Source organism: Vipera berus (assembly GCF_964194415.1).
Source record: "Vipera berus genome assembly, chromosome: 2".
NCBI classification, from domain to species: Eukaryota; Metazoa; Chordata; class Lepidosauria; order Squamata; family Viperidae; genus Vipera; species Vipera berus.
Window position 1 is genome coordinate 112,462,303 of NC_138203.1, and position 576,716 is coordinate 113,039,018.

Genomic DNA, 576,716 nt, shown 5'->3' on the forward strand with positions numbered 1-576,716 from the left:
TATGGGAAGGTTTCTGGATTTAAGGTTAATGTACAAAAAACAAAAATTTTGGCCAAAAATATGACAACATCGCAAAAGGCCCTTTTAGAAGGATTAACTGGATTTGAGATTGTTAAAAGGGTTAAATATTTGGGGGTGATTTTGTCGCCCTCTAATACAAAGCTATATAAAAATAATTATGAAAAATTATGGGGGAAAATTCAAAAAGAATTGGAGAGTTGGAAAAAATTGTAATTGTCTTTGTTGGGACGGATTGCAGCAGTAAAAATGAATGTCCTGCCTAAATTTTTATTTTTATTTCAAATGATACCGATTCTTAAGAAAGATTCCAATCTGGAGGAATGGCAGCGAGGTATCAATAAATTTGTGTGGGCAGGGAAAAAACCACGAGTTAAACTTAAGATTATGCAGGATACTCGTGAGAGAGGTGGCCTTAAATTGCCTAATTTTAAATTATATTATGAAGCTGCTGCATTAGTAGGAATAAGTGACTGGATTAATTTGACGCAAGGGAGGTTATTAAATCTTGAGGGCCACGACTTGTTGTTTGGCTGGCATGCATATTTGTTGTATGATAAGAAGGTAGACAACGTGTTTAGGGTGCATATTTTAAGACAGGCATTGCTGAGAGTTTGGAAGAAGTACAGACATAAGTTAAGTTGCAAGATACCATTGTGGGCAATTCCAAAACACGCAATAGAAAATATACATGCTGGCTTTAAACATGATTTGACTACGTATAAGGAGATCCTCAGTTTGGAGAGAAATGTTTGGTGTTTGAAATCATATAGCCTCTTGCGAGAAGAGAAAGTTGTTCAAAATTGGTTTCAATATACTCAGTTACGGGCCAGGTGGAAAGAAGACCAGAAAAATGGATTTACAATGACTGATGAAAATTTGATAAAGCAAATCAGGAATCAGGGACCAGCACATATCAAACGGATATATCTTGCATTGATAGAGATTGACTCAGAAACAGAGCTTGTTAAGGATTGTATGATAAAATGGGCCCAAAATATCCAGGAAGTTATCACAATGGACACGTGGGAAAAGATTTGGGTGAGGAACGTAAAATTTACACAAGCTCAAAATTTAAGAGAGAATTTTTACAAAATGTTTTATAGATGGCATTTAGATCCCAAAAAGCTTGCAAGTATGTATCCGAATTATCAGCCTAAATGTTGGAGGTGCGGTGATGAAGATGCAACATATTTTCACATATGGTGGACTTGTAAAAAGGTTAAGGCTTTTTGGATAAAAGTCTGGTGGAATATGCAGAAGATTTTTAAACAGAGGATAAAGTTTTGTCCGCAATTTTTTTTGTTGGGAATAATTACAGATGCCACAGTTGTGGACACCAAGTTGATGTTGAATTTAATTACGGCGGCAAGACTTTTGATAGGCCAATACTGGAAGAAAGAGGAACTGCCGACCATAGAGGAGTGGACTTTAAAGGTTTCCGACCTGGCAGAGATGGCGAAGATTTCGGCCTATTTGAAAGATCATTCGCAAGAACGCTATATTATGGAATGGAGAAAATGGATTGATTTTATCCAGAACAAGTATAGGGTTAAGAGGTTTTATGTAGCATTTGAATAAGTCTTCCTTCGTGTTTTTTTCTCTTTATTATCTTAGGTTTTTTTTATACATATTCAATATTATTATTATTTGTTTTATCTTATATAAGCTAGAGAGTGATGGATTTTAGAGTTTATAATTGTTAGTATATGATTGTTTATGATTGCTTTTTATATATATACCTTGTATTTAGCTCTGGGAAGTCGGGGGGGGGGGGAGGGGGGGAGGGGGGGAGGTAGGGAGGGGGGAGGAGGGAGGGGGAAGGGGGGATTCTTAAAGGACAACTGTATCTTAAAACTTTTCAATAAAAAAAAAGAATTATTAAAAGTTACAAATGAAAGGGGAATGATAATCAGTAAAGCACATTCTGTTTATGAGTTTTAGTGGAAGGGCATAGGGGAAGAAAAATTTAAATTTTTATGAGCATACAAAAGAAGGAAGGTTCCTGCCTCAGGTCACAAAGCCTTCTAAATCAGTCTAGCTTTTTAAACAATGATGGTGTGTAAAACTTTAATTTTCCTTTTAGGGATTTATACTGCCAACTATTATTACTAGACAACTCATGACACCTTGGGTCACCCTTTCAAAGATATTTTCTTACTAGATTTCTCTTTCTTTTTATTAAAGAGTTTTACAAAAACAAAATTTTACAATATATCCCCAAATCCCTCCCACCCCAAACCCACCCACTTTCCCCCCCCACCACATTTTCTTACTAGATTTCTCAATGTACTCAATAATGACAGAGTTTCTAATGTATTTCAAAAGTTCTTTAAAATTCAGGGCTATATTCAAAAGATGTATCTTGTCTTGAAAGTCAAACATCAGGAGTTGACCACAAAAAATGTTTCATGATATATTATGCCATAAATGCTTTATGATAATTTCAGGTCATAAATATTTTATAGGATTTGCCAAATTTCGTCTCCACAGGACTCATTTCAGCCAGTTAAAAAGTTACAGCCAGTTAAAAGTTACAAACATTTTATTAATGTATTGATTATCCAACTTATTATCTGCCTCTTATCTACCACCAACTGGAAGGCAGCGTGTTATCACCCAGAATATGGAAGTGTTTTGTACCTTCACCATCAGCTATCCATCTCTCTCCACACCAATCAATGAGATCTACTGTTACCCTAAACTTCTCAGAAAAGCCCATTAAGAAAGACAGGCCAATTATAATAGCAACATCAATCCCAAACTTGGGGCAAAACATGGCTCAAAAACAGTAATTCTGAGAGGGATCTTGGAGTGCTAGTGGACAATCACTTAAATATGAGCCAGCAGTATGTGGAAGTGTCTAAAAAAGCTAATGCGATCCTTGGTTGCATAAACAGGCATAGAATCAAAATTGTGTGAAGTGTTAGCATCGTTTTATAAAACCTTAATAAGACCACAGCTGGAATACTGCATCCAGTTTTAGTCACCGCATTACAAAAAAGATATTTAGACTTTGGAAATAGTGTTGAGAAGAGCCATTAAGATGATTTAAGGGCCTAGAAACTAAAACGTATGAAGAACAGTTGAAGGAATTGGGTATGGCTATTCTAGAGAAAAGGACTAGGGGTGACATGATAGCTGTATTTGAGGGGCTGCCACAAAGAAGAGGGGATCAATTTATTTTTCAAAGCTCCAGAAGGCATGACAAGAAAAAAATAGATAGAAACTAATGAAGGAGAACAATTAACCAGTGGAACAACTTGCCTTCAGAAGTTCGGAAGTTGTGTGTGCTTCATCACTAGAGGTTTTTAAAGAAGAGACTGGACAGCCATTTGTCTGAAATGGCATAGGGCAGGGGTGTCAAACTCAATTTCATTGAGGGCCGCATCAGCATTGCGGTTGCCCTCAGGGGGCCGGGTGGCTGTGGCCTGGGTGGGTGTGGCCTACTGGGTAGGCATGGCTAAAGTGCGTATGGCCTACTGGGTGGGCATGGCCAGCTCTACATCGTTCGCATCAAGGGTGCTTATGGGGGCCTGGGCAGGAGTGGGACAGATCTGAGGGTCTCTGGCAGGAGGAGGGTCTCTGGGCCAAGGCCAAGGCAGTGGGGGCCGTTCCCTCACTGTTTCCAGGATGGCTTCGCGGGCCACATAAAACCACTTCACGGGCCGGATCTGGCCCCCGGTCCTTGTGTTTGACATGTCTGGCATAGGGTCTCCTGCTTGAGCAGGCAGCTGGACTAGAATATCTCCAAGGTCCCTTCCAGTTCTATTGTGATTCTAACATTTTGAGTGGAATTAACAAACATACCATTTTATGGGGTACTCTAGACTAATTCAGTCAGTAATCTGGTCAACTGCTTTGTTTTGCAAAAGGTTGAAGAATAAGGGATTGGCTACTCTAACTAACTGATTCTAATCAAAAATCAAGAACTGGACTAAGATGTAAAAGCAGTGGGGACCTGAGGAGAAACCACACCACAATCAGATATATCCAGTTGATTTCAGGACATCTAGGGTAACAGGCTTAGAGCAGGGCTTTTCAACCAGTGGTACGGGTACCACCTGTGGTACATTGGCACCTGGCAGGTGGTACGTGACCATCCTAGAAAAGTGGTAGCAGGGGAGGGGAATGAGCTGAACCGGTGGCAGCACCGCACAAGCCTGAGCGAGAGACGGCTGGAGCTGCAGGGCTGTCAGGGCTCAGTGGAAGCGCCAGGATCGGCTGTGGCTTGGGGGGCACTTTTTTCAGTCCCATTGTAACTTTGAACAGTCACTAAGCGAACTGTTGTAAGTTGAGGACTACCTGTACTTCATCACTTTTTCCCCTTTTTTTTGGTCATCAAGTTTTTGACACCTTGCTAGGGGACTGGTGGTACTCAGATGTTGTCATATCCTAAAAGTGGTACAATGGGTGAAAAGGTTGAAAAGCCCAGGCTTAGAGAACTACTGGGCAGGATTCCATGAAAGTCAAAAGGAATGCCAGAGAACAGGGAACCATATAGCACACATGAAGTTTTTAAAAACTTCACTAATAACATATTAAGGAAATCAATTAGTATTATATGCAGAACAAATAAACCCCCAAATCTACTTCTCAGTCATTTTCAAAATATGCACAGCTTTAATAGGAACAGAACTGCGTTATAAGAAATAAAAACTCTTTTTCTAATTCATTTGTCTAAGTTTAATAGTAAAATTATGTCTGTAAAAAAAGGAAGTTTATCCAGACATAGTCAATAATCTTCTTTCTCCAGCTATTGTCCAAGGAACTCCCAACAGATTTCACGACGTTTTTGCCCCAAAACCGAGTCTGGAAAAGACAGACTCGGTTTTTCCAGACTACTATTTAAAAGGAAACAAAACATTAATTTTAAAATATAATGGTTCTTATAAGTAGTAAACAAGCAATAAACAGGTTTTACTGAAAGAAATATCTGGCATGGTAGCAAGGTCCTTTACAATAGAATTTGCATGCATTGCACCCATGTAAAATGGAGCAGGTCCTTGATCATTCCAATTGTGCCTACTAGGTTGATGCAGTTGACCTCACCCATCTCCTCCACAAACACCTTTGGACAATAATAAAAAAGGGGACAGGTTTCTACTCTCCAACTGACTTCAGAAGTAGACCCCCCAGTTTCCCACCAGTCAAGATTAAGCTTTCAGAGACATTTTGAAGCCAAAATTGACATTCTCAACCAATAAAACACCCATCATCATGAGTAGCACTGTCTGCTATCATGAAGTCATCAAATTCCCGCTCAACTAGTGGAGTCCTGTCAAGACCAGGGGGAAGAATACTGTTTCAAATGCACCATGCATATTTCATCAAAGGAGGACACTGCACCCTTTTCATCCTTATTAAGGTACGAAATTGGCACATCCGGTATCATTTAGATGCCTCTATTACATTAACTGATGTATTTAGGAAAACAGGACAGAAGCTAGCATTTGGAGGAGAGACCATCAAAAAATCCCAAGTTCTAGGCTGGATTGGGAAATAAACAGTCCTGGAAGAAGGTAATGGCAAATACATCTACTGCTGATAAAACCACATGGCTATCCCTATACATTTAGCAGGAGTCAATGTCCATTTCATGCTGTAGGTACAGGTAGTTCTCAACTTACAACCATTCATTCAGTGACCAAAGTTACAACTGCACTAAAAAAAGTGATTTCTGGCCCTTTTTCACACTTACGACTATTGCAATATCGCATGGTCATGTGATCAAATTTGGATACTTGGCAATTGGTTCATATTTATGATGGCTGCAGTGTCCCAGGGTCATGTGATCCCCTTTTACAACTTCTTGACAAACCAAATCAACAGGGAAGCCAGATTCACTTAACAACTGTGGCGAGAAAGGTTGTAAAATGAGGCAAAGTCACTTAACAGATGTCTCACTTAGCAACATAAATTTTGGTTCAATTATGCTTGTAAGTTGAGGACTAACTATATTTTTAAGCCTCAGGAACTAAGCACAGTTTCGACTCCTCCCCAAGATGGCTGCCGAACAGTAAGAGGCTTGATCTGTTGATCATGCTGCCAAAGCTGGTTCTCTGGCAGTGCTGTTCCCTGGATTTGTATGGGAGCACTTAGGAATGACTTTGTCGGGAAGACAGACTATGGAGACTGGATTTATTATATTTAATTAGATACCAATTGATAAAGGGATGGCATTAAGAAAAAATGTGGATATCTGATCAAGGACAAATTACTCTTAACTCTTGGGATGATTTGGGATAGATAAGATGCCATGTTAAATTTTCTATGAGTTGATAAGAATAAGTTTATTAATAAAGGGTTTTGAAACTTTAGTCTTGTCTTTTTATTATGATTGTTCTTCCCTTTAAGTATTTTGTCATTAATATAGCATTTAGAAGACAGGACAATAATTGGCAAATAGATTTACCAGTTTAAAATTTTGGGAGGGGGGCTCTTTTGCAAGGGATGGGAACCAATATTTTAGTAATGTATTTGATCACTATTCAACTAGAGGGGACAATATGTGTATAAGCATTGGTTTTCTGTTCATTTCAATGCACTTTTTTCATGTCTTGATAGTTTTGTGGGTTTTTTTAAAAAAAAATTGGAGTTTTATATTTAACTATATTTATAACTTTATAACTATATATTTTCTTTTGAATAAAAAAATAGAAAATTTTAAAAAAGGAACTAAACACAGGCCCCATTTTTTCAATCTTGTACTGTTTTTTTATTTGTGCCAAATATTTCACGTTTTTGATACTGAGATATATTATAGCCCAAAACTCATGATTAAAAACAAAATACCAAATTTTAAATCTTCAGAGGAATGCTACATGAGGCAAAAAAATGCTCTCTTAGTTTATTGTGATGCTGTTAATTATGATTTATCCCAGTTGCTCTATCATTTATTAAAATTTTACTGTGTGTCTGCACATTACATATGTGTCATACGATGTAAGTAGTCTCTCAATTAGATATCCTAGAATAGTACAAACACGCACTTGTGACATCCTGGTCAAAACGTGTCAAAATTCAGCAGTACTAGCCACAACTTTAAAAGAGAATGCTATATGGAGCTCTAGGGCATCTAAGGTGAGTAAATTATTCTTCCTTTATCTTACCAAAAACATCACTTTCATTTGAGATAGGCAACTATGTATATATGATAAATATTTTTTAAAGTGTCAAAGTCTGTTGCAAGATTTTTTTAAAAAAAAGTTAGAGATAATTCAAAAACAATCTCCTGTTCATATTCTAGTTGTAAACCTAAACACATAATAATTTGAACATTGAAAATTACCCTTTAGCAAGTTGAAATAATGGATCCTCCAATTTTCTACTGTATCTCCTGTTATACTCATCTCCAATTACTGCAAGCTGGTGACCAACATGGATTATAGATCTAAAAAAATGAATATATATAAAGGTCAAATGCCCAAGAACCAACTTGAACAAATGTATGACAACGGTAGGATATTTCCTGCTGAGAAGATCCAAGGGTCAGTCTGCAGAGCTGTCAAGTTGCAGTGATGTAATTTTAAATTGTATTACAACCATCAACTAAAGATCTAATATAACAAAGGAACTTATATGATTTAATAACACTCAACCATCTTTATGTAGTACAGTATATATACAAAATTCCAGTGGCCATAGAATTTCTCATTGTGACTAGGGAAATTATTTAAAAATGATTGTAGTAGACAACATTTATAATCAGATCCTAAAAATAAATCCCATACTCGATAAATTCACTAACACTTTATCTACAAGGTTATTGCTTCCACAATACTGGAATTTGTAAGACATCATCCTCCAAGATGGCAGAAGGGAGAGCATTGATGAGACTTAATATAGATTTACTGAGAAGTGGAGAAAGTAAGAAAATATGCATATTTTGCAGGTTCAAGCCTCCGAGGTCAGGGAAATTTGATAATATGGGTTGGCTCCTATTGAAACTGTGTCTTCGATGTGTCATTTAATTCCTTATCCAAACCCAAATTATTGAAAACCCGAGGGAGTACTTTATTACTACTGTTATGTGCACTTCATTTATCATGGGTTCCATCATCTAGATTACCATTTATCCTTCCTAATTAGGGAAATAAACAGTGTTGAATTTCTTCCATATAAATTGAATTAATTTTCAAATCCAGGCGCCTTCCTTGTGGCTTCCTGCTAGATTCTGTCCTGTTTCAGGGTGTAAGGAGTAAGAAGAAAGTAAAAAAAACCCCAACACCGCTAGGTCCACTAATGGGAGCAGATGGCAAGAAGGAGATGAGAAGCAGTGAGAAAACAGAACTGCTTAATTTCTTCATCTTTTTTACGCAAAAGGAAGAAAAAGCTCAACCTATCAGAAACAGCACCGAGGGAGATAGAACAGGTTTACAAGTCAATATATGCAAGGAATTAGTAAGAGAATATCCTACTAATGAGTACAAATCACTACTCCAGTGAGTACAAATCACTGGACCAAGTAATCCCAGGGTTCTGAAAGAGCTGGTAGACCTCATCTTGGAGCGACTGAAGGCAGTGGTGGGATTCAGCCGGTTCGCACCACTTTGGCAGAACCAGTAGCTAATTTTTTGTTGCCCAGGCCCAGAATGGACTTCTGGAAGCGGCATCCACACAGAGAACCGGTTGTTCACATATTTGAATCCCACCACTGACTGTCATCTTTCAAAGCTCTTACAGCACAAGGAATTACCAGAGGTCTAGAAAAGAGCTGCTAAGGTTTCAATCTGAAAAAAGAGGGGGGGGGAATGGATCCAGGAAATTATACACCAATCAGCTTGGCATCAACACCTGGGAAAATCCTAGAAAAGGATTTGAGAATACGGAGGATTTGTGAGCACCTAAAAATGAACAAGTTGATTACTAGAAGCCAGAATGGGTTTGTTAAAAACAGATCATGCCAGACATACCTTATTACCATTTTTGATAAAGTGACTAAATTAATGGATCAGTGAAAAGCTGTGTATATAGTTTACTTTGACTTCAGTACGGCATTTGACAAAGTAGACCACAACCTATTTCTCGATAAGATAGAACAATGTGAGATAGACAGTACCACCACCAGTTGGATTCACAACTGGCTGACCAACCGTACCCAGGGTGTAGTCCTCGACGGAACTACATCTACATGGAGGGAAGCATGCAGTGATACCACAAGGTTTTATCTTGGGCCCGGCATTTTTCAATATTTTCATAAATGATCTAGTTGAGGGGATAGAAGGGGAACTCATCAAATTTGCAGATGACACCAAGCTGGGTGGAAGATAGACTCAAGATTCAGAAGAGCCTTGAAAAATTGGAACAGTGGGCCCTATCCAACAAGGTGCAGGGCAGTGATGAGAAAAGTATTTTTGCATTTTCCATTTACCTAGGAAAAACCATACGCATTGGTATAAAATAGGTGGATCCTGGCTTAACCGTAATGATCTACTGTATGTCCTAGTGAACCACCACTTAAGTATGCGCCAGAAAAGTGCTGCAGCTGCCAAGAAGCCAATGCACTCCTAGACTGCATCAACGGAAGTATATCATCAAGATCGTAAGAAGGAATAATACCCCTTTATACTGCCCTAGAGAGGCCACTGCATCCAGTTATTTTCATTGTGGTACAAAAATGACGTTGAGACCCTGAAAAGTGTGCAGACAAAAGCAACAAAGAGAACCACCCCCCAGAGTCACCGTGTCCACCTAGAATCATCTTGTAGAGGAGATGGACAGCATAAAAATGTAATGAATTAAATTAAGGATCTGGAGGCTAAATCGTATGATAAATGGTTGAGGGAGCTAGGTATGTCTGGCCTATCGAAGATGATTAGGGAGGACACCATAACTGTCTTTCAGTGCTTGGGAGGCTGTCACAAAGAAAAGGGTTGACGTATTCTGCAGAACGCCAGAGGACAGGACAAGAAATAATGTGGGGAAGCTTGTTAAAGAGGGAGCCAACCTAGAAGTACGGAGATATTTTCTGAGAGAACAATTAATCAGTGGAATAGCCCACCTCATGGAGTTGTGGATGCTCCATCACTGGAGATTTTCAAATAAGCAACTTTTTTACTGGGATGGTGTTAGGCTCCTGCCTTAAGCAGGGGGTTGAACTAGAAGACTTCTGAGGTCCCCTCCAGCTCTATGATTCCATGATCTATGTTCACACAGGAATAGTGAGCAGCAAACAGCTGTTTCTGTGCTGTGGCTGCCCAAGAAAATAAATTCCTGCTACTCACACTGCTGCTATCAACCAGCTGACATCGGCACCTAGAAACTACTAGGACGTTTCCGCTTTGAACTGTTTTGTCCAGTGTCTAGGATGCCTCGCCAAAATCCAGGTCTAACCTTCCAAAACTGTGACGCCAGTCACCCAAACTATGCAATACCTGATATTCATTTCCACTTGATCGGCGAAGTCTGTTACGAATACAGAGCTTTGGGGCGGCTCCTCTTCCAGAACTGCATTCATGTCTTCAAAGGTGGGGAGAAAAATGTGTCTGGAGATCTGTCCTGTCTGAGCCATAGTTACGTTACGTCCACCTGAAGAAAATACAAGAAAATCAAAGTAGGCATGCTCATTTGGGTTAAAGTTTTCTATATGTAGCTGAAGGACCTGCAAAACGGGTCTCCCAGAAATCAGAGTTAACTCTCTGTAGTAGGATTGGTTTATTCTCAAGGGCTGGTTTATTTTCATTGCTTAGCTACAGAACTGAATTATACAAAAGAGATAATAAGTTGTTCTCAGTGGGTAATATTTACTGGCTAGGGAATTGCAAGCCAGGGTTGGGGAGAGGCAGAAAGGAGAGAGATTTTTTTTTTAATTTTAAAGATATTTTTAAAAGATTTTTTTATTTTTAAAATTTCTTTAAAAGACATTTTTTATATTTTTTTAAAAAGATAAGTTTTTGGGGTTCTTTAAAAAGATACTATTTAGATTATTTTAAAAAAGTGTTTTTAAAGTTTTTAAAGGATGTTTTAAAGGTTTTTTTAAAAGCTAGTTTTATACTGTTTTTAAAAGATGTTTTAGATTGCTTTAAAAGATGTTTTTAGAATTTTCTAAAAGCCATTTTTAGATATTTTTTTAAAAGATATTCTTAGAATTTTTTTAAAAAAAGGTTTTTTTTAACTTTCAGTGTGCTTTCTATATTTGTTTCTTGTGTTTTTATATTTTTAAAAACATTTTGTATCCCACCTGCCTTATGCTGGCCTTTGACCATAAGAAAAGTTGATTGAACAGTTGAGGCGAGAGAAAGGATTAGATTAGGCAAGACAAAGACATTTGGGTATGGCCTATTGCAAAAGAATTAGAAACTCGCCCTGAAGTCTTCAAGCAAGGTTTCCAGAAATTTTCAACCTAATATTCTCTTACAACAGAGTTACTCGCTACTGTATTGATTGATTCTTGTCCCTGGGCTGCATTCTCTAAAATAGTTCTAATCAAACTTGGCAGCTTTAAGAGATATGGAATTCCCCAGCCATGCACTCTAGGAGTTGAACTCCAGAACTCTAAAACTTGCCATGTTTGAGAAACACCCGGTCTGGCTGGCATGATTGCACAGCACCTCCCCACCGCCAGCTGCCCTGGGAAGCTTCTTCTCCTTCTCCTTCTGCTTGGCAGGAAGCTGACACAACAGGACTACATCCAGTGGGAAGGCAAAGGCTCACCTGGCTGCTGGGGCATGCAGCTAATTGTCCCATGCTGCAAATTGGCCAGGGGTAAGTGTCCCTCACCATATAAGCCAGGATGAGGAAGCAAGGGAGAAATGATGTGGGTCAGCTGTGATGGGAGGGGCTGGGGTGAAGTGGACCCCTGGGGTGAAGTGGACCCCTGCAAGGGCATCTGCACGGTGTGGTTACAAAAAGTCAAGATGCCAGCTATGACAGTGGGATCAAGACTCCACCTGCATTTGCATACGCAATGCACATAAAAATCAGACGTTTTGGCACCTGATGAGCCAGGTGCCATAATAAATAAAATAAATAAATAAATAAACAATCCCAAAATGGAGTCTCTGCCTTTCCCCTTTCACTGGCATTAACCTCAGCAGAAGAACTGTCTCTGTATTAATCTATTTAACTGTACGAAAATCTCTTATTTGGGGGAAAAAAAGTTCTTTCCTCTGCTTTTAGGTGATGCAAGCACACACCTGTCGCAGCAGAGAGAAAAAGCGTTTCCTTCTTTGCTGGAGGAAAAGAGGAAATGCCCTTTTTAAGATGGCACCTGTCAACCGCTCCCCGAGGCACTTTGGTTTGCAAAGCGATAGCACGAAAACAGGTCTTCCATTTTTGAAAAGGGTCAACTTTCCTTAACCAAAAGTTTTTTTCCTCTCAAAGGAATAGGGTCAAAGTCGATGCTGCAAATCCCTTAGGTCAGGGGTAGGCAACCTCGGCTCTTTTATGACTCGTGGACTTCAACTCCCAGAATTCTTGAGCCAGCTATGCTGGCTCAGGAATTCTGGGAGTTGAAGTCCACGAGTCATAAAAGAGCCGAGGTTGCCGACCCCTGCCCTAACCCAAGGGTGTCAAACTCAATTTCATTGAGGGCCGCATCAGCATTGCAGTTGCCCTCAGGGGGCCGGGTGGGTATGGCCAGGGTGGGCGTGGCCTACTGGGTAGGCGTGGCTAGCTCTACATCGTTCACATCAAGGGTGCCTATGGGGGCCTGCGCAGGAGTGGGATGGATCTGAGGGTCTCTGGCAGGAGGAGGGTCTCTGGGCCAGGGCCAGGGCCAAGGCAGTGGGGGCCGTTCCCTCACTGTTTCCAGGATGGCTTTGCAGGCCGCATGAAACCACTTTGCGGGCCGGATCCGGCCCCGGGCCTTGTGTTTGACATGTCTGCTATAAACCATTTAGAGAAGGCTGTAAAACACTATGAAGCAGTATATAAGTCTAAGTGCTATTGCTTTTGCTATTAAATAACTGCCTATATTCCCATTAGAGTTCAGAGATACCTTCACATTAATAGTCTGCCAAAGCCACAAAATGATTTGGAAAAAAGCCGCCTTTTCTCTACCCAAGAAGGTATAAATGTAAGAACGTTAACAAAAAAAACATTATCAGAAATCTGTATGGATTTAAAACATTTTGTCAGGGAAAAACCTAAAAGTAGATGAACTGAATCAGGGGATTAATGGTTTATTCCTATGTATAAATATCTCAACAAATGTAGGTAATTGTGCTTAGAAATATTAGAGGGGCATCTGATTCCCCATATTGGCTGTTGCTGGGCAGAAAACAATTAGGAAATTAAATATCAATTATTTTGGGAGTCTTTTGAATGTTTTTTGAAGGCTGACATAGCGTATACTGAACATGCTTCTGGACTTGGATAGTTTTTGCTGGAGCAGTAAAATATTAGATTAAGGGCTCAAAAAAAAGGCAAGGCAGCCATTTAACTTGAAAGCAACCTTTTATGAAATCAATCTTTCAACTAGAAAAGCAATCCAAATTTTTCTTTAAAGCCCAACAAAGCAACTCATTTTAAAAGACCTTTTATAAAACCCCTTGCTGGAGAAAATTAAATACTACTAGTAGAGTCCCAGCTACAGGCTTTATTGCTAAAAACAGCTATCTCCCTGCAAAGTTTCTAAGTAAGAGCTGAATTATCTATCACCTGCCCCTTTCCTTAAAATTGCTTCTAGATTGCCCCAATAAGGAAATACAAGCAGGCCAACTATAATAAATTCCTTTAATTGCTTCAAACTGTATTTTAAGATGTTGCATTTCTTCTCTTCCAGGCTATCATTGCCTAACTTAGAAACCTTAAAGAGGACTTTTGTGTTCAAATAAACCCAGATAACAAAGATTTAAGATCAGTTTTGAAATACTATTTTTACTGTTTTATGTACTGTGTAATTTTAATAGAAGAGGTTAATGTTGCGTATAGAAAAGCCTAGACTTCAAGACTTCCAACACCCAGATTTTTTAAAAAAACCTACAAAATACCAGCGCTAGCCCAACTTAAATGTTAAAAAGGTTTCCTATGTAACTATTTGAAAAAGCCTCATCTTCTCTATCGACCAGGCAAATCAAGAATGATCTCAAAATGGAAGGGTAGCAAACTTAGTGTGGGGGGTAAAAACATGGAACTAGGAGTGCATTTTGGCAAAATGAACCTAAAATGGCAATAGGAACTTGGGCCAGAAAATTAGCAAACTTAATTACTGTTTTTAGAAACATTGAAAGGCCTTTGAACAATAGCAAGGCAGCCATTTCCTAACTTGAAGGCAACTCAGAAGATGCACCCCAAATCCGTTCCAATAGTTAACAAAAGCAGCCAATTTCTCATCTTTTGTGTTTTGCAGAACTATTATTGGTCTAGTCCCAACGGATCCGGCCCGCAGGCCTTGTGTTTGACACGTCTGCCCTAAGCCTAACCCTAACCCCTAACCCCTAACCCCTTAACCGTAACATGCACAGGCTGTTACCGTTGACTTGCTCTAACTGTCACTAAGTGAAACATGTCACTAAGTGAAACACATGTGTTGGTTACCATTGAGTTGGTCTTTCCATCTCTGAGTGAGCTACACGTGCACTGGCTGTTACCGTTGACTTGGTCTAACTGTCACTAAGTGAAACATGTCACTAAGTGAAACACATGTGTTGGTTGTTACCATTGAGTTGGTCTTGCCATCTCTGAGTGAGCTACACGTGCACTGGCTGTTACCGTTGACTTGGTCTAACCGTCACTAAGTGAAACACGTCACTAAGTGAAGCATGTGTTGCCTATTACTATTCAGTTGGTCTTGCCGACTCTAAGTGACCTAGACGTGCACTGGCTATTACCATTGACTTGGTCTAACTGTCACTAAGTGAAACATGTCACTAACTGAAACACATGTGTTGGCTGTTACCATTGAGTTGGTCTTGCCATCTCTGAGTGACCTACACCTGCACTGGCTGTTATCATTGACTTGGTCTAACTGTCACTAAGTGAAACACGTCACTAAGTGAAGCATGTGTTGCCTATTACTATTCAGTTGGTCTTGCCGCCTCTAAGTGACCTAGACGTGCACTGGGTATTACCATTGACTTGGCCTGTCACTAAGTGAAACACGTCACTAAGTGAATCACATGTGTTGGCTGTTACCACTGAGTTGGTCTTCCATCTCTGAGTGACCTACACGTGCACTGGCTGTTTGTTACCCTTGACTTGGTCTAACCGTCACTAAGTGAAACACATCACTAAGTGAAACACATGTGTTGTCGGTTACCATGGAGTTGGTCTTGCCATCTCTGAGTGACCTACATGTGCACTGGCTGTTACCGGCCTGTCTGCCGCTAAATGAAACACATCACTAAGTGAAACACATGTGTTGGCTGTTACCATTGAGTTGGTCTTTCCATCTCTCAGTGACCTACACATGCACTGGCTCTTACCATGGTCCCTAACCCTAACCCCTAACGCTCTCCCTACCCCTAACCCTAACCCTAAACTCTAACTCTACACCTAAACCCTAAACTTAACCCAGACCCTAACCCTAACCGTAAACCCTAACCTTAAACCCAAAAGGTAAAGGTAAAGGTAAAGGTTCCCCCGCACATGCGTGCTAGTCGTTTCCGACTCTAGGGGCCGGTGCTCATCTCCGTTTCATAGCCGAAGAGCCAGCGTTTGTCCGAGGACGTCTCCGTGGTCATGTGGCCGGCATGACTAGACGCCAAAGGCGCACGGAACGCTGTTACCTTCCCACCGGAGTGGTCCCTATTTTTCTACTTGCATTTTTACGTGCTTTCGAACTGCTAGGTGGGCAGAAGCTGGGACGAGTAACAGGCGCTCACTCTGTTACGCGGCACTCGGGATTCGACCCGCCAAACTGCCGACCTTCTGATCGACAAGCTCAGCGTCCTAACCCACTGAGCCACCGCGTCCCTGACTTAAACCCAAAACCTAACCTTAAATGTTAACCTTAACTGGCTGTTACCATTGACTTAGTCTAACCATCACTAAGTGAAACACATCACTAAGTGAAGCATGTTTTGCCTATTACCATTCACTTGGTTTTGCCGCCTCTAACTGACCTACACGTTCACTGGCTGTTACCATTGACTTGGCCTGTCCGCCACTAAGTGAAACACGTCACTAAGTGAAACACCTGTGTTGGCTGTTACCATTGAGTTGGTCTTCCATCTCTGAGTGACCTACAAGTGCACTGGCTGTTACGGTTGACTTGGCCTGACGGGCACTAAGTGTAACACGTCACTAAGTGAAACATGTGTTGCCTATTACTATTCAGTTGGTCTTGCTGCTTCAAAGTCACCTACACATGCACTGGCTGTTACCGTTGACTTGGTCTGACTATCACTAAGTGAAACATGTCACTAAGTGAAACACATCTGTTGGTTGTTACCATTGAGTTGGTCTTGCCATCTCTGAGTGAGCTACACGTGCACTGGCTACCGTTGACTTGGGCTAACCGTCACTAAGTGAAACACGTCACTAAGTGAAGCATGTGTTGCCTATTACTATTCAGTTGGTCTTGCCGACTCTAAGTGACCTAGACGTGCACTGGCTATTACCGTTGACTTGGCCTGACTGACACTAAGTGAAACACATCACTAAGGGAATCACATGTGTTGGCTGTTACCACTGAGTTGGTCTTCCATCTCTGAGTGACCTACACGTGCACTGGCTGTTACCCTTGACTTTGTCTAACCGTCACTAAGTGAAACACATCACTAAGTGAAACACATGTGTTGTCGGTTACCAAGGAGTTGGTCTTGCCATCTCTGAGTGACCTACAGGTGCACTGGCTGTTACCGGCCTGAAACTGTTCTGCCCCCATCCCCCAGTTTCTATTTGAACATTCCAGCCCGGACCAATATTTTCCAAAGCGGCAGTTTCAGTAAAAAAAAAAAAAAGAAAACAGAAAATTGGTTTAGTGGGTTGCATGCAAAACTTGTAATGGTTGAGTGAGCTGCATGAAAAAAAAAGGAAAGATAGCCCGAATTTTGCTCTGACTTTCTGGAAAAGCTTCTCAAGTCAAAGCGATTGTCTGCTGGATTTTGCTGAGAGGGCAACTGCTCTACACAAGTACATTCTCCCCTTTGAAGGAGAAACTGCAGTTTGCAATGCAAAATCTCCAATATAAATACAAAAGAGGATGGCATTGGAAGGGAATAAATTTCAGCTGATGAAACAACCCAGCCTACAACCCACCACTGTATGCTTTTCATTGTATGCAGATTGTATAGTATGCAAATTGTATTTATTGTCTGCAAAGTACCCTGTAAACCGCCCTGAGTCCTTTGGGAAAGGGCGGTATATAAATTTAATAAAAAATAAAATAAAATAAAATAAATGGTTGCACTTGATCGCAGTTCCTTTAAATAAATCCTGTGACATATAATAACAAAATTGCTATGTTCAAATAATAATAATTGGGCTATAAAGTAAGTTGTGGAAATCTGTCTACCCCATGCATTGGTAATACTGCATGCTCATTTGGCCAAAGTCCTTGCATTTTGTCAACTTAGGTCAAAAAAGTCAAAATGGCAGCTAGGTCATTACAAGTAAAATTTTGACTTTTCTTATGTTCATTATAAAAAGACACATTTGACACCCCTGAGTTAAGGATGGGGGAACCCAACCCCCTATACTTTGTTCCAGAAGATTTTTCTTTACAATTCAGATTAAATTTAAAAATTTAATTATTTTTAAATTCTGCTTTTGACATAACCTTGTCATCTGCTTTCTACTTTATTCAGTAGTGGTGTCCAAATACTCCAGGTGGCTCATAACATAAGAAAAAAAAATAAAAATGCATCAATTGAAAAGAAAATCAGCATACAGATGAAAAGACTGAAATTCATATTATATTACAGCCTTAATTTTTATAAAATGATGTTGGCATTTGACACTGGAAAAATTGTCTAAAGTATAAAGGTATTTCACATTTATGCTGGAAATGTGAATAAGGGGACTTTTTAATTACTCTTGGTGGATAGGTAAAAAAGCTGAAAAAATTGGATTCAAATACATACATTAATTCAGAAGATTTTAAGTTTTAACTGTAGCAAGATATGTTTTTTTGGGACCGATTGATAAAAAGTTGGCTAAAAATCACGGAAGTTTGTTTCTCTATCTCTGGGGTGTCAAACTCAATTTCATTGAGGGCCGCATCAGCATTGCAATTGCCCTCAGGGGGCCCGGTGAGTGTGGTCTGGGTGGGCGTGGCTAAAGTGGGTATGGCCTACTGGGTGGGCGTGGCCAGCTCTACATCCTTCGCATCAAGGGTGCCTATGGGGGCCTGGGCAGGAATGGGACAGATCTGAGGGTCTCTGGCAGAAGGAGGGTCTCTGGGCCAGGGCCAAGACAGAGAGGGCCGTTCCCTCACTGTTTCCAGGATGGCTTCGCGGGCCACATGAAACCACTTTGCGGGCCTTATGTTTGACACGTCTGCTCTAACCCTAACCCTAACCCCTAAACCGTAACTTTAACCCTAACCCTAACCCTAGCCCTACCCCTAGCCCAAGCCCTAACCCCAAACCCTAACCCTAACCCTAACCCAAACCCCTAACCCCAAACCCCAAACCCTAACCCTAACCCCTAATCCTAACAAATGCAAGATATAACATGGGCTATCTCCGCAAGGAGACCTCAGATCAGCAAAACTCATGGTTTTTTGGCCTTCGGGGAGGCGGGGGAACATGAATATGTGTTTGTTTTTCGAATTTGAGCTCTATCTGCAATGGGCACTTTTCATGCGATAAGCAGTTTTTCCTAACAAATGCAAGATATAACATGGGCTATCTCCACAAGGAGACATCAGATCTGCAAAACTCATGGTTTTTTGGTGTTCGGGGAGGCGGTGGAACATGAATATGTGTTTGTTTTTCGAATTTGAGCTCTATCTGCAATGGGCAGTTTTCATGCTATAAGCAGTTTTTTCAAACAAATGCAAGCTATAAGCAATTTTTCCTAACAAATGCAAGATATAACATGGGCTATCTCCGCAAGGAGACATCAGATCTGCAAAACTCATGGTTTTTTGGTGTTCGGTGAGCCGGGGGAACATGAATATGTGTTTGTTTTTCGAATTTGAGCTCTATCTGCAATGGGCACTTTTCATGCTATTAGCAGTTTTTCCTAACAAATGCAAGATATAACATGGGCTATCTCCGCAAGGAGACGTCAGATCTGCAAAACGCATGTTTTTTTGGGCTTCGGTGAGCCGGGGGAACATGAATATGTGTTTGTTTTTCGAATTTGAGCTCTATCTGCAATGGGCACATTTCATGCTATTAGCAGTTTTTCCTAACAAATGCAAGATATAACATGGGCTATCTCCGCAAGGAGACATCAGATCTGCAAAACTCATGGTTTTTTGGTCTTCGGGGAGTCGGGGGAACATGAATATGTGTTTGTTTTTCGAATTTGAGCTCTATCTGCAATGGGCACTTTTGATGCTATAAGCAGTTTTTCCTAACAAATGCAAGATATAACATGGGCTATCTCCGCAAGGAGACATCAGATCTGCAAAACTCATAGGTTTTGGGCTTTGGGGAGGCGGGGGAACATGAATATGTGTTTGTTTTTCGAATTTGAGCTCTATCTGCGATGGGCACTTTTCATGCTATAAGCATTTTCCTAACAAATGCAAGATATAACATGGGCTATCTCCGCAAGGAGACATCAGATTTGCAAAACTCATGGTTTTTGGTCTTCGGGGAGGCGGGGGAACATGAATATGTGTTTGTTTTTCGAATTTGAGCTCTATCTGTGATGGGCACTTTTCATGCTATAAGCATTTTCCTAACAAATGCAAGATATAACATGGGCTGTCTCCGCAAGGAGACATCAGATCTGCAAAACTCATGGTTTTTTGGTCTTCAGGGAGGCGGGGGAACATGAATATGTGCTTGTTTTTCAAATTTGAGCTCTATCTGCAATGGGCACTTTTCATGCTATTAGCAGTTTTTCCTAACAAATGCAAGATATAAGCAATTTTTCCTAACAAATGCAAGATATAACATGGGCTATCTCCGCAAGGGGACATCAGATCTGCAAAACGCATGGTTTTTTGGGCTTCGGTGAGCCGGGGGGAACATGAATGTTTGTTTTTCGAATTTGAGCTCTATCTGCAATGGGCACTTTTCATGCTATTAGCAATTTTTCCAAACAAATGCAAGATATAACATGGGCTATCTCCGCAAGGAGACATAAGATCTGCAAAACTCATGGTTTTTTGGGCTTCGGTGAGCCGGGGGAACATGAATATGTGTTTGTTTTTCGAATTTGAGCTCTATCTGCAATGGGCACATTTCATGCTATTAGCAGTTTTTCCTAACAAATGCAAGATATAACATGGGCTATCTCCACAAGGAGACATCAGATCTGCAAAACTCATGGTTTTTTGGTCTTCGGGGAGGCGGGGGAACATGAATATGTGTTTGTTTTTCGAATTTGAGCTCTATCTGCAATGGGCACTTTTGATGCTATAAGCAGTTTTTCCTAACAAATGCAAGATATAACATGGGCTATCTCCGCAAGGAGACATCAGATCTGCAAAACTCATAGGTTTTGGGCTTTGGGGAGGCGGGGGAACATGAATATGTGTTTGTTTTTCGAATTTGAGCTCTATCTGCGATGGGCACTTTTCATGCTATAAGCATTTTCCTAACAAATGCAAGATATAACATGGGCTATCTCCGCAAGGAGACATCAGATTTGCAAAACTCATGGTTTTTGGTCTTCGGGGAGGCGGGGGAACATGAATATGTGTTTGTTTTTCGAATTTGAGCTCTATCTGTGATGGGCACTTTTCATGCTATAAGCATTTTCCTAACAAATGCAAGATATAACATGGGCTATCTCCGCAAGGAGACATCAGATCTGCAAAACTCATGGTTTTTTGGTCTTCAGGGAGGCGGGGGAACATGAATATGTGCTTGTTTTTCAAATTTGAGCTCTATCTGCAATGGGCACTTTTCATGCTATTAGCAGTTTTTCCTAACAAATGCAAGATATAAGCAATTTTTCCTAACAAATGCAAGATATAACATGGGCTATCTCCGCAAGGGGACATCAGATCTGCAAAACGCATGGTTTTTTGGGCTTCGGTGAGCCGGGGGGAACATGAATGTTTGTTTTTCGAATTTGAGCTCTATCTGCAATGGGCACTTTTCATGCTATTAGCAATTTTTCCAAACAAATGCAAGATATAACATGGGCTATCTCCGCAAGGAGACATAAGATCTGCAAAACTCATGGTTTTTTGGTCTTTGGGGAGGTGGGGGAACATGAATATGTCTTTGTTTTTCGAATTTGAGCTCTATCTGCAATGGGCACTTTTGATACTATAAGCAGTTTTTCCTAACAAATGCAAGATATAACATGGGCTATCTCCGCAAGGAGACATCAGATCTGCAAAACTCATGGTTTTTTGGTCTTCGGGGAGGCGGGGGAACATGAATATGTGTTTGTTTTTCGAATTTGAGCTCTATCTGCAATGGGCACTTTTGATGCTATAAGCAGTTTTTCCTAACAAATGCAAGATATAACATGGGCTATCTCCGCAAGGAGACATCAGATCTGCAAAACTCATAGGTTTTGGGCTTTGGGGAGGCGGGGGAACATGAATATGTGTTTGTTTTTCGAATTTGAGCTCTATCTGCGATGGGCACTTTTCATGCTATAAGCATTTTCCTAACAAATGCAAGATATAACATGGGCTATCTCCGCAAGGAGACATCAGATTTGCAAAACTCATGGTTTTTGGTCTTCGGGGAGGCGGGGGAACATGAATATGTGTTTGTTTTTCGAATTTGAGCTCTATCTGTGATGGGCACTTTTCATGCTATAAGCATTTTCCTAACAAATGCAAGATATAACATGGGCTATCTCCGCAAGGAGACATCAGATCTGCAAAACTCATGGTTTTTTGGTCTTCAGGGAGGCGGGGGAACATGAATATGTGCTTGTTTTTCAAATTTGAGCTCTATCTGCAATGGGCACTTTTCATGCTATTAGCAGTTTTTCCTAACAAATGCAAGATATAAGCAATTTTTCCTAACAAATGCAAGATATAACATGGGCTATCTCCGCAAGGGGACATCAGATCTGCAAAACGCATGGTTTTTTGGGCTTCGGTGAGCCGGGGGGAACATGAATGTTTGTTTTTCGAATTTGAGCTCTATCTGCAATGGGCACTTTTCATGCTATTAGCAATTTTTCCAAACAAATGCAAGATATAACATGGGCTATCTCCGCAAGGAGACATAAGATCTGCAAAACTCATGGTTTTTTGGTCTTTGGGGAGGTGGGGGAACATGAATATGTCTTTGTTTTTCGAATTTGAGCTCTATCTGCAATGGGCACTTTTGATACTATAAGCAGTTTTTCCTAACAAATGCAAGATATAACATGGGCTATCTCTGCAAGGAGACATCAGATCTGCAAAAGCCATGGTTTTTTGGTCTTCGGTGAGCTGGGGGAACATGAATACGTGTTTGTTTTTTGAATTTGAGCTCTATCTGCAATGGGCACTTTTCATGCTATAAGCAGTTTTTCCTAACAAATGCAAGATATAACATGGGCTATCTCTGCAAGGAGACATCAGATCTGCAAAACTCATGGTTTTTTGGTGTTCGGTGAGCCAGGGGAACATGAATATGTGTTTGTTTTTCAAATTTGAGCTCTATCTACAATGGGCAGTTTTCATGCACTTTTCATGTTCGGGGAGGCGGTGGAACATGAATATGTGTTTGTTTTTCGAATTTGAGCTCTAGCTGCATTGGGCACTTTTCATGCTATAAGCAGTTTTTCCTAACAAATGCAAGATATAACATGGGCTATCTCCGCAAGGAGACATCAGATCTGCAAAACTCATGGTTTTTGGGTGTTCGGTGAGCCAGGGGAACATGAATATGTGTTTGTTTTTCAAATTTGAGCTCTATCTGCAGTGGGTACTTTTCACGCTATAAGCAGTTTTTCCTAACAAATGCAAGATATAAAATGGGCTATCTCTGCAAGGAGACATCAGATCTGCAAAAGCCATGGTTTTCTGGTCTTCGGTGAGCTGGGGGAACAGGAATACGTGTTTGTTTTTTGAATTTGAGCTCTATCTTCAATGGGCACTTTTCATGCTATAAGCAGTTTTTCCTAACAAATGCAAGATATAACATGGGCTATCTCTGCAAGGAGACATCAGATCTGCAAATGCCATGGTTTTTTGGTCTTCGGGGAGGCGGGGGAACATGAATATGTGTTTGTTTTTTGAATTTGAGCTCTATCTGCAATGGGCACTTTTCATGCTATAAGCAGTTTTTCCTAACAAATGCAAGATATAACATGGGCTATCTCCGCCAGGAGACATCAGATCTGCAAAACTCATGGTTTTTTGGTCTTCGGTGAGTCGGGGGAACATGAATACGTGTTTGTTTTTCGAATTTGGGCTCTATCTGCAATGGGCACTTTTCATGCTATAAGCAGTTTTTCCTAACAAATGCAAGATATAACATGGGCTATCTCTTCAAGGAGACATCAGATCTGCAAAACGCATGGTTTTTTGGTCTTTGGTGAGCCAGGGGAACATGAATACGGGTTTGTTTTTCGAATTTGAGCTCTATCTGTAATGGGCACTTTTCATGCTATAAGCAGTTTTTCCTAACAAATGCAAGATATAACATGGGCTATCTCCGCAAGGAGACATCAGATCTGCAAAACTCATGGTTTTTTGGTGTTCGGGAACATGAATATGTGTTCGTTTTTCAAATTTGAGCTCTATCTACAATGGGCACTTTTCATGCTATAAGCAGTTTTTCCTAACAAATGCAAGATATAACATGGGCTATCTCTGCAAGGAGACATCAGATCTGCAAAAGCCATGGTTTTTTGGTCTTCGGTGAGCTGGGGGAACATGAATACGTGTTTGTTTTTCGAATTTGAGCTCTATCTGCAATGGGCACTTTTGATGCTATAAGCAGTTTTTCCTAACAAATGCAAGATATAACATGGGCTATCTCCGCAAGGAGACATCAGATCTGCAAAACTCATAGGTTTTGGGCTTTGGGGAGGCGGGGGAACATGAATATGTGTTTGTTTTTCGAATTTGAGCTCTATCTGCGATGGGCACTTTTCATGCTATAAGCATTTTCCTAACAAATGCAAGATATAACATGGGCTATCTCCGCAAGGAGACATCAGATTTGCAAAACTCATGGTTTTTGGTCTTCGGGGAGGCGGGGGAACATGAATATGTGTTTGTTTTTCGAATTTGAGCTCTATCTGTGATGGGCACTTTTCATGCTATAAGCATTTTCCTAACAAATGCAAGATATAACATGGGCTATCTCCGCAAGGAGACATCAGATCTGCAAAACTCATGGTTTTCTGGTCTTCAGGGAGGCGGGGGAACATGAATATGTGCTTGTTTTTCAAATTTGAGCTCTATCTGCAATGGGCACTTTTCATGCTATTAGCAGTTTTTCCTAACAAATGCAAGATATAAGCAATTTTTCCTAACAAATGCAAGATATAACATGGGCTATCTCCGCAAGGGGACATCAGATCTGCAAAACGCATGGTTTTTTGGGCTTCGGTGAGCCGGGGGGAACATGAATGTTTGTTTTTCGAATTTGAGCTCTATCTGCAATGGGCACTTTTCATGCTATTAGCAATTTTTCCAAACAAATGCAAGATATAACATGGGCTATCTCCGCAAGGAGACATAAGATCTGCAAAACTCATGGTTTTTTGGTCTTTGGGGAGGTGGGGGAACATGAATATGTCTTTGTTTTTCGAATTTGAGCTCTATCTGCAATGGGCACTTTTGATACTATAAGCAGTTTTTCCTAACAAATGCAAGATATAACATGGGCTATCTCCGCAAGGAGACATCAGATCTGCAAAACTCATGGTTTTTTGGTCTTCGGGGAGGCGGGGGAACATGAATATGTGTTTGTTTTTCGAATTTGAGCTCTATCTGCAATGGGCACTTTTGATGCTATAAGCAGTTTTTCCTAACAAATGCAAGATATAACATGGGCTATCTCCGCAAGGAGACATCAGATCTGCAAAACTCATAGGTTTTGGGCTTTGGGGAGGCGGGGGAACATGAATATGTGTTTGTTTTTCGAATTTGAGCTCTATCTGCGATGGGCACTTTTCATGCTATAAGCATTTTCCTAACAAATGCAAGATATAACATGGGCTATCTCCGCAAGGAGACATCAGATTTGCAAAACTCATGGTTTTTGGTCTTCGGGGAGGCGGGGGAACATGAATATGTGTTTGTTTTTCGAATTTGAGCTCTATCTGTGATGGGCACTTTTCATGCTATAAGCATTTTCCTAACAAATGCAAGATATAACATGGGCTATATCCGCAAGGAGACATCAGATCTGCAAAACTCATGGTTTTTTGGTCTTCAGGGAGGCGGGGGAACATGAATATGTGCTTGTTTTTCAAATTTGAGCTCTATCTGCAATGGGCACTTTTCATGCTATTAGCAGTTTTTCCTAACAAATGCAAGATATAAGCAATTTTTCCTAACAAATGCAAGATATAACATGGGCTATCTCCGCAAGGGGACATCAGATCTGCAAAACGCATGGTTTTTTGGGCTTCGGTGAGCCGGGGGGAACATGAATGTTTGTTTTTCGAATTTGAGCTCTATCTGCAATGGGCACTTTTCATGCTATTAGCAATTTTTCCAAACAAATCCAAGATATAACATGGGCTATCTCCGCAAGGAGACATAAGATCTGCAAAACTCATGGTTTTTTGGTCTTTGGGGAGGTGGGGGAACATGAATATGTCTTTGTTTTTCGAATTTGAGCTCTATCTGCAATGGGCACTTTTGATACTATAAGCAGTTTTTCCTAACAAATGCAAGATATAACATGGGCTATCTCTGCAAGGAGACATCAGATCTTCAAAAGCCATGGTTTTTTGGTCTTCGGTGAGCTGGGGGAATATGAATACGTGTTTGTTTTTTGAATTTGAGCTCTATCTGCAATGGGCACTTTTCATGCTATAAGCAGTTTTTCCTAACAAATGCAAGATATAACATGGGCTATCTCTGCAAGGAGACATCAGATCTGCAAAACTCATGGTTTTTTGGTGTTCGGTGAGCCAGGGGAACATGAATATGTGTTTGTTTTTCAAATTTGAGCTCTATCTACAATGGGCAGTTTTCATGCACTTTTCATGTTCGGGGAGGCGGTGGAACATGAATATGTGTTTGTTTTTCGAATTTGAGCTCTAGCTGCATTGGGCACTTTTCATGCTATAAGCAGTTTTTCCTAACAAATGCAAGATATAACATGGGCTATCTCCGCAAGGAGACATCAGATCTGCAAAACTCATGGTTTTTGGGTGTTCGGTGAGCCAGGGGAACATGAATATGTGTTTGTTTTTCAAATTTGAGCTCTATCTGCAGTGGGTACTTTTCACGCTATAAGCAGTTTTTCCTAACAAATGCAAGATATAAAATGGGCTATCTCTGCAAGGAGACATCAGATCTGCAAAAGCCATGGTTTTTTGGTCTTCGGTGAGCTGGGGGAACAGGAATACGTGTTTGTTTTTTGAATTTGAGCTCTATCTTCAATGGGCACTTTTCATGCTATAAGCAGTTTTTCCTAACAAATGCAAGATATAACATGGGCTATCTCCGCCAGGAGACATCAGATCTGCAAAACTCATGGTTTTTTGGTCTTCGGTGAGTCGGGGGAACATGAATACGTGTTTGTTTTTCGAATTTGGGCTCTATCTGCAATGGGCACTTTTCATGCTATAAGCAGTTTTTCCTAACAAATGCAAGATATAACATGGGCTATCTCTTCAAGGAGACATCAGATCTGCAAAACGCATGGTTTTTTGGTCTTTGGTGAGCCAGGGGAACATGAATACGGGTTTGTTTTTCGAATTTGAGCTCTATCTGTAATGGGCACTTTTCATGCTATAAGCAGTTTTTCCTAACAAATGCAAGATATAACATGGGCTATCTCCGCAAGGAGACATCAGATCTGCAAAACTCATGGTTTTTTGGTGTTCGGGAACATGAATATGTGTTCGTTTTTCAAATTTGAGCTCTATCTACAATGGGCACTTTTCATGCTATAAGCAGTTTTTCCTAACAAATGCAAGATATAACATGGGCTATCTCTGCAAGGAGACATCAGATCTGCAAAAGCCATGGTTTTTTGGTCTTCGGTGAGCTGGGGGAACATGAATACGTGTTTGTTTTTCGAATTTGAGCTCTATCTGCAGTGGGCACTTTTCATGCTATAAGGAGTTTTTCCTAACAAATGCAAGATATAACATGGGCTATCTCCGCAAGGAGACATCAGATCTGCAAAACTCATGGTTTTTTTTGTCTTCGGTGAGCCGGGGGAACATGAATATGTGTTTGTTTTTCAAATTTGAGCTCTATCTGCAATGGGCACTTTTCATGCTATAAGCAGTTTTTCCTAACAAATGCAAGATATAACAAGGGCTATCTCTGCAAGGAGACATCAGATCTGCAAAAGTGATCGTTTTTTGGTCTTTGGTGAGCCGAAGGAACATGAATACGTGTTTGTTTTTCGAATTTGAGCTCTATCTGCAATGGGCACCTTTCATGCTATGAGCAGTTTTTCCTAACAAATGCAAGATATAACATGGGCTATCTCCGCAAGGAGACATCAGAGCTGCAAAACTCATGGTTTTTTGGTCTTCCGTGAGCCGGGGGAACATGAATATGTGTTTGTTTTTCGAATTTGAGCTCTATCTGCAATGGGCACCTTTCATGCTATGAGCAGTTTTTCCTAACAAATGCAAGATATAACATGGGCTATCTCTGCAAGGAGACATCAGATCTGCAAATGCCATGGTTTTTTGGTCTTCGGGGAGGCGGGGGAACATGAATATGTGTTTGTTTTTTGAATTTGAGCTCTATCTGCAATGGGCACTTTTCATGCTATAAGCAGTTTTTCCTAACAAATGCAAGATATAACATGGGCTATCTCCGCCAGGAGACATCAGATCTGCAAAACTCATGGTTTTTTGGTCTTCGGTGAGTCGGGGGAACATGAATACGTGTTTGTTTTTCGAATTTGGGCTCTATCTGCAATGGGCACTTTTCATGCTATAAGCAGTTTTTCCTAACAAATGCAAGATATAACATGGGCTATCTCTTCAAGGAGACATCAGATCTGCAAAACGCATGGTTTTTTGGTCTTTGGTGAGCCAGGGGAACATGAATACGGGTTTGTTTTTCGAATTTGAGCTCTATCTGTAATGGGCACTTTTCATGCTATAAGCAGTTTTTCCTAACAAATGCAAGATATAACATGGGCTATCTCCGCAAGGAGACATCAGATCTGCAAAACTCATGGTTTTTTGGTGTTCGGGAACATGAATATGTGTTCGTTTTTCAAATTTGAGCTCTATCTACAATGGGCACTTTTCATGCTATAAGCAGTTTTTCCTAACAAATGCAAGATATAACATGGGCTATCTCTGCAAGGAGACATCAGATCTGCAAAAGCCATGGTTTTTTGGTCTTCGGTGAGCTGGGGGAACATGAATACGTGTTTGTTTTTCGAATTTGAGCTCTATCTGCAATGGGCACTTTTGATGCTATAAGCAGTTTTTCCTAACAAATGCAAGATATAACATGGGCTATCTCCGCAAGGAGACATCAGATCTGCAAAACTCATAGGTTTTGGGCTTTGGGGAGGCGGGGGAACATGAATATGTGTTTGTTTTTCGAATTTGAGCTCTATCTGCGATGGGCACTTTTCATGCTATAAGCATTTTCCTAACAAATGCAAGATATAACATGGGCTATCTCCGCAAGGAGACATCAGATTTGCAAAACTCATGGTTTTTGGTCTTCGGGGAGGCGGGGGAACATGAATATGTGTTTGTTTTTCGAATTTGAGCTCTATCTGTGATGGGCACTTTTCATGCTATAAGCATTTTCCTAACAAATGCAAGATATAACATGGGCTATCTCCGCAAGGAGACATCAGATCTGCAAAACTCATGGTTTTTTGGTCTTCAGGGAGGCGGGGGAACATGAATATGTGCTTGTTTTTCAAATTTGAGCTCTATCTGCAATGGGCACTTTTCATGCTATTAGCAGTTTTTCCTAACAAATGCAAGATATAAGCAATTTTTCCTAACAAATGCAAGATATAACATGGGCTATCTCCGCAAGGGGACATCAGATCTGCAAAACGCATGGTTTTTTGGGCTTCGGTGAGCCGGGGGGAACATGAATGTTTGTTTTTCGAATTTGAGCTCTATCTGCAATGGGCACTTTTCATGCTATTAGCAATTTTTCCAAACAAATGCAAGATATAACATGGGCTATCTCCGCAAGGAGACATAAGATCTGCAAAACTCATGGTTTTTTGGTCTTTGGGGAGGTGGGGGAACATGAATATGTCTTTGTTTTTCGAATTTGAGCTCTATCTGCAATGGGCACTTTTGATACTATAAGCAGTTTTTCCTAACAAATGCAAGATATAACATGGGCTATCTCCGCAAGGAGACATCAGATCTGCAAAACTCATGGTTTTTTGGTCTTCGGGGAGGCGGGGGAACATGAATATGTGTTTGTTTTTCGAATTTGAGCTCTATCTGCAATGGGCACTTTTGATGCTATAAGCAGTTTTTCCTAACAAATGCAAGATATAACATGGGCTATCTCCGCAAGGAGACATCAGATCTGCAAAACTCATAGGTTTTGGGCTTTGGGGAGGCGGGGGAACATGAATATGTGTTTGTTTTTCGAATTTGAGCTCTATCTGCGATGGGCACTTTTCATGCTATAAGCATTTTCCTAACAAATGCAAGATATAACATGGGCTATCTCCGCAAGGAGACATCAGATTTGCAAAACTCATGGTTTTTGGTCTTCGGGGAGGCGGGGGAACATGAATATGTGTTTGTTTTTCGAATTTGAGCTCTATCTGTGATGGGCACTTTTCATGCTATAAGCATTTTCCTAACAAATGCAAGATATAACATGGGCTATATCCGCAAGGAGACATCAGATCTGCAAAACTCATGGTTTTTTGGTCTTCAGGGAGGCGGGGGAACATGAATATGTGCTTGTTTTTCAAATTTGAGCTCTATCTGCAATGGGCACTTTTCATGCTATTAGCAGTTTTTCCTAACAAATGCAAGATATAAGCAATTTTTCCTAACAAATGCAAGATATAACATGGGCTATCTCCGCAAGGGGACATCAGATCTGCAAAACGCATGGTTTTTTGGGCTTCGGTGAGCCGGGGGGAACATGAATGTTTGTTTTTCGAATTTGAGCTCTATCTGCAATGGGCACTTTTCATGCTATTAGCAATTTTTCCAAACAAATGCAAGATATAACATGGGCTATCTCCGCAAGGAGACATAAGATCTGCAAAACTCATGGTTTTTTGGTCTTTGGGGAGGTGGGGGAACATGAATATGTCTTTGTTTTTCGAATTTGAGCTCTATCTGCAATGGGCACTTTTGATACTATAAGCAGTTTTTCCTAACAAATGCAAGATATAACATGGGCTATCTCTGCAAGGAGACATCAGATCTTCAAAAGCCATGGTTTTTTGGTCTTCGGTGAGCTGGGGGAATATGAATACGTGTTTGTTTTTTGAATTTGAGCTCTATCTGCAATGGGCACTTTTCATGCTATAAGCAGTTTTTCCTAACAAATGCAAGATATAACATGGGCTATCTCTGCAAGGAGACATCAGATCTGCAAAACTCATGGTTTTTTGGTGTTCGGTGAGCCAGGGGAACATGAATATGTGTTTGTTTTTCAAATTTGAGCTCTATCTACAATGGGCAGTTTTCATGCACTTTTCATGTTCGGGGAGGCGGTGGAACATGAATATGTGTTTGTTTTTCGAATTTGAGCTCTAGCTGCATTGGGCACTTTTCATGCTATAAGCAGTTTTTCCTAACAAATGCAAGATATAACATGGGCTATCTCCGCAAGGAGACATCAGATCTGCAAAACTCATGGTTTTTGGGTGTTCGGTGAGCCAGGGGAACATGAATATGTGTTTGTTTTTCAAATTTGAGCTCTATCTGCAGTGGGTACTTTTCACGCTATAAGCAGTTTTTCCTAACAAATGCAAGATATAAAATGGGCTATCTCTGCAAGGAGACATCAGATCTGCAAAAGCCATGGTTTTTTGGTCTTCGGTGAGCTGGGGGAACAGGAATACGTGTTTGTTTTTTGAATTTGAGCTCTATCTTCAATGGGCACTTTTCATGCTATAAGCAGTTTTTCCTAACAAATGCAAGATATAACATGGGCTATCTCCGCCAGGAGACATCAGATCTGCAAAACTCATGGTTTTTTGGTCTTCGGTGAGTCGGGGGAACATGAATACGTGTTTGTTTTTCGAATTTGGGCTCTATCTGCAATGGGCACTTTTCATGCTATAAGCAGTTTTTCCTAACAAATGCAAGATATAACATGGGCTATCTCTTCAAGGAGACATCAGATCTGCAAAACGCATGGTTTTTTGGTCTTTGGTGAGCCAGGGGAACATGAATACGGGTTTGTTTTTCGAATTTGAGCTCTATCTGTAATGGGCACTTTTCATGCTATAAGCAGTTTTTCCTAACAAATGCAAGATATAACATGGGCTATCTCCGCAAGGAGACATCAGATCTGCAAAACTCATGGTTTTTTGGTGTTCGGGAACATGAATATGTGTTCGTTTTTCAAATTTGAGCTCTATCTACAATGGGCACTTTTCATGCTATAAGCAGTTTTTCCTAACAAATGCAAGATATAACATGGGCTATCTCTGCAAGGAGACATCAGATCTGCAAAAGCCATGGTTTTTTGGTCTTCGGTGAGCTGGGGGAACATGAATACGTGTTTGTTTTTCGAATTTGAGCTCTATCTGCAGTGGGCACTTTTCATGCTATAAGGAGTTTTTCCTAACAAATGCAAGATATAACATGGGCTATCTCCGCAAGGAGACATCAGATCTGCAAAACTCATGGTTTTTTTTGTCTTCGGTGAGCCGGGGGAACATGAATATGTGTTTGTTTTTCAAATTTGAGCTCTATCTGCAATGGGCACTTTTCATGCTATAAGCAGTTTTTCCTAACAAATGCAAGATATAACAAGGGCTATCTCTGCAAGGAGACATCAGATCTGCAAAAGTGATCGTTTTTTGGTCTTTGGTGAGCCGAAGGAACATGAATACGTGTTTGTTTTTCGAATTTGAGCTCTATCTGCAATGGGCACCTTTCATGCTATGAGCAGTTTTTCCTAACAAATGCAAGATATAACATGGGCTATCTCCGCAAGGAGACATCAGAGCTGCAAAACTCATGGTTTTTTGGTCTTCCGTGAGCCGGGGGAACATGAATATGTGTTTGTTTTTCGAATTTGAGCTCTATCTGCAATGGGCACCTTTCATGCTATGAGCAGTTTTTCCTAACAAATGCAAGATATAACATGGGCTATCTCTGCAAGGAGACATCAGATCTGCAAAACTCATGGTTTTTTGGTGTTCGCTTAGCTGGGGGAACATGAATATGGGTTTGTTTTTCGAATTTGAGCTCTATCTGCAATTGGCACTTTACATGCTATAAGCAATTTTTGAGAGGGCCATCGCGCTGTAGAATTCCACTGAAAAGTCCCTCAGTGCAAACCAGACACATCACCCTCCAGGAGATCAGGGAACTCCCTAGCCAAACCAAAAGAATGCGCCATAGGGTGATAGAGGCTGTAGAGTCCCCAAACCCTGCCAAGCGAGGGGAGGAAAGTCTGGCCTACACCGCATGGGCAGTGGGCAGTGTTGTGATTCAGGGTCAGCCTGTGGGTTCGGCAGTTGGGTCGGATGACTCAGATGAGGGGGAGGAGGGGGGTGTTGAAGAACTTGCTGATGATGGCTTTGAGGCTCCGCAGAGCCCCCAGCCAGGCCCCTCCTATCTGGTGGAGACCCAGACCCAGCTGTGTGAGCCTGACAGTGTGGATGAAGATGACCCACAGCTGGCCCTGTTCAAGGACGCCTGACGCAGGAGGCAGTCAGGTAGGAGCAAGCAGAGGAAGGCTGTGGGACTTCTCGGAAGGAGGCAAAGAGAGGCCACGCCCTGAACTCTTTATAAAGGGAATGTTTGGGGGAGGGCTGGTTTGCTGAAAGCAACCGCTCCGATAGAGTTTCAAAGCTCCGGTATCTTGTTTCATGTTTTGTTTGTTTTTGTAATAAATTTGGCAGACGTATTCCAGCCTTTTGCCGTCTGTAAAGGGGTTGCCTTTTCTGCAAGGCCGGTAGCAGGCTGGTACAGAACAGGCAGCTTGGATCAGAGCTCGGATGGTGAACTCCTGTTAAGTGGATCCATTCCACCCATCCTGAGTGACTATATTAGCCTTCTTCATGCCCGAAGCTGTCAAAGTGAAGGTCTTAATAGATTCTGCCTGCACTCGCTGCCTCATTAGCCCAATGCTAGTAGAGAACTTGGGCATTCCAGTGAGGAGACTAAAATTACCAATCTCATTTAGCCAGTTCGATGGGTCCACAGCAGGCGGAGTGGTGCCAGCTACCCTAGCCACTTTACCAGTCCACCTGTCCCTGGGGAACCATGAGGAAGATATAACGTTTGTAGTGACTGCAGGTATAGACTGCCCAATGATCCTTGGGCTGGAATGATTAAAGAAATGGAACCCCTGGGTAAATTGAAGGATGGAAGAACTCACTTTTGCCGAGGGGGATTGTGCAAACTTAAAACCCCACAGGCCCACACCAACCCTAAAAGCAGAGAAAGCATCAGTGGGAGAAGAGAAGGCATTACCAGAAATACCAGAAGAATACCGGGACCTTGCTGAAGTTTTCAGTGAGGAACAGGCAGATGAGCTCCCTCCTCAAGAACCCGTACACTGTGCTATAGAAATCAAACCCGGGGCAAAACTCCCAAAGCCCAGACTGTACTCCATGAACCCTAAAGAGACAGAGGAGATGGAAAGATTCATAAATAAAAACCTAGAAAGGGGATTTATTGAACATGCCAAACCTAAAGTGGCCGCCCCGGTCCTCTTTAGGGAGAAGAAGGATGGCACTTTGTGTTTGTGCGTGAATTACTGTGCCCTGAATGCAATTAGTGAAAGTAACCTGTATCCCCTACCCCTCATGAAGCACATGTTATCCCGCCTATCGAAAGGAAGGATTTTTACCAAGCTAAACCTAAGACAAGCATACTACCACATTAGGGTCAAGGAAGAGGATGAATGGAAGATCGCATTTAATTGTCCAATTCAAAGTTTTGCTATTTGGACTACAAGGGTCCCCCGCAGTATGTATGCAACTAACCAATGAAGTGTTAAGGGAGCACCTATTTAAGGGGGTTCTGGTTTATTTAGATGACATCCTTATCTTCACCGAGTCCAAAGAGGAGCATATTAACCTAGTCAGAGTGGTTTTTTAAAAAATTGCAGGCTGCCCACCTATATGCCAAGTTATCAAAATGCGAATTCTACCAGGAAAGAATAGACTACCTTGGGTATCACATATCCCCACAGGATATTGAAATGGAACCCAAGAAAGTCAGGGCAGTATTAGAATGGGCAACACCCCACACAAGGAAGCAATTACAAAGTTTCCTGGGTTTCGCAAACTTCTACTACCAGTTCATCCCTTCATTTGCCCAAATAGCCCTGCCCTCACTAACTTGTTAAAAATGAGGGGGGCCAGTGAAACCCAGCCAGCCACTGAAATGGACAATGGAATGCCAAGTAACATTTGAGAGGCTAAAGAGATTTTTTTCTGCCAAACCCGTACTGAGGCACCCGGACCCGGATAAACCTTTCATAATACAAGCAGTCACAAGCGATGTGGCAGTGGGAGCTGTATTATTACAGGAAAATGATGATGGGGCACTGCAACCATGTGCATATACGTCCAGGAAACTCACTGAGACAGAACAACGCTGGGCTGTATGGGAAAAGGAGGCTTACGCTGTGAGGTGGTCATTACTTATATGGTGTCATTTCCTTGAAGGAAATAAAATCCCCTTCCAGGTCTGGACGGACCACAAAAACGTGGAAGCACTAAAAACACCCAGAAAACTTGCTCCTAAGCAAGCCCGCTGGTCTCAGCACTTTCACCAATTCCATTTCATGCTTAAACACTTGCCGGGGGGGAAAGAATTTCCTGGCAGATGCACTGCCTCGCATGCCCCAGTACAACAGCACACAAGCCACCAACTAAACCACTCATGCCCAAACCACAACTGGCAGTGCCCATAACCACCAGGGCCCAAGCTAAAATAAAGCAGCAGCTGGGTAGCCAGACTGGAATCGAATTACGAAAGACTTTGGAAACAGATGAATGATTCCAGAAAAATAGACATGTGTGCACGATCAAAGATGGGCTGCCCTGGGTGGGGGAGAAGTTATATATACCAGTCACCCAGAGGGTCAATTTCATGTAGCTGTGCCATGATACAAAATCAGCAGGGCATTTTGGATTTGTAAAAACTTCACATTTAATTAAAAGGCAATTTTGATGGCCATCCATGAAAAACGACATAAAAAGCTATGTGGCTAGCTGCCCAACTTGCACAGCTGTTAAGAGGTTGCAAGGGAAGTTGCCTGGAATGTTACAACCAGTTGTGAACCCCTCAGCCTCCTGGAAAGAAATATCCATGGATTTTATAGTAGAATTACCAGAAAGCAACTGGAACACTGTCACCTGGGGAGTTACGGACTTGTTTTCCAAACAAATGCACTTTATCCCTTGCCAAAAGATTCCCACCGCAAAAACCTTAGTGAAACTATTCATGCAGCACATCTACAGACTGCATGGGGCACCCTGATAGGGGAGTGCCGTTCATGTCAAAATTCTGGAAGGAATTTTTATCCCTCTTAGGAACCACTCAGGGACTGTCATCTAGTCATCATCCTCAATGTAACGGCCAATCAGAATGTTCTAACTCAATACTTGAGCAGTACTTAAGATGTTCTATTAATTTCCAGCAAAGAAATTGGATGGACCTAATCCCTTTCACAGACGTTGCTTACAATAATGCAATCCACTCCAGCACAGCTACACTCCTTTTCAAATAGCCACTGGTCAAATTTTCAACCCTACGCCAGAACTAATCCCAAATGAACTGGAATTCCCATCACTGAAAGAATGGACTGCACAATTACAAAACACCTGGCCAATCATTAGGAAAGCCTTAGACGAAGCTAGACAAGCATACAAAGCACAAGCAGACAAAAAGAGCCAAACCCATACCATTCAGTGTAGGAGAAATGGTATATCTATCTACAAAATACCTAAAGTCCCTACAGCCCTGTAAAAAACTTGGACCAAAATATATAGGACCTTTTCCAATTAAAAGAATCATAAACCCTGTAACAGTAGAATTAGAACTACTCAAAAATCTTAGGCAAATACATCCAATTTTTCACTGCATTTTGCTGAAAAGAGAACAGTCACCCTTACGTCCAAAAATCCCCACCACCACCTCCAATCATGGTTGAAGGAGAACAACACTTCGAGGTAAAAGAAATCCTAGATTCTATGAAGTATCATGGAGCAACTCAATACCTAGTAGCATGGAAACACCTTCCCTCCTCAGAAAATGAGTGGGTCCATAAACATCACGTCAGAGCACTGAAACTGCTAAACATGTTTCATACAGAATATCCCAACAAACCAGGCTAATCTCTATATATTTTTTCTTCCCCTACAGGTGGATCTCTCCTATTTTTAAGGGGGGCAGGATATCAGAATGCATTTATATTTCATTTCTAAGTATCTCATCTGATCTAAAACCAAATCTCACCTTCCCCTGGATTCTGCCATACTCCCAAGAGGCATGCGGGTTTTATTGCTTTCACTTCCTCTATTAATTACAATGTAACCTTTTGTTTATTCGCCTTCTGTCTGTTATCCATTACAGTGTAACAAATTGCTTTCTATACTCTGCATCTCTCTGAACCTCTTCTCCCTTACTGAACAACTAAGAAAAGTGGGGGGAGATACAAACCTCCGGGATCTGGTTTATTCTTCCAAAGGAGGTGTGACAAGCTGTGGAATGATTGTGCTGCAAACGGAACTGGATTGATGTTATCTTCCCTTTCCCACGATGGTTACCACCTGGGGATGGGCCAGTCTGAACCGCCCGGATGAACTGTGGGGTGGGGTTTGCTTAGGGACATTTTTAAAATGTCGATCTGTAAGGGAATCCCTCAGATCCTATTATGCCTGCTATCTCCTATTCTGAGTAAAAAAAAATCCTGCTTGGAAGAAACTGTCTCCAAGAGTTCTGCTTTCTTAAGATATGGGCTTGAAGTAGGTCCTGACAATTCCATTGCAGCTTATGAAAATCTGGTCATTTCCCCCCCTAAGGCTAAACCTTCCACCACCTCCAGAGCCATTAGTGGTTGAGGGGGAGTAATGTTTTGAGGTCCAAGAGATTTTAGATTCATACAAGCATAAGAGGAACCTCCAATATTTATTGGCATGGAAAGATTTCCCAAAGGCTCAGAATGAGTGGATGGAACACCACATTAGGGCTCCTAGACTTTTAGGGCATTTTAGGGCTCCTAGACTTTTAGGGCATTTTCACAATCAATACTGAATAAACCTAAATGATGTTTCCCCTGCTTTATCTTTTTCTCTCCATTTATTTTGTTATGTTCTGCAGGTCTAACATCATCATTACTGCTAACATCATCATTACTGCTAACATCATCATTACTACTGCTAAGCTTGTAAGCCGCCCTGAGTCTTCGGAGAAGGGCGGGATATAAATGGAATAAAAATAAATAAATAAATCATTCAGGGGGCAGTATGTCAGGTCCACCCACCATCATGTCCTGCCATTCTGTTGAAGTGGGGGAGGAAGGCTTGCTGGCATTTTTCACATACTTTTGCTGTAACTGCTTGAGAATTAGAGAGGAGTCTCTCCATCTTCTCAGTGAGTTCCAATCTGGTTCCAAGGCTGTCATGCCCCTAGTGACCTGTTATCTACCCAGCACCTCAGCTCAAAACAATCTTGCGGCATCACATTGGCTGCTGGTGAACTGGTCAAGGGGGTTGGGGTTGGGAAAATGAAAGAATTGCTTTGTGCTTTGCACAGGACCTTCAGATTCCATCTGACTTTTCTGCAACCATTTTCTCTCAGTAAAAGTTCTTATGATTCAACTCAGAGCCTTGGTGGAGCAGTGGGCTAATTCCTCCTTAAGTAACACCAGCTGCCTGCAATTAGTGCAGGTTCGCATCCCACCAGGCTCAAGGTTGACTCAGCCTTCCATCCTTCCAAGGTAGGTAAAATGAGGACCCAGATTGTTGGGGGCAATTAAGCTGACTTTGTAATAATGCCGCTTGGGGGGGGGAAAGCCCTAATAAGCAGGCATATACATAGAATGAAGGCTATTGCTAAGCACATTGGTTTGTGCTTGAATTGTAAGCCGCCCTGAGTCTTCGGAGAAGGGCGGGATATAAATGGGATTAAAATAAATAAATAAATAAATGGAGTCAAGAGTTTTGCTTTCCTGAGGGACACGTTGGGGCAGGTCCTTACAGCTCCATTTTCTGTAAAGCACCAAAGACATTTAGATAAGACACTGGTTCTTATGGAGTCCATATAGCTGCTTGTGTGCAAAGCACACTCACAGCCAGCTTGAAAACAATTTCAGTAAGGACTTTGCGCAACATACCCCCAGCATTTCTGAGGAGAAAGGAAGGAAGCAGGAGGCAATTCTAGCTGAGAATTCTGCTTTTGGTGTCTGATGACAGCAATAACCCTCTTCAGGCTTCAATTGTTCCATTTAAATTCCTTGCTGGTCTTAACAATGATACCTATGTATCTCAGTGGTGTTCACAAATGCCAGCCCCATATTTCCCACTCCACCCCATGGAAGAAGAAAACTGGAATGTTGATCAAAGACAAGGAGCATAGATGTAGCTAGTGATTGTATTGGAAAAACCCTAAAAAGAAAAATCAGGGGCGGGCATGCTGCTACATATGTATTCATCTCTCTTATTTTTACCTCCATTTCTATATTTTCCTTTGTCAATAAATAAAGCTTTTACAACAGCCCCAGGTCAATGATGCAAAGTTAAACTTCTAATTTTAGAATAGAATAGAGCTGGAAGGAACCTTGGAGGTCTTCTAGTCCTGCCCCTCCTCAAGCAGGAGAAACTATACTATCTCAGACAAGTGACTGTCCAGTCTCTTCTTAAAAACCTCCATTGATGAAGCACCCACTATTTCTGAAGGCAGCTGTTCCACTGGTTAATTGTTAGGAACTTTCTCCTTAATTCTGGGTTGCTTCTCTCTTTGATCAGTTTCCAACCATTGTTTCTTGTCCTGCCCTCTGGTGCTTTGGAGAATAATTTGACCCTCTCTTCTTTGTGCCAGCCTCTGGAATACTGCTATCATGTCACCCCTATTTTTCTTTAGACTAGCCAAACTCAAGTCCTGCAGCCATTCTTCATATGTTTTAATCTCCAGGCCTTGGATCATCTTAGTTGCTCTTCTCTGAACTTTTTCGAAGGTCTCTGTCAGAATCCATTTATATTTCATTTCTAACTCCCTCTCTTTGCAAACCCAAATCTCACCCACCCCCCCCTTACTGGATTCTGCCATTCCCAAGGAGGAAAGAGAAGATAGGGGAGTTTATTGCCCCATCTCTTTCCCTTAGATGTAACTTTTTGTTTATTCAGCCTGCCTGTTGGCCATCGCAAAAAGACCGATGAAAGGAACCCTCTCCCTCTGAACTTCTAACAACTAAGAAAGGGGGTGGGGAGAATTCTGGCTCTTGCCAATGAAAGGAATCCTTTCCCTCTCCGATTTACGAGCAAACAAGAAATGTGGTGGTGGGAATTCTGGCTTGTATCTCCGGATGGAATGTGAAGGGGAGGAAGTAATTGTGTTGCAAATGTTCTGATGGTTCTCCCTTTACCATGAGGGGTTTGACACCTGAGACTTGACTGATCCAGGACTGACCAAATGGACTGAGGGGTGGGGTTTTGCTCAGGGACACTTTAAAATTATTGATCTGTGAGACTGTTTTCAGATCCTGTCAGATCCTTTAGATCCGTCATCTATGTCTTAGTAAAAGTTCCTGCTTGGACAATCTTGTCTCCAAGAGTTTTTCTATCCTAAGATGTGGATTGGAGTGGGGTCTGACAGTCTCAACATCTTTTTTGTAGTATGGTGACCAAAACTGTGGTCTCACTAGGGTTTTATAAAGTGGTACTAATACTTCATGTGATCTTGATTGTGTGCCTGTTTAGGCAATCCAGAATTGCATTAGCTTTTTTGGCTGCTGCTGCACATTGCTGGCTCATAGTTAAGTCATCATCCACTAGGACTCCAAGGCCGCTCTCACAGTTACTGTTTTTGAGCCACGTTTCACCTAATCTGTACTTATATCTTTGATTTTTCCTGCCTAAATGTAAAACTTTGCTTTTCTCCACATTAAAACTCATTTTGTTGGATAGGGCTCATTATTCCAGTTTGCCAAGATCTTTTTTAATCCTCTCTTCTGGAGTGTTGGCTATTCCTGTCAGTTTAGTGTCATCTGCAAATTTGATGAGTTCCCCTTCTATTCCCTCATCTAAGTCATTGAAGATATTGAAGAATTTTGGGCCTAAGATGGAGCCTTGTGGGACCCCACTGCTTACTTCTCTCCATGTGGAGGTAGTACCATTGAGGACTACTCGTTGAGTACAGTTTTTCAGCCAGCTACAAATTCATCTGCTGGTGATGTTGTCTATTCCACCTTTTTCTAGCTTACTAAGCAGTACATTGTGGTCTACTTTGTCAAATGCCTTACTGAAATCTAAGTATACTATGTCCACAGTGTTTTGCTAATTTGGTCACTTTATCAAAGAATGAAATAAGATTGGACTGGCATGATCTCTTTTTAACAAACCCGTGTCAGCTACCAGTTATAACTTTGTTTGCTGCTAGTTGTTTGCAGATCCTTTTTTCCATTATCTTTTCCAGGATCTTCCCAGGTATTGATGTTACACTGATTGGTTTGTAGTTTCCTGGGTCTGTTTTTTCCCCCTTTCTTGAAGATGGGAACCACATCAGCCCTTTTCCAATCCTCAGTTACTTCCCTGGTGCTCCAGGATTTTTGAAAGATATGATGTAATGGTTCTGAGATAACATCTGCCAGCTTCTTCAGAACTCTGGGATGTAATCTGTTGGGTCCTGGTGATTTACAATTGTCAAGGTCAAATAGGTGTTCTCTTACCATTTTCTTGCTTATTTTAATTTTTGTTTCTAGTTTGTCTTTTGCAGTAGTTTTTTTGGTATGTTGTGCTATACCGTAGTTTCCAGCGTATAAGATGACTTTTTAACCCATGAAAATCTTCTCAAAAGTCAGGGATCATCTTATACGCCGGGTGCTAAAACTTTAGGGACAGGGCTGGCTGGAAAACCTGGAGCGGATCTTCCATTTAGTCTGTGCAGGGAAAGCGGGACCAATTGGAGTAGAAGCTGCAGTCTGTGATTTTTTACAGGTTGGGGTCTGGGCGTCTTTCCTTCTAAAGTTGAAGAGCAGCTGTAGGCAGGTGGGGAATGCAAGAGCAACTTGAAAGGCAGGTGTAGCCAGAGCAGCTGCTTAGCTCTAAGGACACATTTGACTCAGGAACTGGGCAGGCTGGCTGGAAAACCTGGAGCGGATCTCCCATTTGGTCTTTTTTTTTTAAAATCCCATTTATATCCCGCCCTTCTCTGAAGACTCAGGGCGGCTTACAATTTAAAGCACAAATCAATGTGCTTAGCAATAGCCTTCATTCTATGTATATGCCTGCTTATTAGAGCTTTCACCCCCACACCCCCACAAGCAGCATTATTACAAAGTCAGCTTATTGCTCCCAACAATCTGAGTCCTCGGAAGGATGGAAGGCTGACTCAACCTTGAGCCTGGTGGGATGAGAACCTGCACTAATTGCAGGCAGCTGGTGTTACTTAAGGCTCTGCGCAGGGAAAGCTTTAGAGTGAATTAGGAAAAGTGAAAAAGTGAATTAGGAAAATAGGAAACGGTTGCTGGAATTGGGTATGTGTAGTTTAACGAAGAGAAGGGTGAGGGGTGACATGATAGCAGTGATCCAATATCTCAGGGGCTGCCACAAAGAAGAGGGAGCCAAGCTATTCTCCAAAGCACCTGAAAGCAGGACAAGAAGCAATGGATGGAAACTAGTCAAGGAGAGAAGCAACCTAGAACTAAGGAGAAACTTCCTGACAGTTAGAACAATTAACCAGTGGAACAACGTGCCTCCAGAAGTGGTGAATGCTCCAACACTGGAAGTTTTTAAGAAGAGACTGGACAGCCATTTGTCTGTAATGGTATAGGGTTTCCTGCCTTAGCAGGACTAGATGACCTCCAAGGTCCCTTCCAACTTATTATTATTATTATTATTATTATTATTATTATTATTATTATTATTAAAGTTTAATCCACTTGCACTGTTTTATGTTTACATGTTTGATGACAAACAGCCTTATGTTTATAAGTGACAGTTTTCCTACTAAGTACCTGCATGTCATAAGCATTTGAATTAAAATTACCATATTAAAATCAAATCTGATGTTTTTTAATTTTTATTTGGTGTGCGTTGGAAGAGGGGTAGTCTTATACGGCGAGTATAGCCCAAACCCTATAATTTAACAGGAAATGTAGGGGGTCGTCTTATACGCCCAGTCATCTTATACGCCGGAAAATATGGTAATTTCTTTTTGTGTGAAGACTGATGCAAAGAATGAGTTAAGCAGTATTTTAAAAAGTATGCACTGAGGTTCTTTTTTAAACAAACCATTTAGCCAAGACAAATTAATATTAGAAAATTTAATGAGCAGTTTAAAATATCAGCAAGAACTATAAAAGAGATACACCAAAGAACTTCTAGACATCTTCAATTTAAACTCCAATCACTGTAATAAGACCATTGTGATAGATTAGCAGACAAGGAACTCAATTTTTCTCTACAACTCCTTGGAAAGAAAGAAGTCTTCAAGTTTTATCACTACCCAAGTAATTGTTCTGGAAAGCAAGACTAAGTCAGTCATGAAAGGGCAACCAAACCCAAGGAAAGTCTAGGATCCAGAGTGTTTCTTGATGTCTCTTACTCCAGATTAATTCCAACTGAGGCCAGAGCCTCCACAGCCCATTGGGGATAGCTGCTGGAGTTCCCATACATAGTCTTCATGAAATTCTGAATAAATTGTGGAAACTTTTGTTCAGTTATACTCTTGCGGATCGAATGCATCAGGTTCATCTGGAGGGAAAAAAAGAATAGACACTAGACAAAAGGAAATATATTGGTAGTGGGAAGAATAAACAATTATAAACTAAACTAGCTAACCAATTGGTAAGTTAGAGACTGTGTAGAACAGACATGTCAAACTTGCGAGTCACGTGATGTCGCGCAACGTATCAGAGCTTTTTCTCCATTGCCAGCAATGGGGTGGGTGTGGTTTCCTGGTGATGCATCCAGCCCGTGGGCCGGCAGTTTGACATCCCTGGTGTAGAGCATTGATAAAGGCCTCCAAAAATCATCTGCTTTATATGGGCAGCCCTTATTTCCTAATCTGAGGTCTCTATCCTTCAAATCTTCAATAACATCTAAAGAAAACTCTTTCTCTGTTATTACTGGCTACTCATGCTGGGTTATCCAGTGCTATGCTCAAATAGGAAGTCAGCATGTACAAGACAAAAAACTTTGAGAACTCCTGACAATCTCTCTGAAGGAGAAGAATGCAAACAGAAGGCATATTCTAAGATGTGTGAACTTCTAGCCATTGACACCAAGAATCACTGATCTAGAAGGAATACTCAAGAAGTACCCCAACAGCACATTTTCTCTAACAGGAAAAATCCTGACATGTCTACTGTCTACTGATCTGACCTATATCTCTAGAGAGCCAATATGGTCTAGTGGTTAATTACCAGACTAGAAACCAGGAGACTGTGAGTTCTATCCCTGCCTTATGTATGAAAGCCAGCTGGGTGACCTTGGGCTAGTCATCCTCTCTCAGTCCAATCCACCCCACAGAATTGCTGTTGTGGGGAAAACAGGAAGATGGAGTATTAGTTATATTCACCGCCTAGATTTATTTATAAAAATAATAAAGGGCAAATATAAATAAATAAATCATCTGCCTTAGTGTGAAAATACAAACTGAAGAACTGTTCCATGTCAAATGAAATACAGAGTAATTGCTTCCTGCTTTATCCTACACTATGCATTTGTTGTCATGAAAGGGAATATAGGGAGTAATGGTTTCCATCTCCTCTTACAGAAAGATAAGGATGACAGAGAACCCTTTTTTGCAAGTTTTTTTTTAAATTTTAATTCCATTTATATCCCGCCCTTCTCCGAAGACTCAGGGCGGCTTACAAGCTTAGCAGTAGCCTTCATTCTATGTATATGCCTGCTTATTAGGGCTTTCACACACACCCCAAGCGGCATTATTACAAAGTCAGCTTAATTGCCCCCAACAATCTGGGTCCTCATTTTACCTACCTCGGAAGGATGGAAGGCTGAGTCAACCTTGAGCCTGGTGGGACTCAAACCTGCACTAATTGCAGGTAGCTGGTGTTACTTAAGGAGGCATTAGCCCACTGCTCCACCAAGGCAAGTACTGGATCCAGCCTCCAAACAGATCCAGTTCTACATAGCTGCTGGGGGAACATCACATCATCTATCATAATTATATAAATTATGTAATTATATAAACAAAACTCCTGATTTATGTGGCAGAATCCTATGTGATCCTATAAGGCAGGCACCTCATCTCAAGGATTTATACACTATCAGCATGCACATACTAGCTGATAGATATGATTTATTTAGATCAGAGTTTGCATGTTGTATGAATCTAGCTATTGTTGTTTGTACACTTTGACTTATACCTTGGTGAGTTGTATAAATCCAGCCATCTAGGGTTAACACAGTTAAGCAAATTCCAGCTTACTATGATGTGTAAGCCTAATTACAACATATACATAATAAATTATGTAAACTGATAAACTTTTGTATAATATACTATACAGTCCCTTTCATTATAAGCAATGATCTGCAAAGGATAGAAAAGAATAAACAAAACAAAGGATTAGATAAGGAAAAAAGAAAACACAGCTGAACTGAACTTCCTAATTTTAGTTAAGAATATTTGGGTTATGATCGCGTAGGCAGATATCATGGAACTTTAGACTAGAGTTTAAAAAGTGAGCAAGAGAAAAAAGCTTTCTGCCCACTTTGATAAATTTATGGTACAAGGTAGAAAAGCCAACTTAGCATTTAGACTTACAGTATATGCTTTATAGCACTAAATGGTTTACAGAATCAGCATATTGCTCCCAACAAACTCGGTCCTCATTTTACTAACCTTGGAAGGATGGAAAGCTGAGACAACCTTGAACTGGTCAGGATTGAACTACTGGCAGCGGGCAGAGTCAGCCTGTAATTACAGCATTCTAACCACAGCACTGCCACAGTTCACCTATTGCACCTATTTTCTTATTCCTAATTCACAGCCCATATGTTGCAGGTCCCTCCTATGAAGTGTATTAGCTTTACTGCTGCCCATTTAGCAGAAGTTTTATGGCCTTAAACAGACTGACCTGGTACGCAATATTATGGATGGTAATGTGATGCTTGGCAGCTGAATCAATAGGATAGAGAGCATTCAAGAAAGCTCGACTATATCTGTTAAGACACAAATAAACAAGGATATCCTCTTGTAACCCTAGGTTTATGGAAGAATTTTGATACATCAAGAGCTAGAGAATAAGGGGAAAATGTTTTTGTTCCTTTACAAGATAAAATACAGAAAATTAGACCTAATATCAGCTGAGTGAAGTTATATCAGACAATTCAGACATCAGTACTTTTACAAGATGGAGAAACCAGATGCACTTCTCTGGCCATTAATTAAAAGAGGAAAAATACAAAGATTGTTGTGTAGCATGGAGAAATCAAAGAAAATTTATGATTTAGCTGGAACTGTCAAACTGAAGACAATTCTAAATTAAACATTTTATTGTATTTTTATCCCACTTAGTATCATTTCACCACATTTTATCCTCACAATACTGGATGAGATGAATTGGTCTGAGAAAGCGCATGTACCCGGTAAAGATTATATACTGAGTAAATGAGGGTTTATGATTAAATGAGGATCTGAATTTATTTTTTCCCTGGATAAGAGCTTTTTTTTGCCATTTCTATTTTTTTAAAAAAATCTATTTCAACCCAAGCACACAAACCTCTGGCAGGTAGGGCAAGCACAGTTTTCATCAATGGGCTGGAAATCCTTGGCATATTGCTTGTTCTTCAGCTGTAGGGAGCCCCAAGGGACCAAAGCTGAACCAAAGCGCTGGAAATAGAAAGAGGCCTGTATATTTCAGAGATACCACTGAAAACAACACAGATTTCCTAGGGGGTGGGTATTTTAAATCCCTTCAGAATCCCCTCCTCATTTTACAGTCATTCAATGCCAATCTGTTTCTTTGCATCAACTGGTGAAACTGCATTCAACTTGCCACTCCATTTCCTTCCAGGTTGATGCATATACTTACTGCTGTCCTTGTGGGGTAGACACAGTCAAACATGTCACAGCCCAGGGCTACACACACTACCAGATCAGTAGCATAACTTTGAACAGAACAGAGATGGGAAACATGCATCAGTGAGCAACTGCAAAAGATGGCTATCCTTATCCCATTTAATAATACGGTTTGTTTGTTCCTACCCAACTCCCATAAGGTAGCGAGGCTTGTTCCTTGGGAGACATTTTGTGCTGAGGGCTACTATCCTCCAGAAGTGATCTTTGGCCTCACCACCACTCAGACCTCCAATAGCAAAGCCTGGCACATCTCGTTTAGTCATCTCTAGCAGGTGGGAGGGGAAGAAAAAGAGACAGATGAAGGAAACTAAAGTATTTAAAGATTATCTATATATTGTTGTAAGTTTTATGAATTATTTTGACAAATAAATGGCCAGGAGATCATCCCAATTCGGTCATCCCAATTCCCTTTTAGTCTGTTCTAAAGTATTGGCAGTTTAAATAAGCTGGAATTGCACAATTTCAAATTAAAAGTGACCTTACCTTCCAGACATTTGTTTCGAAGGATAGGATCCAGCCCACCCTGAACAATAGCAAATAAATTCTGCTGGTTAGGTTTGCTGTGTGCTGCAATACATCTGTCCAACCAGCGAATAGACCTGCAATAAACATTTTATTAATTGCATTTGTTATTTCATTCTAATTATAGAACTTATATCCAATCAAATTTGCAACTGAGTGCTTTATAGCAGTATACTTAAATAGATTTTATTTAACTCTTTGATCTGAATGCTGTTGCTATAGCTGAAATTTCACACTCAATACATTTTGGAAGTATTGAGATTCCAAAAGCTGGCACAATTTATTTACCCAATAACTAGAATGCTGTGCTTTAATATCTTTTTTGTGGACTAATGCCAGGTTGTTTTATAAATAGTGTCTTTTGATGTTAAAATCGAAATATAATTTTAATTGTAAATATTTAGCATCTTAGAAAATATTCTGAACGGATGGTTAAGATTGCTTTGCTATTGGAGATGCAATTCAAAAGATTCTGTACTTATCCTACTGCTGCCACCATTGAAATTCTGAAATTCATAAAGTTATTTGCATGGATTAAAATGATTTCTCCTTCACAATAAGCAGTATATTCTTCTCCCAGCAAGTAAAGTCAAGTCTTCCTTATAGCCAGTTTAACTCTTGGTGGGTAAGAACATGTTTGTAACATATGTTTTGGGCTGTAATATGAAAATGGTTCCAAGATTTTCTGGACATCTCCTTGTCTATCTTTATGACAAAGTTAGCTACTCGTACTTGCTTCCATATTTGGAATTAAAGTGTCAGGAATTTTGGACACTTTGCAGATATACCGTAAATTGGTAAAATGTATTATTTGCAAACATATGAATTAGTTCTTTTGCAACCATAACTGGAGGAAGAAGGAAGAAAGATTTGACTATTATGGTTAAATTTCCTCAAATAGTTCTATTTTATCAATTTCCAGATTTTTTAACTTTCTCCAAATAATGTGAAATTCAAGTCTAAGAGCTTCCTGAAACTAAATGCTTCTTTTATATTCTTCAGCTTCAGTCCCACCCTACATCTAGCCCAGGATAAAATGATAAAATTGAATGTATTAGTCTATCTTTGCATGTATCTACAAGTTCTGCTGGACAAATTCCTCTAAACTTCTCTTAAGCAATTATTCTGCTGGGTTCAGGGCTGATTGGAAAATGATATCCAATATCTCTGGAGGGCACCAATATGGATAAAGCCGATGAAGTAATCTTTTGTAGCCATCTGTCAGAATCCATTTATATTTCATTTCTAACTCCCTATCTGTGCAAACCTAAATCTCACCACCCCCCTTATTGGATTCTGCCATTCCAAGGAGGAAAGAGAAGACAGGGGTGCTAATTGCCCCTCTCTATCCCTTAGATGTAATGTTTGTTTATTCAGCCTGCCTGTTGGCAATCACAAAAGACTGAACAACAAAGAAAGGGGGTGGAGAGGGAATTCTGGTTTGCATCTCCAAATGGAATGTGAAAGGGAGGAAGTAATAATGTTGCAAATGTACTGGTGATTCTCCTTTTTCCCCACGAGTTGACACCTGAGACTCGACTGATCCAGGACTGACCAAATGGACTGAGGGGTGGGGTTATTACTCAGGGACACTTTAAAGTATCGATCTGTGAAACAGCTTCAGATCTATATCCTGTCTACATTATCCACTGTCAACCATGTTTTAGTAAAAGTTCCTGTTTGGACAATCATGTCTCCAAGAGTTCTTCTTTCCTAAGATGTGGATTGGGATGGGTTCTGACACCATCCTTTATTCGCTTTTGATATAATCTTACTCAGTCAAAGAGGGTACCAGGAATGCGACAATAGTGTATATTGGCATATCTGTCTTGGCATATCTTTCTTGTTTTCAAGTTGGAATTTGGGACATTTTATTCAGCAAGGGTTCAGAAAGTTTCAAGACAACACTGCATAATTGTTTAAATTGTTAAGTTTCCAAGATTTTAGCAATCTCAAAAGACTTAATGCCAAGCAAGGTCTTCAGGCAATCTTATTTAGAAACATCTAACCTGAAATGGAAAGAGGTCTCTAGTGTTGATCCAGAAGCTTTTTCCAGTGCTTTTATCTGAGAGGTGCTAAGACTGGAGCTGCTTTATTAAATGCATATTCTCCATAAATATACAATGGAAGAGATAGTCTTCAAATTATGACCATTGGTTCAGCGATTATTCCAAGTTACAATGGGGCCAAAAGAGGGGGATGGATGGATGGATGATGGATTGATAGACAGACAGACAGACAGATAGATAGATAACCTTTATTGTCATTTTTTACTGTGGGCACAATGGCACACATTAAAAATGAAATTTAGTTGCTTGCTCGCAAAGTGTACACATACATAACACACATTTAAACATACTATATACAACGTATGTATAGACCTTCACCCTTATATATAAATAACACATAAATATTAATCACTGTCCATCTTGAATACATAATGGAAGGAGGATGCTTTAGAGTTAACAGTTTTGTATGGAACAAAATTGTGACTGAATCTGGATGTTTTGCTTCGGATACCATGAAGCCTCCTCCCAGAAGGTAACAAAGAAAACAGGTCAGGAAGAGGATGTGTAGTGTCCCACAGAAGCTTGCAGATCCTGCTCAAACAACGCTTATATGCTATGCCCTAGATGGAAGGGAGGGAACTGCCAATAATCTTTTTAGCCATCCACACCAATCTCTGCACCGCCTTCCTGTCTGAAGCAGTGATGCTTCCAAAACAGACTGTGATGCTGTATGATAGGATGCTTTTGATCATCCCTCTGTAGAAAGTGGTAAGGACAGGGAAAGGAAGATGTGCTTTCCTCATGCGACGCAGAAAATGCAGGTGCTGCTGTGCCCGCTTTACCAATGTCTCGCTGTTGAGCAACCAAGCCAGCCTACATGTTAACCGCACACCCAGGAATTTGATGCTGGTAACCATCTCCACAGGTGAATCATTAATGCACAGAGGAATGTGGCTGTGCCTGCCTTTTCTGAAATTGACAATGATCTCTTTGGTTTTTCCACTGTTTAAAACTATGTTGTTTTCCTTACACCAGTTCACCAAACACTCAACCTCCTTGCGGTAAGCACCCTCATTGCCATCTTGAATAAAACCTACCATTGTATCATCCACAAGCTTCATAATATGGTTGGTGGGAAACCTAGCACAACAGTCATAGTTCAACAGGGTGAACAGCAGCTGACTTAGGATGCAGCCCTGAAAACCTGTTCTCAAGAAAATGGTGTTAGAAATATTGTTCCAGCTCGCACATACTGGGGCCTGTTAGTAAGAAAATCAAGAATTCAGTGGCACAAAGGAGTGTTTAAGCCTAAAGGGTCCAGTACAGTATGTCTACTAGATGCTTTATGACCAGTCTTCAAAGTGATGTCCATTACAGCACGCCTATGGGATGTGTTTACCATTCCAGTATTGGCAACTGGCTTGTAATCACAATGTTTGCACTTTCCCAGTTGCTTGACCACCATCTGTGACCTTCCCTGCCAGTCAATGAGGAAGCTGGCAGGAGGTTGCAAGTTGATTCTGTTCCCACTGCTTTTTCTCTTGAGAAGCCCATGGATAGCATGGGGAATCTCGTATTCCATAGTTCCCGCTTGCACTCTGTAGCACCCACTGGTCCATACTCTGCAGTGGTGACCCATGGCTCCCACCCACTATATTCCACCCAGATGCTGCATTCCATAGTACTCCATAGTACTGCTTGTACATACTCCATGTTGGCCGCCTGCCCATCTGCAACTCTCATCCATCAGCCTGCTTGCCTCTTTCTATGTTACAATTACAGGTGAAACTCAAAAAATTAGAATATCGTGCAAAAGTTCATTTATTTCAGTAATGCAACTTAAAAGGGGAAACTAATATATGAGATAGACTCATTACATGCAAAGCAAGGTAGTTCAAGCCGTGATTTGTCATAATTGTCATGATTATGGCGTACAGCTCATGAAAACCCCAAATCCACAATCTCAGAAAATTAGAATATTGTGTAAAGGTGCAATATTCTAGGCTCAAAGTGTCCCACTCTAATCAGCTAATTAAGCGATAACACCTGCAAAGGGTTCCTGAGCCTTTAAATGGTCTCTGTCTGGTTCAGTAGGAATCACAATCATGGGGAAGACTGCTGACCTGACAGTTGTGCAGAAAACCATCACTTACACCCTCCATAAGGAGGGAAAGCCTCAAAAGGTAATTGCAAAAGAAGTTGGATGTTCCCAAAGTGCTGTATCAAAGCACATTAATAGAAAGTTATGTGGAAGGGAAAAGTGTGGAAGAAAAAGGTGCACAAGAAGCAGGGATGACCGCAGCCTGGAGAGGATTGTCAGGAAAAGGCCATTCAAAAGTGTTGGGGACTTTCACAAGGAGTGGACTGAGGCTGGAGTCAGTGCATCAAGAGCCACCACACACAAACGGATCCTGGACGTGGGCTTCAAATGTCGTATTCCTCTTGTCAAGCTGCTCCTGAACAACAAACAACTTCAGAAGCGTCTTACCTGGGCTAAAGAAAAACAGACCTGGTCTGTTGCTCAGTGGTTCAAAGTCCTCTTTTCTGATGAGAGCAACTTTTGCATCTCATTTGGAAACCAAGGACCCTGAGTCTGGAGCTAGAATGGAGAGGCACACACTGCAAGATGCTTGAAGTCCAGTGTGAAGTTTCCACAGTCTGTGTTGATTTGGGGAGCCATGTCATCTGCTGGTGTTGGTCCGCTGTGCTTCATTAAGTCCAGGGTCAACGCAGCCATCTACCAGGAGATTTTGGAGCACTTCATGCTTCCTTCCACAGACGAGCTTTATGGGGATGCTGACTTCATTTTCCAGCAGGACGTGGCACCTGCCCACACTGCTAAAAGCACCAAAACCTGGTTCAATGACCGTGGGATTACTGTGCTTGAGTGGCCAGCAAACTTGCCTGACCTGAACCCCATAGAGAATCTATGGGGCATTGCCAAGAGAAAGATGAGAGACATGAGACCGAACAATGCAGAAGAGCTGAAGGCTGCTATTGAAGCATCCTGGTCTTCCATAATACCTCAGCAGTGCCACAGGCTGATAGCTTCCATGCCACGCCGCATTGAGGCAGTAATTGCTGCAAAAGGGGCCCAAACCAAATACTGAGTACATATGCATGCTTATACTTTTCAGAGGTCCGATATTGTTCTATGTACAATATCCTTGTTTTATTGATTGCATGTGTTGTTGTTGTTAGCTGCGAAGTCGTGTCTGACCCATCGCGACCCTATGGACAATGTTCCTCCAGGCCTTCCTGTCCTCTACCATCTTCTGGAGTCCATTTAAGCTCACGCCTACTGCTTCAGTGACTCCATCCAGCCACCTCATTCTCTGTCCTCCCCTTCTTCTATTGCCCTCAATCTTTCCCAGCATTAGGCTCTTCTCCAGTGAGTCCTTCCTTCTCATTAGGTGGCCAAAGTATTTGAGTTTTAGCTTCAGGATCTGGCCTTCTAAAGAGCAGTCAGGGTTGATCTCCTCTAGGACTGACCGGTTTGATCGCTTTGCAGTATTACATGATTGCATGTAATATTCTAATTTTCTGAGATTGTGAATTTGGGGTTTTCATGAGCTGTATGCCATAATCATCACAATTATGACAAATCATGGCATGAACTATCTTGCTTGTAATGAGTCTATCTCAATATATTAGTTTCCCCTTTTAAGTTGCATTACTGAAATAAATGAACTTTTGCACGATATTCTAATTTTTCGAGTTTCACCTGTACGTGACCTCTGGAACTGCTTGCCTACCGAAATCCGGATGGCCCCCGACCTCCGCACCTTCCGGCGCGACTTAAAAACTTACCTGTTCCAGCAGTCCGGCCTGGCCTGATAGCTCTTGGGGTCTCAGTTGTTTTTACTATTGTTGTTTACTATTGTTCAACTATATACCTACCTTACTCTGTACACCGCCCCGAGTCCCTCGGGAGAAGGGCGGTATATAAAAACAAACAAACAAATAAATAAATAAAAATAAATATGGCCTTTGCTTAATGACAGCAATTGGGACTACCATGATTGCTGTCGCTAAACAGTGTGATCATATGACATCACTCTTTATAACATAACCTAGCAATGGAAATTCTGGTCTCAGTTGTTGTTGTAACCTGGGGACTTCCTGTAGGGCAATCTTACAGGCCCTGCGAGTCAAATCAATAGAACATGCATAATCTATCTTTCTCACAGGGGAGAGCCTCTTGTTTTTCACTGATTTTAGTAGTAAGATTTTAGTGATACTGAGATGAAAGAAAAATGGAAGTCTTTATCTCCCATCTCCTCATAGCCTCATTTAAGATTTTGGGTTACACTGCAAATGGGAATGGAACAAAGCTATGTTGCTGGGAAAAGAGGAAATGTGCTGGACCAGTATATATTCAGCTGCTCCATTTTATATGTAGTTTAGGAAATAAGAACTGTATTAGTGTATTCAGCATTTACAGCCTACGGTTGAAGCTCTTAACATGGACAGGCAGTTCCTTAGGAGTTCCAGACCGGCTTACAACTTATGGTCCTAAGAAGAAAAAAATTGGCTGACCTTGTGTCCAAGTGAAGGCTAGGGGCAATAACAGGCTTGCATTTGCTCACGAAGAACAGCACACCCCCCAGGGGCTGATCTGCAAATAACAGGCTTGCCTCCAAACAGCGGTCGGAGGGTGAACTTCATTGAAATACCCACTCATGCAAGCAGCACCCCAGTGGCTGCTCTGCAAATAAAAGGCTTGTCCCCAGGCATGTGTAGAGTGCCCCCAAGAGGTAAAAGAGTGAACTTCCCTGAAGTCTCTAATCACGCAGAAGGTGTTCACTGGTGGTCAAAGAGCAAAGTTACCAAATTAGTTAAAAATAGGAAGTTTTCTGAAACTGTCCTAGCCATGAGGGAGTGTCTTATTGATTCAGAAGATCTGCTTCAAGCAATCAACCATGGAGAACTGTCTCAACCAACCCACCTTGATTTGTACACAGAAGCTGACGTCCAAGCTTCGGTGAGGCCAAATACATCCCAGAAACCCTATGACCTGAGGCAACAAAGAAAGCCTACAGAAGTCATGTGGTTGAACCTGATGGAGAAATGGGATGGGTTTTATAAGTGCCACAAAAGAAACTGGGAGAAATTACAGGAACTCTGCCAAGCGCCTAAAGAGAAGCTTTCCCCTGAATGCATTCTTTCAGCGAAGGAGTTTTGCTTCAAATGGAAAGACTACTGGCGCTGTCTTGAAAAGGTCCAGTCACAGCTAAGGGATTCAATACTCGAAAAGAAAATGCAATGTCTCAAGCTGCTAAAAAAGGAACGCGAGCGTTTCTTAGAAAGTAAAAATGCCTCCCTGAGGGGGAGCTACACATGAAAGACATACTGTGTGAGAAGGCCAAGTACAATGTGTCCCAGCATTCGCATACATCAGCCCAGCGGGCACATGAATCTTCTTCTCACTCATCCAAAGTAGCTTCACACTAAAGTCCCAAGTCGCCATGGCCCAAGGCACACAGCAGCATGTCAAAGCAAGCTTATGTCTCAGACACCTCCCGTCACTCTAAAACATCTTCTCATCATAGCCATTCGTCCAGAGTCTCGAGGGCAGAGAGCCTGGCCACTCAAGCTATGCAAGCACAAGTCGACACTGCGGAAGCTGCAGCAGTTTTACCTATGGCAAAGGAAGAGCTGCTGCTAAAGGTAGAATTCGCCGAAATAGCTCTAAGTCAGGCAAGAGCCCAGCAGCTGCATATGGAAGGAAAGGCCAAACCTGAGGCCAAAGCAGCTCTACAGTTGGCAAAAGCAGGACATCTGGGAAAGGAAGTGGTCAAGGCAGCTCTACATGCAGCTAGACAAAAGGAAGAAATGGCCATAGCTCAGGCCCGGATGGAGTTTCTACACAGCAAATGGGAGGCTGTAGAGGCAAAGGCCCAGGCCAAACTTGAGTTTTCACAGCTCGAACGGGAGGCAGCGGAAACAGCTGACAAAGCAGTAGCTTTACAGAAAAAGCCTGAAGACGCTACCTTCAAGCCCAATTCTAGAAAGCCAGAAGGTGGAAACCAGCATAGCCACACGCAGGGCTACGTTGCCGACCAAGACGTGATTCATCAGGAGCAGGCAGGAGTGCCGCGGTCATCCACAAGTCCCCCAAAGACCAAGTGGACAGGAAGGAGAATCTCCACGACCAGAGGTGCCAATTAGCCAGAGAACCGACAGAGCACCATCAGGATCACAAGACCTTCCCTCTGGAGCTACACAACCGGCTCCAATGAACCAAGCCACAGACAGCAAGGTGGTGCTGTTCTGCATCTTCAACCAAAGCAGACACTTCTACGTCTATGCAAACAATAGAGTAGAAAAGATTAAAAAATCTCCAAGCCCTGAGCAGTGGCAACATGTGCCAACGGATTAGAATCCTATGGACCAAGCTAAGTGGTTCATTTTTACATCACAGTTGGCAGACTCAGTATGGCTAAAGGGTCCTGAGTTATCGGCTCATCCAAACAGCCTGATGTCATCGAGACCAGAACACTATGCGCTTCCAGATCCAGGTCAAGACGCCAACGTTCAACCTCAGGCACTGGACAAGGAAACAGAGAAACCGCCCACTGGCTGTTTCCTAGAACCAGCTCACCTTAAACGCTCCTACAAATGGAGACCCTGCACATTTGGCATAGCAGTAATTGTTTTGTTCACTTGTCTTAGCATTCCAGGAGCTAACTTTGTAGGGGCCTGCAAGGAATTGCAGATTGATGAAGGCATTCGTCCCGATTCAGATGCTGGCAAGTACCTAAAGGCCCAAAATTGTGTTTGGACATTCAATCCTCCCCATGCATCTCACATGGGAGGAGTGTGGGAATGCATGAATGGCGTAGCTCACAAAATCCTGGACTCTGTGTTGACAAAGATACTCAGGCTGACGCATGAGGTTCTTGCTACCCTCATGGCAGAAGTTGCAGCTATCATCAACGCTCGACCTTTGGTTCCAGTTTCTTCGGATCCCAAAAACCCAACTATCCTTACTCCAGCCACCTTGATGACCCAGAAAACAGGCGACTGGCCAGCACCATTGGGAAACTTTGTCCCCAAAGACATGTACAAACGGCAATGGAGACAAGTTCAACTACTGGCCAACACTTTCTGGAAGTGCTGGAAGCAAGAATACTACCCTTCAAGATTGCCGCAAGTGGAAGACCAAAGAGCCTAACCTTCAAGAAGAAGGCCTTGTCTTGCTGAAAGACAAGGATTCCCCTCGGAACTATTGGACCATGGGACTTGTGTACCAGATCCTACCCAGCCCTAATGGACTAGTTCGCCAAGTCAAAGTCCAGATCGTGAAGCCAGAAGAGTCGGGCCGCAACTCGCAGACTCTTGTTAAACGGCTTTACACCAGACCAATCACCGAGCTGGTCCTGTTGCTGAAGAAGACCGAACTTGAAGACTGAACCTTCAACTATGCATATTGTGTCTACCTCATGATTGCATTGTTTGATGTAACTCTTTGCTTATCTCAGTTACAGTTATGCATGTTTTGTATTTACCTTAAAGTTATGCATGTTTTGATACCATGTTTTTTATTCTAGTTAATAGTCAGTTAACAGTCAAAGTTGCATGCTTGATGTTATGTTTTTTGCTTATTCTAGTTAGTTATAGTGGAAATTTATATTTCAAAGCGGGGAGTGTGCTGGACATATATATATTCAGCTGCTCCATTTTATATCTAGTTTAGGAATTAAGAACTCTGTTACTGTATTCATCATTTACAGGGCTAATACAGCACCCTAGCAGCATTGTATATAAGAACATGTAGCATTTACAGGGTTAAATGTTATTTCCTCAAGAGATGTCTTATGGGAATTGTAGTCTAGCTGTATAGTGAATACCATGCTTTCTAGTTAAGTGGGTGGAGCTTTCATAGTTTATGGCAGGACTTCCTGCCTTTGTATTATCTCTCTGAATGAACCCTGGCATGTGGCTGGGATATCAAACTCCATTATCAACATGTAACTTTGCACAGGATGGAAAGTTCATCATATTTTTACCGAATGAGATGGGTCCAAATTACAACCTTGCATTCCGGATGGACCTTTGCTGTAACCGTGAGTTATTGACATTGGATGCATGTGAAATGAAGTAGTTTATTTATTCCCATTTCATTTGAATTTATTCTGGCTGTTTCAAGTGGGATTAGCAATCACATCTCTACTTGAGATGGAACACGAAACAAAGACTTTTTCCTAACTTTGAATAGCAACTTTACACTTACCATTTATTTCTTCATAATCAGTTGGAAAAGAAAAACCTCTTGGTCATATATAGGTCATATAAAATGCCACACATGATCCATGGGCTGCCATCTATGCTATTATAAAGGATCTAAACATGTACAGTAGGTATGTCCTTTTGCAATTGTCCTATAGCACAATGACATGTAGGTCAATTCAGCCTTTCTGAACTGGGGTCCCACAAGAGGTTGGTAGGGGTTCTGCATGATTGAAAAAAAGCACACACAAATTTTTGAACTTTGAGCATTGCACAATTTTGGAAAGTTATGTTTTATTATTATTATTTATTAAATTTATATGCCACCCATTTTGCTGTCAAAAGTAACTGGGTTGCAACTTAGCTGCCAACTTACTGCTTTGCTGTTGTTGTAAATGTAAAACATGGACTGTGTGGGTTAAAAATGAATGAAGTTTTTATATTTTTTGTAATTTTTATGAAGTGGTTCTCTAAGACTATTACATTGCTAATGGGAATGGAAACAAGCTATCTTACTGGGAAAAGAGGAAACAATGACTTTCTCCTAATTTTCAATGGCAATTTTGCACTTGCTATTTATTTCTTTCTTCAGATATTTTATCCTTTCCAACACAACAGAATGTTGGAAATAAATTACAAAACAGGGCTCAATCAGGATAGCTCTCCAAAACTTGACCAAACCTGTATCAAATTTGGTGTCAGTAAAAGAAAGTTTGAATTTGAAAATGAGTCGAATCCAATTTTCCAGAAAAAAATCCCCCAATACCCCAGTAGAAGAGCCCCTTGGCAAGAGCTGCTGACTGCTCCATTCTAAGCTCCTCTGGTGATCTGACTGAATGTATGCAGCTGCCCTGTACTTTTCCATACACAGAGATATGTACAAGAGGAGCTCAAAGAGATAGCAAAAACTCACATACAAATGCAACATGCAACATTTCATTTCACAGAACAAAATACAGGTGCTTCTTATGGCTTGAAAGAATTCCTGAAGCCATGCACTGCATGATTTTCCTAACTTGTTTGATTCCACAGTAATCCAAACATTGTCTCCCAATATTTTGCAACTGATGACTTTTTTCTGAAGCACAATCTTAAAAACAAAATGGAGGGGACTGTATTATTAAATGACGTAAATATAATTTTATTGGCTAGCAGCACTCAGTTTCAAAACTTCCTGGTAATAAACAAAGTTTAAATCAAAAAGCCAAATGTACAAGTCACACCGAAGCCAAGATTTGGAGAAGGTGAATGGAGCTCAGCTGAATGTAATCAAAGAGTTAACGGACACAGCTCAAACCTTAACATGGCATCCTCCACACGGGGTCCACTGAGAGTGCTGCTGATCACATCATCTAATTGCATTATAATGTCAGAGCCTAGGGGGAAAAATAAAAAGTTAGCTAAGATCAATCAATATCGAAATGGAGGATGAAATTGCCTGGATAAATTTTAACAATATTTAACTTATATTCTGTACTCTGTTCTATGAGGCACACATAGGGCCTACAATGAGAAAACCATTAAACAAATATAAGCCAATAAAATAGAAGAAAAAATCTTGTTTTTTTAAAGAACCATTTGAGCCTATGTTCATTTGAAAGTGATTTGAGTGCGGCAAGTTTCCAGGGCTGTGAGTGTGTGAGTGAGTGACCATAAGCGAACCTAAGCACACTTGTGTAACACCTGCAATAAACTATAAAAAATATAAAACTGTCTTACAGTATAACGAAGTATCATCAAATGACATCATAACAGTAAATCCAAGGTAGAAAAATCAGTATTTCAAAAGAGAATTGTTGTGTATTAATATGTTATGTTTAATGGTTGTGTATCACATGTAAATAGTTATGAGGTAAAAACCCTACGGCAGCTTTTGACAGCTGTCAAAAGCTGCCGGTAGCCACTGCGCAAGCGCAACCGCTTGACAGCTCTCAGCTGTCAGAGTCGCAGGAAACTGCGCAGACGCGACGCAGCTTGACAGCTCAGGGCTGTCAAAGCACACCACCGCCGATTGGTCCGCGCTGACAGCGGGAAACCGGCACAGCTCTGATTGGTCGCCAGTCGGCCAGATGGGGTATAAATAGAGGCGTTGTGAGTCTGTTCCTTGCCCGGTTCCTGACAATAAAGGTTTACGTTTAGCCAGCTGTCTCGCGTAATTCTTCGGTGGACGAAGCACTGGCGACGAGGGTGGGATTTACTGCTTCGCATAGCTGAAGTCACTAGCCGAGGGGAAAAGAATTTTTTTTTCCACGGCTCTGAGCTAGTCACAGCTGAAGTCACTGGCGGGAAGTACAACTTCCTCAACGCCCGCGAAGCAGTACCCACAACCGGGACAGTATGGCCAACCTCGGCCACATCCGCAAGTTCAACATTCGCCATCCCGAGTGCTGGGAGTCGCATTGGGGCCAGGTGGAAGGGTTCCTGCTGGTCAACAAGATCACAGACGACCGGGCCAAGGCAGCGGCGCTCCTTTGCCTCAGTGGACCAGCCGTGTATGACGTGGCCGTAGGACTTTTCAGCCCAGAACCCATCGCCTCCATACCGTATGCAGAACTCACGGAAGGACTTAGTAAGCATTTCATGCCGACCAAATCAGAACTATTCTGGCGCGTAAACTTCGTGCGGTGCTGTCAACTTCCCGATGAATCAGCCATTGATTTCATAGCGAGAGTCAGGCATGCCGCACGCCGATGCCGGTTCCCGGATCTGGAGGACCGGATCTGCGACCAGGTAGTCATTGGGCTGAAGGACGAGCGCCTACAGAAGAAGCTGATCGCTAAGCCCACCTTGACATTGGCCAAGGTCTCCATGGAAGTCGTGGCTTATGAAGACAGCCACAGCGAGAAACCCGGACCACTAGAAAACGGACCATACGGGTCCGTACACCAGGAGGACATCACCCCCAGTGACTTCGGAGAAAATGACGTCTCCACCAATATAGACGCCGTCCAACGGAGGTTTGAAAAACTCCAGACCCACCATGACAACCGCGGGGCCCCTCCAAACAGCAAAAATACCAATCAGCAAGGCATCCGAGCCAAGTGTGCCAGCTGCGGAGGAAACCACCCAAGAGCTTCCTGCCGTTTCCGCAGTGCCAAATGCCACGGCTGTGGCAAAAACCGGACACCTCAGAGCCGTATGCCGTAGCCAGAACCGGGAGAACCTGCACGAATTGGAGGTGACATCCGCAGGTACGATTCCGACCACGACCAACGGGAAAAAGCCCCCTAGGTCCCTAGTACTAGCAGTAAGTAGGAATAAGGGGGCGGGAAAGGTCCATCTAGTGTTAAGACCAAAAGTTAAAATCAATGTCCTGCTACACGGGGTTCCCTGTGAAATGGAAGTTGATTCGGGATCCTCGGTCTCCCTCATTTCGTGGAAGACCTATAAAGACATTTGCAGCCGCAGCAGGCAGCAAATTTCCCTACAACCCACCAGCTTACACCTTGCCGACTTCCAAAAAACCCCGATCATGCTTAGGGGAAAAGCCAAGATTCCGGTGGAATTTAGGCGGTTCAGGGGACTCCTAACGATTCTAGTAACGCAGGGAAACCGAACCAGTCTGCTAGGTCTTGACTGGTTCGAAGCATTAGGAATCGCTCTAACAGGAATTAACACAACTCAGACCATAAGCCTCGAAGCCGTCTGCCATCAGTTCGCAGACGTTTTCGATGGCTCGTTAGGAAAATATACAGGCCCCCCAGTATCACTAAAACTAAACCCTGAAATTTTACCGATAAGAATAAAAGCTAGGAGAGTTCCGTTCGCACTCAAAAACAAAATTGAGAACGAACTGGATCGACTCGTTAATCTAGGAGTTTTAGAACCGGTCGAGGGGGGCGAATGGGAAACACCAATTGTAACCCCAATTAAACCTAACGGCCAAATAAGAATTTGCACTGACTATAAGGCCACCCTAAACCGAGCGTTGAATTCGCACACTTACCCAGTCCCAGCAGTGAAAGACGTCCTCGCCGCCATCAGGTCTGGCGACATCTTTGCGAAATTGGACTTGGCGCAGGCGTATTTGCAACTACCTGTCACCCAGGAAACTGCAAATGCACAGACCTGTTGTGACTCAGGGCCAGCCGGTGGGTCCGGCAGCCGGCTCAGATGTATCGGATGACTCAGATGAGGGGGAGGAGGGAGACGAACTGGCTGATGATGGCTTGGAGGCTTGGCAGAGCTCCCAGCCGGGGCCCTCTTCTCAGCTGCGTGAGCCCGATAGTGCGGAGGATGATGACCCACAGCTGGCCCTGTTCAAGGACGCCCGACGCAGGAGGCAGTCGAGCAGGACTAAGCAGAAAAAGGCTGCGGGTCTCCTCGGGAGGAGGCACAGGGAGACCACGCCCTGAACTCTAAATAAAAGGAGTGTTTGGGGAGGGGCTGGTTGCTGAAAGCAACCCTTCCGCTTGAGGATTCAAGTTCCTGTGCTTTTGGTTTCTTGTTCTGTTGTTTTGCTTGTGAATTAAACTTGGCAGACGCTTTGCAGCCTCAGACGCTCTCCAGTCTCTACTGCTTGAACAGGGGTTTGCCTTATTACAAGGCCGGTAGTTGGCTGGTTCAGAACAAGACCATCGTCACGCACCGTGGGGCTTTCAAAGTAAATCGCTTACAATTCGGCATATCTGCAGCCCCGGGAATTTTCCAGGAAATTATGGAAAAAACCCTTAAGGGAATTCCCGGGGTCTGCCCTTACTTTGACGATGTACTTATAGCAGGCGAGTCAGAAGGGGATTTGGCAAACAAATTGCAGGAAGTTCTAAGCAGGTTCAGAGCAGCCGGGCTAAAATTAAAAAGAGATAAATGCTCTATAGGGGTACCATCGACAGAGTTTTTGGGATACAAAATTGACTCTTGGGGAATTCACCCCACTGACTCAAAAATCAAAGCCATCAAAACTGCACCCACTCCTAAAAACAAACAGGAGTTACAAGCCTTTCTGGGACTACTAAATTTTTATCATGCATTCTTGCCCCACAAGGCAACCATCGCTGAACCCCTGCACAGACTACTCGACAAGGGTACCCCATGGTCCTGGTCTCCTCAGCATGACACCAGTTTCCAGCTCCTTAAGAATCTACTCACCAGTAATTCTACCGTAACGCTTTACAAAGATGAAATGCCCCTATGTTTAGCATGCGATGCTTCTCCTTACGGAATCGGGGCAGTTCTAAGTCACTTAACGCAGACTGGAACCCAAAAGCCAATAGCATTTTACTCCAGAACACTTTCCAAACCAGAGCGCAATTACGTTCAAATTGACAAGGAGGCTTTAGCGATAGTTGCCGGCGTGAAAAAATTTCACGACTACCTCTACGGTCGGCAATTCACTATCTTCACAGACCACAAACCACTACTGGGAATTTTCACATGGGATAAGCAGACGCCCCAAATTCTATCCCCCTGAATTCTTAGATGGTCTACCTTTTTATCTGCTTATTCGTTCAAATTAATCCACAAGCCTGGGAAGGAAATGGGGCATGCTGACGGATTAAGTAGACTTCCCCTACCTATAATAGACCCCGACCCCGCTCCAGCTGGCAACATCCTAGCAATTTTAGAATTACCAGAATGCCCCCTATCAGCTAAAGACATCGCTGCTGCAGAATACTAAACTGGATTGCCTCTGGATGGCAATCTAAATCCCCCGGTCCTGAGTTCCAAGCATATTTCTCTAGGAGAATGGAACTTTCATCCCATCTGGGGTGCATACTGTGGGGGAATAGGGTCGTAATCCCCGAAAAACATAGACCCAAGGTTTTGAACACATTACACGATGGGCATCCGGGGACAGTGAAAATGAAGGCGTTGGCAAGAAGCTACGTTTGGTGGCCGGGCATAGATAAAGAAATCGAGACACATGTAGCCGGCTGCTACCCCTGCCAGGTTGTCAGGCCCGCACAACCACAAGCCCCCGTCCACAAATGGGAGACAACCAAAAATCCCTGGTCCCGGGTGCACTTAGACTTTGCGGGACCCTTTCAAGGACAGGTATTTTTAATAGTAGTTGACAGCTACTCCAGGTGGCTGGAGGTTGTGCCAGTCAGTAGCATGACTACGACTGCCACAGTACAGGTACTAAGGGGGCTTTTTGCCACACACGGACTGCCCGATGTCTTGGTCTCCGATAACGGCACCCAATTTACTTCCCGTGAATTCCAGACTTTCACCACAGAGAACTCTATTAGACACATCACGATGGCTCCGTTCCACCCTTCGTCGAATGGCTTGGATGAGGTGATGGTAAAGTCCACCAAAGATGCACTACGAAAAATCATCATGGGAAACTGACACCGCAGGTTAGCGCAATTCTTACTGGCACAACACACCACCCCTTGCACGACCACCGGAAGGTCGCCAGCGGAACTGCGTTGGGGGAGATGACTTATGACTAGACTTGACAGATTACATCCGGATAGGACAACGGCAGAACCAGACCAACACATTCATCATAGAACCCTGGCTAACGGTCAAACCGTCTGGGCAAGAAACTACGGGGGAGGGAACAAATGGATTCAGGGGGTTGTAATTGAACAAACGGGACCCTTATCATACATAATAGATGCCGGAAATAACTGCCACCTACGACGACACATTGATCAATTGCGACAATGCAGCCCTCAAAACTGGGGGGAAAGGGGTAGCAGGGAAAATTCAATGCGTTGCACCACTCCATGAACAAACACCCCCCCACCAAACGCTTCTAATGAAGGGGCCCTCGAAGCTCATGGTCCAGGCCTGAATCAAGAAGTATCGCGTCCAGAATTGGGGGAAAGGGAGCCTACAACAGCAACGCCCCTCCGTCGTTCAAAGAGAACCAGGAAACCCCCGGCCTACTTAAAAGACTACGAATGGGGCACACAACTAAAAAACAACCAGAAGGACTACCCCACCAGTTCGGGGAAGGGGTAAGGGGTGTTGTGTATTAATATGTTATGTTTAATGGTTGTGTATCACATGTAAATAGTTATGAGGTAAAAACCCTACAGCAGCTTTTGACAGCTGTCAAAAGCTGCCGGTAGCCACTGCGCAAGCGCAACCGCTTGACAGCTCTCAGCTGTCGGAGTCGCAGGAAACTGCGCAGGCGCGACGCAGCTTGACAGCTCAGGGCTGTCAAAGCACACCACCGCCGATTGGTCCGCGCTGACAGCGGGAAACCGGCACAGCTCTGATTGGTCGCCAGTCAGCCAGATGGGGTATAAATAGAGGCGTTGTGAGTCTGTTCCTCGCCTGGTTCCTGACAATAAAGGTTTACGTTTAGCCAGCTGTCTCGCGTAATTCTTCGGTGGACGAAGCAAGAATTAAAATAAACAATGAAATACGTGACAACAAATAAAAACCTGGCAACATGACTGCTGTGAGGGAAAACCTAAGAAATAAAAGACATTTAAAGATTTTTTTAAAAAAGCATAATAAAAAAAGGTAGAATGCATATAAAGCAGTGATGGCAAACCTTTTAGTGCCCAAAACCCGCCCTGCCCCCCGCCACGCCTGCTGCAGGGCCACCTACTGCCTCCACGGCCTGCAGGCAGCCCTGAAGCGCCATGGCAGCCATGCCCTCTGGCCATGCCCTGCAGCATCATCTGCGCGCGACGGGGCACGAGGGCAGAGTCTTGTCCCTGCTGCCCGGCTGCCATGTCCTTGGGTGCGCTGCTCCACGCAGGCCATGCCCTGAAATGACTCTCCTTGGGGGCGGGGGGCTGCTGGGGAGGAGGGGGTCACAGGGGGAGGCAAGGCTAGGGCAATGGCACATGTGCCCACATTGACAGCTCTGCGTGCCACTTCTGGCACACGTGCCATAGGTTTGCCACCACTGATATAGAGGGTGAGAAAATTCCAGTGTGTTGGCTCTCAGCCCTAGCTGATTCTGAGGGCGCATTCTCTATAACAGCACAAAGAGAAGGCTGTTCTATACAGAATGTAGTTTTCAGTGCCCTCAAGCAGGAGGGGCTTGAGCCATTGGAAGGAATTGATAGGTAACAAATAAAACACCCGAATGACAGGACCAGAAGCCAAACAGCTTAGCTAAAAGCAGGTGCTCTGTGCTCCCAATGGGACACTCCAGAAAGAACATTTTAAAATCATAATTTTACTACCTCTTTCTTTATTCCCACAGAGACCCATTGCAACAGTCTAATTGGGAGGCTAGCAATGCATGGCCAATGGTAACCAGATCATCTCCTATGAAAAAGGAGTACAATGGATAAATCATTCCCTAACAGGAAAACAAGAAATGGGGACTAAATATGCAAATAGAGTCAAGTGGAGTGTTTATGAGCTACTGAACTATTTTCTGCATTTCTATTTTCTTAAAAAGATCTTAATCAGGTACGTCTGACATGATGGACAATCATGGAAGTAGGGAACTATCACTACCATTATAAAACAAAAGGAAGCATTACTGTTTTTTAAAAAATTGAGTTTATTATTTAAAACATTGGACACTGTGAACAGACTGACATACCTTCTTGTCTTACATTGTTTTGGAATATATATATATATATATATATATATATATATATATATATATATATATATATATATATATATATATATATATATATATATATATATATATATATATATATATATATATATATATATATATATATATATATATATATATATATGAAATGCATATCAGTCTCCCTTAATTCTTTGTTAGCAATTTAAAATTTACACAAATATGAGCTGTCACCAGTGTGACTACTGCCTGTCGATGGCCTTCAGGATAGGCTGACACAGGAAATAAAGATTTGTCCCATGTTTGGGGCCTAGCAAGGTAATCTAAAAACAGTTAACAAGCATTTGTCATATATCTCCCCTTGCTTCTCAGCTAACAAAGCGAGAGAGATCCTGTGGCTTAGAGGTGAAAACAACTGCCTAATGTGTAATCAGCCCAGGTTCGAATCTCAGAAGGGTATGGCTGACTGATGAAAACTAATAAGTTTGAAATGCATATCAGTCTCCCTTAATTCTTTGTTAGCAATTTAAAATTTACACACACACACACACACATGTGTGTGTATGTGTATGTGTATGTGTATGTGTATGTGTATGTGTATGTATATGTATATGTATATGTATATGTATATGTATATGTATATGTATGTATATATATATATATATAAAATGCTTGTTAACTATTTAGATTACCTTGCTAGGCCCCAAACATGGGACAAATCTTTATTTCCTGTTTCAGCCTATCCTGAAGGCCATCGAACAGGTAGTAGTCACACCGGTGACAGCTCATATATTTGTGTAAATTGCTAACAAAGAATTAAGGGAGACTGATATGCATTTCAAACTTATTAGTTTTCATCAGTCAGCCATACCCTTAGCAATTTACACAAATATATGAGCTGTCACCGGTGTGACTACTGCCTGTTCGATGGCCTTCAGGATAGGCTGAAACAGGAAATAAAGATTTGTCCTATGTTTGGGGCCTAGCAAGGTAATCTAAATAGTTAACAAGTATTTCACACACACACACACACACACACACACACACACACACACACACACACACACATATATATAAAATACACATAGAATACACATCAGTTATATATAATACCATATTTAAAACAATCAACCAATCCATAAACTCAAATGGAGACCTTCCTTTTGTTCCCACCAAAAGTAAAACTTATTCCAGATTTTATAGTAGCCTGATTGATCTTTATTCTTAATTTCCAGGGTTAGTTTGTCCATTTCTGCGCACTCCCAAATTTTTTTTATCACCTCACTTTCTACCGGAATTTCACTCCTTTTCCAATTCTGGGAGAACGACATTCTTGCTGCCGTAATGATATGAATCATCAAATAAACCTCTTCTTTGGAGTGTTTCTCTTTTATTATGCCCAATAAGAAAAATTCTGGACTAAATTCAACTTTCCGTCCTAGCATTTCTTTTAACCAAGTCCAAATCATTTTCCAATATCTTTGCGTCTTCTGGGCATCTAAGAATAATAATGCCATCTGTTGTCCGCTGTGTAGTTCATAATATTCTAACGTGTCCAGTATTACCCTAATATTATGTTTAGTTTGCCTTTTAGCAAGGAAACCATTCTGGTCTGCATGTATAAAATCATTCAGGAACCTTTTAAGTCGCTCAGCTATGATTGTTGTGAATATCTTATAGTCAGAATTGAGTAGAGATATAGGTCTATAATTTTGAATTGATGTATAATCAGCATTATCTTTCGGGATGAGGACTATATTTGCCTCAGACCATGATTTAGGAATTCTTGCTTCTTCCAAGACCGCATTGAACACCTCCAATAATGGTTGTGCTAAAATATTTTGTTGTTCCTTGTACATTTCTATCGGGAGGCCATTTTGTTTATTAATAGCCGTTATCACCTCATCCTAATTTCGTCATTCAACATGTTTCTAATTTCCTCTGTAACTTTGGGTAGTTTGGCTTTTTGGAAACAATCCTCCACTTTCCCCACACTTTCCTGACTATCATCTTTATGTAACTGTTCATAGAATTCCTGAGCTATAGTTTTTTTCTCCTCTTCTTGATAGTGTATTCTCCCTTTATCATCACATAATTTACTAATCCAACTTTTCTCTTTTTGTTTTTTCAATTTATATGCGAGCCATCGGCTCGGTTTGTTTGCATTTTCAAAGAAATTCTGTTTTATGCCTCTCATCTGTTGTGCTAGTTTCTCTTTATCTAAAATATTAAGTTTATGTTTAATTGAATCCATTAATTGTTTGACATTCTTTTTTTGCGGTTCCTGTTGGAGTATTGTTTCTAAACTTTTATATTCCCCTTCTAACCTTTTCTGTTGTTGTTTTTTCTCTTTATTCTTATTATGCCATTGCTACCCCTCTCATAATCGCCTTGGCTGTATCCCAATTATTTTGTACAGAGGTGTCTTCAGCTTTATTTTCCTTACAAAAGAAATCTAATTCTCTCTCCATCCTTAACCTAAAGTCGTCTTCTTTTAATATTGATCTTTGTAAAGTCCATCTAGGTATTTTTGGGGGGCCTTTCCAACTAAATTTCATAGGGTTATGGTCTGCCCAAGTGCTTGACTCAATACACACCTCTTCAACCTCAGAGCTGATTTCTTTTGACATCCACACCATGTCAATTCTGGACCACGAACTATGTCGATTAGAATAATATGTATACTGTCTTGCCTTGCAATTTATTTCCCTCCACATATCCTGGATGTTTAAATCTTTAGCCAATTTGAAAAAACATCCCAGTAATGTTCTTCTTTTCCTTTTCCTGGTCATATTACCCTTATAGTCCAAATTGTTGTCTAAAATGGCATTAAAATCTCCTAATAGACAGATCTCATCATTGTCTATGCTACATATGTAATGTTTTAAAAAACTGTTCTTGATTTCGATTCAGGGCATACATTTCTACAATCATCACCTAAAAGGAAGCATTACTTTAATGTCATATTATTATACAAAACAGAATAGTTACCAAGAGCATTCTGTATTTCAATGGATTTTTCTGGTGTCAGCAGAATCTGCTTGCCATCATAAGGAGAAGAGAAATGTACTCCCTCCTCTGTCACCTTGGAGAACTCCACCAGAGATACCATCTGAAAACCACCGCTATCCTGCAGAAAAGACACTTTGAAAGGAACTGAGAAGTAAGGAAACCAGTAGTGGTAGTCATGTAATGGTAACAAGTATCCCTTCATGCATGAGCTGTGTTCACTACCAGCCTATAAGGTGCCTCACATATATGATCTGCTTAAACTGCCCTTGGTAAGAAAACATTCACAGCTGAATTGATCATGATGGTGACAGGGGAAGAAAATGGACAGGAACTAGTGGCCCAGTAAACCATGTTGTTTATATCACTGATCATATTTCAGAGACAATATAGCTGCCATGCTGACCTAGTACGAAGGGATTTTTAAAAAAATTGTGTTAAACCTGAGGTGCCTGCAGCAAATGGAACAAGGATGGGAACCCTGTCTTGCAATGACATTAATATTCAAGCTTCCGGTAGCGCTGCCGCGCCGAATGGTGGCGTTTTGAAGCCGCCCGATCCTGGGAAGCGTCAAAGCGCTCGGAGGCAGCGAAAATCAGCTGTCCCGCGGCGCTGGAGCCTCTCCCTCGGGAGAAGAGGGAGAGGCGAGCCTGCCTGGGTAGAGGTAGAGCTCCCCTGTGATTCTCCAAGTAGTTCAGATGGGAAATACCTATTGGAATTGTGGTAAATTATGCAGGGACCAGATACAGATTGGATATAATTTTAAAAGCAAAAGATTTCTATACTAAGGTCCTGAAAGCAGGCTTACCACTGTCTCCTTGAATCAAAAGAACAGAAGCAAGACAAGAAGATAAACAATTGAGTGAAGGGGCAATGTCATTGCCTCTTGAGGAGATGCGGCAGACGGAGGCTACGGAGCAGAGTTTGGCATTAAAGGAAGACCCAAAAGAACAGAGGATGACAAGAGCTGCATATAAGCGTATGGAAAAAAAGCAAAAACAAAAGCCTGCAACTGGTCCAGCTACGCAAGATGCGGCTGTCTCAGAGCCTGTGGGAGGAGCACGTCCGAAGAGAGCAACAGCTGATCTTCAGGCCATGTTCCAAAGGCTCATGGTCACCAGAGATGGTGAAGTTCCTGACATGGAATGTTAATGGCTTAAATTCACCACAGAAAAGAAAGAATATTTTTTTATCTGAAACAACATAAAAATGACATTGTTTGCTTACAAGAGACACATATTGCATTAAAAGACCAAAAGTATCTGATTAATTCCCGATTGGGAACACATTTTGCATCCTTTGCTCCGGACAAGAAGGCTGGAGTGGTTATTTATTTAAGAAAAGACTTTTCGGCAAGATTGATTGAATCGGATAAACAAGGGAGATATGTTAGTATTGAATTAATACTACAAGGAAAGAAAGTTCTTCTTATTGGATTATATGCTCCAAATCAACAACAGCAAAAATTCTTTAAATTTTTACATCAGAGACTAATTGAACTGTATTATAAATCTATTATTATGATGGGGGACTGGAATGGAGTTTTGGTGCCATCTGAAGACAAGAAGGGATCCTCTAAAAACTTTTTAAATTCGAAATTGCCTAAAGCTTTTTTTGATTTGAAGGAAGATCTGGAATTAAGAGATGTATGGCAGGAAAGGAATATGAGAGACAGAGATTTTACTTTTTTTTCGGACAGACATAAATCTTTCTCCAGGATTGACTTTATTTTGATTACTACTGATCTTTCTTCTTTGGTTAAGAACGTTAAGATTTTACCTAGGACAATGTCTGACCATAGTCCTGTTTGGTTGGAGTTCTTTGCTGAAGATGCTAGTAGAAGATCCTGGAGGCTGAATGAGAATTTATTTACAAATGATTTGTTCTTGCAGAAATGTAGAGAACATATGAAAGAATTTTTTGTTACAAATATGCATAAAGGTACCTCGATGGAAATGGTTTGGGATGCTAGTAAAGCCTACATGAGAGGGGTTTTGATTTATATGAATAATGCTTATAGGCGTAAGCAAATGCAAAAACGTTTAGATATTGAGGAAGAGATTAAAACTAAGGAGAAAAAGTTTATTTTGAATCCATTGGATAATAATTTAAGGATCTCAATACATTTATTGAAAGAACAATTTAATATGCTACTGGCTGATCAAGTAGCAACTAATTTGCGCTATGCCAAACACAATACTTTTTGTAACGCTAATAAGCCTGGTAGATGGTTGGCTTATCAATTAAGGAAAAAACAGAAATCACGTACTATAGATAAAATAGAATATAAAGGAAAAGAAGTCTACCAACAAAATTTGATTAAGAGGAGTTTTTTTAGATTTTTACTCGAAATTATATTCTAAAGAAAATATACAAGCTTTAGATATAGACAAGTATTTACAGGGAGCTCATTTTCCAAGACTTTCAAAAGAACAACAACTTGAGATGAATTGCCCAATTACATCAGAAGAAATTTCTTTAGCTATTAAACAGTTGAAATTGGGCAAGGCTCCGGGAACAGATGGTTTAACAGCAATTTACTATAAAAAGTTGTTGCCTGAAATGATTGAACCCTTAAAGATTTTGTTTAATGAAATTCAGACTGGAGGTGCAGTTCCTCCATCATGGAGGACAGCTTTTGTATCGTTGATTCCAAAGGAGGATCAAGACCTTACTCAACCTAAAAATTATAGACCTATATCGCTTTTAAATACAGATTATAAGATTTTTGCTAAAGTATTGGCTAATAGATTAATGCAAGTTTTGAAACAAATTATTCATAGTGATCAATCGGGATTTATATCTGGGAGGTATATGAAATATAACGTAAGACAAATTGTAAACTTGCTTGAATACTTGGATAAGAACAACCAAGTCTCCGCAGCATTGATATTTTTGGATGCAGAGAAAGCCTTTGACCAATTGAATTGGCAATTTTTATTGAGAGTTGTTGAGGAGATGAATTTTGGAGAAGGCTTTCTACATGCTATTAAAGTTATATATCAACAACAAACTGCACAAATTATAGTTAATGGGGGACTAACAGAGGCCTTTAAAATTGAAAAAGGTACAAGACAGGGATGCCCCCTATCACCATTATTGTTTGTTTTAACATTAGAGATTTTATTAATTAAAATTCGAGAGTCCTCTATGATAAAGGGAATTAAAATAAAACAGAATGATTATAGATTGAGAGCTTTTGCTGATGACTTGGTTGTGACAGTATCCCAACCGTTACAGTCGGTTATAGATTTGATGGAAATTATAACTCAGTATGGTAAGGTTTCTGGGTTCAAGGTGAATAGAAATAAGACTAAGATATTATCTAAGAACTTATCTATGAGTGAAAGGGATATGTTATCTAAATTAACAGGTTTTGAAATAGTGAAAAAGGTTAAATATTTAGGAGTATATATTGCAGCCTCAAATGTAAAATTGTATAAGAATAATTATGAAACACTATGGTTGAAGGTACAAAGGGACTTAAATAATTGGAAAAAACTACAATTATCATTGCTGGGAAGAATTGCAGTTGTTAAAATGAAAGTTCTACCAAAGTTTCTCTTTTTGTTTCAAATGATACCTATATTGAAAAAGGATGCCAACCTTGATCAATGGCAGAAGGGTATTAATAAATTTATTTGGGCGGGGGAAAAACCAAGAGTTAAATTTAAGATTTTACAAGATGCCAGGAAAAGAGGGGGACTCAAGGCGCCGAATTTGAAATTGTATTATGATGCGGTTGTCTTGACGTGGGTTAGTGATTGGCTTAATTTAACTAATAAGAGAATACTTCATCTTGAGGGATGGGATTTGGTATATGGATGGCATGCATATTTGCTTTACGATAAGAAGGTGGACAGGGCTTTTAAATCCCACATTCTTAGAAGTGCTTTATTGCGTGTCTGGAAAAAGTATTATTATAAGTTAAATTATAAAATACCGATTTGGGGAATTCCTGGACACGCGATAGAGGGCGTATCTATGGGAGTGAGTATGGATATGGTTTCTTATAAGGAACTACTTAGATTGCAAGGGAATGATTGGCAACCTAAATCATTAGAGGAGTTAAGACAAGAAAACATAAGTTACTCTTGGTTTCAATATAACCAATTGAAAGCTAGGTGGAAGTCAGATCAAAAGGTTGGCATCACAATTACAGATCAAAATTTAGTAAAACAAATTAGAGATTTAAATTGTGCACATATAAAGAGGATATATAATGCTTTAATTGAATTGGATTCGGAAACGGAATTGGTTAAAGACTGTATGATAAAGTGGGCACAAAATATTCAGGAACCAATCTCGTTGGACACCTGGGAGATAATTTGGGTCAGAAATGTTAAATTTACTCAGGCTCAAAACTTAAGAGAAAATTTTTATAAAATGTTTTATAGATGGCATCTGGATCCCAAGAAGTTGTCCAACATGTATCCTAATTTACAGTCTAAATGTTGGAGATGTGGTAGTTTAGAAGCTACCTATTTTCACATGTGGTGGACTTGTAGAAATATAAAAGCTTTTTGGATCAAAATTTGGTGGAACATTCAAAAGATTTTTAAGAGAAAGATAAAGTTTTCTCCACAATTATTTTTATTGGGTATTGTTGTAGATTGTGATGTTAAAGAAACTAATTTGATGTTGAATATGATAACAGCAGCACGGTTACTGGTGGGACAATATTGGAAGAAGGATAGTTTGCCTACTATAGAAGAATGGGTGTTTAAAGTTTTGAATCTTGCAGAAATGTCTAAGATTTCTGCTTATTTGAAAGATCATTCACAGGAACGATATATTTCAGTTTGGAGGAGATGGATAAATTATATTCAGAACAAATATGGGACTAAAAAGTTCCATTTAGCTTATGAGTAGATTTTAGTGGGATATTGTTATTGGTACTTTGTTTGTAGTTATGTTAAAGGGGAGTTAAAGCACATTATGAATTTGGTTAATTGTATATTATGCATAATTTTTATTTAGAATATGATTATTGTAACTATAATCCTGTATTTAGCTCTGGGAAGTGGGGGGGAAAAGTGGGCGGGTTTGGGGTGGGGGGGATTTGGGGATATATTGTAAAACTTTGTTTTTGTAAAACTTTTTAATAATAATAAAAAATATTCAAGCTCTTCCATCATGATGCCACTGCAGAGTGGGACTTGTGTAGTGACATTACTGCACATACTCAGACACCACAAAAACACACCTAGTTCCTTGTCTGCCAGCAAAAAAATAAGGTAACCAGCCCAACTCATGACAGGAAAGTGCATGATTTATCTTTGGCAGTACAGTCAAAGAGGGCTCTGAGAGCCAAAAAAATAAAAAAAGAAGTCAGAAGTTATATGCAGAATGCCCTGACGTCTTCCATAAGAAGAGCCAGTTTGGTTGCAGTGGTTAAGGTTCTGGCTGAGAGACTGGAGACCGTAAGTTCCAATCCCACTTTAGGAATGAAAGCCGGCTGGATGACTTTAGGCCAGTCACTTTCTCTCAGCCCTACCCACCTTATAGGTTTGCTGTTGTGGGCAAAGTAGGAGGCAGGAATATAGGGAAGAAGGAGGGGGAGAGGGAAGGGGAAGAGGAGGAGGGGGAGGTAGTAGTCATGATTTACAAGCTGCATTGACACATTGTACCAAATCAAAATCAAGCAAATTACACTATGGTTTAGTACAATATGTTAAACCAGATTCTGGTATGGATTTTGTATACCAGTAAGATAAAAATGACTGGGTTCATGCATTTTGCTGACCCAGGGTATGTTTTATCAATATTTATATATAAGTTACAAATAGCTGGATTTGTAATTGCATTAAATAATAAGTTGTGGTTTATTTACCTTAATGGCTGGGTTAGGGCAAAAATCCTCTCATATTACAGTGTTACGTAGTATTATGCAGACAACTAAACATTATGCAGACAGCTAAATAGCATCTCACAATAATCCTTTAACTTTCCAAACAAGTTAAAAACATTACAAAGAATCAGTAACGTCTTGAATGTTGTCAGTACATTGAAGGAACATATATAGGTAACCCTTGACTTAATGACCATTCATTTAGAGACCATTTGAAGTTACAATGGCAGTGAAAAAAGTGACATGACCAGTTTCACATTTACAACCACTGCAGCATCCCCATAGTCATGTGATCAAATTTGGGCACTTGACAACTGGCACGCGATCACCATTTGTAACTGTCTCAGCCAGCCTGCAACAAGCAAAGTCAATGGGAGAACTAGATTCATTTAATGACAAGATTCACTTCACAATGGCAGTGATTTGCTTAACAACAGTGGCAAAATGGTCATAAAATGGGATAAAACTCACAACTGCCTTGGTTAGCAACAAAATTTTTTGGCTTAATTGTGGCTGTAAGTTGAGGACTACCTTTAACCCCATATTTCTAATGTATCTTTATGGCTTTAAAAGAATTATAGTAGAAATCTTCAACAAAAGCTGGCAAAGGGCAGAATAGCTGGCAGAACAGTTCAAGTGCAAAACTCAAAACAGTCCATTCCAAATGAATATTAAGTGAAGGCATTACTGGCAATTTCTCTGAGAAGATTCAAACTTACGTTTCATCATCACATCATCAATCAGAAGGTTTGTGCAAAGATTGATGGCACAATGGAAGACACCACTGCAGGTCAATGGTGAGAGATTGGGAGAGGTGAATATCAAAAGAGGTATATTTCAAGGAAATTCACTATCACACTACTGTTTGTCATTGCACTGATTCCTCTGTCAACAATACTGTATAACTCAGACCATGGCTATCAAAGATGAAAAACATCTGCCAGACTATCCTAGCCTCCTTTATATAGACAATCTGAAGCTGTATGGAAAAAAACACCATCTGAAATAGAAACGCTGCTCAATACTGTCCATATATACAGCAAGATAATGCAATGGAGTTTGAACTGGAGAAATGCACCAAGCTCATTATCAAATGGGGAAAAATAGTGAAAACTGAAGGAATCAAGATGCCCTATGGAAATAATATCAAGAATAAAGACCAGGCATGGGAAGACATTATATTAAAAAACTAAGAGCAACAAAGATGATTAGGGTCCTGGAAGAACGGTTGCAGGAATTGGGCATGTTTGTCTGGGTGAAAAGAAGGATTAGGAGTGACATGATAGCAATGTTCCAATATTTGCGGGGCTGTCACAAAGAAGAGGAGGTTAACCTATTTTCCAAAGCACCAGAAGACAAGACAAGAAACAATGGATGGAAACTAATCAAGGAGAAAAGCAACTTAGAACTAAGGAGAAATTTCCTAACCATGAGAATAATTAACCAGTGGAAGTGCTTGCCTTCCAAAGTTGTGGGTGCTCCATCACTGAAGGTTTTTAAGAAGAGACTGGCATCCACTTATCTGGAATGATATAGGGTCTCCTGCTTGAACACAGGGTTGGACTAGGATACCTACAAGGTCCCTCCCAACACTATTAGTTTCCTAATATCACAAATCTACAAGAAGATGATCACTATAAATACCTAGGCATCTTCAAAACTGACAGCATCAAGCACAATGAAGTCAAGAAAAAGGTTAGAAATACATATATCAAGTGAGTGAATATTTAAAAGCCAAACTCAGAGGAAGAAATACCACCAAGGCAATCAACACCAGAGCAATTCCGGTGATTAGATACACAGCTGGATATATAAACAGAACTAAAGGCCCTGGATAGGAAGACCAGAAAAAATAATGACAATGAATCATGCCTTTCATCCTTGCAGGGATGACTCTACCTACCAAGACAAATGGTTGGAGGTAGAATGCTGCAAATACATCAGAGGGTTGAAGAAGAAAAAATGTCTTTGGAAGAATATCTGAAAGACAGTGAAGACAATGCATCGTAACTATTATACCAGGAAGAAATGCTGAGTGCTAGAGCGACCAAATTGGCTTACAAGAAAGATCAAATGAAGAAGAGAAAGTAGGCATGAGAAGACAAATGATACATGGCCATTACATTAAGAAAATAGCAGGGAAAGCAGATAACAACAAGACCTAGCAATAGCTAAGAGTAGGAAAGTTGAAGAGAGAGACTAAGGGGCTAATTATGGCTACAAAAGACCAAGTCATAAGGACAAATACACACAAAACCAGAATTGAGAAGACGGTAACAGATAGCAAAGAAGCTGAAGAAACAATAGACCACCAGGTAAACTGCTGCAAGAAGACTGCCCAGATTGACTACAAGCAATGTCATGACAAAGTAGCAACAATAGTGCATTGGAAGATCTGCAAGAAAACTAGTGGGATCATAAAAAAGAGAAAATCATAGAAAATGAAGAAGCTAAATTGCTAGGGACTGGAAAAGACAACAAAATACAAAGACCTGCAAAGAGAAATAGAATGACTGTGGCAAAAGCAAGCTAAGGTAGTTCCAAAAATAATAGGCACCTTGGATGCAACTCCAAAACAGCTGAGCACCACTTGGCAAATTCACCATCAGTCAATTGTAAATGGCAACTTTACTCAGAACAGCTTACATCCTGTGATGATATCTGTAACACCATCAAACATTCACATCTGCCTATTCCAGGTCCTTGGAAAGGATTCAATAGGTGAATCCAATCTAGATGTTGGATTTCTAGTTAAAATTGATTACAGGAGTCAGGATTCTTGGCTGAGTAACCAGAGTCAACAGCTGCCAAACTACTGGAAGAAAAGCAATGGCAAGGATTATTGTTAGTTGTACCAACAGGGTTTGGAAATGGATCACAATGATAAATATTGTGGCATTCGTTAAGTTTTCTTCAAGCAGTGCATTTTGCCTATTTTCTTTTCTGAACATGATGTAGCGCACCATTCATTTTACTGAGTATGAAGGGTAAATCTCTCTCCATCACCACCTCTCACATTTACTTATTCAGATTTCTCTGTTCAGATATGTAACTATTGGCTGAGGCTGAACTTCTGTACTTCTGAACTTTCTGGCGTATAAGACGACTTTTTAACCCATGAAAATCTTCTCAAAAGTCAGGGGTGCTGAAACTTTAGGGACAGGGCTGGCTGGAAAACCTGGAGCGGATCTCCCATTTGGTCTGCGCAGGGAAAGCGGGACCAATTGGAGAAGAAGCTGCAGTCTGTGATTTTTAACGGGCTGGGGTCTGGGCGTCTTTCCTTCTAAAGTTGAAGAGAAGCTGCAGTCTATCCCAACTTGAAAGGCAGGTGGGAAATGCAGCAGCCAGAGCAGCTGCTTAGCTCTAAGGTCACATTTGACTCAGGAACTGGGCGGGCGGGCTGGAAAACCTGGAGCAGATCTCCAATTTGGTCTGCGCAGGGAAAGCTTTAGAGTGAATTAGGAAAAGTTTAATCCATTGCACTTTTATATTTACATGTTTGATGACAAACAGCCTTATGTTTCTAAGTGACAGTTTTCCTACTAAGTACCTGCATGTCATAAGCATTTGAATTAAAATTACCATATTAAAATCAAATCTGATGTTTTTTAATTTTTATTTGGTGTGCGTTGGAAGACGGGTAGTCTTATACGGCGAGTATAGCCCAAACCCTATAATTTAACAGGAAATGTAGGGGGTCGTCTTATACGCTGGAAAATACGGTACACTGGTTAAGGCAACAAGTTAGAAAGCCAGACTCTCAGTTCTAGTTCTGCCTTAGCCTTGAAAGCCAGCTGGGTGTCCTTGTGCCAGTCACTTTCTCAGTCCAACCCACTTCAGAATTGTTGTGGGGAAAGTAGGAGGAAGGTGTATTGTGTATGTTTACTGCCTTGAGTTGTTTGTAAAAATAATAAAGGCAGGATGCAAATAAATAAATAAATTCCACTGAAAGCAATGAGACTTGTTTTTAAGGAAAAATGCTTTTAAGGATCAGGGTGTATGCCCAAGATCTCCGTTTATAAAACACAATACATATTTATTTGTCAAGCACTTGATGAATGCATAAGCTTTTTATGTGATTATTGTATATGATGAACAAAATTTTGCCAGTCTTGTTTTCCTGGGTTTTTTATTGGATGCCAAGTTTACTAACCCCTTCATGGATTACTGCCTTGTTGTGGCGAAGGGGCTTGCGTAATTCAATGAAGCTATGAGCTATGCCGTGCAGGGCCACCCAAGACGGACAGGTCATAGTAGAGAGTTCTGACAAAACGTGATCCACTGGAGATGGCAACCCACTCCAGTATCTTTGCCATGAAAACCCTATGGACAGTACCAAAAGGCAAAATGATATGACGCTGGAAGATGAGCCCCTCAGGTCAGAAGGCGTCCAGTATGCTACTGGGGAAGAGCAGAGGGCTAGTACTAGTAGCGCCAGAAAGAATGAAGCGACTGGGCCAAAGCCGAAAGGACGCTCAGCTGTGGTTATGTCTGGTGGTGAAAGGAAAGTCCGATGCTGTAAAGATTTTTTCTCCATAGGAACCTGGAATGTAAGATCCATGAATCAAGGAAAGCTGGACGTGGTCAAGCAAAAGATGACAAGACTGAACATCGACATCTTAGGTATCAGCGAACTAAAATGGACAGGAATGGGTGAATTTAATTCAGATGACCATCAGGTATACTACTGCGGGCAAGAATCCTTCAGAAGAAATGGAGTAGCCTTCATAGTCAACAAAAGAGTAGGAAAAGCAATACTGGGATACAATCCTCAAAATGACAGAATGATCTCAGTTCGAATCCAAGGCAAACCATTCAATATCACAGTAGTCCAAGTCTATGCCCCAACCACCGGTGCTGAAGAGGATGAAATTGAGCGGTTCTATGAAGCCCTACAGCACCTTATAGAACTAACACCCAAAAATGATGTCCTTATCATCATGCGCGATTGAAATGCTAAAGTAGGAAGCCAAAAGATAACCGGAATAACAGGCAAGTTTGGCCTTGGAGTACAAAATGAAGCAGGGCACAGGCTGATAGAATTTTGTCAAGAAAATACGATGGTCATAGCAAACACTCTTTTCCAACAATCCAAGAGACGGCTCTACACATGGACATCACCAGACGGTCAACACAGAAATCAGATTGACTATATGCTCTGCAGCCAAAGATGGAGAAGCTCTATACAGTCAGTAAAAACAAGACCAGGAGCTGACTGTGGCTCAGACCATGAGCTTCTCCTTGCAAAGTTTAGGCTTAAACTGAAGAAAGTAGGGGAAAGCGCTAGGCCAGTCAGGTATGAATTAAATCATATCCCTGTTGAATATACAGTAGAGGTGACAAATAGATTTAAGGAATTAGATCTGATAGACAGGGTGCCTGAAGAACTATGGACAGGGGTTCGCAACATTGTACAAGAGGTAGCAACCAAAACCATCCCAAAGAAAAAGAAATGCAAGAAAGCAAAATGGCTGTCTGAGGAAGCTTTGCAAATAGCTGAGGAAAGGAGGGAAGCGAAAGGCAAGGGAGAAAAAGAAAGATACGCCCAATTGAATGCAGAATTCCAGAGAATAGCTAGAAGAGATAAGAATGCCTTCTTAAATGAACAGTGCAAAGAAATAGAAGAAAACAATAGAATAGGGAGGACCAGAGATCTTTTCAAGAAAATTGGAGAGATGAAGGGAACGTTCAATGCAAAAATGGGCATGATAAAGGACCAAAATGGCAGGGACCTAACAGAGGCAGAAGAGATTAAGAAGAGATGGCAAAATTACACAGAAGAACTATACAAGAATGAGCTTAACGTCCCTGATAATCACAATGAGGTGGTCACTGACCTCGAGCCAGACATCCTAGAATGTGAAGTGAAGTGGGCCTTAGAAAAGCTGAGCAACAACAAAGCTAGTGGAGGTGACAGTATTCCAGCTGAGCTATTCAAAATCTTAAAAGACGATGAAGTAAAAGTGCTACACTCAATTTGCCAGCAAATTTGGAAAACTCAACAGTGGCCACAGGATTGGAAAAGATCAGTTTACATTCCAATTCCAAAGAAAGGCAGTGCCAAAGAATGTTCAAACTATCGCACCATTGCACTCATTTCTCATGCTAGTAAAGTTATGCTTAAAATCCTACAAGCTAGACTCCAGCAGTATGTGGATCGAGAACTACCAGAAGTACAGGCAGGATTTCGAAGAGGCAGAGGAACTAGAGATCAAATTGCCAACATACGCTGGATCATGGAGAAAGCTAGAGAGTTCCAGAAAAACATCTACTTCTGCTTCATTGACTATGCTAAAGCCTTTGATTGTGTGGATCATAACAAACTGTGGCAAGTCCTTAAAGTGATGGGTGTACCAGACCATCTTATTTGTCTCTTGAGAAACCTATATGTGGGCCAAGAAGCAACAGTGAGAACTGGACACAGAACCACTGATTGGTTCAAAATTGGGAAAGGAGTCCGGCAAGGCTGTATACTGTCGCCTTGCCTATTTAACTTATATGCAGAGCACATCATGAGAAAGGCAGGGCTAGATGAATCAAAAGTTGGAATTAAGATTGCCGGAAGAAATATCAACAACCTAAGATATGCAGATGATACCACTCTAATGGCAGAAAGTGAAGAGGAACTGAAGAGTCTCTTGTTGCGAGTGAAGAAGGAGAGTGCAAAAGTTGGGTTGAAACTTAACATTAAGAAAACCAAGATCATGGCATCCGGCCCTCTCAATTCCTGGCAAATAGATGGGGAAAAAATGGAGGTAGTGACAGATTTTATTTTCCTGGGCTCCAAGATCACTGCAGATGGGGACTGTAGCCAAGAAATTAAAAGACACTTGCTCCTCAGGAGGAAAGCCATGGCAAATCTAGACAGCGCACTAAAAAGCAGAGACATCACCCTGTCAACAAAAGTGCATATAGTCAAGGCTATGGTCTTCCCAGTTGCAATGTATGGCAGTGAAAGCTGGACCATAAAAAAGGCTGAGCGCCAAAGAATTGAGGCCTTTGAACTCTGGTGCTGGAGAAGACTCCTACGAGTCCCTTGGACTGCAAGGCGATCAAACCGGTCAGTCCTAGAGGAGATCAACCCTGACTGCTCTTTAGAAGGCCAGATCCTGAAGCTAAAACTCAAATACTTTGGCCACCTAATGAGAAGGAAGGACTCACTGGAGAAGAGCCTAATGCTGGGAAAGGTTGAGGGCAATAGAAGAAGGGGACGACAGAGAATGAGGTGGCTGAAGCAGTAGGTGTGAACTTAAATGGACTCCAGAAAATGGTAGAGGACAGGAAAACCTGGAGGAACGTTGTCCATAGGGTCGCGATGGGTCAGACACGACTTCGCAACTAACAACAACAAAGTTTACTAAAAATCGTCTCACCACTTGGAAAGGCAATAGAACTATCTGCTTTATCAATCATTTCCATAGTTGAACAATACAATTCCACATGCAGGTGGATCATCTATGTGCTTACCATCTCTCACACCCTGCTTTTACTTCCTTACCTGCGATATAGGCCACTGTTTCCTATTTTTTGTAACTATAACAAAGCTCAATTATAGTAAAAGGGTTGATTTTCCAGGTACAGACAACCTCTTCAGTCAAATTCATACTCACCGTGAGTAGGTTTCTTGGCCAGTTCATAAAGCTATGGAGTCCATTGGCTTTTTTGATAAGCTCTAGTCCCTGGAACAGCATGAAAGATCATCATGAGTGCCCATCACATTACTAATGCCAAGATCCTTAGCATGTTGCATTAACCCATTGTGAATTATGGTTTAATATGTTGGGCTTTATCAATAAATCAGAGCTAAACTATACTACATGCAAAGCTGAGCTATATTTTGCCAATCTTGGCAAAATCACACTAAACTAATTCCAAAATAGATGCATTATGTGTTCAAGTAATTTTATGCAAATCCAAAAGGATAAGGGAATAAACACAAATCTCTGGTTATTTGTGCCACTATAACATCACTGTGTATGCGTTAGAGGCCAAACACAAGACAGGCTACATGGGATAAATGATACAGTAGTTATCAAGCTAAACTACAAACCAAGAAATTTCTGGTTCTATTTGTTACCTTTGCTATATGCTTATTATGAATCCTGGGTAGGTAATTCTCAAACACTCATAATCAGTTGCAATACAGTGATTCTACTTTAGAGAAGTGATACAGCATAAGATTCTTATGAAGTGTTTGAAACTACAATATACAAATTATTTCTTTGAGTTATAATCCATCCTTGTATCTGTTATTGGAAACAAGTCATAATCATATGCTGATGTACAAACAGGCAAATTAACAATCAAATCTAAAACAACATTTAAGAACAGAAATCTGATGAAGAGATAGGGATCTTGCTGGTAAGCTGTTGTAAGAAATGTGGCAGAACTTGGGAATGGAGTTAAATGGAGTTAAAAGAGGAATCAGCTTGTGACCTAAGTCCAATCCCCCCCCCAATTCCATGGATCCTTAACTAACTCCAAGCAGGTACTGTTAGTTGAGAAGATTTCTATGCATAGGTTGTTCGGCAATAAATAAATCCTTTTATTTATTAGATTTGTGTGCAGCCCATCTTGTCTAGAGGCAATACTTAATTGGAAATGCGGACCTGGTCTTTAGCGCCTGACAACTATATGGACTAGATATTTCAGTAACTAGTGATGTTTTTGCTCAATCTTTTAGGCATAAACACCATATAAACCAAATCCAAGTGTGAAAAAAGTAGCAACTATAGGAATTGACACTTTTTCTATCTTGTTTTAATTTATTAAATAGTTCTATCACTGCATTTCATCAACTTCATAGTATAGTGACAGTGAAAAGAGAATGACTCTCTATTCATATAATATACTTATCCCATGATTAACTTTGACAAAAGCAATCAAATATTGCGAGTTCTTGAATTAGCCATAAACCTGCTGCAATTGGTGAATTCATACAACAAACAGCTCCAAAACAGCCAGAATTTGTGGTTCCACTTTATTCTGTAAATACAGCAACTGAAGCTAATTTATGGTTCAGTGTATTGCAAAAATACACTGATAGTAACAATCATATAACTCAGCATTAATTTCAGATTGAAGCTCAGATTAAGACGAAAATAAACATGATGTATTCAAAGAATATATTAAGCCATGGTTTTAATAACCATGATTTTAATAAAATATAATTGAATGGTTCCATAAAATGTAAAACACATAAATAAGTAAAGTACAGCATGATTTGATAGTGCATGTTACAAAAAATCCAGCCACAGCTAACATTAATTTTCCATATCAAAGAAAATTGATTTGAGGACTGGTTTGAGTTGTCTTCTCTAGAACAAATACTGTAGATGTCCTGGGCACTGACACACATTATACTGTTAAGGTTATACAGGACATATATTTAAACTTTCTCGTACTAGGTTCCTGTAATGTTGTCCAAGACAACTACACTAAAACTCGTTTTCTCCCTAAGACTGCCTGGTACAACTCTATGCGGAAGGCTCGACTCACAGGTCGCATGCCCAGATGGTAGGTGTTGCCTAAGCATAGGCGGCATCCCAGCGCATCTAGCTGCAGGGCGGTGAGCCCTTTCATGGTTCCCTGCGTGCCGACGGGCATGAAGACCGGGCAGTCAACGAGACCATGAGGCAGTCGCAACTCACAAGCACGAGCCCTAGTCTGCCCGCATTCGGCCACCACGCGCAGGGACAACGAAGCGGAAGTTGCCGCCATAGCAATGATGAGGTCTGCAGCCAGATCTCACATGACGCCACTGCCGTAGGCGGGGTTCCGGTCGCCCAAAACCTGAAAAGACGCTTCTGTCCTGCGATAGGAATAAAAGATATTCCGCCCTCTTTTCGTTGCCCTTTGGCTCAAAACGTCATTGGTCGCGTTTAAGCTACGACTATAGAACTATCAAAAGATAGAGAGACAACTTTGTTGACTATGATGCCTTCACCAAGTAAGCACTCGAAACGGCTTACATTGCAACTAAGAAGAGCCCAATGCGCCGCTATGCGCTATAACTTTGGCAGTTCTACAGGAACTCAGTCCTATTGGTTGGTTGGACTGACTGACAGTTTGGCGAGGGGGCCAGTTTCTCCGAGATCCTTTGCTAGGTTTAGGTTTAGTTGTTTTTCCTCTGAAAACTTCACATCTTGGCTGCTTTGTCAGTTACTATATATAGGCTAACAATAGATGGAAATGCAAATAATTGCAACTTATTTAATCATACGCAATTAGACAAGCCAAGGCTTTTTGAGATTTATGAAGTATGTCTGAATGAAGAGGTTATAGGTGTAGTGTATGCTGCTAATACCAGCACAGCAGGGGGTTGGACAGCTCCAGGCTATAACTGCTTAGGCGGGAAAGCCTGAATAGAGTGAGTCATTGACAGCCCCAGGCATGGTTAGCTCTGGCGGGAAGCCAGGGTTTAAACCTATTGGTCACCTGCACTGGCGGGAAGCCCAGGTTCAAATCTACTGGTTACCATTCACCTGGGCAGGTATAAGAAACGCCAGGTAAACCCCTTTGCCCCAGCTTCATTCTGGATCCAAATAAAGAAGTACTACCCAGCTCAAGTGTCCGTCTCTCTGTGCGACCACGCGACATTGCACTGGTGACGAAGGTGGGATCCTGCACCGGACAATGCTAGCCGTGGACGGAATCCAATCGGCAGCCCCGGATCAAGACGCAGGACGACCAAGACGGCGGAATGGCACAACTGGGTCAGTATCCCCTTTTCAATAGCGGCCGCCCAGAGGAGTGGGAAGCGTTCGTGGGGCAGCTTTAGTGCTACCTACGAGCGAACGGGGTGAAGGAAGACCGGCAGAGAGCGGCGGTGCTACTTTGCAGCTGTGGCACGGAAACATACCAGCTGGTGGTCGGTCTCTGCGCTCCCGATGACATCCACTCCGTCGGATTCAACGAGTTGCTGGCGAAGCTGACCGAACACTTCAAGCCCGAGACGTCCGAGATCACCTGGCGGTACCGGTTCGAGAAGCGGGACCAGTGGCCAGGTGAGTCTGCCAAACAATACATGGCAGCCCTGAGGCAGGCAGCTCGCCTCTGCAACTTTGAAAACTTAGAAATCCGACTGCGGGATCGGATCGTCTGTGGGTTGAGGGACAGGAAGCTGCGCCAGAAAATTTTTGCCAAACAGAAACTGACCCTGAGGGATGTCCAAGAAGAATTTCTAGCCTGGGACGCGGCTGAGGAGTCTGAAGCGAGGGAAGGCGGATCCATCCACCAGCTGAGAGGGTGCAGCGACGCAGACGGGGCAGAGCTGGAAGTGGACGCCATCAACCGACCACAGAGACCCTTTAAGCCCAACCGGGACAACGTGAGGGAGCCGAGACCAGCCACGGCGGACGAGAGAGCCCAGGAGTGCAGATGCGGAGCGAACGGCCCCCGGTCTACCCAGCTCCACGGCCACAGCGCGAATCGGCCCCGGTCTACCCAGCATTGCGGTTGCGGTCCCCGGTCTACCCAGAACAGCGGCTGCGGACAACCCCGGTCTACCCAGTGCTCCGGCTGCGGCACGAACAGCTCCCGGTCTACCCGTTGTGCGAGCTGCGGAGGACAGCACCCCCAGTCTACCTGCCGTTTCAAGTCGGTGAAGTGTTGGTCCTGCAGAAAAACAGGGCACATCGCGGCGGTCTGCAGGAGCAAGCAGCGGGACAGCCTGTACGAGGTGGAAGCCGAATTCCAGTGCGCTACAGGTACCGGGAAGTGGTTGCCGGGACTGACTGTTAGCCACACGGCGGGACGGCCGGGCGTTTTCCTAACAGGGGCTCCTGCGGCACTAACCCCAAAAATAAAACTGAGGGTGAGGCTGCAAGGGGTCCCCTGCATGATGGAGTTGGACTCAGGGTCAGCTGTGTCCATCATCTCCGCCAGAACATTTAAGGAAATTTGCAAGCAGAGCAGCCAGCGGGTTCCCTTGAGGCCATCCAGACTGACCCTCTCCGATTTCAAAAATTCACCGATTAAAGTCCGAGGGGAGGCGTCGGTGAGGGTTCAGTACAAGGGCTTCGAGGGCAAATTAAGTGTACTGGTCGTCGAGGGCCAGCAGACCAGCCTTGTGGGGTTAGGGTGGTTCAACGCGCTGGGCATTGGAATCACAGGGATTCACCAGACGCAGAGCCGTTTTTCCCTCGAAGCTATCTGCAAGGAATTTGCGGACGTGTTCGATGGGCAGTTGGGAAGGTACACGGGTTCCCCAATCTCATTTAGGTTAGACCCCCAGGTGCAACCCATAAGGATGAAGGCGAGGCGAGTTCCGTTCGCACTAAAGCAGAAGATAGAGCGGGAACTGGATAAGCTGGTAACACCAGTTAACACCAGTTAACACCAGTTAACACCAGTTGATGGAGTGGAATGGGAAACTCCCATCGTAACGCCGCTCAAGGCAAATGGAGAAATTCGTATCTGCGCTGATTATAAGGGGACCATTAACCGAGCTTTAAGTGCCCATTCCTATCCGGTCCCTGCGGTCAGCAGCATACTAGCGTCCCTACAAGGCGGGTCGGTGTTTGCTAAATTGGACCTTGCTCAAGCTTATCAGCAACTGCCGGTAGACCCAGGGGCTGCTAGAGCGCAAACGATCATCACTCACAAGGGAGCATTGCGGGTAGACCGGTTGCAGTTCGGGGTCAGCGTAGCGCCTGGAATTTTTCAGGAGGTGATGGAAAAGACGCTCAAGGAAATACCAGGGGTCTGTCCGTATTTTGACGACATCCTGATCGCAGCTAGCTCCATGGACGTACTGGCAGCCCATTTGAAGGCAGTCCTTGAAAGGTTCAGGGGGGCAGGGTTGAAGCTCAAAAGGGAGAAATGCAAGATTGGGGTAACTGAGACAGAATTCCTGGGTTTCAGGATAGATGCTCAAGGCATCCACCCATCTGCATCCAAGGTTAGGGCAATCAAAGAAGCCCCTGCTCCCAAAAACAAGCCTGAATTGCAAGCATTCTTGGGGCTCCTCAACGTCTACCACGCATTCCTGCCACACAAAGCCACAATTGCAGAACCCCTACACAGGCTGCTTGACAAGCAAGCATCCTGGGACTGGACTGACAAACATGCCAAAGCGTTCCAAACACTAAAGAACATGTTAGCAAGCAATGCCACAGTCACCCATTTCAGGGAGGACCAGCCAATCTGTCTTGCGTGCAATGCATCCCCTTATGGGATTGGAGCAGTGCTCAGCCATCTAAGGGAGGATGGAACGCAGGCTCCCATTGCCTACTACTCCAGGACCCTGTCAGCTGCAGAGCGGAATTATGCCCAGATAGACAAAGAGGCACTGGCAGTGGTTGCTGGAGTAAAAAAAAATCATGACTACCTTTATGGTAGAGAATTTCTAATTTACACAGACCATAAACCACTATTAGGATTATTCACAACAGAGAAGCAAACTCCACAGATCTTGTCACCTAGGATGTTACGGTGGTCAATATTTCTCTCTGCATATTCTTGCAAACTGGTACACAGGCCAGGGAAGGAGATGGGGCACGCTGACGGCCTCAGCAGGCTTCCCCTGAGGGACAGTGAGCCAGACCCAGCACCGGCTGCTCAAATACTGGCAATTCAGGAACTGCCAGAATGCCCCCTCAACGCAAGGGACATAGCCACAGAGACCCCCAAGGACAAGGTTCTGAGCAGGGTACAATCTTGGGTGAGCAGTGGGTGGCAAGACAAATCGCCAGGGCAAGAGTTCACTGCTTACTTTTCCAGAAGGCATGAATTGTCCACACACAAAGGATGCCTCTTCTGGGGAAATAGAGTCATAATTCCCACGAGGCTCAGGGAAAAAGTTCTCCAATCATTACACGAAGGACATCCAGGGATAGTAAGAATGAAGGCCCTGGCAAGGAGCTACCTGTGGTGGCCAGGTTTGGACAAGGAGATAGAAGCACAGGTAGCGGGGTGTTACACATGCCAGAGGACACGGCCAGAACAACCACATGCACCAGTCCACAAGTGGAAGGAAACACACTCACCCTGGTCCAGGGTGCATATAGACTATGCTGGCCCCTTTCAAGGTCACACATTTCTGGTAGCTGTAGACAGTCATTCCAAATGGCTAGAGGTGGTGCCTGTAAGCAATATGACCTCAGCAGGAACCATTCAAGCATTGAGGGGGATGTTTGCCACACATGGGTTGCCTGATGTAATCGTGTCAGATAATGGAACACAATTTACTTCCTCGGATTTCCAGGTGTTCCTGAGGACCTTGGGGATTAGACACGCCACCTCGGCTCCCTTCCACCCTGCCAGTAACGGATTGGCAGAACGATTCGTGAGGACAACAAAAGATGCTCTCAAGCGCATAGTGCAGGGAAATTGGAAGCAAAGACTAGCCACATTCCTCCTTCACCAACATGCAACACCTTGCACTGCCACAGGCAAAAGTCCAGCGGAACTCAGATGGGGGAGACGCCTCATAACAACATTAGACAGGCTCCATCCAGACAGGGTAGCCGCAGACACTGGGACCCCCAACATCAAAATACGTTTCAACTCATCTGGGCTAGGAACTACAGCACGAGTCATCCATGGGTGCCAGGGGAAATATTAGAACAAACAGGACCCCTGTCCTACAGAGTAAGGGTGGAGGGGGGACTCCTTTGGAAGAGGCACCTGGACCAGCTGAGGAAAAGGGCTCCTGAAAGGGTGGTAGAGGACACACTGGGGGCTGAGGAGGAAGAGCCAACACAAGAGTCAACACAAACACATTCACCTAGGAGGGTGGCTGGAGGGGCCCAGTGGCAACCCCTGCCCAGGCAGGAGACTGACAGAGAAACCAGGCAGTCACCAGAACTCAGCAAATCACACACACAGACACACAACAACCTTCCACAACAGGAGCAACAAGAAGGAGAACATAGTCATATCACCACACCACCTGGAGAACTAGTACCAAGAAGGTCAAGTAGGCCACACAAGGCGCCAAGCTACCTCGCAGACTATGTGCGTTCGTAGGGGGGTGGCAGAACAATCAAGTTGTATCAGTTGTAACCATGTGTATGTAAATATGTATAGTGTAAATAAGTGTATATAGTATGGAGATGGTATGACAGAGGAAAATCCTCACTATGGGGGAAGGGGTGTAGTGTATGCTGCTAAGCATACACAGGAAATACCAACACAGCAGGGGGCTGGACAGCTCCAGGCTATAACTGCTTAGGCGGGAAAGCCTGAATAGAGTGAGTCATTGACAGCCCCAGGCATGGTCAGCTCTGGCGGGAAGCCAGGGTTTAAACCTATTGGCCACCTGCACTGGCGGGAAGCCCAGGTTCAAATCTATTGGTCACCATTCACCTGGGCAGGTATAAGAAACGCCAGGTAAACCCCTTTGCCCCAGCTTCATTCCGGATCCAAATAAAGAAGTACTACCCAGCTCAAGTGTCCGTCTCTCTGTGCGACCACGCGACATTGCAATAGGTAAGGCAACCCTAGCTTTCTGAGACAAAATAAATTTTCTGAAGGACTTGGGAAGAGAAAGTAGCGAACTGTAGTATCAAACTTGAAAGGAAAGTCAATGAACTGAAATGTGTAACATGTCAGGTCCTAAAGAACTATATTTTATATGTGTACCCATTTGTGTCCTGCCATTCTGTTGGGAGGGGGAGCTCTTGGGCATGCTTTGCACTGCCTTTCCCCCAGTGGATGAAATATCTCTCCCTTATCTAAGACAGGGCTTTTTATCCTTTTCACCAATTGTACCACTTTTAGGACAAGGCAATGTCTGAGTACCACCAGTCGCCCAACCAGGTATCAAAAACTTGACAACCCCCCCCAAAGGAAAAAATGATAAAGTACAGGTAGTCCTCGACTTACAACAATTCACTTAGTGACTGAAGTTACGACGGCCCTGAAAAAAGTGACTTATGACCCTTTTTTCACACTTATGACTGTTGCAGCATCCCCAGGGTCATGTGATTTACATTTGGATGCTTGGCAACTGATTCATACTTATGATGGTCACAGGGTCATGTGATCACTTGCTGGGGGGAAAGAACTTCCTGGCAGATGCACTGTCTCACATGCCCCAATATAACAGCACGTGAGCCACCATTTCTAAACCACTCATGCCCGAACCACAATTGGCAGCACCAGTAACCACCAGGGCCAAAGCTAAGGTAAAGCCACAGCTTTATAGCCAAACCTGAATCGAATTCCGGAAAACCTTAGAAACAGATGAATGGTTCCAGAAGAATAAACACATGCACAATCAAAGACGAACTGCCATGGGTGGGGGAGAAGTTATATATATCAACCACGCAGATAGTCACTTTCATGCAGCTGTGCCATGATACAAAATCAGAAGCGCATTTGCAATTTGTAAAAACACCACATTTAATCAAAAGACAATTTTGGTGGCCATCCATAAAAAGGACATAGATATGTGGCCAACTGCCCAACTTGCGCAACTGCTAAGAGGTTGCAAGGGAAATTGCTCGGACTGCTACAACCAGTGGCGAATCCCTCGGCCCATGGAAAGAAATATCCATGGATTTTATAGTGGAGTTACCAGAAAGCAATGGAAACACTGTCATCTGGGTGGTTATGGACCTGTTACGGACCTTGCCAAAAAATCCCCACTGCAAAAGCCTTAGTGAAACTATTCGTGCAGTACATCTACAGACCGCATGGGGCACCCCAACGCATCATATCAGATAGGTGAGTTCAGTTCACACCAGAGTTTTGGAAAGAATTTTTATCGCTCTTAGGAACCACCCAGGGACTGTCATCTAGTCATCATCCTCAGACTAATGGATCGACTGAACGTTTGAACTCAGTACTTGAACAATATTTAAGGTGCTTTATGAATTAATTGGACGGACCGACTTCCTTTAGCAGAAGTTGCCTACAACAACACAGACCATTTCAGCATAGGTTACACTCCCTTTCAAGTAGCCACCAGCCAAAGTTTCAACCCTCTGCCAGAGTTATCCCCAAACGAACTGGCAATCCCATCACTGAAAGAATAGATATCCCAATTACAAAACACCTGGTCAGTGGTTAGGAAAGCCTTAGACGAAACTAGACAGGCACACAAAACACAAGCGGATAAAAAAAGATTCAAACCTAAACCATTCACTGTAGGATAAATGGTATATTTGTCTACAAAATACCTAAAATCCCTACAGCCATGTAAAAAACTTGGTCCAAAATATATAGGACCTTTCCCAATTAAAAGAATCATAAACCCAGTAACTCGGTAATTAGAATTACCAAAGAACCTCAGACAAATACACCCAATCTTTCACTGCAGCTTACTGAAACGAGAACAACAGTACAATTTCAGTAAGCTACAATGGAACACCGGGTGAATTTTCCCCAAAAGTCTGGGAAATTAACTGTTGAGAAAATCTTAACCAGCAAAAATACTTTGAACTTTATGGGAGAAACAAATCTAAATAAGGACTGTAACAGGATATAAGATGAGGGAACCAGAATGATTAGATAGAAAAGAAGTATTATATTGATGTGATCATTATTTCTAGGAATATTGGGAAAAAATCATATATGTAACTGTTATTTATCAAAATAATAAGAACCCAGATTGTTGGGGGCAATAAGCTGACTTTGTAAAAATGCCGCTTGGGGGGGGGGCGAAAGCCCTAATAAGCAGGCATATACATAGAACTGTATTATTTCAAGGTTTGCAAAGAAGACATTTTGGGGAAAAGGGGAAATCAACTAAATATACTATATGGATTATGGATTATAGAAACCAATTGTTAATGATTTTTCTTTACAAATGTAAACCCAGCAAACACACTGTTTACCAACTATTAAGTGATTTATGTTTTTAAAAAATCAATAAAATATATGGGAGAAAAAGAAACTTCCCTGAGAAAGGGGAAGCTCTGGAAACTAATCCTTTCGTTTACCTGGATGGCTGGATGCTCTCGGGAGAGCTTCTCGAAGAAGTAATTAGATGGGTACCTGGCTGGGGGCGGGGCAACAAAGAAGCAAGTTCATAAATATTGTCTATTTAAGATAGACAATAAAAGCTGCCACTGTATCTTAGAACACTAGATTTTTGCATATTTGCCTTTTGCTTTAAAAGAGACTCCTCTTGGCTGAAGCTTGTTTTCTCCTTTTTGTTGAAAAATCATTTCTGAAACTCTGCAACTTTAAAATGGCAAGGAAGAGAAGAGTTGCTATAATCAAGCCAGAGTAAGGAAGTGAGAAAGTACTTTGGAAATTACTTCAGAAACAGCTAGATTTAAATCTTTTGGAGGTTTTTACTATTTCTTTCACTAAGCTGACTCTGTTGAACTTTCCTGGTTTTAGAACAGAAATTGTTTAAAGAACTAAGATGATCAAAGGCCTGGAGACTAAAACATATGAAGGACGGCTACCGGACTTGGGTTTGGCTAGTCTAGAGAAAAGAAGAAATAGGAGAGACATGATAGCAGTATTCCAGTATTTGAGGGGCTGCCACAAGGCAGAGTGGGCCGGGTTGTTCACCAAAGCATCAAAGGGAAGGACAAAAAACAATGGTAGGAAACTGATCAAAGAGAGAATCAACCTGGAATTAAGGAGAAACGTCTTGACAGTGAGGACAATCAACCAGTGGAACAGCTTACCCCCAGAAATCATGGGCACTCCATCACTGGAGATTTTTAAGAAGAGACTAGACATTCACCTGTCTGAGACAGTATAGGTTCTCCTGCTGGACTAGAACAGGCCTTTTCAACCACCCATTGTACCTGTCATGGTTCTGATTAATGAGACAGATCAAAGAACACTGCATGATTGTTTATTCTAAAAAAGTGATTCAAAGCCAAACAGTTAAAGCAAAAGGCTGCCTCTTATATTGTCAGTGCAAAAACATGTCAATGTTTGCAGCATTGACAGTACCACTTTTAGGATATGGCAACATCCGAGTACCACCAGTCACCTAGCAAGGTGTCAAAAACTTGATGACCAAGAAAAAAAAAGGAAAAAAGTGATGAAGTATAGGTAGTCCTTGAATTACAACAGTTCACTTAGTGACTGTTCAAAGTTACAATGCCACTGAAAAAAGTGCTCCCCAAGCCACAGCCGAGCAAGACATCTGCCTGTCTGCCTGGCAGTGCTCTTCCTCCTGTCTGAGGTTTTCATTGTTGTGAGCATTTCTGTTGAGGATTGGCAGTGGGGGTGGGGTGGGGGATGTTTGGTTTTTATTCCCCCCATCTGCTGGGTGGTTCCAGCAGGTTTTGGTCACTTCACATGACCCTGGGACACTGTGACTGTCATAAATATGACTCAGTTGCTAAGCATCTGAATGTAAATCATAAGATCCTGGAGAGGCTGCAACATTCCAGCTGATTGGTGCTTCCAGCTGGAGCCTGGTGCTGACCCTGGTGCTTCCACTGAGCTCTGACAGCCCCAAAGAAGCGCTGATCCTGGCGCTTCCGCTGAGCCCTGACAGCCCTGCAGCTCCACCCATCTCTCGCTCAGGCTTGTTCAGTGTTACCACTGGTTGAGTTCATTCCCCTCCCCCGCTACCACTTTTTTAGGATGGTTGCATACCACCTGCCAGGTGCCAATGTAGCACAGGTGGTACCCATACCACTAGTTGAAAAGCCCTGGACTAGAAGACTCCAAGGTGCTTTCCAGCTCTATTCTATTCTATTCTATTCTATTCTATTCTATTCTATTCTATTCTATTCTATTCTATTCTATTCTATTCTATTCTATTCTATTCTATTCTATTCTATTCTATTCTATTCTATTCTATTCTATTCTATTCTATTCTACATCAAATTTGGGGATGACACTCCAGAAGATAGCTCAAGATCCAGAAGGATCGTGAACACTGGGCCCTATCCAACAAAATGAAATTGAATGGTGGGAAAAGTAAGATTGTACACTTAGACAAAGCAAAAACAAATGCACAGGTATAGATTAGGTGATTCCTGCCTCGACAGAAGTAACTGTGAGAGGGGATCTAAGAGCCCTAGTGAACAACTACGTAAACATGAGCTGGCAGTGTGCTGCAACCACCAAAAAGCCAACACAATCCTGGGCTGTATTAACAGACCGAGAGAATTATATATAAAAATGATGTTGAGACTCTAGAAAGAGTTCAGAAAAGTATAACAAAGATGTTTAGGGGACTGGAGGCTAGTTGCAGGAATTGGGTATCTCTAGTCTAAGAAAAAAGGACTAGGGGTCACATGTCAAATGCCTGGTCAACCCTGCCCTGGTCAAGAATGGGTATGACACTCAAACAGCTTAAAGTGCCCATAGCTTTCTGCCAGCTGGATGGCTCAGTGGCAAGAAGGTGGGTGTTGTGTATGTAGGATACTTGACTGGCACAGCCAACCTAACATCACTGACATCACACAGGTGATGTGATAGCTAAACCTGTCTGGCAGGAAATATACGACACCGGGTTGGGTGTTACCTGACAGGCGGGAAAATAGAGCAATCGGGTTGGTCAGCTGGTGGGCATCAGTAGTATATAAGGGGTTGACGAGGGTAGGACTGGGCTTCCATTATGTAATCAATAAAAGGAACAGTTCATGTACCCTGTCTCTTCCTTGTGTTCCATGCGGCGTGTCACTGCACGTTTTTTTTATGTTCGTCAGAAAAGTTCATTTCTAACTGTACATTTCCCCTGCTCTCTGCACCTGTTGTGATAACTTATCTGGTAACCATAGTGAATCCCATATGACTAGCTATGTTATGGTTTCAGTCTGTTTATTGCGCATGTCTAGAGAAAGTTCTGAGTGTTTATCTGTATTGCTTTATTCACTTTGCTGTTACTGTCTGTTACGTTAGAATGTAGCCAGCTAGCTCTGTATAATATATATTTAGTTTTTATATTTTTGTAAGTAAAAGGTATTTAGTAAGATTATGCGTCGTGTTTTTCTTGCCTTCCTGCATGCACATCATGCATTCTCTGAAGCACGGTCCGTCGCCCTCTACAAAGGTGTTTTTTACCTTGACATTTTGGTATCGAGGATGGTTTGGTTTATGTTTTTGGAGATGCATGTTTCTGCGGCTGTTATCAGTTAGTTAGTGCTAGTGAGGCAGCGGTGATTAACTGCTGAAACATGTCAGGAAGGAAGCCACGGCTGAAACGGGAGGCCAGGAGTCTTACTGTGGGCCAGCTCCCTTCAACTTTAAGAACTCCGATAGCTTCAGCCACATGCCTTGGAGAAGACGCACCTGCTCCTGTCGACGATGCAAGGTCAGTCACTCCTTTTTCTACTTTTCCAAGCTCCCTGGCAGCTGTTTTTGGAAATGTTCCCACTCCAGGGGCTCAAGATGAATTTCAAAGGCTTGGAGCGAAACTTAAAGTCCAGCCGAAGAAAATTCCTTCTGCTCCTTCAAGCCCCAAGCAAACTATGCGAGATAGGGCTATGCAAGGCTACTGTAAACAAATTGGGGTTTTTTGAAAGGCGTTTGCAACAGGCAAAGGAATATGTGTCAATGGTTCAGCAATATGAGAGGAATTATAAGCATGAACCGGCCATATTGCCACACCCACAAGGAGAAGCCATATTGCCTCCTTCTTCCCCAAAGCCAAAGTCACGCCCATCATTGAGTGTCATGCAAGACGATTGGGAACCGGAGGCTCCTATGTCACATGATTATGGGCTGTCCCAAAGGACATACAGAGCCACAATGATGCCTGAAGCAAATGTTATAGCACCATCTACTGGTGAAGCTGCATTAAGACATGAATTGGAGCTCTCACTCTCGCAATTGTCTATGGAGGAGTCTTTGCTCAGAGATACAAGATTTCTGCCGTTATCTGAGGCTCCAGTCCCTGATGGTGCTAGGATTCCTGTTACTATTGCTTCTCCTGTTAATATTGCTTCTATGCAAGCCCCTCTACCTGGCAGAACACAGCCATATTTAACCCACATGCAATTGCCACCGGGTTCTTATATGCGAAGGCCAGTGTCATCTGCAGATTATGCTAATGCACCAGCCCCAGCGCCAGCGCCTCCTGCTGGCCAGGGTGGAATAGCAGCTCAAAGACAGTCACAGCCAGCACCAAGACTACCGGCAGCTTCAATGCAACTGCCGCATGTCCAGGCACGGACGCCACTGGTGCCCCCTGCAGGTTATGGTCGGATTGCACAACCTGCACAGCCAGTACCTCAATTGCATATTCCTCATCAAACATCTTCCATTGTACCACTGGCTGGTGATTCAAAATTAAAGAAGTCAGGACAGAATTACAGGGCATGGGTCAGTGAGGTTGGACTTTTGCTACGCAGAGAAGGTACTCACATGATGGTGTTTAATCCTCCTGCCCAGCCATGGACTCCTGACATATGGGACTTGGATAATAGAGCATGCACAACATTATTGATGTCAATGGACACTGAATTGCAGCTCACGTTTTCACAAGATGCAACTGCCCAACAAATTTGGACTCAGTTAGAGACATGTTATCGGCCTACATCAATTGAGTCTACATGTTTGCTTTTGTCTGAGTTCCATGGTTCCAGATTAAAACCTGGTGAACATATTGGAGCACATTTGACTAAAATGAAAGGTATTAGAAAAGAACTGGGTGAAAAAGGCTATCCTATTGATGATTTTCAAATGATCAGCATTATCATCAATTCTTTGAATCATGAGTGGAAAGATGCTATTTCCAAGATCAATCAAGTGCCTATTGCTCAACGCACAGTGGATCATGTATGCAGAATCTTAGCCGAAGAAGAGGCACTTATGCAAGCTGCACCACATTTAAGGGAACCACCTGCATCAAGAGCTTCAGCGAGGCGTGCCTTCCGTGGAAGGACCTACGTTCCAAGAATGCCAAGATGCTACATCTGCAATCGTGTGGGACATGCCACCCGGGATTGTCCCCAACGAGTTCCAGCGCCCGTCACATACCAGCCCAGAGGAACAGATTCCAGAGGAGGCAGAGGTAGAGGTGGACGACAAAGTCGTGGTCGTGGTTCCAGGCGTGATTCACAAGCTCCACTTGTCACATTGGTTGTGACCAACGATCCACAGCCTCAACCAGAGTACGACAGACGACTTCTTTGGACTTTGGACAGTGGAGCAGCATTACATGTTACCTACAGAAAAGAGCTTTACACTGAGATGCACGAGCCTGAACCTGAACTTCGTGAACTTTACTCTTTTTCCAATCATCCTGTTCAGGTCATGGGAAAAGGAACTGTCTACATTGAAGAGCTTGATGCTCTCATTCCAAATGTTTACTACGTTCCGTCTGCCAGTAGTAATTTGCTTAGTCAGAGTCATTTGTCTAGGTTTTCTCATTTTCAGGTCCACCATCTTGAAAAAGCAAGTTATATAGTCAAAGACGGAGATATTGTTGCTGAAACCATGTTGATTGGTGGTGTTTATTACTTAAGACCAAAGCCTAAGCAGCAAGAGCAGGCAAGTATACACGTTCCAAAGAGCACAGGCCCAGAGAGAGACGTCCCAGAGAGAGATCCTGTTGCTACTCCAAAGGTTCCTAATAATGATAAAAATACAAAAAAGACACAGGTTGCTCACAGCAAGTCTGGGATTCCTAACAAAAATGCTAATGTTGAGAATTCACTAACAGGTAAACCTTTGCATTCCAGGTGTATCCATAAGTGGCACAGAAGATTGGGTCATGCCAGTTTCCGTGTTCTGAAGAAGATGCCAGAGTTCGCAAGAGGTTTGGATCTAAAGGGGTGTAAGGTGTTTTTGGACTGTGCTGTCTGCAAGAAAGCCAAATCCAAGGCAGCAGCAATTCCAAAACGCGCTACACGCCTGTCAACACGCATTTTTGATTTGGTACACACTGACATAGTTGGTCCTTTTGCACCAACACTTGGTGGTAAAAGATATTTCTTGACAATCGTTGATAATTATTCTAGATATGGATATGTATATCCTATGAAAGAAAAATCTGAGACCTTTCAGATCTTTAAAGACTTTGCTAGTCTTGTCTATACCCAATTCGAGGTCAACATTGCCAGAATCCAGAGTGATCGTGGTGCTGAATTCATGTCTCAGCGTTTCCAGGACTGGATGCGTGAGAATGGGATAGTACAGCAGACATCTGCTCCTTATACGCCAGCTGAAAATGGGGTGGCAGAACGCAGAAATGGGGTTTTGCAAACCATGATGCGTTGCCTTCTTGAAGATGCTAACCTCAGTCTTCCATACTGGGGTGAAGCTATCAAATATGCTAACCATATCATCAACCGTACTTGGAGTAGTGTGATAAATCAGACCCCTTATTTCATGTTGTATGGACACAAGCCTGATCTCTCACATCTCCATATTTTTGGTTCATATGCTATGGTGAATATTCCTTTAGCCCAAAGAAAGAAAGGGGGTCCTGCAGCAAAAAGGATGAGATTTATGGGCATTGATGATAATTCAAAATGGAGCAAATACATTGACTCTCATCATGTTATTGTGGTTTCACAATCTGCTACTTTTGAGGAAGATGCTGACTGGTCCAGGATTCATTCTAACGATCCTGGAGTTTATTTTCCTAGAGACGATGTTGCTGATGCCACGCAACCTGATGATCAAGATTCACAGGAGAATGTTCCTTCCACGAGTTCTTCTCAACCTACTGTTCCGTCTTCGCAAGCCGCTGATGTTGCTGCTGGCGACAATGATGAAGACGAGGACGACACGGAAGAAGAATGGACGGTTGGCCCGAGACGTTCCAAGAGGACCACAAAGGGAATCCCTCCAAAACGGTATTCGTGGCAAGTAACAAAAACACCTGTACCTTTGATTTGTAATGTTACACTTCCACCTGAGAAGTTCACACAGATCAAACATCTTCCTGAATCAGAACAAGATAAATGGTTTGAGGCAATGCAGGCTGAAATGGACAGTCTAAAGAAACTTCAAGTGTTTACGCCTGCAAGCCCTCCAGCAAACAAGAAAGTTATTGGTACTCGATGGGTCTACAGGATCAAAAAGAAGCCGAATGGTGAGTCGTTGTACAAGGCCAGACTCGTAGCCCAGGGTTTCGCTCAATGTTATCCTGAGGACTATACAAATACATACTCACCCACAGTGCGGACTGAAAGTGTGAAAATTGCATTAGCCACTGCAACTATCCTTGGCCTAGAAGTTTTCCAGTTCGACGTTGAAATGGCTTATCTTCACGCTGATCTTGATGAAGACATCTACGTCAAAGGTCCTCCAGGTTTCAGACAGCAAGAAGGGGATACCTGGTTTCTACACAAAAGTCTTTATGGTCTGAAACAGTCTGGTTTAATGTGGTACTTATGTCTTTCTGACAAACTAAATTCAATGGGCTTTATTAAGTCCGAAACAGATGAATGCGTGTTTACTAAAAGATCCGGTAATAGGTATGAGATAATTCTTGTTTATGTCGATGATATTGTTTATATTGGTCCAAATAAGCAGATGAGTGAGGTTTTTGCTAAAGCTTTACAAAAGTTTTTCACGTTGAAGTGTTTAGGGTGTATTAACACTTATTTAGGTGTTCAAATTGCCAAAACTCAGAAGGGGTTTAGTCTCACACAAGAAGAGAAGATTGAACAACTGTTACATCACTGTAACATGGAGGACGCTAAGCCTGTGAGTATACCCATGCAAACTGATTTTCACATTTTGGCACATGAACCAAGTCCTGAGTTCGAAGATCAAACACTATATCGCTCAGTCATTGGGTCGCTGCTGTATATTAGTAGTTGGACTAGACCCGACATTGCACTTAGTGTTAATCTTTTATCACGACACGTAGGCAAGGCAAAACAGTTTCATTGGACATGTGTTAAAAAGTTATTGAGGTATCTAAAACACACCAAAGACATGAAGTTGTTGTTGGAACCCACACATACTGACTATGCAGAGTTATGTTGTTTTGCAGATTCAGATTGGGCGAGTGATAAGAAGTCACGGAAAAGTACATCAGGTTACATGATGTTCTTAAATGGATGTCCTGTTTACTGGCATGTGCGTAAACAGAATTTTGTTTCTTGTTCCTCTACAGAAGCTGAGTATGCTTGTGTGTCTGATGCATGCAATTCTTTAACCTGGTTTGATGCTTTAATCACAGATATCTGGACACATCCGATTCGACCGATCACAGTAATGGAAGATAATGAATCTGTGGTTTATATTTCTGAAACACGTTTTACAGGTTCAAGGTCCAGACACATTGACATCCGATATCAAAACATAAGGCAACTGGTGAAACAAGGTTTTGTGACATTACAGTATGTGCCTACACGTGATCAAATTGCTGACATGCTGAACAAACCACTTCCTACAGCCCAGCATGAGTATCTGCGTGAGAAGATGTGCCTTACTTGAGTCTTCACTTTGCTGACGAAAGAAGGGGAATGTCACTGCACGTTTTTTTTTATGTTCGTCAGAAAAGTTCATTTCTAACTGTACATTTCCCCTGCTCTCTGCACCTGTTGTGATAACTTATCTGGTAACCATAGTGAATCCCATATGACTAGCTATGTTATGGTTTCAGTCTGTTTATTGCGCATGTCTAGAGAAAGTTCTGAGTGTTTATCTGTATTGCTTTATTCACTTTGCTGTTACTGTCTGTTACGTTAGAATGTAGCCAGCTAGCTCTGTATAATATATATTTAGTTTTTATATTTTTGTAAGTAAAAGGTATTTAGTAAGATTATGCGTCGTGTTTTTCTTGCCTTCCTGCATGCACATCATGCATTCTCTGAAGCACGGTCCGTCGCCCTCTACAAAGGTGTTTTTTACCTTGACACGGCGGCTACTACATAACAGTGGTGGTGGCAACATTTGTTACCAAACCAAGGATGGGCACACACATGGAGATCCTGAGCTTCATCATAGCCCCTGGAATGGAAAGGCCCCTTGTGTTAGGATGTCTTGGAGCCTCACTGTGAAATGGAGGAGGGGACTGTTAAAAATCCAGCTTGATGGCTGTGAAGGGGGAGGGGGAACGGGCTGTCAAAAATCTGCCCCAAAGCTGCAGCTGGATAAAACAAAAAGAGAGGTGGGAGTAGCTGCCAAAGGTCGCTCCCAGGATAACCCTTGGATCCCCAAGTACTGGGACTTACGGGATGTCTTCAGTGAGGTCAGACATGCTCCCACCCCACTGGCCAACTGACAGTGCCATAGAAATCCTACTGGGGACCAAACTACCCAAACCTAAGTTGTATTCCATGACCCCTAAGGAATTGGAGGAATTGCAGACTTTTATGGACAGAAATCTGAAGTGTGGATTCATCCAACCTGCCAGACTGAGGGTGGCTGCCCCAGTACTGTTTAGAATGGAATGGAATGGAATAGAATAGAATATGGAAGGGACCTTGGAGTCCAGCCCCCTGCTCAAGCAGGAGAACCTATACCATCTGAGAAAAGTGACTGTCTAGTCTCTTCTTAAAAATCTCCAATGATGGAATGCCCACAATTTCTGGAGGCAAGCTGTTGTACTGGTTAATTGTCCTCACTGTCAGGAAGTTTCTCCTTAATTCTAGGTTACTTCTCTCTTTGATCAGTTTCCAACCATTATTTCTCATCCTTCCCTCTGGTGCCTTGGGGAATACTGTGACCCCCTCTTCTTTGTGGCAGCCCCTCAAATACTGGAATACTGCTATCACATCTCCCTATTTCTTTTTTTTCCTTTAGACTAGCCAAACCCAAATCCCGCAGCCTTCATATGTTTTAGTCTCCAGGCCTCTGATCATCTTAGTTGCTCTTCTCTGAATTTTTTCCCAAACTCTCAACATCTTTTTGTGATATGGTGACCAAAATTGGCTACAGTGTTCCAGGTGTGGTCTTACTAGGGTTTTATAAAGTGGTACTAATACTTTGCGTGATCTTGATTCTATGCCTCTGTTTATACAGTATAACCCAGGATTGTTCAAGTTTGTCAAAATCTTTTTGGATCATGAGTTTGTTTTCTGGGGTGTTGGCTACTCCTGCCAGTTTGGTGTCATCTGCAAATTTAATGAGTTCCCCTTCAATTCCCTCATCTAAGTCATTGATGAAGATGTTGAAGTATACTGGGCCTAAGATGGAACCTTTTGGTGCCCCACTGCTTACTTCTCTCCATGTGGATGTAGCGCCATTGAGGACTAATCGTTGAGTATGGTTTGTCAGCCAGATACAGATCCATCTGGTGGTGATGTTGTGTATTCCATCTTTTTCTAACTTACCAACGAGTAGGTTGTGGTCTACTTTATCAAATGCCTTACTGAAATCTAAGTATACTATATCCACAGTATTTCACTGGCCTACTAGTTTAGTCACTTTATCAAAGAATGAGAGAAGATTGATCTGGCATGATCTGTTTTTAACAAACCTGTGCTGGCTGCTAGTTATAACTTTGTTTGCTTCTAGTTGTTTGCAGACCTGATTTTTGATTACTTTTTCTAGGATCTTCCCAAGTATTGATGTTAAACTGATTGGTCTGTAGTTTCCTGGGTCCATTTTTTCCCTTTCTTGAAGATGGGAACCACATCAGCCCTTTTCCAAACCACAGGTACTTCCCGGTGCTCCAGGATTTATGAAAGATGTGGTGCAATGGTTCTGAGATGACATCTGCTATCTCCTTCAGAACTCTGGGATGTAATCTCTCGGGTCCCAGTGTCTATCTGTCTATCCATCAAGGTTGGATAGGTGTTCTCTTACTATTTTCTTGCTTATTTCAATTTTTGTTTCTAGTTTGCAAACCTTTACCCGCAGTTCGCCCCCTTGTTTGTCCAGATAGTCCTCCCCATCACCAACTTCTGGAGGCAAGCCGTTGCACTGAGCGTTCTGATTGTCAGGAAATTTCTCCTTAATTGGAGAAATGGATCTATCTCTCTTTGTTAAGCTTCCATCCGATGCTTCTTGTCTTGCCTACTGGAAAAAAAGTTAACCCCCTCCTCTTTTTGACAGCCACTGAAATTACATTACCCCTAATCTTTCTTTTTGGTAGATTACATATACCCAGTTCCTACAACCGTTCATCGTACAATTTAACCTCCAGTCCCCTAATCATATTTGTTGTCCCTCCCTGCACTCTTTCTAGGATCAAACGGCAATAATTTGTAATATAAGGAGCAATAGAATATAAAGCATTACAAATCGTTTCAGCTAAATACTCTGAAAAGTAAACTGAACTGAAATGATTGGCCATTTCCCTCATGTGATAGAAATATTGTCCAATAAAGAGCGAAAGTAACTAGAAGGGCGGCGTGCTCCCTTGTTTCAATGATTCGTTGTTTTAAAGAGATGGACAGGTCGCTTACCAAATTAAAAAAAACAAACAGAAAGAGGCGAAAGGACAAAGGCAGGGTTATACTATTCCCTGTGCTCTTAAAGCTACTATTGGCCGAGAGTCTGTCGAATGACACGGAATTTGTCCTATTAAAATGCTGACTGGAAACAGATATAATAGACAAATGTCATCCTATCATTATGGGATCCTGCTAAATTCTCCTTCACTATTGGCTTTGTACGGGAAATGACAGCTTTTATTAGCAATAGTAATGGTGATTGACAGATTTAGGGCGGGCCGAAAAGCAAACGGGCGTCGCTGAGACCGGATGAGAAGAATCCAAAGGGGAAGTTTGTGGGTTATTGCCTGGGGTTGTGAAAGGAAGCGGAGGAGTGTGGGGGGATTTATCCCCCCCAGGTCGTTGTTATGGGCAACCGAGGAATGGAGGAGTTGATTCCGCTGGTGAACAAGCTACAAGATGCTTTCAGTTCTATTGGACAAAGCTGCCACCTCGACCTGCCACAAATCGCTGTGGTGGGTGGTCAGAGCGCGGGGAAGAGCTCGGTCCTCGAGAACTTCGTCGGCCGGTAAGTCGAGCTGTCGTTCTAACGAAGGGAAGGCGGACAGGGGAGGGGGCAATATGCCGAGGGAGTCTTTTGATCCGGCCGGCTTATAATAGCCGACGGAGTTTGCGGAAATGCCTTCTGAGAACGTCAAGCACATCTCATGCGATGGTTTCGGAAATAGCCACCATTAGAGCGGTGGCCTTGGTGTAACCGCTCTCTGTGAATAGCTTCCTTAGCCAAAACATATCTTATTACATGAACGTTCCGGTTACGCTAGTTGCGTTAGCTGAGCAAGAAGCGGACAGAGATCCCAGAAGTAGCGGTCTCGAACAGATATTTGTTTCTGTGTGGGTTGTCAGGTGTGACTTGTGAATGGTGAAACGGGGTAATGCTTTCTGGCGTCCTTCTTTCCCAGCCTCATTGACAGGTTACGGGGAGGCAGCTGTCAGAGGTGTCCCCGCAGTCTGTCTTTTGGGGTAAATGGTAGGATGGTGTTCAAAGAGATAACCTTTAATTGTCATTTTTTCCTGTGGGTGCAATGACACACATCAAAAATGAAATTTAGTTGCCCACTCTCAAACTGAACACATACATGTCACACAGGGCATTTTTTGTCATAGAACGCTCAGAACGGAGTTCCGCCACCTTTTTTGGATGGAACCTTGTAGGGTAGGCAAGGTGGGTTGTATGACGTGTGAGTTCCGGCACCTTTTTCTTTTACAAAAAAAGCACTGATGACACACACCTAAACATACCATATACAACATACATACTATATACAACATATGTATAAACAAGGGGTAGGCAACCTTGGCTTTTTTATGACTCCTGGACCTGAAGTCCAGAATTGTGGGAGTTGAAGTCCACAAGTTATAAAAGAGCCAAGGTTGCCTATCCCTGGTATAGACCTACACCCCTACATATACATAGCATATGAATATTAAACACTGTCTATCTTGAACGTATAATGGAAGGAGAAAGCTTGAGAGTTCATATTTATACTGTATGGAACGAAACTGGCTGAATCTGGATGTTCTGCTTCGGATACCACAGAGCCTTTTCTTGCTCCTTCCATCCTTACCTTGTTCAGAAAATGCTACTTCACCATTTCTTGGAAATTTTGGCCTGGTTCTCATGTTATATGTTCATCGGTAATTGTGCAGCTGATTGTATGAATAATTTATGAAAATTGAAATTATGAAAATTTCATGTAGATGTTTTAAAGTTTCTCTTGCAAAATATCTCCTGGTGTATTAACATTCTTTATGGTCCCACTTTTTTTTAGTACTTTGCGGCTTACAGAAACCCTCTAGTGACTAATTTATGAATTATTTCTATTACTTCCTAAACAGAAGACCCTTCAAGAAAGTTGCATATGTAGAGAAGGCATTAGTTCCTTTTTATATGCAGATGGTGCATCCATCTTACAATAACGATTTAAAAATCTTATTAACCTGTACTTGTGTACAAATAGTCCTCTACTTAGGACAGTTGAAGTTCTGATGGACCTGGTTTCAGTTCCAATGGCTGTCCCCCCCCCCCCGGCTTTTGTGGGATTGCATTTTGGGTGTTTGGTAGCCAATCACATTTTGCAGCATCCCATGGTCATATGACCATGAGTCAAGAAATTTTTAGCTGAAAACTGGCATTCACTTCTGGATTCCTGCAAAAAATGCTCATTGGGTACAATTGGTTTGCTTAACTACCATGGCATTTCTTAATTACTACAAAAAGGTCGATAAATGGATGTGGTCATGTGATGACCCCCTTAATCAACTTGAATTATGACCATAATTTAGCTTAATAATTTAGCCTTGGTGGAGCAGTGGGCTAATGCCTCCTTAAGTAACACCAGCTGCCTGCAATTAGTGCAGGTTCGCATCCCACCAGGCTCAAGGTTGACTCAGCCTTCTATCCTTCTGAGGTAGGTAAAATGAGGACCCAGATTGTTGGGGGCAATAAGCTGACTTTGTAATAATGCCGCTTGGCGGGGGCCGAAAGCTCTAATAAGCAGGCATATACATAGAATGAAGGCTATTGCTAAGCACATTGGTTTGTGCTTAAATTGTAAGCCGCCCTGAGTCTTCGGAGAAGGGCGGGATATAAATGGGATTAAAATAAAAATAAATAAAAAATAATACCTATAGCAGGGGACCCTAACCCATGGTCCATGGACTAGCACCAGGCCGTTACATGTCAGATCTGGGTCATGCAAACAAGCAAAACCCCATCTGCGGGATTCAGGCAGCATGTGAAATTACACAGGAAAACCTCTCTGCACAGAACTGGTCCCTGTTGCCCAAAAGGTTGGGGGATGCTGACCTATAGTATTTTTTCTCCAAAGTTAGCCATAGTTGTCATTACAAACTACTGATCCCTGTTGTGCTAGAATAATGGCCCTGTCACAGCCTGTATCATAATTCTATTTAAAAGATGCTTATGTGCAGGGTAGAATTACTGCATTTTTTTTCTTTGCAGGATCAGAGAAATGTATTTTTAAAAATACAATTTTATGTATTTTCTGTACATAAATGGTATTTTCTGTAGATTTTTATCCCACCTTTATTACTTTATATTTTGTGTATGTGGAGTACTATCCTGTCTCTCATATACTGACAGAATCTTGACCAATTAACTTCATTGTTAACTTCATGTAACATTAAACAAATTAAAGCAAATGTATTAGTAAAACAATTATTTCTGTTAAAGACATTTGTGGGTGGGGCAAAATGGCAGCCACAAGAGAAATAGCTTCATTTTTTTTTATTGAAAAGTTTTATCATACATTTTATCTTTGACAGTCCCCCCTACCCCTCCCCTATCCCTCCCTCCTTACCCCTCCCCCCCTCCCCACCCCCCACCCCCCGACTTCCCAGAGCTAAGTACAAGGTATAAAAAAACAAAGAAAGAATCATAAACAACCATATGCTAACAACCATAGACTCTAAAATCTATCACTCTCTAGCTCACATAGGATAACTACAAACACTATTAATATAGAATATATAAAAAAAAACAGAAAAAAAAGAAAGGAAGACTTATTCAAATACTACATGAAACTTCTTAGTCCCATATTTGTTCTGGATATACTCAATCCATTTCTCTTAACAGTTTAATAGCCTCCTTAGACTTCACAACCTCTAAATTCAAAATCAAAGCCTTTTCTTTTTCCTTTATTTCATTCTCCAATTCTTCCCTCCTAGCTTCCACAGCACATCTATGTTTATTGCTCATATATATCAACACCCCTCTCAAATAGGCCTTGCTAGCATCCCAAACCATATCCATAGAGGTGCCCTTATTCATATAAATTTAAAAAAAAAAAACCTTCATCCGCTGTTTACATTCTTCCACATTTCTCTGGTTTCTAAACAAATTCTCATTTACGCGCCACGAGCGCCTATCTCTATTCTCCTTATAAATCTCTAGCCAAACTGGGCTATGATCAGAAATAGTTCTTGCACATATCTTCACCTTCTTAATCCTTTAAAAAAGTCATTAGTCAACAAAATAAAATCGATCCTGAAAAAAGATTGATGTCTGTCAGAAAAAAAAAGTATAATCCTTTTCATGCGAATGTCTTTCACGCCAAATATCTCGCAGTTCCAAGTCATCCTCCATTTCAAAATAGGATTTAGACAGTCTAGCATGACTTGGGCCGCGCTTAAAAGCTCCAGCCTTGTCCATCTGTACATCCAAAACACCATTCCAATCCCCCATAAAAATAAAAATTTTATAATCCAACTAGGTAAACTTTGTATGAAATAAACTAAAAAAGTCAACTTGTTGTTGATTAGGAGCATATAATCCAACTAAAAGCATCTTTTGCTTAAATAGGACTATCTGTTTTAGGCCGTGCTCCTCCCACTACTTGGCTGTAAATACATTTTAGAAATTCCATAGACTTCTGCTGATCTTATTCTTTTATTTTTTTTTGATCGTTTTAAAGCAGCACGCGTCTCCCTCTGCTCTCTAGAATCATAGATTTTGCTTCATTTTGCTGTCCTAGACAGATCTGTGCAGTGCTGCAGAAGCTACTGAATGATGCAGAAAGTTTCTGCAGCATTGTGCAGACTTCTTTAAGGCAGCAAAATGAAGCAGGGCTCTGCTGTCGGTGGCAAACCTGTATGTGACCACCATTTTGTCCACCCGTTTGTGGGTGGGGACAAAATGGCAGCTGCCTTATAAATGGCCAGATAAACTGTTTCATTTTGCTGCCTTAGAGATGTCTCCATAGTGCTGCAGGAGCTCACTGTTCAGAGCTTATTAAGGCAGCAAAATGAAGCAGTCTGTCCCTGGGCTGTGTGGCGGCAACCTGAATGCAGCTTGCATTTTGTGGGCAGGAGAAAATGGCCATTTTCGAAACTGTGCCATGTAGTCGTGCAAAAAAGGAACTCATTCCAGCACTCTGGAAGACCTCGGAGCTCTTCAAAAAATAAATGAGAAGGTTGTTTGGCCTATAGGAATCAGGTCTAAGTCTTAGAAGACCAATGGAAGTGGGAAAAGGCCTTTTGGGACCCAAGGGGTGGGAAGCATGAAGCGTTTAGGGCAGGGCTTTTCAACCTTTTCACCCATTGTACCACTTTTAGGATATGGCAACATCTGAGTACCACCAGTCACCTAGCTCCAGCCATCTCTTGCTTAGGCTTGTGCGGTGCTGCCACCAGTTCAGCTCATTCCCCTCCCCCACTACTACTTTTCTAGGATGGTCACGTGCCACCTGCCAGGTGCCAATGTACCACTGGTTGAAAAGCCCTGATTTAGGGGATGAAGGCTTGGAAGGGCCATGACAGGCAGGCCTGAGCCTGTACTGGGCCTTCAATGGCCTCACTCACCCAGGAGGCATCCCATGCTCCACTTAACAACCCACAAATTCATCTTGTATTTCATTGGGGAGAGCACAGATGGAAAGGGAGAGGTCATTAATGACTGCTGCAACAGATGACCATAATGGGCAGGATCCATTACAGTCATATCTTGACCACCTGTATTCTGTATAATTTGGTGCCCCAAAGTAGCAAAATTCTAGGTTCAGAGAAGATACAGTGATTTCTACTCATCTTGACATTATACTTCTGAAAATGCAGCCTATAACTGCATTTGTTTTTTTTATAGTTGTATCACATTGTTGGCTCTTGTTCAATTTGTGACCTGCTCAAACATACATAGAATCATAGGGTTGGAAGTGACCTCGAAGGTCTTCGTCCAACCCCTTGCTCAAGGCAGGAATTTTATATCATCTCAGTCAAATGGTTATCCAGTCTATTGTATTTTTGAAAACGTTGACTGATGGAGTATCTACAACCCTAGAAGGCAAGCTATTCCATTGATTGATTGCGCTCACTGTCAGAAAATTTCTCCTTACTTCTAGGTTGTACTTCTCTTGGACAAATTTTCACACATTACTTCTTGCCCTTTTCTCTGGTGCCCTAGAGAATATGTCAATAAGTCAAGTCTTCTTTGTGACAATACCTCAAATGCTGAAAGACAGCATTTCTTTTCTGCATTCTTTTCTGCATTCTTTCTAGAATCTCAACACCTTTTTGTATCATGGTGAGCAAAACTGGACAGTATTCGAAATGTAGTCTTACCAAGGCAGTATAAAGTGGTACTGACATTTCTTGTGACTGTGATACTATCACTCTGTTGATGCAGCCTAGGAGTGCATTGGCTTTTTGGCAGTTGTAGAACACTGCTGGATTATACTTAAGTGGTGGTCCAGTAGGATTCAGTTATTACTGTTGAGCCAGGTACCACTATATTATACCTATGTCAATGCTGCTAACATCAGATGTTCTTGCTTTGACAACATGTGGAGAGGCAGCTTTGCTTCTTTAAAACTTGTGTGTTACTTTTAGAGTTAGAATTAGTTGATGCTGGGGGGAGGATATCTCTCAAGGCTGTTTTGAAATAAGATAAGAATTTGGCGGGTTGTTAAACAGGAGGGAAAGCTTACATTCAAACTAATTGAAGAATATGATTTATGATGGTTAATTAGAGGGAGGAACTGTACTTTGATACTGTGTGCTTAGGGGAGGGGAATCCAGATTTTGGCTTGACTATGTACATGCTGAAGCTATTCTCTTTTGATTAAAGACTCCTTAAGATAAAGAATGCTTCAAGGTTCTTTGAAGAATTGCGTCTCTCGGAACCATGACATTAAGCCGAAATCCAAAAACTTCAAACTATCTAGGAGTCCTGAACCCCAGCAGTTTTCCCTAAATATGGGGGAAACTGGCAAAGATTAAGGGAAGATTTCATCATGGGGAGAGACAGTGAGCAAGCCAGGGAGGAAGGAGCTTTTTCAAGCCTCCCAGCTGGGGAGACCCACCAAGATGTCGGTCACTGAAGATTCGGGTGAGTCAATGGAAAGATTTGAAAAGCTAGAGATGAGAAGCAGAAATCAACTCCTGCTGAGAGAAGCCTCCAGCCCCAAAGAGAGCGGGAACCCAGTCTGAGGCCTCTGCAGCAATGGGGAGCTTGGCAGCCCCTCCAGCTTGCCACAGCTAATAGAGGCCTTGCAACAGCTTGGGGTGGTGCAGAAGCCAGGAGATCAGCAGCTGGTGGGAGGGCGACCACAGCAAGGAGATTGGTCACCGCCCCCGAATGTACAGCAACCACTGATGGGCCCACAAATGAGGGGAGATCCAGCAGCAATCCCCACCCATCCAACAACCATTGAGGGGCCTACAGTAGCAGAGGGCTGCTAACCAGCAGGAAGTTCATTAACAGCCCCCACCCAGGCAGCTGTCTTTGGGAGATTCCTGGCAACCCAGGAGATTGCAACTGCAGATATTGCAACCACAGCAGGGGGCATGGCCACAGCCCCTGAACGTGCAACCCCTGGGCATGCAGCAGCAGTCAGGATGGGACCAGCAGCAACTGGGGATGCAACAGTCACAGTGGGGAGCCCAGCAGCCAGTGATTGATCCACCTTTCAGAGCAACCTTTGATGGGGACCCAGAGAAGCTGATTTTTTTTCTCAACCAAGTGCGCTCTCATTTTAACCGCAGTGCCTACTTCTACCCAGACCCGGCCGCTATGGTTGACGTGATTGCGTCTAGTCTAGAGGGGGAGGCATCTGAATGGCTAAATAATTTATACAATGAGCAAGACCCTGAATTGGAGGACCCCCACCTCCTCCTCCTAGGACTGAGATAAAGATTTGAGGAACCATCCATTGCCCTTAAAGCAGAAGAACAAATCAGTAATATAAAGCAAGCCAGCTGACCTGCCTTGGAGTATGTACGAGAGTTTTGCAAGATAACCGGTCGGATAGAGAGGTGGCCTGTGTAGTCCATAGTCCATCATTTCAGGGAAGGGTTGGACGACCATGTCAATAATGCAAACATTGACATGTTTTTGCATTGACAATATAAGAGAAAGCCTGTTATTTTAATTGCTTCATTTGGGAGGGAGGAATCACCCGGAAGTTGTGATAAGATTGCAAAAAGCCGCGTACAGAATGGGAAGTGAACCCTCATATGGAAAACTAATTGGATAATGTGATTTATGACGTGTAGATAAGGGCGGGGATTGTGTGTGTGTTATGATGGGTTTGGGGGAGGAGATTTCAGATTCTGGCATCCCTGCATGAGTGCCGATGTTTCATCTCATTACTAAGACTTTTTAGATAAATAACATGCCTGCAATCTGTTTGATTTGTCTTATTCATCAGAACCATGACATCATGCCAGAATCTTCCCAGGTATTGAAGCCAGGCTGATAGGTCTATAGTTTCCTGGATCCATTTTTTTCATTTTCTGAAGATGGGAACTATAACAACTCTTTTCCAGTCCTCTGGTAGTTCTCCAGTGCTCCAGAATCTTTGAGAGATATAATTCCGTGGTTCCGAGATCACAACTGCCAGTTCCTTCAGAACCTTGGGGTGTAGTCCATCTGGTCCTGGTGATTTTTTTAAAAAAATCCTATTTATATCCCGCCCTTCTCCGAAGACTAAGGGCAGCTTACAATCTTAAGAAGCACAAATCAATGTGCTTAGCAATAGCCTTCATTCTATGTATATGCCTGCTTATTAGGGCTTTCGCCCCCCCCCAAGCGGCATTTTTACAAAGTCAGCTTATTGCCCCCAACAATCTGGGCCCCCATTTTACCTACCTCGGAAGGATGGAAGGCTGAGTCAACCTTGAGCCTGGTGGGACGCGAACATGCACTAATTGCAGGCAGCTGGTGTTACTTAAGGAGGCATTAGCCCTCTGCTCCACCAAGGCTCTTAAGATTTGAACTCATCTAGTGTGGACAGGTGCTCACTTACCATTTTCTTGAGTATTTTAACTTGTGTTTTTAATCTGTTTTTTACGGTACTGTTTTTGATAGGTTGGACTATTTTTTCCCTTTGTGTAAAGAGATGCAAAAAAACAAGTAGTTCTGTTTTCTCCCTATTTAGAAGGGAGCAAGGTGCCTTTTGAAGTATGGACAGATCACAAAAATTTAGAGGCACTAAAAATGCCCCGCAAATTGTCCCCAAAGCAAGTGCGATGGGCATAGTACTTTAACCGTTTTAACTTTACTTTAAAGTACGTACCGGGAGGAAAAAACTTCCTAGCTGATGTGCTATCCCGACTGCCACAGTTCAAAAGTGAACGCGAAGAGGTCTACGAGGCAATTATCCCCAGTTCACAACCTGCAGCACAACTCACACCTTGCAGAACCTCTAATCCTGATGACCCAGGAGTGAAGAAGATAAACAAGAGCTCCTTACTGATCAATGGTTCAAAAATAATCAAACCTCCCTAATATGCAGGGATGGTTTGGCATACATGGGGGAAAAATTGTATCCACCTGAAACCCTTCGTCTCAATGCTCTCAGACACAGCCATGATGTAAAACAGACTGGACACTTTGGATATTTAAAAACTCTACACCTCATCCGCCTGCAATTTTGGTGGCTGGGGCTAAAATGAGATGTGGAAAACTATGTCAAGAGTTTTACCGTATGTGCCACCATGAAAAGAATTCCAGGAAAAACCCCTGGGCTACTGCAGTTAGTAGCAGACCCTTCCCAACCATGGGAAGAAATAGCTATGGACTTTATTGTAGACCTTTCAGAGTAGCCACAGGAAAAGAGCTCAGCCCAATGCCTGACTATTCTCAGTTGCCCTCTGTTTCCCAGACACTTGATCAATGGGGGAGGGGGTGGGAAGAGGTTTGGAGAAACATGAAAACGGCGTTAAAAAAGACTTCTGAGACTTATAAAAAAACAAGCTGATAAAAAGAGGGCTCCTAAAAGAATATTCCAAGTGGGGGAGAAGGTTTATCTGTCAACTAAATATTTACGTCTCAAATTACCCAGCAAGAAATTGGGACCGAAATTCTTGGGGCCTTTCCCTATTATGAAAATCATCAACCCAGTCACAGTAAAATTGAAACTCCCCAGACTTTTGGGGAGAATAAACCTGGTGTTCCATTGTAGCTTACTGAAATCTTTTCGAGCCTACACTTTAAGAAAGCACCTGGGTCCCTCATAGTAGCAGGTCAGACCCTTTATGAAGTGAAACGTATTCTTGACTCTAGAATCTTTGAAAATTGCAGTACCTAGTACAATCGAAGGGATACCCATTGTCTGGAGCCATTTGGGTGAAATCTAGCGATGTGAAATCTAACAGACTTATCAAAAAGTGTTATGAGAAACACCCCAACATACCAAAAGCCAGCTCCTAACTTGTGTTTTTTTACATTACAGGATCTGTTCTTTTGTAAGGGGGGGCCGGATGTCAGTGCTGCAAACATTGACATGTTTTTGCACTGACAATATAAGAGACAGCCTGTTATTTTAATTGCTTCATTTGGGAGGGAGGAATCACCCAGAAGTTGTGATAAGATTGCAAAAAATTTTATTTTGTATTTTCATGTTCTTTTTTAGTTTTTAATGTTATGAGCCACCCTGAGTCCTTAGGGAGAAGGGCGGAATATAAATATAATCAATCAATCAATCAAAAAGCCGCATACAGAATGGAAAGTGAACCCTCATATGGAAAACTAATTCCTCAACCAAGTATGCTCTCATTTGAATAGCTGGGCCCATCTCTACCTGGACCCAGGTACTATGGTCAATGTGATTGCGTCCAGCCTAGAGGGAGAAGCATCTGAATGGTTGAACAATTTATATAACGAGCAGGCCCCTGATTTGGAGGACTCCCACCTTTTCCTCCTGGGGCTGAGGGAAAGATTTGAGGACCCATCGATTGCCATCAAAGCAGAAGAACAAATCCACAAGATAAAATAATTTGGCCGGCCTGCCCTGGAGTACGTGCGGGAGTTTCGAAAGATGGCCGGTTGCATAGAGAGATGGCCTGAGCAATCCATAATTCATCATTTCAGGGAAGGGTTGGACAACCACTTTTCTCAGGCCTGCGTATACAGAGCTGTACCTGACCAGCTGCAAGAATGGTACTGGTCAGCAGTAAGATTAGATGTTCATCTCACCTGCTATAAGAAGCCTCTCCCACCTGAAGTCGAGCCGAGGCCACAGCAACCTGAATGGCAATCACCCCCATGAAAACCTCCAACTACTGTGATGGCTGAAAGACCCAGCCACCTGCAGGCCCATAAATTAAGTGTTTCTGGTGTGGACAGCAGGGACATCGAGCAGCTAATTGCCCAGTCCCCTAATCGCAGAATAGACCAGGACCAGCAGCGAGAAAGAAACCTGCACAGCTGGTAATGAGAGAGAAATCCAACTGGATGACGCAGGCACCTGTTGCCCAAGTCACATCCCCCATATGGGAGGACACCTGGACTTAGGCTGGATCCACCCCCGTTCTACCCTCTTTCGAAAGCGACAACGGAGAGAACAACCCGATGGTGAGCCGACACATCCCACCTTTCTCACTACCTGCCAAGCTCATAATCCCTAAGTTGGATAAGCAGGTAGATTTAAAGGTGCTAGTTGATCTTGGATGCTCCCGATGCATCATTAGCTTGCCATTTGCCATGAAACTGGGCATACAAGGAAAACTGCTCTCCAAACCTATGAGGTTTGAGCAAGCCAATGGCTCCCTGATGGGAGGGACTTTAGTCACGCAATTAACGGAGCCCCTACACCTAGAAATTGGTGATCACTGGGAATTTATTCGCTTCCTGGTGGCTCAAAAAATGACTGAGGCTGTGATCCTAAGATTAGCCTGGTTGAACAAATGGAAGCCATTTATCTGGTGGGAGAAAGGAATGAGAACTGTTAGACTACCTATAGGGCCTAAACCTCCCACTTATTCAACAGATATTACAGGGGATTTTAGCCCACCCAATGAGCGAGCGCACATGGCTACCTCACGGCCACCAGGCGAGCTGCTCATCTCCAGTGATTACTGGGACCTAGCGGAGGCACTTCGTGAGAAAGAATGCAATACCTTGCCTCCTCACTGGCCCAATGATTGTTCCATTGAACTGTTGTCGGGGGCCAAACATCCACGACCAAGAATGTACGCTATGTCCCCCGTTGAAATGGAGGATATGCAACGATATGTGTATACAAACCTAGTGGGGCGGAGCCAAGATGGTGGAGAGGCAGCAAAGGCTGTAAAGAGCTCCTCCAAAAGTAAAAGTTTTATTTTATTTTACTTTATTTTTATTTTAACTTTTTAACCTCTTTTAATATTGTATTTTAACCTACCCCTTTTAAACTTTTTAAACCCATTTTTAACCCATTTTAACCTTTTAAACCATAGTTTTAAACTTATTTTTAAACCTGTTTTAACAAAACTGAATGGGGAAAAGAAGGAAGAGACAGCACTCTGCAGCAGAAAGTATATCCAAGCCTTTGAAGCAGCAGAAAATGGAGGATTATATTGCAAACAGACAGTCTGCTCCAGTAAGTAACTCATTCTCAGGCACCTTATCAGATAAATTTAATTTATGTGACTCATTGGAATGGGACTTACAACCCGAACTGGAGAGCAGACAGCGTGTGGAGTTGTCCTCCTCCCTCTCGGAGAATGGCTCCCCTCCTTGGAATTGGGCAACAGCCTTTTTTACACAGGAGGGAGATGTAGCAAATTTGAAGGGGGAAAATGTGACAGACTTCCTCTCTAGACAATGTTTGCTTACAGCTCAATATATGATCTCTTGTCAATTGTCATAAATAAGGTCGACTGCCTGAAAGAATCTTTTGCAAAGTTTGTTAGGAGCCACCCAAATACTGTAGAAGGACTTGGGAGGATAACCATGGACAGACATGGGATGGCTAACTCAGAAAATGAAAGTAGAGAAGGACCTTGTTCTCCTCCCAAAAATTTGAACACCTACAGAGAAAACACTCAATCAGGCAAAGGTCTAAGAGATGACCAATATAAATACAGTCTGCAAACTAACCAGGTTACTTTGCAAATTTATGACAAGAGAGTAAATAGAGGGCGTTGGAGCAATAGAAAAGCTATTAGGCTGTCCCTGAGCCAGCTGCTCCGCTGTGAATTCACTCTGATAGATCTACTACATGCAGAGTGGCTGCCAGCAAGAACACAATGTATGAGAATTTTCCTATCGTTCAAGCAGCCCACAATTCCCTCCATGCTCTTCAGAATGAAACACTTTCTGAGCATCTTCTCAATATTTCCAATAAGGGTCTTTTGTTCAGAAAAAGTGTGCCCACTCCTGAAACAGCGTCACCAAGAGGGAACTGTCGCTTTAAATCTAGGCTGCAACAGCCCTCACACTACTAAGCCTGAGGCTGCTGCAACTGAACTGACCCTGAGAAAGCAAAGAAGCAATATACGAACTGTGTTACCCACAGCCGCAGGAACTGCTGAGGATGTGCCAGAGGAAATGTTGATTGACCTATTCAGTGCATTGCCAGAACCTGAGCAAGTTAACATCATTCAAAGATTGATTGGATGACCTAAAAGATGCATTGACAACAACTCAATCTACAGCAAAGCCTCTATTTAATTTGGCTCCACTAACCACGCAACCTTGTGACAAGATATTTAATCAACAGTCTGCCTTTACCTCAACAGTAAAAAAAGGTGCTGTCACACAGGCTGAGAGTGGGGTAACTGCACTGACTGACCCAGCCTCTGAGAAACAACTGAAAGACAAAGGCCTTCATCACACAGTGCCCCCTAAGATGACAAACACTAAAGATATAATCCAGCTTCCATTCTCATTTGATTTAGAAGTTCCCACAACATCTTTCCACAAGATGAACCCTCAGCCATGCCCCTCCAAAAATGGACATAAATCTACATTTATAGACTTAAGCCAGAGTACCTGCCCATTGGAAAAAAAATCATTCTTGGAGCAAGAGCAGAGGCACATTGGCAACCGAGATATAGAGGAGCAACAACAAGTTCTGCAACCCATGAGGAGAAATATCGAACCTCACAACAACTGTGTTTATATGGGAAGCTTAGATGATATTGACCCAGCTCCAATGTCAAGTTGACATCTGGCATTTCTACCATCTAGCCAATCAACTAAGTCAGACCACCTTGCCTCTGAGAACCCCATACAGTTGATGACCTGGAACATAGCTGGCTGGAAAAGGATGGTTGATAGTGGACTAATGAGCTTTCTTTCTAGATTTGACGTACCGTATATACTTGAGTATAAGCCGAATTTTTCAGCCCACTTTTTGGGCTGAAAAATTCCACTTCGGCTTATACTCCAGTCAACAAAAAAACTTACCGAGGACTTGTGCGCGGCCGAGGCTTTGGTGCTTCCGGGATCGCGCGCACCTCTCCCAAGCCACCGCCATCCGGAGACCTGCCGAAGTTTGGGGAGGTTTGGGGAGGTGCGCGCGCACCTCCCCAAACCTCCCCAAACGTCGGCAGGTCTCCGGACCTCCGCGCCTTGCCTGCCTGCTTCTTTCCGCAGCGGAAAGAAGCAGGCAGGCAGGGCGCGGAGGAACGGAGACCTGCCGACGTTTGGGGAGGTTTGGGCGCCTCCCCAAACCTCGGCAGGTCTCCGTTCCTCCGCGCAGACCTGCCGACGTTTGGGGAGGTTTGGGCGCCTCCCCAAACCTCCCCAAACCTCGGCAGGTCTCCGTTCCTCCTGCCGACCTTTGGGGAGGTTTGGGCGCCTCCCCAAACCTCCCCAAACCTCGGCAGGTCTCCGTTCCTCCTGCCGACCTTTGGGGAGGTTTGGGCGCCTCCCCAAACCTCCCCAAACGTCGGCAGGTCTCCGTTCCTCCTGCCGACGTTTGGGGAGGTTTGGGCGCCTCCCCAAACCTCGGCAGGTCTCCGTTCCTCCGCGCAGACCTGCCGACGTTTGGGGAGGTTTGGGCGCCTCCCCAAACCTCCCCAAACCTCGGCAGGTCTCCGTTCCTGTTTGGGGAGGTTTGGGCGCCTCCCCAAACCTCCCCAAACCTCAGCAGGTCTCCGTTCCTCCGCGCAGACCTGCCGACGTTTGGGGAGGTTTGGGCGCCTCCCCAAACCTCCCCAAACCTCGGCAGGTCTCCGTTCCTGTTTGGGGAGGTTTGGGCGCCTCCCCAAACCTCCCCAAACCTCGGCAGGTCTCCGTTCCTCCGCGCAGACCTGCCGACGTTTGGGGAGGTTTGGGCGCCTCCCCAAACCTCCCCAAACCTCGGCAGGTGTCCGTTCCTGTTTGGGGAGGTTTGGGCGCCTCCCCAAACCTCCCCAAACCTCGGCAGGTCTCCGTTCCTCCGCGCAGACCTGCCGACGTTTGGGGAGGTTTGGGCGCCTCCCCAAACCTCCCCAAACCTCGGCAGGTCTCCGTTCCTGTTTGGGGAGGTTTGGGCGCCTCCCCAAACCTCCCCAAACCTCGGCAGGTCTCCGTTCCTCCGCGCAGACCTGCCGACGTTTGGGGAGGTTTGGGCGCCTCCCCAAACCTCCCCAAACCTCGGCAGGTCTCCGTTCCTGTTTGGGGAGGTTTGGGCGCCTCCCCAAACCTCCCCAAACCTCGGCAGGTCTCCGTTCCTCCGCGCAGACCTGCCGACGTTTGGGGAGGTTTGGGCGCCTCCCCAAACCTCCCCAAACCTCGGCAGGTCTCCGTTCCTGTTTGGGGAGGTTTGGGCGCCTCCCCAAACCTCCCCAAACCTCGGCAGGTCTCCGTTCCTCCGCGCAGACCTGCCGACGTTTGGGGAGGTTTGGGCGCCTCCCAAAACCTCCCCAAACCTCGGCAGGTCTCCGTTCTTCCTGCCGACCTTTGGGGAGGTTTGGGCGCCTCCCCAAACCTCCCCAAACCTCGGCAGGTCTCCGTTCCTCCTGCCGACCTTTGGGGAGGTTTGGGCGCCTCCCCAAACGTCGGCAGGTCTGCGCGGAGGAACGGAGACCTGCCGAGGTTTGGGGAGGCGCCCAAACCTCCCCAAACGTCGGCAGGTCTGTGCGGAGGAACGGAGACCTGCCGAGGTTTGGGGAGGTTTGGGGAGGCGCCCAAACCTCCCCAAACAGGAACGGAGACCTGCCGAGGTTTGGGGAGGTTTGGGGAGGCGCCCAAACCTCCCCAAACGTTGGCAGGTCTGCGCGGAGGAACGGAGACCTGCCGAGGTTTGGGGAGGTTTGGGGAGGCGCCCAAACCTCCCCAAACGTTGGCAGGTCTGCGCGGAGGAACGGAGACCTGCCGAGGTTTGGGGAGGTTTGGGGAGGCGCCCAAACCTCCCCAAAGGTCGGCAGGAGGAACGGAGACCTGCCGAGGTTTGGGGAGGCGCCCAAACCTCCCCAAAGGTCGGCAGGTCTGCGCGGAGGAACGGAGACCTGCCGAGGTTTGGGGAGGCGCCCAAACCTCCCCAAAGGTCGGCAGGAGGAACGGAGACCTGCCGAGGTTTGGGGAGGTTTGGGGAGGCGCCCAAACCTCCCCAAAGGTCGGCAGGAGGAACGGAGACCTGCCGAGGTTTGGGGAGGTTTGGGGAGGCGCCCAAACCTCCCCAAAGGTCGGCAGGAGGAACGGAGACCTGCCGAGGTTTGGGGAGGCGCCCAAACCTCCCCAAAGGTCGGCAGGTCTGCGCGGAGGAATGGAGACCTGCAGAGGTTTGGGGAGGCGCCCAAACCTCCCCAAACGTCGGCAGGAGGAACGGAGACCTGCCGAGGTTTGGGGAGGCGCCCAAACCTCCCCAAAGGTCGGCAGGTCTGCGCGGAGGAACGGAGACCTGCCGAGGTTTGGGGAGGCGCCCAAACCTCCCCAAAGGTCGGCAGGAGGAACGGAGACCTGCCGAGGTTTGGGGAGGTTTGGGGAGGCGCCCAAACCTCCCCAAAGGTCGGCAGGAGGAACGGAGACCTGCCGAGGTTTGGGGAGGTTTGGGGAGGCGCCCAAACCTCCCCAAAGGTCGGCAGGAGGAACGGAGACCTGCAGAGGTTTGGGGAGGCGCCCAAACCTCCCCAAAGGTCGGCAGGTCTGCGCGGAGGAACGGAGACCTGCAGAGGTTTGGGGAGGCGCCCAAACCTCCCCAAAGGTCGGCAGGAGGAACGGAGACCTGCCGAGGTTTGGGGAGGTTTGGGGAGGCGCCCAAACCTCCCCAAAGGTCGGCAGGAGGAACGGAGACCTGCCGAGGTTTGGGAAGGCGCCCAAACCTCCCCAAAGGTCGGCAGGAGGAACGGAGACCTGCCGAGGTTTGGGGAGGCGCCCAAACCTCCCCAAAGGTCGGCAGGAGGAACGGAGACCTGCCGACGTTTGGGGAGGTTTGGGGAGGTGCGCGCGATCCTGGAAGCACCGAAGCCTCGGCCGCGCGCAAGTCCTCGGTAAGCTCCGGGCGGTCACTTGCTTCGCGTCTCCTGAGGGAAGGGGGGGCGACTGGAGCGGGCGTGTTTCCTCGCCTGCTGGGCGCCGCGATTTGCCCGGGGAACGCGCGGGCCCCGAATGGCAGCGTGGAGCGAGGAAGCGGACAGCCAGGGCTTCCCCGAGAGCCGCGGCCACACAGGGTATTCCTGTGTATTCAGGCTTGCAAAATGGCGGATCGAGCCTCTGCTGGTGGCAGAGGCTTGCAGAACGGCGGATCGGCTTATACTCGAGTCAATAACTTTTTCCAGTTTTGGGGGGTGAAATTGGGGGTCTCGGCTTATACTCGAGTCGGCTTATACTCAAGTATATACGGTAATAGCCTTTCAAGAAACCTGGCTAACCAAAGTGGATGAACCAGTACAATTGCCAGGCTTTCAGGGATGGGCCTCCCCAGCCCTAAAAACAAAGAACAAAGGGAGACCCTCTGGTGGGCTATGCATTCTTATAAAGGAAGAGTTGCAATGGCAGGGAGAGAAATTATATAACAAAGATAAGTATCCGTACTTTCTAGCTGTCAAATTTGAATATGACCAGTTTGAGTTAATATTGGTAAATGTGTACATTCCTCCAAGCACATCCCAGCACTATAATCTGGAATATTGGATGGGAAGGGAATCCCAGGGGAGTTCTTTGATAACCATCCTCAGTGGCTCTCGAGAGACTATAAAAGTAATGCCGCTGGCCTGCTCCTAGTCTCCTTAATTTTTAAGGGTAATCTCCAAATTTTGGGAGGTAAGGACAAGAATTATACATACCCTTATACATACCACTCAGCCAATTCAAGTAGTGTACTGGATCTCTTTTGTGTGTCTAGAGATAAGGCTGACCTCTTCTCAGAGGTCACAGTACACCTTAGCGACAATAGCGACCATCAGCCTGTAAGTGTGACATTGCGAGGCCGCTCAGATTTAAGACCATATAACATGGCTGACAGATGGCTCACCAAAAAGGTAGAGGTGACCCAAAATAAAAGGTTAATTTGGGCCAAAGTTGATACTAAGGCAATATTAGAATGCCTTAAAACAGAGAATGGTACTAAGTGGGCTAGAACAATACAGTCATCTACTACTGACTGGATGTCAGCCTTCAATGCATTCTCCAATCTGTGTAACATACTGAAGAAACACCTAACAGCTAAACCTACTACAAAAAGAGCCCAAGTGGGTAGACCTCGCTGGTTTGATCCTGATTGCCAGCGACAGAAAAAGAAATTGAAGGCAGCCATGAGGCTTGCCCAGAGGAATCCTACTGCCCATATACAAGCTAAGATGCTGCACACAAGAAGGGAATATAAAAAAACTATAACATTAAAGAAAAAACGTTTTGCCATTTCAATCTGGTCAGAACTTGAGTTGGCTGCCAGAAGTCATAATTCAGTATTATTTTGGCACTCAGTAGCAGGTATTCTGAAGGAACGGAGATTTGCATTTGACATACCAATCTCTGCTGCGGACTGGGAGAATTATTATCAGTGCTTGTTTGCCCCCACCGAACCGGTAAAGAAATTATTTTTAAACAGTGATTTGGTAAATCCTAGAACTCTCCCCCCTTGGCCACCAGTCTCAGAAAAGGAGATACAGTCCATCATTAAAAGCTTAAAGAGCAATAAAGCCCCAGGCGAGGATTTTTTACCAGCAGAATTATTTAAGAAATTTCCCAACTGGTGGGGCCCTGTATTAGCAGGTCTTTTTACACACATAAATAACACCTGCCATATACCAGACGGGTGGAAGATGGCAATAGTTGTCCCTATATATAAAAAAGGGAATAAAAAGGATCCTAGTAATTACAGGCCCATCAGCCTGATTGACATTGTAGCCAAAATATATGCTAGGTACCTTTTGAACAGAATTGAAATCTGGGTAGAGGAAAACAACATCCGCACAGAAGAACAAGCAGGTTTTAGACAGAACAGATCTACTATTGATAACTGCTTTGTTTTGAACCATCTAATTGCCAAATATGCCTATAAGAGGAGACCCCTGTTTGCTGCTTTTATAGACCTTACAGCAGCATTTGATATGGTAAATAGAGACGTACTATGGAGTAAATTGACATCTCTTAAAATAGAACCCAGACTTCTGGCTTTGATTAAAGCCCTTTACACAAGTACCTGTTTGAGGGTGCGGTATGGGGTTAATGGGGCCCTGACTAACAGGATTCACACAAATAAAGGGATAAGGCAAGGGTGTATCCTGGCCCCATTATTATTTAATTTATACATCAATGATTTGCCAGGGTTAATGAAGGATACGATGGTACACATGCCGATGATCCTAAATACTTACTGTAACAGCTTGCTTTATGCTGATGATATGATTCTATTATTATACTCACAAGTAGGATTACGTAGGCTATTAAGAAGATTCAGCTCTTATTGCCAGGTTAACTCCCTAATTATTAGCAAATCCAAATCGAAAATAATGGTGTTTGGAAGAAACCATCAGAGACATAAGTGGCAATTAGACGGTGAACCAATTGAACAGGTTAATACCTTTGTATATTTGGGAGTAACTTTTTCCAAGACTGGATCTTGGGCCTGCCATCATCAACGAAGTACATTTAGAGCAAAAGCCCGTTTGAATTTATTGCTCAAACTAAAGAACCATAGTTACCCAGGGTCCCTAGCTCCACTACTCAAAGTTTATAAGGCTAAGGTTACGACAATGCTCTTGTATGGAGCAGAAATTTGGGGTCTTTATTCAACCACAGCTTTAGAACGAACACAGTCCCAGCATCTGAGATGCATTTTGGGTGTAGATCCAAGAACATCTGCTGCAGCAGTTAGAGCTGAATTGGGAATTCATACAATTCAGGCATTATCTAAAATTAGAGCTTATAACTACTGGTGCAAAGTTAATGAAATGGAGACTGATAGACTCCCCAAATTATGCCTACTAGAGCAAATAAAACTGCAATCACAAATCTCCTGGATCACCAAACTAACAAATTTTGTAAGAAGCTGTGGCCTTCCTGTTTTTTGCGTAACAGGAGAACAATCTAAAAAAAGAGTTGCCCAAAGAATTAAGGATATAGAAGCACAAACTGATATAGCTATCCTTAGTAAGGTGGGTAACTTGAAATGGCTGAGTAAATACAAATGTACTTTTCAAGTGGACAGTTATTTGAAGTTACAACTCCCAAAACATCTTAGGGAGATATTTACGAGAGCGAGATTCGAACAGCTTGATACAATGGTCAGATATGGGAGATTTCATGCTATACCGTACAACGAGTGTCTCTGCATTTGCGGAGCGGCAGAGGTAGAGGACCTGGCTCACATCCTATTTGACTGTTGTTTGTATAAGAGGGTGAGAGACAGGTATCTTGGTCTATATACCAAACGAATGACCCATTGGGATCCCCATATCAAAATAACTTACCTTATGTCCGGCCAGAACTTGAAAATAACATCCAACGTAGCACAGTATTTGAACAAAATGATCCAGTTAAGATCTGCATATGTGGGACTGATTGGGGTAGATTGTAAGGGCGACTCTGAAATATAATGTTTCCATATTTTATCTATATCTTAAATTTGCATTTTATTACTATTTTAACTTAAATTGTATTTTAATTCCATTTTAAATTGTATTTTATCAAATTCCATTTCGGATTGCTTTTATCTAGTTTTGGTGACGGTTTGTTGCTGGAACTTTGTACTTTGATATGGCCCAAGGGCTAATCAATAAAGTTGTTGTTGTTGTGGCTATTTGAATAAAAAGTATATTGTAATTTTTGTGGATTTATTTCCCTCCAAATATCTTGAATTCCAATTTCCTCCGCCATATCAAAAAATGTCTTAGGTAGTCTTCCTCTACCATTTTTCCTTGTTTTGTTACTTTTATAATCAATTTTTCCATCTTTTATCGCATTAAAATCTAGTAAACAAATATTTTGATACTCCATTTCTATTATTTTTCTATGTAGATTTTTATAGAACTTTTCTTGATTGTCATTTGGTGCATAAATTGCCACTAATAATATTTGCTTTTGATGCAGATAAATTTCTACCATTAATATTCTTCCTTCTTCATCTGAATATATCATTTTTGAATTTATTGTCTCTTTAATATATAGAGCTACTCCTCTTTTTTTCTGTTGTGCTGACACATAGTAAAGTTTTCCAATCTTTGAGTATTCCAATAGTTTATAATGTTGTGCTTTTATACCAGAAGAGCCTTGGTGGAGCAGTGGGCTAATGCCTCCTTAAGTAACACCAGCTGCCTGCAATTAGTGCAGGTTCAAGTCCCACCAGGCTCAAGGTTGACTCAGCCTTCCATCCTTCCGAGGTAGGTAAAATGAGGACCCAGATTGTTGGGGGCAATAACCTGACTTTGTAAAAATGCCGCTGGGGGGGGGCACGAAAGCCCTAATAAGCAGGCATATACATAGAATGAAGGCTAAGCACATTGGTTTGTGCTTAAATTGTAAGCCGCCCTGAGTCTTCGGAGAAGGGTGGGATATAAATGGGATTAAAATAAAAATAAAAATATGTGTTTCTTGCAAACAAATTATATCCAAATTCAGTTTCCATAGTTTCCTAAAAATCTTGTTTCTTTTAATTGGGGAGTTCAATCCATTTATGTTTACTGAAAAGATTCCACTTTCTTTATCCATTTCTATTTACTTATATTTCAGTCTAACTGATCTAGTAGTTCTTTGTTCTCTAGCGGGTCTCTCATCCTCCCTCTTTTGGAGACCCTCCTCTTTCTATTCTTTTGTTTGTGCAGTAGCTCCTTGAGTCTTCTCTTCTGTTTGTTTCTGCTCTTTATTTTCCCCTTGATCTCTTTTTATTCCTTCATCCAAAATTGACCTATTCTTCTCTTCAAAGTCTTCTGCTTTCCAAATTGAATCAAGTCTATATCTTGTGTTGTTCCAGTTTATTAAGATGCCTTCTGGCATCAGCCATCTGAAGTTTATGCCATTAGCCATCAATTTCGTAGTCAAGAAATGATACTGTCTTCGTGAATCTTTAACTCTCTTAGGTATCTGTTTTAAGACCACAATTTCTTTATCTTTATATTGTATTGGTTCATCTCTTACTTTCCGCAGTATTTCATCTCTTGTTGTCTTCCTTGCAAACCGTACATGTACTTCTCTTGGAAACCTATTTCTTCTTGCATAGCTTGAATTGAAGCGGAATATCCCATCTAATTCAAATTGAATTTCTCCTCTATCCACTTTCATAGCCTCCTCCAAAATGTCAATAATCACCTCTTCTATGTTTTCCTCTTTATCTTCAGGAATGTTTTGAAATCTTAAATAGTGTTCCGCATTTGCCATCTCTAAAATCTTAGTTTCGTTATCTAATTTTTCATTTTCTCGCAGTAACATTTCTATCTATTTGTCATTATCATCTGTTTTTTCTTCAATCTTATGTATCTTCTGTTGGTTTTTATTATCATTTGATTTTGAATTTCCAATTTTCCCTTTATATCCAAAAATTCTTCATTTAACTTCTCCAATGTTGCTTGTGTACTCTTATGATTCTGTTGTGACTCTAAATGGTTCCTTTCGAAAGTCTCTTGATTCTTTAACATAAGATCCTGAAGAAATTTTAATGAAGTCTGTGTTTCATCTTGTGGTCTTTTCCCTTTGCAGCATAGCTTCGATAAATCCCTGTGTTGTAGGACTAGATTGTCCTACTGATGGTGCAGAAGAAGTTTTTTTTCATAAGTCTAGTAATGTTCGATGAAGTCATTTTGAGGTTTACACTCCATAGCCAAAACAACGTCTGTTTAAGTTTAGTCAAATTCAATAGAAGTAACTTTTAAGTTTCCATCTCATAACAAAACAGCTGCAGCTGTTCTTTTCAAGGTTAAACTTTCAATCAACAGAGCATGTTGTAAAAATTTCGTTCTCTTTTTTTCACCTCTAGATGTCCTCCTTGGCTTATTTATCAATGTCCAGTATTTTTAACAAAGAATCTCTTCCCCCGTGTAATTACTCGCCACTCATAAATCTTCTGGGGGTTCTTTACATTCCAGCTCTTTCCAATCAGGGGCTCAACATTTATAGTCCTCTAAGAGAAGAAAAGTAAACATCTTGCTCACTCAGCTTCAACACGCAGTTGAAATTCCGCTGTTTTTTAAAAATCCTTTGCTCCCTGCTGGAGACATCTATGGCCAAAGATATAAAACAGCCTTTCTGTTAGTTTCATTTTCCAGAGGGTCCTACAGTTCGCTCTGATCGGGTGCCCACTGATCGGAGCTCCTGAAGTATCCCTCCCTCCTTCATCGCCCCTCCAGGGCAACTTTCCGACCTTTTAAGGGTCGCTAGACTAAGAAAAACCAAGCTGGAAAGCCGAACACTGACTTTCACAACTTGTCCCAATGACAACCAAACAGGAAGTCCAAGAAATTGGGACCAAAATTCTTGGGGCCTTTCCCCATTGTGAGAATCATCAACCCTGTCATGGTAGAATTGAAACTCCCCAGACTTTAGGGAAAAATTCACCCGGTGTTCCATTGTAGCTTACTGAAACTTTTTCGAGCCTCCACTTTAAGACCTCCCCCTAAAAAATCACCTGATCCCCTCATAGTAGCGGGTCAGACCCATTATGAAGTGAAACGTATTCTTGACTCTAGAATCTTTCAAAATTGCAGTACCTAGTACAATGGAAGGGATACCCATTGTCTGAAGCCATTTGGGTGAAATCTAGCGATGTGAAAGCTGACAGACTTATCAAAAAGTTTTATGAGAAACACCCCAACAAACCAAAAGCCAGTTCCTAACTTGTTTTCTGTTTACATTGCAGGATCTGTTTTTTTTTGTAAGTGGGGTCGGATGTCAATCCTGCAAACATTGACATGTTTTTGCACTGACAATATAAGAGACAGCCTGTTACTTTAACTGCTTTGCTTTGAATCCCTGGGGGGTGGGTGGGGGTGGTGAAATGTCAACCGGATGTTTTGAGAAGATAAAGCCCATGCACAGAAAGCGTAGAAATAAATCACGGAGGTTACATTTCTTATTCCCTCCCTTCTTCTAGTTGACAGTTTCAGGCAGACATGTCAAACTCGCGACGTCATGTGACATCGCATGACATATCGGAGCTTTTTTCCCATTACCGGCAATGGGGTGGGCGCGGTTTTGTCGTGATGCATCTGGCCTGCAGGCTGGCAGTTTGACACCCCTGTTTTAGGGAGAGAAAGTTCAGACAGATATAATGCAGGAAAGCAAAATGTTACATTGTAGCGGATAGAGGAAACAGGCAATAAACAAAAGGAAAATGTTACATTGTAGCAGATAGAAGAAGCAGAGGCAAAAAACCCGTGGGTTCATTCCACCCTCCCCCTTGGGAGTATGGCAGAACCCATGGAAAGGTGAGATTTAATTTTGGGTCAGAGGGGATAGATAGAAATGAAATAGGAATGGGTTCTGACAGCTGTGGAAAATAATATATATCCTATTTTCTCTTATTAATCTTTATAGATATTATCATTTATATTATCAAAATTCACTGTTCTCTTTCAGATTTTTTAACCTTAAAGGAAAAAAAACTTTTTTAAACGTCCATTTTAAACTTCTAAACTTTTCTAAAATATTTGGAAAATCAATAAATTATAATGCATCTTTTTAAAACTTCCTCTTTACATTGATATTTTCAAATACGCTTTAATAATTTTACAAGCTGTAGGAATTACTTAAGCACTATAAATATTAAAATACATTTTCAAACCTACTTCACATTAAAATTTTCAATAACATGTATGAGACTGGTAAAAATCATTCTATTTCCAATTAACTTATTAAGTCACTCATAACGTGAAATAGTCTAAAGATTTGCCTTACAACTTGATTTTACAAGCCTGATTTTATAAGCCTGTACAACGTAATCATCTAAGCTTCCATTCTCTTTCTATAGTTAGGGAAACAATAACATTGTACAATTTCCTGAATTAAAAAAAGTACTTTATAAAAGGAAAAAAACTGTTAATAAATAAAAGCAGTTTCCCTTGTTTCCCTACTTCATTTCTTTGAACTACTCAATATTATCTTTATTATGATCAGAGACCAGCATTTTTCTGTAATCTTGGAAAATGTGCAAACTTTATAATTAATGAGCCATCAGTCTATGTACACTAAGATTTGAGAAATGGAAACTTTTCTGGACACTTGCAGAAAGTATATCTGCAAGTATATCATTGTTGTTGTTAGCTGCGAAGTCATGTCCGACCCATTGCGACCCTATGGACAACGTTCCTCCAGGCCTTCCTGTCCTCTACCATCTTCTGGAGTCCGTTTAAGCTCACGCCTACTGCTTCAGTGACTCCATTGACAGGGTGATGTCTCTTTCTTGTTCATAGTATCTGTTTTAAGCTATCATAGTAATATATTGTCAATATATTTTGCAGAGATTTCTTGCCCCGTGGATCTGGAATTGTTACCCGACGACCTCTCATTCTTCAGCTTATCTTTTCTAAAACAGGTGAGTGATCCCTTCATTTATGCTTAAAAAATAATCCAAATTCTTTTGTGAACAATGTTACAGTATATTCATGTATCGTTTCTTCTTGGATTTAGACAATTTTACATATTCAATGATACCTTAAAAGTCAGTAAGCATGATGAAGTATTTACTATGGTTAAATTGTGATAATACATTATAATGGTTACATGAGCTCTCAAAAATTTCCCTTAGATTTGTATTTGAGTTTCACAAAAGATATCGGTTCTCTTTCAGAATATGCAGAATTTTTGCACTGCAAATCTAAGAAGTTTACAGATTTTGATGAAGTCCGACAGGAGATTGAAACTGAGACTGATAGGGTGACAGGAACAAATAAAGGCATTTCTCCTATCCCTATTAACCTGAGGGTATATTCACCACATGGTAAGTGTTGTGGGTTTTTGTAAAAATTGGATATTATATCTTCTCAATAACTAGGAAAGAAGGAAATTTGTTGCAATCATAAGTCAGGTCTCCACATGACCAGACTCAAATTTATGACCATTTTTATGACAGTTATCAAGAAAATTGTAGTTGTTAAGCAAATCACATAGTCGTTAAATGAATCACATCATAAGTTAAACCCAGCTTATCTATTGGGTAGTTTTTGCCTTTTTGTTTTAAAAAGCAAAAAATGTTGCAAAATGTGATCACATGATTGCAGGATGCTGCAACTAGTTGTAAATATAAGCCAGTTGGCAAGTGCCTGAAATGTGATCAAATGAATACGGAATCTAGTGCAACAGTCGTAATTTCAAGAAGAAGTCTTAAGTAACTTTTTTCATCATTATAACTTTGAACAATCATTAAGCGATTGTTTGTAATTTGAGGACAGTAGTAAAATTGTCCTATTTCTTGAAGTGATGATATTGAAAGAATGAAGAAAGATCAACCAGAAAAAAGTCAAGAGATAAGTCAGACCCCAAACGTTGAAAATATCTTTCAATCTTATCTTTTTAAGGAAAAGAAGACTTTCAGAATCTTTTTTTATCTAATTAGCTGTCTGATAGGAATATACATTTATCTTTACATATGCTATATGTATGCTGTCATACATCTACATCTACACAACACACATACACACACACACTTGAGAGTAGGGATGCACAAAATATTTTAGTGAAATGTTTTGAGTATCGCATTCACAAAATACTTCATTTTGAATTGTATATTTGGCTATCCCATGCATTTGGAAATGTTTTGAATGGTGATTTTTGGATGTGCAGATTAAAACAATTGAATATGGGGAATTATGGTATAATTTTAATGAGGAAGGAGAGAAAATAGATTTGTAACTGCAGTAAGGAAGATTAGAAGTGCTTTTTTATAATGTTATTAACAGCAAACGTCTATGTTGTGATTCAGTGTCAGCCTGTGCTCCCAGCAGCTGAGGCAGTGAGAAGCCACGCCTTGGGACTGATAATAAAATGGGAAGGTGTGGGAGGGGCTGGTTGCTGAAGGCAACCTTTTGGAGACATTCTAAGGGAATCCTGGTCCGTTCTTGATTTTGTTGTTGTTGTTGTTAGCTGCGAAGTCGTGTCTGACCCATCGCAACCCTATGGACAACATTCCTCCAGGCCTTCCTGTCTTCTACCACCTTCTGGAGTCCATTTAAGCTCACGCCTACTGCTTCAGTGACTCCATCCAGCCACCTCATTCTCTGTCGTCCCCTTCTTCTATTGCCCTCGATCTTTCCCAGCATTAGGCTCTTCTCCAGTGAGTCCTTCCTTCTCATTAGGTGGCCAAAGTATTTGAGTTTTAGCTTCAGGATCTGGCCTTCTAAAGAGCAGTCAGGATTGATCTCCTCTAGGACTGACCGGTTTGATCGCCTTGTAGTCCAAGGGACTCGCAGGAGTCTTCTCCAGCACCATAGTTCAAAGGCCTCAATTCTTTGGCGCTCAGCCTTTCTTATGGTCCAACTTTCACTGCCATACATTGCAACTGGGAAGACCATAGCCTTGACTATACGCACTTTTGTTGACAGGGTGATGTCTCTGCTTTTTAGTGTGCTGTCTAGATTTGCCATGGCTTTCCTCCCCAGGAGCAAGCGTCTTTTAATTTCTTGGCTACAGTCCCCATCTGCAGTGATCTTGGAGCCCAGGAAAACAAAATCTGTCACTACCTCCATTTCTTCCCCATCTATTTGCCAAGAATTGAGAGGGCCAGATGCCATGATCTTGGTTTTCTTAATGTTAAGTTTCAACCCAAGTTTTGCACTCTCCTTCTTCACCCGCAACAAGAGTCTCTTTAGTTCTTCTTCACTTTCTGCCATTAGAGTGGTATCATCTGCGTATCTTAGGTTGTTGATATTTCTTCCGGCAATCTTAATTCCAACTTTTGATTCATCTAGCCCTGCCTTTCTCATGATGTGCTCTGCATATAAGTTAAATAGGCAGGGCGACAGTATACAGCCTTGCCGGACTCCTTTCCCAATTTTGAACCAATCAGTGGTTCCGTGTCCAGTTCTCACTGTTGCTTCTTGACCCGCATATAGGTTTCTCAAGAGACAAATAAGATGGTCTGGTACTCCCATCTCTTTAAGAACTTGCCACAGTTTGTTATGATCCATACAATCAAAGGCTTTAGCATAGTCAATGAAGCAGAAGTAGATGTTTTTCTGGAACTCCCTAGCTTTCTCCATGATCCAGCGTATGTTGGCAATTTGATCTCTAGTTCCTCTGCCTCTTCGAAATCCTGCCTGTACTTCTGGTAGTTCTCGATCCACATACTGCTGAAGTCTAGCTTGTAGGATTTTAAGCATGACTTTACTAGCATGAGAAATGAGTGCAATGGTGCGATAGTTTGAACATTCTTTGGCACTGCCTTTCTTTGGAATTGGAATGTAAACTGATCTTTTCCAATCCTGTGGCCACTGTTGAGTTTTCCAAATTTGCTGGCAAATTGAGTGTAGCACTTTTACTGCACTGTCTTTTAAGATTTTGAATAGCTCAGCTGGAATACTGTCACCTCCACTAGCTTTGTTGTTGCTCAGCTTTTCTAAGGCCCACTTTACTTCACATTCTAGGATGTCTGGCTCAAGGTCAGTGACCACCTCATTGTGATTATCTGGGACGTTAAGCTCATTCTTGTATAGTTCTTCTGTGTAATTTTGCCACCTCTTCTTAATCTCTTCTGCCTCTGTTAGGTCCCTGCCATTTTGGTCCTTTATCATGCCCATTTTTGCATTAAACGTTCCCTTCATCTCTCCAATTTTCTTGAAAAGATCTCTGGTCCTCCCTATTCTATTGTTTTCTTCTATTTCTTTGCACTGTTCATTTAAGAAGGCATTCTTATCTCTTCTAGCTATTCTCTGGAATTCTGCATTCAATTGGGCATATCTATGTTTTTCTCCCTTGCCTTTCGCTTCCCTCCTTTCCTCAGCTATTTGCAAAGCTTCCTCAGACAGCCATTTTGCTTTCTTGCATTTCTTTTTCTTTGGGATGGTTTTGGTTGCTACCTGTTGTACAATGTTGCGAACCTCTGTCCATAGTTCTTCAGGCACTCTGTCTATCAGATCTAATTCCTTAAATCTATTTGTCACCTCTACTGTATATTCAACAGGGATATGATTTAATTCATACCTGAGTGGCCTAGTGCTTTTCCCTACTTTCTTCAGTTTAAGCCTAAACTTTGCAAGGAGAAGCTCATGGTCTGAGCCACAGTCAGCTCCTGGTCTTGTTTTTACCGACTGTATAGAGCTTCTCCATCTTTGGCTGCAGAGCATATAGTCAATCTGATTTCTGTGTTGACCGTCTGGTGATGTCCATGTGTAGAGCCGTCTCTTGGGTTGTTGGAAAAGAGTGTTTGCTATGACCATCGTATTCTCTTGACAAAATTCTATCAGCCTGTGCCCTGCTTCATTTTGTACTCCAAGGCCAAACTTGCCTGTTATTCCAGTTATCTTTTGGCTTCCTACTTTAGCATTCCAATCCCCCATGATGATAAGGACATCATTTTTTGGTGTTAGTTCTATAAGGTGCTGTAGGGCTTCATAGAACCGGTCAATTTCATCCTCTTCAGCACTGGTGGTTGGGGCATAGACTTGGACTACTGTGATATTGAATGGTTTGCCTTGGATTCGAACTGAGATCATTCTGTCATTTTGAGGATTGTATCCCAGTATTGCTTTTCCTACTCTTTTATTGACTATGAAGGCTACTCCATTTCTTCTGAGGGATTCTTGCCCGCAGTAGTATACCTGATGGTCATCTGAATTAAATTCACCCATTCCTGTCCATTTTAGTTCGCTGATACCTAAGATGTCGATGTTCAGTCTTGTCATCTCTTGTTTGACCACGTCCAGCTTTCCTTGATTCATGGATCTTACATTCCAGGTTCCTATGGAGAAAAAATCTTTACAGCATCGGACTTTCCTTTCACCACCAGACATATCCACAGCTGAGCGTCCTTTCGGCTTTGGCCCAGTCGCTTCATTCTTTCTGGCGCTACTAGTACTAGCCCTCTGCTCTTCCCCAGTAGCATATTGGACGCCTTCCGACCTGAGGGGCTCATCTTCCAGCGTCATATCGTTTTGCCTTTTGGTACTGTCCATACTTCTGTTTAACCCTTGTTTGTTGACTTGTTTGATATTTTGATTCATTTATTGAAGGAAATATTCTGTTGCTTTTTTGTTTGAACTGTAAATAAATTTGGGTTGGGTTTTTCCACCCTATTGACTGTAATAAGGAAAAGGGAGTTGTCCCTGACACACAAACAGGGCCAGTCGTAGGCTGGAACAGAACAGTCTATATAGTTACCTTCAGAAAATACTGAAAGGAATAATATGTCAGAATCTATTTATATTTCATTTCTAACTTCTTTCTGTGCAAACCCAAATCTCACCCCCCCCTTGGATTCTGCCATTCCCAAGGAGGAAATGGAATAAACATGGGAGTTTATTGCATCCATTTCCTTCCCTTAGAAGTAACTTTTTGTTTATCTAGCCTGCCTGTTACCCATCACAATAAGATCGATGAGAGGCATACTCCCTCTCATCTTACGAGCAACTAAGGAAGGGGGGGGATTCTGTTTTTTTTCTCTTGATGGAATGTGAAGGAGAGGGATTGATTGCACTACGAATGGACTGATGTTTCTCCCTTTCCCACAAGGGGCTTGCTACCTCGAGCTTGGCTGATCCAGAACTGACTAAATGAACTGAGGGGTGGAGTTTTTTTTTTAATTCCATTTATATCCTGCCCTTCTCTGAAGACTCAGGGCGGCTTACAAACTTAGCAGTAGCCTTCATTCTATGTATATGCCTGCTTATTAGGGCTTTCACACACACCCCAAGCGGCATTATTACAAAGTCACCTTAATTGCCCCCAACAATCTGGGTCCTCATTTTACCTACCTCGGAAGGATCGAAGGCTGAGTCAACCTTGAGTTTGTTGGGGACACTTTAAAAATATCAATCTGTGAAGGGATTCTTCAGGTCCTGTCTATTATACCCTCTATCATCTATGTCTTAGTAAAAGTTCCTGCTTGGATAATCTTGTCTCCAAGAATCTTTCTTTTTTTTATTGAAAAGTTTTACAATACATTTTATCTTTAACAATCCCTCTCCCCCTCCCCCCACCCAACCCTTCCTAACCCTCCCTAACCCTCCCCCCTTCCCCCCTCCCCCCTCCCCGACTTCCCAGAGCTAAATACAAGGTATAAAAGTAGAAACAATCATAAACAACCATATGTTAACAACAATAAACTATTAAGTCTATTGCACTCTAGCTCATATGAAATGACTACAAGCAATACTAATATCACATAAAAAAAAACTTATACAAATGCTAAATAAAACTTTTTGGTCCCATATTTGTTCTGGATATAATCAATCCACTTTTTCCACTCCATAATATAACGTTGTTGCGAATGGTCTTTCAAATAAGCCGAAATCTTTGCCATTTCCGCCAGGTCAGAAACTTGTAGAGTCCATTCTTCTATAGTCGGCAGTTCCTCCTTCTTCCAATATTGACCTACTAAAAGTCTTGCTGCCGTAATTAGGTTCAAAATCAACTTGGTGTCCACAACAGTAGTATCTGTAATTATGCCCAGTAAGAACAATTGCGGACAAAACTTTATCCTTTGCTTAAAAATCTTCTGCATATTCCACCAGATTTTAATCCAAAAAGCTTTAACCTTTTTACAGGTCCACCATATATGAAAATACGTTGCATCTTCGCTACCACATCTCCAACATTTAGGTTGATAGTTCGGATACATACTTGCAAGCTTTTTAGGATCTAAATGCCACCTATAAAACATTTTGTAAAAGTTCTCTCTTAAATTTTGAGCTTGTGTAAATTTTACATTCCTCACCCAAATCTTTTCCCAAGTGTCCATTGTGATAACTTCTTGAATATTCTCAGCCCACTTTATCATACAATCTTTAACAAGTTCTGTTTCTGAGTCAATTTCTATCAATGCAAGATATATCCGTTTGATATGTGCTGGACCCTGATTTCTAATTTGCTTTACCAAATTTTCATCAGTCATTGAGAAACCGATTTTCTGGTCTTCTTTCCACCTGGCCCGTAATTGACCATATTGAAACCAAGTTTGAACAATCTTCTCATCTCGTAAAAAATTATACGGCTTCAAACACCATACGTTCCTCTCCAAACTTAAGATCTCCTTGTATGTAGTCACATCATGTTTGAAGCCAACATTTATGTTTTTGATTGCATGTTTCGGAATTGCCCATAAAGGTATCTTGTAGTTTAGCTTATGTGTATACTTTTTCCAAACTCTCACCAATGCCTGTCTTAAAATATGCACTTTAAACACATTATCTACCTTCTTATCATACAATAAATATGCATGCCAGCCAAATAACAAGTCGTGGCCCTCAAGATTTAATAATCTCCCTTGTGTTAGATTAATCCAATCACTTATCGCTGACAACGCAGCAGCTTCATAATATAATTTAAAGTTGGGCATTTTAAGACCACCTCTCTCACGCGTATCCTGCATGATCTTAAATTTAACTGGTGGCCTTTTCCCTGCCCATACAAATTTATTGATACCCTTTTGCCATTCCTCCAAATTTGAGTCTTTTTTAAGAATAGGTATCATTTGAAATAAAAATAGAAATTTAGGTAAAACATTCATTTTCACTGCTGCAATTTTTCCCAATAGAGACAACTGCAATTTTTCCCAGCTCTCCAATTCTTTTTGAATTTTTCCCCATAACTTTTCATAATTATTTTTATATAACTTTGCATTTGAGGGTGACAAATACACCCCCAAATATTTAACCCTTTTAACAATCTCAAATCCAGTTAACCCTTCTAGAAGGGCTTTTTGCGATACTGTCATATTTTTGGCTAATATTTTAGTTTTCTGTATATTGACCTTAAATCCAGAAACCTTCCCATATTGCATTATTATCTCCATCAGGTCCACAACAGAATTTTTTGGCTGAGTCACCGTAACAACCAGATCGTCTGCAAACGCCCTCAGTCTATAATCCTGATCTCTAATTTGAATTCCCTTAATTTTTTCCGAATTTCGTATTTTAATCAATAATTTATTTATTTATTTATTTATTTATTTATTAGTTTTTATAAACCGCCCTTCTCCCGAGGGACTCGGGGCGGTGTACAGAGGAAGGAATGTATACAGATTGAACAATAAAAATAATAAGAAACACTAATGAAAACAAACTGGGACCCCAATTAACGCTATCATGCCAGGCCGGACTGCTGGAACAGGAAAGTTTTTAAGTCGCGACGGAAGGTACGGAGGTCAGGGGCCATCCGGATTTCGGTTGGTAAGCTGTTCCAGAGGGCTGGCGCACCCACTGAGAATGCCCTCCCCCTGGGGGCCACCAGCCGACATTCCTTGAGCGGTGGCACCCTGAGGAGGCCCTCTCTGTGGGAGCGCACAGGACGGTGGGGTGCTGACATTGGCAGAAGGTGCTCCCGTAGGTAGTCCGGACCCAAGCCATGTAGGGCTTTGTATGTCATTGTTAGCACCTTGAACTTCGCACGGAAGGCAACCGGAAGCCAGTGCAGCGCACGGAGGAGAGGTGTGATATGGGAGTATCGGGAGGCTCCCAAGAGTGTCCGTGCCGCCGCACTTTGCACCAGTTGAAGCTTCCGAGTGGATCTCAAGGGCAGCCCCATGTAGAGAGCGTTACAATAGTCTAGGCGAGAGGTCACAAGGGCATGGGTGACTGTACGTAAGGAATCCAGGTCCAGATAAGGCCGTAGTTGGCGAACTAGTCGAACCCGGGAGAAGGCCCCCTTGGTCACAGCTCCTATGTGGTCTTCCAGGGAGAGCTGCGAGTCTAGGAGGACACCCAGGTTGCGGGCCCTATCAACAGGGGGAAGTAACTTGTCCCCAATGTTAAGCAGTGGGACGTTCTGAATATCCTGACTTGCCGGTATGTACAGCCATTCAGTCTTGTCCGGGTTCAGTTGAAGCCTGTTTCTCCCCATCCATTCCCGGACCGCTTTCAGGCAGCGGGACATCACGTCTAGGGCATCACTGATATTGTTTGGAGTTGAGATAAAAAGCTGGGTGTCATCAGCATACTGATGGTACCCTACTCCAAAACTGCGAATGATCTCACCCAGCGGTTTCATGTAGATGTTGAACAGGAGAGGCGAGAGGACCGACCCCTGAGGGACTCCGCAAGCGAGAGGCCTCGGGGTCGACCTCTGTCCCCCTGTCAGCACCGACTGCGAGCGACCCTGGAGAAAGGAGGAGAACCAACGCAGAACCGTGCCTCCCACTCCCAGTCCCCTGAGGCGTCGCAGCAAGATACCATGGTCGATGGTATCGAAAGCCGCCGAGAGGTCTAATAAGACTAGGACAGAGGAATGGCCCCTGTCCCGGGCTCTCCAGAGATCATTCATCAGAGCGACCAATGCCGTCTCCGTGCTGTAGCCCGGCCTGAAACCCGATTGGTACGGGTCCAGATAAACCGCTTCATCCAGGATCTGAGGAAGTTGGTGCGCCACCACGCTCTCAACAACCTTCGCAAGGAAGCGAAGATTGGAGACTGGACGAAAGTTATTCAAAGAGGATGGGTCCAAGGTGGGCTTCTTGAGGAGAGGTCTCACCACCGCCTCCTTCAAGGCGGTGGGGAAGTGACCCTCACTCAGAGAAGCAGAGATGACCGCTAGGAACCAGCCTCGTGTCCCCTCTCGAGCTGCATAGGCCAGCCAGGAAGGGCACGGGTCCAGTAAGCATGTGGAGGAGCTCAACCTTCTCATAATCCTGTCCACTTCCTTAGGAGTTACAGGATCAAATTCTTCCCAGATGACGTCGACAAGACTGTCCATGTCTTGTTCTTCCATCTCAGCCCAGTTGGAGTCCAGGCCAGTTCGAATCCGAGCAATTTTATCCAGCAGATATTGACCAAATTCCTCGGCTCGACCCTGCAAGGGTTCCTCCCTCACCTCTTGGTTTAATAGGGAGCGAGTCACCCTGAACAAGGCAGCCGGGCGGTTATCTGCGGACGCGATGAGGGTGGAAAAGTAGTTTGATTTTGCCACCCTTATCGCAGCGAGATAAGACCTGGTGAGGATTCTTAGTCGCAATCGGTCGGATTCGGATCGACTGGATCTCCAACGGCTCTCTAGGCCCCGTCTCCGACGCTTCATCTCCCGGAGCTCCTCGGTGAACCATGGGGCTCGCTGGGATCTGCGCCGGGTCAGAGGCCGCAAGGGTACAACTCGGTCCAGAGCCTCCGTGGCTGCCTTTTCCCAGGCTTCCACTAAGGCATCCGCCGAGCTGTGAGCAGGGGGTGCATGCGTGTCCCTAAGCGCTGCCTGGAACTTATCAGGGTCCATTAGGCGCCTAGGGCGGTACCATCTGACTGGCACCGTGCACCCACGGTGGGGGGTGGCAAGGGGGAAGTCTAGCCGCAGGAGGTAGTGATCGGTCCATGACAGGGGCGTAACAGTTGTGGCACCCCCACCGATATCATCACGCCACCGTCCAGACAAGAACACCAAGTCTGGGTTGTGGCCTCTCTCATGAGTCGGCCCAGAAATTATATGCAACAGGTCCATGGCCGCCATGGAAGCCATGAACTCCCGAGCCAGTTCGGACGATCCTCCCAGGGACGGTAGATTAAAGTCGCCCAAGACCATGAGTCTTGGGAATTCAACCACCAACCCTGAGAGGACATCGAGTAGCTCGGGTAGGGCCGCCGCTGCACGATTAGGTGGTAGGTACGCCAGCAGCAGGCCCAACTGCGCCCCTGGGCCGTATCTCAGTAGGAGAGACTCACACCCGACCATCTGAGGGACGGTGGTCTCTCGCGGGCTAAGGGATTCCCTGATGATAACTGCCACTCCCCCGCCCCTCCCATGAGCCCGGGGCTGGTGCAGTACCTGGAAACCTGGCGGGCAGAGGTCAACCAGAGGAACACCCCCCTCTGGGCCCAGCCAGGTTTCCGTGATGCAGGCCAGGTCCGCATGCTCACTCTCCACTAGGTCACGAATGAGGTGAGCTTTGTTAGCTACGGACCTTGCATTCAGGTAGACCAGCCTTAGCATGTGAGGGTGCGCACCTTTGCTCCCGGGTCCTCCGGGGGAGAACAGAGGGTCGGAGCGTCTCACCGCTTGTACAGAGCGGAGATGACACTCCCGGTGACGATACGGCCCTCTGTCTGTGCACCTTCTGCCATTCCCCACCATCCTAGGGATGGGACGTTTGTCAGTACGCCACTGGGTGTTATCGGCGACTGGTCCTCGTTGTACGCCGTCGCGAACGGCCGTGGGCCTGGCATGCGTTATGGTGGCTGGAAGGCGTGCCTTTCCCGCGCAACCATAGTCTTCTCCCTCCCCCCTCCCTAACCCCACAAAAAACTTAACTAAGAACCTAATCAGGGGCCTCTTGTTGGGCTTATGCTGGTGGCCCCTGACCCTGCCCGGCCATCTCTCAGAGGCCCAGTGATTGGGCCCGTCATCAAGATTGGATGTGATGCAGGCGGGTCGCACCCAGGAGAGTGGGGAACCCCTGAGGGCGTGCAGTACTGTGCTAGAGTATTGAACGAGCATAGTCACAGGTGGTTCCGGGAAGGCTGTCCCCTGGATGGTGAAATTTGCAGGAGGGTCGAGTCGGGTAGGTGCGTTTCTGGATCGTCGCCCTGCCACTGCCACTTGGCCGGGCGAACCCCCAGAAGCAGGCCACTCCGCATCCTCTCACGATGGGTTGTGTCTCTGCTTCCGGAGGTGGTCCAGAACGTACTCTGGGTGAAGCATACCCCATAGAGCTCTCACCTCTATGGGGTTGCAGGTGTAAGGCCCAGTCACTCTGCCACCGTGGCTAGCACCCAGGCCCGTTATGTCCTGTAGGGAGAGAATGGGCAAGGATGGTTGAGAGTGGGCAGAGGCAGGATGGAGGGATCCATTAATTGGCGTCAGCTCTGGTGGTTCAGCCGACCAAACAGTTCCCTCCCTGATCCTCTGGGCGTCGTTCCCGGCCGCAGCTCCATGGCCCCTATTGGTTGGGGACCGTCCGGAGCATGGCCTCCCAGAGGTATGGAGTCCCTGGTGTCATGTCCCTGTTGTTGCCGTCTCCGGTCAAGGTGTCTCGAGGAGGTGGCTCGGGGTGTAGGCCGCAGATGCCTCGCCGCCGCCGCTACCGCCGCTGTCTGAGGCCCCTGGGCAAAAACGGTCTAAGGCCCAGAGAGGCTGTCGCCGCCGTCTTCGCCTTCGTTGCCGCCGCTTCCGTCGCACAGGGCATAGTCGTTGGCACCCATTCGGGGCGGCTGGGAACGGCTCAGAGTGCAGGCCGGAGACGCTACGCCGTGTCCATTTTTGCCGGCGTCGCGGGATCCTGGTGAGGGTGGTCGGCCGGGGCCTGGAGAAGCTTTCGCTGCTGCCGTGGCCCACGTCGCCGTCGATGCCGCCACCACCCTGGAGCCGGTCAGGGGCAGAGCAGAGCCTCCGGCCCTTCCTGGATGGCTGCGAGGGCTGTCGTGGTCCAGGGCTGTCGTGGTCCAGGAGCGGGCCTCTCGCCGCCGACGCCGCCGAAGATGCCGCCGCCTCCGCCACCCAGCTGGTCCAGCTGGTCCGCGGCGTCTCCGTCGATAGTCCGGAGATGCCGCCGTCCCCGAGAGCCGGTCAGGGGGCCGGGGCAGAGCAGAGCCTCCGGCCCCTCCAGGATGGCTGCGATGGCTGTCTTGGTCCAGGGGCGGGTCTCTCACCTCCGGCGCCACCGAAGAAGCCTCCGCCTCCGCCACCCAGCTGGGCCAGCTGGTCCGCGGCGTCTCCGCTGATAGCCCGGAGACGCCGCCGTCACCCGGGAGCCGGTCAGGGGGCCGGGGCAGAGCAGAGCCTCCGGCCCCTCCTGGATGGCTGCGATGGCTGTCGTGGTCCAGGGGCGGGTCTCTCACCTCCGGCGCCACCGAAGAAGCCTCCGCCTCCGCCACCCAGCTGGGCCAGCTGGTCCGCGGCGTCTCCGCTGATAGCCCGGAGACGCCGCCGTCACCCGGGAGCCGGTCAGGGGGCCGGGGCAGAGCAGAGCCTCCAGCCCCTCCTGGATGGCCAGGGGCGGGCCTGGAGACGCCCCGCCGCCACCGCCACCGCCGTTGCCAGGCTCCCTGGATCAACGACCAGCCTGGGGGCTTGAAAGTCATCGCCGCAGCCGCTGCCATTCTTGCCGCCGGGGCCTCCGCCGCACAGCTGATCCGCGGAGGCGCCGCCCTTGCCCGGCAGTTTGACAAGCAGTAGAGGCAGGGCGGAGGTGCTGGCCCCGTTTATAACGGTTGCCAACGGCCCAGGCGGCGGGGCGGGAATGTCCCGGCACCCCTGCAGCTGTTTTGGGAGGCAGCGGGCGGCATAATTGCCCAGCTCATCTGCCCGAAATTCTGGCCCCACCCCAGGGGTCCATTGACATCCCTGGGGGGCTCCTGGGGGGACGCCTTACTGTTGGGGGCTACGGAGCTCTCCCCAGCGCGTCCGCCATCTTTGGAGCCGGCATAATATCTCCAATGTTAAGATAAATAATAAAGGTGACAACGGACACCCTTGTCTTGTGCCCTTTTCAATATTACATACTTCAGTCAAACTATTATTTACTATTATTCGGGCTGTTTGTTTTTGATATAATGCCCTAATTGGTTGTAAGAATTTATCCCCAAAATTCATTTTATCTAAAACTTTCATCAAAAATTGCCAATCCAATTGATCAAAGGCTTTTTCGGCGTCTAAAAAGATCAGCGCCGCAGGGATCTGGTTGTTCCTTTCCAAAAATTCCAACAAGTCTACTATATGCCTCACATTATTTTTCATTTGTCTACCACTGATAAACCCAGTTTGGTCCCCATGAATTATCTGTTACAGAACCCTCATCAATCTGTTAGCTAAAACCTTAGCAAATATCTTGTAGTCCGTATTCAAAAGTGATATTGGTCTATAATTTCTTACTTGAGTGACGTCCTGATCTTCCTTCGGAATCAAAGAAATAAAGGCAGTTCTCCAAGACGGAGGCACCCTTCCTCCCCATTGAATTGTCTGAAACAATTCCCTTAGTGGCTTTATCATCTCCAATTGTAAGTTTTTGTAGTACACCGCAGTCAGTCCATCCGTACCTGGCGCTTTATCCATCTTCAATTGTTTAATTGCTAAAAGGATTTCTTCTTCTGTTTTGATTAATCTCTTCATTTTGTTCTTGTGTAAGAACTGGGATGTTAGCATCCCTCAAATATACATCAATATCTGCTTCATTAATCTTATCTTTAGCATATAATTTAGAGTAAAAGTCCAAAAAGGCTTCCTTGATAAGATCCTGTTGATACACAACCTTACCCTTATGTTCTATTTTATCTATGTTAGAAGCCCTTTGCTTCTTCCTTAACCTGTAAGCTAACCATCTGCCTGGTTTATTGGCATTGCAAAAAGTATTGTGCCTAGCAAACCGTAAATTAGTTGCCACCTGATCAGCCATCAACTTATCAAATTGTCCTCTTAACAGATTAATAACCTCTTTGATCTTCACATCCGACGGATTCCGAATTAGGGCCTTTTCTTTTTCTCTAATTTCATTCTCCAATTCCTTCCTCCTAAATTCCAAGTTACGTCTGTATTTGTTATTCATATATATTAACACCCCTCTCATATAAGCTTTACTAGCATCCCAGACCATATCCATAGAAGTGCCCTTATTCATGTTAATTTCAAAAAAGTCCATCTGTTTTTTACATTCTTCCACATTTCTCTGATTTCTAAACAAGTTCTCATTTAAGCGCCAAGAGCGCCTATCTCTATTATTCTTGTCAATCTCTAACCAAACTGGACTATGGTCAGACATAGTTCTTGGACAAATCTTTATCTTTTTAATCCTGGAAAAAAAATCATTAGTCAATAATATAAAATCAATCCTGGAAAAAGATTGATGTCTATCAGAAAAAAAAAGTATAATCCTTTTCTTGTAGATGTATTTCTCTCCAAATGTCTCGCAACTCCAAATCATCCTTCATTTCAAAAAAAGATTTAGGCAATCTAGCGTGGCTCGGGATATGCCTAAAAGAGCCACCCTTGTCCAATTGTACGTCTAAGACTCCGTTACAATCTCCCATAAAAATAAAAGATTTATAATCCACAGTAATCTTACTGTGTAATAAACTATAAAAGTCAGCTTGTTGTTGATTAGGAGCGTACAGTCCAACCAAAAGCGTTTTTTTGCCTTCTAACAGCAAATCTATTATAACAAATCTTCCTTGTTTATCTGCTTCTATTAGCTCCGCTGTCACAGTATTCTTGACATAAATAACCACTCCATTTTTCTTATTCATTGCTGAAGCACTAAATTGTGTACCCAATCTAGAGTTCAATAGGTACTTTTGGTCCATAACCCTAATATGTGTTTCTTGCAAGCAAATAACATCAGTCTTAAATTGTTTTAAGTATTGAAAAACTTTCTTTCTCTTCTGTGGTGAGTTTAAGCCATTGACATTCCAAGTTAGAAACTTAGTCGCCATCCTTAGCGGCCTGAAGCTTCTGGAACACGTCTGTCAGGAGTCCCTTAACTTCCTTAGGCCGCACCCCTCCCACAGCTTCACTATAGGTACGCTTTGGAGGTTCCATAACTTTCTGCTGGTCTTGCTCTTGCTCTTGTCTCGCTCGTCTCAAAGCAGCACGCGTCATCCTCTGCTCTCTGGCATCTTCCGATGAAGCTGTAATTTGATCCCCTCCAGTAGCTTTCTCATCTGTCTGTGTTCCTTCAGCATCTTGAGGCTTTCCCTCGCCATTTTTCTTTGCAGATTCCAAAGGTGGTAAAGAGGTTGCTTTTAAAACATTGTTATAAAAATCACGTGCCTGGATCACAGTGACCAAACGGTGTCTTATGCCTTCATGCATCACCACCATGCCCACTGGTATCTCCCATCTAAACTTGATGTCGCGTTTCTTAAGTTCCTGTGCCAGAAAAGCAAAATCTTTCCTTCTCCTTAAGAATCTTTCTTAAGATGTGGATTGGAGTGGGTTCTGACATTAGACAGGATCTGCATTAAGAGTCAGTCTGGAAGGAAGAAACTTACTGGGGGACTTTGCAAAAAATACAGTGTCTAACAACAAGGAGGGAAGCCCCATGGAAAGGGAACTTTCCCCCCGACCGAAATCCCACCAACTATCGGAAGCTGAAGCATCATATTCCTCTGGGGAAGAGGTGGTGGAGATGTGCGACCTCAAACCGCGGTGGTCGATGGGCATTGGAAGGAAAAGCGAGTGGAAAAAGGCATCCAGGAAAGTGAGCCTGAGGCGGGGCAGCCCCCAACCTGAATGGAAGCAAGAGATGGAGAGCTCCCTGCACGTCAGCGAAGAGGACGGGAATTATGCACCACATGCAGAGTTATGCACAAGCTATTGACCTGATGAAAAAAAACTTGGCTCACTAAGGAAGGGGAAACCTGAGTCCCGCAGTCGCACCAGCGCCTGGAGCTGCAGCTGGAGAGACAGTGGGGGGGATCTGGAACCTGTAGCACCAGGGGCGTCTGGTGAACCCGAGCTAGCACCTCAGCAGCACCCACCCCTCACTGAACTGCAGAGGGGGATCAGCATGGGGGGGCAATACCGCCAGTGGCGTAGGCGCCAATCCATTCAAAGACTCCCACCTCTGGAAGCAAAACTCAAGGGGGAGCTGCCATGCTTGGGGTTTTTCCTAACTCAAGTCCTCAGTTATATGGAATATGGACGGGACATCCCCAGTGACAAAGCCCGCATCCACACTGTGCAATCTGCCCTGGACGGACTGGCTGCAGACTGGGTGGTGAACCTGCATTACTACAACTCCCCAGAACTCAATGACTTCAACTGCTTCATGTCATCCTTGAGGAGGTGATTTGTGGACCCTTTGGCTAATCATAAGGACCGGGAGAGAATCAAAACGGTGAGGCAGGGCAGTCGGCTGGGCCATTGCCAATAAGCTGAACTGGCCGGAAGATATCCTCCTTAGCCATTTCAAAGATGGACTAAACTATGACTTGTATGATGCTTGCCTGCCTCGAGGAGACCCACACCACCTCGATGACTGGTATGTCCTGGCAGAGGAGGTGGAGATAGACCTACTGAAGAGGCACCGCCGAGGGAAACCATGGGCCCGCCTGCCACCTGAGCAAACACGCGAGCCAGTGAAACCACCGGCTATGACTAAGAAATCATCGGGCTGTTTCAAATGCGGGAGAGAGGGCCACACACAAACACATACGCTGCAGAATGCTGCTCAAAAGCCCCTCAGCGCAAATTAGACCCATCACCGGCCAGGAGATCAGGGAAGTCCCCAGCCAAACTAAAAGAACCTGCCATAAGGGGGATAGAGACTGTAGAATCCCCAACCCCTGCCAAGGACTGGGAGGTGACTCCGGCCTACACCTCGGAGGACAGCTTGGAGGGCAAAACCCTGGTAAGTGGATCCATTCCACCCATCCTTAAGACAGTGACTATATTAGCTTCCTCCATGGCCGAAGCTGTCAAAGTAAAAGCCCTAATAGACACTGGCTGCACCCGCTACCTCATTAGCCCGACGCTGGTGGGGAATTTGGGCATTCCAGTGAGGAGACTAAAGCAACCAATCTCCTTTGGACAGTTAGATGGGGGTGCCTGCTACTCTAGCCACCTTACCAGTTCACCTGTCTCTGGGGACCCATGAGGCAAACATAACATTTGTAGTGACCCCAATGATTTTAGGGCTGGAATGGTTAAAGAAATGGAACCCCTGGGTAAATTGGAGAAGTCAACTTCCTGGAGGGGGAGAATATGAACTTAAAACCCTAAAGGACCACCCGACCCGAGGAGAGGAGACAGCATCAGTGGGGGAAGACAAGGGGTTACCACAAATACCAGAAGAATACCAGGACCTTGCTGAAGTTTTCAGTGAGGGACAGGCGGATGAGCTCCCCCCTCACTGACCCACAGACTGTGCTATAGAATTCAAACCCGGGGCAAAACTCCCAAAGCCTAAGCTGTTATCCATGAGCCCTAAAGAGATGGCGGAGATGGAAAGATTCATAAATAAAAACCTAAAAAGGGGATTTATTGAGCCTGACAAACCCAAAGTGGCCGCTCCGGTCCTGTTCAGGGAGAAGAAGGATGACATGATGCACTTATGCGTAGGTTACTGGGCCCTAAACACAATTAGTGAAAGTAATCTCTATCCCCTAACCCTAATGAAAGATATGCTATCCCACCTATCGAAAGGAAGGTTTTTTTTTACCAAACTAGACCTAAGAGAAGTATACTACCGCATTAGGATGAAGGAAGGGGAAGAATGGAAGACCGCATTCAATTGTCCAATGGGTTGCTACCAGTTCAGAGTTCTGCCTTTCGGATTGCAAGGCCCCCCCACAGTTTTTATGCAATTAATTAATGAAGTGCTAAGAGAGCACCTATATAAGGGCATCCTGATTTACCTAGATGACATCCTTATCTTCACTGAGACCAAAGAGGAGCATATTAATTTAGTCAGAGCAGTTCTGAAAAAACTGTGGGCCACCCACCTATATGCAAAATTATTGAAATGTGAATTCCACCAGGAAAGAATAGACCAGGGCTTTTCAACCAGTGGTACGGGTACCACCTGTGGTACATTGGCACCTAGCAGGTGGTACACGACCATCCTAGAAAAGTGGTAGTGGGGGAGGGGAGTGAGCTGAACCGGTGGCAGCACCGCACAAGCCTGAGCGAGAGACGGATGGAGCTGCGGAAGCACCACGATCAGCACCAGGCTCCAGCTGGAGCTCAGCACTGATCCTGGCATTTCTGCTGAGACCAGAAGAAGCACCGATCAGCTGGAATGTTGCAGCATCTCCAGGGTCTTGTGATTTACATTCAGATGCTTGGCAACTGATTCATATTTATGACGGTCACAATGTCCCAGGGTCATGTGAAGTGACCAAAACCTGCTGCAACCACCCAGCAGATGGGGGAAATAAAAACCAAACACCCACCCCCACTTTCAATCTTCAAGAGAAAGGCTCACAACAATGAAAACCTCAGACAGAAGGAAGAGCGCCGCCAGGTGGGCAGGCAGGTGTCTTGCTCAGCTGTGCCTTGGGGGGCACTTTTTTCAATGCCATTGTAACTTCAAACAGTCACTAAGTGAATTGTTGTAAGTCGAGGACTACCTGCACTTTATCATTTTTTCTTTTTTGTGTGTGTGTGTCAGGTTTTTGACACCTTGCTGGGCTACTGGTGGTAATCAGATGTTGCCATATCCTAAAAGTGGTACAATCAGTGAAAAGGTTGAAAAGCCCTGGAATAGATTACCTGGGGTATCGCATATTCCCACAGGGCATCAAAACGGACCCCAAGAAAGTCAGGGCAGTATTAGAATGGGCACCACCCCGTACAAGGAAGCAATTGCAAAGTTTCCTGGGATTTACAAACTTCTACCGCCAATTCATCCCTTTGTTTGCCCAAATAGCCCTGCCCCTCACAAACTTGTTGAAAACGAGGGAGGTGGGCAGTGAAACCCAGCCAGTCCCTGAAGTGGACAATGGAATGTCAAGCGGCATTTGAGAGGCTAAAGCAGGAGTTGGCAACCTGTTCAGTTCCCCCCTCCCAAGGTACAAACAGACAGATAAGCAGGCACGATTCACAAGGGTTAGGTCTTTATGCTGTAGTAATTGCTTTCCGATAAAGCCTTGGCAGCAAGATACCCACAGTCAGCCAAAAATAAGCTTGTTACCTCAAGCGTCCGCTGAAATGAGATAACTGCCAAACAATTAATCCAAGTAACAATCCAAAAACAGAGGTGAATAAGTGTTGTCAAGAATCCAGACCAGAGTTTCAAAGACGTGACCAGAAGTTGTTAGAATTATTGTTCGTCACAAAGTTCTGAGAGCAGCCACACCCCCAGAGAGGGAAGCCCTGCCAGTTCCTCCCCATCATTGTCAGAGTCCTCTTCCTTGAGTAGGACAGGCTCGTGGGTCGGGGCCACAACACTATCCCCCACCGCAGGGCCCTTCCCCCGTGGCTGACGGTCAGGATGCGGTCGAGATGGGCATTGTTCGTGGAAAACCCGCACGAGGTCAGGAGCATGGACTGCGGAAGCGTCTATCCAGGAGAAGTCCTCAGGTCCGTACCCCTTCCACTCGACCAGATATTGGAAGCGCCCCTTTAGCCAGCGGGAGTCCCGGATACTGGCCACCTCGTATTCTGCTGAGCCGTCCTTGTCAAGTGTAGTCGGTGGGGCAGGAGCCGTCGGGCGTCAAAGGGAACACGAGGGGGCTTCGGGGACCATCCGGGATCGGTGAAAGATCCGCATGGAGCGTGGCAGAGTCAACCGGTAGGCCACAGGGTTGATGACCGCTTCGATCGGGAACAGGCCGATGTATTGATGGTCCAGTTTCTTTACCAGTCGGTGGGTGGGGAGATGCTTCGTGGATAACCACACTCGATCTCTGACCGCCAGCGGTGGCATTGCCCGTCGGGAGCAGTCAGCGAACCGTTTATAGTCCTCCTTGTCGCCGTACCAATCAATTGTCGCCGTACCAATTGTTGGACTGCCTGCAACTCCGAAAGGAAGTCCTGGGTCTCGGGAACCGGAGAATCTGAGGGAGCCAGAGGGAAGAGCCACGGATGGTACCCCACATTGGCATAGAATGGGGTTGTCTGGGTGGAGGTGTGTTGGGAGTTGTTGAAGGCAAACTCCGCTAGGGAGAGGTAATTGGCCCAGTTATCCTGCTGCTGGTTCATGAAACAGCGCAGGTAGTGCTCCAGGATGCTGATTACCTTCTCTGTACTCCCGTCGGTCTCTGTATGGTGTGCCGACGACAAACACACCTGCACCTCCAACGCGGCCATCAGGCTTTTCCAAAATTGTGCCGTAAATTGCATGCCGCGATCTGACACTACCCAATTCGTGCAATTCGGGCAATTCGTGGAGACGGAAGACATGCTGTAGGAACAACCGGGCAGTCGTACGGGCCGTTGGCAGCCCCCGGCATGGAATAAAGTGCACCATTTTGGTTAACATATCAGCTACCACTAGGACGGTGGTAAACCCTGAGGTCTGTTAAGAAGTCCATGGAGATTGCTCCCCATGGTCTCTCTCGTGTCGGTAGGGGTTGGAGGAGGCCGGGAGGTGTGCCCGTGGCGGCCTTTGTTGGCACGGCACACAGGACATCACATACGCATGTATTTCGTGCTGTACCCGAGGCCACCAAAAGGTCTGCGTCACTAAATTGAGGGTCTTGAAAAACCCAAAGTGCCCCGCCGCAGGGTTATCATGACACTGTGTCATCATGAAGGTTCGGAGCGGCCCCGTGGGTACATATAGTCGCCCCCGATATTTCAGCAAACCCTCCTCCAAAGTCCATGAGGACGCGGAACCAACCTCGGCCTTCCTCTGTTGCGGCCAGTCGTCCAGGCGCTGTGCCTCACGCACCTGAGCCCGCAAGTCCACCGGCTCATGGACTGTGGCCAAGGATTCCATGGGCAGCACTGTCCCCAGGGGCAGTGGGTCCTTGGTGCGGAGGTACTCTGGCTTGCAGGACAGGGCATCTGCCCTCTGGTTGTTACCGCTGGAGATGTAGGTCACACAAAAGTTGAACCGGGTGAAAAACAAAGACCATCGGATCTGCCGCTGGTTCAACTTCCTGGCCGCCTTCAGGTGTTCTAGGTTCCGATGGTCCGTCCGGACCTCCACCTGGTGTCGGGCCCCCTCAAGATGATGCCGCCAAGCCTCGATAGCCTTGATAGCCAGCAACTCTTTTTCCCAGATGGTATAGTTGCGCTCAGAAGGATTGAGATTCCGCGAATAGTAAGTGCAGGGAAAAAGAGTGCCGCCATCCACCGGGGCCTGCAATAACACCACCCCAAGAGCCATGTTGGACGCGTTCATCTCCACGACAAAAGGATGGTCCGGATCGGGGTGCCTCAGGATGGGTTCCATGATGAAGGCCTTCTTGAGGGCCTCGAACGCCTGCTGCTGCGGGGGACCCCACCGGAACGGGACCTGCTTCTTAAGGAGCTGGGTTAACGGAACTGTCAGTGTAGCGAAACCCGGGATGAAGGTCCGGTAATAGTTGGCGAACCCCAGAAGGTGCTGGATATCCTTCACCCAACGAGGGGGTTCCCAACTACACAAGGCCTCTACCTTGCATGGATCCATGGCGATGCCTTCGGGAGATATGATGTGGCCTAGGAACTCTATGGAAGTCTGGAAGAAGAGGCATTTCTCCAGCTTCGTATAGAGGTGATGCTCCTGAAGGCACTGAAAGACGAGGCGGACGTGCTGCAGATGGTTTTCCCTGGACCGGGAGTATATCAGAATGTCGTCCAGGTAGACCACCACGAACCTGTCCAACATGTCCCAAAAAACATCGTTCATCAGGTGTTGGAAGACTGCGGGGGCGTTGGTCAGCCCGAATGGCATAACAGTGTATTCGAAATGACCGTATCAGGTGCCAAACGCCGTCTTCCATTCATCCCCCTTACGCATCCGTACTAGATTGTAGGCCACTCAGAGATCGAGCTTGGTGAAGATGGTTGCCTCACGCAGCCTCTCCATCAGCTCCGGGATGAGCGGCAGGAGGTACTGATTCCTTACCGCGATGGCGTTCAGTCGGCGGTAGTCGCAGCACAAGCATAGATCCCCCGTCTTCTTCTTGACGAAGAAGACTGGGGCCGAGAGAGGGGACCACGAAGGCCGAATGAACCCCCTGGCCAGGTTCTTGTCCAAAAAGTCCCGCAAAACAGCCAACTCAGGCTCTGACATGCGGTACAGACATCCCACTGGCAGTGGCGCGTTGGGCAGAAGGTCCACGGGGCAATCGTAGGGCTGGTGGGGCAAACGGTCCGCCTCCTTCTCGCTGAACACATCCGCGAAGTCCACCAGGTCAGGAGGCAAGGAGATGGCAGGGGCGGAGACTTTCTGGCTGGCACAGGTGTGGCAGACGTGGTCTACGCACTGCAGGCTCGGAAAAGAGATGGCGTTCCACGACCACACTGCCTGAGGATCATGGGTTCGAAGCCAAGCCATACCCAGGACCAAAGGGAAATGGAGGTCCGCTGTGATATAAAACTGAATCGCCTCCTCATGTGCCCCAATGGCTAGGCACAAAGGCTGGGTGGCAGATTTAATGGGGCCCGATACAAGCTCCCGCCCATCAATGGTCTCTACCCTCAACGGAGGGTCCACTGGAATCAAGGGAACACCAAAATGGGCTGCAAAGGCCTGGTCCATAAAATTGGTCGTGGCCCCCGAATTCACCAGCACATGCACCTGGATCCCCCCCCCGGTCGGTCAGACAAAAAGACCCAAGTGTCCAAAATCAGATGTTGAGGGGGTCCAGAGTCCACGTCTGCTGTTCCTGGCAGGGGTGTGATACGTGCCTTGTCTAGGGTTTCCCCTATACTGGGCCTGTCTCGTTTCCCAACTGGTCAGTCCGAGCCCGAGACCCAGGGCCAGATTTTGGCACCCCACCCCGCTTCCTAGGACAGGAGGCGGCGAAATATCCAGGCTCCACAATATAAACACAACCCCCCTTGACATCTCCGAGTCCTTTCCTGGACTGTCAGGTGAGGTCTGGCCGCTCCCAGCTCCATTGGCTCCTCTGCAATTGCCACGAAACGTGGGGTGACCCTGGACGCTGTTGGTGCAGGATGCGGATGTACAGGTGCAGACGGCGGCATGGGCAGCTCCTGGACGGTCCAATGGGTCTTTCAATGTTGGAGGCGAGCATCAATGCGAAGGCATTGGACCACCAGGGCGTCGAGGGTCAGGGAAGCCTCTACACAGACCAGTTCGTCCTGAAGCTCGTCTGAAAGCCCATCTTGGAAGGCATCCAGTAACGCCGCGTCATTCCAAGCTGAGTCTTGGGACAACAGCCGGAAGTCGGCGATATAGTCCTGCAGGGGGCGTCTTCCTTGCCGGACGTCTTTGATACATCTGGCTGCAGTCTGGGTGCGGATGGGGTCCTCATACATGAGCCTCATGTGTTGCCAGAAGCCCTGGTAATCGGTTAACAAGGGGCTGTTCTGGGTTAACAACGCTGTGGCCCATCGAGCGGCAGAGCCAGAAAGAAGGCTAATCACAAACCCCACCCTAGCCTCGTTATCAGAGAAATCCTCCGGCCTTATGGCCATAAACAATTGACACTGTCCCATGAAGGTCAGGAACATCTCAGGCTGTCCAGAAAACATATCCAGCACCGCTACCGGGCATTTCCGATGGGGAGGGGGAGCTGCAGGAGCATTCAGCAAGGCGAGTTGTGCAGTCAATTGTACCACTTGCTGTTGCAGGAGGTGGTTGTCATCCTGCAGCTGCTGCTACAGCTGCTGCTGCTGTTGTTGGTCCTTCTTGATTAAAAGACGGTCTGGTTGTTGTGTGGGGTGATGAACAAGTTGTTCTGTTCCCCCCTCCCAAGGTACAAACAGACAGACAAGCAGGCACGATTCACAAGGGTTAAGTCTTTATGCTGTAGTAATTGCTTTCTGATAAAGCCTTGGCAGCAAGATACCCACAGTCAGCCAAAAATAAGCTCGTTGCCTCAAGCATCTGCTGAAATGAGATAACTGCCAAACAATTAATCCAAGTAACAATCCAAAAACAGTGAATAAGCGTTCTCAAGAATCCAGACCAGTTTCAAAGACGTGACCAGAAGTTGATAGAATTATTGTTCGTCACAAAGTTCTGAGAGCAGCCACACCCCCTTTTATACCTTGTGGGGTGTGGCTCAGTGACTCAGCTAATCCCTGGCCCTCCTACTCTTCCTACGCTGCTGCAAACGCTTGGCCCTGCGTCTTTCTCGGGGGTCTAGCCATGATTCATCTTCGCTAGCCTGTATCTGCTCGGGCTCCGTCCCAGCCTGGCTAATTACAGGCTGCTCCTGTCGGCCTTCAGATGGAGACTGAGACCTTGCCAAAGAGGAGGGCCCTGGAGAGGGAGCCCTTGCCAGAAGGGAGGGCCCCAGAGAGGGAGGCCCTGCCAGTTCCTCCACATCATCCTCAGAGTCCTCTTCCTCGGGTAGGACAGGCTCAGGGGTCGGGGCCACATCACAACCTGAAACAGCGAAACAGCCACTCGGAACCGGTTCCATCTCAAAACAAAAACCAACCCTGGGAGCCGCAAAATGTGCGCCCGCATGTGCAGAACAGGCTTGATTGAAGAGTGGAGCCTAAGGCAAGACATGCACCAGCCTTGCCCCCGTCCACCTCTGGTATGGACGGCTCTGCCGTCCTGGCTTTTCCTCCCCTCAGAAAAGACTGCTCTCCCCCCACCCTGTGCTCTCCCTGTCTGGGAATTTCTTCTTTCCACCTTTTGGCATGAAGGTTCCAAGGGAGTGGAGGAGGAAGCCGATGGGGAGAAGGAGCTGCTGCGGCAAATCTTCCAAGGCTTTGTGAAAGAGGGAGGCGGTGGTGGGATTAAAATAAAATGGGCGGGGGGAGGTTGAGGAAACCCAGCAGAAGCCTACAACAGAGGGCGAGCAAGAAAGGCAAGATCGGGGAGAGGAAGAAAGCTTTCAGGGCTTGCCCAGCAGGCAGCTGCTCTCCGCTCTCAGAAATCGCCATGGCAGGAGTGAAAAGAAGCTGGAGAATGCCTCTGCCCAGTCTACCAAGCAAATAAAAGTTGAATGCAGTGGCTGGCAGGCAGGGACTGCGAGGAGCAGCCATGATTGGAGGTACAGAAGTCAACACTGCCAAAGAGGAGGAAGGAAAGGAAAAGTGGGGGTCTTTAAATAGCCACACCCACTTTTCCCCCCTTTTATCCTATTTTTTGCAATGACTGGTTGCAGATATCCACATGTGTATGCTTGTCAGGTTTGGAAGCCTCCGTTTAAGTCTGTTCGTGTGCATAGACATAGGCTGACTCCTTCTCATTTCCTGCCTTTGCTGCCTCTCTTGTGTTTGTGTGTGTGAGAGAAAGAGACACCAAATCCATTGGTTTACCAGCGAACCACTGCCGCCTCCTCCTTGTCTCCTGCCCTTCCTGCCTCTCCTGTGGAGACGCGTTTGCGTCTATCTGTGTCCATCTCTGCCACTCAAAGCCATCCTGCAATGGTTTCAATTGGCCACAATCAGCCCCTTCATTGCCAAGCATCCCTATAGAAGTCAATGGAGGTCCACAGCGCCTCGAAAGGCCAGCCGCAGCACCTCCAAGTCTGCTGGTTTTACCGGCGAGCCACTGCCTCCTGCAGCTCCTCACCGCCTTCTTTCACTCTGAACCGCGACCCATGAGGATTCCTCTCCCCACAGCTGCCATGCCAGTTCATCCCTTGCCCGTTGGTGCCATGAGCTGTGAGCCGCGGGGATACCTCGCCATGGCAGCGTCGCTGGCCCGCTTCCGCTGGCTCCTCTGTGCTTTGGCTGTGCTGCTGATGTTAGAACCGCGCTGAGCCGCTCGTTGACTCTGGCAGCATCCCGTAGCTGCCCTGGCATCGGCTGATGGGTCGCGGTCCTCACGGTCCACTCATTGGGCCTCCCGGCTTCCTGGCAACACATCCCGCAGGGGAGGTCTGCTAGGGAGGCAGTGGTCCGGCGTTGTTCCCCCCCATGTGTGTGTGTGTTGCGCGGGGAATGGCTGGTAGAGGCAGCGGCAGTCCGGTGTTTGTGTGTTGAGCCCCGTCAACCCAACACACAGGAGGGGGGAGACCGCTGGACCACTGCCTCCCTAGCAACTGTTCCCCATGGGTTTACACACACACACACATACACAGGAGGGGGGGAAACAATGCCGGACTGCCGCTGCCTCTACCAGCCGTTCCCCGTGGGTCCCCCCCACACACACAGGAGGTGGGCGGAAACAACGCCAGACTGCCACTGCCTCTTATCTGCCGTTCCCCATGGGTCCGACACAAACACACATACGCACGAGGTGGGGAAACAACGCCAGACTGCCACTGCCTCTACCAGCCATTTCCCGCGGGTCCGACACACGCACACACACAGGAGGGGAGAAACAATGTCAGAGTGCCGCCGCTTGTACCAGCCGTTCCCGTGGGTCTGACACACGCACACACACGCACACACACACACACACACACACAGGAGGGGGGGAAACAATGCCAGACTGCCACCGCCTCTACCAGCCATTCCCATGGGTCTGACACACACGAGGGGGAGAAACAACTCTGGACTGTTGCTGCCTCTACCAGATGCTCCCCACAGGTCTGACACACACACACGCATGAGGAGGGGAAACAATGCTGGACTGCCACTGCCTCTACCAACTGTTCCCCGCGGGTCTGACACACGCACGAGCGGGGGAAACAACGCCAGACTGCCGCTGCCTCTACCAGCCGTTCCCCGCGGGTCCCACACACACACAGGAGGGGGAGAAACAACACCGGACTGCCGCCACCTCTACCAGCCATTCCCCACGGGTCTGACACACACGCACAAGGGGGGGAAACAACGCCAGACCGTGGCCTCTCTAGCAGACCTCCCCTGTGGGATGTGCTGCCAGGAAGCCAGGCGGCCTGATGAGCAGACCGTGCGGACTGCAGCCCATCGGCCGAGGCCGGGCCAGCTCGGGGATGCAGCCAGAGTCAACGAGCGGCTCGGCACAGTTCTGACTGGAGCACAGAGGAGCCAGCGGAGGTGAGCCAGGGGTGAGGCATCCTTGCGGATCACAGCTCGCGGCACCAACAGAGCAAGGGATGAACCGGTGTGGCAGCTGTGGGGAGAGAATCATCGCGGGCCACGCTTCAGAGTGGAAGAAGGTGCGGAGCTGCAGGAGGCGGTGGCTCTCTGGTAAAACCAACAGACTTGGAGGCGCCATGGCTGGCCTTTCAAGGCGCCACGGACCTCCATTGACTTCCATGGAGATGCTTGGCAATGAAGGGGCTGATTGTGGCCGATTGAAACCGCTGCAGGATGGCTTTGAGTGGCAGAGAGAGACACAGATAGACGCAAACGCATCTCCACAGGATAGGCAGCAAGGGCAGGAGATGAGGAGGAGGTGGCGGTGACTCGCTGGTAAATCAACAGACTTGGTCACTCTCTCTCTCTCTCTCTCTCTCTCTCTCTCTCACACACACACACACACACACACACACACACAAACACAAACAGAGAAAGAGAGAGAAGGGGGAAAAGAGGAGGGGGGTCTGGCAGTGCCCGAGACTCCATATGCTGCTCAGAAACACCACCACCACCCATGCCCCATCTGACCGACCCACTCACCATTCCAGCAGTCCTCCCATCTCTTCCTTCGCTGCCCCCACTTGCAGTCTGAAGAAGAAAGGAGGTTTGTGGGCAGTCCCACAAACCAAAGAACTTCAATCAATTCAAACTTCACATTTTTTTCTGTGAGAAGTTTGAATTGATTGGTTGAACTCTTTTAGTCCCACTTTTTTTTTCTGGACTGCACATGGTGGCGGCGGAGGACTGGGAGCCGCAGGAGACAGCTGAAAGAGCTGTATGCGGCTCCGCAGCCACGGGTTGCCGACCTGTGACCTAGTCTTAATAAAAGTTCCTGCTTGGAAGAAATTGTTTCTAAGAGTTCTGCTTTCTTAAGATGTGGGTTGAAGTGGGTCCTGACAGCTAACTTTATTTTTTATTTTTTAATTTCCTTCTCTCTTTCATTTAAATAAGCTTGCTCTTGGCATTAATAGTCCTCCCTCCCCCAAATGTGGAAAGGTTTTGGAAAAATCTCTTAAATTTCAAACTCTATTTTAAGACAAAACAGCATTTCTCAGGTGGTCTTAGTCTTTGCTGATTTCCTTTTCAGTGCTGAATCTGACTCTGATTGATCTTCCGGGTATCACTAAAGTGCCAGTGGGTGACCAGCCCCAGGACATAGAATACCAGATCAAAGATATGATTTTGCAGTTCATTAGCAGAGAGAGCAGCTTGATTCTTGCTGTGACTCCAGCCAATATGGATTTGGCCAACTCTGATGCGCTCAAACTGGCTAAAGAAGTTGACCCACAAGGTAAATTATGGTTTTGTATTTACTTGGATGTAGTGCATATATACGTTCTTCATCACAGACTAATGTGAGATTCCAAAATAGCAAATTATGATGATTTTTCCAGGTAGAATGTACCAAAATGCTGTTTTATAGTTGCAATAGCTATTGATAAGACCTCAGTGACTTAAAAGAAATCTTCTGGTATTATTATTTATTTAAATTTATTGGCTGGCCAACCCCAGGAGACTCTGGGCAGCGAACAAAACTAGAGAAAATATAAAAACAGGGACAAATATTAAATTAAACACAGAGCTCAACAAAATCAACAAAACAAAATAATAGCCACTGAACAAATAGTAAGCATTAATCCCAGATCTGGGTCAAAGCCAGTTTTTCAAACTTTAGGAGAGGGGATGCCATCTTTGGGGGAAATGCTGTTTCAGAGGGTGAGGGTCACAACATAGAATGCACACTTCCTAGGCCCAACAATATAGCAATGTTTAATTGAGGGGACCTGGAACATATGCAATCTGCTGGAACGTACAGGCCGGCAGATACAGTTGGAGACTATTTCAGATACATAGGGCCTATGCCATATAGGGCTTTATAGGTAATATCCACCACCTTGAGTTGCACTTGAAGCTAATTGGCAGCTAATGCAGCTTGCATAGGAGTGGGGACACAGGAGTATGCCAAGAGGTGCCCTTTACTGATAGGAAGGGGAGCAGAGAAGAAGTGGAAGAAATAATAAAATTAAAGCATCCTTTACCTCAGGGGTTCCCAACCAGGGGTGCGAGATGATATTCCAGGGGGTGCGAAAACTTGGGTCTTCAAAATTATAGTATATGCATAATTTATTTTATTTTTTATTTATTTTAATCCCATTTATATCCCGCTCTTCTCCGAAGACTCAGGGCGGCTTACAATTTAAGCACAAACCAATGTGCTTAGCAATAGCCTTCATTCTATGTATATGCCTGCTTATTAGGGCTTTGCCCCCCCCAAGCGGCATTATTACAAAGTCAGCTTATTGCCCCCAACAATCTGGGTCCTCATTTTACCTACCTCGGAAGGATGGAAGGCTGAGTCAACCTTGAGCCTGGTGGGATGCGAACCTGCAATAATTGCAGGCAGCTGGTGTTACTTAAGGAGGCATTAGCCCACTGCTCCACCAAGGCTCCTAATTTATTTATTGCCATTATTTTTGTAAAGGGTGCAAGAATATTTCAGAAGCGTTCTAGGAGTGTGGGGTATAGAAAAGGTTGGGAACCGCTGCTTTACCTCAAAATGCAAATAAGAACAAACTTGAGTAAATTTCTATTGTTTAGAGTAGTAACTTTTTAATTCTATGCTGCTGGCCAAGCTATTAATACATTCCAGAAGCTCTGTTTAAAAAATGGAACATGAGACAGAAATGCAAAATCTAAACAAGCCAGCTCAACTAAGTATGTTGTTGTAATATATTTCAGCTAATTTTTTATTACTTGCTTATGGTTCATTGCAGTTAGCCAGATATTTTTTTTATTGAAAAGTTTTAAAGTACATTTTATCTTTAACAATCCCCCCTCCCCCCACCCCTACCTATCCCTCCCTACCCCTCCCCCCATTCCCCCCTCCCCCCCCGACTTCCCAGAGCTAAGTACAAGGTATAAAAACAAAGGACAATCATAAACATCCATATGCTAACAACAATAAACTCTTAAATCTATCGCTCTCTAGCTCATATAAGATAACTACAAGCAATATTAATATTACATATAAAAGGAAAGAAAAAAGAAAAAAGAAAGGAAGACTTATTCAAATGCTAAATGAAACTTTTTAGTCCCGTATTTGTTCTGGATATAATCAATCCATTTTTTCCACTCCATAATATAACGTTCTTGCGAATAATCTTTCAAATAAGCCGAGATCTTTGCCATTTCTGCCAGGTCAGAAACCTTTAAGGTCCATTCCTCTATAGTTGGCAGTTCCTCCTTTTTCCAATATTGGCCTATTAAGAGTCTTGCTGCTGTAATTAAGTTCAACATCAACTTAGTGTCCACAACAGTTGCATCTGTAATTATGCCCAACAAAAACAATTGTGGACAAAACTTTATCCTTTGCTTGAAGATCTTCTGCATATTCCACCAAATTTTTATCCAAAAAGCCTTAACCTTTTTGCAGGTCCACCATATATGAAAATATGTTGCATCGACCTCCGGTGGCAGCGCAGCGCCGGAGACAGCCGTTTCGGGCTGCCCGCTGCTCAGCTGTGTTGTTTTCACCCGAAACAGCGCCGATCAGCTGTTCGGGTGAATTTGAAGCCCCCTCCCCGGGAGAACAGGAGGGGGAGAGGCCCCAGGTAAGGGTTGAGTTCTCCGGGGCCGCCTGAGCTTAAAGCTTGGGCGGCTGAAGGATTGAACTCCCTCGTAGCCTGGGTTGCTCCCAGCTGTTCAGCGTCTCTGCTCCGGAATTCTTGGAGCAGAGCCAGGTGTTTGCGACCACCCCTGCCAGAAGGAAAGACCCTGGAATAAAAGGAGCAGGCAGAGCGGTACAGGAGGATAAGGTGAAGAGGACTTTTATTTTTACTCTCTAGCTTAATGGACTTTTTAAACTTAAAGTGAAAGTGCGCAATAAGTAAAAGTGAAAAGATGGCGGCTAAACCTCCCTCAAAAACTCTTCGGAGTGCTGGAACTTCCCCAGTGCAACAGACATCGTTGCAAGCCTTGCTTCCTCCTGCTGCATTGACATCGAAGGATTTACAAGATGCTCTTGAAAAACATGCCCAGCTAATTTTAGAAACACTGGGTGATAAATTGGCAAAGGTGGAGGAGAAACTGGAGAAACTGGAGGAGAGGATATAAGAGAGGATGGAAGAGAAATTCAGTGCGATGAGGGTAGACATTTTGTCTACAGTGGAAAGTGTGGCTGAATGTGTGCAAGGTTTGGATGCAAAAGTGGAAGATTTGACTCAAAAGAATGCTATATTAGAAGTAAAGGTATTGGAGAATGAAGATTTAAGAGATAAAATGGACAGAGAATTGAGTCTTGTTCAGTTTCATCAGATGCAGTATGCTGTTAGAATCAGAGGCTTAAAAGAAAATATTAAAGAAGACCTAAAGCAGCTGATTTCTGAAGCTCTGGAAGCAGTATTGGGTCAGCCAGCATCTGAAATAAAGGCAAGCATGGATAAAGTTTTTCGTGTAAATTCATGGATTGCTAGACAGAGAAAGCTACCTAGAGATGTGGTGGTTTATTTTGCAAAGAGAGAAACTAGAGATGAAGTTATTCAAGCCGCCTATGATACCAAAGTAGTGGTTGCTGACCAAGAAGTTTTGGTTTTAAAGGAAATTCCTCCAAAGATTTTAAGGAGAAGAAAGGACTTTGCATTTCTTGTGCAGGAACTTAAGCAACGTGATATAAGGTTCAGATGGGAGATCCCAGTTGGATTGGTGGCGATGCATGAAGGTAAAAGATACCGTCTGGTTACTGTGACACAGGCGCGTGATTTCTACAATAATGTTTTAAAAGCAACCCCACTATCACTTCTGGAAGCGGCAAAGGGATCTGGAGAAGGAAAACTTCAAGAGGCCGAAGATGGACAGACAGAGGAGAATGGTGCTGGAGGGGATCAAACTATAACTTCGTTGGCTGATGTTGGAGAGCTGAGGGTGACGCGTGCTGCTTTAAAAAGAGCAAAACAAATAAAAGAACAAGACCAGCAGAAGTTTATGGAATTTTCAAAGCGTACTTACAGCGAGGCAGTGGGAGGAGCACGGCCCAAAGGCGACAGAGGGGCTATTAAAGATGTGCTCCAACAGCTTTGGGATGACAAGCATGGCGACTAAATTTCTAACCTGGAACGTTAATGGACTAAACTCGCCTCAGAAGAGAAAGAAAGTTTTTCAATATTTAAAACAATTTAAGATTGATGTTATATGTTTGCAAGAAACGCATATTAGGGTTATGGACCAAAAGTATTTATCAAACTCAAGGTTGGGCACGCAATTTGTTGCTTCCGCGTTGAACAAGAAAAATGGAGTGGTTGTCTACGTTAAAAGTACCCTAACAGCGGAACTAATTGAAGCAGATAAGCAAGGAAGATATGTTATGATAGATTTGCTGTTAGAAGGTAAAAAAACGCTTCTAGTTGGATTGTATGCTCCTAATCAACAACAAGCTGACTTTTTTAGCTTACTTCATACAAAGCTTACTCAGTTGGATTACAAATCATTTATTTTTATGGGGGACTGGAATGGTGTTTTGGATGTACAGTTGGATAAGGCTGGTTTTTTTAAGCGTGTTCCGTGTCATGCCAGATTGCCTAAATCTTTTTTTGAAATGAAGGATGATTTGGAATTGCGAGACATTTGGCGTGACACACACCCGCATGAAAAGGATTATACCTTTTTTTCTGATAGACATCAATCTTTTTCCAGGATTGACTTTATTTTGTTGACTAACGATTTTTTTTCTAGGATTAAGAAGGTAAAGATCTGTGCAAGAGCTATTTCTGACCATAGTCCAGTATGGTTAGAGATCAATAAGGACAATAGAGATAGGTGCTCGTGGCGCGTAAATGAGAACTTGTTTAGAAATCAGAAAAATGTGGAAGAGTGTAAACAGCGGATGAAGGACTTTTTTGAAATTAATATGAATAAGGATACTTCTATGGACATGGTTTGGGATGCTAGCAAGGCCTATATGAGAGGGGTGTTGATATATATGAATAATAAACACAGACGTACTTTGGAAGCCAGAAGGAAAGAATTGGAGAATGAAATTAAGGAAAAAGAGAATGCCTTGATTCTGAATCCATTGGATGTGAAGACTAAGGAGGTTATTAAGCTATTAAGAGGACAATTTGATAAACTAATGGCTGACCAGGTGGCAACCAATTTGCGGTTTGCCAGGCATAATACTTTTTGCAATGCTAATAAGCCAGGTAGATGGCTAGCTTATAGACTAAGGAAAAAGCAGAGGGCTTCTAATATAAACAAAATTGAGCATAAGGGAAAGGTAGTGTTTCAACAGGATCTTATTAAGGAAGCCTTTGTGGATTTTTATTCTAAATTATATGCTAAGGAGAAGATTAATGAAAAAGACATTGATGTATATTTGGAGAATGCTAGCATTCCGGTTCTTACGCAAGTACAAAAAGAGGAGATTAATCAATTGATCACAGAAGAAGAAATACTTACAGCAATTAAGGAGTTGAAGGTGGATAAAGCGCCAGGTACAGATGGTCTGACTGCGGCCTACTACAAAAATTTACAATTAGAGTTGATAAAACCGTTAAAGGAATTGTTCCAGATAATCCAGAGAGGGGGAAAGGTGCCTCCGTCTTGGAGAACTGCTTTTATTTCCTTGATTCCGAAGGAAGACCAAGATGTTACTCAAGTAAAAAACTACAGACCGATATCACTATTAAATACAGATTACAAGATATTTGCTAAGGTGTTGGCTAATAGATTGATGAGGGTTCTGCAACAGGTGATTCATGGGGATCAAATTGGGTTTATTAGTGGTAGGCAAATGAAAAATAACGTGAGGCATATAGTTGATGTGTTGGAATTTTTGGAAAGGAACAACCAGATCCCTGCGGCGCTAATTTTTTTAGATGCTGAAAAAGCCTTTGATCAATTGAATTGGCAATTTTTGATGAAAGTTTTAGATAAAATGAATTTTGGGGATAAATTTCTGCAACCAATTAGGGCACTATATCAAAAACAAACAGCCCGAATAATAGTTAATAATAGCTTGTCAGAAGCATGTAATATTGAAAAGGGTACAAGGCAAGGATGCCCGTTATCGCCTTTGTTATTTGTGTTAACATTGGAGATATTACTGGTAAAAATACGGAACTCGGAAAGAATTAAGGGTATACAAATTAGAGATCAGGATTATAGATTGAGAGCGTTCGCAGACGATCTGGTTGTTACAGTGACCCAGCCGGAGAGCTCTGTTGTGGACCTGATGGAGATAATAATGCAATATGGGAAGGTTTCTGGATTTAAAGTTAACATACAAAAAACTAAAATTTTGGCTAAAAACATGACAGCATCGCAAAAGGCCCTTTTAGAAGGGTTAACTGGATTTGAGATTGTTAAAACGGTCAAATATTTGGGGGTGCTTCTGTCGCCCTCTAATACAAAATTATATAAAAATAACTATGAAAAATTATGGGGAAAAATCCAAAAAGAAATGGAGAGTTGGGAAAAACTGCAATTGTCTTTGTTGGGGCGAATCGCAGCAGTGAAAATGAATGTCCTGCCTAAATTTTTATTTTTATTTCAAATGATACCGGTTCTTAAGAAAGATTCTAATCTGGAGGAATGGCAGAGAGGTATCAATAAATTTGTTTGGGCAGGGAAAAGGCCACGAGTTAAACTTAAGATTATGCAGGATACTCGTGAAAGAGGTGGTCTTAAAATGCCTAATCTTAAATTATATTATGAAGCTGCTGCGTTAGCAGGTATAAGTGATTGGATTAATTTGACACAAGAGAGATTATTAAATCTTGAGGGCCATGATTTGCTGTTTGGCTGGCATGCATATTTGTTGTATGATAAGAAGGTAGATAATGTGTTTAGAGTGCATATTTTAAGACAGGCATTGCTGAGAGTTTGGAAGAAGTATAGACATAAGTTAGACTGTAAGATACCATTGTGGGCAATTCCAAAACACGCAATAGAAAATATAAATGTTGGTTTTAAACATGATGTGACTACGTATAAAGAGATTTTAAGCTTGGAAAGAAATGTCTGGTGTCTGAAACCATATAGCCTCTTGCGAGATGAGAAGATTGTTCAAACTTGGTTTCATTATATTCAGCTACGGGCCAGGTGGAAAGAAGACCAGAAAATTGGTTTTACAATGACTGATGAAAATCTGATAAAGCAAATTAGAAATCAGGGACCAGCACATATTAAACGGATATATCTTGCATTGATAGAGATTGACTCAGAAACAGAACTTGTTAAGGACTGTATGATAAAATGGGCCCAAAATATCCAAGAAGTTATTACAATGGACACGTGGGAAAAGATTTGGGTGAGGAACGTAAAATTTACACAAGCTCAAAATTTAAGAGAGAACTTTTATAAAATGTTTTATAGATGGCATCTAGATCCTAAAAAGCTTGCAAGTATGTATCCGAATTGTCAGCCAAAATGCTGGAGGTGTGGTGATGAAGATGCAACATATTTTCACATATGGTGGACTTGCAAAAAGGTTAAGGCCTTTTGGATAAAAATTTGGTGGAATATGCAGAAGATTTTCAAGCAAAGGATAAAGTTTTGTCCGCAACTTTTTTTGTTGGGAATAATTATAGATGCTACGGTTGTGGACACTAAGTTGATGTTGAATTTAATTACGGCAGCAAGACTCTTAATAGGTCAGTATTGGAAGAAAGAGGAACTGCCGACCATAGAAGAATGGACTTTAAAGGTTTCTGACCTGGCAGAGATGGCAAAGATTTCGGCTTATTTGAAAGATCACTCGCAAGAACGTTATATTATGGAATGGAGAAAATGGATTGAGTATATCCAGAACAAATATAGGACTAAAAAGTTTCATGTAGCATTTGAATAAGTCTTCCTTTTTTTTCTTTTTTCCCCTTTTTTTCTCTCTATATATTTAATATTAATAGTGTTTGTATTATCCTATATGAGCCAGAGAGTGATAGATTTTAGAGTTTATGGTTGTTAGCATATGGATGTTTATGATTGTCTTTTTTTGTTTTTATACCTTGTACTTAGCTCTGGGAAGTCGGGGGGGAGGGGGAGAGGGGTAGGGAGGGAGGGAGAGGGGAGGGGGAGGGGGGACTGTTAAAGATAAAATGTATGTTAAAACTTTTCAATAAAAAAAAAAGAAAATATGTTGCATCTTCGCCACCACACCTCCAACATTTTGGCTGATAGTTCGGATACATACTTGCAAGCTTTTTAGGATCTAAATGCCATCTATAAAACATTTTATAAAAGTTCTCTCTTAGGTTTTGAGCTTGTGTAAATTTTACGTTCCTCACCCAGATCTTTTCCCACGTGTCCATTGTAATAACGTCTTGGATATTCTGGGCCCATTTTATCATACAATCTTTAACAAGTTCTGTTTCTGAGTCAATTTCTATCAATGCAAGATATATCCGTTTGATATGTGCTGGACCCTGGTTTCTAATTTGCTTTATCAAATTTTCATCGGTCATTGAAAAGCCAATTTTCTGATCTTCTTTCCACCTGGCCCGTAATTGAGTATATTGAAACCAAGTTTGAACAATCTTCTCATCTCGCAAGAGGTTATACGGCTTTAAACACCAGACGTTTCCTTCCAAGCTTAAAATCTCCTTATACGTAGTCACATCATGTTTATAGCCAACATTTATGTTTTCTATTGCGTGTTTTGGAATTGCCCACAACGGCATCTTGAAATCTAGCTTATGTCTGTACTTCTTCCAAACTCTCAACAATGCCTGTCTTAAAATATGCACTTTAAACACATTATCTACCTTCTTATCATACAACAAATATGCATGCCAGCCAAATAACAAGTCATGGCCCTCAAGATTTAATAATCTCTCTTGTGTCAAATTAATCCAATCACTTATTCCTGATAACGCAGCAGCTTCATAATATAGTTTAAGATTAGGCATTTTAAGACCACCTCTTTCATGAGTATCCTGCATAATCTTAAGTTTAACTCGTGGCCTTTTCCCTGCCCAGACAAATTTATTGATACCCCGTTGCCATTCTTCCAAATTAGAATCTTTTTTAAGAACCGGTATCATTTGAAATAAAAATAGAAATTTAGGCAGGACATTCATTTTCACTGCTGCAATTCTTCCCAGCAAAGACAATTGCAATTTTTCCCAACTCTCCATTTCTTTTTGAATTTTTCCCCATAACTTTTCATAATTATTTTTATATAACTTTGTATTAGAGGGTGACAAAAACACCCCCAAATATTTGACCCTTTTAACAATCTCAAATCCAGTTAATCCTTCTAAAAGGGCCTTTTGCGATACTGTCATATTTTTGGCCAGAATTTTAGTTTTTTGTGCATTAACTTTAAATCCAGAAACCTTCCCATATTGCATTATTATCTCCATCAGGTCCACAACAGAGTTTTCTGGCTGGGTCACCGTAACAACCAGATCATCTGCGAACGCTCTCAGTCTATAATCCTGATCTCTAATTTGTATACCCTTAATTCTTTCCGAATTCCGTATTTTTACCAATAATATCTCCAATATTAAAACAAATAATAAAGGTGATAACGGACACCCTTGTCTTGTGCCCTTCTCAATATTACATACTTCAGTCAAACTATTGTTAACTATTATTCGGGCAGTTTGTTTTTGATATAATGCCCTAATTGGTTGCAAAAATTTATCCCCAAAATTCATTTTATCTAAAACTTTCATCAAAAATTGCCAATTCAATTGATCAAAAGCTTTTTCAGCATCTAAAAAAATTAGCGCCGCAGGGATCTGGTTGTTCCTTTCCAAAAACTCCATCACATCAACTATATGCCTCACATTATTTTTCATTTGCCTGCCACTAATAAACCCAGTTTGATCCCCATGAATCACCTGTTGCAGAACCCTCATCAATCTGTTAGCTAACACCTTGGCAAATATCTTATAATCTGTATTTAAAAGTGATATCGGTCTATAGTTTTTTACTTGAGTAGCATCTTGATCTTCCTTCGGAATCAAAGAAATAAAAGCAGTTCTCCAAGACGGAGGCACCTTTCCCCCTCTCTGGATTGTCTGGAACAGTTCCTTTAACGGCTTTATCAACTCCAGTTGTAGATTTTTGTAGTAAGCCGCAGTCAAACCATCCATGCCTGGTGCTTTGTCCACCTTCAATTCCTTAATTGCTATAAGAATTTCTTCTTCTGTTATCAATTGATTAATCTCCTCCCTTTGTGCTTGCGTAAGAACCGGGATGCTAGCATTCTCCAAATATACATCAATGTCTTTTTCATTAATCTTCTCCTTAGCATATAATTTAGAATAAAAATCCACAAAAGCTTCCTTAATAAGATCCTGTTGAAACACAACCTTTCCCTTATGTTCAATTTTATCTATATTAGAAGCCCTTTGCTTTTTCCTTAGTCTGTAAGCTAGCCATCTACCTGGCTTGTTAGCATTGCAAAAAGTATTATGCCTAGCAAACCGTAAATTGGTTGCCACTTGATCAGCCATCAATTTATCAAATTGTCCTCTTAATAGCTTAATAACCTCCTTAGTCTTCACATCCAATGGGTTCAAGATTAGGGCCTTTTCTTTTTCCCTAATTTCATTCTCCAGTTCTTTCCTTCTGACTTCCAAAGTACGTCTGCATTTATTATTCATATATATCAACACCCCTCTCATGTAGGCCTTGCTAGCATCCCAAACCATGTCCATAGAAGTATCCTTATTCATATTAATTTCAAAGAAATCCTTCATCTGCTGTTTACATTCTTCTACATTTTTCTGATTTCTAAACAAATTCTCATTTACGCGCCACGAGCGCCTATCCCTATTGTCCTTATTGATCTCTAACCAAACTGGGCTATGGTCAGAAATAGTTCTTGCACAGATCTTTACCTTCTTAATCCTAGAAAAAAAGTCATTAGTCAACAAAATAAAATCAATCCTGGAAAAAGATTGATGTCTGTCAGAAAAAAAAGTATAATCCTTTTCGTGTGGATGTGTGTCACGCCAGATATCTCGCAGTTCCAAATCGTCCTTTAGGCAATCTAGCATGACTCGGAACACGCTTAAAAGAACCAGCCTTGTCCATCTGTACGTCTAAAACACCATTCCAGTCCCCCATAAAAATAAACGATTTATAATCCAATTGTGTAACCTTTGTGTGAAGTAAACTAAAAAAATCAGCTTGTTGTTGATTAGGAGCATACAATCCAACTAGAAGCGTTTTTTTACCTTCTAACAGCAAATCTATCATAACATATCTTCCTTGCTTATCTGCTTCAATTAGTTCCGCTGTTAGGGTACTTTTAACGTAGACAACCACTCCATTTTTCTTGTTCAACGCGGAAGCAACAAATTGCGTGCCCAACCTTGAGTTTGATAAATACTTTTGGTCCATAACCCTAATATGCGTTTCTTGCAAACATATAACATCAATCTTAAATTGTTTTAAATATTGAAAAACTTTCTTTCTCTTCTGTGGTGAGTTTAATCCATTGATATTCCAGGTTAGAAATTTAGTCGCCATGCTTGGCGCCCCGAAGCTTTTGGAGCACATCTTCAATGGCCCCTGCAACTTCCTTGGGCCGCGCTCCTCCCACAGCTTCACTGTAAGTACGCTTTGAAAGTTCCATAAACGTCTGCTGGTCTTGCTCTTGTACTTGTCTTGCTCGTCTTAAAGCGGCACGCGTCAACCTCTGCTCTCCAGCAGCAGCCGATGAAGCTGTAGTTTGATCCCCTCCAGCACCGTCCTCCTCTGTCTGTCCCCCTTCAGCATCTTGAAATTTTCCCTCTCCAGATCCCTTTGCAGCTTCCAAGAGTGATAGAGGGGTTGCTTTTAAAACATTGCTGTAGAAATCACGCGCCTGAGTCACGGTAACCAGACGATATCTTTTACCTTCGTGCATCACCACCAATCCGACTGGAATCTCCCATCTAAACTTGATATCACGTTGCTTAAGTTCCTGTGCAAGAAATGCAAAATCTTTCCTTCTCCTTAAAATCTTTGGAGGAATCTCTTTTAGAACCAGGACTTCTTGCTCAGCAACCACAACTTTAGTATCATAAGCAGCTTGAATAACTTCATCTCTAGTAGCTCTCTTTGTAAAATAGACCACCACATCTCTAGGTAGCTTCCTCTGCCTTGCAATCCATGAATTTACACGAAAGATTTTATCCATACTTCCCTCTATTTCAGATGCTGGCTGGCCCAATAGTGCTTCCAAAGCCTCAGAAATCAGCTGCTTTAAGTCTTCTTTAGGATTCTCTTTTAAGCCCCTGATTCTAATAGCATACTGCATCTGATGATACTGGACAAGGCTCAATTCTCCGTCCATTTTGTCCCTTAAATTTTCATTCTCCAGTACCTTTACTTCTAATATAGAGTTCTTTTGACTAAGATCCTCCACTTTTTCATCCAAATGTTGCACACATTCAGCCACGCTTTCAATTGTAGACAAAATGTCTACCCTCATTGCACTAAACTTCTCTTCCATCTGCTCCTCCATTACACTAAACTTCTCTTCCATCCTCTCCTCCAATTTCTCCAGTTTCTCCTCCAGCTTTGCCATCTTATCATCCATCATTTCTGACATTACCTTGGATTGCTTTGCAAAGGCATCTTGTAAATCCTTAAGCGTCAATGCCACAGGAGGAAGCAAATCTTGCAACGATGTCTGTTGCACCGGGGAAGTTTCCGCACTCCGAAGAACTTTAAAGGAAGATTTAGCCGCCATCTTTCCCCACTTTCACTTATTGCGTACTTTCACTTTAAAGCTATAAAGTCCATTGAGCTAGGGAGTAAAAATAAAAATCCACTTCACCTTGACCTCCTGTACCGCTCTGCCTGCTCCTTATTACTCAAAAGTCTTTCCTTCTGGCAGGGGTGGTCGCTAACGCCTGGCTCTGCTCCAAAAATCCTGGAGCAGAGACGCTGAGCAGCTCGGAGCAACCCAGGCTTCGGGGGGGCTCAATCCTTCAGCCGCCTGAACTCTCAGCTCAGGCGGCCCCGGAGAGCTCAACCCCTACCTGGGGCCTCACCCCCTCCTCTTCTCCCGAGGAGGGGGCTTCAAATCCACCTAAACAGCTGATCGGCGCTGTTTTCGGTGGATAAACACAGCTGCGAAGCGGACAGCCCGAAAGCAGCTGTCTTCGGCGCCGCACCGCCACCGGAAGTCAGCCAGATATTTATATTGGATTTGGCATAGGACTTGAGATAGGCAGATGTTGATGTTTGATGGTATTAGAGGCATCATCACTGTTCTGAATACAGCTGCCTTTTGCAATTGACTGATGGTAAATTTGTCATACATACTATATTATATAAAGATTATTGTAAGAGCCAAGATGGTACAGTGGTTAGAATGAAGTATTGGAGGCTGACTCTGCGCACTCCAAGAGTTCAATTCTGACTGGCTCCAGGTTGACTCAGTCTTCCATCCTTCCGAGGTGGGTAAAATGAGGATCCAGATTGTTTGGGGGGGGGCAATATGCTGACTCTATAAACCACTTAGAGAGGGCTGTAAAGCACTATGAAGCAGTATATGTCTAACTGCTATTGCTATTATTATTTTGCAAAGAAAAATTATCTTGAGAAAATTATTTTAGAAGTTGCTAAATTGGTTACAATTTGATTACAATTCTTTTTTCTTTCCCAGGCCTAAGAACAATTGGAGTAATAACCAAGCTAGACCTGATGGATGAAGGCACTGATGCCAGAGATATCTTGGAGAATAAATTATTGCCTCTGCGGAGAGGTAGCAAGCCATTCAGAATTATAGCTGATGGATATTTCTTTCAGTGAATCCTGCCTTGGGTTGTTAGTTAAATTCATAGGCAAAACAAGGAAGGAATACTGAAAAAAGTGGAATAGCTTGACTACTTTCAGTTAGTTTGCAGGCCTGAATTATGGGACTGAAACAGTATTGATTGCATTTGTGGATAAGCTCAGGTGGGAGTGGGATGGGGATGGTGCATTCATCCATGCTCTTCTTGATCTCTTGGCATCTTTCAATATTGTTGATCAAGACATACAGTATTTCTGGACTGGGGAATAGGAGTGGAAGGCATAGTTCTGCATTGATTCTCTTTCCTCTAGGGCTAGTTCCAGTCAGTGTTGATTTGGGATGGGAAGAACCTAGCTCAATCCCTTCTCGGTGGAATTCCTCAGGGATTTTCATTTCCAACTGCCCCACCCCTCAATCCAATTTTAATCAAGCCCACCGTGCTTGATTAGATACATTTTACTAGTTATTCTGAGATAAATGCTATCCAGCATCTTAAGTAATTTAAACCGTAATTTCACACACCATTAATATATCAGACACTCACTAATTTACAGTATTGCTTTTTTCCCTTTCTGACCCTCTTTCATGGAATAAAAGGAGAGATAAGACTTGAGCTTCCTTCTGAGATGCTTTTAAGTCTTTGGTGGTACAGTTGTAGCTGTTCTTTGGAGCATCATTTGTCTTGAAATTGTCATTCTACCTCTTTATCATCTGTAATTCCTAACCCACTGAAATTTGAAAAGCTATTACAGGCAGCAGCATCTTTTTATACTGGACACATTTTGGCCTTAGGAAGCATCTGATACCATAGGTTACTTGCAATTATCTTTTTTCCTCTGGAAATAAGCATTTAAAGCTGGCGCCATGTATACTTGTTTAGAATAGTTATTTAGAAGCTTAGAAATAGTTCAGCAGAAAGTGCTTTAATATAGGTCATATGAATACTTGACATGTAAAAGAAATGCACGTCAGATTACTCTTGGGCATTTCAGCAAAAATTGCTAAATAGGCTTGGACATCAAGATTATGATTTCATATTAATCCCTTGGATAGCCATTAACCTGACAGGCTTTATCTGGTAATAGATAATTAGTACAGGACTAGGTGATTACTTATTTCACAAACTAAGATTATGATTATCCATTTAATCCAATTGAGAATCATTGTTCTGCATCTAGAATAAAATGCAAAATAAGCACATTCTTGTGGTCTTATATTCAGGTACTCCATTCTAGTTTTCTGTATAATTCTGGATTCCTTTTTCCTATGTTAAAAATGAATTTCTAGACTTCAGTGATAGAAGTATATTCCCTCTGTTACCAGTATAAACATATGTTTACCTGACTTTGTGAAGTTGCTGCACTGTCTCATTCTACCTTTTTCAAAATTTCTTCTTGGCCCTGCACAAATTAAGACAGAACTTAAGATATGGAGTTGTCCCTTTATAGGCTACATTGGAGTTGTGAACCGGAGCCAGAAGGATATTGATGGTAAAAAGGATATCAGAGCAGCATTGGCAGCTGAGCGCAAGTTCTTCCTTTCCCATCCTGCTTACAGACACATGGCTGATCGCATGGGAACTCCCCATTTGCAGAAGGTCTTGAACCAGGTAAGCTGTTCCTACAGCAGTTTATTCATTTTTCTTGGCTCATTCTTATTTTTTACCTTCAGCTGAACATCACTGTGAGTTTCTTTTATGCTTTCTAATGGTGTGTATTATTGGAGAAGGTGTCTCTCTCATTTAAACCTACATGTGAGTTTTTCTCTCTGTCTTAACATCCATAATTCAATCAGGTATGCTTCAGTTTAGAGCTAATTTAGATATTGCAAAGAAACAAGGATATCTTGGTTTATAGTTAATTTAGATCTCTATACCAGGCATAAACAAACCTGCAGGACTATTAATACTGGATGAATATGAATACATTTCTATTGAATGTGAGCAAACCTTGTTGAAGCCTTAGATGTTCTATAGGTGACATTACATAAGATAGAAGGATTCTGCTCTTTTTTAAATTACAATAATGAGAACAAAGTATGTTGGGGAGAGAATGGAGTGTAAAGAGTCTTGAGTACTATAAGTACCTTCTAATTATTATCATTTTCCAACTTTTAGAGCAGGTTGTCTATCAGATAAGTACTCTTCCTTGAGAGCAAAATAGACTGGCAAGTACTTAAAGGAAATAGTGCATGATTCAGCCTCACTGGCTTCAAAGGGAGGATGGCTTATTTTAGTAGTAAGAAACATTATGTAATAATATTAATATAAACTTATTGGTACTTCATATCTTCTCTTCAGCAATTGACAAATCATATCCGGGATACCCTACCATCCCTGCGTAGCAAACTGCAGAGTCAGCTGCTGTCACTTGAAAAGGAGGTGGAGGAATATAAGAATTTTCGTCCTGATGATCCTACAAGGAAAACCAAAGCCTTACTACAGTAGGTCAACTCTATACTAAACTCTGGTTCTCATTTACAGAAAACAGAATAACAGAGTTGGAAGTGACCTTGGAGGTCTTCTACTCCAACCCCTGCTCAAGCAGGAGAATCTATACCATTTCAGACAATTGGCTGTTCAATCTCTTCTTAAAAACCTCCAGTGATGGAGCATCCACAACTTCTGAAGGCAAGCCATTCCACTGATTGACTGTTCTAGCTGTCAGGAAATTTCTCCTTATTTCTAGGTTGGATTCTCCTTGATTAGTTTCAATCTGTTGCTTTTTGTCCTGTCCTCAGGTGCTCTGGAAAATAGGTTGATCCCGTCTTCTTTGTGGCAGCCCCTTAGATATTGGAAAACTATTAACATGTGACCCATAATCCTTTTTTCTGAGACTAGATATACCCAATTCCTGCAATTGTTCTTCATGTTTTAGCCTCCAGTCTCCTAATCATCTTTGTTGTTCTTCTCTGAACTCTTTCTAGAGTCTCAACATCATTTTTATATCATGGCAACCAAACTGGATGCAATATTCCAAGTGTGGACTTGCCAAGGCATTATAAAGTGGTATAACACTTCACATACCGTAATTCTCTTCCTCTGTTAATACAGTCTAGGACTGTGTTGGCTTTTTGGTGGTTGCAGCACATGCTGGCTCATGTTTACATAGTTGTCCACTAGGGCTCTTAGATCCCCTTTCACAGTTATTGCTATTGAACCAGGAATCACCTGGTCTATACCTGTGCATTTGTTTTTGTTTTGTCTAGGTGTACAATCTTACTTTTCCCACCATTCAAATTCATTTTCTTGGATAGGGCCCATTGTTCAAGATCCTTCTGCATCTTGAGCTATCTTCTGCAGTGTCATCCCCAAATTTGATGAATAGAATAGAATAGAGCTGGAAGGGAACTTGAAGGTCTTCTAGTCCAGCCCCCTGCTCAAGCAGGAGAACCTATACTGTCTCAGACAAGTGAATGTCTAGTCTCTTCTTAAAAATCTCCAGTGATGGAGTGCCCATGATTTCTGGGGGTAAGCTGTTTCATTGGTTGATTGTCCTCACTGTCAGGAAATTTCTCCTTAATTCCAGATTGCTTCTTTCAGTGATCAGTTTCCCACCATTGTTTCTCGTCCTTCCATCTGGTGCTTTGGTGAACAACCTGGCCCTCTCTGCCTTGTGGCAGCCCCTGAGATACTGAAACAGCACTATCATGTCTCCCCTATTTCTTCTTTTCTTTAGACTAGCCAAACCCAAGTCCCTTAGCCGTTCTTTGTATGTTTTAGTCTCCAGGCCTTTGCTCTTAGTTGCTCTTCTCTGAATTTTTTCCAAACTCTCAACATCTTTTTTGTGATATTGTGATCAAAATTGGCTGTAGTATTCCAGGTGTGGTCTTACTAGGGTTTTATTCCTCTTCTATCTTCTCATCTAAATCATTTATGAATTAGACATTGAAGAGTACTGAGCCTTCTCTTATCAATTGTTGTCTGGTTAAATATAATAAATCCATTCTCCAAAGTTGATCTATCTTCCCAAAAGAGTCCAGATGAAATTGTTTTCCAGTTAAATATAATAATTCAATGCCCCAATCTCCTTTAACCTTTAACCTTCTTAGGGGAAACCAATTTATCACTTATCCACTCAGTCAGTTTTCTGCTGTTGTAAAACTACTTTACCCCCAACTTAGCAATGAAAGATAAGGGACCTCTTCAGAGACAGGGAATAAAAAACATTAAAGTAATATTCCTCAGAGTGAGAAAACAGAAACTGAGAGGCTATTTTTGAATATTTCAATCCAAGATTTAAAAAAAAAACTAATCTCCAAAGTTTTTGCAAGTTAATAAAATGCAAAATCCCTGTAGTAAAGTCCAATATAAATGTAAATCAAGTGTCAGGAATTTCGCTACGCTGTGACTTCCTTATGGAGAAGCAAGAATTATTCAAATCAGCCAAATAGATCAAAGGAAAAAGACAAAAAAAAAATCCAGATAAAATCCAGCAAGGGATTAAAATAAACTGGCATTCAACCAGCCAGTCAACTTTTAGAGATAAAAAGCAAAATAAAACATAACCTTCAAAAAGTATAGTGAAAATCCAAGCTTGCTTACAAGAACAATCTGCCTAGAGTCTGCCTAGAGTAGGCAGATTGTTCTTGTAAGCAAACTTGGATTTTCACTATAAGATGGATAGATGATTGGTGACTTTCTGGCTGCTCCCATGGGGGAGTGCAGTCTTTAAGTTTCTCTTCCTGTATGGGTCCACGGTTGTCCAAACGTCAGCTTGGATCATTCCTAAGTGGTTTTCATTCTGATCCAGGGAGCAGTGCTGCCAAAGAACTAGCTTTGGCAGAAAAAAATCTTCCGCTCAGCATGGATCTTGGGGTTGGAGCCCTCAATAGCAATAATAATAGCACTTAGACTTATATACCACTTCATAGTACTTCACTGCCCCCTCTAAGTTGTTTACAGAGTCAGCATATTGCCCCCAATAATCTGGGTCCTCATTTTACTGACCTTGTAAGGATGGAAGGCTGAGTCAACCTTGAGCTGGTGAGAATCAAACTGCTGGCAGATGGCCAAATTAGCATGCAATACTGGATTCTAACCTAGGGACACGGTGGCTCAGTGGGTTAGGATGCTGAGGTTGATCAGAAGGTCGGCAGTTTGGTGGGTCGAATCCCGAGTGCCGCGTAACAGAGTGAGCGCCTGTTACTCGTCCCAGCTTCTGCCAACCTAGCAGATTGAAAGCACGTAAAAATGCAAGTAAAAAAATAGGGACCACTATGGTGGGAAGGTAACAGTGTTCCATGCGCCTCTGGCGTCTAGTCATGCCAGCCACATGATCACAGAGACATCCTCGGAAAAGCACTGGCTCTTCGGCTTTGAAACGGAGATGAGCACCGACCCCTAGAGTTGGAAATGACTAGCACGCATGTGCAGGGGAACCTTTACCTTTACCTTTTTTACTGGATTCTAGCCATTGTACCATCATTGCTCCAAGATGGTATTAAGAAACAAACATGGATATTTGATCAAGGAAGAATGAGTTTTAAGAGTTGGGAAGATTTGGGAGGGATAAGAAATCATAGTACAACTAAGATGATCAAAGGCCTGGAGACTAAAACATACAAAGAAGGGGAGACATGATAGCAGTATTCCAATATCTGAGTGGCTGCCACAAGGAAGAGGGGGTCATGTTGTTCACCTTAGCACCAGAGGAAGGACAAGCTGACTTTGTAATAATGCTGCTTGGGGGGGGGGGCGAAAGCCCTAATAAGCAGGCATATACATAGAATGAAGGCTATTGCTAAGCACATTGATTTGTGCTTAGATTGTAAGCCGCCCTGAGTCTTCGGAGAAGGGCGGGATATAAATGGGATTAAAAAAAAAAAGAAACAATGGTTGGAAACTGATCAAAGAAAGAAGCAACCTGGAATTAAGGAGAAACTTCCTGACAGTGAGGACAAATCAACCAGTGGAACAGCTTGCCTCCAGAAATAGTGAGCACTCCATCAATGGAGATTTTTAAGAGGAAACTAGACAATCCCCTGTCTGAGATGGTATAGGTTCTCCTGCTGAACTAGATTCTTTTTTTTTTGTTCTACCTACTATTTTTTCAGTACCGTATTTTCCGGTGTATAAGACGACTGGGCGTATAAGACGACCCCCTACATTTCCTGTTAAATTATAGGGTTTGGGCTATACTTGCCGTATAAGACTACCCCTCTTCCAACGCACACCAAATAAAAATTAAAAAACATCAGATATGATTTTAATATGGTAATTTTAATTCAAATGCTTATGACATGCAGGTACTTAGTAGGAAAACTGTCACTTATAAACATAAGGCTGTTTGTCATCAAACATGTAAACATAAAACAGTGCAAGTGGATTAAACTTTTCCTAATTCACTCTAAAGCTTTCCCTGCGCAGAGCCTTAAGTAACACTAGCTGCCTGCAATTAGTGCAGGTTCTCATCCCACCAGGCTCAAGGTTGACTCAGCCTTCCATCCTTCCGAGGTAGGTAAAATGAGGACCCAGATTGTTGGGGGCAATAACCTGACTTTGTAATAATGCTGCTTGGGGGGGGGGGCGAAAGCCCTAATAAGCAGGCATATACATAGAATGAAGGCTATTGCTAAGCACATTGATTTGTGCTTTAAATTGTAAGCCGCCCTGAGTCTTCGGAGAAGGGCGGGATATAAATGGGATTAAAAAAAAAGACCAAATGGGAGATCTGCTCCAGGTTTTCCAGCCAGCCTGCCCAGTTCCTGAGTCAAATGTGTCCTTAGAGCTAAGCAGCTGCTCTGGCTGCTGCATTCCCCACCTGCGTTTCAAGTTGGGATAGACTACAGCTGCTCTTCAACTTTAGAAGGAAAGACGCCCAGACCCCAGCCTGTAAAAAATCACAGACTGCAGCTTCTTCTCCAATTGGTCCCGCTTTCCCTGCGCAGACCTAATGGGAGATCCGCTCCAGGTTTTCCAGCCAGCCCTGTCCCTAAAGTTTCAGCACCCGGCGTATAAGACGACCCCTGACTTTTGAGAAGATTTTCATGGGTTAAAAAGTCGTCTTATACGCCGGAAAATATGGTAATATAGTGGATAGATGACAGGTTAATAATTTGCAAACAGAATTAGAATAAAATCTCTTTGGTTCTGTTTTGCAAGGAGTGGGAAACTAATAATATAATATATTTATAAGTATTCAACAGGATGATAATATGTAAATATGTATTTCGGTTTTTTAATGTACCTTGTTCATTCTCTTTCATTTTGAATTGTTTCTGTTGATTTTTTTTGGAGTTTTGTATTTTAACCTTTTTTTTAAGAAAAAATAAAATGACAAAAAAGGAGCAATAGGACTGTGAAGCACTCCACTGCATACTTCCCTCTATGTAGATTTAGTTCCACTTAGGACCATGATGTCAGTGCTGCTAACATTGGATGTTATTGCTTTGACAACAGATGGAAATGCAGTCATTTTCTCTTTTGCTTTTAGAGCTAGTTGATGCTGGGAGGGGGGATGTATCAGCACCACATAGTTAAAGCCAAAAATTGAATTCCCCTCCTCCTCTGGGCACAAAGTAGCAAAGCACAATTCCCTCCTCCAATAAACAGTCATAAATCACATTCCCCAATTAGCTTGAAACGCAGGCTTTCTCCATAGCTCTCCAGCCTGCCAAATTGTTATCAACTCTGGGCTCAGTAACCTTGGATTCCCATGGCTGAGTTATTGTTGTTATGACTAACTGGACTCTCATCCACATCCCCCCTCTTTCTCTAAAAGCGAAAGAGAAAAATGACTGCATTTCCATCTGTTGTCAAAGCAATAACATCCAATGTTAGCAGCATTGAAGTCTTGGCTCCCTTACAAGGACAAATCCTGTAATGAAAACAAAAGCACAGGTTAGGGGTTGCCTCTTGGTTTGTTAGGGTGTTTCTTATAGTATCTATTAATGAGTCTGTCAGCTTTTACATCACCAGATTTTACCCAGGTGGTCTCAAACAACGGATATCCCTTCCATTGCACTAAATACTGCTGTCATGGTTCCGATTAAAGAGATACATCAAAGAGCACTGCATGATTATTTATTCTAAAAAAGTCTATAATAAGCAGAATGGAGCATTGACACTCATGGATGGATGCCAGAATCTGAATTCACCTCCACTTAACACATCATATCCTACAGAATCACCCTCCCTTAATTATACGTCATGAATCACATTCACCAATTAGTTTAACACACGAAGTTTCACTTCCCTTGAAACACGCTATTTCTTATCTTCTTAAAACATCCGGGTTGAATCCCTCCCGCGCTTTACTGATTCAAAGCCTAACAGTTAAAGCAAAAGGCTGCCTCTTATATTGTCAGTGGAAAAACATGTCAATGTTTGCAGCTTTGACATTTGGCCCCCCTTACAAAAAGGACAGATCCTGTAATGTAAGTAGAACACAAATTAGGAGCTGGCTTTTGATTTGTTGGGGTGTTTCTCATAAAACTTTTTGATAAGTCTGCTAAGCTTGTAAGCTACTGCTAAGCTTGTAAGCCGCCCTGAGTCTTCGGAGAAGGGCGGGATATAAATGGAATTAAAATAAATAAAATAAATAAATAAATAAGTCTGTTAGCTTGCACATCGCTAGATTTCACCCAAATGGCTTCAGACAATGGGTATCCCTTCCATTGTACTAGGTACTGCAATTTTCTCTTAAAGATTCTAGAGTCAAGAATACGTTTCACTTCATAATGGGTCTGACCCGCTACTACGAGGGGTCCAGGTGCTTTCTTAGGGGGAGGTCTTAAAGTGGAGGCCCGAAAAGGTTTCAGTAAGCTACAGTGGAAAATCGGGTGAATTTTTCCCAAAGGTCTGGGGAGCTTCAATTCTACTGTGACCGGGTTGATGATTCTCACAATGGGGAAAGGCCCCAAGAATTTCGGTCCTAATTTCTTGCTGGGTAATTTGAGGTGTAAATATTTAATTTACAGATAAACCTTTTTCCCAACTTGGAATGTTCTTTGGGGAGCCCTCTTTTTATCAGCCTGTTTTTTTATAAGAAGTCTTTTTGAATGCCGTTTTCATGTTTCTCCAAACCTCTTCCCACCCCCTCACCCATTGATCAAGTGTCTGGGAAGTGGAGGGCACCTGAGGGTAGTCAGGCATCGGGCTGAGCTCTTTTCCTGTGGCTACTCTGAAAGGCGTGTAGCCAGTGCTGCTGTGAACAGAATTATTGTAGGCCACCTCGGCGAAAGGGAGGAGGTCAGTCCTGTTTGTCTGTTGGTAGGAAACATAGCGTCTGAGGTATTGCTCCACCATTTTGTTAGCGGATTCTGCAGCCCCATTGGTAGCTGGGTGAAAAGCCTTGAGATGATCCAATTAATTTAAGGAAATTCCTCCAAAATTTCACTGTGAACTGCACTCCTCTATCTAAAATTATTCGCTTAGGGGCTCAATGCAGTCGGTAGATATGTTTCAGGAACAATTTAGTCAGTCATTGTTCAGATGGGAGTCCTTTGCAGGCGATAAAATGAGCCTGCTTCAAAAACAGATCTACCACAGTCCAGATGACAGTATTTCCTCTACTTTTGGGTAGGTGTATAATAATCATAGGGACGCGGTGGCTCAGTGGGTTAGGACGCTGAGCTTGTCGATCAGAAGGTCGGCAGTTTGGCGGGTCGAATCCCGAGTGCCGCGTAACAGAGTGAGCGCCTGTTACTCGTCCCAGCTTCTGCCAACCTAGCAGTTCGAAAGCACGTAAAAATGCAAGTAGAAAAATAGGGACCACTGCAGTGGGAAGGTAACAGCGTTCCGTGCGCCTTTGGCATCTAGTCATGCTGGCCACATGACCACGGAGATGTCCTCGGACAAGCGCTGGCTCTTCGGCTTTGAAACGGAGATGAGCACCGGCCCCTAGAGTCGGAAACGACTAGCACGCATGTGCGGGGGAACCTTTACCTTTACCTTTATAATAATCATAGCTATTTCTTCCCATGGTTGAGAAGGGCCTTCCACTGACGGCCTTAACCCAGGGGTTTTCCCTGGAATTCTTTTCATGGTGGCACATACGGTACAACTCCTGACATAGTTTTCTACATCTCGTTTTAGCCCTGGCCACCAAAATTGCCGGCAGATGAGGTGTATTTAAATATTCAAAGTGTCCAGCCTGTTTTGCATCATGGCTGTGTTTGAGAGCATTGACACGGAGGGCTTCAGGTAGATACAATTTTCCCCCCTTGTATGCCAAACCATCCCTGCATGTTAGGGAGGTTTGATTATCTTTGAACCATTGATCGGTAAGGAGCTCTCGTTTTATCTTCTTCACACCTGGGTCATCAGGATTTGGGGTTCTGCGAGGTGTGAGTTGTGCCGCAGGTTGTGAACTGGGGATAATTGCCTCGTAGACCTCTTTGCGTTTGCTTTGTACTGTGGCAATCGGGATAATGCATCAGCTAGGAAGTTTTTTCTTCTTAGTATATACTTTAGAGTAAAATTAAAACAGTTAAAATACTGTGCCCATCGCACTTGCTTGGGGACAATTTGCGGGGAGTTTTCATTGGCTCTAAAGTTTTGTGATCTGTCCATACTTCAAAAGGCACCTTGCTCCCTTCTAATTAGAGTCGCCAGTTTAATTGCGAAGGCCTCCTTCTCCCAGACTGTCCATCTCCTCTCGCTTTCAGTGAATTTCTTAGAGGTGTAGGCACAACGTTGCAGGACCCCACTTTTATTCTTTTGCAGTAACACAGATCCGACTGCCACGTTGCTGGCATCTGCTTGAATTACAAAGGACTCCCCTGGGCAGGGGTGTTTTAGAACCGGTTCAGCCGCAAATAGTCTTTTTAAATTCTCAAAAGCTTTCTGACAACTCATAGTCCATGCTAGTGGTTGTCCAGGCTGTGGTGTTCCCCCTCCCTTGCCTGTTTTGAGTAGTTCTGTAAGGGGTAAAGCAATCTCAGCAAAAGAGGGAATGAATTGACGGTAGAAGTTGGCAAACCCTAGGAATCTCTGGAGCTGTTTGTGAGTCTTTGGGGGCTGCCATTCAATTATAGTTTTCAGTTTGGCTGGGTGTATTTCGATGCCCTCATCGGAAATATTAGCCAAGATAATCTAATCTGGTTTGGTGAAATTCACATTTCGACAATTTGACATAAAGTTTGGCATTCAGTAGTTTCTTTAACACTTCTCTGACCAGTCTTATGTGGTCAGTCATATTCATATTGTATATCAGAATGTCATCACTAGAACCCCTTTGTACAAATGATCATGTAGGACCTCATTAATCAACTGCATAAATACGGCTGGGGTCCCCTGTAGTCCAAATGGCATGACTTTGAATTGGTAGCTTCCCAAGGGGCAGTTGAAGGCCGTTTTCCACTCATCCCCTCCTTTGAAGACTCCAAAAATGACAAGGAAAAAAAGTTAAAACAGAAGAGTGTCTCACGATGGTTTTCTTCCCCACTTCCTTCTAGCTGCAGTTTAAATATGTAAAGACCACAAAAGAAAAAACTTGGCCTTCCCTCATTTTAATTCAGAAGACAGGAATGGGAGGCTTGAGGGAGGTTGTTTGTTTCAAAGGAAGGGAATGAGAGGGGCTTGGGGAGCGCAGCAGGCAAACGGCAATCGTGCAAGACCTCTGGCTATGCAGGAGGGCGTTGGAGGCATATTCTCTTTAAAAAAGGAAAACAAGGCAATGGTGCTTGAGTGGTATGTGTGTGTTTGGGAGCTGAACTAGCAAAATGCCCATCCAGTGCCCAGCAGCTGCTGCCAAGGTGGCTCCATCTCCTTCCTTTGGGGAGAAATGCCCTAGGGACAAGTGTGTGTGTGGGGGGAGACTCCTGAGCCCTGCAGCTCTTCCCGAGGGAGAGAGATGGAGAGTGGGGGAGGGGCTGTGTTGGGATCAGGGCTCCTCGTGCCTTCCGCTGCCCCGCCTGCACTCTTCTGCATGATATCTGAACTCTCTCGGGTTAAACTATGTCCTTTCATTACAAAAAATGGTATGTTTGTGTGTGATTGTATTTTTATTGGTCAGCAACCAAAATAAAGTTCTATTAGTTTTCAGTATCATAGAAGGTTGATAGTGACTTAAAAAATTAGACTTTCATGTTAAAATTAAGATAAATTTGCCAATAACTGGAGATACTTTTAAAAAAATCTTTCTGACAATAACTTACGTTTTTATAGAAAGGTGCCAACAGAAGTTGATTCAATACCTAAAAGCATCTCTGAACATTTTTAATTGCTTGGTGAGAATTCCATGATTTACCACATCTTTAAAAAATGGTCATTACCTCATTTATCTTTCTGCAGAATGGTCCAACAGTTTGCAGTTGATTTTGAGAAGAGAATTGAGGGGTCAGGAGACCAAGTGGATACACTAGAACTCTCAGGTGGAGCCCGAATAAATCGCATTTTTCATGAGAGATTCCCCTTTGAATTAGTTAAGGTAAAGTGCTAAAAACTTTTCTCCTTAGAAAAATATATATCTGATTTTTAAATATGTTTTTCACCAATATTGAATCTATGGATTTCATGCTGTATGGTTTCAGAAAACTTGATAACAACTCCATTTCAATGTTTTTCTGTGCATAGAAAGAATAAATTTTTATTTTTCTTGGAAATATTTTGGAAACATCCTGGCAGTAAAAATGTAAACAAAATATGTACATTTGTCTTTCTGTTAAAGTCTGAATATGATGCAGAGGCATTTGTCTATATTAAGTACATGAGTGGAAAGTATATATTCATAGAAATACCTTATGTGTTAGGAAATTCAGATCCATTTAGCCAATCTGTTATACTGTATATCTAATACTTACAGAGAGTTCTTTTTATAATGTTTTTAAGTGGTAGTATAAAGGGGAATTCTTAGATATGTCTAATTTTGGCTGATTAATTAAGAATTTTCAGTTTTCACATGTCTATATTACTAGAATTTGAAGTCTAGTTTACAACAATTTAAAGCAATAAAAATATAGAAATACATTTAAAAACAGTACAGAAGATTAAAATCAAAAAAAGCCATCCTTTGAGCCACCAGACTGTTTGGCTTTCAAAGGTCCTTTGGAATAATGTTGCTTCAGCTGTTGTTTTGTCCTAAGCCTAGACCTCTCTGAATAAGGTTTGGCATAGGTTAGATATGTTCAGAGAAATATATCTAACTAGGATTAGGACTTTCTGTTTAACTGAATATCCTTCCAGTAGGCTACCTTTAAACATAATGCTTTCTCTGCTACATAATCAAGATTTTTTACACCTAAATTCCTCTGGGGATCCACATAACTTTACTATATGCATCTCCAAGGGAACTTAGGTGTAAAAAACGACTATAGGGATTGTCATGCTCCCCTTAGAAAAAAGATAGGTCCATCTGTAGAGCAAATAAAATGTAAATGTTAGCTTGGTTTGTTCGGATATTCTGTATGAAAACTCTTAAGCAACCTTGGTGCTTTAATGTGGTGCTTATTGACCCACTCATTTTCTGAAGAGGGGAGGTGTTTCCAAGCCACTAGATACTGAATTGTTCCATGGTGTTTCCTGGAATCTAGGATTTCCTTCACCTCAAAATGTTGTTCTCCTTCCACCATGATGGGAGGTGGTGGTGGTGGGGTTTTTGTTCACAGGGGTGACTGTTCTCTCTTTAGTAGACTGCAGTGAAAAACTGGGTGTATTTGTCTAAGATTTTGGGGTAGTCCTAATTCAACTGTTACTGGGTTTATGATTCTTTTAATTGGAAAAGGACCAATATATTTTGGTCTGAGTTTTTTACAGGGTTGTAGTGAATTAAGGTATTTTGTGGATAAATATACCATCTCTCCCACCCTGAATGGTATGGGATCTACTCTTTTTTTGTCAGCCTGTGTCTTGTATGCCTGTCTAGCTTCATCTAAAGCTTTCCTAACGATTGGCCAGATGTTTTGCAATTGAGCAATCCACTCCTTCATTTCGGGAATTACTGGCTCGGTTGGGGTTAGTTCTGGCATGGGTTGAAACTTTGACCGGTAGCTATTTGAAAAGGAGTGTACCCTGTGCTGGAGTGGACTGCATTATTATATGCCACTTCTGCAAAAGGTAGTAGGTCCGTCCAGTTTGTTTGCTGGAAATTAATAAAGCATCTTAAATATTGCTCAAGCACTGAGTTAGCCTTTTCACATTGACCGTTCGACTAAGGGTGATGACTAGATGTCAGTACTTGGGTGGTTCCTAAAAGGGATAAAAATTCTTTCCAAAATGCCGACGTAAATTGCACCCCTCTATCAGATATGATGCGTTGTGGTGCCCCGTGCAATCTGTAAATATGCTGTACGAAAAGTTTTGCTAATGCTTTTGCAGTCGGGATTTTTTGGCAAGGTATGAAATGTACTTGCTTAGAGAACAGATCTGTGACAGTCCAGACTATGGTGTTTCCGTTGCTTTCTGGTAGTTCCACGATAAAATCCATGGCTATTACTTTCCATGGGGCTGAGGGATTCGCCACCGTTTGTAACAGTCCTGGCGATTTCCCTTGCAGCCTCTTGCCCATCGCACAAATCTGACAGCTGCCCACATAGCTTTCTATGTCCTTTTTCATAGATGGGCACCAAAATTGCCTTTTAAGTGTAAGGTTTTTACAAACCCAAAATGCCCTGCTGATTTTGTATCATGGCACAGTTGCATGAAATTGATCCTTTGGTTGGCAGGTATGTATAACTTCTCACCCACCCAGGGTAGTCCATCTTTAATTGTGCACACATGTCTATTTTTCTGGAACCATTCATCACTTTCCAAAGACTTCCGGAATTCTATTCCAGTTTGGCTATCCACCTTCGGCTTCATTTTTATTTGAGCCCTGGGGGTGACTGGTGCTGCCAGTTGTTCAGGCACAAGTGGTTTAGAGTCAGTGGTCCGTGTGCTGTTATATTGGGGCATGCGAGATAATGCATCTGCCAGGAAATTATTCCCCCCCCAGTAAGTGTTTGAGAGTGAAATTGAATCGGTGAAAATGTTGGGACCAGTGGGCTTGTTTAGGAGTGAGTTTCCTGGGTGTTTTTAATGCTTCCAAGTTTTTGTCGTCTCTTCAGACCTGGAAGGGGATTTTATTTCCTTCTAGGAACTGGCGCCATGTAATTAATGCCCATCTTATAGAATAAGCCTCCTTTTCCCATATGGGCCAACGCTGTTCTGTTTCTGTGAGTTTTCTGGATGTATGTGCACATGGTTGCAACGCCCCCTCATCATTTTCCTGTAATAATATGGCTCCCACCACTACATCGCTAGCATCTGCCTGTATTAGAAAAGGTTTATTGGGATCTGGATGTCTCAGGACAGGTTCAGCAGAAAAAAGTCTCTTTAGCCTTTCAAATGCTGCTTGACATTCCATGGTCCACTTCAGAGGCTGGCTGGGTTTCACGGGGGACCCCCACTTTGTTTTCAATAAGTTTGTGAGGGGCATGGCTATTTGGCCAAATGAAGGGATGAATTGGCAGTAGAAATTTGCAGATCCCAGGAAGCTTTGAAAATTGCTTCCATGTGCGGGGGTGTGTGTGCCCATTCTAATACTGCCCTGACTTTTTCAGGGTCCATTTCGATGCCCTCGGGATATGCGATATCCCAGATAATCTATTCTTTCCTGGTGAAACTCACACTTTGATAATTTAGCGTATAGGTGGGCAGCCTGCAACTTTTTCAGGACTGCTCTGACTAGGTTGATATGTTCCTTTTTGGTCTCAGTGAATATCAGGATATCATCTAGGTAAACCAGGACCCCCTTATATAGGTGCTCTCTTAGCACGTCATTAATTGCATAAAGACTGCGGGGGGCCCTTGCAGTCCAAATGGCAGTACTTTGAACTGGTAGCAACCCAATAGGCAGTTGAATGCAGTCTTCCATTCATCTCCTTCCTTAATCCTAATGCGGTAATATGCTTCCCTCAGGTCTAGTTTAGTAAAAATCCTTCCTTTCGATAGGTGGGATAGCATATCCTTCATTAGGGGTAGTGGGTACAGATTGCATTCACTAATTGTGTTCAAATTTCTGTAATCTATACAACAGCGGAAAGAGCCGTCCTTCTTCTCCCTGAGCAGGACCGGGGCGGCCACTTTGGGTTTGGTAGGCTCAATAAATCCTCTTTCTAAGTTTTTCTTTATGAATCTTTCCATCTCTGCCATTTCCTTTGGGCTCATGGCATACATCCTGGGCTTTGGGAGTTTTGCTCCAGGTTTGAATTCTATAGCACAGTCTGTGGGGCGGTGGGGGGAAAGCTCATTTGCCCGTTCCTCACTGAAAACTTCAGCAAGGTCCCTGTATTCCTCCGGTATCTCTGGTAACCCCTTCTCTTCCCCCACCAATGCTGACTCCTCTCTTTGGGTTGAGGGGGTGCTTTTGGGTTTTCAATTTCTAAGTTCCCCCTCTGGGAAGTTGAGTTCTGCTGTCCTCCAATTTATCCCGGGGTTCCATTTCTTCAGCCATTCCAGTCCTAAAATCATTGGGCATTCCATGCCTGGGGTCACTACAAACGTTATGTCTTCCTCATGAGACCCCAGGGATAGGTGAATTGGTAAAGTGGCTAGGGTAGCTGGTCCCCCCTCCTGCTATTGACCCATCTAATTGGCTAAAAGAGATTGGTTGTTTTAGTCTTCTCACTGGGATGCTGAGTCTCCCCACCACCGTTGGGCTGACAAGGCAGCAGGTGCAACCAGAGTTTATTAGGCCTTTTATTTTGATGGCTTCGGGCATAGAGGAAGCTAATATAGTCACTGTCTTAAGAATGGGTGGAATGGATCCACTTACCAATGGTTCTCCCTCTGAGCTGTCTTCTGAGGTATCCACCGCCCCTGCGGTGTAGGCCGGAATCCAATCCCAGTTCTTTGCAGGGGTTGTGGACTCTACAGCCTCTGTCCCCTTCATGTAAGATTCTTTTGGGATGCCTTGGGGCTTCCCTAGTTTCTTGGGGGGTGATGCCTCTGATTTATGCTGGGGGGGGTTGATTTTTTAGCTGTGGACGGTGGGTTTTCCTTCTTACGTATTTGTTTGGTTGGCGGCGGGCCCCATGGTTTCCCCCGATGGTGCCTCTTCAGTAGGTCTATTTCTACTTCCTCTGCCAGGACATACCAGTCGTCAAGATGGTGTGGGTCTCCTCGAGGCAGGCAAGCATCATACAGGTCGTAGTTTAGCCCGTCTTTGAAATGGCTAAGGAGGATATCTTCTGGCCAGTTCAGCTTGCTGGCTTGGAATTCTTGGGTATATTCAACCACCGCCCATCTGCCCTGCCTCACCGTTTTGATTCTGTCCCGGGCCTTACGATCAGCCAAAGGATCCTCGAACCGCTGCCTCAAGGAAGACATGAATCGGTTGAAATTGTTGAGTTCTGGGGCTTTGGAGTCACATTTCACCACCCAGTCTGCAGCCGGTCTGTCCAGGGCGGATTGCACAATACGGATGCGGGCTTTGTCACTGGGGATGTCCCATCCGTACTCTTCCATATAGCTGAGGACTTGGGTTAGGAAAACCCCCAAGCGTGGTGGCTTCCCCTTGAATTTTGTTTCCAGAGGTGGAAGTCTTTGACTGGACCGTTGTCTGCATCATGGGCAGTATTGCCCCTCATCCTGGACCCCGTCTGTGGTTCTGGGGGGGTACTACTGAGGCAGCAAACCCTGTTCCAGCGGACAGCCCCGGTGTTGCAGGTACAGGATCCCCTCCGTTGTCTCTCCAGTTGCGGCCCCAGGTGCTGCTGCGGCTGCAGTACTCAGCTTTCTCCTCTCTTAGTGAGCTAAGCGTTGTCTTCATCAGGTCAATAGCTTTTTCTAGCCCCCGCACTTCTTCAGTGACGTGCAGCGAGCTCTCCATCTCTTGCTTCCATCCCGGTTGGTGGCCGCCCCGCCTCAGAGTCACTTTTCTCAATGCCTTTTCCCACTCACTTTTCCTTCCAATGCCCATCGACCACCGCGGTTTGCGGTCGTGCGTCTCCGCCGCCTCTTCCCCGGAGGAATCTGATGCTTCGGCTTCCCCCCGTTGGTGGGGTTTTGGTTGAGGGGAAAACTCCCTTTCCATGGGGCTTTCCTCCTCCCTTGCTTCGTCGTTAGACATTGTCGTTAGTCCCCTGGTAAGGGTTTTCCTGCCAGGTTGACTCTTACTGCAGATCCTGTCTAATGTCAGGACCCACCCCAATCCACATCCCAGGAAAGAACGAACTCTTGAAACAGAAATTGTCCTAAAGGAGCTTTTACTGAAACATGATTGGTAATGGGAATACTAGACAGGATCTGAACTGTGTTACAGTTTGGTGCTTTTTTAAAGAGTCCCCGGGTCGAACCCCCTCCCTCCAAGCCATCTGGTTTGTCCTGGGTCAATTTAAATTCAGGTGTCAAATCCTTCCATGGGAAAGAGGGAACTCTCATTTCTTCACGACAAATTGCTCCCTTCCTTTAGAGATTCTAATTGGAGATACAAACCAGATCTCTTCCCCCCCCTTCCTTTGTTGTTCTCAGTTCAAAGGTTCTTCCCCTGGTCTTTGAAGACAGCTTCCCGGCAGGCTGAATACACATCCTCTCTTCTCCTCCTTGGAGAAATGGCAGAATCCAGGGGGAGGGATAAGATTTTAAAAACATACAGATAGAGTTTTATGAATGGGATATAAATGTATTCTGACAGCAATCTAATTTCAGGATGCCCTATATCCACTGTTGAAAAGGAACCTTGGTAAATGGTAAATCCAGTATCTTAAGGCTTGTCCGATGTTTCCAGACTTTCATACGCAAAGGCTCATTTATGCTAGTTAGGTCAGTGATGGCAAACCTTTTAGAAACCGAGTGCCCAAACTGCAACCCAAAACCCACTTATGTATCGTCGGGTGCCAGGTGGGCATGGCCCATTGGATGGGTGTGGCTGCGGTGGTAATGGCAGAGTGGGTGGGACTAAAAAGTTCAATCAATCAATTCCAACTTTGTGAATCTTTTTTTTCCTGCGAGTAGTTGAAATTGATTGATTAAACCTTTTCTTTTTTTTTGCACATGGTGACGAAGGCCTAAAGTGAAAAGGTTTTATAGGGCTGGGGCGATGGCGCACGTGCCCACAGAGAGGGCTCTGTGTGCCACCTGTGGCACATGTGCTATAGGTTCGCCATCATGGAGTTAGGTGATTCCAAAGGGCAAGGCACCCTATTAGCTAGTTATACTTAATAACTATATAGCTGAGAGTGATACTATGAAGCGCTGAATAGGCCAGGATAATATTCCCCTGGATAACATATGGATTAAAGTAGTTTTTTAGACTGTCTCACTCAGTTTATAATTTCACTGTTTACCCTTTATTTAACCCTCTCACTATGGAAAAGTGAGAGTTTGCTGAACATTTTTCATCACACTCCTTGGAAATATTAAGGACATAGGAAATGTTATGAATTAAGGCAAATATATGTGTCCCAGGATAATGTTGCAGAATCCACCGTAACCAAAGTTTTTGTCTTCCGAGTTTTTGGACTGATGCTGAGTCCATACTCAGGGAACTTCTCTGTGTGCTCTGGGCTGTTCTATGGCCACACAATGGCCACCACATAAAACACCACACAGAGAACAGTTCAAAGCATACAGAGAAGTTCCCTGAGGATGGACTCCAACATGAGTTTGAAAACTTAGAAAACAAAACCTCTGGTCCTGGTGACCAACCCAGATTGGATCCTGCAGTAAGAAATGTTATATAAATGTTTGTATAAATACATATGCCTGATGTATATTCACTGTAGTAACTCAAGGAAGTTGAGAAAAATATTGTAGACTTTTGTATAAAATTATATTTTCTAAGGCAAAACTTACTTTCTCAATTATTGAAAAGCCTGAGATCTATCCATCTTAGGAAAAAAGTGTTTAGATTAAAAAACATGGGAAACCATATTTATATCTCTAACATTTTCTATATCTGAATTTAGAAAACAAACTGTCTTAGTGATCCTAAAAGGTAGTCTTGCAATATCTAGCAATAGGATATTGAACATGTTGAAATTATCTGGGAGGAAAGAGTAAATATGTGGAAGATACCTTTTTATAGTAGAGAGTTTTCTATATATATTTATTTCAAGTGTAATTTAAAATTTAAAAATATATTATTAAGAATCTTCCTGTATCATCTTTTATTAAATGAAATGCATGGTCATCACTTGCTATTGTTGTTCAGTTGGTAACTCATGTCTGACTCTTCACAAAACCATGGATGACAGCCCCTCCCTCCCATCAGATTCGGGCTGGCTTGGACTCCGACTGGGCAGTATCTGACGAGGGGGAAACGATGGGTTTGGCCGATAATATCTGGGAGGAGGAGGAGACAGGGGTTATTCCTCTGTCCTGGTCCTTTTAGATCTCTCAGCGGCTTTTGATACCATCGACCATGGTATCTTGCTGCGACGTCTTGCGGGGTTGGGAGTGGGAGGCACCATTTTACGGTGGTTCTCCTCCTACCTCTCGGGCCGCTCGCAGACGGTGTTGACAGGAGGGCAGAGGTCAACCCCTAGGCCCCTTAATTGTGGGGTGCCTCAGGGGTCGGTGCTCTCGCCCCTCCTGTTCAACATCTATATGAAGCCGCTGGGTGAGATCATCCGTGGTTTTGGGGTGAGGTATCATCAATATGCCGATGATACCCAGCTCTTTATCTCCACCCCGAACCAAGCCAGTGATTCCCTCGACGTGATGTCCCGTTGCCTGGAAGTGGTACGGATTTGGATGGGGAAGAACAGGCTCCAGCTCAACCCGGCCAAGACTGAGTGGCTTTACGTACCGGCATCTCGACTCGTCCAAGAGGTTCCATCTTTGGTTATGGGAGGAGAGGTGTTGCCTCCCGTTGATAGGGCGCGCAATTTAGGCGTCCTCCTGGACTCACGACTCAGTTTTGAAGATCATATTGGAGTCGTGGCCAGGGGGGCATTTGCCCAGGTTCGCCTGGTGCGCCAGTTGTGCCCCTATCTGGACTGAGATGCCCTACATACGGTCACTCATGCACTCGTTACCTCTCAGATAGATTACTGCAATGCTCTCTACATGGGGCTGCCCTTGAAGACCACCCGGAGGCTTCAGCTGGTGCAGAATGCAGCCGCGCGGGTAGTGATGGGAGCATCCCGATACTCCCATATTACACCCCTCCTGCGTGAGCTGCATTGGCTACCAGTTGTCTTCCGGGCGAGATTTAAGGTGCTGGTACTTACCTTTAAAGCCCTACATGGCTTAGGCCCGGGATACTTGCAGGACCGTCTGCTACCGGGGACGACTTCCCATCGCCCAGTGCGCTCACACAGAGAGGGCCTCCTCAGGGTGCCGTCGGCCAGACAATGTCGGCTGGCGACCCCCAGGGGGAGGGCCTTCTCTGTGGGAGCACCAGCCCTTTGGAACCAGCTTCCCCTTGAGCTTCGGATGGCCCCGGACCTCCGGTCCTTTCGCCGCGACCTCAAAACTTTTCTCTTCCATCAGGCTGACCTGGATTGATGATGGGTTTTTAAATATGTTTTAATTTTTATCTGTAGTTAATTTATTTTGGGGCTATTTAATTCGTTTTTTAATTTTTGTATTGTTGTTTTTTATTGTTGTAAGCCGCCCTGAGTCCTTTGGGAGATAGGGCGGCATATAAGTCCCAAAAATAAAATAAATAAATAAATAAAATCCTCCATTGTCTCCTGGAGTCTGCCTAAACCTATGTTTCAATGAAAACTATTTAAACATCTCATTCTCTGCTCTCCCCTTTTCCTGTTGCCTTCAATCTTTCCCAACATCAAAGTCTTTTCCAGTGAGTCCTCTCTTCTAATTAGGTGGCTAAAGTATTTGAGCTGTAATTAGTTTTACCCCCTTATCTTGAGCCTGTCAATGGCTTTTAGAAAGTTTTCTTTGAAGGTAAACAAGCTTAATTTAAAGTGAAAACTTTTAGCAATTGCCAGCCTTTCAGGCTAGGTTGCAACATTGTGACAAGTGACATGCCTGAGGCAGCTTAAAGAAAAAAACAAAAACACAGAGTTTATGTGTTCTTTATTTTGTGAGTCTTTCTTGCTTTGCGTACAAGGAAGGGATGGGGGGGGTGCATTCTTACTACACTGTGGAAGGAGAGCTAAGAAGGGCCGTCCAGCTAGCTCAGGGGTCTACAAACTTAACAACTTTAAGACCTGTGAACCATGATGGCTGAGGAGTTCTGGGAGTTGAAGTCCACAAGTCTTAAAAGTGCCAGGTTTGAAGACCCCTGAGCTAGCTGGTAGTGGTGCATATTAATAAACATGGATAAATTCATCATACATTTGTCAGTGCAAAGGGAAAGTGATTCAGCAAAGGAACAGCCACCAAAGAAATTAAAACTGGCACAATTTCTTTACTTTTTTCTACAGTTTGTAATATTTTATTAGATTATACAATAAAATACAAAAATACAAAAGCAAGTAGGAGGACACTGTGGGGAGGAAAAAGGGGGAGAAGTGAGGGGGAGAAGGGGAAAAAAACAGAGTTCCTCTGTTGAACCTCAACTTTTTACTTTTCCATAATATTATAAACTAGCCATTTCTATAACATCAGTTGAATTTAATCATAAAACCCAAAATCCTACCCCCTTTTTTCAGTCATCAAGTTTTTGAAACCTTGCTAAACACTGGTGGTACTCAAATATTGTCATGTCCTAAAAATGGTACAATCTGTGAAAAGGTTGAAAAGCCCTGGCCTAGGTAGTCAATCTTTTCTTTATGGAATTCACATTTTGAAAATTTGGCATAGAGTCGGGCTGCTTGGAGCTTAGTCAGTATCACCCTGACTAATTTGACATGCTCCTCTTTCGTTTCAGTATAAATTAGGATGTCATCCAAATACACCAAAGCCCTCTTGTACAAGTGCTCCTGGAGAACCTTATTTATCAGCTGCATGAAAATGGTGGGCACCCCTTGCAGCCCAAATGGAAGCACTTTAAACTGGAAGCATCCTAGAGGGCAGTTAAATGCAGTCTTCCATTCATCCCCCTCCTTTATCCTAACTTGGTATTATGCCTCCCGCAAGTCCAGTTTAGAGAAAATCTTCCTCTTCAAGAGGTGAGCTACCATGTCTTTCATGAATGGCAAGGGGTAGATATTGTTTACGCACACTGCGTTCAGAGATCTATAATCTATGCAGAGGCGCAGAGACCAATCTTTCTTTTCGCAGAACAGCACCAAGGTAGCTATTCTTGGCCTCGCTGGCTGAATGAAACCCTGCGCCAAATTTTTCTCTATAAATTTCTGCAGCTCCTCTAACTCCTGAGGGGTCATCGAGTAGAGTTTGGGTTTTGGCAGTTTAGCCCCTGGAATAATCTCAATGGCACAGTCTGTGGGGCAGTGAGGTGGCAACTTGTCTGACTGTTCTTTGCTGAACCCTTCAGCTAGGTGCTGGTATTCCCTGGGCACACCTTCCAATCCGATTGGTGACAGTCGCCGCTACCTTGGATTTTCTCTTTACTCTGACCCTGTGGTTCCAATCAGCGGTGGCTGCGGCATTTCTTTTTTTTTTATTAAAGAGTTTTACAAAAACAAAATTTTACAATATATCCCCAAATCCCTCCCACCCCAAACCCACCCACTTCCCCCCCCAATTCCCAGAGCTAAATACAGGATTATAGTTACAATAATCATATTCTAAATAAAAATTTATGCATAATATACAATTAACCAAATTCATAATGTGCTTTAACTCCCCTTTAACATAACTACAAACAACGTACCAATAACAATATCCCACTAAAATCTACTCATAAGCTAAATGGAACTTTTTAGTCCCATATTTGTTCTGAATATAATTTATCCATCTCCTCCAAACTGAAATATATCTTTCCTGTGAATGATCTTTCAAATAAGCAGAAATCTTAGACATTTCTGCAAGATTCGAAACTTTGGAAACATTTCCAATTGTTGCAGCGGCCCCAACGGCTGTGACGCTCTCACCTGTTGCTGCCTGGCCAACAGATCGCGCAGCTGTTGCATTACATCATGTTGAACTGTCAGGGAAGGGAGAGAAAGTTTTAATCTTTTAATTATCTGTTTCCCACCATATTCTCAGAGCTAGCTTTCCTTCTATTGTACCAGTTTGCTAATGTCTAATAAAGTTTACATTAGAGATCGCAATGTCTCTGGTGTTTTGCTTCATTGGGTTTCTCAGCCAGAACATGACAATCTGACTTGAGGTCAGGGATCACATCATTGTGGTTATCAGGGATGTTAAGATTTTTCTTGTATAGTTTTTCTGTGTATTCTTGCCATCTCTTCTTAATCTCTTCTTCTTTTGGTAGGTCCCTACCTTTTTGTCCTTTATTGGTATTAATAGAGTGTTCTTTTGACAAAATTCTGTTAGCCTTTGCCCTGCTTCATTTTGTACTCCAAGGTCAAATTTGTCTGTTATTTCTGTCACTTTTTGACTTCCTACCTTAGTGTTCCATTTCTCCTATGATGAAATAGACATTTTTTTATGTTAATTCTCAAAAGTGTTATGGGTCTTCATAGAACTCGTCAACTTCAGCCCTTTCAGGATCAGTTGTTGGACATAGACTTGGATTACAGTGAAGTCAAATGGTTTGCCTTGGATTCAAACCAAGATCATTCTGTTGTTTTTTGAGATTGTACCCCAGTACTGCTTTTTCTACTCTTTATTGACTATGAGGGCTACTGAATTTCTTCTAAGATATTCTTCCCACAGTAGTAGATATAATGGTCATCTGAATTAAATTCATTCATTCCCATCCACTTTAGTTCACTGATTCCCATAGTGTTGCTGTTCAACCTTGCCATTTCATGTTTGGCCAAATCCATCTTACCTTGATTCATAAATCTTACATTTGAGGTTCCTATGCAGTATTGTTCTTCAGCATCAGACTTTCCTTTCACCACCAGATATATCCACAGCTAAGTGTCCTTTCAGCTTTGGACTAGCCTTCATCCTTTCTGGACCTACTTATAATTGTCCTCCATTCTTTGCTAGTAGCATATGGGATACCTTTAGACCTGACAGGCTCGTCTTCCATTGTAGTATCTTTTAGAATTTTGATACTGTCCATGGCAAGAATTTTTTGGCAAAAATACTGGAGTGGGTTACTATTTCCTTTTCCCTTGAGCCACTTTTTGCCTGAACTCTCCACTATTACCTGTCCCTGTTGGGTGGCCCTGCTCAACATAACTGCTAGCTTCATTGAGATATGTAAGCCCCTTTGCCATGACAAAGCAGTGATCCATGAAGAGGTATAGTCACTTGGAATTATAATATATTTAAAGTCTAATGTGTTGAACTAGAACACTTTTTTAAAAAAACAAAGTCGTAATACTTGAGTGTGCTGTAGTATAAACTTAGCATAGAGTAAATGATAGAGAAAATAACAGCTTGCATGTTAAAAAAACTGCTTTCTCTGCTATTACATATTCCATTTCTGGTAAGATCTTTGGGTTACATGTTCCTAGTTGACCTTGGCAAATGTAATCAAGATTGGACTGAGTATGTAGAGGAGAAACCATTTGGAAATTCTGTAGATTAAATTAAAATTTTTTCACAAGATGGCATAAGTAACTATGGTTAATCTTTGGCAGAAGACACAATGTAGGAAATGACCAGGCTGAGCCTGAGAAAGAGGTCAAACGTGTCATCAGCCTAAAGTCCCTTCACATCCACAAGAGATCTAAGTCCAGCTCACATTGAATTTCATTGACTTTTATCTACCGCCTATTTGCTTTGACAATTGCTAGTTCAGATTCTTGTAGAAAGCATAAGCATGCAATAAATCTTTATATTCATTTGAACTGCCTGGACTTCCTGATTTTTCCATGTTTGACACACAGGCAAATTGATATGGAGAGCTGCTTCCTTAGGGGGTTTGTTAGTTAACCACTTAGTGCTTTAGAGGTAAGTATAAACATTTCTTGTTTCCAAGTAAGGCATGCATTTATTTTTTAAGATCAAAGTGAGGAAATACAGAAACATAGTGTGAAAAAATACTTTATGTCAGATCTGCCATCACGCTGGTTTAGCCCTGCTTCGCTTTGATAGCAACCTGCCATAATGTATTGGGGGGTAGAATAGAGGGATACAGGGAGGGGATGACAGGAACCAGAAGTGCCAACCAGAGACAATGGTTGAACAATCCAAGGACACAGGCTTCGGAATGGAATGCAAACATCCACCGAAGAGGCACCAAACATTAGAACTGTTACCAAAACAACTAATTTGAACTTTATTGGACAAGATGACCAAGGAGAGGGCCTGGGAGAAGGGAAGAGTATTGGCTTTATGTGGGACTCTTCAGATCTGGCTTTGCTTATGTTGTAACCAAGTGCCTTTAGTAAAAGTATATCTTCACTGAAAAATGGAGTTGAAGGTTTTTCTTTCCTAAACACCCAGCTGGGACAGACCTGACATTAAGCCAAATCTGCAAAAACAATCCACCCAGAGACTTGCATCTACCATGTATGGAATGTCTCTCCATGAGAGTGAGTAAGAGGAGATGGAGACCTGGAAGGAAGCTACTTTGAAGCCCAGGAGCAGTGGAGGTTACCCCGAACTGGGGAGAGAAGCATAGAACCTGGAGATTTGACCAAAGCCCTGGTGGTCCATAGGGATTGGAAAGATGGAAGAGTGGGAAGAGAAGCCCTCTGGGGTAACCTTTGCCCAGGGAAGTTGAAGCTGCCACAAAGAGTGCATGGCAATGGGAAGTGAGCCAGACCTACAAGCAGGCAATTGACTTCCTAAGAAGTGCCAAGAGTGGCAAGCACCACTGCCAGCCCAACCCACTAATGAAACAATGTAACCAGCCCCGTCACCAGCCCTTGCCCTGCTAGCCCTGGCACAACTGTCAGGATTAGCCCAGCTGGCCTGGCCAACACCTCCTTCTCTCCATGAAGAAGAGACCTCTGACCACCGGGACTGAGAGTGAAATTCAACATCAACCCAAAACAACTGGCATTCTTCCTCGCCCAAGTGTGCAACTACATGCAAAAGTATGGGGCTAACATGCTGAATGACCCAGCCAGGGTATGATGTGTTACCATAGCCCTAGAGGGAGAGGTTGCTGAATGAATGGTAGCCCTCCATGATCATGATGCAGTGGAGCTATGCAACTTTGGCTGATTCATGGCTGCTCTGAGGAAGTGGTTTGAAGACCGTCTCGCTGATTGAAAGGCCAGAACAAAAATCAAAACTATCAAACAGGTGAGGCGATCCATTGCTCCCTTTATCCAAGAATTCCAGACCCTGGCCTATAGGTTAACAGACTGGCCCCTGGACATGCTGATCAAGAGTTTCCAAGACGGCCTGAACAAAGTCTTCTGTACCTGCCTATTCCGAGGCATACCACAAACCCTTCAAGGGTGGTATGTTCTGGTTGATGAAGTGGAGACCTGGCCAAATACCATAGGCACACCAGCCAAGAACAGCAATGATTCTTCATCATGGAAAAGAAGGAAGCCCTGAGGCCAGGGAAGCAAGACCATAGCCCACATTGCCACTCCCAGAAGTGCTTTTGATGCGGCAAGGAAGGCCATTAAGCTGCCGACTTCTTACCATAGCATTCTACCAGTTGGATGGCTCAGTGGCGGGAGGACACAACCTTTCTCACAGAACCAGTGGAAATGAAAAAAGGGCCCCATGAAGAGACTCTCAGTTTCATTGTAATGCCAGGCATGGATACATCCATGGTACTAGGTTTAGTATGGCTACTAAAATGGAATCCCTCTGTAAACTAGAGGAAGTGTATATTTAAGATCCAGTGAAAGCAGGTCAAGGGAGGGCTAACAGAGAAATTGCCATCTCACCCCCATGCGCTGCCCATTAAGAAAGTGAAAGGAGAAAATGCTGCGGCAGTATGCAAGCAAGAAAAGGTGGTCTCTCTGATCCCCAAGAAGTATCAGGATTTGCAGGACGTTTTCAGCAAGCGAGATTCAAACATGCTTCCCTACCCATCACTTCATGAACTGTTCAAGAAAAATATTGCAGGGAGCTAAATTACCCAAGCTGAAACTATATTTTATGATCCCAACGGAACTGGACGAACTCTGGTCATTCATAGATAAAAATCTAGCCTGGGGTTTCCTTCGATCAGCAAAGTCACGTATGGCCGCACTGTAAGAATACATTTATATTTCATTTTTAACTATCTTTTCTGTGCAAACCAGAATCTCACCCCCTTGGATTCTGCCATTCCCAAGGAGGAGAGGGAACAAGCATGGGTTTTTATTGCTTTCACTTCCTTCCTCAAATGTAACCTTTTGTTTATTCCGCCTGCCTGCTATTCATCACAATAAGATCAATTACTTTCTCACTAGGCATTTTCCCTCTCATGGGCAACTAAGAAAGGGCATGGAATGAAACCCACTGAAATCTGGTTTGTTTCTCCGGATGGAATGTGAGGGGGTGGAAATGATTCTGCTACCAATGGACTGATGTTTCTCCTCTTCCCACGAGGGGCTTACCACCTGGAACTTGGCTGATCCGGAACTGACAAAATGAACTGTGGGGTGGGGCTTGCTTGGGAACATTTAAAAATACCGATCTGTGAAGGGATTTCTTAGATCCTGTCTATTATACCCAGTATCTTCTATTTCTTAGTAAAAGTTCCTTCTTGGACAATCTTGTCTTCAAGAGTCCTTCTTTCTTAAGATATAGATTGAAGTGGGTTCTGACAATAGAAAAGGCGATCTCTCTGATCCCCAAGAAGTATCGGGATTTGCAGGAAGTTTTCAGCAAGTGAGATTCAAACATGCTTCCCTACCCGTCACTTCATGAACTGTTCAAGAAAAATAATTGCTGGGGGCTTCCGGTTTGCACGCGTGACGCTTTCGGACGTGCATAGAGAGCTCCCTCACTGCCATCTGATCCTTCTTCATTGGAGGACCCTGAAAAGGGTTGAAAGTCGCCCTGGAGGGGTGACCACCTCAAGGACACCCTCCTGTGATCGTGGAAGTGCGGCAGCCTTCCACTTGAATCCGGAGCAGATCCTTTTGGCCTGAAGAAGAAGAGACCGGCCATCAACATGGCCGATCATTAAGCCGCTCCCTGCCGAAAGCCAAAAGCACCATCTAGCACAACAAAGCAATCTGGAGGACCTGGGTAAGACCTTTTCTTTCTTATCCCCCTAACTGCCTGCCTGTGGAACGTTTCTGAAAATTTTCTCCCCACTTTTTTTGAGAAAACGGCTTCTGTATACTTGGGGGATCAACATTTTAAGCCTTAAAGCATTGAAGGGAAAAAAAACCCAGATGATTAAACAAAGAAACTAAATAATCTCATTCCTACTTATTAAAAAGCTCCTATTTTTGTGGGGATCTACTACCCTATTTTCTGTTTAAGATGTGAACTAAGGAAAAAAGAATGGACTAATTATACAAAAGCTTTATATTACTTTGGAGGGAAAAAAAGAACTTTACAACTTATTCTATATGCTACTGATGACATTCTGTGGCTAAACTTGGAATTCTAAGTAATCCTTTTGCTTATTTTGAGAGCTGAGAGCTGTCCTTGATATTATCTTTAAAGACAAGTGTGGGAACACCTGATACTGAAAACAACTTTTAGAAACATTGGAGGTGGAAGATTACTGACTCTTATTAAAATAGCCTCCATGGAAGACTTAGCTGTAAACACTAACGAAATGGATGACTATATCCCACCACTTAACTACAAATTGATATTGGACACAATCTTGGCTATAACTGAACAAATTAATACATGACAACTCAAAGCCACCAAACCAAACTTTGACCTTAAATGATGAACTGACAACCCAAAAACAAATAGAAGTGGAAATTAATACTAAAATAGGAGACTTCAAAGAACAACAATCACAGCCTACAGAGAACTTCAAATGCCAGGTCCGTGGTTAACAAAGCTCCCCTTGTTAGGGATTTAGTTGAGGGTGAGCATGCGGACCTGGCTTGCATCACGGAGACTTGGTTGGGCCCGGAGGGTGGGGTCCCTTTGATTGACCTCTGCCCACCAGGTTTCTGGGTGCTACACCGACCACGAGCTCAAGGTAGGGGTGGGGGTGTGGCGGTAGCTATCAGGGAGACCTTATGTCCGCGGGAGACCACCGTTCCTCAGATAGTCGGGTGTGAGTCTCTCTTCTTGAGATTTGGTCCGGGGGGCGCAGTTGGGCTTGCTGCTGGTGTACTTTTCGCCTAGTCGCGCAGCGGCAGCCCTGCCCGAGCTGCTTGATATCCTCTCGGGGTTGGTGATTGAGTTCCCCAAACTTATAGTTTTGGGTGACTTCAATCTACCATCCCTGGGAGGTTCATCTGAGCTAGCTCGGGAGTTCATGGCTTCCATGATGGCCATGGACCTGATGCAAGTAATTTCTGAACCAACTCATGAGGGAGGCCACACCCTTGACCTGGTTTTTTATCTGGACGGTGGTTTGATGATCTTGGTGGGGGCTCTCCATTTATTATGCCCCTGTCATGGACCGATCATCACCTCCTGCGGCTGGTCTTCCGTTTTGCCACCCCCCGCCGTGGGGGTACGGAGCCAATTAGATGGTACCGCCCCAGACGCTTAATGGATCCTGATAGATTCCAGGCGGCGCTGGGGTCCCCACCTGCCTCCGTTGCTCACAAATCAGCAGATGCCCTAGTGGAAGCCTGGGAAAGGACGGCCACTGAGGCACTTGACCGAGTTGTACCCTTGCGGCCCCTGACCCGGTGCAGATCCCAACGAGCTCCATGGTTCTCCTCGGAGCTCCGGGAGATGAAGCGTCGGAAACGGGGCCTAGAGAGCTGTTGGAGGTCCAGCCGATCCGAATCCGACCGGTTACGACTAAGAACCTTTATTAGGTCTTATCTCGCAGCGATGAGGACGGCGAGGTGTAATTACTTCTCTGCCCTCATCGCGTCCGCAGAAAATCGCCCGGCCGCCCTGTTCAGGGTGACCCGCTCCCTCCTTAATCAGGAGGTGAGGGAGGATCCCTTGCAGGGTCGTGCCGAGGAGTTTGGACAACATCTGCTGGATAAAATCGCTCGGATTCGGACCGGTCTGGACTCCAACTGGGCAGAGTCTGATGAGCAGGACACAGGCGGTCTTGTCGATGTTATTTGGGAGGAGTTTGATTCTGTAACCCCTGAGGAAGTGGACAGGATTATGGGAAGGCTGAGCTCCACCACATGTTTATTGGACCCGTGCCCTTCTTGGCTGGTTTATGCAGCCCAGGAGAGGACACGAGGCTGGTTCCAGGCAGTTATATCTGCTTCCTTGAGTGAGGGTAATTTCCCCGCCGTCTTGAAGGAGGCGGTGGTGAGACCTCTCCTCAAGAAGCCTGCTCTGGACCCAGCTGTTTTGAACAACTTTCGTCCGGTCTCCAACCTTCGCTTTCTTGCGAAGGTTGTTGAGAGTGTGGTGGCGCATCAGCTTCCCCTGGTCCTGGATGAAGCGGATTATCTAGACCCGGGTACAGCACGGAGACGGCATTGGTCGCTCTGGTGAATGATCTCTGGAGGGCTCGGGACAGAGGATATTCCTCTGTCCTTGTCCTATTAGACCTCTCGGCGGCTTTCAATACCATTGACCATGGTATCCTGCTGCGGCGTCTCAGGGGATTGGGAGTGGGAGGCACAGTTCTTCAGTGGTTCTCCTCCTATCTCCTGGGACGCTCGCAGTCGGTGTTGGCAGGAGGGCAGAGGTCGACCCCTAGGACCCTCGCTTGTGGAGTTCCTCAGGGGTCGGTCCTCTCGCCTCTCCTGTTCAATATCTATATGAAACCGCTGGGTGAGATCATTCATGGTTTTGGAGTTGGGTATCATCAATATGCCGATGATACCCAACTTTTTATTTCAACCCCAAACCACCCCAGTGATGCCCTCGATGTGATGTCCCGTTGCCTGGAGGCGGTGCGGGCCTGGATGGGGAGGAACAGACTTCAACTCAACCCCAACAAGACTGAGTGGCTGTGCATTCCGGCATCCCGGGACATTCAAAATATTCCATCTCTTCTTATGGGGGGTGAGTCTTTACCCCCCGTGGATAGGGCTCACAACTTGGGAGTCCTCCTAGATTCACGACTCACTTTGGAAGATCATATAGTGGCCATGACTAGGGGGGCTTTCGCCCAGGTTCGCCTGGTGCGCCAGTTGCGGCCCTATCTGGACCGGGATGCCCTGTGTACGGTCACTCATGCGCTCGTGACCTCTCGCCTGGACTACTGCAATGCTCTCTACATGGGGCGTCCCTTGAAGACCACTCGGAGGCTCCAACTGGTACAGAATGCAGCCGCGAGAGTTGTCTTGGGAGTTTCCCGGTACTCCCATGTTACACCTTTGCTCCGCGAGCTGCATTGGTTACCAGTTGTCTTCCGGGTGAGGTTCAAGGTTTTGGTTATGATCTTCAAGTCCTTACATGGCATGGGTCCGGGATACCTCGAGGACCACCTGCTGCCGGCGTCAACTCCCCTCCACTCTGTGCGTGCCCACAGAGAGGGTCTCTTCAGGGTGCCTCCGGTCAGGGAATGTCGACTAGTGGCCCCCAGGGGGAGGGCCTTCTCTGTGGGTGCTCCGGCACTATGGAACCAACTGCCGGTTGAGCTCCGGACGGCATCGGACCTCCGCTCCTTCCGCCACGGGCTGAAGACCCACTTCTTTGAACTAGCTGGTCTGGCCTGATGGGGAGGGTTCTTTTTTAACGGGTTTTTTATTATTTTATTGTCATTGTATTTTAATTGGGCATTGGTTTAATTTCTTTTTAATTTTTGTACTGTTATTTATTTATATATGCCCTGTTAACCGCCCTGAGTCCTTCGGGAGAAGGGCGGTATAGAAATTGAATAAACCTTAAACCTTAAACCTTAAAGTCCAAACTCCGACTTTAACTACAAAACTTACAATTCAAAAAACAACAATACCCAAAGAAAGCAACATTAAGAGCGAAGATATCAAAGGCCTCCAAATACAGTATGTTGAGGATTCAGCTAATCAAATGATAACATTAGCTACTACTTACTACCTAACCCAGATGGAAATGGAACAAGAAAAAGATCAGACTGAATTAATGACAATCATATCACATCAAACATAAAAACTGAGCTATTAAAGCAATACCTCAATGATTATAAAGGGGACACTAGCTTGGCAAAACTGTCATTTGAATGGTCTCCGTGGATTCAAATAAGAGGTGGAGGAAGAAAGGGAGACACATTGGAGAACTTAAAGGCATTAAGATGGAAGCCTGATTGTCACAAAAAGAAGGCGAGAGTTAGATTTAAAGATTTAGACTTGTCTCTTTTTTGGGATTTGTAAAGACAGAACTTAAAAAATTTCTTTTGATGGACTAAGGGGAATCTTAAAAAAAATAAACTGATTTCATATTTAGGTTTTAGATTTTAAAAAGAAAACAAAATTAAGCTTTTAGAATAAAACTTTGAATTATACTATAGAATTTAGAATCTTATACTATAAGATAAAAAGGGACGCGGTAGCTCAGTGGGCTAGGACACTGAGCTTGTCGATCAGAAGATAGGCAGTTTGGCAGGTCGAATCCCGAGTGCCGCATAACAGAGTGAGCACCTGTTACTCGTCGCAGCTTCTGCCAACCTAGCAGTTCGAAAGCACGTAAAAATGCAAGTAGAAAAGTAGGGACCACTACAGTGGGAAGGTAACAGCATTCCGTGCACCTTTGGTGTCTAGTCATGCCGGCCACATGACCACAGAGACGTCCTTGGACAAGCGCTGGCTCTTCAGCTTTGAAACGGAGATGAGCACCGGCCCCTAGAGTTGGAAACGACTAGCACGCATGTGCGGGGGAACCTTTACCTTTACCTTAATATAAGATAATATTTTATTAATTGTTGAATGGTTAAGACAAAAAATGTTTTCTAATAATTGGTGATTTGTTAAGATGAAAACTAGATTTTACTGCTAAATCACAAGAATGATTTGTAATGAACAATGTAAGTTTTGTAGACAAGAGAATTTTTCTTTACTGAAATAGGGAATTTTAAGCTCTTTTCTGCATATTATAGGCTACCTTAGAGTATTTTTTTTTTAATTTTAATTCCATTTATATCCCGCCCTTCTCCGAAGACTCAGGGTGGCTTACAAGCTTAACAGTAGCCTTCATTCTATGTATATGCCTGCTTATTAGGGCTTTCATACACCCCCCAAGTGGCATTATTACAAAGTCAGCTTAATTGCCCCCAACAATCTGGGTCCTCATTTTACCTACCTCGGAAGGATGGAAGGCTGAGTCAACCTTGAGCCTGGTGGGATGCGAACCTGCACTAATTGCAGGCAGCTGGTGTTACTTAAGGAGGCATTAGCCCACTGCTCCACCAAGGCTCATTTATTGCAATTAGGTAAAACTTAAAAACAGGATTTTGATATGTATTAGTCTAACTATATTGAAAACTTTGTTAATTGACTAGCTCATAACTAGAAATGTATTAACTTGATTACTTTGTGTGAAAATTAAGGGAATCAGAGAGGGAATTTTTATTGTAACCTGAACTATCTACAAACAACTTGTTATTTGTTACTTTTGACTACCCAACCACCATATTGCTTCAGAAATACATGTATATACCCCTACACTTAACCTTTCCTCTACCCTTTTCCAAATCCCCATTTCCCTACCTTCCTTTTTAACCCTATAAAACTAATAAAAAAATTCAAAAAAAAGAAAAAGAAAAATATTGCTATATTCTATGATCCCAAGGGAACTGGATGAACTCTGGTCATTCATAGATAAAAATCTAGCCTGGGGTTTCCTTCAATAAGCAAAGTCACGTATGGCCGCACCTATACTGTTTTAAAAGAAAAAGGATGAGTCCCTCCATCTATGTGTAGATTACCACAGGCCAAATGCAATTTTCATTGAGAATGTCTACCCTTTGCCACTGATAGACATGATAGCCTACCTGGAAGGAAGATTTTCACCAAATTAGACCTGAGGGAAGCCTATTACCAAGTGCATATTAAAGAGGGAGATGAGTGGGAAGTACCTTTAATTGCCCTTTGGGGTGCTTTCAGTTTTGATTGCTGCCCTTTGGGCTACAGGAGGCACCTGCAGTCTTCATGCTATCAATTAATAAAGTCCTGCATGATCATTTATGTAAAGGGGTCTTAGTTTACTTGATTTACACTGAAACTATGAATGAACATGTGAAGTTGGTCAGAGCAGTGCTGAAGAAGCTCTGCAATGCCAACTCTCAAAGTGTGAATTCCACAAAGACAAGATTGACTATTTGGGGTACCACATTTCACACAAGGGGGTGGAAATGGATATCCTGAAAATCTACGAGTACTCAAATGGGGGACCCTGGGCACCCAAAAACAGCTTCAAAGCTTCTTTGGGTTTACCAATTTCTACTGGAAATTCATCCTATCCTTTGCCCAAATAGTGCTTCTTGTCACTAACATCCTAAAGACCAAAGGAGAGGGAAAGACTAAGCCAAGCCCTCAAATGGACAATGGAATGCTAGGCAGCTTTTAAGAGATTTAAGTGCTTATTTGCAGCTAAGCCTTTGCTCAAACACCCAGGACCTGAATGCCCTGTTTATCATCCAAGCTGATGCTAGTGATACGGCGATCTAGGCTGGCCCTCCTTCAAAAAAACCCAAGGGATTTTACAGCCTTATGCCTACACATCTAAAAAAAACTAGCTGAGGCTGAGCACAGATGGACGGTCTGGGAAAAAGAGGTTTATGCCATGCAGTGTGGGAACTTCTCATGTGGAGACACTTCCTGGAGGGCAGTAAAGCCACTTAATTGAAGTGTGGACAAACCATAAGAATTTAAAACCTTTAAAGACACTCAGGAAATGATTCCCAAGGCAAATGCAGTGGGCTCAATACTTCAGCCAATTCAGTTTCATGCTGCACTACCTTCCTGAGGGAAAGGGTTTTTTTGACTGATACCCTCTCCCGACTGCCTCAATATAATATAGATGAAACTCAAAAAATTAGAATATCGTGCAAAAGTTCATTTATTTCAGTAATGCAACTTAAAAGGGGAAACTAATATATGAGATAGACTCATTACATGCAAAGCAAGGTAGTTCAAGCCGTGATTTGTCATAATTGTCATGATTATGGTGTACAGCTCATGAAAACCCCAAATCCACAATCTCAGAAAATTAGAATATTGTGAAAAGGTGCAACATTCTAGGCTCAAAGTGGCCCACTCTAATCAGCTAATTAAGCCATAACACCTGCAAAGGGTTCCTGAGCCTTTAAATGGTCTCTCAGTCTGGTTCAGTAGGAATCACAATCATGGGGAAGACTGCTGACCTGACAGTTGTGCAGAAAACCATCATTGACACCCTCCATAAGGAGGGAAAGCCTCAAAAGGTAATTGCAAAAGAAGTTGGATGTTCCCAAAGTGCTGTATCAAAGCACATTAATAGAAAGTTATGTGGAAGGGAAAAGTGTGGAAGAAAACGGTGCACAAGCAGCAGGGATGACTGCAGCCTGGAGAGGATTGTCAGGAAAAGGCCATTCAAAAGTGTTGGGGACTTTCACAAGGAGTGGACTGAGGCTGGAGTCAGTGCATCAAGAGCCACCACACACAGACGGATCCTGGACATGGGCTTCAAATGTCGTATTCCTCTTGTCAAGCTGCTCCTGAACAACAAATAATGTCAGAAGCATCTTACCTGGGCTAAAGGAAAACAGACCTGGTCTGTTGCTCAGTGGTCCAAAGTCCTCTTTTCTGATGAGAGCAACTTTTGCATCTCATTTGGAAACCAAGGACCCAGAGTCTGGAGGAAGAATGGAGAGGCACACACTGCAAGATGCTTGAAGTCCAGTGTGAAGTTTCCACAGTCTGTGTTGATTTGGGGAGCCATGTCATCTGCTGGTGTTGGTCCACTGTGCTTCATTAAGTCCAGGGTCAACGCAGCCATCTACCAGGAGATTTTGGAGCCCTTCATGCTTCCTTCCGCAGATGAGCTTTATGGGGATGCTGACTTCATTTTCCAGCAGGACGTGGCACCTGCCCACACTGCTAAAAGCACCAAAACCTGGTTCAATGACCGTGGGATTACTGTGCTTGAGTGGCCAGCAAACTCGCCTGACCTGAGCCCCATAGAGAATCTATGGGGCATTGCCAAGAGAAAGATGAGAGACATGAGACCGAACAATGCAGAAGAGCTGAAGGCCACTATTGAAGCATCCTGGTCTTCCATAACATCTCAGCAGTGCCACAGGCTGATAGCTTCCATGCCACGCCGCATTGAGGCAGTAATTGCTGCAAAAGGGGCCCAAACCAAGTACTGAGTACATATGCATGCTTATACTTTTCAGAGGTCCGATATTGTTCTATGTACACTCCTTGTTTTATTGATTGCATGTAATATTCTAATTTTCTGAGATTGTGGATTTGGGGTTTTCATGAGCTGTACGCCATAATCATCACAATTATGACAAGTCACGGCTTGAACTATCTTGCTTTGCATGTAATGAGTCTATCTCATATATTAGTTTCCCCTTTTAAGTTGCATTACTGAAATAAATGAACTTTTGCACGATATTCTAATTTTTCAAGTTTCACCTGTAGCTCAAAGAAGGAAATCATAAGCTGGGTTTTCCCTTCCAATCAGCTGGCCACCCCTGCAATCACCAGAACTCGGAAAAAACCACACCACAGAGAGCTGACAACCTACTAGTAGAATTAAAAGAGTCCTTAATCAAAAATAAGTGGTTTAAAACCCACCAAATGGACTGCACTATCGGGGCCAAGTTTTATGTGCCTGAGAGTTAGCATGCCCTGAAAAACTGCAGGACATTTTGAATTTGTGAAAACCCTGCACTTAGTGAAATTCTGGTGGCCCTCCTTAAAGAAAGACATTGAACACTATGTCATCAGCTGCCCCATTTGCTTATCAGGGAAAGGCTGACTAAAGAAAACCCCTGGCCTCCTGCAACCAGTGGCCAATCTTACAGCACCTTGGAAGGAAATCTCCATTGACTTTACAGTTGAACTACCGGAGAATACAGGAAACACAGTCATTTGGGTTGTCACTGACCTCTTCTCTAAACAAGTGCACTTTGTAACATGCCCCAAAATCTCATTGGCATGGGCAGTAGTCAAACTCTTCGTGCAACACATCTTTAGACTCCATGGCATCCTTGAATGGATCTTCTTAGTCCAATTCACGTCTCAATTCCGGCAGAAGTTCTTGAAAATATTAGACACCACATGAGGGCTCAGCACCTTGCATCATCCCCAGACAAATGGAGGTTGTGAATGTATAAATAGCATCCTAGAACCGCCCATGCCGATAGGGCTCTGTAGCCAGTTTGCCCTTATGCAGGACAGGCAGCATGCTGTGGCTGCTGACGGACACTGTCGGTCCCCATGCACGCGCTAGCCTCTGTGTGCAGGGGCACACTATCTGTATTTTGGCACTAAGAAATTCCACTAACCTGCTCAGAAAGGAAAATTTGTATTATTATTTTTTAGAACTAGAGCAGAAAGGGAGAAAACAGAGAAGTTGCTGAACTGAGAACAAGTTGGATTGAATTAATTTATTGGAGTTAATTATTAATATTAATTAAAGCTTTCAACTGTATGCTGAAGATTTTATCTATGGATCCAGATAAATTCCCAAGTTTGGTTTTGAAGAACAGATGCATAATATGCTTCCTAATATTTGGGCTTCCTAACACTTGGGCTGTCCAAGTTTCAAATCTGGAGGCTAATTATTAATAGGCAGCATCATTGTTGCTATGACTTGAACGTTGACCAAAGAGTAGGGCATATAGATGCCCTTCACTTGTACTGTGAAATTTAGTGGCCCTCCTCCCACTAGATGGAAACAGAATTTATCCCTGCGATTGGATGAGAGGAGGTCCCTGTTTCTGTATGCTCTCTTTCCACTGGTGATGATGTATTAAGGTGAATACCTTGCTCTTGCTATTATGTCCTCAGATGTTGTATCTTGACATAGGTTTACACTATAAAATGATTGTCAATCATGACTTCACATAAATGCAGACTTTTTGGAAAAAGTCTGCAAATGGAAGAAAAAGAGAAGTATTTTATATATCACCATTTTTCTTTTAGATGGAATTTGATGAGAAAGATTTGCGACGTGAAATCAGCTATGCAATCAAAAATATCCATGGTATAAGGCAAGTATTCAGACTGGACTGAATGTACATGGCATAAAATGTATATAATGATACTTATCTGGGGCATCCAAAGCAGCTGATAGTTTGGGAAGCCCTTGGTACTGAAAATGTTTCCTATTATCTTGAAATCAAAAAGAAAAATGTTGATGAGAATGTTGCACTGAAACATTATTTATTTTTATCCCACTTTTATTATTTTTATAAATATTTCAAAGCAGTGAACAACATTGTTAGGTTGAAAGAGAGTGACTGGCCCAAAGTTATCCCCCTGCCTAAGAAAGGGGACCTTTTTTCCCTTCTGCTTGGCCACTGGCCTGGTGCCTTAAATCACTAGAGCAAACTGATTATTATGATTATCATATTGGCATGACTGGAGATTCACACATCTAAACTACAACAACTTCCTGTTACTGAAAGAATTTCAGCTAGAGGGGAGGATGAAAAAAGCTCTTAGAAAATCAGATTGTAAATCTACTGAGAAGTTTTTGATTTCTGCTATAACAGGAGGGTAAGGGGAATGGCACAGCACTTATATGATGATTCCCTCCCATCTAGCAATTCTTTATTTTGTTTATACTGCAAATGAAGATGTAGTTGACAGAAATATATGTTGAATTTGAGATTATATTGGTTTGTATTTATAGATTGCTAAACTATAGGTTAGGTGACTCTTGCTTTTATACAAGAAAGGTAAGTTACTATTTCCTATTATTCCTAGCTGCTTTGGTGGGGAGCAGCAAGCAAAATCCATTGCTTCCAGAACAGTTATTTTTTTCTGACCCAGCAAAAATACCCATTGTGATCTATTTTGTAGTTAACTGTTTTTCACACTTCCACATTCTAATTCTCTAATAACTAGTTAGTACAGGGAATTTTTATAAAAAGGCATTTCCTTTTTATATTCAAAGATATTATAAAAGCATTATAAAGAAGCATATTACAAATTCAGTTTGCAAAATATCTTTCAATAACAAATATGAGTGTTCATATCTCTTTCTATAATCTTCATTTTCTGAAGTCCTTGTTCCATCCCTATATTATTTAACTAACATTACTAGCAGAAGGAAGGGCTTGTTGCAACAGAAAAACTGTCTGTTATGGGAGGGAATTGTGTTCTGGAATGTTGCCCATATTTAAATATCTTTTTCCCCTCCTCCCCCCTTTTTTTTCTCTGCTGTGTTTATGCTCTTTTGTCCTCCCTGTGCTGATATAGGACGGGACTGTTCACACCAGATTTGGCATTTGAAGCCATTGTGAAAAAGCAGGTGGTGAAGCTGAAAGAGCCTTGTTTGAAGTGTGTCGACTTGGTTATTCAGGAATTAATCAATACAGTTAGGCAGTGTACCAGTAAGGTATTGAACTAGCTATTGAGCTCTTACTTGACTGGGTTGGGAAAAACCTAAAACTGTACTATTCTATTTTTCCCAACTTGCCAAATACAACCTCCAAGAATTGCTGCAAACTTCTTCTAAAATCTTGATTGGCTAAAGTTGAGATTGTCCTGTTTCCTGTATTTTTATAAAATGCTTAAATACAGCATTATGTGGTCCAGACAACAATCTTGGTATCACATTTCAGTTAGCCCTAGATCTCTCCTATTTTCATCCTTTCATATCGAACAGAAGCATTTGTGGGCTGTCTGGAGGTTGTTCAAACTAGCGAGCAGATTTGTTCTTGGATCCTGGCTTTCTATTAAGTGCATGGCTTCTTGATCTGCCATTTCAACCACTCTTTGAATTTTTTTCATAGCAACAGAGCCAGTAAAGCTAAAGTTATTTTAGCAATTTAATCTTAACCACATTGTTTGAAGTAATGCTCTCTGTATTCTAAAAGTCTCTCTCAAATAGGAATTCCATCATTTCAGTATAATTGGCTTGGCCATGTATTTAAAACCTGATTTCTCAGGAAACTGACTTCTCTCTGATTATATTTTTGGACTTAAAAGTAGGCTGTCCAAACCAAGATTTAAGGATCTCATTGTCTTTATATCTTCTTGATATTTTTATAATTAGCAAAGTACTGAAGAACACTCTATGAAGAGCAGTTTACATTGCTTAGCTTTTGCAGTGCTATATGTGATAGATTAAATCTGTTTCTGACTAAGGATTGAGCTTCTGTTGATACACTGTGAAGAAGCCAACACTTGCTGTCCAAGGTCCTTCAAGTCCCACTTATTCAAATGCAACAGAATCTCCTGTTGGTCTGTCTGCCCATCCATCTGTCCATCAAATTTATTTGATGCCCATCTGGTATCGAAACACCTATGGGCAGCTTACAGCATTAAAACATTAAAATCCTAACATAAATATTTCTAAAACAAAAACTTGAAAATTACAATAAAATTAAAATTATAGTTAAAAGATGGGGAAGGAAGGAGTAGAATGCATGGAGGTGGGATTGCCTCTTAATTCATTAACCACCTCCAGAGTAATGTTCCTCCATCAGCACCCCAAGACATCTGGCAGAGTCAGGTTTTCAAGCTCTTGCGGAAGGTCGAAAGGGTGGGAGCCTATCTCATCTCGGGGGATAAGATGTTCCAAAGGGCAGGAACCATGGCAGAGAAGGTCCTTTTCCTGGATCCCACTAGCTGGAATTCCTAGACTAATGGGACCTGCAGCATGCCTCCTCTGCCAGTCCAGGTGGGGCAGGCCAGTTCCAGGGAGTGAGATGGTTCCTCAAGTAAGCTGGACCTATGCCATGCAAGACTTTTATAATAGTAGTTGTCCAGCTGGTTTCTACCATAGAATTCATTACAGAAGTCTTTCCCCAAAAGTATTGTATAGGACAGGGGAGCCAGCATGGCTCTGCTTGGAATCCTCTCCCTTCCCCCCAGCATGGCTGGTTCAGGAATTCTGGGAGTTGAAGTCCACGAGTCATAAAAGAGCCAAGGTTGCCTACCCCTGGTATAGGACATTTTAATGTGAGTATGGAAATAACTGATTATTAATCTGAAAACAGGTACAATCAACCAGTGGAACAGCTTATCCCCAGAAATCGTGAGTGCTCCATCGCTGGAGACTTTTAAGAAGAGACTAGACAATCACCTGCCTGAGATGGTGTAGGTTCTCCTGCTTGAGCAGAGGGCTGGACTAGAAGACCTCCAGGGTCCCTTCCAGCTCTATTCTATTCAATCTACTCAAGATGACAGAGAAAGAGATTATAAGAATGCTAAAATAGGACTACATGTAATTGTTACTGCAAAGAGGGATTGGTTACTAGTTCTATTTTTTGGTAGTGGCATTTCTTTCCAGCTAAATGGTCAAGAAAGCATTGTTTGACTTTTTCTGGGCAAACTGTGGGCATTGAAATGCAGTTGAAGTGCTGATTTCTGAAGAGGTCTTTTCTTTACTTATACAGCCATCATGTATGTAAGGGCCTATATACTGTCCTGGAATTTTTCTTAGTTCAAACTATTTGCTCTGCACATAGAAAACTTACATGTTACACAGAAATATTTTCATTGACATGGCTGGAGAATACATGGAAAAGCAGTAAGTTACATGAGTCTTGTGTCTTCTGATTTAATCAGACCAACTAATTCAGTTTCATGCTCCAGTGATGGTGCTAATTGTCTATTCTAGAAGTAGAAAGTCAATAATTCTATTTATTAAAAGTGTCAATCATCACCAATGTCCTTTTTTCCCCACACTGTGCCCTAGTTGCCTGCTAAGTAAAAAGGCTTTCAGACAGTGGCAGCCAACCAAAGTCAAACCTTAAGTATGAGGTGCTATTACTCTGTGCAAAGCACAGTGCTTGAAGGAAGTTTAAGTCTAGTTTTTTGAGACAAAAAGCTGGTACTAGCACAGCTCTTCAACAAAGCAACACTTAAAAGTATGCTTCTGACATAATCAGAAACTATGAAGCTTTTCTGCTCTTTTCTATGTTTATATTTGTGCTTGTAACCCATGTGCCATAAGTTGGCCAATTATGCTCTAGACCAACAGGCTAGCTGTAGGCACAGCCATAACTTTCCCTGTCACTATACTAAAACAGTTTTCATGAGTTTTGAGAATAGCAAGTAAGAGATGGACTTCCATGCTTTTACTGAAGACCTACTGTGACATGGAATACTTTACAAGGATGAGCCAGTTGGATTACAGTCCATTTGCTGCAGGATTTGAATCCTGTCTGAGGCTCCTGAGGAGCATAATTCTTGAATGATCTTGGAAGGGAATTGCTCATTTTGACAATTCAAGAAGGATCTTCTTAAGGAAGTGCTGCTGCTTTTTCATTTTGCACACTACTAACCTTTTCAATCTCTTTTTCCCTCTCTGTCATTTTTCCTCTATTCTTCGGAATCTCTCCTTTGTGTTCATGCTTTCTGCATGGTGCAGGACGGGGCTCTTCACACCTGATATGGCTTTTGAAACAATAGTGAAAAAACAGATTATAAAGCTCAAAGAGCCCAGTTTGAAGTGTGTTGATCTGGTGGTCTCAGAGCTGGCCATGGTCATTAAAAAGTGTTCAGAGAAGGTAATGGGTCTATACTCTTTTCCCCCCACTTTTCTGCTATCTCCCTAACTCTTGATAATGCTTCAGGAGTATGGCTTCATATGGTTACTATCTAAGTGAAAACCTTAATGCATTCAAATAAGAAGCAATGGACACTACGCAAAGTTCCATTCTTCTAGTTAATTATTGGCTTAGTTCTCTTGAATCATTTGGGTCAGTTACTCATTCCTTTCCTGTGGTTTCTTACACATGGATCAGCTATACAGTTGAGCACTATAGTAATGCTGTGTCTTGGATCATAGCAACTATAGTTGTATTTGATTTGAAATGGAACTAAAGGAACACTTTACATGACTTCCTGTGAAGTATTTTCTCTATATTAAACATGTATGTCATGAAAGATGCTTTGGAATGTATACAATATTTAATGAACAATTCTCTCTAAGGAAAAAAAAAGAACAATCAACTCTTATTTTCCCTGTGATATTAAGAAGCCAGTCTTCTGTGTGCTCCTTTCTTCTACTAAATCCCAGAAGGATCGTGGGCTATTTCCCAGAAGATCATTGGAGGAGTATTAGAGAAGTATTATTAATAAATTAAAATGGATCTGTTCTAAATTGGTAAAAATAAATATCCCTTACTTGGTAAATCAATCCTTCCCCAGTGATGAAAGAAGGGAAGCAGCCCAACCCAGACCTTCCTTTTTCCTTGCATTTCTGTGTAAATAATGCTTAAAGCTGCAGAGATGTGATGTCTTATCCTATTGTCCTTAGCTTGGTTCCTATCCCAGGCTGCGAGAAGAGACAGAGAGAATTGTTACTACATACATCAGAGAACGTGAAGGAAAAACTAAAGACCAGGTAAACAATCTGCTTCCTTGTCTTCTAGATAACTTTTTGAACTGGCCAAGAATAGAAGGATCAGAATTGAAAAAAATAGTTCTTAAAAAATGAGCCCTTCCTTGCTTTTTTAATATTTGTAGTGAGCTGAAATTACTTTTAGGTTAGTAATTTCGTCTCAGCAACTTTAATGTGTGGACCAACTCTTCAGCATGCTGAACAATTGTGAAATACTGAACTAGGATTACAGCATAGGATTTATAGTACTTTTATTTGAGGGCAGTGCAGATATGTTTTGAAGCCATAACTTAAAAACAATTAGCTGGACTAGACCAGCTCTCTGCATTTTTCCCTGTAATCCTTTTGAGGAGCTGCAGTAGTCGAGAAAAATGCAAACTTGGATTAGGGTCTTTTTAAAATAAAGCAATTTTTAGGAAACTAGTATAAGGTTAGTAGGGTACTCCAAAGGTGCTTTATCAAAAGATAAGATAATCTTTATTGTCATTTTTTTTACTGTGGGCACAATGGCGCACATCAAAAATGAAATTTAGTTGCCTACTCTCAAAGTGAGACACATACATGACACACCTAAAACATACTACATACAACATATGTATAGACCCACACCCCTACATATACATAACAATAAAATATTAAATATTATATAACTTGAATATATAACGGAAGGAGGAAACCTAAGAGTTCACAAGGTTGTATGGAATGAAACTATGGTTGAATCTGGATGTTCTGCTATGGATACCACGAAGCCTCCTCCCAGAAGGTAACAAATGCAGAATGAAAGACTAGATGGGTTAGTTTTTAAATTAGGTTGCTGTACAACTGAGAAACTCTTGTCATTCTTTTTTCAGATTCTCCTGTTGATTGACATTGAGCTGTCCTATATCAACACAAACCATGAAGACTTCATTGGATTTGCCAAGTGAGTGTTTGCTATCTAATAGGGGCGGTGGGGTGGCGGTGGTGATTCGGGAGACTTTTGATACCATCGACCATGGTATCCTACTGTGGCGTCTCAGGGGGTTGGGAGTGGGAGGCACTGTTTTACGGTGGTTCTCCTCCTATCTCCTGGGCCGCTCGCAGTCGGTGTTGACAGGAGGGCAGAGATTTACCCCGAGGCCTCTCGTTTGTGGAGTTCCTCAGGGGTCGGTTCTCTCGCCCTTCCTGTTCAACATCTATATGAAGCCGCTGGGCGAGATCATTTGTGGTTTTGGGGTGGGGTATCATCAGTACGCTGATGATACCCAACTTTTTTCCTCCACCCTGAACCAACCCAGTGATGCCCTCACTGTGATGTCCCATTGCCTGGAGGCGGTCCGGGTTTGGATGGGGAGAAACAGGCTTCGTCTCAATCCTGCCAAGACTGAGTGGCTGTGCATACCGGCATCTCGGGTTGACCAAGTTATTCCATCGTTAACAATGGGGGGTGAGGTGTTACCCCCCCGTTGATAGGGCTCGCAACTTGGGTGTCCTCCTGGATTCACGGCTCAGTTTTGATGATCATATAGGAGCTGTGACCAGGGGGGCTTTTGCCCAGGTTCGCCTGGTGCGCCAGTTGCGACCCTATCTGGACCGAGATGCCCTACGCACAGTCACTCATGCGCTCGTGACCTCCCGTTTAGACTACTGCAACGCTCTCTACATGGGGCTGCCCTTGAGGACCACTCAGAGGCTTCAACTGGTGCAAAATGCAGCCGCGCGAGTTGTGATGGGAGTTTCCCGTTACTCCCATGTAACACCTCTGCTCCGCGAGCTGCATTGGCTTCCAGTTGCCCTCCGGGTGAGATTCAAGGTGCTGGTGATGACCTATAAAGCCCTATATGGCTTGGGTCTAGGATATTTGAGGGAACACCTGCTGCCGGCATCAAGCTCCCTTCGTCCTGTGCGCTCCCACAGGGAGGGTCTTCTCAGGGTGCCGCCGGTCAAAGAATGCTGGCGGATGACACCCAGGGGGAGGGCCTTCTCTGTGGGGGCGCCTGCCCTCTGGAACCAGCTGCCTGCGGAGCTTAGGACCGCCCCCGACCTTCGATCATTCCGCCGAGACCTGAAGACCTGGCTCTTTGAGCTTTCCGGCTCAGGCTGAGTTTTAATTGGGGTTTTAACTGGGGTTTTGCAGGGACTTAGTTTAATCTTTTTTAAATTGGTCTTAATTTTTGTATTAATGTTTTTAAAATTATACCCTGTAAACCGCCCTGAGTCCTTCGGGAAAGGGCGGTATATAAATTCAATAAAATAAAATAAAATAAATAAAAATAAATAATAAAGATCTAGAAAACTATGTATGCTACATAGTGTCTCTGTTCTTCACTAAAGATCACAGACATCATCTACCTAAATATCTGTTTTTCAGCTAGATCAAGTAGAAACTAAGAATGCTTGATTTTATGTTGTAAAGAAGCTTTGATATAAAAACTTAGTTCAAGTAAAATTGATAAAATAGTTTTATTACACTTTGGTTTGGATTCTATTCTCTTCAGAAATTTCAGAGCAATACACTCTTTTGAAAAAGAAATCCAATAAAAATAGGAGTAAAAGTATTACAGTTCTTTATTTTTAAGGAATTTATTCAGATCTTAACCTTATTTATTTATTATTTAACTAGACTTACAAGCTAAGCCAATCATTGCTGACTCTGATTGGCTTAAAATGCCTATCATTTGTAAACATGCTTAAAGCAATAAATATAACCAAAATAGCAGCAACTGAAAAGACTGACTTCCATGGTCCTTATTGATAAATTTCCTTGTGAGAAATTATCCAAGGGGCTATTCTATTTTCCTTTGTCTTATTGAGCAGGCAGATACCTTTGGGAACAGTTATTCACAAACATACTTAGACCATCAACCATTAAGGACATGAAAGGTGACAACCAGCATCTTACACTGCATCTCACCAGTAACCAATACAGCTCTCACCCACTTTTACATGGATGAATCAAGGAATGCCCATAATTACGTAAGATGCTGAACTTGGGACCAGCTTTCAAGTGGTCTTCAAAGGCAGTTCCATGTAAAGTGCATTGCAGTAGCTAAGTGAGAAGTGACCAAGGAATACAAGAAGCCTTCCTGCCCATATGTGCTGTTTCCTCTTCAAGTTATGATCCACTTCAGTGTGACTAACACTGTGAGAGAACAGGGTCTCAACCAGAACCAGAGATGGAATATGTTTGGAATTGGGAGACCTGAACCTGAACCTATTCTTTTCTATCCAGATTCTAATAATGGTATCCAGACACCATAATTAGAGCCTCAAGAACATGCTGATGCTGTATCTATAATTGACTTCCCACATTGGCTTCATGTAGATATTAAATACATGTGGAGAAAGTGTCCACAAGAACCCCAGAGGAAAGGGCCATAGGACTCAGTCTCTTCCCTGCTTCTACTATCTAGAACAGCCCCATTCCCCAATTTCCAAACATTTCAAAAAATATGTGTCCTATTATCAAAAGTAGCCAAAATACAAGTTTAATACAACTTTAAAAACATTAGCAATGTAGACATGTAATAATTTAGAATGTGTATCTATACTTTGAATGAATAGATTGTGAGGATGTGCATGAACAGCATTAAGAACATCCTTAATTAAGCACTTGAGTAATGTTGAGATGGGAGAAAAAGAATTGTTTACATGTATGTAATCACCATGCTATCCTCAAGAAGCAAAACAAAGCAAACCACAACTTCAGAGGGGTGATCACAGTGAAATGGATATTAAAGTAAGGTGCTAGGGAATAGAACAGTGTTATGCTGTTTGCTGCTACTGCTTCTCTTCTTTGAATTAAGTGACAGTGTAATGTTATTTGCTTTGAATAGTGAGATAGGCAGCATATAAATTTAATGAATGAATAAATAAAATAAAGAAGTAACTATTACTCTTGAATTTATAATTCCAAGGTTCACTGTGAGTGTATGTGAAAGGGAAGCATCTTCCTCTCTATGGTTAAAAGTATTGCTGGCTTGAAAGTGCAAGGTAGATTACAATCTAATAATATAGCTAGTCCTTACAATTGAGACTAACAATTTGATTCTTAAGCTAAGTGGTTGCTAAGCTACCGTAAGTGGTCGCTAACTGAAACTGTGACTGTGTTTATGGTCTTACTTTACTTTTGTTTTACAGACCTCTGAAGGTTGTAAATGCGAGATTTGTTTGCAAAGTTAGTATTTCATAACTGTCCTAGCTACAAATAGTTGCTTCATGAATCAGTCACTAAATGAGAACTAACTGTACCTTATAATTTGAAAAAGATTCTAATTCTATTACTCTGGTTCTGATTAAAACTTGTAGCTTTTTAAAAAATGACTTATCATTTCTGATGGTCAGGTTTTTAGAAAAATTATGCAGGGGGGAATCACTGATATTACAGGTAGTCTCTGACTTACAACCATTCATTTAGTAATCCTTTGAAGTTACATTGAAAAAGTGATTTATAACCATTTCTCACACTTACAACCATTGCAGCATCCCCATACTCACATGATCAAAATTCAGATGCGTAGCAATTGCTTTATATTTATGTCAATTGTAATGTCCCAGAGTCACATGATTACCTTGTGCAACCTTCAGACAAGCAAAGTCAGTGGAGAAGCTAGATGCACTTAATAACCATGTTACTAACTTAACAACTGCAATGATTCACTTAACAACTGTGATAAGAAATGTAGTAAAATGTGGCAAAACTCACAAGAACTGTCTCACTGAGCAACAGAAATATTGGACTCTATTGTGTTTGTACATTGAAGACTACCTGTAATTTGTTCAAAAAGATTAAATGGGAATAAAGTGAGAGTACCTGGTGGACTTGGAATACTGAGTCCATGTCTAGACACCGTGATACAAAAAAGATGTTGAGACTTTAGAAAGAGTACCGGGAAGACCAACAAAGATGATTAGGGATCTGGAAGCTAAAGCATACAATGAGCGATTGCAGGAACAGGGTATGTCTACTGCAATGAAGTGAAGGACTACGAGTGACAAGATAGCAGCCTTCCAATATTTGAAGGGTTGTCACAGAAAAGAGGGGGTAGACCTATTCTCCAAAGTACCTGATTGCTATCGTGTTATCCTGGTCCTTCTTTTCATTAGGGTAGATATACCCAATTCCTACAACCATTCTTCATATGTTTTAGCCTCCAGTTCCCTAATAATCTTTGTTGCTCTGCACTCTTTCTAGAGTCTCGGCATATTTTTTGTATCATGGTGACCAATACTGGAATACTGGACACAGTATTCCAAGTGTGATCTTACTAAGGCAGTATAAACTGTTGTTGTTGTGACCGTGATACTATCCCCCTGTTGATGCAGCCTAGGACTACATTGGCTTTTTGACATATGCAACACACTGCTGATTCATATTTAAGTGATTGTCCATGAGGACTTCTAGATCCCTCTCACAGTTACTGTTGTTGAGCCATTTATTTTATACCTGTGCAATTGCTTTTTTCTTGCCTAAGTGTACATTTCTTACCATTGAATTGCATTTTGTTGGATAGGTCCAGTGTTCAAGTCTGTCAACATCCTTCTGTACCTGTGTTTTAAAGTATTAGCTAGCCCAGTCAGCTTGGTGTTGTCTACAAATTTTAATAAATTCCCTTTCTATCTCCTCATCCAAATAATTTTAGAATTATAATTTTAGAAGTTGGAGAGTCCTGGGCCTAAGACATAACTCTTTGCATGCTTCCCTCCATGTAGATGTAGTTCCATTGAGGACTATACATTGAGTACAATTTATCAGCCATTTACGAATCCATCTAGAGGTGATGCTGCCTGTCCCACATTTTTCTCTCTTAACAAGAAGCTGTGGTTTACTGTGTCAAATGCCTCATTAATGTATCTATAGCAAGTTTAGGTTCTTTAACAAAATCTACTTTCACTTCTTTGCAAACTTGTAAAATATGATACCAAGCAATCTTTTGGCACAGGAGTCTGAAAGTTTTTTAATAAAAGGAAAAGCTTGCTACTTTTTAAATCAATGTTTACTATAAAATAAATACCTGAATCCTTTTGATTTGTTTTTTTATACCGTGATATGACCTTTATAATATGGCTTACGCATACGGCAAAAAAAATATTTCTCATCAATGTATCAAATGACCTGAGAGTGAGTTTATTTACATCAGTGGCTCCCAACCTTTTCTATATCCCATACCCCTAGAACACTTCTGATATATTCTCGCACCCCTTACAAAAGTTCGAAATAACGGCAACAAATTATGCATATACACTATAATTTTGAAAACCCAAGTTTTTGTACCCCCTGGAATATTGTCTCACACCCCCGGTTGGGAACCCCTGCTTTACAGCATGCGTGCATTCATATGTCTCTTCTTTCCCATTTAATACAGAGTTCTTTCTTTTCTTTAATCTGTCTTGGATTTTGTTTTGTTTTGTTTTTTTGAATTGTCTTACTTTTGCTTCTGGATTCCTTTGAAACTGTCCAAAATTCCCCAGCTGTTACACTGAACAGCACATGATGGCTGGGTGCGTATCTGCCTGTGAGAGTTTTTCTCTATTGTAGCAAGAATCCAAGTTGTCTAATCCTTTGGAACACTTGTTGAAAGTATCTTGCATTTAGACTTGCACTGGAATGAAGATTGGAATTGAACAGTAGAAATTATTTCTTATAAATCTTCACTCCAAAAGCAAATACTACACATCATGTCTAACAATACAAAGATCATTTCCTTGAAGGACTTGTTTGTGCTGCAGATTAGAAAAGATAAAAATAATCAAGGATTTCTTCTGATGAGTTGGAGCAATTCTTTCTGTTGCTTGCATTTTTATGTTTCAGTGCAGATGAGAGAACGTTTCTTCTGCCAAAGCTGAGAGTGACACAAAACTAGCTTTCATTTCGCGAATTTTGTTTCTTAATGGCTGCTTGACTATGTCACTCTCTTAATATTTTATTTACCATTTATCTCTCATTTACTGAGACTTCTGGTATTATGAACAAAAAATCATGTTTAAATTTAAATGCAAATTGAGCTTGCTTATACAAGGCAATTGTGTGACACACATCCATGATCACTAGTTGAAGGCTAGGGTTAAAACTCTGTGCAGCATAAAAGAAGGAAATGCTTCTACTGTTTGACATACATGTGGTCCTCAACTTAAAACAGTTCATTTAGAGACAGTTTGAAGTTACAACAGCACTGAAAAAAGTGACTTCTGACCATTTTTCACACTTATGACGATTGCAGTATCCCCATATTCACATGATCAAAATTCAGTAGCTTGACAACTGACTCATGACAATTTCAGTGCCCCAGGTCATGGGATTACCTTTTGCAATCTTCTGACCAACAAAGTCAGATTCACTTAACAACCGTGTTACTAACTATACAATTGCAGTGATTCACTGAACAATTGTCGCAAGAAAGGTAATAAAATGGTGCAAAACTCACTTAACAGGTGTCTCACTTAACATAAATTTTTGGCTCAATTGGGATTGTAAGTCGAGGACTACCTGTATTATACTACTTCTTAATAGGGCACTTAGTAATTTGAAATGACATCCACCCAAGAAAATGGTGTTTCTACCTCTGAAAGTTGGAGATCACTATTTAGAATTAGTATTGTAAATTGTTTTCTTAATTTAAAGTTCTGTGGAATATCAAAAGTTAGTGGCTTTGGTTGTATATCACACTGATCTGTGGTTTTTTTAGGCATGTTTTATTAAATGGAACACAATTATTTATGACAGTTCGTCTTCTCTGGAAATTATGCATTCATTTACAACCATTTCAATAGGCTGAGAATTGAAGATCTCCATTTATTTCAGAGCAGCCAGTTATGAATGCATGGGCCTTGAATTTATCTGCAACTATGTGGACAAAATAATTCAGCATGTTATTTGAAAACTTCTTTTATTAATTTATTTGGTATTTGAAACTTTAACATATGATGTTCTTTTGGAGAGTTTAAGTTAGAGCAGGGATTCTCACACTATGAGTCAGGACTCCCACAAAAAGGATGAGAGTGATCACAGTTTGTTTTTAAAAGTCAGATAAGACATGCAGACTAAGTGAGAGCAGTGCCAAAACTGGTTCTGGGCTTGGTTCCCAGTTCTATCGGTGCAATTAGTCAATTTTGTGGTATCTCAGAGTTTGAAAACTTCTGCAGATATAAACAGATTAAAGTCAGAATGGGACAATTGGCCACAGCTGCCTGGCCCCTCCCACTTCACCCCAGCCTCCACATGACAGCTGACCCAATGGGGTCATCCCTTCCCCACCAATTCTTCCCCCTTCACTCTTTCCCCACTGCCTCACCCTGTGGGACAATTTGTCCCTGCCAATTTGCCATGTGGGACAATTAGCCGCACATCCTGGCAGCCAATCCACATGCTGAGGGGTGGACCTCTGCCTTCCCATTGGACATGACGCACAGGGAAGGCACCAGGTGCTGTTTTTTTTAAAGGCTGTATGCTGGGAGGCGGTGGACATGCCTTGGCATGCCTTCCCGGAGGTGTGTGCCCTGCCACACACACCCCGAAGGAGGGTGCTGGGCTCCACCCCATCTGACCATGCCCACTGCTGGGAGAACTGGGCCGCTCCTCCCTGCCTGGCACACCTTACCAGGGGTGTCACAGCTCCCTGCCACCCTCAGAAGGGAGAGCACTGGGCTCCACCCCACCTCACCAGGCCCACTTCTCGTCCACCACTCCACTGCCAGGTTTGGGTGCGTGGGATGCTGCTGAGCTGGTGGCTACAAGACAGGGTGGCTGCCGCTGCTGCTGACCACACTGGCACTCAGACCGCTCTCCGTCATCCAGATACAACACACACTTGCAAAAACAACACTTCATAACCAACTTCCCACCCACACCCAATCTCCCTCACAAAATGCTCTAGCCACCATGCCCCTCACTACATACACCTTGCTGTTCCCCAAGCACATAACACTACTTTCTGCAGCTGCACCTCCCTATTCCTCTTGCCTTGCCTGAATATTCAGCCTTTGTGCATGCCCCTTACCTGTCCTGCTCCCTTGCACCTGGGGTTAGCCAGAGCAAGCAACATCAACAGGCAGCATCACCAACACACCACTTCCACTGACCTTGAAGTCATTGCCCTGCTCTGACAGAAATCTTGGCCATTCTTTGGAGAACAGCCATAGGAGACAGCCTTCACTTCTCACCTGCTGAGAACACACCATGCTCTGTTACCAGTCAGCTGCCCCTCCCTCCACATTTTCCCAACTGCCCATACGCCTGGTAGTGGGAATGTAGATTAGCCTGCAATACTGCATTCTAACCACTGCATCACCATATCATCTGGTGAGATCAAGCTGGTGCACCTTTTCCATAGTAGCTCCACCATTGTGAAAGAGGTTCACATTGTCTGTTTGTCCAGCCATCCCTCAAATTTGTATAACTTACCACATAGTGACTTTGGGCAGTGTACATAGTAATCAAGTAAAAACCATTAAAACAATCCGTTTAAAATAAAAACTAATAAAAATGGCAGTAAAGCATATAGAGAATGAATCCATTAACTCATATGCCATTAACAGGTTGCACTTTACCATGGGATCCCCAAGCTAATTGACAAAGTCTTGTTTTAAAGGCCTTCCAGAAAACCAATAGAGCTGGGGCCAACCTCACTTCAAGATGAGTGATGTTCCACAGAGTGGTGCTGACTGCAGAAAAGGCTTTCTTCCTAGGTCCTGCTGAACAACACTGCCTATCTGCCAGAGCCTACAACATGCCTTGCCTGGCAGACCTCAAATATCCCAGTCCCATGTCATATAAAGATTATAACCAATATTTGATTTGGACCTGGAAGCAAACTGGAAACTAATGCAACTTGCACAGCAGAGGTATAATGTGTGCAATTTGGAGCACACATAACTGCCTTTTGCTGCTGCGCCTTGCACCAACTGAAGCTTCTGTATACTCTTCAAGATCAGCTCGATGTAGAGCACATTACAGTAGTCCATTTAGGAGGTGACTACAGTGTGAAGTAGCATTATCTTCTTTCTTGTGATCAGAGCTAGACTTTTGCAAAACAGCTAATTTAATAATGTTATTGTTGACAAATATTGGAATTAAGATTGAGATTATACTTAAAGAAACAGCTGGATTACCAACTAAAAACATTTTAAAATGTGCCTCTACTTTGCTTTTTCACATTGGTATGCTTAAGGCAATACTTTTGTAATACAGAATACAATACTACAAAATAATGTAAAACCAAAATAAACAAGTTTAAAGAAACCTAAAATCACCATCCAGTGTACTAGGCTTGCTGTACTTACCTCTTTGTCATCCAGACATGGATTTTATGTTTATCCACTGCAAAGTAAGGGATCCAATATGATTCAGCTTGGAACTAGACTAAGCATCTCTTCTTTCCTAAAGCCATTTTTACCTGCTTCTGCAGCAAGCAAGGAGTTACAGGCTTCAACTTATTTTTCCCCCTTTTCCCTTTCCCTAATTTAGATTTGAGATGGAATGTTTCACAGCTTCTCTGACTTAATAGTATTCTAGTACTGACAGACTGTGGTATGACTTATTATTGGTGACCTTCAAGTACTGGCACTTTCTTTCTTGCATGTTTGTTATCTTCCCTTGACTTGAACAGGAATAACTGTCTTGTTGGTTTAGAGCATTGCTAACATATAAGCTATCTTTGGCAGGTGGGGAATGACATGCAATATACATGTTTAGTAAAAAAAACATTTCTTTCTCTTTGTTCCTTTCAGTGCACAACAAAGGAGCACCCAAGCAAATAAGAAAAGAGCAATCCCAAACCAGGTACTGATTCATGTTAGGTACTGACTCATGTCTCCTTTCAGCAGATTGTAACTACACAGTGCAGGCTGTTGAGCACATTAATATATGTAGTTGTAGAAAATTGAATAGGCTTGTGAGCATAGTGCTGCATAATGTAAGAGATAATACTCTTTCCTTATATCATCTGAAAATGACATGGAAGCAGTTCCAATTACAAAATGTACAGTATCTCCAGCAAGGTTTTTTTTGCTATATGTGTTGATTTAAACTGAAGCTGTTTCTGCAAAGTGCATTTCCAGTTTCTTTGAGAAAACCATCAGGAAACAGTGCTAGGTATAAAGAAAAAAATAGAGAAAATAAATAATACAACCATAATATTCCTTTGAGAATTTGTCAGTCTTGAGATACTTGCATTTTTGATAGCCAGGAATTAGGCACAAAATTAGCAATTTAACTTCTTGCATAATGGTTAGTTGATATACAATATAGAGGACCAATATGTATTGATTCTTGTTTGGAAAGAGTGTAATGAAACATTAACACTGTACAATTATAATTAATAGCATGTAACTTTTTTCTTTTACTTTTTTTCTACTTTTCCTTTATTTTCCTACCATTTTTATGCTTCTGCTTCCCCTTTCCCCTCCTACTCAATTTATTTGATTTTTTTCACTGTTTTGTACCCTCATTCTGCTTTTCCTTATTTTGACTGCACAACTAATTTTGCCAACCTCTAAAGGGTGAGATACTGGTAAGTACCTGTATAATATGCTAGCGACTGATACTTAAAACTTGGTGATGGAGATTTTCTTTCATAACAAAAATCCCAAAATAGGCCATCTTGCTGCCACAAACATTGTGCACTTAATTGTACAGAAAAGCAAGTCTCTCCAAAAAGTGTTCCAGGAGATCCAGACATGGGAACTACAGTATATCTTTAAGCCTAGCTCCTAGTACTAAATTTGTGTTGTTATCAATTTGGCAATGAATGTCGCTCTTCATAGGGTATACTAGTTTTCTCTGAAATTGTATAAGTCCCTTCCAACTGTTCTCCTCTCCTCTCCTCTCCTCTCCTCTCCTCTCCTCTCCTCTCCTCTCCTCTCCTCTCCTCTCCTCTCCTCTCCCCTACCCTACCCTACCCTACCCTACCCTGTAGAAAAGTGTGCTTATGAGAAAATCCTTCTTTCTGCATGTTTTTGATCTTTATCTTCTTCTGGTGAGTGCTGTCGGTATGATGGAATGTCAACACATATGCTGTCCACCTCACCAATGCTTTACCAAATAAGGCTTCAAGTCTCAGTTCCTAAGTGTCCCTAATTTTTAATTTAAGATGGGAACAAGAAAAAGTAGTTTAGGGTGGAAGCTAAGTGTGCTGATAAATCTTGATTGGTACTTGCAATGTTAGATGGAATTTCTCTTATGACATTCCTAGTTGCAGCTTAAATTTACCTTTTTGAAAATATCTCAGAATCTTTGTTGTAATTAGAATATAATACATTATTAAGTTGTTGTTTGAAGTCTTAACTTCAGGCAAACACAGGGAATTGCTTAAGGAACAGTGCAAATGGATGAAGAAAATAACAAGTACAGTAACTGAGTGCTATTGCATTCTAAGGCTTAAACTGATGAACTCAGTTGATAGGATCATTTAGCTGATCTTTGGGAAATGCTTTGCATAAGGCCTTTTTGTAAAAGGAGATCTGATTCCCTCAATCTTCTAGTCACAAGGCACTTGAACATTCTCTACACATGTTTGCCTATCATCCTCTGCTCACTTACCATCTGAAGAAACAGGTTCAAATAGTCTAGGTGGGTGTCCTGATCAGACATATTGTTTCTATATCTCCCCTGCTTCTGGAATAATGTCATTTCATATTTAATGAATGTATATGGTTTTCTTACAATGATGATGGGCTCACAAGCATGTGGCAAATGCTGTCCAGAAATGGAGTCCCCCTTTAGATGTAAATTTAGCTGTGAAAATTTAATTGGTTAGCTTAGATATTTCATGAGATATGATGAAGTTTTTGAACTCTTTTGAATTGTCAATATTTCTGTATAAATATGACCTAAAATATGATCTGTTCTTCAACAGGTTCTAAAACTAAATAAAGAGAACCTTATTAAATAAATGAGTCAAAAACAGTAAGAGAATAGAATAACAGAGATGGAAGAGACCTTGGAGGTCTTCTAGTCCAACTCGCTGTTCAAGCAGGAAACCTTATATCATTTCAGATAAATGGCTATCCAGTCTCTTTAAAAGCCTCCAGTGATGGAGTACCTGCAACTTCTGAAGGCAAGCCATTCACTGGCTTAGTATTATCACTGTCAGGAAATACTGTCTACTTGGATTTCAGTAGACAAACTAGACAACATTTGACAACAAGCATGAGGGAATTCCACACTGGAAGTGGCTACTGGATTAATGGGAGACTCTAGCTCCCCCCAACTTGCTCTCTAGCCTCCACTCATCCATCTTTTTGGTTATCATATTGATGTAGTCACATGGTGTTCTTTTTCATTGTTTATTTTATTGTTTTATTATTTTATTTCTGTTTTGTTTACATTTTTTCATTTCTTTTTATTGTTGTAAGCTACAGTACGTAGGTAGCCCCATGGTGAGATAGGTGGCAAATAAATTTAGCAAAACTGGACCTTGAGGTACCCCAGTGCATGCTTCCTTCCATGTAAATGTTGTTCCATTGAGGACTATCCACTGAGTGCAGTTGGTCAGCAAACTGTGAATCCATCTAGTGGTAGTACTGTCTATCCCACATTGTCTTAGGCCCACTACTCTTCATAAATGAACTAGATGAGTGGATAGAATGGTAACTCATCAAATTTGCAGATGACACCAAGCTGGGTGAACAACCAACACTTTAGAAGATAGGCTCAAGATCCTGAAGGATCTTGACAGGCTTGAATACTGAGCCCTAACCAACAAAATGCAATTCAATGGTGAGAAAACTAAGGTTTTACATTTAGGCAAGAAAAAGCAAATGCACAGGTGGCTCAACAAAGGTAGCTGTGAGAGGGACAAGCACTTAAATATGAGCCAGCAGTGTGCTGCACCTGCAAAAAAAAGCCAGTGCAGTCCTAGGGTGTGTGAACGGGGATATTATCATGGTGACGTGAATTGTTAGTACCACTTTTGGTAAAATTACACTTTAAATACTGTGTCCAATTTTGATCACTTCAATACAAAAAATATATTGAAACCCTGGAAAGTGTACAGAGAAGAGCAGCAAAGATGATAAAGAAGGCTAAATAATATAAAAAGTGGTCGAGAGAGCTACATATGTCTAGCCTTTCAAAGAGAAGGATTAGAGCAGGGGTGTCAAACTGCTGGCCCACAGGCTGGACACGTCACAAGGAAACCGTGCCCACCCCATTGCCGGCATTGGGAAAAAAGTTCAGATACGTCACGCGACATCATGTTACGTTGCAAGTTTGACAAGTCTGGATTAGAGGGAACATGATAACTGTCTTCCAATACTTGATGGGCTGTCACAAAGAAGAAGGGGTTGTCTTATTCTATAGGGAGCACGGAGTGCAGGACAAGAAGTAATGGGTGAAAACTTGTCCAAGAGATACAACCTAGAAAGATTTTTTTTCTGACAATGAGAGTGATCAATCCATAGAATAGCTTGCCTCCTGAAGCTGTGGGTGCTCCATCAGTGGAGGTTTCCAAAAATAGACTGTACCCCCATTTCACTGGGATGGTATAAGACTCTTGCCTTGAGTAGGGGATTGGACTAAAAGACTGAGGTCTCTTCCAGCCCCATGATTCTATAATTCTAGGATTTATTATTTACGCAAATAATGATTGTCGCAGTTGCGACTACTGCCTGTGGACGGCCTGAGTTTGGGCTGATACAGGCAAGCAAAGATTTGGCCTGTATTTGGGCCGGCAAGGAGTTCAAAAATACTCAAGACATATCTCCCCTGCCTCTTCCCTCCCCGATGCAGCTGACAAAGTGAGAAAGAGCCTGTGGCCTAGAGGTTAGAACAACTGCCTGATGTGCAATCAGCCCAGGTTCCAATCTCAGAAAGGGTGTGGCTGACTGATAAGAACAAATAAGTTTGAAATGGCTATATCAGTCTCCCTTTAATTCTTTGTTAGCATTCCAAAAAAATTACGCAATTCTAGGATTCTATATATTTACATGCAGCAAATGTATGTAAATCTTTGTCTTCAATAACTCTTGTGCGTCTCTTGGGCAACAATGTGCAACTAAAAATTTCCAGTAATTGTTAATCAGTCCCACATGTTAGCTCAGAGCAATTTTAGCCCATTCCTCCTTACAAGAAAGCTTCAATTCAAAGATATTGGTAGGCTTCCTTGCATGAACTGCCCACTTCAGATCCTTCCACAAAATTTCTATAGGAAATAGGTCAGGACTTTGACTTGGCCATTCCAAATGACTAAAGCTTTTTTCTGCTTTAGTCATAGAACTTGTATGCATTTGGGCTATGCTGCATGATCTACTTCAAGGTTCAATTCACAGTTACCCTGACATTTACTTGCAGAATTTGCAGGTAAAATTCACAATGTGTAGTTCCACCAATGCTGAAGCAGCACAAAAGCAGACCAGAGGCCCAAACCATGATACTGAAACCACCATGTTTCACAAATGGGATAAGGTTCTTATTTTGGAACATTTTGACAAACAATACTTTTCATTCAAGCCCAAAAGTTATCTATTGGTTTCATTTAGTCACAGAACATTCTTCCAATAACCTGGTTTATCCATGTAGTCTTTTGCAAACTATAGGTAGGGAGCATTCTTTCTGAGAGTAGTGGTTTTTTCCTTGCAACCCTGCCATATACACCATGTGTCATATTCCAGCTGAATAAGCCCAAGCAAGCATGATGAACTCCAATGTTAACTTTATTAGGCAAAAAACAATCTGGCAAGTTTGAAGTAAAGCTAAAGCTATGGCGGGAAACAGATTTAAAAGAATAAAACTCCCCCTCCCCTCTCTGACAGTTCAGGTCACATTGTCCAAAATATCTTCTGGCAATTGTTATGAGAAGGAACTTTAGTTCGCCAAACAACTCTCCAGCTCTCACATTGGTAAGGAGCACCTGTGGATTCAAACTTTCCCCTTCTTCCTGCACTGTTGGCAAGCTAAGAACATGCAATGGTCCTAAAGACAGCAGGCTTTGGAGCTTGACAGTATGGTTGTTCAGTGTTCTCCCAACAGAGGTCTCTTGAACACTGGCATTCTCTGATACAAAAGAGTCCTTTAGTTACTTAAAAGTAACCTGGGCTTCTTTAAGGCCTTCAAAAGTATAAATGCTTTGCTCTTGTGATCTTCATTGGTCAGTCACTCCCGGGGAGGGTAACAATGGATGTTAAATTGCATACAATGTGCCTGACAGTAGACTGGTGGAGTCAAAACTCTTTGGCAATAGTTTTAGAACATTTTCCAGCCTGGTGAGCTGGAAACAACTTTTATAGAGATCCACTGAAATCTTTTCTGTTACATGATATATTCTCACATACCTACAGTATATGGTGAAAATCAGATAATATCCAGAATTCTGTTCTTTAAATAAGGCAGGATTTCCCACACTCACACCTGATTATTATTCCATTGATTGAAACATCTGACTCTAATTTCCCCTTCCCGTGACCTGATAAATCATCTTGAATGCATATAAAAGGGGGGGGGGAGAATGACATTGTTATACGGTATACTACAGACCAACCAACCAAACAGAAGAAATAGATGAACCTTGTCTCCCAAAAGGTAGAGAGGGGAACCAGAGGGTCAGCCATACTGGACTTAATTCTCACTAGCAGAGATGAAATGTTGACCAGATTTCAATAAACTTAGAACTTGAGAAGTATTCCATGGATGAGAATTCTCAAGGGGAAAACAACCCCAAGAAGCTTGGGAAACTTTGAAAAGTGCAATTATAAAAGCCCGGTCTAGCACAATTCCAATGAGGAAGAAAAATAAGAGATGTCAAAAGAAACAAGCATGGCTGCACAAATAACTCTTGATAAATTGAAAGACAGAAAGGACAAATATAAAAAGTGGAAAGAGGGCACATAACTAAGGCAGAATATCAGCAAATAGCTTGAATCTGCAAAGATGAAGTCATGAAAGCTAAGTCCCAAAATGAACTGAGGCTTGCTACAAAAGTAAAAAAATAACAAAAGCTTCTTTCAACATGTAAAAAACGAGAAAAGTCAGGGAAGTGATTGGTCCATTAACAGGAGAAAAAGGCAAGAAGGTGAGAAGCAGCAGGTTGAAAGCAGAACTACTTAACTCATTTTTTTGCATCTGTCTTTACACAAAAGTAAAAAACAGACCAACCTATCAAAAAATGCTATATCATACAAATTAGGAATTCAAGTCAAAATAAGCCGAAAAAGAAATGGTAAGAGAACATCTATCCAATCTAGATGAGTTCAAATCACTATGATCAGATGAATTATATCCCAAAGTTCTGAAGGGATTGACAGATGAGCTGTCAGAACCACTGAACCATACTTTTCAAAACTCCTGGAGCGTCGGCGAACTACCAGAGGACTGGAAAAGGGCTGTTGTAGTTCCCATCTACAAAAAAGGAAAAAAGTGGATCCAGGAAACTACAGATCTATCAGCCTAACATCAATACCTGGAAAGATTCTGGAAAAGATAAGCAATAAATCTGCAAACACCTAGAGGCAAAGTCATAAGCAGAAGCCAACTTAGATTTGTCAAAAACAGATCATGCCAGATAAATCTTATTTCATTCCTTGATAAAGAGACAAAATTAGTGGACCAGCGAAATGCTGTGGATATAATTTACTTGGACATTAGTAAAGCATTTGATAAAGTTGACCACAACCTACTACTTGATAAGATAGAAAAATGAGAGTTAGACAGCATTACGACCAGATGGATTTGTAAGGACCTGCCTCAACTAGATCTCAACCAGAGTAGCAGTCTGGCTTCTTGGCTGGAGCTTTGCTGCGGCATTCTGCAGCACGATGGCCTTCCTTGACATACCTGAAGCAAGTGATTGACTGTGGCTGGCTCATAGAAGGTTTACCTGCTTCTCCCCTTTTCATGGATTGGATTTGCTTCCCGGGTTTCCTGGAACGGTACTGGTTCCAGGTCTGGTTGATCTCCACTTCTTTGGCTAAGATGCACCAGTCATATAAGTGTGCAGATGGTATGCGGGCTATGCAGGTATTGCACAGGTAGTCATTTAGCCCATCCTGGAAAGAGCTTACCAGGATGTCTTCAGGCTAGTTGAGGCAGCAGGCTAAGTTGCAGAATTCCTCTGTGTATTCAGCCACCATTTTTATCTGATCCCAAGCTTTCCAGTCTGCTAGGTGGTCTTCAAACCAGTGCCTCAATGCTGTCATGAACCAGTTAAAATTTCAGAGCTCGGGGGCATCGCAGTTGTGTAAGGTTAGGGTGATGACTCTGATTTTTGCAACGCCATTAGGCAGGGTTGTCCCATACACTTGCATGTTTGTGAGAATGTGAGCCAGGAAGAACCCAGCTGTTGGGATCTCCGTCAAACTTCATCCCCAGAAGAATCAGTTTTGGCTCTTCTGAGGAAGTTCTTTCTCTGGGTGCTTGTGGGGGTCCTGGCTCTCCATGGAACTGCTCGCCGCTGCGCTGCTGGAGTATCAGACACCGTCTCCGTTGAGCCCATTCCCCCACACACACTGTCTTGGTAGTCACAGTTTCTCCTCCTCTACTGTTGACTTCCTCAGTCAGTTTTTCCTCTTTTTCTGGGCACCCCAGGGATTTAGCCTTTAGGTCCTCGAAAGCTTCCACCATGTATTGCATGGTTTCTTTAGGATTCCCTCCGTTGGGTATGACTGTTTGTCCATTTCTTCGTCATCAGAAAGCAGCTCCATCTTTTTCTTCCGAGCCTTCTTTCTGCCTCCCCGGGTGAAAGTTACCCTTTGGGTTTTTCCTTCACAGTCTTTCTTTCCAACACTGAACAACCATCTCGGCTTCGTGGAATCTTCCAGGGCAGCCACTTCTTCCAATCACCCAGAGGTGCCTTCCTCGGGGCAGGTCTGGGCAGCTGACTCACTCCAATCCTCAGTTCCAGCTTCTCCCATTTTGCTGCCATGCGAAGACATATTGTGCGCGGCCCCCCATGGTAGGGCAGATGTCTCTCCGGGTTGGGTACTACTTGCAGACCTTGCTTTATGTAAGGACCTGCCTCAACTAGATCTCCTAAGAAAGCAGAACTCCTGAAATATACATTGTTTTAAAAGGAAGTTTTATTGAGAGCTAGTGATAGCAGGAAGACAAAGCAAGGTCTGAAGGATTAGCACGTGAAACCTTACATCAAAAAGCCTATTCAGGTCTCCTCCCCCCAGTGTCCAACCCTCCGTTTGAAATTCAGTCAATCCATAGGTACTAGGTTGTTTTGAGAACCTAGTGATTTAGTGTCGGTCTCAAGGTCTCTCTTGGTTTCATTTCCAAACAGTTCCAGGTTCCAGTCTCAGGCTCCATCATCTGGAGATAAGATAGATGTTTTCATGCCACATTCCTTTCACACAGAGGGAGAAGAAAGCAGAGCAAAGAAAATACATCCCCCAACCAACAAGCCCCCCTCCCAACAGACCCTGAAAATGAATACATAGGCATAGCAATAGACAGTAGGCAAATCTATTTGAGGGATCCTGACAAACTGGCTGACTAACCGCACCCAACATATGGTTCTTAGTGGAACTGCATCTACATGGAGGGAAGTATGCAGTAAAGTACCCCAAGGATCTGTCTTAAGCCTAGTACTCTTCAATATCTTCATCAATAACTTAGATGAGGGGAACTAATCAAATTTGCAGACAACACCAAACTGGCAGGAATAGCCAATACTCCAGAAGATACGCTCAAGATACAGAAGGATCTTGACAGACTTGAACATTGGGCCCTACCTAACAAATGAAATTCGATGTAGAGAAAAGTAAGATTTTACATTAGGCTAGAAAAACCAAATACCCAAGTATAGAGTAGGTGGTAACAGGCTCAACTGTGAGAGGGAACTTGGAATCCTAGTGAACGATCACTTGAATATGAGCCAGCAGCTGCCAAAAAAACCAATGCAGTCCTAGGCTGCATTAATAGAGGAATAGAATGAACGGTTGCAGGAATTAGCTATGTCTCCAGCGACATGATAGCAGTGTTCTAATATCTAAGGGGCTGCCACAAAGAACAAGGAGTCAACTTATTGTCCAGAGCACCTGAAGAAAGGATAAGAAGCAATGGAGGGAAACTAAGGAGAGAACCAATTTAGAACTAAGGAGAAATTTCCTGACAGAATAATTAATCAATGGGAAGATTTGCTTCCAGAAGTTATGGGTGCTCCAACACTGAAGGTTTTTAAGAAAAGATTGGACAACCATTTGTCTGAAATGGTATAGGGTTTCCTGCTCGAGTAGAGGGTTGGACTGATAGACCTCCAATATCCCTTCCAACTCTGTTATTCTGTTAATCCTAAAGGGTCACATACATTTATTTGCTATGGTCCCTATTTTTCTACTTGCATTTTTACATGCTTTCGAACTGCTAGGTTGGCAGAAGCTGGGACGAGTAACAGGCACTCGGGATTCGACCCGCCAAACTGCCGACCTTCTGATCGACAAGCTCAGCGTCCTAACCCACTGAGCCACTTGGATCATTTTCCTCAACAAATAAATTAACAAGCATACTGTTTTGATTCTCTTGTTTAATTGGGTCCACTTTAATTAGTTTTTGGACTGGTGCAAATAATGCATTTTAGATCATATTTATGCAAAAATATTGACAATTCAAAATGATTCACAGACTTTAAAGCATCACTGTATTTGGCACGGTAGCTAATTTTTTACCTAAAAGCTTCAATTCTGATGTGTAACATTTTCTGCATAACATTTTGGGTGGTATTGTTTCCTCTCATCTCTGAGAGAAAGGTATGTATGCACTATTATATTCTTTTCCCTTGTCTGGTGAGACCAATGTTTCTCTGTGCTTTTTCTTTAAGTGCACTAGTTCAAAGAAATTTGGCTGAGTGGACTTGGCTTTGATTAGGCAATCTGTTATTGTGCTTTCAATTAAAAGACACTGAAGAAACTATAGATGCTGGATTCAGAGCTAAAAATCAAGTGGGTTTATTTGGTGGCTTCATAAGAAAATGGAAATGCCAGAAACTTTGAGGGAATATCCTTTTAATACTAGGGACAGAGCACTTCACCTATCTAGTTTTGTTTTGTAATAGTTGCTCTTGCAGAGATAATTGATACTTCATGAGGTAACACAATCTTGGAATATACATATGGTTAATTAATCCATTTTGAATGCTTATGCATTCATTCGGCTCAGATTTATGGTATGGGAGATCTGTTCTTCAAAGTGCTATTTTACTCCCCTTTTCCCAGTTTTACAATTAGATTTGGTGGAAAAGAATCTAATCTAGTATAAAGTATATAAGAAGTTTGCCTTTGGCCAGTTTTCTCTGGAGGTTTAGGCAGGCTGTCAGGTAGTCTAATCATTGTATTATACTTGAAGAAACTGAGAGTTCTGACACTTCCATTTTCCTGATATTCTACAGGTAATTGTGCAAATCATAGAACAGTAATTTTTAAATACAGTATGAAGTCTTAGGAGTGTGCTGCAAGAAATTGGAGGTGTGTCTGAATCCACATCAATAGAGGATTGCCTATTGAATGTGTATGAAATTGTTTTGGGCTGCCAATTAAGCAGGAAGTCCAGTCAAAATTACTCATACCTGAAAGTAGGTTTTTTCTGAGGATGAATAATTTCTACTCTTGTATGCGCATTTCTCTTTTCATGGTATTTAAACATATGTCCAATTTTAATTTTTCAAAAAAGTTTATCAGAACTTTGGAAAACAACTCCAATTCCAATGCAATTCCTACTCTTCCTGGATGTGAGAATGTGGATTATGCTGCAGTAAGAGGAAGGTGGAAATCTGACTGGATGGGCTGTTTTATATTACATAATGGGCTGGCTTCTTGAATATCAGAAGAAGTATGAACCTATGAAAAATCCTTCTATATCTCTTTCTCTAGCTTCTTTCAAGTCTGGTTGTAGTATTGATGGTGAGAAAGGGTCAGGAGGCTTTTCTTGACCTTTCTACCCATTTTTTCGGATATTTGTACCCCTTCTGTTTTCTGGATCTGTAAATATGGTAGCTTTTGTGCTTAATAAATAAAGGCAAATTTTGTGATTAAGAGAAATGTCCCTTTTTCCTCCCCCAGACTGACAGCAGAAATAGTTTTCTTGAAATTTGTCATCTTGGGCTGTTCTCACTAATTTGCTGCCCAAAGATCTGCATCTGTTTCTTCTTCCACACAAGCATTTCTCTCCTTCATTATCTTCAGTCTGTTTTTCTGGCTACATTCTTTTAAACTGCAATTAGATTTTGAAATATAAATGATTCCTGTTTCCGATTCTCTTTTAAATTTAAAAAGCAACAATTAAACAGACATGCTTTCTGTTCAGTGTCTTGAATTCCCAGCACTTTTTCATTGCTTTGTTGAGCAAATTGAATTAAAGCTGAGTTTGCAACAGCCCATGCCCTCCAGTGCACCATCCTTGCATATGAGCATTTGTACAGTTGTGTAAATTACTTGGAAGTTTATGTTGGCAGTAATCTGAGCAGCTCTGGGAAGATGAAGATTCAATACAGTCCGGGCCTAACTCTTGATCCCTTTCCATGGTTACTCAGAATTCTTGCCTATAACATTTGTAATTGTTGTAACCTAACACATTCATCTATACTCTATAGCCATTAGGTTTGGCATGATTGTACTTAAACATGTGAACAAATTCCTCAGTACAGATTGCTCCTTTCCAACTCATTACTAATCTGTGTGGTTGTGCTAATTTGGTAGAAGAAATATCTGCATTTAAGCTAAGTTGTATTAAACTTTGTCTTTCTTTTTTCTTTTTCTATTCTAAAATTACTGGCAACAATAAGAATGGTCAGCATAAATTTGGATATCTGAAGTTGGGCCCAGCTTTGTCTTACATAATTTAGTCAAAAGGCTATTGTGATTTTGTTTGTTTGGGTAGAGGGAGAGTTGATTAGGACTCATTTTCTTAACAGTAATCAGAAGGTAGAACGATGAGAGGGGTTTTTTTATAGGAAGGCATGAAAACTAAGCTTTTGAGGGTTTTGAGAAGTTGTAGACTTTAATGAAGCTGACTAAAATTGCATGTTTTCAAGATTATTGGCTGTTATAGCTGCCTGCTAGCCACTGCAAAAAGTTAGCTTTTGACCATTTTGCAGTTCAGTTAGATTCTCTTGCCTAGTTGGTTGTAAGAAACTGTATTCTGTTTAATTATTCATAAGCTCGGGTGGGGAGTGGGTACCGTATCTTCTGGCGTATAAGACGACTTTTTAACCCATGAAAATCTTCTCAAAAGTCAGGGGTCGTCTTATATGCCAGGTGCTGAAATTTTAGGGACAGGGCTGGCTGGAAAACCTGGAGCGGATCTCCCATTAGGTCTGCGCAGGGAAAGCGGGACCAATTGAAGAAGAAGCTACAGTCTGTGATTTTTTGTAGGCTGGGGTCTGGGCGTCTTTCCTTCTAAAGTTGAAGAGCAGCTGCAGTCTATCCCAACTTGAAAGGTAGGTGGGGAATGCAGCAGCCAGAGCAGCTGCTTAGCTCTAAGGATACATTTGACTCAGGAACTGGGTGGGCTGGCTGGAAAACCTGGAGCAGATCTCCCATTTGGTCTGCACAGGGAAAGCTTTAAAGTGAATTAGGAAAAGTTTAATCCACTTGCACTGTTTTATGTTTACATGTTTGATGACAAACAGCCTTACGTTTATAAGTGACAGTTTTCCTACTAAGTACCTGCATGTCATAAGCATTTGAATTAAAATTACCATATTAAAATCATATCTGATGTTTTTTAATTTTTATTTGGTGTGCGTTGGAAGAGGGGTAGTCTTATACGGCAAGTATAGCCCAAACCCTATAATTTAACAGGAAATGTAGGGGGTCGTCTTATACACCCAGTCGTCTTATACGCCGGAAAATACGGTAATTCTTATTATTTATTAGGAGCTTTATTTTTTAAAAACCCTGGAATTGTTGTGATTCAGGGTCAGCCTGTGGGTTCGGCAGTTGGGTCGGATGACTCGGATGACTCAGATGAGGGGTAGGAGGGGGGTGTTGAAGAAGAACTTGCTGATGATGGCTTGGAGGCTCCACAGAGCCCTCAGCCAGGCCCCTCTTACTTGGTGGAGACCCAGCTGCGTGAGCTCGACAGTGTGGATGAAGATGACCCACAGCTGGCCCTGTTCAAGGACGCCCGACGCAGGAGGCAGTCAAGTAGGAGCAAGCAGAGAAAGGCTGTGGGACTTCTCGGAAGGAGGCAAAGAGAGGCCACACCCTGAACTCTTATAAAGGGAGTGTTTGGGGGAGGGCTGGTTTGCTGAAAGCAACCGCTCCGATAGAGGATCAAAGCTCCGGTATCTTGTTTCATATTTTGTTTGTTTGTGTAATAAATTTGGCAGACGTTTTCCAGCCTCTGCCGTTTGTACAGGGGTTGCCTTTCTGCAAGGCCGGTAGCAGGCTGGTACAGAACAGGAATAAGCATTATTGTACGTTGATTGGCTCGTTCGTTAGAACTGCTTAGCAGCATTTTTTTTTAAAAAAGAAACATATAATGGTTAACTTCAAAAGAGGATATTATATTCTTACAGCATACAGAATAATACAGTTGGAGATCTCCTTAAGTTTCCATTCACTTCTTGTCTTGTCCTCAGGTGCTTTGGAGGATAGGCTGGCCTCCCCTTATCTGTGTAAGGTAAAGGTAAAGGTTCCCCTGCACATGCATGCTAGTCGTTTCCAACTCTAGGGGCCAGTGCTCATCTCCGTTTCAAAGCCGAAGAGCCAGCGCTTGTCCAAGGACATCTCCATGGTCATGTGGCCGGCATGACTAGACGCCAAAGGTGCACAGAATGCTGTTACCTTCCCACCCTAGTGCTCCCTATTTTTTTACTTGCATTTTTACGTGCTTTCGAACTGCTAGGTTGGCAGAAGCTGCGACGAGTAACAGGCGCTCACTCTGTTACGCAGCACTCGGGATTCGACCTGCCAAACTGCCAACCTTCTGATCGACAAGCTCAGCGTCCTAACCCACTGAGCCACCGTGTCCCTTCCTTATCTGTGACAGCCCCTCAAATATTGGAAGACTGCTATCATGTTGCCCCTAGTCTTTTGCCTCGTTAGACTAGACATATGCAGTTCCTGCAATGTTTAGCCTCTGTTCCCTAATCATCTTTGTCATTCTTCTCTGCACTCTTTCTAGAATCTCAACATCTTTTTGTATCATAGTGACCAAAACATGGACATAGTATTCATAGTGTGGTCTTACCAAGGCAAGATAAAGTGGTACTGACACTTCTTGTGACCATGATACTGTTCCTCTGGTGATGCAGCCTAGGACTGCATTGGCTTTTTTGACAGCTGCAGTATACTGTTGGCTCATATTTAAGTAGTATTCATATTTAGATCCCTCTCATAGTTGTTGCTACGGAGACATCTATTTTATACCCATGCATTTGTTTTTTCTTGCCTAAATGTAAAATCTTGCTTTTCTACCACTGAACTGCATTTTGTTGGATAGGGCCCAGAGTTCAAGTCTGTCAAGATCTTTCTGAATCTTAGTGTTGGGTATTCCCCCCCAGCTTGTATCATCTGCAGATTTGATTAGTGCCCTTCTATCCATTAGCCTAGAACTCTAGATCATTTATGAAGATGTTGAAGAGAACTGGGCCCAAAACCAGACATTGAGGTCTGCTTGCTTCCCTCCATCCATCTGGATGTAGTTTCAGTGAGGACTACCCACTGAGGGCATTTGGTCAGCCATCTATGAATCCATCTAGTGGAGATGATGCTCTCTGTTCCATATTTTTCTATCTTATCAAGAAGTAGACTGTGATCTACTTTATCAAATGCCTTACTGAAGTCCACGTATACTATGTCCACAGCATTTCACTGGTCCACTAATTTAGTCAATATGTTTGTCTGGCATGATCTATTTTTGACAAACCCATATTGGCTACCAGTAATAGCTTTGCCTGCTTTTGGTATTTGCAGATCTGTTGCTTTATCATCTTTTCCAGGATCTTCCCAGGTATTGATGTCAGGCTGATTGGAATGGAGTTTTCTGGATTAATTTTCCCCCTTTTTTGAAGATGGGAACCACATCAGCCCTTTTCTAGTCCTCTGGTAGTTCCCTGGTCCTGCAAGATCTTTGAATGATATCTTGCAGTGATTCTGAGATCATGTCTGCTAGCTCATTCAGAACTCTGGGATGTAATCCATCTGATCCTGCTCATTTGAATTCATTTAGAATGGATAGGTGTCTTACCATTTTCTTGCCTATTTTGACATATTCCTAATTTGTCTTTTATGATACCACTTTTGATAGGCTAGATTTTTTTTGCTTTTGTGAGAGACAGATGCAAAGAATGAATTAAGCAGTTCTGCTTTCTCCTTGCTGCCATCCTTGACATCTTTTCCCATTAGTGATTTTTTATTGTTTTTTTCACATTTTGAAACTTAAAAATTATTTTTGACATTTATCGTAACTCTTAATTCATTCTGAGCCTTAAGTTTCCCGACTTCTTTGCAGTTCAAATATGCTGGAATTCTGCCTTAGTTATGTGTCTGTCAGAATCCATTTATATCACATTTCATAATTGTATAGGTAGAACAACGTGCTATTTCTGAGGATGGTTACTAAAGCGATTTTCAAACAACAGGGGATGTCTTAACTAGGGAAGGGAGGGGGACAGACAGGTCTGGATTGTATCTTCATTTACAACTGAAAAGGAAAGCAATAACCATAAAACCAAGGAGAGTTCCCTTTCCCATGGAAGGCCCTAACACCTAGCAACTGACGACAGCCTGACCAAATGGATGAGGGGAGGGGCTGAAATGGGAATGGTTTATATAGGATTGAAATGTAACTTTTGTCAGATTCCGTCTTGTATTCCCACAATCGATTCCATCCTAGTAAACATTTTCCTTTTGGACTAAACTTGCATCCAAGAGTTCTTATTTCCTAAGATGTGGATTGAGGTGGGTCCTGACAGTAGACGGAATCTGCTTTAAGAGTCAACCTGGAAGGGAAAGCCTTACCGGGGGACTTTGCAACAAATACAATGTCTGGCGACGAAGCAAGAGAGGAGGGAAGCCCCATGGAGGGGGAGTCTTCCCCCCAAATGGAATCCCAGAGACAATGGGAAGCTGAAGCAGCATATTCCCCCGGGGAAGAAGCGGTGAAGCAGTACGACCGAAAACCCCGGTGGTCGATGGGCGTTGGAAGGAAAAGTGAGTGGGAAAAGGCTTCGGGAGAAATGACCCTGAGGCGTAGTAACCACCAACCGGAATGGAGGCAAGAGATGGAGAGTTCCCTGCACGCCAGCGAGGAGGAGCGGATCCTGGAAAAGGCCATTGATCTGATGAAAGCAACCCTGAGTTCACTGAGGGAGGAGAGAGCTGAAAATCGCAACCGAGGCAGCGCCTGGGGACGCAACTGGAAAGGTAACGGAGGGGATCCAACACCTGAAACCCCGGGGCCATCCAATGGAACAGGAATTGCTGCCTCAGCAGTACCCACCCCCCCCAGAACCACAGATGGGGACCAGGATGAGGAGCGATACCGGCCACGGCGCAGACAACGCTCCAGCCAAAGACTCCCGCCCCTGGAAGTCAAATTCAAGGGGGAGCCATCACGACTGGGATTTTTCCTAACCCAAGTCCTCAGCTACATGGAAGAGTACGGACAGGACATCCCCAGTGACAAAACACGCATCCGAATTGTGCAATCTGCCCTGGACGGGACGGCTGCAGACTGGGTGGTGAACTTGCATGACTCCAACGCCCCAGAACTCAACGACTTCAACCGATTCATGTCATCTTTGAGGCAACGGTTCGAGGATCCTTTGGCTGACCGTAAGGCCCGGGAGAGAATCAAAACGGTGAGGCAGGGCAGGCGAGCAGTGGCTGATTATACCCAAGAATTCTGAGCCATTGCCAGCAAGCTGAACTGGCCAGAAGACATCCTCCTTAGCCACTTCAAAGACGGTCTGAACTACGACCTGTATGATGCTTGCCTGCCTCGAGGAGACCCACCCCACCTCGATGACTGGTACATCCTGGCGGAGGAAGTGGAAATAGACCTACTGAAGAGACACCGCAGAGGAAAACCATGGGGCCGCCTGCCACCCGAGCAAACACGCGAGGGGGAAAAACCACCAGCCACAGCCAAAAAATCAACAAGTTGCTTCAACTGCGGGAGAGAGGGCCACCGTGCTGCAGAATGTCGTTCAAAAGCCCCCCCACGAAAACCAGAGGCATCATCCTCCAAGAAGCCGGGGAAGCCCCAAGGCAACACAAAAGAATCTTCCATGAAGGGGACAGAGGCTGTAGAGTCCACAATTCCTGCCAGGAACTGGGACTGGACTCCGGCCTGCACCGCAGGGACGGTGGACAACTCGGAAGACAGCTCAGAGGGAGAACCATTGGTAAGTGGACCCCTTCCACCCATACTTAAGACAGTGACTATATTAGCTTCCGCTATGCCTGAAGCAGCCAAAATAAAAGCTCTGATAGACTCTGGGTGCATCCGCTGCCTTATCAGCCCAACGCTGGTGGAGAGATTGAGCATCCCAGTGAGGAGGCTAAAACAACCAATCTCTTTTAGTCAATTAGATGGGACAATAGCAGGGGGAGGACCAGCCACCCTAGCCACTTTACCAATCCACCTATCACTGGGGCCCCATGAGGAGGACATAACGTTTATAGTGGCCCCAGGCATGGAATGCCCAATGATCCTAGGACTGGAATGGCTGAAGAAATGGAACCCCGGGATAAACTGGAGGACAGCAGAACTCAATTTCCCAAAGGGGGGGCAGAAGAACTTAGACTCCAAAAGCACCCCCCCAACCCAGAGGGAGGAGACAGCAGCAGTGGGGAAAGAGAAGGGATTACCAGAGATACCGGAGGAATACAGGGACCTGGCTGAGGTTTTCAGTGAGGAAAGAGCAGATGAGCTTCCCCCCCACCGCCCCACAGACTGCACCATAGAATTCAAACCTGGGGCAAAACTCCCCAAACCCAGGATGTATGCCATGAGCCCAAGGGAAATGGCAGAAATGGAGAGATTCATAAAGAAAAACTTAGAAAGAGGATTTATTGAGCCTGCCAAACCCAAAGTGGCCGCCCCGGTTCTGTTCAGGGAGAAGAAGGATGGGTCCTTTCGTTTGGTTGTGGACTATAGAAATTTGAACACAATTAGTGAATGTAATCTGTACCCCCTTCCCCTAATGAAGGATATGTTATCCCACCTATCGAAAGGAAAGATTTTTACCAAACTAGACCTGAGGGAAGCATACTACCGTATTAGGATTAAGGAAGGAGACGAATGGAAGACTGCATTCAACTGCCCAATGGGGTGCTATCAATTCAAAGTATTGCCATTCGGACTGCAAGGGGCCCCCGCAGTCTTTATGCAATTAATTAATGACGTGCTGAGAGAGCACCTATATAAGGGGGTCCTGGTTTACCTCGATGACATCCTTATCTTCACAGAAACCAAAGAGGAACATATCAAACTAGTCAGAGCAGTCCTGAAGAAGTTGCGAGCTACCCACTTATATGCTAAATTATCGAAGTGTGAATTCCATCAGGAAAAAATCGACTACCTGGGATATCGCATATCTCCAGAGGGCATCGAAATGGACCCTGAGAAGGTCAGGGCAGTACTAGAGTGGGCACCCCCCCGCACACGGAAGCAATTGCAAAGTTTCCTGGGGTTTGCAAACTTCTACCGCCAATTCATCCCCGCATTTGGCCAAATAGCCATGCCCCTCACAAATTTGTTGAAAACGAAGGGGGGGTCACCCGTGAAACCCAGCCAGCCTCTGAAATGGTCAATGGAATGTCAAGCAGCATTTGAGAGGCTAAAGAGACTTTTTCTGCTGAACCTGTCCTAAAACACCCAGATCCCGACAAACCTTTTGTAATACAGGCAGATGCGAGTGATGTAGCGGTAGGAGCCGTACTATTACAAGAAAATGATGGGGGGACATTGCAACCATGCGCATACACATCCAGAAAACTCACAGAAACAGAACAACGCTGGCCAATATGGGAAAAAGAGGCATTCTCGTTGAGGTGGGCATTACTAACATGGCGCCAATTTTTAGAAGGAAATAAAATACCTTTCCAGGTCTGGATAGACCACAAAAATTTGGAAGCACTAAAAACGCCCAGGAAGCTCACTCCTAAGCAAGCCCGCTGGTCCCAACATTTTCACCGATTCAATTTCACTCTCAAACACTTACCGGGGGAAAAGAACTTCCTGGCAGATGCATTATCCCGCATGCCCCAATATAACAGCACAAGAGTTACTGACTTTAAACCACTTGTACCGGAACAACAACTGGCAGCACCAGTCACCACCAGGGCACAAGAAAAAATGAAGCCGAAGGTAGATAGCCAAACTGGAATAGAATTCAGGAAATCTTTGGAAAGTGATGAATGGTTCCAGAAAAATAAACATGTGTGCACAATTAAAGATGGACTGCCGTGGGTGGGGGAGAAGCTATATATACCTGCCACACAGAGAATCAATTTCATGCAACTGTGCCATGATACAAAATCAGCAGGACACTTTGGCTTTGTAAAAACCTTACACTTAACTAAAAGGCAATTTTGGTGGCCATCTATGAAAAAGGACATAGAAAGCTATGTGGGTAGCTGTCAAATTTGCGCGATGGCCAAAAGACTGCAAGGGAAACCGCCAGGTCTGTTACAACCGGTGGCAAACCCCTCAGCCCCATGGAAAGAAATAGCCATGGATTTTATCGTAGAACTGCCAGAAAGTAATGGAAACACCGTAGTCTGGACTGTCACAGATCTGTTCTCTAAGCAAGTACATTTCATACCTTGCCAAAAAAATCCCGACTGCAAAAGCATTAGCAAAACTTTTTGTACAGCATATTTACAGATTGCACGGGGTACCACAACACATCATATCTGACAGAGGGGTGCAATTTACGTCGGCATTTTGGAAAGAATTTTTATCCCTCTTAGGAACCACCCAAGGACTGTCATCTAGTCACCATCCTCAGACAGACGGAGCTTCTGAAAGACTTAATAATATACTTGAACAATATCTGAGATGCTATATTAATTTTCAGCAGTCCGACTGGACGGACCTACTGCCTTTTGCAGAAGTAGCATATAATAATGCAGTCCACTCAAGCACAGGTTACACTCCTTTTCAAGTAGCTACAGGCCAGAGTTTCAACCCAATACCAGAACTAACCCCAAAAGAACCGGTTATCCCTGATCTGAAGGAATGGATTGCTCAATTACAAAATACATGGCCAATCGTTAGGAAAGCGTTGGAAGATGCCAGAAAAGCATACAAGACACAGGCAGACAAAAAAAGAACCGATCCCACACCATTTAGGGTAGGAGAGATGGTATATTTATCCACAAAATACCTGAAATCACTCCAACCCTGTAAAAAACTAGGACCAAAATATATTGGACCCTTTCCAATTAAAAGAATCATAAACCCAGTAACAGTTGAATTAGAACTACCCAAAAATCTTAGACGAATACACCCAACCTTCCACTGCAGTCTATTAAAGAGAGAACAACAATCACCACTACGAGAAAAAATCCCACCACCACCACCACCCATCATGGTGGAAGGAGAACAACATTTTGAAGTGAAAGAAATCTTAGACTCCAGAAAACACCATGGAACGATACAATATTTAGTGGCATGGAAACACCTCCCCTCCTCAGAAAATGAGTGGGTTAACAAACTCCATGTTAAAGCACCTAAGTTGCTTAAGAGGTTTCATACAGAATATCCAAACAAACCAGGCTAACATTTATATGTTTTCTTTCCCCACAGATGGACTCATCTTTTTTCTGAAAGGAGAGCCGAATGTCAGAATCCATTTATATCACATTTCATAATTGTATAGGTAGAACAACGTGCTATTTCTGAGGATTCTGCCATCTCTCCGAGGGGGGGGAGAGGATGGTTACTAAAGCGATTTTCAAACAACAGGGGATGTCTTAACTGGGGAAGGGAGGGGGACAGACAGGTCTGGATTGTATCTTCATTTACAACTGAAAAGGAAAGCAATAACCATAAAACCAAGGAGAGTTCCCTTTCCCATGGAAGGCCCTAACACCTAGCAACTGACGACAGCCTGACCAAATGGATGAGGGGAGGGGCTGAAATGGGAATGGTTTATATAGGATTGAAATGTAACTTTTGTCAGATTCCGTCTTGTATTCCCACAATCGATTCCATCCTAGTAAACATTTTCCTTTTGCATCCAACAGTTCTTATTTCCTAAGATGTGGATTGAGGTGGGTCCTGACAGTGTCCTTCTTTCCCTTTTTTATATTTGTCCTTTTGTTTTTCAGTTTATCAGAATTCTTTGCACAACCATGCTGATTTCTCCTGAGATCTCTTTTTTTCTTTTTTAGTGGTAATGTGCTAGACTGAGCTTTTATAATCTCATTTTTCAGAGTTTCTCAAACTTGAGTGATTTTCCTAGTCTTCTACTGCCCTGTCATTGTAATGGATATAAAATCCTTCTGAAATAGGAGATTTTCTAAGCAGATTATAGGGTGGAAACTTGAATATTACTTTCAGTTTATGCATTGTATCTAGATTTTGAAATTTTATGTTCAAATTCCTGTTTAAATGTGGTGTTCAGGAATCAAATTCTGGCCTAAAACAATACTATAGGATAGTTGCTGTTCTTGCAACTGCTTTTCATAGCATCTTAATTAAGGAACAACAATTAAACAGTTTAACAACAGTTTAACAACAGTTAAAGACATACAGTATTATCCTTAGAACATGTTTGTCTATGTAGTTGGTAAATTGCTGTTATGTATTATAGGGAAGACTGGTAGGTAACTGTCCTACTAGTGTTCACTTTTTCTTTAAAGATAAGCTTCTGAGGCACCTCCAAACATAATTAAATTAAAATAATTTCATCTTGAGTAAAAGTACAGATAAATAAAAATACAATTAATATGAAGAGTGATTTCCTGCCTGATTTAAAAAGCAAGAACTCAGAATACAATGTCTGGTTGGTTTCTGAAACAGAAGATTATCTATCCTTCAGAGTTGTAACTTGTTCTTGAGAGACCCGTCTGTATAATTGGTGTAGCAAGAGAGTTGCTTCCTTAGCTAAGATAAATTTACCTTACTAGTTACTAGTGCCAAATTAGCATACGTACATGGTAAATATTTATTGGAAATCCTTGATGGGAAGAATGTATTGAAATTCTGGAATCAGTGGACTATAAACAGGAATGATCAATGCATATTCTGTGTTCTGAGTTGTGGCTGCTGACTATGGCTACTTTGTATATTATAAATATCTTTTTTTGAAGAGGCAATTTCAAGATAAAGCATTGTTGCCAATATATTCTGGCTACTGTTTCATTTTTTCAGAGATTTTGTATAAAGCTATGTGATAGCTGATCTCAGCTATAATCTTACATTCTCTTGCCTCTGTTTCATGCTGTGAAGTTCCACTGCCGATGTTTTGTCTACTGCTTATTTGTTGTTCTTGAGAGAATTGTCTATAAGATTAGACAGAATTGTTTCCTTATCCAAGTCAAAACTGTCTTGCCAGTTACTAGTACCAAAACAGTCCAAGTCACATACTGAATATTTATTAGAAGACTTTGAAGAAAGTTTCCCGAAGTTTTGGAATCATGGATTGTAAGAGGAAACCAGCTCCTGCTCACTGTTTATTCATTGCAAAATACATACTCATTAGTGATTTTTAGGCTGCAAACTGGATACATACATACTCCAACTAGGTTATTCTGTATCTTGTACATGAGCTGATCTTTTTGGATTGCCTATTGCAGAGCTATGGTCATGTCATATATCAAAGTCTACTTCACAGACCTAGCATTTCCTGTAGTTGACAGCAGTATTAAAATTTCTCTAGATTCAGTTTTTCGTAAATTCAAATGTTTGCTTCCAATTTAGTCTTACAGGATTATTTTACTTTCTCATTAAAAATTGGCTTTAAGTTTTACTGTCACAAATCAAGCTGCTGTGGACTAACAGTTCAAAGAAAGATTAAAGACTGGTATCATCAGTGGACTTCCATTATTTGCCAAGGCCATGGTGCTGTAAGCTGAGGTGCTTTAGTCTTTTCTGTTTGTGTCCTGCTGCACTAGGCTAGAATTTTAAAACATTGTATCAAATCTTTCCAAGCAACTCCCTTCTTCTTTTGTTCTTGAAGTTGGCCTGTAATCTGTTCTTTTCCTCCCTTCTCAACTCCCACTTCTTGATTTCCTCCAGGTCATCCGGCGAGGCTGGCTGACCATCAACAATATTAGCATCATGAAAGGGGGCTCCAAGGAATATTGGTTCATCTTAACAGCAGAGAGTTTGTCTTGGTACAAGGACGAAGAGGTATGTAATATATATCTGCCTCATGTCATGGGATTTTTTTTCAATTGTTATCCTATTCCAGCAGTGTTCTGTTCTATTCTTCAATTAAAAGAAAGCCAATTTGATTTTATATAAAACTTAGCTGAATTTATGCATTTTGTATTGCACAGTTATATAGTATGTGTTCAAATTTTCAGCTGATAAACATTTTGGAATGGATGCTAGTGTGATACAGGAATTAGATAGTTAGACTATAAGTTCACTAGATGTCTGGGCCATAATCTCAGTCAACTCATATGGCTACTTTGAAAATACCTTTGGAAGAGATGATAATATATTAAACTTGTATAGCAAAGGGAAGGTATGTTTATATCTAGTTAATATTAATAGAAGTAGCACACTCTGTGAATTATGTCTGTTTGTGTCACACCTGCCCCAATTTAGGTCTCTAGGAAAGAAAGACCTTCAACTCCATTTGGTTGAAGTGATAGGTTAAGTAATTGCAGTGAAAGCTTGAACTTAGTATTCCTGTGCAAAGGTTACACTTCTTTCCCATTCAGTGGCCCTCCCCACTTGACCAGTTCATCTGTGTCCAATAGCATGCCATTTTGATGCTTTGGGAACTGCTTTGATGCTTGGTGCCTCGCATTGCCATTTCGCATTCTTCTCCCAGGCCAGGTGTCCTTGGCAGCTTGGCTTATTCTGGTTTGGCACTGGTGAAGATGTTTTGTGCCATTATGAATTCAGTTTTGGAAGATCTCACTTTAAAAGTAACTACAGGTAGTCCTTGACTTACAATGGTTCATTAAGTAACCGTTCAAAGTTACAACAGCACTGAAAAAAGTGACTTATGACCAATTTTCACACTTATAACCATTGCAGCATCCCTGTGATCACGTGATTTACATTCAGATGCTTGGTACATTTATTACAGTTACAGTGTCCTGGAGTCATATGATCCCTTTTTGCGACCTTTGACAAGCAAAGTGAATGGAGAAACCAGATTCACTTAATAGCCGTGTTACTTATTTAAGAACTGCAGTGGTGGAAAAAGTCATAAAATGGGGCAAAATTTCTCACTTAGCAACTTAAATTTTGGGCTCAATTGTGATCGTAAGTTGAGGACTATCTGTATATCTGATTTTTTCCAATATTCCAAGCCTTAGCATGATGATAGAATACATATAATACATATAATTTAACAATAACTGAGCCTCTCTTAGTAAACTTTTACCAATCAAGATATTACTTGAGCCCATTTTAGTTCAGAGCTCCATTTCTCACAGTGATCAGCCAGGAGCCCCTGAAGTATTTTTGAGCAGGAAGTGGACACTGCCCTACCCTGTTATTCCATTGCAAATAGTATGTGGGAGCACTCTAACTCCAATCTGTAATCTTCAAGACTAAGTGTTCACTGAATCTTAAAACCTTAGTGGATTTGTCATCCATAACTTTAGAAAAGATGGGAGGAGCATATTTGGAAGACAGTTTCTTATAAAAGTGATACTGTTTGCTCAAGTTCATTCTGCAGTAAATGCCTCTCAGATTCCTTTGAGTTGTGATTTTATTTTGTAAGCTCCTTTGAAGGTTTTTGCCCTCTAAAATGACCTGGAAATGGGTTAACAAATTTTAAAGCTTATTTTAAATATTATGTGTGCCATCAAAATCCTGGCTGTTTTTGTTTTTTTTGCAGGGGGACTGCTGCTAATAGCGTCAACTATTTTTATTTTGTTTTGTTTTTCTAATTTACAGTGGTAAGTTAGAAAACAAAAAGGGTAAAATAGTACAGTGAATAAAAGAGGCAGATCATAAAAGATCTTAAACATATCATAATACTTAGAAATAAAATTAATCTGAAAACATGCGTAAAAGCAAAAATATTTGCTTTGTTAAAGTAACAATTACATAAATGCTAAAAAAGCAAAGTTTTGAAATGTGGCTATTGAAATGCTGAATGAAATTGCTGAAATAACTAGTTTTTTTCTTGTTTTCCTGTAACCCTCTTGCTTTACACACACACACACACACACACACACACACACACACACACACACCAATAGGCTATCATACAATTACCAGTGTCTCTAGATCTCATTTTAGAGAACATTTTATTTAAGAATTCCCAATTTTCAGATTGTATATTATTAAGGTTTTCCACTGAGAAAGTATTAGCTGGAGTTTACAGTGTCTTAAAGCTCTAAATTGGAAGTTTGAAGAGTTTTGCTTAATGCTTAACTTTTATACATTATTGCATTAAAAATGTAGAAAAATTGAAATATTTATCTCCCCTGATAGTTGAGCTGCTACTGAGTCATTCTGGTTAAGTTGCAATAATTTCATCACAGACAAGGACGGATGTAAGTCAGAATATTTCCCCTAAAAGAGAACAAAATTATGACAACTTTAATTATGAATGGTTTAGCAAGTCAGAACTGAATCAGAAATACATGTCTAATTCATTTCTGAGATTTACAGTCATGTGAAAAAGAGAGTAAACCTTCTTTGAGTTCTATGTTTTACCTATCAGGACATAGTAAAAGTCATGTGGTCCTTAGCAATTCTTAAAAGTAGGTAAATATTACACCATGTCATCATTTATTTTACAAAAAGAAAGCCAAAATGGAAAAGCCATGTGTGAAAAACTAAGTGCATGTTATCATTCAGTAGCTTGTAAAACCACTTTTAGCAGCAATAACTTGAAGTAATTGTTTTCGGTATGACTTTATCAGTCTCTCATATCATTGTGGAGGAATTTTGGCCCACTATTCTTTACAACATTGCTTCAGTACATTGAGGTTTGTGGGCATTTGCTTATGCACAACTCTCCTGAAGTTCTGCTACAGCATTTCAATTGGGTTGAGATCTGGATTTTGACTGGGCCATTGCAATACCCTGCTTCTTTTCTTTTTCAGGCATTCTGTTGTAGGTTTGCTGGTGTGCTTGGGATCATTTCCCTGTTGCATGACCCAATGTCAGCCAAACTTTAACTGTCAAATGGCCTCACATTTGACTCTAGAACACTTTGATATACAGAGGAGTTCATAGTCGACTTAATGCCTGCAATGTGCTGAGGTCCTGTGACTGCAAAACAAACCCAAATCATCACCCCTCCACCACGCTGCTTGACAGTTGGAATGGGATGTTTACGCTGATATGCTGTGTTTGGTTTTCACCAAATGTGGCACTGTGCATTAGGGCCAAACATATACAATTTGGTCTTGTCTGTCCAAAGAACATTGTTCCAAAAGTCAAGTGATTTTTTTTCAGATGCAACTTTGCAAATTTAAGTGTATTGCCATGTTCTCTAAGATCATTGCTGATGTCTTTACTGTTTGGCATTGCTGGAAACCAAGAGAGATCTAAAACTTTGACTTTTATAGAGGTAGTCACACTTGTTGATGATCAATTGATCGAGGGCACTTCATTAGTAGCACCTGGTTTCTACTTAGCCTCTTCATACCTATGGAAGCAGTAAAGGTGTACTTAGTTTTTCACACATGGCTTCTCTATTTTGGCTTTCTTTTTGTAAAATAATGACATGGTGTAATATGTTGTGTGTTGTTTTTCATCTCAGGTTGTATTTGCCTACTTTTAAGAAGTGCTAAGGACCAGATGATTTTTACTATCTCCTATCCTGATATGTAAAACCATAGAATTCAAAGAGGGTCTACTTTCTTCTTCACATAATCGTATATTATGTTCTCTTATTTGAAAATTGTAGAGTGAAGGAAAGAAGCATACAGTAATGACATTCCTTGCATGTGTGTATGCCATGCATAACATTATCTTGCTCTTTGCCTAGTGGCTGTTTCGTGATTAAAAACATGGAAGTGGAAAAGAATGCAGCATATTTGTCAGATGGGTGCTCTCTCTGTCTCTCTCTCTCTCTCTCTCTCTCTCTCTCTCTCACACACACACACACACACACACACACACACAGATTAATGGTTGCTATTGCTTTGTGGTTTGTTTGTTTTTTTTGTCAAGTGCTCCCAGTTACATTTGGAGCCTGATTCAGGTAATAAATAATATCGGTGGAAAAGTCAGTGTGCTGTGTGCGGTGTGGTTTAATAAAGGAATGAATATTTTAGAGTATGGCTGAGCTACTGTAGTGGCCAGGAAGACTGTAAACTAGATTGGGGACTTGGGGGAAAAATAAGGGCAAATTATGTCCATATTGTTGCCAATGAAAGCTACATGGCCATGATCATTTTGCCATTAAGAGCTGACCTTAACTAAAGTGAGTCTATGGACAGAAGGAGCACAAATATGAATGAACAAGAAAGTTGCTCCAATTAACAGTCATTATTTAAATTATGATTATAAGGGTTAGTCATATTAATCTGTACAGTGAGTAGATCACTCCTCTGCTTGCAAATAATTCTTTTTTCTTCTTTCTTTCTTTTTTTCTTTCTTTCTTTCTTTCTTTCTTTCTTTCTCTCTCTCTTTATGTAGTAAATGTATATGCTACACATCTCAAGCAATTCTGGTGGCTTATAATATCATAAAAAATATGAAACAATGAAAACATCAAAACATTAAGATTAAAATTAGAACATTAAAAATTAACACAAAAATGGATAAAAAGAACCAATATTAATGCTGTACTATTGGGTTTGCACCTACACTTATTTTTGTTGTTTTAGTCCCACTCCCTCTTCTTCTTCCTCTGCAGGTTGAGGGAACATTGGAGATGGGCTCAGTGGTATGTCAATCACATGCTTGAAAATTCTAAATTTTTAATTTCAATTGCCAGCCTCCATCCTCTGAAACTTAAGGTATATTTGGCAAATTTAATGCATGTTTAACCAAACATATAACCAGCAAAATGGGCCTTAACTTTGTCCTTTTGCTTGCTGAATTGTGTTCCCCAGTATAAAAATATTTGTCCCATATAGGTGACTATTTTATATCTATATCTTCCTTGTATCCTTTCCCCTTCTTCAGCAGCCCATAGCGAATGGTGTTTGTTCTCTATATATTGCCAACCTTGCTTGAGCGTAATTGTTTTGTATTGGGATCACTCTTTTGAGTATAGATTGCCTGCTTTTGATGATGGCATGCCCTTTTGGAAGCAGGCATGTGCTCAAATTGGATCTTCTCAAAATCTGCTTATGTTGCTAATCTATTCTTGTTTTCCTCAACCTGCTCCTCTGTTGTAGCTGTTGTGGAACTCAGGTGCCTACAGCAGCCTCCATCCCTTTTTTGTTTTCAAATATCTGAAACCAATTTATAATACCAACTAGCACCTTGCTCACCTTGGCTGATGTCAGAAAAGCTGAGTATGATTGGACATAGGTAGTTATGAGATTGACAAGAACTCTCTGAGCCACAGGCTGGATTTAGAAATTGAAAACATAGTAGAAGATAGGATTGCTTAATATTATGGCAAAGAAAAATTGCAAGGACTATGAACTGAAACCATTTGTTTAGCAATTATTTCAAGATACAATGGCACTGAAAAAAAGTGATTTACAACCAATCCTTGCACTTATGAATTGCCATATCCCCACAGTGAAATGATCAAAGTTCAGACCCTTGGCAATCAGCATATAGATACAATAGTTGCAACAACCTGGGTCACGTGATCACAGTTACAATCTTCCCAACCACCTTCCAACAAGGGGAAGCCAATTTGCTTATTTGATTCACTTAGCAACTGTAGTAATTTGCTTAACAACTATGGCAAAAAGTTTGTAAAATTGGACATAACTCACTTAACAACCATCTAGTTTAGCAATGAAAATTTTGGTCCAACAGTGGTTGTAACTCAAGGACAGTACAATCAGTGGTGGTGTCCTGAGCTTCAGTGTTCCTTCAACCTGCAGAGGAAGAGATAGAGCTGAAAAGAGAAAGTTGGATGCATGGCAGCATATTCTAATTATGACTGTGGAAGATATGTTCAACTTTTATTGACAATGTAGAGTACCTTAACTTACCATTTATCTGGGTTTTGTTGCGTGGTTTATTTTATATGCATTTTTTCTCTCAAACTGATTTTTTTAAATATTCTAGAACATTAAAAAGATGTAGTTTGACTGTTTAGGCTGCTCAAATGTTGCTATATCATTTCTGTTCCTGCAGAGATCATATAGAATATATGATTTTTGCCTTTTTGAAATTGCCACTGAAAATCTGAAAGTTTCATTTACATATTATAAAAAATAAGTGTTCTAGAAAAAGCATTGCTTAAAATTTGTGTCCTGCCTCTTCCAATTAAACAAGTTTCTTTTATAGTACACAATAAATATTACTAACTTCAGCCATGCATCAAGATTGGTTTTATTTATTTATTTTATTTTATTTATTTTATTGAATTTGTATACCGCCCTATTCCCGTAGGACTCAGGGCGGTTTACAGGGCAGTTAAAACCATGAAATACAAAAAATTAAAAAAAATTAAAACAATTAAATTAAATTCAAGCCCCAAGAGTAAATCTAAAACCCAGTTAAATTAACAACCCCACAGTCTGGACCAAACAGATCAAAGAGCCAAGTTTTCAGGTCCCGGCGAAATGAGCGAAGGTCGGGGGCAGTCCTAAGTTCTGTGGGTAGTTGGTTCCATAGGGCAGGCGCACCCACAGAGAACGCCCTTCCCCTGGGAATAACCCACCGGCATTCATTAACCGGCGGTACCCTGAGAAGGCCCTTCCTGTGGGGGCGCACAGGACGATGGGAAGATGATGCCGGCAGCAGGTGTTCCCTTAGATAGTCCGGACCCAAGCCATTTAGGGCTTTATAGCTCATTACCAGCACCTTGAATCTCACCCGGAGACAACCGGAAGCCAATGTAGCTCACAGAGAAGAGGTGTTACACGGGAGTATCGGGAAGCTCCCATCAAAACTCGCGTGGCTGAATTCTGCACCAGTTGAAGCCTTCGGGTGGTCCTCAAGGGCAGCCCCATGTAGAGGGCATTGCAGTAGTCTAACCGGGAGGTCACGAGCGCATGAGTGACTGTACGTAGAGCATCTCAGTCCAGATAGGGACGCAACTGGTGCACCAGGCAAATCTGGGCAAAAGCCCCCCTGGTCACGGCTCCTATATGATCTTTAAAACTGAGCTGTGAATCCAGGAGGACGCCCAAGTTGCGAGCCCTATCAACGGGGGGTAATACCTCACCCCCTATTGTTAATGATGGAGAAGGCTGGTCAGTCCGAGATGCCGGTATGAACAGCCACTCAGTCTTGTCAGGATTGAGACGAAGCCTGTTTCTCCCCATCCAAACCCGGACTGCCTCCAGGCAACGGGACATCACGGCGAGGGCATCACTGGGTTGATTCGGGGTGGAAAGAAAAAGTTGGGTATCATCAGCGTACTGGTGATACCCCACCCCGAAACCACGAATGAGCTCACCCAGCGGCTTCATGTAGATGTTGAACAGGAGGGGAAAGAGGACTGACCCCTGAGGAACTCCACAAACGAGAGGCCTTGGGGCGGACCTCTGCCCTCCCGTCAACATCGACTGCGAGCGGCCCAGGAGGTAGGAGGAGAACCACTGTAAAACAGTGCCCCCCACTCCCAGCCCCCTGAGACGCCGCAGTAGGATACCATGGTCAATGGTAGCAAAAGCCGCTGAGAGGTCTAATAGGACTAGGACAGAGGAACAACCCCTGTCCCGAGCCCGCCAGAGATCATTCACCAGTGCGACCAGTGCCGTCTCTGTGCTATGCCCGGGTCTGAAACCTGATTGGTACGGGTCGAGATAATCAGTTTCTTCCAGGAACAGAGGGAGCTGATGCGCTACCACACTCTCAACAACCTTCGCCAAAAAGCGAAGGTTGGAGACAGGACGATAGTTATTCAAAATTGCCGAGTCCAGGGGGGGCTTCTTGAGGAGGGGCCTCACCACTGCCTCTTTCAAGGCAGCAGGGAAAACACCCTTGCTCAAAGAAGCAGTTATTACTGCCTGGAACCAGCCTTGTGTCTTCTCCCGGGCTGCATAAACCAGCCAGGAGGGGCACGGGTCCAATAAACAGGTGGTAGAGCTCAGCCTCCTCATGATCCTGTCCACCTCATCGGGGGTCATAGGATCGAACTCAGTCCAGATAACACTCTCAAGACCGCTCGATTCCTCCCTGTCAGACTGTCCAGTCAGAGTCCAAGCCGGCCCGAATCTGAGCAATTTTATCTGCAAGATGACGACTGAACTCCTTGGCCTACCCCTGCAAGGGATCCTTCCTCTCGTCCTGATGAAGGAGGGAGCGAGTAACCCGAAACAGGGTGGCTGGGCGATTATCTGCAGACGCGATGAGGGCAGTCCTCATTGCAGCGAGATAAGACCTTGTAAAGGCTCTTAGCCGCAATCGGTCAGGTTCAGATCGGCTGGATCTCCAACAGCACTCTAGACCCCATCTCCGACATTTCATCTCCCAGAGCTTCTAAGAAAACCATGGAGCCCACCGGGATCTGCGTCGGGTTAGGGGTCGCAAGGGGACAACACGGTCGAGCGCCTCAGTGGCAGCCCTTTCCCTGGCATCCACTAAGGCGTCGGCCGAGCTGTGAGTGAGGGAGATAGGAACAGACCCAAGCGCCATCTGGAACCGATCAGGGTCCATTAGGCGCCTGGGGCGGAACCACCTGGTCGGTTCCGCAGCCCAGCAGCGGGGGGTGACATAGCAGAAGACCAGCCATAGGAGATAATGATCGGACCATGACAGGGGGACAATAGTTGGTAAGCCCCCTCCCAGATCATCCAACCATTGTCTAGATAAGAAAACCAGGTCGAGAGTGTGACCCCCCCGTGAGTCGGACGCTGAATTACTTGAATCAGGTCCATGGCCGTCATGGAGGCCATGAACTCCCAAGCTAACTCTGATGATACTCCCAGAGAAGGCAGGTTGAAGTCACCCAGAACAATGAGTCTGAGGAACTCCACCGTCAACCCTGAGAGGGTGTCGAGCATCTCGGGCAGGGCTGTTGCCACACAGCTGGGTGCCAGGTATGTTAGCAACAGGCCCAACTGAGCCCAAGGGCCACATTTCAAGAGGAGGGACTCACTCCCGCCTATCTGTACAACGGTGGTCTCCCTCGGACATAAGGTTTCCCAAATAACCACCGCCACCCCACCGCCCCTGCCCTGAGCCCGCAGCCGGTGTAGTACACAGAAACCCGGAGGGCACAACTCAATCAGAGGGACACCGCCCTCTGGGCCCAACCAGGTCTCTGTAATGCATGCCAGATCCACATGTTCCTCCTCGATCAGATCACGGACGAGGGGAGCCTTGTTCGCAACGGATCTGGCATTAAAATACACAAGCCTGAGCCCAGGGTCCTGATCCCCATCAATCCCGGATAAAAGGGGGCCAACCGTAGGGTCGGAGCACGCCACTGCTCGAAGACAGCGGGGGCGTGATCCCAGATGTTGATACGACCCTCTGTGTAACCACCTGCTGCCATTCCCCATCGTCATGGGGATTTGCAACCCCACCCCAGTACTAACGGAACCAAAAGTCCGTGCCCCCAACCTCATCTCACCGGGAACCGTTATAGGCCCAGACTGACAGCCAGCTGGAGAAACACAGCCCGATTCCCTTCCCTCCCTACCATTCTCCCCCCTCCCTAACCTTTTAAAATAATTGGCTAAAAAACATACCAGGGGCCTCTTAATAAATTTACACCAGAGGCCCCTACCTAAGCCCAACCACCTCTCGGGGTCCCAACAATTGGGCCCGTCCTTAAGGGAAGAAAGGGACATGGCAACAGGTCGTATCCAGGAGGGAGGAGCCCCCCTGAGAGCAAATAAGTCCGTGCTAGAGTACTGAATACGGGCCATAGTATAATAAAAAAAACCGCATAGGGCAATATAACCAAATGGATAGTTAGATGACAATAATGATGTTAAATTAAGGCCAGAATATATCTCAGTCCACCAATTCAGTTCAACTCGGCTCTCACCCGAGTCAGCCAGGCAGAGCAACCGCAGCGGCTCTCTCACCGCCACTGAGGGAACCCACCTATGGTGGACTGAGCCCAAAGTACCGGGAAAAACCTATCCCACTGATCTCTCACATCAGTGGGTGGTTGATGACCAATCCAGACCGCCCTCTCACCGCGGACTGATCCCGGGACCATGCTGGACTGGCAATGGGAAGCCATAGGGGCAGGGACAAATGTTCGTATTCTGCCCTTCTCCAACCAACCGGGTGTTAAGGAGACAGTCTTGCATAACCAGGCCCCTCCCAACCAAGCAAAGTACGAAGGCCATGCCACGGAGAGTTCACAAGCCATCGAGAAGGGAATCTCCGCGCCGTTGAAAATGGCACCCACCCGCTTTTCATATCTCCGCAGTGCAGAAAAGTGCCCAGCAGCAATTCAAACAGCAAGGCCACGCCTCCAATGATCTTCGGGCCGGCAGGCCTTCCGGAAGGAAAAGGCAGCCTCTAAGCTGTTAAAAATGATGCCTGTCTGCTGATTACATCTCTGTGGTCTAAGAAAGCATCCGGCAGCAGTTTTAAGGAATGATAGAAGAAAACATAAGTAATTTTGGAAAGGGAGAATTGGAATTTGCAGGAATCTGTTTCATTTAATTAATTGGGAAACATTTGGCGTCCTCTCTGGAACAAACCCAATTAAGGTAGTTCACCAATATACTTAGTCAGCAATAGTAGAGCAGAGTAAAATAAGGAGAAATTACTAAAATAAATATGGTTGTCAAATGAATTACAGTTACACTATCTAAATAGAAATATTGCAGAATCAAATTAATCTTTCTAGGGAACCTGGAGTGGGCTTTCTGAAAAACTTTCTGATGCTTGGGTGGGTGGGGGAGTGGAACAATACACTTTTTTTTTAAATCCCATTTATATCCCGCCCTTCTCCAAAGACTCAGGGCGGCTTACAATTTAAAGCACAAATCAAAGCAATAGCCTTCATTCTATGTATATGCCTGCTTATTAGGGCTTTCGGCCCCCCCCAGCGGCATTATTACAAAGTCAGCTTATTGCCCCCAACAATCTGGGTCCTCATTTTACCTACCTCGGAAGGATGGAAGGCTGAGTCAACCTTGAGCCTGGTGGGATGCGAACCTGCACTAATTGCAGGCAGCTGGTATTAGCCCACTGCTCCACCAAGGCTCTTACAACTTACAATACATAGTGGTAGTTTAGCTCTTTACATAGAGCTGGGATTTGGAGGCTTGAATGTATTAAAATATCAAGAAGCTGGACAGTTGATGTTAGACAGTCATGATGTTCCAAGTCAATGACACAACAACTGAAGCCTCAGAGGTTACAACAAAAGGAAATTGGGAGATTGCAGGTTGCCACCTTCTAGTCTGAAAGCCATATTATAGAATATATTCTTTTTCATGCCTTCCTGCCATATATTAGACTATATATTTATACTATGCCATTTTTGGTGACACGCCAATCCTCTGGCCCTCTGAAAAGTGTGGGCCCTGCTATTGCACGGCCTCTGAAATCTCTGGAAATCATGCAAAGAGTTCTCTTCTGATTTTAGGATATTCCAAAAGCCTCCACAATTTCCAGAGGGTCCAGAGAGGAGAGGAGAGTCTGGACAGGAAGTCTGGAGAGGCGTCCTTTGTTGGGGGGGGGGGGAAACAGAGGGATGACATGCCAGCAGAGTCAAGATAGGTATTTTCTGAATTTTTAATATACCAAGCCCAAATGATTTGCCATCACTGTCTTAGAAAAGCAAAGTAATATGGAAGAAAATGTTTATAAAAAATAAATGTCTGAAGTTTTTTAAAAAATTGGAAAAATCAATAATGGAATAGTTGGAAGAAGTGATATTGGTATATCATTAGGTTATATTCTATGACATAATAAATGTAAGAATAGAAGTAGAACAATTGTTACTTCTTACCTTAAGACAGGGAAACAAGTAATTGCAAATATTCAAGTGGCTTGTTATAATGACCTCTTCCTGCACATATGAATAAAATTGAATTCTGAAAGTCTTGAAGCAATCAGATGTTGATACTTGGCCAGCACTCTGTAGTATATAGTGAAAAGTGGCAAAGTACATAAAAGCAAATTAAAATAGCAGGTCATTGATAGGCTCTTTATGTTTTATTGACAGGATTTGCTTATTAAAATGCTTTTCCCCCAGAAACCTTACCAAGTTCTGTATAATTTTCCCATTTATATTATGCACATCTTACAAAAAGCATGTAGCTTTTTTTATAAGGTCATCATCCTCTTTGACGTAGCCAGCTTTCTTTACTGTATAGTACAGTCTGTGATGTTTAATTTCCAGAAACAAGTCACAATAGAATATATTCTTCTCTGATACATTTCCTAAGTGCTTACATTTCTTGACTTGTTCTGCCTGGAAGATGCCTTCCAAATTAGCTAGACCCAGATGCAGTATCATTTGTCTTCTTGTTAAGACTGTACAGACATCACACTTAGCAAGTAAGCTGCATAGCTTTTTTCCCCTTCCATTCAATAGCTAAGGAGTTCATATTAAAGGAAACGGAACTTACTAAGGTAGTACAAATGTTTTTCTTAATCTCATCTCATAGGCAACCCTCTTCCTCAGAGTGAGGAACCTTTTTCTGGTGGGGAGGGGGGGCTGTGCTTGTCAGTAAGATAATAACACATTCTTTTGAGAAACAACAGAGCCTAGATAAAAATGAATTACTTCCTTCGTTGAATTTGCAATTGTTCACTTTGTCAGAACTGCATCAGTACATGATACACATTTATATTGTACACAGCATTAGGAAAAATGGTTCTTTTGAACATCAAATTAAATATTTAATACGAGATTTTGCTCTGAACTCACCTCTTAGTAAATGAAGAGCTCAAATAATTACCTGTCTTTTTATTAAATAATTAAAACTTAGAATAATTTTTCCCCAAGAAAGAGGTAGAATCTTACCTGAGTAGCCAGCACCTCTGAAATTATTCTTATCCAACCCAATCTAACCAATGGGCAGACTACTGTACATCTTTGTAATTTCCTGAATAGGTAGTCTGAACAAGTGGGGCAAGTGGGGCAAGAATATTAATGTTTCCTTTCTATTTAGTTCTCTATTCTTAGGATTGTAAGTAGAGGAGTTCTATGGGGAAAAAATCATTTTTTCCCTTTGGTATGGAAAAGTCTGCAGCTGAATCCAGCTTAGAAAGTAGTTGGGCCCTTTCAGAAAATCAAAGTGGGGAATGCACAGTTTGTGGCTTTCATACAAAAAAACACATCACTTTTGGGACTCTGAGTGCATGCAGTGTGGAAGGAGGGACACAGCATTTAGAGTTATAAACACTTCCAGTTGGGGAGTTTTTGCAGGGGCTGTTCTTTGTGAATCATAGGATGATGGGAACTCACACTGCCTCTTATTAAAGAAAACTGTTTTAGAAACCTGCTGTTTCATTCCCAAGTCCATTGTTTGTTTCTACATTCTTCTCACCAATTTTTAAGATGTTGCAGATTTCCACTACAAAAACTTTGCCCTTTTCTTCTCAGTTTCCAAGTCAGGTATATAAAAAGTTTAACAGTTCTTTTAGAATCCATAGAATTCCTCCAAAGTTGCCAAGTCTATCCAAAAAATTACTATTATTTTTTTGTGTTGGGGGAGTGGAATTTGCCTTGCAATGGGACCTGTAAAGCAGAAGTCCTCAGCCTTTTGAGCACTAGGGAGTGCTCGGTTCCACAGAGAGAGGGTATTTTGCGGACCGAATGGGGTATGGTTTAAAGTACTGCCTGCATCCCACAGATGGGGCATTGTTTGCGCAGCCCGGTTTCTGGCTTGCTGCGGACCGATGCTGGTCCACAGACTGGGGGTTGGGGACCCCTGCTGTAAAGGACATCAAGGATCTATTTCATTATCACAGTACCTAAGTACCACTAAAAATCTGAGGATGTTGATTTCAAAAACATCATAAACTTATTAAACAAAATCTGAATGACTTTCACCAGATATTATAGGAGGAAAAACTAAATGAGGAAATTAAAAATGCTCAGCCATTGGAAAAATGGTAGTATTTATATGATAGCCTTAAGAGGAATGTCATGTCATGTCATATCATATATCTCTGGGTAAACTGTAAATGCAAGTCTTTTGGTCTCAGTCTAAGAGATGGTGTAGGCATGGCTAGAATGCTGGTTTTCCCAGTGTAGAACTGCGAATATCAGTAGTTTATCATTAATCAACTGGTTTCTTTTCATTTTCTTCATTTTAACACAGGTCCTTTTTTATTAGAGTATTGAGTTCACATTTTAAGGAACAAAGAAAAATTACATGTAACTTTTTATCTCTTACAGGAGAAAGAGAAGAAATATATGTTGCCTCTAGACAACCTAAAAATAAGAGATGTGGAGAAGGGCTTCATGTCCAATAAGCATGTCTTTGCCATTTTTAACACAGAACAAAGGTAAGAATAATGTCTCCTTCATTTTATCTCTTTATAATTTAAATTCCTTGACTCAGTTCACATATTTGGCTCCAAGATGGCGGCAGTGTAGGAAGCAGTATCGGATCACAGGGAGAGAAATAATCAAACTAAGTAGGAATTGCAGGTGGCAAAACTGGGGAGCGGGGGGAGGAAGGCAACAGCAGCAACAGAGAGGCTTCGAGCTAGAGAGCTCTCCGATCTCTGAAGCTGAGAGGCCGGCTGAGAGGAGCAGACTAGACAGAGCAGCTGAGCTGAACAGAAAGCTGAACGGAAGGCAAGCACTGAAGGACAGAAGAGAGCCAGCAGAGGCCAGAGCAGCAAGCAACAGAAGTGAAAGCAACAATTAAGTTTGAGGTCCCAATAGTAAGGGATGGAAGACCCCCAGTAAAGAATAAAAAGGAATTGGAGTTCAAAAACTTTTTAAAAAATAGAGGGAAGAAAAGGCCATCACCCATTGAGGGGGAAAAGAATTTTAGAAATAAACCATTGGCTAAAGGGTTTGTGTCGCCAAAAAAACTTTGGTTTCTTGGATCATGGACTGCATTTCTTAAGTGAAGGACTCTTGGCAAGGGATGGTCTGCACCTCACGAAAACAGGGGAAAATGTACCATATTTTCCGGCGTATAAGACGACTGGGCGTATAAGACGACCCCCGACTTTTGAGAAGATTTTCAAGATTTTTTGTCTTATATGCCAGAAAATACTTACATGCCAGTTGCCAAGTGTCCGACACAAGCCCGATTCAGACCCGTCTGATGCAGATGGTGCAAAGCCCTGCCGGTTCCCGCCCGATGCCTGACGGCTTCGCCGGTGCCGCCTCGAGAGGGAAGGGCATGAGGCGCCTGCCACGGCTCCCCGAGGACTCCTTAGCAGCCGGGGAGCGGGCATGTGCACAGGACTGCCCTGCCGGCTCCCACCCGATGCCAGTCTGCCTTGCTTCCTCCACAGTGAGAGGGGAGGGCGTGCCTTCCCGGGCTCGCCGACTTGCAGCCACGACGGAGCCGAAAGGGGCTTTTCCTTCCACCCACCCTTTGGAATAAACGCAAGAGCTGCGTTTACACGACACGCTCTTCCAGGCCAGACTCTGCAAACGGCACGCCAGAAGCCGCAACCACTGCGTGAACTCCGAGTCCCCACCTTTCGGCAGCCTGCACGGCCGAGCGTAATCTGCTTATGCTCAGATGCTGCTTGGGCGAGGGGGAGGGGCTTCCTGCTGCTCCCGGGGTCTGGCGTTTGCAAGGGGGAGGGGAAGGGGCTTAGAGGCTCTTGGGGGTGGGAAGGGTGAGTCACGTTGGAGGGGGGACTGGACTAAGGAGGCTTGAAGTTGCTTTGCAAGAACAGGGGCGCTCGATTGATTTATGTACTATTTTCCGGCGTATAAGACGACTGGGCATATAAGACGACCCCCCAACTTTTGAGAAGATTTTCATGGGTTAAAAAGTCGTCTTATACGCTGGAAAATACGGTACTCAGAAAAAGACCGGCCCAACTCATCAGGAGGGCTTTAATCTAAAATTGAGGGGGAAGGGTGACCAATCTTTAGAATCCAAAACCAATCATAAATCCCATGAAAACAAATCAAACAATGAGGTAGGCAGTGATGAGAAAAAAGAAAAACTCAAACAACAATCAGGAGATATAGGAAACCCAAAAGCTCAAGAATTTTGGCATCTGATAAAAAATCGGCTGGAAGAGATATTACCACAAAAAATCGACTTAAAACCAGAAACTTTTTTATTAGTGATTTTCAAGGATAAATTCAGTAAAGGATCTTTATATTTAGTACTGCACATTCTAACTGCAGCAAGACTGGCCTATGCTCAGACATGGAAGAGAAAAGAAACCCCTATCGAAGAAGAAGTAATAAATAAAATCCTATCCTGTGCTGAAATGGATAGGTTAACATTAGAGCTTAAAAATAAAACTGAAACAGACTATTACAAAATTTGGAATGAAGTGTATAAATGGCTAGAGTCAAGGGGGATTACTGGGACAAATGTTGATTGTTAAGTTGACAGTTTAGAAATCTTTATACCAGTATTCTCTATAAGATAGAATTGAAAGTTATTTAACCACAATGTATATGATTGAAAGAACGCTTACTAGAGAGTTCACAGATTCTATATGTCTATTTTGTTATAATGTAAAGAAACTTTTTGTTTCTATTTGCAAGGTAATACTAATAGTATTGTTTAAACCAGAGAACTTGTATCATGTGTTGTTTTTCTTTTTCTTTTAACTGTATATTCAATAAAAGTATGAAAAAAGGAGATGCAGGAAACATACCCACGAACAGGCATAGAAGTCTTAAATGCTTATATACAAATGCTCAAAGCTTGGAGAACAAACAGGGCGAACTAGAAGCAATCGTACACGAGGGTGGGTGTGACATAGAAACCTGATGGGACAAAACTCACGAATGGAAATTGTTCAAAAGAAACAGGTCTACAAAAAGAGGAGGGGGAGTTGCACTGTATGTAAGAGAACGCTACATATATAAAGAAATGCACATGATCAAAGATAAAATCTCTCCAGAATGTTATAGGGGTCAATATAAAAGGGGAAAAAAGTGATATCGCCATAGGTGTATATTACAGGCCACCTAACCAATCAGAAAAATAGATGAACTCTTTGCCAACCAGTTAGCAAATGTATGTAGGAAGCATACCACAGTAATAATGAGAGACTTCAACTATCTAGATATCAACTGGGAGACAAACTCTGCAGCAAGTGGGAGATCAAACAGATTCCTAACCAACCTAGCTGACAACTTTGTCACCCAAATGGTGGAGTAGGGAACCAGATGTAAAGCTATACTGGATGTAATTTTTACTAATAGAGAAGAAGTGATACTGGGAGTTAAAATTGCCAGAACCTTTGGTGAAAGTGACCACATCATATTAGAATTTAATATAATGCAAACACTAGCAACAGAAAACAATCCAACCAATGTCTTGAACTTCAGAAGAGCTGATTTTAACAAACTTAGAGAGACCCTAAGAAAGATCCCATGGATAAAAATCCTAAAGGGGAAAACAACGCAAGAAGCATGGGAAACTCTGAAAAATGTGATCATAAAATCCCAGTCCAGCACAATACCTCCTTGGTGGAGCAGTGGGCTAATGCCTCCTTAAGTAACACCAGCTGCCTGCAATTAGTGCAGGTTCGCATCCCACCAGGCTCAAGGTTGACTCAGCCTTCCATCCTTCCGAGGTAGGTAAAATGAGGACCCAGATTGTTGGGGGCAATAAGCTGACTTTGTAATAGTGCCGCTTGGGGGGGGAAAGCCCTAATAAGCAGGCATATACATAGAATGAAGGCTATTGCTAAGCACATTGATTTGTGCTTTAAATTGTAAGCCGCCCTGAGTCTTCGGAGAAGGGCAGGATATAAATGAGATTAAAAAAAAAAGAAAAACAAGAAATTCAAGAAGAAACCAACATGGCTGCACAAAGAATTCTCTGACAAACTGAAAGACAAAAAGAACAAATACAAAAAATGGAAAGAGGAGCACATACTGTAGGTAAGTCTGATTAACAGCAGACAGCCAGAACATACAAAGATGAAGTCAGGAAAGCAGAGGCTCAGAACAAACAAAGACTTGCAACAGAAATCAAGGATAATTTTAAAAAAAGTTTTTCCCAACACATTTTATTTAATTCCATTTATATTTTTACATTAACAACAAGAAAAAAATCAAGGAAATTGTAGATCCACTAAAGAGAGAAGATGGCAAGGAAATAACAGGCAATAAGGAGAAAGCAGAGCTGCTTAACTCATACTTTGCATCAGTCTTCGCACAAAAAGAAAGTACAGCCCAACATACCAAAACACTGCAAAAGACAAACTAGAAACAAAAATTGAAATAAGCAAGAAAATAGTAAGAGAACACCTATCCAACCTTGATGAATATAAATCACTGGGACCCGACAGATTACATCCCAGAGTTCTGAAGGAGATAGCAGATGTCATCTCAGAACCATTGCACTACATCTTTCATAAATCCTGGAGCACCGGGAAGTACCTGTGGTTTGGAAAAGGGCTGATGTGGTTCCCATCTTCAAGAAAGGGGAAAAAATGGACCAATCAGTTTAACAGACCAATCAGTTTAACATCAATACTTGGGAAGATCCTAGAAAAAATAATCAAAAATCAGGTCTGCAAACAACTAGAAGCAAACAAAGTTATAACTAGCAGCCAGCACAGGTTTGTTAAAAACAGATCATGCCAGATCAATCTTCTCTCATTCTTTGATAAAGTGACTAAACTAGTAGGCCAGTGAAATACTGTGGACATAGTATACTTAGATTTCAGTAAGGCATTTGATAAAGTAGACCACAACCTACTCGTTGGTAAGTTAGAAAAAGATGGAATACACAACATCCCCACCAGATGGATCTGTATCTGGCTGGCAAACCGTACTCAACGATTAGTCCTCAATGGCGCTACATCCACATGGAGAGAAGTAAGCAGTGGGGCACCAAAAGGTTCCATCTTAGGCCCAGTATACTTCAACATCTTCATCAATGACTTAGATGAGGGAATTGAAGGGGAACTCATTAAATTTGCAGATGACACCAAACTGGCAGGAGTAGCCAACACCCCAGAAAACAAACTCAGGATCCAAAAAGATTTTGACAAACTTGAACAATGGGCCCTATCCAACAAAATGAGTTTCAATGTGGAGAAAAGTTTTACATTTAGGCAGGAAAAATCACAGGTATAAGTACAGATTGGTGAGACCTGGCTTAAAAACAGTAACTGTGAGAGGGACCTTGGAGTCCTAGTGGACGATCACTTGACTATGAGCCAGCAGTGTGCAGCAGCAGTCAAAAAAGCTAATACAATCCTGGGTTATATAAACAGAGGCATAGAATCAAGATCACTCAAAGTATTAGTACCGCTTTATAAAACCCTAGTAAGACCACACCTGGAATACTGCAGCCAATTTTGGTCACCATATCACAAAAAAGATGTTGAGTGGGGAAAAATTCAAAGAGCAATTGATGATTAAAGGCCTGGAGACTAAAACATACGAAGAAAGGCTGCAGGACATGGGTTTGGCTAGTCTAAAGAAAAGAAGAAATAGGGGGGACATGATAGCAGTATTCCAGTATTTGAGGGGCTGCCACCAAGAAGAGGGGGTCATGTTATTCACCAACGATCCAGAGGGCAGGACAAGAAACAATGGTTGGAAACTAATCAAAGAGAGAAGCACTCTGGAATTAAGGAGAAACTTCCTGACAGTGAACAGTGTAACAGCTTGCCTCCAGAACTCGTGGGCGCTCTATCACTGGAGATTTTTAAGACCTCCAAGGTTCCTTCTAGCTCTATTCTATTCTGACTGGTGTTTGTATCTGCCTGAATCTCCACCCCCCTCTCTTTTTCTCTGTATGTATAAAATGTGTGTGTGTTATATTGTGCTGTTTTATATGTAATAGAAGAAAATTGCAAGTATTTTTCTGTCTTGTAAAAATAGCATTGTGTTTCAGCAGAGTAACAGCATTTGCATAAAAACACTGGTCTTGAAGATTAGTGATAAAAATGAAATTGTGCTTTTTTTCTCTTGCCTTTCATAGATATGCTTATATCTTGATAGTTAAACCAAATTTAACTTTGCCTTTTGTTACATATTATGATGGAAGTTGGAGCTATGGTGCAGGGATGTGACTTTTGAAAAGAAATTAACAAAGTCCATTTCTCTTGGTTTGTACAATAACTTTAATAAAATCTCCTTTAAAAAGTAAAAGCCACTTTTTAAAGTGGTTAGATGAAGATGGAAAATTTGATCATGGGTGAGCAGAGGTGGTATAGTTAGAGCTTTTTTCTAAGCTGTTGTTTTCTGGACAATTTGAATCAGCCCTAAATGGTCCACAAGTGATAAGAATTGTATTTGGAATAGAGAAATGTGAAATTCAAGGAAACAAAAGGTTGTTGATAATGACACAAACCATTCTGATCATATAATGGTTAGTTAGGGTCCATGCTCTCTGATATTTGAAGAATCTTTCATCATTTCATTGGGTAAATAATGCTATACAAAATGAAACAAGCAAGAAATAGTAAGCAAAAGAAATTGGAGACAAATACAAACAGAGAAATTTCTCTAACTTTAGTTTACACTAATACCATTCACTATACCTCATTCTGTTTGGCAGCCAATCTTGCTTCCCATATATTCATACACCAATTTATTTATTTTTTGTTCTTTCTCTTATCTACTCCATCCAACCATGATTTTCTTGGTTTTTCAATCCATGTTCTCTTCTGTCACATGTTTTGTGATTCAGATATCACTCATTCTCTATATATAATCAAATCACTTCAACATACTTTCTTTGTATTAGTCATTTACTTTAGTCATATACTTTATAAACTGAATATATACACACATACATATATATAAACTGAATATACACACACACCACACACATACATATATCAAAGATGAAGTCAGGAAAGCAAAGGCTCAGAATGAAGAAAGACTTGCAACAAAAGTCAAAGATAATTTAAAAAGTTTCTTTCAACATATAAATAACAAGAGAAAAGTCAAGGAAACAGTTGGTCTACTAAAGAGAGAATAGAAAGCAGAGCTGCTTAACTCTTTCTTTGCATCAATCGTCACACAAAAACAAACTAGCCCAACCTACCAAAAACATAACTCTAAAAGACAGATTAAAAATAAAAATTAAAATAAGAAAAGAAATGGTAAGAGAACATCCTGATGAATATAAATCACTGGAACCTGACAGATTACATCCCAGAGTTCTGAAGGAACTGGCAGATACCATCTCAGAACCATTGTACCATATTTTTCAAAAATCCTGCAGCACTGGGGAACTACCTGAGGATTGGAAAAGAGTTGATGTGGTTCCCATCTTCAAAAAAGGAAAACAAAACAGACCCAGGAAACTACAGACCAATCAGCCTAACATCAGTACCTGGGAAGACACTGGAAAAGATAATCCAGAAACAGATCTGCAAGCATCTAAAAACCAATAAAGTTATAACTAGAAGCCAGCATGGGTTTGTTAAAAACAGGTCATGCCAAACCAATTTCATTCTTTGACAAAGTGACTAAATTAGTAGACCAGTTAAATGCTCTGGAGATAGTATACTTAGACTTCAGCAAGGCATTTGACAAAGTAGACCACAGCTTACTTCTTGGTAAGCTAGAAAAGTGTGAGATAGATGCCATCACTGCCAGATGGATTTGTAACTGGTTAATAAACCATACTCAACAAGTAGTCCTAAATGATACTACATCTACATGGAGGGAAGTAAGCTGTTGGGTACCACAAGATTCTGCCCAGTACTCTTCAATATCTTCATAAATGACTTAGATGAGGGAATAGAAGGGGAACTCATCAAATTTTCAGATGTTACTAAGTTGGCAGGAATAGCCACCCCCCTAGATGATAAGCTCAAGATCCAGATGGATCTCGACAGACCTGACCACTAGACTATCTAACAAAATGAAATTCAACAAGAAAAACCAAAAGTACACATACAGATTAGGTGAAACCTGGCTTAAGCAGTAACTGAGAGGGATCTTGGAGTCCTAGTGGACAATCAATTAAATATGAACCAGTAGTGTGCAGCAGCAGCCATAAAAGCCAATGCAATCCTAAATTGCATTAACTGAGGGATTGAATCAAGTACTGCTAGTACTGCTCTATAAAACCTTAGTAAGGCCACACCTAGAATACTGCATCCAGTTTTGGTTACCATACTATAAAAAAGATGTTGAGACTCTAGAAAGTGCAGAGAAGAGTAACAAAGGTGATTAGGGGCCTGTAGGCTAAAACATATGAATAACGGTTGCAAGAACTGGGCATGGCTAGCCTAGTGAAGAGAAGGACCAAGGGAGACATGATAGCAGCCTTCCAATATTTGAAGGGTTGTTACAGAGAGGAGGGGCACAACTTATTTTCCAAAGCACACAAAGGCCAGACAAGGAACAATGGATGGAAACTGATCAAGGAGGAATTTAACCTAGAAATAAGGAGAAATTTTCTGATGGTGAGAACAATCAACCAATGGAACAGCTTGCAGATCCCTTCTAACTGTCATTCTGTTATCATTCATTCATTGATTCTTTTTTTCTTTTTTTCCACACACATCCTGCATTCAGCTGAGTTTTGTGTTTCTCTTGATATACAAATAGTCCCTAGGTTACAACTGTTTATTCAGCCACCATTCAAAGTTACAGTAATGTTGAATGAATGGCACTTAGAAACAGTCCTTGGATTTCTAACCCTCACAGCATCCCCACAGTCAGGTAAATGATTGTGATCTGGTACTTGATGCCCAGCTAACAATTACAACATCATAATCAGCCATGATCATGCGATCATGATTTCCAATGTTCCCTGCAGGTTTCCCACAAGTAATCCATCATGCAGGATTCCACTGGCAGGAATCCATTATTGCTTATTAACTTGTGTGTCCTCACTTAACAGTGATATCTGGGACTGCCAGAAAAATTGCCGCTACGTGATGCAGTCTTGTGATATGGTTTACAACACATTGCTTAGCAATGGAAATTCCAGTTCCAAGTGCTGTTCTCATTTCTACTTTACAAAGTGGGTGAAGTGCACACTTTGTACTTAGCTATTTTTGCTTCTCCCAGCAACAACAAATAGATATCTTTCTATTGGTATTAGCATATTTTAAAACTTCTCTGTATATTTTTCCATTTCCCCTTAAATTTTCAGATCCTTATTCTTCATGGTATATACTGTAAAATATTCACTCAAACATTTAGGTTCTGAACCAATCACAGAGGTCATCTGCATAGAAGAATGCACAAACAATATCATTCCAATATCAATATGCAGCTAATGTCATTAAAATTATCTATATTTAGTAAATACTGTAGAATATTTCTCTTACTCTTATATCATGATGTTGATATTTTCTCTCATTTAATTAGATGGGTAATTGTTTTGTTGTCGTGCATTTCTACTTTAGAAATGTATACAAAGATCTGCGTCAGATTGAACTTGCCTGCGATTCTCAGGAAGATGTGGATAGCTGGAAGGCCTCCTTCCTTCGTGCTGGTGTTTATCCTGAGAAAGACCAAGTAAATATTGCTCAGAAATTCAGTTGAAAGGGAGGGAGGGAGGGAATTGCTAAAGAATTTCCTGTCAGTTGTTGCCGTTGTCTGGAAGTGCCTTATACCTAAAATCAAGAGTAGGCAACCTTTTTCATGCTGAGGGACACAATACAACAAGCTTACAGAGAGGGTGCGGTGCTATCACTAAAGATGTTGAGAGGTTGGCCATTTTCAACCAACTTGAAAATTATGAAGATGTTTTAAGATAAGGGTCAGACATATTTTTCTTCACAGAGGCCCATTTTTCCTGTCTTCTGTCATTTTCATGCCAAGTTATGCAATTTTGAAAATCTGAAACAACAACAGCAACAATATCTTAAGTGATTTAAGTGCTCTCAGGAGGAGTCAGATAAAGGCGGTCCTTGATTAACTACCCTAGTAGGGATCAGAATTTGCATCTCTAAGCGAAGCAGTTGTTAGGCAAAATATCACGTCACTGCACCACTTAGTGATGGCAGTTCCTGTAGTCTTGGTTTTTAATGTTAAATGAGGACCGCATCATTGTTAAGCGAGGACTTCATCTTCTCTGCCCTGCCATACTTGCTTATGCTTCAGCCCCCCCTGCCCCCCCCCCCCGCACGCTTATCTCCCACCCCATTTTGTCCATTTGGCCACCCTCCTAGCTGACCTTTGCCATCTTCTTCCTCCAGCTGCTAACTAGGCATGCTGGGCTGAGGCAACTACTGGCTCTTCATGTGGCCTCATGAAGAGCCAACCAGGTTGCTTTTTGCATTTTGCAGTTGCTAAACAAGGATGATTTATAGTCTTGATATGACTGAAGAAGTATTCAAGAGTCAAAAATAATGACAAACCAATATTCTTTTAAGACACTCCAGATACCCAGTCTTTATTGTCAGAAAAAATAAATGAAATGTGAAGCATACTTAGTTAACTTTTATTTTTCATATTCTTTCATAGTACAGGAATCAAGGAGATAATCAGCTTGGGTTTGATGTATTCAACAACATTTGCATGTATAAGAATTGTGTAGTTTTTCTAAACCTATATAGTCCACTGCTGCCTTCTAATAATTTATAGACATTTTTTTCATTTTATTAAATATTCTACTTATCTAGGTGAAGGTGAATGAGTAGACAAGATATAGCTTTTGCAAGAAAGGGTTATCTTGTAGAAAATGAATTTACAATAAAAGAATACATTTTAAGAGGAGTAATAAGATGCAAAAGAAGTTGACTATGATCTTAAATGCAACAAGAAGATAAAGAATAATATTTACACATTATTAGTTTTGTGCATTAACATTGTACTCTGCCATCTTAATTAGCCTTTCTGTAAGTTTTGCAGCAGACCTAAGCTCTTATGAAAGAACTGTAATTCTGATTCTGCTGTTAGATATTTTATATTGTAACAGTGTCCATTTTTCCTATACACAGGTAGAAAATGAAGATGGAGCTCAGGAAAATACCTTTTCCATGGATCCTCAACTGGAACGCCAAGTAGAAACTATCCGCAATCTTGTTGATTCATATGTTGGAATCATCAACAAATCTATCCGAGATCTTATGCCAAAGACAATAATGCACCTAATGATAAATAATGTAAGTATGGATTGATAATTTATTTTGCCAGGGTGGCAGAGGGATGAAACTAGATGTTATTCTGAGGCCAAAGAGATCATCCCTCACTCTCAAAATGGCAATTGTAAACCACATAAATCATTACTTTTTAAATAATAAAAAATTTTGTTCTCTTCTGCAATCCTGATATTCTGGCAAGAGATTTAAGAGGAAAAGATATTGTAATGATTTGCCTTAGAATTTATACTTGAAGTGTATAAATTGGTGAAGTGCTTTGCATTAAATAATAACTTCTGGTATTTACGGAGACAGTATTGTAGAAATAATGTGCAGGAGCAACATTTTTTATTGATTTTCTATGGCACTTGGCTAAGATCATTTTACGGGGCCATATCTCTGGCACATTGCCTGAAAGATGCTTTGGCTTGACCAAATCCAATTGGAAAAGAGAATCAAAAGAGAATCTACATTGACTTAGGTTGGTACCAAATAATTTTTTGCAGGAAATCTGGAATTTATCTTGAAACAAACAGACAACCTGGGTTGAAAATTAATTTGAGCCAGTAACTATCTTCTGCTGTTTGGGCAAAGTTTTAATTAGAACTATTCTAGCTTCACTCAGAGGAACACAGTGAGGAATCAGAAAAAGATTCCTTATAAAGTTTGATTATACAATGTATAATGGGTCTAGATTCTTACATATGCACATACTGAAACTTAGGACAGCTGTGATACTTCTTTGTCCTCAAATACTTCAGTCCACCATGTTTATAATTATCTCCCATTTTATAAAAAATCTTGGCAGCTATACTTAACTTGATTTTCCAACAAAAATTGTTCTACATTGTCAGGCACCCTGCTAAGAGACCAAAAATATAGGGGGTTTTTAATGCAACCCTTTGCCATCAAAAGGTTGTCTGTTCCTGTTTTAAGTTTTAATTTGGGTTTTTTATTTAATTTATTGTGTGAATTCACCCATTATGGTCTTTGTGTTTTTTAAACATTGTTTTTTAAACATTGTTATATGGACTCAAACAACTATATGATCTATGGGAATCTTTCCATAATGCAGTAGATAGTTGAGGCCAGAGCAGTCTTCATTGAGTGCAGCATCCCATCTGGGGGAAGTGCCCTTTCCTTTCACTATTTCCAATGAATTGATAGCTAGGGTTGTGATCTAAACCAGCCTCTTGAAGTTACTCCACTCTTGATCTATCCAACACAGCCTATTGGAAAGCATTACATTTTCTGTGCACCCAATATTACCTATCCCTCACAGACCAAGGATTTCATCCACTCGGAACTGCTGGCCTACTTATACTCCTCTGCAGACCAAAACAGCTTGATGGAGGAGTCAGCAGACCAGGCACAGCGCAGGGATGACATGTTGCGAATGTATCATGCTCTGAAGGAAGCTTTGAATATAATTGGAGACATCACTACCAGTACAGTTTCCACCCCAGTTCCTCCTCCTGTGGATGATACATGGCTGCAGGCAGGAAGTGGTGGGCATAGGTGAGTTGATATAGTAGTTAATTGGTTCTATTATGCTATTTGTTAAGAGGAAGGATGAAAATATGGGATGTCACAAAGCCAAAAACCACAAATGACTGTCACTGGATTGGTCCAGATTCTTGACTGGACCAGTTGATTCATTCCTTCTAGAATGACAACACTGAACTAAATACACATTCTTCCATGTGTGTTTGTTAGTCAGCTTCTAATTCTGTCATAATTTTGTTCATCAAAATTTTCAAATCAGATTTTTTTGTATAGTGGATATTTTTTACCTAAAAGAATATTCTTGTATTGCTTTTGAAATAAATTCTTTACATATTGTTGCTGACTGGTTTGTCTGAATCTTAAATTATATAACTTGTTCTATTTTAATGGGTCCTTTTTCTTTTCTTTACAGCCCAACATCTCAGCGCAGGCCTCCTTCTACTGTGTTACCCCCAGGAAGACCTCCAGCTGTGAGGGGGCCCATGCCTGGCCCTCCCTTGATTCCAGTGCCAGCAGCAGGCTCATCCTCTTTTGTGGCACCACCCATTCCTTCACGCCCTGTACCACAAAGTGCATTTATTACTAATAATGACCCTTTCTCAGCACCGCCTCAAATTCCTTCACGGCCGGCACGTATTCCACCTGGTATACCTCCAGGTGTACCCAGGTAAAGGCCAATTCAGATATCCCTCAGCTATTTTTTAAATTTGACCTGGACTATGGCATAATCCTGTGGCTTATGAAATAATCACAGTTTTTGTCCCTGTATAAACTTACTAATTTTGAATAGATATAGAAGATACTGTATTTAGATATTCTCTAAAAAATTAGAAAATACTGTAGCTTATGCAGAATCTTGGCATGGTGCAGCTTTTTTAGTGGTTGAAAGATCTGTGGGAAAAATTAGGTGTAAACTTTAAGAGCCTCCTTTCACATCTAAGGAGGTAATTTTTGTCAAACTTTTTTCCCAAAAATTGAAATGAAGGGGAAGGGAGGAAATGATCTTAGGCTGTCCTGACGATAAGCAATAGTTCTATAACATTTTGCACATAACATAGGCATTCAAAAGAAGCAGGAAAATGGGCAGGAAGGTTAAGGCACTTATATCCTGACAATGTCTAATTTCCACCTTCTATTTCTCTATTCATTTTCTCTGCAGCAGAAGACCCCCTGCAGCACCGAACCGGCCCACCATTATCAGACCAACTGAGCCCTCCTTGTTAGATTAACCATGATCACTATCCAGAGGGAAAGGCAATATTGCTTGTTAACTGTGTTATGGAAAGAACTCATGCTTAATCTTTAGTGTAAAGAAGCTCTTTGTAACTGGTCAGTTATAACCAAGGCCCATTTTCCCTATTTCTCCTCCTCCCTTTTCCTTCCCACAGTAACACAACCATAGCCACAGACATCAAGGAATAGATGCTGTCGGTTGGTTACCTATAAATAGCTCTGAGAAGCCAAGCATTCCTGTTCTATTTTTCTCTCTGTCCTTGGGTCTTGGCTAGGAAAGGATTTGATGACCAGGGTCTTCCATTCTGGGAAGAGGGGGATTGATTTCTTCCTGGTTTTTCATGGTGGCCATACCAGGCCTATTCCACATGAGAACATGGAGGATTATGTTTTGTGGAATTGTTTTGCACTTTGTTGGAAATAGAGAAACAACCCCCTAATTGAGTGATTGTGATGAGAGTGCCTACAAATGTGTAAAACCAGAGAGATTGTATTTCCACTAACACTTGTTAGAATCTCCTGCTATTAATGTTGATTGGATCTATTTTCCCTGCCACTCTTTAATTCCTTTGTTATATATATATATATATATATATATATATATATATATATATATATATATATATATATATATATATATATATATATATATATATATATATCTTCCTCTTAGACTTTTACCTTCTTGTCTTTTAGTACAACATTGATCAATTTATTTCTATATAGCTTTGAAAAATAATGTAACTACAAATAAAAATGGCTAATAAATCCAATTTATGAAACTGGAGCAAGATTTTATCAAACAGAATAATTGGAAAGTGGAATGCACCAAGTTGTTTTTGAGTCTCAGGTATAGTGCTGATTTTTATGCCATGCTATCTTTTGCACAACCGGTGATTATACTTCAATGGAAGTGGCAAACTTAGGTTGCCAGGTACACCTGGGATGAACTTGATGTAATACTAGAAAAGACCAGTGGCCAATTGCAGGGGATGATTTAATCATTTTAATATAAAATTGGCCAGGATAAATTACTTAACCTCCAATAGAGAAGTGGTAGTACTTAAAAACACTGTGATCTTTTGCAGACTATAGAGACTTTCTTATTTCCTTATGCAGATTTCTTTGTCCTTCAGTTCAACTGAACTATATTTGCTTCTAGATTGACGCAAATTCTTTATGGCAAACACTGTTCCAAGATAGATTAAAGTTCTCTCTGCCCCACAGGAACTCATATAGGAGTCTATGTTCTCTGAAATGCTTTTTTTTATGTTGGCTACTCCATCTTTAGAACCATTATTATTCCAAGAGTTTGTGGAACAAGACTGGAGACTTGTAAAGTAACCTGCCCTCTCTGGGCTGTGGTTGTATATACTTCTTTATAAATCAGACTGCATTGGTACTTCTTTTATTCTAGTATTTTTTAAAAAGAAGACCCAAGTTGCCCCCAGCCTGCTCTCACTAACATAAATGTATCAGGGATGCCTTTGCCCTTCCTAAGGCAAGATGTATGGAACAGATACCAACTGCCTTAATGCTTCCTTACAGTGACCTCTCTCTTTTTATGTGACCTGAAACAGAAATTGCTTGCCTCATGTCTTAATTCCAGAGTGCTAACTTTGTGCCTTTATTATTGCTTAAATTCTGTCATTTGCTCGAATAACCAGCACTGCCTTCCTGTAAACGTCCCTCTATTGCCAAAGTCATTACCAAGGGCTTTGAACCTCTTTTGCAATATACCGGTATTTCTCCAAAAACAATTGTTTTGCCATGTAGCACGAATTTCTCTGATTTGTTGTCTCTTGATTCTTTGTTACTGTGTGTGAAGGGGTTATTATATCTTCTCTCCATCTTTAAAAGAAAAAAGCTCCCAGCAGTTTGAGATAAGTGCCTCCATTATGTATCCAATTAATAAACTAAAATAAAGGGAAATTCTGCTGGTGGAAGGTCTGTACCAATTTGTGGTGTTGACTTTTTATGCATTCTATTAGTTTATTTATTCTATTAGTTCTGAACTATTGGGCTTCAAATGAGTAGAAAAATGTAAGTTCATGTTTCCGTTAACTAACATGTCCAAATAGCAATAGTCTAAGTAACAACTGATTTCTTGAGCCACTTGATATTATTTCTGACTTGGAGGTTAGTAGTATTCAATCTAGTAAAAGCAAGTGAATTTACAAATTTCAAAATTAATGGCACTAATGCAGCTAACATCTTTATCCTACCTTTTTTAATGGATGTTTACAAGTATTCATCATCTCACAATTAAAAGTGTATTTTAAAAGTGATTTTTGTAGGATCAAGTGGGACAAATGGAACTGGTCCATCTTGCATTGCAGAACTTGACCTGCCTCTGTAGCAGGAAGACCATTTTAATATTGAGAGGCATTAGTTGCCTATCTCAAAGGAGATTGCCATTTAGTTTTGCAGACATAGGAAACCTTTCAACATGTAGCAATAAATTAATTCAATTGCTCATACAGAAGGATACATATAATATTTTTAGGTTACCTAGCTTTATGGTTATAGTTTCATACATTTTATGGCTATAACAGGGACGCGGTGGCTCAGTGGGTTAGGACGCTGAGCTTGTCGATCAGAAGGTCGGCAGTTTGGCGGGTCAAATCCCAAGTGCCGCGTAACAGAGTGAGCGCCTGTTACTCGTTCCAGCTTCTGCCAACCTAGCAGTTCAAAAGCACGTAAAAATGCAAGTAGAAAAATAGGGACCACTACGGTGGGAAGGTAACAGTGTTCCGTGCGCCTTTGGTGTCTAATCATGCCGTCCACATGACCACGGAGACGTCCTCGGACAAGCGCTGGCTCTTCGGCTTTGAAGCGGAGATGTGCACCGGCCCCTAGAGTCGGAAACGACTAGCATGCATGTGCGGGGGAACTTTTACCTTTACCTTTTATGCCTATAATAATCATGAAAAATAGCAGATTTCAGACACATATTTCCTAATATTTTTATAACATTCAAATTATGATGTTAAATTTATCTTTTACAAATACATAAAGTGAACAGAGTAACAGGGAAAGAAAGGTTTTCCAATCCAATCTTATATCCCAAATTAATACATTTTGCCCAGTGGTGTCATTGTTATTTCTTCATACATTTTTACTAAAGTATTTCAGCCCTTACACACTTTTCATTGTATTATGTCTGTGTATATTATTGTCCCAACCTATTAAACGTCACATCCAATGACATGTTATTATGAATGTTTTAGATTTCATTTTGATGGCAATTTATACCTTTGCTTTTTAAAATGTAGGTTTTTTCTAATGTCTAAAATATGTAATACATACAAATCCTGGAATAAAACACTGACTTCTACCCATGACTAATTAGTTTAATAGATAATAGGTCTCCTTAAGGGTAACCTTGGTTAATCCGTAAATTAGTTATGATTAATAATTTCTCCTTCCCAAATACTTCTAATGTTGTTGCAAATCTTTCCAAAATATACATAAAATTGGACCTGCAATTACATCTCTTTTGTGTTATAATTGGAATGTTTACTTGATTATTTAAACTGGTGTTAAAAAAATTTAAATGGTTGTTCCAGTTACTTGGACAAGAGATTTTAAGGTGTTTATTTTGAATACTTCTAAAAAAAGGCTACTTTGTATGTTTTACTCTTTATTTGAGAGTTAAAAGGAAGCATTCTAAAATGAAGTTGCATTATTTAAAAAAATTAAATCCAGTAATACAATATTTTGCAGTACTTTTCTTTAAAATGTATAGACTGAAATGCAGTTTAAACTTTTTAAAAAGTATCTGTTGGACTTGTCCCAGCTTGGTCATTTAGAAAGAAAGAGCCTTTCGACTGCATTTGTAAGTGAAAGCCCAGTGGTTACAAGATAGGAAAAAGTCAGATCTGAAGTTTGCATGTGAAAACTGCCTACTTAATTTCTCTTTCCCAGGCCCTCACCCCACCCATTATCTCCCTGGTATCCAATAAGATTTAAATAAATTGTTCTGGTAACAGTTCTGCTATTTGGCGGGCTTGGTGATGGATCACATTCCATTCCCATGCTTGTTGCCTGGGGTTGGCCAGCTGCTGTCTCTGACAGGCACTCGGAGTAGTTTCAGTTTCTGGTCTTCTCCCACCTGTTGGCTCCCTCCCTTCCCTCAGGGTTCATGGCAGTCTGGCATCAGCAAAGTAGCAATGGTGCAAAAGATTAATCCTAGAGGAGAGAGAGAAAGGGACAAATTAAGCGGTTAATGGGCTATTTCAATGGGGTTTATTGGGATATTTGCCATGGAATTTTCGAAGGAGATGTGGGGCTTGCATATGTTGCATATCAACCCACTCAGTTTTAGAGGGAGGAAAGTCCTTCCATAGGATTAAGTATTGGAGTTTGTCTTAAAAAGCGGGAATCAAGAATGTCTTTGATCTCAAAGTGTTCGCCTTCAATGAGTGTTGGTGTTGGAGGTGGGTTCATTGCAGGATGCAAAGGATGTGGCTGCTAACTTTAACAGGCTGCAGTGGAAAATTGGATGGATGTGCCTGAGATTTTTTGGCAGTTTTAATTGAACTGTATTTGGATTAATAACTCAGACAATGGGGAATGTACTTTGGGCCCAATTTTTGGACTGCGTCTGAATTGCAAAAATTTGATGGAAAGGTAGACTTTCTCCTACTTGAAAGTCTTTTTGCTGAGTGTTTTTTATCTGCATATTTTTTGTGGATTTCTCATGAATCTTGTAGCACTTTGCACACAATGAGCGAAGGTTTGAAGGGATTTAATCCATTCTGTCAGTGAGGTGGTTTGGAGGATCAGCTGAGACAGTTCCAGTATAGCCACAAAGTCATGGCTGGTTACCACTTGGAATGGCCTGAGTCCAGTACTGCTGTGAACTGCATTGTTGAATGCAACTTCTGTGAATGGGAAGAGATCAAACCACTTGTCTTGTTCGTTGGTATTCATGTTCCCGCCGCTCAGCAAACAACAAAAAACCATGACTTTTGCAGATCTGATGTCTCATTGCGGAGATAGCCCAGGTTATATGTTGCATTTGTTAGGAAAAATTGCTTATAGCATGAAAAGTGCCAATTGCAGATAGAGCTCAAATTTGAAAAACAAACACATATTCATGTTCCCCCGGCTCAGTAACCACCAAAAAACCATGGGTTTTGCAGATCTGATGTCTCCTTGCGGAGATAGCCCAGGTTATATGTTGCATTTGTTAGGAAAAATCGCTTATAGCATGAAAAGTGCCCATTGCAGATAGAGCTCAAATTCGAAAAACAAACACATATTCATGTTCCCCCGGCTCAGAAAACACCAAAAAACCATGGGTTTTGCAGATCTGATGTCTCCTTGCGGAGATAGCCCAGTTTATATGTTGCATTTGTTAGAAAAAATCGCTTATAGCATGAAAAGTGCCCATTGCAGATAGAGCTCAAATTCGAAAAACAAACACATATTCATGTTCCCCCGGCTCAGAAAACACCAAAAAACCATGGGTTTTGCTGATCTGATGTCTCCTTGCGGAGATAGCCCAGGTTATATGTTGCATTTGTTAGGAAAAATCGCTTATAGCAGTGTTTTTCAACCTTTTTTGGGCAAAGGCACACTTGTTTCATGAAAAAAATCACGAGGAACTCCACCGTTTTCCGCACCGTTGGACCTCCCCATGGTCGCTACACGAACGGTCGTAAGTCGAGGATGGCCTGTGTTCTCAACGGGTTGGACTAGATCAGTGTTTTTTAACCACTGTTCCGTGGCACACTAGTGTGCCGCGAGATGTTGCCTGGTGTGCCGTGGGAAAAATTGAAAAAACACTGACCTAGGAGACAGCGGTGAGAGGAGGAGGAGGAGGAGGAGGACGAGGACGAGGAGGAGGAACAGCTGCGGGCGGAGCAGCGCTGCAAGACTCTCTGGCGGGGAGCACTGGGCACCGGAGCCTTGGCTAAGCTGACGGCCCTACTTCGCTGGAAGCAAAAGCCCGGGAAAAGAAGTGGGCTCGACCTCTCTAGGCACCAGGGCTCCACGGCAGCATAGCTCCGCCCCCTTCTCTGGCTTCGGAGGGTCTCTTGCTGAAGAGAGAGAAGCTGGGGAGAGGCGACCGGCTCGCTTATTGGAAGAGGACGGACGGGCGGCTAGCCTGGCTCGCCTGAGCTGTCGCGTGGTTGGTTGCCTGCAACGTTCGAAAAAGCTCTTCTTCCCCAGCACGCACCGCTTACTCCTTACTCCCCGCGCGGCTGAGGATGCGAGACTCCCGCCTGGTCGGCTGCCTGGCTCCGCTTTCTTTGCTCGCCGCGACCCCTTACCCCAACCCGAAATAGAGGGATCTGACCGCTTCGCTCTTGGAGGCTTCGCTTGCGTCTGAAAAATTACATGGCTGATTTTTTTTTAACCTGTCCTTTTGATACGTTGCATAATAAAATGTCCTTTGGACCAAAGCAATTAAAAACCTTTGGGGTTCCCCTCCCCCTCTGGAGTGAAGTGCTTTTGATGGTAAAGGTGACAAAGAAAGAAAAAAGGAAGGGAAAAAAGGAGAAAGGGGGAAGGGGAAAAGGGAGGGAGAAAGAAAAAAAGAATAGAAAAGAAAGAGAGAGAGAGAGGAAGGGAGGAAGGAAGGAAGGAAAAAAAGCAGGAAGAAAAATTAAAAAGAAATGCAAGTAGCTTCCAGTTTCCACAACAAGTAGAAAGCAAGAAATTGAGAGAGGGGGGGAAAGAAAGTGGGAGAGAGAAAGGCAGGAAAGAAAGGAAGAAAGATAGAAAGAAAGAAAGAGAAAAGAAAGAGAAAGAAAGAAAGAAAGAAAAGAAAGAAAGAAGGAAAGAAAGAAAGAGAAAGAAAAATAAATGAAGAAAAATGCAGAAAGAAAAATTAAAAAGAAATGCAAGTAGCTTCCAATTTCCACAACAAGTAGAAAGCAAGAAATTGAGAGAGGGAGGGAAAGAAAGTGGGAGAGAGAAAGGAAGGAAGGAAGATAAAGAAAGAAAAGAGGGAGGGAAGAGAGGGAAGGAAGGAAGGAAGAAAGAAAAGAGAAAAAAGAAAATACAGAAAGATAAATTAAAAAGAAATGCAAGCTTTCCTTTTCCTTCACAGCAAAAACAAAAGCCCCATAATAAAATAAAATAATAAAATAAAGAGGCTAATAATAATAATAATAAGAAGAAGAAGAAGAAGAAGAAGAAGAAGAAGAAGAAGAAAAAGAAGAAGAAGACGAAGAAGAAGAAGTTGGAAGGGACCTTGGAGGTCATCTAGTCCAACCCCTTGAGAACACAGGCCATCCTCGACTTACGACCGTTCGTGTAGCGACCATGGGGAGGTCCAACGGTGCGGAAAACGGTGGAGTGCCTCGTGATTTTTTTCATGAAACAAGTGTGCCTTTGCCCAAAAAAGGTTGAAAAACACTGGCTTATAGCATGAAAAGTGCCCATTGCAGATAGAGCTCAAATTCGAAAAACAAACACATATTCATGTTCCCCCGGCTCAGCAAACACCAAAAAACCATGAGTATTGCAGATCTGATGTCTACTTGCGGAGATTGCCCAGGTTATATGTTGCATTTGTTAGGAAAAATTGCTTATAGCATGAAAAGTGTCCATTGCAGATAGAGCTCAAATTCGAAAAACAAACACATACTCATGTTCCCCCGGCTCAGTAACCACCAAAAAACCATGAGTTTTGCAGATCTGATGTCTCTTTGCGGAGATAGCCCAGGTTATATGTTGCATTTGTTAGGAAAAATCCCTTATAGCATGAATAGTGCCCATTACAGATAGAGCTCAAATTTGAAAAACAGACACATATTCATGTTCCCCCAGCTCAGAAAACACCAAAAAACCATGGGTTTTGCTGTTCTGATGTCTCCTTGCGGAGATAGCCCAGGTTATATGTTGCGTTTGTTAGGAAAAATCGCTTATAGCATGAAAAGTGTCCATTGCAGATAGAGCTCAAATTCGAAAAACAAACACATACTCATGTTCCCCCGGCTCAGTAACCACCAAAAAACCATGGGTTTTGCAGATCTGATGTCTCCTTGCGGAGATAGCCCAGGTTATATGTTGCATTTGTTAGGAAAAATCCCTTATAGCATGAATAGTGCCCATTACAGATAGAGCTCAAATTTGAAAAACAGACACATATTCATGTTCCCCCAGCTCAGAAAACACCAAAAAACCATGGGTTTTGCTGATCTGATGGCTCCTTGGGGAGATAGCCCAGGTTATATGTTGCGTTTGTTAGGAAAAATTGCTTATAGCATGAATTGCTTATAGCATTGCAGATAGAGCTCAAATTCGAAAAACAAACACATATTCATGTTCCCCCGGCTCAGCAAACACCAAAAAACCATGAGTATTGCAGATCTCATGTCTCCTTGCGGAGATAGCCCAGGTTATATGTTGCATTTGTTAGGAAAAATCGCTTATAGCATGAAAAGTGCCCATTGCAGATAAAGCTCAAATTTGAAAGACAAATACATATTCATGTTCCCCCGGCTCAGCAAACACCAAAAAACCATGAGTATTGCAGATCTGATGTCTACTTGCGGAGATAGCCCAGGTTATATGTTGCATTTGTTAGGAAAAATCGCTTATAGCATGAAAAGTGTCCATTGCAGATAGAGCTCAAATTCGAAAAACAAACACATATTCATGTTCCCCCAGCTCAGCAAACACCAAAAAACCATGGGTTTTGCTGATCTGATGTTTCCTTGCGGAGATAGCCCAGGTTATATGTTGCATTTGTTAGGAAAAATCGCTTATAGCTTGAAAAGTGCCCATTGCAGATAGAGCTCAAATTCGAAAAACAAACACATATTCATGTTCCCCCGGCTCAGAAATCACCAAAAAACCATGACTTTTGCAGATCTGATGTCTCCAGATCAGGTTATATGTTGCATTTGTTAGGAAAAATCGCTTATAGCATGAAAAGTGCCCATTGCAGATAAAGCTCAAATTTGAAAGACAAATACATATTCATGTTCCCCCGGCTCAGCAAACACCAAAAAACCATGAGTATTGCAGATCTGATGTCTACTTGCGGAGATAGCCCAGGTTATATGTTGCATTTGTTAGGAAAAATCGCTTATAGCATGAAAAGTGTCCATTGCAGATAGAGCTCAAATTCGAAAAACAAACACATACTCATGTTCCCCCGGCTCAGTAACCACCAAAAAACCATGAGTTTTGCAGATCTGATGTCTCTTTGCGGAGATAGCCCAGGTTATATGTTGCATTTGTTAGGAAAAATCCCTTATAGCATGAATAGTGCCCATTACAGATAGAGCTCAAATTTGAAAAACAGACACATATTCATGTTCCCCCAGCTCAGAAAACACCAAAAAACCATGGGTTTTGCTGATCTGATGGCTCCTTGGGGAGATAGCCCAGGTTATATGTTGCGTTTGTTAGGAAAAATTGCTAATAGCATGAATTGCTTATAGCATTGCAGATAGAGCTCAAATTCGAAAAACAAACACATATTCATGTTCCCCCGGCTCAGCAAACACCAAAAAACCATGAGTATTGCAGATCTCATGTCTCCTTGCGGAGATAGCCCAGGTTATATGTTGCATTTGTTAGGAAAAATCGCTTATAGCATGAAAAGTGCCCATTGCAGATAAAGCTCAAATTTGAAAGACAAATACATATTCATGTTCCCCCGGCTCAGCAAACACCAAAAAACCATGAGTATTGCAGATCTGATGTCTACTTGCGGAGATAGCCCAGGTTATATGTTGCATTTGTTAGGAAAAATCGCTTATAGCATGAAAAGTGTCCATTGCAGATAGAGCTCAAATTCGAAAAACAAACACATATTCATGTTCCCCCAGCTCAGCAAACACCAAAAAACCATGGGTTTTGCTGATCTGATGGCTCCTTGGGGAGATAGCCCAGGTTATATGTTGCGTTTGTTAGGAAAAATTGCTTATAGCATGAATTGCTTATAGCATTGCAGATAGAGCTCAAATTCGAAAAACAAACACATATTCATGTTCCCCCGGCTCAGCAAACATCAAAAAACCATGAGTATTGCAGATCTCATGTCTCCTTGCGGAGATAGCCCAGGTTATATGTTGCATTTGTTAGGAAAAATCGCTTATAGCATGAGAAGTGTCCATTGCAGATAGAGCTCAAATTCGAAAAACAAACACATATTCATGTTCCCCCGGCTCAGAAATCACCAAAAAACCTTGACTTTTGCAGATCTGATGTCTCCAGATCAGGTTATATGTTGCATTTGTTAGGAAAAATTGCTTATAGCATGAAAAATGCCCATTGCAGATAGAGCTCAAATTCAAAAAACAAACACATTCATGTTCCCCCGGCTCTGCAAACACCAAAAAAAGATGAGTTTTGCAGATCTGATGTCTCCTTGCGGAGATAGCCCAGGTTATATGTTGCATTTGTTAGGAAAAATCGCTTATAGCATGAAAAGTGACCATTGCAGATAGAGCTCAAATTCGAAAAACAAACACATATTCATGTTCCCCCGGCTCAGAAATCACCAAAAAACCATGGGTTTTGCAGATCTGATGTCTCCAGATCAGGTTATATGTTGCATTTGTTAGGAAAAATCGCTTATAGCATGAAAAGTGCCCATTGCAGATAGAGCTCAAATTCGAAAAACAAACACATATTCATGTTCCCCCGGCTCAGAAAACACCAAAAAACCATGGGTTTTGCAGATCTGATGTCTCCTTGCGGAGATAGCCCAGGTTATATGTTGCATTTGTTAGGAAAAATCGCTTATAGCATGAAAAGTGACCATTGCAGATAGAGCTCAAATTCGAAAAACAAACACATATTCATGTTCCCCCGGCTCAGCAATCAACAAAAAACCATGAGTATTGCAGATCTGATGTCTACTTGCGGAGATAGCCCAGGTTATAATTGGCATTTGTTAGGAAAAATCGCTTATAGCATGAAAAGTGCCCATTGCAGATAGAGCTCAAATTCGAAAAACAAACACATATTCATGTTCCCCCGGCTCAGAAAACAGCAAAAACCATGGGTTTTGCAGATCTGATGTCTCCTTGCGGAGATAGCCCAGGTTATATGTTGCATTTGTTAGGAAAAATCGCTTATAGCATGAAAAGTGCCCATTGCAGATAGAGCTCAAATTTGAAAAACAAACACATATTCATGTTCCCCCGGCTCAGCAAACACCAAAAAACCATGAGTATTGCAGATCTGATGGCTCCTTGCGGAGATAGCCCAGGTTATATTTTACATTTGATAGGAAAATTCGCTTATAGCATGAAAAGTGCCCATTGCAGATAGAGCTCAAATTCGAAAAACAAACACATATTCATGTTCCCCCGGCTCAGCAAACACCAAAAAACCATGAGTATTGCAGATCTGATGTCTCCTTGCGGAGATAGCCCAGGTTATATGTTGCATTTGTTAGGAAAAATCGCTTATAGCATGAAAAGTGCCCATTGCAGATAAAGCTCAAATTTGAAAGACAAATACATATTCATGTTCCCCCGGCTCAGCAAACACCAAAAAACCATGAGTATTGCAGATCTGATGTCTACTTGCGGAGATAGCCCAGGTTATATGTTGCATTTGTTAGGAAAAATCGCTTATAGCATGAAAAGTGTCCATTGCAGATAGAGCTCAAATTCGAAAAACAAACACATATTCATGTTCCCCCAGCTCAGCAAACACCAAAAAACCATGGGTTTTGCTGATCTGAAGTTTCCTTGCGGAGATAGCCCAGGTTATATGTTGCATTTGTTAGGAAAAATCGCTTATAGCTTGAAAAGTGCCCATTGCAGATAGAGCTCAAATTCGAAAAACAAACACATATTCATGTTCCCCCGGCTCAGAAATCACCAAAAAACCATGACTTTTGCAGATCTGATGTCTCCAGATCAGGTTATATGTTGCATTTGTTAGGAAAAATCGCTTATAGCATGAAAAGTGCCCATTGCAGATAAAGCTCAAATTTGAAAGACAAATACATATTCATGTTCCCCCGGCTCAGCAAACACCAAAAAACCATGAGTATTGCAGATCTGATGTCTACTTGCGGAGATAGCCCAGGTTATATGTTGCATTTGTTAGGAAAAATCGCTTATAGCATGAAAAGTGTCCATTGCAGATAGAGCTCAAATTCGAAAAACAAACACATACTCATGTTCCCCCGGCTCAGTAACCACCAAAAAACCATGAGTTTTGCAGATCTGATGTCTCTTTGCGGAGATAGCCCAGGTTATATGTTGCATTTGTTAGGAAAAATCCCTTATAGCATGAATAGTGCCCATTACAGATAGAGCTCAAATTTGAAAAACAGACACATATTCATGTTCCCCCAGCTCAGAAAACACCAAAAAACCATGGGTTTTGCTGATCTGATGGCTCCTTGGGGAGATAGCCCAGGTTATATGTTGCGTTTGTTAGGAAAAATTGCTTATAGCATGAATTGCTTATAGCATTGCAGATAGAGCTCAAATTCGAAAAACAAACACATATTCATGTTCCCCCGGCTCAGCAAACACCAAAAAACCATGAGTATTGCAGATCTCATGTCTCCTTGCGGAGATAGCCCAGGTTATATGTTGCATTTGTTAGGAAAAATCGCTTATAGCATGAAAAGTGCCCATTGCAGATAAAGCTCAAATTTGAAAGACAAATACATATTCATGTTCCCCCGGCTCAGCAAACACCAAAAAACCATGAGTATTGCAGATCTGATGTCTACTTGCGGAGATAGCCCAGGTTATATGTTGCATTTGTTAGGAAAAATCGCTTATAGCATGAAAAGTGTCCATTGCAGATAGAGCTCAAATTCGAAAAACAAACACATATTCATGTTCCCCCAGCTCAGCAAACACCAAAAAACCATGGGTTTTGCTGATCTGATGGCTCCTTGGGGAGATAGCCCAGGTTATATGTTGCGTTTGTTAGGAAAAATTGCTTATAGCATGAATTGCTTATAGCATTGCAGATAGAGCTCAAATTCGAAAAACAAACACATATTCATGTTCCCCCGGCTCAGCAAACATCAAAAAACCATGAGTATTGCAGATCTCATGTCTCCTTGCGGAGATAGCCCAGGTTATATGTTGCATTTGTTAGGAAAAATCGCTTATAGCATGAGAAGTGTCCATTGCAGATAGAACTCAAATTCGAAAAACAAACACATATTCATGTTCCCCCGGCTCAGAAATCACCAAAAAACCTTGACTTTTGCAGATCTGATGTCTCCAGATCAGGTTATATGTTGCATTTGTTAGGAAAAATTGCTTATAGCATGAAAAATGCCCATTGCAGATAGAGCTCAAATTCAAAAAACAAACACATTCATGTTCCCCCGGCTCTGCAAACACCAAAAAAAGATGAGTTTTGCAGATCTGATGTCTCCTTGCGGAGATAGCCCAGGTTATATGTTGCATTTGTTAGGAAAAATCGCTTATAGCATGAAAAGTGACCATTGCAGATAGAGCTCAAATTCGAAAAACAAACACATATTCATGTTCCCCCGGCTCAGAAAACACCAAAAAACCATGGGTTTTGCAGATCTGATGTCTCCTTGCGGAGATAGCCCAGGTTATATGTTGCATTTGTTAGGAAAAATCGCTTATAGCATGAAAAGTGACCATTGCAGATAGAGCTCAAATTCGAAAAACAAACACATATTCATGTTCCCCCGGCTCAGCAATCAACAAAAAACCATGAGTATTGCAGATCTGATGTCTACTTGCGGAGATAGCCCAGGTTATAATTGGCATTTGTTAGGAAAAATCGCTTATAGCATGAAAAGTGCCCATTGCAGATAGAGCTCAAATTCGAAAAACAAACACATATTCATGTTCCCCCGGCTCAGAAAACAGCAAAAACCATGGGTTTTGCAGATCTGATGTCTCCTTGCGGAGATAGCCCAGGTTATATGTTGCATTTGTTAGGAAAAATCGCTTATAGCATGAAAAGTGCCCATTGCAGATAGAGCTCAAATTTGAAAAACAAACACATATTCATGTTCCCCCGGCTCAGCAAACACCAAAAAACCATGAGTATTGCAGATCTGATGGCTCCTTGCGGAGATAGCCCAGGTTATATTTTACATTTGATAGGAAAATTCGCTTATAGCATGAAAAGTGCCCATTGCAGATAGAGCTCAAATTCGAAAAACAAACACATATTCATGTTCCCCCGGCTCAGCAAACACCAAAAAACCATGAGTATTGCAGATCTGATGTCTCCTTGCGGAGATAGCCCAGGTTATATGTTGCATTTGTTAGGAAAAATCGCTTATAGCATGAAAAGTGCCCATTGCAGATAAAGCTCAAATTTGAAAGACAAATACATATTCATGTTCCCCCGGCTCAGCAAACACCAAAAAACCATGAGTATTGCAGATCTGATGTCTACTTGCGGAGATAGCCCAGGTTATATGTTGCATTTGTTAGGAAAAATCGCTTATAGCATGAAAAGTGTCCATTGCAGATAGAGCTCAAATTCGAAAAACAAACACATATTCATGTTCCCCCAGCTCAGCAAACACCAAAAAACCATGGGTTTTGCTGATCTGAAGTTTCCTTGCGGAGATAGCCCAGGTTATATGTTGCATTTGTTAGGAAAAATCGCTTATAGCTTGAAAAGTGCCCATTGCAGATAGAGCTCAAATTCGAAAAACAAACACATATTCATGTTCCCCCGGCTCAGAAATCACCAAAAAACCATGACTTTTGCAGATCTGATGTCTCCAGATCAGGTTATATGTTGCATTTGTTAGGAAAAATCGCTTATAGCATGAAAAGTGCCCATTGCAGATAAAGCTCAAATTTGAAAGACAAATACATATTCATGTTCCCCCGGCTCAGCAAACACCAAAAAACCATGAGTATTGCAGATCTGATGTCTACTTGCGGAGATAGCCCAGGTTATATGTTGCATTTGTTAGGAAAAATCGCTTATAGCATGAAAAGTGTCCATTGCAGATAGAGCTCAAATTCGAAAAACAAACACATACTCATGTTCCCCCGGCTCAGTAACCACCAAAAAACCATGAGTTTTGCAGATCTGATGTCTCTTTGCGGAGATAGCCCAGGTTATATGTTGCATTTGTTAGGAAAAATCCCTTATAGCATGAATAGTGCCCATTACAGATAGAGCTCAAATTTGAAAAACAGACACATATTCATGTTCCCCCAGCTCAGAAAACACCAAAAAACCATGGGTTTTGCTGATCTGATGGCTCCTTGGGGAGATAGCCCAGGTTATATGTTGCGTTTGTTAGGAAAAATTGCTTATAGCATGAATTGCTTATAGCATTGCAGATAGAGCTCAAATTCGAAAAACAAACACATATTCATGTTCCCCCGGCTCAGCAAACACCAAAAAACCATGAGTATTGCAGATCTCATGTCTCCTTGCGGAGATAGCCCAGGTTATATGTTGCATTTGTTAGGAAAAATCGCTTATAGCATGAAAAGTGCCCATTGCAGATAAAGCTCAAATTTGAAAGACAAATACATATTCATGTTCCCCCGGCTCAGCAAACACCAAAAAACCATGAGTATTGCAGATCTGATGTCTACTTGCGGAGATAGCCCAGGTTATATGTTGCATTTGTTAGGAAAAATCGCTTATAGCATGAAAAGTGTCCATTGCAGATAGAGCTCAAATTCGAAAAACAAACACATATTCATGTTCCCCCAGCTCAGCAAACACCAAAAAACCATGGGTTTTGCTGATCTGATGGCTCCTTGGGGAGATAGCCCAGGTTATATGTTGCGTTTGTTAGGAAAAATTGCTTATAGCATGAATTGCTTATAGCATTGCAGATAGAGCTCAAATTCGAAAAACAAACACATATTCATGTTCCCCCGGCTCAGCAAACATCAAAAAACCATGAGTATTGCAGATCTCATGTCTCCTTGCGGAGATAGCCCAGGTTATATGTTGCATTTGTTAGGAAAAATCGCTTATAGCATGAGAAGTGTCCATTGCAGATAGAACTCAAATTCGAAAAACAAACACATATTCATGTTCCCCCGGCTCAGAAATCACCAAAAAACCTTGACTTTTGCAGATCTGATGTCTCCAGATCAGGTTATATGTTGCATTTGTTAGGAAAAATTGCTTATAGCATGAAAAATGCCCATTGCAGATAGAGCTCAAATTCAAAAAACAAACACATTCATGTTCCCCCGGCTCTGCAAACACCAAAAAAAGATGAGTTTTGCAGATCTGATGTCTCCTTGCGGAGATAGCCCAGGTTATATGTTGCATTTGTTAGGAAAAATCGCTTATAGCATGAAAAGTGACCATTGCAGATAGAGCTCAAATTCGAAAAACAAACACATATTCATGTTCCCCCGGCTCAGAAATCACCAAAAAACCATGGGTTTTGCAGATCTGATGTCTCCAGATCAGGTTATATGTTGCATTTGTTAGGAAAAATAGCTTATAGCATGAAAAGTGCCCATTGCAGATAGAGCTCAAATTCGAAAAACAAACACATATTCATGTTCCCCCGGCTCAGAAAACACCAAAAAACCATGGGTTTTGCAGATCTGATGTCTCCTTGCGGAGATAGCCCAGGTTATATGTTGCATTTGTTAGGAAAAATCGCTTATAGCATGAAAAGTGACCATTGCAGATAGAGCTCAAATTCGAAAAACAAACACATATTCATGTTCCCCCGGCTCAGCAATCAACAAAAAACCATGAGTATTGCAGATCTGATGTCTACTTGCGGAGATAGCCCAGGTTATATGTTGCATTTGTTAGGAAAAATCGCTTATAGCATGAAAAGTGCCCATTGCAGATAGAGCTCAAATTCGAAAAACAAACACATATTCATGTTCCCCCGGCTCAGAAAACAGCAAAAACCATGGGTTTTGCAGATCTGATGTCTCCTTGCGGAGATAGCCCAGGTTATATGTTGCATTTGTTAGGAAAAATCGCTTATAGCATGAAAAGTGTCCATTGCAGATAGAGCTCAAATTCGAAAAACAAACACATACTCATGTTCCCCCGGCTCAGTAACCACCAAAAAACCATGGGTTTTGCAGATCTGATGTCTCCTTGCGGAGATAGCCCAGGTTATATGTTGCATTTGTTAGGAAAAATCCCTTATAGCATGAATAGTGCCCATTACAGATAGAGCTCAAATTTGAAAAACAGACACATATTCATGTTCCCCCAGCTCAGAAAACACCAAAAAACCATGGGTTTTGCTGATCTGATGTCTCCTTGCGGAGATAGCCCAGGTTATATGTTGCGTTTGTTAGGAAAAATTGCTTATAGCATGAATTGCTTATAGCATTGCAGATAGAGCTCAAATTCGAAAAACAAACACATATTCATGTTCCCCCGGCTCAGCAAACATCAAAAAACCATGAGTATTGCAGATCTCATGTCTCCTTGCGGAGATAGCCCAGGTTATATGTTGCATTTGTTAGGAAAAATCGCTTATAGCATGAGAAGTGTCCATTGCAGATAGAACTCAAATTCGAAAAACAAACACATATTCATGTTCCCCCGGCTCAGAAATCACCAAAAAACCTTGACTTTTGCAGATCTGATGTCTCCAGATCAGGTTATATGTTGCATTTGTTAGGAAAAATTGCTTATAGCATGAAAAATGCCCATTGCAGATAGAGCTCAAATTCAAAAAACAAACACATTCATGTTCCCCCGGCTCTGCAAACACCAAAAAAAGATGAGTTTTGCAGATCTGATGTCTCCTTGCGGAGATAGCCCAGGTTATATGTTGCATTTGTTAGGAAAAATCGCTTATAGCATGAAAAGTGACCATTGCAGATAGAGCTCAAATTCGAAAAACAAACACATATTCATGTTCCCCCGGCTCAGAAATCACCAAAAAACCATGGGTTTTGCAGATCTGATGTCTCCAGATCAGGTTATATGTTGCATTTGTTAGGAAAAATCGCTTATAGCATGAAAAGTGCCCATTGCAGATAGAGCTCAAATTCGAAAAACAAACACATATTCATGTTCCCCCGGCTCAGAAAACACCAAAAAACCATGGGTTTTGCAGATCTGATGTCTCCTTGCGGAGATAGCCCAGGTTATATGTTGCATTTGTTAGGAAAAATCGCTTATAGCATGAAAAGTGACCATTGCAGATAGAGCTCAAATTCGAAAAACAAACACATATTCATGTTCCCCCGGCTCAGCAATCAACAAAAAACCATGAGTATTGCAGATCTGATGTCTACTTGCGGAGATAGCCCAGGTTATAATTGGCATTTGTTAGGAAAAATCGCTTATAGCATGAAAAGTGCCCATTGCAGATAGAGCTCAAATTCGAAAAACAAACACATATTCATGTTCCCCCGGCTCAGAAAACAGCAAAAACCATGGGTTTTGCAGATCTGATGTCTCCTTGCGGAGATAGCCCAGGTTATATGTTGCATTTGTTAGGAAAAATCGCTTATAGCATGAAAAGTGTCCATTGCAGATAGAGCTCAAATTCGAAAAACAAACACATACTCATGTTCCCCCGGCTCAGTAACCACCAAAAAACCATGGGTTTTGCAGATCTGATGTCTCCTTGCGGAGATAGCCCAGGTTATATGTTGCATTTGTTAGGAAAAATCCCTTATAGCATGAATAGTGCCCATTACAGATAGAGCTCAAATTTGAAAAACAGACACATATTCATGTTCCCCCAGCTCAGAAAACACCAAAAAACCATGGGTTTTGCTGATCTGATGTCTCCTTGCGGAGATAGCCCAGGTTATATGTTGCGTTTGTTAGGAAAAATTGCTTATAGCATGAATTGCTTATAGCATTGCAGATAGAGCTTAAATTCGAAAAACAAACACATATTCATGTTCCCCCGGCTCAGCAAACACCAAAAAACCATGAGTATTGCAGATCTCATGTCTCCTTGCGGAGATAGCCCAGGTTATATGTTGCATTTGTTAGGAAAAATCGCTTATAGCTTGAAAAGTGCCCATTGCAGATAGAGCTCAAATTCGAAAAACAAACACATATTCATGTTCCCCCGGCTCAGAAATCACCAAAAAAACCATGACTTTTGCAGATCTGATGTCTCCAGATCAGGTTATATGTTGCATTTGTTAGGAAAAATCGCTTATAGCATGAAAAGTGCCCATTGCAGATAAAGCTCAAATTTGAAAGACAAATACATATTCATGTTCCCCCGGCTCAGCAAACACCAAAAAACCATGAGTATTGCAGATCTGATGTCTACTTGCGGAGATAGCCCAGGTTATATGTTGCATTTGTTAGGAAAAATCGCTTATAGCATGAAAAGTGTCCATTGCAGATAGAGCTCAAATTCGAAAAACAAACACATACTCATGTTCCCCCGGCTCAGTAACCACCAAAAAACCATGAGTTTTGCAGATCTGATGTCTCTTTGCGGAGATAGCCCAGGTTATATGTTGCATTTGTTAGGAAAAATCCCTTATAGCATGAATAGTGCCCATTACAGATAGAGCTCAAATTTGAAAAACAGACACATATTCATGTTCCCCCAGCTCAGAAAACACCAAAAAACCATGGGTTTTGCTGATCTGATGGCTCCTTGGGGAGATAGCCCAGGTTATATGTTGCGTTTGTTAGGAAAAATTGCTTATAGCATGAATTGCTTATAGCATTGCAGATAGAGCTCAAATTCGAAAAACAAACACATATTCATGTTCCCCCGGCTCAGCAAACACCAAAAAACCATGAGTATTGCAGATCTCATGTCTCCTTGCGGAGATAGCCCAGGTTATATGTTGCATTTGTTAGGAAAAATCGCTTATAGCATGAGAAGTGTCCATTGCAGATAGAACTCAAATTCGAAAAACAAACACATATTCATGTTCCCCCGGCTCAGAAATCACCAAAAAACCTTGACTTTTGCAGATCTGATGTCTCCAGATCAGGTTATATGTTGCATTTGTTAGGAAAAATTGCTTATAGCATGAAAAATGCCCATTGCAGATAGAGCTCAAATTCAAAAAACAAACACATTCATGTTCCCCCGGCTCTGCAAACACCAAAAAAAGATGAGTTTTGCAGATCTGATGTCTCCTTGCGGAGATAGCCCAGGTTATATGTTGCATTTGTTAGGAAAAATCGCTTATAGCATGAAAAGTGACCATTGCAGATAGAGCTCAAATTCGAAAAACAAACACATATTCATGTTCCCCCGGCTCAGAAATCACCAAAAAACCATGGGTTTTGCAGATCTGATGTCTCCAGATCAGGTTATATGTTGCATTTGTTAGGAAAAATCGCTTATAGCATGAAAAGTGCCCATTGCAGATAGAGCTCAAATTCGAAAAACAAACACATATTCATGTTCCCCCGGCTCAGAAAACACCAAAAAACCATGGGTTTTGCAGATCTGATGTCTCCTTGCGGAGATAGCCCAGGTTATATGTTGCATTTGTTAGGAAAAATCGCTTATAGCATGAAAAGTGACCATTGCAGATAGAGCTCAAATTCGAAAAACAAACACATATTCATGTTCCCCCGGCTCAGCAATCAACAAAAAACCATGAGTATTGCAGATCTGATGTCTACTTGCGGAGATAGCCCAGGTTATAATTGGCATTTGTTAGGAAAAATCGCTTATAGCATGAAAAGTGCCCATTGCAGATAGAGCTCAAATTCGAAAAACAAACACATATTCATGTTCCCCCGGCTCAGAAAACAGCAAAAACCATGGGTTTTGCAGATCTGATGTCTCCTTGCGGAGATAGCCCAGGTTATATGTTGCATTTGTTAGGAAAAATCGCTTATAGCATGAAAAGTGTCCATTGCAGATAGAGCTCAAATTCGAAAAACAAACACATACTCATGTTCCCCCGGCTCAGTAACCACCAAAAAACCATGGGTTTTGCAGATCTGATGTCTCCTTGCGGAGATAGCCCAGGTTATATGTTGCATTTGTTAGGAAAAATCCCTTATAGCATGAATAGTGCCCATTACAGATAGAGCTCAAATTTGAAAAACAGACACATATTCATGTTCCCCCAGCTCAGAAAACACCAAAAAACCATGGGTTTTGCTGATCTGATGTCTCCTTGCGGAGATAGCCCAGGTTATATGTTGCGTTTGTTAGGAAAAATTGCTTATAGCATGAATTGCTTATAGCATTGCAGATAGAGCTTAAATTCGAAAAACAAACACATATTCATGTTCCCCCGGCTCAGCAAACACCAAAAAACCATGAGTATTGCAGATCTCATGTCTCCTTGCGGAGATAGCCCAGGTTATATGTTGCATTTGTTAGGAAAAATCGCTTATAGCTTGAAAAGTGCCCATTGCAGATAGAGCTCAAATTCGAAAAACAAACACATATTCATGTTCCCCCGGCTCAGAAATCACCAAAAAAACCATGACTTTTGCAGATCTGATGTCTCCAGATCAGGTTATATGTTGCATTTGTTAGGAAAAATCGCTTATAGCATGAAAAGTGCCCATTGCAGATAAAGCTCAAATTTGAAAGACAAATACATATTCATGTTCCCCCGGCTCAGCAAACACCAAAAAACCATGAGTATTGCAGATCTGATGTCTACTTGCGGAGATAGCCCAGGTTATATGTTGCATTTGTTAGGAAAAATCGCTTATAGCATGAAAAGTGTCCATTGCAGATAGAGCTCAAATTCGAAAAACAAACACATACTCATGTTCCCCCGGCTCAGTAACCACCAAAAAACCATGAGTTTTGCAGATCTGATGTCTCTTTGCGGAGATAGCCCAGGTTATATGTTGCATTTGTTAGGAAAAATCCCTTATAGCATGAATAGTGCCCATTACAGATAGAGCTCAAATTTGAAAAACAGACACATATTCATGTTCCCCCAGCTCAGAAAACACCAAAAAACCATGGGTTTTGCTGATCTGATGGCTCCTTGGGGAGATAGCCCAGGTTATATGTTGCGTTTGTTAGGAAAAATTGCTTATAGCATGAATTGCTTATAGCATTGCAGATAGAGCTCAAATTCGAAAAACAAACACATATTCATGTTCCCCCGGCTCAGCAAACACCAAAAAACCATGAGTATTGCAGATCTCATGTCTCCTTGCGGAGATAGCCCAGGTTATATGTTGCATTTGTTAGGAAAAATCGCTTATAGCATGAAAAGTGCCCATTGCAGATAAAGCTCAAATTTGAAAGACAAATACATATTCATGTTCCCCCGGCTCAGCAAACACCAAAAAACCATGAGTATTGCAGATCTGATGTCTACTTGCGGAGATAGCCCAGGTTATATGTTGCATTTGTTAGGAAAAATCGCTTATAGCATGAAAAGTGTCCATTGCAGATAGAGCTCAAATTCGAAAAACAAACACATACTCATGTTCCCCCGGCTCAGTAACCACCAAAAAACCATGAGTTTTGCTGATCTGATGTCTCCTTGCAGAGATAGCCCAGGTTATATGTTGCGTTTGTTAGGAAAAATCGCTTATAGCATGAATTGCTTATAGCATTGCAGATAGAGCTTAAATTCGAAAAACAAACACATATTCATGTTCCCCCAGCTCAGCAAACACCAAAAAACCATGGGTTTTGCTGATCTGATGGCTCCTTGGGGAGATAGCCCAGGTTATATGTTGCGTTTGTTAGGAAAAATTGCTTATAGCATGAATTGCTTATAGCATTGCAGATAGAGCTCAAATTCGAAAAACAAACACATATTCATGTTCCCCCGGCTCAGCAAACATCAAAAAACCATGAGTATTGCAGATCTCATGTCTCCTTGCGGAGATAGCCCAGGTTATATGTTGCATTTGTTAGGAAAAATCGCTTATAGCATGAGAAGTGTCCATTGCAGATAGAGCTCAAATTCGAAAAACAAACACATATTCATGTTCCCCCGGCTCAGAAATCACCAAAAAACCATGACTTTTGCAGATCTGACGTCTCCAGATCAGGTTATATGTTGCATTTGTTAGGAAAAATTGCTTATAGCATGAAAAATGCCCATTGCAGATAGAGCTCAAATTCAAAAAACAAACACATTCATGTTCCCCCGGCTCTGCAAACACCAAAAAACGATGAGTTTTGCAGATCTGATGTCTCCTTGCGGAGATAGCCCAGGTTATATGTTGCATTTGTTAGGAAAAATCGCTTATAGCATGAAAAGTGACCATTGCAGATAGAGCTCAAATTCGAAAAACAAACACATATTCATGTTCCCCCGGCTCAGAAATCACCAAAAAACCATGGGTTTTGCAGATCTGATGTCTCCAGATCAGGTTATATGTTGCATTTGTTAGGAAAAATCGCTTATAGCATGAAAAGTGCCCATTGCAGATAGAGCTCAAATTCGAAAAACAAACACATATTCATGTTCCCCCGGCTCAGAAAACACCAAAAAACCATGGGTTTTGCAGATCTGATGTCTCCTTGCGGAGATAGCCCAGGTTATATGTTGCATTTGTTAGGAAAAATCGCTTATAGCATGAAAAGTGACCATTGCAGATAGAGCTCAAATTCGAAAAACAAACACATATTCATGTTCCCCCGGCTCAGCAATCAACAAAAAACCATGAGTATTGCAGATCTGATGTCTACTTGCGGAGATAGCCCAGGTTATAATTGGCATTTGTTAGGAAAAATCGCTTATAGCATGAAAAGTGCCCATTGCAGATAGAGCTCAAATTCGAAAAACAAACACATATTCATGTTCCCCCGGCTCAGAAAACAGCAAAAACCATGGGTTTTGCAGATCTGATGTCTCCTTGCGGAGATAGCCCAGGTTATATGTTGCATTTGTTAGGAAAAATCGCTTATAGCATGAAAAGTGCCCATTGCAGATAGAGCTCAAATTTGAAAAACAAACACATATTCATGTTCCCCCGGCTCAGCAAACACCAAAAAACCATGCGTTTTGCAGATCTGATGTCTCCTTGCGGAGATAGCCCAGGTTATATGTTGCATTTGTTAGGAAAAATCGGTTATAGCATGAAAAGTGCCCATTGCAGATAGAGCTCAAATTCGAAAAACAAACACATATTCATGTTCCCCCGGCTCAGCAAACACCAAAAAACCATGAGTATTGCAGATCTGATGTCTCCTTGCGGAGATAGCCCAGGTTATATGTTGCATTTGTTAGGAAAAATCGCTTATAGCATGAAAAGTGCCCATTGCAGATAGAGCTCAAATTGAAAAAACAAACACATATTCATGTTCCCCCGGCTCTGCAAACACCAAAAAACGATGAGTTTTGCAGATCTGATGTCTCCAGATCAGGTTATATGTTGCATTTGTTACGAAAAATCGCTTATAGCATGAAAAGTGCCCATTGCAGTTAAAGCTCAAATTTGAAAGACAAACACATATTCATGTTCCCCCGGCTCAGAAAACACCAAAAAACCATGGGTTTTGCTGATCTGATGGCTCCTTGCGGAGATAGCCCAGGTTATATGTTGCGTTTGTTAGGAAAAATTGCTTATAGCATGAATTGCTTATAGCATTGCAGATAGAGCTCAAATTCGAAAAACAAACACATATTCATGTTCCCCCGGCTCAGCAAACACCAAAAAACCATGAGTATTGCAGATCTCATGTCTCCTTGCGGAGATAGCCCAGGTTATATGTTGCATTTGTTAGGAGAAATCGCTTATAGCATGAAAAGTGCCCATTGCAGATAGAGCTCAAATTGAAAAAACAAACACATATTCATGTTCCCCCGGCTCTGCAAACACCAAAAAACGATGAGTTTTGCAGATCTGATGTCTCCAGATCAGGTTATATGTTGCATTTGTTACGAAAAATCGCTTATAGCATGAAAAGTGCCCATTGCAGATAAAGCTCAAATTTGAAAGACAAACACATATTCATGTTCCCCCGGCTCAGCAAACACCAAAAAACCATGGGTTTTGCTGATCTGATGGCTCCTTGCGGAGATAGCCCAGGTTATATGTTGCGTTTGTTAGGAAAAATTGCTTATAGCATGAATTGCTTATAGCATTGCAGATAGAGCTCAAATTCGAAAAACAAACACATATTCATGTTCCCCCGGCTCAGCAAACACCAAAAAACCATGAGTATTGCAGATCTCATGTCTCCTTGCGGAGATAGCCCAGGTTATATGTTGCATTTGTTAGGAGAAATCGCTTATAGCATGAAAAGTGCCCATTGCAGATAGAGCTCAAATTCGAAAAACAAACACATATTCATGTTCCCCCGGCTCAGAAATCACCAAAAAACCATGACTTTTGCATATCTGATGTCTCCAGATCAGGTTATATGTTGCATTTGTTAGGAAAAATCGCTTATAGCATGAAAAGTGCCCATTGCAGATAAAGCTCAAATTCGAAAAACAAACACATATTCATGTTCCCCCGGCTCAGCAAACAACAAAAAACCATGAGTATTGCAGATCTGATGTCTCCTTGCGGAGATAGCCCAGGTTATATTTTGCATTTGTTAGGAAAAATCGCTTATAGCAGTGTTTTTCAACCTTTTTTGGGCAAAGGCACACTTGTTTCATGAAAAAAATCAAGAGGCACTCCACCGTTTTCCGCACCGTTGGACCTCCCCATGGTCGCTACATGAACGGTCGTAAGTCGAGGATGGCCTGTGTTGTCAAGGGGTTGGACTAGATCAGTGTTTTTTAACCACTGTTCCGTGGCACACTAGTGTGCTGCGAGATGTTGCCTGGTGTGCCGTGGGAAAAATTGAAAAAACACTGACCTAGGAGACAGCGGTGAGAGGAGGAGGAGGAGGAGGACGAGGACGAGGAGGAGGAACAGCTGCGGGCGGAGCTGCAAGACTCTCTGGCGGGGAGCACTGGGCACCGGAGCCTTGGCTAAGCTGACGGCCCTACTTCGCTGGAAGCAAAAGCCCGGGAAAAGAAGTGGGCTCGACCTCTCTAGGCACCAGGGCTCCACGGCAGCATAGCTCCGCCCCCTTCTCTGGCTTCAGAGGGTCTCTTGCTGAAGAGAGAGAAGTAGGGAGAGGCGACCGGCTCGCTTATCAGAAGAGGACGGACGGGCGGATAGCCCGGCTCGCCTGAGCTGTCGCGTGGTTGGTTGCCTGCAACGTTCGAAAAAGCTCTTCTTCCCCAGCACGCACCACTTACTCCTTACTCCCCGCGCGGCTGAGGATGCGAGACTCCTGCTTGGTCGGCTGCCTGGCTCCGCTTTCTTTGCTCGCCGCGGCCCGAAATAGAGGGATCTGACCGCTTCGCTCTTGGAGGCTTCGCTTGCGTCTGAAAAATTACATGGCTGATTTTTTTTTTAACCTGTCCTTTTGATACGTTGCATAATAAAATGTCCTTTGGACCAAAGCAATTAAAAACCTTTGGGGTTCCCCTCCCCCTCTGGAGTGAAGTGTTTTTGATGGTAAAGGTGACAAAGAAAGAAAAAAGGAAGGGAAAAAAGGAGAAAGGGGGAAGGGGAAAAGGGAGGGAGAAAGAAAAAAAGGAGAATAGAAAAGAAAGAGAGAGAGAGAGGAAGGGAGGAAGGAAGGAAGGAAAAAAAGCAGGAAGAAAAATTAAAAAGAAATGCAAGTAGCTTCCAGTTTCCACAACAAGTAGAAAGCAAGAAATTGAGAGAGGGGGGGGAAAGAAAGTGGGAGAGAGAAAGGCAGGAAAGAAAGGAAGAAAGATAGAAAGAAAGAAAGAGAAAAGAAAGAGAAAGAAAGAAAGAGAAAAGAAAGAAAGAAGGAAGGAAAGAAAGAAAGAAAGAAAGAAAGAAAGAAAGAAAGAAAGAAAGAAAGAAAGAAAGAAAGAAAGAAAGAAAGAAAAATAAATGAAGGAGAAAAATGCAGAAAGAAAAATTAAAAAGAAATGCAAGTAGCTTCCAATTTCCACAACAAGTAGAAAGCAAGAAATTGAGAGAGGGAGGGAAAGAAAGTGGGAGAGAGAAAGGAAGGAAGGAAGATAAAGAAAGAAAAGAGGGAGGGAAGAGAGGGAAGGAAGGAAGGAAGAAAGAAAAGAAGAGAAAAAAGAAAATACAGAAAGATAAATTAAAAAGAAATGCAAGCTTTCCTTTTCCTTCACAGCAAAAACAAAAGCCCCAAAATAAAATAAAATAATAAAATAAAGAGGCTAATAATAATAATAATAATAATAATAAGAAGAAGAAGAAGAAGAAGAAGAAGAAGAAAAAGAAAAAGAAAAAGAAGAAGAAGAAGAAGAAGAAGAAGAAGAAGAAGAAGAAGAAGAAGAAGAAGAAGAAGAAGAAGAAGAAGAAGACGAAGAAGAAGAAGTTGGAAGGGACCTTGGAGGTCATCTAGTCCAACCCCTTGAGAACACAGGCCATCCTCGACTTACGACCGTTCGTGTAGCGACCATGGGGAGGTCCAACGGTGCGGAAAACGGTGGAGTGCCTCGTGATTTTTTTCATGAAACAAATGTGCCTTTGCCCAAAAAAGGTTGAAAAACACTGGCTTATAGCATGAAAAGTGCCCATTGCAGATAGAGCTCAAATTCGAAAAACAAACACATATTCATGTTCCCCCGGCTCAGCAAACACCAAAAAACCATGAGTATTGCAGATCTGATGTCTCCTTGCGGAGATAGCCCAGGTTATATGTTGCATTTGTTAGGAAAAATCGCTTATAGCATGAGAAGTGCCCATTGCAGATAGAGCTCAAATTCGAAAAACAAACACATATTCATGTTCAGAAATCACCAAAAAACCATGACTTTTGCAGATCTGATGTCTCCAGATCAGCTTATATGTTGCATTTGTTAGGAAAAATCGCTTATAGCATGAAAAGTGCCCATTGCAGATAAAGCTCAAATTCGAAAAACACATATTCCTGTTCCCCCGGCTCAGAAAACAGCAAAAAAACCATGGGTTTTGCTGATCTGATGTCTCAGTGCGGAGATAGCCCAGGTTATATGTTGCATTTGTTAGGAAAAATCGCTTATAGCATGAAAAGTGCCCATTGCAGATAGAGCTCAAATTCGAAAAACAAACACATATTCATGTTCCCCCGGCTCCGAAATCACCAAAAAACCATGGGTTTTGCTGATCTGATGTCTCAGTGCGGAGATAGCCCAGGTTATATGTTGCATTTGTTAGGAAAAATCCCTTATAGCATGAAAAGTGCCCATTGCAGATAGAGCTCAAATTCGAAAAACAAACACATATTCATGTTCCCCCGGCTCAGCAAACACCAAAAAACCATGAGTATTGCAGATCTGTTGGCTCCTTGCGGAGATAGCCCAGGTTATATGTTGCATTTGTTAGGAAAAATCGCTTATAGCATGAAAAGTGTCCATTGCAGATAGAGCTCAAATTCGAAAAACAAACACATACTCATGTTCCCCCGGCTCAGTAACCACCAAAAAACCATGAGTTTTGCAGATCTGATGTCTCCCTGCGGAGATAGCCCAGGTTATTTGTTGCATTTGTTAGGAAAAATCCCTTATAGCATGAAAAGTGCCCATTACAGATAGAGCTCAAATTTGAAAAACAAACACATATTCATGTTCCCCCAGCTCAGAAAACACCAAAAAACCATGGGTTATGCTGATATGATGGCTCCTTGCGGAGATAGCCCAGGTTATATGTTGCGTTTGTTAGGAAAAATTGCTTATAGCATGAATTGCTTATAGCATTGCAGATAGAGCTCAAATTCAAAAAACAAACACATATTCATGTTCCCCCGGCTCAGCAAACACCAAAAAACCATGAGTATTGCAGATCTGATGGCTCCTTGCGGAGATAGCCCATGTTATATGTTGCATTTGTTAGGAAAAATCGCTTATAGCATGAAAAGTGCCCATTAGAGATAGAGATCAAATTTGAAAAACAAACAGATATTCATGTTCCCCCAGCTCAGAAAACACCAAAAAACCATGGGTTTTGCTGATCTGATGGCTCCTTGCGGAGATAGCCCAGGTTATATGTTGCGTTTGTTAGGAAAAATTGCTTATAGCATGAAAAGTGCCCATTGCAGATAGACCTCAAATTCGAAAAACAAACACATATTCCTGTTCTCCCGGCTCAGAAAACAGCAAAAAACCATGGGTTTTGCTGATCTGATGTCTCAGTGCGGAGATAGCCCAGGTTATATGTTGCATTTGTTAGGAAAAATTGCTTATAGCATGAATAGTGCCCATTACAGATAGAGCTCAAATTTGAAAAACAGACACATATTCAAGTTCCCCCAGCTCAGAAAACACCAAAAAACCATGGGTTTTGCTGATCTGATGTCTCCTTGCGGAGATAGCCCAGGTTATATGTTGCATTTGTTAGGAAAAATTGCTTATAGCATGAAAAGTGCCCATTGCAGATAGAGCTCAAATTCGAAAAACAAACACATATTCATGATCCCCCAGCTCAGCAAACACCAAAAAACCATGGGTTTTGCTGATCTGATGGCTCCTTGCGGAGATAGCCCAGGTTATATGTTGCGTTTGTTAGGAAAAATTGCTTATAGCATGAATTGCTTATAGCATTGCAGATAGAGCTCAAATTCGAAAAACAAACACATATTCATGTTCCCCCGGCTCAGCAAACACCAAAAAACCATGAGTATTGCAGATCTCATGTCTCCTTGCGGAGATAGCCCAGGTTATATGTTGCATTTGTTAGGAAAAATCGCTTATAGCATGAGAAGTGCCCATTGCAGATAGAGCTCAAATTCGAAAAACAAACACATATTCATGTTCCCCCGGCTCAGAAATCACCAAAAAACCATGACTTTTGCAGATCTGATGTCTCCAGATCAGGTTATATGTTGCATTTGTTACGAAAAATCGCTTATAGAATGAAAAGTGCCCATTGCAGATAAAGCTCAAATTCGAAAAACAAACACATATTCATTTTCCCCCGGCTCAGCAAACACCAAAAAACCATGAGTATTGCAGATCTGATGGCTCCTTGCGGAGATAGCCCAGGTTATATGTTGCATTTGTTAGGAAAAATCGCTTATAGCATGAAAAGTGTCCATTACAGATAGAGCTCAAATTTGAAAAACAAACACATATTCATGTTCCCCCAGCTCAGAAAACACCAAAAAACCATGGGTTTTGCTGATCTGATGGCTCCTTGCGGAGATAGCCCAGGTTATATGTTGCGTTTGTTAGGAAAAATTGCTAATAGCATGAATTGCTTATAGCATTGCAGATAGAGCTCAAATTCGAAAAACAAACACATATTCATGTTCCCCCGGCTCAGCAAACACCAAAAAACCATGAGTATTGCAGATCTGATGGCTCCTTGCGGAGATAGCCCAGGTTATATGTTGCATTTGTTAGGAAAAATCGCTTATAGCATGAAAAGTGTCAATTGCAGATAGAGCTCAAATTCGAAAAACAAACACATACTCATGTTCCCCCGGCTCAGTAACCACCAAAAAAACATGAGTTTTGCAGATCTGATGTCTCCCTGCGGAGATAGCCCAGGTTATATGTTGCATTTGTTAGGAAAAATCCCTTATAGCATGAAAAGTGCCCATTACAGATAGAGATCAAATTTGAAAAACAAACAGATATTCATGTTCCCCCAGCTCAGAAAACACCAAAAAACCATGGGTTTTGCTGATCTGATGGCTCCTTGCGGAGATAGCCCAGGTTATATGTTGCGTTTGTTAGGAAAATTGCTTATAGCATGAAAAGTGCCCATTGCAGATAGACCTCAAATTCGAAAAACAAACACATATTCCTGTTCTCCCGGCTCAGAAAACAGCAAAAAACGATGGGTTTTGCTGATCTGATGTCTCAGTGCGGAGATAGCCCAGGTTATATGTTGCATTTGTTAGAAAAATCGCTTATAGCATGAAAAGTGCCCATTGCAGATAGAGCTCAAATTCGTAAAACAAACACATATTCATGTTCCCCCAGTTCAGAAAACACCAAAAAACCATGGGGTTTGCTGATCGGATGTCTCCTTGCGGAGATAGCCCAGGTTATATGTTGCATTTGTTAGGAAAAATTGCTTATAGCATGAAAAGTGCCCATTGCAGATAGAGCTCAAATTCGAAAAACAAACACATATTCATGTTCCCCCGGCTCAGAAATCACCAAAAAACCATGGGTTTTGCTGATCTGATGTCTCAGTGCGGAGATAGCCCAGGTTATATGTTGCATTTGTTAGGAAAAATCCCTTATAGCATGAAAAGTGCCCATTGCAGATAGAGCTCAAATTCTTAAAACAAACACATATTCATGTTCCCCCGGCTCAGAAATCACCAAAAAACCATGAGTATTGCAGATCTGTTGGCTCCTTTCGGAGATAGCCCAGGTTATATGTTGCATTTGTTAGGAAAAATCGCTTATAGCATGAAAAGTGTCCATTGCAGATAGAGCTCAAATTTGAAAAACAAACACATACTCATGTTCCCCCGGCTCAGTAACCACCAAAAAACCATGAGTTTTGCAGATCTGATGTCTCTTTGCGGAGATAGCCCAGGTTATATGTTGCATTTGTTAGGAAAAATCCCTTATAGCATGAATAGTGCCCATTACAGATAGAGCTCAAATTTGAAAAACAGACACATATTCATGTTCCCCCAGCTCAGAAAACACCAAAAAACCATGGGTTTTGCTGATCGGATGTCTCCTTGCGGAGATAGCCCAGGTTATATGTTGCATTTGTTAGGAAAAATCGCTTATAGCATGAAAAGTGCCCATTGCAGATAGAGCTCAAATTCGAAAAACAAACACATATTCATGTTCCCCCGGCTCAGCAAACACCAAAAAACCATGAGTATTGCAGATCTGTTGGCTCCTTGCAGAGATAGCCCAGGTTATATGTTGCATTTGTTAGGAAAAATCGCTTATAGCATGAAAAGTGTCCATTGCAGATAGAGCAAAAATTCGAAAAACAAACACATACTCATGTTCCCCCGGCTCAGTAACCACCAAAAAACCATGAGTTTTGCAGATCTGATGTCTCCCTGCGGAGATAGCCCAGGTTATTTGTTGCATTTGTTAGGAAAAATCCCTTATAGCATGAAAAGTGCCCATTACAGATAGAGCTCAAATTTGAAAAACAAACAGATATTCATGTTCCCCCAGCTCAGAAAACACCAAAAAACCATGGGTTTTGCTGATCTGATGGCTCCTTGCGGAGATAGCCCAGGTTATATGTTGCGTTTGTTAGGAAAAATTGCTTATAGCATGAAAAGTGCCCATTGCAGATAGACCTCAAATTCGAAAAACAAACACATATTCCTGTTCTCCCGGCTCAGAAAACAGCAAAAAACCATGGGTTTTGCTGATCTGATGTCTCAGTGCGGAGATAGCCCAGGTTATATGTTGCATTTGTTAGAAAAATCGCTTATAGCATGAAAAGTGCCCATTACAGATAGAGCTCAAATTCGAAAAACAAACACATACTCATGTTCCCCCGGCTCTGCAAACACCAAAAAAGGGATGAGTTTTGCAGATCTGATGTCTCCTTGCGGAGACAGCCCAGGTTATATGTTGCATTTGTTAGGAAAAATCGCTTATAACATGAAAAGTGCCCATTGCAGATAGAGCTCAAATTCGAAAAACAAACACATATTAATGTTCCCCCGGCTCAGAAATCACCAAAAAACCATGAGTATTGCAGATCTGTTGGCTCCTTGCGGAGATAGCCCAGGTTATATGTTGCATTTGTTAGGAAAAATCGCTTATAGCATGAAAAGTGTCCATTGCAGATAGAGCTCAAATTCGAAAAACAAACACATACTCATGTTCCCCCGGCTCAGTAACCACCAAAAAACCATGAGTTTTGCAGATCTGATGTCTCTTTGCGGAGATAGCCCAGGTTATATGTTGCATTTGTTACGAAAAATCCCTTATAGCATGAATAGTGCCCATTACAGATAGAGCTCAAATTTGAAAAACAGACACATATTCAAGTTCCCCCAGCTCAGAAAACACCAAAAAACCATGGGTTTTGCTGATCTGATGTCTCCTTGCGGAGATAGCCCAGGTTATATGTTGCATTTGTTAGGAAAAATTGCTTATAGCATGAAAAGTGCCCATTGCAGATAGAGCTCAAATTCGAAAAACAAACACATATTCATGATCCCCCAGCTCAGCAAACACCAAAAAACCATGGGTTTTGCTGATCTGATGGCTCCTTGCGGAGATAGCCCAGGTTATATGTTGCGTTTGTTAGGAAAAATCGCTTATAGCATGAATTGCTTATAGCATTGCAGATAGAGCTCAAATTCGAAAAACAAACACATATTCATGTTCCCCCGGCTCAGCAAACACCAAAAAACCATGAGTATTGCAGATCTCATGTCTCCTTGCGGAGATAGCCCAGGTTATATGTTGCATTTGTTAGGAAAAATCGCTTATAGCATGAGAAGTGCCCATTGCAGATAGAGCTCAAATTCGAAAAACAAACACATATTCATGTTCCCCCGGCTCAGAAATCACCAAAAAAACATGACTTTTGCAGATCTGATGTCTCCAGATCAGGTTATATGTTGCATTTGTTACGAAAAATCGCTTATAGAATGAAAAGTGCCCATTGCAGATAAAGCTCAAATTCGAAAAACAAACACATATTCATGTTCCCCTGGCTGAGCAAACACGAAAAAACCATGAGTATTGCAGATCTGATGGCTCCTTGCGGAGATAGCCCAGGTTATATGTTGCATTTGTTAGGAAAAATCGCTTATAGCATGAAAAGTGTCCATTACAGATAGAGCTCAAATTTGAAAAACAAACACATATTCATGTTCCCCCAGCTCAGAAAACACCAAAAAACCATGGGTTTTGCTGATCTGATGGCTCCTTGCGGAGATAGCCCAGGTTATATGTTGCGTTTGTTAGGAAAAATTGCTTATAGCATGAATTGCTTATAGCATTGCAGATAGAGCTCAAATTCGAAAAACAAACACATATTCATGTTCCCCCGGCTCAGCAAACACCAAAAAACCATGAGTATTGCAGATCTGATGGCTCCTTGCGGAGATAGCCCAGGTTATATGTTGCATTTGTTAGGAAAAATCGCTTATAGCATGAAAAGTGTCAATTGCAGATAGAGCACAAATTTGAAAAACAAACACATACTCATGTTCCCCCGTCTCAGTAACCACCAAAAAAACATGAGTTTTGCAGATCTGATGTCTCCCTGCGGAGATAGCCCAGGTTATATGTTGCATTTGTTAGGAAAAATCCCTTATAGCATGAAAAGTGCCCATTACAGATAGAGATCAAATTTGAAAAACAAACAGATATTCATGTTCCCCCAGCTCAGAAAACACCAAAAAACCATGGGTTTTGCTGATCTGATGGCTCCTTGCGGAGATAGCCCAGGTTATATGTTGTGTTTGTTAGGAAAAATTGCTTATAGCATGAAAAGTGCCCATTGCAGATAGACCTCAAATTCGAAAAACAAACACATATTCCTGTTCTCCCGGCTCAGAAAACAGCAAAAAACGATGGGTTTTGCTGATCTGATGTCTCAGTGCGGAGATAGCCCAGGTTATATGTTGCATTTGTTAGAAAAATCGCTTATAGCATGAAAAGTGCCCATTGCAGATAGAGCTCAAATTCGTAAAACAAACACATATTCATGTTCCCCCAGTTCAGAAAACAACAAAAAACCATGGGGTTTGCTGATCGGATGTCTCCTTGCGGAGATAGCCCAGGTTATATGTTGCATTTGTTAGGAAAAATTGCTTATAGCATGAAAAGTGCCCATTGCAGATAGAGCTCAAATTCGAAAAACAAACACATATTCATGTTCCCCCGGCTCAGAAATCACCAAAAAACCATGGGTTTTGCTGATCTGATGTCTCAGTGCGGAGATAGCCCAGGTTATATGTTGCATTTGTTAGGAAAAATCCCTTATAGCATGAAAAGTGCCCATTGCAGATAGAGCTCAAATTCGAAAAACAAACACATATTCATGTTCCCCCGGCTCAGAAATCACCAAAAAACCATGAGTATTGCAGATCTGTTGGCTCCTTGCGGAGATAGCCCAGGTTATATGTTGCATTTGTTAGGAAAAATCGCTTATAGCATGAAAAGTGTCCATTGCAGATAGAGCTCAAATTCGAAAAACAAACACATACTCATGTTCCCCCGGCTCAGTAACCACCAAAAAACCATGAGTTTTGCAGATCTGATGTCTCTTTGCGGAGATAGCCCAGGTTATATGTTGCATTTGTTAGGAAAAATCCCTTATAGCATGAATAGTGCCCATTACAGATAGAGCTCAAATTTGAAAAACAGACACATATTCATGTTCCCCCAGCTCAGAAAACACCAAAAAACCATGGCTTTTGCTGATCGGATGTCTCCTTGCGGAGATAGCCCAGGTTATATGTTGCATTTGTTAGGAAAAATTGCTTATAGCATGAAACGTGCCCATTGCAGATAGAGCTCAAATTCGAAAAACAAACACATATTCATGTTCCCCCGGCTCAGAAATCACCAAAAAACCATGGGTTTTGCTGATCTGATGTCTCAGTGCGGAGATAGCCCAGGTTATATGTTGCATTTGTTAGGAAAAATCCCTTATAGCATGAAAAGTGCCCATTGCAGATAGAGCTCAAATTCGAAAAACAAACACATATTCATGTTCCCCCGGCTCAGTAACCACCAAAAAACCATGAGTTTTGCAGATCTGATGTCTCTTTGCGGAGATAGCCCAGGTTATATGTTGCATTTGTTAGGAAAAATCCCTTTTAGCATGAATAGTGCCCATTACAGATAGAGCTCAAATTTGAAAAACAGACACATATTCATGTTCCCCCAGCTCAGAAAACACCAAAAAACCATGGCTTTTGCTGATCGGATGTCTCCTTGCGGAGATAGCCCAGGTTATATGTTGCATTTGTTAGGAAAAATTGCTTATAGCATGAAAAGTGCCCATTGCAGATAGAGCTCAAATTCGAAAAACAAACACATATTCATGTTCCCCCGGCTCAGAAATCACCAAAAAACCATGGGTTTTGCTGATCTGATGTCTCAGTGCGGAGATAGCCCAGGTTATATGTTGCATTTGTTAGGAAAAATCCCTTATAGCATGAAAAGTGCCCATTGCAGATAGAGCTCAAATTCGAAAAACAAACACATATTCATGTTCCCCCGGCTCAGTAACCACCAAAAAACCATGAGTTTTGCAGATCTGATGTCTCTTTGCGGAGATAGCCCAGGTTATATGTTGCATTTGTTAGGAAAAATCCCTTTTAGCATGAATAGTGCCCATTACAGATAGAGCTCAAATTTGAAAAACAGACACATATTCATGTTCCCCCAGCTCAGAAAACACCAAAAAACCATGGCTTTTGCTGATCGGATGTCTCCTTGCGGAGATAGCCCAGGTTATATGTTGCATTTGTTAGGAAAAATCCCTTATAGCATGAAAAGTGCCCATTGCAGATAGAGCTCAAATTCGAAAAACAAACACATATTCATGTTCCCCCGGCTCAGCAAACACCAAAAAACCATAAGTATTGCAGATCTGTTGGCTCCTTGCGGAGATAGCCCAGGTTATATGTTGCATTTGTTAGGAAAAATCGCTTATAGCATGAAAAGTGTCCATTGCAGATAGAGCTCAAATTCGAAAAACAAACACATACTCATGTTCCCCCGGCTCAGTAACCACCAAAAAACCATGAGTTTTGCAGATCTGATGTCTCCTTGCGGAGATAGCCCAGGTTATATGTTGCATTTGTTAGGAAAAATTGCTTATAGCATGAAAAGTGCCCATTGCAGATAGAGCTCAAATTGAAAAAACAAACACATATTCATGTTCCCCCGGCTCTGCAAACACCAAAAAACGATGAGTTTTGCAGATCTGATGTCTCCAGATCAGGTTATATGTTGCATTTGTTAGGAAAAATCGCTTATAGCATGAAAAGTGCCCATTGCAGATAAAGCTCAAATTTGAAAGACAAACACATATTCATGTTCCCCCGGCTCAGAAAACACCAAAAAACCATGGGTTTTGCAGATCTGATGTCTCCAGATCAGGTTATATGTTGCATTTGTTAGGAAAAATTGCTTATAGCATGAAAAATGCCCATTGCAGATAGAGCTCAAATTCAAAAAACAAACACATATTCATGTTCCCCCGGCTCAGAAATCACCAAAAAACCATGAGTTTTGCAGATCTGATGTCTCCAGATCAGGTTATATGTTGCATTTGTTAAGAAAAATCACTTATAGCATGAAAAGTGCCCATTGCAGATAGAGCTCAAATTCAAAAAACAAACACATATTCATGTTCCCCCGGCTCAGAAAACACCAAAAAACCATGCGTTTTGCAGATCTGATGTCTCCTTGCAGAGATAGCCCAGGTTATATGTTGCATTTGTTAGGAAAAATCGATTATAGCATGAAAAGTGCCCATTGCAGATAGAGCTCAAATTCGAAAAACAAACACATATTCATGTTCCCCCGGCTCAGCAAACACCAAAAAACCATGAGTATTGCAGATCTGATGTCTCCTTGCGGAGATAGCCCAGGTTATATGTTGCATTTGTTAGGAGAAATCGCTTATAGCATGAAAAGTGCCCATTGCAGATAGAGCTCAAATTCGAAAAACAAACACATATTCATGTTCCCCCGGCTCAGAAATCACCAAAAAACCATGACTTTTGCATATCTGATGTCTCCAGATCAGGTTATATGTTGCATTTGTTAGGAAAAATCGCTTATAGCATGAAAAGTGCCCATTGCAGATAGAGCTCAAATTCGAAAAACAAACATATACTCATGTTCCACCGGCTCAGTAACCACCAAAAAACCATGAGTTTTGCAGATCTGATGTCTCTTTGCGGAGATAGCCCAGGTTATATGTTGCATTTGTTAGGAAAAATCCCTTATAGCATGAATAGTGCCCATTACAGATAGAGCTCAAATTTGAAAAACAGACACATATTCATGTTCCCCCAGCTCAGAAAACACCAAAAAACCATGGGTTTTGCTGATCGGATGTCTCCTTGCTATATCTTGCATTTGTTAGGAAAAACTGCTTAGAGCATGAAAAGTGCCCATTGCAGATAGAGCTCAAATTCGCAAAACAAACACATATTCCTGTTCCCCTGCCTCCCCGAAGACAAAAAAACCATGACTTTTCAAGATGTGAAGTTTCCTTGCGGAGATAGCCCATCCTATATCTGGCATTTGTTAGGAAAAACTGCTTATAGCATGAAAAGAGCCCATTGCAGAAAGAGCTCAAATTCAAAAAACAAACACATATTCATGTTCCCCTGTCTCCCCGAAGACCAAAAAACCATGACTTTTGCAGATCTGAAGTTTCCTTGCGGAGATAGCCCATGCTATATCTTGCATTTGTTAGGAAAAACTGCTTAGAGCATGAAAAGTGCCCATTGCAGAAAGAGCTCAAATTCGAAAAACAAACACGTATTCATGTTCCCCCGGCTCACTGAACACCAAAAAACCATGAGTTTTGCAGATCTGAAGTTTCCTTGCGGAGATAGCCCATGCTATATCTTGCATTTGTTAGGAAAAACTGCTTATAGTATGAAAAGTGCCCATTGCAGAAAGAGCTCAAATTCAAAAAACAAACACATATTCATGTTCCCCTGTCTCCCCGAAGACCAAAAAACCATGACTTTTGCAGATCTGAAGTTTCCTTGCAGAGATAGCCCATGCTATATCTTGCATTTGTTAGGAAAAACTGCTTAGAACATGAAAAGTGCCCATTGGAGAAAGAGCTCAAATTCGAAAAACAAACACGTATTCATGTTCCCCCGGCTCACTGAACACCAAAAAACCATGACTTTTGCAGATGTGAAGTTTCCTTGCGGAGATAGCCCATGCTATCTTGCATTTGTTAGGAAAAACTCCTTATAGTATGAAAAGTGCCCATTGCAGAAAGAGCTCAAATTCAAAAAACAAACACATATTCATGTTCCCCTGCCTCCCCGAAGACAAAAAAAACCATGACTTTTGCAGATGTGAAGTTTCCTTGTGGAGATAGCCCATCCTATATCTTGCATTTGTTAGGAAAAACTGCTTATAGCATGAAAAGTGCCCATTGCAGATAGAGCTCAAATTCGAAAAACAAACACATATTCCTGTTCCCCTGCCTCCCCGAAGACCAAAAAACCATGAGTTTTGCAGATCTGAAGTTTCCTTGTGGAGATAGCCCATGCTATATCTTGCATTTGTTAGGAAAAACTGCTTAGAGCATGAAAAGTGCCCATTGCAGAAAGAGCTCAAATTCGAAAAACAAACACGTATTCATGTTCCCCCGGCTCACTGAACACCAAAAAACCATGAGTTTTGCAGATCTGAAGTTTCCTTGCGGAGATAGCCCATGCAATCTTGCATTTGTTAGGAAAAACTGCTTATAGTATGAAAAGTGCCCATTGCAGAAAGAGCTCAAATTCAAAAAACAAACACATATTCATGTTCCCCTGCCTCCCCGAAGACCAAAAAACCATGACTTTTGCAGATCTGAAGTTTCCTTGCGGAGATAGCCCATGCTATATCTTGCATTTGTTAGGAAAAACTGCTTAGAGCATGAAAAGTGCCCATTGCAGAAAGAGCTCAAATTCGAAAAACAAACACGTATTCATGTTCCCCCGGCTCACTGAACACCAAAAAACCATGAGTTTTGCAGATCTGAAGTTTCCTTGCGGAGATAGCCCATGCTATATCTTGCATTTGTTAGGAAAAACTGCTTAGAGCATGAAAAGTGCCCATTGCAGATAGAGCTCAAATTCACAAAACAAACACATATTCCTGTTCCCCTGCCTCCCCGAAGACCAAAAAACCATGACTTTTGCAGATCTGAAGTTTCCTTGCGGAGATAGCCCATGCTATATCTTGCATTTGTTAGGAAAAACTGCTTATAGTATGAAAAGTGCCCATTGCAGAAAGAGCTCAAATTCAAAAAACAAACACATATTCATGTTCCCCTGCCTCCCCGAAGACCAAAAAACCATGACTTTTGCAGATCTGAAGTTTCCTTGCGGAGATAGCCCATGCTATATCTTGCATTTGTTAGGAAAAACTGCTTAGAGCATGAAAAGTGCCCATTGCAGATAGAGCTCAAATTCAAAAAACAAACACATATTCATGTTCCCCTGTCTCCCCGAAGACCAAAAAACCATGACTTTTGCAGATCTGAAGTTTCCTTGCAGAGATAGCCCATGCTATATCTTGCATTTGTTAGGAAAAACTGCTTAGAACATGAAAAGTGCCCATTGGAGAAAGAGCTCAAATTCGAAAAACAAACACGTATTCATGTTCCCCTGCCTCCCCGAAGACAAAAAAACCATGACTTTTCAAGATGTGAAGTTTCCTTGCGGAGATAGCCCATGCTATCTTGCATTTGTTAGGAACAACTGCTTATAGTATGAAAAGTGCCCATTGCAGAAAGAGCTCAAATTCAAAAAACAAACACATATTCATGTTCCCCTGCCTCCCCGAAGACCAAAAAACCATGACTTTTGCAGATCTGAAGTTTCCTTGCGGAGATAGCCCATGCTATATCTTGCATTTGTTAGGAAAAACTGCTTAGAGCATGAAAAGTGCCCATTGCAGAAAGAGCTCAAATTCGCAAAACAAACACATATTCCTGTTCCCCTGCCTCCCCGAAGACCAAAAAACCATGAGTTTTGCAGATCTGAAGTTTCCTTGCGGAGATAGCCCATGCTATATCTTGCATTTGTTAGGAAAAACTGCTTAGAGTATGAAAAGTGCCCATTGCAGAAAGAGCTCAAATTCAAAAAACAAACACGTATTCATGTTCCCCCGGCTCACTGAACACCAAAAAACCATGACTTTTGCAGATGTGAAGTTTCCTTGCGGAGATAGCCCATCCTATATCTTGCATTTGTTAGGAAAAACTGCTTATAGCATGAAAAGTGCCCATTGCAGATAGAGCTCAAATTCGATAAACAAACACATATTCCTGTTCCCCTGCCTCCCCGAAGACCAAAAAACCATGAGTTTTGCAGATCTGAAGTTTCCTTGTGGAGATAGCCCATGCTATATCTTGCATTTGTTAGGAAAAACTGCTTAGAGCATGAAAAGTGCCCATTGCAGAAAGAGCTCAAATTCGAAAAACAAACACGTATTCATGTTCCCCCGGCTCAATGAACACCAAAAAACCATGAGTTTTGCAGATCTGAAGTTTCCTTGCGGAGATAGCCCATGCAATATCTTGCATTTGTTAGGAAAAACGGCTTATAGTATGAAAAGTGCCCATTGCAGAAAGAGCTCAAATTCAAAAAACAAACACATATTCATGTTCCCCTGCCTCCCCGAAGACCAAAAAACCATGACTTTTGCAGATCTGAAGTTTCCTTGCGGAGATAGCACATGCTATATCTTGCATTTGTTAGGAAAAACTGCTTATAGTATGAAAAGTGCCCATTGCAGAAAGAGCTCAAATTTGAAAAACAAACACATATTCCTGTTCCTTTGCCTCTCTGAAGACCAAAAAACCATGATTTTTGCAGATCTGAAGTTTCCTTGCGGAGATAGCCCATGCTATATCTTGCATTTGTTAGGAAAAACTGCTTATAGTATGAAAAGTGCCCATTGCAGAAAGAGCTCAAATTTGAAAAACAAACACATATTCCTGTTCCTTTGCCTCTCTGAAGACCAAAAAACCATGATTTTTGCAGATCTGAAGTTTCCTTGCCGAGATAGCCCATGCTATATCTTGCATTTGTTAGGAAAAACTGCTTATAGTATGAAAAGTGCCCATTGCAGAAAGAGCTCAAATTCGAAAAACAAACACATATTCCTGTTCCCCTGCCTCCCCGAAGACAAAAAAACCATGACTTTTCAAGATGTGAAGTTTCCTTGCGGAGATAGCCCATCCTATATCTGGCATTTGTTAGGAAAAACTGCTTAAAGCATGAAAAGTGCCCATTGCAGATAGAGCTCAAATTCGAAAAACAAACACATATTCCTGTTCCCCTGCCTCCCTGAAGACCAAAAAACCATGACTTTTGCAGATCTGAAGTTTCCTTGCGGAGATAGCCCATGCTATATCTTGCATTTGTTAGGAAAAACTGCTTTAGAGCATGAAAAGTGCCCATTGCAGAAAGAGCTCAAATTCGAAAAACAAACACGTATTCATGTTCCCCCGGCTCACTGAACACCAAAAAACCATGAGTTTTGCAGATCTGAAGTTTCCTTGCGGAGATAGCCCATGCTATATCTTGCATTTGTTAGGAAAAACTGCTTATAGTATGAAAAGTGCCCATTGCAGAAAGAGCTCAAATTCAAAAAACAAACACATATTCATGTTCCCCTGCCTCCCCGAAGACCAAAAAACCATGACTTTTGCAGATCTGAATTTTCCTTGTGGAGATAGCCCATGCTATATCTTGCATTTGTTAGGAAAAACTGCTTATAGTATGAAAAGTGCCCATTGCAGAAAGAGCTCAAATTCGAAAAACAAACACATATTCCTGTTCCCCTGCCTCCCCGAAGACAAAAAAACCATGACTTTTCAAGATGTGAAGTTTCCTTGCGGAGATAGCCCATGCTATATCTTGCATTTGTTAGGAAAAACTGCTTAGAGCATGAAAAGTGCCCATTGCAGAAAGAGCTCAAATTCGAAAAACAAACACGTATTCATGTTCCCCCGGCTCACTGAACACCAAAAAACCATGAGTTTTGCAGATCTGAAGTTTCATTGCGGAGATAGCCCATGCTATATCTTGCATTTGTTAGGAAAAACTGCTTATAGTATGAAAAGTGCCCATTGCAGAAAGAGCTCAAATTCAAAAAACAAACACATATTCATGTTCCTCTGCCTCCCCGAAGACCAAAAAACCATGACTTTTGCAGATCTGAAGTTTCCTTGCGGAGATAGCCCATGCTATATCTTGCATTTGTTAGGAAAAACTGCTTTAGAGCATGAAAAGTGCCCATTGCAGAAAGAGCTCAAATTCGAAAAACAAACACGTATTCATGTTCCCCCGGCTCACTGAACACCAAAAAACCATGACTTTTGCAGATCTGAAGTTTCCTTGCGGAGATAGCCCATGCTATATCTTGCATTTGTTAGGAAAAACTGCTTTAGAGCATGAAAAGTGCCCATTGCAGAAAGAGCTCAAATTCGAAAAACAAACACGTATTCATGTTCCCCCGGCTCACTGAACACCAAAAAACCATGAGTTTTGCAGATCTGAAGTTTCCTTGCGGAGATAGCCCATGCTATATCTTGCATTTGTTAGGAAAAACTGCTTAAAGTATGAAAAGTGCCCATTGCAGAAAGAGCTCAAATTCAAAAAACAAACACATATTCATGTTCCCCTGCCTCCCCGAAGACCAAAAAACCATGACTTTTGCAGATCTGAATTTTCCTTGTGGAGATAGCCCATGCTATATCTTGCATTTGTTAGGAAAAAATGCTTATAGTATGAAAAGTGCCCATTGCAGAAAGAGCTCAAATTCGAAAAACAAACACATATTCCTGTTCCCCTGCCTCCCCGAAGACAAAAAAACCATGACTTTTCAAGATGTGAAGTTTCCTTGCGGAGATAGCCCATGCTATATCTTGCATTTGTTAGGAAAAACTGCTTAGAGCATGAAAAGTGCCCATTGCAGAAAGAGCTCAAATTCGAAAAACAAACACGTATTCATGTTCCCCCGGCTCACTGAACACCAAAAAACCATGAGTTTTGAAGATCTGAAGTTTCATTGCGGAGATAGCCCATGCTATATCTTGCATTTGTTAGGAAAAACTGCTTATAGTATGAAAAGTGCCCATTGCAGAAAGAGCTCAAATTCAAAAAACAAACACATATTCATGTTCCTCTGCCTCCCCGAAGACCAAAAAACCATGACTTTTGCAGATCTGAAGTTTCCTTGCGGAGATAGCCCATGCTATATCTTGCATTTGTTAGGAAAAACTGCTTTAGAGCATGAAAAGTGCCCATTGCAGAAAGAGCTCAAATTCGAAAAACAAACACGTATTCATGTTCCCCCGGCTCACTGAACACCAAAAAACCATGAGTTTTGCAGATCTGAAGTTTCCTTGCGGAGATAGCCCATGCTATATCTTGCATTTGTTAGGAAAAACTGCTTATAGTATGAAAAGTGCCCATTGCAGAAAGAGCTCAAATTCAAAAAACAAACACATATTCCTGTTCCCCTGCCTCCCCGAAGACCAAAAAACCATGAGTTTTGCAGATCTGAAGTTTCCTTGCGGAGATAGCCCATGCTATATCTTGCATTTGTTAGGAAAAACTGCTTATAGTATGAAAAGTGCCCATTGCAGAAAGAGCTCAAATTCAAAAAACAAACACATATTCATGTTCCCCTGCCTCCCCGAAGACCAAAAAACCATGACTTTTGCAGATCTGAAGTTTCCTTGCGGAGATAGCCCATGCTATATCTTGCATTTGTTAGGAAAAACTGCTTAGAGCATGAAAAGTGCCCATTGCAGATAGAGCTCAAATTCAAAAAACAAACACATATTCATGTTCCCCTGTCTCCCCGAAGACCAAAAAACCATGACTTTTGCAGATCTGAAGTTTCCTTGCAGAGATAGCCCATGCTATATCTTGCATTTGTTAGGAAAAACTGCTTAGAACATGAAAAGTGCCCATTGGAGAAAGAGCTCAAATTCGAAAAACAAACACGTATTCATGTTCCCCTGCCTCCCCGAAGACAAAAAAACCATGACTTTTCAAGATGTGAAGTTTCCTTGCGGAGATAGCCCATGCTATCTTGCATTTGTTAGGAACAACTGCTTATAGTATGAAAAGTGCCCATTGCAGAAAGAGCTCAAATTCAAAAAACAAACACATATTCATGTTCCCCTGCCTCCCCGAAGACCAAAAAACCATGACTTTTGCAGATCTGAAGTTTCCTTGCGGAGATAGCCCATGCTATATCTTGCATTTGTTAGGAAAAACTGCTTAGAGCATGAAAAGTGCCCATTGCAGAAAGAGCTCAAATTCGCAAAACAAACACATATTCCTGTTCCCCTGCCTCCCCGAAGACCAAAAAACCATGAGTTTTGCAGATCTGAAGTTTCCTTGCGGAGATAGCCCATGCTATATCTTGCATTTGTTAGGAAAAACTGCTTAGAGTATGAAAAGTGCCCATTGCAGAAAGAGCTCAAATTCAAAAAACAAACACGTATTCATGTTCCCCCGGCTCACTGAACACCAAAAAACCATGACTTTTGCAGATGTGAAGTTTCCTTGCGGAGATAGCCCATCCTATATCTTGCATTTGTTAGGAAAAACTGCTTATAGCATGAAAAGTGCCCATTGCAGATAGAGCTCAAATTCGATAAACAAACACATATTCCTGTTCCCCTGCCTCCCCGAAGACCAAAAAACCATGAGTTTTGCAGATCTGAAGTTTCCTTGTGGAGATAGCCCATGCTATATCTTGCATTTGTTAGGAAAAACTGCTTAGAGCATGAAAAGTGCCCATTGCAGAAAGAGCTCAAATTCGAAAAACAAACACGTATTCATGTTCCCCCGGCTCAATGAACACCAAAAAACCATGAGTTTTGCAGATCTGAAGTTTCCTTGCGGAGATAGCCCATGCAATATCTTGCATTTGTTAGGAAAAACGGCTTATAGTATGAAAAGTGCCCATTGCAGAAAGAGCTCAAATTCAAAAAACAAACACATATTCATGTTCCCCTGCCTCCCCGAAGACCAAAAAACCATGACTTTTGCAGATCTGAAGTTTCCTTGCGGAGATAGCCCATGCTATATCTTGCATTTGTTAGGAAAAACTGCTTATAGTATGAAAAGTGCCCATTGCAGAAAGAGCTCAAATTTGAAAAACAAACACATATTCCTGTTCCTTTGCCTCTCTGAAGACCAAAAAACCATGATTTTTGCAGATCTGAAGTTTCCTTGCCGAGATAGCCCATGCTATATCTTGCATTTGTTAGGAAAAACTGCTTATAGTATGAAAAGTGCCCATTGCAGAAAGAGCTCAAATTCGAAAAACAAACACATATTCCTGTTCCCCTGCCTCCCCGAAGACAAAAAAACCATGACTTTTCAAGATGTGAAGTTTCCTTGCGGAGATAGCCCATCCTATATCTGGCATTTGTTAGGAAAAACTGCTTAAAGCATGAAAAGTGCCCATTGCAGATAGAGCTCAAATTCGAAAAACAAACACATATTCCTGTTCCCCTGCCTCCCTGAAGACCAAAAAACCATGACTTTTGCAGATCTGAAGTTTCCTTGCGGAGATAGCCCATGCTATATCTTGCATTTGTTAGGAAAAACTGCTTTAGAGCATGAAAAGTGCCCATTGCAGAAAGAGCTCAAATTCGAAAAACAAACACGTATTCATGTTCCCCCGGCTCACTGAACACCAAAAAACCATGAGTTTTGCAGATCTGAAGTTTCCTTGCGGAGATAGCCCATGCTATATCTTGCATTTGTTAGGAAAAACTGCTTATAGTATGAAAAGTGCCCATTGCAGAAAGAGCTCAAATTCAAAAAACAAACACATATTCATGTTCCCCTGCCTCCCCGAAGACCAAAAAACCATGACTTTTGCAGATCTGAATTTTCCTTGTGGAGATAGCCCATGCTATATCTTGCATTTGTTAGGAAAAACTGCTTATAGTATGAAAAGTGCCCATTGCAGAAAGAGCTCAAATTCGAAAAACAAACACATATTCCTGTTCCCCTGCCTCCCCGAAGACAAAAAAACCATGACTTTTCAAGATGTGAAGTTTCCTTGCGGAGATAGCCCATGCTATATCTTGCATTTGTTAGGAAAAACTGCTTAGAGCATGAAAAGTGCCCATTGCAGAAAGAGCTCAAATTCGAAAAACAAACACGTATTCATGTTCCCCCGGCTCACTGAACACCAAAAAACCATGAGTTTTGCAGATCTGAAGTTTCCTTGCGGAGATAGCCCATGCTATATCTTGCATTTGTTAGGAAAAACTGCTTTAGAGCATGAAAAGTGCCCATTGCAGAAAGAGCTCAAATTCGAAAAACAAACACGTATTCATGTTCCCCCGGCTCACTGAACACCAAAAAACCATGAGTTTTGCAGATCTGAAGTTTCCTTGCGGAGATAGCCCATGCTATATCTTGCATTTGTTAGGAAAAACTGCTTATAGTATGAAAAGTGCCCATTGCAGAAAGAGCTCAAATTTGAAAAACAAACACATATTCCTGTTCCTTTGCCTCTCTGAAGACCAAAAAACCATGATTTTTGCAGATCTGAAGTTTCCTTGCCGAGATAGCCCATGCTATATCTTGCATTTGTTAGGAAAAACTGCTTATAGTATGAAAAGTGCCCATTGCAGAAAGAGCTCAAATTCGAAAAACAAACACATATTCCTGTTCCCCTGCCTCCCCGAAGACAAAAAAACCATGACTTTTCAAGATGTGAAGTTTCCTTGCGGAGATAGCCCATCCTATATCTGGCATTTGTTAGGAAAAACTGCTTAAAGCATGAAAAGTGCCCATTGCAGATAGAGCTCAAATTCGAAAAACAAACACATATTCCTGTTCCCCTGCCTCCCTGAAGACCAAAAAACCATGACTTTTGCAGATCTGAAGTTTCCTTGCGGAGATAGCCCATGCTATATCTTGCATTTGTTAGGAAAAACTGCTTTAGAGCATGAAAAGTGCCCATTGCAGAAAGAGCTCAAATTCGAAAAACAAACACGTATTCATGTTCCCCCGGCTCACTGAACACCAAAAAACCATGAGTTTTGCAGATCTGAAGTTTCCTTGCGGAGATAGCCCATGCTATATCTTGCATTTGTTAGGAAAAACTGCTTATAGTATGAAAAGTGCCCATTGCAGAAAGAGCTCAAATTCAAAAAACAAACACATATTCATGTTCCCCTGCCTCCCCGAAGACCAAAAAACCATGACTTTTGCAGATCTGAATTTTCCTTGTGGAGATAGCCCATGCTATATCTTGCATTTGTTAGGAAAAACTGCTTATAGTATGAAAAGTGCCCATTGCAGAAAGAGCTCAAATTCGAAAAACAAACACATATTCCTGTTCCCCTGCCTCCCCGAAGACAAAAAAACCATGACTTTTCAAGATGTGAAGTTTCCTTGCGGAGATAGCCCATGCTATATCTTGCATTTGTTAGGAAAAACTGCTTAGAGCATGAAAAGTGCCCATTGCAGAAAGAGCTCAAATTCGAAAAACAAACACGTATTCATGTTCCCCCGGCTCACTGAACACCAAAAAACCATGAGTTTTGCAGATCTGAAGTTTCCTTGCGGAGATAGCCCATGCTATATCTTGCATTTGTTAGGAAAAACTGCTTTAGAGCATGAAAAGTGCCCATTGCAGAAAGAGCTCAAATTCGAAAAACAAACACGTATTCATGTTCCCCCGGCTCACTGAACACCAAAAAACCATGAGTTTTGCAGATCTGAAGTTTCCTTGCGGAGATAGCCCATGCTATATCTTGCATTTGTTAGGAAAAACTGCTTAGAGCATGAAAAGTGCCCATTGCAGAAAGAGCTCAAATTCGAAAAACAAACACGTATTCATGTTCCCCCGGCTCACTGAACACCAAAAAACCATGAGTTTTGCAGATCTGAATTTTCCTTGTGGAGATAGCCCATGCTATATCTTGCATTTCTTAGGAAAAACTGCTTATAGTATGAAAAGTGCCCATTGCAGAAAGAGCTCAAATTCGAAAAACAAACACATATTCCTGTTCCCCTGCCTCCCCGAAGACAAAAAAACCATGACTTTTCAAGATGTGAAGTTTCCTTGCGGAGATAGCCCATGCTATATCTTGCATTTGTTAGGAAAAACTGCTTAGAGCATGAAAAGTGCCCATTGCAGAAAGAGCTCAAATTCGAAAAACAAACACGTATTCATGTTCCCCCGGCTCACTGAACACCAAAAAACCATGAGTTTTGCAGATCTGAAGTTTCCTTGCGGAGATAGCCCATGCTATATCTTGCATTTGTTAGGAAAAACTGCTTATAGTATGAAAAGTGCCCATTGCAGAAAGAGCTCAAATTCAAAAAACAAACACATATTCATGTTCCCCTGCCTCCCCAAAGACCAAAAAACCATGACTTTTGCAGATCTGAATTTTCCTTGCGGAGATAGCCCATGCTATATCTTGCATTTGTTAGGAAAAACTGCTTATAGTATGAAAAGTGCCCATTGCAGAAAGAGCTCAAATTCGAAAAACAAACACATATTCCTGTTCCCCTGCTTCCCCGAAGACAAAAAAACCATGACTTTTCAAGATGTGAAGTTTCCTTGCGGAGATAGCCCATCCTATATCTTGCATTTGTTAGGAAAAACTGCTTATAGCATGAAAAGTGCCCATTGCAGATAGAGCTCAAATTCGAAAAATAAACACATATTCCTGTTCCCCTGCCTCCCCGAAGACCAAAAAACCATGAGTTTTGCAGATCTGAAGTTTCCTTGTGGAGATAGCCCATGCTATATCTTGCATTTGTTAGGAAAAACTGCTTAGAGCATGAAAAGTGCCCATTGCAGAAAGAGCTCAAATTCGAAAAACAAACACGTATTCATGTTCCCCCGGCTCACTGAACACCAAAAAACCATGAGTTTTGCAGATCGGATGTCTCCTTGCGGAGATAGCCCATGTTATATCTTGCATTTGTTAGGAAAAACTGCTTATAGCATGAAAAGTGCCCATTGCAGATAGAGCTCAAATTTGCAAAACAAACACATATTCCTGTTCCCCTGCCTCCCCGAAGACCAAAACACCATGACTTTTGCAGATCTGAAGTTTCCTTGCGGAGATAGCCCATGCTATATCTTGCATTTGTTAGGAAAAACTGCTTATAGTATGAAAAGTGCCCATTGCAGATAGAGCTCAAATTCGCAAAACAAACACATATTCCTGTTCCCCTGCCTCCCCGAAGACGAAAAAACCATGACTTTTGCAGATCTGAATTTTCCTTGCGGAGGTAGCCCATGCTATATCTTGCATTTGTTAGGAAAAACTGCTTATAGTATGAAAAGTGCCCATTGCAGAAAGAGCTCAAATTCGAAAAACAAACACATATTCCTGTTCCCCTGCCTCCCCGAAGACAAAAAAACCATGACTTTTCAAGATGTGAAGTTTCCTTGCGGAGATAGCCCATCCTATATCTTGCATTTGTTAGGAAAAACTGCTTATAGCATAAAAAGTGCCCATTGCAGATAGAGCTCAAATTCGAAAAACAAACACATATTCCTGTTCCCCTGCCTCCCTGAAGACCAAAAAACCATGAGTTTTGCAGATCTGAAGTTTCCTTGTGGAGATAGCCCATGCTATATCTTGCATTTGTTAGGAAAAACTGCTTAGAGCATGAAAAGTGCCCATTGCAGAAAGAGCTCAAATTCGAAAAACAAACACGTATTCATGTTCCCCCGGCTCACTGAACACCAAAAAACCATGAGTTTTGCAGATCTGAAGTTTCCTTGCGGAGATAGCCCATGCAATATCTTGCATTTGTTAGGAAAAACTGCTTATAGTATGAAAAGTGCCCATTGCAGAAAGAGCTCAAATTCAAAAAACAAACACATATTCATCTTCCCATGCCTCCCCGAAGACCAAAAAACCATGACTTTTGCAGATCTGAAGTTTCCTTGCGGAGATAGCCCATGCTTTATCTTGCATTTGTTAGGAAAAACTGCTTATAGTATGAAAAGTGCCCATTGCAGAAAGAGCTCAAATTCGAAAAACAAACACATATTCCTGTTCCCCTGCCTCTCCGAAGACCAAAAAACCATGACTTTTGCAGATGTGAAGTTTCCTTGCCGAGATAGCCCATGCTATATCTTGCATTTGTTAGGAAAAACTGCTTATAGTATGAAAAGTGCCCATTGCACAAAGAGCTCAAATTCGAAAAACAAACACGTATTCATGTTCCCCCGGCTCACTGAACACCAAAAAACCATGAGTTTTGCAGATCGGATGTCTCCTTGCTGAGATAGCCCATGTTATATCTTGCATTTGTTAGGAAAAACTGCTTATAGCATGAAAAGTGCCCATTGCAGATAGAGCTCAAATTTGCAAAACAAACACATATTCCTGTTCCCCTGCCTCCCCGAAGACCAAAAAACCATGACTTTTGCAGATCTGAATTTTCCTTGCGGAGGTAGCCCATGCTATATCTTGCATTTGTTAGGAAAAACTGCTTATAGTATGAAAAGTGCCCATTGCAGAAAGAGCTCAAATTCGAAAAACAAACACATATTCCTGTTCCCCTGCCTCCCCGAAGACAAAAAAACCATGACTTTTCAAGATGTGAAGTTTCCTTGCGGAGATAGCCCATCCTATATCTTGCATTTGTTAGGAAAAACTGCTTATAGCATAAAAAGTGCCCATTGCAGATAGAGCTCAAATTCGAAAAACAAACACGTATTCATGTTCCCCCGGCTCACTGAACACCAAAAAACCATGAGTTTTGCAGATCTGAAGTTTCCTTGCGGAGATAGCCCATGCAATATCTTGCATTTGTTAGGAAAAACTGCTTATAGTATGAAAAGTGCCCATTGCAGAAAGAGCTCAAATTCAAAAAACAAACACATATTCATCTTCCCATGCCTCCCCGAAGACCAAAAAACCATGACTTTTGCAGATCTGAAGTTTCCTTGCGGAGATAGCCCATGCTTTATCTTGCATTTGTTAGGAAAAACTGCTTATAGTATGAAAAGTGCCCATTGCAGAAAGAGCTCAAATTCGAAAAACAAACACATATTCCTGTTCCCCTGCCTCTCCGAAGACCAAAAAACCATGACTTTTGCAGATGTGAAGTTTCCTTGCCGAGATAGCCCATGCTATATCTTGCATTTGTTAGGAAAAACTGCTTATAGTATGAAAAGTGCCCATTGCACAAAGAGCTCAAATTCGAAAAACAAACACGTATTCATGTTCCCCCGGCTCACTGAACACCAAAAAACCATGAGTTTTGCAGATCGGATGTCTCCTTGCGGAGATAGCCCATGTTATATCTTGCATTTGTTAGGAAAAACTGCTTATAGCATGAAAAGTGCCCATTGCAGATAGAGCTCAAATTTGCAAAACAAACACATATTCCTGTTCCCCTGCCTCCCCGAAGACCAAAAAACCATGACTTTTGCAGATCTGAAGTTTCCTTGCGGAGATAGCCCATGCTATATCTTGCATTTGTTAGGAAAAACTGCTTATAGCATGAAAAGTGCCCATTGCAGATAGAGCTCAAATTCGCAAAACAAACACATATTCCTGTTCCCCTGCCTCCCCGAAGACGAAAAATCCATGAGTTTTGCAGATCTGAATTTTCCTTGCGGAGATAGCCCATGCTATATCTTGCATTTGTTAGGAAAAACTGCTTTAGAGCATGAAAAGTGCCCATTGCAGAAAGAGCTCAAATTCGAAAAACAAACACGTATTCATGTTCCCCCGGCTCACTGAACACCAAAAAACCATGAGTTTTGCAGATCTGAAGTTTCCTTGCGGAGATAGCCCATGCTATATCTTGCATTTGTTAGGAAAAACTGCTTATAGTATGAAAAGTGCCCATTGCAGAAAGAGCTCAAATTCAAAAAACAAACACATATTCATGTTCCCCTGCCTCCCCGAAGACCAAAAAACCATGACTTTTGCAGATCTGAAGTTTCCTTGCGGAGATAGCCCATGCTATATCTTGCATTTGTTAGGAAAAACTGCTTAGAGCATGAAAAGTGCCCATTGCAGAAAGAGCTCAAATTCGAAAAACAAACACGTATTCATGTTCCCCCGGCTCACTGAACACCAAAAAACCATGAGTTTTGCAGATCTGAATTTTCCTTGCGGAGATAGCCCATGCTATATCTTGCATTTGTTAGGAAAAACTGCTTATAGTATGAAAAGTGCCCATTGCAGAAAGAGCTCAAATTCGAAAAACAAACACATATTCCTGTTCCCCTGCCTCCCCGAAGACAAAAAAACCATGACTTTTCAAGATGTGAAGTTTCCTTGCGGAGATAGCCCATGCTATATCTTGCATTTGTTAGGAAAAACTGCTAAGAGCATGAAAAGTGCCCATTGCAGAAAGAGCTCAAATTCGAAAAACAAACACGTATTCATGTTCCCCCGGCTCACTGAACACCAAAAAACCATGAGTTTTGCAGATCTGAAGTTTCCTTGCGGAGATAGCCCATGCTATATCTTGCATTTGTTAGGAAAAACTGCTTATAGTATGAAAAGTGCCCATTGCAGAAAGAGCTCAAATTCAAAAAACAAACACATATTCATGTTCCCCTGCCTCCCCAAAGACCAAAAAACCATGACTTTTGCAGATCTGAATTTTCCTTGCGGAGATAGCCCATGCTATATCTTGCATTTGTTAGGAAAAACTGCTTATAGTATGAAAAGTGCCCATTGCAGAAAGAGCTCAAATTCGAAAAACAAACACATATTCCTGTTCCCCTGCTTCCCCGAAGACAAAAAAACCATGACTTTTCAAGATGTGAAGTTTCCTTGCGGAGATAGCCCATCCTATATCTTGCATTTGTTAGGAAAAACTGCTTATAGCATGAAAAGTGCCCATTGCAGATAGAGCTCAAATTCGAAAAATAAACACATATTCCTGTTCCCCTGCCTCCCCGAAGACCAAAAAACCATGAGTTTTGCAGATCTGAAGTTTCCTTGTGGAGATAGCCCATGCTATATCTTGCATTTGTTAGGAAAAACTGCTTAGAGCATGAAAAGTGCCCATTGCAGAAAGAGCTCAAATTCGAAAAACAAACACGTATTCATGTTCCCCCGGCTCACTGAACACCAAAAAACCATGAGTTTTGCAGATCTGAAGTTTCCTTGCAGAGATAGCCCATGCAATATCTTACATTTGTTAGGAAAAACTGCTTATAGTATGAAAAGTGCCCATTGCAGAAAGAGCTCAAATTCAAAAAACAAACACATATTCATGTTCCCATGCCTCCCCGAAGACCAAAAAACCATGACTTTTGCAGATCTGAAGTTTCCTTGCGGAGATAGCACATGCTATATCTTGCATTTGTTAGGAAAAACTGCTTATAGTATGAAAAGTGCCCATTGCAGAAAGAGCTCAAATTCGCAAAACAAACACATATTCCTGTTCCCCTGCCTCTCCGAAGACCAAAAAACCATGACTTTTGCAGATGTGAAGTTTCTTTGCCGAGATAGCCCATGCTATATCTTGCATTTGTTAGGAAAAACTGCTTAGAGCATGAAAAGTGCCCATTGCAGAAAGAGCTCAAATTCGAAAAACAAACACATATTCCTGTTCCCCTGCCTCCCCGAAGATCAAAAAACCATGACTTTTGCAGATCTGAAGTTTCCTTGCGGAGATAGCCCATGCTATATCTTGCATTTGTTAGGAAAAACTGCTTAGAGCATGAAAAGTGCCCATTGCAGAAAGAGCTCAAATTCGAAAAACAAACACGTATTCATGTTCCCCCGGCTCACTGAACAACAAAAAACCATGGTTTTGCAGATCTGAAGTTTCCTTGCGGAGATAGCCCATGCTATATCTTGCATTTGTTAGGAAAAACTGCTTATAGTATGAAAAGTGCCCATTACACAAAGAGCTCAAATTCGAAAAACAAACACGTATTCATGTTCCCCCGGCTCACTGAACACCCAAAAACCATGAGTTTTGCAGATCGGATGTCTCCTTGCGGAGATAGCCCATGTTATATCTTGCATTTGTTAGGAAAAACTGCTTATAGCATGAAAAGTGCCCATTGCAGATAGAGCTCAAATTTGCAAAACAAACACATATTCCTGTTCCCCTGCCTCCCCGAAGACCAAAAAACCATGACTTTTGCAGATCTGAATTTTCCTTGCGGAGATAGCCCATGCTATATCTTGCATTTGTTAGGAAAAACTGCTTATAGTATGAAAAGTGCCCATTGCAGAAAGAGCTCAAATTCGAAAAACAAACACATATTCCTGTTCCCCTGCCTCCCCGAAGACAAAAAAACCATGACTTTTCAAGATGTGAAGTTTCCTTGCGGAGATAGCCCATGCTATATCTTGCATTTGTTAGGAAAAACTGCTAAGAGCATGAAAAGTGCCCATTGCAGAAAGAGCTCAAATTCGAAAAACAAACACGTATTCATGTTCCCCCGGCTCACTGAACACCAAAAAACCATGAGTTTTGCAGATCTGAAGTTTCCTTGCGGAGATAGCCCATGCTATATCTTGCATTTGTTAGGAAAAACTGCTTATAGTATGAAAAGTGCCCATTGCAGAAAGAGCTCAAATTCAAAAAACAAACACATATTCATGTTCCCCTGCCTCCCCAAAGACCAAAAAACCATGACTTTTGCAGATCTGAATTTTCCTTGCGGAGATAGCCCATGCTATATCTTGCATTTGTTAGGAAAAACTGCTTATAGTATGAAAAGTGCCCATTGCAGAAAGAGCTCAAATTCGAAAAACAAACACATATTCCTGTTCCCCTGCTTCCCCGAAGACAAAAAAACCATGACTTTTCAAGATGTGAAGTTTCCTTGCGGAGATAGCCCATCCTATATCTTGCATTTGTTAGGAAAAACTGCTTATAGCATGAAAAGTGCCCATTGCAGATAGAGCTCAAATTCGAAAAATAAACACATATTCCTGTTCCCCTGCCTCCCCGAAGACCAAAAAACCATGAGTTTTGCAGATCTTAAGTTTCCTTGTGGAGATAGCCCATGCTATATCTTGCATTTGTTAGGAAAAACTGCTTAGAGCATGAAAAGTGCCCATTGCAGAAAGAGCTCAAATTCGAAAAACAAACACGTATTCATGTTCCCCCGGCTCACTGAACACCAAAAAACCATGAGTTTTGCAGATCTGAAGTTTCCTTGCAGAGATAGCCCATGCAATATCTTACATTTGTTAGGAAAAACTGCTTATAGTATGAAAAGTGCCCATTGCAGAAAGAGCTCAAATTCAAAAAACAAACACATATTCATGTTCCCATGCCTCCCCGAAGACCAAAAAACCATGACTTTTGCAGATCTGAAGTTTCCTTGCGGAGATAGCACATGCTATATCTTGCATTTGTTAGGAAAAACTGCTTATAGTATGAAAAGTGCCCATTGCAGAAAGAGCTCAAATTCGCAAAACAAACACATATTCCTGTTCCCCTGCCTCTCCGAAGACCAAAAAACCATGACTTTTGCAGATGTGAAGTTTCTTTGCCGAGATAGCCCATGCTATATCTTGCATTTGTTAGGAAAAACTGCTTAGAGCATGAAAAGTGCCCATTGCAGAAAGAGCTCAAATTCGAAAAACAAACACATATTCCTGTTCCCCTGCCTCCCCGAAGATCAAAAAACCATGACTTTTGCAGATCTGAAGTTTCCTTGCGGAGATAGCCCATGCTATATCTTGCATTTGTTAGGAAAAACTGCTTAGAGCATGAAAAGTGCCCATTGCAGAAAGAGCTCAAATTCGAAAAACAAACACGTATTCATGTTCCCCCGGCTCACTGAACAACAAAAAACCATGGTTTTGCAGATCTGAAGTTTCCTTGCGGAGATAGCCCATGCTATATCTTGCATTTGTTAGGAAAAACTGCTTATAGTATGAAAAGTGCCCATTACACAAAGAGCTCAAATTCGAAAAACAAACACGTATTCATGTTCCCCCGGCTCACTGAACACCCAAAAACCATGAGTTTTGCAGATCGGATGTCTCCTTGCGGAGATAGCCCATGTTATATCTTGCATTTGTTAGGAAAAACTGCTTATAGCATGAAAAGTGCCCATTGCAGATAGAGCTCAAATTTGCAAAACAAACACATATTCCTGTTCCCCTGCCTCCCCGAAGACCAAAAAACCATGACTTTTGCAGATCTGAAGTTTCCTTGCGGAGATAGCCCATGCTATATCTTGCATTTGTTAGGAAAAACTGCTTATAGTATGAAAAGTGCCCATTGCAGATAGAGCTCAAATTCGCAAAACAAACACATATTCCTGTTCCCCTGCCTCCCCGAAGACGAAAAAACCATGACTTTTGCAGATCTGAATTTTCCTTGCGGAGGTAGCCCATGCTATATCTTGCATTTGTTAGGAAAAACTGCTTATAGTATGAAAAGTGCCCATTGCAGAAAGAGCTCAAATTCGAAAAACAAACACATATTCCTGTTCCCCTGCCTCCCCGAAGACAAAAAAACCATGACTTTTCAAGATGTGAAGTTTCCTTGCGGAGATAGCCCATCCTATATCTTGCATTTGTTAGGAAAAACTGCTTATAGCATAAAAAGTGCCCATTGCAGATAGAGCTCAAATTCGAAAAACAAACACATATTCCTGTTCCCCTGCCTCCCCGAAGACCAAAAAACCATGAGTTTTGCAGATCTGAAGTTTCCTTGTGGAGATAGCCCATGCTATATCTTGCATTTGTTAGGAAAAACTGCTTAGAGCATGAAAAGTGCCCATTGCAGAAAGAGCTCAAATTCGAAAAATAAACACATATTCCTGTTCCCCTGCCTCCCCGAAGACCAAAAAACCATGAGTTTTGCAGATCTGAAGTTTCCTTGTGGAGATAGCCCATGCTATATCTTGCATTTGTTAGGAAAAACTGCTTAGAGCATGAAAAGTGCCCATTGCAGAAAGAGCTCAAATTCGAAAAACAAACACGTATTCATGTTCCCCCGGCTCACTGAACACCAAAAAACCATGACTTTTGCAGATCTGAAGTTTCCTTGCGGAGATAGCACATGCTATATCTTGCATTTGTTAGGAAAAACTGCTTATAGTATGAAAAGTGCCCATTGCAGAAAGAGCTCAAATTCGCAAAACAAACACATATTCCTGTTCCCCTGCCTCTCCGAAGACAAAAAAACCATGACTTTTGCAGATGTGAAGTTTCTTTGCCGAGATAGCCCATGCTATATCTTGCATTTGTTAGGAAAAACTGCTTAGAGCATGAAAAGTGCCCATTGCAGAAAGAGCTCAAATTCGAAAAACAAACACATATTCCTGTTCCCCTGCCTCCCCGAAGATCAAAAAACCATGAGTTTTGCAGATCTGAAGTTTCCTTGTGGAGATAGCCCATGCTATATCTTGCATTTGTTAGGAAAAACTGCTTAGAGCATGAAAAGTGCCCATTGCAGAAAGAGCTCAAATTCGAAAAATAAACACATATTCCTGTTCCCCTGCCTCCCCGAAGACCAAAAAACCATGAGTTTTGCAGATCTGAAGTTTCCTTGTGGAGATAGCCCATGCTATATCTTGCATTTGTTAGGAAAAACTGCTTAGAGCATGAAAAGTGCCCATTGCAGAAAGAGCTCAAATTCGAAAAACAAACACGTATTCATGTTCCCCCGGCTCACTGAACACCAAAAAACCATGAGTTTTGCAGATCTGAAGTTTCCTTGCAGACATAGCCCATGCAATATCTTACATTTGTTAGGAAAAACTGCTTATAGTATGAAAAGTGCCCATTGCAGAAAGAGCTCAAATTCAAAAAACAAACACATATTCATGTTCCCATGCCTCCCCGAAGACCAAAAAACCATGACTTTTGCAGATCTGAAGTTTCCTTGCGGAGATAGCACATGCTATATCTTGCATTTGTTAGGAAAAACTGCTTATAGTATGAAAAGTGCCCATTGCAGAAAGAGCTCAAATTCGCAAAACAAACACATATTCCTGTTCCCCTGCCTCTCCGAAGACCAAAAAACCATGACTTTTGCAGATGTGAAGTTTCTTTGCCGAGATAGCCCATGCTATATCTTGCATTTGTTAGGAAAAACTGCTTAGAGCATGAAAAGTGCCCATTGCAGAAAGAGCTCAAATTCGAAAAACAAACACATATTCCTGTTCCCCTGCCTCCCCGAAGATCAAAAAACCATGACTTTTGCAGATGTGAAGTTTCCTTGCGGAGATAGCCCATGCTATATCTTGCATTTGTTAGGAAAAACTGCTTAGAGCATGAAAAGTGCCCATTGCAGAAAGAGCTCAAATTCGAAAAACAAACACGTATTCATGTTCCCCCGGCTCACTGAACAACAAAAAACCATGGTTTTGCAGATCTGAAGTTTCCTTGCGGAGATAGCCCATGCTATATCTTGCATTTGTTAGGAAAAACTGCTTATAGTATGAAAAGTGCCCATTACACAAAGAGCTCAAATTCGAAAAACAAACACGTATTCATGTTCCCCCGGCTCACTGAACACCAAAAAACCATGAGTTTTGCAGATCGGATGTCTCCTTGCGGAGATAGCCCATGTTATATCTTGCATTTCTTAGGAAAAACTGCTTATAGCATGAAAAGTGCCCATTGCAGATAGAGCTCAAATTTGCAAAACAAACACATATTCCTGTTCCCCTGCCTCCCCGAAGACCAAAAAACCATGACTTTTGCAGATCTGAAGTTTCCTTGCGGAGATAGCCCATGCTATATCTTGCATTTGTTAGGAAAAACTGCTTATAGCATGAAAAGTGCCCATTGCAGATAGAGCTCAAATTCGCAAAACAAACACATATTCCTGTTCCCCTGCCTCCCCGAAGACCAAAAAACCATGACTTTTGCAGATGTGAAGTTTCCTTGCCGAGATAGCCCATGCTATATCTTGCATTTGTTAGGAAAAACTGCTTATAGTATGAAAAGTGCCCATTGCAGAAAGAGCTCAAATTCGAAAAACAAACACATATTCCTGTTCCCCTGCCTCCCCGAAGACAAAAAAACCATGACTTTTCAAGATGTGAAGTTTCCTTGCGGAGATAGCCCATCCTATATCTTGCATTTGTTAGGAAAAACTGCTTATAGCATAAAAAGTGCCCATTGCAGATAGAGCTCAAATTCGAAAAACAAACACATATTCCTGTTCCCCTGCCTCCCCGAAGACCAAAAAACCATGAGTTTTGCAGATCTGAAGTTTCCTTGTGGAGATAGCCCATGCTATATCTTGCATTTGTTAGGAAAAACTGCTTAGAGCATGAAAAGTGCCCATTGCAGAAAGAGCTCAAATTCGAAAAACAAACACGTATTCATGTTCCCCCGGCTCACTGAACACCAAAAAACCATGAGTTTTGCAGATCTGAAGTTTCCTTGCGGAGATAGCCCATGCAATATCTTGCATTTGTTAGGAAAAACTGCTTATAGTATGAAAAGTGCCCATTGCAGAAAGAGCTCAAATTCAAAAAACAAACACATATTCATCTTCCCATGCCTCCCCGAAGACCAAAAAACCATGACTTTTGCAGATCTGAAGTTTCCTTGCGGAGATAGCCCATGCTTTATCTTGCATTTGTTAGGAAAAACTGCTTATAGTATGAAAAGTGCCCATTGCAGAAAGAGCTCAAATTCGAAAAACAAACACATATTCCTGTTCCCCTGCCTCTCCGAAGACCAAAAAACCATGACTTTTGCAGATGTGAAGTTTCCTTGCCGAGATAGCCCATGCTATATCTTGCATTTGTTAGGAAAAACTGCTTATAGTATGAAAAGTGCCCATTGCACAAAGAGCTCAAATTCGAAAAACAAACACGTATTCATGTTCCCCCGGCTCACTGAACACCAAAAAACCATGAGTTTTGCAGATCGGATGTCTCCTTGCGGAGATAGCCCATGTTATATCTTGCATTTGTTAGGAAAAACTGCTTATAGCATGAAAAGTGCCCATTGCAGAAAGAGCTCAAATTCGAAAAACAAACACATATTCCTGTTCCCCTGCCTCCCCGAAGATCAAAAAACCATGACTTTTGCAGATGTGAAGTTTCCTTGCGGAGATAGCCCATGCTATATCTTGCATTTGTTAGGAAAAACTGCTTAGAGCATGAAAAGTGCCCATTGCAGAAAGAGCTCAAATTCGAAAAACAAACACGTATTCATGTTCCCCCGGCTCACTGAACAACAAAAAACCATGGTTTTGCAGATCTGAAGTTTCCTTGCGGAGATAGCCCATGCTATATCTTGCATTTGTTAGGAAAAACTGCTTATAGTATGAAAAGTGCCCATTACACAAAGAGCTCAAATTCAAAAAACAAACACGTATTCATGTTCCCCCGGCTCACTGAACACCAAAAAACCATGAGTTTTGCAGATCGGATGTCTCCTTGCGGAGATAGCCCATGTTATATCTTGCATTTCTTAGGAAAAACTGCTTATAGCATGAAAAGTGCCCATTGAAGATAGAGCTCAAATTTGCAAAACAAACACATATTCCTGTTCCCCTGCCTCCCCGAAGACCAAAAAACCATGACTTTTGCAGATCTGAAGTTTCCTTGCGGAGATAGCCCATGCTATATCTTGCATTTGTTAGGAAAAACTGCTTATAGCATGAAAAGTGCCCATTGCAGATAGAGCTCAAATTCGCAAAACAAACACATATTCCTGTTCCCCTGCCTCCCCGAAGACGAAAAATCCATGAGTTTTGCAGATCTGAATTTTCCTTGCGGAGATAGCCCATGCTATATCTTGCATTTGTTAGGAAAAACTGCTTATAGTATGAAAAGTGCCCATTGCAGAAAGAGCTCAAATTCGAAAAACAAACACATATTCCTGTTCCCCTGCCTCCCCGAAGACAAAAAAACCATGACTTTTCAAGATGTGAAGTTTCCTTGCGGAGATAGCCCATCCTATATCTTGCATTTGTTAGGAAAAACTGCTTATAGCATAAAAAGTGCCCATTGCAGATAGAGCTCAAATTCGAAAAACAAACACATATTCCTGTTCCCCTGCCTCCCCGAAGACCAAAAAACCATGAGTTTTGCAGATCTGAAGTTTCCTTGTGGAGATAGCCCATGCTATATCTTGCATTTGTTAGGAAAAACTGCTTAGAGCATGAAAAGTGCCCATTGCAGAAAGAGCTCAAATTCGAAAAACAAACACGTATTCATGTTCCCCCGGCTCACTGAACACCAAAAAACCATGAGTTTTGCAGATCTGAAGTTTCCTTGCGGAGATAGCCCATGCAATATCTTGCATTTGTTAGGAAAAACTGCTTATAGTATGAAAAGTGCCCATTGCAGAAAGAGCTCAAATTCAAAAAACAAACACATATTCATCTTCCCATGCCTCCCCGAAGACCAAAAAACCATGACTTTTGCAGATCTGAAGTTTCCTTGCGGAGATAGCCCATGCTTTATCTTGCATTTGTTAGGAAAAACTGCTTATAGTATGAAAAGTGCCCATTGCAGAAAGAGCTCAAATTCGAAAAACAAACACATATTCCTGTTCCCCTGCCTCTCCGAAGACCAAAAAACCATGACTTTTGCAGATGTGAAGTTTCCTTGCCGAGATAGCCCATGCTATATCTTGCATTTGTTAGGAAAAACTGCTTATAGTATGAAAAGTGCCCATTGCACAAAGAGCTCAAATTCGAAAAACAAACACGTATTCATGTTCCCCCGGCTCACTGAACACCAAAAAACCATGAGTTTTGCAGATCGGATGTCTCCTTGCTGAGATAGCCCATGTTATATCTTGCATTTGTTAGGAAAAACTGCTTATAGCATGAAAAGTGCCCATTGCAGATAGAGCTCAAATTTGCAAAACAAACACATATTCCTGTTCCCCTGCCTCCCCGAAGACCAAAAAACCATGACTTTTGCAGATGTGAAGTTTCCTTGCCGAGATAGCCCATGCTATATCTTGCATTTGTTAGGAAAAACTGCTTAGAGCATGAAAAGTGCCCATTGCAGAAAGAGCTCAAATTCGAAAAACAAACACATATTCCTGTTCCCCTGCCTCCCCGAAGATCAAAAAACCATGACTTTTGCAGATGTGAAGTTTCCTTGCGGAGATAGCCCATGCTATATCTTGCATTTGTTAGGAAAAACTGCTTAGAGCATGAAAAGTGCCCATTGCAGAAAGAGCTCAAATTCGAAAAACAAACACGTATTCATGTTCCCCCGGCTCACTGAACAACAAAAAACCATGGTTTTGCAGATCTGAAGTTTCCTTGCGGAGATAGCCCATGCTATATCTTGCATTTGTTAGGAAAAACTGCTTATAGTATGAAAAGTGCCCATTACACAAAGAGCTCAAATTCGAAAAACAAACACGTATTCATGTTCCCCCGGCTCACTGAACACCAAAAAACCATGAGTTTTGCAGATCGGATGTCTCCTTGCGGAGATAGCCCATGTTATATCTTGCATTTCTTAGGAAAAACTGCTTATAGCATGAAAAGTGCCCATTGCAGATAGAGCTCAAATTTGCAAAACAAACACATATTCCTGTTCCCCTGCCTCCCCGAAGACCAAAAAACCATGACTTTTGCAGATCTGAAGTTTCCTTGCGGAGATAGCCCATGCTATATCTTGCATTTGTTAGGAAAAACTGCTTATAGCATGAAAAGTGCCCATTGCAGATAGAGCTCAAATTCGCAAAACAAACACATATTCCTGTTCCCCTGCCTCCCCGAAGACCAAAAAACCATGAGTTTTGCAGATGTGAAGTTTCCTTGCCGAGATAGCCCATGCTATATCTTGCATTTGTTAGGAAAAACTGCTTATAGTATGAAAAGTGCCCATTGCAGAAAGAGCTCAAATTCGAAAAACAAACACATATTCCTGTTCCCCTGCCTCCCCGAAGACAAAAAAACCATGACTTTTCAAGATGTGAAGTTTCCTTGCGGAGATAGCCCATCCTATATCTTGCATTTGTTAGGAAAAACTGCTTATAGCATAAAAAGTGCCCATTGCAGATAGAGCTCAAATTCGAAAAACAAACACATATTCCTGTTCCCCTGCCTCCCCGAAGACCAAAAAACCATGAGTTTTGCAGATCTGAAGTTTCCTTGTGGAGATAGCCCATGCTATATCTTGCATTTGTTAGGAAAAACTGCTTAGAGCATGAAAAGTGCCCATTGCAGAAAGAGCTCAAATTCGAAAAACAAACACGTATTCATGTTCCCCCGGCTCACTGAACACCAAAAAACCATGAGTTTTGCAGATCTGAAGTTTCCTTGCGGAGATAGCCCATGCAATATCTTGCATTTGTTAGGAAAAACTGCTTATAGTATGAAAAGTGCCCATTGCAGAAAGAGCTGAAATTCAAAAAACAAACACATATTCATCTTCCCATGCCTCCCCGAAGACCAAAAAACCATGACTTTTGCAGATCTGAAGTTTCCTTGCGGAGATAGCCCATGCTTTATCTTGCATTTGTTAGGAAAAACTGCTTATAGTATGAAAAGTGCCCATTGCAGAAAGAGCTCAAATTCGAAAAACAAACACATATTCCTGTTCCCCTGCCTCTCCGAAGACCAAAAAACCATGACTTTTGCAGATGTGAAGTTTCCTTGCCGAGATAGCCCATGCTATATCTTGCATTTGTTAGGAAAAACTGCTTATAGTATGAAAAGTGCCCATTGCACAAAGAGCTCAAATTCGAAAAACAAACACGTATTCATGTTCCCCCGGCTCACTGAACACCAAAAAACCATGAGTTTTGCAGATCGGATGTCTCCTTGCGGAGATAGCCCATGTTATATCTTGCATTTGTTAGGAAAAACTGCTTATAGCATGAAAAGTGCCCATTGCAGATAGAGCTCAAATTTGCAAAACAAACACATATTCCTGTTCCCCTGCCTCCCCGAAGACCAAAAAACCATGACTTTTGCAGATCTGAAGTTTCCTTGCGGAGATAGCCCATGCTATATCTTGCATTTGTTAGGAAAAACTGCTTATAGCATGAAAAGTGCCCATTGCAGATAGAGCTCAAATTCGCAAAACAAACACATATTCCTGTTCCCCTGCCTCCCCGAAGACGAAAAATCCATGAGTTTTGCAGATCTGAATTTTCCTTGCGGAGATAGCCCATGCTATATCTTGCATTTGTTAGGAAAAACTGCTTATAGTATGAAAAGTGCCCATTGCAGAAAGAGCTCAAATTCGAAAAACAAACACATATTCCTGTTCCCCTGCCTCCCCGAAGACAAAAAAACCATGACTTTTCAAGATGTGAAGTTTCCTTGCGGAGATAGCCCATCCTATATCTTGCATTTGTTAGGAAAAACTGCTTATAGCATAAAAAGTGCCCATTGCAGATAGAGCTCAAATTCGAAAAACAAACACATATTCCTGTTCCCCTGCCTCCCCGAAGACCAAAAAACCATGAGTTTTGCAGATCTGAAGTTTCCTTGTGGAGATAGCCCATGCTATATCTTGCATTTGTTAGGAAAAACTGCTTAGAGCATGAAAAGTGCCCATTGCAGAAAGAGCTCAAATTCGAAAAACAAACACGTATTCATGTTCCCCCGGCTCACTGAACACCAAAAAACCATGACTTTTGCAGATCTGAAGTTTCCTTGCGGAGATAGCCCATGCTATATCTTGCATTTGTTAGGAAAAACTGCTTATAGTATGAAAAGTGCCCATTGCAGAAAGAGCTCAAATTCGAAAAACAAACACATATTCCTGTTCCCCTGCCTCCCCGAAGACAAAAAAACCATGACTTTTCAAGATGTGAAGTTTCCTTGCGGAGATAGCCCATCCTATATCTTGCATTTGTTAGGAAAAACTGCTTATAGCATAAAAAGTGCCCATTGCAGATAGAGCTCAAATTCGAAAAACAAACACATATTCCTGTTCCCCTGCCTCCCCGAAGACCAAAAAACCATGAGTTTTGCAGATCTGAAGTTTCCTTGTGGAGATAGCCCATGCTATATCTTGCATTTGTTAGGAAAAACTGCTTAGAGCATGAAAAGTGCCCATTGCAGAAAGAGCTCAAATTCGAAAAACAAACACGTATTCATGTTCCCCCGGCTCACTGAACACCAAAAAACCATGAGTTTTGCAGATCTGAAGTTTCCTTGCGGAGATAGCCCATGCAATATCTTGCATTTGTTAGGAAAAACTGCTTATAGTATGAAAAGTGCCCATTGCAGAAAGAGCTCAAATTCAAAAAACAAACACATATTCATCTTCCCATGCCTCCCCGAAGACCAAAAAACCATGACTTTTGCAGATCTGAAGTTTCCTTGCGGAGATAGCCCATGCTTTATCTTGCATTTGTTAGGAAAAACTGCTTATAGTATGAAAAGTGCCCATTGCAGAAACAGCTCAAATTCGAAAAACAAACACATATTCCTGTTCCCCTGCCTCTCCGAAGACCAAAAAACCATGACTTTTGCAGATGTGAAGTTTCCTTGCCGAGATAGCCCATGCTATATCTTGCATTTGTTAGGAAAAACTGCTTATAGTATGAAAAGTGCCCATTGCACAAAGAGCTCAAATTCGAAAAACAAACACGTATTCATGTTCCCCCGGCTCACTGAACACCAAAAAACCATGAGTTTTGCAGATCGGATGTCTCCTTGCTGAGATAGCCCATGTTATATCTTGCATTTGTTAGGAAAAACTGCTTATAGCATGAAAAGTGCCCATTGCAGATAGAGCTCAAATTTGCAAAACAAACACATATTCCTGTTCCCCTGCCTCCCCGAAGACCAAAAAACCATGACTTTTGCAGATCTGAAGTTTCCTTGCGGAGATAGCCCATGCTATATCTTGCATTTGTTAGGAAAAACTGCTTATAGCATGAAAAGTGCCCATTGCAGATAGAGCTCAAATTCGCAAAACAAACACATATTCCTGTTCCCCTGCCTCCCCGAAGACGAAAAATCCATGAGTTTTGCAGATCTGAATTTTCCTTGCGGAGATAGCCCATGCTATATCTTGCATTTGTTAGGAAAAACTGCTTATAGTATGAAAAGTGCCCATTGCAGAAAGAGCTCAAATTCGAAAAACAAACACATATTCCTGTTCCCCTGCCTCCCCGAAGACAAAAAAACCATGACTTTTCAAGATGTGAAGTTTCCTTGCGGAGATAGCCCATCCTATATCTTGCATTTGTTAGGAAAAACTGCTTATAGCATAAAAAGTGCCCATTGCAGATAGAGCTCAAATTCGAAAAACAAACACATATTCCTGTTCCCCTGCCTCCCCGAAGACCAAAAAACCATGAGTTTTGCAGATCTGAAGTTTCCTTGTGGAGATAGCCCATGCTATATCTTGCATTTGTTAGGAAAAACTGCTTAGAGCATGAAAAGTGCCCATTGCAGAAAGAGCTCAAATTCGAAAAACAAACACGTATTCATGTTCCCCCGGCTCACTGAACACCAAAAAACCATGAGTTTTGCAGATCTGAAGTTTCCTTGCGGAGATAGCCCATGCAATATCTTGCATTTGTTAGGAAAAACTGCTTATAGTATGAAAAGTGCCCATTGCAGAAAGAGCTCAAATTCGAAAAACAAACACATATTCCTGTTCCCCTGCCTCTCCGAAGACCAAAAAACCATGACTTTTGCAGATGTGAAGTTTCCTTGCCGAGATAGCCCATGCTATATCTTGCATTTGTTAGGAAAAACTGCTTATAGTATGAAAAGTGCCCATTGCAGAAAGAGCTCAAATTCGAAAAACAAACACATATTCCTGTTCCCATGCCTCCCCGAAGACAAAAAAACCATGACTTTTCAAGATGTGAAGTTTCCTTGCGGAGATAGCCCATCCTATATCTTGCATTTGTTAGGAAAAACTGCTTATAGCATAAAAAGTGCCCATTGCAGATAGAGCTCAAATTCGAAAAACAAACACGTATTCATGTTCCCCCGGCTCACTGAACACCAAAAAACCATGAGTTTTGCAGATCTGAAGTTTCCTTGCGGAGATAGCCCATGCAATATCTTGCATTTGTTAGGAAAAACTGCTTATAGTATGAAAAGTGCCCATTGCAGAAAGAGCTCAAATTCAAAAAACAAACACATATTCATCTTCCCATGCCTCCCCGAAGACCAAAAAACCATGACTTTTGCAGATCTGAAGTTTCCTTGCGGAGATAGCCCATGCTTTATCTTGCATTTGTTAGGAAAAACTGCTTATAGTATGAAAAGTGCCCATTGCAGAAAGAGCTCAAATTCGAAAAACAAACACATATTCCTGTTCCCCTGCCTCTCCGAAGACCAAAAAACCATGACTTTTGCAGATGTGAAGTTTCCTTGCCGAGATAGCCCATGCTATATCTTGCATTTGTTAGGAAAAACTGCTTATATTATGAAAAGTGCCCATTGCACAAAGAGCTCAAATTCGAAAAACAAACACGTATTCATGTTCCCCCGGCTCACTGAACACCAAAAAACCATGAGTTTTGCAGATCGGATGTCTCCTTGCGGAGATAGCCCATGTTATATCTTGCATTTGTTAGGAAAAACTGCTTATAGCATGAAAAGTGCCCATTGCAGATAGAGCTCAAATTTGCAAAACAAACACATATTCCTGTTCCCCTGCCTCCCCGAAGACCAAAAAACCATGACTTTTGCAGATCTGAAGTTTCCTTGCGGAGATAGCCCATGCTATATCTTGCATTTGTTAGGAAAAACTGCTTATAGCATGAAAAGTGCCCATTGCAGATAGAGCTCAAATTCGCAAAACAAACACATATTCCTGTTCCCCTGCCTCCCCGAAGACGAAAAATCCATGAGTTTTGCAGATCTGAATTTTCCTTGCGGAGATAGCCCATGCTATATCTTGCATTTGTTAGGAAAAACTGCTTTAGAGCATGAAAAGTGCCCATTGCAGAAAGAGCTCAAATTCGAAAAACAAACACGTATTCATGTTCCCCCGGCTCACTGAACACCAAAAAACCATGAGTTTTGCAGATCTGAAGTTTCCTTGCGGAGATAGCCCATGCTATATCTTGCATTTGTTAGGAAAAACTGCTTATAGTATGAAAAGTGCCCATTGCAGAAAGAGCTCAAATTCGAAAAACAAACACATATTCCTGTTCCCCTGCCTCCCCGAAGACAAAAAAACCATGACTTTTCAAGATGTGAAGTTTCCTTGCGGAGATAGCCCATCCTATATCTTGCATTTGTTAGGAAAAACTGCTTATAGCATAAAAAGTGCCCATTGCAGATAGAGCTCAAATTCGAAAAACAAACACATATTCCTGTTCCCCTGCCTCCCCGAAGACCAAAAAACCATGAGTTTTGCAGATCTGAAGTTTCCTTGTGGAGATAGCCCATGCTATATCTTGCATTTGTTAGGAAAAACTGCTTAGAGCATGAAAAGTGCCCATTGCAGAAAGAGCTCAAATTCGAAAAACAAACACGTATTCATGTTCCCCCGGCTCACTGAACACCAAAAAACCATGACTTTTGCAGATCTGAAGTTTCCTTGCGGAGATAGCCCATGCTATATCTTGCATTTGTTAGGAAAAACTGCTTATAGCATGAAAAGTGCCCATTGCAGATAGAGCTCAAATTTGCAAAACAAACACATATTCCTGTTCCCCTGCCTCCCCGAAGACCAAAAAACCATGACTTTTGCAGATCTGAAGTTTCCTTGCGGAGATAGCCCATGCTTTATCTTGCATTTGTTAGGAAAAACTGCTTATAGTATGAAAAGTGCCCATTGCAGAAACAGCTCAAATTCGAAAAACAAACACATATTCCTGTTCCCCTGCCTCTCCGAAGACCAAAAAACCATGACTTTTGCAGATGTGAAGTTTCCTTGCCGAGATAGCCCATGCTATATCTTGCATTTGTTAGGAAAAACTGCTTATAGTATGAAAAGTGCCCATTGCACAAAGAGCTCAAATTCGAAAAACAAACACGTATTCATGTTCCCCCGGCTCACTGAACACCAAAAAACCATGAGTTTTGCAGATCGGATGTCTCCTTGCTGAGATAGCCCATGTTATATCTTGCATTTGTTAGGAAAAACTGCTTATAGCATGAAAAGAGCCCATTGCAGATAGAGCTCAAATTTGCAAAACAAACACATATTCCTGTTCCCCTGCCTCCCCGAAGACCAAAAAACCATGACTTTTGCAGATCTGAAGTTTCCTTGCGGAGATAGCCCATGCTATATCTTGCATTTGTTAGGAAAAACTGCTTATAGCATGAAAAGTGCCCATTGCAGATAGAGCTCAAATTCGCAAAACAAACACATATTTCTGTTCCCCTGCCTCCCCGAAGACGAAAAATCCATGAGTTTTGCAGATCTGAATTTTCCTTGCGGAGATAGCCCATGCTATATCTTGCATTTGTTAGGAAAAACTGCTTATAGTATGAAAAGTGCCCATTGCAGAAAGAGCTCAAATTCGAAAAACAAACACATATTCCTGTTCCCCTGCCTCCCCGAAGACAAAAAAACCATGACTTTTCAAGATGTGAAGTTTCCTTGCGGAGATAGCCCATCCTATATCTTGCATTTGTTAGGAAAAACTGCTTATAGCATAAAAAGTGCCCATTGCAGATAGAGCTCAAATTCGAAAAACAAACACATATTCCTGTTCCCCTGCCTCCCCGAAGACCAAAAAACCATGAGTTTTGCAGATCTGAAGTTTCCTTGTGGAGATAGCCCATGCTATATCTTGCATTTGTTAGGAAAAACTGCTTAGAGCATGAAAAGTGCCCATTGCAGAAAGAGCTCAAATTCGAAAAACAAACACGTATTCATGTTCCCCCGGCTCACTGAACACCAAAAAACCATGAGTTTTGCAGATCTGAAGTTTCCTTGCGGAGATAGCCCATGCAATATCTTGCATTTGTTAGGAAAAACTGCTTATAGTATGAAAAGTGCCCATTGCAGAAAGAGCTCAAATTCGAAAAACAAACACATATTCCTGTTCCCCTGCCTCTCCGAAGACCAAAAAACCATGACTTTTGCAGATGTGAAGTTTCCTTGCCGAGATAGCCCATGCTATATCTTGCATTTGTTAGGAAAAACTGCTTATAGTATGAAAAGTGCCCATTGCAGAAAGAGCTCAAATTCGAAAAACAAACACATATTCCTGTTCCCATGCCTCCCCGAAGACAAAAAAACCATGACTTTTCAAGATGTGAAGTTTCCTTGCGGAGATAGCCCATCCTATATCTTGCATTTGTTAGGAAAAACTGCTTATAGCATAAAAAGTGCCCATTGCAGATAGAGCTCAAATTCGAAAAACAAACACGTATTCATGTTCCCCCGGCTCACTGAACACCAAAAAACCATGAGTTTTGCAGATCTGAAGTTTCCTTGCGGAGATAGCCCATGCAATATCTTGCATTTGTTAGGAAAAACTGCTTATAGTATGAAAAGTGCCCATTGCAGAAAGAGCTCAAATTCAAAAAACAAACACATATTCATCTTCCCATGCCTCCCCGAAGACCAAAAAACCATGACTTTTGCAGATCTGAAGTTTCCTTGCGGAGATAGCCCATGCTTTATCTTGCATTTGTTAGGAAAAACTGCTTATAGTATGAAAAGTGCCCATTGCAGAAAGAGCTCAAATTCGAAAAACAAACACATATTCCTGTTCCCCTGCCTCTCCGAAGACCAAAAAACCATGACTTTTGCAGATGTGAAGTTTCCTTGCCGAGATAGCCCATGCTATATCTTGCATTTGTTAGGAAAAACTGCTTATAGTATGAAAAGTGCCCATTGCACAAAGAGCTCAAATTCGAAAAACAAACACGTATTCATGTTCCCCCGGCTCACTGAACACCAAAAAACCATGAGTTTTGCAGATCGGATGTCTCCTTGCGGAGATAGCCCATGTTATATCTTGCATTTGTTAGGAAAAACTGCTTATAGCATGAAAAGTGCCCATTGCAGATAGAGCTCAAATTTGCAAAACAAACACATATTCCTGTTCCCCTGCCTCCCCGAAGACCAAAAAACCATGACTTTTGCAGATCTGAAGTTTCCTTGCGGAGATAGCCCATCCTATATCTTGCATTTGTTAGGAAAAACTGCTTATAGCATGAAAAGTGCCCATTGCAGATAGAGCTCAAATTCGCAAAACAAACACATATTCCTGTTCCCCTGCCTCCCCGAAGACGAAAAATCCATGAGTTTTGCAGATCTGAATTTTCCTTGCGGAGATAGCCCATGCTATATCTTGCATTTGTTAGGAAAAACTGCTTTAGAGCATGAAAAGTGCCCATTGCAGAAAGAGCTCAAATTCGAAAAACAAACACGTATTCATGTTCCCCCGGCTCACTGAACACCAAAAAACCATGAGTTTTGCAGATCTGAAGTTTCCTTGCGGAGATAGCCCATGCTATATCTTGCATTTGTTAGGAAAAACTGCTTATAGTATGAAAAGTGCCCATTGCAGAAAGAGCTCAAATTCAAAAAACAAACACATATTCATGTTCCCCTGCCTCCCCGAAGACCAAAAAACCATGACTTTTGCAGATCTGAATTTTCCTTGCGGAGATAGCCCATGCTATATCTTGCATTTGTTAGGAAAAACTGCTTATAGTATGAAAAGTGCCCATTGCAGAAAGAGCTCAAATTCGAAAAACAAACACATATTCCTGTTCCCCTGCCTCCCCGAAGACAAAAAAACCATGACTTTTGCAGATCTGAAGTTTCCTTGCGGAGATAGCCCATGCTATATCTTGCATTTGTTAGGAAAAACTGCTTAGAGCATGAAAAGTGCCCATTGCAGAAAGAGCTCAAATTCGAAAAACAAACACGTATTCATGTTCCCCCGGCTCACTGAACACCAAAAAACCATGAGTTTTGCAGATCTGAATTTTCCTTGTGGAGATAGCCCATGCTATATCTTGCATTTGTTAGGAAAAACTGCTTATAGTATGAAAAGTGCCCATTGCAGAAAGAGCTCAAATTCGAAAAACAAACACATATTCCTGTTCCCCTGCCTCCCCGAAGACAAAAAAACCATGACTTTTCAAGATGTGAAGTTTCCTTGCGGAGATAGCCCATGCTATATCTTGCATTTGTTAGGAAAAACTGCTTAGAGCATGAAAAGTGCCCATTGCAGATAGAGCTCAAATTCGAAAAACAAACACGTATTCATCTTCCCCCGGCTCACTGAACACCAAAAAACCATGAGTTTTGCAGATCTGAAGTTTCCTTGCAGAGATAGCCCATGCAATATCTTACATTTGTTAGGAAAAACTGCTTATAGTATGAAAAGTGCCCATTGCAGAAAGAGCTCAAATTCAAAAAACAAACACATATTCATGTTCCCATGCCTCCCCGAAGACCAAAAAACCATGACTTTTGCAGATCTGAAGTTTCCTTGCGGAGATAGCACATGCTATATCTTGCATTTGTTAGGAAAAACTGCTTATAGTATGAAAAGTGCCCATTGCAGAAAGAGCTCAAATTCGCAAAACAAACACATATTCCTGTTCCCCTGCCTCTCCGAAGACCAAAAAACCATGACTTTTGCAGATGTGAAGTTTCTTTGCCGAGATAGCCCATGCTATATCTTGCATTTGTTAGGAAAAACTGCTTAGAGCATGAAAAGTGCCCATTGCAGAAAGAGCTCAAATTCGAAAAACAAACACATATTCCTGTTCCCCTGCCTCCCCGAAGATCAAAAAACCATGACTTTTGCAGATGTGAAGTTTCCTTGCGGAGATAGCCCATGCTATATCTTGCATTTGTTAGGAAAAACTGCTTAGAGCATGAAAAGTGCCCATTGCAGAAAGAGCTCAAATTCGAAAAACAAACACGTATTCATGTTCCCCCGGCTCACTGAACAACAAAAAACCATGGTTTTGCAGATCTGAAGTTTCCTTGCGGAGATAGCCCATGCTATATCTTGCATTTGTTAGGAAAAACTGCTTATAGTATGAAAAGTGCCCATTACACAAAGAGCTCAAATTCGAAAAACAAACACGTATTCATGTTCCCCCGGCTCACTGAACACCAAAAAACCATGAGTTTTGCAGATCGGATGTCTCCTTGCGGAGATAGCCCATGTTATATCTTGCATTTGTTAGGAAAAACTGCTTATAGCATGAAAAGTGCCCATTGCAGATAGAGCTCAAATTTGCAAAACAAACACATATTCCTGTTCCCCTGCCTCCCCGAAGACCAAAAAACCATGACTTTTGCAGATCTGAAGTTTCCTTGCGGAGATAGCCCATGCTATATCTTGCATTTGTTAGGAAAAACTGCTTATAGTATGAAAAGTGCCCATTGCAGATAGAGCTCAAATTCGCAAAACAAACACATATTCCTGTTCCCCTCCCTCCCCGAAGACGAAAAAACCATGACTTTTGCAGATCTGAATTTTCCTTGCGGAGGTAGCCCATGCTATATCTTGCATTTGTTAGGAAAAACTGCTTATAGTATGAAAAGTGCCCATTGCAGAAAGAGCTCAAATTCGAAAAACAAACACATATTCCTGTTCCCCTGCCTCCCCGAAGACAAAAAAACCATGACTTTTCAAGATGTGAAGTTTCCTTGCGGAGATAGCCCATCCTATATCTTGCATTTGTTAGGAAAAACTGCTTATAGCATAAAAAGTGCCCATTGCAGATAGAGCTCAAATTCGAAAAACAAACACATATTCCTGTTCCCCTGCCTCCCCGAAGACCAAAAAACCATGAGTTTTGCAGATCTGAAGTTTCCTTGTGGAGATAGCCCATGCTATATCTTGCATTTGTTAGGAAAAACTGCTTAGAGCATGAAAAGTGCCCATTGCAGAAAGAGCTCAAATTCGAAAAATAAACACATATTCCTGTTCCCCTGCCTCCCCGAAGACCAAAAAACCATGAGTTTTGCAGATCTGAAGTTTCCTTGTGGAGATAGCCCATGCAATATGTTACATTTGTTAGGAAAAACTGCTTATAGTATGAAAAGTGCCCATTGCAGAAAGAGCTCAAATTCAAAAAACAAACACATATTCATGTTCCCATGCCTCCCCGAAGACCAAAAAACCATGACTTTTGCAGATCTGAAGTTTCCTTGCGGAGATAGCACATGCTATATCTTGCATTTGTTAGGAAAAACTGCTTATAGTATGAAAAGTGCCCATTGCAGAAAGAGCTCAAATTCGCAAAACAAACACATATTCCTGTTCCCCTGCCTCTCCGAAGACCAAAAAACCATGACTTTTGCAGATGTGAAGTTTCTTTGCCGAGATAGCCCATGCTATATCTTGCATTTGTTAGGAAAAACTGCTTAGAGCATGAAAAGTGCCCATTGCAGAAAGAGCTCAAATTCGAAAAACAAACACATATTCCTGTTCCCCTGCCTCCCCGAAGATCAAAAAACCATGAGTTTTGCAGATCTGAAGTTTCCTTGTGGAGATAGCCCATGCTATATCTTGCATTTGTTAGTAAAAACTGCTTAGAGCATGAAAAGTGCCCATTGCAGAAAGAGCTCAAATTCGAAAAATAAACACATATTCCTGTTCCCCTGCCTCCCCGAAGACCAAAAAACCATGAGTTTTGCAGATCTGAAGTTTCCTTGTGGAGATAGCCCATGCTATATCTTGCATTTGTTAGGAAAAACTGCTTAGAGCATGAAAAGTGCCCATTGCAGAAAGAGCTCAAATTCGAAAAACAAACACGTATTCATGTTCCCCCGGCTCACTGAACACCAAAAAACCATGAGTTTTGCAGATCTGAAGTTTCCTTGCAGACATAGCCCATGCAATATCTTACATTTGTTAGGAAAAACTGCTTATAGTATGAAAAGTGCCCATTGCAGAAAGAGCTCAAATTCAAAAAACAAACACATATTCATGTTCCCATGCCTCCCCGAAGACCAAAAAACCATGACTTTTGCAGATCTGAAGTTTCCTTGCGGAGATAGCACATGCTATATCTTGCATTTGTTAGGAAAAACTGCTTATAGTATGAAAAGTGCCCATTGCAGAAAGAGCTCAAATTCGCAAAACAAACACATATTCCTGTTCCCCTGCCTCTCCGAAGACCAAAAAACCATGACTTTTGCAGATGTGAAGTTTCTTTGCCGAGATAGCCCATGCTATATCTTGCATTTGTTAGGAAAAACTGCTTAGAGCATGAAAAGTGCCCATTGCAGAAAGAGCTCAAATTCGAAAAACAAACACATATTCCTGTTCCCCTGCCTCCCCGAAGATCAAAAAACCATGACTTTTGCAGATGTGAAGTTTCCTTGCGGAGATAGCCCATGCTATATCTTGCATTTGTTAGGAAAAACTGCTTAGAGCATGAAAAGTGCCCATTGCAGAAAGAGCTCAAATTCGAAAAACAAACACGTATTCATGTTCCCCCGGCTCACTGAACACCAAAAAACCATGAGTTTTGCAGATCGGATGTCTCCTTGCGGAGATAGCCCATGTTATATCTTGCATTTCTTAGGAAAAACTGCTTATAGCATGAAAAGTGCCCATTGCAGATAGAGCTCAAATTTGCAAAACAAACACATATTCCTGTTCCCCTGCCTCCCCGAAGACCAAAAAACCATGACTTTTGCAGATCTGAAGTTTCCTTGCGGAGATAGCCCATGCTATATCTTGCATTTGTTAGGAAAAACTGCTTATAGCATGAAAAGTGCCCATTGCAGATAGAGCTCAAATTCGCAAAACAAACACATATTCCTGTTCCCCTGCCTCCCCGAAGACCAAAAAACCATGACTTTTGCAGATGTGAAGTTTCCTTGCCGAGATAGCCCATGCTATATCTTGCATTTGTTAGGAAAAACTGCTTATAGTATGAAAAGTGCCCATTGCAGAAAGAGCTCAAATTCGAAAAACAAACACATATTCCTGTTCCCCTGCCTCCCCGAAGACAAAAAAACCATGACTTTTCAAGATGTGAAGTTTCCTTGCGGAGATAGCCCATCCTATATCTTGCATTTGTTAGGAAAAACTGCTTATAGTATGAAAAGTGCCCATTGCAGATAGAGCTCAAATTCGAAAAACAAACACATATTCCTGTTCCCCTGCCTCCCCGAAGACCAAAAAACCATGAGTTTTGCAGATCTGAAGTTTCCTTGTGGAGATAGCCCATGCTATATCTTGCATTTGTTAGGAAAAACTGCTTAGAGCATGAAAAGTGCCCATTGCAGAAAGAGCTCAAATTCGAAAAACAAACACGTATTCATGTTCCCCCGGCTCACTGAACACCAAAAAACCATGAGTTTTGCAGATCTGAAGTTTCCTTGCGGAGATAGCCCATGCAATATCTTGCATTTGTTAGGAAAAACTGCTTATAGTATGAAAAGTGCCCATTGCAGAAAGAGCTCAAATTCAAAAAACAAACACATATTCATCTTCCCATGCCTCCCCGAAGACCAAAAAACCATGACTTTTGCAGATCTGAAGTTTCCTTGCGGAGATAGCCCATGCTTTATCTTGCATTTGTTAGGAAAAACTGCTTATAGTATGAAAAGTGCCCATTGCAGAAAGAGCTCAAATTCGAAAAACAAACACATATTCCTGTTCCCCTGCCTCTCCGAAGACCAAAAAACCATGACTTTTGCAGATGTGAAGTTTCCTTGCCGAGATAGCCCATGCTATATCTTGCATTTGTTAGGAAAAACTGCTTATAGTATGAAAAGTGCCCATTGCACAAAGAGCTCAAATTCGAAAAACAAACACGTATTCATGTTCCCCCGGCTCACTGAACACCAAAAAACCATGAGTTTTGCAGATCGGATGTCTCCTTGCGGAGATAGCCCATGTTATATCTTGCATTTGTTAGGAAAAACTGCTTATAGCATGAAAAGTGCCCATTGCAGATAGAGCTCAAATTTGCAAAACAAACACATATTCCTGTTCCCCTGCCTCCCCGAAGACCAAAAAACCATGACTTTTGCAGATCTGAAGTTTCCTTGCGGAGATAGCCCATGCTATATCTTGCATTTGTTAGGAAAAACTGCTTATAGCATGAAAAGTGCCCATTGCAGATAGAGCTCAAATTCGCAAAACAAACACATATTCCTGTTCCCCTGCCTCCCCGAAGACGAAAAATCCATGAGTTTTGCAGATCTGAATTTTCCTTGCGGAGATAGCCCATGCTATATCTTGCATTTGTTAGGAAAAACTGCTTATAGTATGAAAAGTGCCCATTGCAGAAAGAGCTCAAATTCGAAAAACAAACACATATTCCTGTTCCCCTGCCTCCCCGAAGACAAAAAAAACCATGACTTTTCAAGATGTGAAGTTTCCTTGCGGAGAGAGCCCATCCTATATCTTGCATTTGTTAGGAAAAACTGCTTATAGCATGAAAAGTGCCCATTGCAGACAGAGCTCAAATTTGCAAAACAAACACATATTCCTGTTCCCCTGCCTCCCCGAAGACCAAAAAACCATGACTTTTGCAGATCTGAAGTTTCCTTGCGGAGATAGCCCATGCTATATCTTGCATTTGTTAGGAAAAACTGCTTATAGCATGAAAAGTGCCCATTGCAGATAGAGCTCAAATTCGAAAAACAAACACATATTCCTGTTCCCCTGCCTCCCCGAAGACCAAAAAACCATGGGTTTTGCAGATCTGAAGTTTCCTTGTGGAGATAGCCCATGCTATATCTTGCATTTGTTAGGAAAAACTGCTTAGAGCATGAAAAGTGCCCATTGCAGAAAGAGCTCAAATTCGAAAAACAAACACATATTCCTGTTCCCCTGCCTCCCCGAAGATCAAAAAACTATGACTTTTGCAGATGTGAAGTTTCCTTGCGGAGATAGCCCATGCTATATCTTGCATTTGTTAGGAAAAACTGCTTAGAGCATGAAAAGTGCCCATTGCAGAAAGAGCTCAAATTCGAAAAACAAACACGTATTCATGTTCCCCCGGCTCACTGAACACCAAAAAACCATGGTTTTGCAGATCTGAAGTTTCCTTGCGGAGATAGCCCATGCTATATCTTGCATTTGTTAGGAAAAACTGCTTATAGTATGAAAAGTGCCCATTGCACAAAGAGCTCAAATTCAAAAAACAAACACATATTCATGTTCCCCTGCCTCCCCGAAGACCACAAAACCATGACTTTTGCAGATCTGAAGTTTCCTTGCGGAGATAGCCCATGCTATATCTTGCATTTGTTAAGAAAAACTGCTTAGAGCATGAAAAGTGCCCATTGCAGAAAGAGCTCAAATTCGAAAAACAAACACGTATTCATGTTCCCCCGGCTCACTGAACACCAAAAAACCATGAGTTTTGCAGATCGGATGTCTCCTTGCGGAGATAGCCCATGTTATATCTTGCATTTGTTAGGAAAAACTGCTTATAGCATGAAAAGTGCCCATTGCAGATAGAGCTCAAATTTGCAAAACAAACACATATTCCTGTTCCCCTGCCTCCCCGAAGACCAAAAAACCATGACTTTTGCAGATCTGAAGTTTCCTTGCGGAGATAGCCCATGCTATATCTTGCATTTGTTAGGAAAAACTGCTTATAGCATGAAAAGTGCCCATTGCAGATAGAGCTCAAATTCGCAAAACAATTATATTCCTGTTCCCCTGCCTCCCCGAAGACGAAAAAACCATGAGTTTTGCAGATCTGAATTTTCCTTGCGGAGATAGCCCATGCTATATCTTGCATTTGTTAGGAAAAACTGCTTATATGAAAAGTGCCCATTGCAGAAAGAGCTCAAATTCGAAAAACAAACACATATTCCTGTTCCCCTGCCTCCCCGAAGACAAAAAAACCATGACTTTTCAAGATGTGAAGTTTCCTTGCGGAGATAGCCCATCCTATATCTTGCATTTGTTAGGAAAAACTGCTTATAGCATGAAAAGTGCCCATTGCAGATAGAGCTCAAATTCGAAAAACAAACACATATTCCTGTTCCCCTGCCTCCCCGAAGACCAAAAAACCATGGGTTTTGCAGATCTGAAGTTTCCTTGTGGAGATAGCCCATGCTATATCTTGCATTTGTTAGGAAAAACTGCTTAGAGCATGAAAAGTGCCCATTGCAGAAAGAGCTCAAATTCGAAAAACAAACACATATTCCTGTTCCCCTGCCTCCCCGAAGATCAAAAAACTATGACTTTTGCAGATGTGAAGTTTCCTTGCGGAGATAGCCCATGCTATATCTTGCATTTGTTAGGAAAAACTGCTTAGAGCATGAAAAGTGCCCATTGCAGAAAGAGCTCAAATTCGAAAAACAAACACGTATTCATGTTCCCCCGGCTCACTGAACACCAAAAAACCATGGTTTTGCAGATCTGAAGTTTCCTTGCGGAGATAGCCCATGCTATATCTTGCATTTGTTAGGAAAAACTGCTTATAGTATGAAAAGTGCCCATTGCACAAAGAGCTCAAATTCAAAAAACAAACACATATTCATGTTCCCCTGCCTCCCCGAAGACCACAAAACCATGACTTTTGCAGATCTGAAGTTTCCTTGCGGAGATAGCCCATGCTATATCTTGCATTTGTTAAGAAAAACTGCTTAGAGCATGAAAAGTGCCCATTGCAGAAAGAGCTCAAATTCGAAAAACAAACACGTATTCATGTTCCCCCGGCTCACTGAACACCAAAAAACCATGAGTTTTGCAGATCGGATGTCTCCTTGCGGAGATAGCCCATGTTATATCTTGCATTTGTTAGGAAAAACTGCTTATAGCATGAAAAGTGCCCATTGCAGATAGAGCTCAAATTTGCAAAACAAACACATATTCCTGTTCCCCTGCCTCCCCGAAGACCAAAAAACCATGACTTTTGCAGATCTGAAGTTTCCTTGCGGAGATAGCCCATGCTATATCTTGCATTTGTTAGGAAAAACTGCTTATACCATGAAAAGTGCCCATTGCAGATAGAGCTCAAATTCGCAAAACAATTATATTCCTGTTCCCCTGCCTCCCCGAAGACGAAAAAACCATGACTTTTGCAGATCTGAATTTTCCTTGCGGAGATAGCCCATGCTATATCTTGCATTTGTTAGGAAAAACTGCTTAGAGCATGAAAAGTGCCCATTGCAGAAAGAGCTCAAATTCGAAAAACAAACACGTATTCATGTTCCCCCGGCTCACTGAACACCAAAAAACCATGGTTTTGCAGATCTGAAGTTTCCTTGCGGAGATAGCCCATGCTATATCTTGCATTTGTTAGGAAAAACTGCTTATAGTATGAAAAGTGCCCATTGCACAAAGAGCTCAAATTCGAAAAACAAACACGTATTCATGTTCCCCCGGCTCACTGAACACCAAAAAACCATGAGTTTTGCAGATCGGATGTCTCCTTGCGGAGATAGCGCATGTTATATCTTGCATTTGTTAGGAAAAACTGCTTATAGCATGAAAAGTGCCCATTGCAGATAGAGCTCAAATTTGCAAAACAAACACATATTCCTGTTCCCCTGCCTCCCCGAAGACCAAAAAACCATGACTTTTGCAGATCTGAAGTTTCCTTGCGGAGATAGCCCATGCTATATCTTGCATTTGTTAGGAAAAACTGCTTATAGCATGAAAAGTGCCCATTGCAGATAGAGCTCAAATTCGCAAAACAAACACATATTCCTGTTCCCCTGCCTCCCCGAAGACGAAAAAACCATGACTTTTGCAGATCTGAATTTTCCTTGCGGAGATAGCCCATGCTATATCTTGCATTTGTTAGGAAAAACTGCTTATAGTATGAAAAGTTTCCATTGCAGAAAGAGCTCAAATTCGAAAAACAAACACATATTCCTGTTCCCCTGCCTCCCCGAAGACAAAAAAACCATGACTTTTCAAGATGTGAAGTTTCCTTGCGGAGATAGCCCATCCTATATCTTGCATTTGTTAGGAAAAACTGCTTATAGCATAAAAAGTGCCCATTGCAGATAGAGCTCAAATTCGAAAAACAAACACATATTCCTGTTCCCCTGCCTCCCCGAAGACCAAAAAACCATGAGTTTTGCAGATCTGAAGTTTCCTTGTGGAGATAGCCCATGCTATATCTTGCATTTGTTAGGAAAAACTGCTTAGAGCATGAAAAGTGCCCATTGCAGAAAGAGCTCAAATTCGAAAAACAAACACGTATTCATGTTCCCCCGGCTCACTGAACACCAAAAAACCATGAGTTTTGCAGATCTGAAGTTTCCTTGCGGAGATAGCCCATGCAATATCTTGCATTTGTTAGGAAAAACTGCTTATAGTATGAAAAGTGCCCATTGCAGAAAGAGCTCAAATTCAAAAAACAAACACATATTCATCTTCCCATGCCTCCCCGAAGACCAAAAAACCATGACTTTTGCATATCTGAAGTTTCCTTGCGGAGATAGCCCATGCTATATCTTGCATTTGTTAGGAAAAACTGCTTATAGTATGAAAAGTGCCCATTGCAGAAAGAGCTCAAATTCGAAAAACAAACACGTATTCATGTTCCCCCGGCTCACTGAACACCAAAAAACCATGGTTTTGCAGATCTGAAGTTTCCTTGCGGAGATAGCCCATGCAATATCTTGCATTTGTTAGGAAAAACTGCTTAGAGCATGAAAAGTGCCCATTGCAGAAAGAGCTCAAATTCGAAAAACAAACACGTATTCATATTCCCCCGGTTCACTGAACTCCAAAAAACCATGAGTTTTGCAGATCTGAAGTTTCCTTGCGGAGATAGCCCATGCTATATCTTGCATTTGTTAGGAAAAACTGCTTATAGTATGAAAAGTGCCCATTGCAGATAGAGCTCAAATTCGCAAAACAAACACATATTCCTGTTCCCCTGCCTCCCCGAAGACGAAAAAACCATGACTTTTGCAGATCTGAAGTTTCCTTGCGGAGATAGCCCATGCTATATCTTGCATTTGTTAGGAAAAACTGCTTATAGTATGAAAAGTGCCCATTGGAGAAAGAGCTCAAATTCGAAAAACAAACACATATTCCTGTTCCCCTGCCTCCCCGAAGATCAAAAAACCATGACTTTTGCAGATGTGAAGTTTCCTTGCGGAGATAGCCCATGCTATATCTTGCATTTGTTAGGAAAAACTGCTTAGAGCATGAAAAGTGCCCATTGCAGAAAGAGCTCAAATTCGAAAAACAAACACGTATTCATGTTCCCCCGGCTCACTGAACACCAAAAAACCATGAGTTTTGCAGATCTGAAGTTTCCTTGCGGAGATAGCCCATGCAATATCTTGCATTTGTTAGGAAAAACTGCTTATAGTATGAAAAGTGCCCATTGCAGAAAGAGCTCAAATTCAAAAAACAAACACATATTCATCTTCCCATGCCTCCCCGAAGACCAAAAAACCATGACTTTTGCATATCTGAAGTTTCCTTGCGGAGATAGCCCATGCTATATCTTGCATTTGTTAGGAAAAACTGCTTATAGTATGAAAAGTGCCCATTGCAGAAAGAGCTCAAATTCGAAAAACAAACACGTATTCATGTTCCCCCGGCTCACTGAACACCAAAAAACCATGGTTTTGCAGATCTGAAGTTTCCTTGCGGAGATAGCCCATGCAATATCTTGCATTTGTTAGGAAAAACTGCTTAGAGCATGAAAAGTGCCCATTGCAGAAAGAGCTCAAATTCGAAAAACAAACACGTATTCATATTCCCCCGGTTCACTGAACTCCAAAAAACCATGAGTTTTGCAGATCTGAAGTTTCCTTGCGGAGATAGCCCATGCTATATCTTGCATTTGTTAGGAAAAACTGCTTATAGTATGAAAAGTGCCCATTGCAGATAGAGCTCAAATTCGCAAAACAAACACATATTCCTGTTCCCCTGCCTCCCCGAAGACGAAAAAACCATGACTTTTGCAGATCTGAAGTTTCCTTGCGGAGATAGCCCATGCTATATCTTGCATTTGTTAGGAAAAACTGCTTATAGTATGAAAAGTGCCCATTGGAGAAAGAGCTCAAATTCGAAAAACAAACACATATTCCTGTTCCCCTGCCTCCCCGAAGATCAAAAAACCATGACTTTTGCAGATGTGAAGTTTCCTTGCGGAGATAGCCCATGCTATATCTTGCATTTGTTAGGAAAAACTGCTTAGAGCATGAAAAGTGCCCATTGCAGAAAGAGCTCAAATTCGAAAAACAAACACGTATTCATGTTCCCCCGGCTCACTGAACACCAAAAAACCATGGTTTTGCAGATCTGAAGTTTCCTTGCGGAGATAGCCCATGCTATATCTTGCATTTGTTAGGAAAAACTGCTTATAGCATGAAAAGTGCCCATTGCAGATAGAGCTCAAATTTGCAAAACAAACACATATTCCTGTTCCCCTGCCTCCCCGAAGACCAAAAAACCATGACTTTTGCAGATCTGAAGTTTCCTTGCGGAGATAGCCCATGCGATATCTTGCATTTGTTAGGAAAAACTGCTTATAGTATGAAAAGTGCCCATTGCAGAAAGAGCTCAAATTCGAAAAACAAACACATATTCCTGTTCCCCTGCCTCCCCGAAGACAAAAAAACCATGACTTTTGCAGATGTGAAGTTTCCTTGCGGAGATAGCCCATTCTATATCTTGCATTTGTTAGGAAAAACTGCTTATAGCATGAAAAGTGCCCATTGCAGATAGAGCTCAAATTCGAAAAACAAACACATATTCCTGTTCCCCTGCCTCCCCAAAGACCAAAAAACCATGAGTTTTGCAGATCTGAAGTTTCCTTGTGGAGATAGCCCATGCTATATCTTGCATTTGTTAGGAAAAACTGCTTATAGTATGAAAAGTGCCCATTGCACAAAGAGCTCAAATTCGAAAAACAAACACGTATTCATGTTCCCCCGGCTCACTGAACACCAAAAAACCATGAGTTTTGCAGATCGGATGTCTCCTTGCAGAGATAGCCCATGTTATATCTTGCATTTGTTAGGAAAAACTGCTTATAGCATGAAAAGTGTCCATTGCGGATAGAGCTCAAATTTGCAAAACAAACACATATTCCTGTTCCCCTGCCTCCCCGAAGACCAAAAAACCATGACTTTTGCAGATCTGAATTTTCCTTGCGGAGATAGCCCATGCTATATCTTGCATTTGTTAGGAAAAACTGCTTAGAGCATGAAAAGTGCCCATTGCAGAAAGAGCTCAAATTCGAAAAACAAACACGTATTCATGTTCCCCCGGCTCACTGAACACCAAAAAACCATGAGTTTTGCAGATCTGAAGTTTCCTTGCGGAGATAGCCCATGCTATATCTTGCATTTGTTAGGAAAAACTGCTTATAGTATGAAAAGTGCCCATTGCAGAAAGAGCTCAAATTCAAACAAAACACATATTCATGTTCCTCTGCCTCCCCGAAGACCAAAAAACCATGACTTTTGCAGATCTGAAGTTTCCTTGCGGAGATAGACCATGCTATATCTTGCATTTGTTAGGAAAAACTGCTTATAGCATGAAAAGTGCCCATTGCAGATAGAGCTCAAATTCACAAAACAAACACATATTCCTGTTCCCCTGCCTCCCCGAAGATGAAAAAACCATGACTTTTGCAGATCTGAAGTTTCCTTGCGGAGATAGCCCATGCTATATCTTGCATTTGTTAGGAAAAACTGCTTATAGTATGAAAAGTGCCCATTGGAGAAAGAGCTCAAATTCAAAAAACAAACATGTATTCATGTTCCCCCGGCTCACTGAACACCAAAAAACCATGACTTTTGCAGATCTGAAGTTTCCTTGCGGTGATAGACCATGTTATATCTTGCATTTGTTAGGAAAAACTGCTTATAGTATGAAAAGTGCCCATTGCAGAAAGAGCTCAAATTCGAAAAACAAACACATATTCCTGTTCCCCTGCCTCCCCGAAGATCAAAAAACCATGACTTTTGCAGATGTGAAGTTTCCTTGCGGAGATAGCCCATTCTATATCTTGCATTTGTTAGGAAAAACTGCTTAGAGCATGAAAAGTGCCCATTGCAGAAAGAGCTCAAATTCGAAAAACAAACACGTATTCATGTTCCCCCGGCTCACTGAACACCAAAAAACCATGGTTTTGCAGATCTGAAGTTTCCTTGCGGAGATAGCCCATGCTATATCTTGCATTTGTTAGGAAAAACTGCTTATAGTATGAAAAGTGCCCATTGCACAAAGAGCTCAAATTCAAAAAACAAACACATATTCATGTTCCCCTGCCTCCCCGAAGACCACAAAACCATGACTTTTGCAGATCTGAAGTTTCCTTGCGGAGATAGCCCATGCTATATCTTGCATTTGTTAAGAAAAACTGCTTAGAGCATGAAAAGTGCCCATTGCAGATAGAGCTCAAATTCGAAAAACAAACACATATTCCTGTTCCCCTGCCTCCCCGAAGACCAAAAAACCATGAGTTTTGCAGATCTGAAGTTTCCTTGTGGAGATAGCCCATGCTATATCTTGCATTTGTTAGGAAAAACTGCTTAGAGCATGAAAAGTGCCCATTGCAGAAAGAGCTCAAATTCGAAAAACAAACACGTATTCATGTTCCCCCGGCTCACTGAACACCAAAAAACCATGACTTTTGCAGATCTGAAGTTTCCTTGCGGAGATAGCCCATGCTATATCTTGCATTTGTTAGGAAAAACTGCTTATAGTATGAAAAGTGCCCATTGCAGAAAGAGCTCAAATTCGAAAAACAAACACATATTCCTGTTCCCCTGCCTCTCCGAAGACCAAAAAACCATGACTTTTGCAGATGTGAAGTTTCCTTGCCGAGATAGCCCATGCCATATCTTGCATTTGTTAGGAAAAACTGCTTAGAGCATGAAAAGTGCCCATTGCAGAAAGAGCTCAAATTCGAAAAACAAACACATATTCCTGTTCCCCTGCCTCCCCGAAGATCAAAAAACCATGACTTTTGCAGATGTGAAGTTTCCTTGCAGAGATAGCCCATGCTATATCTTGCATTTGTTAGGAAAAACTGCTTAGAGCATGAAAAGTGCCCATTGCAGAAAGAGCTCAAATTCGAAAAACAAACACGTATTCATGTTCCCCCGGCTCACTGAACACCAAAAAACCATGAGTTTTTCAGATCTGAAGTTTCCTTGCGGAGATAGCCCATGATATATCTTGCATTTGTTAGGAAAAACTGCTTGTAGCATGAAAAGTGCCCATTGCAGAAAGAGCTCAAATTCGAAAAACAAACACATATTCCTGTTCCCCTGCCTCCCCGAAGACAAAAAAACCATGACTTTTGCAGATGTGAAGTTTCCTTGCGGAGATAGCCCATTCTATATCTTGCATTTGTTAGGAAAAACTGCTTATAGCATGAAAAGTGCCCATTGCAGATAGAGCTCAAATTCGAAAAACAAACACATATTCCTGTTCCTCTGCCTCCCCGAAGACCAAAAAACCATGACTTTTGCAGATCTGAATTTTCCTTGCGGAGATAGCCCATGCTATATCTTGCATTTGTTAGGAAAAACTGCTTAGAGCATGAAAAGTGCCCATTGCAGAAAGAGCTCAAATTCGAAAAACAAACACGTATTCATGTTCCCCCGGCTCACTGAACACCAAAAAACCATGAGTTTTGCAGATCTGAAGTTTCCTTGCGGAGATAGCCCATGCTATATCTTGCATTTGTTAGGAAAAACTGCTTATAGTATGAAAAGTGCCCATTGCAGAAAGAGCTCAAATTCAAACAAAACACATATTCATGTTCCTCTGCCTCCCCGAAGACCAAAAAACCATGACTTTTGCAGATCTGAAGTTTCCTTGCGGAGATAGACCATGCTATATCTTGCATTTGTTAGGAAAAACTGCTTATAGCATGAAAAGTGCCCATTGCAGATAGAGCTCAAATTCGCAAAACAAACACATATTCCTGTTCCCCTGCCTCCCCGAAGATGAAAAAACCATGACTTTTGCAGATCTGAAGTTTCCTTGCGGAGATAGCCCATGCTATATCTTGCATTTGTTAGGAAAAACTGCTTATAGTATGAAAAGTGCCCATTGGAGAAAGAGCTCAAATTCAAAAAACAAACATGTATTCATGTTCCCCCGGCTCACTGAACACCAAAAAACCATGACTTTTGCAGATCTGAAGTTTCCTTGCGGTGATAGACCATGTTATATCTTGCATTTGTTAGGAAAAACTGCTTATAGTATGAAAAGTGCCCATTGCAGAAAGAGCTCAAATTCGAAAAACAAACACATATTCCTGTTCCCCTGCCTCCCCGAAGATCAAAAAACCATGACTTTTGCAGATGTGAAGTTTCCTTGCGGAGATAGCCCATTCTATATCTTGCATTTGTTAGGAAAAACTGCTTAGAGCATGAAAAGTGCCCATTGCAGAAAGAGCTCAAATTCGAAAAACAAACACGTATTCATGTTCCCCCGGCTCACTGAACACCAAAAAACCATGGTTTTGCAGATCTGAAGTTTCCTTGCGGAGATAGCCCATGCTATATCTTGCATTTGTTAGGAAAAACTGCTTATAGTATGAAAAGTGCCCATTGCACAAAGAGCTCAAATTCAAAAAACAAACACATATTCATGTTCCCCTGCCTCCCCGAAGACCACAAAACCATGACTTTTGCAGATCTGAAGTTTCCTTGCGGAGATAGCCCATGCTATATCTTGCATTTGTTAAGAAAAACTGCTTAGAGCATGAAAAGTGCCCATTGCAGATAGAGCTCAAATTCGAAAAACAAACACATATTCCTGTTCCCCTGCCTCCCCGAAGACCAAAAAACCATGAGTTTTGCAGATCTGAAGTTTCCTTGTGGAGATAGCCCATGCTATATCTTGCATTTGTTAGGAAAAACTGCTTAGAGCATGAAAAGTGCCCATTGCAGAAAGAGCTCAAATTCGAAAAACAAACACGTATTCATGTTCCCCCGGCTCACTGAACACCAAAAAACCATGACTTTTGCAGATCTGAAGTTTCCTTGCGGAGATAGCCCATGCTATATCTTGCATTTGTTAGGAAAAACTGCTTATAGTATGAAAAGTGCCCATTGCAGAAAGAGCTCAAATTCGAAAAACAAACACATATTCCTGTTCCCCTGCCTCTCCGAAGACCAAAAAACCATGACTTTTGCAGATGTGAAGTTTCCTTGCCGAGATAGCCCATGCCATATCTTGCATTTGTTAGGAAAAACTGCTTAGAGCATGAAAAGTGCCCATTGCAGAAAGAGCTCAAATTCGAAAAACAAACACATATTCCTGTTCCCCTGCCTCCCCGAAGATCAAAAAACCATGACTTTTGCAGATGTGAAGTTTCCTTGCAGAGATAGCCCATGCTATATCTTGCATTTGTTAGGAAAAACTGCTTAGAGCATGAAAAGTGCCCATTGCAGAAAGAGCTCAAATTCGAAAAACAAACACGTATTCATGTTCCCCCGGCTCACTGAACACCAAAAAACCATGAGTTTTTCAGATCTGAAGTTTCCTTGCGGAGATAGCCCATGATATATCTTGCATTTGTTAGGAAAAACTGCTTGTAGCATGAAAAGTGCCCATTGCAGAAAGAGCTCAAATTCGAAAAACAAACACATATTCCTGTTCCCCTGCCTCCCCGAAGACAAAAAAACCATGACTTTTGCAGATGTGAAGTTTCCTTGCGGAGATAGCCCATTCTATATCTTGCATTTGTTAGGAAAAACTGCTTATAGCATGAAAAGTGCCCATTGCAGATAGAGCTCAAATTCGAAAAACAAACACATATTCCTGTTCCTCTGCCTCCCCGAAGACCAAAAAACCATGAGTTTTGCAGATCTGAAGTTTCCTTGTGGAGATAGCCCATGCTATATCTTGCATTTGTTAGGAAAAACTGCTTAGAGCATGAAAAGTGCCCATTGCAGAAAGAGATCAAATTCGAAAAACAAACACGTATTCATGTTCCCCCGGCTCACTGAACTCCAAAAAACCATGAGTTTTGCAGATCTGAAGTTTCCTTGCGGAGATAGCCCATGCTATATCTTGCATTTGTTAGGAAAAACTGCTTATAGTATGAAAAGTGCCCATTGCAGAAAGAGCTCAAATTCGAAAAACAAACACATATTCCTGTTCCCCTGCCTCTCCGAAGACCAAAAAACCATGACTTTTGCAGATGTGAAGTTTCCTTGCCGAGATAGCCCATGCCATATCTTGCATTTGTTAGGAAAAACTGCTTAGAGCATGAAAAGTGCCCATTGCAGAAAGAGCTCAAATTCGAAAAACAAACACATATTCCTGTTCCCCTGCCTCCCCGAAGATCAAAAAACCATGACTTTTGCAGATGTGAAGTTTCCTTGCAGAGATAGCCCATGCTATATCTTGCATTTGTTAGGAAAAACTGCTTAGAGCATGAAAAGTGCCCATTGCAGAAAGAGCTCAAATTCGAAAAACAAACACGTATTCATGTTCCCCCGGCTCACTGAACACCAAAAAACCATGAGTTTTTCAGATCTGAAGTTTCCTTGCGGAGATAGCCCATGATATATCTTGCATTTGTTAGGAAAAACTGCTTGTAGCATGAAAAGTGCCCATTGCAGAAAGAGCTCAAATTCGAAAAACAAACACATATTCCTGTTCCCCTGCCTCCCCGAAGACAAAAAAACCATGACTTTTGCAGATGTGAAGTTTCCTTGCGGAGATAGCCCATTCTATATCTTGCATTTGTTAGGAAAAACTGCTTATAGCATGAAAAGTGCCCATTGCAGATAGAGCTCAAATTCGAAAAACAAACACATATTCCTGTTCCTCTGCCTCCCCGAAGACCAAAAAACCATGAGTTTTGCAGATCTGAAGTTTCCTTGTGGAGATAGCCCATGCTATATCTTGCATTTGTTAGGAAAAACTGCTTAGAGCATGAAAAGTGCCCATTGCAGAAAGAGCTCAAATTCGAAAAACAAACACGTATTCATGTTCCCCCGGCTCACTGAACACCAAAAAACCATGACTTTTGCAGATCTGAAGTTTCCTTGCGGAGATAGCCCATGCTATATCTTGCATTTGTTAGGAAAAACTGCTTATAGTATGAAAAGTGCCCATTGCAGAAAGAGCTCAAATTCGAAAAACAAACACATATTCCTGTTCCCCTGCCTCTCCGAAGACCAAAAAACCATGACTTTTGCAGATGTGAGGTTTCCTTGCCGAGATAGCCCATGCTATATCTTGCATTTGTTAGGAAAAACTGCTTAGAGCATGAAAAGTGCCCATTGCAGAAAGAGCTCAAATTCGAAAAACAAACACATATTCCTGTTCCCCTGCCTCCCCGAAGATCAAAAAACCATGACTTTTGCAGATGTGAAGTTTCCTTGCGGAGATAGCCCATGCTATATCTTGCATTTGTTAGGAAAAACTGCTTAGAGCATGAAAAGTGCCCATTGCAGAAAGAGCTCAAATTCGAAAAACAAACACGTATTCATGTTCCCCCGGCTCACTGAACACCAAAAAACCATGAGTTTTGCAGATCTGAAGTTTCCTTGCGGAGATAGCCCATGCAATATCTTTCATTTGTTAGGAAAAACTGCTTATAGTATGAAAAGTGCCCATTGCAGAAAGAGCTCAAATTCGCAAAACAAACACATATTCCTGTTCCCCTGCCTCCCCGAAGACCAAAAAACCATGAGTTTTGCAGATCGGATGTCTCCTTGCGGAGATAGCCCATGCTATATCTTGCATTTGTTAGGAAAAACTGCTTAGAGCATGAAAAGTGCCCATTGGAGAAAGAGCTCAAATTCGAAAAACAAACACGTATTCATGTTCCCCCGGCTCACTGAACACCAAAAAACCATGACTTTTGCAGATGTGAAGTTTCCTTGCGGAGATAGCCCATGCTATCTTGCATTTGTTAGGAAAAACTGCTTATAGTATGAAAAGTGCCCATTGCAGAAAGAGCTCAAATTCAAAAAACAAACACATATTCATGTTCCCCCGGTTCACTGAACTCCAAAAAACCATGAGTTTTGCAGATCTGAAGTTTCCTTGCGGAGATAGCCCATGCTATATCTTGCATTTGTTAGGAAAAACTGCTTAGAGCATGAAAAGTGCCCATTGCAGATAGAGCTCAAATTCGAAAAACAAACACATATTCCTGTTCCTCTGCCTCCCCGAAGACCAAAAAACCATGAGTTTTGCAGATCTGAAGTTTCCTTGTGGAGATAGCCCATGCTATATCTTGCATTTGTTAGGAAAAACTGCTTAGAGCATGAAAAGTGCCCATTGCAGAAAGAGATCAAATTCGAAAAACAAACACGTATTCATGTTCCCCCGGCTCACTGAACACCAAAAAATCATGACTTTTGCAGATCTGAAGTTTCCTTGCGGAGATAGCCCATGCTATATCTTGCATTTGTTAGGAAAAACTGCTTATAGTATGAAAAGTGCCCATTGCAGAAAGAGCTCAAATTCGAAAAACAAACACATATTCCTGTTCCCCTGCCTCTCCAAAGACCAAAAAACCATGACTTTTGCAGATGTGAAGTTTCCTTGCCGAGATAGCCCATGCTATATCTTGCATTTGTTAGGAAAAACTGCTTAGAGCATGAAAAGTGCCCATTGCAGAAAGAGCTCAAATTCGAAAAACAAACACATATTCCTGTTCCCCTGCCTCCCCGAAGATCAAAAAACCATGACTTTTGCAGATGTGAAGTTTCCTTGCGGAGATAGCCCATGCTATATCTTGCATTTGTTAGGAAAAACTGCTTAGAGCATGAAAAGTGCCCATTGCAGAAAGAGCTCAAATTCGAAAAACAAACACGTATTCATGTTCCCCCGGTTCACTGAACTCCAAAAAACCATGAGTTTTGCAGATCTGAAGTTTCCTTGCGGAGATAGCCCATGCTATATCTTGCATTTGTTAGGAAAAACTGCTTATAGTATGAAAAGTGCCCATTGCAGAAAGAGCTCAAATTCGAAAAACAAACACATATTCCTGTTCCCCTGCCTCTCCGAAGACCAAAAAACCATGACTTTTGCAGATGTGAAGTTTCCTTGCCGAGATAGCCCATGCCATATCTTGCATTTGTTAGGAAAAACTGCTTAGAGCATGAAAAGTGCCCATTGCAGAAAGAGCTCAAATTCGAAAAACAAACACATATTCCTGTTCCCCTGCCTCCCCGAAGATCAAAAAACCATGACTTTTGCAGATGTGAAGTTTCCTTGCAGAGATAGCCCATGCTATATCTTGCATTTGTTAGGAAAAACTGCTTAGAGCATGAAAAGTGCCCATTGCAGAAAGAGCTCAAATTCGAAAAACAAACACGTATTCATGTTCCCCCGGCTCACTGAACACCAAAAAACCATGAGTTTTTCAGATCTGAAGTTTCCTTGCGGAGATAGCCCATGATATATCTTGCATTTGTTAGGAAAAACTGCTTGTAGCATGAAAAGTGCCCATTGCAGAAAGAGCTCAAATTCGAAAAACAAACACATATTCCTGTTCCCCTGCCTCCCTGAAGACAAAAAAACCATGACTTTTGCAGATGTGAAGTTTCCTTGCGGAGATAGCCCATTCTATATCTTGCATTTGTTAGGAAAAACTGCTTATAGCATGAAAAGTGCCCATTGCAGATAGAGCTCAAATTCGAAAAACAAACACATATTCCTGTTCCTCTGCCTCCCCGAAGACCAAAAAACCATGAGTTTTGCAGATCTGAAGTTTCCTTGTGGAGATAGCCCATGCTATATCTTGCATTTGTTAGGAAAAACTGCTTAGAGCATGAAAAGTGCCCATTGCAGAAAGAGATCAAATTCGAAAAACAAACACGTATTCATGTTCCCCCGGCTCACTGAACACCAAAAAACCATGACTTTTGCAGATCTGAAGTTTCCTTGCGGAGATAGCCCATGCTATATCTTGCATTTGTTAGGAAAAACTGCTTATAGTATGAAAAGTGCCCATTGCAGAAAGAGCTCAAATTCGAAAAACAAACACATATTCCTGTTCCCCTGCCTCTCCGAAGACCAAAAAACCATGACTTTTGCAGATGTGAGGTTTCCTTGCCGAGATAGCCCATGCTATATCTTGCATTTGTTAGGAAAAACTGCTTAGAGCATGAAAAGTGCCCATTGCAGAAAGAGCTCAAATTCGAAAAACAAACACATATTCCTGTTCCCCTGCCTCCCCGAAGATCAAAAAACCATGACTTTTGCAGATGTGAAGTTTCCTTGCGGAGATAGCCCATGCTATATCTTGCATTTGTTAGGAAAAACTGCTTAGAGCATGAAAAGTGCCCATTGCAGAAAGAGCTCAAATTCGAAAAACAAACACGTATTCATGTTCCCCCGGCTCACTGAACACCAAAAAACCATGAGTTTTGCAGATCTGAAGTTTCCTTGCGGAGATAGCCCATGCAATATCTTGCATTTGTTAGGAAAAACTGCTTATAGTATGAAAAGTGCCCATTGCAGAAAGAGCTCAAATTCGCAAAACAAACACATATTCCTGTTCCCCTGCCTCCCCGAAGACCAAAAAACCATGAGTTTTGCAGATCGGATGTCTCCTTGCGGAGATAGCCCATGCTATATCTTGCATTTGTTAGGAAAAACTGCTTAGAGCATGAAAAGTGCCCATTGGAGAAAGAGCTCAAATTCGAAAAACAAACACGTATTCATGTTCCCCCGGCTCACTGAACACCAAAAAACCATGACTTTTGCAGATGTGAAGTTTCCTTGCGGAGATAGCCCATGCTATCTTGCATTTGTTAGGAAAAACTGCTTATAGTATGAAAAGTGCCCATTGCAGAAAGAGCTCAAATTCAAAAAACAAACACATATTCATGTTCCCCCGGTTCACTGAACTCCAAAAAACCATGAGTTTTGCAGATCTGAAGTTTCCTTGCGGAGATAGCCCATGCTATATCTTGCATTTGTTAGGAAAAACTGCTTAGAGCATGAAAAGTGCCCATTGCAGATAGAGCTCAAATTCGCAAAACAAACACATATTCCTGTTCCCCTGCCTCCCCGAAGACGAAAAAACCATGACTTTTGCAGATCTGAAGTTTCCTTGCGGAGATAGCCCATGCTATATCTTGCATTTGTTAGGAAAAACTGCTTATAGTATGAAAAGTGCCCATTGGAGAAAGAGCTCAAATTCGAAAAACAAACACATATTCCTGTTCCCCTGCCTCCCCGAAGATCAAAAAACCATGACTTTTGCAGATGTGAAGTTTCCTTGCGGAGATAGCCCATGCTATATCTTGCATTTGTTAGGAAAAACTGCTTAGAGCATGAAAAGTGCCCATTGCAGAAAGAGCTCAAATTCGAAAAACAAACACGTATTCATGTTCCCCCGGCTCACTGAACACCAAAAAACCATGGTTTTGCAGATCTGAAGTTTCCTTGCGGAGATAGCCCATGCTATATCTTGCATTTGTTAGGAAAAACTGCTTATAGTATGAAAAGTGCCCATTGCACAAAGAGCTCAAATTCAAAAAACAAACACATATTCATGTTCCCCTGCCTCCCCGAAGACCACAAAACCATGACTTTTGCAGATCTGAAGTTTCCTTGCGGAGATAGCCCATGCTATATCTTGCATTTGTTAAGAAAAACTGCTTAGAGCATGAAAAGTGCCCATTGCAGAAAGAGCTCAAATTCGAAAAACAAACACGTATTCATGTTCCCCCGGCTCACTGAACACCAAAAAACCATGAGTTTTGCAGATCGGATGTCTCCTTGCGGAGATAGCCCATGTTATATCTTGCATTTGTTAGGAAAAACTGCTTATAGCATGAAAAGTGCCCATTGCAGATAGAGCTCAAATTTGCAAAACAAACACATATTCCTGTTCCCCTGCCTCCCCGAAGACCAAAAAACCATGACTTTTGCAGATCTGAAGTTTCCTTGCGGAGATAGCCCATGCGATATCTTGCATTTGTTAGGAAAAACTGCTTATAGTATGAAAAGTGCCCATTGCAGAAAGAGCTCAAATTCGAAAAACAAACACATATTCCTGTTCCCCTGCCTCCCCGAAGACAAAAAAACCATGACTTTTGCAGATGTGAAGTTTCCTTGCGGAGAAAGCCCATTCTATATCTTGCATTTGTTAGGAAAAACTGCTTATAGCATGAAAAGTGCCCATTGCAGATAGAGCTCAAATTCGCAAAACAAACACATATTCCTGTTCCCCTGCCTCCCCGAAGATGAAAAAACCATGACTTTTGCAGATCTGAAGTTTCCTTGCGGAGATAGCCCATGCTATATCTTGCATTTGTTAGGAAAAACTGCTTATAGTATGAAAAGTGCCCATTGGAGAAAGAGCTCAAATTCGAAAAACAAACATGTATTCATGTTCCCCCGGCTCACTGAACACCAAAAAACCATGACTTTTGCAGATCTGAAGTTTCCTTGCGGTGATAGACCATGTTATATCTTGCATTTGTTAGGAAAAACTGCTTATAGTATGAAAAGTGCCCATTGCAGAAAGAGCTCAAATTCGAAAAACAAACACATATTCCTGTTCCCCTGCCTCCCTGAAGATCAAAAAACCATGACTTTTGCAGATGTGAAGTTTCCTTGCGGAGATAGCCCATGCTATATCTTGCATTTGTTAGGAAAAACTGCTTAGAGCATGAAAAGTGCCCATTGCAGAAAGAGCTCAAATTCGAAAAACAAACACGTATTCATGTTCCCCCGGCTCACTGAACACCAAAAAACCATGACTTTTGCAGATCTGAAGTTTCCTTGCGGTGATAGACCATGTTATATCTTGCATTTGTTAGGAAAAACTGCTTATAGTATGAAAAGTGCCCATTGCAGAAAGAGCTCAAATTCGAAAAACAAACACATATTCCTGTTCCCCTGCCTCCCCGAAGATCAAAAAACCATGACTTTTGCAGATGTGAAGTTTCCTTGCGGAGATAGCCCATTCTATATCTTGCATTTGTTAGGAAAAACTGCTTAGAGCATGAAAAGTGCCCATTGCAGAAAGAGCTCAAATTCGAAAAACAAACACGTATTCATGTTCCCCCGGCTCACTGAACACCAAAAAACCATGACTTTTGCAGATCTGAAGTTTCCTTGCGGAGATAGCCCATGCTATATCTTGCATTTGTTAGGAAAAACTGCTTATAGCATGAAAAGTGCCCATTGCAGATAGAGCTCAAATTCGCAAAACAAACACATATTCCTGTTCCCCTGCCTCCCCGAAGACGAAAAAACCATGACTTTTGCAGATCTGAATTTTCCTTGCGGAGATAGCCCATGCGATATCTTGCATTTGTTAGGAAAAACTGCTTATAGTATGAAAAGTGCCCATTGCAGAAAGAGCTCAAATTCGAAAAACAAACACATATTCCTGTTCCCCTGCCTCCCCGAAGACAAAAAAACCATGACTTTTGCAGATGTGAAGTTTCCTTGCGGAGATAGCCCATTCTATATCTTGCATTTGTTAGGAAAAACTGCTTATAGCATGAAAAGTGCCCATTGCAGATAGAGCTCAAATTCGAAAAACAAACACATATTCCTGTTCCCCTGCCTCCCCAAAGACCAAAAAACCATGAGTTTTGCAGATCTGAAGTTTCCTTGTGGAGATAGCCCATGCTATATCTAGCATTTGTAAGGAAAAACTGCTTAGAGCATGAAAAGTGCCCATTGCAGAAAGAGCTCAAATTCGAAAAACAAACACGTATTCATGTTCCCCCGGCTCACTGAACACCAAAAAACCATGACTTTTGCAGATCTGAAGTTTCCTTGCGGTGATAGACCATGTTATATCTTGCATTTGTTAGGAAAAACTGCTTATAGTATGAAAAGTGCCCATTGCAGAAAGAGCTCAAATTCGAAAAACAAACACATATTCCTGTTCCCCTGCCTCCCTGAAGATCAAAAAACCATGACTTTTGCAGATGTGAAGTTTCCTTGCTGAGATAGCCCATGCTATATCTTGCATTTGTTAGGAAAAACTGCTTAGAGCATGAAAAGTGCCCATTGCAGAAAGAGCTCAAATTCGAAAAACAAACACGTATTCATGTTCCCCCGGCTCACTGAACACCAAAAAACCATGACTTTTGCAGATCTGAAGTTTCCTTGCGGTGATAGACCATGTTATATCTTGCATTTGTTAGGAAAAACTGCTTATAGTATGAAAAGTGCCCATTGCAGAAAGAGCTCAAATTCGAAAAACAAACACATATTCCTGTTCCCCTGCCTCCCCGAAGATCAAAAAACCATGACTTTTGCAGATGTGAAGTTTCCTTGCGGAGATAGCCCATTCTATATCTTGCATTTGTTAGGAAAAACTGCTTAGAGCCTGAAAAGTGCCCATTGCAGAAAGAGCTCAAATTCGAAAAACAAACACGTATTCATGTTCCCCCGGCTCACTGAACACCAAAAAACCATGACTTTTGCAGATCTGAAGTTTCCTTGCGGAGATAGCCCATGCTATATCTTGCATTTGTTAGGAAAAACTGCTTATAGCATGAAAAGTGCCCATTGCAGATAGAGCTCAAATTCGCAAAACAAACACATATTCCTGTTCCCCTGCCTCCCCGAAGACGAAAAAACCATGACTTTTGCAGATCTGAATTTTCCTTGCGGAGATAGCCCATGCGATATCTTGCATTTGTTAGGAAAAACTGCTTATAGTATGAAAAGTGCCCATTGCAGAAAGAGCTCAAATTCGAAAAACAAACACATATTCCTGTTCCCCTGCCTCCCCGAAGACAAAAAAACCATGACTTTTGCAGATGTGAAGTTTCCTTGCGGAGATAGCCCATTCTATATCTTGCATTTGTTAGGAAAAACTGCTTATAGCATGAAAAGTGCCCATTGCAGATAGAGCTCAAATTCGAAAAACAAACACATATTCCTGTTCCCCTGCCTCCCCAAAGACCAAAAAACCATGAGTTTTGCAGATCTGAAGTTTCCTTGTGGAGATAGCCCATGCTATATCTAGCATTTGTTAGGAAAAACTGCTTAGAGCATGAAAAGTGCCCATTGCAGAAAGAGCTCAAATTCGAAAAACAAACACGTATTCATGTTCCCCCGGCTCACTGAACACCAAAAAACCATGACTTTTGCAGATCTGAAGTTTCCTTGCGGAGATAGCCCATGCTATATCTTGCATTTGTTAGGAAAAACTGCTTATAGTATGAAAAGTGCCCATTGCAGAAAGAGCTCAAATTCGAAAAACAAACACATATTCCTGTTCCCCTGCCTCCCCGAAGATCAAAAAACCATGACTTTTGCAGATGTGAAGTTTCCTTGCCGAGATAGCCCATGCTATATCTTGCATTTGTTAGGAAAAACTGCTTAGAGCATGAAAAGTGCCCATTGCAGAAAGAGCTCAAATTCGAAAAACAAACACGTATTCATGTTCCCCCGGTTCACTGAACTCCAAAAAACCATGAGTTTTGCAGATCTGAAGTTTCCTTGCGGAGATAGCCCATGCTATATCTTGCATTTGTTAGGAAAAACTGCTTAGAGCATGAAAAGTGCCCATTGCAGAAAGAGCTCAAATTCGAAAAACAAACACGTATTCATGTTCCCCCGGCTCACTGAACACCAAAAAACCATGGTTTTGCAGATCTGAAGTTTCCTTGCGGAGATAGCCCATGCTATATCTTGCATTTGTTAGGAAAAACTGCTTATAGTATGAAAAGTGCCCATTGCACAAAGAGCTCAAATTCAAAAAACAAACACATATTCATGTTCCCCTGCCTCCCCGAAGACCACAAAACCATGACTTTTGCAGATCTGAAGTTTCCTTGCGGAGATAGCCCATGCTATATCTTGCATTTGTTAAGAAAAACTGCTTAGAGCATGAAAAGTGCCCATTGCAGAAAGAGCTCAAATTCGAAAAACAAACACGTATTCATGTTCCCCCGGCTCACTGAACACCAAAAAACCATGACTTTTGCAGATCTGAAGTTTCCTTGCGGTGATAGACCATGTTATATCTTGCATTTGTTAGGAAAAACTGCTTATAGTATGAAAAGTGCCCATTGCAGAAAGAGCTCAAATTCGAAAAACAAACACATATTCCTGTTCCCCTGCCTCCCTGAAGATCAAAAAACCATGACTTTTGCAGATCTGAAGTTTCCTTGCGGAGATAGCCCATGCTATATCTTGCATTTGTTAGGAAAAACTGCTTAGAGCATGAAAAGTGCCCATTGCAGAAAGAGCTCAAATTCGAAAAACAAACACGTATTCATGTTCCCCCGGCTCACTGAACACCAAAAAACCATGACTTTTGCAGATCTGAAGTTTCCTTGCGGTGATAGACCATGTTATATCTTGCATTTGTTAGGAAAAACTGCTTATAGTATGAAAAGTGCCCATTGCACAAAGAGCTCAAATTCAAAAAACAAACACATATTCATGTTCCCCTGCCTCCCCGAAGACCACAAAACCATGACTTTTGCAGATCTGAAGTTTCCTTGCGGAGATAGCCCATGCTATATCTTGCATTTGTTAAGAAAAACTGCTTAGAGCATGAAAAGTGCCCATTGCAGAAAGAGCTCAAATTCGAAAAACAAACACGTATTCATGTTCCCCCGGCTCACTGAACACCAAAAAACCATGAGTTTTGCAGATCGGATGTCTCCTTGCGGAGATAGCCCATGTTATATCTTGCATTTGTTAGGAAAAACTGCTTATAGCATGAAAAGTGCCCATTGCAGATAGAGCTCAAATTTGCAAAACAAACACATATTCCTGTTCCCCTGCCTCCCCGAAGACCAAAAAACCATGACTTTTGCAGATCTGAAGTTTCCTTGCGGAGATAGCCCATGCTATATCTTGCATTTGTTAGGAAAAACTGCTTATAGCATGAAAAGTGCCCATTGCAGATAGAGCTCAAATTCGCAAAACAAACACATATTCCTGTTCCCCTGCCTCCCCGAAGACGAAAAAACCATGACTTTTGCAGATCTGAATTTTCCTTGCGGAGATAGCCCATGCGATATCTTGCATTTGTTAGGAAAAACTGCTTATAGTATGAAAAGTGCCCATTGCAGAAAGAGCTCAAATTCGAAAAACAAACACATATTCCTGTTCCCCTGCCTCCCCGAAGATCAAAAAACCATGACTTTTGCAGATGTGAAGTTTCCTTGCGGAGATAGCCCATTCTATATCTTGCATTTGTTAGGAAAAACTGCTTAGAGCATGAAAAGTGCCCATTGCAGAAAGAGCTCAAATTCGAAAAACAAACACGTATTCATGTTCCCCCGGCTCACTGAACACCAAAAAACCATGACTTTTGCAGATCTGAAGTTTCCTTGCGGAGATAGCCCATGCTATATCTTGCATTTGTTAGGAAAAACTGCTTATAGCATGAAAAGTGCCCATTGCAGATAGAGCTCAAATTCGCAAAACAAACACATATTCCTGTTCCCCTGCCTCCCCGAAGACGAAAAAACCATGACTTTTGCAGATCTGAATTTTCCTTGCGGAGATAGCCCATGCGATATCTTGCATTTGTTAGGAAAAACTGCTTATAGTATGAAAAGTGCCCATTGCAGAAAGAGCTCAAATTCGAAAAACAAACACATATTCCTGTTCCCCTGCCTCCCCGAAGACAAAAAAACCATGACTTTTGCAGATGTGAAGTTTCCTTGCGGAGATAGCCCATTCTATATCTTGCATTTGTTAGGAAAAACTGCTTATAGCATGAAAAGTGCCCATTGCAGATAGAGCTCAAATTCGAAAAACAAACACATATTCCTGTTCCCCTGCCTCCCCGAAGATCAAAAAACCATGACTTTTGCAGATGTGAAGTTTCCTTGCGGAGATAGCCCATTCTATATCTTGCATTTGTTAGGAAAAACTGCTTAGAGCATGAAAAGTGCCCATTGCAGAAAGAGCTCAAATTCGAAAAACAAACACGTATTCATGTTCCCCCGGCTCACTGAACACCAAAAAACCATGACTTTTGCAGATCTGAAGTTTCCTTGCGGAGATAGCCCATGCTATATCTTGCATTTGTTAGGAAAAACTGCTTATAGCATGAAAAGTGCCCATTGCAGATAGAGCTCAAATTCGCAAAACAAACACATATTCCTGTTCCCCTGCCTCCCCGAAGACGAAAAAACCATGACTTTTGCAGATCTGAATTTTCCTTGCGGAGATAGCCCATGCGATATCTTGCATTTGTTAGGAAAAACTGCTTATAGTATGAAAAGTGCCCATTGCAGAAAGAGCTCAAATTCGAAAAACAAACACATATTCCTGTTCCCCTGCCTCCCCGAAGACAAAAAAACCATGACTTTTGCAGATGTGAAGTTTCCTTGCGGAGATAGCCCATTCTATATCTTGCATTTGTTAGGAAAAACTGCTTATAGCATGAAAAGTGCCCATTGCAGATAGAGCTCAAATTCGAAAAACAAACACATATTCCTGTTCCCCTGCCTCCCCAAAGACCAAAAAACCATGAGTTTTGCAGATCTGAAGTTTCCTTGCGGAGATAGCCCATGCTATATCTTGCATTTGTTAAGAAAAACTGCTTAGAGCATGAAAAGTGCCCATTGCAGAAAGAGCTCAAATTCGAAAAACAAACACGTATTCATGTTCCCCCGGCTCACTGAACACCAAAAAACCATGACTTTTGCAGATCTGAAGTTTCCTTGCGGTGATAGACCATGTTATATCTTGCATTTGTTAGGAAAAACTGCTTATAGTATGAAAAGTGCCCATTGCACAAAGAGCTCAAATTCAAAAAACAAACACATATTCATGTTCCCCTGCCTCCCCGAAGACCACAAAACCATGACTTTTGCAGATCTGAAGTTTCCTTGCGGAGATAGCCCATGCTATATCTTGCATTTGTTAAGAAAAACTGCTTAGAGCATGAAAAGTGCCCATTGCAGAAAGAGCTCAAATTCGAAAAACAAACACGTATTCATGTTCCCCCGGCTCACTGAACACCAAAAAACCATGAGTTTTGCAGATCGGATGTCTCCTTGCGGAGATAGCCCATGTTATATCTTGCATTTGTTAGGAAAAACTGCTTATAGCATGAAAAGTGCCCATTGCAGATAGAGCTCAAATTTGCAAAACAAACACATATTCCTGTTCCCCTGCCTCCCCGAAGACCAAAAAACCATGACTTTTGCAGATCTGAAGTTTCCTTGCGGAGATAGCCCATGCTATATCTTGCATTTGTTAGGAAAAACTGCTTATAGCATGAAAAGTGCCCATTGCAGATAGAGCTCAAATTCGCAAAACAAACACATATTCCTGTTCCCCTGCCTCCCCGAAGACGAAAAAACCATGACTTTTGCAGATCTGAATTTTCCTTGCGGAGATAGCCCATGCGATATCTTGCATTTGTTAGGAAAAACTGCTTATAGTATGAAAAGTGCCCATTGCAGAAAGAGCTCAAATTCGAAAAACAAACACATATTCCTGTTCCCCTGCCTCCCCGAAGATCAAAAAACCATGACTTTTGCAGATGTGAAGTTTCCTTGCGGAGATAGCCCATTCTATATCTTGCATTTGTTAGGAAAAACTGCTTAGAGCATGAAAAGTGCCCATTGCAGAAAGAGCTCAAATTCGAAAAACAAACACGTATTCATGTTCCCCCGGCTCACTGAACACCAAAAAACCATGACTTTTGCAGATCTGAAGTTTCCTTGCGGAGATAGCCCATGCTATATCTTGCATTTGTTAGGAAAAACTGCTTATAGCATGAAAAGTGCCCATTGCAGATAGAGCTCAAATTCGCAAAACAAACACATATTCCTGTTCCCCTGCCTCCCCGAAGACGAAAAAACCATGACTTTTGCAGATCTGAATTTTCCTTGCGGAGATAGCCCATGCGATATCTTGCATTTGTTAGGAAAAACTGCTTATAGTATGAAAAGTGCCCATTGCAGAAAGAGCTCAAATTCGAAAAACAAACACATATTCCTGTTCCCCTGCCTCCCCGAAGACAAAAAAACCATGACTTTTGCAGATGTGAAGTTTCCTTGCGGAGATAGCCCATTCTATATCTTGCATTTGTTAGGAAAAACTGCTTATAGCATGAAAAGTGCCCATTGCAGATAGAGCTCAAATTCGAAAAACAAACACATATTCCTGTTCCCCTGCCTCCCCAAAGACCAAAAAACCATGAGTTTTGCAGATCTGAAGTTTCCTTGCGGAGATAGCCCATGCTATATCTTGCATTTGTTAAGAAAAACTGCTTAGAGCATGAAAAGTGCCCATTGCAGAAAGAGCTCAAATTCGAAAAACAAACACGTATTCATGTTCCCCCGGCTCACTGAACACCAAAAAACCATGACTTTTGCAGATCTGAAGTTTCCTTGCGGTGATAGACCATGTTATATCTTGCATTTGTTAGGAAAAACTGCTTATAGTATGAAAAGTGCCCATTGCAGAAAGAGCTCAAATTCGAAAAACAAACACATATTCCTGTTCCCCTGCCTCCCTGAAGATCAAAAAACCATGACTTTTGCAGATCTGAAGTTTCCTTGCGGAGATAGCCCATGCTATATCTTGCATTTGTTAGGAAAAACTGCTTAGAGCATGAAAAGTGCCCATTGCAGAAAGAGCTCAAATTCGAAAAACAAACACGTATTCATGTTCCCCCGGCTCACTGAACACCAAAAAACCATGACTTTTGCAGATCTGAAGTTTCCTTGCGGTGATAGACCATGCTATATCTTGCATTTGTTAGGAAAAACTGCTTATAGTATGAAAAGTGCCCATTGCAGAAAGAGCTCAAATTCGAAAAACAAACACATATTCCTGTTCCCCTGCCTCTCCGAAGACCAAAAAACCATGACTTTTGCAGATGTGAAGTTTCCTTGCCGAGATAGCCCATGCTATATCTTGCATTTGTTAGGAAAAACTGCTTAGAGCATGAAAAGTGCCCATTGCAGAAAGAGCTCAAATTCGAAAAACAAACACGTATTCATGTTCCCCCGGCTCACTGAACACCAAAAAACCATGACTTTTGCAGATCTGAAGTTTCCTTGCGGAGATAGCCCATGCTATATCTTGCATTTGTTAGGAAAAACTGCTTATAGCATGAAAAGTGCCCATTGCAGATAGAGCTCAAATTCGCAAAACAAACACATATTCCTGTTCCCCTGCCTCCCCGAAGACGAAAAAACCATGACTTTTGCAGATCTGAATTTTCCTTGCGGAGATAGCCCATGCTATATCTTGCATTTGTTAGGAAAAACTGCTTATAGTATGAAAAGTGCCCATTGCAGAAAGAGCTCAAATTCGAAAAACAAACACATATTCCTGTTCCCCTGCCTCCCCGAAGATCAAAAAACCATGACTTTTGCAGATGTGAAGTTTCCTTGCCGAGATAGCCCATTCTATATCTTGCATTTGTTAGGAAAAACTGCTTAGAGCATGAAAAGTGCCCATTGCAGAAAGAGCTCAAATTCGAAAAACAAACACGTATTCATGTTCCCCCGGCTCACTGAACACCAAAAAACCATGACTTTTGCAGATCTGAAGTTTCCTTGCGGAGATAGACCATGTTATATCTTGCATTTGTTAGGAAAAACTGCTTATAGTATGAAAAGTGCCCATTGCAGAAAGAGCTCAAATTCGAAAAACAAACACATATTCCTGTTCCCCTGCCTCCCCGAAGATCAAAAAACCATGACTTTTGCAGATGTGAAGTTTCCTTGCGGAGATAGCCCATGCTATATCTTGCATTTGTTAAGAAAAACTGCTTAGAGCATGAAAAGTGCCCATTGCAGAAAGAGCTCAAATTCGAAAAACAAACACGTATTCATGTTCCCCCGGCTCACTGAACACCAAAAAACCATGACTTTTGCAGATCTGAAGTTTCCTTGCGGTGATAGACCATGTTATATCTTGCATTTGTTAGGAAAAACTGCTTATAGTATGAAAAGTGCCCATTGCAGAAAGAGCTCAAATTCGAAAAACAAACACATATTCCTGTTCCCCTGCCTCCCTGAAGATCAAAAAACCATGACTTTTGCAGATCTGAAGTTTCCTTGCGGAGATAGCCCATGCTATATCTTGCATTTGTTAGGAAAAACTGCTTAGAGCATGAAAAGTGCCCATTGCAGAAAGAGCTCAAATTCGAAAAACAAACACGTATTCATGTTCCCCCGGCTCACTGAACACCAAAAAACCATGACTTTTGCAGATCTGAAGTTTCCTTGCGGTGATAGACCATGCTATATCTTGCATTTGTTAGGAAAAACTGCTTATAGTATGAAAAGTGCCCATTGCAGAAAGAGCTCAAATTCGAAAAACAAACACATATTCCTGTTCCCCTGCCTCTCCGAAGACCAAAAAACCATGACTTTTGCAGATGTGAAGTTTCCTTGCCGAGATAGCCCATGCTATATCTTGCATTTGTTAGGAAAAACTGCTTAGAGCATGAAAAGTGCCCATTGCAGAAAGAGCTCAAATTCGAAAAACAAACACGTATTCATGTTCCCCCGGCTCACTGAACACCAAAAAACCATGACTTTTGCAGATCTGAAGTTTCCTTGCGGAGATAGCCCATGCTATATCTTGCATTTGTTAGGAAAAACTGCTTATAGCATGAAAAGTGCCCATTGCAGATAGAGCTCAAATTCGCAAAACAAACACATATTCCTGTTCCCCTGCCTCCCCGAAGACGAAAAAACCATGACTTTTGCAGATCTGAATTTTCCTTGCGGAGATAGCCCATGCTATATCTTGCATTTGTTAGGAAAAACTGCTTATAGTATGAAAAGTGCCCATTGCAGAAAGAGCTCAAATTCGAAAAACAAACACATATTCCTGTTCCCCTGCCTCCCCGAAGATCAAAAAACCATGACTTTTGCAGATGTGAAGTTTCCTTGCCGAGATAGCCCATGCTATATCTTGCATTTGTTAGGAAAAACTGCTTAGAGCATGAAAAGTGCCCATTGCAGAAAGAGCTCAAATTCGAAAAACAAACACGTATTCATGTTCCCCCGGTTCACTGAACTCCAAAAAACCATGAGTTTTGCAGATCTGAAGTTTCCTTGCGGAGATAGCCCATGCTATATCTTGCATTTGTTAGGAAAAACTGCTTAGAGCATGAAAAGTGCCCATTGCAGAAAGAGCTCAAATTCGAAAAACAAACACGTATTCATGTTCCCCCGGCTCACTGAACACCAAAAAACCATGGTTTTGCAGATCTGAAGTTTCCTTGCGGAGATAGCCCATGCTATATCTTGCATTTGTTAGGAAAAACTGCTTATAGTATGAAAAGTGCCCATTGCACAAAGAGCTCAAATTCAAAAAACAAACACATATTCATGTTCCCCTGCCTCCCCGAAGACCACAAAACCATGACTTTTGCAGATCTGAAGTTTCCTTGCGGAGATAGCCCATGCTATATCTTGCATTTGTTAAGAAAAACTGCTTAGAGCATGAAAAGTGCCCATTGCAGAAAGAGCTCAAATTCGAAAAACAAACACGTATTCATGTTCCCCCGGCTCACTGAACACCAAAAAACCATGACTTTTGCAGATCTGAAGTTTCCTTGCGGTGATAGACCATGTTATATCTTGCATTTGTTAGGAAAAACTGCTTATAGTATGAAAAGTGCCCATTGCAGAAAGAGCTCAAATTCGAAAAACAAACACATATTCCTGTTCCCCTGCCTCCCTGAAGATCAAAAAACCATGACTTTTGCAGATCTGAAGTTTCCTTGCGGAGATAGCCCATGCTATATCTTGCATTTGTGAGGAAAAACTGCTTAGAGCATGAAAAGTGCCCATTGCAGAAAGAGCTCAAATTCGAAAAACAAACACGTATTCATGTTCCCCCGGCTCACTGAACACCAAAAAACCATGACTTTTGCAGATCTGAAGTTTCCTTGCGGTGATAGACCATGTTATATCTTGCATTTGTTAGGAAAAACTGCTTATAGTATGAAAAGTGCCCATTGCAGAAAGAGCTCAAATTCGAAAAACAAACACATATTCCTGTTCCCCTGCCTCCCCGAAGATCAAAAAACCATGACTTTTGCAGATGTGAAGTTTCCTTGCGGAGATAGCCCATTCTATATCTTGCATTTGTTAGGAAAAACTGCTTAGAGCATGAAAAGTGCCCATTGCAGAAAGAGCTCAAATTCGAAAAACAAACACGTATTCATGTTCCCCCGGCTCACTGAACACCAAAAAACCATGGTTTTGCAGATCTGAAGTTTCCTTGCGGAGATAGCCCATGCTATATCTTGCATTTGTTAGGAAAAACTGCTTATAGTATGAAAAGTGCCCATTGCACAAAGAGCTCAAATTCAAAAAACAAACACATATTCATGTTCCCCTGCCTCCCCGAAGACCACAAAACCATGACTTTTGCAGATCTGAAGTTTCCTTGCGGAGATAGCCCATGCTATATCTTGCATTTGTTAAGAAAAACTGCTTAGAGCATGAAAAGTGCCCATTGCAGAAAGAGCTCAAATTCGAAAAACAAACACGTATTCATGTTCCCCCGGCTCACTGAACACCAAAAAACCATGAGTTTTGCAGATCGGATGTCTCCTTGCGGAGATAGCCCATGTTATATCTTGCATTTGTTAGGAAAAACTGCTTATAGCATGAAAAGTGCCCATTGCAGATAGAGCTCAAATTTGCAAAACAAACACATATTCCTGTTCCCCTGCCTCCCCGAAGACCAAAAAACCATGACTTTTGCAGATCTGAAGTTTCCTTGCGGAGATAGCCCATGCTATATCTTGCATTTGTTAGGAAAAACTGCTTATAGCATGAAAAGTGCCCATTGCAGATAGAGCTCAAATTCGCAAAACAAACACATATTCCTGTTCCCCTGCCTCCCCGAAGACGAAAAAACCATGACTTTTGCAGATCTGAATTTTCCTTGCGGAGATAGCCCATGCAATATCTTGCATTTGTTAGGAAAAACTGGTTATAGTATGAAAAGTGCCCATTGCAGAAAGAGCTCAAATTCGAAAAACAAACACATATTCCTGTTCCCCTGCCTCCCCGAAGACAAAAAAACCATGACTTTTGCAGATGTGAAGTTTCCTTGCGGAGATAGCCCATTCTATATCTTGCATTTGTTAGGAAAAACTGCTTATAGCATGAAAAGTGCCCATTGCAGATAGAGCTCAAATTCGAAAAACAAACACATATTCCTGTTCCCCTGCCTCCCCAAAGACCAAAAAACCATGAGTTTTGCAGATCTGAAGTTTCCTTGTGGAGATAGCCCATGCTATATCTAGCATTTGTTAGGAAAAACTGCTTAGAGCATGAAAAGTGCCCATTGCAGAAAGAGCTCAAATTCGAAAAACAAACACGTATTCATGTTCCCCCGGCTCACTGAACACCAAAAAACCATGACTTTTGCAGATCTGAAGTTTCCTTGCGGAGATAGCCCATGCTATATCTTGCATTTGTTAGGAAAAACTGCTTATAGTATGAAAAGTGCCCATTGCAGAAAGAGCTCAAATTCGAAAAACAAACACATATTCCTGTTCCCCTGCCTCTCCGAAGACCAAAAAACCATGACTTTTGCAGATGTGAAGTTTCCTTGCCGAGATAGCCCATGCTATATCTTGCATTTGTTAGGAAAAACTGCTTAGAGCATGAAAAGTGCCCATTGCAGAAAGAGCTCAAATTCGAAAAACAAACACGTATTCATGTTCCCCCGGTTCACTGAACTCCAAAAAACCATGAGTTTTGCAGATCTGAAGTTTCCTTGCGGAGATAGCCCATGCTATATCTTGCATTTGTTAGGAAAAACTGCTTATAGTATGAAAAGTGCCCATTGCAGATAGAGCTCAAATTCGCAAAACAAACACATATTCCTGTTCCCCTGCCTCCCCGAAGACGAAAAAACCATGACTTTTGCAGATCTGAAGTTTCCTTGCGGAGATAGCCCATGCTATATCTTGCATTTGTTAGGAAAAACTGCTTATAGTATGAAAAGTGCTCATTGGAGAAAGAGCTCAAATTCGAAAAACAAACACATATTGCTGTTCCCCTGCCTCCCCGAATATCAAAAAACCATGACTTTTGCAGATGTGAAGTTTCCTTGCGGAGATAGCCCATGCTATATCTTGCATTTGTTAGGAAAAACTGCTTAGAGCATGAAAAGTGCCCATTGCAGAAAGAGCTCAAATTCGAAAAACAAACACGTATTCATGTTCCCCCGGCTCACTGAACACCAAAAAACCATGGTTTTGCAGATCTGAAGTTTCCTTGCGGAGATAGCCCATGCTATATCTTGCATTTGTTAGGAAAAACTGCTTATAGTATGAAAAGTGCCCATTGCACAAAGAGCTCAAATTCAAAAAACAAACACATATTCATGTTCCCCTGCCTCCCCGAAGACCACAAAACCATGACTTTTGCAGATCTGAAGTTTCCTTGCGGAGATAGCCCATGCTATATCTTGCATTTGTTAAGAAAAACTGCTTAGAGCATGAAAAGTGCCCATTGCAGAAAGAGCTCAAATTCGAAAAACAAACACGTATTCATGTTCCCCCGGCTCACTGAACACCAAAAAACCATGAGTTTTGCAGATCGGATGTCTCCTTGCGGAGATAGCCCATGTTATATATTGCATTTGTTAGGAAAAACTGCTTATAGCATGAAAAGTGCCCATTGCAGATAGAGCTCAAATTTGCAAAACAAACACATATTCCTGTTCCCCTGCCTCCCCGAAGACCAAAAAACCATGACTTTTGCAGATCTGAAGTTTCCTTGCGGAGATAGCCCATGCGATATCTTGCATTTGTTAGGAAAAACTGCTTATAGTATGAAAAGTGCCCATTGCAGAAAGAGCTCAAATTCGAAAAACAAACACATATTCCTGTTCCCCTGCCTCCCCGAAGACAAAAAAACCATGACTTTTGCAGATCTGAAGTTTCCTTGCGGAGATAGCCCATTCTATATCTTGCATTTGTTAGGAAAAACTGCTTATAGCATGAAAAGTGCCCATTGCAGATAGAGCTCAAATTCGCAAAACAAACACATATTCCTGTTCCCCTGCCTCCCCGAAGACGAAAAAACCATGACTTTTGCAGATCTGAATTTTCCTTGCGGAGATAGCCCATGCAATATCTTGCATTTGTTAGGAAAAACTGCTTATAGTATGAAAAGTGCCCATTGCAGAAAGAGCTCAAATTCGAAAAACAAACACATATTCCTGTTCCCCTGCCTCCCCGAAGACAAAAAAACCATGACTTTTGCAGATGTGAAGTTTCCTTGCGGAGATAGCCCATTCTATATCTTGCATTTGTTAGGAAAAACTGCTTATAGCATGAAAAGTGCCCATTGCAGATAGAGCTCAAATTCGAAAAACAAACACATATTCCTGTTCCCCTGCCTCCCCAAAGACCAAAAAACCATGAGTTTTGCAGATCTGAAGTTTCCTTGTGGAGATAGCCCATGCTATATCTAGCATTTGTTAGGAAAAACTGCTTAGAGCATGAAAAGTGCCCATTGCAGAAAGAGCTCAAATTCGAAAAACAAACACGTATTCATGTTCCCCCGGCTCACTGAACACCAAAAAACCATGACTTTTGCAGATCTGAAGTTTCCTTGCGGAGATAGCCCATGCTATATCTTGCATTTGTTAGGAAAAACTGCTTATAGTATGAAAAGTGCCCATTGCAGAAAGAGCTCAAATTCGAAAAACAAACACATATTCCTGTTCCCCTGCCTCTCCGAAGACCAAAAAACCATGACTTTTGCAGATGTGAAGTTTCCTTGCCGAGATAGCCCATGCTATATCTTGCATTTGTTAGGAAAAACTGCTTAGAGCATGAAAAGTGCCCATTGCAGAAAGAGCTCAAATTCGAAAAACAAGCACGTATTCATGTTCCCCCGGTTCACTGAACTCCAAAAAACCATGGTTTTGCAGATCTGAAGTTTCCTTGCGGAGATAGCCCATGCTATATCTTGCATTTGTTAGGAAAAACTGCTTATAGTATGAAAAGTGCCCATTGCACAAAGAGCTCAAATTCAAAAAACAAACACATATTCATGTTCCCCTGCCTCCCCGAAGACCACAAAACCATGACTTTTGCAGATCTGAAGTTTCCTTGCGGAGATAGCCCATGCTATATCTTGCATTTGTTAGGAAAAACTGCTTATAGTATGAAAAGTGCCCATTGGAGAAAGAGCTCAAATTCGAAAAAAAAAACATGTATTCATGTTCCCCCGGCTCACTGAACACCAAAAAACCATGATCTTTGCAGATCTGAAGTTTCCTTGCGGTGATAGACCATGTTATATCTTGCATTTGTTAGGAAAAACTGCTTATAGTATGAAAAGTGCCCATTGCAGAAAGAGCTCAAATTCGAAAAACAAACACATATTCCTGTTCCCCTGCCTCCCTGAAGATCAAAAAACCATGACTTTTGCAGATGTGAAGTTTCCTTGCTGAGATAGCCCATGCTATATCTTGCATTTGTTAGGAAAAACTGCTTAGAGCATGAAAAGTGCCCATTGCAGAAAGAGCTCAAATTCGAAAAACAAACACGTATTCATGTTCCCCCGGCTCACTGAACACCAAAAAACCATGACTTTTGCAGATCTGAAGTTTCCTTGCGGTGATAGACCATGTTATATCTTGCATTTGTTAGGAAAAACTGCTTATAGTATGAAAAGTGCCCATTGCAGAAAGAGCTCAAATTCGAAAAACAAACACATATTCCTGTTCCCCTGCCTCCCCGAAGATCAAAAAACCATGACTTTTGCAGATGTGAAGTTTCCTTGCGGAGATAGCCCATTCTATATCTTGCATTTGTTAGGAAAAACTGCTTAGAGCATGAAAAGTGCCCATTGCAGAAAGAGCTCAAATTCGAAAAACAAACACGTATTCATGTTCCCCCGGCTCACTGAACACCAAAAAACCATGGTTTTGCAGATCTGAAGTTTCCTTGCGGAGATAGCCCATGCTATATCTTGCATTTGTTAGGAAAAACTGCTTATAGTATGAAAAGTGCCCATTGCAGAAAGAGCTCAAATTCGAAAAACAAACACATATTCCTGTTCCCCTGCCTCCCTGAAGATCAAAAAACCATGACTTTTGCAGATGTGAAGTTTCCTTGCTGAGATAGCCCATGCTATATCTTGCATTTGTTAGGAAAAACTGCTTAGAGCATGAAAAGTGCCCATTGCAGAAAGAGCTCAAATTCGAAAAACAAACACGTATTCATGTTCCCCCGGCTCACTGAACACCAAAAAACCATGACTTTTGCAGATCTGAAGTTTCCTTGCGGTGATAGACCATGTTATATTTTGCATTTGTTAGGAAAAACTGCTTATAGTATGAAAAGTGCCCATTGCAGAAAGAGCTCAAATTCAAAAAACAAACACATATTCCTGTTCCCCTGCCTCCCCGAAGATCAAAAAACCATGACTTTTGCAGATGTGAAGTTTCCTTGCGGAGATAGCCCATTCTATATCTTGCATTTGTTAGGAAAAACTGCTTAGAGCATGAAAAGTGCCCATTGCAGAAAGAGCTCAAATTCGAAAAACAAACACGTATTCATGTTCCCCCGGCTCACTGAACACCAAAAAACCATGGTTTTGCAGATCTGAAGTTTCCTTGCGGAGATAGCCCATGCTATATCTTGCATTTGTTAGGAAAAACTGCTTATAGTATGAAAAGTGCCCATTGCACAAAGAGCTCAAATTCAAAAAACAAACACATATTCATGTTCCCCTGCCTCCCCGAAGACCACAAAACCATGACTTTTGCAGATCTGAAGTTTCCTTGCGGAGATAGCCCATGCTATATCTTGCATTTGTTAAGAAAAACTGCTTAGAGCATGAAAAGTGCCCATTGCAGAAAGAGCTCAAATTCGAAAAACAAACACGTATTCATGTTCCCCCGGTTCACTGAACACCAAAAAACCATGAGTTTTGCAGATCGGATGTCTCCTTGCGGAGATAGCCCATGTTATATCTTGCATTTGTTAGGAAAAACTGCTTATAGCATGAAAAGTGCCCATTTTCAGATAGAGCTCAAATTTGCAAAACAAACACATATTCCTGTTCCCCTGCCTCCCCGAAGACCAAAAAACCATGACTTTTGCAGATCTGAAGTTTCCTTGCGGAGATAGCCCATGCTATATCTTGCATTTGTTAGGAAAAACTGCTTATAGCATGAAAAGTGCCCATTGCAGATAGAGCTCAAATTCGCAAAACAAACACATATTCCTGTTCCCCTGCCTCCCCGAAGACGAAAAAACCATGACTTTTGCAGATCTGAATTTTCCTTGCGGAGATAGCCCATGCGATATCTTGCATTTGTTAGGAAAAACTGCTTATAGTATGAAAAGTGCCCATTGCAGAAAGAGCTCAAATTCGAAAAACACATATTCCTGTTCCCCTGCCTCCCCGAAGACAAAAAAACCATGACTTTTGCAGATGTGAAGTTTCCTTGCGGAGATAGCCCATTCTATATCTTGCATTTGTTAGGAAAAACTGCTTATAGCATGAAAAGTGCCCATTGCAGATAGAGCTCAAATTCGAAAAACAAACACATATTCCTGTTCCCCTGCCTCCCCAAAGACCAAAAAACCATGAGTTTTGCAGATCTGAAGTTTCCTTGTGGAGATAGCCCATGCTATATCTAGCATTTGTTAGGAAGAACTGCTTAGAGCATGAAAAGTGCCCATTGCAGAAAGAGCTCAAATTCGAAAAACAAACACGTATTCATGTTCCCCCGGCTCACTGAACACCAAAAAACCATGACTTTTGCAGATCTGAAGTTTCCTTGCGGAGATAGCCCATGCTATATCTTGCATTTGTTAGGAAAAACTGCTTATAGTATGAAAAGTGCCCATTGCAGAAAGAGCTCAAATTCGAAAAACAAACACATATTCCTGTTCCCCTGCCTCTCCGAAGACCAAAAAACCATGACTTTTGCAGATGTGAAGTTTCCTTGCCGAGATAGCCCATGCTATATCCTGCATTTGTTAGGAAAAACTGCTTAGAGCATGAAAAGTGCCCATTGCAGATAGAGCTCAAATTCGAAAAACAAACACATATTCCTGTTCCCCTGCCTCCCCGAAGACCAAAAAACCATGAGTTTTGCAGATCTGAAGTTTCCTTGCGGAGATAGCCCATGCTATATCTTGCATTTGTTAGGAAAAACTGCTTATAGTATGAAAAGTGCCCATTGCACAAAGAGCTCAAATTCAAAAAACAAACACATATTCATGTTCCCCTGCCTCCCCGAAGACCACAAAACCATGACTTTTGCAGATCTGAAGTTTCCTTGCGGAGATAGCCCATGCTATATCTTGCATTTGTTAAGAAAAACTGCTTAGAGCATGAAAAGTGCCCATTGCAGAAAGAGCTCAAATTCGAAAAACAAACACGTATTCATGTTCCCCCGGCTCACTGAACACCAAAAAACCATGAGTTTTGCAGATCGGATGTCTCCTTGCGGAGATAGCCCATGTTATATCTTGCATTTGTTAGGAAAAACTGCTTATAGCATGAAAAGTGCCCATTGCAGATAGAGCTCAAATTTGCAAAACAAACACATATTCCTGTTCCCCTGCCTCCCCGAAGACCAAAAAACCATGACTTTTGCAGATCTGAAGTTTCCTTGCGGAGATAGCCCATGCTATATCTTGCATTTGTTAGGAAAAACTGCTTATAGCATGAAAAGTGCCCATTGCAGATAGAGCTCAAATTCGCAAAACAAACACATATTCCTGTTCCCCTGCCTCCCCGAAGACGAAAAAACCATGACTTTTGCAGATCTGAATTTTCCTTGCGGAGATAGCCCATGCGATATCTTGCATTTGTTAGGAAAAACTGCTTATAGTATGAAAAGTGCCCATTGCAGAAAGAGCTCAAATTCGAAAAACAAACACATATTCCTGTTCCCCTGCCTCCCCGAAGACAAAAAAACCATGACTTTTGCAGATGTGAAGTTTCCTTGCCGAGATAGCCCATGCTGTATCTTGCATTTGTTAGGAAAAACTGCTTAGAGCATGAAAAGTGCCCATTGCAGAAAGAGCTCAAATTCGAAAAACAAACACGTATTCATGTTCCCCCGGTTCACTGAACACCAAAAAACCATGAGTTTTGCAATTCGGATGTCTCCTTGCGGAGATAGCCCATGTTATATCTTGCATTTGTTAGGAAAAACTGCTTATAGCATGAAAAGTGCCCATTGCAGATAGAGCTCAAATTTGCAAAACAAACACATATTCCTGTTCCCCTGCCTCCCCGAAGACGAAAAAACCATGACTTTTGCAGATCTGAATTTTCCTTGCGGAGATAGCCCATGCGATATCTTGCATTTGTTAGGAAAAACTGCTTATAGTATGAAAAGTGCCCATTGCAGAAAGAGCTCAAATTCGAAAAACAAACACATATTCCTGTTCCCCTGCCTCCCTGAAGATCAAAAAACCATGACTTTTGCAGATGTGAAGTTTCCTTGCTGAGATAGCCCATGCTATATCTTGCATTTGTTAGGAAAAACTGCTTAGAGCATGAAAAGTGCCCATTGCAGAAAGAGCTCAAATTCGAAAAACAAACACGTATTCATGTTCCCCCGGCTCACTGAACACCAAAAAACCATGACTTTTGCAGATCTGAAGTTTCCTTGCGGTGATAGACCATGTTATATTTTGCATTTGTTAGGAAAAACTGCTTATAGTATGAAAAGTGCCCATTGCAGAAAGAGCTCAAATTCAAAAAACAAACACATATTCCTGTTCCCCTGCCTCCCCGAAGATCAAAAAACCATGACTTTTGCAGATGTGAAGTTTCCTTGCGGAGATAGCCCATTCTATATCTTGCATTTGTTAGGAAAAACTGCTTAGAGCATGAAAAGTGCCCATTGCAGAAAGAGCTCAAATTCGAAAAACAAACACGTATTCATGTTCCCCCGGCTCACTGAACACCAAAAAACCATGGTTTTGCAGATCTGAAGTTTCCTTGCGGAGATAGCCCATGCTATATCTTGCATTTGTTAGGAAAAACTGCTTATAGTATGAAAAGTGCCCATTGCACAAAGAGCTCAAATTCAAAAAACAAACACATATTCATGTTCCCCTGCCTCCCCGAAGACCACAAAACCATGACTTTTGCAGATCTGAAGTTTCCTTGCGGAGATAGCCCATGCTATATCTTGCATTTGTTAAGAAAAACTGCTTAGAGCATGAAAAGTGCCCATTGCAGAAAGAGCTCAAATTCGAAAAACAAACACGTATTCATGTTCCCCCGGTTCACTGAACACCAAAAAACCATGAGTTTTGCAGATCGGATGTCTCCTTGCGGAGATAGCCCATGTTATATCTTGCATTTGTTAGGAAAAACTGCTTATAGCATGAAAAGTGCCCATTTTCAGATAGAGCTCAAATTTGCAAAACAAACACATATTCCTGTTCCCCTGCCTCCCCGAAGACCAAAAAACCATGACTTTTGCAGATCTGAATTTTCCTTGCGGAGATAGCCCATGCGATATCTTGCATTTGTTAGGAAAAACTGCTTATAGTATGAAAAGTGCCCATTGCAGAAAGAGCTCAAATTCGAAAAACAAACACATATTCCTGTTCCCCTGCCTCCCTGAAGATCAAAAAACCATGACTTTTGCAGATGTGAAGTTTCCTTGCTGAGATAGCCCATGCTATATCTTGCATTTGTTAGGAAAAACTGCTTAGAGCATGAAAAGTGCCCATTGCAGAAAGAGCTCAAATTCGAAAAACAAACACGTATTCATGTTCCCCCGGCTCACTGAACACCAAAAAACCATGACTTTTGCAGATCTGAAGTTTCCTTGCGGTGATAGACCATGTTATATTTTGCATTTGTTAGGAAAAACTGCTTATAGTATGAAAAGTGCCCATTGCAGAAAGAGCTCAAATTCAAAAAACAAACACATATTCCTGTTCCCCTGCCTCCCCGAAGATCAAAAAACCATGACTTTTGCAGATGTGAAGTTTCCTTGCGGAGATAGCCCATTCTATATCTTGCATTTGTTAGGAAAAACTGCTTAGAGCATGAAAAGTGCCCATTGCAGAAAGAGCTCAAATTCGAAAAACAAACACGTATTCATGTTCCCCCGGCTCACTGAACACCAAAAAACCATGGTTTTGCAGATCTGAAGTTTCCTTGCGGAGATAGCCCATGCTATATCTTGCATTTGTTAGGAAAAACTGCTTATAGTATGAAAAGTGCCCATTGCACAAAGAGCTCAAATTCAAAAAACAAACACATATTCATGTTCCCCTGCCTCCCCGAAGACCACAAAACCATGACTTTTGCAGATCTGAAGTTTCCTTGCGGAGATAGCCCATGCTATATCTTGCATTTGTTAAGAAAAACTGCTTAGAGCATGAAAAGTGCCCATTGCAGAAAGAGCTCAAATTCGAAAAACAAACACGTATTCATGTTCCCCCGGTTCACTGAACACCAAAAAACCATGAGTTTTGCAGATCGGATGTCTCCTTGCGGAGATAGCCCATGTTATATCTTGCATTTGTTAGGAAAAACTGCTTATAGCATGAAAAGTGCCCATTTTCAGATAGAGCTCAAATTTGCAAAACAAACACATATTCCTGTTCCCCTGCCTCCCCGAAGACCAAAAAACCATGACTTTTGCAGATCTGAAGTTTCCTTGCGGAGATAGCCCATGCTATATCTTGCATTTGTTAGGAAAAACTGCTTATAGCATGAAAAGTGCCCATTGCAGATAGAGCTCAAATTCGCAAAACAAACACATATTCCTGTTCCCCTGCCTCCCCGAAGACGAAAAAACCATGACTTTTGCAGATCTGAATTTTCCTTGCGGAGATAGCCCATGCGATATCTTGCATTTGTTAGGAAAAACTGCTTATAGTATGAAAAGTGCCCATTGCAGAAAGAGCTCAAATTCGAAAAACACATATTCCTGTTCCCCTGCCTCCCCGAAGACAAAAAAACCATGACTTTTGCAGATGTGAAGTTTCCTTGCGGAGATAGCCCATTCTATATCTTGCATTTGTTAGGAAAAACTGCTTATAGCATGAAAAGTGCCCATTGCAGATAGAGCTCAAATTCGAAAAACAAACACATATTCCTGTTCCCCTGCCTCCCCAAAGACCAAAAAACCATGAGTTTTGCAGATCTGAAGTTTCCTTGTGGAGATAGCCCATGCTATATCTAGCATTTGTTAGGAAGAACTGCTTAGAGCATGAAAAGTGCCCATTGCAGAAAGAGCTCAAATTCGAAAAACAAACACGTATTCATGTTCCCCCGGCTCACTGAACACCAAAAAACCATGACTTTTGCAGATCTGAAGTTTCCTTGCGGAGATAGCCCATGCTATATCTTGCATTTGTTAGGAAAAACTGCTTATAGTATGAAAAGTGCCCATTGCAGAAAGAGCTCAAATTCGAAAAACAAACACATATTCCTGTTCCCCTGCCTCTCCGAAGACCAAAAAACCATGACTTTTGCAGATGTGAAGTTTCCTTGCCGAGATAGCCCATGCTATATCCTGCATTTGTTAGGAAAAACTGCTTAGAGCATGAAAAGTGCCCATTGCAGATAGAGCTCAAATTCGAAAAACAAACACATATTCCTGTTCCCCTGCCTCCCCGAAGACCAAAAAACCATGAGTTTTGCAGATCTGAAGTTTCCTTGCGGAGATAGCCCATGCTATATCTTGCATTTGTTAGGAAAAACTGCTTATAGTATGAAAAGTGCCCATTGCACAAAGAGCTCAAATTCAAAAAACAAACACATATTCATGTTCCCCTGCCTCCCCGAAGACCACAAAACCATGACTTTTGCAGATCTGAAGTTTCCTTGCGGAGATAGCCCATGCTATATCTTGCATTTGTTAAGAAAAACTGCTTAGAGCATGAAAAGTGCCCATTGCAGAAAGAGCTCAAATTCGAAAAACAAACACGTATTCATGTTCCCCCGGCTCACTGAACACCAAAAAACCATGAGTTTTGCAGATCGGATGTCTCCTTGCGGAGATAGCCCATGTTATATCTTGCATTTGTTAGGAAAAACTGCTTATAGCATGAAAAGTGCCCATTGCAGATAGAGCTCAAATTTGCAAAACAAACACATATTCCTGTTCCCCTGCCTCCCCGAAGACCAAAAAACCATGACTTTTGCAGATCTGAAGTTTCCTTGCGGAGATAGCCCATGCTATATCTTGCATTTGTTAGGAAAAACTGCTTATAGCATGAAAAGTGCCCATTGCAGATAGAGCTCAAATTCGCAAAACAAACACATATTCCTGTTCCCCTGCCTCCCCGAAGACGAAAAAACCATGACTTTTGCAGATCTGAATTTTCCTTGCGGAGATAGCCCATGCGATATCTTGCATTTGTTAGGAAAAACTGCTTATAGTATGAAAAGTGCCCATTGCAGAAAGAGCTCAAATTCGAAAAACAAACACATATTCCTGTTCCCCTGCCTCCCCGAAGACAAAAAAACCATGACTTTTGCAGATGTGAAGTTTCCTTGCCGAGATAGCCCATGCTGTATCTTGCATTTGTTAGGAAAAACTGCTTAGAGCATGAAAAGTGCCCATTGCAGAAAGAGCTCAAATTCGAAAAACAAACACGTATTCATGTTCCCCCGGTTCACTGAACTCCAAAAAACCATGAGTTTTGCAGATCTGAAGTTTCCTTGCGGAGATAGCCCATGCTATATCTTGCATTTGTTAGGAAAAACTGCTTATAGTATGAAAAGTGCCCATTGCAGATAGAGCTCAAATTCGCAAAACAAACACATATTCCTGTTCCCCTGCCTCCCCGAAGACGAAAAAACCATGACTTTTGCAGATCTGAAGTTTCCTTGCGGAGATAGCCCATGCTATATTTTGCATTTGTTAGGAAAAACTGCTTATAGTATGAAAAGTGCCCATTGGAGAAAGAGCTCAAATTCGAAAAACAAACACATATTCCTGTTCCCCTGCCTCCCCGAAGATCAAAAAACCATGACTTTTGCAGATGTGAAGTTTCCTTGCGGAGATAGCCCATGCTATATCTTGCATTTGTTAGGAAAAACTGCTTAGAGCATGAAAAGTGCCGATTGCAGAAAGAGCTCAAATTCGAAAAACAAACACGTATTCATGTTCCCCCGGCTCACTGAACACCAAAAAACCATGGTTTTGCAGATCTGAAGTTTCCTTGCGGAGATAGCCCATGCTATATCTTGCATTTGTTAGGAAAAACTGCTTATAGTATGAAAAGTGCCCATTGCACAAAGAGCTCAAATTCAAAAAACAAACACATATTCATGTTCCCCTGCCTCCCCGAAGACCACAAAACCATGACTTTTGCAGATCTGAAGTTTCCTTGCGGAGATAGCCCATGCTATATCTTGCATTTGTTAAGAAAAACTGCTTAGAGCATGAAAAGTGCCCATTGCAGAAAGAGCTCAAATTCGAAAAACAAACACGTATTCATGTTCCCCCGGCTCACTGAACACCAAAAAACCATGAGTTTTGCAGATCGGATGTCTCCTTGCGGAGATAGCCCATGTTATATCTTGCATTTGTTAGGAAAAACTGCTTATAGCATGAAAAGTGCCCATTGCAGATAGAGCTCAAATTTGCTAAACAAACACATATTCCTGTTCCCCTGCCTCCCCGAAGACCAAAAAACCATGACTTTTGCAGATCTGAAGTTTCCTTGCGGAGATAGCCCATGCGATATCTTGCATTTGTTAGGAAAAACTGCTTATAGTATGAAAAGTGCCCATTGCAGAAAGAGCTCAAATTCGAAAAACAAACACATATTCCTGTTCCCCTGCCTCCCCGAAGACCAAAAAACCATGACTTTTGCAGATCTGAAGTTTCCTTGCGGAGATAGCCCATGCGATATCTTGCATTTGTTAGGAAAAACTGCTTATAGTATGAAAAGTGCCCATTGCAGAAAGAGCTCAAATTCGAAAAACAAACACATATTCATGTTCCCCTGCCTCCCCGAAGACCACAAAACCATGACTTTTGCAGATCTGAAGTTTCCTTGCGGAGATAGCCCATGCTATATCTTGCATTTGTTAAGAAAAACTGCTTAGAGCATGAAAAGTGCCCATTGCAGAAAGAGCTCAAATTCGAAAAACAAACACGTATTCATGTTCCCCCGGCTCACTGAACACCAAAAAACCATGAGTTTTGCAGATCGGATGTCTCCTTGCGGAGATAGCCCATGTTATATCTTGCATTTGTTAGGAAAAACTATAGCATGAAAAGTGCCCATTGCAGATAGAGCTCAAATTTGCAAAACAAACACATATTCCTGTTCCCCTGCCTCCCCGAAGACCAAAAAACCATGACTTTTGCAGATCTGAAGTTTCCTTGCGGAGATAGCCCATGCGATATCTTGCATTTGTTAGGAAAAACTGCTTATAGTATGAAAAGTGCCCATTGCAGAAAGAGCTCAAATTCGAAAAACAAACACATATTCCTGTTCCCCTGCCTCCCCGAAGACAAAAAAACCATGACTTTTGCAGATCTGAAGTTTCCTTGCGGAGATAGCCCATTCTATATCTTGCATTTGTTAGGAAAAACTGCTTATAGCATGAAAAGTGCCCATTGCAGATAGAGCTCAAATTCGCAAAACAAACACATATTCCTGTTCCCCTGCCTCCCCGAAGATGAAAAAACCATGACTTTTGCAGATCTGAAGTTTCCTTGCGGAGATAGCCCATGCTATATCTTGCATTTGTTAGGAAAAACTGCTTATAGTATGAAAAGTGCCCATTGGAGAAAGAGCTCAAATTCGAAAAACAAACATGTATTCATGTTCCCCCGGCTCACTGAACACCAAAAAACCATGACTTTTGCAGATCTGAAGTTTCCTTGCGGTGATAGACCATGTTATATCTTGCATTTGTTAGGAAAAACTGCTTATAGTATGAAAAGTGCCCATTGCAGAAAGAGCTCAAATTCGAAAAACAAACACATATTCCTGTTCCCCTGCCTCCCTGAAGATCAAAAAACCATGACTTTTGCAGATGTGAAGTTTCCTTGCGGAGATAGCCCATGCTATATCTTGCATTTGTTAGGAAAAACTGCTTAGAGCATGAAAAGTGCCCATTGCAGAAAGAGCTCAAATTCGAAAAACAAACACGTATTCATGTTCCCCCGGCTCACTGAACACCAAAAAACCATGACTTTTGCAGATCTGAAGTTTCCTTGCGGTGATAGACCATGTTATATCTTGCATTTGTTAGGAAAAACTGCTTATAGTATGAAAAGTGCCCATTGCAGAAAGAGTTCAAATTCGAAAAACAAACACATATTCCTGTTCCCCTGCCTCCCCGAAGATCAAAAAACCATGACTTTTGCAGATGTGAAGTTTCCTTGCGGAGATAGCCCATTCTATATCTTGCATTTGTTAGGAAAAACTGCTTAGAGCATGAAAAGTGCCCATTGCAGAAAGAGCTCAAATTCGAAAAACAAACACGTATTCATGTTCCCCCGGCTCACTGAACACCAAAAAACCATGGTTTTGCAGATCTGAAGTTTCCTTGCGGAGATAGCCCATGCTATATCTTGCATTTGTTAGGAAAAACTGCTTATAGTATGAAAAGTGCCCATTGCACAAAGAGCTCAAATTCAAAAAACAAACACATATTCATGTTCCCCTGCCTCCCCGAAGACCACAAAACCATGACTTTTGCAGATCTGAAGTTTTTTTGCGGAGATAGCCCATGCTATATCTTGCATTTGTTAAGAAAAACTGCTTAGAGCATGAAAAGTGCCCATTGCAGAAAGAGCTCAAATTCGAAAAACAAACACGTATTCATGTTCCCCCGGCTCACTGAACACCAAAAAACCATGAGTTTTGCAGATCGGATGTCTCCTTGCGGAGATAGCCCATGTTATATCTTGCATTTGTTAGGAAAAACTGCTTATAGCATGAAAAGTGCCCATTGCAGATAGAGCTCAAATTTGCAAAACAAACACATATTCCTGTTCCCCTGCCTCCCCGAAGACCAAAAAACCATGACTTTTGCAGATCTGAAGTTTCCTTGCGGAGATAGCCCATGCTATATCTTGCATTTGTTAGGAAAAACTGCTTATAGCATGAAAAGTACCCATTGCAGATAGAGCTCAAATTCGAAAAACAAACACATATTCCTGTTCCCCTGCCTCCCCGAAGACGAAAAAACCATGACTTTTGCAGATCTGAATTTTCCTTGCGGAGATAGCCCATGCGATATCTTGCATTTGTTAGGAAAAACTGCTTATAGTATGAAAAGTGCCCATTGCAGAAAGAGCTCAAATTCGAAAAACAAACACATATTCCTGTTCCCCTGCCTCCCCGAAGACAAAAAAACCATGACTTTTGCAGATGTGAAGTTTCCTTGCGGAGATAGCCCATTCTATATCTTGCATTTGTTAGGAAAAACTGCTTAGAGCATGAAAAGTGCCCATTGCAGAAAGAGCTCAAATTCGAAAAACAAACACGTATTCATGTTCCCCCGGCTCACTGAACACCAAAAAACCATGGTTTTGCAGATCTGAAGTTTCCTTGCGGAGATAGCCCATGCTATATCTTGCATTTGTTAGGAAAAACTGCTTATAGTATGAAAAGTGCCCATTGCACAAAGAGCTCAAATTCAAAAAACAAACACATATTCATGTTCCCCTGCCTCCCCGAAGACCACAAAACCATGACTTTTGCAGATCTGAAGTTTCCTTGCGGAGATAGCCCATGCTATATCTTGCATTTGTTAAGAAAAACTGCTTAGAGCATGAAAAGTGCCCATTGTAGAAAGAGCTCAAATTCGAAAAACAAACACGTATTCATGTTCCCCCGGCTCACTGAACACCAAAAAACCATGAGTTTTGCAGATCGGATGTCTCCTTGCGGAGAAAGCCCATGTTATATCTTGCATTTGTTAGGAAAAACTGCTTATAGCATGAAAAGTGCCCATTGCAGATAGAGCTCAAATTTGCAAAACAAACACATATTCCTGTTCCCCTGCCTCCCCGAAGACCAAAAAACCATGACTTTTGCAGATCTGAAGTTTCCTTGCGGAGATAGCCCATGCTATATCTTGCATTTGTTAGGAAAAACTGCTTATAGCATGAAAAGTGCCCATTGCAGATAGAGCTCAAATTCGAAAAACAAACACATATTCCTGTTCCCCTGCCTCCCCGAAGACGAAAAAACCATGACTTTTGCAGATCTGAATTTTCCTTGCGGAGATAGCCCATGCGATATCTTGCATTTGTTAGGAAAAACTGCTTATAGTATGAAAAGTGCCCATTGCAGAAAGAGCTCAAATTCGAAAAACAAACACATATTCCTGTTCCCCTGCCTCCCCGAAGACGAAAAAACCATGACTTTTGCAGATCTGAATTTTCCTTGCGGAGATAGCCCATGCTATATCTTGCATTTGTTAGGAAAAACTGCTTATAGTATGAAAAGTGCCCATTGCACAAAGAGCTCAAATTCAAAAAACAAACACATATTCATGTTCCCCTGCCTCCCCGAAGACCACAAAACCATGACTTTTGCAGATCTGAAGTTTCCTTGCGGAGATAGCCCATGCGATATCTTGCATTTGTTAGGAAAAACTGCTTATAGTATGAAAAGTGCCCATTGCAGAAAGAGCTCAAATTCGAAAAACAAACACATATTCCTGTTCCCCTGCCTCCCCGAAGACAAAAAAACCATGACTTTTGCAGATGTGAAGTTTCCTTGCGGAGATAGCCCATTCTATATCTTGCATTTGTTAGGAAAAACTGCTTATAGCATGAAAAGTGCCCATTGCAGATAGAGCTCAAATTCGAAAAACAAACACATATTCCTGTTCCCCTGCCTCCCCAAAGACCAAAAAACCATGAGTTTTGCAGATCTGAAGTTTCCTTGTGGAGATAGCCCATGCTATATCTAGCATTTGTTAGGAAAAACTGTTTAGAGCATGAAAAGTGCCCATTGCAGAAAGAGCTCAAATTCGAAAAACAAACACGTATTCATGTTCCCCCGGCTCACTGAACACCAAAAAACCATGACTTTTGCAGATCTGAAGTTTCCTTGCGGAGATAGCCCATGCTATATCTTGCATTTGTTAGGAAAAACTGCTTATAGTATGAAAAGTGCCCATTGCAGAAAGAGCTCAAATTCGAAAAACAAACACATATTCCTGTTCCCCTGCCTCTCCGAAGACCAAAAAACCATGACTTTTGCAGATGTGAAGTTTCCTTGCCGAGATAGCCCATGCTATATCTTGCATTTGTTAGGAAAAACTGCTTAGAGCATGAAAAGTGTCCATTGCAGATAGAGCTCAAATTCAAAAAACAAACACATATTCATGTTCCCCTGCCTCCCCGAAGACCACAAAACCATGACTTTTGCAGATCTGAAGTTTCCTTGCGGAGATAGCCCATGCTATATCTTGCATTTGTTAAGAAAAACTGCTTAGAGCATGAAAAGTGCCCATTGCAGAAAGAGCTCAAATTCGAAAAACAAACACGTATTCATGTTCCCCCGGCTCACTGAACACCAAAAAACCATGAGTTTTGCAGATCGGATGTCTCCTTGCGGAGATAGCCCATGTTATATCTTGCATTTGTTAGGAAAAACTGCTTATAGCATGAAAAGTGCCCATTGCAGATAGAGCTCAAATTTGCAAAACAAACACATATTCCTGTTCCCCTGCCTCCCCGAAGACCAAAAAACCATGACTTTTGCAGATCTGAAGTTTCCTTGCGGAGATAGCCCATGCTATATCTTGCATTTGTTAGGAAAAACTGCTTATAGCATGAAAAGTGCCCATTGCAGATAGAGCTCAAATTCGCAAAACAAACACATATTCCTGTTCCCCTGCCTCCCCGAAGACGAAAAAACCATGACTTTTGCAGATCTGAATTTTCCTTGCGGAGATAGCCCATGCGATATCTTGCATTTGTTAGGAAAAACTGCTTATAGTATGAAAAGTGCCCATTGCAGATAGAGCTCAAATTCGAAAAACAAACACATATTCCTGTTCCCCTGCCTCCCCGAAGACAAAAAAACCATGACTTTTGCAGATGTGAAGTTTCCTTGCGGAGATAGCCCATTCTATATCTTGCATTTGTTAGGAAAAACTGCTTATAGCATGAAAAGTGCCCATTGCAGATAGAGCTCAAATTCGAAAAACAAACACATATTCCTGTTCCCCTGCCTCCCCAAAGACCAAAAAACCATGAGTTTTGCAGATCTGAAGTTTCCTTGTGGAGATAGCCCATGCTATATCTAGCATTTGTTAGGAAAAACTGTTTAGAGCATGAAAAGTGCCCATTGCAGAAAGAGCTCAAATTCGAAAAACAAACACGTATTCATGTTCCCCCGGCTCACTGAACACCAAAAAACCATGACTTTTGCAGATCTGAAGTTTCCTTGCGGAGATAGCCCATGCTATATCTTGCATTTGTTAGGAAAAACTGCTTATAGTATGAAAAGTGCCCATTGCAGAAAGAGCTCAAATTCGAAAAACAAACACATATTCCTGTTCCCCTGCCTCTCCGAAGACCAAAAAACCATGACTTTTGCAGATGTGAAGTTTCCTTGCCGAGATAGCCCATGCTATATCTTGCATTTGTTAGGAAAAACTGCTTAGAGCATGAAAAGTGTCCATTGCAGATAGAGCTCAAATTCAAAAAACAAACACATATTCATGTTCCCCTGCCTCCCCGAAGACCACAAAACCATGACTTTTGCAGATCTGAAGTTTCCTTGCGGAGATAGCCCATGCTATATCTTGCATTTGTTAAGAAAAACTGCTTAGAGCATGAAAAGTGCCCATTGCAGAAAGAGCTCAAATTCGAAAAACAAACACGTATTCATGTTCCCCCGGCTCACTGAACACCAAAAAACCATGAGTTTTGCAGATCGGATGTCTCCTTGCGGAGATAGCCCATGTTATATCTTGCATTTGTTAGGAAAAACTGCTTATAGCATGAAAAGTGCCCATTGCAGATAGAGCTCAAATTCGAAAAACAAACACGTATTCATGTTCCCCCGGCTCACTGAACACCAAAAAACCATGACTTTTGCAGATCTGAAGTTTCCTTGCGGAGATAGCCCATGCTATATCTTGCATTTGTTAGGAAAAACTGCTTATAGCATGAAAAGTGCCCATTGCAGATAGAGCTCAAATTCGCAAAACAAACACATATTCCTGTTCCCCTGCCTCCCCGAAGACGAAAAAACCATGACTTTTGCAGATCTGAATTTTCCTTGCGGAGATAGCCCATGCGATATCTTGCATTTGTTAGGAAAAACTGCTTATAGTATGAAAAGTGCCCATTGCAGAAAGAGCTCAAATTCGAAAAACAAACACATATTCCTGTTCCCCTGCCTCCCCGAAGACAAAAAAACCATGACTTTTGCAGATGTGAAGTTTCCTTGCGGAGATAGCCCATTCTATATCTTGCATTTGTTAGGAAAAACTGCTTATAGCATGAAAAGTGCCCATTGCAGATAGAGCTCAAATTCGAAAAACAAACACATATTCCTGTTCCCCTGCCTCCCCAAAGACCAAAAAACCATGAGTTTTGCAGATCTGAAGTTTCCTTGTGGAGATAGCCCATGCTATATCTAGCATTTGTTAGGAAAAACTGCTTAGAGCATGAAAAGTGCCCATTGCAGAAAGAGCTCAAATTCGAAAAACAAACACGTATTCATGTTCCCCCGGCTCACTGAACACCAAAAAACCATGACTTTTGCAGATCTGAAGTTTCCTTGCGGAGATAGCCCATGCTATATCTTGCATTTGTTAGGAAAAACTGCTTATAGTATGAAAAGTGCCCATTGCAGAAAGAGCTCAAATTCGAAAAACAAACACATATTCCTGTTCCCCTGCCTCTCCGAAGACCAAAAAACCATGACTTTTGCAGATCTGAAGTTTCCTTGTGGAGATAGCCCATGCTATATCTTGCATTTGTTAGGAAAAACTGCTTATAGCATGAAAAGTGCCCATTGCAGAAAGAGCTCAAATTCGAAAAACAAACACATATTCCTGTTCCCCTGCCTCCCCGAAGACAAAAAAACCATGACTTTTGCAGATCTGAAGTTTCCTTGCGGAGATAGCCCATGCTATATCTTGCATTTGTTAGGAAAAACTGCTTATAGCATGAAAAGTGCCCATTGCAGATAGAGCTCAAATTCGCAAAACAAACACATATTCCTGTTCCCCTGCCTCCCCGAAGACGAAAAAACCATGACTTTTGCAGATCTGAATTTTCCTTGCGGAGATAGCCCATGCGATATCTTGCATTTGTTAGGAAAAACTGCTTATAGTATGAAAAGTGCCCATTGCAGAAAGAGCTCAAATTCGAAAAACAAACACATATTCCTGTTCCCCTGCCTCCCCGAAGACAAAAAAACCATGACTTTTGCAGATGTGAAGTTTCCTTGCGGAGATAGCCCATTCTATATCTTGCATTTGTTAGGAAAAACTGCTTATAGCATGAAAAGTGCCCATTGCAGATAGAGCTCAAATTCGAAAAACAAACACATATTCCTGTTCCCCTGCCTCCCCAAAGACCAAAAAACCATGAGTTTTGCAGATCTGAAGTTTCCTTGTGGAGATAGCCCATGCTATATCTAGCATTTGTTAGGAAAAACTGCTTAGAGCATGAAAAGTGCCCATTGCAGAAAGAGCTCAAATTCGAAAAACAAACACGTATTCATGTTCCCCCGGCTCACTGAACACCAAAAAACCATGACTTTTGCAGATCTGAAGTTTCCTTGCGGAGATAGCCCATGCTATATCTTGCATTTGTTAGGAAAAACTGCTTATAGTATGAAAAGTGCCCATTGCAGAAAGAGCTCAAATTCGAAAAACAAACACATATTCCTGTTCCCCTGCCTCTCCGAAGACCAAAAAACCATGACTTTTGCAGATGTGAAGTTTCCTTGCCGAGATAGCCCATGCTATATCTTGCATTTGTTAGGAAAAACTGCTTAGAGCATGAAAAGTGCCCATTGCAGATAGAGCTCAAATTCAAAAAACAAACACATATTCCTGTTCCCCTGCCTCCCCGAAGACCAAAAAACCATGAGTTTTGCAGATCTGAAGTTTCCTTGTGGAGATAGCCCATGCTATATCTTGCATTTGTTAGGAAAAACTGCTTAGAGCATGAAAAGTGCCCATTGCAGAAAGAGCTCAAATTCGAAAAACAAACACGTATTCATGTTCCCCCGGCTCACTGAACACCAAAAAACCATGACTTTTGCAGATCTGAAGTTTCCTTGCGGAGATAGCCCATGCTATATCTTGCATTTGTTAGGAAAAACTGCTTATAGTATGAAAAGTGCCCATTGCAGAAAGAGCTCAAATTCGAAAAACAAACACATATTCATGTTCCCCTGCCTCTCCGAAGACCAAAAAACCATGACTTTTGCAGATGTGAAGTTTCCTTGCCGAGATAGCCCATGCCATATCTTGCATTTGTTAGGAAAAACTGCTTAGAGCATGAAAAGTGCCCATTGCAGAAAGAGCTCAAATTCGAAAAACAAACACATATTCCTGTTCCCCTGCCTCCCCGAAGATCAAAAAACCATGACTTTTGCAGATGTGAAGTTTCCTTGCAGAGATAGCCCATGCTATATCTTGCATTTGTTAGGAAAAACTGCTTAGAGCATGAAAAGTGCCCATTGCAGAAAGAGCTCAAATTCGAAAAACAAACACGTATTCATGTTCCCCCGGCTCACTGAACACCAAAAAACCATGAGTTTTTCAGATCTGAAGTTTCCTTGCGGAGATAGCCCATGATATATCTTGCATTTGTTAGGAAAAACTGCTTGTAGCATGAAAAGTGCCCATTGCAGAAAGAGCTCAAATTCGAAAAACAAACACATATTCCTGTTCCCCTGCCTCCCCGAAGACAAAAAAACCATGACTTTTGCAGATGTGAAGTTTCCTTGCGGAGATAGCCCATTCTATATCTTGCATTTGTTAGGAAAAACTGCTTATAGCATGAAAAGTGCCCATTGCAGATAGAGCTCAAATTCGAAAAACAAACACATATTCCTGTTCCCCTGCCTCCCCGAAGACCAAAAAACCATGAGTTTTGCAGATCTGAAGTTTCCTTGTGGAGATAGCCCATGCTATATCTTGCATTTGTTAGGAAAAACTGCTTAGAGCATGAAAAGTGCCCATTGCAGAAAGAGCTCAAATTCGAAAAACAAACACGTATTCATGTTCCCCCGGCTCACTGAACACCAAAAAACCATGACTTTTGCAGATCTGAAGTTTCCTTGCGGAGATAGCCCATGCTATATCTTGCATTTGTTAGGAAAAACTGCTTATAGTATGAAAAGTGCCCATTGCAGAAAGAGCTCAAATTCGAAAAACAAACACATATTCCTGTTCCCCTGCCTCTCCGAAGACCAAAAAACCATGACTTTTGCAGATGTGAAGTTTCCTTGCCGAGATAGCCCATGCTATATCTTGCATTTGTTAGGAAAAACTGCTTAGAGCATGAAAAGTGCCCATTGCAGATAGAGCTCAAATTCGAAAAACAAACACATATTCCTGTTCCCCTGCCTCCCCGAAGACCAAAAAACCATGAGTTTTGCAGATCTGAAGTTTCCTTGTGGAGATAGCCCATGCTATATCTTGCATTTGTTAGGAAAAACTGCTTAGAGCATGAAAAGTGCCCATTGCAGAAAGAGCTCAAATTCGAAAAACAAACACGTATTCATGTTCCCCCGGCTCACTGAACACCAAAAAACCATGACTTTTGCAGATCTGAAGTTTCCTTGCGGAGATAGCCCATGCTATATCTTCCATTTGTAAGGAAAAACTGCTTATAGTATGAAAAGTGCCCATTGCAGAAAGAGCTCAAATTCGAAAAACAAACACATATTCATGTTCCCCTGCCTCTCCGAAGACCAAAAAACCATGACTTTTGCAGATGTGAAGTTTCCTTGCCGAGATAGCCCATGCCATATCTTGCATTTGTTAGGAAAAACTGCTTAGAGCATGAAAAGTGCCCATTGCAGAAAGAGCTCAAATTCGAAAAACAAACACATATTCCTGTTCCCCTGCCTCCCCGAAGATCAAAAAACCATGACTTTTGCAGATGTGAAGTTTCCTTGCAGAGATAGCCCATGCTATATCTTGCATTTGTTAGGAAAAACTGCTTAGAGCATGAAAAGTGCCCATTGCAGAAAGAGCTCAAATTCGAAAAACAAACACGTATTCATGTTCCCCCGGCTCACTGAACACCAAAAAACCATGAGTTTTTCAGATCTGAAGTTTCCTTGCGGAGATAGCCCATGATATATCTTGCATTTGTTAGGAAAAACTGCTTGTAGCATGAAAAGTGCCCATTGCAGAAAGAGCTCAAATTCGAAAAACAAACACATATTCCTGTTCCCCTGCCTCCCCGAAGACCAAAAAACCATGAGTTTTGCAGATCTGAAGTTTCCTTGTGGAGATAGCCCATGCTATATCTTGCATTTGTTAGGAAAAACTGCTTAGAGCATGAAAAGTGCCCATTGCAGAAAGAGCTCAAATTCGAAAAACAAACACGTATTCATGTTCCCCCGGCTCACTGAACACCAAAAAACCATGACTTTTGCAGATCTGAAGTTTCCTTGCGGAGATAGCCCATGCTATATCTTGCATTTGTTAGGAAAAACTGCTTATAGTATGAAAAGTGCCCATTGCAGAAAGAGCTCAAATTCGAAAAACAAACACATATTCATGTTCCCCTGCCTCTCCGAAGACCAAAAAACCATGACTTTTGCAGATGTGAAGTTTCCTTGCCGAGATAGCCCATGCCATATCTTGCATTTGTTAGGAAAAACTGCTTAGAGCATGAAAAGTGCCCATTGCAGAAAGAGCTCAAATTCGAAAAACAAACACATATTCCTGTTCCCCTGCCTCCCCGAAGATCAAAAAACCATGACTTTTGCAGATGTGAAGTTTCCTTGCAGAGATAGCCCATGCTATATCTTGCATTTGTTAGGAAAAACTGCTTAGAGCATGAAAAGTGCCCATTGCAGAAAGAGCTCAAATTCGAAAAACAAACACGTATTCATGTTCCCCCGGCTCACTGAACACCAAAAAACCATGACTTTTGCAGATCTGAAGTTTCCTTGCGGAGATAGCCCATGCTATATCTTGCATTTGTTAGGAAAAACTGCTTATAGTATGAAAAGTGCCCATTGCAGAAAGAGCTCAAATTCGAAAAACAAACACATATTCCTGTTCCCCTGCCTCTCCGAAGACCAAAAAACCATGACTTTTGCAGATGTGAAGTTTCCTTGCCGAGATAGCCCATGCTATATCTTGCATTTGTTAGGAAAAACTGCTTAGAGCATGAAAAGTGCCCATTGCAGAAAGAGCTCAAATTCGAAAAACAAACACATATTCCTGTTCCCCTGCCTCCCCGAAGATCAAAAAACCATGACTTTTGCAGATGTGAAGTTTCCTTGCGGAGATAGCCCATGCTATATCTTGCATTTGTTAGGAAAAACTGCTTAGAGCATGAAAAGTGCCCATTGCAGAAAGAGCTCAAATTCGAAAAACAAACACGTATTCATGTTCCCCCGGTTCACTGAACTCCAAAAAACCATGAGTTTTGCAGATCTGAAGTTTCCTTGCGGAGATAGCCCATGCTATATCTTGCATTTGTAAGGAAAAACTGCTTATAGTATGAAAAGTGCCCATTGCAGAAAGAGCTCAAATTCGAAAAACAAACACATATTCATGTTCCCCTGCCTCTCCGAAGACCAAAAAACCATGACTTTTGCAGATGTGAAGTTTCCTTGCCGAGATAGCCCATGCCATATCTTGCATTTGTTAGGAAAAACTGCTTAGAGCATGAAAAGTGCCCATTGCAGAAAGAGCTCAAATTCGAAAAACAAACACATATTCCTGTTCCCCTGCCTCCCCGAAGATCAAAAAACCATGACTTTTGCAGATGTGAAGTTTCCTTGCAGAGATAGCCCATGCTATATCTTGCATTTGTTAGGAAAAACTGCTTAGAGCATGAAAAGTGCCCATTGCAGAAAGAGCTCAAATTCGAAAAACAAACACGTATTCATGTTCCCCCGGCTCACTGAACACCAAAAAACCATGAGTTTTTCAGATCTGAAGTTTCCTTGCAGAGATAGCCCATGATATATCTTGCATTTGTTAGGAAAAACTGCTTGTAGCATGAAAAGTGCCCATTGCAGAAAGAGCTCAAATTCGAAAAACAAACACATATTCCTGTTCCCCTGCCTCCCCGAAGACCAAAAAACCATGAGTTTTGCAGATCTGAAGTTTCCTTGTGGAGATAGCCCATGCTATATCTTGCATTTGTTAGGAAAAACTGCTTAGAGCATGAAAAGTGCCCATTGCAGAAAGAGCTCAAATTCGAAAAACAAACACGTATTCATGTTCCCCCGGCTCACTGAACACCAAAAAACCATGACTTTTGCAGATCTGAAGTTTCCTTGCGGAGATAGCCCATGCTATATCTTGCATTTGTTAGGAAAAACTGCTTATAGTATGAAAAGTGCCCATTGCAGAAAGAGCTCAAATTCGAAAAACAAACACATATTCATGTTCCCCTGCCTCTCCGAAGACCAAAAAACCATGACTTTTGCAGATGTGAAGTTTCCTTGCCGAGATAGCCCATGCCATATCTTGCATTTGTTAGGAAAAACTGCTTAGAGCATGAAAAGTGCCCATTGCAGAAAGAGCTCAAATTCGAAAAACAAACACATATTCCTGTTCCCCTGCCTCCCCGAAGATCAAAAAACCATGACTTTTGCAGATGTGAAGTTTCCTTGCAGAGATAGCCCATGCTATATCTTGCATTTGTTAGGAAAAACTGCTTAGAGCATGAAAAGTGCCCATTGCAGAAAGAGCTCAAATTCGAAAAACAAACACGTATTCATGTTCCCCCGGCTCACTGAACACCAAAAAACCATGACTTTTGCAGATCTGAAGTTTCCTTGCGGAGATAGCCCATGCTATATCTTGCATTTGTTAGGAAAAACTGCTTATAGTATGAAAAGTGCCCATTGCAGAAAGAGCTCAAATTCGAAAAGCAAACACATATTCCTGTTCCCCTGCCTCTCCGAAGACCAAAAAACCATGACTTTTGCAGATGTGAAGTTTCCTTGCCGAGATAGCCCATGCTATATCTTGCATTTGTTAGGAAAAACTGCTTAGAGCATGAAAAGTGCCCATTGCAGAAAGAGCTCAAATTCGAAAAACAAACACATATTCCTGTTCCCCTGCCTCCCCGAAGATCAAAAAACCATGACTTTTGCAGATGTGAAGTTTCCTTGCGGAGATAGCCCATGCTATATCTTGCATTTGTTAGGAAAAACTGCTTAGAGCATGAAAAGTGCCCATTGCAGAAAGAGCTCAAATTCGAAAAACAAACACGTATTCATGTTCCCCCGGTTCACTGAACTCCAAAAAACCATGAGTTTTGCAGATCTGAAGTTTCCTTGCGGAGATAGCCCATGCTATATCTTGCATTTGTTAGGAAAAACTGCTTATAGTATGAAAAGTGCCCATTGCAGATAGAGCTCAAATTCGCAAAACAAACACGTATTCATGTTCCCCCGGCTCACTGAACACCAAAAAACCATGGTTTTGCAGATCTGAAGTTTCCTTGCGGAGATAGCCCATGCTATATCTTGCATTTGTTAAGAAAAACTGCTTAGAGCATGAAAAGTGCCCATTGCAGAAAGAGCTCAAATTCGAAAAACAAACACGTATTCATGTTCCCCCGGCTCACTGAACACCAAAAAACCATGAGTTTTGCAGATCGGATGTCTCCTTGCGGAGATAGCCCATGTTATATCTTGCATTTGTTAGGAAAAACTGCTTATAGCATGAAAAGTGCCCATTGCAGATAGAGCTCAAATTTGCAAAACAAACACATATTCCTGTTCCCCTGCCTCCCCGAAGACCAAAAAACCATGACTTTTGCAGATCTGAAGTTTCCTTGCGGAGATAGCCCATGCGATATCTTGCATTTGTTAGGAAAAACTGCTTATAGTATGAAAAGTGCCCATTGCAGAAAGAGCTCAAATTCGAAAAACAAACACATATTCCTGTTCCCCTGCCTCCCCGAAGACAAAAAAACCATGACTTTTGCAGATGTGAAGTTTCCTTGCGGAGATAGCCCATTCTATATCTTGCATTTGTTAGGAAAAACTGCTTATAGCATGAAAAGTGCCCATTGCAGATAGAGCTCAAATTCGAAAAACAAACACATATTCCTGTTCCCCTGCCTCCCCAAAGACCAAAAAACCATGAGTTTTGCAGATCTGAAGTTTCCTTGTGGAGATAGCCCATGCTATATCTTGCATTTGTTAGGAAAAACTGCTTATAGTATGAAAAGTGCCCATTGCACAAAGAGCTCAAATTCGAAAAACAAACACGTATTCATGTTCCCCCGGCTCACTGAACACCAAAAAACCATGAGTTTTGCAGATCGGATGTCTCCTTGCAGAGATAGCCCATGTTATATCTTGCATTTGTTAGGAAAAACTGCTTATAGCATGAAAAGTGTCCATTGCGGATAGAGCTCAAATTTGCAAAACAAACACATATTCCTGTTCCCCTGCCTCCCCGAAGACCAAAAAACCATGACTTTTGCAGATCTGAAGTTTCCTTGCGGAGATAGCCCATGCTATATCTTGCATTTGTTAGGAAAAACTGCTTAGAGCATGAAAAGTGCCCATTGGAGAAAGGGCTCAAATTCGAAAAACAAACACGTATTCATGTTCCCCCGGCTCACTGAACACCAAAAAACCATGGTTTTGCAGATCTGAAGTTTCCTTGCGGAGATAGCCCATGCTATATCTTGCATTTGTTAGGAAAAACTGCTTATAGTATGAAAAGTGCCCATTGCACAAAGAGCTCAAATTCAAAAAACAAACACATATTCATGTTCCCCTGCCTCCCCGAAGACCACAAAACCATGACTTTTGCAGATCTGAAGTTTCCTTGCGGAGATAGCCCATGCTATATCTTGCATTTGTTAAGAAAAACTGCTTAGAGCATGAAAAGTGCCCATTGCAGAAAGAGCTCAAATTCGAAAAACAAACACATATTCATGTTCCCCCGGCTCACTGAACACCAAAAAACCATGAGTTTTGCAGATCGGATGTCTCCTTGCGGAGATAGCCCATGTTATATCTTGCATTTGTTAGGAAAAACTGCTTATAGCATGAAAAGTGCCCATTGCAGATAGAGCTCAAATTCGAAAAACAAACACATATTCCTGTTCCCCTGCCTCCCCGAAGACAAAAAAACCATGACTTTTGCAGATGTGAAGTTTCCTTGCGGAGATAGCCCATTCTATATCTTGCATTTGTTAGGAAAAACTGCTTATAGCATGAAAAGTGCCCATTGCAGATAGAGCTCAAATTCGAAAAACAAACACATATTCCTGTTCCCCTGCCTCCCCAAAGACCAAAAAACCATGAGTTTTGCAGATCTGAAGTTTCCTTGTGGAGATAGCCCATGCTATATCTAGCATTTGTTAGGAAAAACTGCTTAGAGCATGAAAAGTGCCCATTGCAGAAAGAGCTCAAATTCGAAAAACAAACACGTATTCATGTTCCCCCGGCTCACTGAACACCAAAAAACCATGACTTTTGCAGATCTGAAGTTTCCTTGCGGAGATAGCCCATGCTATATCTTGCATTTGTTAGGAAAAACTGCTTATAGCATGAAAAGTGCCCATTGCAGATAGAGCTCAAATTCGCAAAACAAACACATATTCCTGTTCCCCTGCCTCCCCGAAGACGAAAAAACCATGACTTTTGCAGATCTGAATTTTCCTTGCGGAGATAGCCCATGCGATATCTTGCATTTGTTAGGAAAAACTGCTTATAGTATGAAAAGTGCCCATTGCAGAAAGAGCTCAAATTCGAAAAACAAACACATATTCCTGTTCCCCTGCCTCCCCGAAGACAAAAAAACCATGACTTTTGCAGATGTGAAGTTTCCTTGCGGAGATAGCCCATTCTATATCTTGCATTTGTTAGGAAAAACTGCTTATAGCATGAAAAGTGCCCATTGCAGATAGAGCTCAAATTCGAAAAACAAACACATATTCCTGTTCCCCTGCCTGCCCAAAGACCAAAAAACCATGAGTTTTGCAGATCTGAAGTTTCCTTGTGGAGATAGCCCATGCTATATCTAGCATTTGTTAGGAAAAACTGCTTAGAGCATGAAAAGTGCCCATTGCAGAAAGAGCTCAAATTCGAAAAACAAACACGTATTCATGTTCCCCCGGCTCACTGAACACCAAAAAACCATGACTTTTGCAGATCTGAAGTTTCCTTGCGGAGATAGCCCATGCTATATCTTGCATTTGTTAGGAAAAACTGCTTATAGTATGAAAAGTGCCCATTGCAGAAAGAGCTCAAATTCGAAAAACAAACACATATTCCTGTTCCCCTGCCTCTCCGAAGACCAAAAAACCATGACTTTTGCAGATCTGAAGTTTCCTTGTGGAGATAGCCCATGCTATATCTTGCATTTGTTAGGAAAAACTGCTTATAGCATGAAAAGTGCCCATTGCAGATAGAGCTCAAATTCGAAAAACAAACACATATTCCTGTTCCCCTGCCTCCCCAAAGACCAAAAAACCATGAGTTTTGCAGATCTGAAGTTTCCTTGTGGAGATAGCCCATGCTATATCTAGCATTTGTTAGGAAAAACTGCTTAGAGCATGAAAAGTGCCCATTGCAGAAAGAGCTCAAATTCGAAAAACAAACACGTATTCATGTTCCCCCGGCTCACTGAACACCAAAAAACCATGACTTTTGCAGATCTGAAGTTTCCTTGCGGAGATAGCCCATGCTATATCTTGCATTTGTTAGGAAAAACTGCTTATAGCATGAAAAGTGCCCATTGCAGATAGAGCTCAAATTCGCAAAACAAACACATATTCCTGTTCCCCTGCCTCCCCGAAGACGAAAAAACCATGACTTTTGCAGATCTGAATTTTCCTTGCGGAGATAGCCCATGCGATATCTTGCATTTGTTAGGAAAAACTGCTTATAGTATGAAAAGTGCCCATTGCAGAAAGAGCTCAAATTCGAAAAACAAACACATATTCCTGTTCCCCTGCCTCCCCGAAGACAAAAAAACCATGACTTTTGCAGATGTGAAGTTTCCTTGCGGAGATAGCCCATTCTATATCTTGCATTTGTTAGGAAAAACTGCTTATAGCATGAAAAGTGCCCATTGCAGATAGAGCTCAAATTCGAAAAACAAACACATATTCCTGTTCCCCTGCCTCCCCAAAGACCAAAAAACCATGAGTTTTGCAGATCTGAAGTTTCCTTGTGGAGATAGCCCATGCTATATCTAGCATTTGTTAGGAAAAACTGCTTAGAGCATGAAAAGTGCCCATTGCAGAAAGAGCTCAAATTCGAAAAACAAACACGTATTCATGTTCCCCCGGCTCACTGAACACCAAAAAACCATGACTTTTGCAGATCTGAAGTTTCCTTGCGGAGATAGCCCATGCTATATCTTGCATTTGTTAGGAAAAACTGCTTATAGTATGAAAAGTGCCCATTGCAGAAAGAGCTCAAATTCGAAAAACAAACACATATTCCTGTTCCCCTGCCTCTCCGAAGACCAAAAAACCATGACTTTTGCAGATGTGAAGTTTCCTTGCCGAGATTGCCCATGCTATATCTTGCATTTGTTAGGAAAAACTGCTTAGAGCATGAAAAGTGCCCATTGCAGATAGAGCTCAAATTCAAAAAACAAACACATATTCCTGTTCCCCTGCCTCCCCGAAGACCAAAAAACCATGAGTTTTGCAGATCTGAAGTTTCCTTGTGGAGATAGCCCATGCTATATCTTGCATTTGTTAGGAAAAACTGCTTAGAGCATGAAAAGTGCCCATTGCAGAAAGAGCTCAAATTCGAAAAACAAACACGTATTCATGTTCCCCCGGCTCACTGAACACCAAAAAACCATGACTTTTGCAGATCTGAAGTTTCCTTGCGGAGATAGCCCATGCTATATCTTGCATTTGTTAGGAAAAACTGCTTATAGTATGAAAAGTGCCCATTGCAGAAAGAGCTCAAATTCGAAAAACAAACACATATTCATGTTCCCCTGCCTCTCCGAAGACCAAAAAACCATGACTTTTGCAGATGTGAAGTTTCCTTGCCGAGATAGCCCATGCCATATCTTGCATTTGTTAGGAAAAACTGCTTAGAGCATGAAAAGTGCCCATTGCAGAAAGAGCTCAAATTCGAAAAACAAACACATATTCCTGTTCCCCTACCTCCCCGAAGATCAAAAAACCATGACTTTTGCAGATGTGAAGTTTCCTTGCAGAGATAGCCCATGCTATATCTTGCATTTGTTAGGAAAAACTGCTTAGAGCATGAAAAGTGCCCATTGCAGAAAGAGCTCAAATTCGAAAAACAAACACGTATTCATGTTCCCCCGGCTCACTGAACACCAAAAAACCATGAGTTTTTCAGATCTGAAGTTTCCTTGCGGAGATAGCCCATGATATATCTTGCATTTGTTAGGAAAAACTGCTTGTAGCATGAAAAGTGCCCATTGCAGAAAGAGCTCAAATTCGAAAAACAAACACATATTCCTGTTCCCCTGCCTCCCCGAAGACAAAAAAACCATGACTTTTGCAGATGTGAAGTTTCCTTGCGGAGATAGCCCATTCTATATCTTGCATTTGTTAGGAAAAACTGCTTATAGCATGAAAAGTGCCCATTGCAGATAGAGCTCAAATTCGAAAAACAAACACATATTCCTGTTCCCCTGCCTCCCCGAAGACCAAAAAACCATGAGTTTTGCAGATCTGAAGTTTCCTTGTGGAGATAGCCCATGCTATATCTTGCATTTGTTAGGAAAAACTGCTTAGAGCATGAAAAGTGCCCATTGCAGAAAGAGCTCAAATTCGAAAAACAAACACGTATTCATGTTCCCCCGGCTCACTGAACACCAAAAAACCATGACTTTTGCAGATCTGAAGTTTCCTTGCGGAGATAGCCCATGCTATATCTTGCATTTGTTAGGAAAAACTGCTTATAGTATGAAAAGTGCCCATTGCAGAAAGAGCTCAAATTCGAAAAACAAACACATATTCCTGTTCCCCTGCCTCTCCGAAGACCAAAAAACCATGACTTTTGCAGATGTGAAGTTTCCTTGCCGAGATAGCCCATGCTATATCTTGCATTTGTTAGGAAAAACTGCTTAGAGCATGAAAAGTGCCCATTGCAGATAGAGCTCAAATTCAAAAAACAAACACATATTCCTGTTCCCCTGCCTCCCCGAAGACCAAAAAACCATGAGTTTTGCAGATCTGAAGTTTCCTTGTGGAGATAGCCCATGCTATATCTTGCATTTGTTAGGAAAAACTGCTTAGAGCATGAAAAGTGCCCATTGCAGAAAGAGCTCAAATTCGAAAAACAAACACGTATTCATGTTCCCCCGGCTCACTGAACACCAAAAAACCATGACTTTTGCAGATCTGAAGTTTCCTTGCGGAGATAGCCCATGCTATATCTTGCATTTGTTAGGAAAAACTGCTTATAGTATGAAAAGTGCCCATTGCAGAAAGAGCTCAAATTCGAAAAACAAACACATATTCCTGTTCCCCTGCCTCTCCGAAGACCAAAAAACCATGACTTTTGCAGATGTGAAGTTTCCTTGCCGAGATAGCCCATGCTATATCTTGCATTTGTTAGGAAAAACTGCTTAGAGCATGAAAAGTGCCCATTGCAGATAGAGCTCAAATTCAAAAAACAAACACATATTCCTGTTCCCCTGCCTCCCCGAAGACCAAAAAACCATGAGTTTTGCAGATCTGAAGTTTCCTTGTGGAGATAGCCCATGCTATATCTTGCATTTGTTAGGAAAAACTGCTTAGAGCATGAAAAGTGCCCATTGCAGAAAGAGCTCAAATTCGAAAAACAAACACGTATTCATGTTCCCCCGGCTCACTGAACACCAAAAAACCATGACTTTTGCAGATCTGAAGTTTCCTTGCGGAGATAGCCCATGCTATATCTTGCATTTGTAAGGAAAAACTGCTTATAGTATGAAAAGTGCCCATTGCAGAAAGAGCTCAAATTCGAAAAACAAACACATATTCATGTTCCCCTGCCTCTCCGAAGACCAAAAAACCATGACTTTTGCAGATGTGAAGTTTCCTTGCCGAGATAGCCCATGCCATATCTTGCATTTGTTAGGAAAAACTGCTTAGAGCATGAAAAGTGCCCATTGCAGAAAGAGCTCAAATTCGAAAAACAAACACATATTCCTGTTCCCCTGCCTCCCCGAAGATCAAAAAACCATGACTTTTGCAGATGTGAAGTTTCCTTGCAGAGATAGCCCATGCTATATCTTGCATTTGTTAGGAAAAACTGCTTATAGCATGAAAAGTGCCCATTGCAGATAGAGCTCAAATTCGAAAAACAAACACATATTCCTGTTCCCCTGCCTCCCCGAAGACCAAAAAACCATGAGTTTTGCAGATCTGAAGTTTCCTTGTGGAGATAGCCCATGCTATATCTTGCATTTGTTAGGAAAAACTGCTTAGAGCATGAAAAGTGCCCATTGCAGAAAGAGCTCAAATTCGAAAAACAAACACGTATTCATGTTCCCCCGGCTCACTGAACACCAAAAAACCATGACTTTTGCAGATCTGAAGTTTCCTTGCGGAGATAGCCCATGCTATATCTTGCATTTGTTAGGAAAAACTGCTTATAGTATGAAAAGTGCCCATTGCAGAAAGAGCTCAAATTCGAAAAACAAACACATATTCCTGTTCCCCTGCCTCTCCGAAGACCAAAAAACCATGACTTTTGCAGATGTGAAGTTTCCTTGCCGAGATAGCCCATGCTATATCTTGCATTTGTTAGGAAAAACTGCTTAGAGCATGAAAAGTGCCCATTGCAGATAGAGCTCAAATTCGAAAAACAAACACATATTCCTGTTCCCCTGCCTCCCCGAAGACCAAAAAACCATGAGTTTTGCAGATCTGAAGTTTCCTTGTGGAGATAGCCCATGCTATATCTTGCATTTGTTAGGAAAAACTGCTTAGAGCATGAAAAGTGCCCATTGCAGAAAGAGCTCAAATTCGAAAAACAAACACGTATTCATGTTCCCCCGGCTCACTGAACACCAAAAAACCATGACTTTTGCAGATCTGAAGTTTCCTTGCGGAGATAGCCCATGCTATATCTTGCATTTGTAAGGAAAAACTGCTTATAGTATGAAAAGTGCCCATTGCAGAAAGAGCTCAAATTCGAAAAACAAACACATATTCATGTTCCCCTGCCTCTCCGAAGACCAAAAAACCATGACTTTTGCAGATGTGAAGTTTCCTTGCCGAGATAGCCCATGCCATATCTTGCATTTGTTAGGAAAAACTGCTTAGAGCATGAAAAGTGCCCATTGCAGAAAGAGCTCAAATTCGAAAAACAAACACATATTCCTGTTCCCCTGCCTCCCCGAAGATCAAAAAACCATGACTTTTGCAGATGTGAAGTTTCCTTGCAGAGATAGCCCATGCTATATCTTGCATTTGTTAGGAAAAACTGCTTAGAGCATGAAAAGTGCCCATTGCAGAAAGAGCTCAAATTCGAAAAACAAACACGTATTCATGTTCCCCCGGCTCACTGAACACCAAAAAACCATGAGTTTTTCAGATCTGAAGTTTCCTTGCGGAGATAGCCCATGATATATCTTGCATTTGTTAGGAAAAACTGCTTGTAGCATGAAAAGTGCCCATTGCAGAAAGAGCTCAAATTCGAAAAACAAACACATATTCCTGTTCCCCTGCCTCCCCGAAGACCAAAAAACCATGAGTTTTGCAGATCTGAAGTTTCCTTGTGGAGATAGCCCATGCTATATCTTGCATTTGTTAGGAAAAACTGCTTAGAGCATGAAAAGTGCCCATTGCAGAAAGAGCTCAAATTCGAAAAACAAACACGTATTCATGTTCCCCCGGCTCACTGAACACCAAAAAACCATGACTTTTGCAGATCTGAAGTTTCCTTGCGGAGATAGCCCATGCTATATCTTGCATTTGTTAGGAAAAACTGCTTATAGTATGAAAAGTGCCCATTGCAGAAAGAGCTCAAATTCGAAAAACAAACACATATTCATGTTCCCCTGCCTCTCCGAAGACCAAAAAACCATGACTTTTGCAGATGTGAAGTTTCCTTGCCGAGATAGCCCATGCCATATCTTGCATTTGTTAGGAAAAACTGCTTAGAGCATGAAAAGTGCCCATTGCAGAAAGAGCTCAAATTCGAAAAACAAACACATATTCCTGTTCCCCTGCCTCCCCGAAGATCAAAAAACCATGACTTTTGCAGATGTGAAGTTTCCTTGCAGAGATAGCCCATGCTATATCTTGCATTTGTTAGGAAAAACTGCTTAGAGCATGAAAAGTGCCCATTGCAGAAAGAGCTCAAATTCGAAAAACAAACACGTATTCAAGTTCCCCCGGCTCACTGAACACCAAAAAACCATGACTTTTGCAGATCTGAAGTTTCCTTGCGGAGATAGCCCATGCTATATCTTGCATTTGTTAGGAAAAACTGCTTATAGTATGAAAAGTGCCCATTGCAGAAAGAGCTCAAATTCGAAAAACAAACACATATTCCTGTTCCCCTGCCTCTCCGAAGACCAAAAAACCATGACTTTTGCAGATGTGAAGTTTCCTTGCCGAGATAGCCCATGCTATATCTTGCATTTGTTAGGAAAAACTGCTTAGAGCATGAAAAGTGCCCATTGCAGAAAGAGCTCAAATTCGAAAAACAAACACATATTCCTGTTCCCCTGCCTCCCCGAAGATCAAAAAACCATGACTTTTGCAGATGTGAAGTTTCCTTGCGGAGATAGCCCATGCTATATCTTGCATTTGTTAGGAAAAACTGCTTAGAGCATGAAAAGTGCCCATTGCAGAAAGAGCTCAAATTCGAAAAACAAACACGTATTCATGTTCCCCCGGTTCACTGAACTCCAAAAAACCATGAGTTTTGCAGATCTGAAGTTTCCTTGTGGAGATAGCCCATGCTATATCTTGCATTTGTTAGGAAAAACTGCTTATAGTATGAAAAGTGCCCATTGCAGATAGAGCTCAAATTCGCAAAACAAACACGTATTCATGTTCCCCCGGCTCACTGAACACCAAAAAACCATGGTTTTGCAGATCTGAAGTTTCCTTGCGGAGATAGCCCATGCTATATCTTGCATTTGTTAAGAAAAACTGCTTAGAGCATGAAAAGTGCCCATTGCAGAAAGAGCTCAAATTCGAAAAACAAACACGTATTCATGTTCCCCCGGCTCACTGAACACCAAAAAACCATGAGTTTTGCAGATCGGATGTCTCCTTGCGGAGATAGCCCATGTTATATCTTGCATTTGTTAGGAAAAACTGCTTATAGCATGAAAAGTGCCCATTGCAGATAGAGCTCAAATTTGCAAAACAAACACATATTCCTGTTCCCCTGCCTCCCCGAAGACCAAAAAACCATGACTTTTGCAGATCTGAAGTTTCCTTGCGGAGATAGCCCATGCGATATCTTGCATTTGTTAGGAAAAACTGCTTATAGTATGAAAAGTGCCCATTGCAGAAAGAGCTCAAATTCGAAAAACAAACACATATTCCTGTTCCCCTGCCTCCCCGAAGACAAAAAAACCATGACTTTTGCAGATGTGAAGTTTCCTTGCGGAGATAGCCCATTCTATATCTTGCATTTGTTAGGAAAAACTGCTTATAGCATGAAAAGTGCCCATTGCAGATAGAGCTCAAATTCGAAAAACAAACACATATTCCTGTTCCCCTGCCTCCCCAAAGACCAAAAAACCATGAGTTTTGCAGATCTGAAGTTTCCTTGTGGAGATAGCCCATGCTATATCTTGCATTTGTTAGGAAAAACTGCTTATAGTATGAAAAGTGCCCATTGCACAAAGAGCTCAAATTCGAAAAACAAACACGTATTCATGTTCCCCCGGCTCACTGAACACCAAAAAACCATGAGTTTTGCAGATCGGATGTCTCCTTGCAGAGATAGCCCATGTTATATCTTGCATTTGTTAGGAAAAACTGCTTATAGCATGAAAAGTGTCCATTGCGGATAGAGCTCAAATTTGCAAAACAAACACATATTCCTGTTCCCCTGCCTCCCCGAAGACCAAAAAACCATGACTTTTGCAGATCTGAAGTTTCCTTGCGGAGATAGCCCATGCTATATCTTGCATTTGTTAGGAAAAACTGCTTAGAGCATGAAAAGTGCCCATTGGAGAAAGGGCTCAAATTCGAAAAACAAACACGTATTCATGTTCCCCCGGCTCACTGAACACCAAAAAACCATGGTTTTGCAGATCTGAAGTTTCCTTGCGGAGATAGCCCATGCTATATCTTGCATTTGTTAGGAAAAACTGCTTATAGTATGAAAAGTGCCCATTGCACAAAGAGCTCAAATTCAAAAAACAAACACATATTCATGTTCCCCTGCCTCCCCGAAGACCACAAAACCATGACTTTTGCAGATCTGAAGTTTCCTTGCGGAGATAGCCCATGCTATATCTTGCATTTGTTAAGAAAAACTGCTTAGAGCATGAAAAGTGCCCATTGCAGAAAGAGCTCAAATTCGAAAAACAAACACATATTCATGTTCCCCCGGCTCACTGAACACCAAAAAACCATGAGTTTTGCAGATCGGATGTCTCCTTGCGGAGATAGCCCATGTTATATCTTGCATTTGTTAGGAAAAACTGCTTATAGCATGAAAAGTGCCCATTGCAGATAGAGCTCAAATTTGCAAAACAAACACATATTCCTGTTCCCCTGCCTCCCCGAAGACAAAAAAACCATGACTTTTGCAGATCTGAAGTTTCCTTGCGGAGATAGCCCATTCTATATCTTGCATTTGTTAGGAAAAACTGCTTATAGCATGAAAAGTGCCCATTGCAGATAGAGCTCAAATTCGCAAAACAAACACATATTCCTGTTCCCCTGCCTCCCCGAAGATGAAAAAACCATGACTTTTGCAGATGTGAAGTTTCCTTGCGGAGATAGCCCATGCTATATCTTGCATTTGTTAGGAAAAACTGCTTAGAGCATGAAAAGTGCCCATTGCAGAAAGAGCTCAAATTCGAAAAACAAACACGTATTCATGTTCCCCCGGCTCACTGAACACCAAAAAACCATGACTTTTGCAGATCTGAAGTTTCCTTGCGGTGATAGAGCATGTTATATCTTGCATTTGATAGGAAAAACTGCTTATAGTATGAAAAGTGCCCATTGCAGAAAGAGCTCAAATTCGAAAAACAAACACATATTCCTGTTCCCCTGCCTCCCCGAAGATCAAAAAACCATGACTTTTGCAGATGTGAAGTTTCCTTGCGGAGATAGCCCATTCTATATCTTGCATTTGTTAGGAAAAACTGCTTAGAGCATGAAAAGTGCCCATTGCAGAAAGAGCTCATATTCGAAAAACAAACACGTATTCTTGTTCCCCCGGCTCACTGAACACCAAAAAACCATGGTTTTGCAGATCTGAAGTTTCCTTGCGGAGATAGCCCATGCTATATCTTGCATTTGTTAGGAAAAACTGCTTATAGTATGAAAAGTGCCCATTGCACAAAGAGCTCAAATTCAAAAAACAAACACATATTCATGTTCCCCTGCCTCCCCGAAGACCACAAAACCATGACTTTTGCAGATCTGAAGTTTCCTTGCGGAGATAGCCCATTCTATATCTTGCATTTGTTAAGAAAAACTGCTTAGAGCATGAAAAGTGCCCATTGCAGAAAGAGCTCAAATTCGAAAAACAAACACGTATTCATGTTCCCCCGGCTCACTGAACACCAAAAAACCATGAGTTTTGCAGTTCGGATGTCTCCTTGCGGAGATAGCCCATGTTATATCTTGCATTTGTTAGGAAAAACTGCTTATAGCATGAAAAGTGCCCATTGCAGATAGAGCTCAAATTTGCAAAACAAACACATATTCCTGTTCCCCTGCCTCCCCGAAGACCAAAAAACCATGACTTTTGCAGATCTGAAGTTTCCTTGCGGAGATAGCCCATGCTATATCTTGCATTTGTTAGGAAAAACTGCTTATAGCATGAAAAGTGCCCATTGCAGATAGAGCTCAAATTCGAAAAACAAACACATATTCCTGTTCCCCTGCCTCCCCGAAGACGAAAAAACCATGACTTTTGCAGATCTGAATTTTCCTTGCGGAGATAGCCCATGCGATATCTTGCATTTGTTAGGAAAAACTGCTTATAGTATGAAAAGTGCCCATTGCAGAAAGAGCTCAAATTCGAAAAACAAACACATATTCCTGTTCCCCTGCCTCCCCGAAGACAAAAAAACCATGACTTTTGCAGATGTGAAGTTTCCTTGCGGAGATAGCCCATTCTATATCTTGCATTTGTTAGGAAAAACTGCTTAGAGCATGAAAAGTGCCCATTGCAGAAAGAGCTCAAATTCGAAAAACAAACACGTATTCATGTTCCCCCGGCTCACTGAACACCAAAAAACCATGGTTTTGCAGATCTGAAGTTTCCTTGCGGAGATAGCCCATGCTATATCTTGCATTTGTTAGGAAAAACTGCTTATAGTATGAAAAGTGCCCATTGCACAAAGAGCTCAAATTCAAAAAACAAACACATATTCATGTTCCCCTGCCTCCCCGAAGACCACAAAACCATGACTTTTGCAGATCTGAAGTTTCCTTGCGGAGATAGCCCATGCTATATCTTGCATTTGTTAAGAAAAACTGCTTAGAGCATGAAAAGTGCCCATTGCAGAAAGAGCTCAAATTCGAAAAACAAACACGTATTCATGTTCCCCCGGCTAACTGAACACCAAAAAACCATGAGTTTTGCAGATCGGATGTCTCCTTGCGGAGATAGCCCATGTTATATCTTGCATTTGTTAGGAAAAACTGCTTATAGCATGAAAAGTGCCCATTGCAGATAGAGCTCAAATTTGCAAAACAAACACATATTCCTGTTCCCCTGCCTCCCCGAAGACCAAAAAACCATGACTTTTGCAGATCTGAAGTTTCCTTGCGGAGATAGCCCATGCTATATCTTGCATTTGTTAGGAAAAACTGCTTATAGCATGAAAAGTGCCCATTGCAGATAGAGCTCAAATTCGAAAAACAAACACATATTCCTGTTCCCCTGCCTCCCCGAAGACGAAAAAACCATGACTTTTGCAGATCTGAATTTTCCTTGCGGAGATAGCCCATGCGATATCTTGCATTTGTTAGGAAAAACTGCTTATAGTATGAAAAGTGCCCATTGCAGAAAGAGCTCAAATTCGAAAAACAAACACATATTCCTGTTCCCCTGCCTCCCCGAAGACAAAAAAACCATGACTTTTGCAGATGTGAAGTTTCCTTGCGGAGATAGCCCATTCTATATCTTGCATTTGTTAGGAAAAACTGCTTATAGCATGAAAAGTGCCCATTGCAGATAGAGCTCAAATTCGAAAAACAAACACATATTCCTGTTCCCCTGCCTCCCCAAAGACCAAAAAACCATGAGTTTTGCAGATCTGAAGTTTCCTTGTGGAGATAGCCCATGCTATATCTAGCATTTGTTAGGAAAAACTGCTTAGAGCATGAAAAGTGCCCATTGCAGAAAGAGCTCAAATTCGAAAAACAAACACGTATTCATGTTCCCCCGGCTCACTGAACACCAAAAAACCATGACTTTTGCAGATCTGAAGTTTCCTTGCGGAGATAGCCCATGCTATATCTTGCATTTGTTAGGAAAAACTGCTTATAGTATGAAAAGTGCCCATTGCAGAAAGAGCTCAAATTCGAAAAACAAACACATATTCCTGTTCCCCTGCCTCTCCGAAGACCAAAAAACCATGACTTTTGCAGATGTGAAGTTTCCTTGCCGAGATAGCCCATGCTATATCTTGCATTTGTTAGGAAAAACTGCTTAGAGCATGAAAAGTGCCCATTGCAGATAGAGCTCAAATTCGAAAAACAAACACATATTCCTGTTCCCCTGCCTCCCCGAAGACCAAAAAACCATGAGTTTTGCAGATCTGAAGTTTCCTTGCGGAGATAGCCCATGCTATATCTTGCATTTGTTAGGAAAAACTGCTTATAGTATGAAAAGTGCCCATTGCACAAAGAGCTCAAATTCAAAAAACAAACACATATTCATGTTCCCCTGCGTCCCCGAAGACCACAAAACCATGACTTTTGCAGATCTGAAGTTTCCTTGCGGAGATAGCCCATGCTATATCTTGCATTTGTTAAGAAAAACTGCTTAGAGCATGAAAAGTGCCCATTGCAGAAAGAGCTCAAATTCGAAAAACAAACACGTATTCATGTTCCCCCGGCTCACTGAACACCAAAAAACCATGAGTTTTGCAGATCGGATGTCTCCTTGCGGAGATAGCCCATGTTATATCTTGCATTTGTTAGGAAAAACTGCTTATAGCATGAAAAGTGCCCATTGCAGATAGAGCTCAAATTTGCAAAACAAACACATATTCCTGTTCCCCTGCCTCCCCGAAGACCAAAAAACCATGACTTTTGCAGATCTGAAGTTTCCTTGCGGAGATAGCCCATGCTATATCTTGCATTTGTTAGGAAAAACTGCTTATAGCATGAAAAGTGCCCATTGCAGATAGAGCTCAAATTCGCAAAACAAACACATATTCCTGTTCCCCTGCCTCCCCGAAGACGAAAAAACCATGACTTTTGCAGATCTGAATTTTCCTTGCGGAGATAGCCCATGCGATATCTTGCATTTGTTAGGAAAAACTGCTTATAGTATGAAAAGTGCCCATTGCAGAAAGAGCTCAAATTCGAAAAACAAACACATATTCCTGTTCCCCTGCCTCCCTGAAGACAAAAAAACCATGACTTTTGCAGATGTGAAGTTTCCTTGCGGAGATAGCCCATTCTATATCTAGCATTTGTTAGGAAAAACTGCTTAGAGCATGAAAAGTGCCCATTGCAGAAAGAGCTCAAATTCGAAAAACAAACACGTATTCATGTTCCCCCGGCTCACTGAACACCAAAAAACCATGACTTTTGCAGATCTGAAGTTTCCTTGCGGAGATAGCCCATGCTATATCTTGCATTTGTTAGGAAAAACTGCTTATAGCATGAAAAGTGCCCATTGCAGATAGAGCTCAAATTCGCAAAACAAACACATATTCCTGTTCCCCTGCCTCCCCGAAGACGAAAAAACCATGACTTTTGCAGATCTGAATTTTCCTTGCGGAGATAGCCCATGCGATATCTTGCATTTGTTAGGAAAAACTGCTTATAGTATGAAAAGTGCCCATTGCAGAAAGAGCTCAAATTCGAAAAACAAACACATATTCCTGTTCCCCTGCCTCCCCGAAGACAAAAAAACCATGACTTTTGCAGATGTGAAGTTTCCTTGCGGAGATAGCCCTTTCTATATCTTGCATTTGTTAGGAAAAACTTCTTATAGCATGAAAAGTGCCCATTGCAGATAGAGCTCAAATTCGAAAAACAAACACATATTCCTGTTCCCCTGCCTCCCCAAAGACCAAAAAACCATGAGTTTTGCAGATCTGAAGTTTCCTTGTGGAGATAGCCCATGCTATATCTAGCATTTGTTAGGAAAAACTGCTTAGAGCATGAAAAGTGCCCATTGCAGAAAGAGCTCAAATTCGAAAAACAAACACGTATTCATGTTCCCCCGGCTCACTGAACACCAAAAAACCATGACTTTTGCAGATCTGAAGTTTCCTTGCGGAGATAGCCCATGCTATATCTTGCATTTGTTAGGAAAAACTGCTTATAGTATGAAAAGTGCCCATTGCAGAAAGAGCTCAAATTCGAAAAACAAACACATATTCCTGTTCCCCTGCCTCTCCGAAGACCAAAAAACCATGACTTTTGCAGATGTGAAGTTTCCTTGCCGAGATAGCCCATGCTATATCTTGCATTTGTTAGGAAAAACTGCTTATAGCATGAAAAGTGCCCATTGCAGATAGAGCTCAAATTCGAAAAACAAACACATATTCCTGTTCCCCTGCCTCCCCAAAGACCAAAAAACCATGAGTTTTGCAGATCTGAAGTTTCCTTGTGGAGATAGCCCATGCTATATCTAGCATTTGTTAGGAAAAACTGCTTAGAGCATGAAAAGTGCCCATTGCAGAAAGAGCTCAAATTCGAAAAACAAACACGTATACATGTTCCCCCGGCTCACTGAACACCAAAAAACCATGGTTTTGCAGATCTGAAGTTTCCTTGCGGAGATAGCCCATGCTATATCTTGCATTTGTTAGGAAAAACTGCTTATAGTATGAAAAGTGCCCATTGCACAAAGAGCTCAAATTCAAAAAACAAACACATATTCATGTTCCCCTGCCTCCCCGAAGACCACAAAACCATGACTTTTGCAGATCTGAAGTTTCCTTGCGGAGATAGCCCATTCTATATCTTGCATTTGTTAAGAAAAACTGCTTAGAGCATGAAAAGTGCCCATTGCAGAAAGAGCTCAAATTCGAAAAACAAACACGTATTCATGTTCCCCCGGCTCACTGAACACCAAAAAACCATGAGTTTTGCAGTTCGGATGTCTCCTTGCGGAGATAGCCCATGTTATATCTTGCATTTGTTAGGAAAAACTGCTTATAGCATGAAAAGTGCCCATTGCAGATAGAGCTCAAATTTGCAAAACAAACACATATTCCTGTTCCCCTGCCTCCCCGAAGACCAAAAAACCATGACTTTTGCAGATCTGAAGTTTCCTTGCGGAGATAGCCCATGCTATATCTTGCATTTGTTAGGAAAAACTGCTTATAGCATGAAAAGTGCCCATTGCAGATAGAGCTCAAATTCGAAAAACAAACACATATTCCTGTTCCCCTGCCTCCCCGAAGACGAAAAAACCATGACTTTTGCAGATCTGAATTTTCCTTGCGGAGATAGCCCATGCGATATCTTGCATTTGTTAGGAAAAACTGCTTATAGTATGAAAAGTGCCCATTGCAGAAAGAGCTCAAATTCGAAAAACAAACACATATTCCTGTTCCCCTGCCTCCCCGAAGACAAAAAAACCATGACTTTTGCAGATGTGAAGTTTCCTTGCGGAGATAGCCCATTCTATATCTTGCATTTGTTAGGAAAAACTGCTTAGAGCATGAAAAGTGCCCATTGCAGAAAGAGCTCAAATTCGAAAAACAAACACGTATTCATGTTCCCCCGGCTCACTGAACACCAAAAAACCATGAGTTTTGCAGATCGGATGTCTCCTTGCGGAGATAGCCCATGTTATATCTTGCATTTGTTAGGAAAAACTGCTTATAGCATGAAAAGTGCCCATTGCAGATAGAGCTCAAATTTGCAAAACAAACACATATTCCTGTTCCCCTGCCTCCCCGAAGACCAAAAAACCATGACTTTTGCAGATCTGAAGTTTCCTTGCGGAGATAGCCCATGCTATATCTTGCATTTGTTAGGAAAAACTGCTTATAGCATGAAAAGTGCCCATTGCAGATAGAGCTCAAATTCGAAAAACAAACACATATTCCTGTTCCCCTGCCTCCCCGAAGACGAAAAAACCATGACTTTTGCAGATCTGAATTTTCCTTGCGGAGATAGCCCATGCGATATCTTGCATTTGTTAGGAAAAACTGCTTATAGTATGAAAAGTGCCCATTGCAGAAAGAGCTCAAATTCGAAAAACAAACACATATTCCTGTTCCCCTGCCTCCCCGAAGACAAAAAACCATGACTTTTGCAGATGTGAAGTTTCCTTGCGGAGATAGCCCATTCTATATCTTGCATTTGTTAGGAAAAACTGCTTATAGCATGAAAAGTGCCCATTGCAGATAGAGCTCAAATTCGAAAAACAAACACATATTCCTGTTCCCCTGCCTCCCCAAAGACCAAAAAACCATGAGTTTTGCAGATCTGAAGTTTCCTTGTGGAGATAGCCCATGCTATATCTAGCATTTGTTAGGAAAAACTGCTTAGAGCATGAAAAGTGCCCATTGCAGAAAGAGCTCAAATTTGAAAAACAAACACGTATTCATGTTCCCCCGGCTCACTGAACACCAAAAAACCATGACTTTTGCAGATCTGAAGTTTCCTTGTGGAGATAGCCCATGCTATATCTTGCATTTGTTAGGAAAAACTGCTTATAGTATGAAAAGTGCCCATTGCAGAAAGAGCTCAAATTCGAAAAACAAACACATATTCCTGTTCCCCTGCCTCTCCGAAGACCAAAAAACCATGACTTTTGCAGATGTGAAGTTTCCTTGCCGAGATAGCCCATGCTATATCTTGCATTTGTTAGGAAAAACTGCTTAGAGCATGAAAAGTGCCCATTGCAGATAGAGCTCAAATTCGAAAAACAAACACATATTCCTGTTCCCCTGCCTCCCCGAAGACCAAAAAACCATGAGTTTTGCAGATCTGAAGTTTCCTTGCGGAGATAGCCCATGCTATATCGTGCATTTGTTAGGAAAAACTGCTTATAGTATGAAAAGTGCCCATTGCACAAAGAGCTCAAATTCAAAAAACAAACACATATTCATGTTCCCCTGCCTCCCCGAAGACCACAAAACCATGACTTTTGCAGATCTGAAGTTTCCTTGCGGAGATAGCCCATGCTATATCTTGCATTTGTTAAGAAAAACTGCTTAGAGCATGAAAAGTGCCCATTGCAGAAAGAGCTCAAATTCGAAAAACAAACACGTATTCATGTTCCCCCGGCTCACTGAACACCAAAAAACCATGAGTTTTGCAGATCGGATGTCTCCTTGCGGAGATAGCCCATGTTATATCTTGCATTTGTTAGGAAAAACTGCTTATAGCATGAAAAGTGCCCATTGCAGATAGAGCTCAAATTTGCAAAACAAACACATATTCCTGTTCCCCTGCCTCCCCGAAGACCAAAAAACCATGACTTTTGCAGATCTGAAGTTTCCTTGCGGAGATAGCCCATGCTATATCTTGCATTTGTTAGGAAAAACAGCTTATAGCATGACAAGTGCCCATTGCAGATAGAGCTCAAATTCGCAAAACAAACACATATTCCTGTTCCCCTGCCTCCCCGAAGACGAAAAAACCATGACTTTTGCAGATCTGAATTTTCCTTGCGGAGATAGCCCATGCGATATCTTGCATTTGTTAGGAAAAACTGCTTATAGTATGAAAAGTGCCCATTGCAGAAAGAGCTCAAATTCGAAAAACAAACACATATTCCTGTTCCCCTGCCTCCCCGAAGACAAAAAAACCATGACTTTTGCAGATGTGAAGTTTCCTTGCGGAGATAGCCCATTCTATATCTAGCATTTGTTAGGAAAAACTGCTTAGAGCATGAAAAGTGCCCATTGCAGAAAGAGCTCAAATTCGAAAAACAAACACGTATTCATGTTCCCCCGGCTCACTGAACACCAAAAAACCATGACTTTTGCAGATCTGAAGTTTCCTTGCGGAGATAGCCCATGCTATATCTTGCATTTGTTAGGAAAAACTGCTTATAGCATGAAAAGTGCCCATTGCAGATAGAGCTCAAATTCGCAAAACAAACACATATTCCTGTTCCCCTGCCTCCCCGAAGACGAAAAAACCATGACTTTTGCAGATCTGAATTTTCCTTGCGGAGATAGCCCATGCGATATCTTGCATTTGTTAGGAAAAACTGCTTATAGTATGAAAAGTGCCCATTGCAGAAAGAGCTCAAATTCGAAAAACAAACACATATTCCTGTTCCCCTGCCTCCCCGAAGACAAAAAAACCATGACTTTTGCAGATGTGAAGTTTCCTTGCGGAGATAGCCCATTCTATATCTTGCATTTGTTAGGAAAAACTGCTTATAGCATGAAAAGTGCCCATTGCAGATAGAGCTCAAATTCGAAAAACAAACACATATTCCTGTTCCCCTGCCTCCCCAAAGACCAAAAAACCATGAGTTTTGCAGATCTGAAGTTTCCTTGTGGATATAGCCCATGCTATATCTAGCATTTGTTAGGAAAAACTGCTTAGAGCATGAAAAGTGCCCATTGCAGAAAGAGCTCAAATTCGAAAAACAAACACGTATTCATGTTCCCCCGGCTCACTGAACACCAAAAAACCATGACTTTTGCAGATCTGAAGTTTCCTTGCGGAGATAGCCCATGCTATATCTTGCATTTGTTAGGAAAAACTGCTTATAGTATGAAAAGTGCCCATTGCAGAAAGAGCTCAAATTCGAAAAACAAACACATATTCCTGTTCCCCTGCCTCCCCAAAGACCAAAAAACCATGAGTTTTGCAGATCTGAAGTTTCCTTGTGGAGATAGCCCATGCTATATCTAGCATTTGTTAGGAAAAACTGCTTAGAGCATGAAAAGTGCCCATTGCAGAAAGAGCTCAAATTCGAAAAACAAACACGTATACATGTTCCCCCGGCTCACTGAACACCAAAAAACCATGACTTTTGCAGATCTGAAGTTTCCTTGCGGAGATAGCCCATGCTATATCTTGCATTTGTTAGGAAAAACTGCTTATAGTATGAAAAGTGCCCATTGCAGAAAGAGCTCAAATTCGAAAAACAAACACATATTCCTGTTCCCCTGCCTCTCCGAAGACCAAAAAACCATGACTTTTGCAGATGTGAAGTTTCCTTGCCGAGATAGCCCATGCTATATCTTGCATTTGTTAGGAAAAACTGCTTAGAGCATGAAAAGTGCCCATTGCAGATAGAGCTCAAATTCGAAAAACAAACACATATTCCTGTTCCCCTGCCTCCCTGAAGACCAAAAAACCATGAGTTTTGCAGATCTGAAGTTTCCTTGTGGAGATAGCCCATGCTATATCTTGCATTTGTTAGGAAAAACTGCTTATAGTATGAAAAGTGCCCATTGCAGAAAGAGCTCAAATTCGAAAAACAAACACGTATTCATGTTCCCACGGCTCACTGAACACCAAAAAACCATGACTTTTGCAGATCTGAAGTTTCCTTGCGGAGATAGCCCATGCTATATCTTGCATTTGTTAGGAAAAACTGCTTATAGTATGAAAAGTGCCCATTGCAGAAAGAGCTCAAATTCGAAAAACAAACACATATTCCTGTTCCCCTGCCTCCCCGAAGACCAAAAAACCATGACTTTTGCAGATGTGAAGTTTCCTTGCCGAGATAGCCCATGCCATATCTTGCATTTGTTAGGAAAAACTGCTTAGAGCATGAAAAGTGCCCATTGCAGAAAGAGCTCAAATTCGAAAAACAAACACATATTCCTGTTCCCCTGCCTCCCCGAAGATCAAAAAACCATGACTTTTGCAGATCTGAAGTTTCCTTGCGGAGATAGCCCATGCTATATCTTGCATTTGTTAAGAAAAACTGCTTAGAGCATGAAAAGTGCCCATTGCAGAAAGAGCTCAAATTCGAAAAACAAACACGTATTCATGTTCCCCCGGCTCACTGAACACCAAAAAACCATGAGTTTTGCAGATCGGATGTCTCCTTGCGGAGATAGCCCATGTTATATCTTGCATTTGTTAGGAAAAACTGCTTATAGCATGAAAAGTGCCCATTGCAGATAGAGCTCAAATTTGCAAAACAAACACATATTCCTGTTCCCCTGCCTCCCCGAAGACCAAAAAACCATGACTTTTGCAGATCTGAAGTTTCCTTGCGGAGATAGCCCATGCTATATCTTGCATTTGTTAGGAAAAACTGCTTATAGCATGAAAAGTGCCCATTGCAGATAGAGCTCAAATTCGCAAAACAAACACATATTCCTGTTCCCCTGCCTCCCCGAAGACGAAAAAACCATGACTTTTGCAGATCTGAATTTTCCTTGCGGAGATAGCCCATGCGATATCTTGCATTTGTTAGGAAAAACTGCTTATAGTATGAAAAGTGCCCATTGCAGAAAGAGCTCAAATTCGAAAAACAAACACATATTCCTGTTCCCCTGCCTCCCCGAAGACAAAAAAACCATGACTTTTGCAGATGTGAAGTTTCCTTGCGGAGATAGCCCATTCTATATCTAGCATTTGTTAGGAAAAACTGCTTAGAGCATGAAAAGTGCCCATTGCAGAAAGAGCTCAAATTCGAAAAACAAACACGTATTCATGTTCCCCCGGCTCACTGAACACCAAAAAACCATGACTTTTGCAGATCTGAAGTTTCCTTGCGGAGATAGCCCATGCTATATCTTGCATTTGTTAGGAAAAACTGCTTATAGCATGAAAAGTGCCCATTGCAGATAGAGCTCAAATTCGCAAAACAAACACATATTCCTGTTCCCCTGCCTCCCCGAAGACGAAAAAACCATGACTTTTGCAGATCTGAATTTTCCTTGCGGAGATAGCCCATGCGATATCTTGCATTTGTTAGGAAAAACTGCTTATAGTATGAAAAGTGCCCATTGCAGAAAGAGCTCAAATTCGAAAAACAAACACATATTCCTGTTCCCCTGCCTCCCCGAAGACAAAAAAACCATGACTTTTGCAGATGTGAAGTTTCCTTGCGGAGATAGCCCATTCTATATCTTGCATTTGTTAGGAAAAACTGCTTATAGCATGAAAAGTGCCCATTGCAGATAGAGCTCAAATTCGAAAAACAAACACATATTCCTGTTCCCCTGCCTCCCCAAAGACCAAAAAACCATGAGTTTTGCAGATCTGAAGTTTCCTTGTGGAGATAGCCCATGCTATATCTAGCATTTGTTAGGAAAAACTGCTTAGAGCATGAAAAGTGCCCATTGCAGAAAGAGCTCAAATTCGAAAAACAAACACGTATTCATGTTCCCCCGGCTCACTGAACACCAAAAAACCATGACTTTTGCAGATCTGAAGTTTCCTTGCGGAGATAGCCCATGCTATATCTTGCATTTGTTAGGAAAAACTGCTTAGAGCATGAAAAGTGCCCATTGCAGAAAGAGCTCAAATTCGAAAAACAAACACATATTCCTGTTCCCCTGCCTCCCCGAAGATCAAAAAACTATGACTTTTGCAGATGTGAAGTTTCCTTGCAGAGATAGCCCATGCTATATCTTGCATTTGTTAGGAAAAACTGCTTAGAGCATGAAAAGTGCCCATTGCAGATAGAGCTCAAATTCGAAAAACAAACACATATTCCTGTTCCCCTGCCTCCCTGAAGACCAAAAAACCATGAGTTTTGCAGATCTGAAGTTTCCTTGTGGAGATAGCCCATGCTATATCTTGCATTTGTTAGGAAAAACTGCTTATAGTATGAAAAGTGCCCATTGCAGAAAGAGCTCAAATTCGAAAAACAAACACGTATTCATGTTCCCCCGGCTCACTGAACACCAAAAAACCATGACTTTTGCAGATCTGAAGTTTCCTTGCGGAGATAGCCCATGCTATATCTTGCATTTGTTAGGAAAAACTGCTTATAGTATGAAAAGTGCCCATTGCAGAAAGAGCTCAAATTCGAAAAACAAACACATATTCCTGTTCCCCTGCCTCCCCGAAGACCAAAAAACCATGACTTTTGCAGATGTGAAGTTTCCTTGCCGAGATAGCCCATGCCATATCTTGCATTTGTTAGGAAAAACTGCTTAGAGCATGAAAAGTGCCCATTGCAGAAAGAGCTCAAATTCGAAAAACAAACACATATTCCTGTTCCCCTGCCTCCCCGAAGATCAAAAAACCATGACTTTTGCAGATCTGAAGTTTCCTTGCGGAGATAGCCCATGCTATATCTTGCATTTGTTAAGAAAAACTGCTTAGAGCATGAAAAGTGCCCATTGCAGAAAGAGCTCAAATTCGAAAAACAAACACGTATTCATGTTCCCCCGGCTCACTGAACACCAAAAAACCATGAGTTTTGCAGATCGGATGTCTCCTTGCGGAGATAGCCCATGTTATATCTTGCATTTGTTAGGAAAAACTGCTTATAGCATGAAAAGTGCCCATTGCAGATAGAGCTCAAATTTGCAAAACAAACACATATTCCTGTTCCCCTGCCTCCCCGAAGACCAAAAAACCATGACTTTTGCAGATCTGAAGTTTCCTTGCGGAGATAGCCCATGCTATATCTTGCATTTGTTAGGAAAAACTGCTTATAGCATGAAAAGTGCCCATTGCAGATAGAGCTCAAATTCGCAAAACAAACACATATTCCTGTTCCCCTGCCTCCCCGAAGACGAAAAAACCATGACTTTTGCAGATCTGAATTTTCCTTGCGGAGATAGCCCATGCGATATCTTGCATTTGTTAGGAAAAACTGCTTATAGTATGAAAAGTGCCCATTGCAGAAAGAGCTCAAATTCGAAAAACAAACACATATTCCTGTTCCCCTGCCTCCCCGAAGACAAAAAAACCATGACTTTTGCAGATGTGAAGTTTCCTTGCGGAGATAGCCCATTCTATATCTAGCATTTGTTAGGAAAAACTGCTTAGAGCATGAAAAGTGCCCATTGCAGAAAGAGCTCAAATTCGAAAAACAAACACGTATTCATGTTCCCCCGGCTCACTGAACACCAAAAAACCATGACTTTTGCAGATCTGAAGTTTCCTTGCGGAGATAGCCCATGCTATATCTTGCATTTGTTAGGAAAAACTGCTTATAGCATGAAAAGTGCCCATTGCAGATAGAGCTCAAATTCGCAAAACAAACACATATTCCTGTTCCCCTGCCTCCCCGAAGACGAAAAAACCATGACTTTTGCAGATCTGAATTTTCCTTGCGGAGATAGCCCATGCGATATCTTGCATTTGTTAGGAAAAACTGCTCATAGTATGAAAAGTGCCCATTGCAGAAAGAGCTCAAATTCGAAAAACAAACACATATTCCTGTTCCCCTGCCTCCCCGAAGACAAAAAAACCATGACTTTTGCAGATGTGAAGTTTCCTTGCGGAGATAGCCCATTCTATATCTTGCATTTGTTAGGAAAAACTGCTTATAGCATGAAAAGTGCCCATTGCAGATAGAGCTCAAATTCGAAAAACAAACACATATTCCTGTTCCCCTGCCTCCCCAAAGACCAAAAAACCATGAGTTTTGCAGATCTGAAGTTTCCTTGTGGAGATAGCCCATGCTATATCTAGCATTTGTTAGGAAAAACTGCTTAGAGCATGAAAAGTGCCCATTGCAGAAAGAGCTCAAATTCGAAAAACAAACACGTATTCATGTTCCCCCGGCTCACTGAACACCAAAAAACCATGACTTTTGCAGATCTGAAGTTTCCTTGCGGAGATAGCCCATGCTATATCTTGCATTTGTTAGGAAAAACTGCTTAGAGCATGAAAAGTGCCCATTGCAGAAAGAGCTCAAATTCGAAAAACAAACACATATTCCTGTTCCCCTGCCTCCCCGAAGATCAAAAAACTATGACTTTTGCAGATGTGAAGTTTCCTTGCAGAGATAGCCCATGCTATATCTTGCATTTGTTAGGAAAAACTGCTTAGAGCATGAAAAGTGCCCATTGCAGAAAGAGCTCAAATTCGAAAAACAAAAACGTATTCATGTTCCCCCGGCTCACTGAACACCAAAAAACCATGAGTTTTTCAGATCTGAAGTTTCCTTGCGGAGATAGCCCATGATATATCTTGCATTTGTTAGGAAAAACTGCTTGTAGCATGAAAAGTGCCCATTGCAGAAAGAGCTCAAATTCGAAAAACAAACACATATTCCTGTTCCCCTGCCTCCCCGAAGACAAAAAAACCATGACTTTTGCAGATGTGAAGTTTCCTTGCGGAGATAGCCCATTCTATATCTTGCATTTGTTAGGAAAAACTGCTTATAGCATGAAAAGTGCCCATTGCAGATAGAGCTCAAATTCGAAAAACAAACACATATTCCTGTTCCCCTGCCTCCCCAAAGACCAAAAAACCATGAGTTTTGCAGATCTGAAGTTTCCTTGTGGAGATAGCCCATGCTATATCTTGCATTTGTTAGGAAAAACTGCTTAGAGCATGAAAAGTGCCCATTGCAGAAAGAGCTCAAATTCGAAAAACAAACACGTATTCATGTTCCCCCGGCTCACTGAACACCAAAAAACCATGACTTTTGCAGATCTGAAGTTTCCTTGCGGAGATAGCCCATGCTATATCTTGCATTTGTTAGGAAAAACTGCTTATAGTATGAAAAGTGCCCATTGCAGAAAGAGCTCAAATTCGAAAAACAAACACATATTCCTGTTCCCCTGCCTCTCCGAAGACCAAAAAACCATGACTTTTGCAGATGTGAAGTTTCCTTGCCGAGATAGCCCATGCTATATCTTGCATTTGTTAGGAAAAACTGCTTAGAGCATGAAAAGTGCCCATTGCAGATAGAGCTCAAATTCGAAAAACAAACACATATTCCTGTTCCCCTGCCTCCCCGAAGACCAAAAAACCATGAGTTTTGCAGATCTGAAGTTTCCTTGTGGAGATAGCCCATGCTATATCTTGCATTTGTTAGGAAAAACTGCTTAGAGCATGAAAAGTGCCCATTGCAGAAAGAGCTCAAATTCGAAAAACAAACACGTATTCATGTTCCCCCGGCTCACTGAACACCAAAAAACCATGACTTTTGCAGATCTGAAGTTTCCTTGCGGAGATAGCCCATGCTATATCTTGCATTTGTTAGGAAAAACTGCTTATAGTATGAAAAGTGCCCATTGCAGAAAGAGCTCAAATTCGAAAAACAAACACATATTCATGTTCCCCTGCCTCTCCGAAGACCAAAAAACCATGACTTTTGCAGATGTGAAGTTTCCTTGCCGAGATAGCCCATGCCATATCTTGCATTTGTTAGGAAAAACTGCTTAGAGCATGAAAAGTGCCCATTGCAGAAAGAGCTCAAATTCGAAAAACAAACACATATTCCTGTTCCCCTGCCTCCCCGAAGATCAAAAAACTATGACTTTTGCAGATGTGAAGTTTCCTTGCAGAGATAGCCCATGCTATATCTTGCATTTGTTAGGAAAAACTGCTTAGAGCATGAAAACTGCCCATTGCAGAAAGAGCTCAAATTCGAAAAACAAAAACGTATTCATGTTCCCCCGGCTCACTGAACACCAAAAAACCATGAGTTTTTCAGATCTGAAGTTTCCTTGCGGAGATAGCCCATGATATATCTTGCATTTGTTAGGAAAAACTGCTTGTAGCATGAAAAGTGCCCATTGCAGAAAGAGCTCAAATTCGAAAAACAAACACATATTCCTGTTCCCCTGCCTCCCCGAAGACAAAAAAACCATGACTTTTGCAGATGTGAAGTTTCCTTGCGGAGATAGCCCATTCTATATCTTGCATTTGTTAGGAAAAACTGCTTATAGCATGAAAAGTGCCCATTGCAGATAGAGCTCAAATTCGAAAAACAAACACATATTCCTGTTCCCCTGCCTCCCCAAAGACCAAAAAACCATGAGTTTTGCAGATCTGAAGTTTCCTTGTGGAGATAGCCCATGCTATATCTTGCATTTGTTAGGAAAAACTGCTTAGAGCATGAAAAGTGCCCATTGCAGAAAGAGCTCAAATTCGAAAAACAAACACGTATTCATGTTCCCCCGGCTCACTGAACACCAAAAAACCATGAGTTTTGCAGATCTGAAGTTTCCTTGCGGAGATAGCCCATGCTATATCTTGCATTTGTTAGGAAAAACTGCTTATAGTATGAAAAGTGCCCATTGCAGAAAGAGCTCAAATTCGAAAAACAAACACATATTCCTGTTCCCCTGCCTCTCCGAAGACCAAAAAACCATGACTTTTGCAGATGTGAAGTTTCCTTGCCGAGATAGCCCATGCTATATCTTGCATTTGTTAGGAAAAACTGCTTAGAGCATGAAAAGTGCCCATTGCAGATAGAGCTCAAATTCGAAAAACACATATTCATGTTCCCCTGCCTCTCCGAAGACCAAAAAACCATGACTTTTGCAGATGTGAAGTTTCCTTGCCGAGATAGCCCATGCCATATCTTGCATTTGTTAGGAAAAACTGCTTAGAGCATGAAAAGTGCCCATTGCAGAAAGAGTTCAAATTCGAAAAACAAACACATATTCCTGTTCCCCTGCCTCCCCGAAGATCAAAAAACCATGACTTTTGCAGATGTGAAGTTTCCTTGCAGAGATAGCCCATGCTATATCTTGCATTTGTTAGGAAAAACTGCTTAGAGCATGAAAAGTGCCCATTGCAGAAAGAGCTCAAATTCGAAAAACAAACACGTATTCATGTTCCCCCAGCTCACTGAACACCAAAAAACCATGAGTTTTTCAGATCTGAAGTTTCCTTGCGGAGATAGCCCATGATATATCTTGCATTTGTTAGGAAAAACTGCTTGTAGCATGAAAAGTGCCCATTGCAGAAAGAGCTCAAATTCGAAAAACAAACACATATTCCTGTTCCCCTGCCTCCCCGAAGACAAAAAAACCATGACTTTTGCAGATGTGAAGTTTCCTTGCGGAGATAGCCCATTCTATATCTTGCATTTGTTAGGAAGAACTGCTTATAGCATGAAAAGTGCCCATTGCAGATAGAGCTCAAATTCGAAAAACAAACACATATTCCTGTTCCCCTGCCTCCCCGAAGACCAAAAAACCATGAGTTTTGCAGATCTGAAGTTTCCTTGTGGAGATAGCCCATGCTATATCTTGCATTTGTTAGGAAAAACTGCTTAGAGCATGAAAAGTGCCCATTGCAGAAAGAGCTCAAATTCGAAAAACAAACACGTATTCATGTTCCCCCGGCTCACTGAACACCAAAAAACCATGACTTTTGCAGATCTGAAGTTTCCTTGCGGAGATAGCCCATGCTATATCTTGCATTTGTTAGGAAAAACTGCTTATAGTATGAAAGGTGCCCATTGCAGAAAGAGCTCAAATTCGAAAAACAAACACATATTCATGTTCCCCTGCCTCTCCGAAGACCAAAAAACCATGACTTTTGCAGATGTGAAGTTTCCTTGCCGAGATAGCCCATGCCATATCTTGCATTTGTTAGGAAAAACTGCTTAGAGCATGAAAAGTGCCCATTGCAGAAAGAGCTCAAATTCGAAAAACAAACACATATTCCTGTTCCCCTGCCTCCCCGAAGATCAAAAAACCATGACTTTTGCAGATGTGAAGTTTCCTTGCAGAGATAGCCCATGCTATATCTTGCATTTGTTAGGAAAAACTGCTTAGAGCATGAAAAGTGCCCATTGCAGAAAGAGCTCAAATTCAAAAAACAAACACGTATTCATGTTCCCCCGGCTCACTGAACAACAAAAAACCATGAGTTTTTCAGATCTGAAGTTTCCTTGCAGAGATAGCCCATGATATATCTTGCATTTGTTAGGAAAAACTGCTTGTAGCATGAAAAGTGCCCATTGCAGAAAGAGCTCAAATTCGAAAAACAAACAGATATTCCTGTTCCCCTGCCTCCCCGAAGACAAAAAAACCATGACTTTTGCAGATGTGAAGTTTCCTTGCGGAGATAGCCCATTCTATATCTTGCATTTGTTAGGAAAAACTGCTTATAGCATGAAAAGTGCCCATTGCAGATAGAGCTCAAATTCGAAAAACAAACACATATTCCTGTTCCCCTGCCTCCCCGAAGATCAAAAAACCATGACTTTTGCAGATCTGAAGTTTCCTTGTGGAGATAGCCCATGCTATATCTTGCATTTGTTAGGAAAAACTGCTTAGAGCATGAAAAGTGCCCATTGCAGAAAGAGCTCAAATTCGAAAAACAAACACGTATTCATGTTCCCCCGGCTCACTGAACACCAAAAAACCATGACTTTTGCAGATCTGAAGTTTCCTTGCGGAGATAGCCCATGCTATATCTTGCATTTGTTAGGAAAAACTGCTTATAGTATGAAAAGTGCCCATTGCAGAAAGAGCTCAAATTCGAAAAACAAACACATATTCCTGTTCCCCTGCCTCTCCGAAGACCAAAAAACCATGACTTTTGCAGATGTGAAGTTTCCTTGCCGAGATAGCCCATGCTATATCTTGCATTTGTTAGGAAAAACTGCTTAGAGCATGAAAAGTGCCCATTGCAGAAAGAGCTCAAATTCGAAAAACAAACACATATTCCTGTTCCCCTGCCTCCCCGAAGATCAAAAAACCATGACTTTTGCAGATGTGAAGTTTCCTTGCGGAGATAGCCCATGCTATATCTTGCATTTGTTAGGAAAAACTGCTTAGAGCATGAAAAGTGCCCATTGCAGAAAGAGCTCAAATTCGAAAAACAAACACGTATTCATGTTCCCCCGGTTCACTGAACTCCAAAAAACCATGAGTTTTGCAGATCTGAAGTTTCCTTGCGGAGATAGCCCATGCTATATCTTGCATTTGTTAGGAAAAACTGCTTATAGTATGAAAAGTGCCCATTGCAGATAGAGCTCAAATTCGCAAAACAAACACGTATTCATGTTCCCCTGCCTCCCCGAAGACCACAAAACCATGACTTTTGCAGATCTGAAGTTTCCTTGCGGAGATAGCCCATGCTATATCTTGCATTTGTTAAGAAAAACTGCTTAGAGCATGAAAAGTGCCCATTGCAGAAAGAGCTCAAATTCGAAAAACAAACACGTATTCATGTTCCCCCGGCTCACTGAACACCAAAAAACCATGACTTTTGCAGATCTGAAGTTTCCTTGCGGAGATAGCCCATGCTATATCTTGCATTTGTTAGGAAAAACTGCTTATATTATGAAAAGTGCCCATTGCAGAAAGAGCTCAAATTCGAAAAACAAACACATATTCCTGTTCCCCTGCCTCCCCGAAGATCAAAAAACCATGACTTTTGCAGATGTGAAGTTTCCTTGCAGAGATAGCCCATGCTATATCTTGCATTTGTTAGGAAAAACTGCTTAGAGCATGAAAAGTGCCCATTGCAGAAAGAGCTCAAATTCGAAAAACAAACACGTATTCATGTTCCCCCGGCTCACTGAACACCAAAAAACCATGAGTTTTTCAGATCTGAAGTTTCCTTGCGGAGATAGCCCATGATATATCTTGCATTTGTTAGGAAAAACTGCTTGTAGCATGAAAAGTGCCCATTGCAGAAAGAGCTCAAATTCGAAAAACAAACACATATTCCTGTTCCCCTGCCTCCCCGAAGACAAAAAAACCATGACTTTTGCAGATGTGAAGTTTCCTTGCGGAGATAGCCCATTCTATATCTTGCATTTGTTAGGAAGAACTGCTTATAGCATGAAAAGTGCCCATTGCAGATAGAGCTCAAATTCGAAAAACAAACACATATTCCTGTTCCCCTGCCTCCCCGAAGACCAGAAAACCATGAGTTTTGCAGATCTGAAGTTTCCTTGTGGAGATAGCCCATGCTATATCTTGCATTTGTTAGGAAAAACTGCTTAGAGCATGAAAAGTGCCCATTGCAGAAAGAGCTCAAATTCGAAAAACAAACACGTATTCATGTTCCCCCGGCTCACTGAACACCAAAAAACCATGACTTTTGCAGATCTGAAGTTTCCTTGCGGAGATAGCCCATGCTATATCTTGCATTTGTTAGGAAAAACTGCTTATAGTATGAAAAGTGCCCATTGCAGAAAGAGCTCAAATTCGAAAAACAAACACATATTCATGTTCCCCTGCCTCTCCGAAGACCAAAAAACCATGACTTTTGCAGATGTGAAGTTTCCTTGCCGAGATAGCCCATGCTATATCTTGCATTTGTTAGGAAAAACTGCTTATAGTATGAAAAGTGCCCATTGCAGAAAGAGCTCAAATTCGAAAAACAAACACATATTCATGTTCCCCTGCCTCTCCGAAGACCAAAAAACCATGACTTTTGCAGATGTGAAGTTTCCTTGCCGAGATAGCCCATGCCATATCTTGCATTTGTTAGGAAAAACTGCTTAGAGCATGAAAAGTGCCCATTGCAGAAAGAGCTCAAATTCGAAAAACAAACACATATTCCTGTTCCCCTGCCTCCCCGAAGATCAAAAAACCATGACTTTTGCAGATGTGAAGTTTCCTTGCAGAGATAGCCCATGCTATATCTTGCATTTGTTAGGAAAAACTGCTTAGAGCATGAAAAGTGCCCATTGCAGAAAGAGCTCAAATTCGAAAAACAAACACGTATTCATGTTCCCCCGGCTCACTGAACACCAAAAAACCATGAGTTTTTCAGATCTGAAGTTTCCTTGCGGAGATAGCCCATGATATATCTTGCATTTGTTAGGAAAAACTGCTTGTAGCATGAAAAGTGCCCATTGCAGAAAGAGCTCAAATTCGAAAAACAAACACATATTCCTGTTCCCCTGCCTCCCCGAAGACAAAAAAACCATGACTTTTGCAGATGTGAAGTTTCCTTGCGGAGATAGCCCATTCTATATCTTGCATTTGTTAGGAAGAACTGCTTATAGCATGAAAAGTGCCCATTGCAGATAGAGCTCAAATTCGAAAAACAAACACATATTCCTGTTCCCCTGCCTCCCCAAAGACCAGAAAACCATGAGTTTTGCAGATCTGAAGTTTCCTTGTGGAGATAGCCCATGCTATATCTTGCATTTGTTAGGAAAAACTGCTTAGAGCATGAAAAGTGCCCATTGCAGAAAGAGCTCAAATTCGAAAAACAAACACGTATTCATGTTCCCCCGGCTCACTGAACACCAAAAAACCATGACTTTTGCAGATCTGAAGTTTCCTTGCGGAGATAGCCCATGCTATATCTTGCATTTGTTAGGAAAAACTGCTTATAGTATGAAAAGTGCCCATTGCAGAAAGAGCTCAAATTCGAAAAACAAACACATATTCATGTTCCCCTGCCTCTCCGAAGACCAAAAAACCATGACTTTTGCAGATGTGAAGTTTCCTTGCCGAGATAGCCCATGCTATATCTTGCATTTGTTAGGAAAAACTGCTTATAGCATGAAAAGTGCCCATTGCAGAAAGAGCTCAAATTCGAAAAACAAACACATATTCATGTTCCCCTGCCTCTCCGAAGACCAAAAAACCATGACTTTTGCAGATGTGAAGTTTCCTTGCCGAGATAGCCCATGCCATATCTTGCATTTGTTAGGAAAAACTGCTTAGAGCATGAAAAGTGCCCATTGCAGAAAGAGCTCAAATTCGAAAAACAAACACGTATTCATGTTCCCCCGGTTCACTGAACTCCAAAAAACCATGAGTTTTGCAGATCTGAAGTTTCCTTGCGGAGATAGCCCATGCTATATCTTGCATTTGTTAGGAAAAACTGCTTATAGTATGAAAAGTGCCCATTGCAGATAGAGCTCAAATTCGCAAAACAAACACGTATTCATGTTCCCCCGGCTCACTGAACACCAAAAAACCATGGTTTTGCAGATCTGAAGTTTCCTTGCGGAGATAGCCCATGCTATATCTTGCATTTGTTAAGAAAAACTGCTTAGAGCATGAAAAGTGCCCATTGCAGAAAGAGCTCAAATTCGAAAAACAAACACGTATTCATGTTCCCCCGGCTCACTGAACACCAAAAAACCATGAGTTTTGCAGATCGGATGTCTCCTTGCGGAGATAGCCCATTTTATATCTTGCATTTGTTAGGAAAAACTGCTTATAGCATGAAAAGTGCCCATTGCAGATAGAGCTCAAATTTGCAAAACAAACACATATTCCTGTTCCACTGCCTCCCCGAAGACCAAAAAACCATGACTTTTGCAGATCTGAAGTTTCCTTGCGGAGATAGCCCATGCGATATCTTGCATTTGTTAGGAAAAACTGCTTATAGTATGAAAAGTGCCCAATGCAGAAAGAGCTCAAATTCGAAAAACAAACAAATATTCCTGTTCCCCTGCCTCCCCGAAGACAAAAAAACCATGACTTTTGCAGATGTGAAGTTTCCTTGCGGAGATAGCCCATTCTATATCTTGCATTTGTTAGGAAAAACTGCTTATAGCATGAAAAGTGCCCATTGCAGATAGAGCTCAAATTCGAAAAACAAACACATATTCCTGTTCCCCTGCCTTCCCGAAGACCAAAAAACCATGAGTTTTGCAGATCTGAAGTTTCCTTGTGGAGATAGCCCATGCTATATCTTGCATTTGTTAGGAAAAACTGCTTATAGTATGAAAAGTGCCCATTGCACAAAGAGCTCAAATTCGAAAAACAAACACGTATTCATGTTCCCCCGGCTCACTGAACACCAAAAAACCATGAGTTTTGCAGATCGGATGTCTCCTTGCTGAGATAGCCCATGTTATATCTTGCATTTGTTAGGAAAAACTGCTTATAGCATGAAAAGTGTCCATTGCGGATAGAGCTCAAATTTGCAAAACAAACACATATTCCTGTTCCCCTGCCTCCCCGAAGACCAAAAAACCATGACTTTTGCAGATCTGAAGTTTCCTTGCGGAGATAGCCCATGCTATATCTTGCATTTGTTAGGAAAAACTGCTTAGAGCATGAAAAGTGCCCATTGCAGATAGAGCTCAAATTCGCAAAACAAACACATATTCCTGTTCCCCTGCCTCCCCGAAGACGAAAAAACCATGACTTTTGCAGATCTGAAGTTTCCTTGCGGAGATAGCCCATGCTATATCTTGCATTTGTTAGGAAAAACTGCTTATAGTATGAAAAGTGCCCATTGGAGAAAGAGCTCAAATTCGAAAAACAAACACATATTCCTGTTCCCCTGCCTCCCCGAAGATCAAAAAACCATGACTTTTGCAGATGTGAAGTTTCCTTGCGGAGATAGCCCATGCTATATCTTGCATTTGTTAGGAAAAACTGCTTAGAGCATGAAAAGTGCCCATTGCAGAAAGAGCTCAAATTCGAAAAACAAACACGTATTCATGTTCCCCCGGCTCACTGAACACCAAAAAACCATGGTTTTGCAGATCTGAAGTTTCCTTGCGGAGATAGCCCATGCTATATCTTGCATTTGTTAGGAAAAACTGCTTATAGTATGAAAAGTGCCCATTGCACAAAGAGCTCAAATTCAAAAAACAAACACATATTCATGTTCCCCTGCCTCCCCGAAGACCACAAAACCATGACTTTTGCAGATCTGAAGTTTCCTTGCGGAGATAGCCCATGCGATATCTTGCATTTGTTAGGAAAAACTGCTTATAGTATGAAAAGTGCCCATTGCAGAAAGAGCTCAAATTCGAAAAACAAACACATATTCCTGTTCCCCTGCCTCCCCGAAGACAAAAAAACCATGACTTTTGCAGATCTGAAGTTTCCTTGCGGAGATAGCCCATTCTATATCTTGCATTTGTTAGGAAAAACTGCTTATAGCATGAAAAGTGCCCATTGCAGATAGAGCTCAAATTCGCAAAACAAACACATATTCCTGTTCCCCTGCCTCCCCGAAGATGAAAAAACCATGACTTTTGCAGATCTGAAGTTTCCTTGCGGAGATAGCCCATGCTATATCTTGCATTTGTTAGGAAAAACTGCTTATAGTATGAAAAGTGCCCATTGGAGAAAGAGCTCAAATTCGAAAAACAAACATGTATTCATGTTCCCCCGGCTCACTGAACACCAAAAAAACATGACTTTTGCAGATCTGAAGTTTCCTTGCGGTGATAGACCATGTTATATCTTGCATTTTTTAGGAAAAACTGCTTATAGTATGAAAAGTGCCCATTGCAGAAAGAGCTCAAATTCGAAAAACAAACACATATTCCTGTTCCCCTGCCTCCCTGAAGATCAAAAAACCATGACTTTTGCAGATGTGAAGTTTCCTTGCGGAGATAGCCCATGCTATATCTTGCATTTGTTAGGAAAAACTGCTTAGAGCATGAAAAGTGCCCATTGCAGAAAGAGCTCAAATTCGAAAAACAAACACGTATTCATGTTCCCCCGGCTCACTGAACACCAAAAAACCATGACTTTTGCAGATCTGAAGTTTCCTTGCGGTGATAGACCATGTTATATCTTGCATTTGTTAGGAAAAACTGCTTATAGTATGAAAAGTGCCCATTGCAGAAAGAGCTCAAATTCGAAAAACAAACACATATTCCTGTTCCCCTGCCTCCCCGAAGATCAAAAAACCATGACTTTTGCAGATGTGAAGTTTCCTTGCGGAGATAGCCCATTCTATATCTTGCATTTGTTAGGAAAAACTGCTTAGAGCATGAAAAGTGCCCATTGCAGAAAGAGCTCAAATTCGAAAAACAAACACGTATTCATGTTCCCCCGGCTCACTGAACACCAAAAAACCATGGTTTTGCAGATCTGAAGTTTCCTTGCGGAGATAGCCCATGCTATATCTTGCATTTGTTAGGAAAAACTGCTTATAGTATGAAAAGTGCCCATTGCACAAAGAGCTCAAATTCAAACAACAAACACATATTCATGTTCCCCTGCCTCCCCGAAGACCACAAAACCATGACTTTTGCAGATCTGAAGTTTCCTTGCGGAGATAGCCCATGCTATATCTTGCATTTGTTAAGAAAAACTGCTTAGAGCATGAAAAGTGCCCATTGCAGAAAGAGCTCAAATTCGAAAAACAAACACGTATTCATGTTCCCCCGGCTCACTGAACACCAAAAAACCATGAGTTTTGCAGATCGGATGTCTCCTTGCGGAGATAGCCCATGTTATATCTTGCATTTGTTAGGAAAAACTGCTTATAGCATGAAAAGTGCCCATTGCGGATAGAGCTCAAATTTGCAAAACAAACACATATTCCTGTTCCCCTGCCTCCCCGAAGACCAAAAAACCATGACTTTTGCAGATCTGAAGTTTCCTTGCGGAGATAGCCCATGCGATATCTTGCATTTGTTAGGAAAAACTGCTTATAGTATGAAAAGTGCCCATTGCAGAAAGAGCTCAAATTCGAAAAACAAACACATATTCCTGTTCCCCTGCCTCCCCGAAGACAAAAAAACCATGACTTTTGCAGATGTGAAGTTTCCTTGCGGAGATAGCCCATTCTATATCTTGCATTTGTTAGGAAAAACTGCTTATAGCATGAAAAGTGCCCATTGCAGATAGAGCTCAAATTCGAAAAACAAACACATATTCCTGTTCCCCTGCCTCCCCAAAGACCAAAAAACCATTGAGTTTTGCAGATCTGAAGTTTCCTTGTGGAGATAGCCCATGCTATATCTAGCATTTGTTAGGAAAAACTGCTTAGAGCATGAAAAGTGCCCATTGCAGAAAGAGCTCAAATTCGAAAAACAAACACGTATTCATGTTCCCCCGGCTCACTGAACACCAAAAAACCATGACTTTTGCAGATCTGAAGTTTCCTTGCGGAGATAGCCCATGCTATATCTTGCATTTGTTAGGAAAAACTGCTTATAGTATGAAAAGTGCCCATTGCAGAAAGAGCTCAAATTCGAAAAACAAACACATATTCCTGTTCCCCTGCCTCTCCGAAGACCAAAAAACCATGACTTTTGCAGATGTGAAGTTTCCTTGCCGAGATAGCCCATGCTATATCTTGCATTTGTTAGGAAAAACTGCTTAGAGCATGAAAAGTGCCCATTGCAGATAGAGCTCAAATTCGAAAAACAAACACATATTCCTGTTCCCCTGCCTCCCCGAAGACCAAAAAACCATGAGTTTTGCAGATCTGAAGTTTCCTTGCGGAGATAGCCCATGCTATATCTTGCATTTGTTAGGAAAAACTGCTTATAGTATGAAAAGTGCCCATTGCACAAAGAGCTCAAATTCAAAAAACAAACACATATTCATGTTCCCCTGCCTCCCCGAAGACCACAAAACCATGACTTTTGCAGATCTGAAGTTTCCTTGCGGAGATAGCCCATGCTATATCTTGCATTTGTTAAGAAAAACTGCTTAGAGCATGAAAAGTGCCCATTGCAGAAAGAGCTCAAATTCGAAAAACAAACACGTATTCATGTTCCCCCGGCTCACTGAACACCAAAAAACCATGAGTTTTGCAGATCGGATGTCTCCTTGCGGAGATAGCCCATGTTATATCTTGCATTTGTTAGGAAAAACTGCTTATAGCATGAAAAGTGCCCATTGCAGATAGAGCTCAAATTCGCAAAAAAACACATATTCCTGTTCCCCTGCCTCCCCGAAGACGAAAAAACCATGACTTTTGCAGATCTGAATTTTCCTTGCGGAGATAGCCCATGCGATATCTTGCATTTGTTAGGGAAAACTGCTTATAGTATGAAAAGTGCCCATTGCAGAAAGAGCTCAAATTCGAAAAACAAACACATATTCCTGTTCCCCTGCCTCCCCGAAGACAAAAAAACCATGACTTTTGCAGATGTGAAGTTTCCTTGCGGAGATAGCCCATTCTATATCTTGCATTTGTTAGGAAAAACTGCTTATAGCATGAAAAGTGCCCATTGCAGATAGAGCTCAAATTCGAAAAACAAACACATATTCCTGTTCCCCTGCCTCCCCAAAGACCAAAAAACCATGAGTTTTGCAGATGTGAAGTTTCCTTGTGGAGATAGCCCATGCTATATCTAGCATTTGTTAGGAAAAACTGCTTAGAGCATGAAAAGTGCCCATTGCAGAAAGAGCTCAAATTCGAAAAACAAACACGTATTCATGTTCCCCCGGCTCACTGAACACCAAAAAACCATGACTTTTGCAGATCTGAAGTTTCCTTGCGGAGATAGCCCATGCTATATCTTGCATTTGTTAGGAAAAACTGCTTATAGCATGAAAAGTGCCCATTGCAGATAGAGCTCAAATTCGCAAAACAAACACATATTCCTGTTCCCCTGCCTCCCCGAAGACGAAAAAACCATGACTTTTGCAGATCTGAATTTTCCTTGCGGAGATAGCCCATGCGATATCTTGCATTTGTTAGGAAAAACTGCTTATAGTATGAAAAGTGCCCATTGCAGAAAGAGCTCAAATTCGAAAAACAAACACATATTCCTGTTCCCCTGCCTCCCCGAAGACAAAAAAACCATGACTTTTGCAGATGTGAAGTTTCCTTGCGGAGATAGCCCATTCTATATCTTGCATTTGTTAGGAAAAACTGCTTATAGCATGAAAAGTGCCCATTGCAGATAGAGCTCAAATTCGAAAAACAAACATATATTCCTGTTCCCCTGCCTCCCCAAAGACCAAAAAACCATGAGTTTTGCAGATCTGAAGTTTCCTTGTGGAGATAGCCCATGCTATATCTAGCATTTGTTAGGAAAAACTGCTTAGAGCATGAAAAGTGCCCATTGCAGAAAGAGCTCAAATTCGAAAAACAAACACGTATTCATGTTCCCCCGGCTCACTGAACACCAAAAAACCATGACTTTTGCAGATCTGAAGTTTCCTTGCGGAGATAGCCCATGCTGTATCTTGCATTTTTTAGGAAAAACTGCTTATAGTATGAAAAGTGCCCATTGCAGAAAGAGCTCAAATTCGAAAAACAAACACATATTCCTGTTCCCCTGCCTCTCCGAAGACCAAAAAACCATGACTTTTGCAGATGTGAAGTTTCCTTGCCGAGATAGCCCATGCTATATTTTGCATTTGTTAGGAAAAACTGCTTAGAGCATGAAAAGTGCCCATTGCAGATAGAGCTCAAATTCAAAAAACAAACACATATTCCTGTTCCCCTGCCTCCCCGAAGACCAAAAAACCATGAGTTTTGCAGATCTGAAGTTTCCTTGTGGAGATAGCCCATGCTATATCTTGCATTTGTTAGGAAAAACTGCTTAGAGCATGAAAAGTGCCCATTGCAGAAAGAGCTCAAATTCGAAAAACAAACACATATTCCTGTTCCCCTGCCTCTCCGAAGACCAAAAAACCATGACTTTTGCAGATGTGAAGTTTCCTTGCCGAGATAGCCCATGCCATATCTTGCATTTGTTAGGAAAAACTGCTTAGAGCATGAAAAGTGCCCATTGCAGAAAGAGCTCAAATTCGAAAAACAAACACGTATTCATGTTCCCCCGGCTCACTGAACACCAAAAAACCATGAGTTTTTCAGATCTGAAGTTTCCTTGCGGAGATAGCCCATGATATATCTTGCATTTGTTAGGAAAAACTGCTTGTAGCATGAAAAGTGCCCATTGCAGAAAGAGCTCAAATTCGAAAAACAAACACATATTCCTGTTCCCCTGCCTCCCCGAAGACAAAAAAACCATGACTTTTGCAGATGTGAAGTTTCCTTGCGGAGATAGCCCATTCTATATCTTGCATTTGTTAGGAAAAACTGCTTATAGCATGAAAAGTGCCCATTGCAGATAGAGCTCAAATTCGAAAAACAAACACATATTCCTGTTCCCCTGCCTCCCCGAAGACCAAAAAACCATGAGTTTTGCAGATCTGAAGTTTCCTTGTGGAGATAGCCCATGCTATATCTTGCATTTGTTAGGAAAAACTGCTTAGAGCATGAAAAGTGCCCATTGCAGAAAGAGCTCAAATTCGAAAAACAAACACGTATTCATGTTCCCCCGGTTCACTGAACTCCAAAAAACCATGAGTTTTGCAGATCTGAAGTTTCCTTGCGGAGATAGCCCATGCTATATCTTGCATTTGTTAGGAAAAACTGCTTATAGTATGAAAAGTGCCCATTGCAGAAAGAGCTCAAATTCGAAAAACAAACACATATTCCTGTTCCCCTGCCTCTCCGAAGACCAAAAAACCATGACTTTTGCAGATGTGAAGTTTCCTTGCCGAGATAGCCCATGCTATATCTTGCATTTGTTAGGAAAAACTGCTTAGAGCATGAAAAGTGCCCATTGCAGAAAGAGCTCAAATTCGAAAAACAAACAAATATTCCTGTTCCCCTGCCTCCCCGAAGATCAAAAAACCATGACTTTTGCAGATGTGAAGTTTCCTTGCGGAGATAGCCCATGCTATATCTTGCATTTGTTAGGAAAAACTGCTTAGAGCATGAAAAGTGCCCATTGCAGAAAGAGCTCAAATTCGAAAAACAAACACGTATTCATGTTCCCCCGGTTCACTGAACTCCAAAAAACCATGAGTTTTGCAGATCTGAAGTTTCCTTGCGGAGATAGCCCATGCTATATCTTGCATTTGTTAGGAAAAACTGCTTATAGTATGAAAAGTGCCCATTGCAGATAGAGCTCAAATTCGCAAAACAAACACATATTCCTGTTCCCCTGCCTCCCCGAAGATCAAAAAACCATGACTTTTGCAGATGTGAAGTTTCCTTGCGGAGATAGCCCATGCTATATCTTGCATTTGTTAGGAAAAACTGCTTAGAGCATGAAAAGTGCCCATTGCAGAAAGAGCTCAAATTCGAAAAACAAACACGTATTCATGTTCCCCCGGCTCACTGAACACCAAAAAACCATGGTTTTGCAGATCTGAAGTTTCCTTGCGGAGATAGCCCATGCTATATCTTGCATTTGTTAAGAAAAACTGCTTAGAGCATGAAAAGTGCCCATTGCAGAAAGAGCTCAAATTCGAAAAACAAACACGTATTCATGTTCCCCCGGCTCACTGAACACCAAAAAACCATGAGTTTTGCAGATCGGATGTCTCCTTGCGGAGATAGCCCATGTTATATCTTGCATTTGTTAGGAAAAACTGCTTATAGCATGAAAAGTGCCCATTGCAGATAGAGCTCAAATTTGCAAAACAAACACATATTCCTGTTCCCCTGCCTCCCCGAAGACCAAAAAAACCATGACTTTTGCAGATCTGAAGTTTCCTTGCCGAGATAGCCCATGCTATATCTTGCATTTGTTAGGAAAAACTGCTTAGAGCATGAAAAGTGCCCATTGCAGAAAGAGCTCAAATTCGAAAAACAAACAAATATTCCTGTTCCCCTGCCTCCCCGAAGATCAAAAAACCATGACTTTTGCAGATGTGAAGTTTCCTTGCGGAGATAGCCCATGCTATATCTTGCATTTGTTAGGAAAAACTGCTTAGAGCATGAAAAGTGCCCATTGCAGAAAGAGCTCAAATTCGAAAAACAAACACGTATTCATGTTCCCCCGGTTCACTGAACTCCAAAAAACCATGAGTTTTGCAGATCTGAAGTTTCCTTGCGGAGATAGCCCATGCTATATCTTGCATTTGTTAAGAAAAACTGCTTAGAGCATGAAAAGTGCCCATTGCAGAAAGAGCTCAAATTCGAAAAACAAACACGTATTCATGTTCCCCGGCTCACTGAACACCAAAAAACCATGAGTTTTGCAGATCGGATGTCTCCTTGCGGAGATAGCCCATGTTATATCTTGCATTTGTTAGGAAAAACTGCTTATAGCATGAAAAGTGCCCATTGCAGATAGAGCTCAAATTTGCAAAACAAACACATATTCCTGTTCCCCTGCCTCCCCGAAGACCAAAAAACCATGACTTTTGCAGATCTGAAGTTTCCTTGTGGAGATAGTCCATGCTATATCTAGCATTTGTTAGGAAAAACTGCTTAGAGCATGAAAAGTGCCCATTGCAGAAAGAGCTCAAATTCGAAAAACAAACACGTATTCATGTTCCCCCGGCTCACTGAACACCAAAAAACCATGACTTTTGCAGATCTGAAGTTTCCTTGCGGAGATAGCCCATGCTATATCTTGCATTTGTTAGGAAAAACTGCTTATAGTTTGAAAAGTGCCCATTGCAGAAAGAGCTCAAATTCGAAAAACAAACACATATTCCTGTTCCCCTGCCTCTCCGAAGACCAAAAAACCATGACTTTTGCAGATGTGAAGTTTCCTTGCCGAGATAGCCCATGCTATATTTTGCATTTGTTAGGAAAAACTGCTTAGAGCATGAAAAGTGCCCATTGCAGATAGAGCTCAAATTCGCAAAACAAACACATATTCCTGTTCCCCTGCCTCCCCGAAGATCAAAAAACCATGAATTTTGCAGATGTGAAGTTTCCTTGCGGAGATAGCCCATGCTATATCTTGCATTTGTTAGGAAAAACTGCTTAGAGCATGAAAAGTGCCCATTGCAGAAAGAGCTCAAATTCGAAAAACAAACACGTATTCATGTTCCCCCGGCTCACTGAACACCAAAAAACCATGGTTTTGCAGATCTGAAGTTTCCTTGCGGAGATAGCCCATGCTATATCTTGCATTTGTTAAGAAAAACTGCTTAGAGCATGAAAAGTGCCCATTGCAGAAAGAGCTCAAATTCGAAAAACAAACACGTATTCATGTTCCCCCGGCTCACTGAACACCAAAAAACCATGAGTTTTGCAGATCGGATGTCTCCTTGCGGAGATAGCCCATGTTATATCTTGCATTTGTTAGGAAAAACTGCTTATAGCATGAAAAGTGCCCATTGCAGATAGAGCTCAAATTTGCAAAACAAACACATATTCCTGTTCCCCTGCCTCCCCGAAGACCAAAAAAACCATGACTTTTGCAGATCTGAAGTTTCCTTGCCGAGATAGCCCATGCTATATCTTGCATTTGTTAGGAAAAACTGCTTAGAGCATGAAAAGTGCCCATTGCAGAAAGAGCTCAAATTCGAAAAACAAACAAATATTCCTGTTCCCCTGCCTCCCCGAAGATCAAAAAACCATGACTTTTGCAGATGTGAAGTTTCCTTGCGGAGATAGCCCATGCTATATCTTGCATTTGTTAGGAAAAACTGCTTAGAGCATGAAAAGTGCCCATTGCAGAAAGAGCTCAAATTCGAAAAACAAACACGTATTCATGTTCCCCCGGTTCACTGAACTCCAAAAAACCATGAGTTTTGCAGATCTGAAGTTTCCTTGCGGAGATAGCCCATGCTATATCTTGCATTTGTTAAGAAAAACTGCTTAGAGCATGAAAAGTGCCCATTGCAGAAAGAGCTCAAATTCGAAAAACAAACACGTATTCATGTTCCCCGGCTCACTGAACACCAAAAAACCATGAGTTTTGCAGATCGGATGTCTCCTTGCGGAGATAGCCCATGTTATATCTTGCATTTGTTAGGAAAAACTGCTTATAGCATGAAAAGTGCCCATTGCAGATAGAGCTCAAATTTGCAAAACAAACACATATTCCTGTTCCCCTGCCTCCCCGAAGACCAAAAAACCATGACTTTTGCAGATCTGAAGTTTCCTTGTGGAGATAGTCCATGCTATATCTAGCATTTGTTAGGAAAAACTGCTTAGAGCATGAAAAGTGCCCATTGCAGAAAGAGCTCAAATTCGAAAAACAAACACGTATTCATGTTCCCCCGGCTCACTGAACACCAAAAAACCATGACTTTTGCAGATCTGAAGTTTCCTTGCGGAGATAGCCCATGCTATATCTTGCATTTGTTAGGAAAAACTGCTTATAGTTTGAAAAGTGCCCATTGCAGAAAGAGCTCAAATTCGAAAAACAAACACATATTCCTGTTCCCCTGCCTCTCCGAAGACCAAAAAACCATGACTTTTGCAGATGTGAAGTTTCCTTGCCGAGATAGCCCATGCTATATTTTGCATTTGTTAGGAAAAACTGCTTAGAGCATGAAAAGTGCCCATTGCAGATAGAGCTCAAATTCGCAAAACAAACACATATTCCTGTTCCCCTGCCTCCCCGAAGATCAAAAAACCATGAATTTTGCAGATGTGAAGTTTCCTTGCGGAGATAGCCCATGCTATATCTTGCATTTGTTAGGAAAAACTGCTTAGAGCATGAAAAGTGCCCATTGCAGAAAGAGCTCAAATTCGAAAAACAAACACGTATTCATGTTCCCCCGGTTCACTGAACTCCAAAAAACCATGAGTTTTGCAGATCTGAAGTTTCCTTGCGGAGATAGCCCATGCTATATCTTGCATTTGTTAGGAAAAACTGCTTATAGTATGAAAAGTGCCCATTGCAGATAGAGCTCAAATTCGCAAAACAAACACATATTCCTGTTCCCCTGCCTCCCCGAAGATCAAAAAACCATGAATTTTGCAGATGTGAAGTTTCCTTGCGGAGATAGCCCATGCTATATCTTGCATTTGTTAAGAAAAACTGCTTAGAGCATGAAAAGTGCCCATTGCAGAAAGAGCTCAAATTCGAAAAACAAACACGTATTCATGTTCCCCGGCTCACTGAACACCAAAAAACCATGAGTTTTGCAGATCGGATGTCTCCTTGCGGAGATAGCCCATGTTATATCTTGCATTTGTTAGGAAAAACTGCTTATAGCATGAAAAGTGCCCATTGCAGATAGAGCTCAAATTTGCAAAACAAACACATATTCCTGTTCCCCTGCCTCCCCGAAGACCAAAAAACCATGACTTTTGCAGATCTGAAGTTTCCTTGTGGAGATAGTCCATGCTATATCTAGCATTTGTTAGGAAAAACTGCTTAGAGCATGAAAAGTGCCCATTGCAGAAAGAGCTCAAATTCGAAAAACAAACACGTATTCATGTTCCCCCGGCTCACTGAACACCAAAAAACCATGACTTTTGCAGATCTGAAGTTTCCTTGCGGAGATAGCCCATGCTATATCTTGCATTTGTTAGGAAAAACTGCTTATAGTTTGAAAAGTGCCCATTGCAGAAAGAGCTCAAATTCGAAAAACAAACACATATTCCTGTTCCCCTGCCTCTCCGAAGACCAAAAAACCATGACTTTTGCAGATGTGAAGTTTCCTTGCCGAGATAGCCCATGCTATATTTTGCATTTGTTAGGAAAAACTGCTTAGAGCATGAAAAGTGCCCATTGCAGATAGAGCTCAAATTCGAAAAACAAACACATATTCCTGTTCCCCTGCCTCCCCGAAGACCAAAAAACCATGAGTTTTGCAGATCTGAAGTTTCCTTGTGGAGATAGCCCATGCTATATCTTGCATTTGTTAGGAAAAACTGCTTAGAGCATGAAAAGTGCCCATTGCAGAAAGAGCTCAAATTCGAAAAACAAACACATATTCCTGTTCCCCTGCCTCTCCGAAGACCAAAAAACCATGAGTTTTGCAGATCTGAAGTTTCCTTGTGGAGATAGCCCATGCCATATCTTGCATTTGTTAGGAAAAACTGCTTAGAGCATGAAAAGTGCCCATTGCAGAAAGAGCTCAAATTCGAAAAACAAACACGTATTCATGTTCCCCCGGCTCACTGAAAACCAAAAAACCATGAGTTTTTCAGATCTGAAGTTTCCTTGCGGAGATAGCCCATGATATATCTTGCATTTGTTAGGAAAAACTGCTTGTAGCATGAAAAGTGCCCATTGCAGAAAGAGCTCAAATTCGAAAAACAAACACATATTCCTGTTCCCCTGCCTCCCCGAAGACCAAAAAACCATGAGTTTTGCAGATCTGAAGTTTCCTTGTGGAGATAGCCCATGCTATATCTTGCATTTGTTAGGAAAAACTGCTTAGAGCATGAAAAGTGCCCATTGCAGAAAGAGCTCAAATTCGAAAAACAAACACGTATTCATGTTCCCCCGGCTCACTGAACACCAAAAAACCATGACTTTTGCAGATCTGAAGTTTCCTTGCGGAGATAGCCCATGCTATATCTTGCATTTGTTAGGAAAAACTGCTTATAGTATGAAAAGTGCCCATTGCAGAAAGAGCTCAAATTCGAAAAACAAACACATATTCCTGTTCCCCTGCCTCTCCGAAGACCAAAAAACCATGACTTTTGCAGATGTGAAGTTTCCTTGCCGAGATAGCCCATGCTATATCTTGCATTTGTTAGGAAAAACTGCTTAGAGCATGAAAAGTGCCCATTGCAGAAAGAGCTCAAATTCGAAAAACAAACAAATATTCCTGTTCCCCTGCCTCCCCGAAGATCAAAAAACCATGACTTTTGCAGATGTGAAGTTTCCTTGCGGAGATAGCCCATGCTATATCTTGCATTTGTTAGGAAAAACTGCTTAGAGCATGAAAAGTGCCCATTGCAGAAAGAGCTCAAATTCGAAAAACAAACACGTATTCATGTTCCCCCGGTTCACTGAACTCCAAAAAACCATGAGTTTTGCAGATCTGAAGTTTCCTTGCGGAGATAGCCCATGCTATATCTTGCATTTGTTAGGAAAAACTGCTTATAGTATGAAAAGTGCCCATTGCAGATAGAGCTCAAATTGGCAAAACAAACACATATTCCTGTTCCCCTGCCTCCCCGAAGATCAAAAAACCATGACTTTTGCAGATGTGAAGTTTCCTTGCGGAGATAGCCCATGCTATATCTTGCATTTGTTAAGAAAAACTGCTTAGAGCATGAAAAGTGCCCATTGCAGAAAGAGCTCAAATTCGAAAAACAAACACGTATTCATGTTCCCCCGGCTCACTGAACACCAAAAAACCATGAGTTTTGCAGATCGGATGTCTCCTTGCGGAGATAGCCCATGTTATATCTTGCATTTGTTAGGAAAAACTGCTTATAGCATGAAAAGTGCCCATTGCAGATAGAGCTCAAATTTGCAAAACAAACACATATTCCTGTTCCCCTGCCTCCCCGAAGACCAAAAAACCATGACTTTTGCAGATCTGAAGTTTCCTTGTGGAGATAGCCCATGCTATATCTAGCATTTGTTAGGAAAAACTGCTTAGAGCATGAAAAGTGCCCATTGCAGAAAGAGCTCAAATTCGAAAAACAAACACGTATTCATGTTCCCCCGGCTCACTGAACACCAAAAAACCATGACTTTTGCAGATCTGAAGTTTCCTTGCGGAGATAGCCCATGCTATATCTTGCATTTGTTAGGAAAAACTGCTTACAGTATGAAAAGTGCCCATTGCAGAAAGAGCTCAAATTCGAAAAACAAACACATATTCCTGTTCCCCTGCCTCTCCGAAGACCAAAAAACCATGACTTTTGCAGATGTGAAGTTTCCTTGCCGAGATAGCCCATGCTATATTTTGCATTTGTTAGGAAAAACTGCTTAGAGCATGAAAAGTGCCCATTGCAGATAGAGCTCAAATTCGAAAAACAAACACATATTCCTGTTCCCCTGCCTCCCCGAAGACCAAAAAACCATGAGTTTTGCAGATCTGAAGTTTCCTTGTGGAGATAGCCCATGCTATATCTTGCATTTGTTAGGAAAAACTGCTTAGAGCATGAAAAGTGCCCATTGCAGAAAGAGCTCAAATTCGAAAAACAAACACATATTCCTGTTCCCCTGCCTCTCCGAAGACCAAAAAACCATGACTTTTGCAGATGTGAAGTTTCCTTGCCGAGATAGCCCATGCCATATCTTGCATTTGTTAGGAAAAACTGCTTAGAGCATGAAAAGTGCCCATTGCAGAAAGAGCTCAAATTCGAAAAACAAACACGTATTCATGTTCCCCCGGCTCACTGAAAACCAAAAAACCATGAGTTTTGCAGATCGGATGTCTCCTTGCGGAGATAGCCCATGTTATATCTTGCATTTGTTAGGAAAAACTGCTTATAGCATGAAAAGTGCCCATTGCAGATAGAGCTCAAATTTGCAAAACAAACACATATTCCTGTTCCCCTGCCTCCCCGAAGACCAAAAAACCATGACTTTTGCAGATCTGAAGTTTCCTTGTGGAGATAGCCCATGCTATATCTAGCATTTGTTAGGAAAAACTGCTTAGAGCATGAAAAGTGCCCATTGCAGAAAGAGCTCAAATTCGAAAAACAAACACGTATTCATGTTCCCCCGGCTCACTGAACACCAAAAAACCATGACTTTTGCAGATCTGAAGTTTCCTTGCGGAGATAGCCCATGCTATATCTTGCATTTGTTAGGAAAAACTGCTTATAGTATGAAAAGTGCCCATTGCAGAAAGAGCTCAAATTCGAAAAACAAACACATATTCCTGTTCCCCTGCCTCTCCGAAGACCAAAAAACCATGACTTTTGCAGATGTGAAGTTTCCTTGCGGAGATAGCCCATGCTATATTTTGCATTTGTTAGGAAAAACTGCTTAGAGCATGAAAAGTGCCCATTGCAGATAGAGCTCAAATTCGAAAAACAAACACATATTCCTGTTCCCCTGCCTCCCCGAAGACCAAAAAACCATGAGTTTTGCAGATCTGAAGTTTCCTTGTGGAGATAGCCCATGCTATATCTTGCATTTGTTAGGAAAAACTGCTTAGAGCATGAAAAGTGCCCATTGCAGAAAGAGCTCAAATTCGAAAAACAAACACATATTCCTGTTCCCCTGCCTCTCCGAAGACCAAAAAACCATGACTTTTGCAGATGTGAAGTTTCCTTGCCGAGATAGCCCATGCCATATCTTGCATTTGTTAGGAAAAACTGCTTAGAGCATGAAAAGTGCCCATTGCAGAAAGAGCTCAAATTCGAAAAACAAACACGTATTCATGTTCCCCCGGCTCACTGAAAACCAAAAAACCATGAGTTTTTCAGATCTGAAGTTTCCTTGCGGAGATAGCCCATGATATATCTTGCATTTGTTAGGAAAAACTGCTTGTAGCATGAAAAGTGCCCATTGCAGAAAGAGCTCAAATTCGAAAAACAAACACATATTCCTGTTCCCCTGCCTCCCCGAAGACAAAAAAACCATGACTTTTGCAGATGTGAAGTTTCCTTGCGGAGATAGCCCATTCTATATCTTGCATTTGTTAGGAAAAACTGCTTATAGCATGAAAAGTGCCCATTGCAGATAGAGCTCAAATTCGAAAAACAAACACATATTCCTGTTCCCCTGCCTCCCCGAAGACCAAAAAACCATGAGTTTTGCAGATCTGAAGTTTCCTTGTGGAGATAGCCCATGCTATATCTTGCATTTGTTAGGAAAAACTGCTTAGAGCATGAAAAGTGCCCATTGCAGAAAGAGCTCAAATTCGAAAAACAAACAGGTATTCATGTTCCCCCGGCTCACTGAACACCAAAAAACCATGACTTTTGCAGATGTGAAGTTTCCTTGCGGAGATAGCCCATGCTATATCTTGCATTTGTTAGGAAAAACTGCTTAGAGCATGAAAAGTGCCCATTGCAGAAAGAGCTCAAATTCGAAAAACAAACACGTATTCATGTTCCCCCGGTTCACTGAACTCCAAAAAACCATGGGTTTTGCAGATCTGAAGTTTCCTTGCGGAGATAGCCCATGCTATATCTTGCATTTGTTAGGAAAAACTGCTTATAGTATGAAAAGTGCCCATTGCAGATAGAGCTCAAATTCGCAAAACAAACACATATTCCTGTTCCCCTGCCTCCCCGAAGATCAAAAAACCATGACTTTTGCAGATGTGAAGTTTCCTTGCGGAGATAGCCCATGCTATATCTTGCATTTGTTAAGAAAAACTGCTTAGAGCATGAAAAGTGCCCATTGCAGAAAGAGCTCAAATTCGAAAAACAAACACGTATTCATGTTCCCCCGGCTCACTGAACACCAAAAAACCATGAGTTTTGCAGATCGGATGTCTCCTTGCGGAGATAGCCCATGTTATATCTTGCATTTGTTAGGAAAAACTGCTTATAGCATGAAAAGTGCCCATTGCAGATAGAGCTCAAATTTGCAAAACAAACACATATTCCTGTTCCCCTGCCTCCCCGAAGACCAAAAAACCATGACTTTTGCAGATCTGAAGTTTCCTTGTGGAGATAGCCCATGCTATATCTAGCATTTGTTAGGAAAAACTGCTTAGAGCATGAAAAGTGCCCATTGCAGAAAGAGCTCAAATTCGAAAAACAAACACGTATTCATGTTCCCCCGGCTCACTGAACACCAAAAAACCATGACTTTTGCAGATCTGAAGTTTCCTTGCGGAGATAGCCCATGCTATATCTTGCATTTGTTAGGAAAAACTGCTTATAGTATGAAAAGTGCCCATTGCAGAAAGAGCTCAAATTCGAAAAACAAACACATATTCCTGTTCCCCTGCCTCTCCGAAGACCAAAAAACCATGACTTTTGCAGATGTGAAGTTTCCTTGCCGAGATAGCCCATGCTATATTTTGCATTTGTTAGGAAAAACTGCTTAGAGCATGAAAAGTGCCCATTGCAGATAGAGCTCAAATTCGAAAAACAAACACATATTCCTGTTCCCCTGCCTCCCCGAAGACCAAAAAACCATGAGTTTTGCAGATCTGAAGTTTCCTTGTGGAGATAGCCCATGCTATATCTTGCATTTGTTAGGAAAAACTGCTTAGAGCATGAAAAGTGCCCATTGCAGAAAGAGCTCAAATTCGAAAAACAAACACATATTCCTGTTCCCCTGCCTCTCCGAAGACCAAAAAACCATGACTTTTGCAGATGTGAAGTTTCCTTGCCGAGATAGCCCATGCCATATCTTGCATTTGTTAGGAAAAACTGCTTATAGCATGAAAAGTGCCCATTGCAGATAGAGCTCAAATTCGAAAAACAAACACATATTCCTGTTCCCCTGCCTCCCCGAAGACCAAAAAACCATGAGTTTTGCAGATCTGAAGTTTCCTTGTGGAGATAGCCCATGCTATATCTTGCATTTGTTAGGAAAAACTGCTTAGAGCATGAAAAGTGCCCATTGCAGAAAGAGCTCAAATTCGAAAAACAAACACGTATTCATGTTCCCGCGGCTCACTGAACACCAAAAAACCATGAGTTTTGCAGATCTGAAGTTTCCTTGCCGAGATAGCCCATGCTATATCTTGCATTTGTTAGGAAAAACTGCTTAGAGCATGAAAAGTGCCCATTGCAGAAAGAGCTCAAATTCGAAAAACAAACAAATATTCCTGTTCCCCTGCCTCCCCGAAGATCAAAAAACCATGACTTTTGCAGATGTGAAGTTTCCTTGCGGAGATAGCCCATGCTATATCTTGCATTTGTTAGGAAAAACTGCTTAGAGCATGAAAAGTGCCCATTGCAGAAAGAGCTCAAATTCGAAAAACAAACACGTATTCATGTTCCCCCGGTTCACTGAACTCCAAAAAACCATGAGTTTTGCAGATGTGAAGTTTCCTTGCGGAGATAGCCCATGCTATATCTTGCATTTGTTAAGAAAAACTGCTTAGAGCATGAAAAGTGCCCATTGCAGAAAGAGCTCAAATTCGAAAAACAAACACATATTCCTGTTCCCCTGCCTCTCCGAAGACCAAAAAACCATGACTTTTGCAGATGTGAAGTTTCCTTGCGGAGATAGCCCATGCCATATCTTGCATTTGTTAGGAAAAACTGCTTAGAGCATGAAAAGTGCCCATTGCAGAAAGAGCTCAAATTCGAAAAACAAACACGTATTCATGTTCCCCCGGCTCACTGAAAACCAAAAAACCATGAGTTTTTCAGATCTGAAGTTTCCTTGCGGAGATAGCCCATGATATATCTTGCATTTGTTAGGAAAAACTGCTTGTAGCATGAAAAGTGCCCATTGCAGAAAGAGCTCAAATTCGAAAAACAAACACATATTCCTGTTCCCCTGCCTCCCCGAAGACAAAAAAACCATGACTTTTGCAGATGTGAAGTTTCCCTGCGGAGATAGCCCATTCTATATCTTGCATTTGTTAGGAAAAACTGCTTATAGCATGAAAAGTGCCCATTGCAGATAGAGCTCAAATTCGAAAAACAAACACATATTCCTGTTCCCCTGCCTCCCCGAAGACCAAAAAACCATGAGTTTTGCAGATCTGAAGTTTCCTTGTGGAGATAGCCCATGCTATATCTTGCATTTGTTAGGAAAAACTGCTTAGAGCATGAAAAGTGCCCATTGCAGAAAGAGCTCAAATTCGAAAAACAAACACGTATTCATGTTCCCCCGGCTCACTGAACACCAAAAAACCATGACTTTTGCAGATCTGAAGTTTCCTTGCGGAGATAGCCCATGCTATATCTTGCATTTGTTAGGAAAAACTGCTTATAGTATGAAAAGTGCCCATTGCAGAAAGAGCTCAAATTCGAAAAACAAACACATATTCCTGTTCCCCTGCCTCTCCGAAGACCAAAAAACCATGACTTTTGCAGATGTGAAGTTTCCTTGCCGAGATAGCCCATGCTATATCTTGCATTTGTTAGGAAAAACTGCTTAGAGCATGAAAAGTGCCCATTGCAGAAAGAGCTCAAATTCGAAAAACAAACAAATATTCCTGTTCCCCTGCCTCCCCGAAGATCAAAAAACCATGACTTTTGCAGATGTGAAGTTTCCTTGCGGAGATAGCCCATGCTATATCTTGCATTTGTTAGGAAAAACTGCTTAGAGCATGAAAAGTGCCCATTGCAGAAAGAGCTCAAATTCGAAAAACAAACACGTATTCATGTTCCCCCGGTTCACTGAACTCCAAAAAACCATGAGTTTTGCAGATCTGAAGTTTCCTTGCGGAGATAGCCCATGCTATATCTTGCATTTGTTAGGAAAAACTGCTTATAGTATGAAAAGTGCCCATTGCAGATAGAGCTCAAATTCGCAAAACAAACACATATTCCTGTTCCCCTGCCTCCCCGAAGATCAAAAAACCATGACTTTTGCAGATGTGAAGTTTCCTTGCGGAGATAGCCCATGCTATATCTTGCATTTGTTAAGAAAAACTGCTTAGAGCATGAAAAGTGCCCATTGCAGAAAGAGCTCAAATTCGAAAAACAAACACGTATTCATGTTCCCCCGGCTCACTGAACACCAAAAAACCATGAGTTTTGCAGATCGGATGTCTCCTTGCGGAGATAGCCCATGTTATATCTTGCATTTGTTAGGAAAAACTGCTTATAGCATGAAAAGTGCCCATTGCAGATAGAGCTCAAATTTGCAAAACAAACACATATTCCTGTTCCCCTGCCTCCCCGAAGACCAAAAAACCATGACTTTTGCAGATCTGAAGTTTCCTTGTGGAGATAGCCCATGCTATATCTAGCATTTGTTAGGAAAAACTGCTTAGAGCATGAAAAGTGCCCATTGCAGAAAGAGCTCAAATTCGAAAAACAAACACGTATTCATGTTCCCCCGGCTCACTGAACACCAAAAAACCATGACTTTTGCAGATCTGAAGTTTCCTTGCGGAGATAGCCCATGCTATATCTTGCATTTGTTAGGAAAAACTGCTTATAGTATGAAAAGTGCCCATTGCAGAAAGAGCTCAAATTCGAAAAACAAACACATATTCCTGTTCCCCTGCCTCTCCGAAGACCAAAAAACCATGACTTTTGCAGATGTGAAGTTTCCTTGCCGAGATAGCCCATGCTATATTTTGCATTTGTTAGGAAAAACTGCTTAGAGCATGAAAAGTGCCCATTGCAGATAGAGCTCAAATTCGAAAAACAAACACATATTCCTGTTCCCCTGCCTCCCCGAAGACAAAAAAACCATGACTTTTGCAGATCTGAAGTTTCCTTGCGGAGATAGCCCATTCTATATCTTGCATTTGTTAGGAAAAACTGCTTAGAGCATGAAAAGTGCCCATTGCAGATAGAGCTCAAATTCGCAAAACAAACACATATTCCTGTTCCCCTGCCTCCCCGAAGACGAAAAAACCATGACTTTTGCAGATCTGAAGTTTCCTTGCGGAGATAGCCCATGCTATATCTTGCATTTGTTAGGAAAAACTGCTTATAGTATGAAAAGTGCCCATTGGAGAAAGAGCTCAAATTCGAAAAACAAACACATATTCCTGTTCCCCTGCCTCCCCGAAGATCAAAAAACCATGACTTTTGCAGATGTGAAGTTTCCTTGCGGAGATAGCCCATGCTATATCTTGCATTTGTTAGGAAAAACTGCTTAGAGCATGAAAAGTGCCCATTGCAGAAAGAGCTCAAATTCGAAAAACAAACACGTATTCATGTTCCCCCGGCTCACTGAACACCAAAAAACCATGGTTTTGCAGATCTGAAGTTTCCTTGCGGAGATAGCCCATGCTATATCTTGCATTTGTTAGGAAAAACTGCTTATAGTATGAAAAGTGCCCATTGCACAAAGAGCTCAAATTCAAAAAACAAACACATATTCATGTTCCCCTGCCTCCCCGAAGACCACAAAACCATGACTTTTGCAGATCTGAAGTTTCCTTGCGGAGATAGCCCATGCGATATCTTGCATTTGTTAGGAAAAACTGCTTATAGTATGAAAAGTGCCCATTGCAGAAAGAGCTCAAATTCGAAAAACAAACACATATTCCTGTTCCCCTGCCTCCCCGAAGACAAAAAAACCATGACTTTTGCAGATCTGAAGTTTCCTTGCGGAGATAGCCCATTCTATATCTTGCATTTGTTAGGAAAAACTGCTTATAGCATGAAAAGTGCCCATTGCAGATAGAGCTCAAATTCGCAAAACAAACACATATTCCTGTTCCCCTGCCTCCCCGAAGATGAAAAAACCATGACTTTTGCAGATCTGAAGTTTCCTTGCGGAGATAGCCCATGCTATATCTTGCATTTGTTAGGAAAAACTGCTTATAGTATGAAAAGTGCCCATTGGAGAAAGAGCTCAAATTCGAAAAACAAACATGTATTCATGTTCCCCCGGCTCACTGAACACCAAAAAAACATGACTTTTGCAGATCTGAAGTTTCCTTGCGGTGATAGACCATGTTATATCTTGCATTTTTTAGGAAAAACTGCTTATAGTATGAAAAGTGCCCATTGCAGAAAGAGCTCAAATTCGAAAAACAAACACATATTCCTGTTCCCCTGCCTCCCTGAAGATCAAAAAACCATGACTTTTGCAGATGTGAAGTTTCCTTGCGGAGATAGCCCATGCTATATCTTGCATTTGTTAGGAAAAACTGCTTAGAGCATGAAAAGTGCCCATTGCAGAAAGAGCTCAAATTCGAAAAACAAACACGTATTCATGTTCCCCCGGCTCACTGAACACCAAAAAACCATGACTTTTGCAGATCTGAAGTTTCCTTGCGGTGATAGACCATGTTATATCTTGCATTTGTTAGGAAAAACTGCTTATAGTATGAAAAGTGCCCATTGCAGAAAGAGCTCAAATTCGAAAAACAAACACATATTCCTGTTCCCCTGCCTCCCCGAAGATCAAAAAACCATGACTTTTGCAGATGTGAAGTTTCCTTGCGGAGATAGCCCATTCTATATCTTGCATTTGTTAGGAAAAACTGCTTAGAGCATGAAAAGTGCCCATTGCAGAAAGAGCTCAAATTCGAAAAACAAACACGTATTCATGTTCCCCCTGCTCACTGAACACCAAAAAACCATGGTTTTGCAGATCTGAAGTTTCCTTGCGGAGATAGCCCATGCTATATCTTGCATTTGTTAGGAAAAACTGCTTATAGTATGAAAAGTGCCCATTGCACAAAGAGCTCAAATTCAAAAAACAAACACATATTCATGTTCCCCTGCCTCCCCGAAGACCACAAAACCATGACTTTTGCAGATCTGAAGTTTCCTTGCGGAGATAGCCCATGCTATATCTTGCATTTGTTAAGAAAAACTGCTTAGAGCATGAAAAGTGCCCATTGCAGAAAGAGCTCAAATTCGAAAAACAAACACGTATTCATGTTCCCCCGGCTCACTGAACACCAAAAAACCATGGGTTTTGCAGATCGGATGTCTCCTTGCGGAGATAGCCCATGTTATATCTTGCATTTGTTAGGAAAAACTGCTTATAGCATGAAAAGTGCCCATTGCGGATAGAGCTCAAATTTGCAAAACAAACACATATTCCTGTTCCCCTGCCTCCCCGAAGACCAAAAAACCATGACTTTTGCAGATCTGAAGTTTCCTTGCGGAGATAGCCCATGCGATATCTTGCATTTGTTAGGAAAAACTGCTTATAGTATGAAAAGTGCCCATTGCAGAAAGAGCTCAAATTCGAAAAACAAACACATATTCCTGTTCCCCTGCCTCCCCGAAGACAAAAAAACCATGACTTTTGCAGATGTGAAGTTTCCTTGCGGAGATAGCCCATTCTATATCTTGCATTTGTTAGGAAAAACTGCTTATAGCATGAAAAGTGCCCATTGCAGATAGAGCTCAAATTCGAAAAACAAACACATATTCCTGTTCCCCTGCCTCCCCAAAGACCAAAAAACCATTGAGTTTTGCAGATCTGAAGTTTCCTTGTGGAGATAGCCCATGCTATATCTAGCATTTGTTAGGAAAAACTGCTTAGAGCATGAAAAGTGCCCATTGCAGAAAGAGCTCAAATTCGAAAAACAAACACGTATTCATGTTCCCCCGGCTCACTGAACACCAAAAAACCATGACTTTTGCAGATCTGAAGTTTCCTTGCGGAGATAGCCCATGCTATATCTTGCATTTGTTAGGAAAAACTGCTTATAGTATGAAAAGTGCCCATTGCAGAAAGAGCTCAAATTCGAAAAACAAACACATATTCCTGTTCCCCTGCCTCTCCGAAGACCAAAAAACCATGACTTTTGCAGATGTGAAGTTTCCTTGCCGAGATAGCCCATGCTATATCTTGCATTTGTTAGGAAAAACTGCTTAGAGCATGAAAAGTGCCCATTGCAGATAGAGCTCAAATTCGAAAAACAAACACATATTCCTGTTCCCCTGCCTCCCCGAAGACCAAAAAACCATGAGTTTTGCAGATCTGAAGTTTCCTTGCGGAGATAGCCCATGCTATATCTTGCATTTGTTAGGAAAAACTGCTTATAGTATGAAAAGTGCCCATTGCACAAAGAGCTCAAATTCAAAAAACAAACACATATTCATGTTCCCCTGCCTCCCCGAAGACCACAAAACCATGACTTTTGCAGATCTGAAGTTTCCTTGCGGAGATAGCCCATGCTATATCTTGCATTTGTTAAGAAAAACTGCTTAGAGCATGAAAAGTGCCCATTGCAGAAAGAGCTCAAATTCGAAAAACAAACACGTATTCATGTTCCCCCGGCTCACTGAACACCAAAAAACCATGAGTTTTGCAGATCGGATGTCTCCTTGCGGAGATAGCCCATGTTATATCTTGCATTTGTTAGGAAAAACTGCTTATAGCATGAAAAGTGCCCATTGCAGATAGAGCTCAAATTCGCAAAAAAACACATATTCCTGTTCCCCTGCCTCCCCGAAGACGAAAAAACCATGACTTTTGCAGATCTGAATTTTCCTTGCGGAGATAGCCCATGCGATATCTTGCATTTGTTAGGGAAAACTGCTTATAGTATGAAAAGTGCCCATTGCAGAAAGAGCTCTAATTCGAAAAACAAACACATATTCCTGTTCCCCTGCCTCCCCGAAGACAAAAAAACCATGACTTTTGCAGATGTGAAGTTTCCTTGCGGAGATAGCCCATTCTATATCTTGCATTTGTTAGGAAAAACTGCTTATAGCATGAAAAGTGCCCATTGCAGATAGAGCTCAAATTCGAAAAACAAACACATATTCCTGTTCCCCTGCCTCCCCAAAGACCAAAAAACCATGAGTTTTGCAGATGTGAAGTTTCCTTGTGGAGATAGCCCATGCTATATCTAGCATTTGTTAGGAAAAACTGCTTAGAGCATGAAAAGTGCCCATTGCAGAAAGAGCTCAAATTCGAAAAACAAACACGTATTCATGTTCCCCCGGCTCACTGAACACCAAAAAACCATGACTTTTGCAGATCTGAAGTTTCCTTGCGGAGATAGCCCATGCTATATCTTGCATTTGTTAGGAAAAACTGCTTATAGCATGAAAAGTGCCCATTGCAGATAGAGCTCAAATTCGCAAAACAAACACATATTCCTGTTCCCCTGCCTCCCCGAAGACGAAAAAACCATGACTTTTGCAGATCTGAATTTTCCTTGCGGAGATAGCCCATGCGATATCTTGCATTTGTTAGGAAAAACTGCTTATAGTATGAAAAGTGCCCATTGCAGAAAGAGCTCAAATTCGAAAAACAAACACATATTCCTGTTCCCCTGCCTCCCCGAAGACAAAAAAACCATGACTTTTGCAGATGTGAAGTTTCCTTGCGGAGATAGCCCATTCTATATCTTGCATTTGTTAGGAAAAACTGCTTATAGCATGAAAAGTGCCCATTGCAGATAGAGCTCAAATTCGAAAAACAAACACATATTCCTGTTCCCCTGCCTCCCCAAAGACCAAAAAACCATGAGTTTTGCAGATCTGAAGTTTCCTTGTGGAGATAGCCCATGCTATATCTAGCATTTGTTAGGAAAAACTGCTTAGAGCATGAAAAGTGCCCATTGCAGAAAGAGCTCAAATTCGAAAAACAAACACGTATTCATGTTCCCCCGGCTCACTGAACACCAAAAAACCATGACTTTTGCAGATCTGAAGTTTCCTTGCGGAGATAGCCCATGCTGTATCTTGCATTTTTTAGGAAAAACTGCTTATAGTATGAAAAGTGCCCATTGCAGAAAGAGCTCAAATTCGAAAAACAAACACATATTCCTGTTCCCCTGCCTCTCCGAAGACCAAAAAACCATGACTTTTGCAGATGTGAAGTTTCCTTGCCGAGATAGCCCATGCTATATTTTGCATTTGTTAGGAAAAACTGCTTAGAGCATGAAAAGTGCCCATTGCAGATAGAGCTCAAATTCAAAAAACAAACACATATTCCTGTTCCCCTGCCTCCCCGAAGACCAAAAAACCATGAGTTTTGCAGATCTGAAGTTTCCTTGTGGAGATAGCCCATGCTATATCTTGCATTTGTTAGGAAAAACTGCTTAGAGCATGAAAAGTGCCCATTGCAGAAAGAGCTCAAATTCGAAAAACAAACACATATTCCTGTTCCCCTGCCTCTCCGAAGACCAAAAAACCATGACTTTTGCAGATGTGAAGTTTCCTTGCCGAGATAGCCCATGCCATATCTTGCATTTGTTAGGAAAAACTGCTTAGAGCATGAAAAGTGCCCATTGCAGAAAGAGCTCAAATTCGAAAAACAAACACGTATTCATGTTCCCCCGGCTCACTGAACACCAAAAAACCATGAGTTTTTCAGATCTGAAGTTTCCTTGCGGAGATAGCCCATGATATATCTTGCATTTGTTAGGAAAAACTGCTTGTAGCATGAAAAGTGCCCATTGCAGAAAGAGCTCAAATTCGAAAAACAAACACATATTCCTGTTCCCCTGCCTCCCCGAAGACAAAAAAACCATGACTTTTGCAGATGTGAAGTTTCCTTGCGGAGATAGCCCATTCTATATCTTGCATTTGTTAGGAAAAACTGCTTATAGCATGAAAAGTGCCCATTGCAGATAGAGCTCAAATTCGAAAAACAAACACATATTCCTGTTCCCCTGCCTCCCCGAAGACCAAAAAACCATGAGTTTTGCAGATCTGAAGTTTCCTTGTGGAGATAGCCCATGCTATATCTTGCATTTGTTAGGAAAAACTGCTTAGAGCATGAAAAGTGCCCATTGCAGAAAGAGCTCAAATTCGAAAAACAAACACGTATTCATGTTCCCCCGGTTCACTGAACTCCAAAAAACCATGAGTTTTGCAGATCTGAAGTTTCCTTGCGGAGATAGCCCATGCTATATCTTGCATTTGTTAGGAAAAACTGCTTATAGTATGAAAAGTGCCCATTGCAGAAAGAGCTCAAATTCGAAAAACAAACACATATTCCTGTTCCCCTGCCTCTCCGAAGACCAAAAAACCATGACTTTTGCAGATGTGAAGTTTCCTTGCCGAGATAGCCCATGCTATATCTTGCATTTGTTAGGAAAAACTGCTTAGAGCATGAAAAGTGCCCATTGCAGAAAGAGCTCAAATTCGAAAAACAAACAAATATTCCTGTTCCCCTGCCTCCCCGAAGATCAAAAAACCATGACTTTTGCAGATGTGAAGTTTCCTTGCGGAGATAGCCCATGCTATATCTTGCATTTGTTAGGAAAAACTGCTTAGAGCATGAAAAGTGCCCATTGCAGAAAGAGCTCAAATTCGAAAAACAAACACGTATTCATGTTCCCCCGGTTCACTGAACTCCAAAAAACCATGAGTTTTGCAGATCTGAAGTTTCCTTGCGGAGATAGCCCATGCTATATCTTGCATTTGTTAGGAAAAACTGCTTATAGTATGAAAAGTGCCCATTGCAGATAGAGCTCAAATTCGCAAAACAAACACATATTCCTGTTCCCCTGCCTCCCCGAAGATCAAAAAACCATGACTTTTGCAGATGTGAAGTTTCCTTGCGGAGATAGCCCATGCTATATCTTGCATTTGTTAGGAAAAACTGCTTAGAGCATGAAAAGTGCCCATTGCAGAAAGAGCTCAAATTCGAAAAACAAACACGTATTCATGTTCCCCCGGCTCACTGAACACCAAAAAACCATGGTTTTGCAGATCTGAAGTTTCCTTGCGGAGATAGCCCATGCTATATCTTGCATTTGTTAAGAAAAACTGCTTAGAGCATGAAAAGTGCCCATTGCAGAAAGAGCTCAAATTCGAAAAACAAACACGTATTCATGTTCCCCCGGCTCACTGAACACCAAAAAACCATGAGTTTTGCAGATCGGATGTCTCCTTGCGGAGATAGCCCATGTTATATCTTGCATTTGTTAGGAAAAACTGCTTATAGCATGAAAAGTGCCCATTGCAGATAGAGCTCAAATTTGCAAAACAAACACATATTCCTGTTCCCCTGCCTCCCCGAAGACCAAAAAAACCATGACTTTTGCAGATCTGAAGTTTCCTTGCCGAGATAGCCCATGCTATATCTTGCATTTGTTAGGAAAAACTGCTTAGAGCATGAAAAGTGCCCATTGCAGAAAGAGCTCAAATTTGAAAAACAAACAAATATTCCTGTTCCCCTGCCTCCCCGAAGATCAAAAAACCATGACTTTTGCAGATGTGAAGTTTCCTTGCGGAGATAGCCCATGCTATATCTTGCATTTGTTAGGAAAAACTGCTTAGAGCATGAAAAGTGCCCATTGCAGAAAGAGCTCAAATTCGAAAAACAAACACGTATTCATGTTCCCCCGGTTCACTGAACTCCAAAAAACCATGAGTTTTGCAGATCTGAAGTTTCCTTGCGGAGATAGCCCATGCTATATCTTGCATTTGTTAAGAAAAACTGCTTAGAGCATGAAAAGTGCCCATTGCAGAAAGAGCTCAAATTCGAAAAACAAACACGTATTCATGTTCCCCGGCTCACTGAACACCAAAAAACCATGAGTTTTGCAGATCGGATGTCTCCTTGCGGAGATAGCCCATGTTATATCTTGCATTTGTTAGGAAAAACTGCTTATAGCATGAAAAGTGCCCATTGCAGATAGAGCTCAAATTTGCAAAACAAACACATATTCCTGTTCCCCTGCCTCCCCGAAGACCAAAAAACCATGACTTTTGCAGATCTGAAGTTTCCTTGTGGAGATAGTCCATGCTATATCTAGCATTTGTTAGGAAAAACTGCTTAGAGCATGAAAAGTGCCCATTGCAGAAAGAGCTCAAATTCGAAAAACAAACACGTATTCATGTTCCCCCGGCTCACTGAACACCAAAAAACCATGACTTTTGCAGATCTGAAGTTTCCTTGCGGAGATAGCCCATGCTATATCTTGCATTTGTTAGGAAAAACTGCTTATAGTTTGAAAAGTGCCCATTGCAGAAAGAGCTCAAATTCGAAAAACAAACACATATTCCTGTTCCCCTGCCTCTCCGAAGACCAAAAAACCATGACTTTTGCAGATGTGAAGTTTCCTTGCCGAGATAGCCCATGCTATATTTTGCATTTGTTAGGAAAAACTGCTTAGAGCATGAAAAGTGCCCATTGCAGATAGAGCTCAAATTCGCAAAACAAACACATATTCCTGTTCCCCTGCCTCCCCGAAGATCAAAAAACCATGAATTTTGCAGATGTGAAGTTTCCTTGCGGAGATAGCCCATGCTATATCTTGCATTTGTTAGGAAAAACTGCTTAGAGCATGAAAAGTGCCCATTGCAGAAAGAGCTCAAATTCGAAAAACAAACACGTATTCATGTTCCCCCGGCTCACTGAACACCAAAAAACCATGGTTTTGCAGATCTGAAGTTTCCTTGCGGAGATAGCCCATGCTATATCTTGCATTTGTTAAGAAAAACTGCTTAGAGCATGAAAAGTGCCCATTGCAGAAAGAGCTCAAATTCGAAAAACAAACACGTATTCATGTTCCCCCGGCTCACTGAACACCAAAAAACCATGAGTTTTGCAGATCGGATGTCTCCTTGCGGAGATAGCCCATGTTATATCTTGCATTTGTTAGGAAAAACTGCTTATAGCATGAAAAGTGCCCATTGCAGATAGAGCTCAAATTTGCAAAACAAACACATATTCCTGTTCCCCTGCCTCCCCGAAGACCAAAAAAACCATGACTTTTGCAGATCTGAAGTTTCCTTGCCGAGATAGCCCATGCTATATCTTGCATTTGTTAGGAAAAACTGCTTAGAGCATGAAAAGTGCCCATTGCAGAAAGAGCTCAAATTCGAAAAACAAACAAATATTCCTGTTCCCCTGCCTCCCCGAAGATCAAAAAACCATGACTTTTGCAGATGTGAAGTTTCCTTGCGGAGATAGCCCATGCTATATCTTGCATTTGTTAGGAAAAACTGCTTAGAGCATGAAAAGTGCCCATTGCAGAAAGAGCTCAAATTCGAAAAACAAACACGTATTCATGTTCCCCCGGTTCACTGAACTCCAAAAAACCATGAGTTTTGCAGATCTGAAGTTTCCTTGCGGAGATAGCCCATGCTATATCTTGCATTTGTTAAGAAAAACTGCTTAGAGCATGAAAAGTGCCCATTGCAGAAAGAGCTCAAATTCGAAAAACAAACACGTATTCATGTTCCCCGGCTCACTGAACACCAAAAAACCATGAGTTTTGCAGATCGGATGTCTCCTTGCGGAGATAGCCCATGTTATATCTTGCATTTGTTAGGAAAAACTGCTTATAGCATGAAAAGTGCCCATTGCAGATAGAGCTCAAATTTGCAAAACAAACACATATTCCTGTTCCCCTGCCTCCCCGAAGACCAAAAAACCATGACTTTTGCAGATCTGAAGTTTCCTTGTGGAGATAGTCCATGCTATATCTAGCATTTGTTAGGAAAAACTGCTTAGAGCATGAAAAGTGCCCATTGCAGAAAGAGCTCAAATTCGAAAAACAAACACGTATTCATGTTCCCCCGGCTCACTGAACACCAAAAAACCATGACTTTTGCAGATCTGAAGTTTCCTTGCGGAGATAGCCCATGCTATATCTTGCATTTGTTAGGAAAAACTGCTTATAGTTTGAAAAGTGCCCATTGCAGAAAGAGCTCAAATTCGAAAAACAAACACATATTCCTGTTCCCCTGCCTCTCCGAAGACCAAAAAACCATGACTTTTGCAGATGTGAAGTTTCCTTGCCGAGATAGCCCATGCTATATTTTGCATTTGTTAGGAAAAACTGCTTAGAGCATGAAAAGTGCCCATTGCAGATAGAGCTCAAATTCGCAAAACAAACACATATTCCTGTTCCCCTGCCTCCCCGAAGATCAAAAAACCATGAATTTTGCAGATGTGAAGTTTCCTTGCGGAGATAGCCCATGCTATATCTTGCATTTGTTAGGAAAAACTGCTTAGAGCATGAAAAGTGCCCATTGCAGAAAGAGCTCAAATTCGAAAAACAAACACGTATTCATGTTCCCCCGGTTCACTGAACTCCAAAAAACCATGAGTTTTGCAGATCTGAAGTTTCCTTGCGGAGATAGCCCATGCTATATCTTGCATTTGTTAGGAAAAACTGCTTATAGTATGAAAAGTGCCCATTGCAGATAGAGCTCAAATTCGCAAAACAAACACATATTCCTGTTCCCCTGCCTCCCCGAAGATCAAAAAACCATGAATTTTGCAGATGTGAAGTTTCCTTGCGGAGATAGCCCATGCTATATCTTGCATTTGTTAAGAAAAACTGCTTAGAGCATGAAAAGTGCCCATTGCAGAAAGAGCTCAAATTCGAAAAACAAACACGTATTCATGTTCCCCGGCTCACTGAACACCAAAAAACCATGAGTTTTGCAGATCGGATGTCTCCTTGCGGAGATAGCCCATGTTATATCTTGCATTTGTTAGGAAAAACTGCTTATAGCATGAAAAGTGCCCATTGCAGATAGAGCTCAAATTTGCAAAACAAACACATATTCCTGTTCCCCTGCCTCCCCGAAGACCAAAAAACCATGACTTTTGCAGATCTGAAGTTTCCTTGCGGAGATAGTCCATGCTATATCTAGCATTTGTTAGGAAAAACTGCTTAGAGCATGAAAAGTGCCCATTGCAGAAAGAGCTCAAATTCGAAAAACAAACACGTATTCATGTTCCCCCGGCTCACTGAACACCAAAAAACCATGACTTTTGCAGATCTGAAGTTTCCTTGCGGAGATAGCCCATGCTATATCTTGCATTTGTTAGGAAAAACTGCTTATAGTTTGAAAAGTGCCCATTGCAGAAAGAGCTCAAATTCGAAAAACAAACACATATTCCTGTTCCCCTGCCTCTCCGAAGACCAAAAAACCATGACTTTTGCAGATGTGAAGTTTCCTTGCCGAGATAGCCCATGCTATATTTTGCATTTGTTAGGAAAAACTGCTTAGAGCATGAAAAGTGCCCATTGCAGATAGAGCTCAAATTCGAAAAACAAACACATATTCCTGTTCCCCTGCCTCCCCGAAGACCAAAAAACCATGAGTTTTGCAGATCTGAAGTTTCCTTGTGGAGATAGCCCATGCTATATCTTGCATTTGTTAGGAAAAACTGCTTAGAGCATGAAAAGTGCCCATTGCAGAAAGAGCTCAAATTCGAAAAACAAACACATATTCCTGTTCCCCTGCCTCTCCGAAGACCAAAAAACCATGAGTTTTGCAGATCTGAAGTTTCCTTGTGGAGATAGCCCATGCCATATCTTGCATTTGTTAGGAAAAACTGCTTAGAGCATGAAAAGTGCCCATTGCAGAAAGAGCTCAAATTCGAAAAACAAACACGTATTCATGTTCCCCCGGCTCACTGAAAACCAAAAAACCATGAGTTTTTCAGATCTGAAGTTTCCTTGCGGAGATAGCCCATGATATATCTTGCATTTGTTAGGAAAAACTGCTTGTAGCATGAAAAGTGCCCATTGCAGAAAGAGCTCAAATTCGAAAAACAAACACATATTCCTGTTCCCCTGCCTCCCCGAAGACCAAAAAACCATGAGTTTTGCAGATCTGAAGTTTCCTTGTGGAGATAGCCCATGCTATATCTTGCATTTGTTAGGAAAAACTGCTTAGAGCATGAAAAGTGCCCATTGCAGAAAGAGCTCAAATTCGAAAAACAAACACGTATTCATGTTCCCCCGGCTCACTGAACACCAAAAAACCATGACTTTTGCAGATCTGAAGTTTCCTTGCGGAGATAGCCCATGCTATATCTTGCATTTGTTAGGAAAAACTGCTTATAGTATGAAAAGTGCCCATTGCAGAAAGAGCTCAAATTCGAAAAACAAACACATATTCCTGTTCCCCTGCCTCTCCGAAGACCAAAAAACCATGACTTTTGCAGATGTGAAGTTTCCTTGCCGAGATAGCCCATGCTATATCTTGCATTTGTTAGGAAAAACTGCTTAGAGCATGAAAAGTGCCCATTGCAGAAAGAGCTCAAATTCGAAAAACAAACAAATATTCCTGTTCCCCTGCCTCCCCGAAGATCAAAAAACCATGACTTTTGCAGATGTGAAGTTTCCTTGCGGAGATAGCCCATGCTATATCTTGCATTTGTTAGGAAAAACTGCTTAGAGCATGAAAAGTGCCCATTGCAGAAAGAGCTCAAATTCGAAAAACAAACACGTATTCATGTTCCCCCGGTTCACTGAACTCCAAAAAACCATGAGTTTTGCAGATCTGAAGTTTCCTTGCGGAGATAGCCCATGCTATATCTTGCATTTGTTAGGAAAAACTGCTTATAGTATGAAAAGTGCCCATTGCAGATAGAGCTCAAATTGGCAAAACAAACACATATTCCTGTTCCCCTGCCTCCCCGAAGATCAAAAAACCATGACTTTTGCAGATGTGAAGTTTCCTTGCGGAGATAGCCCATGCTATATCTTGCATTTGTTAAGAAAAACTGCTTAGAGCATGAAAAGTGCCCATTGCAGAAAGAGCTCAAATTCGAAAAACAAACACGTATTCATGTTCCCCCGGCTCACTGAACACCAAAAAACCATGAGTTTTGCAGATCGGATGTCTCCTTGCGGAGATAGCCCATGTTATATCTTGCATTTGTTAGGAAAAACTGCTTATAGCATGAAAAGTGCCCATTGCAGATAGAGCTCAAATTTGCAAAACAAACACATATTCCTGTTCCCCTGCCTCCCCGAAGACCAAAAAACCATGACTTTTGCAGATCTGAAGTTTCCTTGTGGAGATAGCCCATGCTATATCTAGCATTTGTTAGGAAAAACTGCTTAGAGCATGAAAAGTGCCCATTGCAGAAAGAGCTCAAATTCGAAAAACAAACACGTATTCATGTTCCCCCGGCTCACTGAACACCAAAAAACCATGACTTTTGCAGATCTGAAGTTTCCTTGCGGAGATAGCCCATGCTATATCTTGCATTTGTTAGGAAAAACTGCTTACAGTATGAAAAGTGCCCATTGCAGAAAGAGCTCAAATTCGAAAAACAAACACATATTCCTGTTCCCCTGCCTCTCCGAAGACCAAAAAACCATGACTTTTGCAGATGTGAAGTTTCCTTGCCGAGATAGCCCATGCTATATTTTGCATTTGTTAGGAAAAACTGCTTAGAGCATGAAAAGTGCCCATTGCAGATAGAGCTCAAATTCGAAAAACAAACACATATTCCTGTTCCCCTGCCTCCCCGAAGACCAAAAAACCATGAGTTTTGCAGATCTGAAGTTTCCTTGTGGAGATAGCCCATGCTATATCTTGCATTTGTTAGGAAAAACTGCTTAGAGCATGAAAAGTGCCCATTGCAGAAAGAGCTCAAATTCGAAAAACAAACACATATTCCTGTTCCCCTGCCTCTCCGAAGACCAAAAAACCATGACTTTTGCAGATGTGAAGTTTCCTTGCCGAGATAGCCCATGCCATATCTTGCATTTGTTAGGAAAAACTGCTTAGAGCATGAAAAGTGCCCATTGCAGAAAGAGCTCAAATTCGAAAAACAAACACGTATTCATGTTCCCCCGGCTCACTGAAAACCAAAAAACCATGAGTTTTGCAGATCGGATGTCTCCTTGCGGAGATAGCCCATGTTATATCTTGCATTTGTTAGGAAAAACTGCTTATAGCATGAAAAGTGCCCATTGCAGATAGAGCTCAAATTTGCAAAACAAACACATATTCCTGTTCCCCTGCCTCCCCGAAGACCAAAAAACCATGACTTTTGCAGATCTGAAGTTTCCTTGTGGAGATAGCCCATGCTATATCTAGCATTTGTTAGGAAAAACTGCTTAGAGCATGAAAAGTGCCCATTGCAGAAAGAGCTCAAATTCGAAAAACAAACACGTATTCATGTTCCCCCGGCTCACTGAACACCAAAAAACCATGACTTTTGCAGATCTGAAGTTTCCTTGCGGAGATAGCCCATGCTATATCTTGCATTTGTTAGGAAAAACTGCTTATAGTATGAAAAGTGCCCATTGCAGAAAGAGCTCAAATTCGAAAAACAAACACATATTCCTGTTCCCCTGCCTCTCCGAAGACCAAAAAACCATGACTTTTGCAGATGTGAAGTTTCCTTGCGGAGATAGCCCATGCTATATTTTGCATTTGTTAGGAAAAACTGCTTAGAGCATGAAAAGTGCCCATTGCAGATAGAGCTCAAATTCGAAAAACAAACACATATTCCTGTTCCCCTGCCTCCCCGAAGACCAAAAAACCATGAGTTTTGCAGATCTGAAGTTTCCTTGTGGAGATAGCCCATGCTATATCTTGCATTTGTTAGGAAAAACTGCTTAGAGCATGAAAAGTGCCCATTGCAGAAAGAGCTCAAATTCGAAAAACAAACACATATTCCTGTTCCCCTGCCTCTCCGAAGACCAAAAAACCATGACTTTTGCAGATGTGAAGTTTCCTTGCCGAGATAGCCCATGCCATATCTTGCATTTGTTAGGAAAAACTGCTTAGAGCATGAAAAGTGCCCATTGCAGAAAGAGCTCAAATTCGAAAAACAAACACGTATTCATGTTCCCCCGGCTCACTGAAAACCAAAAAACCATGAGTTTTTCAGATCTGAAGTTTCCTTGCGGAGATAGCCCATGATATATCTTGCATTTGTTAGGAAAAACTGCTTGTAGCATGAAAAGTGCCCATTGCAGAAAGAGCTCAAATTCGAAAAACAAACACATATTCCTGTTCCCCTGCCTCCCCGAAGACAAAAAAACCATGACTTTTGCAGATGTGAAGTTTCCTTGCGGAGATAGCCCATTCTATATCTTGCATTTGTTAGGAAAAACTGCTTATAGCATGAAAAGTGCCCATTGCAGATAGAGCTCAAATTCGAAAAACAAACACATATTCCTGTTCCCCTGCCTCCCCGAAGACCAAAAAACCATGAGTTTTGCAGATCTGAAGTTTCCTTGTGGAGATAGCCCATGCTATATCTTGCATTTGTTAGGAAAAACTGCTTAGAGCATGAAAAGTGCCCATTGCAGAAAGAGCTCAAATTCGAAAAACAAACAGGTATTCATGTTCCCCCGGCTCACTGAACACCAAAAAACCATGACTTTTGCAGATGTGAAGTTTCCTTGCGGAGATAGCCCATGCTATATCTTGCATTTGTTAGGAAAAACTGCTTAGAGCATGAAAAGTGCCCATTGCAGAAAGAGCTCAAATTCGAAAAACAAACACGTATTCATGTTCCCCCGGTTCACTGAACTCCAAAAAACCATGGGTTTTGCAGATCTGAAGTTTCCTTGCGGAGATAGCCCATGCTATATCTTGCATTTGTTAGGAAAAACTGCTTATAGTATGAAAAGTGCCCATTGCAGATAGAGCTCAAATTCGCAAAACAAACACATATTCCTGTTCCCCTGCCTCCCCGAAGATCAAAAAACCATGACTTTTGCAGATGTGAAGTTTCCTTGCGGAGATAGCCCATGCTATATCTTGCATTTGTTAAGAAAAACTGCTTAGAGCATGAAAAGTGCCCATTGCAGAAAGAGCTCAAATTCGAAAAACAAACACGTATTCATGTTCCCCCGGCTCACTGAACACCAAAAAACCATGAGTTTTGCAGATCGGATGTCTCCTTGCGGAGATAGCCCATGTTATATCTTGCATTTGTTAGGAAAAACTGCTTATAGCATGAAAAGTGCCCATTGCAGATAGAGCTCAAATTTGCAAAACAAACACATATTCCTGTTCCCCTGCCTCCCCGAAGACCAAAAAACCATGACTTTTGCAGATCTGAAGTTTCCTTGTGGAGATAGCCCATGCTATATCTAGCATTTGTTAGGAAAAACTGCTTAGAGCATGAAAAGTGCCCATTGCAGAAAGAGCTCAAATTCGAAAAACAAACACGTATTCATGTTCCCCCGGCTCACTGAACACCAAAAAACCATGACTTTTGCAGATCTGAAGTTTCCTTGCGGAGATAGCCCATGCTATATCTTGCATTTGTTAGGAAAAACTGCTTATAGTATGAAAAGTGCCCATTGCAGAAAGAGCTCAAATTCGAAAAACAAACACATATTCCTGTTCCCCTGCCTCTCCGAAGACCAAAAAACCATGACTTTTGCAGATGTGAAGTTTCCTTGCCGAGATAGCCCATGCTATATTTTGCATTTGTTAGGAAAAACTGCTTAGAGCATGAAAAGTGCCCATTGCAGATAGAGCTCAAATTCGAAAAACAAACACATATTCCTGTTCCCCTGCCTCCCCGAAGACCAAAAAACCATGAGTTTTGCAGATCTGAAGTTTCCTTGTGGAGATAGCCCATGCTATATCTTGCATTTGTTAGGAAAAACTGCTTAGAGCATGAAAAGTGCCCATTGCAGAAAGAGCTCAAATTCGAAAAACAAACACATATTCCTGTTCCCCTGCCTCTCCGAAGACCAAAAAACCATGACTTTTGCAGATGTGAAGTTTCCTTGCCGAGATAGCCCATGCCATATCTTGCATTTGTTAGGAAAAACTGCTTAGAGCATGAAAAGTGCCCATTGCAGAAAGAGCTCAAATTCGAAAAACAAACACGTATTCATGTTCCCCCGGCTCACTGAAAACCAAAAAACCATGAGTTTTTCAGATCTGAAGTTTCCTTGCGGAGATAGCCCATGATATATCTTGCATTTGTTAGGAAAAACTGCTTGTAGCATGAAAAGTGCCCATTGCAGAAAGAGCTCAAATTCGAAAAACAAACACATATTCCTGTTCCCCTGCCTCCCCGAAGACAAAAAAACCATGACTTTTGCAGATGTGAAGTTTCCTTGCGGAGATAGCCCATTCTATATCTTGCATTTGTTAGGAAAAACTGCTTATAGCATGAAAAGTGCCCATTGCAGATAGAGCTCAAATTCGAAAAACAAACACATATTCCTGTTCCCCTGCCTCCCCGAAGACCAAAAAACCATGAGTTTTGCAGATCTGAAGTTTCCTTGTGGAGATAGCCCATGCTATATCTTGCATTTGTTAGGAAAAACTGCTTAGAGCATGAAAAGTGCCCATTGCAGAAAGAGCTCAAATTCGAAAAACAAACACGTATTCATGTTCCCGCGGCTCACTGAACACCAAAAAACCATGAGTTTTGCAGATCTGAAGTTTCCTTGCCGAGATAGCCCATGCTATATCTTGCATTTGTTAGGAAAAACTGCTTAGAGCATGAAAAGTGCCCATTGCAGAAAGAGCTCAAATTCGAAAAACAAACAAATATTCCTGTTCCCCTGCCTCCCCGAAGATCAAAAAACCATGACTTTTGCAGATGTGAAGTTTCCTTGCGGAGATAGCCCATGCTATATCTTGCATTTGTTAGGAAAAACTGCTTAGAGCATGAAAAGTGCCCATTGCAGAAAGAGCTCAAATTCGAAAAACAAACACGTATTCATGTTCCCCCGGTTCACTGAACTCCAAAAAACCATGAGTTTTGCAGATGTGAAGTTTCCTTGCGGAGATAGCCCATGCTATATCTTGCATTTGTTAAGAAAAACTGCTTAGAGCATGAAAAGTGCCCATTGCAGAAAGAGCTCAAATTCGAAAAACAAACACATATTCCTGTTCCCCTGCCTCTCCGAAGACCAAAAAACCATGACTTTTGCAGATGTGAAGTTTCCTTGCGGAGATAGCCCATGCCATATCTTGCATTTGTTAGGAAAAACTGCTTAGAGCATGAAAAGTGCCCATTGCAGAAAGAGCTCAAATTCGAAAAACAAACACGTATTCATGTTCCCCCGGCTCACTGAAAACCAAAAAACCATGAGTTTTTCAGATCTGAAGTTTCCTTGCGGAGATAGCCCATGATATATCTTGCATTTGTTAGGAAAAACTGCTTGTAGCATGAAAAGTGCCCATTGCAGAAAGAGCTCAAATTCGAAAAACAAACACATATTCCTGTTCCCCTGCCTCCCCGAAGACAAAAAAACCATGACTTTTGCAGATGTGAAGTTTCCCTGCGGAGATAGCCCATTCTATATCTTGCATTTGTTAGGAAAAACTGCTTATAGCATGAAAAGTGCCCATTGCAGATAGAGCTCAAATTCGAAAAACAAACACATATTCCTGTTCCCCTGCCTCCCCGAAGACCAAAAAACCATGAGTTTTGCAGATCTGAAGTTTCCTTGTGGAGATAGCCCATGCTATATCTTGCATTTGTTAGGAAAAACTGCTTAGAGCATGAAAAGTGCCCATTGCAGAAAGAGCTCAAATTCGAAAAACAAACACGTATTCATGTTCCCCCGGCTCACTGAACACCAAAAAACCATGACTTTTGCAGATCTGAAGTTTCCTTGCGGAGATAGCCCATGCTATATCTTGCATTTGTTAGGAAAAACTGCTTATAGTATGAAAAGTGCCCATTGCAGAAAGAGCTCAAATTCGAAAAACAAACACATATTCCTGTTCCCCTGCCTCTCCGAAGACCAAAAAACCATGACTTTTGCAGATGTGAAGTTTCCTTGCCGAGATAGCCCATGCTATATCTTGCATTTGTTAGGAAAAACTGCTTAGAGCATGAAAAGTGCCCATTGCAGAAAGAGCTCAAATTCGAAAAACAAACAAATATTCCTGTTCCCCTGCCTCCCCGAAGATCAAAAAACCATGACTTTTGCAGATGTGAAGTTTCCTTGCGGAGATAGCCCATGCTATATCTTGCATTTGTTAGGAAAAACTGCTTAGAGCATGAAAAGTGCCCATTGCAGAAAGAGCTCAAATTCGAAAAACAAACACGTATTCATGTTCCCCCGGTTCACTGAACTCCAAAAAACCATGAGTTTTGCAGATCTGAAGTTTCCTTGCGGAGATAGCCCATGCTATATCTTGCATTTGTTAGGAAAAACTGCTTATAGTATGAAAAGTGCCCATTGCAGATAGAGCTCAAATTCGCAAAACAAACACATATTCCTGTTCCCCTGCCTCCCCGAAGATCAAAAAACCATGACTTTTGCAGATGTGAAGTTTCCTTGCGGAGATAGCCCATGCTATATCTTGCATTTGTTAAGAAAAACTGCTTAGAGCATGAAAAGTGCCCATTGCAGAAAGAGCTCAAATTCGAAAAACAAACACGTATTCATGTTCCCCCGGCTCACTGAACACCAAAAAACCATGAGTTTTGCAGATCGGATGTCTCCTTGCGGAGATAGCCCATGTTATATCTTGCATTTGTTAGGAAAAACTGCTTATAGCATGAAAAGTGCCCATTGCAGATAGAGCTCAAATTTGCAAAACAAACACATATTCCTGTTCCCCTGCCTCCCCGAAGACCAAAAAACCATGACTTTTGCAGATCTGAAGTTTCCTTGTGGAGATAGCCCATGCTATATCTAGCATTTGTTAGGAAAAACTGCTTAGAGCATGAAAAGTGCCCATTGCAGAAAGAGCTCAAATTCGAAAAACAAACACGTATTCATGTTCCCCCGGCTCACTGAACACCAAAAAACCATGACTTTTGCAGATCTGAAGTTTCCTTGCGGAGATAGCCCATGCTATATCTTGCATTTGTTAGGAAAAACTGCTTATAGTATGAAAAGTGCCCATTGCAGAAAGAGCTCAAATTCGAAAAACAAACACATATTCCTGTTCCCCTGCCTCTCCGAAGACCAAAAAACCATGACTTTTGCAGATGTGAAGTTTCCTTGCCGAGATAGCCCATGCTATATTTTGCATTTGTTAGGAAAAACTGCTTAGAGCATGAAAAGTGCCCATTGCAGATAGAGCTCAAATTCGAAAAACAAACACATATTCCTGTTCCCCTGCCTCCCCGAAGACCAAAAAACCATGAGTTTTGCAGATCTGAAGTTTCCTTGTGGAGATAGCCCATGCTATATCTTGCATTTGTTAGGAAAAACTGCTTAGAGCATGAAAAGTGCCCATTGCAGAAAGAGCTCAAATTCGAAAAACAAACACATATTCCTGTTCCCCTGCCTCTCCGAAGACCAAAAAACCATGACTTTTGCAGATGTGAAGTTTCCTTGCCGAGATAGCCCATGCCATATCTTGCATTTGTTAGGAAAAACTGCTTAGAGCATGAAAAGTGCCCATTGCAGAAAGAGCTCAAATTCGAAAAACAAACACGTATTCATGTTCCCCCGGCTCACTGAAAACCAAAAAACCATGAGTTTTTCAGATCTGAAGTTTCCTTGCGGAGATAGCCCATGATATATCTTGCATTTGTTAGGAAAAACTGCTTGTAGCATGAAAAGTGCCCATTGCAGAAAGAGCTCAAATTCGAAAAACAAACACATATTCCTGTTCCCCTGCCTCCCCGAAGACAAAAAAACCATAACTTTTGCAGATGTGAAGTTTCCTTGCGGAGATAGCCCATTCTATATCTTGCATTTGTTAGGAAAAACTGCTTATAGCATGAAAAGTGCCCATTGCAGATAGAGCTCAAATTCGAAAAACAAACACATATTCCTGTTCCCCTGCCTCCCCGAAGACCAAAAAACCATGAGTTTTGCAGATCTGAAGTTTCCTTGTGGAGATAGCCCATGCTATATCTTGCATTTGTTAGGAAAAACTGCTTAGAGCATGAAAAGTGCCCATTGCAGAAAGAGCTCAAATTCGAAAAACAAACACGTATTCATGTTCCCCCGGCTCACTGAACACCAAAAAACCATGAGTTTTGCAGATCTGAAGTTTCCTTGCGGAGATAGCCCATGCTATATCTTGCATTTGTTAGGAAAAACTGCTTATAGTATGAAAAGTGCCCATTGCAGAAAGAGCTCAAATTCGAAAAACAAACACATATTCCTGTTCCCCTGCCTCTCCGAAGACCAAAAAACCATGACTTTTGCAGATGTGAAGTTTCCTTGCCGAGATAGCCCATGCTATATCTTGCATTTGTTAGGAAAAACTGCTTAGAGCATGAAAAGTGCCCATTGCAGAAAGAGCTCAAATTCGAAAAACAAACAAATATTCCTGTTCCCCTGCCTCCCCGAAGATCAAAAAACCATGACTTTTGCAGATGTGAAGTTTCCTTGCGGAGATAGCCCATGCTATATCTTGCATTTGTTAGGAAAAACTGCTTAGAGCATGAAAAGTGCCCATTGCAGAAAGAGCTCAAATTCGAAAAACAAACACGTATTCATGTTCCCCCGGTTCACTGAACTCCAAAAAACCATGAGTTTTGCAGATCTGAAGTTTCCTTGCGGAGATAGCCCATGCTATATCTTGCATTTGTTAGGAAAAACTGCTTATAGTATGAAAAGTGCCCATTGCAGATAGAGCTCAAATTCGCAAAACAAACACATATTCCTGTTCCCCTGCCTCCCCGAAGATCAAAAAACCATGACTTTTGCAGATGTGAAGTTTCCTTGCGGAGATAGCCCATGCTATATCTTGCATTTGTTAAGAAAAACTGCTTAGAGCATGAAAAGTGCCCATTGCAGAAAGAGCTCAAATTCGAAAAACAAACACGTATTCATGTTCCCCCGGCTCACTGAACACCAAAAAACCATGAGTTTTGCAGATCGGATGTCTCCTTGCGGAGATAGCCCATGTTATATCTTGCATTTGTTAGGAAAAACTGCTTATAGCATGAAAAGTGCCCATTGCAGATAGAGCTCAAATTTGCAAAACAAACACATATTCCTGTTCCCCTGCCTCCCCGAAGACCAAAAAACCATGACTTTTGCAGATCTGAAGTTTCCTTGTGGAGATAGCCCATGCTATATCTAGCATTTGTTAGGAAAAACTGCTTAGAGCATGAAAAGTGCCCATTGCAGAAAGAGCTCAAATTCGAAAAACAAACACGTATTCATGTTCCCCCGGCTCACTGAACACCAAAAAACCATGACTTTTGCAGATCTGAAGTTTCCTTGCGGAGATAGCCCATGCTATATCTTGCATTTGTTAGGAAAAACTGCTTATAGTATGAAAAGTGCCCATTGCAGAAAGAGCTCAAATTCGAAAAACAAACACATATTCCTGTTCCCCTGCCTCTCCGAAGACCAAAAAACCATGACTTTTGCAGATGTGAAGTTTCCTTGCCGAGATAGCCCATGCTATATTTTGCATTTGTTAGGAAAAACTGCTTAGAGCATGAAAAGTGCCCATTGCAGATAGAGCTCAAATTCGAAAAACAAACACATATTCCTGTTCCCCTGCCTCCCCGAAGACCAAAAAACCATGAGTTTTGCAGATCTGAAGTTTCCTTGTGGAGATAGCCCATGCTATATCTTGCATTTGTTAGGAAAAACTGCTTAGAGCATGAAAAGTGCCCATTGCAGAAAGAGCTCAAATTCGAAAAGCAAACACGTATTCATGTTCCCCCGGCTCACTGAAAACCAAAAAACCATGAGTTTTTCAGATCTGAAGTTTCCTTGCGGAGATAGCCCATGATATATCTTGCATTTGTTAGGAAAAACTGCTTGTAGCATGAAAAGTGCCCATTGCAGAAAGAGCTCAAATTCGAAAAACAAACACATATTCCTGTTCCCCTGCCTCCCCGAAGACCAAAAAACCATGAGTTTTGCAGATCTGAAGTTTCCTTGTGGAGATAGCCCATGCTATATCTTGCATTTGTTAGGAAAAACTGCTTAGAGCATGAAAAGTGCCCATTGCAGAAAGAGCTCAAATTCGAAAAACAAACACGTATTCATGTTCCCCCGGCTCACTGAACACCAAAAAACCATGACTTTTGCAGATCTGAAGTTTCCTTGCGGAGATAGCCCATGCTATATCTTGCATTTGTTAGGAAAAACTGCTTATAGTATGAAAAGTGCCCATTGCAGAAAGAGCTCAAATTCGAAAAACAAACACATATTCCTGTTCCCCTGCCTCTCCGAAGACCAAAAAACCATGACTTTTGCAGATGTGAAGTTTCCTTGCCGAGATAGCCCATGCTATATCTTGCATTTGTTAGGAAAAACTGCTTAGAGCATGAAAAGTGCCCATTGCAGAAAGAGCTCCAATTCGAAAAACAAACAAATATTCCTGTTCCCCTGCCTCCCCGAAGATCAAAAAACCATGACTTTTGCAGATGTGAAGTTTCCTTGCGGAGATAGCCCATGCTATATCTTGCATTTGTTAGGAAAAACTGCTTAGAGCATGAAAAGTGCCCATTGCAGAAAGAGCTCAAATTCGAAAAACAAACACGTATTCATGTTCCCCCGGTTCACTGAACTCCAAAAAACCATGAGTTTTGCAGATGTGAAGTTTCCTTGCGGAGATAGCCCATGCTATATCTTGCATTTGTTAAGAAAAACTGCTTAGAGCATGAAAAGTGCCCATTGCAGAAAGAGCTCAAATTCGAAAAACAAACACGTATTCATGTTCCCCCGGCACACTGAACACCAAAAAACCATGAGTTTTGCAGATCGGATGTCTCCTTGCGGAGATAGCCCATGTTATATCTTGCATTTGTTAGGAAAAACTGCTTATAGCATGAAAAGTGCCCATTGCAGATAGAGCTCAAATTTGCAAAACAAACACATATTCCTGTTCCCCTGCCTCCCCGAAGACCAAAAAACCATGACTTTTGCAGATCTGAAGTTTCCTTGTGGAGATAGCCCATGCTATATCTAGCATTTGTTAGGAAAAACTGCTTAGAGCATGAAAAGTGCCCATTGCAGAAAGAGCTCAAATTCGAAAAACAAACACGTATTCATGTTCCCCCGGCTCACTGAACACCAAAAAACCATGACTTTTGCAGATCTGAAGTTTCCTTGCGGAGATAGCCCATGCTATATCTTGCATTTGTTAGGAAAAACTGCTTATAGTATGAAAAGTGCCCATTGCAGAAAGAGCTCAAATTCGAAAAACAAACACATATTCCTGTTCCCCTGCCTCTCCGAAGACCAAAAAACCATGACTTTTGCAGATGTGAAGTTTCCTTGCCGAGATAGCCCATGCTATATTTTGCATTTGTTAGGAAAAACTGCTTAGAGCATGAAAAGTGCCCATTGCAGATAGAGCTCAAATTCGAAAAACAAACACATATTCCTGTTCCCCTGCCTCCCCGAAGACCAAAAAACCATGAGTTTTGCAGATCTGAAGTTTCCTTGTGGAGATAGCCCATGCTATATCTTGCATTTGTTAGGAAAAACTGCTTAGAGCATGAAAAGTGCCCATTGCAGAAAGAGCTCAAATTCGAAAAACAAACACATATTCCTGTTCCCCTGCCTCTCCGAAGACCAAAAAACCATGACTTTTGCAGATGTGAAGTTTCCTTGCCGAGATAGCCCATGCCATATCTTGCATTTGTTAGGAAAAACTGCTTAGAGCATGAAAAGTGCCCATTGCAGAAAGAGCTCAAATTCGAAAAACAAACACGTATTCATGTTCCCCCGGCTCACTGAACACCAAAAAACCATGAGTTTTTCAGATCTGAAGTTTCCTTGCGGAGATAGCCCATGATATATCTTGCATTTGTTAGGAAAAACTGCTTGTAGCATGAAAAGTGCCCATTGCAGAAAGAGCTCAAATTCGAAAAACAAACACATATTCCTGTTCCCCTGCCTCCCCGAAGACAAAAAAACCATGACTTTTGCAGATGTGAAGTTTCCTTGCGGAGATAGCCCATTCTATATCTTGCATTTGTTAGGAAAAACTGCTTATAGCATGAAAAGTGCCCATTGCAGATAGAGCTCAAATTCGAAAAACAAACACATATTCCTGTTCCCCTGCCTCCCCGAAGACCAAAAAACCATGAGTTTTGCAGATCTGAAGTTTCCTTGTGGAGATAGCAAATGCTATATCTTGCATTTGTTAGGAAAAACTGCTTAGAGCATGAAAAGTGCCCATTGCAGAAAGAGCTCAAATTCGAAAAACAAACACGTATTCATGTTCCCCCGGCTCACTGAACACCAAAAAACCATGACTTTTGCAGATCTGAAGTTTCCTTGCGGAGATAGCCCATGCTATATCTTGCATTTGTTAGGAAAAACTGATTATAGTATGAAAAGTGCCCATTGCAGAAAGAGCTCAAATTCGAAAAACAAACACATATTCCTGTTCCCCTGCCTCTCCGAAGACCAAAAAACCATGACTTTTGCAGATGTGAAGTTTCCTTGCCGAGATAGCCCATGCTATATCTTGCATTTGTTAGGAAAAACTGCTTAGAGCATGAAAAGTGCCCATTGCAGAAAGAGCTCAAATTCGAAAAACAAACAAATATTCCTGTTCCCCTGCCTCCCCGAAGATCAAAAAACCATGACTTTTGCAGATGTGAAGTTTCCTTGCGGAGATAGCCCATGCTATATCTTGCATTTGTTAGGAAAAACTGCTTAGAGCATGAAAAGTGCCCATTGCAGAAAGAGCTCAAATTCGAAAAACAAACACGTATTCATGTTCCCCCGGTTCACTGAACTCCAAAAAACCATGAGTTTTGCAGATCTGAAGTTTCCTTGCGGAGATAGCCCATGCTATATCTTGCATTTGTTAGGAAAAACTGCTTATAGTATGAAAAGTGCCCATTGCAGATAGAGCTCAAATTCGCAAAACAAACACATATTCCTGTTCCCCTGCCTCCCCGAAGATCAAAAAACCATGACTTTTGCAGATGTGAAGTTTCCTTGCGGAGATAGCCCATGCTATATCTTGCATTTGTTAGGAAAAACTGCTTAGAGCATGAAAAGTGCCCATTGCAGAAAGAGCTCAAATTCGAAAAACAAACACGTATTCATGTTCCCCCGGCTCACTGAACACCAAAAAACCATGGTTTTGCAGATCTGAAGTTTCCTTGCGGAGATAGCCCATGCTATATCTTGCATTTGTTAAGAAAAACTGCTTAGAGCATGAAAAGTGCCCATTGCAGAAAGAGCTCAAATTCGAAAAACAAACACGTATTCATGTTCCCCCGGCTCACTGAACACCAAAAAACCATGAGTTTTGCAGATCGGATGTCTCCTTGCGGAGATAGCCCATGTTATATCTTGCATTTGTTAGGAAAAACTGCTTATAGCATGAAAAGTGCCCATTGCAGATAGAGCTCAAATTTGCAAAACAAACACATATTCCTGTTCCCCTGCCTCCCCGAAGACCAAAAAAACCATGACTTTTGCAGATATGAAGTTTCCTTTCCGAGATAGCCCATGCTATATCTTGCATTTGTTAGGAAAAACTGCTTAGAGCATGAAAAGTGCCCATTGCAGAAAGAGCTCAAATTCGAAAAACAAACAAATATTCCTGTTCCCCTGCCTCCCCGAAGATCAAAAAACCATGACTTTTGCAGATGTGAAGTTTCCTTGCGGAGATAGCCCATGCTATATCTTGCATTTGTTAGGAAAAACTGCTTAGAGCATGAAAAGTGCCCATTGCAGAAAGAGCTCAAATTCGAAAAACAAACACGTATTCATGTTCCCCCGGTTCACTGAACTCCAAAAAACCATGAGTTTTGCAGATCTGAAGTTTCCTTGCGGAGATAGCCCATGCTATATCTTGCATTTGTTAGGAAAAACTGCTTATAGTATGAAAAGTGCCCATTGCAGATAGAGCTCAAATTCGCAAAACAAACACATATTCCTGTTCCCCTGCCTCCCCGAAGATCAAAAAACCATGACTTTTGCAGATGTGAAGTTTCCTTGCGGAGATAGCCCATGCTATATCTTGCATTTGTTAGGAAAAACTGCTTAGAGCATGAAAAGTGCCCATTGCAGAAAGAGCTCAAATTCGAAAAACAAACACGTATTCATGTTCCCCCGGCTCACTGAACACCAAAAAACCATGGTTTTGCAGATCTGAAGTTTCCTTGCGGAGATAGCCCATGCTATATCTTGCATTTGTTAAGAAAAACTGCTTAGAGCTTGAAAAGTGCCCATTGCAGAAAGAGCTCAAATTCGAAAAACAAACACGTATTCATGTTCCCCCGGCTCACTGAACACCAAAAAACCATGACTTTTGCAGATGTGAAGTTTCCTTGCGGAGATAGCCCATGCGATATCTTGCATTTGTTAGGAAAAACTGCTTATAGTATGAAAAGTGCCCATTGCAGAAAGAGCTCAAATTCGAAAAACAAACACATATTCCTGTTCCCCTGCCTCCCCGAAGACAAAAAAACCATGACTTTTGCAGATGTGAAGTTTCCTTGCGGAGATAGCCCATTCTATATCTTGCATTTGTTAGGAAAAACTGCTTATAGCATGAAAAGTGCCCATTGCAGATAGAGCTCAAATTCGAAAAACAAACACATATTCCTGTTCCCCTGCCTCCCCAAAGACCAAAAAACCATGAGTTTTGCAGATCTGAAGTTTCCTTGTGGAGATAGCCCATGCTATATCTTGCATTTGTTAGGAAAAACTGCTTAGAGCATGAAAAGTGCCCATTGCAGAAAGAGCTCAAATTCGAAAAACAAACACGTATTCATGTTCCCCCGGCTCACTGAACACCAAAAAACCATGAGTTTTGCAGATCTGAAGTTTCCTTGCGGAGATAGCCCATGCTATATCTTGCATTTGTTAGGAAAAACTGCTTATAGTATGAAAAGTGCCCATTGCAGAAAGAGCTCAAATTCAAACAAAACACATATTCATCTTCCTCTGCCTCCCCGAAGACCAAAAAACCATGACTTTTGCAGATCTGAAGTTTCCTTGCGGAGATAGACCATGCTATATCTTGCATTTGTTAGGAAAAACTGCTTATAGCATGAAAAGTGCCCATTGCAGATAGAGCTCAAATTCGCAAAACAAACACATATTCCTGTTCCCCTGCCTCCCCAAAGATGAAAAAACCATGACTTTTGTAGATCTGAAGTTTCCTTGCGGAGATAGCCCATGCTATATCTTGCATTTGTTAGGAAAAACTGCTTATAGTATGAAAAGTGCCCATTGGAGAAAGAGCTCAAATTCGAAAAACAAACATGTATTCATGTTCCCCCGGCTCACTGAACACCAAAAAACCATGACTTTTGCAGATCTGAAGTTTCCTTGCGGTGATAGACCATGTTATATCTTCCATTTGTTAGGAAAAACTGCTTATAGTATGAAAAGTGCCCATTGCAGAAAGAGCTCAAATTCGAAAAACAAACACATATTCCTGTTCCCCTGCCTCCCCGAAGATCAAAAAACCATGACTTTTGCAGATGTGAAGTTTCCTTGCGGAGATAGCCCATTCTATATCTTGCATTTGTTAGGAAAAACTGCTTAGAGCATGAAAAGTGCCCATTGCAGAAAGAGCTCAAATTCGAAAAACAAACACGTATTCATGTTCCCCCGGCTCACTGAACACCAAAAAACCATGGTTTTGCAGATCTGAAGTTTCCTTGCGGAGATAGCCCATGCTATATCTTGCATTTGTTAGGAAAAACTGCTTATAGTATGAAAAGTGCCCATTGCACAAAGAGCTCAAATTCAAAAAACAAACACATATTCATGTTCCCCTGCCTCCCCGAAGACCACAAAACCATGACTTTTGCAGATCTGAAGTTTCCTTGCGGAGATAGCCCATGCTATATCTTGCATTTGTTAAGAAAAACTGCTTAGAGCATGAAAAGTGCCCATTGCAGAAAGAGCTCAAATTCGAAAAACAAACACGTATTCATGTTCCCCCGGCTCACTGAACACCAAAAAACCATGAGTTTTGCAGATCGGATGTCTCCTTGCGGAGATAGCCCATGTTATATCTTGCATTTGTTAGGAAAAACTGCTTATAGCATGAAAAGTGCCCATTGCAGATAGAGCTCAAATTTGCAAAACAAACACATATTCCTGTTCCCCTGCCTCCCCGAAGACCAAAAAACCATGACTTTTGCAGATCTGAAGTTTCCTTGCGGAGATAGCCCATGCTATATCTTGCATTTGTTAGGAAAAACTGCTTATAGCATGAAAAGTGCCCATTGCAGATAGAGCTCAAATTCGAAAAACAAACACATATTCCTGTTCCCCTGCCTCCCCGAAGACGAAAAAACCATGACTTTTGCAGATCTGAATTTTCCTTGCGGAGATAGCCCATGCGATATCTTGCATTTGTTAGCAAAAACTGCTTATAGTATGAAAAGTGCCCATTGCAGAAAGAGCTCAAATTCGAAAAACAAACACATATTCATGTTCCCCTGCCTCCCCGAAGACAAAAAAACCATGACTTTTGCAGATGTGAAGTTTCCTTGCGGAGATAGCCCATTCTATATCTTGCATTTGTTAGGAAAAACTGCTTATAGCATGAAAAGTGCCCATTGCAGATAGAGCTCAAATTCGAAAAACAAACACATATTCCTGTTCCCCTGCCTCCCCAAAGACCAAAAAACCATGAGTTTTGCAGATCTGAAGTTTCCTTGTGGAGATAGCCCATGCTATATCTAGCATTTGTTAGGAAAAACTGCTTAGAGCATGAAAAGTGCCCATTGCAGAAAGAGCTCAAATTCGAAAAACAAACACGTATTCATGTTCCCCCGGCTCACTGAACACCAAAAAACCATGACTTTTGCAGATCTGAAGTTTCCTTGCGGAGATAGCCCATGCTATATCTTGCATTTGTTAGGAAAAACTGCTTATAGTATGAAAAGTGCCCATTGCAGAAAGAGCTCAAATTCGAAAAACAAACACATATTCCTGTTCCCCTGCCTCCCCGAAGACAAAAAAACCATGACTTTTGCAGATGTGAAGTTTCCTTGCCGAGATAGCCCATGCTATATCTTGTATTTGTTAGGAAAAACTGCTTATAGTATGAAAAGTGCCCATTGCAGAAAGAGCTCAAATTCAAAAAACAAACACATATTCATGTTCCCCTGCCTCCCCGAAGACCACAAAACCATGACTTTTGCAGATATGAAGTTTCCTTGCGGAGATAGCCCATGCTATATCTTGCATTTGTTAAGAAAAACTGCTTAGAGCATGAAAAGTGCCCATTGCAGAAAGAGCTCAAATTCGAAAAACAAACACGTATTCATGTTCCCCCGGCTCACTGAACACCAAAAAACCATGAGTTTTGCAGATCGGATGTCTCCTTGCGGAGATAGCCCATGTTATATCTTGCATTTGTTAGGAAAAACTGCTTATAGCATGAAAAGTGCCCATTGCAGATAGAGCTCAAATTTGCAAAACAAACACATATTCCTGTTCCCCTGCCTCCCCGAAGACCAAAAAACCATGACTTTTGCAGATCTGAAGTTTCCTTGCGGAGATAGCCCATGCTATATCTTGCATTTGTTAGGAAAAACTGCTTATAGCATGAAAAGTGCCCATTGCAGATAGAGCTCAAATTCGCAAAACAAACACATATTCCTGTTCCCCTGCCTCCCCGAAGACGAAAAAACCATGACTTTTGCAGATCTGAATTTTCCTTGCGGAGATAGCCCATGCGATATCTTGCATTTGTTAGGAAAAACTGCTTATAGTATGAAAAGTGCCCATTGCAGAAAGAGCTCAAATTCGGGAAAAAAACACATATTCCTGTTCCCCTGCCTCCCCGAAGACAAAAAAACCATGACTTTTGTAGATGTGAAGTTTCCTTGCCGAGATAGCCCATGCTATATCTTGCATTTGTTAGGAAAAACTGCTTAGAGCATGAAAAGTGCCCATTGCAGAAAGAGCTCAAATTCGAAAAACAAACACGTATTCATATTCCCCCGGTTCACTGAACTCCAAAAAACCATGAGTTTTGCAGATCTGAAGTTTCCTTGCGGAGATAGCCCATGCTATATCTTGCATTTGTTAGGAAAAACTGCTTATAGTATGAAAAGTGCCCATTGCAGATAGAGCTCAAATTCGAAAAACAAACACATATTCCTGTTCCCCTGCCTCCCCGAAGACAAAAAAAACCATGACTTTTGCAGATCTGAAGTTTCCTTGCGGAGATAGCCCATTCTATATCTTGCATTTGTTAGGAAAAACTGCTTATAGTATGAAAAGTGCCCATTGGAGAAAGAGCTCAAATTCGAAAAACAAACACATATTCCTGTTCCCCTGCCTCCCCGAAGATCAAAAAACCATGACTTTTGCAGATGTGAAGTTTCCTTGCGGAGATAGCCCATGCTATATCTTGCATTTGTTAGGAAAAACTGCTTAGAGCATGAAAAGTGCCCATTGCAGAAAGAGCTCAAATTCGAAAAACAAACACGTATTCATGTTCCCCCGGCTCACTGAACACCAAAAAACCATGGTTTTGCAGATCTGAAGTTTCCTTGCGGAGATAGCCCATGCTATATCTTGCATTTGTTAGGAAAAACTGCTTATAGTATGAAAAGTGCCCATTGCACAAAGAGCTCAAATTCAAAAAACAAACACATATTCATGTTCCCCTGCCTCCCCGAAGACCACAAAACCATGACTTTTGCAGATCTGAAGTTTCCTTGCGGAGATAGCCCATGCTATATCTTGCATTTGTTAAGAAAAACTGCTTAGAGCATGAAAAGTGCCCATTGCAGAAAGAGCTCAAATTCGAAAAACAAACACGTATTCATGTTCCCCCGGCTCACTGAACACCAAAAAACCATGAGTTTTGCAGATCGGATGTCTCCTTGCGGAGATAGCCCATGTTATATCTTGCATTTGTTAGGAAAAACTGCTTATAGCATGAAAAGTGCCCATTGCAGATAGAGCTCAAATTTGCAAAACAAACACATATTCCTGTTCCCCTGCCTCCCCGAAGACCAAAAAACCATGACTTTTGCAGATCTGAAGTTTCCTTGCGGAGATAGCCCATGCGATATCTTGCATTTGTTAGGAAAAACTGCTTATAGTATGAAAAGTGCCCATTGCAGAAAGAGCTCAAATTCGAAAAAAAAAACACATATTCCTGTTCCCCTGCCTCCCCGAAGACAAAAAAACCATGACTTTTGTAGATGTGAAGTTTCCTTGCCGAGATAGCCCATGCTATATCTTGCATTTGTTAGGAAAAACTGCTTAGAGCATGAAAAGTGCCCATTGCAGAAAGAGCTCAAATTCGAAAAACAAACACGTATTCATGTTCCCCCGGTTCACTGAACTCCAAAAAACCATGAGTTTTGCAGATCTGAAGTTTCCTTGCGGAGATAGCCCATGCTATATCTTGCATTTGTTAGGAAAAACTGCTTATAGTATGAAAAGTGCCCATTGCAGATAGAGCTCAAATTCGAAAAACAAACACATATTCCTGTTCCCCTGCCTCCCCGAAGACAAAAAAACCATGACTTTTGCAGATCTGAAGTTTCCTTGCGGAGATAGCCCATTCTATGTCTTGCATTTGTTAGGAAAAACTGCTTATAGTATGAAAAGTGCCCATTGGAGAAAGAGCTCAAATTCGAAAAACAAACACATATTCCTGTTCCCCTGCCTCCCCGAAGATCAAAAAACCATGACTTTTGCAGATGTGAAGTTTCCTTGCGGAGATAGCCCATGCTATATCTTGCATTTGTTAGGAAAAACTGCTTAGAGCATGAAAAGTGCCCATTGCAGAAAGAGCTCAAATTCGAAAAACAAACACGTATTCATGTTCCCCCGGCTCACTGAACACCAAAAAACCATGGTTTTGCAGATCTGAAGTTTCCTTGCGGAGATAGCCCATGCTATATCTTGCATTTGTTAGGAAAAACTGCTTATAGTATGAAAAGTGCCCATTGCACAAAGAGCTCAAATTCAAAAAACAAACACATATTCATGTTCCCCTGCCTCCCCGAAGACCACAAAACCATGACTTTTGCAGATCTGAAGTTTCCTTGCGGAGATAGCCCATGCTATATCTTGCATTTGTTAAGAAAAACTGCTTAGAGCATGAAAAGTGCCCATTGCAGAAAGAGCTCAAATTCGAAAAACAAACACGTATTCATGTTCCCCCGGCTCACTGAACACCAAAAAACCATGAGTTTTGCAGATCGGATGTCTCCTTGCGGAGATAGCCCATGTTATATCTTGCATTTGTTAGGAAAAACTGCTTATAGCATGAAAAGTGCCCATTGCAGATAGAGCTCAAATTTGCAAAACAAACACATATTCCTGTTCCCCTGCCTCCCCGAAGACCAAAAAACCATGACTTTTGCAGATCTGAAGTTTCCTTGCGGAGATAGCCCATGCGATATCTTGCATTTGTTAGGAAAAACTGCTTATAGTATGAAAAGTGCCCATTGCAGAAAGAGCTCAAATTCGAAAAAAAAACACATATTCCTGTTCCCCTGCCTCCCCGAAGACAAAAAAACCATGACTTTTGCAGATCTGAAGTTTCCTTGCGGAGATAGCCCATTCTATATCTTGCATTTGTTAGGAAAAACTGCTTATAGCATGAAAAGTGCCCATTGCAGATAGAGCTCAAATTCGCAAAACAAACACATATTCCTGTTCCCCTGCCTCCCCGAAGATGAAAAAACCATGACTTTTGCAGATCTGAAGTTTCCTTGCGGAGATAGCCCATGCTATATCTTGCATTTGTTAGGAAAAACTGCTTATAGTATGAAAAGTGCCCATTGGAGAAAGAGCTCAAATTCGAAAAACAAACACATATTCATGTTCCCCTGCCTCCCCGAAGACCACAAAACCATGACTTTTGCAGATGTGAAGTTTCCTTGCGGAGATAGCCCATGCTATATCTTGCATTTGTTAGGAAAAACTGCTTAGAGCATGAAAAGTGCCCATTGCAGAAAGAGCTCAAATTCGAAAAACAAACACGTATTCATGTTCCCCCGGCTCACTGAACACCAAAAAACCATGAGTTTTGCAGATCGGATGTCTCCTTGCGGAGATAGCCCATGTTATATCTTGCATTTGTTAGGAAAAACTGCTTATAGCATGAAAAGTGCCCATTGCAGATAGAGCTCAAATTTGCAAAACAAACACATATTCCTGTTCCCCTGCCTCCCCGAAGACAAAAAAACCATGACTTTTGTAGATGTGAAGTTTCCTTGCCGAGATAGCCCATGCTATATCTTGCATTTGTTAGGAAAAACTGCTTAGAGCATGAAAAGTGCCCATTGCAGAAAGAGCTCAAATTCGAAAAACAAACACATATTCCTGTTCCCCTGCCTCCCCGAAGATCAAAAAACCATGACTTTTGCAGATGTGAAGTTTCCTTGCGGAGATAGCCCATGCTATATCTTGCATTTGTTAGGAAAAACTGCTTATAGTATGAAAAGTGCCCATTGCAGATAGAGCTCAAATTCGCAAAACAAACACATATTCCTGTTCCCCTGCCTCCCCGAAGATCAAAAAACCATGACTTTTGCAGATGTGAAGTTTCCTTGCGGAGATAGCCCATGCTATATCTTGCATTTGTTAGGAAAAACTGCTTAGAGCATGAAAAGTGCCCATTGCAGAAAGAGCTCAAATTCGAAAAACAAACACGTATTCATGTTCCCCCGGCTCACTGAACACCAAAAAACCATGGTTTTGCAGATCTGAAGTTTCCTTGCGGAGATAGCCCATGCTATATCTTGCATTTGTTAAGAAAAACTGCTTAGAGCATGAAAAGTGCCCATTGCAGAAAGAGCTCAAATTCGAAAAACAAACACGTATTCATGTTCCCCCGGCTCACTGAACACCAAAAAACCATGAGTTTTGCAGATCGGATGTCTCCTTGCGGAGATAGCCCATGTTATATCTTGCATTTGTTAGGAAAAACTGCTTATAGCATGAAAAGTGCCCATTGCAGATAGAGCTCAAATTTGCAAAACAAACACATATTCCTGTTCCCCTGCCTCCCCGAAGACCAAAAAAACCATGACTTTTGCAGATATGAAGTTTCCTTTCCGAGATAGCCCATGCTATATCTTGCATTTGTTAGGAAAAACTGCTTAGAGCATGAAAAGTGCCCATTGCAGAAAGAGCTCAAATTCGAAAAACAAACAAATATTCCTGTTCCCCTGCCTCCCCGAAGATCAAAAAACCATGACTTTTGCAGATGTGAAGTTTCCTTGCGGAGATAGCCCATGCTATATCTTGCATTTGTTAGGAACAACTGCTTAGAGCATGAAAAGTGCCCATTGCAGAAAGAGCTCAAATTCGAAAAACAAACACGTATTCATGTTCCCCCGGTTCACTGAACTCCAAAAAACCATGAGTTTTGCAGATCTGAAGTTTCCTTGCGGAGATAGCCCATGCTATATCTTGCATTTGTTAGGAAAAACTGCTTATAGTATGAAAAGTGCCCATTGCAGATAGAGCTCAAATTCGCAAAACAAACACATATTCCTGTTCCCCTGCCTCCCCGAAGATCAAAAAACCATGACTTTTGCAGATGTGAAGTTTCCTTGCGGAGATAGCCCATGCTATATCTTGCATTTGTTAGGAAAAACTGCTTAGAGCATGAAAAGTGCCCATTGCAGAAAGAGCTCAAATTCGAAAAACAAACACGTATTCATGTTCCCCCGGCTCACTGAACACCAAAAAACCATGGTTTTGCAGATCTGAAGTTTCCTTGCGGAGATAGCCCATGCTATATCTTGCATTTGTTAAGAAAAACTGCTTAGAGCATGAAAAGTGCCCATTGCAGAAAGAGCTCAAATTCGAAAAACAAACACGTATTCATGTTCCCCCGGCTCACTGAACACCAAAAAACCATGAGTTTTGCAGATCGGATGTCTCCTTGCGGAGATAGCCCATGTTATATCTTGCATTTGTTAGGAAAAACTGCTTATAGCATGAAAAGTGCCCATTGCAGATAGAGCTCAAATTTGCAAAACAAACACATATTCCTGTTCCCCTGCCTCCCCGAAGACCAAAAAACCATGACTTTTGCAGATCTGAAGTTTCCTTGCGGAGATAGCCCATGCGATATCTTGCATTTGTTAGGAAAAACTGCTTATAGTATGAAAAGTGCCCATTGCAGAAAGAGCTCAAATTCGAAAAACAAACACATATTCCTGTTCCCCTGCCTCCCCGAAGACAAAAAAACCATGACTTTTGCAGATGTGAAGTTTCCTTGCGGAGATAGCCCATTCTATATCTTGCATTTGTTAGGAAAAACTGCTTATAGCATGAAAAGTGCCCATTGCAGATAGAGCTCAAATTCGAAAAACAAACACATATTCCTGTTCCCCTGCCTCCCCAAAGACCAAAAAACCATGAGTTTTGCAGATCTGAAGTTTCCTTGTGGAGATAGCCCATGCTATATCTTGCATTTGTTAGGAAAAACTGCTTATAGTATGAAAAGTGCCCATTGCACAAAGAGCTCAAATTCGAAAAACAAACACGTATTCATGTTCCCCCGGCTCACTGAACACCAAAAAACCATGGGTTTTGCAGATCGGATGTCTCCTTGCAGAGATAGCCCATGTTATATCTTGCATTTGTTAGGAAAAACTGCTTATAGCATGAAAAGTGTCCATTGCGGATAGAGCTCAAATTTGCAAAACAAACACATATTCCTGTTCCCCTGCCTCCCCGAAGACCAAAAAACCATGACTTTTGCAGATCTGAATTTTCCTTGCGGAGATAGCCCATGCTATATCTTGCATTTGTTAGGAAAAACTGCTTAGAGCATGAAAAGTGCCCATTGCAGAAAGAGCTCAAATTCGAAAAACAAACACGTATTCATGTTCCCCCGGCTCACTGAACACCAAAAAACCATGAGTTTTGCAGATCTGAAGTTTCCTTGCGGAGAAAGCCCATGCTATATCTTGCATTTGTTAGGAAAAACTGCTTATAGTATGAAAAGTGCCCATTGCAGAAAGAGCTCAAATTCAAACAAAACACATATTCATGTTCCTCTGCCTCCCCGAAGACCAAAAAACCATGACTTTTGCAGATCTGAAGTTTCCTTGCGGAGATAGCCCATGCTATATCTTGCATTTGTTAGGAAAAACTGCTTATAGTATGAAAAGTGCCCATTGCAGATAGAGCTCAAATTCGCAAAACAAACACATATTCCTGTTCCCCTGCCTCCCCGAAGATCAAAAAACCATGACTTTTGCAGATGTGAAGTTTCCTTGCGGAGATAGCCCATGCTATATCTTGCATTTGTTAGGAAAAACTGCTTAGAGCATGAAAAGTGCCCATTGCAGAAAGAGCTCAAATTCGAAAAACAAACACGTATTCATGTTCCCCCGGCTCACTGAACACCAAAAAACCATGGTTTTGCAGATCTGAAGTTTCCTTGCGGAGATAGCCCATGCTATATCTTGCATTTGTTAAGAAAAACTGCTTAGAGCATGAAAAGTGCCCATTGCAGAAAGAGCTCAAATTCGAAAAACAAACACGTATTCATGTTCCCCCGGCTCACTGAACACCAAAAAACCATGAGTTTTGCAGATCGGATGTCTCCTTGCGGAGATAGCCCATGTTATATCTTGCATTTGTTAGGAAAAACTGCTTATAGCATGAAAAGTGCCCATTGCAGATAGAGCTCAAATTTGCAAAACAAACACATATTCCTGTTCCCCTGCCTCCCCGAAGACCAAAAAACCATGACTTTTGCAGATCTGAAGTTTCCTTGCGGAGATAGCCCATGCGATATCTTGCATTTGTTAGGAAAAACTGCTTATAGTATGAAAAGTGCCCATTGCAGAAAGAGCTCAAATTCGAAAAACAAACACATATTCCTGTTCCCCTGCCTCCCCGAAGACAAAAAAACCATGACTTTTGCAGATGTGAAGTTTCCTTGCGGAGATAGCCCATTCTATATCTTGCATTTGTTAGGAAAAACTGCTTATAGCATGAAAAGTGCCCATTGCAGATAGAGCTCAAATTCGAAAAACAAACACATATTCCTGTTCCCCTGCCTCCCCAAAGACCAAAAAACCATGAGTTTTGCAGATCTGAAGTTTCCTTGTGGAGATAGCCCATGCTATATCTTGCATTTGTTAGGAAAAACTGCTTATAGTATGAAAAGTGCCCATTGCACAAAGAGCTCAAATTCGAAAAACAAACACGTATTCATGTTCCCCCGGCTCACTGAACACCAAAAAACCATGGGTTTTGCAGATCGGATGTCTCCTTGCAGAGATAGCCCATGTTATATCTTGCATTTGTTAGGAAAAACTGCTTATAGCATGAAAAGTGTCCATTGCGGATAGAGCTCAAATTTGCAAAACAAATACATATTCCTGTTCCCCTGCCTCCCCGAAGACCAAAAAACCATGACTTTTGCAGATCTGAATTTTCCTTGCGGAGATAGCCCATGCTATATCTTGCATTTGTTAGGAAAAACTGCTTAGAGCATGAAAAGTGCCCATTGCAGAAAGAGCTCAAATTCGAAAAACAAACACGTATTCATGTTCCCCCGGCTCACTGAACACCAAAAAACCATGAGTTTTGCAGATCTGAAGTTTCCTTGCGGAGAAAGCCCATGCTATATCTTGCATTTGTTAGGAAAAACTGCTTATAGTATGAAAAGTGCCCATTGCAGAAAGAGCTCAAATTCAAACAAAACACATATTCATGTTCCTCTGCCTCCCCGAAGACCAAAAAACCATGACTTTTGCAGATCTGAAGTTTCCTTGCGGAGATAGACCATGCTATATCTTGCATTTGTTAGGAAAAACTGCTTATAGCATGAAAAGTGCCCATTGCAGATAGAGCTCAAATTCGCAAAACAAACACATATTCCTGTTCCCCTGCCTCCCCAAAGATGAAAAAACCATGACTTTTGTAGATCTGAAGTTTCCTTGCGGAGATAGCCCATGCTATATCTTGCATTTGTTAGGAAAAACTGCTTATAGTATGAAAAGTGCCCATTGGAGAAAGAGCTCAAATTCGAAAAACAAACATGTATTCATGTTCCCCCGGCTCACTGAACACCAAAAAACCATGACTTTTGCAGATCTGAAGTTTCCTTGCGGTGATAGACCATGTTATATCTTCCATTTGTTAGGAAAAACTGCTTATAGTATGAAAAGTGCCCATTGCAGAAAGAGCTCAAATTCGAAAAACAAACACATATTCCTGTTCCCCTGCCTCCCCGAAGATCAAAAAACCATGACTTTTGCAGATGTGAAGTTTCCTTGCGGAGATAGCCCATTCTATATCTTGCATTTGTTAGGAAAAACTGCTTAGAGCATGAAAAGTGCCCATTGCAGAAAGAGCTCAAATTCGAAAAACAAACACGTATTCATGTTCCCCCGGCTCACTGAACACCAAAAAACCATGGTTTTGCAGATCTGAAGTTTCCTTGCGGAGATAGCCCATGCTATATCTTGCATTTGTTAGGAAAAACTGCTTATAGTATGAAAAGTGCCCATTGCACAAAGAACTCAAATTCAAAAAACAAACACATATTCATGTTCCCCTGCCTCCCCGAAGACCACAAAACCATGACTTTTGCAGATCTGAAGTTTCCTTGCGGAGATAGCCCATGCTATATCTTGCATTTGTTAAGAAAAACTGCTTAGAGCATGAAAAGTGCCCATTGCAGAAAGAGCTCAAATTCGAAAAACAAACACGTATTCATGTTCCCCCGGCTCACTGAACACCAAAAAACCATGAGTATTGCAGATCGGATGTCTCCTTGCGGAGATAGCCCATGTTATATCTTGCATTTGTTAGGAAAAACTGCTTATAGCATGAAAAGTGCCCATTGCAGATAGAGCTCAAATTTGCAAAACAAACACATATTCCTGTTCCCCTGCCTCCCCGAAGACCAAAAAACCATGACTTTTGCAGATCTGAAGTTTCCTTGCGGAGATAGCCCATGCTATATCTTGCATTTGTTAGGAAAAACTGCTTATAGCATGAAAAGTGCCCATTGCAGATAGAGCTCAAATTCGAAAAACAAACACATATTCCTGTTCCCCTGCCTCCCCGAAGACGAAAAAACCATGACTTTTGCAGATCTGAATTTTCCTTGCAGAGATAGCCCATGCGATATCTTGCATTTGTTAGCAAAAACTGCTTATAGTATGAAAAGTGCCCATTGCAGAAAGAGCTCAAATTCGAAAAACAAACACATATTCATGTTCCCCTGCCTCCCCGAAGACAAAAAAACCATGACTTTTGCAGATGTGAAGTTTCCTTGCGGAGATAGCCCATTCTATATCTTGCATTTGTTAGGAAAAACTGCTTATAGCATGAAAAGTGCCCATTGCAGATAGAGCTCAAATTCGAAAAACAAACACATATTCCTGTTCCCCTGCCTCCCCAAAGACCAAAAAACCATGAGTTTTGCAGATCTGAAGTTTCCTTGTGGAGATAGCCCATGCTATATCTAGCATTTGTTAGGAAAAACTGCTTAGAGCATGAAAAGTGCCCATTGCAGAAAGAGCTCAAATTCGAAAAACAAACACGTATTCATGTTCCCCCGGCTCACTGAACACCAAAAAACCATGACTTTTGCAGATCTGAAGTTTCCTTGCGGAGATAGCCCATGCTATATCTTGCATTTGTTAGGAAAAACTGCTTATAGTATGAAAAGTGCCCATTGCAGAAAGAGCTCAAATTCGAAAAACAAACACATATTCCTGTTCCCCTGCCTCCCCGAAGACAAAAAACCATGACTTTTGCAGATGTGAAGTTTCCTTGCCGAGATAGCCCATGCTATATCTTGCATTTGTTAGGAAAAACTGCTTAGAGCATGAAAAGTGCCCATTGCAGATAGAGCTCAAATTCGAAAAACAAACACATATTCCTGTTCCCCTGCCTCCCCGAAGACCAAAAAACCATGAGTTTTGCAGATCTGAAGTTTCCTTGCGGAGATAGCCCATGCTATATCTTGCATTTGTTAGGAAAAACTGCTTATAGTATGAAAAGTGCCCATTGCACAAAGAGCTCAAATTCAAAAAACAAACACATATTCATGTTCCCCTGCCTCCCCGAAGACCACAAAACCATGACTTTTGCAGATCTGAAGTTTCCTTGCGGAGATAGCCCATGCTATATCTTGCATTTGTTAAGAAAAACTGCTTAGAGCATGAAAAGTGCCCATTGCAGAAAGAGCTCAAATTCGAAAAACAAACACGTATTCATGTTCCCCCGGCTCACTGAACACCAAAAAACCATGAGTTTTGCAGATGGGATGTCTCCTTGCGGAGATAGCCCATGTTATATCTTGCATTTGTTAGGAAAAACTGCTTATAGCATGAAAAGTGCCCATTGCAGATAGAGCTCAAATTTGCAAAACAAACACATATTCCTGTTCCCCTGCCTCCCCGAAGACCAAAAAACCATGACTTTTGCAGATCTGAAGTTTCCTTGCGGAGATAGCCCATGCTATATCTTGCATTTGTTAGGAAAAACTGCTTATAGCATGAAAAGTGCCCATTGCAGATAGAGCTCAAATTCGCAAAACAAACACATATTCCTGTTCCCCTGCCTCCCCGAAGACGAAAAAACCATGACTTTTGCAGATCTGAATTTTCCTTGCGGAGATAGCCCATGCTATATCTTGCATTTGTTAGGAAAAACTGCTTATAGTATGAAAAGTGCCCATTGCAGAAAGCTCAAATTCGGAAAAAAAAACACATATTCCTGTTCCCCTGCCTCCCCGAAGACAAAAAAACCATGACTTTTGTAGATGTGAAGTTTCCTTGCCGAGATAGCCCATGCTATATCTTGCATTTGTTAGGAAAAACTGCTTAGAGCATGAAAAGTGCCCATTGCAGAAAGAGCTCAAATTCGAAAAACAAACACGTATTCATGTTCCCCCGGTTCACTGAACTCCAAAAAACCATGAGTTTTGCAGATCTGAAGTTTCCTTGCGGAGATAGCCCATGCTATATCTTGCATTTGTTAGGAAAAACTGCTTATAGTATGAAAAGTGCCCATTGCAGATAGAGCTCAAATTCGAAAAACAAACACATATTCCTGTTCCCCTGCCTCCCCGAAGACAAAAAAACCATGACTTTTGCAGATCTGAAGTTTCCTTGCGGAGATAGCCCATTCTATATCTTGCATTTGTTAGGAAAAACTGCTTATAGTATGAAAAGTGCCCATTGGAGAAAGAGCTCAAATTCGAAAAACAAACACATATTCCTGTTCCCCTGCCTCCCCGAAGATCAAAAAACCATGACTTTTGCAGATGTGAAGTTTCCTTGCGGAGATAGCCCATGCTATATCTTGCATTTGTTAGGAAAAACTGCTTAGAGCATGAAAAGTGCCCATTGCAGAAAGAGCTCAAATTCGAAAAACAAACACGTATTCATGTTCCCCCGGCTCACTGAACACCAAAAAACCATGGTTTTGCAGATCTGAAGTTTCCTTGCGGAGATAGCCCATGCTATATCTTGCATTTGTTAGGAAAAACTGCTTATAGTATGAAAAGTGCCCATTGCACAAAGAGCTCAAATTCAAAAAACAAACACATATTCATGTTCCCCTGCCTCCCCGAAGACCACAAAACCATGACTTTTGCAGATCTGAAGTTTCCTTGCGGAGATAGCCCATGCTATATCTTGCATTTGTTAAGAAAAACTGCTTAGAGCATGAAAAGTGCCCATTGCAGAAAGAGCTCAAATTCGAAAAACAAACACGTATTCATGTTCCCCCGGCTCACTGAACACCAAAAAACCATGAGTTTTGCAGATCGGATGTCTCCTTGCGGAGATAGCCCATGTTATATCTTGCATTTGTTAGGAAAAACTGCTTATAGCATGAAAAGTGCCCATTGCAGATAGAGCTCAAATTTGCAAAACAAACACATATTCCTGTTCCCCTGCCTCCCCGAAGACCAAAAAACCATGACTTTTGCAGATCTGAAGTTTCCTTGCGGAGATAGCCCATGCGATATCTTGCATTTGTTAGGAAAAACTGCTTATAGTATGAAAAGTGCCCATTGCAGAAAGAGCTCAAATTCGAAAAAAAAAACACATATTCCTGTTCCCCTGCCTCCCCGAAGACAAAAAAACCATGACTTTTGTAGATGTGAAGTTTCCTTGCCGAGATAGCCCATGCTATATCTTGCATTTGTTAGGAAAAACTGCTTAGAGCATGAAAAGTGCCCATTGCAGAAAGAGCTCAAATTCGAAAAACAAACACGTATTCATGTTCCCCCGGTTCACTGAACTCCAAAAAACCATGAGTTTTGCAGATCTGAAGTTTCCTTGCGGAGATAGCCCATGCTATATCTTGCATTTGTTAGGAAAAACTGCTTATAGTATGAAAAGTGCCCATTGCAGATAGAGCTCAAATTCGAAAAACAAACACATATTCCTGTTCCCCTGCCTCCCCGAAGACAAAAAAACCATGACTTTTGCAGATCTGAAGTTTCCTTGCGGAGATAGCCCATTCTATATCTTGCATTTGTTAGGAAAAACTGCTTATAGTATGAAAAGTGCCCATTGGAGAAAGAGCTCAAATTCGAAAAACAAACACATATTCCTGTTCCCCTGCCTCCCCGAAGATCAAAAAACCATGACTTTTGCAGATGTGAAGTTTCCTTGCGGAGATAGCCCATGCTATATCTTGCATTTGTTAGGAAAAACTGCTTAGAGCATGAAAAGTGCCCATTGCAGAAAGAGCTCAAATTCGAAAAACAAACACGTATTCATGTTCCCCCGGCTCACTGAACACCAAAAAACCATGGTTTTGCAGATCTGAAGTTTCCTTGCGGAGATAGCCCATGCTATATCTTGCATTTGTTAGGAAAAACTGCTTATAGTATGAAAAGTGCCCATTGCACAAAGAGCTCAAATTCAAAAAACAAACACATATTCATGTTCCCCTGCCTCCCCGAAGACCACAAAACCATGACTTTTGCAGATCTGAAGTTTCCTTGCGGAGATAGCCCATGCTATATCTTGCATTTGTTAAGAAAAACTGCTTAGAGCATGAAAAGTGCCCATTGCAGAAAGAGCTCAAATTCGAAAAACAAACACGTATTCATGTTCCCCCGGCTCACTGAACACCAAAAAACCATGAGTTTTGCAGATCGGATGTCTCCTTGCGGAGATAGCCCATGTTATATCTTGCATTTGTTAGGAAAAACTGCTTATAGCATGAAAAGTGCCCATTGCAGATAGAGCTCAAATTTGCAAAACAAACACATATTCCTGTTCCCCTGCCTCCCCGAAGACCAAAAAACCATGACTTTTGCAGATCTGAAGTTTCCTTGCGGAGATAGCCCATGCGATATCTTGCATTTGTTAGGAAAAACTGCTTATAGTATGAAAAGTGCCCATTGCAGAAAGAGCTCAAATTCGAAAAAAAAAACACATATTCCTGTTCCCCTGCCTCCCCGAAGACAAAAAAACCATGACTTTTGTAGATGTGAAGTTTCCTTGCCGAGATAGCCCATGCTATATCTTGCATTTGTTAGGAAAAACTGCTTATAGCATGAAAAGTGCCCATTGCAGATAGAGCTCAAATTCGCAAAACAAACACATATTCCTGTTCCCCTGCCTCCCCGAAGATGAAAAAACCATGACTTTTGCAGATCTGAAGTTTCCTTGCGGAGATAGCCCATGCGATATCTTGCATTTGTTAGGAAAAACTGCTTATAGTATGAAAAGTGCCCATTGCAGAAAGAGCTCAAATTCGAAAAAAAAACACATATTCCTGTTCCCCTGCCTCCCCGAAGACAAAAAAACCATGACTTTTGCAGATCTGAAGTTTCCTTGCGGAGATAGCCCATGCTATATCTTGCATTTGTTAGGAAAAACTGCTTATAGCATGAAAAGTGCCCATTGCAGATAGAGCTCAAATTCGCAAAACAAACACATATTCCTGTTCCCCTGCCTCCCCGAAGATGAAAAAACCATGACTTTTGCAGATCTGAAGTTTCCTTGCGGAGATAGCCCATGCTATATCTTGCATTTGTTAGGAAAAACTGCTTATAGTATGAAAAGTGCCCATTGGAGAAAGAGCTCAAATTCGAAAAACAAACACATATTCATGTTCCCCTGCCTCCCCGAAGACCACAAAACCATGACTTTTGCAGATGTGAAGTTTCCTTGCGGAGATAGCCCATGCTATATCTTGCATTTGTTAGGAAAAACTGCTTAGAGCATGAAAAGTGCCCATTGCAGAAAGAGCTCAAATTCGAAAAACAAACACGTATTCATGTTCCCCCGGCTCACTGAACACCAAAAAACCATGGTTTTGCAGATCTGAAGTTTCCTTGCGGAGATAGCCCATGCTATATCTTGCATTTGTTAGGAAAAACTGCTTATAGTATGAAAAGTGCCCATTGCAGATAGAGCTCAAATTCGAAAAACAAACACATATTCCTGTTCCCCTGCCTCTCCGAAGACCAAAAAACCATGACTTTTGCAGATGTGAAGTTTCCTTGCCGAGATAGCCCATGCTATATCTTGCATTTGTTAGGAAAAACTGCTTAGAGCATGAAAAGTGCCCATTGCAGATAGAGCTCAAATTCGAAAAACAAACACATATTCCTGTTCCCCTGCCTCCCCGAAGACCAAAAAACCATGAGTTTTGCAGATCTGAAGTTTCCTTGCGGAGATAGCCCATGCTATATCTTGCATTTGTTAGGAAAAACTGCTTATAGTATGAAAAGTGCCCATTGCACAAAGAGCTCAAATTCAAAAAACAAACACATATTCATGTTCCCCTGCCTCCCCGAAGACCACAAAACCATGACTTTTGCAGATCTGAAGTTTCCTTGCGGAGATAGCCCATGCTATATCTTGCATTTGTTAAGAAAAACTGCTTAGAGCATGAAAAGTGCCCATTGCAGAAAGAGCTCAAATTCGAAAAACAAACACGTATTCATGTTCCCCCGGCTCACTGAACACCAAAAAACCATGAGTTTTGCAGATCGGATGTCTCCTTGCGGAGATAGCCCATGTTATATCTTGCATTTGTTAGGAAAAACTGCTTATAGCATGAAAAGTGCCCATTGCAGATAGAGCTCAAATTCGCAAAACAAACACATATTCCTGTTCCCCTGCCTCCCCGAAGACGAAAAAACCATGACTTTTGCAGATCTAAATTTTCCTTGCGGAGATAGCCCATGCGATATCTTGCATTTGTTAGGAATAACTGCTTATAGTATGAAAAGTGCCCATTGCAGAAAGAGCTCAAATTCGAAAAAAAAAACACATATTCCTGTTCCCCTGCCTCCCCGAAGACAAAAAAACCATGACTTTTGTAGATGTGAAGTTTCCTTGCCGAGATAGCCCATGCTATATCTTGCATTTGTTAGGAAAAACTGCTTAGAGCATGAAAAGTGCCCATTGCAGAAAGAGCTCAAATTCGAAAAACAAACACGTATTCATGTTCCCCCGGTTCACTGAACTCCAAAAAACCATGAGTTTTGCAGATCTGAAGTTTCCTTGCGGAGATAGCCCATGCTATATCTTGCATTTGTTAGGAAAAACTGCTTATAGTATGAAAAGTGCCCATTGCAGATAGAGCTCAAATTCGCAAAACAAACACATATTCCTGTTCCCCTGCCTCCCCGAAGACGAAAAAACCATGACTTTTGCAGATCTGAAGTTTCCTTGCGGAGATAGCCCATGCTATATCTTGCATTTGTTAGGAAAAACTGCTTATAGTATGAAAAGTGCCCATTGGAGAAAGAGCTCAAATTCGAAAAACAAACACATATTCCTGTTCCCCTGCCTCCCCGAAGATCAAAAAACCATGACTTTTGCAGATGTGAAGTTTCCTTGCGGAGATAGCCCATGCTATATCTTGCATTTGTTAGGAAAAACTGCTTAGAGCATGAAAAGTGCCCATTGCAGAAAGAGCTCAAATTCGAAAAACAAACACGTATTCATGTTCCCCCGGCTCACTGAACACCAAAAAACCATGGTTTTGCAGATCTGAAGTTTCCTTGCGGAGATAGCCCATGCTATATCTTGCATTTGTTAGGAAAAACTGCTTATAGTATGAAAAGTGCCCATTGCACAAAGAGCTCAAATTTGCAAAACAAACACATATTCCTGTTCCCCTGCCTCCCCGAAGACGAAAAAACCATGACTTTTGCAGATCTGAAGTTTCCTTGCGGAGATAGCCCATGCGATATCTTGCATTTGTTAGGAAAAACTGCTTATAGTATGAAAAGTGCCCATTGCAGAAAGAGCTCAAATTCGAAAAACAAACACATATTCATGTTCCCCTGCCTCCCCGAAGACAAAAAAACCATGACTTTTGCAGATCTGAAGTTTCCTTGCGGAGATAGCCCATTCTATATCTTGCATTTGTTAGGAAAAACTGCTTATAGTATGAAAAGTGCCCATTGGAGAAAGAGCTCAAATTCGAAAAACAAACACATATTCCTGTTCCCCTGCCTCCCCGAAGATCAAAAAACCATGACTTTTGCAGATGTGAAGTTTCCTTGCGGAGATAGCCCATGCTATATCTTGCATTTGTTAGGAAAAACTGCTTAGAGCATGAAAAGTGCCCATTGCAGAAAGAGCTCAAATTCGAAAAACAAACACGTATTCATGTTCCCCCGGCTCACTGAACACCAAAAAACCATGAGTTTTGCAGATCGGATGTCTCCTTGCGGAGATAGCCCATGTTATATCTTGCATTTGTTAGGAAAAACTGCTTATAGCATGAAAAGTGCCCATTGCAGATAGAGCTCAAATTTGCAAAACAAACACATATTCCTGTTCCCCTGCCTCCCCGAAGACCAAAAAACCATGACTTTTGCAGATCTGAAGTTTCCTTGCGGAGATAGCCCATGCGATATCTTGCATTTGTTAGGAAAAACTGCTTATAGTATGAAAAGTGCCCATTGCAGAAAGAGCTCAAATTCGAAAAACAAACACATATTCCTGTTCCCCTGCCTCCCAGAAGACAAAAAAACCATGACTTTTGCAGATCTGAAGTTTCCTTGCGGAGATAGCCCATTCTATATCTTGCATTTGTTAGGAAAAACTGCTTATAGCATGAAAAGTGCCCATTGCAGATAGAGCTCAAATTCGCAAAACAAACACATATTCCTGTTCCCCTGCCTCCCCGAAGATGAAAAAACCATGACTTTTGCAGATCTGAAGTTTCCTTGCGGAGATAGCCCATGCTATATCTTGCATTTGTTAGGAAAAACTGCTTATAGTATGAAAAGTGCCCATTGGAGAAAGAGCTCAAATTCGAAAAACAAACACATATTCCTGTTCCCCTGCCTCCCCGAAGATCAAAAAACCATGACTTTTGCAGATGTGAAGTTTCCTTGCGGAGATAGCCCATGCTATATCTTGCATTTGTTAGGAAAAACTGCTTAGAGCATGAAAAGTGCCCATTGCAGAAAGAGCTCAAATTCGAAAAACAAACACGTATTCATGTTCCCCCGGCTCACTGAACACCAAAAAACCATGAGTTTTGCAGATCGGATGTCTCCTTGCGGAGATAGCCCATGTTATATCTTGCATTTGTTAGGAAAAACTGCTTATAGCATGAAAAGTGCCCATTGCAGATAGAGCTCAAATTTGCAAAACAAACACATATTCCTGTTCCCCTGCCTCCCCGAAGACCAAAAAACCATGACTTTTGCAGATCTGAAGTTTCCTTGCGGAGATAGCCCATGCGATATCTTGCATTTGTTAGGAAAAACTGCTTATAGTATGAAAAGTGCCCATTGCAGAAAGAGCTCAAATTCGAAAAACAAACACATATTCCTGTTCCCCTGCCTCCCAGAAGACAAAAAAACCATGACTTTTGCAGATCTGAAGTTTCCTTGCGGAGATAGCCCATTCTATATCTTGCATTTGTTAGGAAAAACTGCTTATAGCATGAAAAGTGCCCATTGCAGATAGAGCTCAAATTCGCAAAACAAACACATATTCCTGTTCCCCTGCCTCCCCGAAGATGAAAAAACCATGACTTTTGCAGATCTGAAGTTTCCTTGCGGAGATAGCCCATGCTATATCTTGCATTTGTTAGGAAAAACTGCTTATAGTATGAAAAGTGCCCATTGGAGAAAGAGCTCAAATTCGAAAAACAAACACATATTCCTGTTCCCCTGCCTCCCCGAAGATCAAAAAACCATGACTTTTGCAGATGTGAAGTTTCCTTGCGGAGATAGCCCATGCTATATCTTGCATTTGTTAGGAAAAACTGCTTAGAGCATGAAAAGTGCCCATTGCAGAAAGAGCTCAAATTCGAAAAACAAACACGTATTCATGTTCCCCCGGCTCACTGAACACCAAAAAACCATGGTTTTGCAGATCTGAAGTTTCCTTGCGGAGATAGCCCATGCTATATCTTGCATTTGTTAGGAAAAACTGCTTATAGTATGAAAAGTGCCCATTGCACAAAGAGCTCAAATTCAAAAAACAAACACATATTCATGTTCCCCTGCCTCCCCGAAGACCACAAAACCATGACTTTTGCAGATCTGAAGTTTCCTTGCGGAGATAGCCCATGCTATATCTTGCATTTGTTAAGAAAAACTGCTTAGAGCATGAAAAGTGCCCATTGCAGAAAGAGCTCAAATTCGAAAAACAAACACGTATTCATGTTCCCCCGGCTCACTGAACACCAAAAAACCATGAGTTTTGCAGATCGGATGTCTCCTTGCGGAGATAGCCCATGTTATATCTTGCATTTGTTAGGAAAAACTGCTTATAGCATGAAAAGTGCCCATTGCAGATAGAGCTCAAATTTGCAAAACAAACACATATTCCTGTTCCCCTGCCTCCCCGAAGACCAAAAAACCATGGCTTTTGCAGATCTGAAGTTTCCTTGCGGAGATAGCCCATGCGATATCTTGCATTTGTTAGGAAAAACTGCTTATAGTATGAAAAGTGCCCATTGCAGAAAGAGCTCAAATTCGAAAAACAAACACATATTCCTGTTCCCCTGCCTCCCCGAAGACAAAAAAACCATGACTTTTGCAGATCTGAAGTTTCCTTGCGGAGATAGCCCATTCTATATCTTGCATTTGTTAGGAAAAACTGCTTATAGCATGAAAAGTGCCCATTGCAGATAGAGCTCAAATTTGCAAAACAAACACATATTCCTGTTCCCCTGCCTCCCCGAAGACCAAAAAACCATGACTTTTGCAGATCTGAAGTTTCCTTGCGGAGATAGCCCATGCGATATCTTGCATTTGTTAGGAAAAACTGCTTATAGTATGAAAAGTGCCCATTGCAGAAAGAGCTCAAATTCGAAAAAAAAACACATATTCCTGTTCCCCTGCCTCCCCGAAGACAAAAAAACCATGACTTTTGCAGATCTGAAGTTTCCTTGCGGAGATAGCCCATTCTATATCTTGCATTTGTTAGGAAAAACTGCTTATAGCATGAAAAGTGCCCATTGCAGATAGAGCTCAAATTCGCAAAACAAACACATATTCATGTTCCCCTGCCTCCCCGAAGACCACAAAACCATGACTTTTGCAGATGTGAAGTTTCCTTGCGGAGATAGCCCATGCTATATCTTGCATTTGTTAGGAAAAACTGCTTAGAGCATGAAAAGTGCCCATTGCAGAAAGAGCTCAAATTCGAAAAACAAACACGTATTCATGTTCCCCCGGCTCACTGAACACCAAAAAACCATGGTTTTGCAGATCTGAAGTTTCCTTGCGGAGATAGCCCATGCTATATCTTGCATTTGTTAGGAAAAACTGCTTATAGTATGAAAAGTGCCCATTGCAGAAAGAGCTCAAATTCGAAAAACAAACACGTATTCATGTTCCCCCGGCTCACTGAACACCAAAAAACCATGAGTTTTGCAGATCGGATGTCTCCTTGCGGAGATAGCCCATGTTATATCTTGCATTTGTTAGGAAAAACTGCTTATAGCATGAAAAGTGCCCATTGCAGATAGAGCTCAAATTCGAAAAACAAACACATATTCCTGTTCCCCTGCCTCCCCGAAGACCAAAAAACCATGAGTTTTGCAGATCTGAAGTTTCCTTGCGGAGATAGCCCATGCTATATCTTGCATTTGTTAGGAAAAACTGCTTATAGTATGAAAAGTGCCCATTGCACAAAGAGCTCAAATTCAAAAAACAAACACATATTCATGTTCCCCTGCCTCCCCGAAGACCACAAAACCATGACTTTTGCAGATCTGAAGTTTCCTTGCGGAGATAGCCCATGCTATATCTTGCATTTGTTAAGAAAAACTGCTTAGAGCATGAAAAGTGCCCATTGCAGAAAGAGCTCAAATTCGAAAAACAAACACGTATTCATGTTCCCCCGGCTCACTGAACACCAAAAAACCATGAGTTTTGCAGATCGGATGTCTCCTTGCGGAGATAGCCCATGTTATATCTTGCATTTGTTAGGAAAAACTGCTTATAGCATGAAAAGTGCCCATTGCAGATAGAGCTCAAATTTGCAAAACAAACACATATTCCTGTTCCCCTGCCTCCCCGAAGACCAAAAAACCATGACTTTTGCAGATCTGAGGTTTCCTTGCGGAGATAGCCCATGCTATATCTTGCATTTGTTAGGAAAAACTGCTTATAGCATGAAAAGTGCCCATTGCAGATAGAGCTCAAATTCGCAAAACAAACACATATTCCTGTTCCCCTGCCTCCCCGAAGACGAAAAAACCATGACTTTTGCAGATCTAAATTTTCCTTGCGGAGATAGCCCATGCGATATCTTGCATTTGTTAGGAATAACTGCTTATAGTATGAAAAGTGCCCATTGCAGAAAGAGCTCAAATTCGAAAAAAAAACACATATTCCTGTTCCCCTGCCTCCCCGAAGACAAAAAAACCATGACTTTTGTAGATGTGAAGTTTCCTTGCCGAGATAGCCCATGCTATATCTTGCATTTGTTAGGAAAAACTGCTTAGAGCATGAAAAGTGCCCATTGCAGAAAGAGCTCAAATTCGAAAAACAAACACGTATTCATGTTCCCCCGGTTCACTGAACTCCAAAAAACCATGAGTTTTGCAGATCTGAAGTTTCCTTGCGGAGATAGCCCATGCTATATCTTGCATTTGTTAGGAAAAACTGCTTATAGTATGAAAAGTGCCCATTGCAGATAGAGCTCAAATTCGCAAAACAAACACATATTCCTGTTCCCCTGCCTCCCCGAAGACGAAAAAACCATGACTTTTGCAGATCTGAAGTTTCCTTGCGGAGATAGCCCATGCTATATCTTGCATTTGTTAGGAAAAACTGCTTATAGTATGAAAAGTGCCCATTGGAGAAAGAGCTCAAATTCGAAAAACAAACACATATTCCTGTTCCCCTGCCTCCCCGAAGATCAAAAAACCATGACTTTTGCAGATGTGAAGTTTCCTTGCGGAGATAGCCCATGCTATATCTTGCATTTGTTAGGAAAAACTGCTTAGAGCATGAAAAGTGCCCATTGCAGAAAGAGCTCAAATTCGAAAAACAAACACGTATTCATGTTCCCCCGGCTCACTGAACACCAAAAAACCATGGTTTTGCAGATCTGAAGTTTCCTTGCGGAGATAGCCCATGCTATATCTTGCATTTGTTAGGAAAAACTGCTTATAGTATGAAAAGTGCCCATTGCACAAAGAGCTCAAATTTGCAAAACAAACACATATTCCTGTTCCCCTGCCTCCCCGAAGACCAAAAAACCATGACTTTTGCAGATCTGAAGTTTCCTTGCGGAGATAGCCCATGCGATATCTTGCATTTGTTAGGAAAAACTGCTTATAGTATGAAAAGTTCCCATTGCAGAAAGAGCTCAAATTCGAAAAACAAACACATATTCCTGTTCCCCTGCCTCCCCGAAGATGAAAAAACCATGACTTTTGCAGATCTGAAGTTTCCTTGCGGAGATAGCCCATGCTATATCTTGCATTTGTTAGGAAAAACTGCTTATAGTATGAAAAGTGCCCATTGGAGAAAGAGCTCAAATTCGAAAAACAAACACATATTCCTGTTCCCCTGCCTCCCCGAAGATCAAAAAACCATGACTTTTGCAGATGTGAAGTTTCCTTGCGGAGATAGCCCATGCTATATCTTGCATTTGTTAGGAAAAACTGCTTAGAGCATGAAAAGTGCCCATTGCAGAAAGAGCTCAAATTCGAAAAACAAACACGTATTCATGTTCCCCCGGCTCACTGAACACCAAAAAACCATGGTTTTGCAGATCTGAAGTTTCCTTGCGGAGATAGCCCATGCTATATCTTGCATTTGTTAGGAAAAACTGCTTATAGTATGAAAAGTGCCCATTGCACAAAGAGCTCAAATTCAAAAAACAAACACATATTCATGTTCCCCTGCCTCCCCGAAGACCACAAAACCATGACTTTTGCAGATCTGAAGTTTCCTTGCGGAGATAGCCCATGCTATATCTTGCATTTGTTAAGAAAAACTGCTTAGAGCATGAAAAGTGCCCATTGCAGAAAGAGCTCAAATTCGAAAAACAAACACGTATTCATGTTCCCCCGGCTCACTGAACACCAAAAAACCATGAGTTTTGCAGATCGGATGTCTCCTTGCGGAGATAGCCCATGTTATATCTTGCATTTGTTAGGAAAAACTGCTTATAGCATGAAAAGTGCCCATTGCAGATAGAGCTCAAATTTGCAAAACAAACACATATTCCTGTTCCCCTGCCTCCCCGAAGACCAAAAAACCATGACTTTTGCAGATCTGAAGTTTCCTTGCGGAGATAGCCCATGCGATATCTTGCATTTGTTAGGAAAAACTGCTTATAGTATGAAAAGTGCCCATTGCAGAAAGAGCTCAAATTCGAAAAACAAACACATATTCCTGTTCCCCTGCCTCCCCGAAGACAAAAAAACCATGACTTTTGCAGATCTGAAGTTTCCTTGCGGAGATAGCCCATTCTATATCTTGCATTTGTTAGGAAAAACTGCTTATAGCATGAAAAGTGCCCATTGCAGATAGAGCTCAAATTCGCAAAACAAACACATATTCCTGTTCCCCTGCCTCCCCGAAGATGAAAAAACCATGACTTTTGCAGATCTGAAGTTTCCTTGCGGAGATAGCCCATGCTATATCTTGCATTTGTTAGGAAAAACTGCTTATAGTATGAAAAGTGCCCATTGGAGAAAGAGCTCAAATTCGAAAAACAAACACATATTCCTGTTCCCCTGCCTCCCCGAAGATCAAAAAACCATGACTTTTGCAGATGTGAAGTTTCCTTGCGGAGATAGCCCATGCTATATCTTGCATTTGTTAGGAAAAACTGCTTAGAGCATGAAAAGTGCCCATTGCAGAAAGAGCTCAAATTCGAAAAACAAACACGTATTCATGTTCCCCCGGCTCACTGAACACCAAAAAACCATGGTTTTGCAGATCTGAAGTTTCCTTGCGGAGATAGCCCATGTTATATCTTGCATTTGTTAGGAAAAACTGCTTAGAGCATGAAAAGTGCCCATTGCAGAAAGAGCTCAAATTCGAAAAACAAACACGTATTCATGTTCCCCCGGCTCACTGAACACCAAAAAACCATGACTTTTGCAGATCTGAAGTTTCCTTGCGGTGATAGACCATGTTATATCTTGCATTTGTTAGGAAAAACTGCTTATAGTATGAAAAGTGCCCATTGCAGAAAGAGCTCAAATTCGAAAAACAAACACATATTCCTGTTCCCCTGCCTCCCCGAAGATCAAAAAACCATGACTTTTGCAGATGTGAAGTTTCCTTGCGGAGATAGCCCATTCTATATCTTGCATTTGTTAGGAAAAACTGCTTAGAGCATGAAAAGTGCCCATTGCAGAAAGAGCTCAAATTCGAAAAACAAACACGTATTCATGTTCCCCCGGCTCACTGAACACCAAAAAACCATGGTTTTGCAGATCTGAAGTTTCCTTGCGGAGATAGCCCATGCTATTTCTTGCATTTGTTAGGAAAAACTGCTTATAGTATGAAAAGTGCCCATTGCACAAAGAGCTCAAATTCAAAAAACAAACACATATTCATGTTCCCCTGCCTCCCCGAAGACCACAAAACCATGACTTTTGCAGATCTGAAGTTTCCTTGCGGAGATAGCCCATGCTATATCTTGCATTTGTTAGGAAAAACTGCTTATAGTATGAAAAGTGCCCATTGGAGAAAGAGCTCAAATTCGAAAAACAAACATGTATTCATGTTCCCCCGGCTCACTGAACACCAAAAAACCATGACTTTTGCAGATCTGAAGTTTCCTTGCGGTGATAGACCATGTTATATCTTGCATTTGTTAGGAAAAACTGCTTATAGTATGAAAAGTGCCCATTGCAGAAAGAGCTCAAATTCGAAAAACAAAAACATATTCCTGTTCCCCTGCCTCCCTGAAGATCAAAAAACCATGACTTTTGCAGATGTGAAGTTTCCTTGTGGAGATAGCCCATGCTATATCTTGCATTTGTTAGGAAAAACTGCTTAGAGCATGAAAAGTGCCCATTGCAGAAAGAGCTCAAATTCGAAAAACAAACACGTATTCATGTTCCCCCGGCTCACTGAACACCAAAAAACCATGACTTTTGCAGATCTGAAGTTTCCTTGCGGTGATAGACCATGTTATATCTTGCATTTGTTAGGAAAAACTGCTTATAGTATGAAAAGTGCCCATTGCAGAAAGAGCTCAAATTCGAAAAACAAACACATATTCCTGTTCCCCTGCCTCCCCGAAGATCAAAAAACCATGACTTTTGCAGATGTGAATGTTCCTTGCGGAGATAGCCCATTCTATATCTTGCATTTGTTAGGAAAAACTGCTTAGAGCATGAAAAGTGCCCATTGCAGAAAGAGCTCAAATTCGAAAAACAAACACGTATTCATGTTCCCCCGGCTCACTGAACACCAAAAAACCATGGTTTTGCAGATCTGAAGTTTCCTTGCGGAGATAGCCCATGCTATATCTTGCATTTGTTAGGAAAAACTGCTTATAGTATGAAAAGTGCCCATTGCACAAAGAGCTCAAATTCAAAAAACAAACACATATTCATGTTCCCCTGCCTCCCCGAAGACCACAAAACCATGACTTTTGCAGATCTGAAGTTTCCTTGCGGAGATAGCCCATGCTATATCTTGCATTTGTTAGGAAAAACTGCTTATAGTATGAAAAGTGCCCATTGCACAAAGAGCTCAAATTCAAAAAACAAACACATATTCATGTTCCCCTGCCTCCCCGAAGACCACAAAACCATGACTTTTGCAGATCTGAAGTTTCCTTGCGGAGATAGCCCATGCTATATCTTGCATTTGTTAAGAAAAACTGCTTAGAGCATGAAAAGTGCCCATTGCAGAAAGAGCTCAAATTCGAAAAACAAACACGTATTCATGTTCCCCCGGCTCACTGAACACCAAAAAACCATGAGTTTTGCAGATCGGATGTCTCCTTGCGGAGATAGCCCATGTTATATCTTGCATTTGTTAGGAAAAACTGCTTATAGCATGAAAAGTGCCCATTGCAGATAGAGCTCAAATTTGCAAAACAAACACATATTCCTGTTCCCCTGCCTCCCCGAAGACCAAAAAACCATGACTTTTGCAGATCTGAAGTTTCCTTGCGGAGATAGCCCATGCTATATCTTGCATTTGTTAGGAAAAACTGCTTATAGCATGAAAAGTGCCCATTGCAGAAAGAGCTCAAATTCGAAAAACAAACACGTATTCATGTTCCCCCGGCTCACTGAACACCAAAAAACCATGACTTTTGCAGATCTGAAGTTTCCTTGCGGAGATAGCCCATGCTATATCTTGCATTTGTTAGGAAAAACTGCTTATAGTATGAAAAGTGCCCATTGCAGAAAGAGCTCAAATTCGAAAAACAAACACATATTCCTGTTCCCCTGCCACTCCGAAGACCAAAAAACCATGACTTTTGCAGATGTGAAGTTTCCTTGCCGAGATAGCCCATGCTATATCTTGCATTTGTTAGGAAAAACTGCTTAGAGCATGAAAAGTGCCCATTGCAGATAGAGCTCAAATTCGAAAAACAAACACATATTCCTGTTCCCCTGCCTCCCCGAAGACCAAAAAACCATGAGTTTTGCAGATCTGAAGTTTCCTTGCGGAGATAGCCCATGCTATATCTTGCATTTGTTAGGAAAAACTGCTTATAGTATGAAAAGTGCCCATTGCACAAAGAGCTCAAATTCAAAAAACAAACACATATTCATGTTCCCCTGCCTCCCCGAAGACCACAAAACCATGACTTTTGCAGATCTGAAGTTTCCTTGCGGAGATAGCCCATGCTATATCTTGCATTTGTTAAGAAAAACTGCTTAGAGCATGAAAAGTGCCCATTGCAGAAAGAGCTCAAATTCGAAAAACAAACACGTATTCATGTTCCCCCGGCTCACTGAACACCAAAAAACCATGAGTTTTGCAGATCGGATGTCTCCTTGCGGAGATAGCCCATGTTATATCTTGCATTTGTTAGGAAAAACTGCTTATAGCATGAAAAGTGCCCATTGCAGATAGAGCTCAAATTTGCAAAACAAACACATATTCCTGTTCCCCTGCCTCCCCGAAGACCAAAAAACCATGACTTTTGCAGATCTGAAGTTTCCTTGCGGAGATAGCCCATGCTATATCTTGCATTTGTTAGGAAAAACTGCTTATAGCATGAAAAGTGCCCATTGCAGATAGAGCTCAAATTCGCAAAACAAACACATATTCCTGTTCCCCTGCCTCCCCGAAGACGAAAAAACCATGACTTTTGCAGATCTGAATTTTCCTTGCGGAGATAGCCCATGCGATATCTTGCATTTGTTAGGAAAAACTGCTTATAGTATGAAAAGTGCCCATTGCAGAAAGAGCTCAAATTCGAAAAACAAACACATATTCCTGTTCCCCTGCCTCCCCGAAGACCAAAAAACCATGACTTTTGCAGATGTGAAGTTTCCTTGCGGAGATAGCCCATTCTATATCTTGCATTTGTTAGGAAAAACTGCTTATAGCATGAAAAGTGCCCATTGCAGATAGAGCTCAAATTCGAAAAACAAACACATATTCCTGTTCCCCTGCCTCCCCAAAGACCAAAAAACCATGAGTTTTGCAGATCTGAAGTTTCCTTGTGGAGATAGCCCATGCTATATCTAGCATTTGTTAGGAAAACCTGCTTAGAGCATGAAAAGTGCCCATTGCAGAAAGAGCTCAAATTTGAAAAACAAACACATATTCCTGTTCCCCTGGCTCACTGAACACCAAAAAACCATGACTTTTGCAGATCTGAAGTTTCCTTGCGGAGATAGCCCATGCTATATCTAGCATTTGTTAGGAAAACCTGCTTAGAGCATGAAAAGTGCCCATTGCAGAAAGAGCTCAAATTCGAAAAACAAACACGTATTCATGTTCCCCCGGCTCACTGAACACCAAAAAACCATGACTTTTGCAGATCTGAAGTTTCCTTGCGGAGATAGCCCATGCTATATCTTGCATTTGTTAGGAAAAACTGCTTATAGCATGAAAAGTGCCCATTGCAGATAGAGCTCAAATTCGCAAAACAAACACATATTCCTGTTCCCCTGCCTCCCCGAAGACGAAAAAACCATGACTTTTGCAGATCTGAATTTTCCTTGCGGAGATAGCCCATGCGATATCTTGCATTTGTTAGGAAAAACTGCTTATAGTATGAAAAGTGCCCATTGCAGAAAGAGCTCAAATTCGAAAAACAAACACATATTCCTGTTCCCCTGCCTCCCCGAAGACAAAAAAACCATGACTTTTGCAGATGTGAAGTTTCCTTGCGGAGATAGCCCATTCTATATCTTGCATTTGTTAGGAAAAACTGCTTATAGCATGAAAAGTGCCCATTGCAGATAGAGCTCAAATTCGAAAAACAAACACATATTCCTGTTCCCCTGCCTCCCCAAAGACCAAAAAACCATGAGTTTTGCAGATCTGAAGTTTCCTTGTGGAGATAGCCCATGCTATATCTAGCATTTGTTAGGAAAAACTGCTTAGAGCATGAAAAGTGCCCATTGCAGAAAGAGCTCAAATTCGAAAAACAAACACGTATTCATGTTCCCCCGGCTCACTGAACACCAAAAAACCATGACCTTTGCAGATCTGAAGTTTCCTTGCGGAGATAGCCCATGCTATATCTTGCATTTGTTAGGAAAAACTGCTTATAGTATGAAAAGTGCCCATTGCAGAAAGAGCTCAAATTCGAAAAACAAACACATATTCCTGTTCCCCTGCCTCTCCGAAGACCAAAAAACCATGACTTTTGCAGATGTCAAGTTTCCTTGCCGAGATAGCCCATGCTATATCTTGCATTTGTTAGGAAAAACTGCTTAGAGCATGAAAAGTGCCCATTGCAGATAGAGCTCAAATTCGAAAAACAAACACATATTCCTGTTCCCCTGCCTCCCCGAAGACCAAAAAACCATGAGTTTTGCAGATCTGAAGTTTCCTTGTGGAGATAGCCCATGCTATATCTTGCATTTGTTAGGAAAAACTGCTTAGAGCATGAAAAGTGCCCATTGCAGAAAGAGCTCAAATTCGAAAAACAAACACGTATTCATGTTCCCCCGGCTCACTGAACACCAAAAAACCATGACTTTTGCAGATCTGAAGTTTCCTTGCGGAGATAGCCCATGCTATATCTTGCATTTGTTAGGAAAAACTGCTTATAGTATGAAAAGTGCCCATTGCAGAAAGAGCTCAAATTCGAAAAACAAACACATATTCCTGTTCCCCTGCCTCTCCGAAGACCAAAAAACCATGACTTTTGCAGATGTGAAGTTTCCTTGCGGAGATAGCCCATTCTATATCTTGCATTTGTTAGGAAAAACTGCTTATAGCATGAAAAGTGCCCATTGCAGATAGAGCTCAAATTCGAAAAACAAACACATATTCCTGTTCCCCTGCCTCCCCAAAGACCAAAAAACCATGAGTTTTGCAGATCTGAAGTTTCCTTGTGGAGATAGCCCATGCTATATCTAGCATTTGTTAGGAAAAACTGCTTAGAGCATGAAAAGTGCCCATTGCAGAAAGAGCTCAAATTCGAAAAACAAACACGTATTCATGTTCCCCCGGCTCACTGAACACCAAAAAACCATGACTTTTGCAGATCTGAAGTTTCCTTGCGGAGATAGCCCATGCTATATCTTGCATTTGTTAGGAAAAACTGCTTATAGTATGAAAAGTGCCCATTGCAGAAAGAGCTCAAATTCGAAAAACAAACACATATTCCTGTTCCCCTGCCTCTCCGAAGACCAAAAAACCATGACTTTTGCAGATGTGAAGTTTCCTTGCGGAGATAGCCCATTCTATATCTTGCATTTGTTAGGAAAAACTGCTTATAGCATGAAAAGTGCCCATTGCAGATAGAGCTCAAATTCGAAAAACAAACACATATTCCTGTTCCCCTGCCTCCCCAAAGACCAAAAAACCATGAGTTTTGCAGATCTGAAGTTTCCTTGTGGAGATAGCCCATGCTATATCTAGCATTTGTTAGGAAAAACTGCTTAGAGCATGAAAAGTGCCCATTGCAGAAAGAGCTCAAATTCGAAAAACGAACACGTATTCATGTTCCCCCGGCTCACTGAACACCAAAAAACCATGACTTTTGCAGATCTGAAGTTTCCTTGCGGAGATAGCCCATGCTATATCTTGCATTTGTTAGGAAAAACTGCTTATAGCATGAAAAGTGCCCATTGCAGATAGAGCTCAAATTCGCAAAACAAACACATATTCCTGTTCCCCTGCCTCCCCGAAGACGAAAAAACCATGACTTTTGCAGATCTGAATTTTCCTTGCGGAGATAGCCCATGCGATATCTTGCATTTGTTAGGAAAAACTGCTTATAGTATGAAAAGTGCCCATTGCAGAAAGAGCTCAAATTCGAAAAACAAACACATATTCCTGTTCCCCTGCCTCCCCGAAGACAAAAAAACCATGACTTTTGCAGATGTGAAGTTTCCTTGCGGAGATAGCCCATTCTATATCTTGCATTTGTTAGGAAAAACTGCTTATAGCATGAAAAGTGCCCATTGCAGATAGAGCTCAAATTCGAAAAACAAACACATATTCCTGTTCCCCTGCCTCCCCAAAGACCAAAAAACCATGAGTTTTGCAGATATGAAGTTTCCTTGTGGAGATAGCCCATGCTATATCTAGCATTTGTTAGGAAAAACTGCTTAGAGCATGAAAAGTGCCCATTGCAGAAAGAGCTCAAATTCGAAAAACAAACACGTATTCATGTTCCCCCGGCTCACTGAACACCAAAAAACCATGACTTTTGCAGATCTGAAGTTTCCTTGCGGAGATAGCCCATGCTATATCTTGCATTTGTTAGGAAAAACTGCTTATAGTATGAAAAGTGCCCATTGCAGAAAGAGCTCAAATTCGAAAAACAAACACATATTCCTGTTCCCCTGCCTCTCCGAAGACCAAAAAACCATGACTTTTGCAGATGTGAAGTTTCCTTGCCGAGATAGCCCATGCTATATCTTGCATTTGTTAGGAAAAACTGCTTAGAGCATGAAAAGTGCCCATTGCAGATAGAGCTCAAATTCGAAAAACAAACACATATTCCTGTTCCCCTGCCTCCCCGAAGACCAAAAAACCATGAGTTTTGCAGATCTGAAGTTTCCTTGTGGAGATAGCCCATGCTATATCTTGCATTTGTTAGGAAAAACTGCTTAGAGCATGAAAAGTGCCCATTGCAGAAAGAGATCAAATTCGAAAAACAAACACGTATTCATGTTCCCCCGGCTCACTGAACACCAAAAAACCATGACTTTTGCAGATCTGAAGTTTCCTTGCGGAGATAGCCAATGCTATATCTTGCATTTGTTAGGAAAAACTGCTTATAGTATGAAAAGTGCCCATTGCAGAAAGAGCTCAAATTCGAAAAACAAACACATATTCCTGTTCCCCTGCCTCTCCGAAGACCAAAAAACCATGACTTTTGCAGATGTGAAGTTTCCTTGCCGAGATAGCCCATGCCATATCTTGCATTTGTTAGGAAAAACTGCTTAGAGCATGAAAAGTGCCCATTGCAGAAAGAGCTCAAATTCGAAAAACAAACACATATTCCTGTTCCCCTGCCTCCCCGAAGATCAAAAAACCATGACTTTTGCAGATGTGAAGTTTCCTTGCAGAGATAGCCCATGCTATATCTTGCATTTGTTAGGAAAAACTGCTTAGAGCATGAAAAGTGCCCATTGCAGAAAGAGCTCAAATTCGAAAAACAAACACGTATTCATGTTCCCCCGGCTCACTGAACACCAAAAAACCATGAGTTTTTCAGATCTGAAGTTTCCTTGCGGAGATAGCCCATGATATATCTTGCATTTGTTAGGAAAAACTGCTTGTAGCATGAAAAGTGCCCATTGCAGAAAGAGCTCAAATTCGAAAAACAAACACATATTCCTGTTCCCCTGCCTCCCCGAAGACAAAAAAACCATGACTTTTGCAGATGTGAAGTTTCCTTGCGGAGATAGCCCATTCTATATCTTGCATTTGTTAGGAAAAACTGCTTATAGCATGAAAAGTGCCCATTGCAGATAGAGCTCAAATTCGAAAAACAAACACATATTCCTGTTCCCCTGCCTCCCCGAAGACCAAAAAACCATGAGTTTTGCAGATCTGAAGTTTCCTTGTGGAGATAGCCCATGCTATATCTTGCATTTGTTAGGAAAAACTGCTTAGAGCATGAAAAGTGCCCATTGCAGAAAGAGCTCAAATTCGAAAAACAAACACGTATTCATGTTCCCCCGGCTCACTGAACACCAAAAAACCATGACTTTTGCAGATCTGAAGTTTCCTTGCGGAGATAGCCCATGCTATATCTTGCATTTGTTAGGAAAAACTGCTTATAGTATGAAAAGTGCCCATTGCAGAAAGAGCTCAAATTCGAAAAACAAACACATATTCCTGTTCCCCTGCCTCTCCGAAGACCAAAAAACCATGACTTTTGCAGATGTGAAGTTTCCTTGCCGAGATAGCCCATGCTATATCTTGCATTTGTTAGGAAAAACTGCTTAGAGCATGAAAAGTGCCCATTGCAGAAAGAGCTCAAATTCGAAAAACAAACACGTATTCATGTTCCCCCGGTTCACTGAACTCCAAAAAACCATGAGTTTTGCAGATCTGAAGTTTCCTTGCGGAGATAGCCCATGCTATATCTTGCATTTGTTAGGAAAAACTGCTTATAGTATGAAAAGTGCCCATTGCAGATAGAGCTCAAATTCGCAAAACAAACACATATTCCTGTTCCCCTGCCTCCCCGAAGATCAAAAAACCATGACTTTTGCAGATGTGAAGTTTCCTTGCGGAGATAGCCCATGCGATATCTTGCATTTGTTAGGAAAAACTGCTTATAGTATGAAAAGTGCCCATTGCAGAAAGAGCTCAAATTCGAAAAACAAACACGTATTCCTGTTCCCCTGCCTCCCCGAAGACCACAAAACCATGACTTTTGCAGATCTGAAGTTTCCTTGCGGAGATAGCCCATGCTATATCTTGCATTTGTTAAGAAAAACTGCTTAGAGCATGAAAAGTGCCCATTGCAGAAAGAGCTCAAATTCGAAAAACAAACACGTATTCATGTTCCCCCGGCTCACTGAACACCAAAAAACCATGAGTTTTGCAGATCGGATGTCTCCTTGCGGAGATAGCCCATGTGATATCTTGCATTTGTTAGGAAAAACTGCTTATAGCATGAAAAGTGCCCATTGCAGATAGAGCTCAAATTTGCAAAACAAACACATATTCCTGTTCCCCTGCCTCCCCGAAGACCAAAAAACCATGACTTTTGCAGATCTGAAGTTTCCTTGCGGAGATAGCCCATGCTATATCTTGCATTTGTTAGGAAAAACTGCTTATAGCATGAAAAGTGCCCATTGCAGATAGAGCTCAAATTCGCAAAACAAACACATATTCCTGTTCCCCTGCCTCCCCGAAGACGAAAAAACCATGACTTTTGCAGATCTGAATTTTCCTTGCGGAGATAGCCCATGCGATATCTTGCATTTGTTAGGAAAAACTGCTTATAGTATGAAAAGTGCCCATTGCAGATAGAGCTCAAATTCGAAAAACAAACACATATTCCTGTTCCCCTGCCTCCCCAAAGACCAAAAAACCATGAGTTTTGCAGATCTGAAGTTTCCTTGTGGAGATAGCCCATGCTATATCTAGCATTTGTTAGGAAAAACTGCTTAGAGCATGAAAAGTGCCCATTGCAGAAAGAGCTCAAATTCGAAAAACAAACACGTATTCATGTTCCCCCGGCTCACTGAACACCAAAAAACCATGACTTTTGCAGATCTGAAGTTTCCTTGCGGAGATAGCCCATGCTATATCTTGCATTTGTTAGGAAAAACTGCTTATAGCATGAAAAGTGCCAATTGCAGATAGAGCTCAAATTCGCAAAACAAACACATATTCCTGTTCCCCTGCCTCCCCGAAGACGAAAAAACCATGACTTTTGCAGATCTGAATTTTCCTTGCGGAGATAGCCCATGCGATATCTTGCATTTGTTAGGAAAAACTGCTTATAGTATGAAAAGTGCCCATTGCAGAAAGAGCTCAAATTCGAAAAACAAACACATATTCCTGTTCCCCTGCCTCCCCGAAGACAAAAAAACCATGACTTTTGCAGATGTGAAGTTTCCTTGCGGAGATAGCCCATTCTATATCTTGCATTTGTTAGGAAAAACTGCTTATAGCATGAAAAGTGCCCATTGCAGATAGAGCTCAAATTCGAAAAACAAACACATATTCCTGTTCCCCTGCCTCCCCAAAGACCAAAAAACCATGAGTTTTGCAGATCTGAAGTTTCCTTGTGGAGATAGCCCATGCTATATCTAGCATTTGTTAGGAAAAACTGCTTAGAGCATGAAAAGTGCCCATTGCAGAAAGAGCTCAAATTCGAAAAACAAACACGTATTCATGTTCCCCCGGCTCACTGAACACCAAAAAACCATGACTTTTGCAGATCTGAAGTTTCCTTGCGGAGATAGCCCATGCTATATCTTGCATTTGTTAGGAAAAACTGCTTATAGTATGAAAAGTGCCCATTGCAGAAAGAGCTCAAATTCGAAAAACAAACACATATTCCTGTTCCCCTGCCTCTCCGAAGACCAAAAAACCATGACTTTTGCAGATGTGAAGTTTCCTTGCCGAGATAGCCCATGCTATATCTTGCATTTGTTAGGAAAAACTGCTTAGAGCATGAAAAGTGCCCATTGCAGATAGAGCTCAAATTCGAAAAACAAACACATATTCCTGTTCCCCTGCCTCCCCGAAGACCAAAAAACCATGAGTTTTGCAGATCTGAAGTTTCCTTGTGGAGATAGCCCATGCTATATCTTGCATTTGTTAGGAAAAACTGCTTAGAGCATGAAAAGTGCCCATTGCAGAAAGAGCTCAAATTCGAAAAACAAACACGTATTCATGTTCCCCCGGCTCACTGAACACCAAAAAACCATGACTTTTGCAGATCTGAAGTTTCCTTGCGGAGATAGCCAATGCTATATCTTGCATTTGTTAGGAAAAACTGCTTATAGTATGAAAAGTGCCCATTGCAGAAAGAGCTCAAATTCGAAAAACAAACACATATTCCTGTTCCCCTGCCTCTCCGAAGACCAAAAAACCATGACTTTTGCAGATGTGAAGTTTCCTTGCCGAGATAGCCCATGCCATATCTTGCATTTGTTAGGAAAAACTGCTTAGAGCATGAAAAGTGCCCATTGCAGAAAGAGCTCAAATTCGAAAAACAAACGCATATTCCTGTTCCCCTGCCTCCCCGAAGACCAAAAAACCATGAGTTTTGCAGATCTGAAGTTTCCTTGTGGAGATAGCCCATGCTATATCTTGCATTTGTTAGGAAAAACTGCTTAGAGCATGAAAAGTGCCCATTGCAGAAAGAGCTCAAATTCGAAAAACAAACACGTATTCATGTTCCCCCTGCTCACTGAACACCAAAAAACCATGACTTTTGCAGATCTGAAGTTTCCTTGCGGAGATAGCCCATGCTATATCTTGCATTTGTTAGGAAAAACTGCTTATAGTATGAAAAGTGCCCATTGCAGAAAGAGCTCAAATTCGAAAAACAAACACATATTCCTGTTCCCCTGCCTCTCCGAAGACCAAAAAACCATGACTTTTGCAGATGTGAAGTTTCCTTGCCGAGATAGCCCATGCTATATCTTGCATTTGTTAGGAAAAACTGCTTAGAGCATGAAAAGTGCCCATTGCAGAAAGAGCTCAAATTCGAAAAACAAACACATATTCCTGTTCCCCTGCCTCCCCGAAGATCAAAAAACCATGACTTTTGCAGATGTGAAGTTTCCTTGCGGAGATAGCCCATGCTATATCTTGCATTTGTTAGGAAAAACTGCTTAGAGCATGAAAAGTGCCCATTGCAGAAAGAGCTCAAATTCGAAAAACAAACACGTATTCATGTTCCCCCGGTTCACTGAACTCCAAAAAACCATGAGTTTTGCAGATCTGAAGTTTCCTTGCGGAGATAGCCCATGCTATATCTTGCATTTGTTAGGAAAAACTGCTTATAGTATGAAAAGTGCCCATTGCAGATAGAGCTCAAATTCGCAAAACAAACACATATTCCTGTTCCCCTGCCTCCCCGAAGATCAAAAAACCATGACTTTTGCAGATGTGAAGTTTCCTTGCGGAGATAGCCCATGCGATATCTTGCATTTGTTAGGAAAAACTGCTTATAGTATGAAAAGTGCCCATTGCAGAAAGAGCTCAAATTCGAAAAACAAACACGTATTCCTGTTCCCCTGCCTCCCCGAAGACCAAAAAACCATGACTTTTGCAGATCTGAAGTTTCCTTGCAGAGATAGCCCATGCTATATCTTGCATTTGTTAAGAAAAACTGCTTAGAGCATGAAAAGTGCCCATTGCAGAAAGAGCTCAAATTCGAAAAACAAACACGTATTCATGTTCCCCCGGCTCACTGAACACCAAAAAACCATGAGTTTTGCAGATCGGATGTCTCCTTGCGGAGATAGCCCATGTGATATCTTGCATTTGTTAGGAAAAACTGCTTATAGCATGAAAAGTGCCCATTGCAGATAGAGCTCAAATTTGCAAAACAAACACATATTCCTGTTCCCTTGCCTCCCCGAAGACCAAAAAACCATGACTTTTGCAGATCTGAAGTTTCCTTGCGGAGATAGCCCATGCTATATCTTGCATTTGTTAGGAAAAACTGCTTATAGTATGAAAAGTGCCCATTGCAGAAAGAGCTGAAATTCGAAAAACAAACACATATTCCTGTTCCCCTGCCTCCCCGAAGACAAAAAAACCATGACTTTTGCAGATGTGAAGTTTCCTTGCGGAGATAGCCCATTCTATATCTTGCATTTGTTAGGAAAAACTGCTTATAGCATGAAAAGTGCCCATTGCAGATAGAGCTCAAATTCGAAAAACAAACACATATTCCTGTTCCCCTGCCTCCCCAAAGACCAAAAAACCATGAGTTTTGCAGATCTGAAGTTTCCTTGTGGAGATAGCCCATGCTATATCTAGCATTTGTTAGGAAAAACTGCTTATAGTATGAAAAGTGCCCATTGCAGAAAGAGCTCAAATTCGAAAAACAAACACATATTCCTGTTCCCCTGCCTCTCCGAAGACCAAAAAACCATGACTTTTGCAGATGTGAAGTTTCCTTGCCGAGATAGCCCATGCCATATCTTGCATTTGTTAGGAAAAACTGCTTAGAGCATGAAAAGTGCCCATTGCAGAAAGAGCTCAAATTCGAAAAACAAACACATATTCCTGTTCCCCTGCCTCCCCGAAGACCAAAAAACCATGAGTTTTGCAGATCTGAAGTTTCCTTGTGGAGATAGCCCATGCTATATCTTGCATTTGTTAGGAAAAACTGCTTAGAGCATGAAAAGTGCCCATTGCAGAAAGAGCTCAAATTCGAAAAACAAACACGTATTCATGTTCCCCCGGCTCACTGAACACCAAAAAACCATGACTTTTGCAGATCTGAAGTTTCCTTGCGGAGATAGCCCATGCTATATCTTGCATTTGTTAGGAAAAACTGCTTATAGTATGAAAAGTGCCCATTGCAGAAAGAGCTCAAATTCGAAAAACAAACACATATTCCTGTTCCCCTGCCTCTCCGAAGACCAAAAAACCATGACTTTTGCAGATGTGAAGTTTCCTTGCCGAGATAGCCCATGCTATATCTTGCATTTGTTAGGAAAAACTGCTTAGAGCATGAAAAGTGCCCATTGCAGAAAGAGCTCAAATTCGAAAAACAAACACGTATTCATGTTCCCCCGGTTCACTGAACTCCAAAAAACCATGAGTTTTGCAGATCTGAAGTTTCCTTGCGGAGATAGCCCATGCTATATCTTGCATTTGTTAGGAAAAACTGCTTATAGTATGAAAAGTGCCCATTGCAGATAGAGCTCAAATTCGCAAAACAAACACATATTCCTGTTCCCCTGCCTCCCCGAAGATCAAAAAACCATGACTTTTGCAGATGTGAAGTTTCCTTGCGGAGATAGCCCATGCGATATCTTGCATTTGTTAGGAAAAACTGCTTATAGTATGAAAAGTGCCCATTGCAGAAAGAGCTCAAATTCGAAAAACAAACACGTATTCCTGTTCCCCTGCCTCCCCGAAGACCACAAAACCATGACTTTTGCAGATCTGAAGTTTCCTTGCGGAGATAGCCCATGCTATATCTTGCATTTGTTAAGAAAAACTGCTTAGAGCATGAAAAGTGCCCATTGCAGAAAGAGCTCAAATTCGAAAAACAAACACGTATTCATGTTCCCCCGGCTCACTGAACACCAAAAAACCATGAGTTTTGCAGATCGGATGTCTCCTTGCGGAGATAGCCCATGTGATATCTTGCATTTGTTAGGAAAAACTGCTTATAGCATGAAAAGTGCCCATTGCAGATAGAGCTCAAATTTGCAAAACAAACACATATTCCTGTTCCCCTGCCTCCCCGAAGACCAAAAAACCATGACTTTTGCAGATCTGAAGTTTCCTTGCGGAGATAGCCCATGCTATATCTTGCATTTGTTAGGAAAAACTGCTTATAGCATGAAAAGTGCCCATTGCAGATAGAGCTCAAATTCGCAAAACAAACACATATTCCTGTTCCCCTGCCTCCCCGAAGACGAAAAAACCATGACTTTTGCAGATCTGAATTTTCCTTGCGGAGATAGCCCATGCGATATCTTGCATTTGTTAGGAAAAACTGCTTATAGTATGAAAAGTGCCCATTGCAGAAAGAGCTCAAATTCGAAAAACAAACACATATTCCTGTTCCCCTGCCTCCCCGAAGACAAAAAAACCATGACTTTTGCAGATGTGAAGTTTCCTTGCGGAGATAGCCCATTCTATATCTTGCATTTGTTAGGAAAAACTGCTTATAGCATGAAAAGTGCCCATTGCAGATAGAGCTCAAATTCGAAAAACAAACACATATTCCTGTTCCCCTGCCTCCCCAAAGACCACAAAACCATGACTTTTGCAGATCTGAAGTTTCCTTGCGGAGATAGCCCATGCTATATCTTGCATTTGTTAAGAAAAACTGCTTAGAGCATGAAAAGTGCCCATTGCAGAAAGAGCTCAAATTCGAAAAACAAACACGTATTCATGTTCCCCCGGCTCACTGAACACCAAAAAACCATGACTTTTGCAGATCTGAAGTTTCCTTGCGGAGATAGCCCATGCTATATCTTGCATTTGTTAGGAAAAACTGCTTATAGCATGAAAAGTGCCCATTGCAGATAGAGCTCAAATTCGCAAAACAAACACATATTCCTGTTCCCCTGCCTCCCCGAAGACGAAAAAACCATGACTTTTGCAGATCTGAATTTTCCTTGCGGAGATAGCCCATGCGATATCTTGCATTTGTTAGGAAAAACTGCTTATAGTATGAAAAGTGCCCATTGCAGATAGAGCTCAAATTCGAAAAACAAACACATATTCCTGTTCCCCTGCCTCCCCAAAGACCAAAAAACCATGAGTTTTGCAGATCTGAAGTTTCCTTGTGGAGATAGCCCATGCTATATCTAGCATTTGTTAGGAAAAACTGCTTAGAGCATGAAAAGTGCCCATTGCAGAAAGAGCTCAAATTCGAAAAACAAACACGTATTCATGTTCCCCCGGCTCACTGAACACCAAAAAACCATGACTTTTGCAGATCTGAAGTTTCCTTGCGGAGATAGCCCATGCTATATCTTGCATTTGTTAGGAAAAACTGCTTATAGCATGAAAAGTGCCCATTGCAGATAGAGCTCAAATTCGCAAAACAAACACATATTCCTGTTCCCCTGCCTCCCCGAAGACGAAAAAACCATGACTTTTGCAGATCTGAATTTTCCTTGCGGAGATAGCCCATGCGATATCTTGCATTTGTTAGGAAAAACTGCTTATAGTATGAAAAGTGCCCATTGCAGAAAGAGCTCAAATTCGAAAAACAAACACATATTCCTGTTCCCCTGCCTCCCCGAAGACAAAAAAACCATGACTTTTGCAGATGTGAAGTTTCCTTGCGGAGATAGCCCATTCTATATCTTGCATTTGTTAGGAAAAACTGCTTATAGCATGAAAAGTGCCCATTGCAGATAGAGCTCAAATTCGAAAAACAAACACATATTCCTGTTCCCCTGCCTCCCCAAAGACCAAAAAACCATGAGTTTTGCAGATCTGAAGTTTCCTTGTGGAGATAGCCCATGCTATATCTAGCATTTGTTAGGAAAAACTGCTTAGAGCATGAAAAGTGCCCATTGCAGAAAGAGCTCAAATTCGAAAAACAAACACGTATTCATGTTCCCCCGGCTCACTGAACACCAAAAAACCATGAGTTTTGCAGATCTGAAGTTTCCTTGCGGAGATAGCCCATGCTATATCTTGCATTTGTTAGGAAAAACTGCTTATAGTATGAAAAGTGCCCATTGCAGAAAGAGCTCAAATTCGAAAAACAAACACATATTCCTGTTCCCCTGCCTCTCCGAAGACCAAAAAACCATGACTTTTGCAGATGTGAAGTTTCCTTGCCGAGATAGCCCATGCTATATCTTGCATTTGTTAGGAAAAACTGCTTAGAGCATGAAAAGTGCCCATTGCAGATAGAGCTCAAATTCGAAAAACAAACACATATTCCTGTTCCCCTGCCTCCCCGAAGACCAAAAAACCATGAGTTTTGCAGATCTGAAGTTTCCTTGTGGAGATAGCCCATGCTATATCTTGCATTTGTTAGGAAAAACTGCTTAGAGCATGAAAAGTGCCCATTGCAGAAAGAGCTCAAATTCGAAAAACAAACACGTATTCATGTTCCCCCGGCTCACTGAACACCAAAAAACCATGACTTTTGCAGATCTGAAGTTTCCTTGCGGAGATAGCCAATGCTATATCTTGCATTTGTTAGGAAAAACTGCTTATAGTATGAAAAGTGCCCATTGCAGAAAGAGCTCAAATTCGAAAAACAAACACATATTCCTGTTCCCCTGCCTCTCCGAAGACCAAAAAACCATGACTTTTGCAGATGTGAAGTTTCCTTGCCGAGATAGCCCATGCCATATCTTGCATTTGTTAGGAAAAACTGCTTAGAGCATGAAAAGTGCCCATTGCAGATAGAGCTCAAATTCGAAAAACAAACACATATTCCTGTTCCCCTGCCTCCCCGAAGACCAAAAAACCATGAGTTTTGCAGATCTGAAGTTTCCTTGTGGAGATAGCCCATGCTATATCTTGCATTTGTTAGGAAAAACTGCTTAGAGCATGAAAAGTGCCCATTGCAGAAAGAGCTCAAATTCGAAAAACAAACACGTATTCATGTTCCCCCGGCTCACTGAACACCAAAAAACCATGACTTTTGCAGATCTGAAGTTTCCTTGCGGAGATAGCCAATGCTATATCTTGCATTTGTTAGGAAAAACTGCTTATAGTATGAAAAGTGCCCATTGCAGAAAGAGCTCAAATTCGAAAAACAAACACATATTCCTGTTCCCCTGCCTCTCCGAAGACCAAAAAACCATGACTTTTGCAGATGTGAAGTTTCCTTGCCGAGATAGCCCATGCCATATCTTGCATTTGTTAGGAAAAACTGCTTAGAGCATGAAAAGTGCCCATTGCAGAAAGAGCTCAAATTCGAAAAACAAACACATATTCCTGTTCCCCTGCCTCCCCGAAGACCAAAAAACCATGAGTTTTGCAGATCTGAAGTTTCCTTGTGGAGATAGCCCATGCTATATCTTGCATTTGTTAGGAAAAACTGCTTAGAGCATGAAAAGTGCCCATTGCAGAAAGAGCTCAAATTCGAAAAACAAACACGTATTCATGTTCCCCCTGCTCACTGAACACCAAAAAACCATGACTTTTGCAGATCTGAAGTTTCCTTGCGGAGATAGCCCATGCTATATCTTGCATTTGTTAGGAAAAACTGCTTATAGTATGAAAAGTGCCCATTGCAGAAAGAGCTCAAATTCGAAAAACAAACACATATTCCTGTTCCCCTGCCTCTCCGAAGACCAAAAAACCATGACTTTTGCAGATGTGAAGTTTCCTTGCCGAGATAGCCCATGCTATATCTTGCATTTGTTAGGAAAAACTGCTTAGAGCATGAAAAGTGCCCATTGCAGAAAGAGCTCAAATTCGAAAAACAAACACATATTCCTGTTCCCCTGCCTCCCCGAAGATCAAAAAACCATGACTTTTGCAGATGTGAAGTTTCCTTGCGGAGATAGCCCATGCTATATCTTGCATTTGTTAGGAAAAACTGCTTAGAGCATGAAAAGTGCCCATTGCAGAAAGAGCTCAAATTCGAAAAACAAACACGTATTCATGTTCCCCCGGTTCACTGAACTCCAAAAAACCATGAGTTTTGCAGATCTGAAGTTTCCTTGCGGAGATAGCCCATGCTATATCTTGCATTTGTTAGGAAAAAATGCTTATAGTATGAAAAGTGCCCATTGCAGATAGAGCTCAAATTCGCAAAACAAACACATATTCCTGTTCCCCTGCCTCCCCGAAGATCAAAAAACCATGACTTTTGCAGATGTGAAGTTTCCTTGCGGAGATAGCCCATGCGATATCTTGCATTTGTTAGGAAAAACTGCTTATAGTATGAAAAGTGCCCATTGCAGAAAGAGCTCAAATTCGAAAAACAAACACGTATTCCTGTTCCCCTGCCTCCCCGAAGACCAAAAAACCATGACTTTTGCAGATCTGAAGTTTCCTTGCAGAGATAGCCCATGCTATATCTTGCATTTGTTAAGAAAAACTGCTTAGAGCATGAAAAGTGCCCATTGCAGAAAGAGCTCAAATTCGAAAAACAAACACGTATTCATGTTCCCCCGGCTCACTGAACACCAAAAAACCATGAGTTTTGCAGATCGGATGTCTCCTTGCGGAGATAGCCCATGTGATATCTTGCATTTGTTAGGAAAAACTGCTTATAGCATGAAAAGTGCCCATTGCAGATAGAGCTCAAATTTGCAAAACAAACACATATTCCTGTTCCCCTGCCTCCCCGAAGACCAAAAAACCATGACTTTTGCAGATCTGAAGTTTCCTTGCGGAGATAGCCCATGCTATATCTTGCATTTGTTAGGAAAAACTGCTTATAGCATGAAAAGTGCCCATTGCAGATAGAGCTCAAATTCGCAAAACAAACACATATTCCTGTTCCCCTGCCTCCCCGAAGACGAAAAAACCATGACTTTTGCAGATCTGAATTTTCCTTGCGGAGATAGCCCATGCGATATCTTGCATTTGTTAGGAAAAACTGCTTATAGTATGAAAAGTGCCCATTGCAGAAAGAGCTGAAATTCGAAAAACAAACACATATTCCTGTTCCCCTGCCTCCCCGAAGACAAAAAAACCATGACTTTTGCAGATGTGAAGTTTCCTTGCGGAGATAGCCCATTCTATATCTTGCATTTGTTAGGAAAAACTGCTTATAGCATGAAAAGTGCCCATTGCAGATAGAGCTCAAATTCGAAAAACAAACACATATTCCTGTTCCCCTGCCTCCCCAAAGACCAAAAAACCATGAGTTTTGCAGATCTGAAGTTTCCTTGTGGAGATAGCCCATGCTATATCTAGCATTTGTTAGGAAAAACTGCTTATAGTATGAAAAGTGCCCATTGCAGAAAGAGCTCAAATTCGAAAAACAAACACATATTCCTGTTCCCCTGCCTCTCCGAAGACCAAAAAACCATGACTTTTGCAGATGTGAAGTTTCCTTGCCGAGATAGCCCATGCCATATCTTGCATTTGTTAGGAAAAACTGCTTAGAGCATGAAAAGTGCCCATTGCAGAAAGAGCTCAAATTCGAAAAACAAACACATATTCCTGTTCCCCTGCCTCCCCGAAGACCAAAAAACCATGAGTTTTGCAGATCTGAAGTTTCCTTGTGGAGATAGCCCATGCTATATCTTGCATTTGTTAGGAAAAACTGCTTAGAGCATGAAAAGTGCCCATTGCAGAAAGAGCTCAAATTCGAAAAACAAACACGTATTCATGTTCCCCCGGCTCACTGAACACCAAAAAACCATGACTTTTGCAGATCTGAAGTTTCCTTGCGGAGATAGCCCATGCTATATCTTGCATTTGTTAGGAAAAACTGCTTATAGTATGAAAAGTGCCCATTGCAGAAAGAGCTCAAATTCGAAAAACAAACACATATTCCTGTTCCCCTGCCTCTCCGAAGACCAAAAAACCATGACTTTTGCAGATGTGAAGTTTCCTTGCCGAGATAGCCCATGCTATATCTTGCATTTGTTAGGAAAAACTGCTTAGAGCATGAAAAGTGCCCATTGCAGAAAGAGCTCAAATTCGAAAAACAAACACGTATTCATGTTCCCCCGGTTCACTGAACTCCAAAAAACCATGAGTTTTGCAGATCTGAAGTTTCCTTGCGGAGATAGCCCATGCTATATCTTGCATTTGTTAGGAAAAACTGCTTATAGTATGAAAAGTGCCCATTGCAGATAGAGCTCAAATTCGCAAAACAAACACATATTCCTGTTCCCCTGCCTCCCCGAAGATCAAAAAACCATGACTTTTGCAGATGTGAAGTTTCCTTGCGGAGATAGCCCATGCGATATCTTGCATTTGTTAGGAAAAACTGCTTATAGTATGAAAAGTGCCCATTGCAGAAAGAGCTCAAATTCGAAAAACAAACACGTATTCCTGTTCCCCTGCCTCCCCGAAGACCAAAAAACCATGACTTTTGCAGATCTGAAGTTTCCTTGCAGAGATAGCCCATGCTATATCTTGCATTTGTTAAGAAAAACTGCTTAGAGCATGAAAAGTGCCCATTGCAGAAAGAGCTCAAATTCGAAAAACAAACACGTATTCATGTTCCCCCGGCTCACTGAACACCAAAAAACCATGAGTTTTGCAGATCGGATGTCTCCTTGCGGAGATAGCCCATGTGATATCTTGCATTTGTTAGGAAAAACTGCTTATAGCATGAAAAGTGCCCATTGCAGATAGAGCTCAAATTTGCAAAACAAACACATATTCCTGTTCCCCTGCCTCCCCGAAGACCAAAAAACCATGACTTTTGCAGATCTGAAGTTTCCTTGCGGAGATAGCCCATGCTATATCTTGCATTTGTTAGGAAAAACTGCTTATAGCATGAAAAGTGCCCATTGCAGATAGAGCTCAAATTCGCAAAACAAACACATATTCCTGTTCCCCTGCCTCCCCGAAGACGAAAAAACCATGACTTTTGCAGATCTGAATTTTCCTTGCGGAGATAGCCCATGCGATATCTTGCATTTGTTAGGAAAAACTGCTTATAGTATGAAAAGTGCCCATTGCAGAAAGAGCTGAAATTCGAAAAACAAACACATATTCCTGTTCCCCTGCCTCCCCGAAGACAAAAAAACCATGACTTTTGCAGATGTGAAGTTTCCTTGCGGAGATAGCCCATTCTATATCTTGCATTTGTTAGGAAAAACTGCTTATAGCATGAAAAGTGCCCATTGCAGATAGAGCTCAAATTCGAAAAACAAACACATATTCCTGTTCCCCTGCCTCCCCAAAGACCAAAAAACCATGAGTTTTGCAGATCTGAAGTTTCCTTGTGGAGATAGCCCATGCTATATCTAGCATTTGTTAGGAAAAACTGCTTATAGTATGAAAAGTGCCCATTGCAGAAAGAGCTCAAATTCGAAAAACAAACACATATTCCTGTTCCCCTGCCTCTCCGAAGACCAAAAAACCATGACTTTTGCAGATGTGAAGTTTCCTTGCCGAGATAGCCCATGCCATATCTTGCATTTGTTAGGAAAAACTGCTTAGAGCATGAAAAGTGCCCATTGCAGAAAGAGCTCAAATTCGAAAAACAAACACATATTCCTGTTCCCCTGCCTCCCCGAAGACCAAAAAACCATGAGTTTTGCAGATCTGAAGTTTCCTTGTGGAGATAGCCCATGCTATATCTTGCATTTGTTAGGAAAAACTGCTTAGAGCATGAAAAGTGCCCATTGCAGAAAGAGCTCAAATTCGAAAAACAAACACGTATTCATGTTCCCCCGGCTCACTGAACACCAAAAAACCATGACTTTTGCAGATCTGAAGTTTCCTTGCGGAGATAGCCCATGCTATATCTTGCATTTGTTAGGAAAAACTGCTTATAGTATGAAAAGTGCCCATTGCAGAAAGAGCTCAAATTCGAAAAACAAACACATATTCCTGTTCCCCTGCCTCTCCGAAGACCAAAAAACCATGACTTTTGCAGATGTGAAGTTTCCTTGCCGAGATAGCCCATGCTATATCTTGCATTTGTTAGGAAAAACTGCTTAGAGCATGAAAAGTGCCCATTGCAGAAAGAGCTCAAATTCGAAAAACAAACACGTATTCATGTTCCCCCGGTTCACTGAACTCCAAAAAACCATGAGTTTTGCAGATCTGAAGTTTCCTTGCGGAGATAGCCCATGCTATATCTTGCATTTGTTAGGAAAAACTGCTTATAGTATGAAAAGTGCCCATTGCAGATAGAGCTCAAATTCGCAAAACAAACACATATTCCTGTTCCCCTGCCTCCCCGAAGATCAAAAAACCATGACTTTTGCAGATGTGAAGTTTCCTTGCGGAGATAGCCCATGCGATATCTTGCATTTGTTAGGAAAAACTGCTTATAGTATGAAAAGTGCCCATTGCAGAAAGAGCTCAAATTCGAAAAACAAACACGTATTCCTGTTCCCCTGCCTCCCCGAAGACCAAAAAACCATGACTTTTGCAGATCTGAAGTTTCCTTGCAGAGATAGCCCATGCTATATCTTGCATTTGTTAAGAAAAACTGCTTAGAGCATGAAAAGTGCCCATTGCAGAAAGAGCTCAAATTCGAAAAACAAACACGTATTCATGTTCCCCCGGCTCACTGAACACCAAAAAACCATGAGTTTTGCAGATCGGATGTCTCCTTGCGGAGATAGCCCATGTGATATCTTGCATTTGTTAGGAAAAACTGCTTATAGCATGAAAAGTGCCCATTGCAGATAGAGCTCAAATTTGCAAAACAAACACATATTCCTGTTCCCCTGCCTCCCCGAAGACCAAAAAACCATGACTTTTGCAGATCTGAAGTTTCCTTGCGGAGATAGCCCATGCTATATCTTGCATTTGTTAGGAAAAACTGCTTATAGCATGAAAAGTGCCCATTGCAGATAGAGCTCAAATTCGCAAAACAAACACATATTCCTGTTCCCCTGCCTCCCCGAAGACGAAAAAACCATGACTTTTGCAGATCTGAATTTTCCTTGCGGAGATAGCCCATGCGATATCTTGCATTTGTTAGGAAAAACTGCTTATAGTATGAAAAGTGCCCATTGCAGAAAGAGCTGAAATTCGAAAAACAAACACATATTCCTGTTCCCCTGCCTCCCCGAAGACAAAAAAACCATGACTTTTGCAGATGTGAAGTTTCCTTGCGGAGATAGCCCATTCTATATCTTGCATTTGTTAGGAAAAACTGCTTATAGCATGAAAAGTGCCCATTGCAGATAGAGCTCAAATTCGAAAAACAAACACATATTCCTGTTCCCCTGCCTCCCCAAAGACCAAAAAACCATGAGTTTTGCAGATCTGAAGTTTCCTTGTGGAGATAGCCCATGCTATATCTAGCATTTGTTAGGAAAAACTGCTTATAGTATGAAAAGTGCCCATTGCAGAAAGAGCTCAAATTCGAAAAACAAACACATATTCCTGTTCCCCTGCCTCTCCGAAGACCAAAAAACCATGACTTTTGCAGATGTGAAGTTTCCTTGCCGAGATAGCCCATGCCATATCTTGCATTTGTTAGGAAAAACTGCTTAGAGCATGAAAAGTGCCCATTGCAGAAAGAGCTCAAATTCGAAAAACAAACACATATTCCTGTTCCCCTGCCTCCCCGAAGACCAAAAAACCATGAGTTTTGCAGATCTGAAGTTTCCTTGTGGAGATAGCCCATGCTATATCTTGCATTTGTTAGGAAAAACTGCTTAGAGCATGAAAAGTGCCCATTGCAGAAAGAGCTCAAATTCGAAAAACAAACACGTATTCATGTTCCCCCGGCTCACTGAACACCAAAAAACCATGACTTTTGCAGATCTGAAGTTTCCTTGCGGAGATAGCCCATGCTATATCTTGGATTTGTTAGGAAAAACTGCTTATAGTATGAAAAGTGCCCATTGCAGAAAGAGCTCAAATTCGAAAAACAAACACATATTCCTGTTCCCCTGCCTCTCCGAAGACCAAAAAACCATGACTTTTGCAGATGTGAAGTTTCCTTGCCGAGATAGCCCATGCTATATCTTGCATTTGTTAGGAAAAACTGCTTAGAGCATGAAAAGTGCCCATTGCAGAAAGAGCTGAAATTCGAAAAACAAACACGTATTCATGTTCCCCCGGTTCACTGAACTCCAAAAAACCATGAGTTTTGCAGATCTGAAGTTTCCTTGCGGAGATAGCCCATGCTATATCTTGCATTTGTTAGGAAAAACTGCTTATAGTATGAAAAGTGCCCATTGCAGATAGAGCTCAAATTCGCAAAACAAACACATATTCCTGTTCCCCTGCCTCCCCGAAGATCAAAAAACCATGACTTTTGCAGATGTGAAGTTTCCTTGCGGAGATAGCCCATGCGATATCTTGCATTTGTTAGGAAAAACTGCTTATAGTATGAAAAGTGCCCATTGCAGAAAGAGCTCAAATTCGAAAAACAAACACGTATTCCTGTTCCCCTGCCTCCCCGAAGACCACAAAACCATGACTTTTGCAGATCTGAAGTTTCCTTGCGGAGATAGCCCATGCTATATCTTGCATTTGTTAAGAAAAACTGCTTAGAGCATGAAAAGTGCCCATTGCAGAAAGAGCTCAAATTCGAAAAACAAACACATATTCCTGTTCCCCTGCCTCCCCGAAGACAAAAAAACCATGACTTTTGCAGATGTGAAGTTTCCTTGCGGAGATAGCCCATTCTATATCTTGCATTTGTTAGGAAAAACTGCTTATAGCATGAAAAGTGCCCATTGCAGATAGAGCTCAAATTCGAAAAACAAACACATATTCCTGTTCCCCTGCCTCCCCAAAGACCAAAAAACCATGAGTTTTGCAGATCTGAAGTTTCCTTGTGGAGATAGCCCATGCTATATCTAGCATTTGTTAGGAAAAACTGCTTAGAGCATGAAAAGTGCCCATTGCAGAAAGAGCTCAAATTCGAAAAACAAACACGTATTCATGTTCCCCCGGCTCACTGAACACCAAAAAACCATGACTTTTGCAGATCTGAAGTTTCCTTGCGGAGATAGCCCATGCTATATCTTGCATTTGTTAGGAAAAACTGCTTATAGTATGAAAAGTGCCCATTGCAGAAAGAGCTCAAATTCGAAAAACAAACACATATTCCTGTTCCCCTGCCTCTCCGAAGACCAAAAAACCATGACTTTTGCAGATGTGAAGTTTCCTTGCCGAGATAGCCCATGCTATATCTTGCATTTGTTAGGAAAAACTGCTTAGAGCATGAAAAGTGCCCATTGCAGAAAGAGCTCAAATTCGAAAAACAAACACGTATTCATGTTCCCCCGGTTCACTGAACTCCAAAAAACCATGAGTTTTGCAGATCTGAAGTTTCCTTGCGGAGATAGCCCATGCTATATCTTGCATTTGTTAGGAAAAACTGCTTATAGTATGAAAAGTGCCCATTGCAGATAGAGCTCAAATTCGCAAAACAAACACATATTCCTGTTCCCCTGCCTCCCCGAAGATCAAAAAACCATGACTTTTGCAGATGTGAAGTTTCCTTGCGGAGATAGCCCATGCGATATCTTGCATTTGTTAGGAAAAACTGCTTATAGTATGAAAAGTGCCCATTGCAGAAAGAGCTCAAATTCGAAAAACAAACACGTATTCCTGTTCCCCTGCCTCCCCGAAGACCACAAAACCATGACTTTTGCAGATCTGAAGTTTCCTTGCGGAGATAGCCCATGCTATATCTTGCATTTGTTAAGAAAAACTGCTTAGAGCATGAAAAGTGCCCATTGCAGAAAGAGCTCAAATTCGAAAAACAAACACGTATTCATGTTCCCCCGGCTCACTGAACACCAAAAAACCATGAGTTTTGCAGATCGGATGTCTCCTTGCGGAGATAGCCCATGTGATATCTTGCATTTGTTAGGAAAAACTGCTTATAGCATGAAAAGTGCCCATTGCAGATAGAGCTCAAATTTGCAAAACAAACACATATTCCTGTTCCCCTGCCTCCCCGAAGACCAAAAAACCATGACTTTTGCAGATCTGAATTTTCCTTGCGGAGATAGCCCATGCGATATCTTGCATTTGTTAGGAAAAACTGCTTATAGTATGAAAAGTGCCCATTGCAGAAAGAGCTCAAATTCGAAAAACAAACACATATTCCTGTTCCCCTGCCTCCCCGAAGACAAAAAAACCATGACTTTTGCAGATGTGAAGTTTCCTTGCGGAGATAGCCCATTCTATATCTTGCATTTGTTAGGAAAAACTGCTTATAGCATGAAAAGTGCCCATTGCAGATAGAGCTCAAATTCGAAAAACAAACACATATTCCTGTTCCCCTGCCTCCCCAAAGACCAAAAAACCATGAGTTTTGCAGATCTGAAGTTTCCTTGTGGAGATAGCCCATGCTATATCTAGCATTTGTTAGGAAAAACTGCTTAGAGCATGAAAAGTGCCCATTGCAGAAAGAGCTCAAATTCGAAAAACAAACACGTATTCATGTTCCCCCGGCTCACTGAACACCAAAAAACCATGACTTTTGCAGATCTGAAGTTTCCTTGCGGAGATAGCCCATGCTATATCTTGCATTTGTTAGGAAAAACTGCTTATAGCATGAAAAGTGCCCATTGCAGATAGAGCTCAAATTCGCAAAACAAACACATATTCCTGTTCCCCTGCCTCCCCGAAGACGAAAAAACCATGACTTTTGCAGATCTGAATTTTCCTTGCGGAGATAGCCCATGCGATATCTTGCATTTGTTAGGAAAAACTGCTTATAGTATGAAAAGTGCCCATTGCAGAAAGAGCTCAAATTCGAAAAACAAACACATATTCCTGTTCCCCTGCCTCCCTGAAGACAAAAAAACCATGACTTTTGCAGATGTGAAGTTTCCTTGCGGAGATAGCCCATTCTATATCTTGCATTTGTTAGGAAAAACTGCTTATAGCATGAAAAGTGCCCATTGCAGATAGAGCTCAAATTCGAAAAACAAACACATATTCCTGTTCCCCTGCCTCCCCAAAGACCAAAAAACCATGAGTTTTGCAGATCTGAAGTTTCCTTGTGGAGATAGCCCATGCTATATCTAGCATTTGTTAGGAAAAACTGCTTAGAGCATGAAAAGTGCCCATTGCAGAAAGAGCTCAAATTCGAAAAACAAACACGTATTCATGTTCCCCCGGCTCACTGAACACCAAAAAACCATGACTTTTGCAGATCTGAAGTTTCCTTGCGGAGATAGCCCATGCTATATCTTGCATTTGTTAGGAAAAACTGCTTATAGTATGAAAAGTGCCCATTGCAGAAAGAGCTCAAATTCGAAAAACAAACACATATTCCTGTTCCCCTGCCTCTCCGAAGACCAAAAAACCATGACTTTTGCAGATGTGAAGTTTCCTTGCCGAGATAGCCCATGCTATATCTTGCATTTGTTAGGAAAAACTGCTTAGAGCATGAAAAGTGCCCATTGCAGATAGAGCTCAAATTCGAAAAACAAACACATATTCCTGTTCCCCTGCCTCCCCGAAGACCAAAAAACCATGAGTTTTGCAGATCTGAAGTTTCCTTGTGGAGATAGCCCATGCTATATCTTGCATTTGTTAGGAAAAACTGCTTAGAGCATGAAAAGTGCCCATTGCAGAAAGAGCTCAAATTCGAAAAACAAACACGTATTCATGTTCCCCCGGCTCACTGAACACCAAAAAACCATGACTTTTGCAGATCTGAAGTTTCCTTGCGGAGATAGCCAATGCTATATCTTGCATTTGTTAGGAAAAACTGCTTATAGTATGAAAAGTGCCCATTGCAGAAAGAGCTCAAATTCGAAAAACAAACACATATTCCTGTTCCCCTGCCTCTCCGAAGACCAAAAAACCATGACTTTTGCAGATGTGAAGTTTCCTTGCCGAGATAGCCCATGCCATATCTTGCATTTGTTAGGAAAAACTGCTTAGAGCATGAAAAGTGCCCATTGCAGAAAGAGCTCAAATTCGAAAAACAAACACATATTCCTGTTCCCCTGCCTCCCCGAAGATCAAAAAACCATGACTTTTGCAGATGTGAAGTTTCCTTGCAGAGATAGCCCATGCTATATCTTGCATTTGTTAGGAAAAACTGCTTAGAGCATGAAAAGTGCCCATTGCAGAAAGAGCTCAAATTCGAAAAACAAACACGTATTCATGTTCCCCCGGCTCACTGAACACCAAAAAACCATGAGTTTTTCAGATCTGAAGTTTCCTTGCGGAGATAGCCCATGATATATCTTGCATTTGTTAGGAAAAACTGCTTGTAGCATGAAAAGTGCCCATTGCAGAAAGAGCTCAAATTCGAAAAACAAACACATATTCCTGTTCCCCTGCCTCCCCGAAGACAAAAAAACCATGACTTTTGCAGATGTGAAGTTTCCTTGCGGAGATAGCCCATTCTATATCTTGCATTTGTTAGGAAAAACTGCTTATAGCATGAAAAGTGCCCATTGCAGATAGAGCTCAAATTCGAAAAACAAACACATATTCCTGTTCCCCTGCCTCCCCGAAGACCAAAAAAACCATGAGTTTTGCAGATCTGAAGTTTCCTTGTGGAGATAGCCCATGCTATATCTTGCATTTGTTAGGAAAAACTGCTTAGAGCATGAAAAGTGCCCATTGCAGAAAGAGCTCAAATTCGAAAAACAAACACGTATTCATGTTCCCCCGGCTCACTGAACACCAAAAAACCATGACTTTTGCAGATCTGAAGTTTCCTTGCGGAGATAGCCCATGCTATATCTTGCATTTGTTAGGAAAAACTGCTTATAGCATGAAAAGTGCCCATTGCAGAAAGAGCTCAAATTCGAAAAACAAACACATATTCCTGTTCCCCTGCCTCCCCGAAGATCAAAAAACCATGACTTTTGCAGATGTGAAGTTTCCTTGCCGAGATAGCCCATGCTATATCTTGCATTTGTTAGGAAAAACTGCTTAGAGCATGAAAAGTGCCCATTGCAGAAAGAGCTCAAATTCGAAAAACAAACACGTATTCATGTTCCCCCGGTTCACTGAACTCCAAAAAACCATGAGTTTTGCAGATCTGAAGTTTCCTTGCGGAGATAGCCCATGCTATATCTTGCATTTGTTAGGAAAAACTGCTTATAGTATGAAAAGTGCCCATTGCAGATAGAGCTCAAATTCGCAAAACAAACACATATTCCTCTTCCCCTGCCTCCCCGAAGATCAAAAAACCATGACTTTTGCAGATGTGAAGTTTCCTTGCGGAGATAGCCCATGCGATATCTTGCATTTGTTAGGAAAAACTGCTTATAGTATGAAAAGTGCCCATTGCAGAAAGAGCTCAAATTCGAAAAACAAACACGTATTCCTGTTCCCCTGCCTCCCCGAAGACCACAAAACCATGACTTTTGCAGATCTGAAGTTTCCTTGCGGAGATAGCCCATGCTATATCTTGCATTTGTTAAGAAAAACTGCTTAGAGCATGAAAAGTGCCCATTGCAGAAAGAGCTCAAATTCGAAAAACAAACACGTATTCATGTTCCCCCGGCTCACTGAACACCAAAAAACCATGAGTTTTGCAGATCGGATGTCTCCTTGCGGAGATAGCCCATGTGATATCTTGCATTTGTTAGGAAAAACTGCTTATAGCATGAAAAGTGCCCATTGCAGATAGAGCTCAAATTTGCAAAACAAACACATATTCCTGTTCCCCTGCCTCCCCGAAGACCAAAAAACCATGACTTTTGCAGATCTGAAGTTTCCTTGCGGAGATAGCCCATGCTATATCTTGCATTTGTTAGGAAAAACTGCTTATAGCATGAAAAGTGCCCATTGCAGATAGAGCTCAAATTCGCAAAACAAACACATATTCCTGTTCCCCTGCCTCCCCGAAGACGAAAAAACCATGACTTTTGCAGATCTGAATTTTCCTTGCGGAGATAGCCCATGCGATATCTTGCATTTGTTAGGAAAAACTGCTTATAGTATGAAAAGTGCCCATTGCAGAAAGAGCTCAAATTCGAAAAACAAACACATATTCCTGTTCCCCTGCCTCCCCGAAGACAAAAAAACCATGACTTCTGCAGATGTGAAGTTTCCTTGCGGAGATAGCCCATGCTATATCTAGCATTTGTTAGGAAAAACTGCTTAGAGCATGAAAAGTGCCCATTGCAGAAAGAGCTCAAATTCGAAAAACAAACACGTATTCATGTTCCCCCGGCTCACTGAACACCAAAAAACCATGACTTTTGCAGATCTGAAGTTTCCTTGCGGAGATAGCCCATGCTATATCTTGCATTTGTTAGGAAAAACTGCTTATAGCATGAAAAGTGCCCATTGCAGAAAGAGCTCAAATTCGAAAAACAAACACATATTCCTGTTCCCCTGCCTCCCCGAAGATCAAAAAACCATGACTTTTGCAGATGTGAAGTTTCCTTGCAGAGATAGCCCATGCTATATCTTGCATTTGTTAGGAAAAACTGCTTAGAGCATGAAAAGTGCCCATTGCAGAAAGAGCTCAAATTCGAAAAACAAACACGTATTCATGTTCCCCCGGCTCACTGAACACCAAAAAACCATGAGTTTTTCAGATCTGAAGTTTCCTTGCGGAGATAGCCCATGATATATCTTGCATTTGTTAGGAAAAACTGCTTGTAGCATGAAAAGTGCCCATTGCAGAAAGAGCTCAAATTCGAAAAACAAACACATATTCCTGTTCCCCTGCCTCCCCGAAGACAAAAAAACCATGACTTTTGCAGATGTGAAGTTTCCTTGCGGAGATAGCCCATTCTATATCTTGCATTTGTTAGGAAAAACTGCTTATAGCATGAAAAGTGCCCATTGCAGATAGAGCTCAAATTCGAAAAACAAACACATATTCCTGTTCCCCTGCCTCCCCGAAGACCAAAAAAACCATGAGTTTTGCAGATCTGAAGTTTCCTTGTGGAGATAGCCCATGCTATATCTTGCATTTGTTAGGAAAAACTGCTTAGAGCATGAAAAGTGCCCATTGCAGAAAGAGCTCAAATTCGAAAAACAAACACGTATTCATGTTCCCCCGGCTCACTGAACACCAAAAAACCATGACTTTTGCAGATCTGAAGTTTCCTTGCGGAGATAGCCCATGCTATATCTTGCATTTGTTAGGAAAAACTGCTTATAGCATGAAAAGTGCCCATTGCAGAAAGAGCTCAAATTCGAAAAACAAACACATATTCCTGTTCCCCTGCCTCCCTGAAGATCAAAAAACCATGACTTTTGCAGATGTGAAGTTTCCTTGCCGAGATAGCCCATGCTATATCTTGCATTTGTTAGGAAAAACTGCTTAGAGCATGAAAAGTGCCCATTGCAGAAAGAGCTCAAATTCGAAAAACAAACACGTATTCATGTTCCCCCGGTTCACTGAACTCCAAAAAACCATGAGTTTTGCAGATCTGAAGTTTCCTTGCGGAGATAGCCCATGCTATATCTTGCATTTGTTAGGAAAAACTGCTTATAGTATGAAAAGTGCCCATTGCAGATAGAGCTCAAATTCGCAAAACAAACACATATTCCTCTTCCCCTGCCTCCCCGAAGATCAAAAAACCATGACTTTTGCAGATGTGAAGTTTCCTTGCGGAGATAGCCCATGCGATATCTTGCATTTGTTAGGAAAAACTGCTTATAGTATGAAAAGTGCCCATTGCAGAAAGAGCTCAAATTCGAAAAACAAACACGTATTCCTGTTCCCCTGCCTCCCCGAAGACCACAAAACCATGACTTTTGCAGATCTGAAGTTTCCTTGCGGAGATAGCCCATGCTATATCTTGCATTTGTTAAGAAAAACTGCTTAGAGCATGAAAAGTGCCCATTGCAGAAAGAGCTCAAATTCGAAAAACAAACACGTATTCATGTTCCCCCGGCTCACTGAACACCAAAAAACCATGAGTTTTGCAGATCGGATGTCTCCTTGCGGAGATAGCCCATGTGATATCTTGCATTTGTTAGGAAAAACTGCTTATAGCATGAAAAGTGCCCATTGCAGATAGAGCTCAAATTTGCAAAACAAACACATATTCCTGTTCCCCTGCCTCCCCGAAGACCAAAAAACCATGACTTTTGCAGATCTGAAGTTTCCTTGCGGAGATAGCCCATGCTATATCTTGCATTTGTTAGGAAAAACTGCTTATAGCATGAAAAGTGCCCATTGCAGATAGAGCTCAAATTCGCAAAACAAACACATATTCCTGTTCCCCTGCCTCCCCGAAGACGAAAAAACCATGACTTTTGCAGATCTGAATTTTCCTTGCGGAGATAGCCCATGCGATATCTTGCATTTGTTAGGAAAAACTGCTTATAGTATGAAAAGTGCCCATTGCAGAAAGAGCTCAAATTCGAAAAACAAACACATATTCCTGTTCCCCTGCCTCCCCGAAGACAAAAAAACCATGACTTCTGCAGATGTGAAGTTTCCTTGCGGAGATAGCCCATGCTATATCTAGCATTTGTTAGGAAAAACTGCTTAGAGCATGAAAAGTGCCCATTGCAGAAAGAGCTCAAATTCGAAAAACAAACACGTATTCATGTTCCCCCGGCTCACTGAACACCAAAAAACCATGACTTTTGCAGATCTGAAGTTTCCTTGCGGAGATAGCCCATGCTATATCTTGCATTTGTTAGGAAAAACTGCTTATAGCATGAAAAGTGCCCATTGCAGATAGAGCTCAAATTCGCAAAACAAACACATATTCCTGTTCCCCTGCCTCCCCGAAGATCAAAAAACCATGACTTTTGCAGATGTGAAGTTTCCTTGCGGAGATAGCCCATGCGATATCTTGCATTTGTTAGGAAAAACTGCTTATAGTATGAAAAGTGCCCATTGCAGAAAGAGCTCAAATTCGAAAAACAAACACGTATTCCTGTTCCCCTGCCTCCCCGAAGACCACAAAACCATGACTTTTGCAGATCTGAAGTTTCCTTGCGGAGATAGCCCATGCTATATCTTGCATTTGTTAAGAAAAACTGCTTAGAGCATGAAAAGTGCCCATTGCAGAAAGAGCTCAAATTCGAAAAACAAACACGTATTCATGTTCCCCCGGCTCACTGAACACCAAAAAACCATGAGTTTTGCAGATCGGATGTCTCCTTGCGGAGATAGCCCATGTGATATCTTGCATTTGTTAGGAAAAACTGCTTATAGCATGAAAAGTGCCCATTGCAGATAGAGCTCAAATTTGCAAAACAAACACATATTCCTGTTCCCCTGCCTCCCCGAAGACCAAAAAACCATGACTTTTGCAGATCTGAATTTTCCTTGCGGAGATAGCCCATGCGATATCTTGCATTTGTTAGGAAAAACTGCTTATAGTATGAAAAGTGCCCATTGCAGAAAGAGCTCAAATTCGAAAAACAAACACATATTCCTGTTCCCCTGCCTCCCCGAAGACAAAAAAACCATGACTTTTGCAGATGTGAAGTTTCCTTGCGGAGATAGCCCATTCTATATCTTGCATTTGTTAGGAAAAACTGCTTATAGCATGAAAAGTGCCCATTGCAGATAGAGCTCAAATGCGAAAAACAAACACATATTCCTGTTCCCCTGCCTCCCCAAAGACCAAAAAACCATGAGTTTTGCAGATCTGAAGTTTCCTTGTGGAGATAGCCCATGCTATATCTAGCATTTGTTAGGAAAAACTGCTTAGAGCATGAAAAGTGCCCATTGCAGAAAGAGCTCAAATTCGAAAAACAAACACGTATTCATGTTCCCCCGGCTCACTGAACACCAAAAAACCATGACTTTTGCAGATCTGAAGTTTCCTTGCGGAGATAGCCCATGCTATATCTTGCATTTGTTAGGAAAAACTGCTTATAGCATGAAAAGTGCCCATTGCAGATAGAGCTCAAATTCGCAAAACAAACACATATTCCTGTTCCCCTGCCTCCCCAAAGACGAAAAAACCATGACTTTTGCAGATCTGAATTTTCCTTGCGGAGATAGCCCATGCGATATCTTGCATTTGTTAGGAAAAACTGCTTATAGTATGAAAAGTGCCCATTGCAGAAAGAGCTCAAATTCGAAAAACAAACACATATTCCTGTTCCCCTGCCTCCCCGAAGACAAAAAAACCATGACTTTTGCAGATGTGAAGTTTCCTTGCGGAGATAGCCCATTCTATATCTTGCATTTGTTAGGAAAAACTGCTTATAGCATGAAAAGTGCCCATTGCAGATAGAGCTCAAATTCGAAAAACAAACACATATTCCTGTTCCCCTGCCTCCCCAAAGACCAAAAAACCATGAGTTTTGCAGATCTGAAGTTTCCTTGTGGAGATAGCCCATGCTATATCTAGCATTTGTTAGGAAAAACTGCTTAGAGCATGAAAAGTGCCCATTGCAGAAAGAGCTCAAATTCGAAAAACAAACACGTATTCATGTTCCCCCGGCTCACTGAACACCAAAAAACCATGACTTTTGCAGATCTGAAGTTTCCTTGCGGAGATAGCCCATGCTATATCTTGCATTTGTTAGGAAAAACTGCTTATAGTATGAAAAGTGCCCATTGCAGAAAGAGCTCAAATTCGAAAAACAAACACATATTCCTGTTCCCCTGCCTCTCCGAAGACCAAAAAACCATGACTTTTGCAGATGTGAAGTTTCCTTGCCGAGATAGCCCATGCTATATCTTGCATTTGTTAGGAAAAACTGCTTAGAGCATGAAAAGTGCCCATTGCAGATAGAGCTCAAATTCGAAAAACAAACACATATTCCTGTTCCCCTGCCTCCCCGAAGACCAAAAAACCATGAGTTTTGCAGATCTGAAGTTTCCTTGTGGAGATAGCCCATGCTATATCTTGCATTTGTTAGGAAAAACTGCTTAGAGCATGAAAAGTGCCCATTGCAGAAAGAGCTCAAATTCGAAAAACAAACACGTATTCATGTTCCCCCGGCTCACTGAACACCAAAAACCATGACTTTTGCAGATCTGAAGTTTCCTTGCGGAGATAGCCAATGCTATATCTTGCATTTGTTAGGAAAAACTGCTTATAGTATGAAAAGTGCCCATTGCAGAAAGAGCTCAAATTCGAAAAACAAACACATATTCCTGTTCCCCTGCCTCTCCGAAGACCAAAAAACCATGACTTTTGCAGATGTGAAGTTTCCTTGCCGAGATAGCCCATGCCATATCTTGCATTTGTTAGGAAAAACTGCTTAGAGCATGAAAAGTGCCCATTGCAGAAAGAGCTCAAATTCGAAAAACAAACACATATTCCTGTTCCCCTGCCTCCCCGAAGATCAAAAAACCATGACTTTTGCAGATGTGAAGTTTCCTTGCAGAGATAGCCCATGCTATATCTTGCATTTGTTAGGAAAAACTGCTTAGAGCATGAAAAGTGCCCATTGCAGAAAGAGCTCAAATTCGAAAAACAAACACGTATTCATGTTCCCCCGGCTCACTGAACACCAAAAAACCATGAGTTTTTCAGATCTGAAGTTTCCTTGCGGAGATAGCCCATGATATATCTTGCATTTGTTAGGAAAAACTGCTTGTAGCATGAAAAGTGCCCATTGCAGAAAGAGCTCAAATTCGAAAAACAAACACATATTCCTGTTCCCCTGCCTCCCCGAAGACAAAAAAACCATGACTTTTGCAGATGTGAAGTTTCCTTGCGGAGATAGCCCATTCTATATCTTGCATTTGTTAGGAAAAACTGCTTATAGCATGAAAAGTGCCCATTGCAGATAGAGCTCAAATTCGAAAAACAAACACATATTCCTGTTCCCCTGCCTCCCCGAAGACCAAAAAAACCATGAGTTTTGCAGATCTGAAGTTTCCTTGTGGAGATAGCCCATGCTATATCTTGCATTTGTTAGGAAAAACTGCTTAGAGCATGAAAAGTGCCCATTGCAGAAAGAGCTCAAATTCGAAAAACAAACACGTATTCATGTTCCCCCGGCTCACTGAACACCAAAAAACCATGACTTTTGCAGATCTGAAGTTTCCTTGCGGAGATAGCCCATGCTATATCTTGCATTTGTTAGGAAAAACTGCTTATAGCATGAAAAGTGCCCATTGCAGAAAGAGCTCAAATTCGAAAAACAAACACATATTCCTGTTCCCCTGCCTCCCCGAAGATCAAAAAACCATGACTTTTGCAGATGTGAAGTTTCCTTGCCGAGATAGCCCATGCTATATCTTGCATTTGTTAGGAAAAACTGCTTAGAGCATGAAAAGTGCCCATTGCAGAAAGAGCTCAAATTCGAAAAACAAACACGTATTCATGTTCCCCCGGTTCACTGAACTCCAAAAAACCATGAGTTTTGCAGATCTGAAGTTTCCTTGCGGAGATAGCCCATGCTATATCTTGCATTTGTTAGGAAAAACTGCTTATAGTATGAAAAGTGCCCATTGCAGATAGAGCTCAAATTCGCAAAACAAACACATATTCCTCTTCCCCTGCCTCCCCGAAGATCAAAAAACCATGACTTTTGCAGATGTGAAGTTTCCTTGCGGAGATAGCCCATGCGATATCTTGCATTTGTTAGGAAAAACTGCTTATAGTATGAAAAGTGCCCATTGCAGAAAGAGCTCAAATTCGAAAAACAAACACGTATTCCTGTTCCCCTGCCTCCCCGAAGACCACAAAACCATGACTTTTGCAGATCTGAAGTTTCCTTGCGGAGATAGCCCATGCTATATCTTGCATTTGTTAAGAAAAACTGCTTAGAGCATGAAAAGTGCCCATTGCAGAAAGAGCTCAAATTCGAAAAACAAACACGTATTCATGTTCCCCCGGCTCACTGAACACCAAAAAACCATGAGTTTTGCAGATCGGATGTCTCCTTGCGGAGATAGCCCATGTGATATCTTGCATTTGTTAGGAAAAACTGCTTATAGCATGAAAAGTGCCCATTGCAGATAGAGCTCAAATTTGCAAAACAAACACATATTCCTGTTCCCCTGCCTCCCCGAAGACCAAAAAACCATGACTTTTGCAGATCTGAAGTTTCCTTGCGGAGATAGCCCATGCTATATCTTGCATTTGTTAGGAAAAACTGCTTATAGCATGAAAAGTGCCCATTGCAGATAGAGCTCAAATTCGCAAAACAAACACATATTCCTGTTCCCCTGCCTCCCCGAAGACGAAAAAACCATGACTTTTGCAGATCTGAATTTTCCTTGCGGAGATAGCCCATGCGATATCTTGCATTTGTTAGGAAAAACTGCTTATAGTATGAAAAGTGCCCATTGCAGAAAGAGCTCAAATTCGAAAAACAAACACATATTCCTGTTCCCCTGCCTCCCCGAAGACAAAAAAACCATGACTTCTGCAGATGTGAAGTTTCCTTGCGGAGATAGCCCATGCTATATCTAGCATTTGTTAGGAAAAACTGCTTAGAGCATGAAAAGTGCCCATTGCAGAAAGAGCTCAAATTCGAAAAACAAACACGTATTCATGTTCCCCCGGCTCACTGAACACCAAAAAACCATGACTTTTGCAGATCTGAAGTTTCCTTGCGGAGATAGCCCATGCTATATCTTGCATTTGTTAGGAAAAACTGCTTATAGCATGAAAAGTGCCCATTGCAGATAGAGCTCAAATTCGCAAAACAAACACATATTCCTGTTCCCCTGCCTCCCCGAAGACGAAAAAACCATGACTTTTGCAGATCTGAATTTTCCTTGCGGAGATAGCCCATGCGATATCTTGCATTTGTTAGGAAAAACTGCTTATAGTATGAAAAGTGCCCATTGCAGAAAGAGCTCAAATTCGAAAAACAAACACATATTCCTGTTCCCCTGCCTCCCCGAAGACAAAAATACCATGACTTTTGCAGATGTGAAGTTTCCTTGCGGAGATAGCCCATTCTATATCTTGCATTTGTTAGGAAAAACTGCTTATAGTATGAAAAGTGCCCATTGCAGAAAGAGCTCAAATTCGAAAAACAAACACATATTCCTGTTCCCCTGCCTCTCCGAAGACCAAAAAACCATGACTTTTGCAGATGTGAAGTTTCCTTGCCGAGATAGCCCATGCGATATCTTGCATTTGTTAGGAAAAACTGCTTATAGTATGAAAAGTGCCCATTGCAGAAAGAGCTCAAATTCGAAAAACAAACACATATTCCTGTTCCCCTGCCTCCCCGAAGACAAAAATACCATGACTTTTGCAGATGTGAAGTTTCCTTGCGGAGATAGCCCATTCTATATCTTGCATTTGTTAGGAAAAACTGCTTATAGCATGAAAAGTGCCCATTGCAGATAGAGCTCAAATTCGAAAAACAAACACATATTCCTGTTCCCCTGCCTTCCCAAAGACCAAAAAACCATGAGTTTTGCAGATCTGAAGTTTCCTTGTGGAGATAGCCCATGCTATATCTAGCATTTGTTAGGAAAAACTGCTTAGAGCATGAAAAGTGCCCATTGCAGAAAGAGCTCAAATTCGAAAAACAAACACGTATTCATGTTCCCCCGGCTCACTGAACACCAAAAAACCATGACTTTTGCAGATCTGAAGTTTCCTTGCGGAGATAGCCCATGCTATATCTTGCATTTGTTAGGAAAAACTGCTTATAGTATGAAAAGTGCCCATTGCAGAAAGAGCTCAAATTCGAAAAACAAACACATATTCCTGTTCCCCTGCCTCCCCGAAGACCAAAAAACCATGAGTTTTGCAGATCTGAAGTTTCCTTGTGGAGATAGCCCATGCTATATCTTGCATTTGTTAGGAAAAACTGCTTAGAGCATGAAAAGTGCCCATTGCAGAAAGAGCTCAAATTCGAAAAACAAACACATATTCCTGTTCCCCTGCCTCCCCGAAGACAAAAAAACCATGACTTTTGCAGATGTGAAGTTTCCTTGCGGAGATAGCCCATTCTATATCTTGCATTTGTTAGGAAAAACTGCTTATAGCATGAAAAGTGCCCATTGCAGATAGAGCTCAAATTCGAAAAACAAACACATATTCCTGTTCCCCTGCCTCCCCGAAGACCAAAAAACCATGAGTTTTGCAGATCTGAAGTTTCCTTGTGGAGATAGCCCATGCTATATCTTGCATTTGTTAGGAAAAACTGCTTAGAGCATGAAAAGTGCCCATTGCAGAAAGAGCTCAAATTCGAAAAACAAACACGTATTCATGTTCCCCCGGCTCACTGAACACCAAAAAACCATGACTTTTGCAGATCTGAAGTTTCCTTGCGGAGATAGCCCATGCTATATCTTGCATTTGTTAGGAAAAACTGCTTATAGCATGAAAAGTGCCCATTGCAGAAAGAGCTCAAATTCGAAAAACAAACACATATTCCTGTTCCCCTGCCTCCCCGAAGATCAAAAAACCATGACTTTTGCAGATGTGAAGTTTCCTTGCAGAGATAGCCCATGCTATATCTTGCATTTGTTAGGAAAAACTGCTTAGAGCATGAAAAGTGCCCATTGCAGAAAGAGCTCAAATTCGAAAAACAAACACGTATTCATGTTCCCCCGGTTCACTGAACTCCAAAAAACCATGAGTTTTGCAGATCTGAAGTTTCCTTGCGGAGATAGCCCATGCTATATCTTGCATTTGTTAGGAAAAACTGCTTAGAGCATGAAAAGTGCCCATTGCAGAAAGAGCTCAAATTCGAAAAACAAACACGTATTCATGTTCCCCCGGCTCACTGAACACCAAAAAACCATGACTTTTGCAGATCTGAAGTTTCCTTGCGGAGATAGCCCATGCTATATCTTGCATTTGTTAGGAAAAACTGCTTATAGCATGAAAAGTGCCCATTGCAGAAAGAGCTCAAATTCGAAAAACAAACACATATTCCTGTTCCCCTGCCTCCCCGAAGATCAAAAAACCATGACTTTTGCAGATGTGAAGTTTCCTTGCAGAGATAGCCCATGCTATATCTTGCATTTGTTAGGAAAAACTGCTTAGAGCATGAAAAGTGCCCATTGCAGAAAGAGCTCAAATTCGAAAAACAAACACGTATTCATGTTCCCCCGGTTCACTGAACTCCAAAAAACCATGAGTTTTGCAGATCTGAAGTTTCCTTGCGGAGATAGCCCATGCTATATCTTGCATTTGTTAGGAAAAACTGCTTATAGCATGAAAAGTGCCCATTGCAGATAGAGCTCAAATTCGCAAAACAAACACATATTCCTGTTCCCCTGCCTCCCCGAAGACGAAAAAACCATGACTTTTGCAGATCTGAATTTTCCTTGCGGAGATAGCCCATGCGATATCTTGCATTTGTTAGGAAAAACTGCTTATAGTATGAAAAGTGCCCATTGCAGAAAGAGCTCAAATTCGAAAAACAAACACATATTCCTGTTCCCCTGCCTCCCCGAAGACAAAAAAACCATGACTTTTGCAGATGTGAAGTTTCCTTGCGGAGATAGCCCATGCTATATCTAGCATTTGTTAGGAAAAACTGCTTAGAGCATGAAAAGTGCCCATTGCAGAAAGAGCTCAAATTCGAAAAACAAACACGTATTCATGTTCCCCCGGCTCACTGAACACCAAAAAACCATGACTTTTGCAGATCTGAAGTTTCCTTGCGGAGATAGCCCATGCTATATCTTGCATTTGTTAGGAAAAACTGCTTATAGCATGAAAAGTGCCCATTGCAGATAGAGCTCAAATTCGCAAAACAAACACATATTCCTGTTCCCCTGCCTCCCCGAAGACGAAAAAACCATGACTTTTGCAGATCTGAATTTTCCTTGCGGAGATAGCCCATGCGATATCTTGCATTTGTTAGGAAAAACTGCTTATAGTATGAAAAGTGCCCATTGCAGAAAGAGCTCAAATTCGAAAAACAAACACATATTCCTGTTCCCCTGCCTCCCCGAAGACAAAAATACCATGACTTTTGCAGATGTGAAGTTTCCTTGCGGAGATAGCCCATTCTATATCTTGCATTTGTTAGGAAAAACTGCTTATAGTATGAAAAGTGCCCATTGCAGAAAGAGCTCAAATTCGAAAAACAAACACATATTCCTGTTCCCCTGCCTCCCCGAAGACAAAAATACCATGACTTTTGCAGATGTGAAGTTTCCTTGCGGAGATAGCCCATGCTATATCTAGCATTTGTTAGGAAAAACTGCTTAGAGCATGAAAAGTGCCCATTGCAGAAAGAGCTCAAATTCGAAAAACAAACACGTATTCATGTTCCCCCGGCTCACTGAACACCAAAAAACCATGACTTTTGCAGATCTGAAGTTTCCTTGCGGAGATAGCCCATGCTATATCTTGCATTTGTTAGGAAAAACTGCTTATAGCATGAAAAGTGCCCATTGCAGATAGAGCTCAAATTCGCAAAACAAACACATATTCCTGTTCCCCTGCCTCCCCGAAGACGAAAAAACCATGACTTTTGCAGATCTGAATTTTCCTTGCGGAGATAGCCCATGCGATATCTTGCATTTGTTAGGAAAAACTGCTTATAGTATGAAAAGTGCCCATTGCAGAAAGAGCTCAAATTCGAAAAACAAACACATATTCCTGTTCCCCTGCCTCCCCGAAGACAAAAATACCATGACTTTTGCAGATGTGAAGTTTCCTTGCGGAGATAGCCCATTCTATATCTTGCATTTGTTAGGAAAAACTGCTTATAGTATGAAAAGTGCCCATTGCAGAAAGAGCTCAAATTCGAAAAACAAACACATATTCCTGTTCCCCTGCCTCTCCGAAGACCAAAAAACCATGACTTTTGCAGATGTGAAGTTTCCTTGCCGAGATAGCCCATGCGATATCTTGCATTTGTTAGGAAAAACTGCTTATAGTATGAAAAGTGCCCATTGCAGAAAGAGCTCAAATTCGAAAAACAAACACATATTCCTGTTCCCCTGCCTCCCCGAAGACAAAAATACCATGACTTTTGCAGATGTGAAGTTTCCTTGCGGAGATAGCCCATTCTATATCTTGCATTTGTTAGGAAAAACTGCTTATAGCATGAAAAGTGCCCATTGCAGATAGAGCTCAAATTCGAAAAACAAACACATATTCCTGTTCCCCTGCCTTCCCAAAGACCAAAAAACCATGAGTTTTGCAGATCTGAAGTTTCCTTGTGGAGATAGCCCATGCTATATCTAGCATTTGTTAGGAAAAACTGCTTAGAGCATGAAAAGTGCCCATTGCAGAAAGAGCTCAAATTCGAAAAACAAACACGTATTCATGTTCCCCCGGCTCACTGAACACCAAAAAACCATGACTTTTGCAGATCTGAAGTTTCCTTGCGGAGATAGCCCATGCTATATCTTGCATTTGTTAGGAAAAACTGCTTATAGTATGAAAAGTGCCCATTGCAGAAAGAGCTCAAATTCGAAAAACAAACACATATTCCTGTTCCCCTGCCTCCCCGAAGACCAAAAAACCATGAGTTTTGCAGATCTGAAGTTTCCTTGTGGAGATAGCCCATGCTATATCTTGCATTTGTTAGGAAAAACTGCTTAGAGCATGAAAAGTGCCCATTGCAGAAAGAGCTCAAATTCGAAAAACAAACACATATTCCTGTTCCCCTGCCTCCCCGAAGACAAAAAAACCATGACTTTTGCAGATGTGAAGTTTCCTTGCGGAGATAGCCCATTCTATATCTTGCATTTGTTAGGAAAAACTGCTTATAGCATGAAAAGTGCCCATTGCAGATAGAGCTCAAATTCGAAAAACAAACACATATTCCTGTTCCCCTGCCTCCCCGAAGACCAAAAAACCATGAGTTTTGCAGATCTGAAGTTTCCTTGTGGAGATAGCCCATGCTATATCTTGCATTTGTTAGGAAAAACTGCTTAGAGCATGAAAAGTGCCCATTGCAGAAAGAGCTCAAATTCGAAAAACAAACACGTATTCATGTTCCCCCGGCTCACTGAACACCAAAAAACCATGACTTTTGCAGATCTGAAGTTTCCTTGCGGAGATAGCCCATGCTATATCTTGCATTTGTTAGGAAAAACTGCTTATAGCATGAAAAGTGCCCATTGCAGAAAGAGCTCAAATTCGAAAAACAAACACATATTCCTGTTCCCCTGCCTCCCCGAAGATCAAAAAACCATGACTTTTGCAGATGTGAAGTTTCCTTGCAGAGATAGCCCATGCTATATCTTGCATTTGTTAGGAAAAACTGCTTAGAGCATGAAAAGTGCCCATTGCAGAAAGAGCTCAAATTCGAAAAACAAACACGTATTCATGTTCCCCCGGTTCACTGAACTCCAAAAAACCATGAGTTTTGCAGATCTGAAGTTTCCTTGCGGAGATAGCCCATGCTATATCTTGCATTTGTTAGGAAAAACTGCTTATAGCATGAAAAGTGCCCATTGCAGATAGAGCTCAAATTCGCAAAACAAACACATATTCCTGTTCCCCTGCCTCCCCGAAGACGAAAAAACCATGACTTTTGCAGATCTGAATTTTCCTTGCGGAGATAGCCCATGCGATATCTTGCATTTGTTAGGAAAAACTGCTTATAGTATGAAAAGTGCCCATTGCAGAAAGAGCTCAAATTCGAAAAACAAACACATATTCCTGTTCCCCTGCCTCCCCGAAGACAAAAAAACCATGACTTTTGCAGATGTGAAGTTTCCTTGCGGAGATAGCCCATGCTATATCTAGCATTTGTTAGGAAAAACTGCTTAGAGCATGAAAAGTGCCCATTGCAGAAAGAGCTCAAATTCGAAAAACAAACACGTATTCATGTTCCCCCGGCTCACTGAACACCAAAAAACCATGACTTTTGCAGATCTGAAGTTTCCTTGCGGAGATAGCCCATGCTATATCTTGCATTTGTTAGGAAAAACTGCTTATAGCATGAAAAGTGCCCATTGCAGATAGAGCTCAAATTCGCAAAACAAACACATATTCCTGTTCCCCTGCCTCCCCGAAGACGAAAAAACCATGACTTTTGCAGATCTGAATTTTCCTTGCGGAGATAGCCCATGCGATATCTTGCATTTGTTAGGAAAAACTGCTTATAGTATGAAAAGTGCCCATTGCAGAAAGAGCTCAAATTCGAAAAACAAACACATATTCCTGTTCCCCTGCCTCTCCAAAGACAAAAATACCATGACTTTTGCAGATGTGAAGTTTCCTTGCGGAGATAGCCCATTCTATATCTTGCATTTGTTAGGAAAAACTGCTTATAGCATGAAAAGTGCCCATTGCAGATAGAGCTCAAATTCGAAAAACAAACACATATTCCTGTTCCCCTGCCTCCCCAAAGACCAAAAAACCATGAGTTTTGCAGATCTGAAGTTTCCTTGCGGAGATAGCCCATGCTATATCTTGCATTTGTTAGGAAAAACTGCTTATAGTATGAAAAGTGCCCATTGCAGAAAGAGCTCAAATTCGAAAAACAAACACATATTCCTGTTCCCCTGCCTCTCCGAAGACCAAAAAACCATGACTTTTGCAGATGTGAAGTTTCCTTGCCGAGATAGCCCATGCTATATCTTGCATTTGTTAGGAAAAACTGCTTAGAGCATGAAAAGTGCCCATTGCAGATAGTGCTCAAATTCGAAAAACAAACACATATTCCTGTTCCCCTGCCTCCCCGAAGACCAAAAAACCATGAGTTTTGCAGATCTGAAGTTTCCTTGTGGAGATAGCCCATGGTATATCTTGCATTTGTTAGGAAAAACTGCTTAGAGCATGAAAAGTGCCCATTGCAGAAAGAGCTCAAATTCGAAAAACAAACACGTATTCATGTTCCCCCGGCTCACTGAACACCAAAAAACCATGAGTTTTTCAGATCTGAAGTTTCCTTGCGGAGATAGCCCATGATATATCTTGCATTTGTTAGGAAAAACTGCTTGTAGCATGAAAAGTGCCCATTGCAGAAAGAGCTCAAATTCGCAAAACAAACACATATTCCTGTTCCCCTGCCTCCCCGAAGACGAAAAAACCATGACTTTTGCAGATCTGAATTTTCCTTGCGGAGATAGCCCATGCGATATCTTGCATTTGTTAGGAAAAACTGCTTATAGTATGAAAAGTGCCCATTGCAGAAAGAGCTCAAATTCGAAAAACAAACACATATTCCTGTTCCCCTGCCTCCCCGAAGACAAAAATACCATGACTTTTGCAGATGTGAAGTTTCCTTGCGGAGATAGCCCATTCTATATCTTGCATTTGTTAGGAAAAACTGCTTATAGTATGAAAAGTGCCCATTGCAGAAAGAGCTCAAATTCGAAAAACAAACACATATTCCTGTTCCCCTGCCTCTCCGAAGACCAAAAAACCATGACTTTTGCAGATGTGAAGTTTCCTTGCCGAGATAGCCCATGCGATATCTTGCATTTGTTAGGAAAAACTGCTTATAGTATGAAAAGTGCCCATTGCAGAAAGAGCTCAAATTCGAAAAACAAACACATATTCCTGTTCCCCTGCCTCCCCGAAGACAAAAATACCATGACTTTTGCAGATGTGAAGTTTCCTTGCGGAGATAGCCCATTCTATATCTTGCATTTGTTAGGAAAAACTGCTTATAGCATGAAAAGTGCCCATTGCAGATAGAGCTCAAATTCGAAAAACAAACACATATTCCTGTTCCCCTGCCTTCCCAAAGACCAAAAAACCATGAGTTTTGCAGATCTGAAGTTTCCTTGTGGAGATAGCCCATGCTATATCTAGCATTTGTTAGGAAAAACTGCTTAGAGCATGAAAAGTGCCCATTGCAGAAAGAGCTCAAATTCGAAAAACAAACACGTATTCATGTTCCCCCGGCTCACTGAACACCAAAAAACCATGACTTTTGCAGATCTGAAGTTTCCTTGCGGAGATAGCCCATGCTATATCTTGCATTTGTTAGGAAAAACTGCTTATAGTATGAAAAGTGCCCATTGCAGAAAGAGCTCAAATTCGAAAAACAAACACATATTCCTGTTCCCCTGCCTCCCCGAAGACCAAAAAACCATGAGTTTTGCAGATCTGAAGTTTCCTTGTGGAGATAGCCCATGCTATATCTTGCATTTGTTAGGAAAAACTGCTTAGAGCATGAAAAGTGCCCATTGCAGAAAGAGCTCAAATTCGAAAAACAAACACATATTCCTGTTCCCCTGCCTCCCCGAAGACAAAAAAACCATGACTTTTGCAGATGTGAAGTTTCCTTGCGGAGATAGCCCATTCTATATCTTGCATTTGTTAGGAAAAACTGCTTATAGCATGAAAAGTGCCCATTGCAGATAGAGCTCAAATTCGAAAAACAAACACATATTCCTGTTCCCCTGCCTCCCCGAAGACCAAAAAACCATGAGTTTTGCAGATCTGAAGTTTCCTTGTGGAGATAGCCCATGCTATATCTTGCATTTGTTAGGAAAAACTGCTTAGAGCATGAAAAGTGCCCATTGCAGAAAGAGCTCAAATTCGAAAAACAAACACGTATTCATGTTCCCCCGGCTCACTGAACACCAAAAAACCATGACTTTTGCAGATCTGAAGTTTCCTTGCGGAGATAGCCCATGCTATATCTTGCATTTGTTAGGAAAAACTGCTTATAGCATGAAAAGTGCCCATTGCAGAAAGAGCTCAAATTCGAAAAACAAACACATATTCCTGTTCCCCTGCCTCCCCGAAGATCAAAAAACCATGACTTTTGCAGATGTGAAGTTTCCTTGCAGAGATAGCCCATGCTATATCTTGCATTTGTTAGGAAAAACTGCTTAGAGCATGAAAAGTGCCCATTGCAGAAAGAGCTCAAATTCGAAAAACAAACACGTATTCATGTTCCCCCGGTTCACTGAACTCCAAAAAACCATGAGTTTTGCAGATCTGAAGTTTCCTTGCGGAGATAGCCCATGCTATATCTTGCATTTGTTAGGAAAAACTGCTTAGAGCATGAAAAGTGCCCATTGCAGAAAGAGCTCAAATTCGAAAAACAAACACGTATTCATGTTCCCCCGGCTCACTGAACACCAAAAAACCATGACTTTTGCAGATCTGAAGTTTCCTTGCGGAGATAGCCCATGCTATATCTTGCATTTGTTAGGAAAAACTGCTTATAGCATGAAAAGTGCCCATTGCAGAAAGAGCTCAAATTCGAAAAACAAACACATATTCCTGTTCCCCTGCCTCCCCGAAGATCAAAAAACCATGACTTTTGCAGATGTGAAGTTTCCTTGCAGAGATAGCCCATGCTATATCTTGCATTTGTTAGGAAAAACTGCTTAGAGCATGAAAAGTGCCCATTGCAGAAAGAGCTCAAATTCGAAAAACAAACACGTATTCATGTTCCCCCGGTTCACTGAACTCCAAAAAACCATGAGTTTTGCAGATCTGAAGTTTCCTTGCGGAGATAGCCCATGCTATATCTTGCATTTGTTAGGAAAAACTGCTTATAGCATGAAAAGTGCCCATTGCAGATAGAGCTCAAATTCGCAAAACAAACACATATTCCTGTTCCCCTGCCTCCCCGAAGACGAAAAAACCATGACTTTTGCAGATCTGAATTTTCCTTGCGGAGATAGCCCATGCGATATCTTGCATTTGTTAGGAAAAACTGCTTATAGTATGAAAAGTGCCCATTGCAGAAAGAGCTCAAATTCGAAAAACAAACACATATTCCTGTTCCCCTGCCTCCCCGAAGACAAAAAAACCATGACTTTTGCAGATGTGAAGTTTCCTTGCGGAGATAGCCCATGCTATATCTAGCATTTGTTAGGAAAAACTGCTTAGAGCATGAAAAGTGCCCATTGCAGAAAGAGCTCAAATTCGAAAAACAAACACGTATTCATGTTCCCCCGGCTCACTGAACACCAAAAAACCATGACTTTTGCAGATCTGAAGTTTCCTTGCGGAGATAGCCCATGCTATATCTTGCATTTGTTAGGAAAAACTGCTTATAGCATGAAAAGTGCCCATTGCAGATAGAGCTCAAATTCGCAAAACAAACACATATTCCTGTTCCCCTGCCTCCCCGAAGACGAAAAAACCATGACTTTTGCAGATCTGAATTTTCCTTGCGGAGATAGCCCATGCGATATCTTGCATTTGTTAGGAAAAACTGCTTATAGTATGAAAAGTGCCCATTGCAGAAAGAGCTCAAATTCGAAAAACAAACACATATTCCTGTTCCCCTGCCTCCCCGAAGACAAAAATACCATGACTTTTGCAGATGTGAAGTTTCCTTGCGGAGATAGCCCATTCTATATCTTGCATTTGTTAGGAAAAACTGCTTATAGTATGAAAAGTGCCCATTGCAGAAAGAGCTCAAATTCGAAAAACAAACACATATTCCTGTTCCCCTGCCTCCCCGAAGACAAAAATACCATGACTTTTGCAGATGTGAAGTTTCCTTGCGGAGATAGCCCATGCTATATCTAGCATTTGTTAGGAAAAACTGCTTAGAGCATGAAAAGTGCCCATTGCAGAAAGAGCTCAAATTCGAAAAACAAACACGTATTCATGTTCCCCCGGCTCACTGAACACCAAAAAACCATGACTTTTGCAGATCTGAAGTTTCCTTGCGGAGATAGCCCATGCTATATCTTGCATTTGTTAGGAAAAACTGCTTATAGCATGAAAAGTGCCCATTGCAGATAGAGCTCAAATTCGCAAAACAAACACATATTCCTGTTCCCCTGCCTCCCCGAAGACGAAAAAACCATGACTTTTGCAGATCTGAATTTTCCTTGCGGAGATAGCCCATGCGATATCTTGCATTTGTTAGGAAAAACTGCTTATAGTATGAAAAGTGCCCATTGCAGAAAGAGCTCAAATTCGAAAAACAAACACATATTCCTGTTCCCCTGCCTCCCCGAAGACAAAAATACCATGACTTTTGCAGATGTGAAGTTTCCTTGCGGAGATAGCCCATTCTATATCTTGCATTTGTTAGGAAAAACTGCTTATAGTATGAAAAGTGCCCATTGCAGAAAGAGCTCAAATTCGAAAAACAAACACATATTCCTGTTCCCCTGCCTCTCCGAAGACCAAAAAACCATGACTTTTGCAGATGTGAAGTTTCCTTGCCGAGATAGCCCATGCGATATCTTGCATTTGTTAGGAAAAACTGCTTATAGTATGAAAAGTGCCCATTGCAGAAAGAGCTCAAATTCGAAAAACAAACACATATTCCTGTTCCCCTGCCTCCCCGAAGACAAAAATACCATGACTTTTGCAGATGTGAAGTTTCCTTGCGGAGATAGCCCATTCTATATCTTGCATTTGTTAGGAAAAACTGCTTATAGCATGAAAAGTGCCCATTGCAGATAGAGCTCAAATTCGAAAAACAAACACATATTCCTGTTCCCCTGCCTTCCCAAAGACCAAAAAACCATGAGTTTTGCAGATCTGAAGTTTCCTTGTGGAGATAGCCCATGCTATATCTAGCATTTGTTAGGAAAAACTGCTTAGAGCATGAAAAGTGCCCATTGCAGAAAGAGCTCAAATTCGAAAAACAAACACGTATTCATGTTCCCCCGGCTCACTGAACACCAAAAAACCATGACTTTTGCAGATCTGAAGTTTCCTTGCGGAGATAGCCCATGCTATATCTTGCATTTGTTAGGAAAAACTGCTTATAGTATGAAAAGTGCCCATTGCAGAAAGAGCTCAAATTCGAAAAACAAACACATATTCCTGTTCCCCTGCCTCCCCGAAGACCAAAAAACCATGAGTTTTGCAGATCTGAAGTTTCCTTGTGGAGATAGCCCATGCTATATCTTGCATTTGTTAGGAAAAACTGCTTAGAGCATGAAAAGTGCCCATTGCAGAAAGAGCTCAAATTCGAAAAACAAACACATATTCCTGTTCCCCTGCCTCCCCGAAGACAAAAAAACCATGACTTTTGCAGATGTGAAGTTTCCTTGCGGAGATAGCCCATTCTATATCTTGCATTTGTTAGGAAAAACTGCTTATAGCATGAAAAGTGCCCATTGCAGATAGAGCTCAAATTCGAAAAACAAACACATATTCCTGTTCCCCTGCCTCCCCGAAGACCAAAAAACCATGAGTTTTGCAGATCTGAAGTTTCCTTGTGGAGATAGCCCATGCTATATCTTGCATTTGTTAGGAAAAACTGCTTAGAGCATGAAAAGTGCCCATTGCAGAAAGAGCTCAAATTCGAAAAACAAACACGTATTCATGTTCCCCCGGCTCACTGAACACCAAAAAACCATGACTTTTGCAGATCTGAAGTTTCCTTGCGGAGATAGCCCATGCTATATCTTGCATTTGTTAGGAAAAACTGCTTATAGCATGAAAAGTGCCCATTGCAGAAAGAGCTCAAATTCGAAAAACAAACACATATTCCTGTTCCCCTGCCTCCCCGAAGATCAAAAAACCATGACTTTTGCAGATGTGAAGTTTCCTTGCAGAGATAGCCCATGCTATATCTTGCATTTGTTAGGAAAAACTGCTTAGAGCATGAAAAGTGCCCATTGCAGAAAGAGCTCAAATTCGAAAAACAAACACGTATTCATGTTCCCCCGGTTCACTGAACTCCAAAAAACCATGAGTTTTGCAGATCTGAAGTTTCCTTGCGGAGATAGCCCATGCTATATCTTGCATTTGTTAGGAAAAACTGCTTATAGCATGAAAAGTGCCCATTGCAGATAGAGCTCAAATTCGCAAAACAAACACATATTCCTGTTCCCCTGCCTCCCCGAAGACGAAAAAACCATGACTTTTGCAGATCTGAATTTTCCTTGCGGAGATAGCCCATGCGATATCTTGCATTTGTTAGGAAAAACTGCTTATAGTATGAAAAGTGCCCATTGCAGAAAGAGCTCAAATTCGAAAAACAAACACATATTCCTGTTCCCCTGCCTCCCCGAAGACAAAAAAACCATGACTTTTGCAGATGTGAAGTTTCCTTGCGGAGATAGCCCATGCTATATCTAGCATTTGTTAGGAAAAACTGCTTAGAGCATGAAAAGTGCCCATTGCAGAAAGAGCTCAAATTCGAAAAACAAACACGTATTCATGTTCCCCCGGCTCACTGAACACCAAAAAACCATGACTTTTGCAGATCTGAAGTTTCCTTGCGGAGATAGCCCATGCTATATCTTGCATTTGTTAGGAAAAACTGCTTATAGCATGAAAAGTGCCCATTGCAGATAGAGCTCAAATTCGCAAAACAAACACATATTCCTGTTCCCCTGCCTCCCCGAAGACGAAAAAACCATGACTTTTGCAGATCTGAATTTTCCTTGCGGAGATAGCCCATGCGATATCTTGCATTTGTTAGGAAAAACTGCTTATAGTATGAAAAGTGCCCATTGCAGAAAGAGCTCAAATTCGAAAAACAAACACATATTCCTGTTCCCCTGCCTCTCCGAAGACAAAAATACCATGACTTTTGCAGATGTGAAGTTTCCTTGCGGAGATAGCCCATTCTATATCTTGCATTTGTTAGGAAAAACTGCTTATAGCATGAAAAGTGCCCATTGCAGATAGAGCTCAAATTCGAAAAACAAACACATATTCCTGTTCCCCTGCCTCCCCAAAGACCAAAAAACCATGAGTTTTGCAGATCTGAAGTTTCCTTGCGGAGATAGCCCATGCTATATCTTGCATTTGTTAGGAAAAACTGCTTATAGTATGAAAAGTGCCCATTGCAGAAAGAGCTCAAATTCGAAAAACAAACACATATTCCTGTTCCCCTGCCTCTCCGAAGACCAAAAAACCATGACTTTTGCAGATGTGAAGTTTCCTTGCCGAGATAGCCCATGCTATATCTTGCATTTGTTAGGAAAAACTGCTTAGAGCATGAAAAGTGCCCATTGCAGATAGTGCTCAAATTCGAAAAACAAACACATATTCCTGTTCCCCTGCCTCCCCGAAGACCAAAAAACCATGAGTTTTGCAGATCTGAAGTTTCCTTGTGGAGATAGCCCATGCTATATCTTGCATTTGTTAGGAAAAACTGCTTAGAGCATGAAAAGTGCCCATTGCAGAAAGAGCTCAAATTCGAAAAACAAACACGTATTCATGTTCCCCCGGCTCACTGAACACCAAAAAACCATGAGTTTTTCAGATCTGAAGTTTCCTTGCGGAGATAGCCCATGATATATCTTGCATTTGTTAGGAAAAACTGCTTGTAGCATGAAAAGTGCCCATTGCAGAAAGAGCTCAAATTCGAAAAACAAACACATATTCCTGTTCCCCTGCCTCCCCGAAGACAAAAAAACCATGACTTTTGCAGATGTGAAGTTTCCTTGCGGAGATAGCCCATTCTATATCTTGCATTTGTTAGGAAAAACTGCTTATAGCATGAAAAGTGCCCATTGCAGATAGAGCTCAAATTCGAAAAACAAACACATATTCCTGTTCCCCTGCCTCCCCGAAGACCAAAAAACCATGAGTTTTGCAGATCTGAAGTTTCCTTGTGGAGATAGCCCATGCTATATCTTGCATTTGTTAGGAAAAACTGCTTAGAGCATGAAAAGTGCCCATTGCAGAAAGAGCTCAAATTCGAAAAACAAACACGTATTCATGTTCCCCCGGCTCACTGAACACCAAAAAACCATGACTTTTGCAGATCTGAAGTTTCCTTGCGGAGATAGCCCATGCTATATCTTGCATTTGTTAGGAAAAACTGCTTATAGTATGAAAAGTGCCCATTGCAGAAAGAGCTCAAATTCGAAAAACAAACACATATTCCTGTTCCCCTGCCTCTCCGAAGACCAAAAAACCATGACTTTTGCAGATGTGAAGTTTCCTTGCCGAGATAGCCCATGCTATATCTTGCATTTCTTAGGAAAAACTGCTTAGAGCATGAAAAGTGCCCATTGCAGAAAGAGCTCAAATTCGAAAAACAAACACATATTCCTGTTCCCCTGCCTCCCCGAAGATCAAAAAACCATGACTTTTGCAGATGTGAAGTTTCCTTGCGGAGATAGCCCATGCTATATCTTGCATTTGTTAGGAAAAACTGCTTAGAGCATGAAAAGTGCCCATTGCAGAAAGAGCTCAAATTCGAAAAACAAACACGTATTCATGTTCCCCCGGTTCACTGAACTCCAAAAAACCATGAGTTTTGCAGATCTGAAGTTTCCTTGCGGAGATAGCCCATGCTATATCTTGCATTTGTTAGGAAAAACTGCTTATAGTATGAAAAGTGCCCATTGCAGATAGAGCTCAAATTCGCAAAACAAACACATATTCCTGTTCCCCTGCCTCCCCGAAGATCAAAAAACCATGACTTTTGCAGATGTGAAGTTTCCTTGCGGAGATAGCCCATGCTATATCTTGCATTTGTTAGGAAAAACTGCTTAGAGCATGAAAAGTGCCCATTGCAGAAAGAGCTCAAATTCGAAAAACAAACACGTATTCATGTTCCCCCGGCTCACTGAACACCAAAAAACCATGGTTTTGCAGATCTGAAGTTTCCTTGCGGAGATAGCCCATGCTATATCTTGCATTTGTTAAGAAAAACTGCTTAGAGCATGAAAAGTGCCCATTGCAGAAAGAGCTCAAATTCGAAAAACAAACACGTATTCATGTTCCCCCGGCTCACTGAACACCAAAAAACCATGACTTTTGCAGATGTGAAGTTTCCTTGCGGAGATAGCCCATTCTATATCTTGCATTTGTTAGGAAAAACTGCTTATAGCATGAAAAGTGCCCATTGCAGATAGAGCTCAAATTCGAAAAACAAACACATATTCCTGTTCCCCTGCCTCCCCAAAGACCAAAAAACCATGAGTTTTGCAGATCTGAAGTTTCCTTGTGGAGATAGCCCATGCTATATCTTGCATTTGTTAGAAAAAACTGCTTATAGTATGAAAAGTGCCCATTGCCCAAAGAGCTCAAATTCGAAAAACAAACACGTATTCATGTTCCCCCGGCTCACTGAACACCAAAAAACCATGAGTTTTGCAGATCGGATGTCTCCTTGCAGAGATAGCCCATGTTATATCTTGCATTTGTTAGGAAAAACTGCTTATAGCATGAAAAGTGTCCATTGCGGATAGAGCTCAAATTTGCAAAACAAACACATATTCCTGTTCCCCTGCCTCCCCGAAGACCAAAAAACCATGACTTTTGCAGATCTGAATTTTCCTTGCGGAGATAGCCCATGCTATATCTTGCATTTGTTAGGAAAAACTGCTTAGAGCATGAAAAGTGCCCATTGCAGAAAGAGCTCAAATTCGAAAAACAAACACGTATTCATGTTCCCCCGGCTCACTGAACACCAAAAAACCATGAGTTTTGCAGATCTGAAGTTTCCTTGCGGAGATAGCCCATGCTATATCTTGCATTTGTTAGGAAAAACTGCTTATAGCATGAAAAGTGCCCATTGCAGAAAGAGCTCAAATTCGAAAAACAAACACATATTCCTGTTCCCCTGCCTCCCCGAAGATCAAAAAACCATGACTTTTGCAGATGTGAAGTTTCCTTGCCGAGATAGCCCATGCTATATCTTGCATTTGTTAGGAAAAACTGCTTAGAGCATGAAAAGTGCCCATTGCAGAAAGAGCTCAAATTCGAAAAACAAACACGTATTCATGTTCCCCCGGTTCACTGAACTCCAAAAAACCATGAGTTTTGCAGATCTGAAGTTTCCTTGCGGAGATAGCCCATGCTATATCTTGCATTTGTTAGGAAAAACTGCTTATAGTATGAAAAGTGCCCATTGCAGATAGAGCTCAAATTCGCAAAACAAACACATATTCCTGTTCCCCTGCCTCCCCGAAGATCAAAAAACCATGACTTTTGCAGATGTGAAGTTTCCTTGCGGAGATAGCCCATGCGATATCTTGCATTTGTTAGGAAAAACTGCTTATAGTATGAAAAGTGCCCATTGCAGAAAGAGCTCAAATTCGAAAAACAAACACGTATTCCTGTTCCCCTGCCTCCCCGAAGACCACAAAACCATGACTTTTGCAGATCTGAAGTTTCCTTGCGGAGATAGCCCATGCTATATCTTGCATTTGTTAAGAAAAACTGCTTAGAGCATGAAAAGTGCCCATTGCAGAAAGAGCTCAAATTCGAAAAACAAACACGTATTCATGTTCCCCCGGCTCACTGAACACCAAAAAACCATGAGTTTTGCAGATCGGATGTCTCCTTGCGGAGATAGCCCATGTGATATCTTGCATTTGTTAGGAAAAACTGCTTATAGCATGAAAAGTGCCCATTGCAGATAGAGCTCAAATTTGCAAAACAAACACATATTCCTGTTCCCCTGCCTCCCCGAAGACCAAAAAACCATGACTTTTGCAGATCTGAAGTTTCCTTGCGGAGATAGCCCATGCTATATCTTGCATTTGTTAGGAAAAACTGCTTATAGCATGAAAAGTGCCCATTGCAGATAGAGCTCAAATTCGCAAAACAAACACATATTCCTGTTCCCCTGCCTCCCCGAAGACGAAAAAACCATGACTTTTGCAGATCTGAATTTTCCTTGCGGAGATAGCCCATGCGATATCTTGCATTTGTTAGGAAAAACTGCTTATAGTATGAAAAGTGCCCATTGCAGAAAGAGCTCAAATTCGAAAAACAAACACATATTCCTGTTCCCCTGCCTCCCCGAAGACAAAAATACCATGACTTTTGCAGATGTGAAGTTTCCTTGCGGAGATAGCCCATTCTATATCTTGCATTTGTTAGGAAAAACTGCTTATAGTATGAAAAGTGCCCATTGCAGAAAGAGCTCAAATTCGAAAAACAAACACATATTCCTGTTCCCCTGCCTCTCCGAAGACCAAAAAACCATGACTTTTGCAGATGTGAAGTTTCCTTGCCGAGATAGCCCATGCGATATCTTGCATTTGTTAGGAAAAACTGCTTATAGTATGAAAAGTGCCCATTGCAGAAAGAGCTCAAATTCGAAAAACAAACACATATTCCTGTTCCCCTGCCTCCCCGAAGACAAAAATACCATGACTTTTGCAGATGTGAAGTTTCCTTGCGGAGATAGCCCATTCTATATCTTGCATTTGTTAGGAAAAACTGCTTATAGCATGAAAAGTGCCCATTGCAGATAGAGCTCAAATTCGAAAAACAAACACATATTCCTGTTCCCCTGCCTT

General features: G+C 41.7%; 2 protein-coding genes and 2 long non-coding RNA genes across 10 annotated transcripts; 2 read left to right on the forward strand and 2 right to left on the reverse strand.

Annotated features, from left to right (window-relative positions):
- Nucleotides 1-4,743: 4,743 nt before the first annotated feature.
- On the reverse strand, nucleotides 4,744-11,474 carry LOC308663431. Its single transcript, XR_014025393.1, has 3 exons — nucleotides 10,395-11,474; nucleotides 7,310-7,411; nucleotides 4,744-4,862 (listed from the first exon to the last, which is right to left on the reverse strand). It is a non-coding gene; the product is annotated as an uncharacterized lncRNA (long non-coding RNA).
- A 31,289-nt stretch (nucleotides 11,475-42,763) lies between these two features.
- On the reverse strand, nucleotides 42,764-84,402 carry QTRT1 (queuine tRNA-ribosyltransferase catalytic subunit 1). 2 transcript variants are annotated; one of them, XM_081318250.1, is made up of 10 exons: nucleotides 84,149-84,393; nucleotides 82,261-82,329; nucleotides 68,782-68,920; nucleotides 58,621-58,699; nucleotides 47,044-47,159; nucleotides 46,687-46,825; nucleotides 46,514-46,589; nucleotides 46,202-46,311; nucleotides 45,557-45,641; nucleotides 42,764-43,208 (listed from the first exon to the last, which is right to left on the reverse strand). In XM_081318250.1, the coding sequence occupies exons 1-10, from the start codon at nucleotides 84,368-84,370 to the stop codon at nucleotides 43,056-43,058; spliced, it is 1,188 nt and encodes a 395-aa protein (XP_081174376.1). In that variant the 5' UTR covers nucleotides 84,371-84,393; the 3' UTR covers nucleotides 42,764-43,055. The 2 variants fall into 2 exon arrangements, with proteins under 2 accessions (XP_081174376.1, XP_081174377.1); XM_081318251.1 differs by lacking the exon at nucleotides 45,557-45,641 and having other exon boundaries at nucleotides 84,149-84,402.
- An 11,309-nt stretch (nucleotides 84,403-95,711) lies between these two features.
- On the forward strand, nucleotides 95,712-101,246 carry LOC308662353. Its single transcript, XR_014025171.1, has 2 exons — nucleotides 95,712-95,834; nucleotides 97,901-101,246. It is a non-coding gene; the product is annotated as an uncharacterized lncRNA (long non-coding RNA).
- A 2,884-nt stretch (nucleotides 101,247-104,130) lies between these two features.
- On the forward strand, nucleotides 104,131-280,844 carry DNM2 (dynamin 2). 6 transcript variants are annotated; one of them, XM_081317587.1, is made up of 21 exons: nucleotides 104,131-104,392; nucleotides 129,421-129,494; nucleotides 129,750-129,899; nucleotides 157,641-157,844; nucleotides 171,159-171,257; nucleotides 172,736-172,896; nucleotides 173,587-173,729; nucleotides 183,523-183,658; nucleotides 210,186-210,253; nucleotides 211,467-211,605; nucleotides 215,479-215,565; nucleotides 216,414-216,484; nucleotides 226,267-226,318; nucleotides 227,037-227,048; nucleotides 249,668-249,781; nucleotides 263,985-264,094; nucleotides 273,089-273,200; nucleotides 274,628-274,792; nucleotides 276,051-276,286; nucleotides 276,687-276,941; nucleotides 277,434-280,844. In XM_081317587.1, exons 1-21 carry the CDS (start codon nucleotides 104,232-104,234, stop codon nucleotides 277,501-277,503), a joined length of 2,619 nt encoding a protein of 872 aa, XP_081173713.1. In that variant the 5' UTR covers nucleotides 104,131-104,231; the 3' UTR covers nucleotides 277,504-280,844. The 6 variants fall into 6 exon arrangements, with proteins under 6 accessions (XP_081173713.1, XP_081173715.1, XP_081173714.1 ...); XM_081317589.1 differs by having other exon boundaries at nucleotides 277,437-280,844; XM_081317588.1 differs by lacking the exon at nucleotides 211,467-211,605 and adding an exon at nucleotides 214,588-214,726.
- Nucleotides 280,845-576,716: the final 295,872 nt, after the last annotated feature.

What these genes read in the sequence shown, in the direction of transcription:
- DNM2 (XM_081317587.1), top strand. Translation starts at nt 104,232, where the DNA reads ATGGGCAACCGAGGAATGGAGGAGTTGATTCCGCTGGTGAACAAGCTA. An exon ending in TAAAGAAGTTGACCCACAAG is followed by an intron (nt 157,845 to 171,158) that starts GTAAATTATGGT and finishes TTTCTTTCCCAG; the next exon opens with GCCTAAGAACAATTGGAGTA. An exon ending in TCCCCTTTGAATTAGTTAAG is followed by an intron (nt 183,659 to 210,185) that starts GTAAAGTGCTAA and finishes TTTTTCTTTTAG; the next exon opens with ATGGAATTTGATGAGAAAGA.
- QTRT1 (XM_081318250.1), bottom strand. Translation starts at nt 84,370, where the DNA reads ATGGCGGCAACTTCCGCTTCGTTGTCCCTGCGCGTGGTGGCCGAATGC. An exon ending in GTGGAGGATGCCATGTTAAG is followed by an intron (nt 47,160 to 58,620) that starts GTTTGAGCTGTG and finishes TGTTTATTGCAG; the next exon opens with GTCTATTCGCTGGTTGGACA. An exon ending in CGCTACCTTATGGGAGTTGG is followed by an intron (nt 46,590 to 46,686) that starts GTAGGAACAAAC and finishes TTCTGTTCAAAG; the next exon opens with TTATGCTACTGATCTGGTAG.